Source organism: Paramisgurnus dabryanus, chromosome 18, assembly GCF_030506205.2.
Source record: "Paramisgurnus dabryanus chromosome 18, PD_genome_1.1, whole genome shotgun sequence".
Classification (NCBI taxonomy): Eukaryota; Metazoa; Chordata; class Actinopteri; order Cypriniformes; family Cobitidae; genus Paramisgurnus; species Paramisgurnus dabryanus.
In genome coordinates this window covers 17,361,640-17,825,413 of record NC_133354.1, presented here as the reverse complement: position 1 = coordinate 17,825,413, position 463,774 = coordinate 17,361,640, and the positions used below count along the sequence as shown (strand labels likewise).

The following is a 463,774-nucleotide window of genomic DNA, read 5'->3' as shown; positions in this document are numbered from 1 at the left end:
ATTTATTTTGGACCTTTGTTGAGAATAAATTGAGGTGTACTTATTTAACTACAGTACTTCTGTGAGTGAAAACCCACAACATTTAATGAGGTCATTGTGGCAAACAACCCATGCTGTAATGCACCAATGGACTGCACTTAGTAGTATAGCATCTATCTGATCTACCTCGATAGGCTGTAAGTGTCTATCCACCCAGGAATCATCCACATATTAGTGTAAATGATCGCTTTCTTTAACATCTGTCTGATTTCCCAAGGTTCCTTTAGTATGCACAGAACAAATTTTTGCATCTTTGTTTCAGTCAGTTCCAAAAGTGACAATATGTTTTCATAGTACCGCACATCAAGCTTGCAAAACTTTTGTTTCCCATATGACCCTTTTAATGAAACAGAGTCTATGCTTGAATAGTGACAAGTTTTTGCATTCTCCAGAATGTTTGACAGATGGCTCCTGACTTGGACTCATCCCCCTGCAGGCCGACGAACAGCACAGTTTTACAAAACAGTCATTAGAGGAAAAGAAAGGAAAAGGAAGACGGCAGAGGAAATGCTCTAGAGTAAAGATGTTAAATTACAAGAACAACATTAAAAAAAAATAGCTCACAGGGGAGAACAGGAAGAAAGAGATGCTATTTTTAAAAAGCCTGGTAATTTGGTGAGCTAATAACGCCTACGCCAATTTTTTACATTGTAGTAAGAGTTGTGAAATCAATATAACATGCTCTCATTTATTATTGCTTAGGACCTACATGAAAAAACAAAACATTTTGACAGGCATCTATTCAACAAATATGCTGTAGCAGAGTTTCCTCTGAAAGGTGGACCAGGAATAAGACTAATGCGGTGGTTGTATTGATGCCAATTTGTAAAAGAAAACAAAAGACAGTCTGCCATTAAGAAAGTTAATGATGTCGTTATTCTCTTCTATTACTGTTTTGTAACTTGCAACGTTTTCCTGCAAGATAACAAACCGGCTGCAGGACATTAACATATCCCATAATTCCTCTATTGTGCAGTATTCTAGGACATATCATGAAAATCTGACTTTTTCCATGTTTAAGTGCTATAATTGGGTCCCCAGTGCTACTATCAACATAGAAAATGTGAAAAAGAACATCCCAGTTACTTAGTTATGGTAAACTATTCTCTATAAACATGTGAAAAAAGTAGGTCATTGAAATTTGGCTCCTCTTGTGATGTCAGAAGGGGATAATACCGCCCCTTAATCTGCACCATCCAACCACAGCACTGCCATTTAGTGCAGAGATCAGCTCATTTGCATTTTAAAGGACACACCCAAAAACAGCACATATTTGCTCAAACCTACAAATGGTATTTTAACATGCTATAATAAATTATCTATATGATATTTTGAACTAAAACTTCACATATGTACTCTGGGGACACTAAAGATTTATTTTGCATCTTAAAAAAGTCTTGTGAAATGTCCCCTTTAAGTTTATTTATAATATGCATCAAAAGATCCCATACCCTGTGCTATATTTTCACTGCAAAACATCTAAATCTATTCCTTCTCAAAACTAAAAGTCTTTTGATGTCAAAAGTAGAGAAAATCAACAAATAAGAGTAGGAAGTAAAATTATTTCCTATAACAGAGCCTGGATTTTATGCATCGAGGATGTTTTTTAAAGACAGAGTGAATTTTTATGGGAAACCATAAATAGAAGCAAAAGCAAACGTCAGTGTTTAATAATGCATTCGCTCTGGAGCATATTACTCTCATAACCGTGTCACTCCTCTGTGCCAAAGATCCTCAGTCCTCCTTTAGACTTCTTAAGCATGTTTTGAAATATTTCCTTTCACAGCATCATGGATTCTCTGTCAAATAGATCTTCATTCGTAACAATAGGCCTACAATCTGATATTTCCTTGTACATTTGAATCTAAAGATTCATCTCAGTATTTCAGATATTTCAGTATTTGAAGAGTTTCGTTGCAAAACGAGATAAATCCATTTTTTAACATTTTTGTCAAAACATGTTTATTATTAAGTTGTCATGTTATTATTTTGTTTTATGGTGCTACTTAGCTGTATTTTTAAGTTATGAAGGTTTAAATCAAAACAAACCAACTGCAGTTGAACTGATATTAATTGGAATGCACAACCAAAAAACGTGATTTCTGAAAAATGAAAAAAATTGAGTTATCTCGTTTTGCAACGAAACTCTTCATTTATAGTCAACAACAAAGTGCTTTAAACTCTACATAAAAAATGTGTCACTTGGGTGGTACCCTTTAAAAAAAGTACACCTTTATACCTTAACGGGGACATTTCAGAAGACGTTTTTAAGATGGAAAAAAAATTGTGTCCCCAGAGTACGTATGTAAAGTTTTAGCTCAAAATACCATATAGATAATTTATTATAACATGTTAAAATGGACATTTTGTAGGTGTGAGCAAAAATTTGCAATTTTTAGGTGTGTCCTTTAAAATGCAAATGAGCTGATCTCTGCACTAAATGGCAGTGCCGCGGTTGGATAGTGCAGATTAAGGGGCGGTATTATCCCCTTCTGACATCACGAGGGGAGCCAAATGTCAATGACCTGTTTTTACACATGATTGCAGAGAATGGTTTACTAAAACTAAGTTACTGGGTTTATCTTTTTCACATTTTCTAGGTTGATACAAGCAGGGACCCAATTATAGCACTTACTGGTAAATGGAAAAAGTCAGATTTTCATGATATGTCCTCTTTAAGGGTGATGCATTTCAAGCCTTGCCTGGGTCAGGAGGTCTTTCTGTGTGAATTTTATATGTTCTCCTTGTGTCAGCGTGGGTTTACTCCGGTTTCCTCCCACATGCTAAAGACATGCACGTTAGGTGAATTGCAGATGCCAGACTGGGCTTCTCCAACTTGTGTATAAATTAACTTTTGTATTGACACAAAGTTATCCAGAGATGGTGTTAAGAAATAAATAAACAAAGAAACCTAAAGGGTGCGTATCAGTACGTCAGAGATACATATTGGTACCTCTTAAAAGTTACCATCCCAGTGACGGCTTTTGTACCTTTTTCAGACTTTAACGTTACAGTGTACCTGTTGAGCTGACCCTCTTTAAAAACCTATCTTCAAGTTATCTTTTAAAGCATAATGATTGATCAGAAGAAGGAAGCTCATTGTTGCCAGAAGCAGTCTCAGCAGTCCACAGCTTCATTTCTACATCACTTGGGAGATAAGAAAAGACACAGCTGCAGTAACAAACATTACAGTGGCAATTTAGTGTCATCAATCACCACAGCCCTGGTGTGAGACGCTACTGGGGATGGGGTCAACTCGCATCGTGATTCAGATCTCAGCCACAATTGCTATCGGAAATGAATTCCACTCTGACCAATTATAGCCATCATCCTGCATATCTCACATCCAGATGATGTCCGTTGGACTTTTGATCTTTGGCCTTTAACCCGGCGGCATTGCTGGCAGTGTTGTTGCCACCTATGCCACAGGTATGCTCGGTGAGAAACACCAGAAAGCATACGGCAGACATTCCTTTTGATTTACATGAAAAAGCATTCAAATTAAGCATTAGCTCTTGGAGTCAGATTCCTTGACATGAATGATTTCCCTAATTTTGCCACATACTGTATGAAATAGAAATGCTCTTTATTCTAATAATAATAAACATAACACATTTCTATTCACGTTTTGTAATTGCACGTACAAATCTCTCATTCTGGTAGGTCATCTAAATGCTAAAGTAGAGAGGCTTGAAATATAAAGATAAAATAAAACCAATGAAGGAGAAGAAGGGACGGGGGGTGTTTCATGAAGCGCTATCTTAGGCAATTAGTCATCACATAGTGTCACCTTGGGGTGAGGATGATTCACTCAACACTGTAGTCTTGGTTAACGCTCCTCTTGCGATCTAATATTAGGATACAGTGAGAAGCAGAGCCTGCTTATCACAGTAACTCTTCCATCTCATGTGAAACATTTGGAGTGCATTAGCATCAGATGCTTGCAATTGTCTGTCCATCAGACCCCACACCGAATGATTTCAGAGCTCTTTATGGTTGTCGGTCTTAAAGGAGAAAACTTTAAGCTCAAGGGATATAAAACCTGAATGGCACATTGCACTGGAAGATTTCCCATAAGCCCCCTCCTCCCAACTGCTCTTTCTGTCTGGGGGTAAATATAGAGACGGTTTTGCAGAGCGAAGAGAACTGAATGCTCAATTTAAACGTTATTCAGCCATGGAAGCCAATGAGCCAATGGTGAGTGGTTATGCAACATTATTTTTTTGGTTGGGTGGGAGGAGGCCATAGTGTATTCTATTGTGTGGTGCTTATACACATTAAAGCTGGATCCTGGACCACAAATGCTGACATAAAGCATCGTTAAAGATCCAAATGGCCTGAAATTGCAATATCTACCAGCTTTCGGTTTTGCCTTGATTGGTTTTGTTGTGACTTTGGAGTGAAGAGAAGATGGTGTACGAGGGCCCGCAGGACCCGGAGCTCATAATCCAGAGTTGGCGTGGTACACAGGGACCACTGAACCAATTACACGGTGCATTAAAAAGAAAGATAGTCGTATATTTGGCTGGGATTTTATAGAAGGTCTGCAACAGAAGCAGGAGAACAGAAGAAATGTAAAAACTGATTAATGGAGTATTGAGAACCGAAACACCGTGAACTCTGTGTATGTGTGTAGATTACAGGAAGTTAATGCTATTGAATGCGGTGTTGGATGGAAAATATTACCATTTATAAATCTTATCATGCAAAGTACATTATCTTGCAGTAGTGTTGCTTTTAAAACAATTAGCTCCTTAGTTTAGGTTCATATTTACTTATCAATGGAGAATGCATTTTTGTACACCTCAATTTAGTATCTCATTTGCAAATGTAGAAAATACAGATAAAGACAATAGATATGATAAGCATTACATAATGGCTTCTTCATTTAACAAAACTGAATGAAATAAAGCAATCACAGCCTGCCCTCTAGTGTTACTCTAGAGTCTTTTTGGATAAATCTTCAGTTTTTATTGTAATGCAGTGGATCTCATCCTTTTTTACTTCAAGCACCTTATTTCCATGTCCCCCAAAATGTTTAAAGCTTGGCATAACTAAATAGATTTAATTTTTAGTTGTCTTAAATGCTTGTTTTACGATTGAAACTTAGAAAATCACTTTAAGATTAAGAAATCACTGTTGAGAAACCAAATATAAGAAATCTGTTAATTGTTTGGCAGCTGAGGAATTCACTGTACATGGTGTATTGGGTTAACAATAATATAAAAGTTAAGTATTAAAAATCTTATAAGAATGTCTACAGATATGCACGGCAATAACATGAAAAAAGAAAGGATGATGATTCATTTGAATAATCAAGCAGTTAGAGTTCAAAAATAACTTAATGTTGGATAGCAGAATAAGGAGACGGTTAGTCATCTTTGCACATTTGTAAAGCACAATGGTTTTTTCACACTGCGCATTACGAGTGTCTCTTTAAAGGGATAGTTCACCCTAAAATGAAAATTCTGCCATCATTTACTCACTCTTCTGCTGTTATAAACCTGTATACATTTCTTTGTTCTGCTGAACACGAATAAAGATATTTTAAAAAATGTTTGTGAGCCCTATTCACTTCCATAGTAGGAAAAAATGATACTATGGAAGTGAATAAAGCTCACAAACTGTTTGATAAGGAACATTCCTCAAAATATCTTTCTTTGTGTTCATTAGAACAAAGAAATTTATACAGGTTTATAACAACACGAGAATGAACTCGAACTACAGAACCGCGCCCCGACAGTTGGAAACTTCTTAAGTGCGTTTTTTGCCGATAGAGGGCTGCAAAGCGAATGTGAAAGTGCCGTTCACCCTGTTTCAGGATGAACGACTGAAACTTTTTTGAAACGTTATTTTAAGGTAAATAAAATACCCTTTAGGTTTGCTTTAAATGTGCAGTGTGTAAATTTTAGTGGCATCTAGTGGTGAGGTTGCGAATTGCAACCAACGGCTCAATGCACTGCTCACCTCTCGCTTTTGAAACACATATAAAAGCTACAGTAGCCGCCACCGGAAAAACTTGTAATTTTTCTTTTTTACTTAGTAAAGCTACGGTAGCCGCCAACAGACAAACATGTCATTTTACTTTTTTACTTAGTAAAAAAAAGTTTGTCCATTCAGGCCTTTTATAGAAACATGGCGACAACAAATGGCGACTTCCATGTAAGGGGCCCCTCGGTGTATATAGATAAAAACGTCTCATTTTAAGGTAATAAACACATAATGGTTCATTATGAAAGGTCTTTATACACCCCTGATAATATAGTTTTGTATATTATTTTGCATTTCGGTCAAGAAATCCTTCTAAAAATTACACACTACACCTTTAAAACTCAGTTGTGCTGTCAATTATTTTCTCTCTCTGTCTATTTGAACTAAATTAAAGTGTCGTAGTTGGATAGTGCAGATTAAGGGGCGGTATTATTTGAAATTCGCCTTGCTACCTCCCTCACAAAACCACATTTTTCACATATTTGCACATGGTGGCTTACCCAAACAAAGTTAGTAGTGGTGTACTAATTCAAAGTGAACAATTCATTCCCTACATTCGCTCACTGCTTTTTACCCACAATGCACTCTGATTTTGAGTGTACATTCAGTACACTAGCTAATTCACTATTTTCCATCAATTTATGTTTATTGACAGTGTCATTGTATGCATGCAAGGGGAGACTGCAAGCATTGATTCAAGGATCTGGAGCTAACATTGTATACATTGATTTAACACAGTAACGTTATTATGTTTATTTGTTACATTTAAAATAAATAAGTAAATTATCTTATAGCTACATATTTTAAATGTAACAAATAAACATAATAGTAAATAAAATTAAGGAAATTTAAAGAAAATGTACTTTACTGTTTCACAGTACAATCCAGATGTTATTTTATTTACATCAGTGTGAGACATCACTCACTCACTTCCGTTCATTCCTTTCCCATGTGGACTATTTAGCCATTGTTATTGTAGTATAGGGAATAATGAATGAATGAATGACACAGCTTATGTGCAGAGCTCCTTACCTGAATTATTAGTCTTTACCTATTGATGATTGGCTCCTTTTACTGGAGGGCGGGACTTACTGAGCGTTGCACTTTTCCCGTTCAAAGTAACGGAACTGCGGCATCTGTATTATCAATAATCTTTGGCTTAACCCCAGTTTATCTTTGTTTTAAACCTCGCTTTAGATCTCGGGCAGAGGAACGTACAGAACATTTAAAAAAAATCGTCAGATGGTGATGCCTGAAAACACCTGATATAAACAGGAAAGAAAGATGTACACGCGGAGACACGAGACAAGCAGTTATTTGGTCGAGCGCTGACACCGCAAATATGCAAAAATATTTAAATCGGGGTTTAGTGAAGTAGGCCTATAATTTGAAACGGCAGATTATGAATAACCATGGTTATCCCTCAACCCCTGGTAAAAGTAGCCTACAAGTGTCAGGTTTACAACCTAGGATTGTGTTTAACCGGACAAATCACCCGGTGTAAAAAGCCCTTGTGTGTAGTGGCAGTACAGAGAGAAGAAGAGCAGAGCAGGCAGAAGATATTTGATTTGACTGGAATAGTCCAAATACAATAAAGAGGGGTGGACTGGAAGAGGGAGGATACAAAGTATCAAAATAAAGTATTTTCTGAAAACGTGACAGGTGTGCCCAATTTGATTAGGCGAAAAATTATTATTTATTATCGACTGACAAACGGTGAGTATTGGTATTTTGTATTGGTTTTATTTTGTATGAATGTTTAATGGGAGCTATTGGCGTGGTGGCATTTCAGCACGGACACTTGGAGGCGCCCACAAGCTGTCCTGTGTCAACTGATGGAGCGATTCGGAGAAGATGGACTTTGAAAAAGCCACACAATTAGTCTGATGATTTTTTTCTAAGATCCTTGTATGTGTGATCCTAATCCACATTTGCGGACTTGCAATCTGAAGGTCTGTTTGATTTTTAAAAAGGGGCCGGCACTTCTTGCAACATGCAATGGATGGGCACATGGCGGAGCATTAATATCCAGCTGTGTCTTTTACATTGATGCTCTGATTCATTAAACCATTAAGTTCATCTCAGCTTTTTTATTAGGGACAATGGCAGCGGTAACGAGTCCAGAAACGACACCTCAGCCCCGGGTCTATTTTCAAACACCTCCCAATGCCGAAGAAGAAGTGCCACAGAAGCAAGGTCGCGTGACTGTCAAATATGACAGAAAGGAGTTAAGAAGGAGGCTAAATTTGGAAGAGTGGATTGTTAGCCAGTTAATGAATCTGTACGACTGCGAGGTAGGATTTGTATTGTCATTGCTTTGATCGTGTCAATCCTTTGTTGCCATGAATGACAGCTCCGGCTTTCCTCCGCGCGTGCACCGGTATTGATCTTTTGTCGTTTCTGTATTGTCCCATATTTTGTAAATCAATCTTTGTGCAGAAGTAAATGACAATTTTTTTATTTCCTTTCTTACATTTTTTAAATCGATGTTGAATTATGGTTGTGCATTTTTTTTCTACATGGGCGTGGCATGATAGAAGTACAGACAAAGCCGTAAAACAAAGCTGAGCAGGTGGCCTAAGTAAAACTACAATAAACTCATCATGTAACCATTATATCATCGCAAAGTGTGCTTTCTTTATATGATAATATCACACAGATCTTAACAACGATGCCTGGATCATGCACAGGTGCATGAAAAAAGACACAAATCCCAAATCCAATAAATATCTGCAGATGGATAAAACACAAATATTCCTTAGTAAAATTGTACTATATTTATATTTCTGTTGCACGTATATAAGAAACAATGCATGGCTTTTGTCTTCTGCAGCCCTCTGGGATCAGGAATCACCCCTCTAGCTTTTGTGATGATGTCATCTGTTCAGACATGTAAATTATACTTCACTTTCAGCTTGACTTAACCTCCAGTGCTAATTTAGCTGACCCACATTTTACATAGTGTAAAACTAGCTCTTTAAATGAGATTTTTCTAAATGCAGATTTCAGCCCAGCAGCAGGCCTCATCCTGAGCTAAAATCTGGGAATCCAGTGTGCTTTGTCTTACTACAGTAGTCTGAATCTGTTGGATGTAAAGCTCACTGATCTGTGTTGAATTCCTGTCTTGGAAGTCCTAGCGTACAAAACGGTGACATTCTAATAACGCTTTGTAAGAAAATAATAAAACCATTCATAGTCTTATTTGTGAAATGTCATGCAAATCCCACAGGTTTATAGAATATTAATGTGGTCGGACAGGAGCCTATTATACTGCTAGACACTGCAACGTTTGCCCACGAATTAAATCGACGTTTAAAATGCACGTCTTGGCTCGCAATCACCCTTTGCTAAAAATGTTGTCTGCCTTAGTGAATAACAATGTGCAGTAACAAACAATATTAATCTATTTATTTATATGTTTTTTGTTTGTTTGAGCCTTTACTTAAGCCAACATGGACAAAGAACAGCTTCCATCTCCTGCAGATATTTAATGTTTTAACATCAAATCACAAAACAATTTCTTATTGAACTCAAACTTTTTTTAAATACAGGCAAGCAAAGATAATTTACATCTGGTCAACTCATTACTACAAAATAAATGCCAACATGATGGTAAGAATGCCAACATAAAATATTACTAGCAGAGCTACAGGAATCAGTGGAGGAAACCGGTTGCCTAGGGCAACAATTATACAGTTTAGCGGTTATTACAAAAAGACCCGACTGTAGAATGATGCGATTAACCAATCACAATGCATATTCCAGTCTCATTAATAAAACACTGCACCAGTCTGCAAATGTTAAACCTCGTTCACTGGGCGTTCGAGTATCTGATAGCATTCTACCCACCCTGAGGTGTCTTGTCTTATAGTGCTTAAATTATCAGTAGTACATCTGATCAAGCTTTGACCAGTTGTAGTGTGCAAAGCCACTCAACAATATGGGTCAATATGCTTTCTAAGTGACCGCAGTAGCACAAAAAACTTGTGACAATTCCTCCCACGGCAGCTTTATTTTTCTTCATCTCTCCCATAAAGTCACAGTTGGAGTCTAATAGTGTTGCAGAGAAACGGCAAATGCAAACAGCATGTGAATGCGTCTCTGACAAAAACAAGTGTACAAAAAAAACTAGCTACAATAAGCCGTAAGACACAGAAACCTTAGATCTTAGTAAGGTAGAGACTTAAACTGGGTGATTCTCACGAAATCAAGACTTAGAAGGTGTCCAGCATCAGATTCTTTTTAAAAAAGCCTTTGAAACCAATTTTTTTAAGGTCTGAACTTACTATAACCATTATTTTTAGAGAATTTAAAAAATATTTTCTATAGAATTATTTACATTTTTTAGATTATCATTATCAAAAATTATCATTACCGCAACATGATATTACATTAAATATATGCATTTACAAACTCGGTAATGAGAACTAAAAAGTTGTCTAGGTACTACGACAAACTAAATTTCAACTTTTATCTGGAGAGAAAAAATAAGAAATGCTTACCTAGTAGCCATCTTGAATGTCACAGTCAATTATGTCCCTTCCAACCATTTTTTTTTTTTTTAAGTTAGTTCCTTAAACAATGATTGAAATTTGTTGCGGAGGATGAGAAAATTGTTCTTGGACACATTTATATTCCTTATATTGTTTCTACATTTACCAATGATCACTAAACACCACATGTTTCTTTACTGTAAATGTTTATAGTATAACATGCACTGAAGCTTTTTATTTTTTTAGATTTTTTAATGATAAGTTTTCCATGTCAAAGAACCCAAATCCAGTCATGGACACGTTGCGGTAATGAAAATTTCCCCCTTAAATGTGAAAAAAACAACAAAATTGGTTTGTATGATGTCATTTGAAATCATGTGCAAAATAGTACATGAAGAGATGTTTGTAACTGTATGCTTCTTATTTTGATACTCTTACTTTGCATTTACTTTTTTATCAAAATGTTTCATGACACCTCATAAGTCTAATTTCACAAGAATCTGTAAATATACATCCACGTCTGTCTCCCATTAATCTAAAAACGTATCAGACAGCTTGAATAGTAATAAAGATTGCAGTCCCTTTGCAAGCTGCCAGGAAGTGAATTAAGATTGTTATTCAAAACCACACACATAGACATTGAGGATCAGCCCATATCATATTGTGTTAACAGGATGGCAGACAAAAGCAGATGTTTCTTTATTTTAAGGATTCACAAAGAGTTGTAAGCTCATATTTGGGGTCAACCCCAGTAAATATAAAGAGATGCTTGTCATTTTTTGTTTTAAACAAAAAAAAAGGCTAATTTATGATCTTACTGTTGTTCTGCAATGTGTGAATTATTTTTACAGGAGCTCTTGTTATTTCTCTTTCTCATCAGCGGTTATGTGTTTTGCAGGAAGATGAAGTTCCTGAGCTGGAAATAGATGTGGATGAGCTGTTGGATTTGCCCAACGATGTCGAGAGAGCCATTCGCGTAAAGGTCTAATAAGATCTCTAATACATTTGCTTGATCCTGTCGGCTTTAAAATCTCCCCTAAGAATATTCACCCACAAGGCTTTCTCAGTTCCTGCATTGCTTTCCAGTATCCCTCTGCCATTTTACATGCAGGTGGTTTTATATTTATCCTTAGCTATTTTTAAATGTGGGATTTCAGCAGGAGATTTGTTATTGTGAACAGAAGAGGCTTGACACATTTCTCCAGGATATTTCAGAGTTTTACATCAGCCGCCTTGCTTTGATCGGTACATATGGTTGGAGTAAACAGCACATTAGTGTAAATTAATTCCTTTTTCGTTTTTGTTGCACAGATGCTGCTGGTCGACTGTTACAAGCCTAATGATGTAAGTCCCTTTTTAAATATTGAAAGGAGTGGGAATTAGCATCATTACATCTCAACATCCCAATGCATTTATTTAATGATGCTCAAAAAGATCATTTTTATCAGCATTACAATAATTATTGAATTATCGACCACTCGCAGGACTTTGTGGCAGCATTGCTGGAAAAGGTTCGAGGCATGCAGAAGCTCAACACTCCCCAGAAGAAAGGTGAGCTGACGCCATGAGGCCACACCAGCTCCCCTCCCACCACCACAAAACGAACCTGTCACTCCAGAGGAGAGATGCAGGCATGCAGACCCAACCACTATACCACAGTGTCTGTCTGTCAAATGGAGCTTATTGATAGGAGTCCAGCCAAGCCAATCTCAGCTGCAGGTTAACCACCCCAACTGTTTTACTTTGTCTTAGTACTGTCTCAGCATATATTACATGTAGAGAGTGTGATAATGTCCCGTTAGCTTAAACCTCCTGTGGTGATTTAGGGAAAGAAATGGTTGATGTTATGGTTTCACTGATACACTTCTTTCAGAGCCACTTGACTTGGCTTGATGTGTCTGTAGTCAAGTAGAAGCAACTAGAGCAAAACTGATTTTTCTTTATATTTTCGTCTCTCACTCTACTCTTCTGATATCTTTCAATAAGGGCAGCATTCAAATTTTGAAGGCAAGAAAGCGTTAGTTTTAGATGTGGGGGGATCTTGGATTTTAGGATGTGTTGATGTGAATTGGGAGGGAGGGAGCGTGAGAACTGTGAACGTGTTTTTTAAGCCATTTTTAATCTACCATTTTTAGGAAAAAAAAAATGACAGGTCTGTGTTAGTACTACTACTCATTTTAGGAATTATCTGCCTAAGGAAGCTATCAAAAATAAAGCTAGTTTGAAATTGTGTCTGGATAAAGAGTAGCAATACCAATAGAGTGAATTTGCCAATTTGTTACAAGAAATTTTTACGAATCTCTACAGAGAAAGGACAGCGATCTCTGTTAAAGGATTTTAAAACAATGCTGAATTAGTTCAAAGCCCAAGTATCTTTTGTAAAATAAAACGTTTATTCAATTTTAAGTGAACAAGATTGAGAAATGCATCTCTTCCTGATCAGTGCTTGTTGGAATGGCAAAAACTGTACCTTGTGCACTCTCACAATCAAATCTGTGTAGTAAGGCTCTCAAATAAAAAAAAAATGGTGCTACATACATGTCTAAAACTGTGTTGCTTTTTCTTTGATGTGAAAAAAAATATTCGAATGGAATTAAAAGTGTGATTTTTCTTATATATGTGATACCTGGCAAGTAACTAAAAAAACTCTTAAACACTTGACATTGCTATGCAGGTATAGTGGACACAGTGTACAGCTCTAGTCAGTGGTTCAGTGCTCGCAGGCCTACAAATCTCACTATAAGTCAGATCTTCTCTCAATGCTTAACAGCTCTACTTCAAAGATGAGTGTGGCTCCACCTAGTGGATAAAACACATTACATCTCCATTACATGCAAAATATTACAAATACAAGAACGTGATTGGTGATATACTGCATTTTAAAATTGTGATTGTGCATCACATCTTACCTGGAATTTTAGGTGGTGCACCTCTGTCCCCATAGCCTGTAGTCATATAATAACAATATGGTCAAACAATTAACTTTTTAAACTGATTTTAACACTAATGGTATAGTTTACATTGCAGTCAGCTGTATTATAAGGTAATATTTTATACTCACCAAGCTCAGAGGGAATCACCAGTTTTCTTTTCTCACCCTCACACATTCTGGCAAAAAAAACAAAAAAAAAAATCACATGCTAAATATGATAGTTTTTTTTATATTTGTGTAATCAGATGGCTAAGAAATTACAGATAAGGAATTGAGATTAGAGGTTGAATTTGAACCTTAACCTATTGTAGCCGATTTTTTTAACCATTAGACTACAGCTCCGACACACTTATAGACACATTTCCGACCCTACAAGTAGTAGGCATGTGGTCATAAAGTAATGGCTCTTATGTGTATGACTTGGTTCATCCTAAAACTTGACTAAGTGCAAGAAATCATCTAGTAATAATACTACTCACCCCAATAAACCCTGATCCCAGCCCTTGATAACCTGCCCAGTGCCAAGTGTGAAAGTGAAGGGTTGATTCCTTGGGATGCTGCTGTCGAATTCTGTCCCATCTTCCAGTTTCCCCTGCAGATCAAAACACAGTTAGTCACGAGAATACTTAATTTCACATTGGTTATTTTTTGGATGGGACCACTGAACACTTACAGTGTAGTGCATGTTCAACACGTCTCCCTTTCGGGATTTAATCGGACAGTTGTCCACTCTTTTCTTGATTCCTATCTGTAATTTTTTCTTGTCACCCCCATGTACGACTGCCATGAGGACAGACATTAGTGTGACAGCTAATACCAAACACAGCCTCATGTCTGTGAAGAGAAACACCACAGGTAAATTAGTCCGAACTAGTAATTTCATCCTTAACACAAAATTACTTAAAATATGACAAAAAAGTTATTTTTATAGATACTAGATTTTTCAGAAGATTGACATCCACTGCAACATAAAGTGGGAGACGAAACATTTGCATTTGCGCATGCGCAGTGTCTCCACATTAAAGTACACGTTATCATTACATTTAAATATGAATGTAAGCCGTTTAAATAGCAGCAGGGCTCTGAATCCAGCTAAAAGTAATACTTTAACAAATTTATTGAAATCAATTTTACCTCGCAAAGCATTATTCCAATAGACAAAGCTTTTATATCGTGTTGGATTTATCTAAAGGAAGTTCATCGCATGACGGGTAACAAAACGCCTTTTCCTAGTTTATACATTTCGTTATTGTTTCCAGCATCACATACAGCCGCTATATAGAGAATCGCCCTGGTATATTTCTTTGTTAGTTGCAGTTACTTTTTAAAGCTCAAAGATGTATGACAGAAATATTTCCCCATGCTTCCTTTGATATCCTGTTATGCTACAATCATCATGCATTTCAAAAAATAAAAATAAAATAACGAACAAGGTGAGGCGGAGAACACAAAACTAAATTTCATAAAAATCAAACGCTTTATAACAGATAATGCATATCAACAAAATGATTATTTACCTGCAGCAAAATTAAACACACCGTCCTCCGAAATCTCAGAATGAGACTTCTTTAGGAAGTGACGTCAGGAGTCATACATGACTTCCTACTTGCTTTGCAAATTGTAATCAATTATTTTTAATATATAAAAACAACGCATTTAAAATGGATGTTTGACATGACATTAAATGCAGACGGTCCAACAAAAAAGTTGCTTTGTTGATTTACAAGACCGGTAAGGGAGACTTTTATTTTGCGTACAGCTACAATTGCTCAGAATGTACACGTGGGGGCGCTATTTGCTCATACAATTCTTGTAATTTGTTGCTATTTCAATGTTTAATCTGAATAACAAACACGTCGAAACATAATTTAGAATGTTATTTTCTTATTTTATTAATTATATATGTAAAAAAATATTTGAAAACTACGTTATTCTGTATATATTGTACGTTCTAATTGTATACACACACCCTCCACTTGTTCAATTTAATGAGGGCTTATTAAAACTACAGGTGGCAGAAATCTTTTCCTGGACCATGGCACATTTTCAACCTCAATCCTGGAAAAAACACACCATAATCACCATATTCTTCCTTGTGAAAAGGTTTCTCATTTAAATCCTGTGTGTCATGTACCATGTGACTGTACTGTATGTGACTGCAATAAGGTTGTAATTACTGTGGTGGGTGACTAAAGGTGAGTAGACAGTCTTCTTAGCTCTGTCATTTGACTCTCCCGTGGCTTGTTTCAATGTGATGGACTGAATGCAAATGAGTCAGCTGCTCTTTCCAAAATGATCCCTTTTCAACACAAGAGTCTCCTGGTACCCCGATAAATCACAAAAACTGAATCAGCCTACGGGCGGGTGTGTGTTATGTATGACCTTAAATGAATAAATTATTACAGTCTTCAGCAGATGTGCAGTAATCACGCAGTGCCTACCAAATGTTGCCATCACAGATTGTTGGTTAAAATTAATTGAAGGCGATATGTTCCTCTGACAGTGTGTTCATCTCTCGTTCGATAAAGAATGTTTCACTTCACATACAACATATAGTTAGTTCAATGAATACTGGGTGCATATCTGTTACAAGCAAGCAGGTTTAACCTTCATGACAGCAATAATTATGTTCGCAAGTCAGAGATCAGACAGTTTGTGTCTAACACATCTCTGGCCCCATACTTGCTAAACAGTGATACATAGGCTTACTGTAGGCCTATATTGTTAATAGATCACCACTGACTAGCCAGGTGGTCTAAGACCAGCAAACCATTAATAATTATTTAATGACAAGTTGTTCAGAAGAATGCTACCTAGATTCTCCCATACCAGTTAACCGGCCAAACCTTGACCTTCTGAATTTAATGTCATGCAGTGCTTCATGGGAATGGGCAACCACAACTGAGCTCTTTTTGTACAATTTTCAATGTCATGGTAACAGCAGCATCTGTGATTGATGGCTCTTACTTAGGATTCATCTACTAAACTTAAAAAAAAATTAAAGTGAAATGAAAAATGACACTGACTTGTGGCGTCTACTTATTTAACATTCTTTGAGCTCCTGGTAGGTTTTTTCCAAAGGGTTGCTGTGAAAGTCATTCAACAGAGAAAATGAATGCAATTTTATTTTAGTCCGGCAACACTGTTGTTCTGCTCTACTGCAATGTAATGTTTTTGTGCCGCTGCTTTCTTGTGTTCTTATCGTGCATCCATTTAAGAGCTTTTGGGCTTCTGTTTTATAAGAAACTCCAAAACATTTTCACAGTGATGTATTGCTTTAAGTCACACTTTTACAAACGCATACAATGTGAAAGCACCGCCGGTAGATGATCCTTTTAAGTTCTTTGGCAAATGAATAACTACAGGAATCATAAGTGTCGTACATTTTAATGAAAGCAACCATTGTACAACCTGTCTTGTGTCTCTCTTTCTCTCTCTCTTTCGTTGCAGGTACAATAAAAAAAGGTGCTTCACAATGCCAAATAAGAAGCAATTTTGGCTGAAAGATGTGATGTATAAATTGAAACAATACTAATAAAAATGAATACTTACTAAGGCACTGTAAGTCACACATTGATAAGAGTGTCTGCCAAATCCATAAAATGATATTGTGTTATGAAACATCAGCAGCTTTTGGGTGGCACAAAGTCCCCTGCTGAAAAAACACCATAGACCAGCATACCAGCACCAAAACACAACATATGCTGGTCTTGCTGGTATGCTGGTTTTCCAGGCAGCAGGGTCAGCAGCTTGACACGTGGCTGCGTCCGAAATCTCTAGGCATTCGAAGGCATAAAGGCACGTCCAAATTAATGTTTGGTTTACAGGTACTTCCTGTATTCTGAGATATCTTTATCATCTTGTACCACAATTCTGACCACAAATGGGTGTGCGCGGGGAATGTGAGTAAGCCTGGTCGATAAAATAAAATGGCAGCCGAGAAAGCGGAAACAAGAAAGAAAACATATTGTGTGTAAATAAAGTAAAATTTTCACTTTTTACACCTTTTAATTGCATTTTTAGCAAGAAATTAGTATTGGAGTTTTCAAATTTGGGATTAATTATCACAAAGGCGCTCTCTGTTTATATTTCAAACAAAATTCCACTATGCTGCCTATGAAAGCTGTCCTAATGCATTTCCCAGAGTTGCCTTCATGGTGCCAAAGTCATTGCCTCATGCGTTAGCGAGGTAACAAGTCAGCTGCCTTACTTTTCGGACACAGTTGTACCACCGTCGGCACACCTTCTGCAATCCGACCAATGTATAAATGTTGTCGATCTGCCAGCATTTCCTGGGTGGCATGCCACCAGCGGCTTCCCGATGCTGGAACACCATTGGTACAGCAGTGGCAAGCCGTTAGGTTTCCACTTAAAGCGTAACTAAACCCTAAACCAACTTTTTTTAGTTAATGATCTGTAAGAATGGGGCTTCATTAGTGCTGTTACTAAGTTTTTTGACATTTGGATATAAAGTGTTTCAATACTACAATATATGATGTAAAAAAAAAAAACGTCTGAGTGCTGCCCTCTTCAGGTTGAACGGTGGCTACTGCAGTTGAATTTTTCTATTGGATGTTGGGTCCAAAAAATGACTCATGACGTAAGCAGGTTCAAGATCACCACGCCCTTGTTACGATCTCACCACACACTTAGTTCGTCTCCTCTATCTCCACGGATCTGCCCACTTTTCTTGCATTTTTCAAATATTGCCAGTGGGTGGAGTCAGGCTCTGACCAGGGGTATAATTACGTTTTAAAGAGCAACTATGGTTCGATTCACGATTTTACATTTCCTTTGGTGTGTATGTGTGTGTTAGTACCAAGCGTGCCGCACAAGCCCTGAAAAGTGAAGCCAAAACGTCTCGATCACCCCCCAGCGACTGGTCCCAGTATAGTTAATAAACCCCGCCAACCCATGTTATTATGGGACTTGAGACCAACTAAACAATTTAATTACACTTCAATTATCTTTTTTCCGAAGCTGGTTTCTGTCATTTACTGTAGTTTTTATCACGCTGATGTAAATTCAAGTGTTTGTTTTTAAAATAAGTTTGTTTTTAGTTAGTTATTTAATACTATAAAATGGTAGTGTCACGTCATGATTGACAGCTGTGATATGCGTATTCTGCGAGAGCGAGGCCGGGGCCTTGCTTTCACTGCTTTACTTCCTGCTCACTACTGCGCAGGACTCGTCCTGAAATCGCTACTGCGCAGACTTAAGACCCAAGATGATCCGTATCGGGATACTGGCGGCTTCACTTTCACCAATGGAAGAGAGCGAATGGGCGTCGTCCATCTTTTTTTTACAGTCTATGGTTAGTACATGTTAATGATATGCAAAAGGTACAAATCCCAAAGTAAACGATGACGGGAGTTTCCAGCGTAAATCTCTTTTCTTGGACTACAACAAACATTGTAGCAACAGTTTACTTCCTGGGCCTGTTGATGTGGACACGACAGTCATTTACATAATTCCTCTCGATTTGACTCACAACCTGTAAATTAACTCCTGTCAGCATTGCATTGTGAGCAAATCTTTCAAACATGGTAACGAGCGTCACATTTCCGGCTGACGTCAGTGGCATTTAGGCCAATCGCAACATACAGATTAGCTGGCCAATCAGGGACACTGTTTGTATTATACCAAATACACAAAATAACGTTGTTTTTAGCTATGAAGTATATATGCACTATTATGTATATATGTATTATTAAAAACATATACAGTTGGCACTTTAACACTGCTTATGTTCAAACCAAATCTATGCCCTTGGATTCACAACAGATTAATAGTCTCCTAGGTTCCAGTAAGAAAGGTGAATAAAAGCAATATACTGTAAGAGAAGGTCATTTGTGATTGTAAGGATGAGTAATTGATGACCCTATTTCCTGTTTCTTTGTCCTGGAGCCGTACAGGTCATTGATTGGACACGGGTGTCTCAGCCACTGCAAAATGGTTCATATTCCTTTTTCGGTGAAACACTACAGCCCAAAGCAGACAGTGACTAATCAAGTAAGAATGTACCTAATGATAACACTGTAAAATCACATTGGCCGAGAGAGATTGAATTTATTCTGCCGGTGCGGGAGGCACATTGGCTTCAGTGCCCTTCATGATAATAAATGTGCTGATGAGGTCCTCCTCAAGATCTCTGGAAATAATGTGGCCCAGGAAGACACTTATCTGCTTCGGTGGCTCAGATGTTTCACAATGCATTGCTATATTACACACCACAGCGAGCAATGCTACCACAAACCAGAAGCTTTACAGATGTGACAAAAATAATCTACAGTATGAAACCGAACACACCGAGCAATCTAACACATCTTTTTACAGAACGACCGTCTGCCGATAACTCCCACTTGTCTCCTGTACGTCCCGTGTGTGGTGGCATTAACGCACAAGGTGTGACCTTTTCCAATCAGAGTTTCATTATACGCTCATCGCACTAAGAGCTCCACATTCAGACTGCGGTATAAACAAGGATCACAAATTGGACTGTACACTCGCTAGGAAAATTAGGCAAATGGCTTCATATTCAAGCCTCACAAATGAAGCCAAATGGGTATTTGCACTCTATTCAGACGAGGCGGCTTGTCCCAACCCCCCGCAGTAACTCTACAGGGTAGCGACGTGCCCAAAGATTCACCTAATGAGGAAGGTTTCTGACACTAGATGACCTTGCGGTAATGGTGTCTCTCTATAACTAGTAAAAATGATTATAAATGAGGTAAGTAAAAATGTCATTGTATTTTGATAAGGAATTCATTTTCTTGCTGCTAAATGGGGAAGCGCCTGGATAAAAATTGTGCATAATGTGTCACATCATGAACAGGATGAATGATGATCAATGTTAATCTATAGAGTAGTATTACATTCGTAATATATCTAATATAGTCTTACGATAGATAGAAATACAGATAAAAGCATCCGCTAAATGCTAAAATGTGAATTTAATGTGAATGTAATTAAGACATGAATCACAACATGATTTCAATGGAATTGCTTTGGGATCCAATAGGGACTGGATATTTCATGACTCTAGAAATCTCCAACTCTCACTGAAAATAAATAACGTTTTCATTTTGTTGCTGTCGTTATACGAATAATCCTACAGCCGAGCCCCGGCATCACACAGCTTTTTCAAGTCTCAGCTGGAGAAGAGCTGCTTGCCTACCAGCATGCAGACGGATGAGTGGACACTGCCGCCAGTGCCCCCCCCCCCAAGGATGCAAACGGATTCTCACTCCAACACGCACGCACTCTTCCATAATCACTTCCCCTCAGCTCTGACCCACACAAACCAGTGACTCAGATAAGGAGACTGTGTGAAGGACAGACAGACAGCGAGAAATTACAGAGTAGCTGCAAGCCACAGTTAGATCTTCAAACTTTTAGCCTATATAAACTTTTACATTTACATTCATGCGTTCGGCAGATGCTTTTAACCAAAGCAACTTAGGGTGCATTCAAGCTATATATTTTATCAGCATGTGCTGCCAATCAAACCCATGACCTTTGCGTTGCTAAAGCAATGCTCGATCAATTGAGCTGCAGGAACATTTGATTCTTGACAGGTGAGCGACTCGTGCTGATTTGCCAAAAACTGCATGTCATAAGAAGATGACCAAAATAATGGTCCCAGCATTTTCAAAGGATCAATTAGCTAGAGAATTTTCATAGCAGCACAAAAAGTTCTGCGTTGGGTCTCAGTAAACTTGCATACGGATGTGTGTACACCATAGACTTACTATCTTTCTTTAGTTACCTTTCTCTTTATCTCTTTCTCTATTTACCGTTCTCTTTATCTCTAATCTTTTTATCTCTACAAAAAAACTAACAAACCCTTGGCTATGTATATTGTGTTGGACTTGATGAGACTATTTCCAGTGCACTTATGTATTGCTTTTCTTGTGTTGCTATAATTGCTATTGTTTACCTCACTTGTAAGTCGCTTTGTACAAAAGCGTCTGCTAAATGACAAAATGTAAATAGACTGTAAAAAAATGGACGTAGTGTCCGTGACGTCACCCATAGGTTTCTGAAGATTGTTTGAAGCTTAAAGCAACACTATGTAGTTTCCATGTAAAAATGACTTACAGCTCCCCCATGTGGTTGAAAAGCGCAACAGTGCCTGGTATCAGACACTCTTCTGCAGGCAGGGGGAGGGGCGGGGCTGTGTTTCCTACCCTCCACCGCCACTTTCAGAGTGTGCTTGTAGCAGCTAGGAGGCTGCTCAGGTTGCAGCAACAGTACAATTTGTCCAGTTAAAAGTTGTTCTATCACTGAAATAATTTTAGAGACATTATTTAAAGGAAAAAAAACTACATAGTGTTGCTTTAAAGTAGGGATAGGCGAATTGATCCTAAAGTATCGATATTTTCGATTATGCCTTTGTATTAAAAGGATCGATTCTCAAGTACAAGTATCGATTATATTTGTTTGTTTATTTTTAAACAAGTGATTTTAGAATTTTTAGGAATAGTTGGACACCGTTTTGTATAGGCCTATAAATACACTTAAATTGTAACATCAGTGGGAACAATATCTTCTGCTGTATCAGTATTATGCAGGGTTCACACCAGACGCTGTAGAGGCGGCAAGCGCGAGTGATTTACATGTTAAGTCAATGCAAAGAAGCGATTACTGTGGGTTCACACCAGATGCGTGTGAGTTCAACGATTTGTAGATAACATACAAAGTCAATGCAAAGACGCGATCAGACACGTCCTCGCGTGGGGCGATGCGAATGACACGATATGGGTGGCGCGTATGCCGCAAAAACACACGCTATTCGCCTCAAACGCGCCTTCGCCCAAGTTGAAAATATTCAATTCGAGCTAAAAATTCGCATCACACGAATTTAAATCCCGCGAGTTTATCAGTCAAAGGAAAAACAGGCTCAAGAGGAAAATGTTAATGTCAACATTCACTTTCAAAAACGTATAAAGGGAAGAAATGTGGTAATAGTGTTCAGTGCAAAAAGGTGTCATGTCTATTTTATGTGTCATTATTAAGAATGATGATATCAAAAGACCCCATAAAATCATTTTAATTAACCTTAATTCATACATAAAAATATTTTATAAAAGCATCGGAATTGGCGATACTTGTCTTAAAAGTACTTTGTATCGGATCGACAAGAAAATAACTGGTATTAACCATCCCTAGCTTAAAGTAGGCGGTTCCAAGCTGTCACCATCTTGCCCGGGCATCACTCCCGGATGTATCGAAAAATAGTTAAGGAGGCAGGATGTGGGTGAAGCTGAGGTGGCTGTTGCTGAAACCGCGCCCGCCTAGCTCAACTCTAGTGACAGCAGTGGCTGTTCAGCCATCACTCAAGTGGCCACGCCCTTAATTATGCAGAACTTTAAGGGAATTTTTAAAGAGTTACAAAAAAATTCACCCACTCACAGTTGGCATGAAGGGCAAAATTAGCTATACAGACCAAAAAACAGTCATATTTGTACAAGGCTGTAAACATATTTTTTTCTACTATAAAGTTGGGCAATCTATGGGAATTTACTCCCTTTTTTAGCCAGCCTCTAGCGACCAGTCAATGCAAATTGCAGTTTAAATCACTTCCATATTGGCTTCATCAGAGAGATTGGAAGGTTGCCCCCCGGTGTACACTCTCAGAAAGAAGGTACATGAAGGTATAAAAGTTGTCACTGGGGAGGTACCTTTATAAAAAGTACAATTTTGTAACTCAAAGGTAAATCCTGGTACCTCATACGTACATATCTGTCCCTAATTGGTACTTATAGGAACTTTTTAAAAGGTGAGAGTGTACATACTACTACAAATGTCTTAAAGCAACACTATAAAGTTTTTTTTTACCTTTAAATAATGTCTCTAAAATTATTTCAGTGATATCATAGAACAACTTTTAACTGGACAAATTGTACTGTTGCGGCAACCTGAGCAACCTCCTAGCTGCTACAAGCACACTCTGAAAGTGGCGGTGGAGGGTAGAGCACCCAGCCCCGCCCCTCCCTCTGCCTGCAGAAGAGTGTCTGATACCAGCCACTGTTGCGCTTTCAACCACATGGGGGAGCTGTAAGTCATTTTTACATGGAAACTACATAGTGTTGCTTTAATGCACTGTAAGTTGCTTTGGATGAAAGCATTTGCCAAATGCATAAAAGCAATATTTTTTTTTTTTGCTGACACTATTATTCTCAGAGTGTACAAGATTAATAGTTGCCATTCAATGGATGAATTGATTTAAAGGTGCACTCAGTGTTACCCCTTAAGAAATGAATGATGGAGCACCTTGCTATAAGGCAAAACTGATAATAACACTGTTAGTGGCTCTGGGAACATAACATAGAAATTTTAGGTCCATGGCCAGGAAACTCTCCAGACCTAAATCATATCCGCTTATTAAGTCATGATGTAAGGAATACTGTTTTCAGGTCCAAGCCTCATTTTAATACAGGATATTATTTAAACAGCCGTTTATGAGCACTATTTATTCATATTACACATTTACGCCAACATTTTATAAACTTACAGTGTACACAGCAGTCTCCAGGCTCAGAAACACAGACAGCAATATTTTAATAATTCATAAAAAAGTCCGTATCTGGTCATTTTGGATTTTTTGTTTGTTATATATATATAAAAATAGGATCTGGTGTTTTTGGTAGTTTTGATATGAGAGTGTGTAAGCAAGATTTTTTTGTTATTTCCCTATGGCATTTGAGATTGGTTGGACCCTGGAAACGCTTCATGACGTCAGACTTAACAAGTGGATTGAGAACTTGTGGTCAATCCTCAAGAGGCGGGTGGATAAACAAAAACCCACAAATTCTGAGAAACCCCAAGCCTTGATTATGCAAGAATGAGATGCCATTAGCATGCCAGGGTGAATCGAAATTCCTTAATAATTGTCAATAAAAGCCTATGAAAAGCTTTTAATTATACTTCAGTATACTGTAACATCTGACAAAAAGATCTAAAAACACTGACTTTGTGAAAATTTATATTTGCATCATTATCAAACTTTTGGCCTTGGCTGTATAGCCACAAGGGTTCCCTTGATAACCCTTTTAAAAAGTTCAAACAGCTGAAAGAAACAAACTAATGAGATGGCCTTCAAAGGTATAATGACATATGACAGGAGAAGAAGTGTTAAGGAATGAGAGAGTACAAAAGAAATGAATGCAGGAGAGCCATGAAAATAGGATTGGGGGATTGACAGGAATGTGTGAGGAACATTTAAACATATGATTCAGTTCGAATGACTAACTGGCAAATCATAAAAGCTGAAGTCACCGATCTGGAATAGAAAGTTAATTTAATAAGGATGATATTCATATGCCGCGTTCAGATATAACACCTACAGTTGGGTCACTTCTGTACATCATCATAATAAACACAGTTCTAATATTAGCATATTTAATTTGACATTTCTGAGTCATTCGTCCAGTGAAACACCCCCGCCCCCAGCATGTTTGTCAGACAAGCATCAGAGGCAACAGTGACCGACACAAAAGTCCCTGCAGAGCTTCACCCACAGATACACATGCACATCTATCAATCCATCAGTTGTGTGAATAAACTCACCCCACACTTCCTGCCAGAACAGAATGAGCATATGGATGCACAGGGGAGCTTCATCCATCACTCCTACAATATCCCACAATCATATACTCGCGTTTCGCCACAAGCACAACAATATGGTCACATCATTTAGTGGTATTGTTGCCAGGCTGACTATTGCAAATCATATGGCTGCCATACGTTAATGCATTTAATTGTGGAATGATACATTTTACATTATTATATAACAATTAGTTTCATTCCTATGATTTGAATAAAGGGCAGGAGAATAACAGCACTTGGAATCATCACAGTTTGTATCATTTGACAGGTTTTTAGATGTGCAATCCCCGACTCACAACTCTGAACTGGGAGTATGCGACGCGTTCCAGGCAGCCTCTAACCCGTGTTTTTACAACCTTCTACCTGTGAAAGTGCACTGGAATGGCAGTCAAACCTGTGACTTCCCTCCCGTGAACTCGTACTAGATCGATGTACTCCCAGTTCATAGCCGTGAGTCGTGGTTTTGAAGTCGTGATATAAGGGTTACAGGTTGCCTGGAATGCAGCATTAGCAGAGCCGTTTGAGCCAAAGCTGGCGACTGACGTATTCCTGTGGGCGGAGTTTAGTCTATTGCTGCCTTCACGTGCTATGGGAAAGATGATATTTTCCATTTGTGAACTGGTATTTTCCATTGCTTTTGTAGTCATTCAACCATTCACGACGTTGCTGCTGCTCTCCGCCATTTTGAAAAGGTCAAAGGTAATCTCATCTCGGCAACTCGGGCATCAAAATATTTTACGAGTTGCCCAGTGGAAAATACCACATGAGGGGTGTTCATGTGCATTTTCCAAGTGGGATTTTGGTATTTACCATAATTACGATAGCACGTGAAGGCAGCATAAAACTCTTTTATTGACGTCATTCAACCGGGAAGTAGAGGACTGTAGTCCAAACCGGTCATTTGCTGTAGGCTTTGAAAGAGGACTTCAGTTAAAGGAAATATACAGTATCGCCTGGCAGTAAACTTTGAGCTTTATCATTTTGCGGGTATTATTTATGCTCTAACAGCAACATTACACACTAACTAAAGTTTAAAAAATGGGACCAGCAAGAACGTAACCTTTAATAAAAATATTTTGCACTTTAAGCATAATCATCTTTAAGCATTTGTTATTTTTCCGGCGGGGCTAAGATCGGCTGGCACCCAGGCTACTGAAGTAGTACATTTTAAGTAAATTTGAAGATGTATGTCATATCTGTGCATTGTATAAAAGAAAAACTAATTATTTACAGAAATTGTTTAATTAATTAAATTAGAAACACTGCAAATAAACTTAGTATTTTTACTTAGTATTTTTCTCTTGTTTTCAGTAAATATCTAAAAATATTGTTAAATCAAAATGCATTTTCTTGTTAAGCAAAATAAGTCTAGTATTTCACCAAAAATATAAAATTTAAGTCAATTTTAAGCAAAAGAATTCAAGCAAAAAAACAAAACAACTGTCAATAGGGTACGAAAATAATCTTGAAATAAGTTTACACTTGGCAATTGTTTTTGCTTGTTTAAGCACAAATTCACTTACATTTTATATTTTTTGTCTTAAAGCTATATATTTATTTTCATAATGTGGTTTTGGTCATCAAGAAAATGAATTTTGATTTAAGAATTTTTAGATTTCTAATGAAAACAAGAAAAAAAAAAAATAGAAAAACATTCAAAAAAGGTTTGTCCCTGTTTTTAAAATTGAAGTGAATTTTAAGCAATAGATAACATCAAATGAGATTTGAATGATATTTACAAGTCATTCCAACTTAAATTTTTTATCTTGACTAGTGATGAGTAGCTGTAACTTATAAAATTAAGTTGAGTTAGCTTAACTTATTACAGCTTTGCAGCAAATCATCACTACTTAAGATAAAAAAATAAAAGTTGTAAATAAAAAGCTGATCTAGACAAATAACCCCATGATTTACTCATTCTCAAGCAATCGGAGATACACGTCCATCATCTTTCAGATGAGTACATTTGGAGTAAATTTCCTTGCTTTTCCAAGCTTAAAACAGGGATCAGGGAACAACTTCTGACTTTAAACCCCAAAGAAGTGTATCCATCCTTCACAGAAGTAATCCACGTGGCTTTAAGGGGTTAATAAAAGTATTTTGTGGGTAATCCCCGTTTTCTACCATTATAAAGCTTGGAAGTGCAAGGACACTTACTAAAATAACTCCAAATGTGTTTGTCTGAAAAAAATGATGGACCTATGTATCTCAGATTGCTTGAGAGTGAGTAAATCATGGGGCAATTTTGATATTTGGCTGAAGTATCCAGCAAAAAAAGACGAACTTCTTGTGTCTTGAATTGCAATAAAAAAAGCCTTTTTGCCTTTCCCAGCAAGCAATTTTGGCTAAAACATGGCAAAATTCGGGCTGTCGATGAAAGTCTACCATATCCCAAAAATAAACGATTCGTATATGTTTAGATCCTATAAAAGAAATAAAAACAAAACCTGTTAACTTTGCTTACATGATGGAATATAGTTCTCCAAATTATTTAGTCAAAAATGCCATGTAACCAAATTCAAGGTTATTTAGGGTAGAAGTGGGTTACTCATAGCAGGACTATATTGGGTCTCGGTTTTGTGATATTGCATAATTGTTAAAGCTAGTATCTCCCAACCAACCTCATACTTTAGGTACATTATTAGCGGCAGTTAGGAGATCTGCAGGCAGGCGATCGATAAGCTTGCATCTATTCAAGGCATGTGATGTCATCCGCATATGAAAGCACAATCACAGGTATCGATCAGCTCTTTTTTTGAATATCTGATGGACCCCAATCTGGTCTCAGAGCACACGTTGACTCATATTTATGTTGGGTTATTTTTATTGCATACGTTCAGGATTCCTACTGTATCTACACTGACACTAAAGCTCTTATCGAATTATCCTGAGATCCATGTGCATCTCCATGTGATTCATTATTGATTTACAGTTGCACATCCCTAATGCTAAACATCACAAATAACAGAGACGAGGACAGTCTATTATTCTCCTTTTATTCATTTATTTTGTTCTCCAACACTTATCTATGATAAACGAACATGAGAGTACAGTTAATTAGTATTTGCATATGTTGTAATATTCATTATCAAAACAGATGGAAAGAGATGAATTCACAGAAGAAAAAAAACACATTCAATGCACATATAATAAATGTAGGCTACTATTAAAGGCATCACATCCAAAATCTCACACAAATCAGTTCCAGTTCCCCAAAAAACATTTCAAGTTAAAAGATCTATTAACACAGAAATATATTTTACCCTGTAAGTTACCATTGTGTCTAAAGAACAAACCAGCTACGTTCAATGCTATATTAGGATTGCCAATGACCCAACTTTGATCAAATAATGCATTGTTGTATTTTATAAGCCCGGCTTTATCCACTTGTCATCTCAAAAACTCTTATAGACGAGCCGAGAGGGTTAACAGGACGAGCAAACAGCCTGAAAACATCAAGGACTTCTCCAAAGCCTTTCCAACACCCCCGCCTGTGCCCTAAACAGATACTGGAACCAAATAAAGTCAAAAAGACAACATGGTGCTTCCCCCTCCCAACAATTTTGTGCCTGTTGTGATACACAAGTTAATAGAGATGTATTTGCCGTCAGGTGGTACAAATGTTCATATTAAACACAGTGAAAATCTGATGATGATTATGATGAGAACAGTTTACTACATTCACTCACAGATGTTCAGGGCTCTATGATGATCCAAAATCATAAGCGGTACAGTATCTCTCAAAAAACCATTTGCCCATTTTAATGGCATCACATTTGTGGGTGTGCATTGAAACACCATACTGCTCTACTCTCCATAAATCACGTGAACACATCCAAGTTACAAGCTATTGGTCCTTGTCGAAGAAGTGGTCTACTTAGGGTCGAGATTGTTTCGGCTATTTCTGATGCTGCCCGGTGGACCTCTTCAGCGGGAACAGCCAAGCATCTCGTAGATTCCAGGACGAGTGCTTTCAATTAAACGGGCCATTAAATCAAACCTCTCATTATCAGTTACAAATTATATCAATTGTGTTCAACATGGGAAATTAGACAATGCTGGAGAATACAGCTATTTGTGCCAATATAGCGGCCACGAGGCATCTGTTGCTTAGGGGAATGTAACGGGACAGCGAAATAAAATCGCATTAAGGGAGGGATTGAAACCGAAGCATGAGATGAGTCCTGGGAAATGAAGGTCCCCCTAAAGTCTGCATTTCAACCGAGTGTTCCCTGCAGTCCCCAAAGAGTCTATAAGTGCTCTTAAATATAAAGCCATCGATCATCATTGCCCTCAATGGAACTCAACACACTCGTGTCTGAGCATTTATCTGTCTGACCAATTAAATGAGCAAGGCCATTGGTTAAAGAAGAGCGGGTATTTATAACACTGCTATTTGTCAATTAACTGGTCGATAATTTACGCTACTCTATAATAAGACTTAAGGATGAATATTCATCTGCAACTGTGCTCAAAAAGACAATTTGTGCTCTAGTTAGGGGTATGGACTGTGTATAGGATAAATTTTGGATGATTGGGATTTTTGTTAGCTCTAAAGAACCATTTTATAGTGCATTCATGTAAACGATTGCATACTGTGTGTAAGACACACAGAAACGCGGCCTATATTAAGACTAATTCGGTTATTTATTTATTGCTTCATTCTTAGCATAAATCTTTTAGTGATCACTACTCTCATTAACAATTAACAAACATTAGCAGCTGTTACTAAAAAAAGCAAAACGCTAGTTCGCATCCTTCTCACAGACAATAAAAGTGATGAAGGATTTCGAATAAGCGCATACTGTTGACAGATTCTTTAAAAATAAACGTGTTAGGTAATGTGTCTGCCGTATGTATAGTAACTGTGTTGATTTTAGTGTGCGAGTTTGTGTTTAGCGTTGCAGGGGTTGGCAGTGATGATGTGTCATGTTCCCTGCTACAGGTCTTGATATCTATTCAGTGATCTCCAGAATCAGATCATCTCCTTCCAGGGTGCTGTCGGCGGTCACGTACACCTTGGCCACGGTGCCAGACAGCGGCGAGTTAACCACCGTCTCCATCTTCATGGCGCTGAGGACGCACAGCGGCTGCCCTTTCTCCACCTTCTGACCCTGCTTCACTTTCACCTCCACCACCTTGCCAGGCATAGGAGCTCCTATCTGTCCGCGGACGTCCTTTAGGGCTTTAGGATGGAAATGCATCTCCTAGAATTTCAAGATGAACTGAGATTAGCGCACAGCAAAACCTCAAAAATAAAAAAATTCTCTTTTTTGTTATTTAAAGTGTGTTGCACAGCCATGGTTTCCATTAAATCGGTGCTGAAAATGTAATATATGTGACCCTGTTTGTGAAATCTTATAATACAATTTTGAGATTAGGAGCATCAAAGTTTGATTTCAATTATTGTTTTTACTTTAATTTCAATATTTTACATATCTGACATTGATTTCAATATTTGCCTTCCTCAGGCAATATTAAAGGGGACATATCATGAAAATCTGACTTTTCCATGTTTAAGTGCTATAATTGGGTCCCAAGGCTTCTATAAACCTAGAAAATGTGAAAAAGGACAATGGTTTGGTAAACCATTCTCTGCAAGCATGCAAAAAATAGCTCATTGACATTTGGCTCCCCTTGTGATGTCAGAAGGGGATAATACCGCCCCTTAATCTGCACTATCCAACCACGGCACTGCCATTTAGTGCCGAGAACAACTCATTTGCATTTGAGACATCACACCCAAAACTCACACCTACAAAGTGGCAATTTTAACATGCGATAATAAATTATTGATTTGGTATTGCGAGCTAAAACTTCACATACGTGCACATACTGGGGACATCAAAGATTAATTTGACATCTTAAAACGTCTTGTGAAATATATTTCACAATGTTCTTTACATCATTTAGGATGATTTTATGTAGAAAACAGTTGTATTTACATATCACTGAACACAAGCCATCACTGGCCTACAGTTAACATTTTGTAATCAAGCTGTTATGTATCTGTCGGGTAGTACAGGTTCCTCAGGGACCTTTCAACACATTTGTTATGTTTTTCAATACAACAAGACACAGAAACAGTACAGTATGCATGGGTCCCGAGGCTCTTTGTTAAAGCTAAGCTTTTTAAATCTGACGTGGCAGTGTTTTAGTGTTATGTTTACATGTACCAACAATTAAAAAATAATGCACCTGTGTCAGCATCTCCTTATTCATTCTGTGCTGTCAGCTCTGGTTAAGCGTGGTCTGATAAATGCATCGAGCTGAGTCTGGTCTGAATGCGGACTCGCGGTTATTAAACGTGTTTATTTTTATCGTCTTTTTAAATAATTAATTATACTGAATGAATTCAGTTGACGGCACTAATGAACAGCAATCACACCAAAACCTAATTATGGAACAAATGGAATCCCAACTGTAAGGCATAAATGCTTTTTTGAATTTTTCGGGACATCCCATCTCAGGAAACATGCACCCTCAACCTTATAAGATACCGGTTTCAATCTTTTAATAAAAGCAGATGACACACAAATTCCCTCATACCTTCATGGCCACGGTGTCCTTGACAAGTACGGATCTGAGCTGACCGTTGAGCTCGAAGAAAACCTCTCTCTGACCGGCTTTATTAAGATCTCCCAGAGCCAAAGCTTTGATGTGGAGAGTCTTGCCTCGTTCCAGTTCCACCTGGGAGAGAAAAGTTTCCAGGTGGGAAAACAAAACTGATGGTTAAGATGTGAGAATGACATTTACAATAAATGGAAGACAGGATGATGTAAGGCAAACTAACAGCAAGTATTCTTCTTCTGTTAACCATTTTATTTATTGAAAAAGCTTCATTCCCACCTCAAACTCTTCAGCAATCTTGGGTCCGTCCAGGAAAATTCTGGTGTCGAGACAGTCCACAGGGCCAAAGGTTTTAGTAAAATCTTTGTACTCCTGAAACACTTTCGGGTACATGGCTGCTGACATCACATCCTCTGGGGTGATTTTATGCCCGTGGGCTTCTCGCAGTTGCTTCTCCAAAGCTTGGAAATCCATTGCGGGGAGAGAAGCTCCAGGACGGCCCTCCACACGGGGCAGAGACTTTAAAACCTAAGATACAAATAAGTAATGAGAAACCAAAAAAATATACATTATAAATGATCAGTGTAATTTTAGTTTTTTTTTTTTTTGTTAAACTATGAGCGGATGATGTAGAGTATCTGCAATCCCCACGAGCCCAAGACCGAATATGAGAATATTTATAACTGATCATTAGCGGAATTAAAATAAATCATTTCTCGCTTTATTTAGATTAATTTTACAGGCTGAAGAATTGATAAATTCGATAATCAGCCGCGAGTATCAACCATGAATTAACCATGTCACCAAATGTAAATATTCATACACAGTTAAACAATCTTTGTTGTTTAAGCTATTTCAAATGCAGAAGACATAAATGAAATACTTCTTACTCAAGCAAATGCTTGCATAATGATGAGCAATATTAATGTTACAAGAAAACACAGGAAAATAGGCCAGGGCCGGTATTGCTCGAATGTTTGTTATCTGGAATGTATGCGAAGCAGATGGCCTATAATTCACAAGCATTGTAAATGAGCTGCATACTTGCATGCACAGAAAAGCACAGGCATTGTTTCTCAGAGATGTGAGACACATTTGTCAAGGAAACAAGTTATGTTGCATAGGAATGGCTCCTGGGTAATTGGGGCGTTCAGGACAATGGGATTTTTTCCCTGCGTGCATCTCTGACAAACACAACTCGGTGATACTACACTCAAGAGACTGCAGGAAGGTGGGAAAGCCTGTGGGACAGTGGGAAACCCTTTCACAAAAAATCAATACCAAGACTGAAATTAACCAGTAAAATCTCTCCATTGAGGGATATGATGATTATTTATATTGCACACTACAGAAAGTTGCAACTTATTGTAAATACAAAAAATACTGTAAATACAAAATAATGCTGTAAAAATACAATTAAAAACCCTTTACCTGGCACAGCCCTTTTTGAGAGGGGGGTGAAAAGGTGATGTAGCCCTTCAAATTCATACTGTTTAAATCTGGTGGCATTTTTTGGTTTAGAAGCCTTATTTTGGGCTTGTTTTAAAGAAGACAAGTTAAAGTTTTTTAATGTTAGAAAAAATAGTTGTAGAAGTTAAAATTATTAAATTAAAACAATGCTATAGTATTATTTTATACATAAAATTAAAACAAAAAGAGGTTTGTGTTGGTTTGCTGCATACTCTTGTCACAAATTAATAAAATACAGTCACTGCATTATTATGATAAAAGGTTTTGAAATATAATAGCTATATTATTAGACCTTTCCAACAATATATAGTTTGTCGTGATAGATTCATATATACATAAAAAAGTAAACTCTGGTGTCTCGCTCACGGGACAGTGGCAGTTAATGGATACTCTTACCCTATGCTTTATTTGTAACCCTGAAATATTAAAAATGAAATTCTGACTCGAGAGTACGGCTACACTGTGCATTTTTTTGTAAATACATATATGGGTCTTTCCTATTTTTGGGGGGGCAGTTTCCCGGACAGGGCTTATCCAAGTCCTAAATTAAAATGGATGTTTGAACTGCCTTAATTTAAAAACACCTTGTACTGACACATCTTAACATATATTAGTGTCATTGTTTTGTCTCAAGATGCACACCAGTAATGTTTTGATAAGGTTTGTTTGTAAAACTACTTAAAACTCCTTACATAACCCTTAAGCAATCCGAGATACATGCACTTCATCTGTCCGATAAACACAACTGGAGTTATTTTAATAAATGTCCTCTCTTTAAGCTTTATAATGGTAAAAAATGTTGATCAGGGAACAACCGGTAAGGACGCCATCTTGAACTCAGGCGATTCATGAGGTTTAGCGTAGTGAACGCTTGTTGCCATGGGTACGTTGCGCAGTGAATCATGTGACTCCAAGATGTCGTCGTTACCAGAAGCTAGTTATTATAGCTTTTTTTTAAAGTTTACAATAATGGATACAATATCACATCGATTACCAGCAAAAGACCGTTATTAACCCCCTTGGAGTCGTGTGGATTACTTCTGTTAAGGATAGATGCACTTTTTTGGGCTTTAAAGTCAGAAGTTGTTCCCCGATCCCTGTTATCTACCATTATAATCTTGGAAAAAAAGGACATTTACTGAAATAACTCCAAATGTGTTTGTCTAAAAAAGGATGGACAATATATCTCAGATTGCTTAAGGGTGAGTTAATCATGGGGTAATTTTGATATTTGGCTGAAGTATCGTTTTAAGACAGGTCCTGTATTGTCCGTATACTTCTCCATCTCTGTATCTACCTTGTGGTTGAGTAGAAAAGTTAAGTGACAATATGGTCGACTAACTTTGAATAATGGACATTTTCTTTAAAAAGAAAGATCTAGTGCAAGTGAACTAGACCTTAACCTTGGATCAGCAAGATCAAACACTTGAATAGTTTTAACCTGGTAGCTTGGATGAGAAATGCTGTAATACTGTATAAAGAATAGGGAGTCGTACCTTTGACCTAAAGGGCTCAGGGAAGCCTCCGTGTGGGATGCCGATGTGCCCTTGCAGGAACTCCACCACGGAGAGGGGGAAAGACAGCTCATCCGCCCTCTCTTCCACCTCCGCCCGACTCAGAGAGTTCTGCACCATGAACTGTGCCAGATCGCCCACAATTTTAGAGGAGGGAGTTACCTAAAGGTAAAGCATGAGAAAAGAAGAGATAAGGGTGAATGGAAAGACATGCTTGCTTAGACCTCCATCAATACATCTCAGCAAACCGCCAGGCTTAAACGCCCTCAGGCTGCCCCACCGATATGAACTTGAAATGAGGTGACGAAGAGAAACATGGCTTAGAAAGAAGATAACGTTCACAATCGCCCTCATCATAAGGACAAAAGACGGGCGAATCTTAGAAAAGGAGAACACAGAGAATCTAATGAAATCCAGAGGTAACGTCTCGCTTGTTAAGTAGAGCGCCGCTCTGGCCCCAATATTGACAATATTAACATCACGGGGACTCCAAGGAGGAACGAGAAAAGAAAGGCAGCTATCTCCCATCATTTAATTAAGCCCAGGGAAATGAAAAGCAGCAAGGCGAGACCAAACGCTAACAGATGCCTTTGATTGGGAAAAATCAGACTGTGCTTCTGAGAAAGACAACAGATAAGCTTTGTCTAAAGCTCTCCCGAGTTGATCCGTCTCTGGGCCATGAGAGACAGGGACAGGATTATTTCTCGTCCTCCTCCTGCTGTGCCCTTTTTTCCCCAAGTTATTTTTATTTATCTGGAGATTGAGACGGTTGTAATGGAATGAGAGGAAAGAGGAGGAGAAAGGAGAAATGAGAGCAATTACATCTGTGATTCAGAGAGCAGCTCTCGGGTCCATGATATTCATGATCTTGCGAGCATGAGCTGATTTTTGAGAATAAGGGTGAGACCCTTATGAGCGCATTGGGTAATAATTAAGCTCTATTTAACTGGGAGAATGCTGCATATGAACGATTTATACTGCGCTTTATGGCTACCATGGGACGCAATTATGGCATAGGAACAGTAAATGTTAAATGTTCATATTGCTGATCAAATGAAAACCAGCACTTATGCAAAATCCACTGTAAAATAACATTTGCAATATCCTGCTTAAATTGAACAATTTAATGCATGCCGTCATTAGCAAAGGAAAGGCAAACCAAATGTTAAATTCAACTTTTCACTCAACTGAACATCTGCGCTGCACATCACATTAGTAATAATACCAAATACACAAACATTTCCCAAAGCAATTATCGTTCTAAAACAATCTTAAACTTTATGAATACAACTTGGTTCATAAAAATTATATCTACACCATTTAATTATATTTTTCATTTTTGTCTGATTATACGCACATCACATAAACAGAGAAATGATGTAAGATACTAAAGCGTTATTGGATTTTATGTTAATTACATCTTATGATATTATTCTCAGATGACTTGCATGTTTTTAAAGACCGTAAATCCGTCTCTTTAGAGATGCCTTTCATCATTTCAAAACTTGGAGTGTTTTCAAACAAATACATGCCGGAATTCAGTTTCAACAGAACTGTTTTCCAATGAATATTAGGAGAATTAGGAAACTATTCCACTGTGAAATTAAAAAGAAAAAAACTACAGCAAAATCAAACGTCTATCTTGAGTACCCACCTACCCACCCCCTGATTTTTAATTTAAGATCAAAACTGTGCAACAAGTTTGATTAGTGCTACCGATTTACATGCAGCTGTTAAAAAAACAGATTGAATCATGTTTTCCAGTACATGACGATTTTTTTTCTTTCTTAGAAAACTGGAACTGCCCGGTTTGGCAAAACATTTACATCAGAAGAAAAGAAGTTCAGCACGGCAGCAGTTGTTAAACCAGAGAAATGCAATCAGTTTGACAGCAAGTCATTAGAAAAACTCAAAGCACCAGATGTAAGAAGAACAGCTATAGTTACAGCTGAATATTTTGTATTGTACAACGGTTAGTTCCAGTCCTAGAATATGATTGGATGAGAGTGCTGCTACAACAGAAATACTTCACTAGAATACTTTACTGTTTTGTACTTTACAGTAGCTGCTGAATTGATACTCTAAGAAAATTACAGTAAAATTTACTACTGTAATAGTAATAATAGTATAGTGATAATTTAATACTAAGAAGCTTTCTGTTTTTTACTTTACAGTAATTGCTGAATTGATACTCTGGCAAATTACAGTAAAAAACTACAAACATTAATAATAGTATAGCGATAATTTAATACTACGATGCTTTATTGTTTTCTACTTTACAGTAATTGCTGATTTGATACTCTGGCAAAATTACTGTAAAAATGTACTTATAGTAATGATAGTATAGTGATAATTTACTGTAATACTAGGATACTTTACTGTTTTGTACTTTACAGTAGCTGCTGAATCGATACTCTAGGAAAATTACAGTAAAAATTAACTAACAGTAATAATAGTATAGTGATAATTTAATACTAGGATACTTTACTGTTTTGTACTTTATAGTAGCTGCTGAATTGATACTCTAGGAAAATTACAGTAAAATTTACCTAGAGTATCGATTCAACAACTACTGTAAAGTACAAAACAGTAAAGTATCTTAGTATTGAAGGTATTGCGGAGGATTTTCTTTTTCCGGGTGGATCATCAAGACTATTGGTCCTCCTAGTTGTCAATCAGGAGTGTTGCGCAATTGCATTTTTTTAAAAAGTGGAGAAGGCGGTTATTTTCTAAAATTCGAGAAAATCCTCCACTACACCTTTAAATTATTACTAAACTATTATTACTATAAGTACATTTTACTGTCATTTTTCTAGAGTATCAATTCAGCAGCTACTGTAAAGTACAAAACAGTAAAGTATCTTGGTATTAAATTATCACTAAACTATTACTACTATAAGTACATTTTACTGTCATTTTCCTATAGTAATAATAGTATAGTGATAATTTAATACAAAGATATTTTACTGTTTTTACTTTACAGTAACTACTAAATCACTACTCTAGGAAAATTATAGTAAAAATTTACTAATAGTAATAATAGTATAGTGATAATTTAATACTAAGATACTTTACTGTTTTATACTTTACAGTAGCTGCTGAATTGATACTCTAGGCAAATTACAGTAAAATTTACTAATTGTAATAATAGTATAGTGATAATTTAATACAAGGGTACTTTACTGTTTTTACTTTACAGTAACTACTAAATCGCTACTCTAGGAAAATTATAGTAAAAATTTACTAATAGTAATAATAGTATAGTGATAATTTAATACAAGGGTACTTTACTGTTTTTACTTTACAGTAACTACTAAATCGCTACTCTAGGAAAATTATAGTAAAAATTTACTAATAGTAATAATAGTATAGTGATAATTTAATACTAAGATACTTTACTGTTTTATACTTTACAGTAGCTGCTGAATTGATACTCTAGGCAAATTACAGTAAAATGTACTAATTGTAATAATAGTATAGCGATAATTTAATACAAGGATACTGAATCGATACTCAAAGTACATTTTGATGTAATTTTCCTAGAGTATCGATTCAGCAGCTACTGTAAAGTACAAAACAGTAAAAATAGTATTAAATTTAGTTACAGTTACAGTAATATCTTTTTAGTTACAAACAACTGAACACTTACTTTTAACTAGCAATGGTAGATTCTGATTCCTTGGTGTAGAAAAGTAGTTCCATACATGAAAGGGTTGTTGGGACACATTTTGTTTTTAATGTAGCGTACAAACAATATCACACTCACTATGTGCTGTTATGAAATCATATCATTGCAAGTATTATGCTGATTTTATGCAGTTTCATGCAGTGTTCTTGTGCCATTGCTTTATTACGATGAAAATTGGTGTGCGTGTTTTTTTGCACATTACGACATGATACAAAATATCTTCTCAATGTGCTTTAAATCAGATTAATGTCAGCAAGACGGGAAATGAGCACAGTGTCATATTTAAAGGAGTGAGTCAGAAGGCACAAGCAGCATTTGACAACATCACGACTCAATCCTCAAGCGTGTGAGACAGAGCATGTGAGAAAAAGACGTTTAGCTAATAAGCTCAAAGGTTCGGCATCTTTGGCTTAACATCAATTCTTGACTGAATACAGCAAGACACATCATTTCAAACGCACTTACTTTGATGAGGTCTCCGAGCAGCTTGTTGGCTTCTGTGTAGGCTTTCTTTACCTCCTTAAACTTGTTCCCCAGCCCCATACTGTGTGCTTGAAAATGGAGGTTGGTGTACTGGCCACCTGGGATCTCATTCTCATAGACATCAGCATTCCCAGACTTCATGGTCGCTGTGCAGTCAAATGGAGCATAAAGGCCCCGGGTCACCTCCCAATACTCACTGTAGTCAAAAACTTTCTCGAGAGAGATGCCTGAAAAACAGGTGAAGGTAAGAGAGGATGTTAGAAAAATAAGACAGACAGACAGACAGACAGACAGACAGACAAATTTGAGTAAGTGAATGGAATTATGGATGAATGGAGAAATATACAGACATACAAATCAATGGGTGGATGGACAGACGGACAGACAAAAAGACAGAGAGACAAACAGGCAGACCAACAGACAGACAGATAAAAAGATGAAAATAAGTGAGAGAGACTTAGATGGACAGACAGAAGGGCAGATGTAAGGGCCGATTCACACCGGATGTGTGGCGTGTCTGACGCATGGCAGCTGCGTGGCGTTTTCTATCTCCTTGCTTACCAGAAGCGTTTTTAACGCGACGCTGCTGCTGCTAGCCTATGCTGTATACATGTATGTTTCCTATTGACCTGAAAGTGTCAGGTTTAAACTACAAAAACGTCACGTGATTTGGATTGCTTTGTTCGACGTAAATGGAGACGTATGGAAATGAACTACCTGCAACAGGCTACTTTATGTTAAACATACATATACTGATTTCATTACACATAAGCCTGTTGACAGATTCAATAGTTGGAAAAAGATCACTTAAAATTGTTTAAAAAAAAATTTATTTACATGTCTGCATTTACGTCAAACAACGTCGTGTCAAATTGACATAAACCACTTTTTGTGTTCTATTTTGTCTGGAAACGCTTCCAAGACGCTTGCGTGTGGCGTGAAAAATAGGCGTTGGTCCTATTCCTAGCATGCATGCGTTTTTGGCGTGTGCGAGGTCAAACCTGCTAACATGGGAGAGAGCGAGAGAGAGAGCGCGAGCGAGACCGAGAGAAAGAGAGAGGGCGAGCGAGCGAGCGACAGCGAGATAGAGAGAAAGCGAGGGAGTACAAAGAGATTGAGAGAGATAGATAAATGTGAGTGAGCGAATGACAGAAAGTGAAAGAGAATTATGGTTAAATGGAAAGATGGTCATACAGACAGATCAATGAATGGATGGATGGATGGATAAATAGACAGACGGATAGACACAGACAGACAGACAGATAAAGAGATGTAAATAAGTGAGAGAGACTTAGATGGGCAGACAGGACAGATTTAAGTGATAGAGCGAGAGAAAAAGAGAGGAGGGGGGAGAGAGAGAGAGAAAACAAGGGAGTACAAAGAAAGAGAGTACAAAGAGATTTAGACAGACATATAAATGTGAGGGAATGACAGAAAGTGAAAGAGAATTATGGATGAATGTAAAGATGGACATACAGACAGACAGATCAATCGATGGATAGATGCATAGACAGATCGACAGACAGATAAAGAGATGTAAATAAGTGAGAGAGACATAAAATACAGTGAGTGAGTGAGTGAGTGAGTGAGTGAGTGAGTGAGTGAGTGAGTGAGTGAGTGAGTGAGTGAGTGAGTGAGTGAGTGAGTGAGTGAGTGAGTGAGTGAGAGAAAAAGAAGGAGAATTATGGAAGAATGGAAAAATGGATAGAGAGATGGATGGCTACGTAGATGGACATACAGACAGACAGAGAGAGGGGAGTAAGTAAATAAGTGATTAAAAGAGAGAGAGAGAGCAAAAGAGGGAGAGAGAGAGAGGGGTAGAGAGGCATCATTAGTTTACAAAGAAGAGTAAAATGCAAACCAACTATGACTATGACATTAATATTTAATCAAAAATAATGACACTCTCAGTCTCTTTAGCGCTGACTAATAACTTTGCTGGCTAATCAGGCATTCATCCAGAGCTTTTAATCAGTCCCCAAAAGCTGAGCACGCAGGGGTCTGTGCAGTAGTTTGGAGTTGATGCTGGAGCAGAGACTGTTTCCTGCCACTCACGGCTTCATCATTTACCAGCAGCAGTCATTCAATTAATCAATCAATGAGGCGCGCCACTCGCAACAGAGTTTACATGCTCATTTGACTCCCTCATCCCCACTAATTGCCCATCGCTGCGATAACAATAGCTTTTTGGTGCAGAAGATAACATGCCCATAAACACACTTTAAGATGTGTGCTTATACGCCCATTATACCAACCACGGGAATCACAGCAACGCACTCATAAAACACACCCGCGACCATTTTTCTTCCCCTGCACACTGCCACCCTGACTACAGGCTATTAGGCGCTATTGATGTTACGGTGAAAAAGCAGAGTGTCCGGCTCCCCTCGTGCAGACCGATCTATCAGCACACGTCACTCAGACCACGCATTGATCTACAGACACATGCCCTTTATGATGATGAACTGGCTATAGGAGAGGAAAAGTTTGAGACTATGGAAGGCAAATGAACCCGAGCAGGAGATCGAGAGTTTGATGGAGTGAAGGAGAGAACGGTGGATTAGAAATTGACAAGCGAAATGACAAGAGAATGATCTCTGTCCATCTATACAGTAAATCCATCCTATATAAACTGAGTCTTTATATGAGCAAAATTTGTAAGAGAAAGAGTACAAACCAAATGCTTAAGGTGCATCAATGCAGCGTTGTTACAGTATTTACAGTAGGCAGTAAATATTGAGCATGTGTCAGCTGTCTCTTCCTTTTCATATCAACACCCAGCACCTTGTTTACAAACACCATAAACAGGTGATTAAAACTGTATGCTGCATATGGCGGCGATAACAATACAATGCAATAACATTTCCACAGGACTCCTGACAGCCACCAAACAATTCAATTACCCAGTTAGCATCTACTGGAGCAGAAACCACACAAAAACTCTGGGATTTTGGGAATAAGGATGAATCTTGACCGGATGTATAAAGTGAAAAAACAAGGTGATAACACATCATATGTGTGCTGCGTTATGATTCACATTACCAAAGTCACACACCCACTGTATGTTTATGTATATGCAAGAGCTCCGGCTCACGATTCTGCATTTCATTAGTTTGTTGTTTGCTGGTTTATAAGCCTGGGGCATTAAATTATAATTGTTATATTACACAGCCTGTATGTTATCAATAATGGTGCGTCTGAGAGGGAGAGGAGACCGGAGGCAACTGTAAAAAAAATGTATACTCACAGATGGCTACAAATCTACCTGTCATCTTGTGGCACAACAAATATGTATGTTTTAATAGTTGAAGTGCAGAAAATAGTAAAAGTACAAGGAATATATTTACTCAATAAGGACTTATACATTTAAAGGACTTAATCATACACTTGATCACTGATGTTTCAGTAAAAGCGTATGCTAAATGAATAAATGAAAATCTTTTGTAAAAAAATTGCAAAAAATACCATATATTGTGTTTTTTCATTGTTGATAAAATGCTAAATTGTGAAAAATGCTTTAAAAATATTGACTGATCATCATGCTATAAGAAAAAAGGGACATTATTTTTTTATAAACAATTTCTCCGCTTCTACAGTCCTAATATAATCAGAGGTGATTGTAAATCAGTTGAAGGGCACAGGCGAATTATGACTGTCTTGGGTAAGATGTTTTCTATTTAAAAAATGTGTTTGTTATTTTAACTGTTTATTGACTGATCTCTCCCATAATATTGCAAATAAAATGCATAAAATCTTTATGCCTTTGGTTTATTATACAGTAATACAGAAGATCTTCCTGCAATTAGTCACGCTTTCAATAACGCATAAAATCTTTATTGCCTTCGGTCACTCCTACAGCAACGCATGAGCTCTTCGTGCCATCAGTCACTCCTATGGTAATGCATATGATCTTCATGCCATCTGTCAGTACTAAAGTAACGCATAAGATCTATATTGCATTCAGTCACTCCTACAGTAATGGCATGAGCTCTTCGTGCCATCGGTCACTCCTATGGTAACGGCATGAGCTATTCGTGCCACCGGTCACTCCTATAGTAATGCATATGATCTTCATCCCATCTGTCAGTACTAAAGTAACGCATAAGATCTATTGCATTCGGTCACTCCTACAGTAATGGCATGAGCTCTTCGTGCCATCGGTCACTCCTATGGTAACGGCATGAGCTCTTTGTGCCATCTGTCACTCCTACGGTAACACATAAGCTCTTCATGCCATCGGTCACTCCTATGATAACGGACTGAGCTCTTCGTGCCATCCTCTCTTCTACGTAACGCATGAGCACTTCATAACATCACTCCTACGGTAATGCATGAGCTATTAGTGCCACCCATCTCTCCTACAGTAACGGCATGAGCTCTTCGTGCCATTGGTCACTATTACAGTAACGGCATGAGCTCTTTGTGCCAACCGTCTCTCCTACAGTAATGCATAAGCTCTCCATGCCATCAGTCACTCCTACGGTAATGGACTGAGCTCTTTGTGCCATCCGTCTCTCCTATGGTAATGCATGACCTCTTCGTGCCATCGGTCACTCCTACGGTAACGGCATGAGCTCTTCGTGCCATCAGTCATTCCTATGGTAACGCATGACCTCTTCGTGCCATCGGTCACTCCTACGGTAACGGCATGAGCTCTTCGTGCCATCAGTCATTCCTATGGTAACGCATGAGCTCTTCATGCCATCGGTCACTCCTACGGTAACGGCATGAGCTCTCTGTGCCATCCGTCACTCCTACGGTAACGGCATGAGCTCTTCGTGCCATACGTCTCTCCTATGGTAACGGCATGAGCTCTTCGTGCCATCGGTCACTCCTACGGTAACGGAGGAGCGATTCGTGCCATCCGTCTCTCCTACAGTAACAGCATGAGCTCTTCATGACATCGGTCACTCCTACGGTAACGGCATGAGCTCTTCGTGCCATCGGTCACTCCTACGGTAAAGCACAAGCTCTTCGTACCATCAGTCTCTACTACAGTAACGCATGAGCTCTTTGTGCCTTCCGTCACTCCTTTGGTAATGCATGAGCTCTTCGTGTCATCGGTCACTCCTACGGTAACTGCATGAGCTCTTCGTGCCATCTGTCACTCCAACAGTAACGGTATAAGCTCTTCGTTACATCTGTCACTCCTATGTTAACGCATAAGCTCTTCGTGCCATCGGTCACTCCTACAGTAACGCATGAGATCTTCGTGCCATCGGTCACTCCTATGGTAACGCATGAGCTCTTTGTGCCATCTGTCTCTCCTACAGTAACGCATGAGATCTTCGTGCCATCGGTCACTCCTATAGTAACGCATGAGCTGTTTGTGCCATTAGTCACTTTAACGGTAACACGTGAGACCTTTGTGCCATCGCTCACTCAAAATAATGCAAAAGATCTTCATGCCATGGCTTACTATAGCAGTGACCCATGGGCAGATGGTTCTTTAAACAGTGACCACAGTCTTTGGCCACAAAATCAGATATACCTCTGTGAGTTGGCCCAACAGGGCACAAGACCCATCAGGCAAGGTTAAGCACGAGCAGCCACAGTAATGTCACAATTAAGGAAAGGTCAAGAGGTCAGCCACCAACATCCAAATGATGAGTGTCCGCTCTGACCCCTTTCTAAGCTTTTTTTTATCACCCTGCAATAATTTTCTCTCCCTTCTCCTCTTCACAACCCAGACTGTCCATTACCTCTCCAGCCCAGCACTGTTTGCTTTTATTCTCCTCCAGCTGACTCTCCGTGACCTCATTTACTTCTGGATTATGGGGGGGAATACGACGAGAACTAAAGAGTGAAAGCATTTGCATGAAATGGGGTGCAGCAGTTAATAAAAACGGTTACTAGTTGTGCTTGAATATTAAATACCATGAAGAGCATTTGGGCAGTGAGCGCTTCATAACAGCCCAGGGGCTGGGAGTAATTGTTCACATCTGCAAAGACATGAAAATAGCTTTCCATGGCAGAAGAGCTGTTCTGGGTCATGTGCTGAAGAGAACACAATGTACATTAACATGAATTATGGGCTGTATCATGGAACGTAAAGCAAACTGCAAAACCGGGAACTGTTACATGTACAGAAAACAACGGAAGACAAAACAACCAATTAATCACTCTTTACACTGTGTCCTACCCGGCGACAAGCAATTTGTCCATCTGCACCGAACGCAGGACAATCACAGCTCATTTTGTACCCATGTTGAGCACTAATAGTTACTGGTTAAGACCAACATGCTACATCTCACTACAAGTGTGTCTAGATAAAAAAAGTCCAAAAAAAACAAAACAAATGTTTCAAGGTCATGCTGTCTGTCCCATGCGGCTTTTTAAGTGTTTTATGTAAATGCTGGCTAAGAAATGTCCAATTAGGATCAGGTAAGCCCTTATTATGCAGTGCTCCCTTAAGACATTATAATCGACTAGACAAAATTTAAAATGTCAGGGTTTTGCTCATGCCTATTTAGAATATATCATATGATGGGAATTTAAATCTCATTAAAAACTTCTACATGCCCAGTCTGAACACAGCCCTTACCAGTATTGAGTTCAGTGCCTTTGGTACACGCCACAATTGCACCCATGCTTGGTTGGGACGTCATCCCGGCCATGGAGTCCACCGCCACGTCCACAATGTCAGCCCCGGCCTTCGCGCACGCCAGCATGGCGGCCACGCCGGCCCCTGCGGTGTCGTGCGTGTGCACGTGTATGGGCACATCAGGGAAGCGGTCTCTCAACGCACCCACCAGCAAACTGCTGGAGTCGGGCTTCAGCAGACCCGCCATATCCTGCAGAGCAGAATGAGGAACAGAAGGCAAGAGAAATGAGAAATAAACATCACCAGCGGTGTTTGATGCGTAGGTGGTGGCAGAGAACAGGAAAGATGAAAGAGCAAGCGAGAGTTGAGGTTAACGAAACAGACAAACAGCTCAGAAATAAACAAATGACTGCACCTTGATACAAAGAATGTGAGTTCCAGCTTTAACCAGCTCATCTGCCAGTTTGAGATAGTAGTCCAAGGAGTATTTCTGTCTGGTGGGGTCAGAGACATCACCCGTGTACGAGATGGCTGCCTCCACCACTCCTCCTGCCGCTCCGGCTGCTTCCATCCCCAAGAGCATGTTGGGAAGGTAGTTCAGAGAGTCGAAAACGCGGAAGATGTCCATGCCGTTTTCTTTGGCCACCTCGCAGAATCTGACAAAGGCGGAGAGGAAGTTTAAGTAAATGGTGATGAGTAAAACAGTGCGGGGGCTTTTACTTTAAAACAGTAAACATTCTTGTTATCTTTGCTCTTCTAAATAAGCCAAAGTATGGTCATTAAAATGTCACTGTTTTGTTTTTCTCCCTGCAGTTTATGCAAGACTTTTGACTTATAGTAATAGACATTTTCAATAAAAACTAGTGTGCAGCCACTTTGGGAAAATCTGCCTCTGCAAAGCCATTAAATGAGTAAAATGCTCCCCAGCTTCACATTCTTCTATAAAATAAAAGCCATCTGAATGGCGACTGGGGCCAGGGGATGCAAGCAAGAGTCCGAGATGATACCCAGCCAAACGACAATGATTCTCACAGGGTCATGAATAAAGAACCAGTTTTAATATAGGTTAAATTTAAAAAAAAATATTAAAGCCATATGACATGACATTTGTGACCCTGTCTGTAAAATACAGGTTAAAGTCTCAATCTAAATATCAAATTAGGAGCATACATTTTTTTGATTTCTTTTATTGTTTTCAATCTATTGGCGCTTTTCCATTGCATACCCCACGGTTTAGGTCGGGTCAGCTCATCTCACTTTGGTTTGGTTAGCTTTTCCATCGAGTTTAGTATCACTTCAAAATGGGAGGTATTATACGCGTGTCATTATATTTGCGCTGCCTACTGCGGTGACATCATACAAGTGAGAGCGTCGTTGGACATTCCCATACATACATCTATTTCTCAGTCTGCCACTAAATTAAAATTGACCACCACAAATAGATGTTTGCACATCGCGTTTATCACTACCTCTGTCTCACATGACAGCTTCTGTACAAACACCCGTGGTGTCAGTCGACGCGCTCCGCTGAGCCTCATTTAAGTTGCATTTACACATATATTCGGACGTGCGCGTCGCGAATGTGCCGCCACAAACTGAAAATCTGAAAAAAACTAGTACGTGTTCCTGATTCACAACCTGTGGATGTTTTTCCATGGCTAAAAGGGAGTTTGGGAACTTACAGCAAAGCACAAATGACAACAGGTTTACTCGAGACAGCGAAGGTAAAGCTAATCTTTTACATTATAGTGATGAAGCTGGTAGTGACGATTCTCTCAGACCAATCAGTGATCTACAGTGTTTTCGCATCACGTTTTGGTATCAGCTTGGGTCGCTTGGAACCCCAAATGAGGGGGAACTAAAGAAAGTATCGGGTACTACGTAATGCACCCAGTGGGAATGCCCCCCAAAGTAAGCTGACCTGACCCAAACCGTGGGGTACTATGCTATGGAAAAGCACCATTTGGCATGACCTTACTCAGTCAATATCAACAATATTAAGGTTATATTCTCACAGAATGTTCTTTACATTATGCAAGATGATTTTATGTAGAAAACAGGGTCATAGGCAGGGTCACATTTAGTTTTATAAAGGGTCTGGTAACAATATTTCATGCATTCTGACTTATTAACCCAGTTAAAGAGTAAAGGTAAAGTGTCAAATAAGCAGTTGAGCGTGTGTCAGAGTATTTCTTGGCTAAACTCACACCTCTTTCCTACAAGTTTCTGAAAGTTTTTTCGAACATGGTTAATTGTTACATATCATAGACCCATATTCCTCAGCACTTCCTCCTGAAAAGTACGCCCACACGTCAATCAGAGTGAGAGCGAGAACGCTCATCATTAGCAGTTTTTCTTTGAGTAGAAGTCACAAGCATCACTGCACGCAACAACTCTGCTATATATCAAGAATCAACAAAGGCACGACAAAAGCAGTGTGTTTTTGGAAGCAAGAAGAAAACCTTATTCAGCTTTCCTAGTAATACCATCTTTGGAGATTGCTTTACAAACAAATGGCAGATTTGCAAATCATTTACAACTGAGTGGTGGAGCGGGCCCAAAAATAAAAGATTATAAAGTGTTTTGTTTGCAATCAGCGCATAAGTTTATATAATGTAAACAATACGAACATATAGCTGTGCTGTACTCGTAACTCTTTATCACACCCCACTGTCCTACGGGTGTGACGGATCACCACACTCAAGGTTCGGATACCACATTACGGTTTTTGAGGCACGGATCATTTTTCGGCAAAAAAGGGGTTTAAAAAATCTTATAACAAATAAAGAAATTACAAACATTTAGAAGAACAAAGTTGCACATTAATAAGGTCTAAAATTAGCATTAGTTACAGAAATCGAATCAAATGAATAATAACACTGTCTTTATTGTATAAATTAAATATAATTATTGTTTTTTAAAGCTACAGAAGTGATTTTCTCTTTGTCTGGGGTTGTTTGATTAACGTTAATGACACAGATTAATTGAGGTTACGATCTCTAAAACCAAAACACACACTGGTTTCTGACTCTAATCTATACAGACACATAAGACATGAACAAATCTTTTTATTAGAAAAAGAATACTGTGGAGATAATTTTGTTTGTATGTGCCTGTCAAGAACAAAAAGATTTAATTTTTGCTAGCTTTTTGAAACTCGTCTCTCCACGTGTGCACTTTTGAGTGCCCTTAAACGCTCATGCGCACACAGACGGAGGGGGAATTTCAAAAAGCGCAGCATAAACAGTCGCTCCACATAAAAACGTTATGTTGTTATTCAGTGCTCTATTCGCCAAATGTATTTTAATGTACTACCGTGTGAGACAGTAGCGCAACTCTATAAAGTTTACACATCAATTGTATAGAAGCGCTTGAATGTTAACATTTGCAAGCTTTTGAAACATGTCAAAATGATAAAATTTCCCTATTTAAATGTGCGTATTAATCTGTGAATCTGTAATGCCAGTGATCCATACGTACACTGTACGCTAGAGGTCTTCACAGGTCCACTTAGATCCGAAAACCCGAGTTCGGGTCTAAAAGTTCCACATGTACCTCATACACAGGTCCGGTACAATAATAGCGGCATCGGGTCTCGGGTAATTTAAAATAAATGTGTTTTTGCCGAACGGACGCGAAGACCCAAACTCTCTCGCGTGTGTGCATCAATTTCCTTTTCAAACCTCTCATCTGTTTGCTAAGAGCGCTTGTGACATTGTGTGGCTGGCGGTAGGTTAATCTTCGTTGAGACAGACATGTCAGTCAATTTTAAATGTACATTTTAGCGGTTACCTTGGTGTCGTTGTCAGATAAAGTAAAACAAATGGGGCAGCTCGCCAAATTGGTTGCGAGGCCACCAGAGTTTCTTTCTGGCTGACTGCTGACTTCACACACGTCAGTGCTGTAACCTTTTACATTCGGTCTAGTCGGGTAAAAAAAAAAATTGCCACTCTTTGGGTCGGACTCGGGTCTAATTTTCTCGGGTTTGTCTCGGGTGCGGTCTTTCTTTTTTTATATTTATGCACATCAGGTTCGTGTATAAAGTGATTCGGGTCGGGTACATTTCTTTGACCCAAGAAGACCTCTATTGTACGCTTCTAAGTGTTTGGCCTTTTTCATGAAAAAAACGGAAGGGCTGTTCTGTCTTTTGTAAATCTGACAACATACATTTTTTTGGAGATTTATAGGATGCCATACTACTCAATAGGTACCTAAGATTAACATGAGATTGGCAGAAACTGTGTGTTATGTGATCTTTAAAGGTTCTTGTACGTTTGCATTCGTCTGCAGACGCAGCTGTAACTCTGTACTAAACAAAATTTTCTACGTGACATCTACAGTACATCAGTGTGCTGTAATTACTGACAGTTTATTCATTGACAACACGCAGTTAAAGTGCTTCTTCAAGAACACCAAAAAAGCGTTAGTGGAGTGATGCAAATTTCCTGCGATTCAAATCCTTAAAGAAACACTTGACAACTTCATTATGACTGTGTGAACAGCACATTATTTACTTGTAGACGGCATTGTCAGGGTAGTTGGTGTATCCAACGGCGTTGGCACCTCTCAGAAGCATCTGAAAAGGCACGTTTGGCATCAAGGCCCTCAACTCCTGCAGCCTCTTCCAGGGACATTCGCACAGAAAACGCATTGCCACATCAAACGTAGCACCTGATGGAGAGAAAGAGAGAGACAGAAAGAGAGACGGGGACATAAGGAACAGAATATGCAGCATAAGTAAAATAGATTAAATAGATATATAAAGCTCTTATTGATACATTTCCATACTTTAATATTACTCAACATACAATACATTCAAGCATGACATTTACTGTAAATCCACTGCACTGGTGTCATTCCGCTATTTTATTAATGCAGGATTATACGTGAATATTCCTGCTGTGGAAGGCTGGGCCAAGGCTATGACCCTGGCATTATGGGTATTTGATCATTCACTCGGAATGAAGAAAAATGTGAGTCATTGATAGTCTGGGTAAGCTAATAGGATTCAAGAGAGAGATTTATGCCAAGGAGTAGGGTAAGGATAGAAAGCGAGAAAAAACGTGACAAGAAAAGCATCACACCTCCCCAGTTTTCCACACTGAATAGGTTGCTGAAGTTGTGAGACACAAACGGCGCGATTCGCTTGAGGTCGTGAGTGCGTACGCGAGTGGCCAAGAGGGACTGGTGGGCGTCTCTGAACGTGGTGTCCATAAGCAGCAGACCCCGGTGGGCACGCACCGCCTTCGCAAATCCATCTGGACCCTCTCTCAGCAACACATCCCTGAAACCCACTGGTGGCTCACCTGCAGAGCACACACAGACAGAGCCAATTAATAATACAGACATTATCATAAACACCACAGTGAAAGGGAATATAAATAAAGACAATCCACCATTTTTTTTTCCTCAGCACAAGCATGCACATTAAAACACACCACGGCACACGATTTAATAGACACATTATCCAGAAAGGATTGAGTAGTTTTTAGCAGAGTTAAGCAATTGATTTTTCTGCTTCTGGCACACATGCTTACCAAACAATCAGCAGAAGAGAACAAAAAAAAACGCACCATCATAACATTTTCTACTTCGATTTTAACATTCCTAGGGGTAACTGTGAATGGTTGAAGGGCACGTATGAGTTATGACCGCCTCGGGTATAAAATAAAAACACTCCATCTCATGCCTTCTGCAGCGCATCAATGAAATATCACAGTGAGCGACTGCAAAGGCAGCTCATACCGAGTAAGTGTAAGAGTGTGATAGACTGACAGTGTGTGAAAATATGAGATAAGGTAAGTGTGCGTGCAGCTTACCAAGAGGTACTGGTGGGATGACTGGATCGATGGGAGAAGGTTTAGCCTTGACGGGAATCGGAGTAGTCGGGCCGTTCACCATAACATGACCTGAATGACGAGCACATGCAATCAACACATAAGTTGTCAAGGCTGCTTCAGATTCACCTCAGACGATTTAATACGAGAGTGGAGGAGTCAGACATGTTAGTCTTTGCGACCCACATAACTTGAAAGGTTGAGCTTGTCTTAACTGGATCTGTATAATTCATAAGGAAGTTTAAGAAAAGGGGACACATTGCACAGATGGTATATGACAAATTCATTTTAGGTTATATAACTCTATAGCAACAGTTACAGTATGTTGGCAAACAGACTTCTTAGTGTTTTATAGTTTAGTTTATACTGAATGGCCATTTGTCTTGGTGAGGTTAAAGGAGGGGTGCATGATTTTTGAAAAAACACTTTGGATTCGCGCAGAGTACCAAAACACAACTGTAGCCAATCAGCAGTAAAGAGGCGTGTCCACTAACATCGTTGCCTGGGTTGCGTATGTGTGGGGCGGGTCTATCAAAAGAAGGTCCAGATTATATTGGGGTAGGGCGTGTTTGTTTAGGTGATTTCAAATGTCAACATTGGCTTTCAGAGATCATGCACATCGCCTTTAAAAGCAGCAGCATGTGAGACTGATGCTTCACGCCTTTGATACAGAATAAAAGTTTGTACTTTTTAAAATATTCTTGTGTTTTTAAGGGCTGTGGAAGTTAAATATTTCAAATAAATGTATACGTTGTATTGGTCTACACCTACTATAAAGTAAAAACATTAGACCATAGTTGTTCTTTCTAAAGTAAAATTATAACTTACTGAACGCACTACCGCCAGTAGTAACATTTGGCAGGGATTTAAAGCTCTAAATTCACTCTGTATAAGCCATAAAAGCTATAATGAGTTTAAACATCTCATTATGGGAACACTTTTCATCAGCTTTTCTCTAATTTGATGACTAATATGTTTAATTCGGCCAACTGCCTTCCTGTGATTCACTGGAATTATTCGATTCATTGAACAATACATTGAGTAATTCATTCATTAAAGCGTTACCCAGGTAGTGCAGCAGTTTTTGGGCTCGGTTCTGGGCTGGTTTGAGGTTGAACAAGTCTGGATTCTCATCGATGAATTGAGTGTCTACTGTCCCGTTCAGAAATTGACTGTTACTCAGCACATTCTGGAGAAAGGGGATGTTGGTCTAGAAAGAGAAAAAAAAAAGAAGAACAAGCACAAATTAACCATGTAACTAGCCAAAAAAAGCTTGAAATGGGCGGGTGTTCAAAGAGAAAGAGAAACCTTGCGTCTGCGCTCAGACACTGCACTAGGTGCTAATGGTCCTACACTGGGTATACAGTAGATGGGGCCATTCGGTACAGACTTCAAAGATCAATACCATTATCTAAACACTCGATACCTCTTTCCATCACTATCAAACCCAGCATGTGAGTGTGCGTGCGAATCGAGTCATCGAGGAAACTGTTCTCACTGTTACACAGCACAAAGAAATATCTCCAGATTCTAAGTTGACATGTAATGCATTTGAAATCCTCTGCTGCACCTGCACCCCTCTAAGATAAACCTATCATCAGCTAAAGAAGAAAATTTAAGAATCCAGAAGCACAACTTGTGAGCTGGAGCAGATGCTAGAGACTAACAGAATCAGCAACGTGTTAATTGAAGTGCATAGTTTTAGCGCTTAGCTTTAGCACAACTATCACCTAAAAACATACCCGTCACACACTGATTCCCCGTGGAGGGTTTAACAGTGGTTTTAAAAGCAGGATAACACAAAGAAAAGGGGGAGATAGAAGAATGTAGAAGCAAGCAAAATAGAGACAGAGACTATCTTCTCAAAGAGCAGAGGTTTGGAAAGACTTTTGTAATGTGCAAGCAGTCTGACCTAGATTCTTCTGATGCAACATTGGTCTTTATTCCAAAACTCTCCATCTCTATCGCTACAGTATCTCTCTATCGCTACAGTATCTCTCTCTCTATCGCTACAGTATCGCTCTCTTTATCATATCTCTCTCTATCTCTACGGTATCTCTCTCTCTCTCTCTCTCTCTCTCTCTCTATCTATCTCTCTCTCTCTCTTTATCTATGCGGTATCTCTATTGCTATCTCTATGCATATCTCTGCTGTATCTCTATGTCTATTTCTACGATGCCGATCTCTACGTTGTAGCTATCGCCATTGCCATCTCTACGGTATCTCTATCGCTACCTCTGCGGTATCTCTAGCGCCATCTCTGCGGTATCTCTATTGCTATCTCTGGGGTATCTCTACCTCTGCGATAACTCTGTCGCTACCCGCTATCTCTATGGCTACCTCTGCAGTATCTCTATCGCTATCTCTGCGGTATCTCTAGCGCCATCTCTGCGGTATCTCTATTGCTATCTCTGCGGTATCTCTACCTCTGCGATAACTCTGTCGCTACCTCTGCGGTATCTCTATCGCTATCTCTATGGCTACCTCTGCAGTATATCTATGGCTATCTTTGCGGTGTCGATCTCTACGTTGTTGCTATCGCTATTGCTATCTCTGCGGTATCTCTATTGCTACGGTATCTCTGCCGCTATCTCTGCGATGTCGCGATTGCCATCGCTATCTCTACATTATCGCCATCACTGCGGTATCTATTACTGCAGTTCTCTGCCGCTGCCTCTGCGGTATCTCTATGCGGTGTCTCTATTGCCATCGCTATCTCTGAGGTAGCGCTATCTCTGAGGTAGCGCTATCTCTGAGGTAGCGCTATCTCTGAGGTAGCGCTATCTCTGAGGTAGCGCTATCTCTGAGGTAGCGCTATCTCTGAGGTAGCGCTATCTCTGAGGTAGCGCTATCTCTGAGGTAGCGCTATCTCTGAGGTAGCGCTATCTCTGAGGTAGCGCTATCTCTGAGGTAGCGCTATCTCTGAGGTAGCGCTATCTCTGAGGTAGCGCTATCTCTGAGGTAGCGCTATCTCTGAGGTAGCGCTATCTCTGAGGTAGCGCTATCTCTGAGGTAGCGCTATCTCTGAGGTAGCGCTATCTCTGAGGTAGCGCTATCTCTGAGGTAGCGCTATCTCTGAGGTAGCGCTATCTCTGAGGTAGCGCTATCTCTGAGGTAGCGCTATCTCTGAGGTAGCGCTATCTCTGAGGTAGCGCTATCTCTGAGGTAGCGCTATCTCTGAGGTAGCGCTATCTCTGAGGTAGCGCTATCTCTGAGGTAGCGCTATCTCTGAGGTAGCGCTATCTCTGAGGTAGCGCTATCTCTGAGGTAGCGCTATCTCTGAGGTAGCGCTATCTCTGAGGTAGCGCTATCTCTGAGGTAGCGCTATCTCTGAGGTAGCGCTATCTCTGAGGTAGCGCTATCTCTGAGGTAGCGCTATCTCTGAGGTAGCGCTATCTCTGAGGTAGCGGTATCTCTATCGCTGCGGTATCTCTATCGCTGCGGTATCTCTATCGCTGCGGTATCTCTATCGCTGCGGTATCTCTATCGCTGCGGTATCTCTATCGCTGCGGTATCTCTATCGCTGCGGTATCTCTATCGCTGCGGTATCTCTATCGCTGCGGTATCTCTATCGCTGCGGTATCTCTATCGCTGCGGTATCTCTATCGCTATCTTTGAGGTATCTCTAATGCTACGGTATCTCTGCTGTATCTCTATCGCTATCTCCATGGCTATCACTGCGGTATATCTATGGCCATCTCTGCGGTGTCGATCTCTGCATTGTCACTATCGCCATTGCCATCTCTGCGATATCTCTAACGCTATCTCTACGGTATCTTTATCACCATCTCTGTGGTGACTCTATCACTATCTTTATCACTATTGTATCACTCTCTCTCTCGCGCGCACTTTCTCTCCGCGGTAACGCTATCTTTGTGGTATCTCTATCGCTATCTCTACAGTGTCGCTATCACCATCTATATCGCTACAGTATCTCTATCTACATCTACATCTACATATATTATATAGCTAGATAATAAAATAAAATATAATATATATGCACATTTTCATTAATTCACAACAGTTTCATTAAGTACACCTGAGATGATTTATTTAAACAATACAGATGATCTTGTTCATTTGTTGGCTGTTTTTCCTTTGCGATTCAGGCCAACTCATAATTAATCTCACTAGACTCATATGTAATTAAAGGCTTTAGGCACAAGCCTTTACAGTGCATCGCAATGTGCATCAAATGCACATTTTGTAAAAAAAAAAATAAGCCACTGGATGTGGCAGACAGCAAGTTTATTGGCTTTTGGCTGTGCCTTTCAATAACATGATTTCATAGCCACATCCTGCCCGCACGTTCAATACCGGACACCCACAGAATGCCAAAGAGCTCAGCATGTGAGTATGCACAAAACACAACAATGAAGAGTTTTCTCCTAGCTGGCAGAGGTAATATCTTTTAACAGCTCTGTTTGGACAGTGTCGCTCAGCTGTGCACCAACGGATGTGGCCTGAAAATATTCAGTGCCCACAGGCTTTTCACAATGGCTGGACTAAAGTTGAGGGCTAATGTGAGAAAACAAAGACTGAGGCCATTTCCACACTACAAACATGTACCAGCAATATATACACAGTAAGAGTGCATGGTTAATTTAGTTAAAATAAAAGTGACATGACTATAGTTTAAAAGAATAAGCAGCAACAAGCAATGAATTTAAAGTAGCTAACTGCATCAATAAAGTGTAAAATGCCACATAAGCATCTCCTCAAGGACACCAAGTAAATAATTAAAATTTTAAATGAAAAGCGTGGCAATAAACAATTCATTAAAATCAGTCATATCTTCCAGTGCTTAGAAGGGAAAGTAATAATGGGGGAAACATTTGTTTAGTACATCGGTTGTACAGAGATACATGCAGAAAACAATATTACAAAACCGCAAAGAAATACCAATATAAATGGTTACTTTTTCGAAGTTAACCCAGAAGTTACAACAGTCCCATGAAAGCCGTTTGTTTATGTTGTTACTGCAAAAAACACCTATAATTTTAGTTAATCACTCCCAACACTGAAAATAAAACACTGGATCCGTAAAGCAAGAAAGATGAAAGCCCAGATGGTGATATCACTACATGTGTCTGACCAGTTTCACTACTAGATCATCAGTTTTGTGCTTTGGCATCACTACAGTGAATTCTAAGTGTAGCTGTCCATGGTGCTGAAATATCTGAAGCTTGTTCTGAATAATTGCATTTACTACACAAGTAGTTTTTTTTACACGAGAAATCGTACACGCTATAAATTATTTACATTTTTATTGAAAATGCTATTTATACATTCAAATGTTTTTTGAGCATAACTCATTATTTGTTATCCGTTTAAAACTGCATAAAGACCATGATTCAGGCTCACTTGCGAAATCTCGGTACCATGTTCCAAGTGTGTGGAGCCTGGGCTAAACCGGGCTGCTGGAGAGCTTTCGTGCCGTCCGCTTAGCTGCGCTTGCATGTAGTCAGGCCTCTATATATAGCCCTTCATAGCGACTGTGACTCACACTTACCTAAAATCACTAAGCTCGGAAAACAACAAGATTATGAGTATGGGAGACAGAACATAAAATACGGGGAAAAATTGCAACTTGGATCACATTTTTCTCAATGTCCTTTGGCACTTTTTCTTTCTGGTGCAACTTTGCTGGCTGTATTAGCTTTATACTTTTCTGCAGGTAAAGACCTTGGTGTCACGCTTGACAGCAATTTGTCTTTTAAAAACGATACTTCTAGTGTTTCCAGAACAGCACTTTTTGACCGCAGAGATTTTGCTCGGTTATAAATCTTGCTCTGTTTTGATGCAGAAAAGCTAGTTCGTGTGTTCATGACCTCGAGACTGCATTATTGTAATGCCTTACAGGCAACACGGTCTGCATTTTCCATAAACACGAGCTTCAAGTAGTATCAGATTCTTAAACAGAACTATTTAAATATCAGAATTATTTAATTACAATCTTACTTAAAACATTACTTTCTATTATCTGGGTAAACATATGACCAAGATCTGCTTATATCATGTAACTAGAAAACACTATGCCAGAGGTTTGGCTTCCCAAGTGGAGTCTGGTTGCACCAATAGTTTCTTTTCCTCCTCTACCTAAATCTGTTATGATGTTTTCCTCTACACTATCGCCTCTGGCTAGTTGGTTAAGACCAATAAAGAACTACTTTGGTTAAACCGCCAGGAAATGACATGTATTATAAATAGTGCTATATAAATAAAATTGACTTGACACACATAAGGTGATTACACTGAAGAGTAAGCTTTCCTGATAAATACATTATATTATAATGAGTGTGATCAGCAGCATATAAAAGATAAAAATTATGTCATCAATAATGCATCACTTCAGCAGTTTAGTACAGATTGCATTAATACCACATTTTTAGGAATTATGGTAAACTAGACCAGGGGTTTTCAAACTTTTTGTGTGTGTGGACCACTTTTTGTAATCAAGAATTTTCGCGGACCACCTTATAATACTCATAATAAAAAATGTCCTGAATTTATCTGCACCTCTAAACTATAACTGGTCATCACATCAGTACAACAGATTCTTAAAACATATTCTTAAAAAAATATATACATTTATTATTTTAGATTTAATTTTGCCTTTACACGGACCACCTGCAGTACCCTCACGGACCCTCCGCAGACCACAGTTTGGGAATGGCCGAACTAGACCACCTTCTTAAGCAGTTTTTGAAAAGCCACCATCCAAACTAACTGATCACTGACGTCCTCACAGAGACCTCTAATGTGTTTAAATTGGCACAATGATTTGGCATTACCAACATGCAAAAATAAAGTCTTGTGGACTTTGTAGCTCTTTGTAGATTTGCTAAACGCCAAACTAGTCAGGAGGCATACGAGTGCCAGTGCAGCCCTGCTGTTAAAGACCAACGGTAGGGGGACAAAGCTTTGGGCAATTTCTTCGTATATCCAAACCCGCACCCCAGTCAGTCAATTCACTTCTCGCATTTTTTTGTTTCCCTTTGCATTTTGTCTCTCCCTTCATACAGAGAGCCAAGACTGCTTCAGGCTCTAACACTCTCCCCTCCCTTTCTCTCTCTCTCTCTCTCCCTCCCTCTCTCTCTTTCTCACACATTCTCTCTTCCCTCCCTCCTGCTCACTCTGCCCTTGCTGAAGCAGACACATTGCAGTCGCTCACGCTTGCACTCACAGACATCGACTTGCTTCCCGTATCAAAAGCAACAAATCAGATTCGTGCAGCACGAGAATACGGAGCAGGAAACGAAAAGCGGCAACAACAAGGCATTGATCGACCGGGCAACGGCCGACGCTTGAGCACGGTTATGTGAAGGTTCGTTACGGCTGTGGTTGATGGTTTCTTACTTTAAGGGCAGGGCTTCCTGGGACCGTTCGAAAGAGTAAAACAAACAAAAAGACGCTACCCAAAAGCACGCTTTCAGGAACCTAGGAGGAGAATGAAGATTGCAGATCTAAGATGGACATTTAAAAACAAGATAAAGGTTGGTACTGTAGGTGTCTGTCTTTCACCCCTAAAGGTTTTCAAGAAAGACTGCAGGCTTATTAGGAAATAACTTGAGTTTAAAAAGACGAAAACAGGACGGATTAATCAGAGAGAAAACAACAGGGACTGATCAAGCTGGAGGAGGGAATCATGCAGTGAAGATGAGTGTATTAGAGAAACACCTATCTATCTAGACAAGATCATGTACATACGCGCAGTGTTCGACTCTAAACCCACAGGGTCTGCTTGAAAGCAGGTCTAATTGGATTATTTGCTTTAATGCGCCAGTTTACAGGAAGAATCAATTAATTTAGGATCCTCAATAGCATAATACGCAGACATCAGCAAACAGACAGGAATGATATACAATAAGGTCTGCACTGAACCGTTTAAATTACAGAATAAAAGTTGTGGGATCTAAAGGTTGTGAGCCAAAGGGAAAATGATACACAGAGAAATTAAGTCTGAATATTTGCAGTAATGGAATTAATTATCAGCATTTAATGTGGATAAATATTACTTAAAGGGTGTTTTTGTTTCTTTTAGCAGTCCTCTCTGAGATGAGACAGATCGGATGGCACTTCATACTTAAAGCACCTTTGCAGATTAAAGATTTGAATTAAACATGCCTTCAATGGATTCTGAACATGATATTACTTTGAGGTGAAACGGGCTTTTGCTACTCACTATGAAGAAAACTGTCATATGAATGTAAAAAAAAAACTGGATATTATAAAGACATGATATGTAATGCCAATCAAGAAATAGCAAATGTTGAAAACTGAGGATAAAGAAGAAGATGGGTGCGCATGACTCACAATGGATAATTAAACAGCAAGACAGTAATAATGTGACTGTCAGTAATTCATCCATTTGACATCTGATTAACCACACAGTATTATGATTTCTGCTCATTTACTGAAAAGAATAAAACTAACCGTCTGCACAACCGTCTGAAGAGCTTCCACAGTGATTCACCTTGGAAGTAATGAGGAAACTAACAGGGCTGTTCACCTATACAGGAACGGGAAGGATTGGAAACCATTTTAAATCTTGATGATACAGACACGACAGGTATGAAAATGGCAATGTGTTTATTCTTATTTCTGCTCGTCTCTTAACTCAAACGTAACCCAATGGAAGCCTCTGAGACCCCTCGATTGTTTCTGGGGTATTTACAGTGTGTAATTCCAGATCCTGCGAAATAGACCCAAACTCCCCTGGGTGTCCACTTTTACATGTGTGTCCAAATTTGAACATATATAGCTTTGAGCCACTGCACATGGATATTTATAGGATATATTTCTACTCCCCACGCTGCCCCATCTCATCTCTTCATTACGCTCTTGCACAAACGCTCTCTTACTCAAGAATGTGCTTTGAGAGTGACACACTGGAGCCATTACGTAAGGCTGCAATAAGCGGGCCAAAATCACGTAAAGCAACAATTAAAGCATGGAACATTGCAGAATAACGTACAGTTGATGGAGATTGATGGGGTAATTAAACCCAGTCAAGCACTTGCAAGGATTTTGTGCGTTGGATACCACAAAGCTTCAAAAGCAATCAAACTTCATTTACACATTCATTGCTGGGCTGTCTGCTGATCTCTACTGTCCTTGCACCGGTTGGTTGGTTAGTTTCGGTCCGTGTGTGCGACAGAATAGACACACGCAGTTAGGTGTCAGGTTAATGGAGCAATCAGACCCCTTTAGAAAACAGGGAGCTGCAGGGAGAAGAACAAACAGGGGGACATAAGACTTGGGTAAATAGATACACTTTGTCTGCTAACATAGCCACAACAACAGCCACATAATCTCACATCTGTGATGAGAAGACAGCCAAGGCATTCATCACTTAGAATGTGACTGATCATCTTGGGGCTTGTCCCTGGCAGCCATATAGAGTCACAACCCAATGGAAAAGTTAAACATTTTTACTACACTTGCTGGGTACATGATAAATGCTTAAAAATGTAAAGAACCGTCTAAAAGTTCCAGGTAGACAATTAATCTGAAGCACTGGACATCAATAGCTTTGTATAGGATGAGCTCCTCGGTGAATTGATACATTGTGAGATTAAGCAAGCATACACTGGATGAATGAGTAGGCATAACACCAAGTCTCCATGGTAATTAACTGCATATGTGCTGAGAGTTGGTCTATGATTTAGGAAAATCCATAGGAGAGGCATTGGTGTATTTCAAGCTGCTAATGTTCTTTTTCTTACACAGGTCTGTGGACAACCTGGATTACCATGCCACGCAGAGTACCAGGACGTCCAGCTAGAGGAACCGATCTGTTGCAAGAACAGGACAACCCAAAATGGATCCAATCAAGGAGATATCCTGCATCGTTTATCTCGGTCAACACAATGGGAGTTCACTCCTGTCCAATGCCACAATCAACAATCCTCTGGCTGGGCCTCATAGGCAGTGTACTGTTGAGAAGTGGAACAGGTGTGTTGGCAGGTGAGACATGGGGCATGGTGTCTATCTGCCCAATTCACTGCGTATGTCGGAATCTATCAGAGTCTCTGAGCACACTTTGTGTAAATAAAGGTCTTCTATTTGTGCCACCAAACATCGATCGCCGCACTGTGGAGCTTCGTCTTGCAGACAATTACATCCTGGAAGTGGGAGGAACCGATTTTGCCAATATGACAGGACTGGTTGACTTGACACTGTCACGTAACACCATTCATGCTCTAAAACCGTTGGCCTTTGCAGATTTGGAAAGCTTGCGTTCACTTCACCTGGACACCAACCGTCTCACCGTGGTGGGATCTCAGGATCTAACAGGTCTTATTAACCTTCAGCATCTCATCATCAACAATAACCAGCTCACTAATGTTTCTGCAGATGCTTTTGATGATTTCTTACAAACCCTGGAGGATCTGGACCTTTCCTACAACAACTTGCGCAGGGTTCCTTGGGAAGCTATTCAAAATATGGCTAGCCTGCACACCTTAAATCTGGATCATAACCTAATAGACCAGATTGCTGAAGGTTCTTTTGGTGAGCTCTACAAACTCTCCCGACTGGATATGACCTCGAACAGACTACAGACTCTTCCTCCTGATCCACTGTTTTCAAGATCCCAGATTGGGGTTGTCAGCCCAACACCATACAATTCCATTATCAGCCTTAACTTTGGGGGTAATCCCCTGCACTGCAACTGTGAGCTGTTGTGGTTGCGAAGACTGATCCGTGAGGATGACATGGAGACGTGTGCCACTCCAGCTCATTTGGCAGGTCGCTACTTCTGGTCCATCCCAGAAGAAGAGTTTACTTGTGAGCCTCCTCTAATCACCCGTAACACCAATAAGTTGTGGGTGCTGGAGGGCCAAAGGGCCACGCTTAAATGCAGAGCTATTGGTGACCCTGAGCCAGTTATTCATTGGGTATCACCAGATGACCGTATAGTGGCCAACTCAAGTCGCATTCACTCATACTACAATGGCACACTGGATTTTTTAGTGACACGTGCCAGAGATGATGGCACCTATACATGTATTGCCATCAATGCAGCTGGAGAATCCACAGCTCTGGTGGATTTGAAGATCATCCCTCTGCCTCATCGAGGGAATGGCACAATATCCCTAATCAACCACAGAGACCCTGGATCATCTGACATTAGCAGTGGGCGAGGAGGGGTTGAAGGAGGAGGGACTGGTGTGGTGACTGTAAGGAATGTCACTGGGGTCAAGACAGAAACTGGAGAGATGGGAGGTGAAAACGGCAATGGGGGATCAGAGAACTTTGTGGGAGTTCTTGGAGTGACGTCCAACGTAGCCCAGATCCGCTGGAAAATGGGTAAATCTTCGACACCTTTCTTGGTGTGGATGTATCAGATGCAGTACAATAGCACAGCTGATGAAGCACTTGTTTACAGGTAAGGATATTTTATTTCTTGATCCCAAAGTCGTTCTATTGCATAGTGGCATTTTGAAAAAAAAGCAAGCAATGTGTTAGTTTTCATCATTCAGGTGGAGTGAATGCATGTAAACATCACTGCTGCTTTTGTTCATGGATTATAGGCCTTAGATATTGATGAAAGGATAAAAGCCAAAAGAAACAGCCACACTCCCAAAGTGGATGGAAGATACAAGTTGAGCCAGAAGAGAAACAGGCAGCTATTTATAGCCAAGGGGTGGGGGGGAACAGAGCAGTGGAGTGAGAGGAAGACTTGCTGACTCTGGGGAAAATGGGATGGTCCCTTTAAAAGAGCAAAACCTAGACATTTGAGGATAGTGTCACATCGCATCATGAAGAGTGAAATGGATCTAAATGGAGAAAGATAAGGACACAAGGGCAGGGCTGTTGGAGTTGCATATGCTAGCTCCTGAGAATTGTGTAATAAATTAGTTACAGAGCAATTCCTAAATATTGTGACCATGTATGTGAGATCCAGGCAAAAGTCTCATAATCCATTTATGAGATTAGGAGCATCAAAGTTTCAATCTTTGACATGACCTTACTGACTCAATATTAAAGATATCAAGGTTATATTTTCACAAAATAGTCTTTACATGAATGATTTATGTAGAAAACAGTAAAATCACACCTTCCGTTTCAGACCGGGTCATAATTGGGAACCCTTTCCCAAGTCTCATAACACTTTGCATGAGGCTTGGCCAAGCTACATTTAATCATTTAACCAGAGAACGGGCTGGATGCAGAACTCAGTCATCATCTATGCACTCAAAAACTCAAAAGGCATCTCATGAAAAATCTACCATATGTGCCAAACATAGGAATCCACTCTAGGACAAAAAATACTTGGAGGCATTAAAAAAAACTTGACAAATAAATAACGCTTCTTTGGACTGTGATCAATAACTCATAGTGAAGTTGAGGGGGCATGTTTGTGTGACATCAAGCCAAATATATATACAGACAATGAATAGTGGGTTGAAAGGATTGTGGTTTGAAAGGATGGGGGTATGAGGGCAGCAGAGAAACCAGCAGTTGCTGAGTGATGACAGGCAGAGAAGAGGATGAGTGGGAGGCCAGGCATTTTCATAATGGACCTGTTACTACAGTTATTTTCATCAATATGCAAGTATAAACACAGCAAGACAATCAGGTTCAGAAGATAGCACTTATTAATGCACAATGAATGCCCACTTTCTACTGCATAGCTAAACTGGTCTCAAGAGATACTGTAGGTGACTTTTTCCTGATATTCTGAAATTTTTGAAATTTAATAAAGTTAAGAAAGTTTTAAGAAAGTTAAGTCCTATTGACAGTGGAACGCAATAAAGTAATAAACACAGTGCGTGTGTGGGGGGGTATGTGGTTTACGGGGACATAAGTGTGTATAATGACATGTTTACTAAGCTATAACCATGGTTTACGTAAACTGAAAAGCTAAAAAACATACTATAAAAAGGTAGTTTTTCATAGATTAAACACTGCCAACAGGTTTTTGTAACATTGGGGTTAGGGACTGGGGTAGGTAACCCCAGATTTCCACCGACTGCGGAACGGCTGCAGATCCGCTCAGCAAAAAGTCATAATTTAACGTCATAAGGGGCGAGACAGAACTAGATATTGCGCGATCATCACACGAATTTCGAGACCTCATGGGTCCTCGTCACTTCAGCACACAGCCGCTCTGCAACAAATACGGAACTGGTGGGTATTGGTGGACGGCGGAGTGCGGAGCTGTAACGCAGCGAAGCTGATCTGCAGCCGCTTCGTAGTCGGTGGAAATCCGGGGTAAGGGGAATAGAATATGGAATATGGGCGTCTATGGAAACGTCCCCGTAAACCACATATGCCAACATGTGCGTGTGTGTTTGTGCACATATATACATATCCAAATCCATTGCCAAATAACTGCAAAATCTGCTATATATCTGCTATATATCCATCCAGGTATTTATCATTTCATTGGACGGGACTACCCTAAAATTGACACACTTGCGACTAAAAACATAGGTTAATGCAAAGTATGTGCCTTATATTTGTAAATAAAAAAAGCTTATACCACGTGTGTTGGTACTAGTATGCTGTAACTGATGGGCAGTTGGGTGCTGTGTCTGTGTGCTTTGTAATAAATGCTTGTTATACAGGAGCTGCATGCTGAATGGTCGGATACATTTAAAACATTTTTGAAAATGCCTATGATAACAGATTCATGTAAACAGAGTCCGCCTTGTTTTTAACAAAGCAGCGGAAACTCAAGAACAACGTTCTCATAGCCAATACACATTTTTTAGGAAAAATTCATGTAAGTGCTTTAAAACAAATACAAGCTGCCCATTTCTGCTTTAAACCCTCAAAATGAATGGTCTTGTTATGTGCTATTGTGTAACATGTTTTTGCTTTTTGAAAGCTAAGAGACACGTCAAAACTTTTCAAATGGTATTCGACATAATGTTACTTGTACTACAGTAGATATTATACCACAACTTACACAAACGATTCATACCACAACTGGGAAAAATCTTGCATTTAAAAATGCTAATAATATTCACCAAAAGTACATTTATGACCCCACACTGCTGATACCCAAAAAATTACATTAGATTTTGCTTCATTTATATTCAAAAACAAAACCCATAAAAATAACAGAATGTCATTTATGGCTTCCTTAACAGCAGATCATTAGGACAAGTTTCCTGTGTAGCTTGTAATTCAAATTTTTCCACAAGATATAGAAATTTAATATGCAGATAAGTATGCAAATATCTCATTGATATGCAGTGATTCACAAAGCCTTTGAGTCCTTACACTGCAGTACTTATTTAATAGTGTTACAGTTCTTTGTACTGAGGCTGATACTCAAAGGGAAGATAGTGTGTAGCAAGTAAATACATAAATAAAAATGACAAATCTCACAAAAGACTGTGGAACCTAAAAGCATGAAAGAGCATTTTGAAAGCAGGACAAAAGAGAAGAGAAAGTGTTCAAGGTCCTTCCAGCAGTAGCTGTCAATTACCTCTCAATGGAATGAATTAAGAGTCTTGAAGCATGTGTAACCATCCAAGGCATTTTCATTACAGGCATTTATGCCAAAGCAAATCCAAAGGACACGGCCAATGAAGTGCAATTTAAAAGGACCGTATAGACCCAGTTTTCACCAGAGATGGCAGATTAGAAATTGTAAGGCTATTGAGGGCAGGGGTCCTTCAGGCTATAAGTATGTGGTCAACAAAGCAGGTTTAATGGGTATTTTACTGTGCATTTGGGTGCAAAAATAATGCAATAAAATATAATGTACAGGACTGACTGTGCACACTCACCTTTACAGTATGTAATATGGTATTTTTCTACAAATGAAGCAATTCAACCAAGTACCAGCAGTCAGCACAAAAGCAAAACGGAGGCAACTGTGTATTACATGAAATGAGCCCTAAGTATACTTTAGACGGATTGACACATTGTTGAATAACCACAGTCATTTTTTATTGTAACACGGTTTGTATTACACATGTAGCAAGATAATCTGGCACAAACATTTAATGTACTGTACAGTAATCCAAGATATGGATGGGTTCCTCCAATTAAGTCCTCAAGAAAATTGTATTTTCTCAATTTGTTATCAAGTTTTCTGTGACCTTTAGCTTGCTCACTGGAAATTAATATGAAGTGCCTCATTTAAATCATCTGTATACCTTTCTCTTAATCTCCTCATGTCTCAAATCCTCCTCTTTGCAGAGTATTGATTCATTCCACAACATAACTGTGCTTCAGGTTTACCTTATTTACTTGATATATTTATACACTCTTTGTATTTCTAATTAGCTTTCTCTTTCTCCCTTTGTTGTCAGAATTCTGCCTCCAACCAGTAACAGTTTCCTGCTGAAAAATCTGGTGTCCGGAGCAGACTACAGCCTGTGCGTCTTGGCCATATTTGATGATGGCATCTCCTCCTTGGCTACAACGAAGGTGTTGGGTTGCATCCAGTTCAGCACTAAAGAGGATTACCCAGAATGCCGTTCTCTGCATGCTCACTTCCTGGGCGGCACGCTGACAGTGATGGTGGGCGGCGTGGTGGTGGTAACCCTTCTGGTGTTTACCGTGGCCATGATGGTGCGCCATCGCGTTTGCGGCGAGTGTCGAGATGATGCCAATCGAGCGGGCAAGTTTTTGCCAGCCAAAGGGGTGGATGTTTATGCCCAGACAAACGGGAACAATAGCATGATGATGGTGGCACTACCAAATGGAGTCTTGGTCCAAAGATCAAAATCAACACAGGAGAAAACCAAACACACCAAGTCTGGCTCTATCCCGAAACCGAAACAGAGCCCAGAGCCACACCATAGCAGGGGCACGGACACATCCGGTAAGGGTGAAGGGGCAAAATGTTTTACTCCTCTCACACCAGAGAACGAAAGACTTACGCTGTATTATTCCCCAAGTAATACACTTCCCCTACCTACACACAAGGCTGTAAAGCGAACTGGTAGGATCAAGTTGCGAAAGTCTCTGGAGAAAGACGGAGACATGGACAGAGTTTTGGGGAGCAGTCAAGTCTTGGCCTCTCTTGCACTGACACAAGGTGGAGAGGAAAACGGAGAGGGAGAGTCAGACTTGAGGAGGGCACTGAAAACCAAACGAAGCTGCTCTTTCGATGTGGGCGAAATCACCACCACAACCTGCTACGGATACGCCAAGCGGCTGAGCGTCATCTGGACCCGTCGTAGCCAGTCGCTACACGGCATGCTCGTCCACTGCGCCTCCACCACCAGCACATCCAGCACGGGGAGCGAGCAGTACGGCCACGCCCTGACACGGGACTATCTACATGCCTTTGCTTCCAACAACTCCTCGAACTCCAACTCAAACTCAACATCTAACTCGAACAGTAGCATGGCTGTCAATCCAAGGGACCTAGAGGAAAGTGTGGTGTAGAAAGTGTGAAGTAGTCACATGCCACATATAAACAACCAAAAGGGACAAATGCAGTAACTCACGGGGAACAAAAGAGAACACCAACTATGAAAATGAGATTAAGACAAATTATCAGAGGAGAGCGGAGCTCCTGACACAAAAGATTGGCTGGTGTGTGATGACCGCCTTTGTTTCATCCAAAACGCGGCTTAAAATCAAATTATGTAAAGAGAAAGTATGACAAGTAGGATTTGATAAAAAAAAAGAAATATGACAGGTCCATTTTTTATGATGGGCCCAAGGCATTGGGGATTACAACCTGAAGCATCTGTTTCAACAAGATTAATTACCAATTAATAAATTGTTGAAAAAAATCTCCTGCAACTTTATACTGAAGCAACACCATTTGAATGTTAATATGAAGCTGAAACAAGGGTAATAAATATCACAAAAACAAATTCAATAACCAATGAGGGAGACCATTATCTGTTAAAATATGCTGCTGTGAAGCACATCACGACTGGACCACCTAACAAGGGGAAATTATATAAATACCCTGAAAAGTGTCTTTTCTTATGTTGGTTGTGGTTTTCAACCATTATTGAAAAACTGGGGGAGTGACAGAGGGATCATTTGTTCAAACTGTAATTCAATGGTGGTCTATGAATAGTCATAATTGTTCTTGTCTGATCAACCTTTTTGCGAAATCCTAAAATGAATAAAAAGCCGTTCTGTAAAACTGATCTTTTGTATTGTGGAATGAGGTTGTAATGAAGCTCTAATTGAGATCAAATCTGATCTGATGGGTTAAGTGCTTATGAGAGGCCACACGGCACACACAATACTTTGAACTCCGACAACAAAAGCTCTCAAAACTGCATATAGCACCTAAAAACCTGATTAAAATGTCTGATAAGATAATACGCTTGGCCTCTAATGTGCTAATATGACTCCATTAGAGCAAATATTCCAGCTCCGCCCGCTCTGGTTAAGATTTAATTACAGATAAGGAACAATAAAAACAATGACGCTAATTCTCAGCGATCGAGGGTTTAACTGCAGGTCATTTCTAGTAATATTTATGTTGCGTGTATGAGATGCACATACTGTAACATTTGCATTCATGCATCTGGCAGATGCTTTTACCAACAGTGCGTTACAAGCAGCTATACATTATTCAGTATGTGTGTTCAAACCCACAAACTTTTGTGCTGCTAACGCAGTGCTTTACCAATAGGCTTTATGCCTAGCTGCACTACTTCCTGAACTTCAGCCAGCTCCTAGTTTCCTGTCTGCCATTATTGGACAAACTGATTAATCCAGGTGTGTCTGACCTCAGTAGTCACAACAACAATAATCAGACACACACCTGAATTAATCAGTTTGTCCAATAATGGCAGACAAGAAACAAGGAGCTGGCTGAAGTTCAGGAAGTAGTGCAGCTGGGCATAAAGCCTATTGAGCTGCAGGAACAGTTACTGTATGAGAGAGACCAAGCCCACTGCAGACCAGTTTATATAACAGCTGACAGAAGAAAGGAAGATGGAGATGAAAGGAAAGAGACAGGATAAAGGTGTGATGTGTGGACTAGAAAAGAGCACAGTGGGGCAGTTGGGAAAGGTTTACTGCCTGCAACAACATTCAACCTGGTGTGTCATGCTGAGCATGCGGTTTCAATAAATGAACATTTGACTAAATCCTACATGCTCCCTGGAGCTCAGTTTATAGCTTTGTGTAAATTGCTCCCAATACACGGAATTAGGAGTATCTGCCTTGTATAAAAATCGAACACATTTTTAATTAGATAGGCCTAATTTAAATTTTGCATTATTGAAAACAACACAATTCGCAATCGAATCTGCAATTGTTTAATGATATCTACTAGTGTTAACTGTATGTTCACACGGGGCGTAAATGCTAATGCTTCCTATTCACTTCTGAATTATTGATCCATCTGCGCCGCGTCACTGTCTTTGCTCGCGGCAGAAGTTGAACATTTCTCAACTTTTTAAGTGGTAGAATGTGCATCAGCTTATCAGATCGCCTTATGCAAATAACCTAGGCAGAGCCAGCCAATTATGTTTATGGAAGACTGGACAGGGCTCAACGCAAATAATTTTTTATACTGACCCGGTCGGGCCAGTGGTTCAGGTTTTCACTTGTCAAATACAATTGTACACGTATACAACAGACACGTTCCAAAGAAAAAAGGCTCCTAACTTTTCTGCTTACCTGTGCAAAATATTGCATTGTTTCTTTCGTTGTGTTTTACCCTAGTTAATGTCTGCTTCCAAGATGTTAAATAATATACATTGATGAAAATATATTTTAGTGACTGAGGGTAAAGCACTGGCCCAATAATCGGGCAAGTGACAATACTTTTTACTGACCCAACGTCTCTCACGCTTGCCCTGGGCCACCGGGCAGTCCTTTATGTTGAACCCTGCTGGAGCACGTGTTGATTGGCTGTTGGCCACGCTTCAGACAAGCCTTCCATCAAGCGTTAACACTTCCGTCCCGTGTGAATGTACAGTAAGAGTTCTGTAGATGTGTCAATCCCAGGATGCATTGCAGTAAGCTCAGTGAAAATGTTTGTGTCCAATTACACAAGCAAATACTTTCATCTACAGTACAACACAACTTTCACTTCAGCAGTGCACCTACTGTTAGATGCATTAAAATGCAGTCTATGTTGATAGTTTCCTGGGATTTACAACAGAGCTGTTCAGTATTTTACTGTAGGCTCTCTCTTATTCATTATCCAACCTCTCAAAAAACTGAATAAAAACCATCTGGAAAAAGGTGATAATCATAAGGTCCACAAAATGCCTCAAAATCTACCAAATTAAAGCACTGCATCTGAATACTGTAGCTTCTGGTGAAGCACCATTAGAGTTGTGTGGTAAACATTTACCCCCTTTTATTTGCTTAAGCAACATTTAAAAAATATGCACTACACTGTATAAAGCACATTAAGTGGTGGGTATTTTTTACTTGAGTGCACTTCTCGTAAAAAAATACTTTGTTACACTGTGTACCTTTCCTATCATTACTTGATTTGAATGCTTTATTGAATCCTTAGTTTATTCCAAGGTTGCAGTCTCTTAACTGGGGCATTCGTAAATCACTCTTTTGAGTCAATTCTTTATCAACTATAGGCAAAACAGTTTGAAGTGGTTTTCATTCAAACTGATTCTAGTTTGAATGATTTGTTCAGTTCGCTGCACACACAAACATTGTGCATGTTATTGATTGTTAGCAGTGATGAAGACCTGTCAAAAGTGCTTGATCTGTTCATCGCTGACACAGTTACACACTCTTGCAGAAACATACAAATGATTGCATTGTGAAAAACAGATAGAGGAAAATCCATTGATGGGCATTTGATTTACTGCCTGTTCAGATGTTCAGTATCAGCCTTGAGCATAATACACATGTAAAGAGTTTGATTGTTTCTTATCCGTGTCAGGCATCTGAAAACAGTAAGTGAGCCAAGCAGATGTTCTCAGACTGCGGTATCTGAGGCTAGAAGTTAAAATCACAGAAATGCTTGTCTATTCTGTGTTTGTCTAATCATTATGATGTGTTAAAGTGTACAATGGCAAAAAAAGTATGTGAACCTTTAGGAATTTCAAAGTTTTCTGAATAAATTTGTCATAAAATGTGATCTGATCTTCATCTAAGTCAAGGGTATTGACATGTATGATGTGTCTAAAACAATTACACAAAACAATTTTTGATCTTTCATGTCTTTACTGAGAACAACAAAAAATCTCATAGTGCTTGTGTAAAAAGTATGTGAACCCTTGAGTTAATGACCTCAAAAAAGCTCATTGGAGTCAGGTTTCAGCACACCTGGAGTGTCATTAAGATACTGTAATATGAGGTGAGGACTTCAGCTACTGTGACTGATAAAAAACCCTCAAACTTTTGGAGTTTGCTGTGCACAAGAAGAACACGCTTATGTGAGCCATGCCTAGCCAAAAAGAGCTTTCAGAAGAGCTATGACCAAGAATTGTTGCTTTACATTAAGCTGGAAAGGGTTACAAAGTTATTTCAAAGACTTTAGAAATTCACCTGTCTACAGCCAAACAATCCACAATTGGAGACAAATCCACCACAGACTGGCTTAAGAAAAACAAAATGCATTTGGAGTGGCCTAGCCAAAGCCCAGCCCTTAACCTGTGGAATGACCTCAAGAGAGCCGTTCACACCAGACATCCTAATGTGTCTGAGTTGAAGCAGTTTTCTAGAGGGAAATGGGCAAAAAATTCTTTTGAACAATGTGCAGGTCTGATTCAGAACTACTGAAAGTGCTTGTTTGGAGGAATTGCTGCCAAAGGAGGTTCAACAAGCTATTAAATCCAACGGTTCACTTACATTCCTCCAGCAATGTGAATGTTTAATGGGTGTTTTCAAAAAAGACACAAGAAACTAGACTTATTTGTGGGTTGTCAGCTTGTACACAATGTGTTTGTTTATTGTCGTGACCTAGATGAGGATCAAATCACATTTTATGGCAAATCACAGCAGAAAATCAGTTTATTCTTAGAGGTTGACATACTTTTTCTTGCCACTGTTTGTTGCAAAAATGTGTGATGACAATATTATAATTAATTAATTAAATAAAATGCTAATAAATGGTAATCCTATTGGAAAATATATATAGATTTTATTTAAATATATTGTATCTTAAATAAATTGTTCTTTTTTTAAACAGTTTTAAACGCAGTAAGGTACGAGAGGCGGTGCTGTTTCACAGTATAAGTCACAGCTGAAGGGTGTTGATACTGTAGGCATAAGACAAAGCAGAGGCTGTTTCTCAATATTTGTTCTTCAGCGATCTTGCGTCTTTGTGTTCTCGCTCTACGTCATCATTAACCGTCGAAGTTCAATTCCAATTCTCAAGAACGCAAGTACAGAGGACGCATGAAAATACCCGGATGTGTTCTTGATATCGAGGATGAATCGAGTGCAGACTTGCGCGCTGAAATCACTTTACGCACCAGAAGTCATTGCGCCAAAACAATGAAGAGTTTCCTTTCCCACAGCAAGCGCGTGAGAGTGAGACGCTGGTTAGAGTAAATGTTTGTTTGTTAACATTTTAAGTATTAAATATATACATGCAAATTTTATATTATTATTTTCTGACAAGGTATCTGAAATATTTACGTATTTGCCATTACAAAATAACACGATAAAAAAATTAAATAATGTATATAATAATGCAGATAATGGTATGTTTGTCACTTTAACAATGTTGCGATGTTGAATCTGGGGAAATCAGGTGATGAACAGGAAGATCACACACACATCTCAATTCTCACAAGTGCGTTCAGTCTACAGCAACCCCTTCAACTTGTTCACAATACAGCACAGCCTCTTGTACCTTATTGCTTTTATGAAATGGTTACCACACAATACAAATATTAAAGCAAAAAAACTTTAATACAAAAAATATGTATCAGTGCAACTTTCATGAAGTAAAATCTGCTGGAAAATAGTTTATGTTGTTAAGGGTACTGCGCAGTGATACTTAGAATCGTAAATAAAACACAGCTATTGACCAGTTAGACTCAAGGACTAGAACTAACCATTTTATAAATGTTTATATATTTAAGTAAGATTAAACTAGCCTATGTTTTCATATTTAAACTGGATAGCTGGCCAATCGGTGCATGCCGCGCTTTCTCTTTGTAGAAATCGATGGGGCATAGAGGAACAACAACGATAATGTACGATATGTGGAAAATAATGGGGTTTAAACCATAAACCCCACGAACAGATTGTATTACACACAATAAAGTTCATTTTAGCAATGTAATAGGGGCTCTTTAAGACTTTATGTCTATCTGAGTAACTACTTGTACTTTTGGTTTTTGGTTAATCTATCTGCCTCTGAACAACGTGTACTACCGCCTTAATATTACAGACTCACAGAGTGTGATGTGTAAAATTTTAGGCATGCTTTATATTTCTGAAGCACCCCCCAGAGTGCATAAATGTCTTTACACAGCCCATGAAGAGTGTGCAACACAAGAGTTCAGAAAACAGTGTGGGCAGCGCATGGAGACGAAACGACTGCCTCTGACTGCCACAGGCAACACTCTGCCCCCCTTTACCCAATTAAAACCTACTGACTGGCACGTCGCTGGTTAGCACATCATGCATGCAGAAGGTGCAGTAACAGTGATGCAGACAGAGATGGCCTGTTCTCTCTCTCACTGGCAGTGATGACTTCACTGCAGCTGCACCCGAGCTCTTCCCCCCACCCCTCTCTCTCTCCTGAGAGTCTTGTCAAAACAACAACCCAGAAGCACACAAAATGCAGTCGAAGCAACTTTAGTCCTTTGAGCTTTAAACTCAAGCCTATTGAACCCTGGGCTTTCACCACAAAACACATCTGCAGTGTACAATGAGTGAGTGCTTTTCATGAAGGGGATCTAACTCCGATTTCATACCGCAAGCATTAGCAGCGCTTACGCGTAGCGTGAGGAGAGCGTTTGCCGCGCGTGGCAATTGTGCTTTCACACCGACTGTGTTGCAACGCATAACTGTGCAGTTTAATAACAGTATCAAAATTTCAAGTTCACATTACTTAAGTTTACATACAATTATGAGCAAAACCTCTTCAAGACGCTTTTTGAAGGTCAGTGTAATTTATATAACTGATTTGTTTAATCCACATTGTTTTCATGCTGTTCTGGTCCATGTAATGACAGATATAGACACAATACACAATTATAGACATAAAAAGCCCTTAACACATTATTAAATCTGTTTCTCTGAAGTTTACGATAAAAGGAGGATTTCACTCAGTGATTGACAGCAAGATACAATCGATCGCGGTTCCCTTCAACAGTTTAAGCATAAGATGTTTTCTGAAGATTATTAAGCAAGATGATTGATTTAATGTTGGGCAGAGAGTCTTCTGGCAACAGTGTATTTAAATATTTCATTGTCTTCTTTTAAACACACTTGACACATTTAAGCTATAAACAATGCACTGTCACTTTAATTGAGCGTGAGCAGCGCAACAGAAATAGAGCCGACAGCGAAACAATCGCAGCACTGCTGCTTCAGCGCGCGCTGCTTTCGCGTGCGGTGTGCATGCTCTAACTTGTTACCTTGGGGGCTAAAAAAAAACATGTGGCGCTTTCGTGCTGCTCATGCTTGAGGTGTGAAACCGGCGTAACACATGCAAGTTTGTTAAATTGTTTAAAAAGTCAGCAGATGTTTGGCTGATGTCACAAAGCCCTTATATTATTTAGCCCCTCCCCTCCATATAAAGACCACACCCAGATAGCTGCATTGGCCCATTCTGGTCAGAAACATCTTAATCCATTTTGATGACTTTGAATTGAAGTCCTGCCTTAAATCATTTTTCATTAAATTGAATATCCTATTTGACTCCTAAAAAGTCAATATAAATGTAAAGTATAATGGTCTGCTAATGCCTACTCAGACAGGATTAGCCTCCAAGACATATATTTAGTAATTAGTTTACTGTATATATATAGACTACATACTAGTATTATCTCACAGTGCTCCGGAATGCTTAAATCTCATGGACAGTGACGTCATTCCCAGATTTTTAACTCCCAGATAACAACCGCCTAAAATAACGGCCTCATCCAGGTATTGCGCTCATAGTGACAGGTGCAGTTTAATCCTTTCAAATATATTTCATATAAACATGCATAATTAATAACATATGAGATGACATTTACAAATGATTAAACCAAATGCATGTTTTTAAACTCGTCCTTCTAAGGAAGTTTGCATTTCTTATAAATGAGCTAATAACATCAAATCAATGTTTTGTGTCAATATATTAACTCAAGTAGCTGTGTACTTAGCAGGATAATGCACATCCAGCCGGTTGTTAATGCAAATCTCTTCAGGGCGATATAAGAACTTCTGTTTCCTGTCGGGGTCCTGATCACCCTGTTGGGATTTCTTCTGCAATAACAAGTGGCTGCCTGTACGCATCATTACTTAATGGAATATTAAAGAACTTGAAATGTTCACACCAAGTGAAGCCAAAACGTCTCAAACCCCTCCAGTGACTGGTCCTAGTATAGGTCATAAACCCCACTTCCCCATGGTATTCAATGGGACGTTGGTGTGACATCATGATTGACAGCATTCTGTGAGAGCGGGGCCTTGTTTTGCAGCTTTCTTTCCTGCTCACTACTGCGCAGGACTTATCCCTAAATCGCTACTGCGCAGACTCAAGACCCAAGATGTCAGCACCGTATCAGGACACTGGCGGCTTCACTTTTCACCAATGAGAGAGAGCGAGCGGGCATTGTCCATCTTTTTTTTACAGTCTATGGTTCACACACAGGCTGGAAATAGTCCAGAACATACACTTAAATGATTCACTTGGGATTCAAATTATGAAGAATTTAGTCAATATTACTTTACTTGACCTCTTTATACAATCCTAATCCCCTTTAAATGGAGCTTAAATAATAAGACGAAAAAGGACCATGGGAAGTTATGGGAAATGTTATGCATGACACAGGATTCATCTGGATCATTAAGGTAAATGTTGGTTCCCACATAACCACACCACTCACATCAATGCATCCTACTTTTCTTCTTCATCTCCTGCTGTCTGGCCTCATCTGAATCCTAACACCAAGGACAGAGAGAACACAGCTAAGTGTACATTTTGACTTCCTCACCTCCCTCTACGCCTGTAGGTCATGATGTTCTCGTTTTGCCTTTAATTTAAGCAGGGCGGGGAGATGTGATGGGCAAGGGAGGTCAGCGCTTTTAGAAATGCACCACCTCCGTGACTTTTTAACCATCCCTTCTGATATCCCCCCTGCCAGCAATGAATTACCCAGAAGCCTCTGCCTGTTTAGCTTCATGTCTTCTCCCTCTCGTTTGACTCTTATCAAGATGTACACCCTTCCCCATTGAGACAGGGCGAGTGCGGGAGTCTGACAGGAGCTTTTCTGTTTGTAGGTTGAAACTGTCAGCCCCTTCCGCACCTCCCGGTACCCGCAGGGTGCATTCACTCTCACTATTAGTAGCTTTCTCTTCATCAGTATCAGTGGCTAGATTTCTTATTTTCTAACAGACCTCGGCTGCCAGCGCCGGTAGCCAGGACTTTGAAAAGACATTAAGTAATACCACTTAGGTTGCGAGGTGCCGTGCTCCATTCATGCGGCCCTTTTGTTCCTATAGCTTTGATTCTGTTCTCCTGTGAGCCCCTTCTTTTTTTTATGTTGAGTGGGAGAAAACTAACGGCATAAAGATTTTTTAGTATAACAACGTCAAGTTCACAAAGCATCTCCAACTGGGCAGCTTTGTTTTCTAGCTAATACGCTGATGTAGCTTTCCTGTTATTGGCAAAAACATGCGTTTTAGACTCTTTAGATGTTGAGAATAAAGGGAATCCTCATTTGTTAAGTTATTGATCATTTTTGTGAGTGTGCTAGTACAAAAATCATTTTCTTAATTAGCATTAGTATTATACGACTGTCTATTGGGGTTTTAAGTATAAACTTAACTACAACAGCAAAAAAATGACAAAAGAGAGCTACAAAGATGACATTTTTGTAGGCAAAACCCCAAAATGAGTTAGCATTTTAACACTTCAGGGTCTCTTATTGTGAAGTAAATGGGTTTCTTAAAAGGACATTCCACTTTTTTTGGAAATAAGCTCATTTTCCGGCTCTCCTAGAGTTAAACATTTGATTTTTACCGTTTTGGAATTCAGCTGATCTCCGGGTCTGGCGCTAGCACTTTTAGCATAGCTTAGCATAATCCATTGAATCTGTTAATAATCCATGTTAACGACATACAAAATCTACATACACTGTCAGAAATAAAGGTACAAAACTGTACCTTTTCTGTCACTGGGGCTGTACCCTAAGTTTCCGTTTGGTATCTTTACAGGAATACAAAACAGAATGCAATTTAGGGTAGATTACCGTACCTTAAGGACCCTACATTGTTAGAAAAAAGTCAAAATATGTACCTTAACTGGGGCAGCACCCTTTAAAAAGGCAATTGTATGGACCATTAGGTACAGATATGTACTGGTAAAAATTTAGTATCAATATGTACTTTTGAGATACTGATATGAATTTTTGAGGTACTAATAAGCTATCTTTGGTCCCAGAATGTACTTCTGAGGTAATTAAATGAAATCCTTTTGTGCAAAGCTGTACTTTTTGAAAGGGTACAGCCCCAGTGACAGAAAAGGTACAGTTTCGTACCTTTATTTCTGAGAGTGTACCCCAAAGTAAACGATGATGCAAGTTATCGTCTTCAACGTAACTCTCTTTTCTTAGACTACAACAAACACACAGATTGTAGGCAACAATTTACTTCCTGGTACTGGTGATGTAGACAAGACCGAAATTATCATAATTCCTCCCGCTGGGACTCAGAGCCAAGTTAACTCCTGTTAGCATTGCATTGTGCCCGAATCTTTCAAACATTGTAAGGAGTGTCACATTTCCAATTCAGGCCAATTACAACGTACAAATTAGCTGGCCAATCAGGGACACAGAGATTTTCAAATCCATGAGTTTGTACAAAATCCATGCGTTTCAGGAAATCTGGAGCTATTAAAATATACGGATGTGGAAAAGAATGTGTTTTTTAACCATAAACCACGCAAACACATTGTAGTATACCAAATACAAAAAATAACACTGTTTTTTAGCAATGAAATAGGGGGACTTTAAACCGTTTAAATAATGATAAAAAAAGTTTATGTGACGCAACAAGTTAAAATAACCTTTAAAATGCATAAAAGTTGTTGTTGATCATTTGTGATCAGAGAGCTTAAAGCGATAACCCAAAAGCTTTTGGAAATAACTTTCAGGTTGGCCTACAAAAATATGTCATCCCTGCTCTCTACAAAGTAAAAGATGTTTGCTATTTTTCTGCTTCAAGTACATTTTTAAACAAAATGTAATATCTTATGCAATATTGCCTCAAGTAAATTTATTTTGTATTAAAGATTAAAACAAGATAAAAATAGAGATTAAGAAAATTATATTTTACCCTAATGCCTCAATAATTTACCAATAATAACCAACAATCCTGAGAAATACCAGAACCTTCAAGTCCCCAAGGACTTAATTGAGGATTATGAGCAAAGGCACCATGATTTCAGCAACGGAGCCCTCGCGGGAGCACTGTAACATCTAGCTGGAGGCAAACAGCGGTTTCTAACAAGAACAGCTTTTTGCCGTTGGAAGAGCTTGTTTAGCGATAATGATGAGAGAAACCAAAGGAGGAAATACTAAAGACATGATCTGGAAAATAACAGAACTACACTAACACTGCACTTGGGCTAAACAATTCCACTAGTGCCCATAAATGCAACACAGAGGGACCTCCAAAGTATCTCCTTTAAATAGACTCCTTACCAACATGGCAAGCAGATGAGGATCAGCTTCACTCATCTCTGACCTGCAGGAATCATATAATGCAGTCAAACCATGAGTGTCAATTAAGCATTAATTAAAAAATATGTAATAAAATATGAATGAAATTAATCTGGGTGTTGAAAGATACCACATAAGTGAAGATACCGGACGTTGACGGGCAACGCTGGTAATAACAAAGGGCACTAATAATGCCAAGTTGTTACACAGAGCTGTGAACGTGAACATGCAATGGAGAGTTGGTGCTTCAGCTGTTTAATTTAACCATTGTATGACTGGTACTAGAAAAGTACACCTCTATCATGATAGAGGTTGAAAAGATCATGATGACTGTGAAAGGACAAACACACTTCAGACTCGAGACCGCGGCCCTCCAGGGAAAACAGGATGGCGTATTTGAGTGTGCGTCCTGATTCAATTTCACATATTTACTTAGAGGGAGACCGCTCTTCCCCTGTTTTTCTTACTTTATACTTCCCTCCCTCTCTCTAGGGCCCTTAATCTCTGTCAGCGTCCATCATTCTTCCCACGCCTCCAGCATGCAGATACACACTCCATTCTCGCATTCTGCTGGTATTCAGCGTGGCCTCTAGGCTCCCAACACAGGCTCAACTTCTTGACAGTGATGAAGATATCTTGATATCATATAAAAGCAGTCCTTGCAGAGAAGAGACACTACAGATAAAAATGTCAATTAAGCATTAAGCAGAACGAAAGCATCGGAAAACAGCAAATATTCGACGAACATGACTTATTTCAGATCCACATGGAGCGCGGTCTGCTCAGCGTGAGCTTTTGAAAGCCAGCAGGACGGTGCTGAAAAGCATAATGAAACATTCAGGAGTTTATTTAATCACACAGAACTGTTATCACCAGGGGCGTAGCTTCGCCTCCAATTGTTTTTCTTTTCTTGACTTCCTTTACTTCAAGGCAACTGACGTCCTGCTGTTTCTAATTGAGGTTTCTTGCAAAGAAATGGCCTGTTTCTTCAAACATCTGTCTAGAACACCATGCACACCTACTGAAGCCTCCATAATGGCCAACAGCGTGGTTTGCCAAATGCTACCCAGGCTGGTACAAAAGGAGCTGTCAGAGCATGACTGCCTGTGTGCATGCCTTGAATCCAATAGCACCCGACTGCGGTCAAACGAAAAAACCTCACTTAAGTGTAGACGTATATTATTTAATCTGCACAGTAAAAGGCTTTAGCCTCTTTGGCCATGGTAAAACGATTTAAAGTCATTGGGATACATTTATATACCTTCGATAAATCGTGACTAAAGCACAGCTTGATCAAGCTGAAAGATTTCCAGAAGGGGTGAAGCACCCGGCGACTCTGGGCCAGATCTGCACCGGATCCAAACCAGAGCTGCTGACTTTGGTGTGAATCCGGTACAGAGTCGTCTGCTGTCTTGGAAGAATCATACGGCGTCCCTGAAATCGCAGTTTATAAGTGATTTTAAAGCACAGACTGAAGTTTCGAGGATTAAAAAAAATCTAATTTCCTTGCACACCCTTTGCCTAAACAGTAAGAGGACGCCTCAATCCTCTGCTTCATTCGTAAACTCTTTAACCTTCCTCTCACCTCAGCAGTAAATCCTTGAGGAAAAAATCATCCTGCATATTTTGTTTGCAATTGTCCCCAGCAGCTCACATGGCAAACAATAGCATACTGTACAACAACAGTAAGCACAATAGAAGGCAAAAAGCACTTACTAACAAGTGTACTAACAAGGTACTTTAAGTTTCCATGTAAACGCAGTTAAAGTCTGATTCTTCCTGTTTTTACCTCAGTGTTTTAAATTCTGTCGGTAATCAATTGATGTTCGTTGAGCAAAACACAATGATTTTGATGCCTTAGGCACAGACCACTAACTGGCAACTATCTGAAAGATGTTTTCAACAAAAAAATTACATTATATGTGTAATAACATTGATAAATGATGACACTGGTTGTGTTGTTTTGCCGCTGCATCAAAAAGACTGTTGCTATGGTTACTCCCTCAAGCGAATAAGACTTCTGTTCATGAGCATCTATTTAGCACACACTAACAACCTGTAATCTAACTTATGTAGTTAATAAATCACAAACAGGTTATATATGGCTGTTTTGTAAAACAAATAATTTTAATAAACCCTAAAGAGCCCCTATTTTCCTTATTACGCTGAACACCTCGTGTTTTGGACACCTACCACGCCACGCGTTTTTGCAGCAGCAGTGTCGGCACACCATCCGTTCCACTTGCACAATCCGTTCTGTGCATGCGCGTAATTACAGAAAAACGTCACAGTTTCTTTACACTTTTGGTATGAAACACTTGACGGCCAGGAGACACAACTGGCGGCATATCTTTGTAGGCGACAAGGTGTTTTTCATACATTTCATTTAATTTAAATGTACCTTCCGTTACAGTATGTATTACGATGTGTTAACGTGGTCACCAATCCAAAATACGTAAGGAGTTATTACATGAACATACATGATTTTGGTTACATGTGGAGTCTTTGTCACAGCAAACATTCAGTTGTCTCTATACTTCCCATTGGGATTCATTGCTGTATAACATTAGGCTTACTTAACTTGCTGTGTTCTGATCTGAGGTCAGTAGTTTTGTCAAAAACGGCTTGTGTCGTTTTTTATCAAAAGCTGCTAATATGAGTTTACTTTAAATTGAATAATTTTCTATTAGTATGGTCTATACAGGCTAATATATCTAGATAATATATCTAAACGAGGAAAATATTCCCTTCAAATGGTGTTTACGGAATACAAAAAGGAATCATTTGCCTAGACTATCCTACATGAAGACTTACTTACATGAAGAAAGAACTACAAACAAGTCTACAAAGGTGCGCAAGCGTGGAACAGATTGTGCCATGTCATAAATCATTGCAAAACAGAATTATCACTACAAATGCATGAAGAGATTGTGCAGCATCCTAAGCATAGGCGGACAGATTGTGCAGGCATCCGGGCTCGTGTACCCACAAGCACTCGGAGTGAAAAAAAACCTGACGTCATTCGCATTTTTCCATTGACCAATCGAATGAGGAGAGAGGCGGTCCTTTCGTTGTGGTGACAGTTTACGGCTGCTGGGAACAACTGGAGACTACACTGACTCACTGTCTCCTGGGTGTTTGTTCTTCTCTCACCCTTGATCAGGGTCAGAGCAAGCGTCCTCTTTCTAAAGTTTCTGCTAATAGTAACAGCAAAAGAGCACTTACACTTCAATATTTGATTGACAAGACAACCGCCTCAGAGGTTGCCTAGCAACATAAAAAGCTGTTTAAAACAAGTTTGATATAATCAGCCCCCAAGTGTGTGTAAGTACATGCTAACAATCAGATGAGTTACAAATCCCAAAGTCTACGATCTTCAAAGTCGATGTTAATGACTCCAACTAAACTACAATGAAGGCAAGGATTGTAGGTACTGTAACGATTTACTTCCATAAGTTGACGCAGACTTGATGCACGTTATTATAATTGACTCGTAGCCTGTATGTAGCCTTTGTTTTAATTTTTAAAGAATTTACTAGTGACTATTTAAACTATGATTCAAACGAGTTTTGAGCAGTGTAGACTAGCGCTTGTTGTTAGTCGTTTCTTCAAAAACAAATGCAGACATGGTTTTATGGTTTAGTATCCTTACCAATCTGTTATGTTCTCCTCAAGGTGCGCTAGCAAAGTTAATTCAATCAGTTTGGTCATCTACATTTTCTGGATCAGATTCAGGCTTGTATTTTTGAACCAACCCACGTTAACACATTGAATTACACCAAATACACAAAATAATGTTTTACTATTTATTCAGTTGTTTCAAAGATATAACCAATTACCTTATTGCTTTTATAAAGTGGTTACCAAACAATACTATTTTAAACGAGCTGTCCGCAGTGTTTCTACTTAAACTAATCCCTTTTCAATTGCCTTTGTGTAAAGGGGTTGTAATCTCACATTAAAATGATCCACTTTGCGGGTTTTGCCATTACCTCTGAAATTTTTATGTGAAAGTACCGGGCCGGATTTGGCGCAAAATCCAGTGACGTCACTTGCATGCGCGCTCCCGAGGCTCTCGCCTCGTCTACTGACTTTGCGCTCAACAGCGACGACACTGTCTGATAACAGACTGAAACGACCTGCTCCCAGCACAACACAGACTCCACATATTGTGAAGAAAAAAAGTTATCTGCTGAAGCTCGTAAGGCCAAATGTGAATCGGTTCATCTTCGGACAAAAACACGGATTAACATTGGCAGGGCATTTGAATTATGAAGAAACCTCCGCTTTGTTTTGGGTATAAAAACGAATCCGGAGTTGGCTTTCATCCTTTTGGACAGGTAAGCTAACATTACTACAAAGCATGTCAAATATATTTCGACTATGTGCTTTAGTTTTTTAGATGTTGTTTCGGTTTGCTAGCCTTCGCTTTAGCGTGTTTGCCCAGCCGTCGTCGATCGATGATGTAAAACTGCGGACGAGTTTGTTTGCGTGCGTCCGCTTTTTAAAAGTCTTTAAACTCGTACAGTCTGACATTGATGGAAACTGAGATTATACAGTGTGACATGGACTTAACTACGATATTGATCGCACAGTGTGGCAAGCAACAACCCTAAAGGACCATTTAAAATAGCACAGTGTATACCGGGCTTTCCTGTTATACTGAAATTGTTAATCGTTTTCGTTATCTTACCGTAAATTTACCTACGTAACACCACATTACATAGGCTAAATGCAGTCAACTAAACGTTGCAGTGGGAGTTAGGGCTGCAACTAACGATTATTTTAATAATCGATTAATCTGTCGATTATTTGTTCGATTAATCGATGAATCGGATAAAAAACAAAAAACAAGAAAAGCATTAATTTCCAACCCCTTATTCAAAACAGAACTAAAACCTTTAGAAAGTGCACAAACTTGTTGCTCATTGAACACACCTGAGCTGTTACAATAATAATAAAATAAAATAAAAATGGACTAACACAAAAAATACACATGTATGCTTTACATCTGCCAAATATATAGACTTTTTATGATGCATTTCCCATCAAGGAGCCTCTTTGAGGGATCAAAAAGATAGTATACGAGTACACTCTCAGAAATAAAAGTACAAAAGTTGTCACTGGACAGTACCCTTTCAAAAAGGTACACCTTTGTACCCAAAAAGTGCATATTAGTACTTCAAAAGTACATATTGGCAGTTCAAAGATACATATTTGTACCTAAATGGTACATATTAGGACCTTTTATAAAGGGTACTGCCCCAGTGACAGCTTTGTACCTTATATTTGACTTTATGTGTTTTCTCTGATCGGATAGCTATCTCATTTGTTAAAACTGTTCCATTGCATTTGGCCACATAAATGCGTCTTGTAAAAACGGAAAATGCGTCTTCTACTCCCGCGCAAAATGCAAATACACCATTCATTACTTCGCCTTAAAAAATGTAAGACGATGTTTATGCAACAAAAGGCGGCACTTACTGTATGATGTACTGAATGTTGGGCCGGGCACGCGCGTCTCCTTGCTCAGCATGAGCTGGAGCGCGCAGTACAGAACAGCAGGAGAGTGACGCGCGATGATTTAACATACAGGTCTATGACGGGGAAATACAACTCTCTCTCAACATTTTATTTCTTTGTTTAATATCATTAGAGTTTGTCATTGGAGTTTTTTTGCGTTCTAGAAACTTTTTTTACTCGCTGTCGTCGCTCCATAAAGCATAAGCGTGTCGTCTTTGTTTGATTACCTCTTTGCCGGCTATAACTTCCAGGTGATGCGCTTACGTTTGGGAGGAGTAAAACACTGACATGTGGTTTTCCTCTACCTTTGCTGTTTTTTTTATATTTTCCCCGCCGCCCTGTAATTTCTCCGCCCTGTCTATGAGGCGCCGAACTCTGCAAGCAACAGTGCGCGAGAGAGATCGACGCTCCGTCCCAAACCGCATACTTCCATACTATATAGGAGGCGAAAAGCACTACTTCTCGTACTCTTTGCCTACTATATAGTAAGGAATTAGGCGGTTTGGAACGCAGTGCGAGTGTGTTCACTCCGCTTCGCGCTTAACTGAAGTTTTTCCTTTTTTTTTTTTTATTAAACGTCTCTGCGTCACGCGACACAACGAATCGATAATGAAATTCGTTGCCAACACTTTTAGTAATCGATTTTTATCGATTTAATCGATTCGTTGTTGCAGCCCTAGTGGGAGTTTACCTGAGTTTCCAGCATGTTGTGTGATGCTTTCTCCGGTGTGTTACATCTCAGTCTGGCCGTCGCTCATGAGTTCGAGCATGCGCTTGTAAACTTATTGGTTGCAATCTGAAACATCACCGCTAGAGGCCGCTGTAAACTACATACAGTGCCTTTAAACACAAAGTGCCTTACAAACTTATTATTTATCGTAAAATCTTATGTTAAAGGGGACATATCATAAAAAAAAGATTATTCCATGTTTAAGTGCTATAAATGGGTCCCCAGTGCTTCTATCAATCTAGAAAATGTGAAAAAGATCAACCCAGTACCTTAGTTTTGGTATACCATTCTTTGCAAGAACATGAAAAATAGGTCATTGAAATTTGGCTCCCCCTGTGATGTCAGAAAGGGATAATACCGCCCCTTAATCTGCACTATCCAACCACTGCACTGCCATTTAGTGCAGAGATCAGCTCATTTGCATTTTAAAGGACACACCCAAAAATGGCAGCACATTTTTGATCAAACCTACAAAATGGCAATATTAACATGATACAATAAATTATCTATATGGTATTTTGAGATAGAACTTTACGTACATACTCCGGGGACACCCAAGACTTATTTGACATCTTTTAAAAGTCTTGTGAAATGTCCCCTTTAATGCAACCACGTGTGGCACCGTCCCTTACAATAATTAGTGCAACAAGTCAGTTTTGATAAAAGCAACAGCTAAGAGAAAAATTTTCAATTAATCCCTTCTAAACTCCAATACATACAAACATAGACCTTTAAAAATGCGCCAACAGCAAAAGTCAGACAGACGCGGACTTCCTTGTCTAACCTCAGTGAATGGATGGCATAACCATGCTCCATTATTTGAACAGTTAATTAAATCTTGTGGTGTTGGTTCTAGATAAATTGGCTATATGAGGATGCCTAATAAAAACAATGGAGCTCTCCTTCCCCAAAGGAAGGAGAGGGGCGGCCTCCCCCTTCCAAGAGTCCGTGTGAGGGTGAAAGAGAGAGATAAAAAAGGCAGAGGAGTAAATGTATAAGATCACTTCACTGCAGTGAGGACAAAAGATGGAATTAATCAAATATGGAAGGAAGGAGCCTGTAAATTAAGACAGCGGGAGAGGTTTGAACTTCACACGTATCCTGGAGCGTCTTCATCGGTCTTCATTAAAAACAGGCAGGGCGCAACACTGAGCAAACCTCTGGCCGTGACGCCCAGCAGCTTTAGAAGCGATTCTCAGAATGCAGCAGGCTATTGCCATGGACCGTTCCTGTAGTCACACTTGGGAATTAAACCTACAGGGTGAATGAAGACCTGACATGATCACATAGTGAGGCCATACCAGGAAAGCGGACGGGGAGGTGGAAAGAGAAATATAGGGGTGGAATGGAGGCAATTTTCTCAAAATCACAAACTTTAACTGTGGGGAAGCTTAGATGCTAGAAACCCAAGTGAATGGACATCAGATTCGATTAAGAACAAAATGTAGCTATACAAGTGATGTATAGTGTCGTATAGTATTTGTGATGATTTTTATGTGAGGTCGAGATTAAATGAGGAAAGAAAAATGTTGCATGGAGGAAAACAGTGTGGTTGAAAGAGATGCAGTGCATTAAAAGCTTCCCTGATGACCAAACTTCAAAGCTCAGCTGTGCTCGGATACATCTGTTCAATCTCACACCACTGTCTAATCACACAACACACACACAAGCTCGGTTACAAAGCCTAGTGAGATGCCTCAATGAACTGATTGCATAGCCAGGTGCTCTGCATAGCAGAGTCTCAAAGTACTATATAGGATGCCCATGTATATAGAGAGACTGACTACCAACTTGGTCTGTATAGCTAATTTTGCCCTTCATTACAACTGTGAGGGTGTGAATTTTTTTGTAACTCATCCATTTAAATTATATTAAGCCTCAGGGCTCCAGACTGCTACCAAATGGTCGCATTTTCCCACCAAAATTTGAGAGTGTGACACTGAATTTTACATCTAGTCGCACATGTGCGACCAGTAAATTTGACCTTTTTTTGTGATGTGACACTGAATTTAAAACAGCACATTGTACTTTCTGCATCTATCATCAAAGTATTTATTAGTAATACAGTGTATTACTTAGTAGAAAGGTGAATATTTGGTTAGCATGTTGATTTACGCTGTGTAGGGGTGTCACGATTCTCCAAATCCTCGATTCGATTACATTTTCGATTCTAAGGTCACGATTCGATCGGATTCTCGATTTTTACATATATTTTTTTGAAGACAAAAATGAAATGCCATTATTTATTATTATTATTATTATTATTATTATTATTATTATTATTATAGTTTAACATTAACATGCACATTGCACAACTTGCATGGGGGTTTGTGGGCTTCACTTAACGCGAGAGCTTGTAGAGAGAGGATTCCTTCTTGCACGCACATGGACTTAATGCACATGGACTTAATGCGCGTGTCTTGGACTCATAGCATCTTAAATAAATCCAGCATCATTAGCAGCTGCGCTTCTCTCTGTCTCACGTGCACGTGCACACGCTCGCGCTCTCGCATCTGTCCGAAGTCTAAACATAAACTAAAGTAGTAATCCTTATGTATTTGTTCAGTTTTATGCGTTTCATGCGAGCTGAGGCAAACTATCCCTTTTGTTTCAAATATAATCCGCTGCATCTTTGCGCCTCTCTCACTCTCGCGCACGTGCAGAGAGCTGCGCTCTGTCCAAAGGCAGATCACTAGGTAGTAATCCTGTTTATGATATGCATTTCAAGGAGTTGTAGCATCCCTCGTGTTTAAAATATGATCGCGTTCCGCTGGACAGATGTTTTTAAAGGCATCTCTGAAAGTCTTTTTCCCTCTCTTGGCAAGCCGACCGGACGTGACATGGGGGCGTGGCAGCATCGACGATCCTATTTTTTAATTCGAAGTTCGAAGCTGTGACTTAATTTCGACCGATTTCGATTTAAAATCGAAATCGTGACACCCTTAACGCTGTGTGCCCCTAAATTTTCTCGTTGAGCCCCTAAAATTTTCAGTTGGGGGCCACTGTGCTCCTAGTGAAAAAAGTTAGTCTGGAGCCCTGGGCCTTAAAGTTCTGTATTATTAAGGGCGTGGCTACTTGAGTGACGGTTGAACAGCCACTGCTGTCACTGAAGTCGAGCTACTGTAGGGGGGCGTGGTTTGAGCAACCTGCCACCTCAGCTTCACCCATGTCCCGCCTCTTTACCCATTTTCGGATATCCGTGAGTTATGCGTGGTGACGCGCGGCCAAGATGGCGACGGCAGGCACCGCCTACTTTAAGCCTCAAAAAAGATCTTCAGAAACCTATGGGTGATGTCACGTACACTACGTCCATCTTCTTTTACAGTCTATGATGTGAACACATGCATAGATTCTACAAAATAACTTGCAATGTACTGTAAACAACCCAAATCTGACAAATCCCAGGACATATTATCTGTGTATTTTCCTGGAGTCGCTGCGTGAAAAGGGCTTAGGTTTGAAAACAATTTAGTTTACCCTCTATTTATCCTGTTTTATATGCTATACAGCTTTAACCCTCCCTTTACAGCTGTCAAGCCCAAACATACATTCTCTTAATAGTCTGTTCAACAAACTTGTAAAGATACTTACAGGAAAGCTCCTTCCCTAATGGTTTAGGTAAACACATTTATTTTATTCACACTGATTAAATGCAAACATTCCCTGACAACTTCTCCCATTGGCACCCCCCCCCTTCCTTACTTAAACCGGCACATTGGAGAGTGGTGAGGTCTGCACCCTTTATCCAAGCGCACCATTAGTGACATTACTCAAACTCTGATCACATTATGCAGATAAAAACACTGCATTATATGTGTGTGTGGTACGGTCTACGGGCTGATGTGACTCATAAAGAGCGTTCATAATTCTGTGTGGGAGAAATAAAGAAATAGCACCAGCGGTCTCAAGATGAGATCAGAGTCTCAGATGGCAGCCTGCACGACAGTGACAAGACCTAGTCTTTGATTACACCTGGTATGAAAATGCATTTTGGTCAATCAGATCACAAGCAGACGATGCTAAATACATAAACAGGGTGTTACACGTTTTAAGCTTCTCCACTTTCGTCCACAGACCATTGCCTCGAAGTAATAAGAACAAAAGCAATCGAAAGTGGACAAAAGATACGGATTAAAACACCAGGTGTAAACGAACATGTGTCTCTCTCAAGCCCTCGTGATCTGTTTGACCAAAACGCTTCTTAAAGCCAGGTGTACATTTGTTTCGTCCTCAGATGTGTTTCAAAGAAAATAGCACATTTACCAGAGGACAAGCAAATCTATAGGTTTAGTTCAAAAAAGGCCACGCTTCCTGTCTTGATCACCTGCTTTCGCAGAAAAACTTATCGTTTTCAGCATTTGGCCCATTTACATGAATAACATCTTTGATGGGTATCACTTAAAAACACATGTAAAGTGATTTACAAAGTTCTCTGGAGATTACATTTGTGCTGTTTCGGAAGGTTTATGCGAGCACCGGTGTTGAGAACAGCCTTACCTTGACCCCACGGACCCGAAACTCCGCTAACGCTCTGCTCATTTTGGCAGAGGCAGCTGGCAGGTCGTTTCCGCTGGCGATCACTTTAACCAGGAGGGAATCGTAATGAGGGGAAATGAGTGCACCCTGGAAGGCAGAGGCGCTGTCCAACCTGATTCCCATGCCCTCTCCACTTCGGAAGACCTGCCCAAAAGAAAAGATGATGATGTTCAGAATACAGATTAGACTGAGCATGGTTGATGCTTTACAATGACTTGGAATCTAACGGCAAAAACATTTCTCTAAAAATAAAGTTAACCTAAATATTAAAATTCTTCAAGGAACACGCCGACTTTTTGGGACTTCAGCTTATTATTAGATAAGACCATACATACTTTTTCATCTCCATGCATGCCGTAACTCTGTCTGACGCACCCACCGCTAGCCTAGCTTAGCACAAAGACTGAAAGTAAATGGCTCCGGCTTGCATACTGCTCCAAATAAGTGACAAAATAACGCCAACATTTTCCTATTTATATATTGTGATTTGTATAGTCACAGCATGTTCAAATCAAGGTCATATGAGACACAGCCATCAATGACGTAGCCCAAGTAGCAGTGCTTCGCCTTCTGAGAATAGTTTCATTTGACCTTGTTACTGTACATGCTGTGACTATACAAATCACAACATATAAATAAGAAAATGTTGGCGTTATTTTGTCACATATTGGGAGCAGTATGCTAGCTGGAGCCATTTTCTTCCAGTATTTGTGCTAAGCCAGGCTAGCGGTGGGTGCGTCAGACAGAGTTATGGCATGCACACAGATGATGAGAAAGGTATATATGGACTTATCTAACTCTGGGGGATACGGTAAATAAGCTAAAGTCCCAAAAAGTCAGTGTGTTCCTTTAACCCATTGGTTCTCAAGTAAACTTAAACTTTTGAGCTTATTTCAAAAAGTTGAAATGTAAACAAGCAGATCTGAGCAATACATTCAATGTATTTCGATAACTTCAAATTTCGTGGTTCTTAGAACCAGCTGTCATATGCGAGCTTTGTCACGAGACATGCAAGAACCAATGAGATTTGAATGTGTTGCCATGTGTAAATGTATTGCTTAGATCTGTTCGTTTACTTTTCAGTTTTGCTGATAAAGCTCAAAATATTGATTTCTCTCACAAACGTATTGTTTCACTTCCGACAACAAATATTAACCCACTGGAGTCATTTGGATTACTTTAAAGATGGATGTTTGTGCTTTTTGGGGCTTTACCATGTTGACACCCCATATAAGAAGATAGCATGATAGCATTTTTAGTATAAAAATGATTGGTTTGTTTTTAACTGAAGAAATTAAGTCATACACATCTGTGATGGCATGAAGGTGACTAAAGGAAACATTCTTCCTCAAATGAAAAATGTCTCATACTTTAAAGAACATAAAAATTTGGTTTGTTAAGACTTTGAAGGACATGCTTTACTTTGAATGTGATCGTCATCAAAAGATGTTTGATGAAAAGAAGATTTGTTGACTTAAATGATACACCTCATTTAAAAAGCAAACACCTTTAAAAACAAATCCAAATATTTACAAAACAGACACAAAATTGTTGAGAATATTTAGAGATGTCGATTGATACAAATTTCACACAAGCATACTACTTTATGTTTACAGGTAAATTTTATGCATTTTATCCAAAGCGACTTACAATGGATTTCGGGATATATATATATATATATATATATTTATATATATTTTTTATCAGTATGTGTGTTCCCTAGGTTTGTACACATGGCATTCGGCGCTGCTAAAGCAATGCTATCACTGAGCTATATATATATACACATGGGCAAACAGTCAAATTTCCTGTTGAATTCTTTCACATACAGTATCATCTCAGTACCCTAACCTCTGAATTAACTGGTGTCAATGAGGTGTTAAAGGTGCCCTTGAGCGATTTGGAAAAACAGCCCTTTAACAGTGAGACTTCAATATACAAAAGGTTCAAAATACAAAAATCTCAGAAAGCTGCCCTTCAAACTCTTGCAAAACCAAAGCAACAATCGACACAAGCACCTCAGAGGCGTATGCAGGCAAACAGAACAAACCGACATAAAAACACTGACACGCACACAAAAACACTGACACGCACACAAAAACACTGACACGCACACAAAAACACTCGCGTTCCAGCCAACTGGCAGCAGCCATTTACTGTTGCAATTGTGCTCAATCTCAGCCTTTGGCATCCACATAACAATCATCAGCCCAGTAATGCTGATGTGCACATACAGACGCAGGCAGCGAGAGAGCTTTTGTACGAGTGAGGTGTTATTGGGGGGGTATAATGATTGCAAGAAACAAACAGAAATGGATAAAAGCAGACGCCCTTAGCCTCATTACTGTTGCGCTTCGGGTAATTCCTACGATTGCTTGACAGTGATCGTGCTGTCACTTACGAAACAGGACGTGCTAATGAACGGCAAAATCACCAGAGATTTTACAAGTATCGCCATGGCAGTCCAACAGAGTAATTTCATTTCACTCAAATTGAGTGAAAATTTGATTTGATGCCGTTAATGGCCTGAGCCACCCGGAGAGACGAGCGTCAGAGAGAAAAGACGCAATTTCTCCGTCATTTTACCCAAATGTTTGTGCGTGTGTGTTTAGAGAACGAATGCAAATCATGTCATTTATTATTGAGATTTGTCTTGAAGTATCATTAATTTTAATTACAGATTCAAAAAAGCAAAGACAAAGCAAACGTCATACATTGATCATCCAATGAAGCCAGTTATAATTACAGTTTTGACAGCTGACGGTGTTGACACGGAAACCATACTGTGCACATCACATGCAGTATGAAGCAACTTTCTTGCTGGTTTTCTAGCCTATAATAGCATCTTAATAAAAATTTTAACACCAAATAATTGGTGTGAGAAAATTTTAGTTGACACATATCAAAGATGTGACAGAAAATATTAAAAAATTAAAAAATAAAGAGCTTGTGAGAACCTTAAACTCATAAAAACTCAAGTAAAGTCATATTTATTTGTATAGCATGTTTTACAATGATATTATAGCGCAAAGACGAGCAGCCCATTTTAAAGATCTAAGTGCATTGTCTGAAGAGCATGGCGCAGGTGCACCTTGGGGTTTCCGAATGCACTTTTTCTATAGTTTAACCACAGATTAAAGGTTGGCACACCACGCGCGTTAGGGGTGCAACGGGTCACAAAACTCACGGTTCGGATCACATTACGGATTTTGAGGCACGGATCGGATCATTTTTCGGATCAGCAAAAAAAAAGTATGGGAAAATTCTAATAACAAATCAAGAAATTACAAACATTTATAAAAAGAACAAGGTTGCACATTAAGTAAGGTCTAAAATCATTAGTTACAGAAATCAAATGAATAATAACACTGCATTTATTGTATTAATTAAATGTAATTATTATTTTTTTAAAGCTTCAGAAGTGATTTTCTCTTTGTCTTGGGTTGTTTGATTAACATTAATGACACAGACTTAAGGAGGTCAATTGAGCTTACTGTCTCTTTAAGACCAAATGTGCACAGACTGCATCTCTCTGTTTGTGCACTACCGAGTCCCCTTAAACGAGCGCACAGACACAGACAAAGGGTGAATTACAGACGGCGCAGCATTACAGTCGTCCCACATAAAAACGTTACGTTGTTTTTCATTGCTCTATTAGCCAAATGTATTTTAATACACTACAGTATGAGAGAGAGTAGCGCAACTCTCTGAAATGTAAACATCAAGAGTTCTGATCTTTGAAGGATGATTACGTCTTACTCGAGCTGGACCGGACGCATTCAACCGCACGCGTGCGTTTGTGCGTAAAGTAAACTGATCACTTTAGCGCCGTTTTGCAGTTAAACTGTTTAAAATCACTTGAATGTTAACATTTGCAAACCTTTATAACACTTACATATTATAAACTTTCCCTATTTAAATTTGCGTATTAATCCGCGAATCACATGCGAGCCGAACCGTGGGTCGTGATCCGTACGGATCACGGATCAACTGCGATCCGTTGCACCACTAACGCGCGTGGTCCAAAAGGGTTGTACAGAAGAGCGCAAGTGCATTTGCCATTTAAACCACGTGGCGCTGGACATGGAAATGATAACTGTGCCAGCTGAAACTAGTATGAAACACGTGCGTCGGGCCTGGTGTCGCATTGTGCCGAGTGTGAAATATGGCCCAAAGTCTTAAAGCAACACTAAAGAGTTTTTGCTCTTTGCTTCCCCTACAGGTTGGAAGCGGAATTGTCCATTACCACTGTCGTAAATAATTTAGCCTACTGCAGCTGGCTCTGATTGGATTGTAGGTCTGCCATAAAGCAAGTTTTTGTAGTTTTCACTCAAACTACAGGACCGCGACCCGACGGTTGGGAACTTCTTTAGTGCAGTTTTGGCCAATAGAGGGCTGCAAAGCGAATGTGAAAGTGCCGTTCACCCTGTTTCGAGTGGATGAATGACTGAAACTTTTTTTGGAAACGTTATTTTAAAGGTAAAAAAACTGTTTGGTGTTGCTTTAAGTGCCGAACAGTTCTATGAACCTTGAACAATGGTTACAATTATATTTCCACTTGAGTCTAGTTTGGCACGATTACAAATGGTTCTCAGCCTGGAATTCTCAGCACGGAACGGGAGCTGCACGCCGTTTTGAGGCAAATCTGAAGTGGTTGAGGAATGTTTAAAACAAAAATAACAGATCGTTGCTATAACATCCCACTGCTGTTACAAAAAAGATGATGGTTGACTGTATTATCCAATAATTAAACGTTTAATTATATAATAATTAAAATGTTTTTTTAAACTGATCATGTTGCCCATCATAAAAAAGTGAAACATTTCTGAAAAGTTTTCAAATCAAACCTTTTTTGATAATCAATAATGTTTAATCTTTTATAACGCCTGATTATTTTCAAAGTGTTGCCATCTTAAAAATGAATGCCAGGAAAAAACTGCATGATGTCTCAGAAATCACTGCATCATCTTTATACGCTGAGCTCCATACTGATCCGTCCAGCAAGGCTTAGACACGCAAAAGCAAAATGAGACAGGACAGCCTTAACAGCAATCCAAAGCTTTTCATCATGGGATGGATGCTTCAGGACAGGATTTCTGAAGAAGCACTACTGATCTGAGTCACAGCAAGACCTCTGGAGGAAGTGAGTCTCACAAAGACATCAGAAGAGGAACCGGAGACGGCCAGCACTCTGCGTGGGTCAGTTTTATTCTCACTCTCTTTTCTCCTCATCTTTCTCAATTTTTGTGTGTGTCAGTTGTAATTAATGAACTGGGCTGAAATTGCCCGCTCACCCTCCTAATCCAAGGGCTTTGAGTCTGCAAATCAGAGCTTAAATACAATTACAGGCCCCTACCTGCTACTGTACAGTATGCTTAGTGCAGAGTGTTTCATTAGAGTGGTTTTGGGGAAACTGCAAGGCATAAAAAGGACAATAAAGATATTGAGAGATAGAGGGAGAGAGAGAGATTTAGGTAGAGGTAAAGGAGCATATTTTAGAGGTGGCAGGATCGAGGTGGTAATAGATGGGAAGATATCCCACAGTTTCTCAGCTCCTAGCAACTCTGCATGCTCTAACAGGCGGAAAACTATCACAGCAACCCAGGAGAGAAATGAGTGAGAAACGTTCACCGATTGTTTTATCTGGGTGGGAAATGTAACCTGTCAACCTAATCGCAGCCATTCCTCTTAAAAATTGGCCTGATTTTGTTCAAAAGATCTGTGATAAGTGGTTTGGCATGGCAAAATTTAAAGTCCTGGAGAATCATTCTGGCTGACAGAATGAAATGCCATTATAACACAGCATTTGACCTAGTACAGTGTGTGTCATATATATGCATGCATTTTTATATAAAACGCTTGAAAGTTTATTCTTACAGCATTTAAGAATTGTACGCAAGGTTCATATATTACTTTCAAAAAAGTTCCCAGACTCGCTATGGTCAGTTCATTATTGCCGGCTAGTATAAGAGCTGAAGTTAAAACTGACTTTGAATGGCAGATGTGACAAGCCTACAGGACGCAACCTGGAGAAAGGTCAAGGGTCGGCTGGTGAGACAGAAATCTATAGAGTAAACACAGAAAGTCCCAGACGTGCTTCGGTTTGCTGTGTGCAGTGACATTTTCTTTATTGAAGTAATGCTGTAGGCTCCCGCATATCATTGTACAGGTGTATGTGTGTATCTCGCCAACCTGAGATTAAACCAATCAGGAGGTGTGAGGCATCACACTCTGGAGCATCGCAGGACATGCGCCTACATGCATATAAATAAACACAGCAAAATTTGTGCAGTGAGCCGTGCGACTCTGCAACTCGAAATGGCCACCTGCCAATCTGGTCTTTTCCTGCCCACCTCTTCTTTCCCTCATGTTTGTACACATCTCACCATCCCTCCACTCTTAAGTAGGTCACCTCACCTCCCCGTTTCCCCAGCAGCTTCAGATCTGTTTACCCTGAATCTATGTAAGCATCTCCATTTCTGCTGTACTTAACCTGCCCATGCCTGCCCCAGGGTCTGCCAAGCATCCAAATGCAAGGAAAACACTGTGCATGGGCATGGTGAAAAAACGTGAATCGGAACTGACTCGCACAATGGCCGCTGCACCCCTGCACATCTTATCATTAAGTTGGCATTTGCTTTTTTTTAAATTCGACACCATTAATAAAATACAACTAAAATGATTGTTTTTGAACTGATTTATGAGTTTATATAAGAGTTTCACCCATTATGCACCTGCTGCCACTATCATGCAAAACACCTATGTGGCATCCTCACAGCGGTTTAAAGCAATTATATTCAGATTAAATATGCCTATTTTATACTGCATGGAAATAGTTAATTTGTAGTGTATGTGTCTTGTGTGTTGTCTTTTAAAAGGCAAACAGAGCCTGCATTCCTGTATTTACAGAGTGATGACACATCACAGAAAACAATGCATCCCACTATCTAATGTTTATTAATATTAGTAAATTGAACACACAAGGGATTAAACGGATTATGTGAGCTGACTGACATGCTGTAGGGGCATTTGCCCATCAAGCTGCTTTCCTGTGATGTGACAGAAAGTTAATAATTGCAGAATAGCCTCCCCTTATTTATGTCTTGGTAAAATATTTCCAGAGTGTTTATCATTTTTAATCTCTATCTCTAATAACCAGCTGTGGATGTTTACACATTGTAAATGACAAAAATTTTGAAAAATTATTTCTCTGGAGAAAAGAAAAAATGAACAAAAAGATACTTAAAGAAACAGTATGTAAGAAATGTATATCAATTAATCATAAAATGTACCTGATGTGTCACTAGACATTAAGAAATCATTTTCATTTCAAATACTTATATCGCTGACAACAGTGCCTACTGCACAGTGGTCCGGAGTTGCAGCCCTCAACTGATGTTTATGTTGTCATTTTGTGTATTGGCCACCAGCTGTGTGATTGCAGTACCAGTTTTAGCCACAAGTTTTGTGATTGCAATACAAGTTTTGGCCACAATCCTACATACTGTTCCTTTAAGAGATGTCTTAATAATCCAAAACAACATCATACTCTATGGATAATATTTTTAGGCATGGGTGACGTTTTTTTGTAGGCCCACCCGGAAGTTAGCGGGATACTGGTTTCCGCGCAAAAAAGCCCATTCATTTTTGCATAGACTTTTGGATTATGGCAAAAAAAATAAGATCTGTGATTAACAAATGTTAAAGACAAGTTAATCTTCACAGAAGAATACAAATGTTATGAATATTGAAATGTAAATTAAAACGTGTAAGTTTCAAAAGCTTTTTTGTTATAATCCAAGTCTATGGGAAAAATTAATGGGCTTTTTCGCGCAGAAACCAGTATCCTGCTAACTTCCGGTTTGATCTACAAAACTGTCATTCCTGCCACACTCTATAGACCGTTTCATCGGACGCATGTGCGGTGACACAATTACGCATCTAGTTAGGACTTCACTTCCAGTTTCTGTTTGTTTAATGGTCTGACTAGTTGTTAAACTGAACTCTTAAACAAATACCTTGTCGAAACTAACAAATGTTTTGGTGTCCTAGGTAATCTACGTGTTGTTTATTTTGCTTGTTATATAAATAAACTACTTTAAAAGAACTTTGCTGCTATTTGTTCTTAGTGGAGTTTACCGCCCGTTTATGTTGTTACTGCTGAAACCGTCTATATAAACATGCATGACTTCACCACTTGTGGGCAGGTCCTGGAGGTTGCGTTAGACTTTCCATTTTCTGTCATTTTGACGGTCATGGTTGTCATAATCAATTGCCATCATTTCATATTTGAATGATCATAATAAATAGCTTTTGTTTTGGTTCACATTTTCATTTTTAATCATCAACTTACAAGCAAATATGTGTTTTTATTTGTGAAGAGAACAGATGGGACCGTGCGTCACTTTACCTGTTCTACAAGCCCATGAATCGGATAAATAAATGTTTGGTGGTAAAAAAACATGCAAATAATAAATTACAAAACACTTCTGCAGTTAACCCTGGAGAACCCAAGAAAATTTTGTGTAGCAGCAATTAACATTGGCTAAATTTGCCCCTGTGGGTTCTCCAGGGTTAAAATCTGATTTTAACTAAACTCAAAATTACTTTCTTTATGGCACTGTATTGTATCTTAAACCATCCTGATCCATATTGTCTAAGTGCTCGACTTTTTGTAATAAACGCATCAAGGCAGATTTATGCAGCAGACTCATATTGTCATTAGATTTTGTGTCTATACCTCAGACAGAAGACGACTTCTTGCTGGAGTTTTAATTTTGTTTTGGAGATTGATCTTGCACTACTCCATCACATTGGAGTGTATTAAACTTTAGCAGCGCTGCACAGATCTATCAGCGTATGACATCAAAGTATCGCAAGAGAGCTGAGATCAGTGCTTACTAATCGCTCTCTCACAAAACTTCACGTAGATCAATCTGTGCAGCGCAGTGCTGCATTAAGTCAAATACGCAGTGGCCACCAGCTGCACAGAGCTGTGAACTACATTTACAAATTGTTGGTGTAATCGGTCAAAATGACAGATGGCTTTTTTATTTTTCAGTCATGCCCAAAAATAATCACTCAAAGACAGAAACATTTTCTGATAACGTGACCTCTAGCGGGGCCACACCTTAAATGTTTACTAAAAGAAAAATATGCAGTATTGTGTTCCTCCAGTCACTTTTACAACACTGTAAACTCATTTTGATGGTCTGTTGCAACCAGTGTTCTGTTCGATCACGCTAGCCGGTGTTCCTCAACTGGGGCAAAGCGCATCAGTACTTTGACAAGTCCAAAAGGAGCGTGTGCAAGCTTCATTGTGCTGAAAAATACATCACACAATCGTGTCAGCCTCATCTGTAAGCGCTCCCGGGCTCTCTGGTGAAAGGAAGCACAGAGCATTGAAAGGGTCTTGACCTCCAGGCCTCTGAGGTATGACTAAAGAGCGTTTGCTCACAGCAGTTTCACACAGTGCAGAAGTCTGCCCTGCTTCAATCACGAGGGCTCCATTTTCCTACTAAGCAAAAGGATTAGCCGGATTTGATGTCTTAAAGGACTGAGAAGTATTAAAATTTGACTGTGATTGCTCTTATTATGTGTCAGGTTCTGTCAGACAGAAAGAGCAGAGGAAAGAAAACATGCAGAAGGAAGCACGATAAGAGACTTATGAATATAAGGATATGCCACACAAAGTCTTGCACAAACACATTTCGAATGAAGCCAAATAAATTGTTTCATGATTGTTTATTGAAATTGAAAATGAATCATCTTTATTTGTGCAAACCGAGACCCCATCATCTTCACACATACTCATACTCAAGATATACTACTACTGTGGTGTTCAACAGTGAAATATAAATCTAAATTTACGAAAAATAATTTTGTTTTGATACTTTTAATGCACTGCAGTATATTGCATAATATTTAAGGTGGCACTGAATGAATTTTTTATGTTCATGCATCACTAAATCTTCACCTCACTATACTGACTGAATCTGCCTTAATAGAAATGTCTGTGGCAAATTTAAGACCTCATTGAACTACATTTAAGACTTTTTTATGCCACTTAAGATGTTTTAGACTTTAAAACGATTTTGAATAAAGTTTAGTTAAATCGAGCTCTATAAAACACTTAACAGTGGTTAATAAGGACAAGCTTTGTGCTATTTGTTTAGAGCTGTAAATAGGCTTTCCCATGTATTTACTTCAACTGTCATGCATAAACACACGCTCACACACACAAATGTCTGGCATCCCCATCCACAATAAAAAAAATGCCCCTGACTCTCCAAAGCTTACACAGACAGAACAAATCACAGTGACACAGCCACAACCCAAACCAGCTGTGACTGCCGGCGAGCAATTATGGCATCAAGGGAAGACACCGTCCCTTTCTCCTCCATTATCCCTCCGTCACATCGCAAAGCAGGGATCGACAGGAACGCTAGCAGCTTCTTTTTAGAGTCATCGTAAGTTACCCATGTTACTCTAAGAATAATGTATTAAAGGAACACGTCCAGATTTTAGGAATTTAGCTTATTCACCATATTCCCCAGAGTTAGATAAACCCATACATACCTTTCTCATCTCCATGCGTGCTGTAACTCTGCCTGACGCAGCCCTCGCCAGCTTAGCTTAGCACAAAGTCTGGAATTGAATGGCTCCAGCTAGCAAACTGCTCCCAATAAGTGACAAAATAACGCGAACATTTTACATGGTGTGACTATACAAATCACAACACATAAATAGGAAAATGTTCGCGTTATTTTGTCACTTATTGGGAGCCGTTTGCTAGCTGGAGCCATTCACTTTCAGACTTTGTGCTAAGCTAAGCTAGCGGGGCTGCCTCAGACTCGGACAAAAGTTAAGTTCCGCTCGGATGCATAATCGCATCACCGCACGTGCGTCCAATGAAACGTTTATATTTGTGCCACATTGTGCAGCATTTTCACATTAACAGCAGTCAGACAAGTAGTCATGACTAGCCATGACTTCCCTAAAATGACAAGAGTAATAGTGTTGCTTGCTTCACTTAATTAAGAACAAGGAAAATACAAACAAAACAAGGGCAGATAAGATAGGGAGGAGGGAGAGAAGAAAATGGAAATAGAGAAAAAATGGATGGGAGAGAGAGAGAAAGAGAGAGGGGTGTAAACAAAAATTGTAAACCAATAAATTAAGAGGATTGAATAAATTGAGGAATTGTGAATACTGAAAGATATGCAGACTTACAGAAAAACACAGATGTTACAATCAGCATGGGAGAAAAACAACAGAATGAATCCGAGTAAGGGGTAAAAAGAAAGGGCTCAGCCTTAATACAAAGAGAAAACCAGACAGAAAGAAAAAAAAGTGCAAAATCAAATTGAAAATTAGAAAAGCACAGACACCACAGACACAAGAAGAGGTGAGAAAAATGAGTAATAGAAAGAAAGGATAAAGACAAAAACAATGGTGGGGGGGATGGTGGGTATACGAAAAAATATGATGGAGGAGAAAGTAAAATCCGAGAAACCTAGGAATGTGGCAGAAAGATAGTTTTCATTACCTCCATAAATTGACTCTGATTTCATAACAAATTTTATCAGGAATAAAATGTCAATCACAGTTAAAGTCCAGCACTGTTTATCAGGCCTCATGCCAGAACAGGAGAAGAGATTTAGTGGAAGATTTCCAAACAATTCCCTAACTGGAAAATTTTCAATTTCATTTCACGGGCCAGACTGAAATATACTGTTTCACAGAGGTGATGGCACGCTGGAACCACCAAAATAGAGGTCTCCACAAAACGCATTACCCGAGGATACAAAATATCCGGTGTGTGACAGACTGCCTGGCCAAGGTAATCTACAGCGATGCTCTAGAATATACAGGATAAGAGATGAAGACATACACTGAATTTTAAAAGCTTTCGTAAATACGGCAGACCGGATTCGCTTATGCTTGGCTGTACGTAAATACTTTAACATTACTTACTGTAGAAGATGCTCAACAACAACCTAAACTAATAAGAGAGACTGAATTTAGGATCAATAGAGAGCGCAAGAGTCTAAAAGCAGGGAAGAACAAGGTTATTTATGGAGTAACAATTAGACATTTAATTTATTACGCTTTACAAGAGCAGCAGGCTTCAACTGGATCCATCCAATGAGATCATTTAAATTCACTCCTCATTAGGTTCTTGTGTGATCAAAGTCTTTCAAATTAGTCTCCCGAAATTACTGGAAAATAAGTGGAAAAGTATGCTCACCTTTGTGAGAAAAAACTCTCTCAAAAATACTGCTTTTACAGGAAAGCACACAAATCAGTTTTTGAAACAATATCCTCTGATATTGGAGATATTAAAGGGGCCATGTAACAAGACTGTTTTAAGATGTCAAATAAATCTTTGGTGTCCCCAGAGTACACATGTGAAGTCTTAGCTCAAAATACCATATAGATAATTTATTATAACATGTTAAAGTGTAACTAAACCCCTGGTCAGAGCCTGACTCCACCCACTGGCAATATTTGAAAAATGCAAGAAAAGTGGGCAGATCCCAAGGAGATAGAGGGGACGAACTAAGTGTGTGGTGAGATCGTAACAAGGGTGTGGTGATCTTGAACCTGCTTACGTCACAAGTCATTTTTTGGACCCAACATCCAATAGGAAAATTCAACTGCAGTAGCCACCGTTCAACCTGAAGAGGGCAGCACTCAGACATTTTTACACCATATATTGTAGTATTGAAACACTTTATATCCAAATGTCAAAAAACTTACTAAAATCAACAAACAGCACTAATAAAGCCCCATTCTTATAGATCATTAACTAAAAAAAAGTTGGTTTAGGGAGTAGTTACGCTTTAAAATTGGCACTTGTGCAAAAATGTTTTGGGTGTGTCCTTTAAAATGCAAATGAGCTGATGAAATTCAAACACTGATCGCAATGATGGTGGTTTGTTGCAATTGAAACTCAATTGTGTTGTGAATTATTTTCTCTCGCTCTCTTTCTTTCTGCACAAAATGGCTGTGCCGTGGTTGGATAGTGCAGATTAAGGAGGCGGTATTACTATAATAAGATCTCCTTATGACATCATAAGAAGAGCCAAATTTCAATAACCTATTTTTTCACATGTTTGCAGAGAATGGTTTACCAAAACTAAGTTATTGCGTTGAGCTCTGTCACATTTTCTAGGTTGATAGAAGCACTTGGGACCCAATTATAGCACTTTTTTAGATTTCAGATTTTCATGCCATTGCCCCTTTAATACAAAAAATTACATAAACACATGATGTAGGAACACATCACCACCAGCCAAGCTGGACAACCTCCATCGGCTGGCCCAAAAACTCTATCACACAGGTTACTGGCGAGTGAGTTACTGGTTACTGTTGAGTCCTGAGACATTTATACCTCATGATAAAGATTACTCAGCTGATCACAAATCTTTCCAGAAGAAGTAGTTTTCATCCAGCAGCCACGGGCAATATACGACAAAACCTACAGCTGCGGGAATAAATCTAAAAGCCATTTCACAAGCCATCGATAAGCCAATTTTTATTTTTATTCAGGAGAAGTCAGCAGTTTCTTATTGGTATGGGCTTCGCATAAAAGAGAGAAAGTACCGAGGGGCGACTGTTTGAGGAAACTCAAGGGTGCAGATGGTGTGTTAGAGGTCAAACTAGTATAATTAACAAGTCTCACAGGCAACCATACCCAAAGAACCGCTGCAGGCTAACCGGCACAGGAGTCTGCAATTGCTGTCCTTTCTATTAGACATATCTGTGTGTGTGTGTAGCATATGAGCACGTGGCAAAGTGCTGCGTATCTGCCTGGAGAGTTGTATTTCGTTTTGTGTGGGATTTAGTTGTGTTACACTGGGCCGCACAGACCTGCAGGGGTTTTGCTGCCCTATGAATCATTCACTTCTGACGAGAACAAAAGGGGATAAACTCTCAAAGACATAGCGGCGCTTTACTTACAGCAAATCACTCGCGGCTTTGGTCTCAGCGGACATGAGTTTACTTCTGAATGCGTGTCCCATGGTCACACAGGGTTGTCTAAAACCTGTTCAGGAACTCAGGTTGAGCTTAATTAGATGAATTAATAAATGCTTTTGGGAGGATTCTGCGAAACTACTTAAGAACAGTTCAGTTGAATCGATTTGTCTCATAGGGACTGGGTTGCATGGTTAACACTGGGCAGAAAGTCGTTCTTATCGAACACAGAGATCATTAGCTAGGGAAGAAATTTGCAAATCTTTCACCGCCTGGATAAATGACTACAACAACAGTTTTGGTTGTTATCAAAGCCTCAAATATTTCAGGGCCAAATCTTATGAATAGAAGATGGCCTAATTTAAAAAAATTACATTACAAAAATACATAAAAAATAGAGCTAAAAAAAATGAGTTATTTCAGCCCATGTTTGGGTACTGCATGCTGGATTGTTTCAAACTATGGTTGGAATAAATATGGACATTTTCTGGGTTATTTGATCCAATGCAGTGTCAACGATGACAAAATGATTTCGTTGACCCACCTATTTTTATGACTAGCTAAAAATGTCTCTCAGGTGACGAAAACATGACCAGACGCTTTCGAGTTTTCGTTGACGATACGAGACGGAACATAAATGATTATAAGTCTGACATTCACAATGCATGTCATTTCTGCCTATTTTGCGTAAAATCTGTCTGTTTTTAGCTTCCTATCCTTGTTTTGGGTCAACACGGTCTCACTCACGCCCACCACCCGCCTGCCGCCATGCCGCACACGTGCACCAGATTTCAAACAACAACACACCTGCGGCTGTGGCGAGTTCGAAGGACCGTGGCGGAAAAACGGAATGCATATTGGGAGACGACGGTAAATGTGGCCACAAACTAGGTGGGAAGAATACCACCAACCTCAAGCGGCACCTGAAGGCTCATCACGCTGGTAACTGACAAGTCACGCTGTTAACATATCATTAAATTTTACTCGACATTCGGCTTGTGAAACATTTCATGGTAAGCTTAAGGTTTTAAATGTATCTACTTGTCAAACCTAAGCCCATTTCCAATACGTTTTGTGGTGTATTTAAATAAAAAGGCAAGGCACACATTTCTCAACTTTATAAGCGGATCTCAGCGTAACACACAAACTTAACATTAGGGAATATCAGGCTCAACTTTTTTGTTATGACATGCGCAGAAAGCACACCGACTAAAACAATGGCAAGCCCTCAGGGACAACCTTAATGCACATTTTAATAGTATTAAATACACAACACTCTTTAACACAAATTAATTTCTTAAAGAACTTTTTTTTACTAAAATTGACTTAAACTTGACTAAAACCTTTTTGTAACTTGACTAAAACCTTTTTGTGTGTTTTCGTTGACTAATAAACTTGATAGTTTTAGTCAAGTTTTAGTGACTAAAATGTGACTAAAACTAAAAAGAATTTTCATCCAAAAGACTAAAGGCCGCGGTATAGCTTTCCAAGTATTTCACAGCGCGCATACGCGGACGTCCCTAGTATACTTTCGGCTTTAGACTAAAACTGAAAGGGCGGCCAAAAACAACACTGACCCAATGAATGCGTTGGTCTCTATTTAACCCACATTTTGTATAGTTTGTTATTGCCACAAGCAGTTCTCTTTAGCTACTGTTCATTCTTTTGTGCTTGTTAAGAGACTCATACCAGAAAATGTTTCACTGTATTTGCATCACTGAAATTAACTCTCTGTAACTCTTTGAACAAAAGGTCAGATTTTCTTTTTTCTATTAAAGCACACAAGATGATCCTTAGAGTATTTTCAGATCATGCTGGGATAATAAGGTTCATCAGGTTTTGTGCAAACTTGAAAAAATGTATTTATTTATACTTAATGCCATTCCAGCATTTATGGTTATATTCATGGTAATGAATAATCTATGTTAATGAATTAATCTATACACAAGTTAATCCACACAAGTTGATCTATAAACGCGTTCGGGGGAGGATAACTTGACATCTCCTATTAACCTAACTTGCATGTTTTTTGGACTGTGGGAGGAAACCAGAGTACACCGACACAGGGAAAACATGCAAACGCAGCACAGAAAGACTTCCTGAACCAGCCAAACTAATCATTGAGCATCATAATCACTGTAAAAATTTTCTGTAACTATGCAGCTGGTAACTTACTGTATCACTCTAAAAAAACAAACGGTGCTATATAGCACCAAAACTGTTGCTTTGGATCGTAACCATAGAAGAACCATTTTTAGTGCTATATAGCACCGGTGAAGCACCAGTGTAGCACCTGTGTAGAACCATATAGGGGCCATATAGCACCACTATAGCACCAAATATGTTTCTAAACAGCACTATATGGTTCTACACAGGTGCTTCACTGGTGCTTCACCGGTGCTTCACTGGTGCTTCACCGGTGCTATATGGCACTTAAAACGGTTCTTCTATGGTTACGATCCAAAGCAACAGTTTTGGTGCTATATAGCACTGTTTGTTTTTTTAGAGTGTAGAAGATAAAGACTGAAAATGTTTCATGTTAATTTAACCTTGAACAAACTGTAGCCAGTAAATGACATAAATGTAAAATCTACAGTAAAACAGCTTGAATGTAACTCTACACTGATCTATGTATAGACTGCCAAGAAACACCGAAAGTAAATGCAGGGTTTCCCGCAGCACATTTCAGTTAAGGCGGCCCACCTAAGCTTGGAAACCCTACCACCTTAATTAAGTCGTCAAAAAAAAAAAAAAAAAATAAATAAATAAATAAATAAATAAATAAATAAATAAATATCGCTGCACAAAAGGCCGTAAAGTGCATCTCGGAGAATACTGCCCCTTTGATTGCCACCCCCCGGCACCAACCACCCGCCCAACCCTACCACCTTAACTAACAAATTTTCTGCGGGAAACCCAGAAATAGATCGTCCATGCCAACATCCACTGACCACAGGTGGGTTGCTCCGGGAGAGCTCCGGCGTGGTCACATGGAAAAGTGACGTCAATGCATACCCTCTATATTTACAAAAGATGTCTTATCTTAAAATGGAAAGTAAACTGGTTTTCCTTTGCGGAAGGTCTGCATATATGTTAAAAATAGGCAAATAAAATCAACTTTAGAAAAAGTAGAAAAAATGCAACAACAAAAAAGGTAATTTTACAGTGATGTCAGTTTTCTATACTTTAAATACAAGGTATCCTTCAATCATTGGGAGACCCCCTGAGGCAGCAAAAGCAGCTCCACATCATTACACCTCCTCAGATCTTCAGTTCAGATGAGAATCGGGTGTTGGTATTGAGTGTTGTAGAACATTAAACACTGTGCCAGCAGTCGCTCTGAACATTCAAGCGGTCTTTTGCAGGATGCCTGTGGTCTTCAGAAATCCCTTTGAAATCATTTCCTGAGCTTTAAACATTCCTCTAGGGTCCTCTATAATCACTGATGATCAGCCTTTCACATAAGAAAAATGAAAGGTCTGATAGGAAAAATATCAGACATCCACGATGCTCTTCCAGAAACATGGAAACCAACTAGAACAGAAATTAAAACACACACTAAAAAAAAACACTAATCGACTTTTCAGTTTTTAAACACCAAGTTCAAACCTAGACCAGACCAAACAGATGCAGAATGCGGCAGACTGCATATTTTCTGAACATTAGATATTGAACAAGGAGCATGTCTTCAAACGTGCCTTCACTCCACTCCACAAACTGTTGTTCCTGGGGGAATTCTGCCACCTCTTCAATAATGTTTGTAAATGGCCTGCGACACTGCAGTTGTTTCCAGAATACCGATGCAGCTGCAACACTAACACCTAGTCCCCAGGCGTCCATGTTCACGTGTCTGAAAAATGACAGCCTGCCGATGTGACTCGTGATGAAGCGCCATCGATTCGAATCATGCGGCAGTGCAGGAGATCTTGCATTTCTGAAAAAAGCAGCACGTAATGGACTCCTATTCAGCTGTGGTAAGTGAACACAAATGTTTGGTATCTTCTCGCATTCGTACTTTGGCTCGAGGACAGCGAGAAAATGCATTGTCATCAGTTATAATCTACAAAAGAAGCATGTCACAATAGGAGACAAGTCGCCATCTGGAGGGATAAACAATATTTTCCAACCCCCCACTTTAATAAAGGCACGAGATAGCTCTTTTACAGGTTGGTGTATGTGTGCGTGTTATCTGCAGGCAGAACGAAAGATGAAAGGCTTGTGGTCATGATGATCTGCTCCAGAGATGCCCGTGGAGCCACAGATGGACATACTGTATGCTTTGCACCGATCTAAACTGGCATCAACGATTCCCAGATTTTTCAACGTTTTCTTTAATTGGAACCCTCTCAACGGTGTCCAGATGACTCTCGCTGACCTTTCACAAGTCGTGTTTTACTCCTGGCAAGCGGCCTCTCTCAACATGAGCAAAACAATATACTGTAATATTAACCTGAGGTCATTTTAAGGCCATTAAGAGAGGGAATAAAAAGCCAAGTTTTGGTTTACATAAACAGAGAGCATATGTAATCTGCACTTTCCACAAATACTGTAGGTACAGTCTGGTGTACCATTACGTTTATTTAAAGCAACAGAAGGAAAATGTTTCCATTATAAAAGCTAGGACACACAGATACAGAACATTTCTGTGTCAATACCGATATTTGATTACTTGGAATGACATCTGCATATACCGATAGATAAAGATAGTTTGCTTTTGACTTCTTGTTTCAAATTATTATGTGTGAATCTGTAAAACTTTTCATTGTTATGACTGTATAAACTGCAGTTCTGTTGTCATTGTCACTCAATTCAAAATAATCACACAACATAAGTTTTTTTTCTGTCGAACCCGATTATAGACCGATATACCGATGCATTAATTATGCAGGGTTCACACCAGACGCGGTAGTCGCAGCAAGCGCGAAGTGATTTACATGTTAAAGGATAATTCCGGTATTGACTTCTCTTGGAAGACTCATTGCTCGCTGATACAACACTCCGCCGCCGGGAAACAGAAAAGGGTCTGTTTACATGTGGTTGTAGTTTTTTCGCTCAATTTTTCCCATATTTGATGGCTCCGTGACCAGCTTTAGGTTTGAATTTGAGCTCGATTGTGACTGTCTATACGCCAGACACCGAGCGTACTTGTATGGCAAAGTGGTTGTCGCCATCAAGTGGTCGGGAGTGTACTAACGCTTCAGACTCAAATATAGAGCAGAAGTATATACGCGGTTGTGAGGTATCTGAAAAAATAGTTCCACTATAGCAAATAACAAGGATTGAAATCATACATTGCGCCAATATATTTGTTTTTAATCATCAACGAACACCACGAACCACTCGGTGAGTAGTACAGTTTTGAAAATGAATGTTAAGTGTTGTTTTAATGACATGTTTGTCCATGGTCATTGACTTCCATTCTGAAGCAGTCAAGAGATGCTTCTAAACAAGTCAAAAAGTCAAGACAGGACCCATTGTCAAAATTTCAGTGTCCATCACTGTAGTTCATCCAAAACAAACCAGAAATGAGACTCAAAGTGTTAAATACCGGAATTATCCTTTAAGTCAATACAAAGACGTGATTAGGCATCCTGCGGTACGGTACACGAGGTAAGCATTCCGCGCAAATTGAGCGTTGCCGCAGGAAACATGAGAGTTGAAAAATCAGAATTTTGGCAGATTTTCGCGCCGCGTTAACCAATCAGGACCTTGCTGTAGTAGTGATGTGATAACAGGAAACAAGCAGAGTGGCGGAGTCTCAGCGGAGTCGCAGAAGCCCCTCCCATGATGCGAATTAAATTAATATTAATATTCTGCGTGAATATTTTGAATGACTAGAATTTCACGCGCGGCTTTCACGCGCAAATGAAGCAAGTGAACTCAAATGTTCAAGCGTTCAACTACACGCGAATAGTGCGTTTTTGCCACCTCTACCGCGGCTGGTGGGAATGCACAATTATAAAAGGCAAGTTAAAGGGATAGTTGACCCAAAAATGAAAATTCAATCATCGTTTACGTACCCTCATGTTGTTACAAATCTGCAAGATAGTTTATAAAGTTTAAAATATCAATATTTTTCTTACAAAATCACATAAATTACCTGTAGAAAAGCCTTTCTTAACTAACTGGAGCCATGTGGATTACTTCTGTGAAGGATGAATGCACCTTTTTGGGCTTCACAGTCAGAATTTGTTCCCTGATCCCTGTTATCGACCATTATAAACTTAAAAAAGCAAGGACATTTACTAAAATAATGCCAAATGTGTTTGTCTGAAAGATGATGGACACATGTATCTCGGATTTCTTGAGGGTGCAAAACCTGGTGTAATTTTGATATTTGGCTTTTTATTATTTAGTTATTAGACAATAAACCGCCAGCCAAATTTAATAATAGTGACAGCCCTAATTTTGCCTTGTATAACAAAACTAATCTAAATCATATAATACAATCCGCAAAAATCCGAAATAACATCAACAACAACAAGCCATCATGTATCATTCAACCCTGCCACCCACGTTAAAATCAACTGTATTTCTTTACATTTATGGACAGTACCTCTATCATTAACGACATTTACCTTTTTAAACCGTAATAAGGTTGCATAAATAGTCAAACGATTAAATTAAGCACCTCCTTTTCCTAACCATTTGTTACTATTGAAAACAAGAAAACCAAGTCTATGCTGGAAAATTGAGACTTAAATAAATAACCAGCCAGCATTTAAAGTCCAGCTAAAAGACATGTAGGAGCAAAGAGCCGAAAGGGACGCGTATCGACAATGTCCTCCGCCCATCTAAATTCTATTAATCAGACGAGAAAGCAAACGGCAAAGCGCTGCTGTTCTTCATCTCCTGAATTATGGACTCCCATTTCCACCACAGCACTATTTACCATCAGCACATTCAACAGCATAATTATGTTTATTATGATGATGATGCAAATCACTCGATCCTCCTCATCAGCATTATGTTCTCTCAGCGCCCCAACAAGAGCGACGTGATAATAATGAACCAACACTTGCTTACACACACCCGCAACATGAGGGCCGATCAAGTATCGGTACCTTCCAAAGCGGCTTGTAATTCTTTCAAAGCCACGTTTCAATGGAGTCCACAACCCTTACGGTTTACATCTTAAACTATGTATACATCACATCTGAGGTATTAAAAGGAAGATAAGACAATAATCGACCGCATGTAGAGCCGCATGCATTATGTTAAATTCTTCTGTTCTCGCTATCATTTGATTACGGCGCCCTTCAAACAACAGTCATATTTTTTCTATCCCATAGAAACGAAAGCACAGAAGAGCTCTCAGTGCCTTTTCCCTGCACGCTCTTATCCCAGCACTTCACTTCACCCATTAAGCACTCATTTTCCTCGCAAAACAAGAGCTCGGCCGACCGTGCGTCACCCGCCCTCCTCTGCCTCTGAAGCCTGACATCAGACGTGTCAAAGACGGAGAAGAAACTTCCAAGCAGGTGAAAGAACCGAGAGAATAGTCTTCTCTTCACCTGCGGCTTTATTTTCACATCAGTCGCGACTGAACACAAACATAGGAGAGCAAGTGTTGACATACTGAAACAGGAGACGCAAAATCTAACATTTAGATTACAGCAATTACACTTGACAACACGTGACCTTCAACTCGAAGCGGTTCACGTCCTCGGACTGGGTATTATGCGTTTCTGTAGCAACAGTAATGACATAAAATGAATCCATGTGAAAGAATTTTGTTGGCAGCTATAAAATATATAATTACAACATTAAATTGCATTTTAATGCTTCGGTTAAATATTTCAGAACACAGAAAGTGCGTCAAGTAACTATAGCAAAAGGTGCGTGCACGCCATATCATTGCTGTAATTGCTATTCAGGATACAGAATTAACTTTTTGAATTCAGAAAAATTACCAGTTTCTCTATTTCCTCCAAGTTTAATATTACATAGTAACTGTTGAAAGAGGAAAAATTATTTAAACTAGATTATGTTTGAAATCAGGATTGATTTTTATTTATTTCACACCAGGAGTTTGGTAACAATGTTATCCTGTGTTTAACTACAGGCCTAATATCTGTCTTAGTCAATCGTAATTTCATTTCATCACTTCATGTCTTTCCTGAGAATCAAACCCATGAAATTGGCATGGCTAGCTCGGTGTTCATGTAGTTAAGCTGGATAGTTGAGAAATTTTCCTGCCAAAACCAGTTTGATATTGCATTTGGCAAGTGTCATTTTGGACCATGGTTCAGCCACTTTCACAACCATCTGTCTACACTCAGGGCTTATTTAATGGTCAACAGTATATCCATCTTGATGTTGTAGCTCTTTTCTTCTGGATCAAGATCTCAACCTGCTCTTTTACTACCTTTATCTATATTTCCTCAGTTACAGGACTTCAAATCACTTGTTTCTGCTCTTGTAGGCTTTGGCACATAGAAATACCCAACCGAGCAGACAGAGAAATCTATCGGCAATAACAAAGTTTTCCCAAGTTCTTTCCCTCTTCCTCCACAACACACACTCTCATGCATTTATCTCACCATCTGCGTGTCTCCCCATCACTCTTAAAGCGATACTCCAGTCAAAAATCAAAATGACCCCATGATTTACTCACCCTCAAGCAATCCGAGATACACAAGTCCTTCAGCTTTCAGATGAAAATATTTTAAGTTATTTTAGTAAATGATAAAAAACAGGGATCAGGGAGCAACTTTTGACTTTGAAGCCCATAAAGTGCATCCATCCTTCACAGAAGTAATCCAAGCAGCTCCAAAGAGATAATTAAAAGGTCTTTTGCGGGCAATCAATGTAATTTTGTAATAAAAATATCCATATTTTACACTTAATAAGCTATAATAACTAACTTTCAATAACAACGCAATCCTGGACTCACGCAATTCCCAAGAGTCACTGCACAACTTACCCATGGCAACGAGCGCACACTACGCTAAAACTCTTTCGTGAATTGCGTGAGTTCAAGATGGCGTCATTACCGGAAACGAGTTATTACAGTTTATAAAGTTTGAAATATGGATATTTTACTTACAAAATTGCATCAATTACACTTAGAAGACCTTTATTAACCCCTTGGAGCCAAAGATGGATACACTTTTTTGGGCTTCAAAGTCACAACTTGTTCCCTGATCCCTGTTTTCTACCGTTAAAAGCTTGAAAGAGCAAGGACATTTACTAAAAAATATCAAAATGTGCTCTTCTGAATGATGATGGACATATGTACCTCCATTGCTTGAGGGCGAGAAAATCATAGGGTAATTTTGATATTTGGCTGAAGTATCGCTTTAAGTGAAAACATTATTGCCAGATCACAGGATGTCCGCATTAATCTTTGAAGCTGGGCGCAAAACGGTTGTGTAAAGGTAATGGAATAATATCCTTATCAGAGAGATCCAGCTGTCTCTTTTGATACAGCCAAGACCCTGTGGCTAGATGTAAGAACAAAGATTTGGCCCAGGCAGTGCGCTAGGATGGATCTGGACGATAATGCTCCAGTATCAGTGTGTCTAGCCAATGATTTGGCAGAGTGAGGGTATAAGTTGATGATTATATCATGTAGTTTTGTCTGCCCCAAAGGGGTCCACTCATCTCCCTATACACACACACACATACATAACACATCTGTAGGCTCACCTACCGAGACCCTTAGAGACCCCAGTTAACCTTCTGCCTCAAAACAAGACAACCACACACAAACACAATGCGACTACAGCCTGTGAGGTGTTTGGACAGATGCAAGGCTTGAAAAATCACTGGGCGCTGAGAGCTGATATCAATATTTGTTCAATTATTCATACACAAACAAATCATATTTTTCCAGCCTCAGAGGAACGGATTCCTTGCTTCAACAGAATCTCAGACAAATTCACACTTTCTTGATATTAACACAGATAGATATACAATAAAAAACAAAGGCAAATGTTTCTGATGTGCATTTGAAGCTTATCATCACAGCAGTAAGGGTGATATGATGAAACCAGAGAATTTGGGGACAGATAACAGATATGACTATTTCTCTCTTTAGGGCATGTCTGGCCATGCTTTAGTCTTGTATGTGTTTCTGTGCTTTGCAAACTTAAACATTTGGTTATGTGTGACGTACAGCAATGGACAAACGTTATGTCCGATTTAAACAATTGACATCTTCAGTCTGTATTCAAATATTTTATTAAAGATGCATTGAAAATTCTGTATGCATGTTGCATTGATGTGTATAGAGCATAAACTGAAGTTCAGCTATGAGAAGAATTTAAAGAAGCTTGGCAAAAATTATACACGTGCAAAGTTTATAATGACAGCCCTGGGGTCTCATTTATAAAGCGTTCGTATGCACAAAACGGGGCTGGAAACATGCGTAAGCCAGTTCCCACGCATAGGTTGTGATCTATAAAAAAACAAAAATTTAATGGGAGAATGAGCTTGCAAGGTGGGCTCTGAGGATGATTCATGTACGCACACTTGCAGGTGATTCCATCTGTAATTTATAAAGGGAACATTGCTTTGTTTTATAAGTATTAATAACATTTTTGGCTTTTGTACATACATAGACATTTAGTAAGGATCCTATGCACAGTTTTATAAATGAGGCCCCAGGACATGTCCAGAACAGATATCTAATATTTATATTTAAATATTCTTATAAAATAAAATATATAAATATATAAACATAAACAAACATAAACATAAACGTACATTTATATTTATATATTTATTATTATTTTATAAGATAAAAATTTAGTCAATGTATGGTTTATTAACTTTGAGCTTTTTGCCTTTATGCTTTTTTGTATATTCAAATAAAACCCCAATTCCATTTGCCTTTTTGCCTAATTATTTTGTTCATTACATGCCTTAAAAGTTTAATGTTTTGTACATTTTGTACCACGCACCTCATATTTTGATGGTTTAATTCAAACTGAGAGGGAATTAAAAGCAAATAATGTATACATTTCCCCCACTACTATATGTGACTGTATGGCTAACATAAAAAAAGGTTTTGCATCAGATGCACCACTAAGAATGTCTTGACCAATAATGTTTGACAGTAATCACTTACAGTATGACCAATAAATACCAGTATATTTTTTTGTGAAAAAAGCTTAAAATGTAATGAAAAGCATCCATATTTATCTGCCGCATATAAATAGGTAGTTAGAAATAAAATATCTAATTTGTGCAGTGGGCCCAGTGAAAATGTTGGCAGGACAAATCTAAATAAAACGAAATGCATAAAAATCCATATTATCGAGTCGGCACTGAAAAGCTTCCTGAATGGAGGATGGGAGGGGCCAAGCGGGAGTTTGTACATTGGATGTTAATCTACCTCCAGTCTCCCCGTGTCAGGCTGGAAGCCACGTGCTGGGTCCTCAGTGGTCACACGGCACTGGATTGCATATCCATTGATCCGTATCTTGTCCTGTTTCAGGCCCAGCTCTGGCAGACTGCGACCTTCACATACTCGCAGCTGAGCGTGTACCAGATCCACACTGGACGAGAGGGAGAGAAAGAGATAGACATCAGTTACATACCATTTGCTAAACATCAAAAACACACCCTGTCACAGCCCACACATCTGAAGATCATAACCAAAACTGGCAAAGGAACACTGACACCTGTCGCTGTGGACAAGTACATGTTATCAGCCAATCTGTTATGATTTCATATCACTGAAGGGGGTCTGGCCCTTTACTCACAAACAGATTCGCACACAAACACGCACACGAATGACATTCAGGCAGGTGCGGCAACATTCACACCAATTTTGTGAGAGCCAAACGCACAAGATGTCTGCCTGGTCCAATAACTTCTATTAGAAAGGCTTGACAACCAACAATCCGCTCCACCGTCCTGTAATCACTTGACAAGATGGGAGATGGGACGGCGGGGGATAGTGAATCATTCGGCGGCTAGCAAGCGTAAATGGCTATGCTATAGAAGAGCTTCCAGAATGCAAGATTCACGGCCAAAAGCAATTGGCCGATCCACTCTGGCCTCAATAGCTTCACAATTAAATCACTCAGCTCAATTGAATGAACCTTCTTTTTCCAGGGGTGATTGGCTACATTTGGCTGAATCTGCCATTCTTATTGGATAAGTGTTTCCCACAGCGTAAAACAGGATTTATTAGGAACCATATAAATCACACTGATATATTTACTCTCCCTGGATTCATTGAACCCATTCTCGTGTCTTCCAAGCCGTCTCATCCTCATATATCAGTACATCTGGTCAATTTTCTTAGGAGGTGAACCAGTTATAATGGGAAAGAGAGGACGTATTGGTGCATGGAATCCCATTATCGTTATGAACCCGCTGCCTTTGTTTGGAATCAATGATGGCAAGGAAGGGAAGTGCTGCGAGGTATTTATTTTGTATTACTAATGGTTGTTTCATCAGAGATGGTGAGAATTTGACAGAATAAAGGCTTTCAACAGCTTCAAGGCTAAAACTTTCCAACTTCAAGATTCATCCTGTTTCTGATGAATGAATAGGCAAATTACAAGCGTTAGGGTGTAAGAAGGATATTGAGACTAAATTTGTGAATGCACCCCTGTGGGTCCGGAAACCGATTTTTATCCAATAAGAGAAGAGGAAGCGGTACAGTATTTGCTTTCATGCTGCGCATCAATAATTTAAACTACAAAAGTGTCTGTCTTTTTATCTTGGGCAAGGAGGCATCGCAAAATTTAGGTTATCTCACAGGCAGACATATAAAAATGTGCAACCACACATGCACTTCATACGTCTGATTTTATTATGGCAATATATTTATATGCACATACACTAACATCGCCTTCAATGGCAATAGCAATATGTTTGCACAAACCAAAACATTATCTGGCCAGGCCTCATTAATTTTGTAACACTGGTACAAACAGGCTCTGAATATTGCACAAATATGTCTTCATGACATCGCTGTATAATGATAAAATCTCATACAAGCAGTGGCCATAAAACTGCAAGCAGAAATAATTACATCCCAATGAAACATAAACATCAGTTTAATGGATTATCCCTATTATTTGTCTAGCGTGACAACAGAGATCCCTGTGCTGTTGTTAAAACGCCATTTATCCCCTGCCCTTATCAATTTGGTGTTCTAACAGACTAATGGTTTAGGGTCAAGGTCTGTTAAAAGATAATGTAGGTTACAGAGTTGAAACCAAATGTATTTGTCCCTCAATTCTGCTATTTTACAGAGAAAACAAGGCAGATCATTAATATTTAATACCATTAAAAAGATTAATATAAATTCATTCATTTTCTAAAACTACAATAATAGATTAAGTAATATAATTTATATAAAAAAGTAATATTATTTGATGTGAAGTAATAATACAGTAAGTAATTTAATTTTGATAAAATAATATAAAACTTTCACAGCTTTTTTAATAGATTTTCTTTTTACAAAATGGTTTAAGAACATTTAGATCATGCTGCGGGCAGACCACCAGCGACTTGAACGGCAACGCAATCTTAACGACTTCTGATGACATGAGCGACAGTGAACGTTGACAACAGTGAACGTTGACAACAGTGGGCATGTCCAGCGACTTTCAGGAGCAAATAACAATGGGAGTGAGGCTGTGGAGTTCACGTCACCCATCACCTGTCAATTACTAACAGGACAGTTAAGGAACGGTCATGTTAGACTTTTAGTAAAGGTATGCCTGGGGGCGCTTAAATAAAAAAAAGGGCAGTAAGCGATTCATCGATCTTTGCTGTTCACTATAGAAAGGTCATGCCGTGATGTACCGTTTTGATACTTGATACTTCGCAGGTCAAAGTTCACCAGACTCAGACCGGAAACACAAGCTCGTGCGAAGATATTTTGCATTATGCTGTGTACCGAAGTTCAACGCATTCCCATCCGTATGAATAGAAGTCAAAGGAACGAAAAGTGTAGTGTAACGACTCTTTACTTATTTGTTCATATTTGTTACTAGGACAACCAGAATTATAAATGCATCCTAACAACATCATCGAAAGAGACTAGAGCCCGACCGATAAATTATTTTTGAATGCCGATACCGATACAAATGATTGATTGTTTTAAAATCCGATATTCCGATATATCGCCAGATATTTTTATTCATCTATTTATTTTCAGAAATGCGCAACAAAACATTAACAGATTTCCCTAACATAAGTTTTTTGAAGTTATTTATGAGTTTTAACTAAAATGATCTGATATTTACTAGGTAATTCCACTTCACTCTCGGCTTATTTAACAGCAGCAAAACTGGACATGATAGTCACAAATTGTTATTCAAGCAATGTATGTCGAGTCGTGACCAACTCACTTAACCGTTGTTCTCTCTGCCCGACTCTGACTGGATCAGCAGGTTGCAGGATGTGTGACGCGTTATACAAGAGTGTTGCCAACAGGGTGGTTGTATAGTGCCCGCTGATGGTCAAACTATACAACAGCAACACTCATGACATGGTTGAAGGCGGTTTCGTCCTTTTTTTATTTATTTATTTATCAGCCATTATAAATGCTGATACCGATAGTTTGGAAAATGCCTAATATCGGCCGATAAAATTGGCTTGCCGATATATCGGTCTGGCTGTAAAAGAGACACACAGTGACGAAGATGCATAAGGCAAGCTAGGGCTGCACGATTATGACAAGAATCGTAATTGTCGTTTTTCACCTTAATATTGTAATTGTGATGATCATTGTCAATTGATAGATTTTACATTAAGGTTTTTAAAATGTTTTACAGCTTTCTGTAAAGCAGCTGCATGGTAAATTCTAAACATCCAAAACTAAATAAAACAAATTAAAATTACGAATAATGATGAGAGTTATGTTGTTAGTAAAAAGCCAAAATGTATGGCTAAAAGACATGTCAACTTATCAATTTTAAAATCTCTGATTTTCCACTGTATATGTGTGAAACGCACAAAAATGGGCACAAATGGACAGCTGCTAGGCTTTTGGTGATTATGTAATTGTTTCAAATGTTGTTTTTTTTATTAATTGTGCAGCCCTAAGGGCATGCTGTCCTATGGATTGATATATGATCAATGTGATATCATCTATTCAGCTATGCTTTCAATGCTGTTAGAGGTATGCTATGAAGTAATAGAGACATAAATTCACAGTTGATATAAAATCACAGAGCTATTTCCAGGGGTGCAATATTAACTTGAACACTCTTTTGCTCTTCTCACTTAATAATTTCCGAATTGAATTAATCTTCATTTGCTTCTAAATATAGACCATTTTGCAAGATGTAAATAACACTGGTTCAGAAACACTTCCTGTTTTCTTTATTTTACATATATCTTAAAGATGTTTGTTTAACTTTTTGATTCAGTTCTATATGTTCTGTTTGTTGTATTTAGTCCAAGGTTTATGTAATGTTAAAAACTGAAACTGGAAGTGCTTCTGTGTTGTTTACATCTTGCAAAATGGTCTATAAGCTTCACTTATATTCTGTCCACATCTGACAATGTGAGAATGATATCTAGTTGAATAGTGGCTGCACCACACTCAATGTCTCGACATTTTCAAAGAATTCAGAACATGATGTTCAAGGTTGGCCAAATAACCATGATTATGTTACTTGGTTTAAGAATGAGATATGGCCTTTCAAAAATGTAGAGAGACGTGTCGAATAAAATATAAACCCTGGTACCCTGATACACAAGACAAGGTCTTGAATCAACACATCTGTTGGTGGTGGAACGAACTTTTATTAACATCTGGTTTTTAGCATTAAATCTTAGGCTGATCAACCCATAATTTCTTTCTGATTTCATGGAAAGGTTAAGGTTAAAGGGATAGTTCGGCCAAAAACGATATTAAACCCATGATTTACTCACCCCCAAGCTGTCCGAGTTGCATATGTCCATCGTTTTTCAGACAAACACATTTTCGGATATTTTAGAAAATATTTTAGATCTTTCAGTTGATTAAATGTAATGTTACGGGGTCCAGCAATAGTCCACGACCTTCAAGTCCAAAAAAGTGCGTCCATCCTTCACAAATTAAATCCAAACGGCTCCAGGATGATAAACAAAGGTCTTCTGTGGGTAATCCGTGCGGTGTTGTTGTAGAAATATCCATATTTAAAATGTTATTAACGTTATAAACTACCTTCCGGTAGCGCCGCCATCTTAGAGTGATGCGCATTCAGGATGAGAGCTTACGCAGCGTACAGAGTTTCTCTGCTGCTGCTCTGTGCCCCCGCCCTCCGAATTTGTCATACGTCACTAAGAAAAGTGCGTACACTACGCTAATACTCTCTCCTGAGTCTAAGATGGCGGCGCTACCGGAAGGTAGTTTATAACGTTAATAACATTTTAAATATGGATATTTCTACAACAACACCGCACGGATTACCCACAGAAGACCTTTGTTTATCATCCTGGAGCCGTTTGGATTTAATTTGTGAAGGATGGACGCACTTTTTTTGGACTTGAAGGTCGTGGACTATTGCTGGACCCCATAACATTACATTTAATCAACTGAAAGATCTAAAATATTTTCTAAAATATCTGAAAATGTGTTTGTCTGAAAAACGATGGACATATGCAACTCGGACAGCTTGGGGGTGAGTAAATCATGGGTTTAATATCGTTTTTGGCCGAACTATCCCTTTAAGACTGTTATTATTTGATAGTTGCATTGTTTCAGGACCAACAAAGGAGTCATGTCATTCAGTAATTAGGATAAAATCATGCCTGTCAACACATTTATAAGCCTATCCTAGAAAATCCCACATAAAGATTGTAACAGAAATGTTGCAATAAAATTCATAGACACATAATCTATCCTTTAAATCTCCAGAGTTTTAGCAGCCTATAGTCAGAGAGATATGAGAAATAGTGAGCGACCCACACAAACAGACAACAAAAACAAGAGAAAGGAGGACAGTGTAACTAGCCGACTGCGCAGCGCAGCACTCTCTTGGCGATGGGAACGGCACTGTGGGGTTGGGGGGGGGTAGAGAAGCAATGTTAATATATTCAATCAGATTCTCGATTGCGTTTTAATTGTCAAAGCCAGGCATATGCAGAAATGACGTGGGTGTGTAGAGATCCAAGTCAGCCACACAACACAAGACTGAGTCTTTGAGTGACACTGCATGTTCTTGTATGTTCTCAATCTGTTAAATACCTTCTGATGCCTCTGAATAAGAAATGGAAATGTAAAGAAATCTCACACAATGGCAATTGAAGGCTATCATTAAAAAATCTTTTTAGTGTGGCAATGTAACTTTTGTTCTTACTGAGAAAATTGTATTTCTTTTGATCAGACACACACACAGGTGAATATTATGTATTATGCTATTTCAATGCAATCTCATGGCAATTCAAGAGAATTTTATGAGGTGGCCAAATCGTATGACTAAATTTGTACGTTTGGTGCAATTTTTCCCCCCGTGACCTTAAGGTGGTTTTCATGATTGTCTTTTCATCCATTTAAGATTCACTTTGTACTGATTGGTCAATAGCTGTGCTTTATTCACAATAAAACACTGTTATAGGCGCTTCCCCCAACAATTCTATATCACTGCGCCCTAAGCAACACCCTTAGCAACCACACACATCAGTTTGAGAACGGTTTGATGTTTTTATTTGAGCTTTCATGCATATTACACATTGGAACGTTGTTGTTCACAGTCAGGGACTATTTTTTCTAGCGGAAGGAATGATTTTATTGATTTAACTTTATGAAAGTTGCACTAATTTTTTTTACTTTAATATTGTGTGGTAACCGTTTTATAAAAGCAATAAGGTACTCGAGGCAAGTGCTGTATTGTGAATAAGTAATGGCTGAAGGGCGTTGTTAGGCACAACGTGAAGCGGAGCCTCTTGTACCTTATAGCTTACATACGTGGAGGGGCCATCTGATAATGGTTTAAGATTCAGGGATAAGAAGAAAAAAAAAATGTGTAACATTTCTAACATTATTTTATGTTTCAGAGACATTATAATAATAAGACTATAATAATAAGACTTTGAAATATAAAGTAAGTGCTCAGGAGGCCTGGTGATTTAAGTCATCTATAAATGCAAAGTATTACATTAGTTACAATGTACAGATTACGCTCTACTCAATTGGAATTAATATTACCTGGTGACCTCTAGTCATTTGTTATAATTGCGGAGGTTGTCTGTGACCTTAATTTCATGCGAATCAGCTATTTCTGTTCATTTTTAAATTAAACCCATCCAGATTTCACTAAACTAAGGTTCTGTGATTATTTAAGTACTGTGCGTATCAGAATCTCTGTAATTTGGCCAGGATTTGGCAGGTTCAAATATAATTTTTCAAGCTCTTCACCTCTGCTGTTTTCTGCTCAGCCTGCTTTGCATCCCTCCGCTTTCCTTGTGCAGCTTGAGGGATAACAAACCAGCACGCCTTTTTTGCTCATTATATTTTGTGTGACATCATTTCTAAAATAATATAAACAGCAGTCTTTTCTTTAAAAATGAAGTGAATATTTTTTTTAAATGTAGGATATATAAATTAGTCAAACGAATGAATAAATAAATATGCGGTAAATTTAAACACTTCAAAAAAACATTTAAAACATCATTTTTCTTAAAAAAACACTATCAAAACACAAGTGTATGTTTTTTTAATTAGAAAAAATAATAATAATAATAATAATAAATAAAATAAATAAATAAATAAATAAAAGCGCAAATTGAAACACTTGAAAGAAAAATATCAGTGGCAATACACATACTGATAGCTTTACAGAGGTCAAAACAACATTATGTCATATATATATATATATATATATATATATATATACACACACACGTGTGTGTGTGTGTGTGTGTGTGTGTGTGTGTGTGTTATATTAAAACAAATCAATAAATATCCTACAGCAAATTGAAACACTTGAAGTACTAATTAATGTCTTTGTGTCAGTTTATTGTTTAAAATGGTCCGCAAATGTGCGTTTTATATATGTAACGCGTGACCTCCCTACGTCACTACGCATTTACGTTAGGTCGCGCTGGACCGGACCTACACTAGGGGTGTGCCGGTTTCAGAATTGGTGATGACGGTTATGACGTGAGTCAAATGTGACGGTTCGTCACATAACCGTCGGTGGGGGGCGTTTTGCTCGTTTAAATGCTCGTGGGTTGAGGGGAAAGTGTCATTTGACCATAAAATCATGAATGTGATGCCAAGTGTGTTTTAAACAGTAATAACTTTGAACAATTTAACAGAAAGCAATTAAATATATTTAAAAAAAAAACACTGTTGCCAGAAGACTGCGCTGTCACTCTCTGCCCAGCATAAATTAATCCTCTATTTATCATCTATCTTAATAATCTTCAGAGAAACAGATTTGTGCATTGGGCTTTTTATGTCTGTAATTGTGTCTATATCTGTCATTACACGGACCAGAACAGAACGAAAACAATGTGGATTAAAAGCGTATTGAAGAGGTTTTGCTCATAAATGCAGGTAAAAGAAAGTAATATGAACTTGAGATTGTTATTAAACGCAGCCGGTGTAAAAGCACAATGGCCACGCGCAGCAAACGCTCTCCGCCAACGCGCTGCGCAGTGCTCACCCGGCGTTTGAATAAACTAGACACTGATTAGCTACTTGCTCTACGTTTCTTTAAAATTAACAGCAAGACAACTAGCAGTGAATGTGCGTTCAAGAGAGTTAGTAGATTAACATGGGAGGATTACTGAATTCATGGGAGAATATCAGAATTCAAAAAGAGGCTGAAAACTTTTCTTTTGAATTGTGCTTTTACTTGACATCGAAGGGTTTATTTTGATTTTATTTTTTATGTTTTTATTATTGTATTATGTAACTAGCCATGGCAATCCTGCCTGTTAATTTGTGTTGCCGCGTGTTTTAAGTTCTATGCCTTACTAGTATGTTTTTACTGTATGCCTGACTATGTACAGCACTTTGGTAGGTTTCAACCTTTTTTAAAGCGCTTAACAAATAAAATGAACTTGAACTTGAATGAAGGATTTGAACTTGAAAAGCGGAGTGTATTGCCGCCTTTCCGTGGTTAAAACAACATTCGTCGTTCTCATGGTCATTCATGTTTATTTGATGCTATAAATTAACTAGAAGGAAGAGATGATTTGAAAGGTGAGACTTTGTTTAATATGTTAAATCTCAAAAGTAACCGAAAAGTAACCTGGTCTGTCCTGTATGTCAGCGCGTTGTCAGTGTCTGCTCCGCTCTGTATTTTTCACTGCGTGAGTACGTGAGGGGGTGTGTAACACAGACTGTTAACGGTTGTTTTTATTTTATGATAAAAAAATGTTTTAAAAAATATTTTAATAACACGGTTTTGGCGGTTATAGAGTTCTAATGACGGTGTTCAACTAAAACCGTCGGTCTCACGGTTATATAATGACCGTCACACCCCTAACCTACACGAAAAGTTGTGGTTTAAAAGTACATATTTTTTATTTTTCTTGTCAAAAATGACAATCGTATTGCTAGATAAGACCCTTATGCCTCGTTTGGGATCGTTTATAGACCTTTGAAACTCCGTTGAAAAAAACTGTTAAGTGTTGGGCTCTATTAAAGTCCATTAAAATGAGAAAAATCCTGCAATGTTTTCCTCAAAAAACATAATTTCTTCTGGACTGAACAAAGAAAGACATCAACATTTTGGATGACATGGTGGTGAGTAAATTATCTGAATTTTTCTTTTAATGGAATATTCCTAACAGTGCATAAATAAAATAAATATAAAGCAGAAAACGAAAATAAAAATGGTCGACCGTTTCCAAATTTAGAATCACGTTTCCTTCAGCATTACAGATATGCGATAGACATCCCAATAACCATTAATTTACCTCTGAGTAAAAACCCTTACCACCCTTGTCCCTTACCATCATATCTCTGGTCATAAGTGTGTGCAGGTGTTGAGTCCAAGCAGCAATGTTTAAACAGCATCATTAAACACAGTTGTTTACTGTGTGCCCGATCTGATCTGCAGACGGTTACGTGCTGCTAGGGAAACCCTTACAAACACACCTGGAGAGCGCTGCATTCATGTATCAGGTCTCCAGCTTTAAAGAGGGCTATGAAGGGTTCAGATCCAAATTTAAGATGGACAGAGGTCTCAGACATCAATATAAGTACAAATCAACAAACAATTGAAATCATGTTGACAGTAAACATTGCTCTATTATCTGACGCGACGCCACACAACCAACACCCAACTCACAAAGGAATCAAATTCCCAGATGAACACAAGAAAACGGAATGGGATTGTGTGGGTGGCCCATGTTCAACGTTCAATTCAAATCAACTTAACACTGTAGGTTTCTGTCCTCCTACGTCATTACGTCATTTATATTTGACCTTTCAATCACCAAATCTCCTCTCAGGCTCGACACTTTTGGCACCTCGCACAACCCATAATGATCTGTACCATTAGTTGCCTGTCCATTAAAAAACTAATCAATACGCTCGCAGAAAACACACAACAATATACTAATGGCCAGGTCAGTTCCCCTGTTAGGCGCAAAAGGTTTATTCGCCTCATTCATCTTTCTTTCTCTTGCTCTCTCCGGCACCTCCATCATTTTGTCTTTCCGATCCACTTAATGCCCTTGTCCAATCACTTCCTCGCAAAAACGGACCAATACAAATGAGCGGCTGCAATTTAGCAATAACCCAAAGTAATTAGAAAGCCATTACCAGGGTCACCCAGAGAGCGCGTCCAAACACGCCGGCACAAAAACATTCTCTCACACGAACAGCGAACAAACATGAATACAGAACGAGTGTTAAAAGTCACAGCGTAACGCCACAGCTGTGAGGGCTGGAAGTGGGCTGAATGACTGAAGCACTCAATCAACTCTATGCCGTCCATTTCTTACTACTTTGTGTAGAGGAATTGAACGCATGAGCTGTGACGTCAAAGGTGGAAATTGGGAAAAACGTACAATACGTGAGCTTGTTGAACATTTAATTTCAAAGGGTGAACAGGACGTGGGGATTTGCTTTCATGTGACAAAACAACAAGGTCAAGCATTTATGCCCAAGCATGGCCAGCAGCCCAATTTATTGTGAAGATCTGCACTGGGGTTTAGCCTTGGACTTTTGTGTGGATCAACAAGATCAAAGACCAAAAATGGTCTTTAGATGTCACCAGGTCAGTTCCCTTTCAAAAAGTACACCTTTGCACCAGAAGAGTTCATTTTAGTCCCTCAGAGGTACCAATAAGTGAATTTTTTATACACATTTGTACCAAAATAGTACATATTAAGAGGGTATTGCCGCAGTGACAGCTGGCTTGCCCATTTTTCTGACCGTGTACTAAGAAGTTTAGTTATGCTGGATGAGAAACGACACCTCTGTAAACTGTTGGCACAATGTTGGCAGCATTCAGGAACTCATACATTCATACAATTCATACATCACTGTATGCCACAACATAAGGATTTTTCCCTAAGTGGAATTAAGGAGCCAAGTTAGGGCTGTGAAAAATAGCTACACAATTCCTCTGGCACTAAACTTTATAGTTGCCACTATGCATTCAGGCAGGTAACATTTATCTGGCACTAAAACGCATACACTAAACTTGTGGCACTATTAGTCAAAAGTTTAGGTCACTTGTCATTTTTAATCTAATTAAAACTACAAAACGGCCAGAATTATGTTGTGTCCAAAAACATCCAAAATCAATCAAAACTTTGTTTTATTTCAGCATCTGCAAAGTAGTCACCCATAGAGTTGGGTGATATGCCCCATTTTGAGATTGTCTTATCGTCAGCCTTTGAGATCGCTGATACACGATAGTATCGGGGGGGCAGGCAGTAGTTCACTCATTTATTTATTTGTTCATTTTTGACTCATTTATGACAAGTCACTTGATAAGTGGACAAAAAAGAAACAAGGGCACTACTGTCATGACGGCAACCTTCTTAAAAAGAATGCTATTAATTGGAGTGCTTTATTAAATTCCTGCGTGCCAGGGAGCGGGAACATCACACTCGTTGGTTTTAACACTCTGCCCGCTAACAATCTCTCTAGTGCAAGGAAATGTCAGAGCCGCGCATATTACAAGCTCATGTGTGAGGAAGAGTCCGAATCCGTAATACAAGTTCAGGTGCTAGAAGTCGATGCCGGGCGCATTCAGGTCCGAGCAAGAGTCCAAGATGCTCGCGTTAAAGGGCCACTCCACTTTTTTTGAAAATATGCTCATTTTCCAGCTCCCCAAGAGTTAAACATTTGATTTTTACCATTTTGGGATCCATTCAGCTGATCTCCAGGTCTGGCGGTACCACTTTTAGCATAGCTTAGCATAATCCATTGAATCTGATTAGACCATTAGCATTGCGCTAAAAAATAACCAAAGCTTCGATATTTTTCCCATTTAAAACTGTTTTTTTATATGGACATAGCAATAACACTGGAAGAACCAGATGCATTGTTAAGTGTTATAGCACATGTGCTAATTTTCAAAACCTGTCCAAAGAAGGCTTTTAAAACCAATAAAACCACATTGTTAAACAAAACAAGGCACATTATACACATGAGAACAACTTTGGCCCGATTTAAGCCATTGTTTGAGCTCTCTAATAAAATGTTAATATTGTTATACAGTTTAAACCCAGTGGGGAGAGAGTTTCACAGTGTAGCCCCATTGAAGGAGAAGCTAGACTGTCCAAAAGATGTTCTCAACTTAACTCTAACTTGACTCTTCTGTAGTTACATCGTGTACTAGGACAGACGGAAAATTTTAAGTTGCAATTTTCTAGGCAGATGTGGCTAGGAACTATACTCTCATTCTGGCATAATAATCAAGGACTTTGCAGCTGTAAAATGGCTAGAATGAGAGTATAGTTCCTAGCAATACCTGCCTAGAAAAATCGCAACTTTGAATTTTCCGTCAGTCTTAGTACACGATTTAACTACAGAAGAGTCAAGTTTTAAATATAGAAAAATATCGAAACTCTTTGGTTATTTTTAGCGCAATGCTAATGGTCTAATCAGATTCAATGGATTATGCTAAGCTATGCTAAAAGTGGTACCGCCAGACCCGGAGATCAGCTGAATGGATTCCAAAGCGGTAAAAATCATAACATTTTTCAAAAAAAATGTCCCTTTTAAGTCTAGGTGCGTGCGAGAAGGAATCCATGCATGTTACAAGCTCTCTCGCGCAAAGTGAAGCCCACAATCCCTTTTGTGCAAGGAAAAGCATGCAATGTGCATGTTAATGTGAAACTATGATAATAATAACCATCGCCAACTATCGTCATAGCGATCTTTATGTCTGACAATCGTCGATACACAATACTATAGTCTATCGGCACAACCCTAGATGCCCATTAACAATGTCAAAACGTTTTCTAATTATTTTATAAAACGTAAACCTACACGTAAAAAATACTCTGGGGTTTAGACAATTTTTAAACGGTGTTAAATGAGTTCCTACCCATGTACAGTGCGCTCCATTAGTATTGGGACTATAAAGGCAAAATTGCTCTGTGCAATAATGTCATTACACTTTTCCATCAATGGTTTCTATGGTGCTTACAAACTCAGTTCATGAAGCTCACAGCGTACGAGTTTTGTGCTGACGCTGCTTTCACAGGCAGTCAGATCTCAGTAATGAATGGTGCAACTGAGGACAAGCTATGTTTGCGTGCAACACGCTTCAGCACTCAGCAGTTCCGGTATATAACTTTGTCGTTGAGTTATTGCTTCTAGATGTTTCCACTTCACAGCTAAAGAACTTACAGTCGACTGGGGAACATCTAGCAACCTTTCGCATTTGATCGGCGTATGAGAATATAGTATTTCCCTTCACAAATTATATTGTTTTATGGTAACCGTACACGGTGTAGCTTATCCACAACTTTATTTCTTTCTTTAACAACAGAATGAAGGCGAGTTTCATTTCAACACAATTCAAGGTGGAACACGCAGTTCTTGGGTGTACTCACTTGAAAAACACTTGAAACCTAATGCCAAACCTGCATGTCCGGCAACTACTTATTATTGCAGCCTAAAAGCAGATTCGATGTTGTGCGCCTTTACTCACAGAAAATAAATAAAGCCAGTCAATCAGATTCAAGTTTGCCATTTGAAAAGGTTCTTGCCATCAGACTGAGAAAGCATAAACATGACCAAAATGGATTGGTACTACTAACCACCATCATTTCACCTCCCTACAACGACAGAGTCACCATGGTCAGCTGTCTTATTACCGCCATAGTTTTTATGACCTGAAGGGATGAACAAAAGATTGGAGGAGATATCGAATTATGAAAACATGATGGGTAATTATGGGCAGCTGGCATATTTTATTACCTTGCCAGTGGCATGGAGCGACAGAGTAGCGGAGGGTAATTGATCTTAATTATTCTGCCCAAGTGAAGGTCATATGTGCAGAGATTGAGTCTAAAGGAAAAATAAAGCCCGGCTGCATGCAAATACACAGAGGAACATGAAGGTCTCTGGGCATCAGGATCAACAATACATACAGCAGTGATTACAGACGTTGTAATCGGCAAAAGAGTCAAAAGCAACAACAACGTATTTACTGAGCCGCACAAACAAAAATCCATTATTGTGTTTTCAATGCTCGAGTCTTGCTTTCACACCAATTTTCATCATGGCCTATTCACACCAAAACACAAAAAAGCACTTTGGTCATTCGCAACCCTGCTCACCATACCGTTTGCACTTGACTTAAGCAGAACACACAAAAGTCATATGATAACAACCATTTTTGAAGGTTTATTTCAGCGATTTAGTGTCGGTGTTAGGTAAGAATATGAGCTTTAATAGCATTATCAGGCTTGAGGTGTAATGCTAGTAATGATAGTACTGTGCTGTAATAATACAGCTAGGCAGAGTATAAATATATATTACACACATTCCTATTTTGTCAGCTATTGTTTTTCATGTCACATAACATGCTGCATGTTTGTTAACATTATGGCTCAGATTTCTTTAACAGTATCAACACACAGCATTTTCTGAAATAATTGTTCAAGTAACATAACCTAAAGACTCTCACTGCATTTCGTGGTATTGCCAATTATTTATGTGTGTTCATGTACATGATTTCTCTTTTTTTGTGTGTGTCACTCGGCACTGGGGGGGGGGGGTCACGGTTCTCCAAACCCTCCGTTCGATTACATTTTCATTTCTCAGGTCACAATACGATTCTTGATTTTTACTTTTTTTTAAGAACAGGTTGCTATACCATTTTTAGACTAGACTTTTATGAAATATAACATCTGACCTTGAACCCAGAGATGCCCTGCCATGTTAGTCGTGCTGCCAGTGGAAAAATATGGTACACGCACATACCTGATAAAACGAAACTTCCTGTCAGTACTTTGCACCTAAAAAAATTTATTACCGTCAGACGAGATTGTGAGACTATACCCCAATAAGTCAATTAAATGCTGTTTTCATAACTCTTAAGCAACTGAAATAAGTTGTTGTGAAACCTAAACAGATCTCAGTTCAGAAAAACGACTGGTCCTGGCACAGACACCTGCAGCTCTGCAGCTCGCGTGGTGTCTCCTGCATCTGCCATGTTATCTTTTAACTGGCTATAGCTAGCGAAGTTAGAGGAGGTTGACTTGCAGCCCTCAACACGTGTGTTTTTCAGCTTGGCAAGCAGACTGGACGTGACATGGGGGCGTGGCAGCATCGACGATTACATTAATTCGAAGTCCGAGGACTTAATATCGATCGATTTCGATTTAAAATGGAAATTGTGACACCCTTACTCGGCACAAATTTCTAACTAATGTTTTACGTGTCCCAGATTACAACTTTCTGTGCGTAAGGTACGAGAGGGCATGACTGATGATAGTGTCGTGATTCAGTCATGACAACGCCATTCTCAGCCTGCGCTCCAACTGGGTCAACTTTATTTTTTTTAATAGTCAATAGGTTTTATATTCAAACTGAAAACATGATGTGATTAACACTCAAGTCATTCAAGTCATCGTGTCTCAAGTCAAGTCAAGTCCCGAGTCTTTAACTTCCAAGTCCAAGTCAAGTCTCAAGTATTTTATTTTTTGTCAAGTCAAGTCACAGTCACAAAAATAGCGACTCAAGTTGATTCGAGTCCAAGTCACCAAGTCACAAGTCCCCATGTCTGCTGTTACATTACAAACATCCTTATACAAACTCCAAAAAAACATTACCCAAACCATGCCCCAGCGCGATTGTCCCCCCTCCCTACCCCCTCAGATGAACTCACTCACACTGTACTTTTATTGATCCGAGCCCGGGCGCGTTTTCGTCATTAAGATGCGATTGTTTTGAACATAGCAGGAAGTAAAGCGCTGTCTTAACACTGGAACCCATCGTAATCTTAAGTATGTGTTTTTTATTCAGAGTCATTTGGTGCACGATTACAGACAGCCCTCTCACATGTCATCATATTGCTTAGTTGATCTATCACGTGTACAGCTCGGACATTCACGTTACCCTGCTGCACGCATCAAAAGGTTTTTGACGTCTTCACTTTTTGAATCGCGCTCAGGCGTGAATGCGCTCACACCATAGCCTTCCGCGCCTGAGCCCAAGTAAACCGCGCTCCAGTACACCTCTGCAACCCGGCTGGGGCGCAATTAACCAATCCTAGCCTGGGCGAGGTACAGAGCGATCACACTAGTCAAACGTACCAGGGTTTGTGGGTCAAACGTGCCAGAGCGCGGTTTGGTTTGGATATTGTGAGTACAACCTTACAAAATGTATGAGCGGCCAAAGCCAGAGATCACAATTTCATTGTAGTCGCACCACTCATGTCTTGCCTTCTGATCCACACTGCAGCAGAATTTGCGCTTACACTGTGCATTCCGCGCCCAAGCACACCTCTGCATACGGACCAGAGCCCAATTAACCAAAATCACACCCGGGCATGGTACAAAGTGCTCACACTAGTCAAACTAAACAGGGTTTGAAGGTCAAACGCACTCGTGTGCAGTTCCGGTAGTGCGAGTATGCCCATGGTGGATGCAAAAATTGTCCAAACACTGATAACTGGTTGATAAAATGACATTTGTTTAATTCTAAGCAATATGTGGCTCCTTGGAAGATATTAAAAAGTTTTGCTTAATTTGGATATTTTGTAATTTTATAATTTTTTACTTTACATTTGAATATGATCTGTACTTAAATTCCTATTCTCAAAGCTGCTGTCATCCCATCACACATTTTAGAAAACAACAATTTCCAAATGTTTAATGCCATTAATAATCAAGTTTTTAGATTAGGGTGTGAAGACCTGATACTGGACAACCCTAATGGCCAGCATGTTAGCAGAACAGGTGGGGAGTCAAGTGTCTCAGTATGATGAACAGAAGGTGGCTGCTGGTGAAGGTCTTGGCAAACAAGCCCTACTGTTGGCTGAAGGGCTGAAAATCAAGTTCATTACAGTCATATGCGCTTCCAAAGGCTCACGCTCACAGCTGGGTTGCCATGCAATGCCAATTGCGATCTGACAGCTTCAATTTCATGCGACGAGATAGACATTTATAATGAATGGAGCGCTGGTATGTTGGCGCAGTCACGCTCTACGGAGTTACTAGGTCGGAAGCGGTAGCTAAGGCAGCAAAAATGACTCAGAAAGGTCAAAATCATGTGTATTCACTCAAGTGTTCATGTGTACATACTTTTATTAATCCGTTGAGCTTTTCGTAATCAAATGTTTTGCTTTTCTGCTTCTGCATTTGAAGTCAAACATTTTCTTTGATTTTACCTCTAGGTTCAAAAGAGTAAAAGAAACACTTAATCCTGTTCTCCAAAATGAGGAAGGATTTGTTTGAGATACAAGCCTGCTGAGAATCGTACGGGTTTTAAAGGGCCTAAGATGATGATGATGTCTCCCATCTATTATCATGTTTTTACACACTGACATTTTAACAGCCTGAGTACAATACACATTTTGAGTGTTAATTAGTGTAATGGGGCTTTCTGAACATTACCCCTTAGTTCCACTAGATGAATTGCATTCGATCTCATAAAAACGCTCTGATAAAATGTCAACGAATTACTCATTATTTAACAAAAATATCCTAAATGTCAGCCAGTCAGTTGTAGGATATTATGTATCTGATAAACACTCAGCTCTGTGAAAAAAAAATTACTTTTGAGTGTCTGAGATTTCAAGGACTTTATAACGGTTTTTAATTTGCAGTAATTTGCAGTAATTGCAGCAATTTGCTGTAAATTTGCAGTTATTTCTGGAAACTACAAAGCTATTAATATACCTCCACCACATCTACAAAGTAAATCCCAATAAAAAATATATCAAAGTTAAAGCATAATGAATCACAATGACACATTATATTACTGACAGCTTTTAATTTTTAACCCACCCATTACAGCAATTTAAAAGAGGTAGTTCAAGAAAAAAAAAGAAAAGAAAATTCTGTCATTATTTATTCATTAACCATTTTTGTGCCTTTAACAAATCCTCATGTGGGTCAAGGAGATAATGGTAAATGATAGCTAATGGTAAATGATAGCTACAGCACATGTGCAGTCTTAAGCACGCCTTCTGTTTCTATGGCAATTGACAAATGGCTCTTGTATTGTAAAATTATGAATAAGGGCTGTCACAATGATTAAATAATCATCTCATCCCGATTGTTTGACCTCATCGCGATGATTTTTAGATCACCACAATGATTGCATATCTCTCCAAAAAACACAAGGGGGAGCTGCAGTGCCTGTATTCACAAAACAATATCTGATGGCGCTCCTTAACTGACATTGCAGATACATTGCAAAGCAATCCAATACAGTGGAAAAGTGCAAAACTTTGATAAGTAGTATGAACTGCCAGGTAAAACATACATTTACAAAACAGCAATTCCAAATTTAGGGAAGTGAAGGACGCTATTCTTAAGGATCTGTAAGGAATTTCTTTTTTGCAGCCACTACAGCCTTATCTGGTATAGTCAGTTTATTTTGATTGCATTTTTATTTTCAGTTATTTTTCAGACACTTATTGTGTTTATTTCTTATGAAGAATTTCAGTTTTTTAAAGAAATATTCGTTAAAGCAACACTATGTAGTTTTTTTACCTTTAAATAATGTCTCTAAAATTATTTCAGTGATAGAACAACTTTTAACTGGACAAATTGTACTGTTGCTGCAACCTGAGCAGCCTCCTAGCTGCTACAAGCACACTCTGAAAGTGGCGGTGGAGGGTAGGAAACACAGCCCCGCTCCTCCCCCTGCCTGCAGAAGAGTGTCTGATACCAGGCACTGTTGCGCTTTTCAACCACATGGGGGAGCTGTAAGTCATTTTTACATGGAAACTACATGGTGTTGCTTTAAATAATTACTTTTAAATATGTATTATGTGCATTAATATTTACTGCCAGGTAAACAGTGCAAAATATTTTATTTGAATAATTACAACAACGTGTGAAAATTTCTTCCTGAACAAACAAACAACAAAAAAAAGTGTAGAGAATTAAATGTCAAAGCAATAAAACAGGCAATTAAAAAACGTTTCATAAACGTGACAGACCTATTATGAATTAACCGTCTTTTATCGGTTATATCTAAAATGTTTGCTCAGGGAGCACAAATATGGTAGCAAATAAGCAATGCTAATGTCAAGCACATTGCACTGAGCAACCATCATTATATAAATTTCAAATGGGCAACTAGTCCTTATTGGGTAAGCTGACTCAAGATATACATTGCAGCTTTGCCTTTTTTAAAGTCACCCATCACAGTGACAGCACATAGATTTCTGAATCTAGATTAATGAGTGGAAGAGACAAATATGATATCCTATTCTATTACCAAAATACGATTACAGTATCGTAACGTACCGCATTTTATCGTATCATGGCCCTTGTATTGTGACACGTATTGTATCACCAATACACAGCCCTAGTGCATGATCAATAAATCAAAGATGTAGTAGTCCAACAGACATTTCTTTTAAAATTGTGTTTTGACAAAAGCCATTTAGACACAACAATAATGATTGCAGAATGTTTCAGGGTCAGTTTTTGACAAAAGACTGACCCTCAAACATCCTGCCACCATTATTGTTTTTGTGAGGGTCTTTGTTCATAAATGAAAAAGACAGAAAGAGGGATTGAGAGAACGTGAGGAAATAAGAAAAACTCACTCTGTGATCTCCTCTGTAACTGTGTGCTCCACTTGGAGACGAGAGTTGACCTCGATGAAGTAGTGTTTACCGTGTTTGTCCACCAGGAACTCCACTGTGCCTGCATTTTCATAACCAACCTAAAGAAAAAAGATGGATTGAGTTATGAGCACCACATACCGTTCAGAGCTTCACAGGTACTTATAAATAGCCCAATTAATAGAAAATTTCAGATAAATCAGAAAAACAATTTGTGAACTTAAACAACGTGTGACACGCTAGTAGGGGTGCATTATCATATATCATATCATTTATAATAATAAACCGACAGCTCAACCAAAAAAACATAACATCCTGTACCAATCACTCATGTTTCTAAAGCAATACTGTCTAAAGCAACAGTGACACAGCAGCAGATGTTGGATTTGAATTGTGATTGGCTGATTAGTGAACATTTATCATGAGCTCATCTTAAAATCGTGACATTTCTTTGAAAAATGTATTAAGGTGTTTAAAATACGTATGATTATTATACAAACAAAATTCAACCCAGCATTGGGTCAAAAAGGGACAAGCCCAGCAGCTGGGTTAAAATTAACCCAGGAAATTTTTATATTTAACCCAACAATGGGTTAAAACAACCCAGTACTTATAACCAGCAAGCAGGGCTCGTCCCTTTTTTGACCCAATGTAAGTGTATAAAGTTTGTTTTATAGGAGATTACTAGGCCATGTCTTGACACGAATACATGAACACGTGTCCGTCCATGTCCATCAACACGTACAACCCAACAGGGGGCTCCCAAAATCTCATCCCCAAATTTCACAGAAGTGTGATCCAATTAGTCCTCTCTTAGTCTGCCAAATTTCCCAAAATAAGACATTTTGAAACGCACACGCACACACAAATGTATACAGCATCTTAAGCGTCCTTAAAAACAGGCTGTCAACACACACTGAGATCAAACAAACAAACCCTACAAAGTCCTGGATGACATTCATACACACCCTCAGAAATCACACAAGACCTGAGAGACCACGCGTAGATGTAAAGACAGCGTGCCCAGACATCCATCATACGCTCTCTTTCACACACTGAAATACAGCGAGCAGATTAAAACTATTAGACCAGCACCAACAAAGAGATGAAAGTAAGACGGAGCTCAGAGCGTCCACATGAAGCAAGGTACAGACAGGCAATTAAACTAAAGACAGAGAGAGAGAGATAGAGAGAGAGAAAGAGAGACAGATGGCATTCCACTGAGAAAACTAAAGTTGGTGAGTGAGAAGAAGGGGGAGAAATTAGTAATCATGAGTTTCACAGCTTGATACAATTTCTAATTACTTCACAGCACTCATACTATACACACGATCTCCTCATGGACTCCAGCAAAAGACAGAAGATATCACAGACTGAGGTTTCCTGGGTCCATTTTCATCAATACATGACAATTACAGATGTTCGCTATTACTAATTTTACTAAATTGTTGTTTAACCGCAAGTTTTGTAACTGACTCGACTAGTCTAAAAGTAAGACCTCCAGAACCCAGGAAAAACTTTAAGTGTATATATGAAGCAGGGCTGGCGCCAAGATGGCAACACTATACCTTGTTGTGACTGATTTCCTGCTCCTTATTTATTTATTACAGCTACCTATATTTTTGCCTGTATTATGCCTACACATTCGACTTTCACTAGGAAATATTAGGCGTTTTACAAAGGTTTCCTTTCAGCCTGCGATGTTTCAAACATTCATTCCTTAAATGCAAATCACACGAGCTAACAATGAGGCTGTTTACACTTGGCATTAACATGTGTTTCCGTCGATCGGATCACAAGTGGACGACGTTAATGCCAAGTGTAAACGGTGTTCAAAAAGTTTTGAGCTCGTCCACTTTCAACCACATCCAGAAGTAGCCGAAACCACTTTCGATCGGATCGCTTTGGATTTACGGAACGCACATGTGGTTGAATGCGCTCGAACAGCCACACGCGACCACCTTCTCTCCGCCCATTTATCTAATCTGAGGTATTAAACACAAGTTTTACGTCTTTTTTTGACTTCTGGCGTGAACATACGGTGAACAGCGCTATTTTTAGCTTTTCATTGATAAAACTAAAGTGGCTGATCTCCGTAGTTTCGTTTTGAAAGCATGTGAAAGTTGCGCTATCCCATTTCATCAATTGCGCCGAAAATTCGGAGAAAGCTCTAACATATACACGTAAAAACAATGTGCAGCATGTTCACTTGCTAACCAAGCAGTGGACTCCGACATAATATTAGTTTGCGTCCATATAAACTCATAATAACTCCCGCTCGGGTTTGAATGACAGCAGAGAGACTCGCCCACCGTCTCAGACCACCCCCTCACAGTATTCAGGACAGAAGCGGTCGAAAGTGGACAAAAGAGACGGATTTAAATACCAGGTGTAAACGTAATATGTCTCTCTCGTCCACTTGTGATCCGATCGATGAAAATACATCTTAAAACCAAGTGTAAACAGCCCCAATGTCGCTGTCATATCATCATCATGGGCAAAGAAGACACAAAAGCAAACTGCCAAGATAAATCTGACTTTGGAACATCAGGACTGCCGTCCGTTCTCGAAAACGAAGTGACTAGAATATGTTAAAGTTGAAGCACTAAATTAACTGGAAAAAAATCTAAATTAAAAACTTAAACATAGAATATAAATAATATCAAATAAATGTAAGTATTATTGTAAATGAAAAAACTATGACTAAAACAACTCAACTGCTAAAAAAAATACATTGAATAAACAGAAGCACAGTATGTAGAAGTTTACAACTATTTTATGGTAAGTTTAATGTTTGTGGCACTGCTTTCTTATAATGGGAGGTATTATATTGTGTGGAAAAATATCATTCGGATTATTATAATGCTACGCAGCGGTCTCACATAAAAAGGAGAGAAAAAGGAAAAATAAAACTGTTGCTTTGTGAACCATAATGAGCAATACTATTAAAGAACAATTAAACAATTTTTACGTACATTTTATGTGTCTTCGCTCAGCATATTTATCTCCTGTCTGCATTGATGGCCTTGGTTTGTCACTCTCTGCGCTGTCTATGGTCCTGGATGGCTTTTCAATCTCTATGCTGCCCATCTGAATCCTCACCTGCACTTATCTTTGAATTGTTCCCGCTTCTGACTGGACTCCCCAAATTGCGAATTATCCTCGTCTCTCGTTAGCCCGTTGTTCAGCTTTATTAATAATGTCTGATTCATCTACACAGGTTGCTTTGAGGTGATAGTGACAGTGATATTACTTGCTCGCATGAGTTCACAGACTGAAACGTCAAGAAAACGCCACCTAGGTTGCTGAATTGTACTGCACCTTCATGTAGGCATTATTTGCACGTCGAATCCATTCACCTGAGATTAAGTATTGTTGAGGTCATTGGATGAATTCAGTTATACACGTTATTAACGCAAATGTTATTTCAAAGTATAAGACTGAATTTAGCTGGGGGGCCCTGCCCCCCTCTGCCCTCCTGTGGCGCCGGGCCTGATATGAAGAGTTCAGATGCAAAACCCGCTAAGTGTGCATGGTTTCTTGTTAATGAGCATTTTTAAATCAGACTCTTAAAGGGATAGTTCACCCAAAAATAAAAAATTATGTCATTAATGACCCACTCTCATGTCGTTTCAAACTCGTAAGACCTCAGTTCATCTTTGGAAACACAGTTTAAGATGTTTTATATTTCGTCTGAGAACTTGTTGACCCTTCATTGAAAATCTATGCACGGTTTACTGTCCATGTCCAGAAAGGTAATAAAAACATCATTAAAGTAGTCCATGTGACATCAGTGGGTCATTTAGAATGTGTTGAAGCATCGAAAATACATTTTGGTCCAAAAATACATTTTGGTCCAAAAATGAAAAAAATTGTAAATATTCAGCATTGTCTTCTCTTTCACATCTGTTGTGAAGTGCATGCGCAAGACTAAAGTCGCATGACAGCAGTGACGCGGACGACGTACCACATGGCTGACGTGTTATCTGGTGCGCCCCTGAGGGAGGTCTAAGGGAGGCACACTCTGTAAGTTTGGAATAATAAACTTTGCAAACATGTCTGAGGATAACATGTCATCGGCGTCACTGCAGTCATGTGCAACAACTTAAGGTGTGGTAACACAGGACTTTGAACATGCTAATATTTTTCAGACGTTACTGCAAAAACGGGTGGTGAGCATTTCGTCAATCTAAGTTAGCTTCAACAATCTTTGCTTTTTAGTAAAGAGAAAGGTCACGCCGTGATGCTGTCCACTGACCTGTGAATTCGTATCATGTGGAGAAATCGGACCAAAGTTTACCAGACTTAAACTTTGATATGCAGTAAGTGCAAAATATCTTGGCACGAGCTTGCATATTCGGTCTGATGCAGTTGCATGCGTTTAAATGGAAGTCTTTGGACCACCCCTTTACACATTCAGTCGGTTCCTCACCCAAAGTCCTTGTACAGTTTCAGACTTTAAATATATCACGCATCTAATTTTCATCTAATTTTGTGTTAATTTCAATGAAAAGTTAAGGCTTTTAAACAAAAGGTGCTACAGAAGGTTCTTCACATGCATGCCATAGAATAACCATTTTTGGTTAGCAAAAAAACTCAAAAGTTCTTAAGAATAATTACTTTTTACCTTTATATATTCTGTAAAACTTTTTTCCACTACAAATAACCTTATGTGCAACACAAAAGTTTTTCGGATGCTAAAGGTACTTTATAGAACAATACTTCCTCTATGTAGCACCTTCATTTTTAAGAGTGAACTGTTCCATTACACGTTTACATTAGACTTCACTCAAATCCTAACCAGGTTTAAATCCTCGCTGGAAAGACAGTAAGCGATTGTAAGAAACCAGATATTCTGACAAGCCGAGAACAGATGCTTGCATTACGCAATCATTGAAGTTAAACATTGTTATGCACACATCCTCATCTTACGCTGATGATTAGCAGTGAAGACAATTTATGATCACAATCAACATCAGCAGACGCTTTGGTTTCTATACACACAAACAGGGGCTTATAACAGTAAATGTTGACTGTGGGTCTGATACCACATCAAGGCTACGATCCCCAACCTGTGCTTCAGGCACTCAGGGTAGAGCAGCTGTCTCCATGGCAACAGCAGGCATAAAACAAAAAAGAAAAAGATGCTAAAACAGGGGAGATGTTTTTGTCATGTTAATGTCTCATTCATCCTTCCTGATGTCAGACCGATCAAATGAAAGAACTTCAAACAGTAGCCACATCAATTTGACCAGTGCCCCAAAAAGAACGGGTCAAAAAAAATGCAACATAATTGGCACACAGAATTTATTTCTTCAAAGATTTGTTGTTGCCCATTTAATAGGCTGCCAACAAAGAAAAGACAGATTATAAGGCTTCACGTCACAGGGTCAGCTTTGACGAATAAATTGAAAAAATAAACTAAAATAAAATTGACTATTGTAAGGAAATCTGTTCTGGCAAACGTCATTACCCTGAGCCGCGAGCATTGAGAGACAGAGAAAAAAAGAAATTCTGTGCAGAAAAATACAACAGGAGCGTGAAATGGCGATTGGCTTTGAAGGTCAGGGAGAACAAAAACACATCTGTCTGTTTTTATTAACAAGGACATGGTGGAGACATCTCATAACTCACCAGCACGAAGTTCATATTCTTAATGGCAAGCTCTGGAAACAAAACTGAACGTCTGCTAAAGGTCAGTTCAAGTCAAATCAAATAGTGTTTGTCCCAACATGAAGAATGAGAAAATAATGCAAAGCTTTTAAATTCCACTGACATACAGTCCTAATGAACAGGAAAAACACCATCTTTATTTAACAGAGTTTGTGTGAAACTTCTACTCTGTATCTTGACTTCTGCAGTGGCAAGAGATTTTTCTCTGACTTTTTTTAAGTAACCATGATCAATCGCTATGATGTATGTTCTGGCACGAACTTGGATGCAAAAGCCCCTAAACAACACCTCTGTCAAAATTAGATAATGTTATATCATGGCTCTTTAAAATGCTTTATTCTGATTGGCCTGTCATGACAATCCAAGGTTCATTCTTTTCAGATAACTATCACTCAAAACTAATAACACATGGAAACCCAGATAATGCAAATAATTTTGGCAGGTACAGTTTAATATTACACAAAAATAAATATTAATGTCTTTTAATAACCTCCAGCATTATATTTACAAATGATTCAACAAAACAGTGTGTTTGTGACATTTGAATGTCTGGTCTTATATTAAAACTGAAAGTAAACATGTTTTTCCCCTCACAGAAGATCTTTATCGTGATATAATATTTTAAATATTTGATTTGATCATTTATTTAATGCTCCTTACCATACTTATGAGGTAAATAGCTGCGTAATAAGCATGAAAATGTACATGCAGCAGGTTGTTAATGTGAAATACAACCTGATTCCACTGTCAGGGCTTATTTCTGCAATAACAACCTGCTGCCTGTACATTATTCCTTACGTAAAATGCACACCTAAGTTTTAAAATGTCTTAAAAATAGCCACCAGAGCAATGTTTATGGTAAATGTGGTACAAGTGGAATAATTGACTCCAGTCCTTTAAATTATTTGAAAATAACACCGCTTAGCATCGCGCCACATTACCAGCTTGGGTGTGCATTATACAGAGCAGATATTCTACTACTATATTGTTTGACACCTGCATTACTTGCAAGTGGCCCCTATGCTAATAGGATTTTGTTTCTCTTTGCGTGTCTTATCACACCACTGATCAATGGGCCTTTCTTCAACGTGATGCCCAGCCAATGTCTGCCCAATATATATGCACATTAAATTATATTATATATTATATTATATATTATATTATATTATAATGTAATATATACAAATTTTTTTCCAATGACATTTTATAATATAGTATCTAATGTGAAACATATCCTCTATAGAATCAGCCATGTCTCTTTCTCTCTCTCTCAAGGGCTTTATCCATCAAAAATGACTTTTAACCCCCCTAATAAAACTAGGTTTTTTCTCCTAAGAGTTTTTTCCAACCCCTAGGGAGTCAGCTGACATTGGCTTAACTTAGAACTCTCTTCCATAGGTTACATTATTACTACACTTGCTAGTACGGTTTAATCTTAGCCGCCATACTCTGCAACATTTGGTGTCCACTGATTTTTTTAACATAAATGTAAAGCGGCTTTTAACAATTAAGCAATTATGAAAAGCGCTATATAAATAAAATTTACCTGACTTATTTTTGAATAAATCCTCGGCCCGTCGTCAATTATTCCTTACATTTTGACCTAATGCTTTCGGCATGTATTAAACACTCAAATGCGTTTGCTCCAAATCTACTTAACTTTTTCCCTGCCATTGACGAGAAAACGCTTCGCTGCCAATGACATGTTTTTCTGCCAATCCGTATTTCCACTATTATCCACCAGGTGGTGCTCTTACCCAACTTATAAAACCCGAAAGTATTCCCTAAGAGCAAACAGTAACAACTCATTGTATGTTTTGATCATTGCTCTGAATCTGATCTCTATCAAAACTCCTTCACAAAAATTTAATTATCTCAGCCTTTTGCTGAAAATTTTGTATTTTTGAAGAAACCTACCCATATTTGAGAACTGGTAAAAAGAGAACAAATGAAGCATGGCAATAACGGTTTGTTGGTAGAATCCATTAAACACAATGCAGATTTTTTTAGCAAAGTCCTCAAAAGAAGAATTGAATGATGGACGGTGCCCGTACATTACGGTGCAAGAGTTTTTTTTACCCAGTTGAAGGAGGTTTGCCAAATATATTAGGATATTGACGCATTTTTAACCTTATCCCTTAGTTCAAAAAGGACATTGAAGAGTGATCAGAGACTTTTTAGAAGTGGAGAATGTGTTAAATACCAATGAAAGGACTACGTGTGTACTCACACTATGCAAACCAAACTGCGCTCAGGCGCGTTTGACCCCCAAAGCCGGGGTCGTTTGACTAGTGTGATTGTCTGTACTGCACCAGGGTTAAACGAGCCCGGGCCCACTTGCAGAGATGGGCTGAGGCACAGTTCACTTGGGCGCGAAAAGTTAGTGTGAGCGCAATCGCACCAGATCACGATTCAAAAGGAGAGACGTCAATTGCGTGACCACTCACTTCATTTGCCTCCGTAAAAACCTTCTGATGGGTGGAGCAGGGTTACATGAATGACAAAGCTGCACACGTGACAGATTAACTAAACAATATGAACGCATGTGAAAGGTCTGTGTGTCATCATGCACCAAATGACCCCCCCCAAAAAAAACACAGACTGAACGTTACGGTGGGTTCCAGTGTTAAGAGAGCACTTTATGTCCGGCTTTTTTAAAAACAATCGCATCCTAATGATGAAAGCGCGCCCGGGCTCGGATCGATAAAAGTACAGTGTGAGCGAGTGCTTCTGGGGGGACAATCGTGCTGGGGCATGGTTTGGTTTGGATAATATGAGTGCACCCTTAAGTGACATTTGTGAAAATAAGGCATTCGAATCACTGACTAATAACCTTTTCATTCCCATTAAAGTGAAATTACTGAACCTAAACGTAAAAGCCTGGTAACAAAATGCTAATTTACAAGAAAACATGTCAGATGCACTTGAAGGGTTTTGTATCTAAACACATCTTTTGTTCCAAAGCAGAAAAAATATCTAAGTTTGAAACAGCATTAGGATGAGTAACTTACTTTAAGGGTGAACTAATACTTTACAAGAGAGTGAGGGAGATTTTTTTGATATTAGATGGAGTCAAACGTGGAATAACAGGAGGATAGATTCTGCTGCACTTATAAGATTGAGGGGTCATAAAAACCTGTACTCAGGAATTGCAACAGGAAATGAGATTGAAAGAAGCTTCAAGTGTCGGAGAGAACATGTCAAAGGCTCAAATGAGGTTTTAATGCTTGCACTGAGATATCTGCAAGCCTGGCCATCTTCTCCATCTTTCTCTGGTTCATATGAAAAACAGATGGAGGAGAAATTTGAGCATGCTCTTCCTTTATTTCTCTCCTCCACAAAGTTCTCTCATTTCTTACTCACTCTCCCATTTACTAACACACAAAGTGTCACATTTTTCATACTCATGCTCAGTTTACAACAAAATTGTTTTTGCAGGAGGTGGAGTCCACTATCCAAATGGTTTAAAGCCCTGAAACTACATTTAAATATATATATACAAAAATTATGATAATATAATGTGTAAAATCAATATTAGTGACTCACTGTTTATAAAAGTAATGATTTTTCTAGTTTTCATTAAAGATTCAGTAAAATGATAAAACTCAGACTGATTTAAACAGATTACAATCCAAAAATGAAAATACTGTCTTACCCCTAAGTTATAACAGCCCTGCATTCATTTCTTTATTCCGCTGAGCACAAAGGAAGATGTTATGAGCACAATTGTCTTCCGTAGTTGGAAAAGCAAATACTATGGAAGTAAATTTGGTGTTCCTGTTTTCTGCTTGATTACGAATATTTTCCTTTGCATACAGCAGAACAAAGAAATGATGGCAGGATTTTTATTTTTGGATGTACTATCCTTTTAAGAGTTACTTTTGAGAAATTAATTTAATGAACAAGCTCATGAGATTTATGATTTGGTTTATACTTTGTTTTGAATGTTAGTTTTTCTGTACAACACACACACACACACACACACACACACACACACAGTTTGGCATTTTTATAAAACCTAGTCTAACATCTTATTAGATTAGATTGAGACTGCAAGCTCATACCTGAGATAAAGTACATTTACTTTGCTTTACTGCTGAATGGCAGACCAAATGGTAATGCACTCATTCATACAGACCAGAATGCTATTCAAATAACAGTAGAGAATTTAAAAGATGTCAGGTGACCAGCACTGTATTTTGTGTGACGTGTGCATGTGAAAAAATGATAACAGACTGGAATAATTTTTTAATGTGCAAGTTGTTCTAAACTAATGTCAGCTTCTCAGAAAATCATTATGAATGCTAGAAACTCTAGATCTAAAATTGGCTCTTTAAAAACGTCTCCAACATTTCTTGTAATAGTCCCCCGAGCGCATGTGCAAGAACTTTCATGAATAGTCAGTAGCTATATAAATAATGTGCGATAAATGTCATGTTTGTGATTCATTGGACTGACACAAACTCTGCAAGGCAGCCATGTAATGCCAAGCAAAGTGTGAGTGTGGATGTGCTTGCACATGCACACACAAAACACAACTCAACGGACATAAAAAAACATTAATGTCCACATTAATTTTACAACTAGTTAAAATTTGTTTAATAAAAAAAACAGTATCAAAATTCTACCAAAATTTAGAAGGAAATAAGTAACGCACTTACTAATATTCCCTTTTTTATGGTGGCACACAGTGTTGTTATATAATATTATATTGTCTCTTCCTTAAACAGCATCAGCTACTAAACTACTCTAAATTACTAATCTAATTCCCCTTCACAATCCCCAAATGACACAACTATGTGTGATAAACATCACTGCGAAATTTGATTCGTAATGTAATAGATGAAGAATAATTACAACACTGCATTCGATCATTTCAAATTTTGCCAGGTATAGTGTATTGCCCTCTTGCGTTGTGTTATCACCATAATTCATCATATTTGAGTTGTGGGAATAGTTTGCTGATGATGATTGATGCATATTGACACAGCTTTCTATTCTAGTCTCATATTTAGAATCAATTGTGCGTGACATGTATTTGGGCTTAGATTTAGTATGGCGGAAACAATCCTCTTAGACTGGAATTTACATAATTATTCGATCTGTGATATAGTCCGAAAACTAACTTCTGTATAGTAGATGTTCATTGCATCGTCACTGAATTCATTGCATCCACTCAAGTCACTGTATGATTTAGATTATTAAATAGTAGAAACATTCTGACATGGACTGGAAAGCAGGGTTGCCAAGTCCGCAGTTTTCCCATGAAAATGGGCTATTTTTAAACTGTTGCTGCGGGTTGTCTTTTTTTGCTGTGGGTTGAAGGTGGAAGGATTTTGTTCATCGGTTGTCCATCTTAAGGCATTATGATTTTATTTATAATAATAGCCTGTGTTTATGATTACTACTATACAGTGATAATTCAAGAAAAAATTGGCAATGCATAACAGTGACTGTAAATAATGTATGGGGCTTACATATTTTCAGTGTTTGTGTTTGGGCTTTAGGGCTACATTGATGGGCCATTGGCTGGTTTTGAAATGCCACACTGCACTATCAAAAAAGTACCAGGTACAAAGCTGTTCCTGGGGCGGTACCTTTTCAAAAAAGTACCAAAAAAAGGTACATATTGGTAACAAAATATTAGGACCGCTTTAAAAGGTACTGTCCCAGTGACAAAACAGTACAATTTTTGTACCTTTTATCTGAGAGGGAGCTGGGGACCTGATATTTTAATCAGATATTGTTAATAGTAATTTTTTATTATTATTATTAACCTTTAAGTTTATGTCATTGTGCTGTTAACCTCTTGCTTCAAACAGGCCAAAAATGAGCTCATTAAACACCGAACACAATTACAAGTAAAGGTCATGCATTTCAAGAAAAAAGTATGTCTGACATGTTTTCTTGTAAATGAGCATTTTTTCCTCAGTTTCTTAAGTTTAGGTTCAGTAGTTTCACTTTAATTGCAATGAAAAGGTTATTAGTAAATGAAATGCCTTAAGTATTTTTTATGGATCTTTAGTAATTTTATTGGTTTTTGACAGTCTCTCATGCCTCTAAGTGCATGCAAACTTTTTTTGCGAAAAAAATCCACTTCTAAAATGTTGCATGATGCATTTTTCAACCTGTTGCCATGGGAACGTCATGAGAACGTTATTAAAAGCTGCAAACAGTTGCATAAAATTGCTTAAAATGTCCAGAATATTTCATCGCATTTTTTAGGAAAATTTGCCGCAAGATCAAGGATTTTTGCCTGCAACTATCACCAAAAAAATCAGCGTTTTTCTGGAAGGACTGTCAAGTGAAACAAGTTTAAATGTGGTCCACGGTCGTTTTGCACATGGTCATTGTTCATCCAATCATCTGCTGTGCACTTAGAGGACTTTAATAAAAAATTGATGTGGCGTTTAACGGATTCCACCAATAAGCGGTATTTCGGAATGGGATTAAGCAGATTTAAAGCAAATGTTATCGTTATCTTATTTTTGACGGAGGTGGCATTTAGTGGCTTTTGCATCTGAGCTTATCAATTATTGTTCCCCCTTTAACAACAGGATTTTAAAACATCCATTTGGGTCTGTCAAATTCAATAAGAATTGGATTATAAAACTATATGCCGGATACACCTGAAACCTCAGACAACATGAACTTATCCAACATGACGTAACAAATTTCCAGTGGCAAGCAATTTGAAATTTGTTCAAGCTGACTGCAGAACTGCTGTAACAATCAGAACACATTTCATGTTTAATCTACAGTTATGAGAAAAGGGATTTGGGACAAAGAAAATGGTGGAGTTGGCAGAGAAACCAGGAAACATTGCTGCATTTGTCACAGCTGTATAGGACAATTCGAAAGAATTTAATTGCTTGTGACTTTATAGTGTTTCGCCCAGTTAGGACAAGGGGTAAATCCCACTAAACAGTCTGGATCCGGCCATTTCAGATAGTTGCATGTAATTTTATTGTTTAATATGAATCAAACGTTCAGATTGTGGCCGCTCTGTTCCATCAGATATATATATGCATGTTTGTACGGGCTATGTCAAGAAATCATGCTTTTGATTGAGTTTCATGGTTGTTTGAATGTCATGCACACTGAGGATCCACCTGCACTTGTGTGATCTATCTAACAGCCACACACTACCAATGCAAACAGTGTTCATTATTTGTGTTACAATGTGAACAACATGCCGGGCTTTGGTTGGTGTGCAGCTTTAGATCGACCCACACCTTTGTAGCCTGGAGCTAAAAATATCTGCCGAAAAAACACATTTTTCACATCTGCGGATAAAATCACAACAAACAGCAACACCCATGCATTTTTCTTCGGACTAGCATATGCTCAAAAAGAAATGCATGTAAATTTAATGTAATTTTCCATCAGTGCATCAGTAAAAGTAATGGATTGCTATATTGTTCTTTGAAAACAGATGTTGATGTGTTTCAGTAACAGCTTGTATGTTGCAGCACATGTTTTGGTTATAGCATATGTCAATGTCATGAACTGGGTGAATGGAAAAGTTTGATTATGGCTGTTATCAAGCTCCGATTTGTAAAATGGCACAACAGCGCTACCTGCTGTATAATGCGGTGTATTGCATCCTGACATACAAGCCTTCCTTCCTTTTAACATGGCTGCATTGGCTTTTTTTCAAACTGTATGTAAATCTGTCAGATGTGCTCATTTGTACCTGTCGGGCGAGGTTAACGGAGTCAGCGGTCAGTCGGTCTCTGAGGTGCGGGTCGAGTTGCGAGGCCGGGGCGATCTCCACCACCTTCTGGTGCCTCCTCTGGATGGAGCAGTCCCTCTCGTACAAGTGAATGACATTGCCGTATTTATCTCCTACACACAATGGACCAATCAACTCTTTGAGCGTTACACAGAAGTCTTAAAACCATCTGGTGCTGTAAACAACCCCATCTGGTAGCGCTTCTCCGAAATATAATAAACAATCACATAACTGATCAATAAACACTAAGCAAATGAGTAGGCAATGGAGCACTGTACCGTTCTGTTTGTTGTTGAGAACAGTGTGTTTTATGCAAATATCAAAACATGCTTTAATTAACTCTCAGACAATGTATTTATTCCCAACAAAAATGTAATTTGCTGCTAGAGATTTTTGGAGAGTGCTTTTGGGTCCCATTCAATAATTACTGTGAACAAGTGTTGCTGGCACAGAAAAGGTCATGCAAATTTGACAACACACAAATCACAAAAGCTGTGTACACAAATATGTTTTAATCATCACTCCAATGTTGATGAATTCAGATTACTATTTAAAAAAAATTGTGTGAATGCCTAATAAACTCATCTGTACAAGCATTTGGCACTGCAAAATGTCCTCTAAGAATATGAAAGATTTTAAGTAGGGCTGTGAAAAGATTTATCGTGACTTATTTTCTATGCTATTAAAGTTATTTTTGCATAATATATATGTATGCACGGTGTATAATTATTTTGGTAACACTTTACAATAAGGTTCATTAGTTAACATTAGTTAATGTATTAACTAACATGAACAAACCATGAGCAATACATTTGTTACAGTATTTATTAATCTTTGTTAATGTTAGTTAATAAAAATAAAGCTTTTAATTGTTTGTTCATGTTAGTTTAAATAACATTAACAAGATTTTAATAAAGCATTAGTAATTGTTGAAATTAACATTAACAAAGATTAATAAATGCTGTATGAGTGCAGTTCATTATTAGTTCATGTTAACTAATGAACCTTATTGTAAAGTCTTACCATTAATTTTGTATATATAAAAGACACACACATGCATATGTATTTAAGAAACATTTCAAATGTATATACTAGGGATGCACCGAATCCAGGATTCGGATTCAGCCGAATACTGGGCTTTTTGACGGGGTTCGGCCGAATCCTAGATTTTTTTTCCACCAAACCGAACCCTAGGCTTGCACTACGCTGGTCGACGTCACGCGGTCGTTGATTACACACATCGGGTGCTGACGTGGAGATAAGCTTTTTCTTTCGGTGAGCCTTAGGGGCGGTTCACATTTCGCGGACGCAAGCGTGTCGCACCGCATCGCTTTCATTATGCGTAGGCTTATGGTAATTGTCAAAATAGTTTTTCCCACTTGTCATCCTGGCATAATGTTGCCTATCCTTTTTTATTTACAGTTAAAATTAAATAAAATGAAAAATACACTGCTGTGGATGTTGTTTACTTCATTAATGTGTTTTACAGTGTTAATGGAATAAGGATGCGAATAGTATTCGGTTTCGAAAAAAATCTGGATTCCGTGCATCCCTAGTATATACATATTTATTTTGATTTTAATATAAATTATATATAAATAAAACATACATAAACAACATTTTCTTAAATGTATGTGTGTATTTATATATAGATGATAATTGCACACAATACACACACAAATGAAAACACAAACTTTTATTTTGTACGATAAATCACGATAACTCTTTTGACAGCCTTAATTTTAAGTAAATATTTCTATAATTTAATAGCATATTTGCTAACTTTTAACTTCAAAAACATGTTTGGACCTGTTGGACCTTCATCTAGTCATTTTATTGGTACATAAAATATATCTGTCCAATTTTACATGTGTTCTCAGTATTCTTATATCCTAGTGTTGTGAAAATTATTTATTTTTTACGCTTTATGATTTCATTTTTAATTCATTGTTATTTATCGAACCCCTGCATTGTGCATGCATTGAAAAAAGTCAGGCATGTATCAATTCATCCAAGTTGAGGTAAGAGCATAGTAAAATATTCTGGTGAACGATGGTGTTTTCCTTTAAATACTGGGCTTCTTTACCAAATATTGACTTAAAACAAACCAATGACCAAAAAGTAGACAAAGTCACTTACCCAGGATCTGGACCTCGATATGTCTGGGTTTCTCTATGAACTTCTCCATAAACAGAGCTCCATTGCCAAAGGCTGCAAGTGCCTCAGAGTACGCCCGCTGATAGTTCTCCTCCAGTTCCTGATCAGACATTTACATTTATGCATTTGCCAGATTAGGGATGTTACAATTAATCGTGTGTCCCATTACAAATGCCTGTCTGAACTGATTCTGAATCGCAAGGCTGCGATGTGGCTTTTGTATGTGGCGGCATTTCATCGTAATTCCTTCATTGAGAAAACGCGCATTTGCACGATTAATCGTTACAGCCCTATGCCAGATGCTTGCTTACAGTGAATTCAAGGTATATATTTAGTATCTGTGTTTCCTGGGATTTAACCCATATCTCATTTCATACAGTAGGAGTAGCTGAACAGCATAAAGTCCAAATATCTTAAGCATTCAGGGTCAGAAGCAAGGGCCTCAACACTACACTGATTCTAACACATGCCAGTTTTGGGTTATTATAAAGTCCAAGACTCAAAATTGGCTCCTTGTTACGAATTGAACAAAAGAAAAACCTATTGTTTTTTTGTATCATCTTACCTCATACTCCCTGACTACACGCATTCCCCGGCCTCCACCGCCGTATGCTGCCTTGAAGATAATTGGGAAGCCATAGGTTTTAGAGAACTCCTGAGCTTCCTGCAAAGTCGAGATGGGAGCGTTTGTTCCAGGTACCACCGGCACACCTGCAGAGAGAACACAGAGGAAGAGAGGACACCAAATTAAAGAAATAGTTCACACACATTTAAAGTCTCCCTGTAGTCAAGAATTTGACCCAAAAATGAAAATTATGTCATCATTTTCTTAAATTCATATAGATTTAGAACAACATAAGATATTTTGATAAATGGTAAACACACAGCTGACTGTAACCATTGACTTACATAGTAGGAAAACAAATATTATGGAAGTATTGTGAAAAATTATGGTAAGCTTACAGTTGACGGTACCCATTGAATTCCATCATATTTGTTTTTCCTACTATTGAAGTCAATGTTTACAATCAGCTGTGTGGTTACCATCATTTATCAAAATATCTCCTTTTGTGTTCATCAGAAAAAAGAAATTCATACAGGTTCAGAACAACATGAGAATGAGAAAATGACGAATGAGTTTTCATTTTTGGGTGAACTATCCCTCTAAAACTCATCTTTGAGCATCACAGTAGCTAAATGCAAGTATTTTACCCGTCACAAAGTAGTTCCTTCATGCTTTAAAACAGCTTGAATGTAACTATACACCCTTGGTCAAGGCGATTTTAACCCACGGGTATGAGACGGTCTCCAATTTTATGGAGGAAACACTCAGCAATAGTGTTGAATGATGAATTTGCACATGGCTTGTCTTAAAACTGGTATTAAAAACGCCACATAGACATATAAACAACAATAAAATACAGATTTCCCCATACTGGGACTTTAATATAGTTCACCTTTCATCCTATCCCAGTTGTTTATGACTTCAGTTGAACACAAACAAAAAATTTTATAATACAATGCCATCATGTTATCTTCTTATTGAGGACCCACCATGGCAAAGCTCCAGAAGCACAAACATCCATCAATAACTGCCTAATATTTGTCGTTTGAAGTCAAACAAAAGCACTAAAAATGTATTATATTTTAAGCTTATTTAGTGATCGATATGTAATGTATCCATAGAAACATACATATCAGGATGCAGGGCCTGAAATTAACTTTTTTGACCACCAGCCACTGTGGCAGGTGGATTTAGAAATCCACCTGCCACAGAGACTTTTTACCAGCCAGTTTTTTTTTTCCCGAATAGTGAATTATAACACTGTCTTTATTGTATGAATTAAATATAAAAAAAATTCAGAGCTACAAAAGTGAATTTCTCTTTGTCTTAGGTTGTTTGATTAACATTAATGACACAGACTTAAGTAGGTTAATTGAGGTTACTGTCTCTTTAAGACCAGCACAGACTGGTTTTTGACTCTCTATACATACACTTAAGACATAAAGAAATGTTTTATTAGAAAATGAATACTGTTGAGATCATTTTGTTTATGTGCCCTGTCAAGAGCAGAAAGATTTTATGTTTGCATGCTTTTAGGAACGCGTCTCTCCGATGTGCCCTATTGAGTCCCCTTAAACCTGGCACGCACACAGAGACAGAGGGGGCACAAACTGCGCACATAAACGCCGCACATACGTTGTTTTTCATTACTATATTCGCAAAATGTATGTTAATGTACTACAGTATAAGGCATAGTAGCGCAACTCTCTCTAAAGTTTACACATCAAGAGTTCTGATCCGTCACAGCAGCACTATACATCTGTGCAACTGCGATTGTACAGTAGCCTATGTCAGCATTGCATTCTCTTCCCATCTCACCACCAGTTTAATACTTACTCGCACATCCAAACGTAGTCAGAGAAGTGCCTCATCTTCTTTCCAATCGCATGAACGTTGCGAAACAGCAGCCGCATCCTCTCAATGAATCACTCAATTTGCATCGGTGATATGCGCAGGTTGATAAGAAATGAGCGGGTGCCGGTTACGAGTCATCCAAAAATATTTTACTGATATTCAGGCCGCGGTCAAGTTTAAAAACTATTTTGAACAATTGCGGGCGGGGCGGGTTAGTTGAAAATGTCGGTCTGGAGTGGGTTGTTTATACAATGACCCGCGCATCTCTGATTCGCATTGGCTACCCGCCAATGTGGCTGGTAGATTGACAGTGTTACCCGCCAATTGCAAAATCCACCCGCATTTGGCGCGTGGTCGGGTGTTAATTTCATGCCCTGTCAGGATGGTAAATTTCCATTTGCTGGCTTGTCAATTCTCATTGGTTCTCGCAAGTCTCATGGCAAGTTGTCACATGCGTGTTTTGCTGTATGAAGTTATGCCACTATTTTTGAATTCACCACAGTGATCTGTATGTTTCCATGTAAGAAAATAAAGGAAATCATACATATTTGGGATGGCATTAGGGCGAGTAAATTTTCAAGAAATCTTAATTTTTATGTGAACTGTTCCTTTAAATAAATCTGATGATGTAGCAGGAGACAGATTATGGGTCAATTCCAAACAACACTTTGTTCCCTTGAAGGACAGTGACTGGGGGAAGGGGATGCCACGTTGCTTTTCATTGCTTCCTTTGCCAATTGTCTTCAAAGCGGATACATTATGAGACACAATATACAGATAAAATTGTCACAGGTGTACAGAACAAACATTTTATCTGAACACCAGGCATTGTGTCTGTGCATGCACATTCACAACGCTGGAAATTATTTTAAAGGTCACTTATTTCAAGGACACTAATGCAAGGCTGAGCAGGACTGAGAACAGCAATTTGATACTTCACCTGCACTTATGGCAATGGCACGGGCCTCGACTTTGTCTCCCATCTTGCGCACCACCTCTGGGCTGGGGCCAACAAAACGTACCCCAGCATCAGCACATGCCTGGGCAAAATCTGCTCTTTCTGAAAGGAAGCCGTAGCCTGGGTGAATGGCATCCACGTCATTCTCCTGCCAGACATAGATTGCGAAACATTAGATGTCAGCACAACAATTATTCTGTCACAAAATAATCCCTATTCAAACCATTCAAAATGATCTTGGGTAAACCTGTCTGTGAAAACCTAGCTGATGAACATCAAGTAAAAACATTGTCAATATTAAATATATCAAGGTTATATTTTTACACAAAGTAAAGACATGTCAAAGATTCAAATCAATGTGAGATCATATTTTGATTTCAGATTGCATATTTTAGTTTTTACAGTACTGTGCAAAAGTCTTAGGCCACCATGCCAGAATTAGATTTGTTGTTTTTGCAAGGTTATAGTGATCATATATAATCGTTTCTCAGTCTATTTAATAGAATACATACAGAAAATGCGTATATAGTATTAAAATCTGTATAAAAATGTTAACTGATGTGTCAAGTTTTAAGGGTAAACTTCCCTTCCACTTGAGCAATAACTGCAGGATCTCTTAAACCTAAATAAAATTTAATCTTTATTTCTAATTTTAAATAAATTAGTCTTTACTTTATTTTGTTCAAAATATTTTTTTGACATATTTCCTGTATTTCTGTTTGTATCTTAAAACAGATTGAAAAATAAATATGGATGACATTAAAACTTCTAAAACAACAAGTCTGGTGGAGGTTGCCTAAGACTTTTGCACAGTAGGCTACTGTATACCGCACAAAAAAACATGTGCACTTAGCAGACAATTTTATCCAAAGCAGTTCACAGTCCATTTAAGGTTAAGGAACATATTTTAATCTGTGTTTACACTTCCCCGGCAATCCTACCCATGGTGTTCCCAACAGCAACCTGTTTAACTAGCTACAAAATTCTTGCCTTTTCCAGTTGCAATTAAATTTCTTTCAGCTAGCAGCTAAATTACAGCAGTGACTTCCCTCAAAGCAGACATACACTGAAATGCTTTGTTGTTGGCTTGATTCTGACCCACACTAAAGGTTAACAGATGTTTTTCTCTTGAACGAGTCTCGACATAAGTAATGTTTCACAAGCACTTCACACAACTTGTTGAGCTGGTGTTGAGTATTAAAAGCATGTAAAGAAACTGACTTATGTACTAACTACATACCTACTGATTGAATTACATGTAATGTGAGGTATTGAATCTGAGGAAGATATGTAGATTTTAAAAGTTAAGCATTGTGAATATTTACAGATAAACTACCATACGTATTTGCATATGTCAAAGTGCATACTTTTGTGTAATTACAGCACTTCACAGGATTGTTTGCACGCTATTTGTATTATATAGGTCATGGGATCCTAATCTGCTGCAGGGTTTTCACCACACAAAGACTTGAAATAAATGCCTAAGGTGTTGAGACCACATGATCCCACTGAACCCTTTTAAACTTATGCACTGCATAAAACAAAATAACCGGCTATCCATCAAAATCCGCCTAGAAACCTGTTTTCATGCACATCAATGAACGCGTTTTGATCTAGTATTTCAAATTGACGGCGGGAAATCTGTCACAAGCTATACAGTTGCGTCTCTTCTCATATCACCAAACCTGTAAACGCAACAAGGTTTTTAATTTCATAGTTTCGCGGTCAACTGCATTAGTCTTTTATGTGACTTTTACTTTACATTTACTCCTATTCTGACATTTATTTCAAATTGAGAAATAGAGCACATGATAGTGACTGCAAGAAAGCCGGTAAAATAATTTATGTAACACAAAATCAGGCTAATGGTCAGAAATCTACCTGTGACAAATGGATTTTGCTTAAGCTGTTTATGACCTTTCTCTGATAAAACAAACTTTGTGTATTTACATGACCTTACACAATACCAGCTTTTTAAGCATAATATGAGCAAGCAAGTAAATGCACTTACTGAAATTATTATTCAGGTTAAGCTGCACTAAGAGGTTGTCATTTAGCACATAAGTACAACCTCTATTTCCGTTTTATCCCTGTAGTTTATTTAGTGTCAGTGAAGCATGCACAGTAACATCCTCCTCACTATTAACACATTCATCACTGAACCCATTCAGGTGTCGAGGTAGAGAGTCCTAACCTTGGCCACTTTGATGATGTCTGGTATATGCAGGTAGGCAGCTACAGGTTGCAATCCCTTGCCGATTAGGTAAGCCTCATCTGCCTTTTGTCTGTGCATCTGACCCGTGTCCTGCTCGGAGTAGACGGCAACCGTGCGGATCCCCAGCTCTGTGCATGCCCGGAAAACACGGATGGCAATCTCTCCTGTAAAGAGAATTATACATGTTACTATATAATTTAACCATAATTTATTTCATGTGTTAAAGAGCCCATATTATGCATTTATGTGGACATAAATGTGTGTTGGCAGTTTGTACACAACCACCATACCATGAAAAAACACACCCACTTCTCCTTTTTTAATTCCTATTAAAGCAGAGCAGTCTCATTAGACATGCTGTTTTGATGTGACATCACAAAAACAGAGCCACTGACTGACTGACTGGTTAATGTCATCCAAAAGCTTTTCTAAATGTGTTTGTTAGCACTAATGTGGCTAAAGATACTATTGGCCCAGATTGTATTTACAGGAATCTGATTTATTTTTAACTGAAAGCAGTAGCTCATTTATATTTAAAGGGACACTCCACCTTTTTTTGAAAATATGCTAATTTTCAGCTCCCCAAGAGTTTAACATTTTATTTTTACCATTTTGGAATCCATTCAGCTGATTTTCGGGTCTGCCGGTACCACGTTTAGCATAATCCATTGAATCTGATTAGACCATTAGCATCAAACTCAAAAATAAGCAAAGAGTTTCGATAATTTTCCTATTTAAAACTTGACTCTTCTGTAGTTACATCGTGTACTTAGCCTGGCTCCGCCCTCCTACGTGCTTCCGCTTAATTTTCATTTAGCTTCAGTACAACGTCTGGGACTGCTGTTTAGAGTTTCGTTTTCTCCTGCAAAAATCTGCAGGTCCAATCAGCGAACATAGGGGTGTGGCTAAGAACGATGACGTTGAGGTCGTGCGTCAGTTTGAGTTGTAGTTCAGCAATGGCAGCTGAGAAAGACGTGAGAAAAACTATTCGGTCCGTTGTTGCAAAACTGCCGAATATACAGAAGTTAAAGCCGGAGCAAGAACCAGGTTTGCTAAGTTTTGTTGGTCTGATTATTCGGACTTGATGTTTCCGTCTGGTTTCGGCGCATGATACATGTCACGACCACACGTTAGCGATCGCCTATGGCAGATCGTGAGTGACTCTGGGCATATCCAATAGTTTTAAACTTCAACAGAGGACCCTCCTTAACGGAAGTAACGCTTTGCAATGGAGCGTGGCCAGACTCTCTGTACAAATGAAATGAATGTACGAGAGTCTGGTACTAATAAAAAATTAAAAGTTGCCATTTTCTAGGTTGATATGGCTAGAAACCATAGATATGTATATAAAGGCTAGATGGCTCAAGGCGGAGTCAGCTGTGTCGTCACTTGGTGGCCATCTTAGGTCAGTGCTGCCATAGTGCTGCTCCCTGCTGCTGTGGACGGAAGGTGAGTGACATACGCCAACTAAAATGCTCGTAACTTGCTGAATTCTTGACGGATTTACAAACGGTTTGGTTTTTTACAAACGTTATTAACGTGGCTATAATTCTGGATGCTTTAACATGTTTCATGAATTTTTTATTTATTTTTAGTATACGTATTCAGTGTCATAGGTACATCTTTGACGTGTATAACAAACCAATCCGTTTGAAAATCGGTAAAAAATTAAGCAAGTTATGGTCATTTAAAAGTACCTGCATCATTAAAACTCAATGCTACGAGTGAGCGAGCGCCCTGTCCTAAGATGGCCGCCAAAATGCGGACGTTCCACTCAATTGGCCATCAGCGCGGACGAGCCATCTAGCCTTTATATACATATCTATGGCTAGAAACTACTCTCATTCTGACGTAATATAATCAATGAATTTGCTGCGGTACCATGGCTGCAGGAGGCGCAATGATATTACACACTGCTCGAAAATAGTCCCCTGCTATTGAAAGTTGCCAAGGGGACTATTTTCAGGCGCTGCCTAATATCAAAGTGGTACCCCCAAACCCGGAGATCGGCTGAATGGATTCCAAAACGTAACTGTAGGGGAGCTGGAAAATTAGCATATTTTCAAAAAATTGAGGTTTATTTTAACTGGGTTTTCACAGGCAGAGTCACAAATATATTCCACACCATGTTCAAATTTTTTTTCCGTACACAGCCAATGACTCACCTCTGTTGGCTACCATGACCTTTTTGATGGGTTTGTACTCCAGTGTCTGAGGTGCGGTGTGGGCGGATCGGGTCATATACCACGCCCTCCTGATGGCCAACAGGCCCAGGGCAGAGCGCTTTCCTCCAATATGTAGCAGCATCTACAGAGTAAAAGAGCAAAGATAGTGAAAGGCTGTAGTGGTGATATCTATTGAGTGCATTTCTAAAGTAGAGAGACGTAATTACACCTGGCAATCTGTCAGAAACAAACTGAGCTACTGTTTCTGTAGTGATAAAGGGTCGTTCACACTGACAGTACAAAATGTTGAGTCTCTGTGCTCTGTACTCAATAGCTTTCTTATATCAGGTAGCAAAATGTTGTCGGTACACCTTTATGTGACCCTTTCGGTGAAATCCAGGACAAAGTCTCATAATCTAGTTATAAAATTAGGATAAAAAGTGGATGAATGGATAAGATTGGTCAAACATTAATATGCAAACATTCTTATATAGCAGAGACAAAAAAGACTGGCCACTAATGCGCTTGGGATTTTTAACACGGATTTACGGGCATTAAAAATGCTCCATGTCAAGAACATGACCAGTAACATAAACAGGGTCAACAACAAGAAAGTGATCAGATTGCATCGCCTTTGGAAACAAATGCACCTGAAACAACAGCAGGACTCAGTGGGAGAACAGTGAAGGATCACATAGACAAGTCCCATTATCCCTGTGTTGCTAGCATTATGCTGTACTGCTTAAGGTTGAGCTATATTAAAAACAAAAAAGCTTTCTGCACTGGACTCTATAGTGTCTGGTTCATATTTGTTCATTTCCTAAAGAAACCATCAGTTTAAAACATAGGGGATATTGCAAAAGTCACGCTCAAAGGTCTATGCAAAGCATACATACCCTCACATACAAGGCCAAAGGAAAAATGTGATGCAATCATATCAAAACTACACTTTATTGAAGAAATGACATCCAAAACTCCCCTTAAAAAAAACAAATGCTAATTTCTGATTGGAGCACACTGAAAGTGTCACATTTCTCAACAGCTCTTTGGTTACTGAAAGGTTTTCCTGTTTTTTACTTTGTGCTCTCCTGAATAAGGAATGTTCCACTGCCAAAATAAAAACAATACAGTCACTGTGTCCCAACTGAGAGAGAGAGAGAAAGTGAGACGGTCACATGACCCCAGTCAAGGAGACAAAATCTGTTAACAATAAAAGTACATTTGTGTGATGTTGTAGGACTGTATAGAGAATCCCAGACAATGTAATGGATGGGATTATCCATGTTTACTCAGGCATGTTCAATAGAGAGGTGAATGAGTGCGATTATAACGATCATTTCATTGAGCCACTGTCGGTATTGAGATTTACTGTAAATGATGACAAAATCTATTATCTAGGTCTATAAAAAAAGACAAATTCATGGACCTTGGGTGGCATCATGAGGACACAGGCCCATTTACAGTATCTGCATTTACATTAGGAAAGAAAAATGTTTTTGTCTATGATCTTATTATACACATAAAACTCGCAAATATCGCCCCGATATATCGTGTTCTCTCTAATTGTTCTTTAATCTTTGTAAGTCGCTTTGGATAAAAACATCTGCTAAATGCCTAAATGTTAAATCTTTCTTGCTCATTACAGTGAAAAAACAAAGCTGGGAAAATCTGTCTGCTTACCGGTACATATATTCAGCCGGTACAATAATTAAACATTTAACCCCCTAATGAAAACCTTGTTTTTAGATCATTCTAATCCCATATATCTCACAGACTATGCTTTCAAAACATTTCACATTTTCACAACTATTTAACAATAAACAAATGGACACACCAAATCAAGCAAAGTTTAATGTCAATATAAAATATGATTATAAGGAAATGCCTTGCCATTTTTAGAAACTCCACCACGACTCTGATGATGACTAAGATCCCATAGATCAAGAGTCATCAGGTTTCTATGCATGTTCATAAGTGTCATATTATCTGACACCTGCTGCTTTTTATAAAGCAAAAACTCTCAGTCGAGGGTGAATGTCTGCTATGTTAATGTACAAAGTATACATTCACAACATTTTACAACTTTTTTATTGCGGCTACAACCATGTGCTGTAATTACAATAGAAAATGTCATGTACTCTCCCAACATGAGGTACAGAAAAAACTCTCTCGCACAACAACTATATAATCTTACAGGAAACTTTTTTTTATTAAAATGAGAGCATGTCACACTGCAGCACAATAAAACTGCTTAAAATTGTATTTGTCAACTACTTAAAAAAATACTTTATGTAACCTGGTATCTATACACTGTCAAAGGTAAAAAAAAAAAAAGAAGCTGTAACTGTTACCCTTAGTTTAAGGTCCTAATATGTACCATTTGGGTAAAGACATGTACCTTTAAAAAAACAAAATGTATCTTTTGAGGTACTAATATGTAAACTTTAGTTATTTTTGAAAGAGTACTGGCCCAGTGTCAGCTTTTCAAACTTTATTTCTGATAGTGTACTACATTATTTTACAAAATTTCTTTCATCATTTAATACACAAAAAAACAGCTTCAACTCTTATATGCATGCTGTTTATGTATCACACAAAATTATAACATGGACTAAACTTGCCATCTGCCTACTAAGGTGTTAGCACTTAACAGATAACAAAGCGTCAAAGATTCAAAAAGGATAACAGAGCCATTTTAACAGGCATGTTTGAACACTGCTGAATAGGAACTGACAGGTCTGACTTAACAGGAATTTCCTTTATACCTGAGGAAGCATTTAAAATAAAAGTACAAGTACTACTAAAAACTAAAGCCAAACTTGGATGCATTGAAGTGCTTTGAGTGCCACGTCAATCCAATGTGCAATCACAAAGCCCTAAGAAAATGTGAAATATGTGACCCTATCCTAAAATTGTGTATGTTTGACACACCCCTGGATTAAATAGCAGAAAACTTACCGAACGTGACCTTACACCTAGTGAGCTGCGTATCTACACATGGTTATAAGCCACATTAAAAAGGAGTTCCTATCCAGTTTTGAGACACTTGGTCAGACATAGTTAAAGAGACAGAGCATGCATGTATTCGCCACCTGTCAACTTGAACATGAACTTGCAATGAATTAAAAGGTTTTTATTGACAAATGCTGCGTTTTGATCGGATGTACATCCATTAAAGGTTTTACGAGTGTTGTGTAGAATAGTTTATACTAACTGTTAGGTCATTCAAATGAGCTAAATTATGTATTCGCCACCTGTCAACTTGAACATGAACTTGCAATGAATGAAAACGTTTTTATTGACAAATGTTGCGTTTTGATCGGATGCGCACCCATTAAAGGTTTTACGAGTGTTTGCTTGCGTGGCCCTGAATAGTTTATACTAACTGTTAGGTCATTCAAATGAGCTAAATTAACCAGCTTGGCAGTGATTCATCCATTTGGCACATGGGTTAGTAAGCACGAGTGAGCGTGCAGCGTTCTTTGGACGCATGCTGCATAAGTTAAAAAACATCGACTTCATTAATATTTACATTAGTGCTTCGTTAAGAAGCCATGACTGGCCGTTTAATGATAAAATACACTTATAAATATGATCAAGACTTCGTGCAGCTCTTATGCAGTTTTTGTTAGGAATGCAACTTAATCCCTTACCAGATATGATACATATAATGTATACAACATGATACACGGCTTGCGACAAGAGCATTGCCGTTGTTTCAACATCTGATTCACAGTCAAATGCAAAAATACAGTCTTACCTTCTTCTTGCCTCACGATAGTTAGTTGTGGTCTGGTGTCCAATCCTATGCCTCGAATAAACGCCAGGCGTTAAATGTGTAACTTTCTGTGAATGGTAAACCTACGCCACAAGCGTAGATACGCAATAATTAGATGTGTCAGGCCGAATTCACGTATTTAACGTTACATTAAATTGACAGTTCGTTATGGCGTTGGTGCGTCCAGGTCGCTGGATGACGTTGAAGTTTGAGCTTCCAGCGTGTAGACGCAAATAAACTGCGGTTATTTAAAATCTTACTCCCCCCTGGTACAAATTGTTTGCACCTTCTTCACTATTTGGTCGGTTTAATTTTTCTTGAATCAGTAATCCACCCATCTGTGTATACTATTAAACTATTGGTGTATGCTCTGAAACTGACACCCACCCTACGCCATCTGTCAACGATGGGATTGGTTATCGTTGAAATTGGTTGAACGCTATTCGTTCTTTCTACTGTCAATCAGCAAAAGTTCCCCACCGGCGCGGCTATTGGACAAATCCAAAAACCACACAGTACTTGGGTGTTGTAGTTTCGTTGCAAAGTTGATTTGTAGGCGGGACAATTCTTATCGCTTTCCATATGTTAACACCTCTATCAATCTTGTGCTTACACATCCTAGAGTGTCAAATATGTGTGCTAAATTACTTTTTTATTTGAATATGTGCAAGGTTCCACTTTTAAGTTTTTTTTAACATGTTGTGTTGGTTGGCAGTCTTTTGTGAAATATGATGGTTCTTATTTTGACTAAACGTATGCAAAATCTAAATAAATGACAACAAACACAATATAACATTCAGTAAATGCACTTTGCTGTACTTCTTAACTATATTTTTAATAAACCCATGCAGGTTTACAGTAATATAAGCAATGGCATTGTAAACAAAAAACAGGAGGTAATTTAGAAACAGAGGTCCAAGATGTTTATTTAGCAAGATAACCAAAAGTTCTGCAATGGAATGCATAACCTTTCATTTTTTTCCTATATTATCTTATGAGCAGAGGAAGAGAGAAACAAAAAGAACCAAACAGTAAACTCAGATCTCAGGAAAAACAAAATACAAAGTAAAAAACCCACAACAGTAGAATAAATTAAACCTCGGGCAGAAGATGCAATACTACCATCATTTCTGGACTCTACATTAAGCGCTGTTTGTTTAACAATGATCTTTTACATGTACTAAAAAAAAACTTGAATGTCATTCAAAGCGCCTGTATTTGTAGGTTTTACGGCAGCCGTTACTTCACCATCAGATAAATTCTAACTGGATGACAGGCATTACAACTAACCAACCACGATTGCCAGTACATGGACCACAAAGAATGTGTCGTTGTTTCTATGAGAAATGAGTGTAAAATAAAAACAGGTGCTTTGATGTATACAAATATATAAATCAAACTGCCTGCAGGAAGAATCAGCACACAGTTTAAATTTGATTATCTTATACAGAAATGATCCACTGATGTGGTGGGACGCCAAGTGCAGCATCAAAATGTAAGACCATACAACTAATATACATCTTTAGTAAAACTCCACACTGAAGAGAGCTCAAACCTCTAGACCTCTTCACACAAGTTTTGAAGAAATGGGTGACATTTGCTTTGGGGTTGAAAATTTGCGAATGCCAAGCTGGAGGGAAGACCGAAGGCTTTCGCCCATGTTTTCTATAGAATTGTGAAAAACGTGGCAAAACAATGACAAATAATTGGTCCCCAATTAACCATTTCAATATTATTCTATTCAGGTTTGTCTATTCTTACATATTAGTAATGCGGTCCTTAAAGAACAAGCCCTATACCAAAACGTAAACTGTACTGCTTGGCTCCACTAAAATCCCCCTACAAGCACTCGCTCAGACATACAGATCTACATTTACAACACAATCACACTACGACATGGAAGTTTGAGCCATTTTGTTATATAAAGCCCCTGATTATCCATGAATGGTTATTCACCATACAGTTCTAAGACCACTGAGCAGAGGTTGCATGAGAAACATGCAGTTAAAGGAGAACGAGCAAGTAAGAAAAAAAGAGGCAAGCTGGGACAAAAAAATAACACGGAAACATGCCAAACATAAATAAAGCATGCATTGCTCTTGTCCATATAAGTATGTCACATAATTTTTAAAATATTGATACTTGTGTTACACTGCTGTTATTGTCACCATCATATATGCAAGATTAAACTATGTTGTGCATGTAAATATTTCTTTCAAATAAAAAAAAATGTAGGGAAAGATTATGTCAATTATGTTTAAAATAAAAACAAGCAGAGGAAAGGAGAGCCACACTTAATGAGGGGGTATAAGATTGGTTGTGAATGCTTGTTGAAAGTTGACAGTGAGGATGCTGCCCACTGTTTGGTCTGTTGTGCTCCTTTTGGTTTCCAGTTTTACTTTGCCGTCATCATCTGGACAAACTCTGAAAAGTAAAGCAAACTACTGAGGTACTCTGCATTCCTTTACATGCCACTTTATGTAAGTTAAGCGTAATAATCCTGTCACATTTTTACTTTAAAAACAATCGTTTCAATCCTCTTGCATAAACCTCGGGTTGTTCTAAACCTCCTGAACCATAATCTTAGTACACAGATGTATACATCAAGGCATCAATTTTCATGAAATTAAAATGTAAAAATACCTTCATAATTGACCTGGCCATCACCATCAATATCAGCCTCACGAATCATCTCATCCACTTCCTCATCTGTGAGCTTCTCTCCCAGATTTGTCATGACATGACGCAACTCTGCTGCGCTGATATAACCATTGCCATCCTGTAAAGCATTAGTCACAGAATAAGGAACACAGCCTTTCCACATTTTTATTTGCGGTTTTATCGTCTTGCCATATACGGGGTGATTTGAAAGTTAAGAAACTTTTTCTACCTTGTCAAAAACTCTGAACGCTTCCCTGATCTCCTCTTCGCTATCCGTGTCCTTCATTTTCCTGGCCATCATAGTAAGGAACTCTGGGAAATCAATTGTTCCATTGCCTGATTGGGAAATAATGATAAAATATTTAATTAATTAGAGATTCAACAACAGACCCATGCACTTCAGCGTGTTGAATGTTTAACACATCCTTACCGTCCGCATCAACTTCATTAATCATGTCCTGTAATTCTGCCTCTGTAGGATTCTGGCCCAAAGACCGCATGACTGTTCCCAACTCTTTGGTCGTGATTGTGCCATCACCGTCTTTATCGAACAGTGAGAAGGCTTCCTTGAATTCTTAAAAAAAAAACACAAAGAACAGATTATTAATTACACTCATTAAAATGCTAGTTTAACATGAGGTAAAGGGTCAAATAACATACCCGCAATCTGCTCTTCTGTTAGTTGATCGGCCTGCAAGTTGGTCATAAAAAGAAAACCTGTGCTTTACAAGTTTGATGATGTCATTCTTGACAACAACGCCCTATTTGCGGGCTCTTTTTCAATAAGGAAATTACACATGGCAGTCACAGTAATAAGTTTTACTTTGTCACAGACTTCTTCAGACATGGTCCATATTTGTTTAGAGGCTGTTTTGTACAATGTAGATTACAGTAAGTCAAAATCATAGGCCATTTGAAGTGGGGCATGTTTGTGATGAATACGAACACAGGTTGTAATTACGTCACTTAATGATAACGTTAAATAATGAGAAAAACGACATGCACTATTTTTGCACTGTATTGTGGGGTTATATAATATAAATGAGGACGATATGCACACACTATGTAATGATGTTTTTTACGCCGCCAACTACTGACGCCAACATGAGGCAAGCTAGCAACAGGGAATCAGTCAGGGATGTGCTAGTATACCGCATTTCACTCCATGAAAACTCATTCCCGTTCGAATCGCAGGAACCAGTGCAAATTGTCACACGACGAGAGAAACGTTGTTATCCATTTAAGAAATATGAAAGCATACCATAAACCGTTTAAATAACGTTATCAAGAGAACTCGCGCGCTCTTTCACTAACGTTAAACTGACGGTTAGCTCGCGGAGAGCTAAGCTAACACTAGCCCATTCACATGTATCAGTTCACCACGGACGCTAAGACACTTTAATGAACATTTCATCTGCTAACATAAGACACAACAAATGTATACTTACCATTATATTTGATAGCGAAATTGGCTACTTTTACGCAAATAACAAAAACGGCTTGATTTCCTCTCGTACGATTATCAAGCACCTTTTCTGTCTGCTGCTGACTGTGCGCCGAAATTTCAGTATCAATGCGCCTCAGTACTTCGGTGCAAAGTGGGACGACGCACTCCTTGACAACAAAGCCGTTTCTATGGTCTTCCTACGCCAAGTTGCTTAAACGAATAAACTCGAACCCCCGCAGTTAAACCAGCCCTTTCTCGTTTCTAAAAAAAAAATATATATTGTAAAATGTTGCCTTGCGATTGTATTCTTTATTCTGCTTAAACAATTTTAAAAGCCACTGCCTACAATCGTGGTTTTTATGTTTGAATGGACGTCCGGAGAGTTTATATATAGAAGTCTGATGGCATTCGTCAGCTGACCTGGAAGATGTCTTCTGATTGGTTTACAGCCACCTGCAATGCGTCAGGGAGTCCTCGAACAGCGCAGTTCTTAAAGAGACAGATGCTGGGAGCTAGAAGGTGCTAGTGATGCACACGGCATCACGCTGTCAAAATTAGTACAGATACACAATTTGAGAGATATTAATATGTTGAATTTAAGAACATTCTTGTGGAATAAATGCACAAGTGAACAGTCATTAGTTCAAAAACACCCTGACCATGGTGTATTGCCTAAAACTAGTGTTTTTTTACTTTTAGGAAGTTCCTGTAGCTTAACTGACAGAGCATTGCATTAGAATAAATTAAATTACATCAGGGGAGAAATTTATTTTTTTAGAAATATGTGTAAATTTGTTTGGATTATATATTTCTATATATATCTACTCCATTTGGCTTATAACTACAATATTTCCTTTAATTTTATCAGTTGAAGAGCTTTGATTTCAAGGTGTATGCATGCAGTTACATTAGGTCTGTTTATGGATCTTATAAATACTTTAGCATTTTCACCCATCACTCTTCAGCTTTAAACCTATTTTTCAGTAGCTCTTCACGAATCAGCAATGGGTTAAAATAGCCAGGTGAGACTGAGCTCCCCATATGCATAATGAATTGTTCTAAATAAAGAACCCATCAGTTGAGTCACACGATATCTTGCTATTCTGGAGACAATGAAAGCTGCTCAATTTTATCGTGGCACATTTTAATAATTTAACCATGTCTCCGTTACATCTCATTATGTTGGCAGCAATTATGAAAATACAAGAGGAAACCCCTCTTAAGTGAATAAAAAGACAAACAACAATGATGCTCCATTTAGTTTATTGTCCACAGCTTTCATTTTCATGCACGTTTCCTCAGGACACAAAAGAAACACATAACATGGTTTCGGAGCAAATGTTCTGCGCAAACGAATTTTTTAAAACGAATGAAAAACACTTCCTATGGAATGTATCTCAAACACAAATGTAGTAGTCACGTAGTGCATGTAAAAGTACAACCTTAAGCTGTGAACCAGTGTTTTAGCATTACTAAAATGACAAATATTGATTTTGTAAAAATGCATTTAAAATAAGTGCATTTTTAAAACTGTTCTTTAAAATTTGTGAGGAAACTTCAGCATAACACCCTGTTCTGCCTCCAACGTTAATTCTGCCAGGTTAAGAATATCACCAGCAGCTGGTGTTGGTTTAGTATTTAACACAACTGTAGCTTGCTCTGGAAGCTCAGTGTGCTTCAGCTGAAGAGTGACTGGTTCCTGTTTCCAGTTAAGTGCAATAAGGTAACGTTCATTCTGATCCCACATACGCATGTAAGCCAGTGTATAGGTTGAGTTGAACAAAGGCACGTATTCTCCATGTAGCAAGGAACGCTCCTTCATTCTTTTTTGACTCACGTCCTTGAAGAACATATGCAAGGAACTCAATTCCTTCATCTTGGTCTGTAAACCACAACATGACAGTGAAAAGAAGTCTCAAACAAGCTCCGACATTAAAATGTGCAATTAAACACAGTCAGTGTACACAATGCTTCTTACCTGAGTCTCATTTGCATCTTTTAGCCATAGCATTGATGGATATATGTTGGACTGTAAAGAAAGACACAATTTTTAGAATTCAATTATACCTGGACCATACACCTAAATAATAATAATAATTTTAAAAACACTCACCCCTTCATCTTCCAGTCCAATTTCATCTCCATAATTGAACACTGGTGTACCAGGTAGTGTGAGCAGCAATAGTTGGTACAGCTTGACGTGGGCCAGCCCCATCAGTGAAGCAAGGTGTCCACTGACACGGTCACCAATGTTCCAAGCCAGCGAGGTCTGATTGTAAGTGGAATTTAACTGCTCAACAGTCTCTGCAATTTCAAGAGCAGATTTCGACCGTAAAGCACCAGAGAGCAGCAGATCCACACCAGTGCTGTTCAACAACTCAGCTATGTTATTAGGGAAGGACTTGTCCGTCACACCAATTAAGACCCTGATAGAAAAAAGCACATATTAAATAAAACTTTAAATGAAAATAAAACATACACAGTTACGGTTTTTAATAACATGCACAATTTGGCCTCAAGAGCATCAGTACACACATTAATTAAATTTAATGAAAGAGTAAAATTAGAAGACTGTCAAGTGCTCACTTTTTAGTTTCTTTCTCAGTCTGATTGTGGATAATGACACCGATATCATTCCAAGTGGACGGAGCTTCAGTGGAAACCTCCTCAACACCATAAAACAGAAATCCATCCACACCAGTTTTCAACCAGTAGATCAGTGCAGACTACAAGAAAATAAGAATTAAAAATGACACAAATTAGGTAAAAATTACAACTTAAAATTATGTCAAGAAAGTTTGACCAGTTGAACTCATACCTTGACTTGTACTGCCACATCTGGGATACTGTCCTTGGTGAACCAGGGCTTTTGTGCTTTATAGTTAGGAGTCAGGTCCAAAACCACAGAGATGCCTAAGAGAGTAAACATAACACAGAGATAGATTCATTAAAATAAACCACAATACATATACTGTAGCATAGCAGTTAAAAGAACTACTACAGTAAAGTTCATCCATAACCTGTCACTGAAAATAAACTTGTTATAAAATTGCACTTGTGCCAGTGGGGTAACAAAAATCTGTATAGTGTAGGGACTGCCTTCATTTTATACACATCATAATGCATTCCATCTTGACTCATATAGTGAATACCAAAATGCAAAGTATAGCTAACCTCTTCTGTGTGCTTCATGAATGACCTTTTCAAAATGATCCAGAGTACCAGCCTCTGGGGAAATCTCATCCAGTTTCAGCTCTCCAGGAGTATCAGCAGCAGACACATGGATGGGGCCTATGACCAGACCCTTCACCTTTAACTGATCCAGCTCACCAACCTTTCCAGCCAGACCTGAAGGAAACCAGTCAGAGTGAGAGAAATACTTTGTCATGTCTTACATAAAGAGTTAACAAACTAAATAAATTTGGAAGTTTAAGATAAATTCAGACACACCATAACATTATTCAGTTAAAAAATACACACCCCTGTAAAATCAGTAGTTATTCTCGTTAAATATTGCCAACCAATGAGCATTTAAACATGTTCTGATCCCAAAAAATAAATAAATAGGCAAACTAGTTTAGACCTGCATACAACCCCCAAATTGACCCATCCCAAAAATAAATGAACAGGCCCACCCACCTTCCTACAAGACAAGTTTGGGGTTGCTTTAATGTTAGGCACAAAGCTCTCCTCCCTACCTTCAAGTTCTGATTTTGTGAAAGCTTTAACATCTCCAATCTGGTACAAAGGCCCTTTGTTCCACCAGTTCATTTCAGGAATGGGCTTGCATCGAGGAGCTTGAACAATGATGGCGATGGCACCGGCCAGCATGCCAATCCAACCAAGCCAAAACAGGATAAGAAGTGCCCAACGCATTTTTATCCACCTATGAAATTAATATAGGATGTACCGGTAATGTTATTTGAAGCATTTCAGTAACAAATCTATTAATGTGTTAAAGCACAAACGCCAAGATCTTAAGATGTTTAACAAATGGCGCTTTTCCAATTCATACCCTGGTGTTCCAGCTACTTTTATCAGTTCTTCTTTAGATAGACCAGTGAATTTAGTCTCTTCTTCTGGGATCTTTAATTTGACGATCCCATTCTTCTCTGGTACAGGCGAGATAGCATCGTTATTTCCGGTTTCTGACACGGTCATGGGCTGCTTCTCCTGGTCCACCTCATTCAGCTCAACATCTTTCATGTCCACCTCAGTATCGTTGCTCATTTTAGCGACGTATGGAAATCCTGGAAATCAAACGAGAAAGCGCAGAAATACGTTCACTACTGTTGCCACGACACGAGGTGTACATCACCAAAAGCACATGCGCAGAACACGCATAGAACACGCGTAACTCTAATTCATATTGCATCATCTGTAACATGAATGGTGTTCAGTACGCGCCGTGACAGTTGTACCGATACCTCGAATGACACACAAACACCTATTACGCCAAATATTTCATCCATTAAATTTTTTTCCTGAGAGAAACAAATCAGCAAATGCAGATTAAACCTGAAATAACTTAAGTTACCCGTAAACACTTTAACAAAATGCCGGGTGATGCGATGGCAGGTCATATGGACCACCATCACCGCATCTTATCAACAACTTAAATATGGATGTAGGAAAAATGTAACATTAAAAAATAAAATACAAAAATGTTTTTGTTTTTTATAACATTTTAATTGTCAAAAGCCTTTAAAGAGGTCGTACTGTAGATTGGTAACACGACTGTAAACCGGATTAGTCCAGTTTAACAGCGCTCATGATAGCGGTCATATTTCTTGTCGAATTAAAACATGTTTTAAAAAAACAAATCTAAATCTTCTAACGTAACGTTAATTCAAGCAGATATTTAAAAGAAGAAACGCGTAAAGATCAGAAAGTCTACCTCCTGACCTCAAAAAAATATCAAGGACATGACTTTTTAAACACTAACGTTATGTATAATTATTAAAAAGAAAATAAGGCCAAACTTACCAACAACACTGTGAAAATGATTAAATCGTCGTATTTAAAATTTTATAAATAAACCCGTTGTTACTCACGTCGGTATCACAGTTCTTCTGAGAAGATGCGCTTTTTATACGATAAAGATCGTCTGCCTTGCATACGTAATTACATCCGCCCACATTTAAGGAGGTACAGCACAGCACACCCAGATAAAAATATGCGATAACAGTATGCCCTGTTTTTGCTATAGGAAAATGTAGACATTTTAACCCAAAGAGTATGCAAGTACTAGGACATACGAACTCGTTGTTATGAATCACAAACATCAAAATAAAATGTCAGTGTTTCATCATTCATGCTAAGTTTGCTCTCTAATTTAATTTACTAAGTTACGAATTTATGCTTTAAGTTGCAAAATGCTTTGCCCACTTAAAATGTCTAAAAACGTACAAAATCTATAATTATGCAAATAATCATCACATTTGCATTATGATTTACTAGTCTTTGGATCACCGTGGAACTTTTCAGGAGAGGTCCGAAACAGTACCTGTTTGAAATTTGAAAGTTTCGTAAAAGCTATTGAGCAAACCTCAAAAAAGCCAGGCAGACAATCCAGTTTTGTGGAGTTTGACAGGATCCACCTTAAAACTAATAATGTTGCCTGAGCTGTCCTCCTCCCTGTTGTTTTTCTGCCTGTACAAGACCTCCATAAACATGTTTGGGGGCTTGAGGGTATTAAGTTCCTCTCCTGGAAAGAGCTTTATAAACAGCATAACACAATTACTAAGGTTCCTCAGTAAACTGTAAATAAAAAAGAATGTAGCTACATTTAAGTTGCTACTCTGTAACTAATATATATGTCTTCAGAATCTTCAGTTGAATTGAACACATAACCATGCCGTATGTATTAAGTATCAATTATTTATTATAAGCAACTGAAAATATATTATGAGACTTCTGAATTTTAAACTGTTCTAATTATTAAGTTTATGCAAATATACTAGATCTATGACAAAAAATTGATTAACCTGTTTACCCTAAATATGTGTTAAACTTGACAATGGCTCATTGTCCTTTTCATTTGTCTACTGTCTTATATGCTATTACACCACAAAGCTTCTGCTAATATGGTGATACAAATAAAAATCAATGCAAATTTAAAATTGAGTTTATATTTTGACCACAGTCTTGTTTACCAGTGCATTACAAACACATGTTCACTTCAATCTTACGTTTTAATAATTAGAAACACAGAGGATCAATGTATAATTGCCTGAATAAACTCCAAAATAATATAGTGTGTGTATCCCACAAACTTACAAAACATATATCACCATAACTGTTAAGTCACAGCACTTTGAAAAGAGCTCCTCCCTGCAGTCTCAAATATCATGTAAACACATCAGAGCACGTTGTGTCCCCTAATGCTCAATCAAAGAACACAAGATTCTGACTGGAGTGCAAGCAAGGACAAAAAGTATAGCTTCTTTAGATTTTGTGAACTACGACTGATTATTATGAAGAATGCATCATCTCAGCTTTCCTAATGAAATCAAAGACATGAAAGAAGATTTAAACTTGAGAACAAAGCATAATTTGTGCCTTCTTTGATCATTTGATCAATAATCCTGGAGTGAAAAGCCAATCAACAAGTCTTTGAGCCATCAGATTAGTGTAAATGGACGAATCAATTTACATTCAACAATCAAGTCATCAAAACCTAATGTAAGTGACTGATCTTGTGATATGATTAGAACTCTATCAACATTTTCGTCTGACATGCCCTTATTCCTTTTCAGGCTATTTCTAACCCAGATCCCTGAATTGGAACAGAGGAGGGTGTGCAATAGCTTGGTGATCTTATAGTCCTGAAAAATAGTATTGTCACAAGAAACATTTATAATACTGTCTTGTTGGACCACAATAGTAAGAAAGATTTGACTAAAGGCTTTTTAAAATATTTTTTAGGAAAATATTAGAAAAGGCAACAATTAAAAAGCCACAGTTAAGAAGCAAACATGTAAACCGGTGTCTCTGGAATCCCAATAAAGCTGTATTTCTACCCCTCCCCCAAACCAAAACTTGCAAAAAATAAAACATTTGCTGTGAGCTCATAATACAAGAAGACTTAACACGAGATTTTCACACAGTTTTATTCATTGACATGCCATAATACACTGAATAATGTAGATGAATGCCATTCTGGATTGTTGGCGAATAGCCACTATATGTTCAAACAAGACTGTACCATTAGGAAGAGGTGGCAGAGTAATGATTTGGGCTGGAATATTGGGAAGTAAGATGGTAGTGTCCCTTTAGGATTCCTAAGGGTGTCAAAAGGGCATCTAGAGGATATCCAGAGTTCCTAAAAAGATGTTTTTCACAATGGGATATAAAGAGAATCATGTCTTCTGAAATAAATACTTTCATGGAGGATAATACACCATCCGCTGCAAAAGCATCACTGACTATTTTAATTCATATGGACATAAAATAGGAAAGAAAAGGTATTACCACCGTCATCCTCTGATCTTAGTCATATAAGAGCCTGTGGAGCATCATTATATAAAAGATCTGTGAGGTGGACAGCACTATAATTCGAAACATCAACTTATGGATGCAACACTAGCGTCTTCAAGGGACAAAAAATAAAGACAAAACCTATTGTATACTTGCAAGTTTAATGAATGGAAGAGTTAAAGTCATGTCAAAGATATGCTCATATATTATTATGTACTTGTATAAATGATTTATTTTACATTGTGTTAGTTTTTTGGAAGATGTTTGTTTTGTGTGCATGCAGCACATTTTACAGATATCTGTTTTTGGATCATTATAATCCATTATATCATTATAAATTTGGTTAAAGTGCATTCTGCATAATATTTTGGAACAGCATATTTTGCATATTTTTAAAGTATCTTTTGACATTTGTATTTTATTTAAATATAATAACATCCACACTCTCATATCAGTGTTGAGGGTAAAGTAAAATTTGTAAACTTACTGACTGTATTGGAAAAATAAACAAAAATGACATGTGCGTAGTAATTTGGAACTTGTTGTATTATTCTATTAGAAAATATATCCTTCCATGTACTCAATCGTTCATTATAGTTAGCTATTATATTATTCAAATAAGGAAATAAATGTACTCCATTGTAAACTATAATTATGCTTTTCTTGTTCTTTGCTTTTCAATGTTTCTATTTCATGTAAAGCTGATTTGGAACAATGAACAATTGAAAAGAGCTATATAAATAAAATTGAATTGTTTTAGGTGGATACTTGTATGTTTTCTGTAAATGTTATTGGATGAAAACCCACGCAGGTAAACTATTTTTAGTCATTTTGATTTTCCTTTCATTTTACACGTATTAATAATTACTGTAAAAATCTTTCTAATGTAATACATTTTTATTATTTTTAAAGGATGGCAAATGGTTTCTGTACTAAAGCAGACTAAAATGAAAAGTTTTTTTTTCCTCAATAATCTTTTTAAAAGTCTTATAATTGATATAATATAATATAAGTCTTATATAATTATATAAATTATTATAATCTCATCTTCTTAGGGCGTACCCTGTCTGCGGCCCAAGATGGTCAAAAAAGGTTTGGAGAAATGATTGGATTATTGGAATAATTTTTGCAATTGATATTCAAGCATAATCTATAACCGTAAACACTGATCTTTTTCTCTCTTTATGCAAACTTCTGTCAAACATTACGCAATAAACATGTTTATCTCTGTATAACGTAAGTATAAGATTCAGGAGGAGCCGCTAGAGGTCAATGTAACTCTGAGCGGCAGAGTCTTCAGACCGGAAGTGTCGCTGTTCTTTCTAAAGGCGGGATCAGGAAGCAGCAGCGCTGTGTGGGTTAGTGATGGTCAACCCGGATCTTTTTAAGGATTCGGGTTATTCTGAGTCACTCACTAATATGATCCGGGTTGTGCGAGTCACTCGAGTCACTTGAGTCACTTCCAATTCCAATCGCTAAATCATACTAATGCCAACCAAGCAACTCAGATCACGCATGCAGCTACGAGTCTACGACTCCTCTGCTCGCAAAAAACGGCTGGGGAACTCGTAAAAAACATGCATGTCCGTGGTAACATTATCAATAACATACTTGTAAAAGTTTGGTGTGTTTAGTTTCATTTCATAATGACAAATATATCAACACCACGTTTAGAAGATGTCAGGCTTTGTTGACTTGGATGTGAGAGGAACGTGTCCTGTTTCAGATTGACTTAAAAGATCCACGATAGGTTTCGGTTAATGCAGCCACACAGTCACTCATCCACGCAAGAACATGATCTTGTGATTGAGTCCCAGACAGAGACGCCCGCTCCTGCACGGGTCCTGTGAGTGAACCACTCGCGTCACTCTGAGTGACTCAGTCAACAAGAGGAGCTGTGTATGTCCGTCGGTGGCGGATCTTTCCAGCAGCACTGCTGCAGCAGTCCTCGGTTTTAAAATGTTTAAACATTTGCAGCTTCTACCCAAAACATTGTGCCAGTCAAATATTGCAACAGATTAGCCTACATGAGTCAGTGGGTTAATAACACGAGCAAGGCTCATTTTTCCTAGTCCAGGATTCAAGCTCTATGAGTTGAGTCACTCTCTGTGTGAATCCCCGAGCCGCCGACCAACTCATTGTCGCGCGCACGCATCCCTTTGTACTCGGACTCGGAGCTGCAGGAAATTACGTTCCGGAATAGCAGCTTTTTGCTCACTCGGTACCCCCAGTTGACATTTGGAGATGTAAATTAACTTGTTGTTGCAAGTTATAGAACCTATGGCAGCTTATGTAGAGTTATTTGTTATAATTCTGTTGTAAACATTTGAAGAGCTTTGTGTTTTATACAATTTCTCATTCTTAATGCAAAATCTTATAGGACTCAACTGACTCGGGTTAATGGTCACTAGGACTCATGGTTCTCGAGTCATTTTAGGGATCGGGTTAAATGATCCGAGTTTCGAGTGACTCGCTCATCACTAGTGTGGGTTATTTTTGGGCGCCTTGAGTCTGTGAACAGCTCGGCGTCTGTGGATGAAAACGAAATCTTAGTGATGGCGAAGTGAAGCTTTCTTGAAGCAGTGAAGCTTTCAACCCAATTGTATCGAAAAAAGGTTCATTACTCGAAGCTTTACAAATCAGAGCTCGATGAGGACCTCTGCTGGTGAAAGCGCTGTATCACTGAATGTTCCACAACCAAACAACGTATTAATTGCAAGCATTCATTGATTGACAAATTAAGGGAAATTAATAAATAAATGAATCAATATTTAAATACATGGCCAAGGCATGTTTCTTTGAATTTGCATGGTAACCCCAAACATACATTTAATAAAGATAACTTTTTGTGTATGGTGAATGTGTACATTTTTAATGTGTTTAGGAAAAATTCACACTCATGAATGTTTAAGGTACATAAATGCAGACACCCTTTTACACAATAATAAAACTGCCTTACAGACTAATTTGCTGTAGGCTAGATGGGCACAGCTTATGGATGCTTTGTGCTTAATTATGTTTTATTAACAATCAGCAGTCAGCAATCAGGTGTTCACCTGTTCAGCATGACTATATAGCCACACCGTCTTATTTGTAGGTGTGAGCTCGTGAAATGGACGTTGTAAGTGTGAGCTTGTGAAATTGACATTGTAAGTGGTATTAAATTAGTGATGCTTAAGTGTAAATTACAAATGAAAATGAGAGTGATATTGCTTAAAGAACTGCATACATAGTGGGATAGAAATGCATGTTGGTAGAAGCTTGGGGGAATTCATTGTAGTGATTTATGCATAACTTATGTGGATTGATTTTTATTAAGGAACAGGATTTTCTCCACAGTGCTGGGGCTGAGCCTATTTCTTTTCTTGCTGACCACTTCGCCAGCTTTAGAAAATACCCGTTCACAGGGCACAGAAGAGGCAGGAGAACACAAAAAGCTCAGGGCCAGCGTGTATAAATGGGGGTAAATGTGCTTGTGCTGTTGCCAAAACTGAAGTGGATTTTCAGAGCGGGGTATGTTGGGTTCACTCAGGTAGCGCTGAACCTCAATGGTGGCATTGGCAGTTGCACTCTTCACCTTTCTTGTTTCCATTACCCGTAGGTCAAGAAGATCCCACAGTCCTGTCCCTGAAAAGTTGAAAAATTCAAAAGATTAGCTATGTACAGTAAAATACAATGGGGCTATTATAGGCTTCGAGTCCTACCTGAAGTGTCTGCAGCTGCTGTGGAGGTTTCCCCTTGCTCTGGTATGGGGTCAGATGCTGTTTCCCTTATCTTCGTTGCACACTCAGCTGTAAGCCTTTTGATGGCATTCTGAGCATTGGATGAATTGCAAAACCCAATGGTTTTGAATCGTGGATCCAGGAGAGTGGCAAGAGTCATTTGGCTTGCAGTTTCATAATGAGCCAACCTCTCATTCATAAGTGTGTTGAGGTTGTTGCAGAGCTGTGCTGCCTTCTCATCAGTCACCACTTGCTGCTTTGTAGCTATTGCATGCCTCAACATGCGAATGAGGGGAATGACCTTGGAGCCAGACACAGTTTTTTCTGCAGAAAGTTCTACAGTTGCATCCTTTAGTGGAGACAGTACACCAAGGCACTCCCACATTGTGTGGTACTCAGCTGAGGATAGAGGAGCCAAATCTGTCCTAAGGGACACCAGTGCAGCACCAACTGGTTCACGCTGTTCATAGAGCCTGGAGAGCATGTCAAATGTGCTGTTCCAGCGTGTGTCTACCTCTTGCTGTAATTTATGAACAGGTTTGCCCATCTGTTGCTGGAAATTGGCAAGTCGCTCCTTTGCAACAGTGCTGGATCTAAAATAAGCAACAATCTTCCTTGCCTTGCTCCTGATGTCTTGAAGCCCTGGGAAGTCAATCGCTTTTTTAACCACAAGGTTTAAAGCATGAGCTATGCAAATGCTATGCCTTAGCTGTAAATTGTTGGCACATGCTATCATATTTGCAGCTGCATCAGTGACAAGACATCTAATTTTAGATTGAATCCCCCATTCCTCAATGAGAGATGTCTTCACTGCAGCAATGTTTGCTGCTGTATGTGAAGCAGGAAATTTTCCTACTCCCAGCAACACCATTGCAAGCTGATCTTTATCATCAATGAAATGGCAAGTAACAGCTAAATAAGAATCCATGTGAATTGATGTCCACATATCCGAAGTTAAGGTAACAGCTGTAGCCCTAAGCACTTCTTGTTTAGCCTTCTCTTTTTCCTCTGTAAACCTTTTTTCCACCATTGTCTTCAGTGTTTGCCTTGATGGGAGCATGTATGAAGGATCCAAGAGGCTGACAAAATTTCTGAAGCCAACATCCTCCACAATGGTAAAAGGCTGTGAGTCTTGCACAATCATGTTCACAAGAGCCTCATCAATCCTGTCTTTTTTGTTTCCTACAACAGGGAGAGAGCGAGAGAGCTTGTTTTTTTTTTTTTTTTTTTTTTTTATTAAATACTATTTTTACTTTTATGCACAATGTACTTTGTTTAAATGTAACTTTTTGTACTATTTGTATGCAGCCCAGCTGCAAATGCTTTGGTAATACAAATGTACACTCTAATAATTAAAAAATAAAACAATTGAATAAAATGAAAAGTAGACTTTTACCTTGGCTGTTGGTTACATCTTGGACAGAGGATCTGGCACTGTCATGCTTTGCACGAAAATGCCTCAACATGGATGATGTATTATTATTATAGGCCAGCTGCTGGGAGCAAATCAAACACTGGACCTAAAAACAGATTATGATAGAACTTGTCTTAAAAGTAAAAAGTGCAAACCATTTAAATAAAGATCATGATATTAAGTGGTGCACAAAAGGCTTTTCTTGCATGTCCTATATTTTTCATCTTATAACTATTATCCAATAAATATATATACATGACAAAATTTACGACACGAAATGTTACATTGAATCGTATAATTGGCCAATGATGAGTGAGAGTTTAGTTATAAATATAAGCTTCGCAACAAAATCATATATCCACCTTATTGGGCCAAATCAAATTAAAGTGTTCCCACATTTCAGACCGTGATCTTTTTGTAACAGGCTCCATTAACAACTCGCAACAATAAGCTCTCCAAAACTCGCTATACAGTAATCGAATCCGTCTAACGCAATACTCCAATACAACCCACGAGGGCGCGCCACGCGTCGAACCATTTTAAACATTTGAATCAGATAACGAAGCAGTCACGTGGGTGTGTGTGAAACGAAGCTTCGGACGTCATTGGTCACGTGATTTTGCCAGAACGAATCAAGCTTCGATACAAAGCTTCAATGAAAATCGGTTCGTTTTTTTGACACACGCTTCGGAGCTTCGGTGCCACTGGTAACATCACTAGGAAATCTTTCAATGATTAAGTCAGGGTATGTTATAATATGCAGTTTAATCCTCAATTTGTGTATTATTATGTAAATCACTCATGCTTTTTTTTTACTGAGGTTTTATTTAAATTAATGGATGATAATGTCCTGTGCCAGCGGCCGGTTTTTCACGCTCAGCGAGTAACTTAATTTGTCGAGTTATTCATTTCATTTAAAGATTTATGAGTCACTATTTTACACTTTTGGTACTGCGTTTTTTGTGCATAAACATTTATATAAGCATTGTGGTACCAAGAAGTGTTTTAAGATCATTGTTTTTTTATAATGGTTGTTTCTTTCTATTTAAAGCCACTGAAGAAAGACAATTTATCACATTCACAAGACCACCTTAAAACAAATCAACAATGTCTTCGACATCGCAAAAACACAAGGACTTCGTGGCAGAGCCCATGGGTGAGAAGACTGTGATGGCATTAGCAGGAATTGGTGAAGTTCTTGGAAAAAGATTGGAAGAAAAGGGCTTTGATAAGGTAGATAAACACATAAGTTATGTTCTTATGAGATGAATTAATGAAGTCACAAAAGTGAAACTGTTCATGATGAACATTTTCTTTCACTTTCATTTTCTTTCCATAGGCGTATGTTGTTCTAGGACAGTTCCTGGTGCTGAGGAAAGATGAGGAGTTGTTTCGGGAATGGTTGAAGGATACGTGTGGTGCAAATACCAAACAGCAAGGCGACTGTTATGGCTGCTTGCGAGAGTGGTGTGACTCTTTCTTGTAGTCGGTTGTTATTTGTCTTGCATTTTCATTTTCTCTTTATTCCCCTGGTATGTTGATTGCCTTTACCTCACTTGACCAGTTTGACTTTTGTTGTATGCACCAATTTTAACATTTAGCCCAGAACTGTACATTATCACTAGACGTTATATAGATAGGGACACTTGTAACATCACTAATGTTCACATTGGTTGTTTAGTTACAAGGGATTGGTTTTGTTTTTGAAACGAAATATGATTTTAATCCAAATATGTGCATTGACCAAACAACATCCAGTTATCATAATGTATTTCAGTTCAAAGGCTGTCGGTCTGCATATTCAGGTAGTGTAAGCACATTGATAAACACCTTCATTTTAACCCTGACACTTCAAAGATACACGCTACACCGGTCTTTACTTGCTTGTTAATGTGTTTAAAGGTTTTAATTGAATTTGGCCAAATTTTGTCACAATGCTAATATGGTTTTAAAGGTTATCCTCTGCTAGTCACCATTGATATGTATTTCCCCAAGGAAAGCATGGATAATGGTGTTATATTCCTATTTGATTGTATGATCTCAAACCCCCAAATTGTCTTTCGGTAAATGCCTTAATAAAGCTATGTTTTAACTGTGATTGTGTACCTGAACATGAGTCTATAATTTATTCTTCATGGCACCACTTTTTAACTGACATTGATTGATGTTTAAGGTGCTTCAAAGATGTTCTGTAAGACACACTGATAAATATGTTACAGCTCTACAATGGCTTTTGAACTCTTGGAATAAAGTATCAAAAATGTAATGAAGAAGTTGTGGTATTTGTGTTTAAAATAAATACTAAAGTTTACAGTTTTATATTTAATGTTGAAATTGATCCACTGGTTCGGTTAAAATAATGCATGTGGTAATTTTTTTTATCTGTCAATAAGTGATACACAAGTGGTGTTTACATTTTTTATTAATTCCATCATTAAATGCGGTCTGTAGTATTCAATCCATCGCTTAGGACCAAAAATGCATTTTGACAGATTTTTTGTTTTTCCTCCAGTTTTTCATTGATACTAACAAACCCAACTCATAGAGACTATTGAAGTTATTAAAATGAAATTGGTTTTAAATGACATATGTTTAATTTAATAGACCCCTTAAGGGTAGTTATGGTATTTGTGTATAGGCATTAGTATTCTAACTCGCTCACAATGATCTAATCTTTAAAAGCTTTACCAGTTATCCAGAAATATCTACCAGCATACCAGACATCTCAAACAAGACATAAAAAAAATCAAAATATACATACAGAGTTTGTAAATCTCCAAAGTATGGGAAGAACTCCATAACATAACTAAATGTTTTTTTTTTTTATTTGAAATATCCAGACCCACACCTATTTCCTTTTGATTAATTATAAAACAATGTGCTTGCATATGGTTGTGTCTGATCAGTTTACATCAATCTTATTTTTTTACTAAATATTTTCATCCACATCCCCATAATGCAGGGGTGTTCAACCCTTTTACTGAATGGCATTGTCCTACAGTGTTTAGCTCCAACTCTTACCAAACACACTTGCCAGTAATTTTCTAGCAGGTTCATGTGCTTTGGAAGTAAATACTGTAGGATGATGGCTCTCCTGGAGCAGGATTAGACACCCATGTCTTAAAAAGGAACAGGAGAATATCCACTCAAACATGATTTTATAAATGTTTGTCCTTAGCACTCTTAATAAATGAAATTTAACTCTTTATGTAATCTTAACTTTTGGGTGTGTTGTGTTGTTTTGATGTGCATACATAAATCATTGTCATCTAAATTAGGCTAATCCTGCTCTTCCTCTTTCCAGCTCAGAGAAGAGCACAAAATAGCTTTTTCTCCCTGAAGGGGTTTTCTGAGGTGGGCACAGGGGTGATGAGAGGGTCTTCACATGCATGGGCATCACAGTAGGCCATCAAGTCTGCTGCTGCCTTAGAAACCTGAGAATGCAGGATAGAGGATCAGTGCTCAGTCTAAAAGCGTTTAGCTATAGGATAGCTATTGATTTTGAAGAAGCTGAACATCATTATATAGCTGACTTAAGGCTGCTTTCTGCCTGCTCAAAATTCATTATATGGATATAGTGTCACATAAAGGTCTTTTAGTTCAGAACAGCTTTAATCTTTGTTTCTTGTCATAAGAGAATATATAATTCATACTAAAACATTTCAATATTCTTACACTTACATTTAAACCATGCAGCATTATTTATGTAATAGTCATCGTTTTGTAAATGCATTATGCCACCATCACCTCTAATTAGCATTATAATGTGTCTGTGTGACTGCAGCTGAATGCCACTTTTTTGCAATGTAAAAATGGCCTACATTTGAAGCAAGTCTAAAATTGTCATATGAGAATTTTTTGCATTGACTAGCATTGCAGTAGCACACATAATCCTTAACATTGCATTATATCAGCAAAATAAATATGCTTACAATATCCTGTTGTTAAGACTCTTGCCTCAAATAGCATTTGCAAAATGCAAATTTAAGCTCAATGCTTAAAGACTCTAAAGCTGTTGAATGCTTCAAATTGTACTTGTAGGACATGTGCTACCGGGGGATTGAAGAATTAGGTCATAACTATTAACCTGGTTACGGATCTTTGATCACATCACATCAACATAATTTAGTCTGCTGGCTACAAGATAATATGAGATTTATTTGGCAGATTAGTGTTGATCTGATTCTTGCATGTTGTATTTTTGGAGCACAACTCTCACCTTGATTCGGCAAAAACTTGCTTCAATCTTCAGCTGTTCAACCAGCTTCCTAGCCTGCCCGACACTCATGGTGCTGTTCACAGGGGTGTCTCCTTTCATCCTGCCACAGATGTACAAACAATAATGCATAAACTCATCCAATCTCAAGCGTCACATACCATTAAAAAAACTCATCTAACCACAAGAGGCATCTGTTCCTTTTGCTTACTGTAAGAAGTATTAGCAGAACGATAAAACATACCAAGATGAGGCCAATATCTCTACTCTTACTGAATGATGATCACACGTTTAATAAACTGTTTGAGGGGATAAATTATGTAACAGACAGTCCTCTTTGCATTCTCAATCTCCTCCTGTGGTCCATAACTCTCATACCCTCTGCTTTACTTCCTCTCTTTCCGGTCTTGGTGTCATTTACTACTGCTTTGCTGAAAGCTGCTGTTGTCCTAGAAAACCAAAACCTCACCTTGGATTGCATGATCTGATAGCAACACATTTCATCGTCTATTGGGCTCACTGTGATTTCATTCAATTTCAATTGATTATTGGATATCAGTGTGGAAATAGTTGTATAGCTATTTAGTATAATCTAAAATAATATCCCTAGCTATGTCCTATTTGTTTTGTAGTCTTATTTAAACATTGTAATGGGGTATGCCGGCCCTATTTTGCCCTGTGGAATGTGCTCGCAGGCAATCACCACGTGCAATACACCATATTATTTTATGCTATACCACACAGAAATATACAATATATTAAACATGAACATTTTAGGCACATATAGCCCAGCAGGCAAGAAAAACTAGGCCAGATACATAAATAAAAATCTAATCTCTTCAAACAAATGATATGTTATTATTTGGAAAATGAGCTATATCCTTAAATATAAATAAACAATACATGAAAATGAAACAATATTATAATCAGTAGAAATATATTTAAAAAATGCAAAGCAGAAAATGGAAGTAAATGGAGGGCAAGCAGAAAAAGACCACAGGGGTGTATGCATCTATTTCTGTTATACTTGGCCTTTTCATTCACCCTCTAGCTTCCATTTTCTCCTTTTATTCTCTGTCTTACCCTTGTTGTATTCCTCTTGTGGTGATATCTCTCCCCCTTCTCTTCTTCTTTCCTTATTCCTTCTCTCTCAATCCGTGTTGTTGCTTTCAGTGCAGCCGGACCGCACCCTCATAGACAGTGTGGATGCTACCCAATTCTGTACAGTCCAATGCACTGCAATTCTCTTACAATGCACACCAATCTCTTGGTACATACATGAAACTCCCCTTTGCAGTGAGTGGAATGTGCCAACCGGAGGGAGGGGATCTACTGGAATCGATTAGTTCTGTAGGGTGGCTTATACCAATTCTGCAGCATCGCGGGGGGTATGGGGGAGGTAAGTGTATTTGTTGAAAAAACATTTATTAAAAGCTTAATATCATAGTATAGAGTATTGTAAGCGTTTATGACAAGGCGTTTGGTAATAACATATATTTATTTTGGTTTATGATTGTGCTCTTGCTCAGCTTTCCCTCGTACTTCTCTGTTACCATGGGAACTGCTGCAGTCTCAGCCTCTTTGCCTCATACTGTGGCACCATTTTGACAAAGTGGTCTCTTCCAGCTTGGTTAAGATGTTATATTCCCTTCACATCTTTTCATCACCCCACCCTCCCACTGCTGCATCTCTTCTCATGTTACATTCACATCGTTGCAAACCTGCCCCCTAGTTTTCTACTGAGAAATCGGAATTAAATGTTGTATGTAATATTTGGCGGGGAATTGCTAAATTAAACGGAGATTTTACACATTATGAAAGGGTAGAGTCTGATGTTTTAATGTAATATTTCTTGTTTGGTTTTTTATAAATATTTTGTACAAAAATCTAAAATTTTAATAGTAGGCCTTTCTGTATGTGTTAGATTTATTACTCTGTAAGAATATTGAAACATTATTTTTTTGCTGCCAGATATGTAATATATTGTCATTTTTTTAAATGTGTTGTTATGTAAAAATAAAAAATATAGATAGATTCTTAATGATGTTTTTCAACATTTAATATAATTTTACTTTATCATATAACCCTTAAATAAATAATTAAACAACAATTGTTAAATTGGATATATTTATCCTATTTTAATATGATTCTTTATTTTAAAACAATTATGCTTCTTAGTACCGTAATAATAACACAGAATAGAAATATAATACTGCATAGGCAGCGTTTATTCTAAAACGCATATGAATGAACGGTTTGTACCTCCTCTCTTTCCGTACGTATGTTTGTAAAACACCAGTAGGAGCGCTATTGAGGAAACGCTTTTCTCTGATCAATAGATGCCAGTGACAACCGTTCATGTGTGTTTCGGTTTCAATATGATTTGAAGATCTTGTTCTCTAAACAGAAATGCATAAATTATGCGTCACTAAACCCATAACAAAAAGGAACGGATGGTGTTGGTACATTGGAGTTGTATTAATCAGTTTTTTGAAGCATAAACATTTATTTGTCAATGGCGTATATGGTGATTGAGGAAGGTGAGTTAACAATTCATCCTCCTATAACAATTTTTAATTGATAAAAACCTCAGGATAAGACAAATGCGACACAAAAGACACTTATTTTTGTGTAGAGTGTGTCTACTACAGGACGTGCTAAAATGACATCGCACGTTTTTGGGGAAACGCTACTTTTCATTTCATTTTATTTATTGCACTGTATAATTGATTTGCTTATGACGTGTGTATGATGCAAATGTGTGACTCTTTTAGTATTATTACTTTATTAGTATGTGTGACTTTTTCTAATGTTTATAGTGTGTGTATTATTAACTTTATTATTATAATTGCTCTGTATATTATAATTACTCTGTAATTATAATATAATTAACATGCTATAGTGTTTTGTGTAAATAATGTTTAATTTTGTCCTGTTTTTCTCATTCATACAGGGCACTGTATGGTTTCACTAACATTAACGGATGAACTGTGGAACTACAAGTTCAGCCTGTTGGAAAATCATTTTTTCAGTCACAGTGTTACGTCTGAAGAAAGCTACATCCAAAGTTTTTTAATTTTACCTTCATATTAGCCATCATGGCCTTATGCAGACTAGATTAGGTGTTGTTTGAGGTGTTTTGAATGAGTGAAGAGGGGCAGCAGAGCCCTGCAGTGGAAGGGCTGAGGGGCAAACACGGTGCAAATATTAAAGGATCACCATCTGGACGTGACGGGGAACTTCTGCCAACTATGGGTGCAGCAATTGGACCGTTGCTGCTTTGGCTACAGGACGTGGCAGCGGTGACTCTCCTAAGGGCTCGCAGGACTCTCCTAAGAGCTGCCATCCTGTTATGTGTGCTGGTACTTCTCCTCTGGATCTCCATCTTCCTGTATGGAAGCTTCTACTATTCCTACATGCCAAACGTCAGTTTTGCCGCACCGGTACACTTTTACTACAGGTACAGGCGTATTATTGATGAGCGGGAGCATTCCTGTCTTGTTTTGATAATGGTGTGTTTGTGCATGACTGAGTTTCTAATTAGTTTGGTCCAGTGAGCAAATACAGATGGAGTCATTACTAGATTATTTATGGCATATGAAGCTGATAAATGAAAGCATGAAACTACTTCTTGTTGCTTTGGGGTTGATTCTTCTCTCCTCTCTTTCAGAACCGACTGTGATCCATCAGATTCAAACCTCTGTTCTTTTCCCACGGCTAACATATCGCTGTTAAAGAACGGCAGAGACCAGGTACACATTCATATGTTTAAAGTGGTATACAATGAGCTCAAAATGCACATGGGGAAATAAGCCATAAATAAATGTAACTTTCTTTTTTAAGTGTGCTTGAAGAAATAGTTCACCCAATAATGAAAATAAGCTCATATTTTACTTACCCTCAAGCCGTCCTAGGTGTATATGACTTTCTTTCAGCCAAACACAGCCATGGTAAAATTCAATAATATCCAGTCTCTTCTCAGCTTTGTAATGGCCCTGGATAGTGCCCCATTTATACATTTTTAAAGGGCACATTCCTCTATTAAAAATCTAATCCATATGCTTATTAAATGTTTTCCCAAGCGAAGCAATAGGTTTTCGTAAGGAATTTTTTTTTTAAACTATGATCACTGGCTTATGGCAACTGCTGTACATGCATTCACAAAGTTGAAAAATCAGTAAACAGACCATACTTCGGGCTTAAAGGTGTGTAGACTGTAAAACTGTATTAACCTAGGCATACATGAATAATAAGAGTTATTTACATAGTAGAGTGATTCTCACGAAATCCAGATATGGAAGGTGTCCAGCATCAGAATTTTTTTAAAAGCCCTTGACGCCAATTTTTTTTGCACAAGTAAGATTAAGGTCTGAACTTACTATAACCATTATTTTTAGAGGATTTAAAAAATATTTCCTATAGAATTATTAAAAATTTTAAATTATCATTATCAAAAATTATCATTACCGCAACATGATATTACATTAAATATATGCATTTACAAACTCATGTTTCGGTTATGAGAACTAAAAATTTGTCTAAGTACTATGACAAACAAAATGTAAACATTTATCTGGAGAGAAAAAATAAGAACTGCTTACCTTGTAGCCATCTTGAGTGTCACAGTCAATTATGTCCCTTTTTTAAAAAATGTTAGTTCCTTGAGGGCTTAAACAATGATTGAAAATTGTTGCGGGGGATGAGAAAATTGTTCTTGGACACATTTATATTCCTTTTTTATTGTCTCTACATTTACCAATGATCCCCAAATACCACATGTTTCTTTACTGTAAATGTTTAAAATATAACATGCAATGAAGCTTTTTATTTTTTAGATTTTTTAATTATAAATATTTCCATGTCAAAGAACCCTAATCTAGTCATTAACATGTTGCAGTAAAAAAAATGTTACCCATAAATGTAGAAAAAACAACAAAATTGGTTTGTATGATGTCATTTGAAATCATGTGCAAAATAGTACATGAAGAGATTTTTGTAACTGTATGCTTCTTATTTAGATGGTCTTTCTTTGCATTTACTTTTTTATCAAAATGTTTCATGACACCTCATAAGTCTAATTTCACGAGAATCACCCAGTAATGACACAAAACGAGCCTAAAACACTATTGTTTCCTAATTTTTATGTAAATCTTGTGCATGCAATAGAAAACAGGCCAATCTCAGCATAACACCAACTGTGACGTTACAGTCGGGAATGGGATGTACACCCCAACATTAAATTACACATTAAATTAATTTCAAAGTTGTTACAATGCTAAAAACAAAGTTGTGAATGCTGAGTTAGCACTATATGCTAGTTAATGCTATATGCTAGCGTTTAGGCAGAAGTTCTACTATTGACGTTACAGTTAAGTTTTGCAGTTCCATACTGAAAATACACAAACTTACCACTCAGTAACGTCCATTTCCAATATCTGAATAATTGATTATTTCGATATCTTTGTCTGATACATGCTCAAACAAAAGGTCTGTTTACACACACACACAGCTACTGAAGGAACTGCTCTGTGAAACAGCCAATCAGAGCAGAGCTCAACATTATTATTCATGACCATTTTAAATAAGTTAATAATAGAAAATTTCATTCTAATGGCAAATTTCACATATTATTTGGCACCTTTAAAGGCGGGGTGCATGATCTCTGAAAGCCAGTGTTGACATTTGAAATCACCTAAACAAACATGCGCCTACCCCAATAGACTCTGGACCTTCTTTTGATAGACCCGCACCACACATACGCAACCCAGGCAACAATGTCGGTTAGTAGACACGCCCCTTACTGCTGACTGGCTACAAGCGTGTTTTGGTACTTGGATTTTCAAAAATCATGCACCCCGCCTTTAAGGATGGTTTGAGGGTGAGTAAAATATGAGCTGATATTCATTTTGGAGTGAACTATCCCTTTAAATACAATTCCAAAAGTGTACAAATAGTTACTGTAATACTGATAACACACCATATGGGGTTCCTACAAATCCTACACATGCTCATTCTGGTGTTGCTACACATTCCTACTGAATGTGCTAATTATGCTAGGAATGAACACTTTGACTTTCTCATGTGTATTATGTAACAAACCCAAAATTACGCATTTTGAAGTTTTTGAAGAGGAAGAAAATCTAATTAGACTCTCTGACACTATAATTTATTATTCAAGAGCTCAGATGCTAAATCCTGCATGCGACATGTTTTCTTGTAAATCAGCATTTTATATCAGACTCTTAATGGATTCTGCCAACAAACTTGTACTTCCGAGAGGCTGGGATCAAGCAGATTTGAAGCAAAACAAGTATTTGATGAACATACTTATGAATATAAGTCTCAAAATCAAATTCTGAGATTTGCAGCATCAAAGTTTGATTTTAATTTCATTTATGTCACATTGATTTCAATCTTTTACCTACTCAATATTAAAGATATCAATGTTATATTTTCACATAATGTTCTTTATATTATGTAGGATGATTTTATGTAGAAAACAGTCAAAAAGGACTTTAGCTGGGTTTTCAAAGAGGGTCACATATAATACATGCCGAGAGCATTCGGTTTATATCAGCGTTTAGTGGCTTTTTCTCCTCAATTGTTGGCTGAGTAAAAATTGATTTTCTATTGTTTTGCTTCTCTCTTTGTTATAGGTGATGATGTCTAATCAAGCTTATAGGATCTCTCTAGAGCTAGAAATGCCCGAATCACCTGTTAATGAACAACTTGGAATGTTCATGGTCAAAATGACCTGTTATGCCAGAGATTGGACAGTCATCACCTCTGTGGTCCGCTCAGTGAGTGTTGTTTATCTATATAAACTATTTATATTGTTGATTTGTTTTAGTAAGAAAAAAATGTACACATGCGTTAAATTTTATCTGCATTAGATTTGAAGTGACAAATATGGAGCACCTTAAAGGTGTGGTCTTGGACACACCTAACAGGGCTCTGGTACACGGGAATGTGTTGTCCTCCTTCAGTTCATTATAAACAATGGTGTTTTCATACAGGCTATTTTTATATTTAAGATCATACATACAGCCTTTTAAATCTTAACTGCACTTAATAATGTTCATTAACCTCATTAGCACTTATTTATTTATTCTTCCACACCAGACGATGCTGCACTACCGTTCGAATCTGCTGCAGACCATGAGCACGCTGTTCTTCTCCCCTCTTTTGCTCACAGGCATGTCAGAGCAAAAACAGCTCATTGAGGTGGAGCTCTATCCAGACTTCAAATCGAACACAGTGAGTTATCTGTGGAATATAAATACAAAAAGAATGACCACATGATATTGCGTCATTATGAGTTAAAAGCCCTAAAATTTGGCGTTTTAAGTCACAAAGTGAACATTTAATCTTGTCGGTTATGCAAATACTACATTTACGTTTATGCATTTGGCAGACGTTTTATCCAAATACCCTTTTATTATACAAAAATGGAAATGTTATAGGGTCAGGCTTGTAACCTTGAGCAAGGCACTAGCAAGGGTGCTGTAGGGATAGCTGGCCACTGCTCCGTGTGTGTGTGTGTGTGTTTACGAGTTGCAGTGCTTGTTTTCACTACTCACTGGGATGGGTTAAATGTAGAAGTCACATTTTGAGTTTGCGTTGCATGCTTGGCAAAAATGTCACACTTTCACTAAAATGTGCAGGCGATATACCACATAACACATGCATAATACAGATATGTCTCAACAGTACCAGCCTGCCATTGGTGCAATGATTGAGATTCAGTCCCGCAGGGTCCAGATTTACTCTGCCCAGCTCAGAATCCATGCCTACTTCACTGGCATAAGGTAGGCATTTTACCGGTGTCTGGTTTTATTTGTTTATTTAAGTGCAGCTTTTATGGCATGTATTAAAATGTTTATTGTGCGTTAGAATTGTGTAAAGTTAATATGATATATAAGCAAATATTGATACGGGAGAATAATTGTACTTTATTACACGGCTTGATTAAATGCTTGATTCTGATTGGCCAGTCACAACATTTGCAGATTTGTTACTCTCAGATAACAACCGCACAAAAATAATAACAGATGTTAACCCGGATGCTACAAATCATTTTGATAGGTACAGGTTTGATATTACACAAAAAGGAAATAAAAACATGCATTTTATTAACATATATGATATTATATTTACAAATGATTGAACCAAATAGTGTGTTTGTAACATTTGAACATCTCGTCTTATCTTAAAACTGTAAATAAATGGGTTTTCCTCACAAAAGGTCTGCTTTTGTTCAAAATGAGCTACTATTTCAAATCAATATTTAATATACCTTACTCATGAGGTAAATAGCCATGTTATAAGTGGGATAATGTACAGGCAGCCCGTTGTAATCGTAAAATAAGCCCCTTTAGTGTGATACAAGACCCTCTGCCTATGCATTATCCCTTACTTAATTTAGGTTAATCTGCATATTGTCATTGATTTGAATCCATGGACAGTCCTAAAGTTTATTAACATTCAAAATAGACATTTTTTATAATCATCCTTTAACTTTCTCTTCTATCTCAACAGATACCTCCTGCATAATTTTCCTGTGGCATCAGCAATTGTTGGAGTGGCCAACAACTTCACTATCCTCTGTGTAATTGTGCTCTTTGGGTACCTGCAGTTTATTTGGGGAGGACTTTATCCCCCAGAGCAGGTCAGAGTGAGGGTAAGTTCATCCATCTCTCAATCTGTCTAATCCTTGTCACATGTTCATAATCCTAAGTGTAGTATTCTTGACGTTTGCAATCTTTTTCTTTTTTTAGTTGCTAGGTAATATTTTACCATTCAAATGATGAAGTTTGAAGTTATTGAGTCATGGTGATAAGAAGGCTACTTATTTGTCATTTTTGCATGTAGGTAATGATGGGAGACTCTACACGTCTTCAGCAGAGAAGAGAAGAGGCGCGTAAACGCTTGCACTCTTCCTCCAGCACGCCCAGTAAGAACATTGTTCAGCTATACACACATATCATCGCATAAACCAGACACATTAGTCAAACACTGTCCTTTGTATGTCCTCCAGACATGACGTATGAGAGAGACCGCAGTCTCACGGCTGACCCACCACAGCAAGCCGAACAAGCTGGAAGCATTCGGAAGAAAGGTTTAAAACAATTACATTCATGCATTTGGAAGATTTATCCACAGCAATTTAAAGTGTACTCACATCATGCATACATGTGTGTTTGTATAGGTGAGCTGAACACTCCTACTGTGATTGGTACAGATGATTTGAATCACTTGCAGAATGATGAAGCTGGTAAAAATATCCCTTGTATTCTTGATTAAGAATAGACAGAAATATAACAATGCAATTTTCAGTGGTTAATATTGCAAATTTTTTCCTTCTGAACTTTTCAGCAGATGAGAGTCCTATTTTCCTCAATGCTCCTCATATTTTAGAGACCAGTATAAGTGAGGAAGACCCAGATGAAGCGCAAAGGGCAGCAGGAGTGCCAAATGAGACTCAAGAAGAAGAGACAGCCGAGACACAATCCTCAGACACCTGCCTTAAGCAAAGGCATGGGCCCTGGATGAGATTGTGAGAAACTAAGTTCTGAAGCGACCACATACGCACATGCATTCTGTTACAATAGAGGCGCCTCATACCACTTATAGCTAACACATTCACTGCCTGAAGTGACTGCAATATATTGAGACATTCCTGTTGCAACGCAGCATGTATTACCATAAGAACCGGTGCACAAAGTTACATTTGGAAACCAGTTTACCTCATGAAGCTGATGTAAAGCTCAAAAGTAGAATTTCCTGCTTTGCTGCTGTTGTGTACTTCTGTACTTCAAAGTTATCTAGACTAGAGTACAGCTGAATTCATTTGTTTCACTTTTGTCTCAGTTTACTTAAACACAGGACTTTTTATACAGAATTCAATGCTTTATGGTGTCTATGGTTGTGCCATAATATCAGTTCTGCGTGAAGCAGGTGTGTAAATGTGTTTTGTGTTGCTCTTCATTCCTTAATGCTATGATGCATTGTCAAGAATTATTAACAAATGGTTCAACACCGAAATTTTGTCTTTCAGGGAATTCTGTTACATTTGATCATAAACATGTGTAAGGCATAAAAGTGGTGTCATTTGGAAAAAAAATAAGTAAAATAAGTAAAATAGCTGGAAAATGGATAAATAGTATCATTAAATTAAAATATTTATGCAATTAAATTATATGTTATGGAATGTACATATTTGTCCCATCACCAAAGTTCACTGTTATGCATGCTCTCAATCTCTATATTATATTATATTTTAGTTATATTTTGCAGGGTTTTTCTTGTTAAACTAATAAATTATACGTGAAAACATTGCTTTGCCATGATCTTGTGTATGGCATGTACTTAATGCCGCAGTGTAACACGAGGCGGCGATATTTACGTAATAACGGACACGCTCCATTTACACTTGGAAGAAGAACTTTGCGCATGCGCATTAACGCGCAGTCTGTTATGACAAAACCTTGGAAACACAAAGCAAGCGTTGGTGTGCAAGTCGCGTAGTCTTATCAAAATCTTTATCTTAATTTGTCTCACATTCGTTTTATTTGAAAGGAAGAAAACAACGACTGAAAATCCAGTATTTTAAACTCAAAGCAGCCTACTCAGGCTTCTGAGAAGATGGCGACAGCAGACGACTCTCGCTATTATAATGGTGAGTTTGGGTTGTTAGCAATAGCGCTCAGTTTGATTTAAAATCTATGACATTTAAAACACAATGTTGTTTGTTTCTAACTATTCACAATTTTATTGTATATCAAAGGTATTATCACTCCATTCTATATGTAGTCGTGTGACGTTGCTGTGTAGTTCAGTTAAATCTAACGTTAGCCGTCCAGCTAGCTTGTTTTTTTGTTGATTTGAAGTTGAATTGTTGTTTGTGTGTCTCGTAAGTTTAGATAAACTGTAGGTAAACTTGACTTTTAACTTCTTATGAACTCGTTTCGTGTTTTATTAAAAGGTTTGGTAGAGTTTAAAAAGAGTACATTTAAATTAAGTAGCAGCTGGATAAACGGGCCACATGGCGCGACAATACGTGTTGAGGTCGTGCTGAACAGTTCTGGGAGCGTCCAACCTAACTTCATAGCTTCAAAATATTAAAAACAATAAATATGATCCCAAGATCAATGAGTGGAGTTTTATGGAAAGTTATTTCGATTAAGTTAGTTTACAGTTTAAACTTATTGTTTGTAAAACCCTGCTTTAGGGTCCAGCAGGAACAGGTTCCTGCAACCTTCAAAATCTAATACAGAGTGTGAAATCCTTCAAGTCTATTCAATCTACACATTTCACATAGTAGTTAATATCCGAAACAGCGCTGTATTAAACATATTTCATCTCACTTCTGTTTTTAAGAGCACGATGACCGTGTTGGAGGAACAAAGCATCGAAACCGCAAAGGCAGGGGTCCTTTCAGAGCTCCAATGTACAGTGATCAGATGTCCAGACCGAAACATCGTGGTGGTCATGGTGGGGGCGGAGGACCTAATCCGCGGTCGAGATTGCATGATGATGATGGAGATGTAACCATGTCGGAAGGTTCACAGGACAGCACCTCTCAGCGCAGATTGTAAGCACTTCTATGCGGGATAGTATACATAGTTTGTTGTGAACATCTGACACATTGGGTAATTGTTGCATAATTCATATTTCTTCCAGTAATCCCTACGGCCGGTCGAATCGTCATGATCGCAATCGTAAAGGAGGACGGGGAGGTGGAAATGGAGATAATGGGGGTCACAGAAGTCATGGATCCAGAGGCGGTGGTCTTGGTGGTTTTGGTGGTGGTGATGGAAACCGCAAGAACTGGTTCAAAATGACTGTTAGTGCATTCGACTATAATTAGAAATTCGATGTTCTTGTACTTCAAATGATAATGTGTTTATGACTGAATTAGCTTATTATGTTGTACTAGCTAACTAAATCTCATGCTTTTGGATTGTAGATTCCTTATGGGAAAAAATATGACAAAGATTGGCTTCTGACTTCACTTCAGAATGTCTGTTCCATGCCATTCCATGCAGTTCAAGTAAGTGATGATGATGTTTAGTGAAAATGTGTTCAAAATATATACATTTTTTCTTGGCATAGGCCTCATTATAATACGTCTAATCAAGTACACACTTGGACTTTCCCAACCTTTATTTTTGTCACTTTAGTATCACACTGACGGCAACAAAGCTCAGTTTTACGTTGAAGATTCCACAACTGCAAATGCGTTGGTTAAGGTGTCACGGAAAATAACAGACAAAGATGGATATAAGGTAAAATATAAGTCTTACACAACACCTGCCTCATCAAAAACATTCAAACGTGGTTGAAGTGGTTATTTTAACATTTATATGTATTCAAATGTATTTAATTTAATCTCAATCTCTTGGATGGGCAGGTGACTGTTATTATGAACGGCTGCCCACCTCCAACTTTGATCCACAGTGATCTGAAGCCCGAGGACCTGGAACATTTGAAGGTGAGGAACAAGTTCTCACAGCCGGATTTGAGAGGACGCCTGGAGCGGATCAGGATTTTATGAGCACTTGTTTAACCTGTTGAATGCATGTTTCCTAGTTAACTCTCAGATGTTGTCTCAGATGTAAAAAGCACTGTGCCTTTTTAAATTAGAGAAATGTAAAAAAAAACTTTTTTCCTGTTTCATTAGCAATGCATGGCCAAGCGTTTCGATGGGTCTCAGCAGGCGCTTGATCTGAACAACATAAGAATTGATCCAGGTAAAAAAAATTTGTTTTCATTAACACTTTCCCTGACAGCGCTTTTAAAAGTTGCCAGCCAGCGCCAGCATTTTTAATGATTTTCACAAAAGTTCAATGCCTTCCAAAAAATGTAATAATATATCAAATGAAAGAACAGACCCTCTGCTTTCAAAAAAGAAAAGGAAAAAAAATGTTTCATCCTTTCTTCATTTATTTTCTTTTTATCACCTCTCAAATATGGGTAGATTTCTTCAAAAATAAAAAATTTTGAGGGGAAAAAAACAATCTTAGCACTTAAGCAGTGCTCTGGCCCTCCAGGGAAAGATTTGAATAGCCCTTCCCTAAGGGTTTTATAAGTTGGGTAAGAGCGCCAAAGAGCGTAAAAACTCGTCATTGGCATGGAAGTGTTTTCTCTTAATTGACGAGTTGAATTATTAAACACGTCAATGGTGGGGAAAGAGTTAAAAAAACACTTTTGGTCTGGTTGATTTTGGTCAGTGTTGTTCATGTAAATGTCCATTTATTGTGATTTGCAGATCTGGTTTCTCAGAATATTGAGGTCACATTGAACAGGAGGAACTCCATGCTGGGGGCGATCAAAATTATAGAAGAAAACATTCCTGAGGTACAAAATTTACGGAGATTGTATCTTGTACATGTACATCATTAAATACATCCTCCCAAATTTCACCAAATACATGAATCATTGTTATTAAAAGTCATTACTACTCATGTACTTATATTATTATTCTGTCCACAGCTGGTTTGCCTGAACTTGAGTAACAACAGGTTATTCAGGCTAGATGACTTGGCTGAAATTGTGAACAAAGTACCGAACTTAAAGATACTTAATCTCTCACACAATGAGGTATATTTGGCTCATTGCAAGACTTATCTTTTTTAGGCTAGTGACAAATGGTCAAAAAGTGCTTTAGTTTTTGAGATACCCCTACCGGAGGTAGAACTAAACCCAATAATGTTTTTCCTCATCTCTAAGGTCTCCCATATATGAAATGGATTCTTGGCTCAAAATATTTTACTGCTAAGATTGTTAAATTAATAGATATTGTTATACACCCCAAAACAAAAAAAAGAGTAAAATATAGCCTGTCCGTATGGGAGTTAAGGCAAATAAACTAGTGCAGATCAATCCCACAAGCTCTGAGAGCTTTGAAATTTGGCATGTTTGTAGTCAAGAAGTTGCTTTACCTACCAGAACAGACTGGATGTGAATATCTTGATGTATGGAAAAAACAGAGACATATAAACACATACCTAAAATAAGCGGACATATACAAATTTAATATCTATGCAGAATGTTTTCATTAACTTTGTGGTTGCTTTGCCATGGATTATCATAGAAACATATATGATGGCTTGTTGGAAAGGTGGGGTTGTGCTGAATCCTGCAATACCAAATATCTAAATATAGCATGACCAATCAGAGTGTTCTGTCATTCAATGTATGAGGTGTCTAAAATGAAAGAAAATGGAACACTGACATAATTTAGTCCAAAGCCCATTATCATTGGTGAGAATAATGTTGAGAAATGCAAATATAAGATATATTTAATAATGAAACATTTCATATGGCACCTTGTACTATATGGATACAAAGATTGAAATCAAAAGATTACACCTTACCATAACACAAAAAGGAGACCAGGAGTCAGGATGCAGTTTGACCTTAATGAGGCTTTTAATAAAACTATAAAACTTAACTTCACAATACAAATACAAATTAAATTACTATCTTAAATCAAACAAATGGCAATCTAACAAAACAAATACTCAGAGGGGGGATAATCACTCTCTTCTCAGGCTGTTTATTTTCTAGCACCAACCATTTGAAACATGAACTCCTTTTGGTAGCCATTCTGAGGTCAGCCCCCATGATGTTATAACTGCAACACACCACTCTCACTCATCCACATTGTCTTCAGTGACAAAGTGGGTCATATTTGGACAGTCTGGGAAAGGGCAAGAGCAAAACTCTGTGCAGGTCAAGCCCACTGAAAGACATTGGCATTTGGTGGCATCGTTGCAGTTTCCATCTTTACAGTAAAGGTGGGTGATGTCTCTAACTTCTTTAGGTGCTGGTGCCTTCTGGAACATCACAGGTTCAATACACCCATCTTCTCTGAGCCTCCACCCTCTACCAATTGGGTTCCAGAGAAGAGGTTTGGCCAGGTGGCTGTGACGCCACACTGCTGTTTGGTACAAGGCTCTCAGCACATGTTGCTGGAAGGCATCTTCTGTTGGAGGTAGATTTGCTGCTGACAAATCTGTAGTAGATGCTAGTGTGTACCTCAGCTCATCCAGGTTGGTGCAAGGATGCCCATCCACCTTTTTTCTTTGGCCATACAGGAGGAGGACATACCTTCTTGCCACAGGTAAAGCCTCTTCCAGGCTACCAGAGAGTCCAAATTTGGTCATTTCCTGTAACTCACAAAGATGGGCCTTCAGTCTTGTGAGGGCAGTGGCCTTCCCAATTCTGTACAAACTGCTTGTGGTGTCACAACCCGTGAGAGCGTGGCATGCAGGTAAACACTCACAAAGCACTGCTCCAAGCTTCTGAGCGATCAAACATATAGGGATGAGTCTTTCCTTAAGGCCATGTCCAGAGTGCATAAAAACTGCTGAGGATCCAAACATCCCTTTGCTAGAATAGTACAGAAGCAAAACAAGTACATCTGTATCATCACATTTGACAATTAGACGAGAATGTGACTGTGCAAGGTGTATTGCATGTAACACAAGCCTCGTGTCAGCCTCCTCCTGGTCACTGTAAAGATCTTTCAAGCAGTCAATGCCTGACTTGCTAATCCTTTTAACCTCCTGACCATTTTCAAAGCCACCTGCCAAGATGACAGTGTTCCCTGAAGAAATTTTCGTTGGCCCAGTACTGGCGATGTAGGTGCTGACAAAGCTACATAAAGCAGCCTTGTTTCCGCTGATCCTGAGGTATTTTCTGTAGTTTGGAACATTTGTTTGTCCTGTGATGATATGTGTTCGTCTGCTGGTGTGAATGGTGCCTCTTCTTTGTCTTTCAAGATCTTTGACTGAGTGTTGGTGATCATATCTATCAAACACTATAACGACACAGCTGTTAACTTCCTTTCCCATTAAAGTTGCGATCTTTTTCCAGACACACTCACCCAGGTCATTGAACGTTTGAAAGGCTGATTCATTGAGACTCTGTAGAAGAGCCATTCCATCAATGATATATGCTGATGGTTCTTTAACATTTGGCAGCTGCTGTGTCTCTTCAACAACAGCCTCAAGTTTCTTGGCCAGGTCAGCTTTTGTTGTCTTCCTCATGCTTCCATCATCATAAAACAAAGAGGGCGGGACAGCTGCGAGTTCGTGAGACATCACAGTCTCCAAGGACACCTCTCTTTGCTTTGAGACAGCCAGTAATCTTCGAAAGAGCACATCTGAGTCCATGTGAACCTTTCTAGAAATGCTGACTCCAACTGATGTTTTCATGTCCTTGAAGGTTGCACACTGGTTTCTTTTCTCTGGCTCCCAGAAGCTCTTTGTTCTTTTTGATTTTGCCAGACGTTGTTCAATAAAGATGGCATTCTGCTTCGCACCATCTTGGAGGAAGCTTGAGAGGTCTTTTGCAACTTTCTCAGATGCAACCTGACCACTTGCTATGTTGATTAGTTCCTCAGGAATGCTATCAAGATCAAAGGGATTCTGCCTCTGCTCTACAGCTTCCATTATCTTCTGTATGTCTCTTTCGTCTCGGTCCATTCTGGATGCTCCATGCTCCTTGTGTGCTTTCGGGCTCTGATCATCAGTGTCACAAAGCTCTTTCATGGCATCCACATATGCAGTGGTCACATGTCTTGTCATCAACCATCTTGTGAGAGCTCCTTTTCGTAATGTGAAGCCAACAACTCCACCCTGACTCTTGCCTTCTCGATTAATGGTTTGCTCCAGTGCCTGATCTGTAGGCACACAGTTGAAGCTTCGATGCTCAGACCGGCGAACAACAAACCCACCTTGCTGCATGAATGTGTATGCTTCTGGTTGTTCATGTTCAAGTGCTCTCATTTCTGCAACATAGATTGGCATGTACTTGCCATAATTGGTCCTGCCAGCAGCCCTGAACCAAGGCATCACTTCACACATGCAATTTAGGTGAAGTTGAAAGTCAGCTTCACGCTCCGAACGAAGAATCCTTAGCAATAGATCAGCCCCACTGAGGAACATTAACCAGTATCCAAAGGTTGCTGATTGCTTAACTCCCTCATTTATGAACATCTGGATTCTCTTCTGGATCTCAGGAAGTTCAGTCTCCACTTCACTGATGAGCTGTTGAGCAGTGGCCTTGTCATTACCATGAAATGCATGCTGTACATCGCGTAGGATTTGTTCTTGTGCTTCAGTCGTCGCATATCGGCCTTGTTTTTCAAGCCATGATTGCATGGCTTGCCAGAAGAGCCTGAACAGAGCCTCAGATGTTAGCTTTATGCTTCTTACTCCTCTTGCCAGCTGTTTTCCTTGAAGCAACTGTCGAGCTGTTCCCTCTGCATACACGTCTGACTCAGTTAGTATGTCAAACAGTCCACCATCGCCATAGAGCTTTCCGATGCTTGCTAGGTAAGCCATTGTGATATGCATACCTCCCAATTTCATTGTTATCTTTCCTTGTAAGGGCAATGGTTTGCTCCACAATATCTGTTGTGCTTTACTATAAATGGCAAGGTCTGCTGTCACAAGAATATGGTGCTGTCCCAGTTCTGCAGCAAGCTGTACAAGTCGTATCATAGCTGTGTAGATGGTGGACAATTCTGAGGGTGATTCTCTTATGAAGGGCAGGTAGAGAACACTGGCTACTGAACAAGCAGTGTCTGATGTGAAGGCATTAAATGCAGACCAAGCAGGGACATGCTGTTGATTCTCAAATAAATTTCTGGACAGCTTCCATACCAGATCTCTGTCTTCAGCTGCTTTAGAGATTGTTGTATTTGTGTGCAGTAACTCAGGTTGGGCAAGTTCAGGTGGTTCGGGTCGCTTTGTAGATTTGATGTATCTGTAATCACAATTGAAATGAGAGGATAAGCTTATGATCATATGCATTGAATATCAAATCACTTTAAAAAATCAAAACATACTTTCATCTTGAACATTAATTTGTATTTATCTTCAGCTGTTCATGTGACTAAGCAAATACCATAACATGAAAGAAAAAATAATGGACCAAATGTACCTGTAAAGTTTATCTTCATTCATATCAAACGTGTTTAAGGTGGTGAGGGACCTCTGTGGAACCCGTGCTAGGCATTTATCTGCTGTGGAGACTTGGCCTCTTCGGAACACAACAGACGCCATAGCATGAGTTGTACGCTTCCCATCCAGGGTGTCTTCATTTTGGTCAAAGTTGTCGATGGCTGCATCAACAATTCCATGTTCAGCAACTCCAGTGAGGCCAGTTGGGATGTAGACACCACTCTCTGTCCTTGATATTTGGTCTGCTGCCACAGATGTGAGGAAGTGCCTAACCTCTGTATAGGAAACACAGTGCCCCATTGCACTGAGCTCATTGATGAGTGTCTTACTACCAAACTCATGATGTATCAAAATGGCAAGTCCCAGTGTGATTGGCGTATGGATGTGACAGCTCTGTCCAATGAGATCATGACAGATTGCGATAATACAGAGATTGTCCTTTGAAGCTGGGTCATCATCACATGTTTGGTAATCTCTGTGGGCATCTGAATCAACACACCAGTTGACAAAGTCATACAGGATGTTGGGTACATACTTGCTGCATTGGAGACGTGATAGACGGTCACTGCTGACATATGATTGACTGTCATGCTCTATCTGCTCCATGCTTTTCCTCAATATGTCTGCAGCCCGGTGTAATATTTGGATTTCGGAAAGACTCTGACTTGTCTGTGGAAATGTTGTCTCACTGTCTACTGTTATTTCTGTGAGTTTAGCAGCTTCCCTCAGTGCATAACCTATGGTCATACTTTCTGAGCAGATCAGATCTGACTGTCCTGGACGTGGAACAAATACAAGCCTGTCTTTGTAATGCTGTATCAGCTTTTCCTTTAGTTTCCAGGATCTATATTTCTTGTGTTGAACTATGGACACACCTTCTTTCTCAGCAATGGTCTTTAGTATGTTGTCATAGCTATCAGTCAAAGAGGTGAGTGTCTTCACTTTCATATATTTGGACAATACTGTTTTATCAATGTCTTCAGTGAGCTTAATAAAGGCTTTGTCATAGACACTGGTCTGCTTTTCTGTTTCTTTTCTTCGTCTGGCAGCTGCTATATTTCGTTCCGAGATGTAGTGTGCAAGGCACATTTTGTGGTATTTGGCATCATATGCAAAAAGATCTGGGCATGAAAGAATTCGAAGATGTACATCTTCATCAAGCCTTTCAGAAGCTGCCCGAAGGACCTTGTCTCTGGTACTTGTGCCTGTACCAGTCGAAATGGGTGTCAGAGGTTCTGGTCTAGAGCTGGCCTTCCCACAAATGAAACAATCTCTCCGTATTTCAAATGATGTTGTATCAGCCCTACTCAGCCTTCTTGGTGCAGATGTGCTCTCACTCTCAACATTTGCAACTTGCTGCTGCTCACTGATTTTTGTCTTACTGCAGTAGTTCGCTCTACATGATACATGATATGAAACTTTGATTTTGGAGGAAAGTATGTCATCTGTATATGGAGCCAGAGTTTTATGGACATCATCATCTCTCTGCTGAGCAAGGTTAAGTATGCGTTGGAGGCCTTCTACTGTGGGGTTTTGGACATAGGGATCTTTTTTCTTGCCCTTTTCAAATTGTTTCCCACAAATTATACAAAGCTTTGGATCCAATGTCTGTAAGACATTCTCCATAATTCAAGAGACTAGTGAAAAGGAAAAATTATATACATTTCAGAATTTTCATTGAAATGCAGATCAAGTTGAATTACACATGCAACATTAAGTAATTTATACTAAGTAATTTATACAACTAGCTACTTAGCTTCTTGTATTAGGCTAGGTCAGCCTTTTCATATGACATAATATTTGTAATTATTTACCTGTCTGGTTAGGAAGATATCAATAAAGTAGCTAGCTACAGCTAGATCCAACCATTAGCATAACACTAATATCTTATTCTTATCTAATCAATGATCACACCAATGGGGTGAAGTAAGCAGTGAGTGCTCTACTGCCCTCTGCTGGCCTGGACAGACAAAAGCTAACAATATAAATAAAAGTGGATATACATATTTTAAGAAAGGTGTTGCATTTCAATGTTAACATGATTCAATTTGATCTGTGTTTCATAGGAATCATATAGTATATTGTGCCTTATAAAATGTATCGTTATTAAATGTATCATGAATCTTAAATATTTTGTGTGTTCATTTTAGACACGTCATACATTAAGTGACAGAACACTCTGATTGGTCATGCTTTATTTACAAATTTGGTATTGCCAGATTCAGCACAACCCCACCTTTCCAACAAGCCATCATATATGTTTCTATGATAATCCATGGCAAAGCAACCACAAAGTTAATGAAAACATTCTGCATAGATATTAAATTTGTATATGTCCGCTTATTTTAGGTATGTGTTTATATGTCTCTGTTTTTTCCATACATCAAGATATTCACATCCAGTCTGTTCTGGTAGGTAAAGCAACTTCTTGACTACAAACATGCCAAATTTCAAAGCTCTCAGAGCTTGTGGGATTGATCTGCACTAGTTTATTTGCCTTAACTCCCATACGGACAGGCTATATTTTACTCTTTTTTTTGTTTTGGGGTGTATAACAATATCTATTAATTTAACAATCTTAGCAGTAAAATATTTTGAGCCAAGAATCCATTTCATATATGGGAGACCTTAGAGATGAGGAAAAACATAATTGGGTTTAGTTCTACCTCCGGTAGGGGTATCTTAAAAATTCTGGGGCATTGTCACTAGCCTATTTCTAGAATCTTTTTTTTTCACATCAAACATTCATTATTATCTTTTTTATACGTCTTTTAGCTGAAGACAGAGCGAGAACTTGATAAACTTAAGGGGCTGAAGTTGGTGGATCTTTCGTTGGAGGGGAATCCCATGTGCAACCACTTCAAGGACCAGGTGGACTATGTCAGGTCAGTCTTGTGCAGTGTTTTATTCGTCTCTTACGCCAATTTGTCATCAGGCCTGAAAAATACTTGACGTAAACACAGATGAGATTGGTTGATAGCACTGCATGTTGCTTTCTAACAAAAACAAACCTCTGTACTCGTGGGTGGAGTGTTACCTTCATGTAAGTGTAACTTTTGCTTAATCATGACAGTAGGAAACTGTTTTTAAAAGACAACAGTTTTTTTCAAATAAACGCTATGCTGCCACTAAGACTGCATAGTTGATAATTTTCTAAACCCCCGCAATGCATAAGAAGCAGCTTTATATGAAGCCAAAAGCGTACATGTTTACATACAGTATCTTTTGGGATAAAGACACAATAGAAAATGTGTCTCTGACTGTGCACACACATGAAAACAAATGCATGAAGATGCCCCTTGTGTTTTTCGGTTCGTCCCAATACACCCACCTCGGGGAATCGACACATACAGTAAACAAGACGTCTGAGGTTAATGGCCTTGGATATTTATAATAAGCAGAGCTAAGTGCATTTTTCAATCTGCTTTTAGTTTTTTTCCATCTTTAACTGGTGTGGAAAATACATCTGAAGAATAAGCTAGTCATTCTTGGTCCATTAGACACATACACATGTATTGTGTGTCGTAATTTAAAGTCATTAGATAATATTTACACTGCATTTTTCTTAATTCTAGAAGAACAGTAAATACCTAGCAGGGAAAACATTGATATGACACTATAGAAGGATAAAAACACTTTTTAAAATGTAATAACTCCTTACTTCTGATATGACATTTGTCCTGTAAATGAGACCGTGCAGGCGAGGAAAAAATGTAACAAATATCATCTCTAAACATTTCACCGCATCTTATCCTGCATAGATGTAAGTGCTATGATGTTACCCTTTAGCATTAGTTTGACACATTAAAGTTAAACGCACTTTTGTGTCTTCAAGGCCTGTCTATTTATTTAAAAGTCCAACCACGTCTGTCAAGTGAACTTTGCTTTTTTTTACTGTTGCCAGCCTTTTCGTTTCTATCTTCTTAAATCTCTGCACTGTTGTCCCTGTAGTTTTTGTACAGAATTCGCTTTATCAGGATGTTTTAGAAGGAAAACATTTTTTAGCATAGCTGAACCTTCTTTAGCTCTTATTTACTTAGTTTACATTAGTTCATAACATTAAATAAGCAGCTTCAACACACAAGACCTCCCTGAATGCCCATGGATAAGTTGACAGAAAAGAACATAACCTTGGAAATGATGCACTCTTTTAAGTATATTTGTACTCCACCTTTCAAACACGCTGGCGCCCTCCTCCCTCCACCCCAGTGCAAAAGTCTGAGACCCGGAGCTCTGCTGCTGATGGCCAGTGAGAGGCTGGTTAGTCAACGACGGGTAAGATCCCACCTTTGAACTTTGGGACAACCTAAGGCAGGCACAGCCGCCAAACTGGCCACAGCAAACCATCTTGGAGATGAAGATGACAGCCAATGGAAGAAGAAGAAGATGGTTCGATTGTAAGGTGATGCCATGGGTGGAGAATGAGAGGGAAGGTTTTTAAGAGACCTTGAGCCAAGCGTTGCTCAAACATTTACTGTGCGCGCTTTGATGCGTTGTGCAAAATGTGATTGAAAATTCAGAGAGAAGAGGGTATTAAATCCTCACTCTCTTTTTGTTTTCTAAACAAGATGGAGGTGGTCAAAGTCTGGCCGTACCTCATCTTAGAGTGCTTGGGAGGAAAAACATCAGCTCAACAATTCAGCAAAAATATGAATCGTACTGGAGGAGGACCACTGGTAACATAAAAGTGATGTAGTTTAAAAATATAATTAGATAGAATCTAAAAATAGATTGTGTAAAAACAAAATCGAACAAGGTGTCTGGGTTCAATAATAAAGCTAATGCTTGTGTGAATAATTGCCCTGCTATTCTTAAATTTAATAGTAGGGACTAAATCAAGTAGGGAATGTAACCCAGACACCTTAATTCTTTTCATTCTTATATTCTGTACAAAGGCTCAGGGTTCAACGTTTGTGCTCACGTTTCATATTCATTGACTTTTTGATCTGGCCTCCCTGTCATCTTGGTCTGCTTTCTCGCTGCACATCATCTCTTTCACACTCTTTATCACTCCATGATAAACTTAAAGCCTGGAAGTATTTAACCTCTTCCAGTGGACCATAGTGATCATTATTTGGTAGTTTTATGGAGGTCAGCATTGATGCCATATCGTAAGAGTTTTCTTTATATTTTTATATATATGCATGGCATATTCAAAGCTGCTCGTAGCCTCGTGCTTTTCTCTTGTAATGTCATCTTGGTCCTGCATCGTGTTTTGTTAAACTTTCAAACATCAGCCCACTAACAACTCTGTATCTACAATTGTGAAGTCGTTTTTAAAAACACACTGAATACGAGTACATGGGTATGAGCAAATCACAGGACACTAGGAACTGGTTTATTTGGGATCTCTAGTAATTGGTGTTTACAGAAAGGTCATCACAATCCCCTAACCTCACATCACACTCCCTAAATGCCTGAAAATACTGATTTGATTGTTGGTGTAAGTGCATACCAACCTCTACCCCTCACAACACCCCAGCTCCCCCTATCCTTTGCCAGCCTGCTCGTTCAGTGTTTCGGCCTGTAGGGGGAACCAGCGGTGAGTATTGAGGATCGGTGAGTACTATGTGTCTGGGACTAAGTGGGAGTTGGAACGGGACTTGAAAGGGAAAGTTCATCCAGAAATGCAATTTTGTAATTTATTTACACTCCCTTATGTTATTCCAAACCTGTATGGCTTAATTTGGCCAAATTTGGAGACAAAACATTACTCTTCTGGACAATACACTTTTATAATACAATACAAATGTTATAAAACTTTAGGAAACCAGATTATCAAGCTTTTAAGTAAAAATCAACAGGCCTATTTTGTAAAACTGCTTATGTCCCAGGTGATTCGACCTTGATCAATAATCTGTAAGTAGACATTTTTTATAGGCTGTTATTTTTATCCTATTTTGTCCTTACTTAAACGGCCCAGCTCATGTTCATGTGTGTGGGACCATTTCAATGAAGTCCAAATATATCCCTCATATGTGCACTTTGTACTAACGTTGTGTCTCTTGTGTTCTGTCTTTGTGATTGTTGGACAGTGCCATTCGGGAACGATTCCCCAAGCTGCTCAAACTGGTAGGAAATGCAGTGCATTTATTTGTTGGTGTAACTGAAGTTATTTGAGCACATATGTGTGGTAATCATTTATATGGATAATTGATTTTTGGCAAATTTGTACATATTAATGTTTTCTTGTCGTCTTAATAATATAGGATGGACATGATCTTCCACCTCCCATTGGCTTTGACTTAGAAGTTGCTCCTGCGACTCTACCGCCCTGCAAGGTTCATAAATTCAATAAATTCTACTGTGTTTTGCATTTTGAGACCATTCTTTTATTGTGAACTCATTCATTTTTTCTGGTTTCCTGTTTTAACAGCCCAGTTACTTCAGCTCAGATGAAATCAAGAGCATCATCCTTTGCTTCCTGCAACAGTATGTGTTTTTCGGTTGTTTAGGCGTTATATATCAGTAAGACATGTTTGGTTCTCATATCATCTGTCCTCATTTTCTAGGTATTACAGCATATACGACTCAGGCGACAGACAGCCCCTACTGGATGCCTACCACGACGGGGCAACTTTTTCGCTCAGCATTCCCTTCTCATTGCAGAACCCTGCAAAGTACAGTAGACTTTATATCTTCTCTTTCTTCAAAACTACTTGTTGACTCTGGACTCTTACTGTCTCCCATCTGGGTGTGGGGATGCAGAGGTTGTAATTTTTAATAATAATTTTGGCCGTTTCCTGTCTTTGTGTGTGCAGAAGCAGTTTAGGAGAGTATCAGAAAGATAGCCGTAACATCAAGCGCCTGAAAGACCCCTGTAAGTTCATTGAAAGAATGATCTTGCATTTCTTGAACAATTTCTATTCAATTCAAAATAAAGATATACTTTAACATTTTGTCTTTCAGCCATGCGATTTCGTTTGCTGAAGCACACTCGGTTAAATGTGGTTGCTTTCCTGAATGAATTGCCCAAAACCCAGCATGACATTGCTTCATTTAATGTGGATGTCAACACTTACACAGTGAGTAGAAGTTAAAGTAAAGCTTACAGCTGTAGTTGGACATGTAGTGTGTCTGTTCTGATTCCAGTGCTTTTATTTTGCAGGCTACACTACTTGCATTTACAGTGACTGGAGTTTTCAAAGAAGGTAAGTTATTCATAGTGTTTCAGAAACGCTAAGCTTAACTAGTCAAATGAATCCTAATTTTCTTTTCTGTTTTTCTGAAGTGGAAGGCAAATCTCGAGACTCCTACCGATCTTTCTCTCGAGTGTTCATTGCTGTGCCTGCTGGAAATACAGGGTAAGAGATTTGTTTCGTACCATAATTTGTGTGCAAAATATTTTTACTCTAAAGATGCTTGTTGTCATCAAAGCTTTTTTGTAACATATTTTCAACCCATCAGTTTGTGCATCGTGAATGACGAGCTGTTTGTTCGAAACGCCACAACTGAGGAAATTCGTCGTGCGTTTGTTGCTCCGGCTCCCACGCCATCCAGCAGCCCTGTGCCTACACTGTCTGCCCCCCAACAGGAAATGCTTGCTGCCTTTTCACTAAAGTCTGGCATGAATCTGGAATGGTCTCAGAAGTAAGAAGCTAAACTTTGCAATATAATGAAGATGTAGTAGATGTTTGTTTGTGATAGAATTGAGTCAGTCTGTTGATTCACATAACATCTGTTAGCTTAGATGTTTGCATTGTTTATGTATATAGAACTTGCAGGACTTACATCAGAGATTTTTGTTGTTTCAGATGCTTACAGGACAACGATTGGGATTTTGAGAGAGCTGGTCAGATTTTCACTGGTCTTAAGGTACTCTAGCATTTCATTGTTCAGTTATTATTATCATTAAGGCACTGCATTACGTCTCATGTATTAATGGGGCAAATGTCTCTTTATTTACAGGCTCAAGGGAAGATCCCAGATGTTGCTTTTGTAAAATGAGTGAATGATTGTTGGAGTTTTAACTGTGTTGTCATGTCCCCAGATGTGACTAGTAAAAGTACTTGTTCAATACATTTTTTGTTGTTCTTTTAATTTACTTACTGTATGATCTTATGTATTGGTTGGAATAATAAATTAGACTGTGACTGAATGTGGTTGCGAGAAAAGAAAGCTTTTGTTCTGTGATGTTTTTCCTATAAGAAAACCCAAACTGCATTTGTATGCTTTAAGTCTCTTGTGATATTATATACAGTATTCTATATAATCAAGAATGGATTCCCACAAATCAAACTGGATGCAGCCAGAAAGAAAACTTTATTGCAGCTGGGACAACCACAAAGGGTTATGTCATGTAACAGTAAAGATTTGTGCGTTAAAGGGGACAGAGAATGAAAACCCATTTTTACCTTGTCTTTGTTGAATAATGGTAGTCTACCCGCATTCATGAACATACAAAAAGTGCTAAACATGCTAAACATCTCAGTCTCATAGGAATTCCTCTGTTAGAAATGTCAGCCAGAAAACGGCCCAATCTGAAAAACTGATGCTTGTGACATCACAGGCATCTCACTGCCCCTCCACTTTAAAATAATTGGCTACATTTTTTGAGTGGCAGCAAAGTCAGCCAATCAGTAATGAGATTGCAAGTTAAGCCAGTAGGGGGAGCCAAATAGGTGCAAAACCACTTGTTTAAAATCCCCCATCCTAATAGAGTTATCTGAGAGAGGTTTTTAGGAAGCTTCTAAGGCATTACAGACCCAAACAAAACATTTTTTGTCTACATGTCACATCACAGAAGAAAGATAAATACCCCGTTCAATCATTCTATGTCACCTTTAAACAGATAAACATTGGCATATTTCACTCCTCAAAATATGAATGGTTTAACTATTGCTCCAAGTAAACAAGTCAGTTCAAATAGGTTTCGCCACAGTACACACTGTAGTGTTTGTTCTTTGTTGATGTTTACTAGAATACTGCATTTGAAATAAGAAATTGGCAATTAGGTCTATAAGAAGAGAGGTGGTGAGTAACTAATATTTAACTTAAATCTCAGACAAAAAATTTGGGGCCAAGCTGCAGGTCAGGCCTGTCCCATCGGGCTCCACACTGAGCTTTTTCACCACTCCATCTTCAACCAGCATGGCATACCTTCACACAGAAATATAGCAGATTTATTGTACCTACTGACAATTGAGTTTCTACCTTCACAGAACATTATAGATGAAGGCTAAGTTACACATTCATAACTTGACTCATATGTTAATCTGTCTGTGAAATACAGGCTGATGTCTTTTGGAGTAGCAACGTTTAACTTCACACATGACTACTTGGTCAATGATAACAGGTGATTTTTCACAGAATATTTTTTACCTATAGGATGATTTTATATAGAAAACCGTAAGTTACTGGGAAAATCTGGATATTCTTGGATGTAGTCAGACTATGAAAATGTAATCAGCTTCTGGGTAGTGACATCTAGTAGGTTTGGGCTTCATTTATATGTATTTGGTTTTTGTGAAATCAAAATGATTGACTGATGAGCTCAGTTTTTTAAATTCAAGAAGAGATTAATCTCACCTTTGAGACCTCAAATTTCCGAGCACCTTGATAAGCTGCTCATTGTTTAGAATGAGACCCACAGCCTAAGAAAAATTCACACAATCCCAAATTAATCCAAAAACATTTCCTCTTATTCAAATTGAAATAAAATAATAGTTAAAATGGTACTATATTGAGTGCTGCAGGGATGAAGTATTTTGTAGGCTTGCAAAAAGCCCATTCATTTTCCCCATAGACTTTTCGCAAAAAGTGTTTTTTATATTTATTTATATTAGTTTTGTCCAACAAGTTAATCTTCACAGATGAATACAAATTTTATGAATTTTGATGTGTAAATGCATTTACTAAAAAAGTAAAGAAGCAAAACTTTGACTTCAAAATTCATAAAAGTTGCATCCATCTGTGAAGACTTAACGTGTTGGACAAAACTTGTCATAAACTTTTGTTGATCTTATTTTTTGCGATAATTAAAAAGTCTATGGAATAAATGTATGGGCTTTTTTGGGAGGGAACCAGTATCCTGCTAACTTCCGGGAATATGTCATCTGTGCAGCACTCTATTCTCATTTAACTTCAGTATTATTTGGAGATAGCAGAACCAGATATTTTAATCATTTGTGACCCAGTCTGGGAAAATGTTTTGTTAATTTCTACATAAAATCAACATATTTAATGTAAAGAACATTCTGTGAAAAAATAACCTTGATATCTTTAATATTGACTGAGTAAGGTCATGCCAATGATTGAAATCATGTGAAATTTATGAGTTCAAACTTTTGATGCTCCTAATCTCATAATTAAAAATTAAATCTATAATGAGACTTGAGCCTTGATTTCACAGACAGGGTCACATATGATATGATATGATATATTCTGGGAGCAGCACATGGGTGTGTTGTCTTATAGGTCTATAATCTTACCTGTGTGAAAGCGCCATTGGGGTCAGCCAGCATCCGCACCTACATGAAATGATTTACAATGACTAAATTAACTATGACTAAATAAAATAACATCAGTCTGTCTCTTAATTCTCTCTCAATTAGCAAAATCCTAAAAGTGATTTAAATGAGATTGTTACATTTTTTTTTTTAGTTTAAACCACAGATGGCAGAGAGTTTTCTTACCTTACCGTCTGTTCCATTTTGATTTCCCCAGGCAGACATAACAAAGACATCATTAACAGACACACAGGCAACTTCTTGCACACCTTTGGCCCTCAATTCTCCAGCCATCTTTATAAAGCCTGGGAGATGAGTCTGACAAAACACATGTAACAGAGGAAAACAAATGAAAACAATGTAATGGTCCTTTATTCACACATTTAAGTTTTAAAGTTTTAAACAGCAAACCTTGTTTTGTGAACTAGATCAACCAGGAACTCGGACGGGATTAGTTTTACAGGGGGACCTCTGAGAAAATCGTGCTTCTCAGAGGTCCTCTGTGTTTTTAATCCCGTCCGAATCGGCCATGTCTGTGTTTTTCTCTGACGACCTCAGTAAAAATTCCAGAGCAATTTACCTACTGTTTTTCGCCGAACTCAGAGGTCCTCTGAGAAATTTAATCCCGTCCGGATGCAAATGTCTGTGTTTGCCCGCAATATCTTTTGAAAACGCGGTTCATTTCGTGTTTTGGCCAACTTGATCTGCCGTAAGGTCTTACTAATGCGCGTATATTGTATTTCCTGAGTCCCATTCATTCAGATATGAATGTTTTTTCGCATTCGGCAAAATAAAGTAATTAAATCAAGACGAGCTGAATATCATACACTGTTAAGACTAAACACTGATATATCATTAACATTATAAGAAACTCCGTTCAAAGTTGTTCAACTCCGGAATGGTAATGTTAATTAATAAAGATATAAAATTGTATTAATCATTATTTCTTCATTATTTTGTGTTTGTTATAAGCAGACAGTTATATAAAACACGTAGGCTAATGTTACTTTAGTAGGATTTGTATATGTTATTTTGATTTGTTAAAATTAAATTAATAAATTACATGTTCTGTCATGATTTTACATTTAAAGCAAAATATTAAACATTACAAACACGCGTATCCAGAGCACGTGCTACTGCAACGCCCAAATGCATGAAACAGACACTCCCATCTCTGGAATAGCCTGCATCATTTTAATCCCGTCCGAATCGGTACATAAAATCACAGACGTCCTGGGGGACACGCTGAAACTCAAACGTCGTTTGGAAAACTAATCCCGTCCGAATAGTGAATGTCAATATTTTGAAAAAACCTGAAATTGTTTTATAAATATGGATTATGTTTGGGATACATCTATTGTGTTTCTGTCTAAAGCTGCACAGTCCCAATTCGCCCACAAGTGATTTTAGTTTGAAAAATGGGATACAACCACACATTCATTTAAACATGTATTTTACAGACAGCAGATCCAGAGTTAGTACCTTGGAACATCCAGGAGTAAATGCACCTGGGACGCCAAATAGTACACCTGTTTTCCCCCTGAAGAGTTGAGCCATTGAGATGCTATTCCCTGGGTCTCCCTCTTGCACTTCTATATCAGGAAGTTTTTGACCAACCTTAAGAGGGTTAAAAAGAACACTTTAAACATTTATTTTTTAATCCATTCATTATGAAAAGGCATTTTCATAGAAACAAACAACAGTCAAAAGCACAAGAGCTCCGATAACAGAAACTGGCTCAAGTCTATGTCCAATTTCAGAGTCAGATCATGCTTTTCTATCGCATTATAAAGCTGATAGTTCCGGTCCTTAATTCTGATTGGTCGAGCCGCGTTCAACGCGTCTCTGTGTTGCTTGGCAACCACTTTATTGAATTGTTTCTGAAGACCTACAGGCAGCCGTGGCCAAAAGTGTTGATAATGACACAAATACTTTTTTATTATAGTATATGTATATTTTTTTCACATAAGTGTTTTGTCAGATGTTACTATGGTATATTGAAGTATAATTACAAGCATTTCATAAATGTCATAGGCTTTTATTGACAATTACATTAAAGAGTCTTGACCCTTCAAAAACTCTGCAATTCGCCCTGGCATGCAGATCTTGCTGATGGCAGCCCATTTTTGCATAATAAATGCTTGAAGTTTGTCAGAATTTTGGGGTTTTGTTTGTCTACCTGTCAGGTTAATGGAGTAATTTGGTTTACAGTTAATTTAAAACAACTTAGGGGCGTTGTTTGAAACCAACGGGTATATTCGCCAAATGTTGCGCAACCGACGCGAAAAGTTTCCCACAAGCTGGAAATAATAAAACAGCCATTTTTATTATAATATGACGGTTCTTATAATATTCTTTCGCGTATCATCGTGCGCCAGGCCTACAAGGAAATAGGTTACTTCCAACAAACGCCAGTTTGGGCGTGTTAAACAAAAACTTTGGGTGTGTTTGACTTTCTTGCGAGGCTGCGCAGGCCGATCGGTGTATGACATTAAATACCGCGAGAACAGACGATTTTGTATGCTTTTCAACCACTGTCGCGGTACTTTGATGTCATGTGACGCTCGTTGTGCTCAGCGATGCAAGAAGTAGAACACGCTTAAAGTCCCATAACATATTCAAATAAAAATCAGGAAAACAAAATCACAACGGAAATAACTTTCATCATACTGATTAGATTGTATAAAAATCAACTCTTGAATAATACGTGGCTACGAAACGCGCAATGGAATGCGTATGGTTGCCATACTGTATCCAATGTTTTCATTTCAGAGATGCGCAGTCCCAAAGTCAAGACGACACTATTTTCTCTTTTAAACTATGGTGTATTGTCTAAGACAACTTGTCTTACCTGTATCGGCATGCTGGTGATGCGTTTAGCCTGCTGCATGAAGATTCGTGTGGAGGAATGTGTGGCACGGGCGGCTGTCTTTAACAGGGCAGTGGAAATCATTGGTTTATATGAAGAGATCAGCGCCTACGGGAACACAGTCACACGCTTCGGTACCCGCCCAGTCTACAGAAAAAGAGCACCTGCTTACCCCCTGATTAATACCTTAATAATGATAAAACTACTGTTATTAGCAGAGTATTAAATGTTCATTAAATAACTAATATGCAGGTTAAACAGACATGAGCTGACAGTCCTTTTTAAAACGATGTGGTTTTCATTAATATGCTACTGCTGTGAAATTCATACATTCATATATGGGCCATATGAGAGATGCTTATGATGCATATCATACTGTCCTTGTTAATGTCAACGACACCGTTTTCCTTATGATAAACGTCTGAATATGGATTCCTGTAAATTATGGTGCAACCAAAAAAATTCTGCTTCTTCGTGTTTTTTTCCTGTTTTCATTTGACTTTGGGCAGTCCTTGGTTCCTGCACCTGCAGTTGGCACAGCCCCATATTATTTGTTGTTGCCTGCTAGCCTGCAAAATGTTCCAAATGCATTTTAGTTTCATATACATACAATATATTTCAGTTTTCTGAAATAATAAACTATATTACACTCTTATAAATTGTGCTTAATAGCCTACTAAAAGTTCATATTCATGGGGGACCATTTTAGCGCTACAGAACACCTATAGCACCTCTGTAGAACCATAAGTGGTGCTAAAGCATGACTACTCTCAGAAATAAAGGTACAAATGTTGTCACTGGAACAGGCCCTTTCAAAAAGGTACATATTAGCACTTCAAAGGTACATGTTGGCAGTTCAAAGATACATATTTGTACCTTAATGGTACATATTAGGACCTTTTTAAAGGGTACTGCCCCAGTGACAGCTTTGTAACTTTATTTTTGACAGTATAGCACAATATAGTTCTATAAAGGTGCTACATTGGTGACGTTTCCCTTATGAATACGAGTCGGTCAACCACTTTTAGTGCTATTTAGCACCATTTTTAGAGTGTATGATATTAAATTGCTTGTAATTGTATAAATTATTTTGTAAATTAAAAGATTAATATAATACTATAATGCATGGATAAGTGTCCTGTACTCCACTTATTCAGGTGTCTGACTATACAGTCATCCCATGTTTGGATGGGATAGTTTTCAGGATTTATATCTTTGTTTAATGTGTACTTGTTTTATACCAGACACATGCAATTTGTGTTTGTGTAAATTTTGGTACACAATAAGATATGTCTGTGAATTATTGTGTGTTGCATTTATTCATTGCTATACCCATTCCACATTTCAATTAACAATTCAATTCAATTCAATATTATTTATATAGCGCTTTTCACAATTGTTTAATTGTTTCAAAGCAGCTTTACATTAATAGATGCAGGAGAAAACACAGAAAAATCGTAAACATAAGCAGCGGAATACAGCGGGTGCTAAATTAAGCCAATGCCAGCTGACCCCCCAGGGGTTGAAAAAACCCCTAGGAGAAAAACCCTGGGGGAAAGGTCCTAGGAGGGAAAAAAACCTTGGGAGAGAGCCAGACATAAGAGCCAGAATAATGCAGGGCATTTAATCACATTTTATTGTATGCCTTTTATAAAATACATCAGGAGGGAAATTATATTTACTTAATTTCTACTTTAAAATATTCTAAACGTATCCTGAATCAAAGACGGTAGGCTACAGACAGCTAAAAAAATAACACATCAATCCAAATACTAAGATGTGATTTTTTAAAAATGTTCTTATATAACCAAGAACTTGTGACCAAACAACAAAACATTTCTCGTATGGTATGTTCTCTACAAGTACTGTACCTCATGATCAAGACAATATTGGCATTGAAATTCACTAAATACAAATGTCCCTTATATAGGACAAGACAAGTTAAAATGAAGTTGCTGAAATGGTTTAGATTTCTCAGGGCACCAGAACGGCTGACATCAACAATATTTAAGTTAACATTAACACTTCAATATTGCACTCTTAACTTAACTGTTTGATCATGTTTCAGTTTACTGTCGCCTAACACTATTAAAAGTCATTTGTAAAAATAAGTCAAAAGATGGTGAACCAAGCTCACAATAAAGATTTGGCCTTGTAACGAGGTTAACAAAATAACTTTATGTATGTGGTAGCACATTGTACAATGTGCAAATTTTGGATCGTAAATGGCCACACGGTGACGCTGTTTCTCCGTTTACACCTGGCATATCCAAGCACAAAATATTTCTGTGCATATATGGTTAAAGAGAGCATCATATAACCAAATATAAATATATGTAGATAGCACGATGCTTGTAAGTGATGTTTCTCATCGTATTTGTATAACTTTTAAGTTCATTGTTTCATTGTGCAATAACGGATCTGGGAAATTTTCAGAATGTATTGTTTTTATTGATCTTTTGCGCTGTTGATAACGCACTTCATTTCGTTACATATCATGATACAAAAACCGCCAATTTTATGGACTTAGTCATCCAAATGTTTTATAAAAATAGAAATAATTTGATTTTGGCATATAATTGAAATAAATTAGGATAGGTAAATAATGAAAAATATTGCAATAAATCATTTTTATGTAACAAGCCCTTTAAAACACTCTATTTTGATTGGTCGATTGCGCCATCCAGCGGTCTATTATCGGATGACCGTATATTGACCTTTCCGTATATCAGCTTGACACAGCTGGCAATCACTGCATACAACATGAACACAATGAAATGAACCAGAAACTATTTGTGAATGGTGATTATACTTTTCCAAATCCCTTACACACGAATAAACAAGATTTAGATGTTTAATGAAAGAACAAACAGGATAATGATAAAACGACATAGAAATTCAATGACAAGTAATGAGGTGTGTTAATTTATTAGAAAACACATTGACACTGACAATATTCTTTAAAATACTCGGGTGGTGTTATAGTGTTTGCTTCATCTTCACAGTGATTCAATATAAACAAAGTGTGGAAATATTTACTACCACAGAACCACTGAGATTTACAAAAAGAAAGAAAATGCACAGACATTTACAATCATTTGACTTAAACACACACAAACACCAGAACAATAATATTAATAAACATCCGCAAATCGAGTAAAAAATAGATTTTAATCTTTTAAATACAACAGTTTTGAATACAAATATCCATTTGTTCATAACCGTAGGTTTTATTATTACTATTTACTGTCACTAGTGGTACTGCTGAGGTTTGATTTACAGTATATCAACATACAGAAAAATGTGAAAACAGACATTTTGGTAAATTCTGGTATTGCTCATTTACATAAATATACACAGACACACAAACATCTAGCTGTGGATTTAATTTAGCTTTCAATCATGTTATGTACTATGTTTGACAGACAAAATGGCTTTGTTTAATTTAATTTAATGCTTACTGCTATTAAAACACTACTGTAATATTGTTATATTAGCATCATATTATTATTATTATTACAAACATTAACATATTTTACAGCCATCTTTGAATGGACCCACTCATTCTTGGTTATGTACACATTTCAAGACACCTCAATAACCACGTAGGAGAGACATACACTTGTGTGTACAAAAGAGAAAAACAAAAAAATCCAAATAGATTTTTTTTTCATAAAAGAATAAACTTTTTATAAAGTGTACAGATTAATTGAAAAAGAAACCATTTTTTATTGACGTATGCACAAGTTCCCTTATCAGACAAAATGGTGGCATACAAGAATGAGAAACAAAGCAAAAGTTTTGCACTGATATCATATTAGTGTCTGCAATCTCCCAATACTAAATTTGAATAAAATTTCACAAAAAGAGACAAGTACATACAACTTTCACTGGCTTTCAGGTTTCCTGCAAAATGTGTTTTTTAATTACAAAAAATAAAATAAATCAAACGGACAATTCAATAAAAAACAGACATTTCATAACATTCTCCCAAATGGATTGCTTTATTTCAAACCTGAGGCCAAGCTTCATGGTGTATATATGGAAAACCAAAATTAAAGTCAGCCAAAATCCAGGACAGCAGAAACCGATTAGCTGACTGCTAAAGAATATATATATATATATATAGAGAGAGAGAGAGAATATTAGATATACAGATTTATTGTGAAAATGTTGTAGGTACATCCCCAGAAGATTCGTTCGGTCCAGGATGTGGTTGGATTTGACGTATAGCATGAACATACAATCATTGCTGCTAAAACTGTACAGTGAAAATCACCCTGACGACATGACATCACCTCAGAGGTCTGAATGTAGAACAGTGGTTCAATTTTAGTTCTTGGTAAGTGGCCAAAATGGCAACTGGCTTTTCTTCCTCCTGTTTTTAAATGCATCTAATAAATAAAAGGTAGCGGAGTTGTAGCACTCAACCGAGTATGATTGCATATAATACCAGACGATCGCCTGCAAACAAACACACAGCAGTAAAACAAACACATATCCCAAAAAAATTATAGTTTCAAACTGACCCCACGTTCCGGGGCGTTCCGATTTGCATTCAACGTTGCTCTGCGCCTCATAGGCGCTCAGTTTGAACATCATACACACAATGAGAATCTCCTGGTTCAAATGAACTGACACAGACCGTCCGCTGCGTCCAAGTGGAATACAGCAAGGAATATTTTCTCTCCTCCGGTTTAATGAAAAACTTCCAATGTTTCAGAATGCAGAAGCGATAAATGCGTTTGAGCTGAATGATTCCAACAGCGTTGGCTCAATGGGTCACCAACAGATGAATTGAGGTTATCTTGGGAACAGAATGCGACACAAGGTCCCACAGAGTCTTTTTTTTCAACCGAAACTTAAAAAAAATAAACTCACAGCAAAATTGAAGTAGTACAGTAGTCAGCTGGCCTACGGGAGCTTAACACCCCTCTTTAACCCTGATTTAGATGCACCTTCAATTCAGTTCAGCTCAGCATGTGCACTTTGCATTTGTAGTACCTACATTGTCTCTCATTCACACAAACCACATCTAAAAATGATGACTGTTTAAACTGGTAAATATACAAAGGACGGTGATGTACACCAGGTGTATTTTTTACTGTCCACACCACAACTAAATTGCGATTTTAAGCAGGACTATATGTAGCCGTTTTTAAAAAAGCTGATCAAACTAAATATATGAAATTTTCGTATTGCTTTTCATAATATAACATGTATTATATTTGCTCGTAGTAAATGTACCAGTGTATACCAGTAAACTAAACTCAAAGTTTGTGTATTAAATCCTGTTGGTCTTCTCTTATCTTTAACTGTTTTGCATATTAAAACATCTTGCACTTGTAGAGGATCATATAGATATTAACTCACTGTAGTAAACCAGTGCGAGTTTATGACGATAAAGAAAGCTTACTGTTGATTATAACTGTAGTGATAGAGCCGTTTTGTTTCTTGAATGGCCAACGTTCGTAAAAAAACATATTTTACGAAGAGTTCATATTGCTGCAGTCTCAGTAGACGCCCTTGGCACGTAAATTTCTCTGAGTTTACAGTAATGGTTCGCTTCTATAAACACTTATCTTGAGGAAACAGGATGGCCATGAGGTGAGAAATCGAATTGCAGTCGGTGAAATTCACTGACTAACACTGTTATAAATATTAATTTTGTGAAATCAAATGAAAGTGGACAATTTGACGTGAACTACCGTTTTCAAAGAGTACCTCAGGTTATCAGCGGACAGCTGCGATTACACAAAGCATCTTCTTCATATTCAACTCTTCTGTCAAAACGCGTTCTTTCGGCTTTCTTAGCCCTTACCCTTCATTTCACAGGAAAAAGCACTATCACAAATAAAAGACTTTGGGCAAGCATCTGCCCGTTTTCCTCATCCTTTCTTTCTCAATAAGTCATCCAAGTGTCGCCCTATGGTGAATCCATCATGGCCTCTAGCATCTCCAAAAAGAGTTTGTGCATTGGCACGCCGCCGCGAGTCTTGATGCTGTAGAAGGTGCTGAGGGCCCGACCGGCGGTCTGCCTGAGGAGAGGCAGTGTGAGGAGGAGACGTCCGGCACGCTGAGGGTCATCAGGACGCCGTTGGACCTCCATTTCCAGTAGAGCCTGGTGCAGCAGGTCCCTTAACTTTTGCACGGCCTCCATGTCCTCAATATACACTGAATCTATAAAGAAAGAGGTTAGGATGGCTTATTATTTTGTCTTGCTTTGTGTCAGATCAATACATATAATATTAACCATGCCTAAAGATCCTGGTCCCTAGATAAGACTTTTGGTGGGGGCAAATGTTTAGCATGTACACAGAGACATGCGAGGCATAAGGAAGAGATCTTATGTGTGTGCATCACAAAAGCAAGATTCAAAATATGCCGACTCCCAAATATTTGCATAACAAATACAGATTCTGTGGGTTAGGCAGAAGGTTGAGTTTATTGCTTACAGTAATCAAAAATGGCACGGGTCTTTCCGAGCGGGGGACATATCCGTATAACCGGACAGTGACAACACGATGCAAAACAGAAAAAGGTCTGGTCTTAATTACGAAGTTAAATATGGTTCACATAAGCTGGGTTTTGCATGAGACTCGGGATGAATGAGTCATTGATAGGAAAATGTTGTTGAGCGTGATGTGAAACACACACCTGAGTTGGTGAGCGCTATGGCCTTGAGCATGACGAACTCCTCACGGTCCAGCTGCAGGACCCTGAAACGCCGCGCGAGCTGGCTGATGGCAGCGTTGAGCTCGGTAAGACCGGCCACGCGAGACATTTCCTCATCCAGCACAAAGTCTTCGGCGAACACGACCTCGTCTTCGCAGCCGAGAGAACGGTAGGCCACCCCTAACACCAAGACTTCCAGCCACACCGACTGCAGCACGGACATCTGGTCCGCCAGCGACAGGGAGAGGAAACCTGGATGGAGAAGAAAAAGGGTTACGGTGTGTCCATTGGTGCAAGGATGATTTGCATGGATGATTTCAATACATGGATCAAATAGTCTATGTGGTTACAGCTGGAGAGACCAAACTATTCCCAAAAGCGTGTGCTCCAAAACTGGAAATCTTGAAAATAGCCCAAGACTGACAAAGGCAGCCGAAATCACATATTTTTGGACACATTTCGAGTCGAAAATCTTCTCCAGTTTCACTTCAATCGTATTGTTTTGTTCAGGCACCTGCAGTCGGCACACAGGTGTGATTGATCAGCACTTTTCTGCACTTTCAGGCTGTACAGAAATATGAGAACCCTAAATATCAACGACTTACAAACTCTAACTGTTTTCCAGCTGGCCTTTTCACAGACTCATGAAATGTTATCAGCGCATTAGCATTTGATTTGCCCTCCATCCAGTAAAGTGAAGGAAAATGGGCTAGTAAGTAAAAAACCAGGAAAAGTGTACAAAGCTATGTCATAGTGGGATCTCATTGGTCTTTGCTTCTGTAATTAGTATTATTAGACGACTATAGTTTTAACACATTCTTTTGGTCCTTGGTTGGTAAAGCATACCACTGACAATAGGAAGACTGATAAAAGATAAACGCAAAATGTCAGGTAAAACCATTAATGTAAAATGTGCCATTGAAAGTAACCAAGGGGACTGTTTTCGGGCAGTGCGTAATATCACTACGCCTGTTGCAGCCATGTAACAGCAGCAAAGTCCTTGATTATTACGCCAGAATGAGAGTATAGTTCCTAGCCATATCTGCCCAGAAAATCGCAGCTTTTAATTTTCTGTCGGTCTTAGTACACAGTGTAACTACAGAAGAGTCAAATTTTAAATAGGAAAAATATCTAATGCAAATGGTCTAATCAGATTTAATGGATTATGCTAAACTATGCTAAAAGTGATAGCTTCAGACCCGGAAATCACCTGAATGCCTTCGAAAATGGTAAGATTCAAATGTTTAGGGGAGCAGGAAAAGAGCATATTTTCAAAAAAAGTGCAGTATCCCTTTAATGCAGTAACCCTAACCCTAATTCTTTGCCAACCTCCTTGTTTTTCCTCTTCCTACTGTCACTTACCAGGAATGTGCTTGGCCCATCCGATGATGACGACTAGTTCCCGGTCGGCCAGGTCACAGAGAGTGGTGAGCGTGCGTTGGGCCGTGTCAGGCTGTAGGGGATCTGGCATAGCAAACAGCTTTTCTGGCTCTGCCACCAGCAGATGAGACACGATGATGCTGGATGAGCCTGAAAACACAACATTGACATCATTCTGTTGACTAGTAGATTTATAATATCTATTGTAGCTTGTTTACTCTTTTTGTTTAGATTTGGAACTATGTGTGATACACATAGCCCTTGTTTGCCAAATTGCTTGTGGTGTTCCTCATTTGACAGTCGCTTTGGATAAAAGCATCTGTTACAGGATGTACAGGAGGTAAATGGAAATATATAACCGTCATGTTCCTACAGCTCAACTGCTACTGCGCTAGAAATACGAAGGTCATGGGTTCGATCCTCAGGAACATGCATGCTGAAAAAAAATTATTTACTGAATAATTGGTGATTCTCGCGAAATTAGATTTATGAGGTGTCAGGAAATATTTTGATAAAAAAAAAGGAAATGCAAAGTAAGAGTATCAAAATAAGAAGCATACAGTTACAAACATCTCTTCATGTACTATTTTGCACATGATTTCAAATGACATCATACAAAGCAATTTTTTTTTCACATTTAAAGGGAAAATTTTCATTACTGGAATGTGTCGGACGGGATTAGTTTTCCAAACGACGTTTGAGTTTCAGCGTGTCCCCCAGGACGTCTGTGATTTTATGTACCGATTCGGACGGGATTAAAATGATGCAGGCTATTCCAGAGATGGGAGTGTCTGTTTCATGCATTTGGGCGTTGCAGTAGCACGTGCTCTGGATACGCGTGTTTGTAATGTTTAATATTTTGCTTTAAATGTAAAATCATGACAGAACATGTAATTTATTAATTTAATTTTAACAAATCAAAATAACATATACAAATCCTACTAAAGTAACATTAGCCTACGTGTTTTATATAACTGTCTGCTTATAACAAACACAAAATAATGAAGAAATAATGATTAATACAATTTTATATCTTTATTAATTAACATTACCATTCCGGAGTTGAACAACTTTGAACGGAGTTTCTTATAATGTTAATGATATATCAGTGTTTAGTCTTAACAGTGTATGATATTCAGCTCGTCTTGATTTAATTACTTTATTTTGCCGAATGCGAAAAAACATTCATATCTGAATGAATGGGACTCAGGAAATACAATATACGCGCATTAGTAAGACCTTACGGCAGATCAAGTTGGCCAAAACACGAAATGAACCGCGTTTTCAAAAGATATTGCGGGCAAACACAGACATTTGCATCCGGACGGGATTAAATTTCTCAGAGGACCTCTGAGTTCGGCGAAAAACAGTAGGTAAATTGCTCTGGAATTTTTACTGAGGTCGTCAGAGAAAAACACAGACATGGCCGATTCGGACGGGATTAAAAACACAGAGGACCTCTGAGAAGCACGATTTTCTCAGAGGTCCCCCTGTAAAACTAATCCCGTCCGAATAGCTGGATTTTGGTTGTTTGACATGGAAAGTTTTATAATAAAAAAATCTAAAAAATAAAAAGCTTCAGTGCATGTTATACTATAAACATTTACATTAAAGAAACATGTGGTATTTGGTGATCATTGGTAAATGTACAGACAATAATAGGGAATATAAATGTGTCCAAGACCAATTTTCTCATCCACTGCAACAATTTTCAATCATTGTTTAAGCCCTCAAGGAACTAACATTTAAAAAAAAATGTTGGAAGGGACATAATTGATTGTAACACTCAAGATGGCTACCAGGTAAGCAGTTCTTATTTTTTTCTCTCCAGATAAAAGTTAACATTTTGTTTGTCATAGTACCTAGACAACTTTTTAGTTCTCATTACCGAAACATGAGTTTGTAAATGCATATATTTAATGTAATATCATGTTGTGGTAATGATAATTTTTTATAATGATAATCTAAAAAATGTAAATAATTATAGGAAATATTTTAAAATCCTCTAAAAATAATGGTTATAGTAAAGTTCAGACCTTAATCTTATACGTGCAAAAAAATTGGCTTCAATCACTTTTTTAAAAAAACCTGATGCCATACACCTTTTAAGTCTGGATTTCGTGAGAATCACCCATACGCAAGTCAGCGTACAGTGCACGTGACACAAATTTCGGCATCAGAATAGTATATGCACACTGTACGCGCACTAGCATTTTTTGTACTTTGCACGTGTGTACACAAAATGTAGTATGTAGCCCAGGTCCAAAGCTATACTCTGGGCTTAAGTTGCTTTGAATAAGTGTTTGTCAAATGCAAAATCCTATACTTGCACATTATATTTTATTACCTTTTTCTCCCTCTTTTCTTAGAGGTATCGGTGCACTCTGGTACGTGGCATTCTCCACCTCCGGGCGTCTCTTGTACTTCTGTCTCCCTCCTCTGACCCTGTCCAGACGCACTCCTATGCCAAATATGCAGACCAAAAGACATTAAAAAAGCAGACCATTGTTGTCACCTACATAGATCACAACCCTACATTGTTTGAGGTACACATGTATCACAAGGCAGAAAGAGAACTGGTCACCTCACCTTCTTTCAGCATGCCTACTTTGAGGCACTTGGTGAATCGACATGCCTGACAGGCCTTTCTGCGGCGCTTGGTGATCTCACATTCATTTGAGGCCGGACAACTGTATTCGATATTTCCTAGAGTGGATGGATGTGAGGTTAGATGAACTTACTGTCTTGGCTTACATAGAAGGTATCGAGTGAATCTCAGGTGAATCTATTACACATGCTCACCCTGTATGGTTCGTTTGAAGAAAGCTTTACAGGCTTCACAAGAAGCTACCCCGTAGTGATAGCCAGAAGCCACATCTCCACACACCAGACATAGCCTTTTGGGAAGCGTGCTTAGAGCATACTTGCAGCGTCCACCGCCGTTACCAGTAGAGCCCTCCTCAGCACCTTCCGCACCCTCCTCCTTAAAGTGGCAACGCAGGGCGGGCGTATAAAGGGGTGGGGAGTAGCGCCCGGTGCCTTCTCCTCTGGAACCTCCTCCACCACTGTGTGAAGAGTCTGAGGAGGCTCCTCCTGGACTGGTTCTTCCACCACCACCTCCTCCCTCGGGACTGCTAGGTTCGGCCTTTATGTACAGATCAGAACGTCGCTCTCTGGAAGACATGATATCTGCAGAAAGTGGAGGAGAGTGTGAGACAATGGGAAGCGTGAGACTTTCGTCTTATCATCTGTAAGTGATGCAAAGGATAAGTAGTTTCTGGTACTCGCAGATTGTTTATGAACACTGTATTTTAGCAATTTTTCAATTACAACTGAAACTTTAGAAATGAATGGAAAAATTGTAAATAATTTACCCAAATTGTGTCACATACAAATATTAGCTTACTTGACATCTGATTCTTTTTCATCCGTGTACCACAATTCCAATGTAATTTTCATGAAAAGTTTCCAAAAATTTTGCAATCCTATTTGTAATGCAATGATTTTTACGAACTCCACTGTTAATAGCATCAAATATGGCGCTATAGCTGCATTGATGCTCAAAGTCATGGGGTTTGAATTGTATGGAATCTGCATACTGATAAAAAATATAAAGTGAATACAGTTATATCAAAGAGGACATATAATAAAAAATCAGATTTTTCCATGTTTAAGTGCAATAATTGGGTCCTAGTGCTTGTATCAACCAAGAAAATGTGAAACAGATCAACCCAGTAACTTAGTTTTGGTAAACCATTACCAAAATAGGACATAAAAACTTGGCTCCCCTTGTGATGTCAGAAGGGGATCTTAATACAATAGTACCGCCCCTTAATCTGCACTATCCACTGTCCATGGCATTGCCATTTAGCACAGACATCAGCTCATTTGCACTTAAAAAGACACACCCCAAAATGGCACATTTTTGCACACACCTACGAAGTGGCCATTTTAACATGCTATAATAAATTATCTATATGGTATTTTGAGCTAGAACTTTATAGGTACTCTGGGGACACCGAAGACTAATTTGACGTCTTAAAACTCATGTAAAGGCCCCTTTACATAAGGCTGTGCCAAAGGCATAAATTAATATTAGTCAGCCTTAATGGTTAAGTAAACTGAAAAATAAACTTTTGTCATTTTAATGCATTACAGTGTATTTGATGTTTTATTGTGTTATTTTTAAGGCACTAGTATACACAAACACACGTTACTGAGTAGTGATGTTGTGTGTTATAATAATCAGATTACTCTGTTCTGTAATTGTGTAGAGGACCATTTCATATTTTTCAGTAATCCTGTTACAGTTACTGCTCTCTTATTATTTACGTGACGTGTATGATGTTGTTTTCTTCAAAATGATTATGCTCATATTTATTTGATTTACATGCAGGTGCATGCTGAGTGAGCAGACAGCAAACAGGCAGCAGATGCAGATATAAGCAAACGCGTTGCTCACTCTCTCCATTACGTCTAAATGGCTAAATAACATACACGGCGGGAGGGTAACAAAAAAAACCAAATAGCATTATATTACAATAATTTGTCATTAAATACTATGCTTTTTGAATGTATAAACCTTGTAAACAATTTACAATTTTGCAGTGCAAAACTACCAAACCCCATTTTGCATATTTATTAAAATGCATTAAGATATATTCAATGTGTTCACCTAGTGACAGCGTGTACATAATTCTATGCAGGTCTATCCATAATGCCAGTACCATGGGTTACGCCTTCACAAGATTAGGGTCATTAATCTAGGAGAGAGAGAACCAATCCTCGAGAGAGATAGAGAGCACCAGTCCCTCTATGGCACCCGCACTAACTAACCTATGATGCCACTTCTTAAATATGCTGATCGTGCCATTTTAGGCATTTAGCAAACAGTCCACCACATTAGCACATACAAAAATTACACGGCTGCCAAGTAGGCAACACAACCAGACAGTATAGCAGTTCGGCATGACTTCTTGGTTAGCAAACGTTGGACAGTCGTACAGTACATTGCATAAAAATTATATAAATTAGCTACTGCACATATTCTTTCTCACATTATCATTATACATTCTCTGGTCCAAGGTTTATGGAAAAACTACATTCCCACCTTTATTTGTCCTCAACAAACCTGACACACAAAAATCACCTTTCCCCCAAATGTACGTGATGTGTTGCAACTTTGGCTAGTATGCAGAATCTACATGTGTCCCAATGCTTCCAAGTCCACTGTTCTTTCTGCCAAACATGCTCAGTTTAAGCATTTACATAACACTTGAACTTTAACCTATACCCCCAATACCAACAAAGATGCTTCCTTACACGATACATGACACACACAAAAAAGTAAATCTAACTTATATGGGAGTCACACATAATAACATATTATAGCCTATAGCTTTAACCTCTCCCATTGAAGAGTATACTGATCATGTGGCTAAGAAGGAGGACACGCGCTGCCTGGTTCAGAGGGGCTAAATTATTCATAGTTAAGGTCAAACTGCGATCTCTAACTGCAAAGCAAAGAAACCGGAGGAAATACCTGAGAGGAAAAACTACAAAGGCTAGGCGCAAAATCGGACACATCAACACACACGTGCGTCTATCCTACAGCGGGGTACACGCGAGCATTACTGACGTGCTACTTCCGGTTCGGCTCTTTACACAAAACTGAATGATTTTGACCGATAACTCATTTAAAATTTTAATGTGAGAACTAGAAACACTCGGTGTGATGTTTTTCACCTTTATTGACATGTCAAAACATCACTCTATAGGACTGTAAAGCCCATAAAGCCTTAATTTAGCCATACGTGTTGCACGTATATGGAATAGCGTAGTTGTTCATTCATTTTTAATATATATGTATTCTGTATATACTTTTGACCACTTAAACGCAAAATATGTTTAAAGTGCAAATGTGTGCTAGTTAAGTTAAAATAAGCTTAGCTTTCGCTATCTTACCTTTACTCAGTTTAAAACGTTTCGCACCTCCTCCAAACACGTACACAAAATACTGATTCATTAACGCTTGTAAAAACAAACAAATCTGTCTGTGCTTCCGTAAACATGACTGAAAATGTCCAGAGTTTTGTTTAGTAGTATCTGCGCATCTTTGAACTTCACTTTCTCCCCCTAAAGATCATGTTGTGAGTCATTGGTTGCCGCGAGGAGGAGGACTCGTGGGCAGCCACATATAAATAGTCGGTTTTATAATAAAAAATATATTATTATAAAGATCACACAATAATCGAGAATATTGTTTACTACTAACTTAAGATCCTGAACAGTTTATTTTTTATGGATTATAAGGTTAACTTTAATTTTAATAACACTGCTTACAAATAAATATTTTAAAGAAATATCTTTAAACAAATGAAATACAAGTCACTGTGTGATATTTAGGAAATATGAAGTCAGCAGAGTGAGAATAAATGAAAGGAAAAAAAATTGTTTACCTTTTAGCACAAAAGCGATGGTCTTTAGCCTTACACGTACTGAAAATCCTCTCTCTCTCTTTTGGTGTCAAAAGACTACAGGTCAGTTCAAACTGGGCATCAGGAACCCTGCCAAGAAAAAAGAACATTAGTGCGAGTCTGTGAGATCAACAAATGAATAATGTAAATAAGCATACAAGTGCACATTATAGAGTTATATAATTCAAAGCAAGGGTTAATAAAATATACTGGCAAATGTGGCAGAAAGTACAACAGTAGAGGCATTTTTCTGTCAAGTGGTTATGATAAATAAAAGAGAAACAACCATTAGCCTAAAGCACATTTCTCAAAACAGAATCCCAATTACTTTCCTATAAAAGCAGTGCTGAACTAAAAATGTACTTCACCGGATGTCGGATTTAACACAACATTAAACAACACTGGTAGTACATATGGCCTCAGCAAAGCTTTCAATGCTTTATCTCTGTCTTGTTACTTTACAGACACTTGAAAATCTCCCCTGGTCAATGTCATACAACTCCTTTGTATAAAATATTTTTTGCACAAAGGTTCTATAATAATTAGCATTCACACTGTTTTCCCATCTCTAACTGCAACATCAGGTACAAAATTCTGACAAAGGGTCATTCTTTGTCTTTCTTAAAGGACTTCATTCACCAGCCTTGCTTGCTGTCATTCACCTGACTCATTCGGACACTCAGATAGTCTCATATGATTTCTGCACACAACATTCACCCTCCCCCTTCTGTTCTCTGACACATTCCAAAGGTCAAAGTCACTGAAGGGGTTTGAAGGACAGGCACAGTTACTCCAAAAGGTCTGTGGGTGACAGCAATATACATAAAGAACAAAGTGGTATACTGATAATTCAAAGTTCAAAGTAATGAAAAATAATAGATATATAGGTAATAGATAGAAGATAAGGTGATAAAAGTAACAAAAATAATAAACAAGGATTGGTATATAACCTGGGCGAATTTTACGCTTATAACAATAAACCATAACAGGCATAGCTGAGATTTTTATACCTTTATACTAAAGGTCATGCACTGGGACAAATATATCAAAGGTTACATCATAAACTATCTAGCTGAGCTAGAAAAGTTGAAATTTGCGCACACACCTTCAATGGATATTTCTGATACTTGACAAATTTAGAGACAACTGACTTGGGGTCTGGCAACCCTAACATATATTTTTATGTTCATTTTTCATTGTCCAAACTTTAATGATACAGTTCTTTACATTAGTTAAAGATTGTTGCTTTTCATTTTCATGCCAATTGTAATTACTGACTTTTTTATGAGGTCTATTGTTTATTGCACTAGTTAACAGATCTGTTCAGATTCATATCATAAGGATCCCACAGTTAACGTCAGTATAATTGACAATCAGTGTTAAAACAGTATTGGAAAAGGATAGTAAGCTGATCGTCTGATTTCCTAATCTGTAACTTGGTAAATCTGATTCTCAGCAGAGAAATCTGAGATAAGTACTGTGTGTTAGCCTTTGAACTTCGGTTACAATACGCATGCCTGCAACTGTAGAGCAAAGACTGCCAGAGCAGACCTCAAAAGGTGACCTTGTTCAGCGAGCCCTGACCATCGAAAGGTTAATTGCTAAACTGGATTACAACTTCTTAAGAGTAGAGATTCCCAATCATGTCCCAGCACCTCAAAGAGTTTTTATTTGGCTACGCTTACTGCAGAATTTTTATACATAACTATTTAAATAGGAAAATGCCTGACACACACTCCATAATACTAGTTTGGAGAATCAAACCTTTGCACAATACTTCACTCATGTCCTCTTGTGAACTTTCATTTGTTGCTGAATTGTGAAGCGAAACACTTAACAATAATTTTGTTGTAGGTTATAAATGTTTAGTAATCAATCTTGGAGTTTTGTGGGAATTTAAAAAACCCAGCTTTCCAAACTCTTTCCAAATAAGTCTGTCAAACTTTTTCCCAATAGTCTTTTTATTGCTAAGATCAAGAGCATATAGAAACATTCAGTACAATAACAAAACAACAACAACAACAACAACAACAAGACAAAAAGTAGCAAAAAAAAAAAACCCAACAACAACAAAAAACGTTTAAAAAGGTATTGCTATCGTGTACCCATTACGTTACGTCAGTAACGACGTAAAATACCTCAAGCACATGAATGCCAATCAGATCGGTCGCGTGTAAGGCACTTTGATTCCGAGACTGAAGGGCTTTGCAAATGCGACATGACTGGAGAGTCCGAGGTAAAATCTCACTCGCAGACACTATGTATGGGCTAGGGGACGACTCGATCAAGGTCAGCTTGCTGCAAAGTGTTACTGCGGACTTTTACTACAACGAAAGCGCATCAGATATGCCGTTTACTAATTTACATTCAATGAACACAGTCGGAAGATTGAAGTGAAACGACATCAAATCAAACCAAGACATGGTCTGGTGCTGTTAGCAGTCGTCCAAGCAAACTATCGGGACACACTGACCTATTTACAGTTTAAAGTTTGTACTGTTTAGCGTAACGTGGGGATGTTGGTAGCGACAGCAGACATTTGCTAGAGATGACTGCACGACATCATCAAATAATGATTATCAGACAGACTCGTAATGCAAGCGATCATGAGTAACATGCAAAACGTGCTCAAACCATCATTGTAAGTGTGTGAGGGATACACTCGGATAAGCTAGGACAAAAAGGATGCTTCTCTTTGCCGGTTGGATGCATACTTACCAATATTTCAGAAAGCATTGCTGTTGCCTCGAAGCCGAGAAAATAGTCTTCAGCTTAGCAGCCAGTCAATCCTATATGTATCAGTATATGATCACATCTATTGTAGCGTTGTGTTTGTCACACACGTCAGTCTGCTGTGTCTACCTTACAATTTTATGCTACTTTAGCAAATCTGCAGCTCGGATAAGTGAAATAATGAGAATGTGTGTAATAAAATCAACGCGACATTTCGTTATCTTGAACGAATAACGGCGCAGACGCAAGTGCTAGAATATGAGCAAAAAACGTTTAGTTTAATCCATACGATTCATTCGCTCTTCCCCGGACTAGTTCCCCATATTGCTGTTTCGGTTGTCACTAGCAGCCTAAAGCCCGTCTTCCGCTAATACAGCTGAGATCCCGGTTACGTATATCCTTGTTCTTTTTCTCCTCCCTCTCTCCTTTTGCGTCTGCTGTTTCTCCGTTACGTCCGCTCGCGCTTCCAATCACGCTTCTTCGCGCAGCGTCATCAACAGCCAGTGCTTAAAACAATAAAGAAAAATTGACCTACTGTATGTGACTCACGAGTTTACACATTTTAATCAAATTTCTTATAGTCAGGGTTATTTTTAACACTGCATGATGAAAGGAGAAAATAATTCAATCACCCTCACAAAATAATGATCATAATTCGTGACTAAGTTAAATAAATTGGCCTTCAGGGGTTTTTAAAGCTGTAGCAGATAATAAACTCCAAATCCCAGCTGCGCAATTCTTGTCGAATGTCCATTTATATTAGTTTTACGCAGTGTTTTGTTATTTATAAAAGAAATCGTGACAGGTTGTTCATAGTGTAATTTTATGTACTTATTTATTAAACAAAAATGAAATACAATTTATAAAAAAATATTTTAGTTTATTTATTCTAGTGTATCGTATATCGTACTTATTTAAGTATTTATTTTGGTGTCTCTTACATATTATTTTTGTATGTGTATCGTCCAAATTCCCTACATTAAAAAACAAACGAATAAAGAATACATAGCAATGCGGCCGAACTCATTTGTCTCACACAAAGCTCACACGACAGAACTGTAAATCACACATCGCTTTAGATGGCATGGAAAATGTCAGTCCGCTTGGTCTTGTGACACTGACCCAACTCGCTGCTCCAGGCCTCCCATAGTCAGCTGGTTCGTGGGACAGTTTTGGGCTCCGGGCCAGAAGCGCAGAGTTCACAGACTGCAGAGGAGTTAAAGAAGGAGGAATAGACTACAATTCTCGTAACCTGATACGAGAGAGAGAGAGAGAGAGAGAGAGAGAGAGAGAGAGAGAGAGAGAGAGAGAGAGAGAGAGAGAGAGAGAGAGAGAGAGAGAGAGAGAGAGAGAGAGAGAGAGAGAGAGAGAGAGAGAGAGGCGCGCGAGCGTCTTTAAGCCGCGCAGTGTAACGGAAAAGAGTCTCGTGCTAAGGAAATGATTACAGTGGTCTATTTTAAGAAGGCACCCTAGACAGCCTGGGCATAGAAAGTGTTTGTAAAATGTTAATGCGCGTTAATTGAGACTAATAACAATATATATATGTGAACGTCTGATGGACTCTATATTTGTAAAATGTCATGAAATATGATTTATAAGGGGGAAAGGAAACAGGAAGCGCTAGTGTACTCGTTGTCATTGAAACTGCACATGCGACCTTGATTCAAGGTCATTCTACGACGCAGCCTACGCCGCATTTCAGCTGAGCTGCATGTTACCGCATTGTGTCTTTACAGCACATTTAACTGATATGCCCTCATCATTTTTAACAGTCCTGTCGCAGTTTGGTTGATGCTTTACAACGCCTTGTCTTATTTAGATCTTGTCAGATGGGGGCTTTTGTGTAAATGTGGTTTATGACTTTACCACAAAAGGTCACACCTCGGTGCTCTGGTATGCCTAGAGAGGTCATGACCCCGGAGACAGGTGTGGAGAAGTACGACAAAATAGCCTCTGAGACAACAGCTGGGAGGTAAAGGCTATGCAGTAAGAGGGAATCATTCTTATGTTAAACAACCTAAAATGGCACCGTCCTTCTGCATTTAAAGTCAATTATTACAAGACCATGTGGTATTAGCCTATTGTCATTGTTAGTAGGCATGAAAACGAGTTAGGGAAAGTCTTAATTGTTTTATAAGTCTTAATGATTCAGCCTTATCCAAACATTCTGTTTTTGACGACAAGCCTTTCTTGACTGGTATGCAACACAAAACGTGTGTCTTGCTTGTTTGGTATAACTTAGATGAATCAATTTAAAAATGCAAAAGCATATATGGTGTATTAACAACATATTGGATGGAGCCAGACGTGCTATTTTAAGTCGCACTCGAGCGCCATCTAGCGGTTATGTAATTACTTAGCAGGTAAGTGGATTGTGTCAGCCTGCCGACTGGTGACGTCTGTGTACAGAGTGTCCTCGAGCACAAGGTCATATGTTTCCGCACACGAAAGTTGAGACATCCGAGCATGTGTCCCAGTTAAAGCTCATGTAGTGTTGGAACAATGCACAACAGCGTACAATAATGCCATTAATAAAATAAAATATCAATATATATATTTTTGGATTTACCCATTTTTGTTCCATTATTGCTATTATAATAAACACTGTTTTACAGCCATATTATGTCATATGAGAATATTTTAAAGTTTTTTCTTATGCTATTCCAGCATCTATGGCTACACTCATGGCAAGAACTGGTTAATTCATATGGGAGGGGCAATTTGGTATCTCCAATTTACCTAATTTGCATGTTTTCGACATGTGGAAACCAGAGTACCCAGAGTAAACCCACGCTGACACAGGGAGAACAAGCAAACTCCACACAGAAAGGCCACCTGACCTATAGCCAGTGCTTGAACCGGGGCCCTTCTTACTGTGAGGCAAGTGCTACCCACTGAGCCACTGTGCTGCCCAAAGACCTTCTCTACAAACAAAAACAAATTAAAAACATACATTCAATTCACAAACCATGCATATACAGTAAAATATCAAATATTCTAGATAAGATTTGCAGAAAACCATTAAATAAACATTATATTAATACATTTAGTACATGTTTTTATCCTGAGTGACCAAGAACTGGAAAAGCATTTAAAATATTGTTTAACAAGCCAACTGTGACACATTCTTTTTTCTACTGTACAAGTAAAAAGCTATATGTTTCAAAGTTTACAACTTTCCTTTTGAGAGCGAAATCAGCCCACCGTTAAACAGGTAGTTCACCCAAAAATAAAAATTCTGTCACTATTTTTTCACCCTCATATTGTTCTAAACCTGTATTAATTTCTTTATACTGTTGAACACAAATATTTTGATAAATGATGGAAACTACACAGTTGACGGTACCCATTAACCTTTCATAGGATAAACAATTACTATGGAAGTCAATGGGAATTGTCAACTGTGTGCTCACAATCATTTATCCAAATATCTTCTTTGTGTTTAACAGAATTAAGAAACTCACAGGTTTATTTAGCACAACTTGAGGTGATGATGACTAAACTCCCTTAAAAGCATCATTGGGGGTTCTTCTGTTTGCTTTGTAGTATTATTTCAGCACTTTATAGGGTTAAAGGTAAGCTTTTAGCGAAGGATTATTGTACCTCACCCAGTGAGTCAGATTACACATGTTTTCTTTACAGTTGCTTAACATGTTTCAGCTGCTGCAAGTGTTCAACTTCTAGAGCAGTCTCATGTCAAACTGATCTGTCTTGTAATACAGGTAGATATGCAATAAAAGTTTGGTACAAGTGGTAAGTTTTGAGGTAACACGGCATGTTTCAACCAGAGTTTACAGATCCAGAGACCTGGACTCATAGCCTACTCATTACCCATCAATCTACATTATTTTGTAGTATCTAGTAGTATCTAGTGTTACATGTGAACAATTTGTACAAAATGTATTTGTAATTTTAATGGCCCCTCAGGTTAAACAAAAATTTGAGGTAAAAAAAAGGGCAAAACACTAAACTTTTAGGAACTGTTTCCCGGACAGGGTCTAGTCCTGATATAAACCTTACAAAAAAACTTACAGAAAACTACTGGTGTGCATCTTAAGATGAAACAATGGCACAAATATATGTTAAGATACGTCAGTACAAAGTGTTTTTAAATTACGGCAACTCAAACATGCATTTTAGTCTGGGACTATAAGCTCTGTCCGGGAAACCACTCAGGGTACTGATAATAAATTATTTATTATTATGTATTATTTGTATAATTAGCAAATAAATTAGCAAAATGGCAAACAAAGCATAAAAGGTAATCTGGATTTTATTTGAATATACAAATAATGCATAGAAAAACAAAAAGCTCACAGGTAATAAAGCATATGTATTGACTAATTTTATCTGTTATTAAAATTTGTTGATCCTCTTTTGTGGTAATATTTTGTAGTTATTGTCCTGGGCTATGTCTTTATAAATTATGCACATGTGTTGTGTGTCATTTTCATTTTTTCTAAAAGGTGAACTTCAGTTTATACTCCAAACACAAATGCAACACCCATAATAAAATTTTGAATAAATAGAGAATAAGTCAATTGGACATTGTTCACTACTGCACTGTAAAAAAAGCTGGTTTAACTTAAAAAATAAGTAACCTGGTTGCCTTGATTCAACTCTAGGTTAATTCAAGTTAAGTTAATTCAACTTGAAAATATTTTTTAAGTTGAATGAACTCACAATTTTAAGGCAACCAGGTAACTTACTTTTTTAAGTTGATCCAACAAATCGTTTTTTATAGTGGTTTAAATAAACCAGATATCAATATTCAATATGAATTAATAGGAGTAGTTGTAACGGGCCAGCATTCGTCAAACTTTTATGACCCCCTCCCCCACCCGGTGACAGTTGCTATCTGACAGGTCGTTTTTATGACCCTTTGACAGGGGGGCGGGACCATCAATCAAAATCTGTACAAGTTGTCAACTTTAGACAGAAAGTATTTAATGGTTTTATTGCCGGTCATTTAGAGTGATTGTTTTTCCTGAGTGTGTTTTATGTCAAGCGTATGGTGTCATGTTTAATGACGGCTCGTGTTTGTGACATTTGCTATCTATCACCCTCCCTTTTCGACCCGTGCGCTTCTCACCACTGCGTGTCACACAGTGATGTGTGTGTTGTTGAATCTAAAGTTTTGCAACATCAAAAGTTTATTTAAAGGCAATCACTAATTATATATATATATATATATATATATATATATATATATATGTATGTATTAGATGTAGCTGGTTAAACTTAAAGGCCGATATTTTCTATCGAACTAGTCTATTTTCTGTTCAGACACAAAGTTTTCTGATGCTGATATTATGTCAGTGTGTGTTTGTGTGGGGGTCGTGTGCTGTAATCTTTGAAAGTTTATGACCGAACCTTTATTGGGGAGCGACAAGAGATCTCCCGGACTCAGTTTGGATGGAGCAGAGCTGTTATACTCAAGTCTATTGGTATGTATGTGTTTCGCTGTGTTCGTTCCAGTATTTTGTCTGATTTATTTAAAAACTAAAAATTCGATCTCTGGTATTGCAGCGAAATTGTCTAAACTGGTATTAACTATTCCTGGTAAATCGCGGACAAGAGTGGCCTGAACAAAAAAGTCAGCCCGAGACTAGAACCTCCCGCAGCGTAACAAGGAAATCTTGGAGCAAAGAGACGCCGAGTGGCTCGTGTTGTGCGGTGTGTATTTATTTAATCCTGTTACAATAGATTTAAACAAACTGGTTTGTTTTAATATTTTCTAATAACATGTGTTATCTGTTTTAAAGGTTTGGATATCTGCTGCAAAGCGAACGTTGTGTGTACTATTGCAAAATAGCGGATCTCCCCGGTACGTTTATGATGCATAAGAAAAAGTTTGCTTTATTTAGATATTTGTCCTAATAACTTGTTTTTATCTGTTTACAGGTTAGGATACAGACCACAACGCTTTGGACGTATCTTTAAAAAAGAGAAAAATCAGAGACTTTTTGGATTTGTCTGGGGACATTTTAAACATTTTGTGTCAAATTGGATTTAAAACATTTCGGATACTGGATACCTAGTTTGATTTGTCCACAGATCTTGTTTAAGACGTTTTCACCTCATTTTAGGGTTTATTTTTAATTAAAGGCTTCTTAAAACATGTATGAAAATGTGTATATTATACAATGAGTCTTATATTGTCTGCTCTGACAAAAATAAATTATTATTTTAGATCTTAGGTCAAATGACTGCGTGTGTTTTATGTCAAGCGTATGCTGTTATGTTTAATGATCGCTCGTGTGTGACAGCTCGTGTTTTGGCATTCGATGTCAGCTCTCACCCTACCTCCCTACTGTCTCACAAGCCATGCATTCATTCACAGGGGTGCGTGTTGTAAAGCGAGTAAAGATTTCTAAAACCCAACATGGGTAAAATAATTCCCCATTACGGGGGTCAAAAAAGTAAATGTTTATTTTAGATTTAGACAAATCATGAACAATGTTATAATTAAAACTTTTGTTTGTAACATCACAAGTTATTTAATTAAATATTCCGTATACGTGTATAGTTTAAGCAATGACCTGAGCCATATCCTTCGGCGCCGTCAATACTACAATATTTAGACGATAGTCTAAACTAAATAAAATTTTTAAACGGTTTCAGGAACTCCGTGAATCTTTTCATAACCTGCTCTATAGTTTCACGCGTATTAAAGAGCCGGCGGTGCCTGACAAAGCGTCGGGTGATTGTTCATATCTGTCATTTAAAATAAAGTTAATAAATGTAATTCTGTCCACTATGGCAAAATAGGAGTTTATTTTAGATTTAGGGGAATCTTTAACCAAGGCTCTGTTAAGACATATGTATACGTGCACCGATGGTGACAGAGAAACTTATAGCTGACGTTAATAAACTTTTTAAATGTTTTTAAGACGTCTACAACTCATTTTAGGGGTTTATTTTTAATTAAACGCTTCTTAAAACATGTGTGAATATGTGTATATTATACAAAGAGTATTATATTGTCTGCTCTGACAAAAATAAATTATTATTTTAGATTTTAGGACAAATGACTGTGTCTATCTTATAAATACAACTTGATATATACGTTTGTTTTGTCAAGAGACTTTTTTAAAGTCACGCAAGAATAAAATCTTTTAGTTGTAATTGGTTAACATTAAATGTACTATTATCTATTTAACTATAAGCTATATTTTTCTGATCAGATATTTTTCTGTTTCTGATGATGGTCTTATAACAGTGTGTGTGGGATGATGATGGCTGTTCACAGCAGGTGGCGGGTTGTAAACTAGGATCTTTTTAAAACTGTAGTGGTAAAAATGTAATAACACACTGACAAAAATAAAGCATTTGGTTGTAACAAATTATTTAATGAAATATTCAGTATGTGTATAGCGATGAACGATGTCAAAACCCCAGTAGGTCGACATTTCTTTAGACTAAATCCTATTTATTTTAAACTATATAAAAGCTGATTCGCTTCACGAGATCTGTGAATCATTTCAAGCAGGGGGTTCTGTTCAAGCCATTAAAGATCGGGGGCTCCGGCGTTTACAATAGAACATACACGGATGCGGGGACATGGGCCATTAAGAAACTTTTAAACGATTAAAAACATATTCATATCATCTTCTGGGTTTTGTTTTAAATTAATGACATCTTAAAACCAACTGGGAATATGTGTTTATTACACAATAAAATTTAATTCTGTCCGCTCCGGTATAATAGGGGGTTTATTTTAGATTTGGGACTTTCTTTAACCAAGTCTCTGATTAAAACACGTGAATGCGTGTACCAACGTTGCCAGAGAACGTGCGCTGAGGTGCTCTTATGGCGTTAAGAACCTTTTTATTGTTTAAGACATTTTGACCCCATTTCCTGGTTTTGTGTCCGCTGTGGATCCCAACCTCTATGTGTTTATTATACAACAAATGCAATTCTGTCAGCATTTCTAGTTTAGAACGCCTCTGATTTAAACATGCGGGTTTTAAAATGAAACGGCCATGTGACTTTTATGACAAAAGCTATTCGATCTTAATTTTTTTGTTTTAACATCCAAAAGTTTTTATACACATTCCATAATTAAACATCTAGGTGTGTATGAGTAAGTTTATATCTAATGTCACACGAGCAGCACCAAATCGCGCTTGTGTCTCTGTGTGTGCATCCAGGCTGTTTATGTGGGGGCGTGTTTATGAGCCCGTGTCTTTGCAAGGTGTGTGTGCGTGTGTGTGTGCGTGTGCGTGTGTGTGTGTGTGTGTGTGTGTGTGTGTGTGTGTGTGTGTGTGTGTGTGTGTGTGTGTGTGTGTGTGTGTGTGTGTGTGTGTGTGTGTGTGTGTGTGTGTGTGTGTGTGTGTTTGCATGGTGGTCTATGATGTCTCTGTTTGTTACTAAAGTTTTGATATTAAGTCTGTGTCCTCATTGACAATAAGTAAGGGTTTTTAGATGTAGGCTTCATTACACAGATACTGATTAAATCATGTTATCCATTATTTGCGATTTAAAGAAACTTAAAAGGTTTAAGACATTTTATCTCACATTGTGGTGTTGTTTTTTAATTAATGTAACCTTAAACCCCTCTGTTATCCATTTAGGGAACAATAAAATGTTAGCAAATATTATTTATCAAAGTTGACGATGTTATAAGCCAGGATGTCACTAACGTGACAACAAACATTTATTTAAAGACAAAACATTTTAACAAAATTGCCATGGCTTACAGAGACACACTAGACTTAATAATAAAAATAAAAATATACTATTCGAACATCCTAACCTGATATTAGGTTAGATTAGGTTTAAGGTCAATCAGAGTCTTTAGCTTTACAACTTACAGCACAAAACCCCCCCCACCAATGACAGGATTTTTATGAAGTGGATCAGACCCTTGGTATGCCTGTGGGGTTAGGTTCAACTAAGGTCAACATCTATCAGTGCATAATAAGCAAACATGAAATTATATTTTACCTATGGTTTGTTAATGATGTTGCTAGGTTCGCGTATTTTTGCTGAAACAAATTTTTCTTTTCAAACTTAGTTAGGATACACATGTTTGTCGCCTCAAACACCTGATCAAAGTTTTTTCTTAGCTAGCGACAACTAATGTCTGAGATTTTGTAAATTCAACAGATGTTTCTTACTTGTGTATTTTCTTAAACAAACTTTTCTTTACAATCTTAGACAGTCTTCATACGTTTGTCTTTCGATAAGTTGTTCATAGTTTTTCTTCGATAGTGTCAACTCATGTCTGAGATTTGTAAATTTCATCAGATGTTCTTACATGTGTATTTTCTAAAACAAATTTATGCTTTTCAAACTTAGGTAGTCATCATACTTTTGTCTTTCGATAAGTTGTTCATAGTTTTTTATGTGGTAGTGTCAACTTATGTCTGAGATTTTGTAAATTCATCAGATGTTTCTTACGTGTATATTTTCTCAAACAAACATTTTTTGTTTTCCAAACATAGTTAGGATACACACTTTTGTCGCCTCAAACACTTGATCAAAGTTTTTCTTCGTTAGCGACAACTAATGTCTGAGATTTTGTAAATTCATCAGATGTTTCTTACTTGTGTATTTTCTTAAACAAACTATTCTTTTCAATCTTAGACAGTCTTCATAAGCTTGTCTTTCGATAAGTTGTTCATAGTTTTTCTTCGCTAGTGTCAACTCATGTCTGAGATTTGTAAATTTCATCAGATGTTCTTACATGTGTATTTTCTAAAACAAATTTATGCTTTTCAAACTTAGGTAGTCATCATACTTTTGTCTTTCGATAAGTTGTTCATAGTTTTTTATGTGGTAGTGTCAACTTATGACTGAGATTTTGTAAATTCATCAGATGTTTCTTACGTGTATATTTTCTCAAACAAACATTTTTTGTTTTTCAAACATAGTTAGGATACACACTTTTGTCGCCTCAAACACTTGATCAAAGTTTTTCTTCGTTAGCGTCAACTAATGTCTGAGATTTTGTAAATTCATCAGATGTTTCTTACTTGTGTATTTTCTTAAACAAACTTTTCTTTACAATCTTAGACAGTCTTCATACGTTTGTCTTTCGATAAGTTGTTCATAGTTTTTCTTCGATAGTGTCAACTCATGTCTGAGATTTGTAAATTTCATCATATGTTCTTACATGTGTATTTTCTGAAACAAATTTATGCTTTTCAAACTTAGGTAGTCATCATACCTTTGTCTCTACATACATTTGTTCAAAGTTTCTTGTAGCTAGTGTCAACTGATGTCTGAGATATTGTAAATTCAACAGATGGTCTTACGTGTGTATTTCTTAAACAAACATGTTGCTGTTCAAACTTAGGCAGAGGTCATACGTTTGTCTTTTCATAAGTTGTTAATAGTTTTTATTTGTTAGTGTCAACTAATGACAGAGATTTTGTAAACTCATCAGATTCAAACAAAACTCATTCATTTCTGTAGTTTATGTAACACCTTGTCAAACTCTTAAAGGTAGTACTAACTGTTTAAAACAACAATGCAAAGTATTTTAGATTTACTTGATAAATCTTTTACATCAAAACAAACTAGGATAGCAATATGTCTGAAACTGTAACAGGTGATACCACCAATAGCGTGTTGTACATAACAAAGTCTGCAAAATAATAAAGATTGATTAGGTTTTTATTTAGTAAACCTTTTAACATAAAGTGTAGAGTCTTTTGTATGTAACAACAAAGATGCGATGAAACAACGCAAAACAAGAGAGGATGCGTTTGTTAAAACACATATAAATTAAGATGCATACATCTACAAATGGGGCAATGTTTGAAATAGTTTGCCCGTATAGCATCTAAATTCGGGACCAATAGATTAAAGACATTGCCCCATTTGTAGATGTATGCATCTTAATTTATATGTGTTTTAACAAACGCATCCTCTCTTGTTTTGCGTTGTTTCATCGCATCTTTGTTGTTACATACAAAAGACTCTACACTTTATGTTAAAAGGTTTACTAAATAAAAACCTAATCAATCTTTATTATTTTGCAGACTTTGTTATGTACAACACGCTATTGGTGGTATCACCTGTTACAGTTTCAGACATATTGCTATCCTAGTTTGTTTTGATGTAAAAGATTTATCAAGTAAATCTAAAATACTTTGCATTGTTGTTTTAAACAGTTAGTACTACCTTTAAGAGTTTGACAAGGTGTTACATAAACTACAGAAATGAATGAGTTTTGTTTGAATCTGATGAGTTTACAAAATCTCTGTCATTAGTTGACACTAACAAATAAAAACTATTAACAACTTATGAAAAGACAAACGTATGACCTCTGCCTAAGTTTGAACAGCAACATGTTTGTTTAAGAAATACACACGTAAGACCATCTGTTGAATTTACAATATCTCAGACATCAGTTGACACTAGCTACAAGAAACTTTGAACAAATGTATGTAGAGACAAAGGTATGATGACTACCTAAGTTTGAAAAGCATAAATTTGTTTCAGAAAATACACATGTAAGAACATATGATGAAATTTACAAATCTCAGACATGAGTTGACACTATCGAAGAAAAACTATGAACAACTTATCGAAAGACAAACGTATGAAGACTGTCTAAGATTGTAAAGAAAAGTTTGTTTAAGAAAATACACAAGTAAGAAACATCTGATGAATTTACAAAATCTCAGACATTAGTTGACGCTAACGAAGAAAAACTTTGATCAAGTGTTTGAGGCGACAAAAGTGTGTATCCTAACTATGTTTGAAAAACAAAAAATGTTTGTTTGAGAAAATATACACGTAAGAAACATCTGATGAATTTACAAAATCTCAGTCATAAGTTGACACTACCACATAAAAAACTATGAACAACTTATCGAAAGACAAAAGTATGATGACTACCTAAGTTTGAAAAGCATAAATTTGTTTTAGAAAATACACATGTAAGAACATCTGATGAAATTTACAAATCTCAGACATGAGTTGACACTAGCGAAGAAAAACTATGAACAACTTATCGAAAGACAAGCTTATGAAGACTGTCTAAGATTGAAAAGAATAGTTTGTTTAAGAAAATACACAAGTAAGAAACATCTGATGAATTTACAAAATCTCAGACATTAGTTGTCGCTAACGAAGAAAAACTTTGATCAAGTGTTTGAGGCGACAAAAGTGTGTATCCTAACTATGTTTGGAAAACAAAAAATGTTTGTTTGAGAAAATATACACGTAAGAAACATCTGATGAATTTACAAAATCTCAGACATAAGTTGACACTACCACATAAAAAACTATGAACAACTTATCGAAAGACAAAAGTATGATGACTACCTAAGTTTGAAAAGCATAAATTTGTTTTAGAAAATACACATGTAAGAACATCTGATGAAATTTACAAATCTCAGACATGAGTTGACACTATCGAAGAAAAACTATGAACAACTTATCGAAAGACAAACGTATGAAGACTGTCTAAGATTGTAAAGAAAAGTTTGTTTAAGAAAATACACAAGTAAGAAACATCTGTTGAATTTACAAAATCTCAGACATTAGTTGTCGCTAGCTAAGAAAAAACTTTGATCAGGTGTTTGAGGCGACAAACATGTGTATCCTAACTAAGTTTGAAAAGAAAAATTTGTTTCAGCAAAAATACGCGAACCTAGCAACATCATTAACAAACCATAGGTAAAATATAATTTCATGTTTGCTTATTATGCACTGATAGATGTTGACCTTAGTTGAACCTAACCCCACAGGCATACCAAGGGTCTGATCCACTTCATAAAAATCCTGTCATTGGTGGGGGGGGTTTTGTGCTGTAAGTTGTAAAGCTAAAGACTCTGATTGACCTTAAACCTAATCTAACCTAATATCAGGTTAGGATGTTCGAATAGTATATTTTTATTTTTATTATTAAGTCTAGTGTGTCTCTGTAAGCCATGGCAATTTTGTTAAAATGTTTTGTCTTTAAATAAATGTTTGTTGTCACGTTAGTGACATCCTGGCTTATAACATCGTCAACTTTGATAAATAATATTTGCTAACATTTTATTGTTCCCTAAATGGATAACAGAGGGGTTTAAGGTTACATTAATTAAAAAACAACACCACAATGTGAGATAAAATGTCTTAAACCTTTTAAGTTTCTTTAAATCGCAAATAATGGATAACATGATTTAATCAGTATCTGTGTAATGAAGCCTACATCTAAAAACCCTTACTTATTGTCAATGAGGACACAGACTTAATATCAAAACTTTAGTAACAAACAGAGACATCATAGACCACCATGCAAACACACACACACACACACACACACACACACACACACACACACACACACACACACACACACACACACACACACACACACACACACACACACACACACACACACACACGCACACGCACACGCACACACACACGCACACACACCTTGCAAAGACACGGGCTCATAAACACGCCCCCACATAAACAGCCTGGATGCACACACAGAGACACAAGCGCGATTTGGTGCTGCTCGTGTGACATTAGATATAAACTTACTCATACACACCTAGATGTTTAATTATGGAATGTGTATAAAAACTTTTGGATGTTAAAACAAAAAAATTAAGATCGAATAGCTTTTGTCATAAAAGTCACATGGCCGTTTCATTTTAAAACCCGCATGTTTAAATCAGAGGCGTTCTAAACTAGAAATGCTGACAGAATTGCATTTGTTGTATAATAAACACATAGAGGTTGGGATCCACAGCGGACACAAAACCAGGAAATGGGGTCAAAATGTCTTAAACAATAAAAAGGTTCTTAACGCCATAAGAGCACCTCAGCGCACGTTCTCTGGCAACGTTGGTACACGCATTCACGTGTTTTAATCAGAGACTTGGTTAAAGAAAGTCCCAAATCTAAAATAAACCCCCTATTATACCGGAGCGGACAGAATTAAATTTTATTGTGTAATAAACACATATTCCCAGTTGGTTTTAAGATGTCATTAATTTAAAACAAAACCCAGAAGATGATATGAATATGTTTTTAATCGTTTAAAAGTTTCTTAATGGCCCATGTCCCCGCATCCGTGTATGTTCTATTGTAAACGCCGGAGCCCCCGATCTTTAATGGCTTGAACAGAACCCCCTGCTTGAAATGATTCACAGATCTCGTGAAGCGAATCAGCTTTTATATAGTTTAAAATAAATAGGATTTAGTCTAAAGAAATGTCGACCTACTGGGGTTTTGACATCGTTCATCGCTATACACATACTGAATATTTCATTAAATAATTTGTTACAACCAAATGCTTTATTTTTGTCAGTGTGCTATTACATTTTTACCACTACAGTTTTAAAAAGATCCTAGTTTACAACCCGCCACCTGCTGTGAACAGCCATCATCATCCCACACACACTGTTATAAGACCATCATCAGAAACAGAAAAATATCTGATCAGAAAAATATAGCTTATAGTTAAATAGATAATAGTACATTTAATGTTAACCAATTACAACTAAAAGATTTTATTCTTGCGTGACTTTAAAAAAGTCTCTTGACAAAACAAACGTATATATCAAGTTGTATTTATAAGATAGACACAGTCATTTGTCCTAAAATCTAAAATAATAATTTATTTTTGTCAGAGCAGACAATATAATACTCTTTGTATAATATACACATATTCACACATGTTTTAAGAAGCGTTTAATTAAAAATAAACCCCTAAAATGAGTTGTAGACGTCTTAAAAACATTTAAAAAGTTTATTAACGTCAGCTATAAGTTTCTCTGTCACCATCGGTGCACGTATACATATGTCTTAACAGAGCCTTGGTTAAAGATTCCCCTAAATCTAAAATAAACTCCTATTTTGCCATAGTGGACAGAATTACATTTATTAACTTTATTTTAAATGACAGATATGAACAATCACCCGACGCTTTGTCAGGCACCGCCGGCTCTTTAATACGCGTGAAACTATAGAGCAGGTTATGAAAAGATTCACGGAGTTCCTGAAACCGTTTAAAAATTTTATTTAGTTTAGACTATCGTCTAAATATTGTAGTATTGACGGCGCCGAAGGATATGGCTCAGGTCATTGCTTAAACTATACACGTATACGGAATATTTAATTAAATAACTTGTGATGTTACAAACAAAAGTTTTAATTATAACATTGTTCATGATTTGTCTAAATCTAAAATAAACATTTACTTTTTTGACCCCCGTAATGGGGAATTATTTTACCCATGTTGGGTTTTAGAAATCTTTACTCGCTTTACAACACGCACCCCTGTGAATGAATGCATGGCTTGTGAGACAGTAGGGAGGTAGGGTGAGAGCTGACATCGAATGCCAAAACACGAGCTGTCACACACGAGCGATCATTAAACATAACAGCATACGCTTGACATAAAACACACGCAGTCATTTGACCTAAGATCTAAAATAATAATTTATTTTTGTCAGAGCAGACAATATAAGACTCATTGTATAATATACACATTTTCATACATGTTTTAAGAAGCCTTTAATTAAAAATAAACCCTAAAATGAGGTGAAAACGTCTTAAACAAGATCTGTGGACAAATCAAACTAGGTATCCAGTATCCGAAATGTTTTAAATCCAATTTGACACAAAATGTTTAAAATGTCCCCAGACAAATCCAAAAAGTCTCTGATTTTTCTCTTTTTTAAAGATACGTCCAAAGCGTTGTGGTCTGTATCCTAACCTGTAAACAGATAAAAACAAGTTATTAGGACAAATATCTAAATAAAGCAAACTTTTTCTTATGCATCATAAACGTACCGGGGAGATCCGCTATTTTGCAATAGTACACACAACGTTCGCTTTGCAGCAGATATCCAAACCTTTAAAACAGATAACACATGTTATTAGAAAATATTAAAACAAACCAGTTTGTTTAAATCTATTGTAACAGGATTAAATAAATACACACCGCACAACACGAGCCACTCGGCGTCTCTTTGCTCCAAGATTTCCTTGTTACGCTGCGGGAGGTTCTAGTCTCGGGCTGACTTTTTTGTTCAGGCCACTCTTGTCCGCGATTTACCAGGAATAGTTAATACCAGTTTAGACAATTTCGCTGCAATACCAGAGATCGAATTTTTAGTTTTTAAATAAATCAGACAAAATACTGGAACGAACACAGCGAAACACATACATACCAATAGACTTGAGTATAACAGCTCTGCTCCATCCAAACTGAGTCCGGGAGATCTCTTGTCGCTCCCCAATAAAGGTTCGGTCATAAACTTTCAAAGATTACAGCACACGACCCCCACACAAACACACACTGACATAATATCAGCATCAGAAAACTTTGTGTCTGAACAGAAAATAGACTAGTTCGATAGAAAATATCGGCCTTTAAGTTTAACCAGCTACATCTAATACATACATATATATATATATATATATATATATATATATATATATATAATTAGTGATTGCCTTTAAATAAACTTTTGATGTTGCAAAACTTTAGATTCAACAACACACACATCACTGTGTGACACGCAGTGGTGAGAAGCGCACGGGTCGAAAAGGGAGGGTGATAGATAGCAAATGTCACAAACACGAGCCGTCATTAAACATGACACCATACGCTTGACATAAAACACACTCAGGAAAAACAATCACTCTAAATGACCGGCAATAAAACCATTAAATACTTTCTGTCTAAAGTTGACAACTTGTACAGATTTTGATTGATGGTCCCGCCCCCCTGTCAAAGGGTCATAAAAACGACCTGTCAGATAGCAACTGTCACCGGGTGGGGGAGGGGGTCATAAAAGTTTGACGAATGCTGGCCCGTTACAACTACTAATAGGTATGTCACCTGGTTGTTTCTCATTACGGTATATGTGTAATGACTTGTAAGAGACGGAAGCAAACGCAGGTGAGCAATATAACAATGTTTATTGAATGTAAACAAAGAGAGAGTATTCAGTGTTAATGCGGAAGTAATCCAGTCCGGTGTTGTTGCAGGCAATGGTGACGATGACTACGGTGGACGTTGGTGCTTTGAGTGCGGCGTGGGTGGAGTGGTGAGCTGTGGTGAAATCCAGGCAGACACGGAACATCCACACGAAGACGACGACGACAACAAACATCCAACGGTAACACGTAATCCAAAGAGCACGAAACAACCAAGCAACACGGAGACTGAGCAAACAATAGAATCTGGCAGGGAACAGAAAGTCAGGTGAGTATATATGGAGATGATGTAATGATGAACAGCTGGAGCGAGACAATCAACACACAGGTGAAAGGGATAGCTCTAACGAGCACATGGCAGGGGTAAGTGAACAACACACACACATACAAACATGACACGGAGGAAAACACTGGATTTTCCTACCGTGACAGTACCCCCCCCCCTAGGAACGCCCCTCGGCGTTCCCAGCCTGCTTTACCTGTTGATTGAATTCATCAATAAGGCGGTGATCCAGTATGTCCCGAGCAGGAACCCACCTTCTCTCCTCCGGACCGTAACCTTCCCAATCCACCAAGTACTGAAATCCGCGTCCCCTCCGTCTGGAGTCCAGAATACGGTTAACCGAATATGTGGTCTCCCCATTAACGATACGAGGCGGAGGGGGAACCGGGACAGGCGGATTAAGACGGGAAAAAATCACCGGTTTAATTTTGGAAACGTGAAAGACGGGGTGAATCCTTCTGTACGCAGGAGGAAGGCTAAGACGCACTGTTACCGGATTAATGATTTTGGTAACAGAAAACGGGCCAATAAATTTGGGAGCAAGTTTATTCGAGACGGAACGCATCGGAATATTCTGGGTTGAAAGCCACACTCTTTGACCGACGACGTATCGGGGAGGCTTCGACCGGTGGCGATCGGCCTTGGCCTTGGTGCGTGACCTTGCCTGGAGCAGAGCTCTGCGAGCTCTGGTCCAGGTGCGGTGGCACCTCTGGACTAGTGCGTTTGCGGAGGGAACCGACACCTCGGATTCAGTACTGACAAAATTAGGTGGTTGGTACCCTAAACTACACTTAAATGGAGACATGCCCGTAGATGACACCGGCAGAGAATTGTGTGCGTACTCCACAATTGAGAGTTGCTGACACCAGGACGAAGGATTCTTGGAAACCAGACATCGCAACACCCTTTCGACGTCCTGATTGGCTCGCTCGGTTTGACCGTTGCTCTGGGGATGAAACCCGGATGAAAGACTAACAGTTGCCCCTAGCAATTTGCAGAATTCTCGCCAAAATTTGGACACAAACTGGGGACCCCTGTCAGAGACCACGTCTGTCGGGAGGCCATGTATTCGGAAGACGTGGTCAATGACAGCTACCGCTGTTTCCTTGGCTGATGGTAATTTGGGCAAGGGAACGAAATGGGTCGCCTTCGAGAACCGGTCCACTACGGTCAAAATAACCGTATTCCCCTTAGAGGGTGGGAGGGCGGTGATAAAATCTAGCGAGATGTGGGACCAGGGTCTCGAAGGGACAGACAGCGGTAAAAGTAACCCATCAGGAGGACGATTGGAAGTCTTACCAACGGCACAAACCGAACAAGCCAAGACGAAGTCGTGGACGTCACGAGCCATACCAGGCCACCAAAATCGTTGCTTGACTAGAAACCTAGTTCTACTAACCCCTGGGTGACAAGCGACACTGGAACCATGACCCCACTGGAGGACGTCTGACCGTAACCCTTCTGGCACAAATAAACGGTTCGGTGGGCAGCGAGCCGGGGGCGTTACCCCTTCTAAGGCTGTCAAAACCTTCGATTCGACCTCCCATCTGAGCGCGGAGATAATGATTCTCTCCGGTAAAATGGGCTCGGGAGTAGCAGTACGATCGGAACGCTCAAAAAGACGGGATAAAGCATCGGGTTTGATGTTTTTGGAACCCGGCCGGTAAGAAAGTGTAAAATCGAAACGACCGAAAAACAATGCCCACCGAGCCTGCCTGGAATTAAGTCTTTTGGCAGTTCTAATGTATTCGAGATTCTTATGGTCCGTCCATACAATGAAAGGTACACCCGACCCTTCAAGCCAGTGACGCCATTCTTCCAATGCTAGCTTGACCGCCAACAACTCTCGATTGCCAATGTCATAGTTAACTTCCGCAGGAGATAAACGATGGGAATAATACGCGCAAGGATGAACCTTTCCATCTGAGGATGCGCGCTGGGACAACACTGCTCCTACCCCCACCTCTGACGCGTCGACCTCCACTATGAATTGACGTGAACGATCAGGGGTAACGAGAATGGGAGCTGAAACGAAGCAGCTTTTCAGTTTGGCAAACGCAGCCTCAGCTGCGTCTGACCACCTGAACGTCAACCCAGGGGAGGTCAAGGCGGTCAGAGGTGCGGCTAGTTGGCTGAAATTGCGAATAAAACGCCGGTAAAAATTGGCGAACCCCAGAAATCTCTGCAGGGCCTTGCGAGACTCTGGGGATGGCCAATCTACCACAGCCTTAACTTTCTCAGGGTCCATGCGAACACCCTCAGTTGAAATGATGTGTCCTAAAAAAGAAACCGACTGTGCATGAAAAACGCATTTCTCCGCCTTGACAAAAAGCCCATTCTCTAGCAACCGCAGAAGCACTCGTCGTACGTGTTGCAAATGTTCCTGGAGAGACGAAGAAAAAATCAATATGTCATCCAGGTAAACATATATGAACTGATCTACCATGTCTCGCAACACGTCATTAACGAGTGCTTGGAAGACTGCTGGCGAGTTCGTTAGCCCGAAAGGCATCACGCAGTACTCGAAATGGCCACGAGGGGTGTTAAATGCAGTCTTCCATTCATCCCCCTTCCTGATGCGAACCAAATGATATGCATTACGTAAGTCCAATTTAGTGAAGACGGACGCTCCCTGCAACCTCTCGAAGGCTGAAGACATCAACGGCAAAGGATAGGTATTCTTTACCGTGATGTTGTTCAACCCTCGGTAGTCAATACAAGGCCGCAAGGATCCGTCCTTCTTCCCCACAAAAAAGAACCCCGCCCCCGCTGGAGATGAGGATGGGCGAATGAACCCCGTTGCCAGAGAATCAGAAATATATTTCTCCATGGCCTCCATCTCCGGAACGGACAGAGAGTATAACTTGCCCTTAGGCGGAAACGTACCTGGCAATAAGTCTATCGCACAGTCATAGGGACGGTGAGGAGGAAGAGAATCAGCCCGCGACTTACTGAACACCTCCTTCAGGTCGTGGTACTCCGCGGGCACGGTAGACAAATCCACTGCTTTCCCCTGAAACACAGACTCCGAAACAGAAACACAAGCAGAGACAAGACAGGACTTATGACATTCCTCGCTCCAGCTGGTGACAGAACCCAGTTTCCAGTCAATTCTTGGGTTATGGGAATGAAGCCAAGGATGTCCAAGAACTATGGGGGAGAGAGCAGTGTCAGTAATAAAAAATGAAATAGTCTCTGTGTGGTTGCCGGAAGTGATGAGTGTGATGGGTGCTGTGGTGTACTTGATAGCGGGTAACTGATGTCCATTGAGGGCGAAGGGCGCAATCTGGTGGGTGAGTGAAGTGAAGGGTAACTTGAGCTTACGTGCTAGTGAGCTGTCGATGAAGTTGCCCTCCGCCCCCGAATCCAGCAGTGCGTGCCCTGAGTGCGACATAGTGGACCACCGTAGTCTCACCGGAAGGAGAGTAGATGTAGTAGAGGTCTTCTGTGCGGAGATCCTGCCCGATAGTAGCCTCTGTTTTACTATCGGGCTTGGTCTTTTACCGGGCACCTCTGGCATTGGTGACCCGACTCGCCACAGTACATGCACAGACCCAAGGATCTCCGCCGCTTCCTCTCCTCCCGGGGTAACCGAGCTCGACCCACCTGCATGGGTTCCGGATCTGAGAGACCACCGGCGGAAACCTCGAGGGGTTGATCCATAAACTCTGCCGGACGTAGGGACGGACCTAGAGTCTTCCTTCTGGCAGCGATGGAGAGGCGTGCGTCAACCCGGATCGCCAAGTCCACCAGCCCGTTGAGCGACTTCGGTAATTCCACCGTGATGATCTCTCGATGGATCCGATCCGCCAACCCATGCAGGAAATGATCCCACTGCGCTTCCTCGTTCCACCTGCACTCCGCCGCCAGGGTACGGAACTCGATGGCATAGTCTGAGACCGACCGCTCCCCCTGCTGGAGATCCGTGAGGAGACGGGCGGCCTCCCTCCCGGCGACGGAGCGGTCGAAAACCCTCTTCATCTCCTCTGCAAGCGAGGCGAACGAGGAACAACAGCTGTCCTTGTTTTCCCATACCGCCGTCCCCCAGAGGGCAGCCTTGCCGGAGAGAAGCGAGAGCGTAAACGCCACCTTTGTCTCCTCGAGGAAGAATGTCCGGGGCTGTTGAGCGAAATGAAGAGAACAGTGAGAGAGAAAAGTACGGCAAAAGTTGGGCTCACCGGCATATTTCTCCGGGATAGGAAGTCTTGGTTCTTGGATGAAACTACCCCCTGGAGGTGAAGATGGTGCGGGCGGCATGGGTGGCGCAGTGGGAGGCGTGATGTCCGGAGATCGCTGAGAGAGCTCGGAAACCTTCGCCACCATTACCTGGACGGCCTTCCGCATATCTTCGATGGCTTGATCCTGAAGATCCATACGAGCCAGCGATCGTTGGAGAAAATCTTCCAACGCGGAGATTGGTTGACCACCTGCTGCTTCCATGTTGGCCAGATTCTTCTGTAATGACTTGTAAGAGACGGAAGCAAACGCAGGTGAGCAATATAACAATGTTTATTGAATGTAAACAAAGAGAGAGTATTCAGTGTTAATGCGGAAGTAATCCAGTCCGGTGTTGTTGCAGGCAATGGTGACGATGACTACGGTGGACGTTGGTGCTTTGAGTGCGGCGTGGGTGGAGTGGTGAGCTGTGGTGAAATCCAGGCAGACACGGAACATCCACACGAAGACGACGACGACAACAAACATCCAACGGTAACACGTAATCCAAAGAGCACGAAACAACCAAGCAACACGGAGACTGAGCAAACAATAGAATCTGGCAGGGAACAGAAAGTCAGGTGAGTATATATGGAGATGATGTAATGATGAACAGCTGGAGCGAGACAATCAACACACAGGTGAAAGGGATAGCTCTAACGAGCACATGGCAGGGGTAAGTGAACAACACACACACATACAAACATGACACGGAGGAAAACACTGGATTTTCCTACCGTGACAATATGATGAATCTCAAGATTACAGAGGGCTGAGCCTGCAGTTTTTCCTAATTCTTTAAATAAATAAACAAATGTAATCGTACTTAATGGGCAAACTGACATAGTCACAGCTAGAGGCTTTTAAAATCTTAACATCATCTGTGTTGATTTTAACTTTAAAGCTAATAGCAGACACTCCCAGATGCCTAATATATAAGAATGGCTTCCACTCACAGTTTTACAGTCAGTGAGGAGTACATTTAGAGACACACAACGAGAAAATGAAGCGTTTATTTTTATTGTCCATCCTGAATGTGCTGCTAAATATCTCTCAAGCACGTTCTCCTATGGTAAGACTAATAGCTATGCACTGTCCTTGCATCTGTCATTCATTGACTGCTTTGGTTTAATTGACTGTGTATCTGTTTTTCCCACAGGTGTTGCCCACTGATCAAAGTGAGTTTCTGTACATTTCTCTTTTGTGTGTTCCTGGGGTCTTTAAATGGGAAGTTGTTTGATGTCAAAATAAGTTGTGTGATGTCAAAATAATTGAGAGAAATTAATATATATATATATATATATTTAAAGAGATAGTTCACTCAAATATGATATTCTATCATCATTTACTCACCCTCATATTGTTTTAAACCAGATATTTTGACAAATGATAGTAAGCACTCAGTTGATGGCACCCATTGACTTCCATTGTATTTGTTTTTCCTATATGAAAATCAGTGGTTACTGTCAACTGTGTGGTAACCATCATTTATCAAAATATCTTCAACAGAAACTCAAACAGGTTAAGAACAACATGAGGTTGAATTTTCACATTTATCCTTTGAAACAAACCCATTGTTGGGTAAATACTACCAAAGCTTCAGGTAAGAAGCCAATTTTTTGTCATTGAACCATCATTAAATTAAAATGTAAAGTAAAAAAATTACTTTGATGGTTTGTACACAATGCAAGGTAAGCATTGTTATATATTATATGTAAATTAAGTTCTGTAGAGCACTTGTGATAAATTGTTTAGTATTTGTGTTATAGTCCAAACCTGAAAAGCAACACTCAGGGAATAGGGAACCTTGATCCATCTTTTTATCCACCTAGAGGCAATTGTCCAAAAAAAACCTCTGATTTAAAGGTGCAGTGTGTTTTTTTAGCAACATATAGCGGTGAAATTGCAACCAACAGCTCACTCCATACCCCCCCTTCAATTTCGAAACACATACAGCACAACCCGCACTGTATGTAGATAAAACCAGCTCATTCTAACGTGATAAAAACAATCCAGTTCATTTTGTCAGGTCTTTATACACCACTGATAATATAGTTATCTATATTATATTGCATTTCTGTCAAGAAATCCCAAAAATGCACATGTAAATACCTAAAATTCATGATAACAAAGGTATGGTTTAAAATGTTTATCCTCTTTTTAGCTGTCGAGTCTGAGCTGTATGATGAAAGGGATATTTCCTCAAGAATTCTGGAGGCAAACAAAGGTAAAATTGATTTAATCTTTATTATCTCTGTTGTTTTGTGTATAAAATGAGTGAAATGATTGCCTCACTGTTTTTGTTTTAATGATTCAGATATCAGTGAAATGCTCCTGGAAGGAGATGTGGCTTTACCCAGAACAAGGAATGCCATGAAATGCCTTAATAACTATTGCAAATGGCCAAAATTATCATCTGGACAGGTTGAAGTGCCTTACACCATTGCTGACGTTTTCTGTGAGTGACAAGAAATTCACATGTGCCACTGTATATGTATATTATGTATATATACTGTATTTTATATTTCATTATTGTATGCATGGATCTAAATTTTGTCCTATAGATGATAATGAGAAGGCAGTTATTGTTAGTGCAATGAAGAGCATCGCTGATAAAAGCTGTGTTCGTTTTGTGCCGCGAACAAATCAGATCGACTACCTCAGTATTGAGAATCTAGTAGGGTAAGTCTGACCAAATCTAATTGTTTAAATTAATCCCTTTTTCCCCTTATAATATATTATTATATAATAATTATTTTTGATTAATATAAATAGAAATCTAAAAGTTTCATCGTACCATACCTATCATTAAAATCAATATTTATGTTTGAAGGTGCTGGTCTGATGTAGGACGATCTGGAGGTAAACAGCAGGTGTCACTGTCAGTGTCAGGTTGTGTTTATCATGGGTTAGTTGAACATGAGCTGCTCCATGCTCTGGGATTCCACCACGAGCACACCAGGAGCGACAGGGACCAGTACGTCCGGATCAACTGGGAAAACATTCCCAAAGGTTCTGTTTGAACGTGGCTCAATATTTTCAATGAACAGCGTTTTTATTTCCGTGTAATGAAAATCTTGTTTCGTCTTGCGCAGAATCTGCATACAACTTTCAAAAGAAGGACACGAATAATCTGAATACCCCTTATGACTACACCTCCATCATGCATTATGGAAGGTAACCCCTGTATTAATTCTGAAACGATGTGTCATTATAAATGACATTCGTGTAGAAATTCACTGTCACTTTCTATCTGTAGGACGTCCTTTGCCATACAGTATGGGAAGGAAACCATCACTCCTATTCCTGACTCGACAGTGAAGATAGGACAGAGGCAGGAAATGTCTAATATTGACATTCAGAGAATTAACAAGTTCTATGAATGTGGTAAATAATGCATGTGTGCACACCATACAGTACAAAAGGTAGTCTCTTGCATTTTCAATAGTAAGTTGGATAGTAATCTTACAGAAGTGCTGACATGCTAATGGATTAACTGTAAAATCATGTATTTTTATACTCGCAACTGTATAAAGTGGATTGAATTCCAGTAAAATACGGACTGTGACCGAAATCAAGGAGTTACTACACCATCACGTAACCAAAGTATCTTTATTCCTTCCTTTGTCTGTAACCTGATCACATAAACGTAACCGACTGCAGTGGTGCATCTGAATAAATCTTGTTAAGTTTGACTCATGGAAGACTCAGTTAATACCAATGTGATGGGGTTTGTTTTATGTTAGTTCATAGCAGATTGTACACTTCAACCAAAATGAAAATGTTGTTGTTGTTTACTCACAATGCTTTTTTTAAAGACATCGTCACTCATTGTTTTTCATGCAAAGCAAAAGGTTGTGGGTTTTTTATCTCAGGGAACACACATAGTGATACTGAAGTCGCTTTTGATAAAATGATCTGCCATATGCGTAAATTTAAGAATAGAGACCAAATGTATTATTATGTGTCTATTTTGTCTTCATCTGTGTTTAACAGAAAGTCATGCCAAATAGTGACAGAATTTCCATTTTTGGGTAAACTCTAAACACACAGACATCCCGCTCACATGTCCAACAATTCATATTGTATGTAAAACAGCTGTTAGAGATGCATCAATTAACTGTAATAAAAATTAATTAGTTTTAAACAGTAAGCAAAGTTTCATATTTGGTTCATAACATTTAACCTGCATCTTCCTAATATAAAGTGTCATTCCTTTATTATTATGAATTGAGAAAAAGAGCAAAAGGCACACAGAATAAAACAGCCATGGTATCCATACACAGCATATTTAGTACAGTCAATAATCAGTTGTGTAGAAAGCATTTCTGACTATCCAGTAGATGGCACTAAGGGTCTGATCATGGAGTTTCCGCGTATAGAGTTATGACTAATGGTGATCAGATAGGTATCGGATAGCCCAATGAAAATTCTCGCTCATGCTGAGGTGTCCAAGATGAGGACCTGATACTCCCCACCCTCTTTTTTTAGGCACATGGACAGATTCAATATTTCATCCCAGTAAAATCTGAGAAAATCGAGCGCCAATAAAGTCTCAGTTTTAACGACTATAGCTTTGGCTGGAGCGGAGAGGGGTCTTTATTCTGAACATCTCCATTTGGCCTCATATTCTCCTGTTCATTCGGACTGGTTTTAGTGGACTTTGATTTCTGCAGATCTCTTCTCAAGTGTCTCCTTTGTCGTCTCCGTTTGGGCTTATCATTTGAAGTTGGGTTGGAATCAGGTTTATCCAGAAGCGGGTCAGGGTGAACCTTCCCGCTAACTGCGTCTGATGACTCATCAATGAAAGCAAGATTTTCCCCGAAGTAATCCAGAGGCTGAGAGAACGTTGCATCTTTAGGGAGCTTCTCCTCTTTTTCTACATCTTTGGTGGTTTCTCCTTCTGGGACCCGTTCTGTTTTTGTCACCACCTCTGAATCTGATTCGGAGCTGCTGTAGGAGCCATCCGAAGAAGAAGAGTACGAACTGGATCCCGATTCGTTATCTTCTCTACCATCCTTTCCGGCTTCGCCCGACCCACCCTGACTGCCGCTGTGTTTGTGGTGCCTGTGACGGTGCTTTCGCCTGGTGCGCTTGAACGGATCATCGAATTTACCCGCCATGCGGAAATCCACGGACATATTCTGAATGTTCTGAGTCCAGTCTGAGGCATGGGCTCTCAACTCCTCCATCTGAGAGCAGAAAGTAGGGCAGGAGAAATGGAAAGGCTTGAGAGTTATGGAGAGATTTGTATGTCACAAGGTACAGAATGATAGAAATTTGAAACAGATTTCAGGTTAGGTTAATAAGAGGTATGGAAATGAGTTACGGATGTTAAGGTTAGAAGGAAGAAACGTAATCGTGAAGATAGAAGGGATGGAATTAAGAGAAAAGTTAATAATCCGATTGGACCCATAGTGCTCGTCCCGGGAGTTTGCTGTTATATGACATTTGGTTACAAAAAATCATGCCGTAATCCATAGGCTTACCTCTGCTCTGGTTTTTTTGGTAAGAACCAAAATCCAGTTTCCAATCATGGAAAGAATTGACACAAAATAGGCCAAACCAAACAGAATCCAGAACCACACCAAAGGCTTGTACCAATGATCCGTACCCGGCTCACCAGCTGACAGACAGGGAATGCACAAAACACGCAGAAACATTTGCCGGGGAAATCGGAAATCCCAAAGAAAACATAATGCTAAATAATGCAGAATGATCAGCAATAATCATAATTCACTCAACACATGAAACACCCATCACATCTGCAGCCATCTTTGTTTAAATATTAGGTTTCAGAAGAAAGTGGGCTTCAGTAAAAGCAAACCACTTCAGGTAATCAATTTGGTTGTCTGAAAGTGCTATTTATTAAATAATGGATGCAATAAATCAAGCGAGGAGTGAAAATTGTATCCAGTCGTGGTACCTGCAACGTAGTCTCCGAAGCCCACGGTTGTAAGCGTGATCACCACAAAGTAAGCGGATTCTAGAAGGCTCCAGTTTTCCACTTTTTGAAAGACTAAAGTTGGCACAAATATGAAGAGAACGCAGCCCAGCAGGATGGAGAGCAGAGCGGTTATGACACGGACGATGGTTGGGCTCACCTTCCACTTCTGAAGATAAAGAAAATTAAAGACAAATATCTTGAGAAACAAAAATGAATCAGTGACAAATGGACTTTGATGTTTGTTATGTTGACTACAAATGTATTATGTGAGATCCAGCTAAAGTCACAAAAACCTATAAGATAGTTTGCAATCTTTGACATGGTCTTCCTCAGTCAATATTAAAAATATCAAGGTTATATTTGTACAGAATGTTCTTTACATTATGTAAGATGTAAATCTAGACAGGGTTACAAATAAAAACTCCAAGGTCTTCCAGGTTGCTAATGTGATATGGCCAATTCTGTATGGTTATGTTTGTCATTTATTTACCCATAAAAGAGCTTCAATTTTAGCAATGGCATTCCTCAGTGAAGTCCCCAGATGATCTCCAGCAGCAGCCAACAGAAAGCCAAACAGGGGAATTCCCACCAGCGTGTACCAGATACAGAAAAACTGACCCCACGATGTCTTTGGAGAGATGTTTCCATAACCTGGACCACAGACAAACACTTGCTGTGATCTGAGGGCAGATATTTATAGACACCTCAAAGTGTCAATGATCCATAGAATGCAGAAGTCGGGCCAGGCTCTGGGTTTATCATGCAGGTATGTTGAGCCAGAGATGTGGTAGTACCATACCAATGGTGGTGACAATCGTGCCACAGAAGAAGAACGCGCTGCCCAGGTCCCAGCTGGTGCTGAATGTGCCGTTGCTGCTGGGGTCAATGCCAACACTGATAGCCGCTGCCACCGTCTGTATACATACAAAGAGAGTGGAGACAAGGGATCAGAAATGAAGTGCCGTCTTAAAATAGTATGAATGTTGGAGATGTTCCATTGTCGTAACTTAACCTGACATTTATGATTTTAGCAGACATGTTTATACAAAGCAACTTACAGGTTGTTTTGTAACTTACAGGTTAGTTTAGGGTATATACTCAAAAAAATGGTGGGTGTTTTCAATGGATGCTTGGGCAAAATATGGACAAACCCAATTTCATTAGTTTAAATTAACGCTCTAAAAATGGATGGGTTATTTTTTACCCATAATGGGTAAATATTGGAAAGAACACGTGCTGGGTTAAAAAATGACCCCGTGCTGGGTTAAAAATGACCCAATGTTGGTTTGTTGTTATGCAACCATGGGGTATAATAACCCAACAGTTGGGTTAAAATAACCCAGCATTGGGTCAATTTTTAACCCAGCATGTGTTTTGTACAATATTTACCCATTATGGGTCAAAATTTTTTAGAGTGAACTTACAAAATGTACATATTTTTTCCAATGGGTTGAAACAACCCAGCATTTTTTGTTAAAGTAGCCCAGCATAGGTTTAGTTTAACTCAACAGTTGTGTTTGTCCATATTTTTTCCAACAATGAAATGACCAACCCAGCATTTTTTGTTGAAGCAGGCCAGCAAAGGTTAAGTTTATCTCAACAGTTGGATTTGCCCATATTTTACCCCAAAATGGGTTGAACCCCCCTGTACATTTTGAGTTGAAACAGCCCAGCATTTTGGGTTAAACCAGCCCTATATAGGTTTAGATTAACTCAACAGTTGGGTTTGGCCATATTTTACCCAAATGGGTTGAGAAAAAAACACATTTTGGGTTGAAATAGCCCAGCATAGGTTTAGTTTAACTTAAAAGTTGGGTTTGGCCATATTTTACCCAAATAGGTTAAGAAAAAAAAACACATTTTGGGTTGAAACAGCCCAGCGTAGGTTTAGTTTAACCCAACAGTTGGGTTTGTATATATTTTACCCAACAATGAGATGAAACAACTCAGCCTTTTGAGTTGAAACGGCCCAGCATTGGTTTAAATTAACCCAACAATTGGGTTTGTCCATATTGTACCCAACAATGGGTTCAAACAACTCAGCCTTTTGGGTTGAAACAGCCCAGCATAGGTTTAGTTTAACCCAACAGTAAGGTTTATCCATATTTTACCTAACAATGTGTTGAAACAGCCCAGCACTTTATGTTAAAATAGCCCAGCATAGGTTTGGTTAAACACAATAGTTGGGTTTGTCCATATTTTACCCAACAATCGGATGAAACAACCCAGCATTTGTTTCGTTTAAACGAACAATTGAGCTTGTCCATATTGTACTCAACAATGTGTTGAAACAATAATGGACAACAGTTGGGTTTGTCCATATTGTACCCAACAATGGGATGAAACAACCGAGCATTTTGAGTTGAAACAGCCCAGCATAGGTCAAGTTTAACCCAACAGTTAGGTTTGTATATATTTTACCCAACAATGGGATGAAACAACTCAGCGTTTTGGGTTGAAACAGCCCAGCAAAGGTTTAGTTAAACTCAACAGTTGGGTTTGACCATATTTACCCAATAGTGGGTTAAAACAGTCCAGCATTTTTTTTTAAAGTGTACATTTGATTGATTTAATAATACTTGTATGACCTTAGGGTTGTTAGCACCATGCTCTTCTGTTAAAAAAAACAGGACCGTTATAGCTTTGTCTAATAATAATATGAGGTACACACATACAGAGATCCTCGAGGGCATGTTTTAAAGCCAATGTTTGTAAGACAATTCATCTAGTTTATGTTTGCTCAATAGCCCATTGTGTCATGTATCGCTTACATCTAACAGCCCCGCTAAATGCTCAGGGCTTACGCAGGTGTTGTTGCCCAGAAACTCCTGACGGGCGATTTGCAGCAGCACATGGTAGCTTTCTTCATACGGTGCCTCGAGGGCATTGAACACCAGCGCACCCATCACCAGGTACAGGAGAACACCAGTGAGGACAATGAAGAGGGTGGAGCACTGCATGATTTTAGTCCTGCACTCCCGTTTCCTTTGATCTTCAGAACTGCTGTTCGTCTTCTTCGGGACAGGACTGGAAATCCAACCACATGTGTAAGGAGCCTTGCAACCACTTGATGTTAAAAGCTTAACTATGACCACATAATAACTTTACCAATAACCACACTGTTGGTGTGCTAGTTCGGAAACTATATAAAGAAAAACCACAAACCAATCTGTTTCCTTCTCCTTCTTCCGGCTTTTCCAGCTTCGCCTGTGGGAGTTGCTAAGGATGGAGTCTCTGGATCCGTAACCTTGTATAAACCCCTCGTCCTCGCAGTCTGAATGAGGAGACACTAAGGGGAAAGTTTTAGATGCTTAATATGAAAGTGCACATCATAATACACATTAAATGAAATCAGTCTAATAAACCGCACATGCATTGTGGAGGCCTATTTCAAGGTCCTTCTGCTAATGAAATGACTTTGATGGCATCCTGTCAAGACATAAAGCCAAAGAGCCCTGGTGTTCAGCACAAAGCTGCTCTGAATGTTTGCCCAAGCTTCAAACAGATGTATTTTTGGCTTACGATGGGTCGACAGGTATTAAAATGTTGTTTCATGAGTACCAGGTGGCTCCTGTCATGTCACAGAGGTCTCGCATTCACAGCATCACATTGCGAAACAAAACTGTATGTGGGTGAAACACAACTCATCTGTCTTCAGTTACCAAATGGGCCACGTGCGCTGAATATCATACCATTAACCAGCTGTTAGGCAAACAAAACTTAATAAACAGGACATAGAGGTGAATTTGGCTTCTGTCTAAAGGATTCTTTACAAGATTTCTGTTAATACAGAAGAACTCAACAATATGCCAAATCAGATTACAAACAGCAAAGGTAAAAAGCACTTTAGTGTACAGGGCACATCAGACCATATGAATAAATGGTTATGTGATGGAAAATAATCTTTAATATAGTATAACGGGCGACTATATTATATGCAGTACATGTGGGGGACAGGTCCCTACCTAAATAAAGACCGATCATAATTTACTCACCCTTCTTCACTCTAAAAAGTACCGGGTTATTTTGAAACAGTGTTTGGTCAGTATTGGACTGAACACACTGATGGGTTATTGCTACTGTTAATGTTGTTTTTAAATCAAATGTCTTTCTTTTGTGTGTGAAACACAAAAGATGTTCAACAGAAAGTTATTGACTGACAGGTTCAGCATTCACTTTAGTTGTATGACAATACGGTAATAAAAGGTAAACAAAATGGTGAGTCAGGCAATATTCCTGTGTTCCTCTAACAAACAAACAAACCAAGAAGCAAGCAAGCAATAAAATAAAATAAAAAATAAAAATAAAAAAATAATTAAAAAAATAATAAAATAAAATTAAATATATGTGTATTTCTGTTTGGATTGTGCAACCTATTTAACAATGACAGCTATAACAGTAACAGCTGCTATATTTATATTGTGTACCATTTGTTTTGCAATCTTACACTGGTAACATTATTTATGTTTTTTATGAGTGTACAGCTAAGATGCCAGTAGGTCTGAATGTCTATGGCAGTTATTGGATTCAGCATCTGATTCAAAGCGCAGGAGGATCTGCTGACTGCTTAGTTGCAAGCTCGCTATAAAAAGTGCTTTGATGAACAGGCACATATACAGACATTCAGAGCCAATAGCTTTACCAGTTAATCAAGCCAACGTCAATGAAGAAATCTGTCTAAATATCAAAAACATATCAAATGCCATGCTGTCTTAAGTTCATAAAAATGTTGTTTGAATGTCTGATTTCAAGCTCTTTTATAACTGATCAACATACAGGTGTCAAAAGCATTCATCATTTTCACACACATAAACTTCTAACACATTGCATGTGCACACAACACTAAACTTAATAGTTTAATTTCCATGCAAAATATCAAGAGAGAATCATTATTAACCATGCAAGCAAGCAAATCACTTTCTCCAAAACTTCACAAGTGTATCAAGATAATACATTTGATAATGCATGATCCACCAGCTTTATAGAATCACAAAATAAAACAGATTCTTACACACAAGCTTTCAAGCCCATCTCCCACCTCATTGCCCACGGCTCGGCATGTCCGAGACAGCTGCAGTCACAAACTGCAGAAATCCTTCCAGTCTCTCACTATACACAGAGTGAATGTGTGTGTGTGTGTGTTGTGAAGTCTGTTGCTGAATGCCCAAGAATGAAAAGGTACTCAATCAAACAGATTCTCAAATGAGAGATGAGGGTGTTTGTGTGTATGTGTGTGTGTGTAAGGGAGGGTGGGATCTGTCGAGAAGGGCAGGGCTGCTTCAGCGACGGATGGATAAAGAGAAAGAGGAAACAGAAAAGAAAGAAAGAAATTGAAAGGAGAGAGGGAAAGGGTGGGGTCGATGCAGATATCCTGAGCTTGAAGCGGCTATTTGGGTTTTTACGTTTTTGATGTGCTACATCAGTTCGCTTTTTTGTGCTAACCCCAGGTCTATCTTAGCCCAGTTTTATGAGCTGGTTTTATTACACCCACTCCCCTTTACAGCCACAGTGGAAATGCAGTGTTGTATAGTGGACACAAATGTTAAAATCGCACAGTGAGAATAAGTAAATAAACAAATAAATACATTTTTAAAAATTCTTGTTTAAGAATTAGATAGGTAGCCAGAAGGTAAGATTCCTGCAATAAAATATAAAATGGATGAAATTGTGGGATAGCCTATATGTGTAGCTGAATGTTTTTGTGCCGTTTTATAGCATTTTGTGTATATACTCACCTAAAGGATTATTAGGAACACCATACTAATACTGTGTTTGACCCCCTTTCGCCTTCAGAACTGCCTCAATTCTACATGGCATTGATTCAATAAGGTGCTGAAAGCATTCTTTAGAAATGTTGGCCCATATTGATAGGATAGCATCTTGCAGTTGATGGAAATTTGTGGGATGCACATCCAGGGCACGAAGCTCCCGTTCCACCACATCCCAAAGATGCTCTATTGGGTTGAGATCTGGTGACTGTGTGGGCCATATTAGTACAGTGAACTCATTGTCATGTTCAAGAAACCAATTTGAAATGATTCGAGCTTTGTGACATGGTGCATAATCCTGCTGAAATTATCCATCAGAGGATGGGTACATGGTGGTCATAAAGGGATGGACATGGTCAGAAACAATGCTCAGGTAGGCCGTGGCATTTAAACGATGCACAATTGGCACTGAGGGGTCTAAAGTGTGCCAAGAAAACATCCCCCACACCATTACACCACCACCACCAGCCTGCACAGTGTTCACAAGACATGATGGATCCATGTTCTCATTCTGTTTATGCCAAATTCTGACTCTACCATCTGAATGTCTCAACAGAAATTGAGACTCATCAGGCCAGGTAACATTTTTCCAGTCTTCAACTGTCCAATTTTGGTGAGCTTGTGCAAATTGTAGCATCTTTTTCTTATTTGTAGTGGAGATGAGTGGTACCCGGTGGGGTCTTCTGCTGTTGTAGCCCATCCACCTCAAGTTTGTGCATGTTGTGGCTTCACAAATGCTTTGCTGCATACCTCGGTTGTAACGATTGGTTATTTCAGTCAAAGTTGCTCTTCTATCAGCTTGAATCAGTCGGCCCATTCTCCTCTGACCTCTAGGATCAACAAGGCATTTTCGCCCACAGGACTGCCGCATATTGGATGTTTTTCCCTTTTCACACAATTCTTTGTAAACTCTAGAAATGGTTGTATGTGAAAATCTCAGTAACTGAGCAGAAAATTGCTTAAATCACCTTTCTTTCCCATTCTGACCTTCAGTTTGGAGTTCAGGAGATTGCCTTGACCAAGACCATGCCCCTAAATGCACTGAAGAAACTGCCATGTGATTGGTTGATTAGATAATTGCATTAATGAGAAATTGAACAGGTGTTCCTAATAATCCTTTAGGTCAGTGTATATCACCTCTGTGTGTGCTAAGAAAAGAGGTTTGCATGGGCCGGCCTGAAGATGGCAGGTTTTTCTTTCTTTAATATTCCCTTTTCTTCCTTCCTTAGCCAGCCAACCAGTCCACTTAACTAGGAAAATGTATGCAGGACCATTCAGTTGTGTTCCTGCCAAGTTTAAGCTTTTACATACCTCCATACACTCTAAATGCGTTGGGTCAAAAAGGGACGAGTCCAATATGTTGGGGGTTACCTGATTGTTTCAACCCAAAAAGCTAGGTTGTTTTAACTCATTGTTGGGTCAGAATTTCTGGGATAATTTAGCCCAAAGACTAGGTTCGTCCCCTTTTGACCCAATGCTGGGTTGAATATAACTCACAATTTTTAAGTGTACCTGTCGGTTTCCTGAAGATGTTGAGTAGCGGGTGCAGATTTATTTAATTTAGGGTTGGAGTGAAACTTGGCAGGTCTTCACCCTCCAGGAAAACCCATTAATTCAATCAATGCACTCATCACCTTAACCACCTTTCAAACATGAATGGTCATTTTAGTCAAAATTTTACCTTCACTCATTTTTTTACTGGAAGAAGATTAAGTTTCTACTGGCAAGTCAATAACAATATGCACTCCTGACATTACATTACTCAGTACATTTCATTAACGCACTTTAAATCTCTCTCTCTTAGTCTCTCTCACAGCCTCTCCTCTCATTTTCTTTCTTTCTCTACTACTCTATTTCTCTACTTGTGTCAGTATCAGAGTGACATGCGATGCATGCAATAATTCACATCTCTGGTGTACGCGGACTGAAAAACAATGCTCTAAACACAGCAGATCTGTTGGGGATATGGTTAGATTTTTCTGGATGTGTAATGTAGAGTGCAAATTGTATTATTATTTATATGGTGTAACACTAATATACCACAGCATCGTATACACAAGCGCATTACATAACCAGACAGGGAATCCATCAGCAACACTGTATTATTTATGACAGTGTATCACAGGGTCACTAAAGTGGCTTCTGCAATAAGAAAGCAACGCCATTGTTTGTGCTTTGGGTGGTCTCTGTGTGGCTCACACCCAGGATACCCCACACTTTACACCAAAAAGCTTACAGGGTTATGTCAGGAGCCAGAAACCATGTTAACAAGTATGCCCCAAGTGGGCACTTGAATGCGATAATGGTCATAGGTGTAACATAAGTGCTCATTCAAAGCACATTTAGGCACCAACGTAATGAAATTATCATACCGATGATCTCATGCTCTCTTAATGTTGTGGGTAAAAGATTCATTCAGTCAAGTGCATTTACATTTACTACTATGGAGTGATCTTTAAAAATTACCTGTTAATCATTTAGGGTATAGCTACACTTATACCAAGACCATCATGGGTGATTACATTTGACCATTACCCGTAATCCTACAGTATATACTGTAAATGTCCTTATATATTTGTCAAGAAAAAATTGACATATTGACAATATAACATAACTTTTTAAATAAATTTACAATGGCTAACGGTGACGCATCGGTTTGATGTTTTGTCAGCACATGGTGTATGCAATTAACTGATGTAGTTTTTTTACTGTTAACACTGGGATAGATGCCATCACCACTGAAGATGAAATACGTTTGGCTTTTATTCATTTTAACAAGGCTTGGATTCTAATACACAAAAACACATGCAGCTAAGACCCTAAATGGTTATTGCCACAGTAATGTTGCTGACCACTGCACACATTTTTGTCAGTCACATGCAAAGATACCCTAATAAAAATAATATAATTTTTTTTTTTATTGTGGACGTAAGCAATATAATTTGTACTCTGAAGCATATAGACATCAAACGACCAGTTGGCTACATCCAGACATTTTATTCATTTGCACTCTCTAAATAGACTCTCAAGCTTGCTTTGATCCCTATGTCATTTGCGAGAAAGGTTTTGGATCGCCTCCTCAGATTTTTGGCTGGGCACCACAAGGCAAGGAAGACTTTTATTACTCAAAAGGCGAGCCGAGGTAAACGAGAGCAAATGCATAAGAAAGATTTATGCTGACAGCATACTAGGGGTAAATATAAAAAGTGATCAACAAGTAGGGGAAAGGTGTTTGTTTGCTTCATTTGAAGAATTGAGATGTGACAGGAATTAAACGGATTTGAAGCAAGTTAGAAATACATAAATATGAATAGATGATAATTTTTCTTGAATATTTGTTTTTAATTAGTTTAAATTATGTAGTTATTATTATTTTTAATAATTCCTCCATTCTATTGTTTTACTTTCCTTTTTTAATAATTACATTTAATTGTTTAGCAAAACAACACACATACAAATATTACTTAAAGTAAAACAACACCGTTTTTCAATATTTTTCAGTCTTTAAATAGGGAAAACATGGAAGTGTTTGGTGGCTTCTAAATTCATCCCTGTTTGGATCCTAAGGAATGAATGAGGCTTGGTTAAATGCTAACACATTCATGACGCGCTGTACAAAGATTAAGTGCACCCACTGAAAAAGATAGGGATGTAGGGGTGCGCGGGGAAAAAACTAACGCGGGGTTAGTTGTAACACGGACTGTTTACATTGTGGCACAAGGCTGAGCATTTAGTTTTTCCGGTATTTTTTTCACGCTGCCAAAACACAATCTCCCGTAAATTATTGGAAATTTAATGTTTTTCCAGAGAGTTATTGATGAACAAGTGTTTTGGTGGCATGCAAGTAAATTTTTTCATCATTTTTGTTAGTTTCTAAGTTGGATAAGATACCAAAACCAATGCTATGTCATATTTATCAGTTTCTTGCTGACTAAAATATAGCATCGTTTTGAAATGTCTGCAGGTCTTGTAGCAACTTTTTTGATAGACTTGAAAATATTTTGAACATGCGGGGTTAATTGTAACGCTGTGTTACAACTAACCCCTCAGCACTTAACAACATTAGCATAATTCTTGTAAATGTATCTGTCTTATCAAAAATCTTGTCAAATGTATTTTTGTTCATATCTTTAATATTGATTGAATAAGGTCATGTCAAAGATTGAAATCATAATGAAATGAATGGCTAAAATCAGACTTTGATTCTCATTATCTCAGAATTAGATTTTGATTATTACAGACTGGGTCACAAATAAAAAAATGTTTTGTAATAATTGTGCTGCTTTTTCTCACATATTTAGACATTTGTATCCATTTATAATTGAACTATTGTTAGAAAAGGGCTGGATGAATGAATACAGTGTGGATACCCGTCTATTATAGACAGATATATAAACAATATCCACATCAAGTATATAGAGAAAATAGTATTGAAATATTTGCCTGCAAACTTAATTTTTAGCAAGTGTTACAACTAACCCCCTGCCTGTTACAATTAACCCCAACTATGGGGTAAGTTGTAACGTTTGCACTTCTGTCACGATTGGTTTAATTGTCCAAGAATTGTAAGTAATAGAAACAAACTTCAAATGTTTATTTGTAGCAGATGTGTGTGTTGCTTGTGTAAAAATATAATTAATCAAACTCAATAATTTTTTTAAATGATTGAGCCAAATTCCATAAAAACTTTAGGTTGTGGCCCGCTCTCCCCTATTAATTTGTCTAAGCTGAGGATATAAAAAAACTGTGGTGTTTTCCTTTAAAATCACTGATATTTTTTGCTTATTACAATACAAATATTGCTTTTGTTATAGTAAAAATTCATAAAACACATAGAGGAAAAACAAAAAAACCTTCCTTCATTAAAAATTTAAAGGAGACATTTCTTGATGAACCCAAGCAGACCAAACATATTTTATATCCAAAGCCATTAAAGAAATTAAGCACTCATTTTACTTTTTGTACAGAGCTGAATGTATTTTGTAAAGCAGCATTTTAGTCACAATGTGTTAACAACCCTAACAACAATTATATGGTAATATTTTACAATAAGGTTGTAATGGTTAACAATCCGTTAATGCATTAACTAACATAAACTAACAATACTTATATAATAATTCCAGCATTTACTTATACAATTATAAAATCAAGTGTGGTAACTGTTAACATTAATAAATGCACGATGAACACAAAATAATATTGACATTACATAACATTAACAACATGCTGAAAACTATATTGTTCATTGTTGGTTCATGTTAATGCTTAATGTTAACTATTGTTTACTAATACAACCTTATTGTAAAGTGTTACGAATAATATAAATACAAAAGAAACAACAGAATCATAATGTCACATTGCACAAAATGCTCCTTGGTCATGATCCAAATATAATCATCTCTGAACACTGCTGCTGCAAACATTCATTGAACTAAAAGGAAATGGTTAATGTCATGCAGATGAATATGCTTTTTACTATCATAATATTAAGAGATATTTCTCCAAATAACTACTACTGTAGATCTCATTCCATCCCATGATTCATTATCAAAAAGAGTTACTTCACACTCCGGCCCCCAGTGACTTTGGAAAAGTTTTTAAAAATAATACTTACTTTTTTCTGTGGGTTGACGTTACCAACTACAGTAGTTTTCTTCTCCGTTATTAATGTATATTAATATATTTTCACATTGAACTAAAAAACTCTTGCAGAAGAGTACTAGCAAGCGTAACTGTAGAAAGTGATGTGATAATGACAGGGTTTCAGGACGGGATACGAAAGGGATCTCTGGTCTAAAACTTCAAAATTGATTAAACTCTAATGGCCAGGTATTTCAGCAGGAACTGCATTTGCAGAGCTGGGAATGGATGTGAAAAGGAAGAGGTGGGTGTATGTCAAGTCATCGGTTTACAAAGATTTTCAATAAAAAATTCATTTGCCTTGATCTTTTTTTGTGCATAGTCAACAAAACCTCAGAATAAACAAAAATGCAAGAATCCTTAAATCTTTTTATTACATGAATAAAAATAAATAATAATTCAATAATAATAATAATAGCCATTGTAAAAAATAAATAATGAAGAAAGACTCTCATCCATTACATGCATCCCAATTATGCATTCCTGGACATAGCATGGACAGATATGACAGGAAGTTTTAAATTTGCTGACTTGGCTTTCCTCACTTGTGTATGTTAAGTAAACCAAGAGACACATGAAGAGTGGCAGCTCTCCGCTGAACACCAGTACTTAAGATCTCTTATATTACACAATAATCTAATCCTAGCAACTTCCCCGGGCTTTTAACAAGAGTGGGGAGTCAGGAGGGCAAAGAACAGAAGTGAGAGGTTCAGTGGTATTAGGATCTTAATACGCGGAGGAGATGAAATCGATTTTAACTTTGATCTCCAGCTTACTCTGTTTGAAAGTGAAGTTCTAACAAATGCTGGTAAATGCAGTATTATCATACAGTAAAACTTCAGTTTCCTCCGAAAGAGGAAAATGTGATTAATGTTTAAGTCATGTATGAAAAAAGCTATTGTATTTCTGCATGTTGCTAATCCTATTTACATACTTTGCGAAACTGCCAAAATACAAAAATCGTTTAAACAATATCATAGCAGAGGCCTTGTTTTTCACAAGCAGTGTTTATGAAGACATATGAAGAAATAATCCAAATGATAGCAAACTGATTTTATTTGAAGAAAGATACAGTATGTGTGGAGGGTCGATTAATGCACTAAGTGTACATTAACAGTGTCCATTAAATTGTTATTGACCAGTAATGAACCACTGATTTTGGTTTCATTATACTGTATTCATAAGGGAGACAGAACTGTAACACTTAGCTGTTACTGGGCCACAATTGGGCTCACGTGGTTTATGTAACTATTAAGCCAATAATATGTTATTCTAAAACTAAATTAATCTTGACAAACTATATATTGTTGGAAAGCTCTAAGAATTTAGTTTTTATATTTTATCACCATTTTGAGAAAGGGTGAGATAGTGTAGAAAATGTCTTGGGGTCCTCAGGTCCCATTTGTTATTACATATTTATAACACTAATATCCTATTATAAATCTTCAAAACTCTCGAGAACCTATATTTAATTGGATAGCTCTAATATTACAAAACCTTATGCAGTAATATTAATTTGTGACAGTAATTTATTAATCTGTGACAATAGTATGCAGCAAACCAATGACACCTAGTGGCCTTTTTTGGTAAAACCACTAAAAGTGTAAGTTAACCTCATTTTTTGTGATTTTAGAATTTGCATCAATACTAGTTAAAGGGACACTCCACCCACTTTTTTTTTAATATTCTCATTTCCAGCTCCTCTAATATTTGATTTTTACCATTTTGGAATCCATTCAGCCGATTTCCGGGTCTACTTTTAGCATAGCTTAGCACAATCCATTGAATCTGATTAGACCATTAAGCATCGCGCTCTTTGGTTATTTTTGAGCGCTATGCTAATGGTCTAATCAGATTCAATGGATTGGCCTAAGCTATGCTAAAAGTGGTAGCGCCAGACCAAATGTAAAAAATAAAATGTTTAACTGTAGGGGAGCTGGAAAAGTAGTATTGTAGTACGGCTGGTAAATAATCAACTTTAAGTTTATTTATGAAGAGACACTATAAAACAATTAAACCTCAGGTGGTGTTGCTAACCCAAATTTGACTCTTAGGTGAAACTGTTTACAGACATGCAACTCTCTGTTCTCCTAATCTCTTCATCACAAAGGCTTTGGCACTGTTAGCCTTAAGGCTCACATCACTAAGTATCTGCTGAAATATATGATGTAATGTATACATATTATGTGGTTCTAAGTTGGTATTTAATATTAATGTTTAGTATTATCTTAAAGGTCATGGTGCGATGAGTAAAAAGGTCTCATTTCTATAAATCTAAGATATGATGGATTAAGGTTTAAGAACTTTGGATAGAAGATGCATTTCTTGTAGAGGTGGGGTTTTGCCTTGATATTTCTGGCTAGTTTGACCAGTTGCCAAGATACTCCTGGCTAGTTTGACCAGGTGCTCTTTAGTATCACTTGGCACAGGTCAAACTGGATTTTGACCAGGTGTTCTTTAGTATCACTTGGTACAGGTCAAACCAGATTTTGGTAGTTTTCTCAAGCTGTGTATAAAAGGTGGCCTGGCAAAACATTCTGGGAGGCATCCTGTAACCAGGAGCTCCCACACTTTGTGTGTAGCCTAACACTTTGTGTGTATTCAAACCTTATGGAGCCATTCTGTACCCAGAAGCTCCCACACTTTGTGTGTGTACTAAAACATCATGGAAGAAATCTTTAACAAGAATCTTCTTACACCATTTTAGGTGTATTATATTCATGATAGAAGTACTCTGTAGCCAGAGTGTCTATTATCAGGTATGACTTTGTAACTTTTGCAACTGTTGATCATTTTAATTGAAATTGAATCATATTCTGTATTATGTGATATTCTTTAAGCTGGAACCTGCCTGGTATAATAAATTGTTATTCATTTTAATTCTTCATAAATTGTATTGATTTATTTTAATTCTTTCAGAAATTATTATGACTAGTAGATTAGAAGGAGTCTGGTATTACCGCAAGATTATTCTGTCAGGATATGATCACACTGGTGTTTTGATGTTCGAATGGAGCATGGGGCACATTCATTAAAACTCTAAGATTTATGTCTATCACCTGCCTTAGCAAGTTGCATGAGCGCTAAACTAAATTAATTATTTTTATGATCGGAGCAAGCATGGAGCGGCCCGACATAAAAATATTAGTTTTCCCGGCAACCTCTGACTAAGATCAGACTGACAATCTTGTGTCCGTGAGATATACACAACGGCCGGCGTATACTCTGTGCGATACCGGGTCCCTAATGAACGAATAACTAAGACTATGGGAATTTATAAATAATCAAACATATAAATTATGATCAACAGATAATTGGAATAATACACTAAATTCTTACTATATTAAATTGGAGTCAGATTATAATTTAACCACAGAGGTCAAAGAAACAAATTAAATAAATGGAATTATTCTTCTAGAAGCGCTAAAGGAAAACGAGAACACGAGACCCCTTCTCCCCACGCCATTGGACTCCGTCGTTGGACCAGTGGGTGACGTCTTACAGTATATTTTCAAAAAAAGTGGAGTGTCCCTTTAAGGCTTTTTGGGGCATGAGACATTTTGATTTTTTATGTATTGCATTGTTTTATTAAATATTTTGCAATTTTATTTATTCAATATTAACAACAACAGACTTTAGTGAAAAACTTTATTAATAAAAAGAGACCAAGATAAGTCTTTCAAACCAAACAATGCCAGTTCACTATAAAAACAAATAGTGCTAAATTGCACTAAAAGTGGTTCACTGGCCAACCCAGTCTCACACCCATGGCGTCAATATTTGACGACACTTGACCATGCGTCAATATGTTGACGCGGAGGGTATACCTTTCGCGTCACTTTTTGACGAACTGGGGACTTCAATACTATCAGGTACGCGAAATTCTCTTTCCTATTTTCTTACCATTTTCTACCATTTTCGCGTCGGTTACGCGTACCATTTCGATTCATATGTTCCTTTGATCAGCGGTGTTTTCCTAACCCAAGTGGTGCTCAAGTATGGTTTCTTAGTAAAGTGTTCATAGGGTCTTAGACAGGACAGGGTGATAGAAAAAGGACACGTACAGATGGCTGGCTTCTGCTCCACACAAATCATCTTATTAAATTACACTTGAAGAGATGTTGGATCTTCAGGACCTGCTTGCCAAATCACTCCCTCACTTCTAATTCTAAGGTAGGTCAGCAATACTTTTTTGTATAGTACTTAAAGGGACACTCCACACTTCTTTAAAAAAATATGCTAATTTTCCAGCTCCCCTAGAGTTTAACATTACATTTTTGCAGTTTTGGAATCCATTCAGCTGATCTCCAGGTCTGGCGGTACCACTTTTAGCATACTGTAGATTAGCATAATCCATTGAATCTGATTAGACCATAGCATCGCACAAAAAATAACCAAAGAGTTTCGATATATGAGTCAGTAATATTACACACTGCCTGAAAATAGTCCCCTTGGTTACTGTCAATAGCAGAGGACTATTTTTTAGGTTCTGCGTAATATCACTACGCCTCCTGCAGCCATGTTACGGCAGCAAAGTCCTTGATTATTACTCCAGAATGAGAGTAGTTCCTAGCCATATCTGCCTAGAAAATCACAACTTTTAATTTTCCGTCAGTCTTAGTACACGATGTAACTTCAGAAGAGTTAAGTTTTAAATAGGAAAAATATCAAAACTCTTTGGTTATTTTTTAGCACAATGCTAATGGTCTAATCAGATTCAATGGATGATGCTAAGCTATGCTAAAAGTGGTACCGCCAGACCCCGAAGATCAGCTAAATTGATTCCAAAACTGTAAAAATCAAATGTTTATCTCTGAAAAATTAGAATTAGCAGATTTTCAAAAAAGTGGAGTTTCCTTTTAACCGACATTATTCTACAAGTATGTCAGTAATTTCTCTAATTCCAGAATTAATGTGTTGTCTTTTGTTTGATAGTAAAGGTTTGACTAGTCATCTTTTAAAAATGTTTGTTATAAGAACAAAATAAATAGGACATGTTTATCAAACTAAGGAATTCAGCTTCAGAATTTTCTTTTCAAAAATAACCATTTTATTTTGACTTGCATTAAGAAATTACATTGGACTTATCCCTAACCCAAGTATATCCAGTTAAAAGCAAATTATTGTATTCTTAACAAAAGATCCTTTTTATATTAAGAGTTTGACAACAGGATTCTCAAAGAACCAAAGCAGACCTTTAAGGAATCATGTATGTCACTGTACACGCATGTGAATAATGTTTCAGATAAAACACTCACTGAAATCAATAACATAAAAGTATTTTACAATAATTATACAGGGATAAGCATTAAGCATTTATTTCTAGGTACATGACCGCTACAAAAGATCAGGTCTTTAGGCAACGCCACATTTTCAGTTCTGACCAGGTTTGATAAACCAAACCAATAGAACCAAATATTGATCCTCTGCCAGCTTTACCAACTTCCAGCAGTATTTAAGTGACGCAACAGTGTTAAAACACCCTAACCTTTAAACTACACTTATTAAAACCTTAGAGAAGACTCACTATCAAAATACAGAAGCATTGCTGGCTTTTAAGACTATTTGGCAGTTTATCACTCACCATCTTAATACAAAATTTATTTTAATTCCTTATATAAACCCCTGCATGATTTTATTTTTATTTAAATATCAGGAACTAAATGGAAATGCTTTTTTTAATGTAAGATGTTTCAGTTTAAAGATAACAGATGTGTACAGAAAGTAATGCTAATCACAAAGCTATAACATAATATAAAATAACAAATTTCACAAATTTTGGTGGACAAAATAAAATTCATAAAAAAAGAGAGCTCAACCGCCAGTACACACATGCTAAAAGGACTATAGCATGATGCACAACAAATGTAAGAATAATGATCAGAGACAAGAGAAAACAGAGATGGCGAGTAATGCTTGAATACTGACAATCCCACAATTGCTCTCCTTACAAGAGGATCATGGCACACCTGTGCCGTCAGGCCATGAAAACCACAAACACAATGAAAAAGATAATGAGGATGAGGAAAATCTTGATGAGGAGCCAGCGATTGTTGGAGACGGACTGAAAATATTTCAGTATCTCTCCATGAGCAAGGTCCACGTTCAGCTGAGTGTCCTCGACATTAGCATCAATTCTGTCAGGGATGAAAAGGGAAAGTTTATTTTGTGAAAAAAGTTACATTTAAAGGCCACATATTATCATCCCATCCACCCTCCCGTTTTTCCCAATATTCTCCCGTATTTTACCCTTCTATCCCTCTATCATTCGGTTTAAATAATTTCCTGTATTTTTAGTCTTTCTGTAAAAAATTCCCACTGGCCGTATTTGATGTTTGCTACGTTCACCTCTGGTAAAGCAGGCGGCAATTTATCTGTAACGTATCACTCAAATGACACACGTAAATAAAACAAGAAGAAGAAAAGCTTCCCGAGGATGGGTGAAAGATGATGACAAGCCACGTGCATCTGTTTAAATCGGTATCGGCCCAAAAAAATCCTATCGGTGCATCCCTAATATTATGCCCATTTATACAAGTCTCAGGTGTGCCTAGAATGTGTCTGTAAAGTTTTAGCTCAAATGCCACTAATTTGGTGGGGGCAAAAATGCTGTTTTCATGTTTTACTTTTTACCTTTAAATGCAGATGAACTACAGCTCCTCAACTCCTTTACCAACAGACAGTGAGTGCTTTTGGTTAAAAAATAAAGTCTGTTCACACACTGCCAACACATTTACTGTATGTCCAAACACCTTGTAATGGTAAATTTTGCATAACATGTGTCTTTTAAAACTATTCAAAATAAAAAAGGGAAAATAATTTTGCTTCATAAAATTGAAGATGTAGCTTTAGTTAAAATGTTAGCTAGGACAGCATTGCAACTAAATAAACTGAGAAAACATATTTCTCTTACTTATCATTTAAATGGGACATTTTGTAAGACTTTTTAAACATGTAAAATAAATCTTTGGTGTCCTCAAAGTACATACTGTATGTCAAATTCTAGCTTAAAATACCATATGGATAATTTATTATAGCATGTTAAAATTGCCACTTTGTACGTGTGAGCAAAAACGTTTTGGGTGTGTCCTTTTAAATGCAAATAAGCTGATCTCTGCACTAAATGGCAGTGCCGTGAATGGATAGTGCAGATTAAGGGTCAGTATTATTACAATAAGATCCCCTTTTGACATCGCAAGTGGAGCAAATTTCAATGCTTGCAGAAAATGGTTTACCATACCAAGTTACTGGGTTGATCTTTTTCACATTTTCTAGGTTGATAGAAGCATTGGGGATTTAATTATAGCACTTAAACATGGAAAAACTCAGATTTTCTTTATATGTCCCCTTTAAGTTATACCAGTATTGTACTCTGCCAGTTATTACAGTCATGACTAAATAGCCAATTACAACATCTGAAAGCTGTTATGATCCTAACAGGATGACTGGACCATAAATGGAAGTAAATGGGAAAAAGAAAGTTGCTTATTGATTTGAAACTGTAGAACAGAAGAAAATAAAGACTTGTACACTGAAGGAAATGGTTTTTAGAGACAGGAATTATCTTACCTCTGTACCGTCTCTTCCTGCTCTTTAACCATATGAGCCAGTTGCTGAAATATAGACCCAAGCTCCACAATAGTGGACTCTATATTCTGCATAGTGTCCGCTCGGTTCTGTATGTATTCGTCCTAAAAGGTCACATGACACAAACTCAGGGCTTTGTTTAAATAAACATTTAAAGTAATCATTTGACCATTACAAACAATCAATACCCGTTTATTGATTAACTGCATCTCCTGACTGCCGTGTAGGTCCATATCTATAGATATATCACTCTTTTTGGAATCGTCCTGCATGAGCACTGAATTGTCTGATAAATGGAAGTGATGATGAGTAAATTTGAAAGTGTACATTCATGTGAAACTCATCATTGCTTTACCACAATGTTCTTACTAAAGTTGTTGGCATGGAAAGAGGAGGCAGACGCAGAAGCTTGTGAAAAATGTTCTTGTCTGGTTCTCTGTTGCTTTAGGTTCTAAAAAATCCAACAACAATAAAAATTGGCCAAAATCTTACAAAATAACTTCAAATGGCAAGATGCATACCAAAGCATTTAATAAAAAATGAATGAATAACATTTACCTCTGTTCTGACTTCCAGCACTGACTTGAAGTCACTTGACATAGATGCCAGTTTGGACTTTTTGAACAGAAATAATAGGGTTAATTTAAGTAAAAAATCAACTTTTAATCACTAATGGCAGAGGTTAATACCTGCAATGAAACGACGATGGTGTTGGAATGTGTTTGAAGATGTCTACCATTCTGTCCACTTCGAGATCGAACAATATCTTGCAACCCAGCTATCTGCTTATTCAGACTGTTGATGTCCTGAATGAGCACAGAGAGATTATAGTATGAAATGAAAAGTCAGGATTACACCATATTCCTGGGAAAGATCGTGAAACGTCCATCCTGACCTGTTTCACAATGTAAGTGAGTTCATCTATTTCAGTCGCTTTGTCATCAAAAAGTGACTTCCTTTTGGCAACTGCATTAGAAAGAGAGACATTAATACACATATCAAAAACAGCAGAGACTGAAACGTTTGTCGGATGCCTAGAGAAAAAGACTCTTACGCATCGTGAGCTTTTCCAGCTTGGCAAAAGTGTTGCTGAGGTCTCTTCCAATTCGCCTGTTAAAAAGATGCAATCAATATCTGTCATAAAGCCAAGTCGGTGAAATAAGCAGGCCATTAAAACTTAAGTTAGCCTGAATAAATTATAGGTTAAATGCATGTCTCTGTGCTGATACTATATATAAAATATTATTTCTACTTACTTAGCCACGAGAGTGAATTCACTCCGTTGTCTGACTGCATTGTTGATAGGTCGGGCGAGCTGGGCTCCATTCTAGTAAAGAATGACAAACAAGAAAACAATTTTTACCATTTTTGCCTTTTGATCTCGAACAATCACTATTCAAAAAAGACTATGTTGTTGATCTTAATGTTCACTCGCAGTGCACACATATATTATATATACATTGTCTACATAATCATCACACAGCATTATATCAGTGTGCAATAATCCAGTAAGTCTTTAAAGGAATAGTTTACCCAAAAATGTAATTGTAATTGTAAATGTAATCACAAACCTGTAAAAATTTCAATGTTCTGATGAACACAAAGAAGGATATTTTAAGGAATGTTCGTAATCAAACCATTCGCGAGCCCCAATCACTTCCATAGTATTCTTTTTTCCTACTATGGAAGTGAATGGGGTTACAAAATATCTTCCTTTGGGTTCATCAGAACAATAACATTTATACAGGTTTGTAAAAACATGAGAGTGAGTAAATGATGACAGAATATTCATTTTTGAATGAACTATCCCTTTAACAGCATGCATGAAAGGTTTTCACACCTGTCTCCCCTGCAGGGACTTGCAGACGGATTGAAACTCGCTGGTACGGTCTCGGCAGGACATGCTGATGGTGTCTACAATAGGGGCAGCGATGGGTGCTGGCACAGCCAGGGGGGTTTCCAGCTGTTGGACCAGCTGGGACTGGGTCTGAGCCGGCCCAGTGTAGACCCCGTCCTGGCTGCTTTTAGGACCGTGGCGGCGACGGGTGTTCATCGATGCACCAACTCATCACCTTATGACGAGACCATACACACAATCCAAACTGAAATTATAAAAGAAGATTAACAGCCAAACTTATTTGGAGTATTACTTGAAATTATAATTCTGTAAAAGTACAAATGTGACATTTAGATTGTAATTTGGCATCTTTCTTTGAGATACAACTAGAATGACAAGCATGCACTTTTCTGTAATAATTATGACAGTAAGAAGTGGAGCTAGATTTTGTGGAAGCTACTACTAGTAATGTCTAAATCTCACCAGATTTTAAGTCTAAACAGCTGTTTTCACAACTAATGTTTCTCCTGTTGTGACTCTTCTGCTTAATACAACTGATGTAAAACACAAGCATGAAAACAAATATATGACAACCATAATCATTAAATGCGTGTCTCGTTTTTTTAATACTCTAACTTACCTGATATTTAGCTCATGTTAGCTGCTAGGCTAACTGTGTAACTGACAGTGATTATTTTAAGACGTGTCACTGGTCAAACACTGATAAAAACGACGCAGGCATCTGAAATAGTGAGCAGTGTTGATGTGTCTGTCAGTGTCAGTACTGTAATGTTAGTATTTATTTCTCACCGGTTAAATGACTGCGTCTGTTTCTCTTTTGGTTGAACTGTACACTGTGCAGGCTGTGAACATCCGGGTCTTAATTTAAATATTGACACGTCATTGCCACGTTTCCTTTAGAGTTGGGTTAGTCTCAATTTTTTCCGACAGAAGGTGGCGTTGTAATCCCTGAATATTCTATTCTTATTATATCCGTTGAAAACGCAATTAATTTTGTTAATTATTAACTAAACGTGTTTTTATCTCTTCTCGAACTAGGGTTGCCAACTTTATCACTCTGAAATACGGGACAAACGATGGACTGCCGCAGCAGTGCGGATATGTTTTTGTTTATACAGTGTATTTAAGCAATTTTTCAAAATGATAGCTTATCTCATAATTAAATATTAATTTATAACTCTTATGCAACATAGTGTAGTTTTATTAATTGTTTGTTAATTTACAGCAGGTACTTTTAACACATTCATTTACGCATAGCCGAATTGGATTTGAGGCGATTTAGGCAGGTCTGGATCAGTGATATCAGATTTTTTACATGCACAAACAGCTAAATATCCCACTATTTAAAAAAGAAACATTATTTGATCCTCTTAAACGTATATTGATTGTGCTTGAGGGGGTGATCATTCTCAAGTATCGGGATCACCACTGCTACTGTTGTTTGTGTGGCGCGGCAAAAACTGACAGGCGGATGACATCAAAGTACCGCGAGAGCATATGGATAGCAGTCTCTGTATGATTTCTCGAATTGCTCTCGCGGGATTTTGATGTTATCTGCCTCTCGGTTATATGGGCGCCACGTGAAATTGAACAAGCCTTTTGTATCAGTCACTGATGTTAGATCAGCGTCGCTGTCAATAAACGGGACAAATATACTCAAAATACGGGACGTCCCCAATGTTGTAGTGTAAATGATGGAGATTTACTCAGGCCGCTGTGAGGCAATTTATTTTTCCTTAACCGCTGTGGCGGGAATCAGAGCGCGCGGATGCAGCATTCGCAGTGTTGCCAGATTATTATAAAAATAATTATTATAATGTATAAACACTTTATAAATTTGGCTGGGTGGTTAATAACACATGTTTCTGTGGTGTGACAAACTCAAAACACATATTTAATATCACTTAAACAGACTTTAAAAGGAAAAATATAGAAATATTGCTAAAACATGCCATACATGCCATTTTTGCCAACAGTATAGGCATTGCCAGTAATTGAATTAAGATGTGATGACAGTGGGAGGGACTTATACACAAATTCACAGTCTTGGATAAAAATCCCAAAACTCTCTAACCACTGGGCTACTGCCCCAGCTGAAGGACAATGGGAGGTTTCAGGTAATGACGTGTTTGTTTATTACACTTTGTACCTTGCGTAATTATTATAAATATTTGAATGTTTTAATTGAAACATTTAATGGAAAAGTAGAAAAGTTGATGAACAATGAACTTTTTTCCATAGAAATCTATTGCCAGCATATTAATTCAGAGGTATGACAGTGGGAGGAGAAGGGACATATACATATTTTTTTCTTTCAGGTTTGTTTATTATACTTTGAATCTTGTGTAATTATTATAAATATTTGTATATGTTTTAATTGAAACATTTAATGTAAACAAAAATACTAAACAATTAACTTTTTTGCCCTGCAGATTTATTACCAGCATTGTAATTCAGAGGTAAAAAGTGACATGCTTGTCAAGTATGCAACGCATACTCAAAATGTAACCTCTGAATTTAACCCATCACAGTGAGTAGTGAACAGACACACACAGACACACACACACACAGACACACACATTTCAGGTAAAGACTTGTTTTTCTATTATACTTTGTAGCTTGCATTATTGTTATAAATATTTATATTTTTTTGGAGGTGGAGGAACTTTTATACACAATTTTTTTTCCTTAAGGTATTAACTTGTTTGTCTTTTTTACTTTGTACCTTGCGTAATTATTATAAATATTTGTATATGTTTTAATATAAATATTTATAGTAAAATAAAAAAAGCTAAACAATAAGCTTTTTTGCCTTACAGATTTAAGGGACATGCTTTTCAAGTATGCAACCATACTTAAACTGAGACCTCTGCATTTAACCCATTGATACTGATACATTTGATACATTTAAAGGAAAAATCGAAAAGTTTCTGAACAATAAACTTTTTTCCATACGGATTTATTGCAGATTTATCGCAAGAACTTGGCTGTTGTGAGGGAAAACATGTACTTGCGCTGTGTTATTAAAGCAAAAGAAACGTATTGGCCTGTGATTAGACAACTTGATTGTAATCTGTTCTCTACACAAATAAATAAACACAGTTTAAATAGTATACTCGTCTTGTAAGTTCATGATTAGAAATAAACATGTGAACGATAACAATTATTATCATTAAAACATGAAATGATGGATAATAATTGACTATGATGGAATTTTTACAACTTCAAAAAAAATGACGGAGATTGAAAAAGTCTAACGCAACCTCTGGTGTGTGTGTGTGTGTGTGAATGATTACTTTTATTAGTTCATTACTGATAATAAACCAATCTGTGAGAGAGGTGACTGTAATTTTAAATATGAAAACCTAAAATGAATATAGCTAATACAGTGGATTGTTGTGTGTTCAGTGATGTTTATCTGATGTAATGTGTTCATAATAAATGCCTTGCATTGTGACTGAATCTTTTAAACATGGTAAGGAGCGTCATATTTCCGGCTGACATCAGAGGCATTCAGGCCAATTACAACGTACAGGTTAGCTGGCCAATCAGGGACATAGTGCTTTTCAAATCGATGAGTTTTGTACATGAAGTGCGTTTCTGGAAGATAGGGAAACCTGGAGCTACAAAAATATACGGCATGTAGAAAATAATGTTTTTTTTTTTTTAAACCATAAACCACACAAAACACATTGTATTATACCAAATACAAATAGCGTAGGCCTAAATCTGCCTTGCTCCAGTTCTGCAGCCTCTCCGTATAGGGCTGGACGAATGGCAACCATATCTCGAACACAATGTTTACATATCATTTATTGTTTGTAGTAGTAATGATGACACCGTTGTAGGGAGCTGATAAAACCTCAAGGACGGATACACGCACAAACAAAAGAACGCGTAAGGGGCCAGTCACACCAAACGCGTTTATGGCAGTTGCAGGCGCCTTATTTTAATGATATTCTATGGTCAGTGAGCGTTTGCGCGCTGTTTATGTGCGTTGAGCGCCTTATGCCGCATTCGCGTCTTTCCATTGTCCAATCGAATGAGGGGAGAGGCGGGCCTTACGTTGTGGTGAGGGAAGTTTACAGTTGCTTTGAAGAACCGGACTACACTCGCTCACTCTCTCCTGCGTATTTGTGCACCTCTCACCCTCAAACAAGGTCAGAGCAAGCGTCCTCTTTTTAAAGTTTCTGCTAATATGACAGTTAACAGCAAAAGAGCGCTCACGCTTCAATATTTGATTGACTAGACAGCTGACACGGTGGTTGCTTAGCAATATAAAAAGCCGCACCTTGCGTTTGCAAGCGTTTAAAGAGCTTTTGGTGTGACTGGCCCCTAGGGCAGTATGTCATTCAGAAACACATTAAAATCAATTTAAATGACGATACAGTTAATTTAAGAACACGCGTCAACAGAAATAAAAGCTACAGTTCTATAAAAACATTTGCATGCGTACACACTCACAAGAGCGTCCATCCCAAATGATAGACAGCAGAGAATCAATCACAACAGATTAAAACTCGCTTAATACAATTATAACACTACAGCTTTTGCCTCGTGAGATAATCGTTACATACGACCATTTAATTTTTATTAAAAAATTGGGGGTGACACCAATTAATATTCAAGCAAGCATATACTGCGTTAAAAATACATGACATTAAAAACATTCGCCAAAAGTAATCATGGTGCAAATATTTGCACTTTATTGAACAGCAGCAAATATATTTGACCACTAGGTGGAATGCAATGTAATATTGGCCTGTACAGCTGCCCATCATAGATTCAAGAACTGCGTCTGAGTACAATATTGCTGACAATTTAACAATGCCTTTCATCAATATCACAAAACTTTGCATCAAAGTCCCTTTTGATATTTTAAACTACTGTAAATCAGTCTGAAAGTATTCATAAACAGACATATGACTTAAGACCTTTCGCATACTCCTCACGCTTGATTAGATAAAAAAGTTAACAGCACAATACGTTACACCTTAAAAATCTTTTTTGGTTTTATCCACCAAATAGCAATGAATATAGTAATCTTTTTACATGCTCAGAATGTGACAGGTGCAAATTTAATAAGCTACCATAAAAAATATAACCTGAAACTCCACAATTTATTAGTATATTCTGAGCGATTCTGGGGAGCGCTTTGGAACAACTCGTTATGAGTCAAGGAAAAACAATTGCAAAGAATTGGGTCAGACTGGTCCAAACCTGACCTCTAGACACATTGCTGGTGTACACTATGGAACATTCCGTGAATTTGAAACCTGCGCTTAGCCTTAATCTCAGCACAGATGCATATAAGATGATTCTGGTCCCCCCAACGATCATGAAGTCTGACGTCTAGGCAGACCATCAAATGAAGTTTAGCTTCTCGTGTTCCTTTCATTAGAACAGCTTTATCATGCTTTCTCTTGATTTGCCAACTCCCACCCACTTTACTGAAAAGGGAAAACATTTAGGATTAAACTATATATATATAAATTAATAAGCATTCTAGTGGTTTATATTGTAGTAGTAGGTTATACAAATGTTTTATATAGATCAGGTGTGTTCTTACCTGGCACCTGTAGGAAATTCTCTATAAACTGGATGTATGCCTGTGCCTGAGGGGGCAGCTCTTCAAAACTGCGCACACCCTCTGTGCTACAACACCAGCCAGGCAGTGTTTCATAAGTCACCTGAACCTTAGTCAGGACATCCATGTTTGCTGAAAAATAAAATAACATTTTTTAATAACAATAGTTATTATTGCTTTGTATTTTAAGGCATGATTAGTACTGCAGTACAACATTGTGTTATGATCAGTGTAAATAGAAATATGAAAATGTGTGTATATTTTTACAAATCAGGTAACTAACCTGGAAAACTGGGAAGAGGCTTTCCATCAACTGTGTAGGCTATGCCAATCTTTATTTCTGGCAATGTATCAAGAATGTCCAACTTGGTCAAAGCAATCCTAAGGGAGAAAAAAGGAAAAGTATTAAACTACAAACAGCTGTAAATGAAATCCCAAGAGGCAAATCAATCAACATTTTTCTTTTGAAATTAGGCTACGTTTACACGACAATGTTGTTGGAAAAAAAACATAAAAAATTTAGTATACACGAGACAACATGATCAAAAAGATCCACATTTACACAAACCAACGAAAATAATTAAAAGCACTGGATTATGCATGCCATGCCAGTAGATGGCAATGTTACTTTGTATAGAGCGTTATGTGCATACGCACATACATTCTTCTACAAAGCAATACACATACAAACAATCAAGAGGATGAATGCATCAAACAGTTATATTTGAACGAAAGATGAGATTTATTACTATAAGTGACCCTGGACTATAAAGTGTCAAAATTGGTTTTGTAGAAAACAATGTTATGTAATGTTATGTAATGCCCCTTAGATTTTCCAGATGAGGCTTTTGCTGTTATTTCACATGCATACACTTTTATTCTGAATCATCCTGTGAAATCTTACAAGACTGACTAAATTATTAGCAAATCTGGCCTATAATGAATTCAAACACTACAGATAAGATTCATCCAATTTAGCCACTGTTGCATTTTAATCTTTCCCACTTATATGCAACACATCCATGAATGTATACAGCTCATCCAACTGCAACTGAAACCTAAAAACCTAAACCTACTTACGCCGTAAACCCATTAACCATGTGGGCATAGCGAACTAAAACCAGGTCCAACCACCCACAGCGACGCCGCCTGCCTGTTGTGACACCAAATTCTCTTCCTTTGCTTTGTAGCAAATCACCAGTATCCTAAAAATAATATGAAAAAATAAGAAAGAATATTGACAATGTCAAATATAAACGTAAGGGAATGAGAAAAATCACATTAACCTCACAAACTCACATTATCCTGCTCAGTAGGGAATGCTCCAACTCCCACCCTGGTGGTGTAGGCCTTTACCACTCCATACACACGGCCTACATGAGACGGGGGGACGCCAAGTCCCGTACAGACACCTCCAACAGTGCAGTTTGAAGATGTCACAAAGGGGTATGTCCCTGAAAAGGATATAAATTATTATAAGTAAGTATTGACGGCATGGTTAAATGCTATCAAGTACATGCTAGTTTTTAAAATACTATCAAACACAAGCTTTTTTATACCAAAATCAATATCCAGTAAGGCAGCATTGGCTCCTTCCACCAGAATCTTCTTGCTTGGTCCAGTGAGGGCTTGGTGCATGAAATAAACTCCATCGGTCACTAAAGGCCGTAAGCGTTCAGCATAACCCTGTGAGTTAAATAAGTTAAATATTATACAACATGTTTATAAACATCACAAACAGATGCCACTACTGTTACTGTAAATGTAGTCACCTTCAGTTGCTCAAGCTCAGCATCAACATCAATATTAAGATTAGGATAAGTGGTCTGAAAATGACCAGCCAGCACCCGAAACCTGTGAACAGGCATTAACAGTTGTCATACAGGAACAAACACACATCAATCGAAATAATCATAAAAGTCACAGCAAAAAAAACAACAACTGCACTTACTTTTCCTCAAACACTGTGAAGTCGGAGACAAGGTCACATACTCTAAGACCATTACGTGCTGCTTTGGAGGAATATGCAGGTCCAATGCCTTTTTTGGTTGTGCCCAGGCTGTAAAACAGAGAATGTTGAAATTAATTTTAATCTTGAGGCAAATTTTATGGGAATAATTGTCCAAATGCAAGAGAAAAAAGGGCTCACTTTTTTCCTGCCTGCTGCTGTCTAAGCTGCTCCTGTATCCCATCAGCTGCCTGATGAAAGTTGAACACTACAAGAAACAGGAGGAATACATTTAAAGAACAGATTTTAACTTCTTGATATTTTCTCTCATAGACAAAGGCTATTTATAGTCAATGTCATCTGTCAGATGGAGCCAAAACAGAAACTTACCAATATGTGCCCTGTCTGATATCTTCAGCCGCTCCTCCCAACCTTGAAGTCCTGTATTAGACAAAAAACATTAAGGCACAAGAAATGTATAACTATCTCCAACATAGAGAAAAATATAAGCCACATCATACAATATAGTCGTGAACAAAGTTTATTTTAGTTCTAATGCACAATTTACCGTTGCCTTTCTGCGCGTTTTTCTCTGCTTCATCAAAAAGTCCCGGCAGGTGAATCACAACACCATTTCCTGCAAAACAAAGCAAGCAGAGACCTCAGCAAACACAAAAGCAGGTCAACATTACTAAAGATCATATGCAAATCTTTTAACCATTTGTTTGCCATTTATTTAAAAAATAACTTTAAGTGTGTGAAATAAGCAATCTTTTTCCAAAATTGGCAGTACAAATAACTACCCACAATTTTTAAATGGACATTCTGCTTAACATGACATTTTGTACTTCAGGAAAAAATTAATAATAAAACAATCATACCGGGCTGTAACTACATGACAGTATGTAAATAAGGACAAAGTGTATATTTATACCACAATAAAAACTCTGCTAGATAAACGTGTTGGCAACAATAAATCACGTGATTCCTGAAAGCAAACATACCAATAAAAGAAGTGGCCTTTTTGTTGAGGACGCCACTAGGCAGCAGGTGGAAGTCATACTCAACTGAATCCACCACTACTGTATGTCCCGCGTTATTTCCTCCCTGATAATAACAAACAAGCGTTATAAAACATGAGGCAATGTTTCGCGAGAAGATCAAACAAGTGACACCGCCAGCCTCATCCGGTGTCTTAACACCGTCGTACCGCCAACAGTGCGAATAATTGAAACAACTTTTGCGTCACGTGATCCTTTCTAGCTTCCCTCTTCCTTAACTGATGGGTTTCCATCAGACTCACCAATATGCGATGCTTTACACACGTTACGAAATCAAGCCTCACACAACACATTACACTTTAAAATTCAACAAAACAAAACAAAACGAAGATGAATTAAGACGATGACCGTTCACCTGGCATCTGCACACAATGTCGGCGTCCATAGCCAAGAGGTCGACCACTTTCCCCTTGCCTTCATCTCCCCATTGAGCTCCCAGCACTACAGTCACTTTATTTTGAGGCTCTCGCGGCATCCGCAGAGACTCGACCCTTTCGCTTTCTTTGGAGCGCTTCAGCGCGGGTTCACCGTTTAACGAGGCCGTTTCCTGGCCATTAGACATTGTGTTATCCGCAGCCATGCCGAAAGTGTGTGTAGAGAACAGTGTGAAGGCAGCTACGCTACTCCAACATGGCCGCACACGGTATTCGCTTTCAAAATAAAAGTCCTGCGGGATTGTATATATAAAAAGAGGGTTAGATGGAGACCCAAACCTGTTTAAAAATGAAACATGTGTTTAGGACTTATTATGGAAATGAAGACGGATGCGGTAGATAGGCTATTTTAATGCAACTCAATTTAATTGATTTTCTTCAGAGCTGTTACATTGGCGGTTTTAGTACCCTAACATAGCTAACTTCACAGTTTTATTTTGGCGGGTACATTCTGAACGCACATGGAAAAATATTGTAACTATATATACTTTAGTATTTACTATAGTAAACTATATATTATGGTGTATATATACCCAGGGGTTAAATTGGGATTTGTTATGTGGGGGGGCTCTGCAGGGAGGGGTACTTCAAGGGGTAACATGTTTAATACTGATGATAGCAAAGCCACTGATGTGTTTCAATGACATTCTGGACCTCTGATAGGATTTGATAAGTTTAAAGCTGTGCCAGAGGTTGACCCCAAATATTTTAAAAAGAGCTTCTGAATTTTAAATGATGCAAATCTATGAGTTTGACACCCTATATCCATTTGTTGCACATGTCATTATGCACAATTGATCAAACTTTAAAGGAAGTTAAAAGAATCAACCTCCTTTAATAATTCTAGGCATAAGATAGGCTACCCAAAAAGACTAAATTAACAAGAAAAGGTACAACACACAGTACTGTATCATCAACATGTCTTATAAATTAGCCATAGAGATTCCCTATGCTGGTCAGCAGCTAAAACAATCACTATAGTTAGGTTTGATTTGTGTAATCAAAATACATTATTTTATTAAACTATACAATAGTTATATTCAGTGTTATCCTTAACATAATGTAATTAGATGAGTGACATACATACTTTAATCCTTTACACGTTTCTAGTCTTCTATTAAGTTTTCTCGACGTGGGCACCATTATTACCTCTCTCTCTCTCTGTCTCTCTCTCTCTCTCTCTCTCTCTCTCTCTCTCTCTGTCTCTCTCTCTCGCCAAATGACCCTGCGTGAGAGCGCGTTCTTGAAGTTCTGAGTTTTTTCGCTTGAGTTGCATAACTTGCGCGAAGACGCATTTAAAGGGAAAAGCGCGTGTTTTCGCGGCAATTGCGGCGCCCAATTCGCGTCATTTTCATCGCCCCGTGCGAGGACGCGCCTGGTTGCGTCTCTGCATTAACTTTGTATGTAATCTGCTCGCGCAAATCGTTGAACTTGCGTTGGTAATGAAACTTGAACTTGAATGAAAACCCATTATTCCCTTCGCGTCAGTGCACACGCACCAGCGCAACGAGTACACTGGCAAGAGCAGAGCGAGACCTTCAGCCTATGTGCCGGGGCTTAGCCCCGGACGGCCCCGGCCCAATTTAAACCCTGTATATACCATGTTGGAGTATGCTACAGTATTACCATAGCTTATCAATAAAATTTACTATGGTTGTACTACAGATTACTAATATGCATTAACACATAATATACATGTAATACATATATACGTGTATTAATTACTATATTATACTACATTTTTCTACAGTGTACTAAAGTATACTATTGTTTATTTGGGAGTTAATTATCCTTTTCCACAAATTAGCATGTTAGGTGTTGCCTTGATCAGTTTGCTCTCCTGGCTGTTGATAAAATAAGATGCATGCTTGTGGCTGTTTGCCTTTCTGAGCTGCAGATGGTGCTCTTGAGTTCTGCTAATGCAAGGATGTATATGTAGGCTAGTGTTGTATAATATCATAATGAACTGTTCAGAGGTGGTTATAGACTCAGTGTGTAAGGGAATGTGGGGTTTGTGGCTAAACACAAACATAACAAATCGGATTTTCCATGACTTGTTCTGATGATCTTGGTTGGTTCTTTCTGTGGTCTCTCCACACAGCCCGTTTTCATCATTTTATTGAACAGCTTGGGTTTGGACAATATACAGTTTGAGAACCTAATTTGTACAGCATGAAGTGTACATGCATCGTGATCGTGTTACATTTTAAGTCGCCTGAAGAACTGCTGCATCAGCAGGTGTGTCTCTATGATTGGAAATAGTGGGTAGAGCAATTGACCTGAGTTTGATTATCAACAGGAGGTCTTTTTCTGAAAAATTCTGACCCAATAAAAGAGACATGCTGCTAAACATCACTGGGCAGGAGATCACTTACTTTTTAATGAATGAAAGACAGTAAATGAAGCATGACTATTTACATGCCAAATAAAATATCCAACACATCCATCACATTCAGCTTAATGAATGCTTGTTATTTATTTTATTTTTTCTTTGGTGAGAGTGTTTTGCGGTACTTTTTATTCTTACATCCTCATTCATTGACATAGTTTGTTGTTCTTACTTTGATTCGGTTATCAGCTGTCTTCTTGTTGAATTAAACCAAATTTTAGCTAATAAAATTGATGCCATGCTTATTTAGTCTCTCAGATTACTCTCCGCCTTGAACTTAAAATCAAGGATTTATATTGATAATATTGGATTTTGTTTATTTGAACAGTAACCATTCTGCTCCAAAGGAGTGGGCCGAAGCAAAGGAGCTTATAAGCGCCCTCCCCCAAAATGAAAAAGAATTCTCATTTTACAATAGTGCAAAAAAACATGATATATAATACAAAAGCAAAATTATTTATATTAATATTGAATAAACACTAAACATAAACCATCAGTTTTTTATAAGTATAGTTTCATACCCTGTATCTCTTTTATGGTATTGAGGATTAGTGCAATAGAGAACATTTTCATAACTAAACAATTACATAAATGGCGTAGTGATCTCCAATTAGTGCTTCTTAATACTATGGAGAATCTCTTTAAGGTCCTTTAACAACCTGAGATGATTTCACACTAAAAATGCTGGGTTATAACCCATGCAGCAGTGGGTCAAAGGGACAAACCCAACCTGTTGGGTTTTTATTTAACTTATGATGGGTTGTTTCAACAGAAATACTTGGATTTAACCCAATGTTGGGTCAAATACAAACATTTTCAGGTTGAAAGTAACCCAGCAGTGTAGCAACTTGAATTCTGGTCCTTGATCTCTTGTTTCATTGTGATCTCCAGTGGTTTGACATCCTCTAAATTAATTTGTTGTATGTAATAGTGTGTACTTTTTTTAAACAGTGCAAAGGTAGAGAAAAGATATTTCCTGTTTTTTTTCTGACATTTGAAACGGTTCAGGTCATGGCACAAAGAAGTCTTCTAGACGGCCATTCCTGCCAAATACATATTTCTATGGAATGTTGGGCTTTAAGGTATTTCATTTCATCAGACCATATGGTTGGCATCAAGCATTTGGCTAGCAGCTGTCAGTCTTCCAAGAATAATCGCCAATCGATACAACAGACCATTCAATGCTTAACAAAACCATTTTGATGCCACAAAAAGCAAACACTGAATTTGAAAGGATCTTAAACTCTGAATACGTGTCAGCAGAGTGGCTTCGAGAATGAAAAACCTGAACTCTTTGCTCCTCCGTGTGTTTGCAATGTTCCGACTGGTTCTGCTTTGCTGAGGTTGACGGAGACTCCAGGAAAGTTTAATTCCAGCGATCTCCTGAGGGCTGCTGGAAATCCAAATGCAGTTATCTGGGAGCTGTAACACGAGAGGTGCAGCAGGACACACAAGGCCGTCTGAAGTTTATCAATGATCTCCAAACAGACCTGTTGCCCTCTGGTTCATCTATGTTGACCTTCACGCAGAAGATCTAGTCAGCAGTTTAAGGTCAAAAGTCTGCATTTGATCAGTTAATCTATTTCTGTGTTCCTTGGGATTTAAAACCATAACCTTGGCGTCATACACTAAGCACAATTCCCCCCGAGATGAGGAACACCAGGTTTTATCCTAGATTTGAGGTTTTAGAGATTGAAATCAGGCTCTGAGACACAATGGCTCTCTAGTGTTTCACCAGAAAGGCTTTACCAGACACCCAGATCTTCTGAATTTAGGCAGTCAGAAATTTTCCATGATGAACCTTCACCCTCAGGAGCACTGGCTGACTGTTAGCGGTGTTGGGGCTCATTGCATTTTTAAAGGGATAGTTCACCCAAAAATGAAAATTCTGTCATAATTTACTCACTCTCTGGTTACAAACCTGAATAAACCTCTTTGTTCTGATGAAACAAAGGAAGATATTTTGAGGAATGTTTGTATCCAAACCGAACAAAAGCCCCATTGACTTTAATATTTTAGTTAATATTTTATGTCAATGGGGCTTCTGGTAAGTTGGTTGACAGTAAATGATGACAGAATTTTCATTTTTTGGTGAACTCTCCCTTTAAGGGCAGCCATTGGTAATACTCTCAAGCATTCCCATGATATTTTGGCTGCCGGAACTTCTGCCCATTGTTAATGTGTTCACCACTCTCCTGTTGTATACGCTTATGTGTTTCATTGGCCTCATGTGAATATGGTTTGCCATTGGTAGTGTGAATGATAAAACCATCAGTGCTTGTGATTAACCATGCTGTTTGTACAGTATATCAACCAAGCAAAACTATTTATTAAAGTACAACTACATGCACTAGAAGAGCATATGCAGAAACTTTCCATTGTGAAAACGTATTGTTTTCATTTTATAAAAAAATAGGATCATATGCAGTCAGCGCATGGATGAAGCCAGTGCTTCTAGCCAGACACAGACTGAAAATAATGGAAATACTGAGAGTATAACTTTACAGTCTCCATCAGTTTATATATCATGACTCTCTTTTCACAATCTCAGAAAGTTTCTCCTTTGTTAGTTCCCTTTGCAGCTAATTAGCCTGTGAAATCTGGAATATTTTTAATTTGTTTTCCACTTCCTGCACATGATTTTCCCCAAAGCAGGTGCCATTTGGACTTTGGCTGACTGTTGTATATTACCAAAGTGATTAGTAAGGAAAGATACACATGGAATCTCCATTAGATGATGAAGCCATTAAATGGTTTTGGACAGACCTTTGAGTCCCAGAGCAGTCCACGTTTGCAGTCGGTATGCTATACACTCTTAAAGGTACAAAAGTTGTCACTGGGACAGTACCTGTGAAAAGGTCATAATATGTACCATTTTGGTAAAGTTCTGTACATTCGAAAATTTTGGTTCCAAAACGTAATAAAAAAGTTACTGCCAAAATCAGTATTGTATCTGGTCAGTATTATCAAGTAAATTCTTTATTTTACGCAAAATCCGATATCCGCCATGTTATTCAGTCATCTTTTTGTCTCTTTTTTCCCAAACCGTCACAAACGCCAGCCTTCATTCTTTGCAGAATGCAATAAATCCACTTAACCAACCACAGCACACCATTCCATGCATTGCAAACAATGATGGCGGCACTTTAGATACAGAATTCTAGTTTTCCTCATCTACTTTGTACTTTGTGATCAACAAACAAACAAAAACAAAATAATACTTTTGATGGCATTGATAAACCTGTGGTGGTTTTCTGTGGCGGGGAAGAAATGTAAGCCAACAAAATCAAATCATTTACGCGAGAGGCGCGAAGGAAAAATGCCAGCTGTTGCTTGTTCTCCCGACAGCATCAAGTTTCTGTCATGCTAACATACTGACCCCAGGGGATCTTATGAAAAACTTTCCATTATTTTATGCAAAGTCAACGAAAATCGATCAGGACCATAACATTTGACAGCTAATCGCTGTCAAAAAAGTTCAGCGACGTCCCAAGGATGAGAGCAGCAATGACAGTGTTCTTAATATGAGAAATTAAGTGTTTTTATTAATGCCATTAATGTTTATTTTTTAAATCAGTGTATACCACTAGTCAACTAAATGAATATAACATGGCAAAGATGAATGCACATTTATATATTGATTCAATAGATTTATAGCATTTTGAAAAAAAAATCCATGTATTTATTGCATTTTGCAGAAATTATCAGTTTTTATAATAAATATTTAAAAATCAAATTATGGATTCGAATTTTTAACGTTGTTATAACCTAAAGATGCTATGTGAAAGTTTGTAACTGAAAATAGTGGTTTTCATCTTGTCACTTTCTTGGTATAGAAAACAAGTTTTTACTGAAATTTTTCAAAATGGATTTATTGCGTTTTGGACCCAAACTTTTCATTTGCACTCTTAAATTGGCTGCATTATATTTGATAGAACATATGCTGGGTTAAAAATGACCCAATGTTGGGTTGATGTTATGCAACCATGAGGTAAAATAACCCAGCACTTTGGTTAAAACAACCCAACATTGGGTCAATTTTAACCCAGCTGTGTTTTCTGTCCTATATTTACCTATTATGGGTCAAAAATAACCCAGCTATTTATATAGAGTGTAAGGTACCATTATGCACCTTTGAGGTACAATGTACCGCCCCAGTGACAACTTTTGTACCTTCTTGAACAAATTTTTCTGAAGGTGTATAATGTAAAGCATATACTGTTTGGTATTGCAATAACAATATGGTTCCAGACTTCTTATTCACCACCCTGTGTACTTACAAATGGACTGATGGACTCAAGGGAATTCAATGTGATTTAAAAGGGGAATATTTTTCTCTTCAAAGATAGAATAGGGACTTTTTCAGTGTAATGACAGGATACCCACAATTTTCTGTGAGCGGATGTTGATAGTTAAAAGTATTGAGTGCAACAAATTCACTCCGATTTCTTTGGCTTTCATCTTCTCTGCCTCAACATTTAAAGTGCCTGAATGATCTTGCTGTACATGCAAAAATTAATCACAAGCTGTCTTGAAGCTTCCAATCATTCCTGCTTTTTCCTATCTTGTTACACTGAATTCCATGAAACCCACAACATTCCATTCATGGTTCACAAATCATTCTTTAAACAGACCATACATTTGAAGATCTCTTTACTTCAACCCAATCATTCAGTTTCATGTTATGACATACGGATAACTGGAACTTGTTAAATCGTTTCTAAGATGTGGCTTCATCCTCAACCACCCGTTCCTCAATGCTAAATGGGTTGAATTAAAAAACAACCACGAAAAGGTCTCTGCACTGTATCGTGCCCCTTGCCATTGTATACTATTGTTCTCTTTCAGGGAGTAATTCAAAACGAAACTGAAAAAAAATCTCTTGACAGGAAGCGCTAGCTCAGCGAGATGAAAAGTCTCGCCAGCGATCGAGTGGCCTTTTCCATAGGTGAAAAATCCTTGGGAATACGTTCTGCTGAATGAGTTTGCCACGTGGTCTCGACTAATAGTTTCAACATGTCTAATGAATGATGAGCCGCTGTTGCCTCCTGCATAGAGGATGGTAGGGGAAGCCATGTGTCTGAGCGCCTTGACACTCTGCGTCAATAAACAAGCATGGAACCCATTAAAACTGTAAATACTGAGTTAGAGTTCAACTCGACACCTTGTTTTTTTTCCGTACAGCTCAATGTCATTGCATGACAGGTACAGATTCAAGGTAACGTCTGCAACAAATTTTTACTTAAGCTGGCATGGCAAGGTAAATATTTAGTTTCTTGTTTTGATCTTCCCCATTTACAGTAGTCTACATCATAACGTCCATACTGTTCCTATTAACCCTCACAAGTCTACTGGTGGAGTTTACTGTGTGTAGACAGATATATGTTATTGCATAATTGGAATGAAGTGGAAAATATCATGGAACGGGTTATAAAATGTTACTAAACGCATTTTATGGCTCAAAATCAAATATTTTGAAGTGGTGGATGATTTCCAGAAGGAGTCTACTTGGTGCCAACATTAGCAGAAGTGACTTCTGTTAGCAATGTAACCAGACACTGAGCTTGCCAAGCTGTCTTCTTCCGACAGGACCAAAGATCATAGACTACCCACCGGACACCAAGGCATCCAGAGTTTTCTTTGTAGATGCTTTAAACCTCGGCCTTCACAAACTATTTTTGGGTTGTCTAGACTGAAGTGATCTTCAGACTTTAAATCTGCTGGTGAGGCGTCACTGTTTTGAAGGCTTCACAACAAAGCCCTCGACCACAGCGACTGGCTCTATGAATGTGTGAAGCTTTCTCAATCCAAGTAAGCACATCCACAGAGAGAATGAGCAGATGCTATATAGATTAGACGCAACGGTGCCAGCATATGCGATACACATCAACAGTAAGAGAAGAGCTTGGGTACTAAAGAAAGTTGAAGTCATTGTTGACCTTCTTACCTGAAGATCTAAGATCTAAGATGGTTTTTTAGATCAAAGCCATTAGAGTCCAAAACTATAATTAAAAAAACAGAAAGACATGGAGGAGTCCAATGCTAAGCGACTGTATGCATCTAAGGAATAAAGATGGATGAAAGAAGAAACCAGATGTTGAGAGTTCAATGTGCTCACGACTAGCCTGCGCTCATACCAGTAATCTTGTAAAAACAGAAGATTTATGGGTTTATTCCCCACTGTAGGTCACATATGTGGCTTTTATTGATATTTGTATCTTAGGAGCAATAATGATATATTTCAAATTAATTAAGGAAATCACAAGGGTTACAAACTCTGAGTTGGCGGGATGAGCAGATCATGACAGAATGAAATATACTTGCAGCCTGTATTCTCAATTCAAAAGGAATTATATAAGCTTCCAGTTTTCCTGACCTATTTTTCGGTTTATTCATGTAAACACATTTACAGTACATGAATTTCAAACACTCCAAATAATCAATTTGATCACAAAAAGAGCACCAAATTATAGACACATTTATAGAATGTGTCTATAAAATCCAGGCTAAAGTCTCATAATCTAATAATGAGATTTGGAGCAACAAAGTTTAATTTCGATCCCTGATTTCACTTTAATTTCAATCTTTAAAGGTCACGTTTCTCCTGATCCCATTTTTCAAACTTTAGTTAGTGTGTAATGTTGCTGTTAAAGCATAAATAATACCTGTAAAATGATAAAGTTCACTGCCAGGTGATATATTTTCGAACGGCCTGTTTGGACTACAGCCCTCTACTTCCCGGTTGAATGAGTGTTTGACTGAACTAAACAAGGGTTTGACTGAACTCCACCCACAGGAATACTCGAGTCACCAGCTCCGGATCAGGCCCTGTCCCAAATGTCACACTCCGGACTTGTGGTCCTCCTCAAAGTCCACACTTTGATGACATCATGTAGTGCAGACTTTAGAGACCCTTGATGCGAGTCCACGTGGGTGCACGCGGCATATTTTTTCCGCCAAAGTTTAAATTTTTCAACTCGCGCGTTTGCCGCAGCAATGCTCAATTCGCGCGAACTAGACGCGAGAATGAGGCGGAATCGCGTCTGCGGCGCTAAACGCCTCATTCGCTCCGTGGAGACTGGTCTTGCAAGGCGACCTTGGAAGAACGAACACACAAGGTCGCGAGAACACAGAACGCACTTGTGAGAATTGAGATGTGTGCGATCTTCCTTCTGGTCACGTGACCTCCCCAGATTTCAACGCGCAAGTCTGCACACGATGCATCCTCGATATCAAAAACTCATCTGGGTATTTTCACGCGTCCTCTGTACTTGCGTTCTTGAGAATTGGAATTGAACTTCGACCGGTAATTATGACGTAGAGCGAGGACACAAGGACGCAAGATCGCTGCAGAACGCATATTGAGAAACAGTAGGTAGGTTTCTGCAAAAACACCACATTTTGAGCAAAAAGCAGAGATAATTAAATTTTTGTGATGGACTTTTCATAGAGATCCCATTCAGGGCAATCTTTAAAACAGACACGGACATGCAGCCGCTTGCCATAGGGCAATACTTCCGGGTTTAAAAAGTTGCGGAAGGGCGCCACCTGGTGGATAATAGCGGTATATAAGAGACGGAAAATCTCGTCATTGGCGGGGAAGTGTTTCTCTTAATTGACGAGATATCTCGTCAATGGCGGTGAAAGAATTAACTTCACATTGACTTAACATTTAAATCACTTGCGCTTGACGCCTCTACTGCGGCTGGTGTAAATGCAGCATAAGCGAGCACGTGCAATTTAAGGCCAGGAGACCGAAAGTCCACGTGAAGTGCACCATTTGGGACAGGGCCAAAAACGGCTCTGCTAAGCTAAGCTGCTATTGAATCACAACACACTAAACAAACTACACAATCAGAACTCGTTATGTATTTCTGAAGGAGGGACTTCAAAGGACAAGGAAGACATCAGCCTGTTTTGAGGACAGTGAAAACAGCGGTATACAGATAAGTAAATTGTGTGAACATTAAATTGAGCACTGTAAACACAAAAACACAGAAACGGGACCTTTAATATGACCTTAAGTTACTCAGTCAATATTTAATATATCAAGGTTTATTTTCACAGATTGTTCTTTACATTATTTAGGATGATTTTACATAATGAACAGTTAGGCACAATAAAATACTTTAGTTGGGTTTTTACAGACGGGTCACATACATGTGGAGACATCGTGATTTGTTAAATATTATGAAGTATGTGGAGAAAAGAACAGTCAGCTGACACACTAAATCAAACCAAGTGCAGATATCTCTACAGGGCATTCTGATCTAATGTTTGGTGTCGAGAAAAGGGGAGGCAGGATGTCAAAACAACCCCCATTCCGGAATGAGCAACCACAGTTTCCCAGCATTCCTCATCTGTGTATTCCTGCAGGGTCCATCACTTTAATTATGTCCATACATTAGGTCGAATACACTGCTGGGACACACATCCCTAGTTAGTCATGCAGAATTAACAAATGGCATGCAGAGGTGTGTCGTAAACTACAAGATGTAGGATGTGGTTTAATTGTCAGACTAAACAACAAATAGTGTATACACAAACGGCATACTGTTATAGTCTTTACATATGTTTGGTGTATGTTTAGGCTTAAATTGATGAGATGCCATATAAGATCAAGAAAGAAAACACAAACAGAGTAAAAACAGCTTCTACTGAACTATCCACATGATAAAATCTTCAGTCTGCAGACATAGGCCAGGAACTGACCCTGTTCAATACACAAAATCACTATTTATTTGTGTTTAAAACATAGCTGGCGGAAAGGGCCAATCTGATTTTGGTGTTTCCTTTGTTTGCTGAACAAACAGCTCTGCCCGTCTGCCTACTCAGCTAAAAACTGTACGTGTTTAATTTATAAAACGCAGTTGAATAGTAGTGATTACTTGTTATCACTTTCTTAAAACAATTGAAAGTCAGATATTTTTAGAAGGATCTCTTGACAGAAATGCAAAATAATATACAAAACTATTATCAGGGGTGTATAAAGACCTTTTTATATTGAAATGTTATGTTTTTATTACCTTAGAATGAGACGTTTTTATCTACATACACCAAGGGTCCCCTAACGTGGAAGTCCCATTTTATGCCGCCATGTTTCTACAGATGCCCTTAACGAACAAACTTTTTTTACTAAGTTGTCTCCAACGATAACATGTTTTTCCGGTGGCTCCTACCGTAGCTTCTCTATGCGTTTCAAAAGCGAGGGGTGAGCAGTGGACCGAGCTGTTTGTTGCAATTCGCCACCTCACCACTAGATGCTGCTAAAATTTACACACTGCACCTTTAAAGGGCACATATGGCCCAATTTACATTTTTACATTTCCTTTGGTGTGTACAGGTCTTGACACACCGGGACGTTTTTCGTGCGCGTTTATCGTCGGCGTTTAACGTGACGTTTTTCTGCTTTCACACCCAAACGATTTTTACTGGCGCTGAGCCGAGTGAGGTGCAAATTCACCCCCTGTGCATTAGATGGCGCTTAATACAAAACAGATTCATGCCGGTACACAAGGGGGCGCAGCGAAACTTTATGCTTCTTTTCTGATACTCACTTGTCACACAGAAGAAGAAAGCCAGACGCTAGTCAATAGAAAGAAGTCATATGTTTGCTTTTAACAAAACATGGATATTACTAGTGTGGCAGCTCGATTTCTAACAGCAGCAACTGTACAAAGACTACTTCAACTCACCATCAGGACTCACCATCAGCTACTTGACAGTATGATCATGTGAACCATGATCTTTTCAGATAAAACCAAACTGTGCATTATTGTTGTAGTCATTATAATTACCATTTTGAAAACGTATATATATATATATATATATATATATATACTTTGTACAAACAATATCTCCGTGAACTTAAATACATTTTTTAAATCAAATCTATTTGATTCGATTCTTTTATCATCGGCTAATATATCAGCACTCTCCACATAAAATTAACTATTTTGATATAACACGTTATATCAAAATTAAAGCTCTTTTACAAAATAAAAGGAAATAGGTGATCCGATGTGTGTATTTTTAACTAATCTTTTACAAGCACTTTCTCTGTTAACAATTTTCTCACATTTCCTGCCAAATGTATTGTATTTTGTGATTTGGCTAAAGAAGTAGGTATGTAGTTATTACAATAAGAGGTCAACAATACTGATGTGTAAATGTATGCATAGTGTCAAAATGGCACATTATTTACAATACGTTTTTTTAATCAAACATGTATTTTTGTGAATGAACTGTAGTTTGCAACAACAATCAGAGACATGACAGTAAAATCAAATAAAACAGGAGTCAGAAATGTTGGTCCAGAAAAGTCACAATGGGCTCTATTTTAACGATCTGAAACGCAAGTGCGAAGCGCAACGCGCAAGTGAGTTTGTGGGCGGATCTTGGGCGCTGTTGCTATTTTCCCGGCGTGAGAAATAACTCTTGCGCCGGGCGCAAATCAATAAGGGGTTGGTCTGAAGTAGGTTCATTATTCATAGGTGTGGTTTGGGCGTAACGTCAAATAAACCAATCAGAACGCTAGCGAACATTCCCTTTAAACGCAAGTGCGCAAGTTCCATGGCGGGTTGCTATTATTATGACGGATTTACCAGGCGCACGCCAGGAGCGGTTCACAGCCGAGGAGACCGACGTCCTTGTACGGGGGAATCCCACGCTTGCCAGCATAAATCGGGCACGCCGTGTAACGGGAGGTGGATCTGCCTCAGGACTTGACGCCAGCAGAGGACATCGCTGCGTCCACCCTCACCGCTGAAAGGGTTTGGGGGCTTTGAAATCGGACCCAAGAAACGCAAGCAAGGTCCAACCCCAAAGTACTCTTACAAATCAAGTTCATATACATTAAGGTTTCTTATGAAAACATTTTAACTATTATTTACATAAAATAAACGTATACAGCCACACAACAAAGTTATGAAAATATTTTAATCGTTATTTGCATGGGAATAAATAAAAACTATCACCACAATGCTCACCACTATGATTCCCCTTATCTCGTGTATTAATATTTTTAAGTGTAACAATTTATGATTTGCAAAAATAACTGTTGCATCTGTGTAGATTAGATAAGCAAAGTGTATGCGCGTTGTGCACGCTATACATTATGGTCAAGCATGCGCCCTTAAAATAGCATAATGAACCACGCGCAACGCGCCACTGACTTTAGACTAGTTTTTTTTGGTTAGTAGCGCAATTGTTTTTTGAAACTGCAAAATAGCATAAGAGATGGTTTGCGCCGCAACACGCCTCCTTTTTGCGCTGAACCGCCCAGGGAGCGCAAGTTCATTCCCTAGTTTGCTGACGTGCATCTGTGGAGGGAAAAACCCCGCTGTGCGCCGGCGCAAAATACGAATGATACATGCGTCACTGACAAAGTCAATTGCGCTGGGTGCAAGATAGGGCCCAATGACTTTAGCATGGGCGTAGATTTAGGGTGGGACGCTAGGGACATGTCCCTAGCAATATTCAGGGAAGACTGAATTGTCCCTAGCAATAATTTCGACCAAACAATTAATCTGTATGTATATATAACCACTAATGTCCTTCTTATTCTTGTGTTTTCTATTTTTTACTCATTATAATTTTTTCAGGAATCATTTAAATGAGATTAGAAATCTTTTGCAATCCCGTTCTGTTAAAATGACGCTCTATGTGGTACACAAACGGTTAACAGCTTTCGTTCTCTGCAATGCCCGCCTCCGTAACTCACATCGCTAATATGATTGGCTTTGCATTTCTTTAGTCCCGCCTCTCTAATCACATTGCTAATATGATTGGATTAGCATTTCTTGAGTCCCGCCTCTCTAAATCACATCACTTTATGGTTTGTCTTTACTCGCTATGTGTGATAGGATGGTTTCACTTTGTACAACGCGCCAAAGTTCACTCAAGACGCGCGTGATTATTCGGGCTACAGGTAAGTGAGGAAGAAAGTATTATTATACCCACTGTAACTGTTTCATGCACAAAATACGGAACAAGTTGTGTCACATAATGATTCAAGGACAGTGTTTTCACCAATACACGACAATCCCATGTTAACCTGAGAAGTTGCAAACTTTTGTCAACCTTTTATAAATGGGGTAGCAAGGTTATTTAGGGGGTCCCTAATCCATGAAAGAAAATAACCCCAACATGGTAAAAACATGAATTCATGTCATGATTGCTGAATACTTTACATTACTGCACTGTGGTCATTACTTGCACAGATGTAGACATAATGTAAGGTTGCATTTTAAACTTAAAATAATTTTTTTCACACTGATTAACTGTCTGTTAATGAAAAGAAGATTTAATGTGAACTACAGAAACGTTAATAAACGTTGTTCAGGAAACAGCATGATATACATACCAACTTCAACACTGGGATTTTTTGGCAAAATTAAATTAAGAATTAAATATTAATTGCATATTCTTCATTGTAATAAAGTAAATATGGTTATATCTTACAATGGGATTTTCTTTTTTTTTTACAAAGACTTAAACACTGTTTATTAGGCTCTAGGACATAACGAATTGTTTATTATAAATTTGGGATGGCCGGGGGTGGCGAGTCAGATGTTACTGAGTAAAGTGCATACTGAGTTGTCTGTTGTTTGTGTCAAGTAAACGGTGATAAACAGTTTTTGCAATGCAACCATTTTATTTATGTCCCCACCAATGCCAGAATCAAACCTACGCCCTTGGACTTTAGTGCAACTGAACGGTAGTGCAAATCAACATTTAGAAATTAGACATTTTCAAATGTATTTCTAAAATGTGTAAACACTTAAAATACATAAGTAAAATGGTATATAATAAACATTAATTTGTGTGAACAAGAACTGGCAGAGCTGTAGAGCAAAAAAGTCACAATGATAGAAGTCTAAGTGAACGGTAGTGCAAATAAACATATGTATGAAATGTACATGTTCAACTGTATTTCTTGAATGTATAAACATTAAAAAAAATACCTAAATAAAATGGTATATAATAAACATCTATAGGTGTGACAAAAAACTGGCAGAGCGCTCCTTCTGTGCTCCTCTTTCTTCTGTGCACTGCTTTCAGTTTTTTCCCTTTAGCATCTTTTAATAAGGGTACTTCTCCAGAGGTTTGTCTCGGACTGTTTTCTTTTGTTTAGATTGGACCTTGTCACGGCTGGTGCTGGATGATCCTGAAGACGTGCTTGCTGGGGCCTCCTCACTTTTGCTCACATCATTTTTAGCAGAAATATTGCTGTGAACACTGTAAAGATAAATGTAGTTTTCATCAGAATCAATCTTTCACACTGAGGGCCACGCCACGATATCCATGAGGTCAATATTTGATTACAAATGTAATTTAGATTCATGGTATTTCATCTGACTAAACAAATTAGGTTACCTATACACAGGACACAAATGAACCTCATAAAACCCGACCTTTGGTTTGGCTTGCATTTTAGATATCTTCCAGCTATTTTGGGGTTAGGAAGAAGCAATGAATATAATAACCAAATATTTTTCTTTGAACATGAAGCAGTGTAATTGTCCACGTTTGTGTACAACAGGTTCCAGTTACACACAAAGTATTATGGTGCAAACAACAAAACGTGATATCACACGGTGTATATGGAACATGCCATGGTATGAAGTTAATCACTGTTCAATGTCAGTGCATTACATATCGTAATGTAATGCACCAATAATCTTTTTTTATTACTTGCACAGTTATAATGTAGATTTGCACTACTGGTCCGTTCAATACACTACTGGACTGTCTATTTCATACTCCCTGTTCATTTGCACTGCTGGACTACTTGAATTGCATCGTTTGCACCCCTGTACTATGTAGTGAATATTAGAATAACTATTCACTGCACAATAACTTATGCCATTGCACTCTTAACTGACTAGTTACAATCCAAATTCATTCATGCACTACTTACATATTAATTTCACTACTGTTCTGTATAGTTTAATTTATTATGTACATATCCATTTGTAAATTTATGTATATTATGTTCATAGTACCACCCATAGTAAGTTTTTACATCGTATTACATAATCCTGCACCTACGCAAATACTGATATCCTGCACTTTTTATAATGCTTTTGCACTTCTGGTTAGACCTAAACTGCATTTCGTTGGCTTGTACTTGTGTAATGACAATAAAGTTGAATCTAATCTTATCATATAGCCCACACATCTATGTATTGTAATGTTCATATATCACGTTACCTTCGAAATTCAGTCGATGTTGTGAGGAACTCCGACACCTTCATAAACCTCCACAGCCTCGATGCTTCTTTGTGTGTTTACCTGTTCCACGTGCTCCACAAGACCATTTTGTGCTTGGGCGCCACCAAGTCGTGTTTTACTGGAACTTCAGCAGCGCCAGGCACGTGAACAAAAGCGCCAATCTCATTGGTCGGCCAACTTTTAACGCGTCGCGTCAAACCAAAAAAAACGCGTCCCAGGCGTTTTTCTGAAAATGACGCATTTGCGCCTCGCGTTTTACGCGTGGGTGTGCGCACTCACATTGGCGCTCGTTCTTACGTCACGAGACGTTAAACGTCGACGATAAACGCGCACGAAAAACGTCCCGGTGTGTAAAGACCTTAAGTGTGTGTTAGTACATGTTAACGATATGCAAAAGGTACAAATCCCAAAGAAAACGATGACGCGAGTTATCGTCTCCAACGTAAATCTCTTTTCTGGGACTACAACAAACACACAGATTGTAGGCAACAGTTTACTTCCTGGGATTGGTGAGGTAGACAAGACCGACATTATCATAATTCCTCCCACTTTGGACTCGCAGCCTGTAAGTTAACTCCTGTCAGCATTGCATTGTGAGCTAATCTTTCAAACATGGTAAAAAGAGTCACATTTCCAGCTGACGTCAGAGGTATTCAGGCCAATGACAATGTACAGATTAGCTGGCTAATATGGGACACAGCGCTTTTCAAAACGATGAGTTTTGTACTTAATCAGTGCGTCTTAGGAAGAGAGTGAACCATAAACCATGTGAACACATTGTATTATACCAAATACACAAAATAACGTTATTTTTTAGCAATGAAATAGGTGCCCTTTAAATGTTTTCTGAGTATGTCACAGAAAAAATTGTTATTAACCAGACAACCACATTTGAATGATGGAAAAATGGCATGTACATAAAATAAGTTATCAAAATCTTGAAAAATATGCTGCATTCTCTGCTCTCAAGCGGTGGGGGCGTGTCCTCTGTCGGCGCTGAAACCACGCCCCCTTGCGGGACCACGCTACTTTCAGCTATCCCTACAATCTGAATGAATCCTCGCGTTTGTTTTCTGAACTCAGAAATTGTTAAAACTGTTTAACGATTTAACTCTGCAATTCAGTACAGATTTTACTTTACTTTGTGGTGTGTTTCAGCAATACATTTCTAACATTTAAAATGTGTTTTTGAAACCATTTTCAAGATTGGCTTTACAGGGACTTGAGTAACTTACAGAATGATGGCTATTTTTTACTATCCAAGAGCACAAGCAACATCCCGATGAAATAAAGATTGACCGAGGGAACCTTTTCAAGCTGTACAGATTTGATTGATGAAATAAAGTGAATTTGGCAATGGGATAGCTCTGTTTAACTGAGAGCCAGTGGTGGAAAAAATTGTTCAGCTGAAACACCGGGATGGCTCTACAGTATGCTCGGGACATGATGGGACCTTTCCAAACTATAAAACACCAGAGCAGTTAGACGCCTTATCTCACACCAAGAAAGATGCAAATCTAAACATATAATGTGGAAAATAGTAGGCAGATGGGACATCTGGAGAACTGAGTAGAAACAACATGGATCATTCATATTCGGGTCCCTTGAGGGTTACGTCAACAAAACACAAATATATCTTTGATTTTTAGATTTATAATCTTTCTATACAGTACATGCTGTAATTTTTACTTTGTTCAAGTTGAGCATGAGAGGAAAGTCTACATCAGGACAAACTGGTTTGAATTGGATGAGCACAATAAGAAATCTGGGATGGATTTCAGAAAGGTGCCTTCTGGTTAAATAAAACAATCAAGAGTCATTAAATTTCTTAGAGGAGTAATTGAAACAGATTAAATCTGTATGTAAGAGAAGGTCAGAAGCAAAACAGTAAAGAAAAGCAGCCATTGCTTAAGTTGTCTGACTGTTGAGTTGTTGGCTTGCTGACTCTTGGCACCACAGCAGTACCTGATATTCATGTGTCTCTAAAGGTTTTTCCTTCCACCATCTATAAATCTTATGGAGTATTTCATTGCAATAGTCGCCTTACTCACAAGGAGCTAAATACATTAAAGCATGATTTTCTGTAGAGCTAAATTATCTTAAAAGGGATTATTTAAATAATAATTACAATAACTTGCTTAGTGCAGATCAATGTCTCCACTTAAATGTCTCCATACTGACCACCAGATATGTTTGAATCTCATAAGAATGTGTTGGAGAACATTAGATTGTGGTCTTACATAAACACTTCTCTTGTATCCTGAAGGGCAAGCCTTGACCCCTTGTGGTTTATTCGCCCCACCACGCAATTCAGAAGATGACTTTGACCACTGTGAGGACACTTCTACATATTTTCACGTAGTAAAACATCATGTTTAAACTTACAGTGGTTCACAATATTAACTTGAGCTCATCTGATATTTCTGACTTTATTATGTTTTACATTATTTGCACTGAAATGCCATTTCTATATTTTTGTACACTGAACACGACGCAATACCAAAATCTACTCCAATATTTTAGTTTTACTATGGTCTGTTTTCTGCCACATTTTAATAATACTACACAGAATGCATTAAGACGATCAAAAGCATCACCTTCATTTATCATTCAAGGAAAACTGTCTGTGCAGATCTCTGATGTTATGTTATAAAGAATGGAAAAAATCTGATCAGGATGAGCGAGATAAACAATTTTCAGGTTGAATGGATGAACTTGATGATGATTGTTGTTGTGATTGCAGGGGTAAATGGGGGGAGATTTGGGGTTGGGGGAGGACCTGTTGGCAGGGTCACAGACTATTTCCTTAAAAAGACTTATGAAAACCATACGGCACAAGGGAAAACCATGGGCTAAATCTTCCCCCTCCACTCGGCGTACTCATTACCCGCCCCCTCTTCCAAAAAAAACCGTCTGTACCCTCCTTCTCCGTTTCCCTGCTGCAGACAAAAGTCATCCTATATGCAGAGAGACCAGATGTTTCAAAGAGCTTATAGGTAAATTAAAAACTTCAAGCGTGTAAAACATAAAAGAGAAGGAATGGAAACCCAAAATTTCCGTGTTGTATACCCCTGCATTTTCTTTGGTCTGCTATGTTTGTATTGGTCTGATGGAGTTGTTGGACAGAACTTGCAGGAGGAGGACAGTGTGTGCGATGCTGAGGGATGCTATTCAATTCACCTCCAGCGCAAGACTTTCCGTGAGTCCTGGAGGAGCTGCAAGGAAAAAGGGGGGAACCTGGCTACAATTAAACGACCAGAGGAGGCATCCTTGATTCACGAGCTCATATCATCAGGTGTGAGACGTGGCTCTCGGCCCAGAATCAGACTGTGGATCGGTCTCCAGCGCCAACCTCGGCAGTGCTCGGCCACCCGTCCTTTGAGGGGCTTCACCTGGATCACCGGTGACCAGGAAACGCAGTACACAAACTGGCAACGAGATGAATTATCCAATGCGTGTGCTGCTCATCGCTGCGTGGTCATTACTTACAACACTGCTGACAAAAGTGTCAGTGACCGGAACAATTTCAAATGGATGGATGGCTCTTGCGCAGTGGCCGTGGAAGGTTTCCTCTGCCGCTATGCCTACCAAGGCATGTGCCCAGTGCTTCAAAATGAGGGAGGGGGGCCTGCACTCTACACCACCCCGTTTGAGCTTTCCAGCACTGTTCTTACTCACATCCCTTTCGGATCTGTGGCCATCGTCCCCTGCCCAGACGGTGAGAAGGAAGATCAGTCGGTGCTTTGTATGCTGAGGGAGGACGGGACTGTTGGGTGGTCTAAAGATGGCCCACTCTGCACCGAAATTACAAAAGACTGGTGTGAACATGAAAACGGAGGCTGTGCGCATTACTGTGTCAACACGGAGAGCCAATACCACTGTGAGTGCTCTGAAAATTATGAATTGGGAGAGGATGGTAAGAGCTGCCAGCTTTCTGACCCCTGCCAAAATGCCAACTGTGAATTTGAGTGCGAGGCCACTCCTCAGGGCCACCGGTGCAAGTGCCCAGAGGGTTACTTACTGTCAGGTGACGGTCAAAGCTGTCTTGATATAGACGAGTGCTTGCAGAAGCCATGTCCGCAGATATGTATCAATGCGCCTGGTACGTTTGAGTGTAGGTGCATTGAGGGATATGAGCTCTCTGAGTTTGGAGAGTGTCTGGACATAGATGAATGCATGGAAGGAAAGTGCGATCAATTGTGCGAGAACTTGCCGGGTTCCTACAAGTGCAGCTGTCACGACGGATTCTCGCCGCTAGCGAAAGATCCAGATCAATGTGAAGACATTGATGAGTGCAAATTTGAAAACATTTGCGATCAGGTTTGCCGAAATTACGAAGGTGGATTCGATTGCCTTTGTGAGGAGGGGTATTTGTTGCAAGAGGACCGTTACTACTGTCGACCAGTTGAAGATGATGTTGAACACTTGACGGCTGAACCGACTGACGTAAAATTACAAGATATTGCCTTGAATCCAGAACTAGTAACAGATGGCAGTCCTGCAGAATGGTTTACTGAGCCTCCAAGGGTCGAGTGGTTTCCTACGTATTTAAACTGGTTTACAGAGATGGCACAGGAAGGAGATGTGACCACGCAGGAAGCTGATTTAATAGAGTACCCAACTTCTCAATCAACGTCATCTCATTTCGCTGATTCAAATGAAGAGGATGCAAAACTGTGGATGCACGAGGACGAGGAAATATCAGTGGCGAATGGTGATATAGAAGATGCAAGGACTTTAGAAGACAACACACCCTCATATGCCTCCACACTAGTACCACAAGATAAAGTGGATTTTGTTATGCTCACCCCAGCAACATCTCAAATACCAGAAGGTACATCGGTATCAGAGGCAGAACAGCGTCCAGACGCAAGGAAGAAGCATGACAAAAGCTGGCTGCTGGTGGCACTGCTAGTACCACTCTGCGTCTTTATTGTGGTCATGTTGGCACTAGGCATTGTTTATTGCACCAGTTGTGCAGTTGAGCCACGAAACAAAAGTGTGACGGACTGTTACCGCTGGACCACCACCCCAAAGCCTGAAAAGCCAAACACTGCTAAATCCCGAGCTTGAGTAACGCAGAGTTGACATGACTTTTTAAAAAACAGCAGTGACTCTGGACTTTGTCAAGCTGTTTTGGTGTGTTCATTCACACTGAAGTCACTCTGGTATTCTGTAGGATCCTGTGGAATACACTGTAGGGATAAATTGTCAATTTAGTCAGAATTGAGCATTCTGACATTGGTTTTTAGAGAATGCAGAGGATTAAATAAAACACATTAACAACCCTTAACAAATCCAGGAGGCACAGTAACCCTAAATGCTCAGATATTAGTGTGCATAGAAATATGCCACATGAATTTTTGTGGAAATTAGGACATTGAAACTTTGGTAAGTGTGGTAGAGGTTCGTCTCTATAGAATTTAGCATGCAGCTCTTTTTCATACATGTTTTTTATTCACAAAGTCTTTAACTGGAAATAAAATAATAATTTAAAATCAAACACCAGCTCATTTTTTTGAGTCACACAAGTTATGTTACAGCACCCCCAACAGTATGTAACTTAAACTGCTTATCGACACTATTCTACACATTAGAGATGAAAAGATCTAGATGCAACTAATAATTTAAAGTTAAAATACTTCATATTATCTGATCAAAATGTTTTTGTCTAAAGGGGACATACTTTTGGATCAAATGTATAGGAATACCTGTGTTACCTGAAATTTTTTCTTTATTGGTATTTTCAGCATTTTGGTAAAATTATGATAACAGAGAAAATAAATATTATTACAGTAAAAACAATAAGAAAATAGCAGAGACCACGGAAAACTATGAGACGTAAACAATCAACAAATCTTACAGACAAGGTGCAAAAACACTCCAGCTCTTCAGGGAAAAGAAAAAAGAAAATTACCAAAAATAAGTAAATAATACAGACTAATATAAAAGTAAACTATTATTTTGGTGTCCACTATTATAAATCGTAAATAACTCAAATAACGTGTTTACATTTTAACGTTTTTAATTTAAAGAATATTTTGTTTTTACTTTCAGCATCCAATTTCTTACTGGCATCGAGGCATTTTTTGTGTTGTACAGGCACAGTTGCGCCAGTAGTTGTCGCTGTCTGACATCTGAATTATTGTATTTTTTAACAAATGGTTTTAATAAAGGCTAAACCTGCACGACGTTATCGAAAATTTTTCATTTAATCCAAGTTTATTTATTCTTTTTACCTATTTTGTCCTTTAAAGATCCCTAGATAATGTCATAAATGCAGTAAAGTAGCTTCTTCACATTTTTAAAAGCGGGGCATTTGTTCAATCATGAGATAACATCATGTAACATTTTCTTACATTGTTGTTAATACATTTTAAAAGTCAAGAAAGAAATCTGGCACACATGATCTAAAGATATACTCACTTTGTATCAAGATATAACAGAGATAATTTAACATACACATTATTTATATAATAAAAAACAAATGTTACTGAGAAAAATATATTTTTAATTTTTTTTAAAAAAATCAAAAACTGTCGACGAGGATGGGATTCGAACCCACGCGTGCAGAGCACAATGGATTAGCAGTCCATCGCCTTAACCACTCGGCCACCTCGTCTGATACCACAAATAAGATTGATCTTATCAAGAAAAAAGTAAAGATAACAATATTTTTTTATCGCTTACTAAAAAGTTCATAACTCGAAGTTAAAGCGCTGGTTCAGCGTAAACAACTAATAAACAGCCATTATACATTTGGTGAAAGGTATCGAATCAAAATGACTGCGAGGTGGTAAACCTAAGGCTAAACTATAAACTGTTGAAGTGCCAATTACTGCTAGTGCGTTTTCGTGAAGGCCAACAAAGCTTCATTTTGTGTTTGACAGATAATGACGGTAAAAAGTGTTAAAGAAAACGCGGGAAAATTTATAGCATAAATGCAAACCTGGTACCATGTCGCCCTCTGCTGGCCTGAAGACGCTGTGCTTTCGAATTGCTTTCGCAGTACTTGATGTCCTACGCGTTTTAAAATGTTATTTATACATTTATAACGGCTGTTTGAATATAATGTACAATGTATGCAGAATGGCCTAAAAATAATAAAATATAAAGCAATACAAAGCCGTCTGAGCGTCATACGCAGATCAGTTTACGCACTGCCTGAAATCTTACGTAACACCCCTTTTATCCAATCGAATTCTTGCCTACTGGATACGTGATGTGATGTGACGCCTACACGCCTTGCCGCGAATTTCAACCAGATCAAACTGTCGTTTAGGCGCGCAAGGGCAACCTTTAAGCTCCCTTTCAGGGCTTTATACTTTTTATTTATAAAACAAGTGGTGCAGGATATACATCAATATTTAATACAACACTATGGCTACTCCTCCCAAGAGATTTTGTAGAAGTTTTGACGCTGACCTCAGCTTTGAAAAAAGGGCATTGAAGATCTCAATAGAGGGAAACATAGGTAAGTGAATAGTATTTTAACACTTTTTTTTACCTGATTCACAAACAAATAATACCTGTGCATGAATGTATTGTGTGATTTGTATTGTATCATGAGAGAATGCGTTAAAGGGTGTAACTTATTCAATTCAATTCAATTGAGCTAAGAGATGTATTGTTTTTTGTAAGTTACTGTAGTGCAGTTGGCGCCAAGTTAGCCAGCCTACCAAATGAGCTCTTTAATTTTACTACAGTTTCAAATTATTCGTCAAAAAACAATGCGCCAAATATTCAATAACATATGTTAGCTTTTATAACGTTGCTTTTGGCTAATATATATACATTTTAGTTTTGTATAGGATATAAATATAATAAAAGAATAGTTTGTGGAAGTGTCTGTTTTTTTAGCAAGCATCTTAAAGTTAAAAATGAATTAACTTACTATTAAAATATTTGAATTGTTGTAGCGGGGTAGTTGACAAGTGACTTTTGGTTACATTTATGCTTTGACAGATGCTTTTATTCGGATTATTTTATGCGAGTTATCATGCTAGAAATTACTTCACCACTTGAACTATGGGAACATCGATTAGATTGTTCTCAATATATTTTGAAACATGCTTTAATCAGATTTGTTTGTGCAAATATGTTTTAAATTTTAAATCCCTTCTGTTTAAAACAGCTGCTGGCAAGTCAACGTTTGTGCGCATGTTGGAGCGTACGTCAGAAGAGTGGGAGGTCATACCAGAACCCATAGGAAAGTGGTGCAATGTGCAAACCACAGAGAATGAGTACGAGGTATGACTAGAAAATATATATTTTCTCAAAGCACTCTCTCAAACAAGATATTAAATGCTTACCTAAACGACTTGATGTGCATCCCCTATAGGAGCTTAGCACATCACAGAAGAGCGGAGGAAACCTCCTGCAGATGTTATATGACAAGCCCAGCCGCTGGTCCTACACTTTCCAGACGTACGCCTGCCTGAGTCGTGTCCGTTCACAGCTTCAACCCCCTTCTGCCAAACTTCAGCAGGCTGAGAAACCTATCCAGTTCTATGAGCGTTCTGTCTACAGTGACCGGTACATAACAGTTTTCCTCCATACTTATAATATTTATGTCAGCATATAGAAATTAAATTGCTTAATCCATGTAATTGTTGTGGCAATACATATAAAAGATGTGTATGAATCTTCAGGTATGTGTTTGCATCCAACCTCTTTGAATCTGGAGATCTGAACGAGACTGAATATGCCATCTACCAAGACTGGCATTCATGGCTCCTCAGTCAGTTTGAGGCTCAGCTTGAGCTAGATGCCATGATCTACCTTCGTGCAGATCCAGAGGTAGTTGAGTGCTCTTTTATCTATATTAATCTAATATAGTTCATTATCAGTTACTAATAAAAGACATGTCCTGCAGAGATGTATGCAGCGTCTTCAGTTCAGAGGGCGAGAGGAGGAACAGGGGATTCCACTTGAGTATTTGGAGAAGCTGCATTATAAGCATGAATGTTGGCTGTACAACCGGACCACAAAGTTAGTAAACATGTGCTAAAACGTGTGTGTGTTTGTGCATTTTAAGTTATGTGAGGATACTAATTGGATATTTTTTATACAGGGTTGATTTTGAGTATCTTAAAGACATTCCAATATTGGTCCTGGATGTTAATGAGGACTTTAAAAATGACAGAATTAAACAAGAAGGAGTAATGGATAAGGTAAGTGTATCTTTGAAGACAAGTTGCTAAATATTTTAGATTAATTTAAAGCATATTCCCAATTTTTTGACCAATTAAAGAATTACCATAGTGTTTAACACTGTGTAAATTGTTCTGTTTTTGTTGTAGGTGAAGGAGTTTCTGAACACGCTGTAGCATCCAATCCAACTGCTTGACTTATGTATACTGGTGATTTATCACTAGTATTCTGGATCACTGCCTGTTACCACTTAAATGATTTTTTATCTGCTTTTTGTTGAGCTTATTGTACATATGTATGTGTTTTTTATTAAAACATGATTTTTAACATTTTACAACCAAGCATTATATCAATATACCTTTTGTTACAAACAGTAAATGGTCTGTATTGGACAGAAGCAAGATGATAACATCATCAGACATGAGATTCACAAAATACACTACCACATACACTTGAACAAAATCAATTTTATCAGTACTACTGCAATAAAGATTGGTCATTGAATTTAAGTGTAAGTACAACAAAGAATATACGTGACATACATACAACATAGAGCATATTTGAAAATATTTCTCAAAAAATACATTTACACCTGTAAGTTTACATACACCTTGCAGAATCTTGAAAATTTGGGAAAAGAGTAGGAATTTTGTTTTTAGAAATTAAGATTTGTTTCACATGAGAAATGTTTAGAGAAAGGTCCCAACACAGAATTTCTAGTACAGAAGTTTACACACACACACATGATTTTAATACTGCACACTGTTACTGAAAATCAATGACAGTTTTTATGTTTTGTGAGTCGTGTCTGTATGACATTACTTTTAGCTGGGGTCATGTTCATACAGGGTGACAAGCAAAATTGCAAAAGACTTTTTAAAAGGAACCAGTTAACCAACATTGATTGTCCAGGTAAACATTGTGCCATATTAAGAATCTGGTTATTTTTTAGAAAATCTGTTAATTTAGTTTATTTATATAACTTTCTGTAAACATTTCCCATGTGAAATAACTTATTCAGGCCAGGACTAAATCAAAAACAAAGCAACATTTTCAGCATTTTCTAGGTTCTGCAAGGTGTGGGATATTTTGATTGAAGTTGTAGTAATAAATCTTTTTCCTGTAATTATGAATCACTGTAAAGGTTGTGGAAATAGTCAAATGTGTGGAAACCCTGATATACAGGGAGGCTGGACAGAAAAAAATATGACTTCAATAGAGATAAAATTTTTGCAGTTTTTGATACAGTCCTCTTTATGTGGTCAGGGTTAGTTTTATTTAGGGCCATTATTGACATTAATAGGAATTAATTGTTCACATGTAAAAGGTTGCAACAATGTCTGTGTGTATAGCTCTTTCTTGGACAACTGCCTAATAATTGGAGAGTCGTGGTCCTAATTTATGTGAAAGCACTTGCCAAACCATAATCAAATTGAGAACACAACTACCATACACAGTGGTTCATAATGGTGAATGGTTTCTTATTTGTAAGTCGCTTTGTATAAAACCAGCAGCTAAATAAATACATTTAACAGTCATTAAGGTCAAACATTAGAGATGGTATTTTGCAGGAAAATATACAACAAAGTATTTTTTTTATCTCAGAATTACCAATATCACATTAAATTGAGATTAAATATTCAAAAACTTGTGGGGAAACAAACCAACTTTAAAAATAGAGTATTTGTTGAATAATTGAACATATTTTTATCTTTATTTTTTATATATTTTTTTTAAATCTAGCGCATCATTTTAACAGATCAAAAAATTGACTACAAGTCCCATAAACGAAACAGAAATCCGGGTATTGCTTCACATTGGTCGGTCGCACCCTCCTCCAAAATGTTATTGACACAGTTGTCCTGAGATGTCATATAATATTAAAGTTGCTTATCATCACGCAAACACTTTAAAGGTCCACCGAATAGTTGCTAATATATTAGAAATTATATTATAAGAGCAAAATGGACAGTTAGTGGATAAATAAATTGACATCTTATGACGCACACTACATTGTGTTACTGTAATAATATCTCACACATTCATAAAACTTCCTAAATACGATTCTCACAACAAATTAACCTCTTCTTTCTGGAAGACGACGAAAATAGGCGTATCGAGAGGGCGGGAATTTGTGACAAGCGTGGCAGCGTCCAATCGTCTTTACTAAATGATGTTTCCTGGCGTTAAATCTTAAAGCCTCCCTGTAAACCAACCTTGACGTCGCGTGCTTTAGCTCGAGTAGCATATAACGTAGCCAATTGGAGTTTAGTACTCAACGCTCTCGTCCAATAGCATTCGCATATTTTGAACAGGGGCGGGTCAATGCACAAATGGAACGAAGTAGGCTAGGTTGTTAGAAAGTTAATGGCTTGGGGGAAAGAGATTCTCTTCTCGCTTCAGGAGAGTTTGAGGATTTTTCTGAAGTAAAACGTAATTATTTTGTAACAATATAACCCCAAAGAAAGTGAAGCGACAACATTACCTTCACAAATATACGTATTATTTAGGAAAGTATGCAGGATGCAGTAGCCGGGACGGCAATGCTGACGGACGGCTTCGAGGACGAGATTGACTCGGTGACTCCGCGTTCCCCTGCGTTAGGGATGGGGGTTGGAGCTACACCAGGAGCCGGACTCGGGGGCCTCGGGATCGGTGTCGGTGGCAAGAAAGTCCGCTTGTTCGGAGATGCTGGCGGGCCCACAACAGACAGACTTGATTTCAAACTCACAGCAGCCGCTGTGCTATCGTCGGGCCCTGGATCCGGTAGCGACGAGGATGAGGTGTCTGAGGTGAGAGCGAGTCAGCCAGCAGGAAAGTGTGTGTTAGCTTACATGCTATCACACGCTAGCTAACTCCATCCACCGTTAATGGGCTTCATTCCCAACCCATCAAAACTATACGAATTAATCACTTTATCTCAACATGTCAATATATCAAGCCCAACCGCTGGCAACCTTTATGTACTACCAGTTTCACACTAAACGACGTAAACAGCAATTTCAGTAACGTTTCTTTCGACCCACGTTGCGTTTCTAAATAGCTCAAATTGTGGCGAGTTAGCTTAGCTTAGCACGGGCTCTGAGACGAAGGCTGCGATTTGGGCCTAAAGTGAACATCAGTGGGCAACGCCATCGTCTACTAGTTAGCCAAATCGTCACACTTTGCTCATCCACTGGTTTGTCAACTAGTTGGCACTTTAGTTTATGTTTGTTAAAGTACAACATGCTTTACTTCACGTTCCTAGTCTGTCAAAGTGACAGTCTGGACTCATTTGGAATGATCTAGATGGAAGAAATGTCGCTAGCTTGTTAGCTAAGTGGTTCTTGGTACGTAACTAAATATTAGCTGGAAAGGCGAAGCTTATTTGCGTGACTATGTCAGGCCTGTGCACTGTTGGTAAACTTAGGGTTTGACTTGGATATGACATCTGTACTGTATGTACATGTCATTTGTGTTTGTAAATACGTGATGTTTGTGAAATGTTTACCTTTAACCCGTGTGTCCGAACTAATACTTATGTAAATATATCTCCAGCAGATTCTCTTAATTCATCGCCACTGAAATGTAAAAAAGCTTAGCTTAGTTTAGTTTAAGTTTTAGCGTTAATAATTGCTTATGTTATGAAAATACACTATGATACCCTTGAGTTTCAGAACGAGCTGTCATGTGGGTTTGTCTTCGAACATCAAAAGGTGTTAAAGATGCACCTGTTAAGTCCCTTAGATGTTTAATGATCAATCACAAATCCTGAAGTTGACCACTGAGAAAACTTCCTGCTAAAAATTCCATTTACATTTACAAAATTACATTTTTATTGTGGGATTAAGTCTATACCTCCACTTGATCTGCCAGAGAGTCCAAAACGCTTTATGTAACATTGCAAAACATTTGTTTAAATCTCAAGATTTTAAGCTTGATAGAAACCGTTGTTGACAGATGACAAGCTTTTGGTATCTAAAAATTTCGTTTGAAAAAGGAATATATACTTTAAAATTTACCATGCGCAAACCTAATGTGCTGTTCCAGAGATCTCTTTTAAGATTAAATCAAATTCAGGTATACCTCACAAGCGCCCATACGTTTTCTTAAACGCATACACTGTTGTATTCCGAACTCCATGTGATTCCTACACCAACTGCTTGAAGTACAGGGGTGTGTCTGTTGCCTTTTTTAACTTGTAATGGGTGCCACTGTCCCCCCTTGTCTTGTTGGTATTTGTTAAGAATTCAGGGGGAGGGGTATTATTATGGGTGGAGGTATGCAGAGATCAGGACCAGGTAGGACCACATTCCCAAAAAGATTACAAACGCTGCATCAACTTCGTACTTGGTCGCCCTGCATCTTATGAGTCTATCCCATGAACTTTGAATGTACCCCATCAATATGTTTTAAAGGGATAGTTCACCCAAAAATGAAAATTCTGTCATCATTTACTCACTCTAATGTTGTTACAAACCCGTATACATTTCTTTGTTCTGATGAACATGAAGGAAGATATTTTAAGGAATGTTTGTAACCAAACTGTTCGTGGACCCCATTGACTTCCATTGTAGGAAAAAGTATTTATCAAAATATCTTCCTTTGTGTTCATCAGAAAAAAAATAATTTATACAGGTTTGTAATAACATGAGAGTGAGTTAATCATGACAACATTTTCATTTTTGGGTGAACTATCCCTTTAATTTAAGTTGAAAGTACAAGCTTTATGATTCTACAAATTCTGGTGAATCATGATACCAAATCTGCCACGAAAGATGAATCGATGCATACATTTTTTGTTTCAATTACATTTAAATACGTGAAATTCTCTTAGCTCTTTTTGTAGTTTTACCTGAATTCCTGAATTGGTCTACAGTCAGAAAAATTTGCATAGCTGGGAACAGATAGTGAGTCGTGTGTAACTTTTGCCTTGTGTCAGTTTGAACACAATCAGACTGACAATGTTCTTTAAAATCAGTATCTTAAGCGAGCTATATGTCCTACAGACAGAACAGACGTGATGTTTTGGGATCAGTGAGGGAGTTTCCAATTAAATCAATGTCAGAGTCGGACAACTGTCAAATAAAAAAACAATGTACTTGTAACGTATAGTTGCTCTTTCTCTCCTCATGTTAAAATTACATTTATTCAATCATTTAAAGTTTTATAGATACTAGGGATGTGCATTTGTCATTTATTCATTTTGATTAATCCATAGGTCTGAAGAAGGAGTACTCGATTAACTGGGGGCGGGGTAATCAAAGGGGCAAATTCGTCATGGGGAAAATGAAAATATTTTTATTAAAAACACTGAAATAAAACTTAATTTTGAAGAAACTATGACAGAACAATGAACACATACTAGATTATTAATGAATTAAATGTTTTTAACAGAAACCTCTAACAGGAAAAGCTGTGTGATGAATTGAAACTAAAGGGTTAATAAACACAAACAGAAGCGCTTTCTATATGACGCACTCTGCATAATATTAAGCCTTATATACAACATAAATGTACAACGTGCATCTATCTGCATAAAATGAAATAGTTAAACTAAGTTTTTAACTAAGTTATGTAAAAAAAAGAAAGTTTAACTCCCTTTGTGGATGTGCATCATAAACAGCGCACTAAAACAGTAACAGTCAAAGCTCAAGCTTTACAACATTAACCAGCTTTAAGTCTTTTGCTGTCATTTTAGCAATTAACTGTGTCATGTCGTCCCCTTACCTCTTTTAGTCAAGATGTTATGTTAATGCTCGTATGGCTCTCTGGTATCTCTTGACATTTGATGTTTAAATATGAGATGATAACCCATTGAACTTTTGACGGCGCTGTACATTTTGCACCTGACTGACTGAATTTCCGAAAATCATGGCGTCCTTATAAACCATAGTGCCTCAGTGATGTTGAGGTGTGACCGGTTTCACGTGATCGGCGGGCTGCCGCGCAGTGCACGGACCGGCGGGTTGTTTGGGCACGGTCGTGCGGAATTATCTGTTTGTTTTTGTCATGCATGGTTATGTTACTGATGTCATACGCCGGTCTGCGTAGCTCAACACGATGTCAAACACGCATCGCCAGACCCAGTCTTTACTACCACATGTGCTTATAACGCTAACCAGACATCCGAATGTCGCCATATCCACAATAAATAAATAAATAAACCCACATGATCATCGTTTTCGTGATCGATCATCGATGTCACGTTCGAGTACTCGAGCAATCGAGTACTCGTGCCCATCCCTAATAGATACTGCTAGTTAGTGGTCAAACTTTTTTTTATGGCCGATACCAATATAATAATAATAATAATAATTCCTTACATTTATATAGTGCTTAATAAATAAAGAATATATATATATATATATATATATAAAGAAAGATGTATGGCCAATATGAGGCTGATATAACACAAACATTATTACAGTGAATAAATTACAGAAAATAAATTGGTGAAACAAAAAACATTTGTTGTTTATAACATTTATAAATATACTCTTTTTGAAGTATTTAAAACATTAAATTTGTAAAACTATACATATATATATATATATATGACCAACACAGCTGGACATGACTGTGGCCTATTGGATAGCTTGTGTTTCCTAATTAGTTGCGTATCCCTGTCTGAAGAGGGAGTCGACTACACAGTCTCTATATGTCTACTCCCTGTCTCTGGGGACAATTAGATATTATCATATGACCAAACTTGGCGGTTTCGTTACTGCTCTTTATGTTGATGATACGGGGAAGAGTGGTGTTTCTAGTTTAGTTCTTATCTAGTTAAACACAGGTGCTTTGTGGCTGTGTAACATTCTGCCATTGCAGGTGCCTTTAAGTAGGTTTTGCAACTCTTATGTGCCTGCTTGAGATGGTTCTTTAGTTTAGAATGAGTTTTTCAGTTCTCCTGCTGATGGATGATAAAAGTGATATTGAAAAAATGTGGGGGGTAACGGTGCCCAGTTATGTTATGGTATTAAGATGCGTTTTAGTCGACCAAATCATAAATGTATAAGACAGACACATTCCAGTTCACACCTGGTGTTAATCAGTTTCTTTTGTCCACTTTTGACTAGGGATGCACCGATACCACTTTTTCCATCTCCGATCCGATTCCGATACCCGAATTCTGAGTATCGGCCGATTCCGATATCTGCCGATCCGATACTACTGTATTTTTCTTGAACAATTTAAATTACTCACAGACACACATGCACACCCACACACACACTATATAAATGTGTATAGTGCTTTCTGCTAAATCTAGCATAATATAATTATATTATATATAATTATACTTTTAAATGTAAAAACCAATAATTTAAAATGATTTACAAGTTACAAGAACATAAGTAATTATTAACCATGGCAGTGTTTAGGAGAAAATAAAATAGACACGTTTGATCAAATAAGTATGCTAAATATATTTTCCTTATTTGCGCAAAAAGTCACAGTAAAAAAGCTTTAGTGTGCAGATGGTTATTTTGGGAATTATGCACTTAACCGGACCTTTTATGCACATTTCGGGTGCAGAATTGATGCGCCTAAATCATAGTGAGTGCGTCTAAATCATACTGCGCTTCCTGGGTGCAGCATTGATGCTCTAGAAGCATCTTCACATGGGAATCCTCGCGCCGCAAAGGAAAGTTACGTTCATAACTAATAAAACCCAAAGAGATTAGATGCATCGTGTGCTCAGCACATACTGAATTGCATCCATCCAACAGTTTGCGGAGACTTTATAAAATCAGATCTTTAAAACAGCCTACAGTTATTTTGTGTGTTCGTGTGTTGAATGGCGCGTTTCATCCGTCCGCTTCACCTGTGCATTAACTCAGCACATACTGAATTGCATCCATCCAACAGCTTACTGAGACTTTATAAAATCAGATCTTTAATAAAGCCTAACGTTACAGTTATCTTGTGTGTCTGCGTGTGTTGAATGACGCGTTTTCATCCGTCTGCTTCTCACCAGTGGATTAACTCAGTTTGCAAGTAAGTTACAGCGTTTCTGTGAACATTAATATCTTAAATGTGCGTTTGTTCCTTCACATGAAGCTATTGAGTGTAAGATGACTTTGATTATAGTGCATAAAAACGTTTATGGTGCTCTTATAATACTTGGTCGTTTTAATCGCTTGTCAGTGACAACCATGGGTGACGTGCAGTATCGGAATTGGATCGGTCCTGTTAGTCCGATACCCGATCCAGCAAAAAAGGCCGGATCGGCCCCGATACCGATCCAGAATATCGGATCGGTGCATCCCTACTTTTGACTGCTTCTATCCTAAATACTTTGGGGGCTTGTCTATGAGTCGCTAAAACACGAGTGTGAGAAATTGACGGCTTTGACGCACAATAATATTATGTGAGTACCACTGCTTGTGTCATTAGTAAACATGCTGCACAGTGTTTTGTACATGTATATGTAAGGGCTTTCTCGGATATTTCAGAGCAGTTGATTAAATAAGCTTGTGCAACTTGCACTCGCAAAATGAATCCGAAATGAAAGATGTGGGGAGCGAAAATGGATGAGCTCAAGCGTTTTACACCCTGTTTACACCTGTATTTAGCGTCGTCCACTCTGTTGTGGTTGATCGGATCACAAGTTAATGCCAGGTGTAAACAAGGAAATCGGGCCTTTTTACACCTGATCACTTCATTTGTTTTCTCTGAGCGGATAGCTATGTGATTTGTTTAAATTGTTCCATTTACATTCGGCCACATAAATGCATCTTAGCAAAACTGATATCAATCCAATCTTCTAGTCCTGGACAAAATTCAAATACACTATTCATAACTCCTCCATAAAAGCGTAAGATGACGCTTATGCAACAAAAGGCATCACTTACTGTATGTCGGCATGCCGGAGAATAAGACAGTGCAATAATTTACAGGTCTATGTCAGGGTAAAGCGCTTCACAAATCATTCTCTCAAAGTTTTATTTCTTTAAGTCTTACAGAGTTTGTTTTTGGACTATTTTATTGGTTTTAAAAAGGTTTTCTTTCCACTTTTGGCGCTCGATAAAGCAACGAGCGTATCATCTTTGTTTCTTCACCTATTTCCCGGCTAACTTGCGAGTAACGTGCTTAAGGTTGGGAGGTTTAAAGCGCTGACGTAAGTGGCTTCGTCAACCAGATCTATTTACATTTGTCCAGTTTTATCTTGTGAAGTGGTTTGAGCAATCTGATTTATACCAGTCTCGAAAACATTCCGGAGGGCATTTACACTCGATCTTGTTACGATCGGATAGCTATCTCATCAGCGAAATCGCATGAAGTGACCAGGTGTAAAAAAAGCTGTTGATGTAAGGGTCTGAATAGGGTTGTGCCAATAGACGATAGTATCGTGTATTGCCGATCGTCAGGCATATCGCTAATAGCAAGCTTTCATGACGATAGTTGCCGATGGTTATTATCATCATTATAGTTTCATATTTCACTTGTGCCAGGGCTAGCATCGCAAATCATAGCTTACATCAACTTTTACCAGCAGTGATTTTAAATGGATTTCTCCAAATAGCATGACAAAATGTACCTTTCCAGTAGAAACTTCGCGTGGGAAGCCCAACCTGTCCTTTTAGCTCACGCCAGCGTGTGAAATAGTCTCCCATAAACATCTGGTCTTGTTTCTTTATTTATAGTCCTTTCTCTTCTTGTCATACAATTCGTAGACACTTTTTCTCTTGCGACCCTCAGACATTTTGAAAAAAACACAGTGAGAACGCGACCTTCAATGAATGGTTGAAACCGTAGCACAACACACATACACGTGAAAGTGTGCATTTGCAGAAAGCGAACGTAGAGGCGAGCACGTGCGACGGTTATACGTCAACATATAATCAGAATGATTGACATCTGGGATGACCAATAACAGTGGTGATCCACCCGGAAAACGAAAATCTTCCGCTATACCTTTAACATTCACATTACGTGGTTTTCCTTGCATAAGAGGGTTTGTGGGCTTCACTTTGCGCAAGAGAGCTTGTAACGCGCGCAGATTCTTTCTTGGACTTTCTTGGCGCGTCTTGGACTATTGCTCGGACCTGAATTTTAACCCTTTCTTGCACTTGCACTTGAGCTTGTAATAAGCGCGACTCTGACTTTTCCTTGCACTAGAATGTTTGTTAGGCATCCAGGGGTTTAAAACTTAGTGTGTTGTTCCCGCTCCCTGGCATGCAGGAAATTTTAGGGATTTACTGAGGTGCCCCGAATAATGGTTTCAGTTTTAAGAAAGTTGCGATCATGACAGTGTTGCCCTTGCTGCTTTTTTGTCTACCAATCAAGTGACTTATATACACAAATAAATAAATGAGTAAACTATTGCCCCACCCGATACGATCGTGTATAGGCGATCTCACAGGCTGACGATAGGACGATCTCAAAATGGGGCATATTGCTCAACACGTGTCTGGATTTAGTAATCTTGGTGTACTTCCTATGAAAACCAGGTACAATTACACTTTTACGTGGAGATGATTGTTTGCTGTATTACCAGTTTTCTCTATTACCGTTACAGCATAGTAGCTTCATAGTTATTCCACATTTACATTACATTTACATTTATGAATTTGGCAGGCCCTTACACGAAGTGACTTGCATCCAGGCTTTAAATTTTTTTTAAGCTTGTTCCCTGGGAATTGAACGCTCAACCTTTGCTAACACAATGCTCTACCAGTTGAACTACAGGAACACTGCATTTTTTTACGACTTCTAGGCCCTACAATATAATATATTTATCTGGACTAAAATTTTGTGTGGACTTTGCAAACTCTAGCACCTCTAATTGTCGCTGGCTGTTTTTAAGCCAAACTGAAAATTTAACTTTTAGTTTTATTAAATGATCAAACGGATTTAATCTGTTTTGTATATGTGGTTATGGGACCTGTCTGCTATGCATTGCCAGTGTGAAACATTCCTAGTGTAGTGGCTGCAAAAGCTATAGTAGTATAGCACAGTGGTTTTTAAACTTTTTCGGCTTGCGCCCCAAAGAAAATTTAAAACGTAAAACATTCCAAAACTTAAAATTGGAATTAAACAAAAAATTTTAAATTACACAATGTAGTGCTGTTTGTAAGTAGCCTTATTTTTCTGAGGTTTAATTACACAGAATTTAGAATAAATAATATATTATTTATAAAACTGGGGCCTCCCTGGCATCAGCTCAGGGCCCCCAGTTTGAGAACCACTTGTATAGCATATAGCTCTAGTATGGGAGCTCTGTATGTAAACTATTTATTTAGTACTCCAGTATCGCAAAAAATATTTTTTGTATAGTACAAAATAAAACCTAAATAACCTAAATAAAACAAATGTCAAAAGGCATACAATAGGTTTATAGACGGGTCTACACTATATCAGTATTTGATCTGAAACTTCAAGATAAGCACAAGATAAATATGCAACTTATGTGTGACTGGCACAGGTTATCTTATGTAATGCATAAGTTGTTTAATGGCGTAAGTGCTGTGAATAAGTTGCTGGTTTGGACTTTACACACTTTATACTATTGTTATTGTCAGTAATCTGTCTGTATGTTCTAAGTTCTGAAGTTTGACCGCTTTAATGCTGTGATGTGATGAAGACCTATTCATTTTGTGAATGATGACTTTGATTGTTTAGTAGGTCGACCTTAAACTAAGAAAGACTGGATACCTCAAGATGTAGGAATTTAAGCCATTGTTATTGAATTCACCAAGCCATCATATTGTTTTTATGTTAGTTTAGGGTTACCAACACTAAACTTGTCTGCACAATGCCGGACTGCAGTTCAGAAGTCTCATTTTCAAAGCCAGATATTTGTATGTGATTCAAGTGTAACAGGCCCGAGCTGCTGGAAGTGTAGCTCTCTTTCTCAGCGAAGAGATGAGGTAATGAGAGTCACTTGTTTAGATGTAGCCTCTAGTCTCTCGCTCGCTCCCTCCCTCCCTGAGACAGATGCTTCCCAGAGCTTGAGACCAGAGCACAATTCCAGCCACGCCACAGCCGTGCAAATTCGAATGCCCCTGTATGCTTTTAATTATTCCTACTGCAGATGGGCTCTGTCTGACCACACCCGGCCTTACTGCCTTACTCACCCTGCTTTGCTTTTGGGTCAGCTCTTTTTGTCAGTGCTGGTTGTTTTCTGACATATTTATCTAAACTGAATTTTTTTGACCCCTCCCAGTTCCTCAGTCTTGAAACTTTACTGTTTCTGCAGCACTATGTATTTGTAATCCCTTGACCTAACTATAAGAACAACCACGAGTGGTGTGGTGGTTTACAGTGTTTCTGGTAATGGTGGATAATTCGGGTCCCCTGAATTATATAAACAGTGTGGAGGCTCAAAAATTGAGAGCTGGTTCTTTTATAATGATACTGAAAGTGAATAATTTTCATCTTATTTTCTTGTATAAATCATTTTGGAATGCTGTTTCTGCAGTGTAAGAAAAACATGCATTTTCGTATGAAAATAAGCAGGTTTTATTTACTTTTGACTGTATGTGTTTATCTAAATTGAAATGGTTAGCATGTATGCTAATACATTTCTCAGCCAGCGATACTAGGGATGTCACGGTACCAAAAATCTAGTAGTCTGTACCAATACCAAAAAAGTACTCTCTACTAAAGTCAGTACCATAGTGTGTAAAAAGAAAAGAACAATTATACTAAACCATTAATTGTTTTTTTAAACATTTCAACATTATGTGTCTCTTAAGAGCTTCTGTTTAGGTGTTAATGTTGGTTGACTTTTCTCCTGACTCTCCTGGTGTACATTCTCCTCTGGCTGATACTGGCAAAAAGAAAGAGAAATAAAATCTTTCTTATACTCTCTAAAATACTGTCTGACAATGACTAATAAAGCTGCAGGTGCTAAGGTGCACTCATTGACACGGGCGCAAACACATACTCTGAATGCAAGCATTATTTTAAATTCACTCACTTGTTGCAAGACGAAAATAGTTATTAAAAATCTTTCAATAATTTTTTCATCCAGTGACAATAGGCTACATTTTGCTGACAGGATGGCTAAAAAGCGATGCATGGTTGCCCATTTGGATATAGTTTATAATGTTGCAAATGCAGCATCATTAACAAATAACTGGCTAACATTACGACCCTATGCGATACGATGTTTGCTGATACCTCATAAAATTCAGTGATGGAATTTTGATTGGATTCAGTGGTATATTAATTGGTTTATTGATATTCCGACAGCATCTAACAGCAGATACAAAGTTTTTTTTGTCTTTTCTAGAGCTGCAACAATAAAACTCGATTATGATATTCTTGTTAACGAATTTCATTATCGATTAGTTGGTCTGTGACGTCACATGCTCCCGCACCACTATCGGCCAACATGTTCGTGTTAGGTGCTGTTTTTTCATACAGCGCGAGCTCACTTTTACTTCATACAACACGAGCTGCACGTTTATTCAGGCTATCTTCTGACCAGCCGACTAGCTTGGTTAAAAGCACAGAAGCAAAAATGCAAGCGAACGCTGGTTAATAAAGGTTTAATGCCTTATTTAGCTATAATACGTGAAAATATCTAATTAAGTAAATATTTATATTTTATCCGATTAGTCAAAAAATAATCGTCCGATTAAGCGATTATGAAAACCCTATGGTCATACTGCCCATCCCTAATTTTGAAAATTTTAGTTGTTATTGGCATAGTTAACTAGCAAAATGTATATATTGCAAAACATAACATTTTGATGTTGACATGTATAATGGAATTCATTGTTAATTTTGTGGATCGTTTTCAAACTTGCTTAAAGAATGATTGTCCCAATATTACCAGTTTAAGATGTACTCCAAGTTTCATTGTTAGGAGTTTTATGGAACATTTGGAAATGTTTGCATTAGATTAAATTTTGTTAGTCCCCTAGATGTCATTCTGCACTCTGGCTTGTAAGTTTTCCCATGCTGGGGATGATGTTACACATGGGTTGCTGTCATAAGTCTCTTGCCTGTGCTAACAAGCAGCACATTTCATCCTAGTAGGTCACGGTGTGGGACGTTCTGCCCTGTGGGTTGTAAAGCGAGTATAGTCTGTTTTTTTTAACGTGGACGTGAACGCATGCGCGCACTCAAACTCACAACCTTGCAAAGTATAGCTTATTTGACTCCTACGTGTACCCAGACATTTGACGCATCTCCTTGCAGTGCATCTCCTTGGCTACATACTACATTTTTGTAGATGTACGCAGATTTTTATGAATCGGGCGGTACGCATACAGTACTCGCACACTCTTCTAATGATGAAAAGTGCATCATGTGCACTGTACGCAGACCCTTGCGTACTTTTAAAATATTTACCATACTACAGCCTTAAGGCAGGTGTTTGGAGGTCAAGGGCATAGGGAGGAAAGCAGGGGAGGGAAAACCCTCAGATCAGCTCATGTTAATGCTTAAAGTAATTCCTTGGGCTCAGAGCCTAAATACTGTGCAGCTCTGTGTCTCAACTGCATTTTAGAGGGGGATGGATGTAGTGAACTTTGTCATTAGTTCTCTAACAAGGTAATTACCGGTCCCTGTTCAAGGGTACACCATTTGCTGTTATATTCAGTAATTGAAGTCTTCTATTCTTTTATGGTAACATGAAAGCTAAGGTTCACCAAAAAATGAAAATCTACCTGCCTAGGTAACTTCCTTTCTTCAGCTGAACATATTTAGAGATATATTAAAGTGGCAATCCATAACAAATCAAAACTCTCTATTTACCATGCCCCAATTCACAATGGTAAGCTTATAATAATGATTTATAATGTGATCTATTGGGTTGGTTTTCTTAAGAAAAAGTAAAAAAAGTCATACGTCCTGAAACGTCAAACGTCAGCTGGCTGCTTCATCTCGTGCTCCTAATGGGAGTGTGTAGTTCAGGGGTTTTCAAACTTTTTTTGAGCAAGGGCTATCACAATGGATAAAACAATCTGGAGGGCTACTTTCTGATATAGTTTAATCAAAACTTTTTTGTTTTACTTGTTGTTGTTTGAAATGTTAACATGCATAAAAGAAGCCAAGCTATGTAATAATAAATATTAAAATTGAGACTATTAATATAATGTGCTTTGGCGAGCAACTCCAACTCCGAGTAGGCCTGTCACGATAACAAATTTTGCTAGGCGATAAATTGCCTCGGAATTTCTCGCGATAGGCGATAACATTGATGCTCCGGGACCATTATAATAATGCAGATACACCTTTTCAAAGATCTATAAACTTTTATTTCTAAACAATAAGTAATACTGGAACTGGAAGACATTTTAAATATCCACAAGAAATGAACAAAATAACAGGATGATTGCGTTTTAGGTGCATATGCATGTTTGTCGTGTTGCCACTTTTAAGTGCTACGTTATTACCACAAATGCGACATAACGGCTCGTTCAGGTTTAGTGGTTCACCTCGGTCATTAGGTTTAAATCCAAAGTACTCCCACACTGCAGCTGTAGCGTTTGGTTTTGAAACTTGGCTGTTTACACTTGGTATCAAGATGTGTTTTTGATCAGATCACAAGTGGACGAGAGAGACATATCACATTTACACCTGGTATTTAAATCCGTCTCTTTTGTCCACTTTCGACCGCTTCTGTGCTGAATACTGTGAGGGGACGGTCCGTGAGACGGTGGGCGAGTCTCTCCGCTGTCATTTGAACGCCAGCGGGAGTAATTATGAGTTTATATGGACGCAAACTAATATTATGTCGGAGTCCGCTGCTTGTTTAGCAAGTATTCATGCTGCACAGTATTTTGTACGTTTATATGTTAGAGCTTTCTCTGAATTTTCAGCGCAATTGATGAAATAAGATCGCGCAACTTTCACACGCTTGCAAAATGAAACTGCGGAGATCACCCGCTTTAGTTTATCAATGAAAGGCTAAAATAGCACTGTTCACCTTGTGTCAGAAAAGTCAGAAAAGACGTAAAACATTGTGATCCGATCGATAAAAACGCATGTTAATGACAAGTGTAAACAGCCTCTAGTAAATCCATCTTTTTCTCCAACTCTCGTCTTAACTAGTGTTTTCTCCTGCTACACTTCTCACGCGGCTCTCATCCTCCTCAGTACTCCTACTGTGATAGGCTACGCCAGGAGTCCCCCCTCCCCACACAGATCATGCGACTGACAAATGACTGACGAGGGTTCACTCCTTGTCACTCGTTGCACGGAGCGGTCATCCAGTCTCTTTGGTAGAGCGAGACAAGGAAAACAAACAAGCATGCAAATGTGAATTATCGCGGCCTAAAAAAATGATCGAGCTCATTTTATTTACCGTGCGATTAATCGATTTATCGTTTATCGCGACAGGCCTAACTCCGAGTGCAGCAACCTGGTATTTAAACATGTCCTCTAGATAGCGACATTTTAAGTTTCAAACGACGATCATCCGTAAAGTATCTTTTAAAACACTTGAGTTATCATTTAGTCAGAACAAACATGGCAGATATTTTACTTCACTTCAGTGTTTTCCATAGGCTTGGCGGTATATCCACCAGATGTACTGAGTTGTACTTTTGTCATAATGATGTATAATGACAGATCTGATGCGGTGATCACAAACATCAGATATATCCCCACTGAGTAGTGGGGCGAAGGACAACACATGTACAGAACATTACTTCGCAAATAACTGCAATTTTATATTTCAATCAGAGACCTGTCATTTCTCCCGCTTGCGTTTTAATGACAGCAGAGAGACTCGCCCACAGTCTCCACAGACCACCACTCAAAGCAACAAGGACAGAAGTGGTCGAAAGTGGACAAAAGAGACTGATTTAAATACCTTGTTTAAATTGTTGGCCACGCTTCAGACCAGCCTTATGTCAAACGTTAACACATTTGCCCCGTGTGAATGTACCGTCAGAGTACGGTGATATGCACCTGAGATATGATAGAAGGGGGGGGGGGGGCGGGGCAGCAACAAGGGAGAGTGAACTAGATGCGCTGTAGACATAATCGCCTGCACATTATATTAATATAATTATATGTACATTTCCAAGTCGCGCCAGTGCAAGCTTTAATAAAAAGTAAGTCGCACAGGTAGGAAAAATAGTCTCATTAAAATGAGACTATTTACTCGCAGTCTGGAGTCCTGAATGGCATTAAATAGTGGCCACTTATGAAGGGTATGAAGTTTATCCTTCATTGGAAATTGAAATGTGCAGGACTACATCTAATGTATGTCTTTTAAATAGAAACACTAAGTTTGTGTGAGAAAACGCTTCCTATTTGTGTATTTAGCGATTGATCACATTTTGCATAATTGAAGATTATTCGCCTTGATATTGTAATTGCGATATTTTTTTAAATTTTCAATTAGTAGATTTTACATTTTGAAGTTTAAAATGTTTTATAAATTTCTTTCAAGCAGCTGCTTGGTAAATTCTAAACATCCGAAACTAAATAATATAATGTAAATCACAAATAAGTAAAAGTAAACATTTTTGTAAAAAAGTAAACCCAAACATTTTGCCAAAACGCACATAAATTATCACAAATGGACAGCTGTAATTGAGGCTTTTGGTGATTATGTAATTATTTTGCATGTAATTGTTATCCTGATTAGGGTTGTTTTTTTTTTTTATTATTAATTTTGCAGCCCTAGTGGTACACCAGCTTTGTTGGTTTGTAGGACAATTATTGATTTTCACAAGTCTTGTGACTAGTCATCATATCCATCATCTTGCGTACCAATATTAATGTTGCTGTGTCAGTATGCACACAGGTAATGGTACTACAAAACCAATGTTTATTCTTCAGGGCAGTTAACCCACAAATGTCTTGCATAAATTTGTCCCTGTTTATCAGGGGTGTCCAATCCTGCTCCTGGAGGGCCGGTGTCTCTGCAGAGTTTTATTCCAACCCTAATCAAACCCATCTGATCCAGCTAATCAAGGTCTTACTAGGCAGACTAGATACTTTGCGGCAGGTGTGTTGAGGAAAGTTTTAGCTAAACTCTGCAGGACACCAGCTCTCCAGGACCGACTTTGGACACTCCTGCTGTATATGATGCTGGGTTAGGGGAATATATTTTTAGGGATGCACCGATGCCACTTTTTTGGAATATGAGTACGAGTACGAGTACTTGCATTTTAGTACTTGCCGATACCGATACCGAGTACTTAATAAAAAAAACATGATTTAAATTTACAGGTAACAGCTTTAGTCATATAATTTAACAAAAAAACAAAGGACTAGTTTTCCAGTTTGTTGTAAACTCTGCCTCTTTGGACAACACAAGAGGCATTAACCCCTTACACGCCGCTCAAACATAGACATTTCTCAGACCGTGGTATCGATTCCAGGTATCGGGGGACTTTTAACGAGTACGAGTACTTTAGAAAATGTGGTATCGAGGCCGATACCCGATACCAGTATCGGTATCGCTGCTTCCCTATATATTTTACGACACCATCCTTAAGGCTTTAATGAGTTAAAGAAAGTTTTGAAAGATCACTAAAGTTATTTTTATGTGTGACTTAGGGCTGTCACTTTTTATTCGATATTCGAATATGCATTCGAACATGACGTGAAATATCCGTATTCGAACTATAAATAAACCATCCAGTTTTTTAAATGCCATGTGTAGCGCATTTTTTACAGTAACACCTTCTAATAGGAAGGAGGCTGAGAGTAAGACCGACGACTGCAACTGTGCGCAAGAGAGGAAATCAAATTGGACCAACATGAACCTAATGTGCATGTCAAGATAGAATTATAGTTGTATATAAAATGACATATTTAACACTCCTATAAGTGTTAAACATTATAGCAGAATAAAAAACTTGCGTTAATACGTTCGCATTATGAAATCAGCATGTATGAAGATAATTTCATCATTTTTACAACGCAATGTAAACTTTATATTAAACAACAACAGCTTTTGTCTTGTAAACGGATTTGAAATGATCATGTGCTGACTTTCGCGCGTCACATAGACGACAGAGTCAAGTGCGATCTGCTTAACTCAGTGGTAAGTTTAATTTCATCTCAAGTATCAAAGGGTTTGTGCTCTCTATCATTGAAAACGGGCGAGCAAACAGCACGTGCGGGGTTAATGTACTTGTCACTGACGGCTCACAAACGCGCGGGATAGGCTATGTATTTGTGCTTGTTGTCAATGAGATTACTTCATACAAACACGCTCAAGCGCGGGATATGTGTGCTTGGCAATGACGGCCATTACATCCACAGAATTCCGTGGAGTTTTCTGCCGAAATCTGCGGGCGCAAATTTCCATTTGGGCTCCTATACTCCTGCTGCTGTTTAAGTTGTCATGTGTTTGTTTGTAACTGTTCTGAATCGTTTTTTCATATATAAGTTTTTTATTCATAAGTTGTTAACCTGCTATTTCAAACATTAAGTAAAAAGGTAATCCAAACAGCCCAGTTTATGACTGTCACTGTTAAAAATTTGTGATTGAATCTTCATTACGGTGGGTTTTTGATGCGTGGGGGGGATGTTGGTGGTGCCTAGATATTCGAATATATTCCGATACATTGCATGATATTCGAAATCCGTTCGAATTTGATTTTTCTCAAAAGTGACAGCCCTAGTGTGACTTAAGTTTCTAGCATTGCTAGTTAATAAAAAATATGCGTGCACCTTGTGCCTAATGGTCGTTGTAGGCCTATTGAGGAGTAATGGGCTCAGTAAAATGCATCACACTTTTTGATGCATGGTATTGTCATCCTTTGCAGTCTCTGTGTTCCCTGGAGCAGGTGATTCATTTTTCACAAGTTGGAACACACAGTCTGTGTTATGGATTGTGATGGAGCCAGATGTTGCTTATTACATGCAAGATAAATTTGTTATTTAAATCCACAATAATGAAATTGTGTTTATAAATGAATTTACTCGCATAAATGAATGTGAGAACTTTCATCAGCTTGGTGTAAAGCTACTTTATATATAGCTAATGTTTAGGAGAGCTAAAACGCATGAATGTGTGTAGATGTATATGGTAGAGAGCCTTCCCATCCGTTCCTGTGTTTGTTTAATAACAAGAGCAGACGGTCGCTGACACAATCTCTTTCCATGCAGGTGGAATCGTTTATACTCGACCAGGAAGATCTGGATAACCCCGTACTAAAGACGGCGTCAGAGCTGCTCTTATCCAGCGCTGCAGACGGAGCTGACCTCAGAACAGTAGACCCAGAAACACAGGCCCGGCTCGAGGCGTTACTAGAAGCAGCAGGTATGTTAATCAGAAGACACTGATGTGCTCACATTAAACTAACTGATCTGTCCTGTGCGTCTGCATGCACCTGCTTACAACTCTTGTTTGTGTTTTTGTTGTGACGTGTCTTCGTAATGCTGGTTGTGAGGTGATCTTTTTGGTTAATGTTTTTAGGTTTCGGAGCTAATGTTACACTTATCCTATAGTTATGCATAGTCACAATATAAATACTTCAAAGCAGCATAGCTTGATGCTTATGTTTTGCTTACATGTGACACATGTTGTGTATTTAAACAAGCTATATCTAGGTCTCTGGGTTAAAAGTCCATGTTTACAGTATATAAAGATCAACTTCCATGATCAGGCCACAATGTGAAAGAGTTAGCAGAAATACTTTGAATTAGGGCTTAATTTAGGTCCCTAAAACCCTCAATGCCTTTGTTTTAATCTTTACGTTGTCTGTTTATATCCCTGAAGTCTCTACAGCTCAACCCGAGCTGTTGTTACATATGATTGCTGAAATGTTAATGATCTACAGCGCAGGCAAAATGACCTAGATGGCCTAAAGGTCAATGTCACAGACAGAAAAAGGGGACTGCAGTTTGTGTACAAGAGCATTGGAGGTTTATGGTACTGTCGTACGCGAGTTTAAATGGTTTGGGTGAGGCCCGGCGTGTTAGGCCGGCTTCTCGGCATGGGCCTGCCATGCGTCATGAGCGGGTAGTTATCTCACAGATGAACCAAAAGAGAGATTAGTGCCTACAATGGATTTCCATACAGCAGCAGCCTCACTCATGACTCAGCACTGCCCTTTAGTACACTTGTGTGTGTTTGTGTACTTTACTGTGTGCGTTTCTTCATTTGTGTCTGAGCATCTCTCTGCCTTTCTCCATCTGTGCAATACTGGTGAACGTGTCTATTTTTGTGTTTGTGTTAAATTGGTGCATTCATGTCTTTGTGTTTTGCATCGTGCATGTGTTTCTTGTCTGATTCACAGATTTTGCCGTTTAAAATATACCCGTTTACACACGCTTTGACTTGTTTTCTTTCCCCTGCCCATATTGATCCACTGAAATTAAATTAATTTTTGAGAAATAACTGATTGTGAATGTTGAACCACCAAACAATTTCATGCAGGAAACAATACTGCATCAGCCTGTGTATGTATTTAGATATAGCTCAGGAGGAAACTCTATAAATTGCAGTTCTTCTTGTTAAGTTTGGTCAAACTAAACAGCGCCACCACAGTGGCGTAAGGCCACAACTGCACAACTTACAAATGATAGTACACCGAGTGCAAGTATTGTTTGTGTTTTCCTGAGAGACACATGACAGAGAAACCTGTCAAGAGCCAGAGGCAGCATGAAATTTGGTTAAGGCGCCCACATCAAAAATCTCTAGGCAGGAAAAAACTTTGAATAGTTTAGACCGTTTTTTCTTTTCGCCAAAATCCGATAATGCCGTTATTGCCGGCGCATTTGGGTGCATCACTGCCTGCACCACGTTGTGATAAAACTTGTCCATGTGGCTTGTATTACCTGCTGCCACGTCCGTTAGGCCTATCTGTTTTGCATCATTGTGAAGCAAGTACTCTTCCTGGTTGAAAATAGAAGCAGGTTGTTAAATATTGAAATCCGTGTGTTTTTGATGTGTAGGGCTGAGTCAATCTGGCAATTAATATCAAATAATGTAACTTATACTTAAATAGTAAGTGTTTACGGCAATAACGGCATTATCGGTTCATTTTTATCAAGTGTGTGCTGGCTTTATTGCTCAATACTCTATAAACACTGAAATCAACGATGTTGATCATGTCTAGAGATGCACCGGCCCAACATTTTAAGGTGTATGGGCTTAACCGGAGTACAGATTTGATAAACTGCCCTTAGCAGTTAAGTATTTACATCTCATTGTGTGAGACATCAGAGCTCTTACAGTAAAAACGCCTTGATTATGCGTTACTTTATTATTAAGTGAATCTAAACTACAGTTTGTTTTCCAAAAGTGCAAAAGTAAAATCTTATAAACCTATAATCAAATTGGGAAAAAAAGAAAATGAAATGCTTGCAACAAATTCAATTTGCATCGCCTCTGGCCAGCAACCAATCAATTTATCACTATTAGTGCCGGTACAAATCCTTAAATTAAATCGGTGCATCTCTTGTTGCCCCAATCACAAACCTTTGAAATCTGAAGTTTAAAATGCATGTTTGGACTAAAGCTAACCAACGTTTGTATCTTGTGTGTTGGGCCTGTACTAACCATGGATGGTGTGTGTTACTGGTGTGGGGCTGGACGCTGCAGGCATTGGTAAACTCTCCACTCCCGATGGCAAAGCCTTTGCAGATCCAGAGGTGTTACGCCGACTGACGTCGTCGGTGAGCTGCGCGCTGGACGAGGCCGCCGCCGCCCTCACCCGCATGAGGGCAGAAAACACGCTCAACGCCAGCCAGGCCGACAAGTAGGCATCTTTTCTCACGCACATTTAATTTCCAATTCTGTAATGCAACATTCATAATCGACCAGCAAGAATTACTTCATCTTAAGTATAAAGTCTCAGCAATTCTTACTGACCTTTGCTTTGTCTCAGTATAAATGTTTAAAGTCTAAATTGTGAATTCTTTTCATGACCTGTATTATCTGTAATTAAACAAAAGCAGCTGTACAGATCTTTTTTGCTGCTCTATAAGCCTTCAATTAGAGTAGTTAGCTTAGCTTCGCCTGCACAGTCGCAGTAATTGTAGCAGTCTGGTTATTTTTAGCCGTAGCCTGGCTGAGGCCTGCTCGGACGGCGACGTGAACGCAGTGCGGAAGCTGTTAGACGAGGGACGCAGCGTCAACGAACACACAGAGGAGGGCGAGAGCTTGCTGTGTCTGGCCTGCTCCGCTGGATACTATGAGCTCGCACAGGTACTGTGTACAAACTCAGACACTTGTACTATGCTTTGTGATATCACAGCAATAATCCATACATGAAGCTTTCTTTTCAGTAGTCAAACAAAAAGACATAACCTGTCAAATAATTATTTAATTATGCGATTAATCGCATACAAAATAAAAGTTTGTGTTTGCATAAAATGTGTGTGTACTGTGTGTAATTATTATTTATCTTTAAATACACACACATTTATATATGTATATATTTATGAAACAATTACATGTGAATATATATATATATATATATATATAAATAAATGTTCATAAAATTTTTCTTAAATTAATACATGTATGTGTGTGTATTTAATTATACATAGATAATAATTACACACAGTGCACACACACATATATAACAAATACAAACTTTTATTTAATATGCAACTTATCCCAAGTAATCATTTGACCAGCCCTAGTAACAAAGTCAAATCAATAGCCTGTTTGACGGGTTTTGTTTTACAATTTAAAATCACTTTATGGAATTTGCACAGATTAAGTTCACACAACTCATAAATCAATGTTAGATATTGTCAAACTGCGCAGCACCTGTTTATTTCTGGCTTTTTGGCCGCGTCACCACAGTTTGGGGTGAGCCAACCGCAGTCAACGCATTTACGAAGAAGCCTTGTGTAAACAGAACCGCTTGGTGCCGCATTACAACCTTGGATGTGCATTTTTGTCAAATAATAATTATTCCTTGCATATCTACCTTGAGCTCGCATCTTTGTCACTCTTTTCACTCCTGTCGAGTTTGCATCCTTGAAAATCAGTGTTGTACAAGTTGAGTCATTAAAATTTAAGCTAGTTTTCCCATTATAGAAAGACCACTTGTTTTTTAATGAAACAAAAAAGTATACAAATCAAATAGTCATGGTATACATCACAATTTTAAATAAGTCATACATTTAAAATTATTCATGTTGATATGAATTTGTTAACTGATAAATGCTTGTAGGTCTTGCTGGCCATGCACGCTAACGTGGAGGACAGAGGAATCAAGGGAGACATCACGCCACTTATGGCTGCTGCAAGCGGCGGTTACGTCGACATCGTCAAACTGCTCCTGGTGCACGGAGCTGACGTTAACGCACAGTCCTCAACAGGTACAACAGCCTACCAAGGCATGCTTGTGAACACATGGGGCATTACTGCGTCAGTGTAAACAAATGTGTATGCTTGGCTTTGCTGATACATTCCTTTTTTAAATCACATACATTTTTTCAGGGAACACAGCGCTGACTTATGCATGTGCGGGAGGTTTTCTGGATGTTGTAAAGGTGTTGCTCAAGGAGGGTGCCAACATTGAAGATCACAACGAGAACGGTCACACTCCTCTGATGGAGGCTGCCAGTGCAGGCCACGTGGAGGTCGCTCGCGTGCTCCTGGAGTATGGTGCTGGAATCAATACACACTCCAACGAGTTTAAGGAGAGCGCGCTCACGCTCGCCTGCTATAAAGGTGGGAGTTTGTGTATCACTGAGATGGTGTTTGTGTTCAAATGAAATCAGTCACTTTGTTAGTGCCAAGTTTGATAGATTATGGGTGACTGTTTTCTGTCTCTTCTTTAGGGCACTTAGACATGGTCAGGTTTCTTTTAGAAGCAGGAGCCGACCAGGAGCACAAGACAGATGAGATGCACACAGCACTCATGGAGGCCTGCATGGTACTAAAACTTCATATATAAGGATTCCTAATAGTGCTTAAAGTGCTATAAGTACTCGAGTACTGGCTTCTTTTCCTAAGCAGAAGCTTGAATTGAAATGCAATATATGCATTTACCATTCTGGATTTTTGACTCATGAGTTTTCATTTATGAAACCATGTTATAAATGCAATCCTGTCCCTACTGTGCAGACTCATACGCTTGCACATCTTTTTAGCTGTAAATCCCCTTTTTTTCTGTGTAGGATGGGCATGTAGAGGTGGCAAGGCTGCTGTTGGATAGCGGGGCACAGGTAAACATGCCCGCTGACTCATTTGAGTCCCCACTGACGCTGGCTGCCTGCGGAGGACATGTGGAGCTGGCAGCGTTGCTGATCGAGAGGGGAGCTAACCTCGAGGAGGTTAACGATGAGGGCTACACTCCACTGATGGAGGCAGCCCGTGAGGGCCACGAAGAGATGGTTGCACTGCTCCTGGCACAAGGTATGGTTGTCCCTTCGGTACTTTTATAAAGATATAAATGTGGAAGCCTACCAATTTTTTGCACACAAACCTACCAAATGACTTGGGAATAAAATGACCGTTTTCATTTTTTTTCACCACATGGCACATATAGGCCCAAGTATACTTCATTTTTATGCATACATAAGCATACCTGCACAATCAAACACACAGCCTTGCAAAGTATACTTCATTTGACTTTCACATGTACACAGACGTCTAATGTATACGCATTGTGACAAATTGCAATACCTCTCCTGGCCTACATATGCAAACAAAGTAAACGCGGCTACAAAATCTGGCGGAGCGCATCCAGTACACGCATACTATTCTGATGATGACATTTGTGACATCACGCACACTGTTAAGTATTACTAGGCCACCATTAACCTTCTCTGCAGTCATGTAATTGTACAATGCTGTTTCTAGGTGCAAATATTAACGCTCAGACAGAGGAGACGCAGGAGACGGCGCTGACTCTAGCATGTTGCGGGGGTTTTCTGGAGGTGGCTGATTTCCTCATCAAAGCTGGGGCGGACATTGAGCTGGGATGCTCTACACCGCTTATGGAGGCTGCACAGGAGGGGCATCTAGAGCTGGTCAAATACTTGTTGGCTGCAGGTAGGGACTTTTTTATAATGCATCTTTTAAATCTTAAGACCACAGAAGTTTGAAACAGAAGAACAGAATTTTGGTTTGGGCCGAATTTCTTAGATTTTGCTAGCATCATTAAGCTTATTTAGGTAATAAAGGTTTTCACACTTCTTGCTCTTTTTAGGGGCTAACGTTCATGCCACCACAGCCACGGGTGACACAGCTTTGACATATGCTTGTGAGAATGGACACACAGATGTTGCTGATGTGCTGCTACAGACAGGGGCCGACCTGGTTTGTAGATGATTGTTTTTATAATTTATCATAATTGCTTTTTATTTACATTTTTATAAAATTGAAACTTGTTTGGAGCTGACTGTTGTTTTTGTTTTTCAGGAACATGAATCAGAAGGGGGCAGGACTCCACTGATGAAAGCAGCCAGAGCAGGACACCTGTGTACTGTGCAGTTCCTCATCAGCAAAGGCAAGTTGTGACATTTGTGTATACAAAATTTATAAATCTACCTTGAAACAATACCGGATTGGGAGTTGAAAGGAATATTCACTGATGCCTGTGTTGTAGTCGAGTCCAGCTCATTCGAGTCTGAGTCCAGACCAGACCAAAAACTGTGGAGTCGGAGTCGAGTCAAGCTTCATCTTTACTTTGTCTCGGACTCTACGGTTTTGGTCTTGGTCTTCACTTAAACCTAAATAAGACAGATTTGACTACAACATTAGGCTGGTTTCCATTAAAGATTTGCACCAAACGTTAGCGAAATGATTATGTTTCCATTAACCAATGTTAAAGCAACACTAAAGAGTTATTGCTCTTTGCTCCCCCTACAGGTTAGACGCGTAATTGTTCATTAGAACTTTAAGCGACTAAATGTAACTTTGTTCTGTTTCAATAAGTCATTCCAAAAAAGGTTTGGTGAAATGTATGTTTTCCATTAGGTGCATTTTTAATTCGCTATTTCAATTTGCAAAGTTTTAAGGGTAATGGATATGCATCTGTGCGACTGATGCATCAGATTCCTTGTCATGGACACAACGGCTGCCATCTGTTTTGAATATTAGTTAATGAGTTTTATGTCTGCAGGTGCTAATGTGAATAGAGCCACAGCCAACAATGACCACACAGTTGTCTCTCTTGCCTGTGCTGGGGGACATTTGGCCGTGGTGGAGCTGTTGTTGGCCCATGGAGCAGACCCAACCCACAGACTGAAGGTAAGTGTTATTCTTCACACAGTGTTACATCACACGAATGGAAATGGCTTATTGGTTATGAAATCACATTAACTTTGTATTAATTTGAGTTTCATATCTCCTCCCCATAGGATGGCTCCACAATGCTGATTGAAGCTGCTAAAGGGGGTCACACTAATGTGGTGTCCTACCTGCTAGACTACCCAAACAACATTCTGTCAGTCCCTGCCCCAGATCTCTCCCAGCTCACACCCCCCTCTCATGACACTTCTCAGGTAAACAATATTTATTTTATAGTTCCACTTGCATCTATAATAGTTTATATATGCTATGCTTTAACCACTATTAAAGATGTATTAATTGAATTGGATATTTGTTGTATGTGTGCAGGCCCCTCGAGTCCCATTCCAAGCCCTGGCTATGGTGGTGCCACCCCAGGAGCCAGACAGAGTGCCCTCCACAATCCCCACACCCCCACCCGTGACAAGCAAAGGTTAGTTTCCCAAAGGAATCTTCATTATGTATGTCTATCTGCGATTTTCTGTTGCCTGATATGCTTCGATACTCATCTGGGTTTTTCTCTTAGGTCCGTCCAAGCAGAGACTGGGCTCCCTTCAGAGCAACTCTGTGGCCTCAGGTGGCCTAGACGCTGACCTGCTGCCCCCTTTCCACCCCTATCAGCCCCTGGAGTGCATCGTTGAAGAGACCGAGGGCAAGCTGAACGAGCTGGGCCAGCGCATCAGCGCCATCGAGAAGGCACAGCTTCAGTCGCTCGAGCTCATCCAGGGCGAGCCGCTCACCAAAGACAAGATCGAGGAGCTAAAGAAGAGTCGTGAGGAGCAGGTGCAGAAGAAGAAGAAGATCCTGAAGGAGTTGCAGAAGGTCGAGCGGCAGCTGCAGCTGAAGACGCAGCAGCAGCTCACCAAAGAATACATGGAGACCAAGGGGCTCAAGGATGAGCTGGGCCAGGCGGCAGGGGTGGAGATGCCCGGCACCCCCCTGCCCCTGCAGGCCACACAGCTGGGCACTGATCTCGATGATTGCTGCAGAGAGGAGGACCACCGGCCCATCTCCGCAAATGAGGAGGAGGCTAATGAGGATGATGATGATGATGAAGAGGAGGATGACGACGACGACGAAGAGGACACCGACTGTGCCAAGCTGCCCCAGGTGGATACTATTCTCTACAGAGAGGCAGTGCAGCCCCCTCCGCCTCCACCTCCTCAAAATCAGGCCCTACAGAGTCCCCCATTGCAGACCAGTTTCGTTCCCATCCAGCCTTTGGCCACACAGCAGTCCACAGACTTCAGTAACGCCGAGTACCCAGAAAGCAGCAGTCCAGACCTGCAGAGGGTGTTGCTGGGCCAGCAGCTGACAGGGTTGGGGCCAGGGCTTCTCACACAGGCACCCGACGGACTCATGGTGGCCACACCCGCGCAGACGCTCACAGACACGCTTGATGACATCATGGCGGGTGAGCTCATTGGGTCAACTGGCTCTTTCACGATATTAGTCATTAGAAATGGAGTAGTCATTTCAGTTCAAACCACACATTTTTTTTTGTAGCTAGTCTGCTCACAGCTTTTAGCCTATGCATCTATAAGCTATTGTGAAATATCAAAAGAAAGTCAATCCAAGAAAATGAATAATTTTAAATTTTGTTTTATATCTATATATGCAAATTTTGTGCATTTGAGAACAAAGATACATCATTGCGTCATTGTGTAACCACTAACTCTGTCTTTACAGCTGTCAACAGCAGAGTTCCTGTGGTAAACACTACAACTTCACCCTCTCCTCAGCCCTCCGTACAGACGCCCATCAACACGGTCTCCCCGTCCTCCATGCTCCCCCTCTACCCCTCAGTGGACATTGACGCACATGTAAGACCCAAACCCAACAATTGATATCATTCGCACAACTTGGCACACTTGTTTTTATGAAAGCACTATTGGTGATCTTCCTATTCATTCCCCATAGACGGAGAGTAATCATGACACGGCACTGACGCTGGCCTGTGCAGGTGGCCATGAAGAGCTTGTCTCAGTGCTCATTGCACGCGGGGCCAACATCGAACATCGGGACAAGAAGGGTAAATGGCTCATTTATGCTGAAGAGTCAGCCCAGTAACACAAAATAATAGCGATCTTAAGTGTTGTCATGCGTCTGCCCACAGGGTTCACTCCCCTGATCCTAGCTGCCACTGCCGGCCATGTCGGTGTGGTGGAGATCCTGCTGGACAAAGGAGGAGACATTGAAGCTCAGTCTGAGAGGACCAAAGACACTCCTTTGTCGCTCGCCTGCTCAGGTGGCAGACAAGAGGTAAGTAGCTCCACTTCCACCAGTTAAGCTACACATTAATATCTAACTGGTTGCCATGCTTCGTGAGATACACATAAATAGTTATTGAAACTGCTTTTGTTTTAAAGGTTAATTCCTGTCTCTATCATTGCAGGTGGTGGAGCTATTGTTGCTCCGTGGGGCTAATAAGGAGCACCGAAATGTGTCTGACTACACCCCGCTCAGCTTGGCAGCCTCAGGGGGCTACGTCAACATCATCAAGATCCTCCTGAATGCTGGTGCAGAGATCAACTCCAGGTCAGAAAATTAAGTTCATAAACTTATTTTGATTTAATTGGATGCCTTACTACTTTGAGTATTAACTGATAATTCTGGCCACTGTATCAAATCTGGTTACTTTTTTAGGACTGGCAGTAAGCTGGGCATTTCTCCACTCATGTTGGCGGCCATGAACGGCCACGTGCCTGCGGTGAAGCTGCTGTTGGACATGGGATCAGACATCAACGCTCAGATAGAGACCAATCGCAACACAGCACTGACATTGGCCTGCTTTCAGGGCCGAGCAGAGGTTGTCAGCCTGCTGCTGGACCGAAAGGCCAACGTGGAACATCGGGCCAAGGTCTGTGCACTCATGTTGCTTTTTGGGTGATCTACTTCTTGAGTATATGTATAAACAAACATGGTATCGAATTACGGTTGTTATTTATAGCTGAAACGGACAGCTCTAAAACCTGTAATTGTAGTTGACAAAAACAGGAATTTCATGTTGTCAGTTATGGTGGAAAGTAAACACAAACTGTCCAAAAAGAATTTTTGATAATGAGACCTTTCTTTTAACCAGACGGGTCTTACCCCTCTCATGGAGGCTGCGTCCGGCGGTTATGCTGAAGTGGGTCGTGTGCTTTTGGATAAAGGGGCAGATGTCAATGCCCCTCCTGTTCCCTCCTCCCGTGACACTGCCCTCACCATTGCTGCAGACAAGGGGCACTACAAGTTCTGTGAGCTTCTCATTAGCAGGTGCGTCTTGTGTTTGGCGCAATGGGAAAGTCAATGGGATTTTTCGGGTGGTTTTTCACCCTGCATCCGGGTTCTACTAGTCATTCTTTAAAAAAGGACTGGGAATTCTGACCAATTTGGCTTTTTTTAATTATTTTTATGTTTTCGATTTTCGATCCGATTAGTTAGCATAATAAATATATTTTTTATGAAATATTGATGTCGCTTTAAGACCTACATGTAATGGCAGCAGATCCAGTATACTGTTACACATACGTTTTCTTTCGAATGGTTTACATTAACGCAACAGATCTTGTTTTTTAGAATAATCAGTATTTTTAAATAATTTTGTTTAAACATGCCCATTCAACACAAGAAAATGTGAACCCAGTTTTTGTGCACTGTCTTGAGTTGCAGCTTTTCAGGCACGCGCTTTAAATGTGCACATATAAAAACTTTTTAAACAACTTGTGAGTAGTGCGTTGAGATCTGTTTTGCGTCTTTGCTTAAATATTTTAATTACAAAGGCCAATTTTAATGTCCAACACGTGCAACTGATAAACATTTGTGATAATGCAACACTGGACCGAGTTGGCAAGTGACTGTTCTGTCAACTGGTGCTTGCCCTGGGCCATTTAGCCATTTTTGTTATGGAGCCCTGCCTTTGAAGTATAGCACACACATTAAGAATCGATTCAGGGAATTTACCGAATCGATGTTGTTTTGTTAAAGTTAATTAATATTTAGTATTATTTACCCAGCCATACTTTAAAAACAGGCATCACTCTACAGAATGTGGCATCTTTATTGCTGCACTAATAATGCTGCTTTTTCTGCTGTGTTAAAATAGGGGTGCTCACATTGACGTGCGAAATAAGAAGGGGAACACCCCTTTATGGTTGGCTGCTAACGGGGGACACTTCGACGTTGTGCAGCTGTTGGTACAGGCGGGAGCAGACGTGGATGCAGCCGACAACCGCAAGATCACCCCCCTCATGGCAGCGTTTCGCAAGGTGAGCACCTTTTATCTTGGAGTTAATGGACATTTTGGACTATGACCAGAGCCACATAACTCAGAATTAGAATTAAATTAGGTTATTGTGCTTTGAGAAATTATTTAACCAATGGGACAAAAAAACGTGTCTAACCATTTTGCAGAGCTCTACGAATTTTTTCCTGATCATTGATTGAATGTTCTTGTTTTCTTTTAGGGCCATGTGAAAGTGGTGCAGTACTTGGTGAAGGAAGTCAACCAGTTTCCATCTGACATTGAGTGCATGAGATATATTGCAACCATAGCAGATAAGGTACCAAAGACCACTTTTGCAAATCAAAGACACAAAAGCTCTTGTTAGTGCTGTTATGTTACCAAAATAACATTTTCATGTCTTGAGATTAGTCTTCAAATCACACATTCCCATTCCTTTGTCTAGGAACTGCTAAAGAAGTGTCATCAGTGCATGGAAACCATTGTCAAAGCCAAAGATCAGCAGGCTGCTGAGGCCAACAAGAACGCCAGCATTCTGCTTAAAGAGCTTGATCTTGAGAAGGTTAGTTTCACAGATAAGTAGTAACTGCTAGTTTGTTAAACTAGGATGTGTGCAGAATGCTGAATCATGGTGAACTTTTCTTAAACTGTTTGATTATAGTCTCGTGAAGAAAGTAAAAAGCAGGCTCTTGCTGCGAAACGGGAGAAGAGAAAGGAGAAGCGCAAGAAAAAGAAGGAAGAGCAGAAGAGGAAGTTGGAGGAAGAGGAGGCAAAAGTGAAAGAGGTTTATCCGGAGATGGATGATCAGAAGGAGGACTCCTCTGAAGGTGAGGAACACTCCTCTGAAGGTGAGGAACACTTATAGGTTCAGGGCCTACTGAAAAACAATAATTGTGGTACTTAAGCATTTATTTGTAAAACTTATGTTAAAGGTTTGTCATATAAGGGCATCTTGCTGTAACCTTTACCGTGTTTGTTTCGCAGAGGTGGAGGTTCCAATTGAGCCCCCAAGTGCTACCACCACCACAACCATTGGTATCTCCGCCACCTCCGCAACATTCACCAACACTTTCGGCAAAAAACGAGCGAATGTGGCCACTACACCGAGCACCAATCGTAAGAACAAAAAGAACAAGACCAAGGATTCTCCTAGTGAGCCCATCATCCTACAAGACCCACAAGTGGCGCTGGCGCAGCAGAATGCCTCCAAAAATAAGATCCACGGTGAGCCCCGAGGGGGTGGGGCACCGGGAGGCACCAGCGACTCGGATAATCTAGACAGCACTGACTGCAACAGTGAAAGCAGTACTGGCAGTAAGAGTCAGGAGCTCGGCGACCCGCCCTCATCATCATCCTTTTCCTCCTTCTCCCTCTCAGCCCCTCCAGGCTCCAGCCACCTCCAGACTGCAACTGAGAAGAGACATGGGCAATCGCTGCAGAGCTCTCGTGAGGAGAAGGTCACCGTGTCCATCTCCAAACCACAGCCGAAGTAAGAGTTCATGTACTTCTGCATGCCGCCGTTGCTTATTGTGCAATTAATGTCAAAGTTACTTACTGCAGCAGAAAATTGTCACATCATCGCACCAGCAAGCATGCAGAGACTCCAAATGTTTTTTGTGCTATTCTCTCGTGTTATTAAATTAATAAATTATCAGCATACTGCATTTACATTTTGCTGATTGTTACAAAAAAGCTTTTGTGGAGAGCAGATCGATCATCTTGTACTGTTTTCATAACAGATCTCATGAGATCCACAGTGACTTGACTCCCAGTTCCCTGCCCTCATCGTTCAAGACCATTTCACTGCCAGTCACATCACCCAACAGTAAGATGAACCTCACCAGCCCTAAAAGGGGCCAGAAGAGAGAAGAGGGATGGAAAGAGGTGGTTCGGAGGTGAGGGACATAGATAGCCTTTTCTTTAATGATTCAATGGTTTGCTGTTAAATTTAAATTGGTAATTTACTGTTCAGTCTTAAGGTTTTCAACATCCCCTTAAACCTTAACATACATTTCAGTGTGTTTTTCTTACGCACTTTAATGCATCAAATCATACATCTTGTATTGTTAAGAGGTAGACTATTTTAAACTGCCTGGTTCAAGATAAAATGTGTAAGAAATCCACTAGAACTTGACGTGAGCCATATCTCTTTTGATTTAGGCCCATAAACAACCACCTTGTAATAAGCTAAAACACACCATGAGGTCCTTAGTGTAGCTATAAAGCAAAGCCCTAGCATTCTGGCACTGAGTTTTGGCATTTATCACTATTGATTGATCTTTTCTCCTGTAGATCCAAGAAACTCTCAGTCCCTGCCTCAGTGGTGTCCCGGATTATGGGTCGAGGTGGCTGCAACATTACAGCCATCCAAGACGTTACAGGGGCGCACATTGATGTGGACAAACAGAAAGACAAGAATGGAGAGAGAATGATCACAATCAGGTAATTCTGGCAGTCTTCCGAACATAAAAACTGTTACCCTTCTTGTTGTGATAAGTTGTGAACACGTGCTATCTTGTTTTGCAGAGGAGGCACAGAGTCTACACGGCATGCTGTACAGCTTATCAACGCGCTGATACAGGATCCCGCCAAAGAGCTGGAGGATCTCATCCCCCGTAATCATATCCGGCCACCTGGCACCAACACCAAAATCAGCTCCACCTACACCACCTCCACTGGGGCAACAAGCACTACAGCAGCCAGTTCAAAAGGCCTCCCGTCTGTGGTGCCCGCAGCCGGTGTATCTTTCCAATCATCCTCCAACTCTACGGCTCAGCAGGCTGGGAAATTAGGCAAAAATATGGCACAGGGTGTAAGGCCCCCTTTCGTGTCTTTGCCACCTCTTGCTTATGCTCATCCTCAGCTGGCCCTTCTAGCAGCCCAGACTATGCATCACATCCGTCACCCTCGTTTGCCCATGGCACAATTCGGCGGCACTTTCTCATCCTCTCCCAACACGTGGGGTCCATTTCCTGTGCGTCCTGTGAGCCCTGGTAGTGCTAACAGCTCCCCTAAACACAGTGGCAATTCAGCACTACGTCCCATCAGCTCTGCTGCGCTTCACGCCGAGCACTCTGCTCCACCAACGTCCAGCACCTCGGCTCCTACTGCCTCTACCACCACCTCTCCTACCAGTACTGCGCCTACCAACACCTCCACGCCTTCCTCTGTCAGAAAGCAGCTCTTCTCAACAGAGCCCAAGTTAGGGGCTGGAATGTCCGTGGCCACCACCGTCAACAGCGCCCCGCCGGCACAAGTTGCTCAATCTCCCATCAGCTGCGTTCCGACCACCCCTACAACTCCACCCCCTCCACCTACGCCCATCGCTCCACCACCACAGCATCCTACACCGCCCAAGCTTGAGCCTGCCGGCCTCAGCACCCCTGCTAAAGAAAAGCCTGTCACAGAGCTTGCACAATCCAGTGCATCTGATGGCCCTAGCTCCTCTGCACCCCTGCATTTCACCTCCTCTCCATCAGGTCCTTCAGCGCTGCCCGTACAGCCCGAGAGCCGACAGCAGCTTCCACCACACTTTCCCTCCACCACAGAACCCAGTTCCTCTTCTTCATCTCAACCAGGGTCATCTCATCCTGTCACGCGCCTCCCTCTTCCCACCTGCAGTAGCACAGTAGTCACTAACACCAGCAGCACCTTACCTCATTACGCCTCCCCCGCCGTGCCCGGTGTGTCCCCACGCATGCAGCCTCCGTCACCCTACTACACTATGCCGCCGGGTGCCCTGCAGGAGCAGCAGTTCGTGCCTCCAGGAGCCTCACAGGAGCCTCTCAAACAGCAGCAGCAACAACAACAGGCTCAGCCCCCTATGGGTGGGACTGGCATGCCGCCTCCCTCTCTATCAATGTCCTCCACCATTGGCATGATAAATGGTTCTCAAATGCACCTGCACAGCGGAAAAGCGCAACTACCCCCTAACTTTGGCCCCGCTGCTCTCTTCAATCACTTTAGCAGCATCTTCGACAACAACCAGGTGGGAAACAACCAGGTTTGGGGGGCCTGCCATCTGCCCACACGCACCCCACCTGAGCAGGCCTACAACGCGCAAACCGCTGCCTACATAGCGGGAGTGGGGCAAATGGAAAGTGTCATGCCTCCTGATGGCTCTAAAGCTCCAGGGTATCGCTGCTCCTCACATAGGATGGTCTCCAGTCCCATTGGTGAGGGCAAACTACAAACAATAAGCACTATTGATGAACACTTTTCTCTGTTTTGGTGACAGCAGTCAAATCTTTTTATAAATCTGTTCGGTTCTTTATGTACTACAGGAATGCACCCAATGGACCCGGCAGGTAATTCCATGTCCTCGTCTGCTGCGCTCACCAGCTTTACCACAAGCATGTCTGCCAGCCCTGTGTTTCTGCAAGGTCCGGCTCCAGTGGGCACACCCTCTTTCAGTCGCCAGCACTTCTCTCCCCATCCCTGGAGTGCCTCGACTTCCTGTATGACACAGATCAATACTTGTAAATACAAAACTTTCATAAATCCTTACATTGACTGAATAGAGTGTAATCAAATGTTCTTATTTTATTTATTTTTATTTTTTCCTTGTCCTACCTGTTCTGTCCTGTTGTTATGGCACATTTAGGTGAGTCTCCAGCGCCCTCTGTGTCCTCTGGGGCATCTTCACCTCTTTGCACATCCACAGTGACTCCTGCTCTGATACAGGCAAAACCAAGTAGCTCCAACCAGCAGGATCGCAAAGTGCCCCCTCCCATTGGAACCGAGCGCCTGGCCCGTATCCGACAAACCGGCTCTGTCAACCACACAATGCTACCCACCAGCTACACCCCACCAGTTGGACAGGGTGGCATTTGGTCTTTTGGAGTGGGCAGTGCCTCTGGTGAGGTTGCATAGGATAAATATTAATAGCTATATATAGTACACATTTACAAGAATAATAAAACCAGGTTTACCAAAAATTTATGTAGGCGTTTCATCTTTATTTTGTCGACATTGCATAAGCAAACAATTGAACAGATGAACATTTCTTTTGGTCACAGAGACGATGTCGGGTTGGTCTCAGCCCCTGATGGGAGGGCCAGTGATGCACCAGCAGATGCAGGAGCAGTCGGCTTTCTCTCAACACCAGGCTATGGAACGGGATGACACTGGGATTGTGGCTCCTTCTAACACTTTCCATCAACCTCTTCCCACCAACTTCATGGATTTTCCAAAGGTACACCCTGCATAGTGATGGTCAATAAGACTGGCTTAGCTTAGTAAACCTTTGTCTTCTGTTCTTGATCTTAAAACCAGCTTTAAAGAGTTGGGTAGTTCTGTTGACGGCATCTTGTTTTGGTTGTTTTTTGAACTGCAGGGTCTGCCAATGTCAATGTATGGTGGCGCAATGATCCCACCTCACCCTCAAATGGCGGAGGCTCCCGGAGGCCCCGTATACAATGGCCTTCACACTTCTGACCCTGCCTGGAATCCCATCCTAAAGGTTGTTCCCAACTCTGCTGAAAATTCAGACCCACAGCAGGTAATTGCTGTTAGCTGGCCTCTTCTCCTTGATATGAAGTATAAACAAACCGTAACTCTTTGAATCCTTGTTGTTTCAGGTATGGCCAGGAACTTGGGCCCCGCATGTGGGAAACGTGCATCTGAACCATGTCAACTAAACCGTGATGGAGACGCCTAAGGGCAGTAACGAGAAACACGTTAAAAAGAACAAGATAATTACCTAATTACTGAGACGTGGTATTAACCTAGATGTGTCCCTCAAAAAATGTTAAACCAGATACGTTAAATTTGAAAAATGGACACCCTTGATGTGCCTAACTAAAAAGAAAGAATCCAGTGTGGGATTTAACGCGTTTACCACTGTCTATGAACAAATCGATTGCCTGTTCAACAGGATACGTTCTGAGTAGTATAGCCATTTTGACATATAAGCCCCACGTAAAAGTGTTCTTGGTCGGCAGGGCTCAGTAGGACAGTGCGCTATTTATACTTGGCCAAGACCTAGATGATTGCATAAAGAATGAAATCAGACCTTTTAGAGTGGTAAATACCTGTATAATTGTTTACATACTGAAAAAAGGGTTAAAATGAGAGTAAATTTCATGTCGTATAGTGGCTCTACTTTATGTAGCCTGTATTAATGTGAAATATTTACCTTAATATTCAATAAAAAGTTGGAAATGTATCGCTGTGTGAGTGTTACTTTGATCAGTTCATCTACAAAGTGTTTATTGCCTATGGAAATTAAACATTGGTTTGGTGGATTGATTACTGATTGTTTTACCAATAGATGCACAAATGTCATGGTTAAACTATGGTAACTGTAGTGAGACCATGATTAATTTTTGTAAGGGTGGTGACAGTCCATATAGATGTAAAGAATTTACCTCAGAAACTGTATTGTGGCCACAATAAGTAAGAAGTACGCAAAAACTGTGAGATGGGAACTCCAAAGAAAAATGGCACAAAAGCAGGACTACACAAATGACACTTTTTTTTACATTTTACTATAAATGGATAATTTTTAATTGTATGATTCGCAATTTTATGGTTCCTTCGGTGTGTAAGTGTGTATTATTAGTACGTTAACGATATGCAAAAGGTACTTACCTCAAACCAAACTATGACGCAAGTTGTTTCCAACATAAATCTCTTTTCTTAGACTAGAACAAACGGATGGCTTGTAGGTAACCGTTTACTTCCTGGGCCTGTTGACGTGGACAAAACCAACATTATCATAATTCATCATGCTTTGACTCATAGCATGTAAGTTAACTGCTGTTAGCATTGCATTGTAAATCTTTCAAACATGGTAAGGAGCCTCACATTTCCGTCTGACGTCAGAGGTATTCAGACGAATCATAACATACAGATTAGCTGGCCAATCAAGGACAGGCACTTTTCTTTGAGGAAAGCAGTATGTCTGAAGCTACAAAAATGTACGGTATGTGAAGAATGTTTCTTATAAATCATAAACCACGCAAACACATTTTATTAAACAGAATACACAAAATAACTATTCTTAGCAATAAAATGGGTGCAATTTAGCACTTAATCACCCTTTTGGCAGGTAATCGTAGAGCGCTTTTGCATTCGGGGTTGAACAGTAATTTTAAACCTGACTGTTACAAATCTTACTATTTCAACATATGTTGTATGAGGGTTTCATGTTTAGCAGTAACCCTGAAATGACATGAAAGAGTTTAAAATTTGGAAAATAACTGGGCTGATGCACGTTTAAATGCATTACTGTTATGTCTCAGCTATTAAGTTTTGGATGTAATATTTGAATTGAAGTGCGTAGTGAACTCTGTTGTCATGAAACTGCTGCTGGGGCCATTCATATCATATTCGCTCCCAGCTGTCCTTATACCTGCCAGTATGGTGGCGTAAACAGAATGGGTCACGTGACGTTGGTCTTTGTTTACTTGTATGTACGGTAGTGTTCATACCTCGTGTCACGCTGAAGAGCTCATGCAAGCAGTTCATAAAGTACACAACAAAGTGAACTCTTGTCAACCCTATCAAGGGGCCTCGGTTGGGTGTATCCCTTCTTATGATTGGCCGTTGTTCATTGCAGCACGTGAAATATCTCCACCCCCCGACATGGAGCGCTCAAATTAACGCGCAGTCGCGCAGTGCTTTTAACATCTCCTGCAGGACGTTCTCAATCAAAGCTTTGATTTTTAAGTTTAAACTTCATCAGAAATCATGTCAACCAACTGCAAAGCTTCGTCCACCTGTCCCATTCCAAACCGCTCTGTTATTGAGAAAAGCTGGTCTCCGTTACCGGACATCTACAGTCAAACTCCAGGCGGAACTGTGTTTTCAACAACTCCCGGTGGTGAGTTGTGCTCTTCTCTTATATGCGTTTTAAAATGTTCAGTTTGTATAATAAAATTTGTTTGTTATAGTAAGTTTTAAAGTGCTATCGAATTCCTGCGGTGCTGCGCAAACCGGTCGGCCTGTGACATCAAAGTACCGCGAGAGCGAGTTGAAAGCTGAGCTGAATCGCGCTCGCGCGGCACTTGATTTAATTTGCAAATCGATCTGCGCAGCGCCTCATGAAGTCGAACATGCGAGTTTTGTGTGACGTGAGTTGAGTGCGCAATCATAAAGCCCACAGGCTAGAAGATGTTTACAAGTCGTATTTGCCACATAATCTAAGTTTCTTTCTTTCATTTTCTATAGTCGCTGGTTTTAAATGTTTTTGTAAATCTTAGTATCTACAAACTATAACGGGTTAATAGTTACAGCATAGTTGTTGAAGCTCACGTGGAAAAATTAGTTAAAAGTAAACACTTTTTAAATGGTTTTCCATTGTTGAATTTGACTGAGGTTACATTAAATTATAAAAGCTTATTAAAAAGCCATGTGCATTATCAAATGTTGAATTAAAAATCCCATATAGTCATATTTAAAAAAGTGTTGATAATATTAAAATAATATGCTGTACAATACATTCATGTCTCTTTACTTTAACTTTTTTATTATTTTTTTAAATCAAGGTTTGAGTCAGTCTTATCACACTGTATCTTCTAATATTTTTGTAAATTGTTTGCATATTACAATGTATGTGGTTCTTGGGGTACTACAGGACATGTAAACAAACAGTGGTGCCTTGTTTTAAGTTGTTTTTTTATATATCTTGTATGAACCCTTGTCAACTCCCTACCCAATTTCTATTGCTCCAAGATGGGTCAAACTGCACTGCACTAGGGGGCATGTTGTGTTTTTGCTCAGCATTGTTACATTTTGCAACCCAGTCCATAATGCAAAGCGCTAAACATTTTGTTTTTTAAGGCTCAGCCTCTTTAACTAATATTAACTTTAATTTTTCTCATAGGGACTCGGATTATCTATGATCGGAAGTTTCTTTTGGAATGCCGAAACTCACCAATTGCACGCACCCCACCCTGCTGCCTCCCCCACATTCCGGGGGTCACCATACACTCGGTGCAACCCACAGAGCAGGAAGATGACAACAAAGTTGTCCCTGGTAGGACAACTCACATATTTGCACATAAGTTTATCTCCCCTCTGCCCTGCGAATCATGGTTTATTGTTTTTGGGTAGCCCCATGTGATTCCTCTCACGTGACTGAGTAAAGTATGTATGATGATTGTAGCACTTGTAAACCATGTTCAATTCCAAATCAGCGGCCTTGAGCAATCTTGAAAAACTGGTTTGAGCTTTTTCTTATTGATTCATTTTCTTTTCCGTGCCACACACACTTACGAGACCCATTATTTTGATTGTGTACTTTAATGCGGTATGTGCCACAGTAAATTAAGGTGTGAATTATGCCCTCTCATGTCACTGAAAGGATTTGAATGCAGTCATTGTTTATGAGTGGATTCGCTGATAAAAAGTCCTAGAAAAGATGACATATGCAGAAAACGTGAGCTCAAGGTTACATTTCAGACTCTGAAGCTGTTTCAAGAGAAAAGCAAATATAGTCACTGTTGGCAACATTGATTTGCATATCAGGAATATCCAGTGCGTACCGTACTACTTAAGAACGTTTGTTTGTTTTTTAAGAAGAGGTCATGGTGACACCGTCGCTCTAACTCTCCTCCTCAATATTTCTTTCCTCAGTTGATGACAGCCAGTTTGAGATGGATATTTAATGTCTCAAGTCCTGTGGCAAAGTGGACTGTTTCAGCCTTTTCCACCCGTGGATTCAGGTTTTGATCTGAGAAAAAAAATCCACACCAGCTGTGGATTCCTTTGTTAAATCTCTAAACTTTTTTCTTTACCTTAAATAACAAAGCCCTCAGATCAAGTAGTTCGCTGCTGTGAGGATTGACTGTTTTGAGTTTGGTGAAAATTCAGATGAAAACATCTCAAATTGCAGCTTCTGCTGTTTTAACAATATACTGCCTCCTTTACTCTTTTTGGAGCAATTCTAAAGGGGACTATATGTAATATACATTGTGATATGTGAATGGTTATAACGTGTGACAGCAAACCATTTGAGTTGAACCTAAATATTAGAGCCCTATTAGGGGTAATGAAGTCATATGCCAGAAAATAACATTTCAGGTAATTGTTTTACTACTGTTATACTTGTATGTGCTGTTTATTTTGTGGGTATGTTGACAGTTTGGAATAAAACTTTAAAACTGTAAACCTTGGACTCGCTTCGAGTGTTTAAAATATTAGACCTCATTGTGATTGTTTTATTATTTTAGTATATATATTGAATACAAGGTATGGTACAGTATGGCTCATAGTAGCAAATCTTAATCCTGTACCCCATCCTCCCAATATGCATTGATTTTCCCCCGTTCGCAGTGTTCCCAGCTTATCAAGTATGCCTTGCCTGATGTCACCTGCTGCAAAGTACAAAACAGGAGCTACTGAGAATCAGGACGATTTAACCAAGTGAAAAATCTAACCTAGTTTTGGATAAAAGCAGAATGCTTTTGAAGTGGTATATAATTTAAGATGACTTATGAAAGATTAACTGTATAGAAGTTTTGATAAAACATTTTAATATAAGCGTTATGAGCTCATGGGATGTTTTACATGCCTTCTGCTCCAAAGCTCACCCATCAAAATGTTTTCATTTTAACTGTGATTAGTTTTCCAAACTAATGCAAAAGTCACAAGCATGCATTTGATAGGGGAGGGAGAGAATTGGCCCCTCCATAAACCCCCTAGTTCTTAGAATGTCCATTATAAGTAAACAAAATGCCAAAGCAGTGCACATTCATTCATTCTGTCCCTGACCAATGACCAGTACTGACAGTCCTGATATCAGTTGTTATTCACACATCAGTCATGGTCGCTTTGTATGGGTATAACACTTTTTCCTGGTAGTTTCTAGATCCATTATTTATTGATACTTTGGCATAACAACTTAGTGTTTGTTATGAACAGGATTCTTAAGGGTTATTGGCTTGTGTAAAATCTCATCCTCTTAAGTTTTTAGTTTCAAATTTGATATTTTTTTGACTACTTTATATACACAGGTCAGTGCTATTTGGTTGTTGCATGATGTCAGAAGGGCGACCGATACTGGGGCCTGCTGATAACTGTTTGGTACAAACGAAAAACACCTGTTCTGTTCAACATTTCACATTCCGTTCTTCTCGCCCTAAACCTTGAGACCCTCTTAACTCACAACCCATGACATAGCCAGGATCATGTCACATTATGTTTACACAGTTGCTGCCAGATACATTTTCTCTCATCTTTAGTTTTTTATTAGTCCAGGCTTTTTCAGTAAATTTTAAAATTTCCTCATGCTTATTTTGATTGATTTCTATATTATTAATGGATCAATAAATATTATTTATAATTTTCTCAAGCTCTTTTAACTCATTCCCATTGACGAGTTGATGTAAATCTCGTCAATTAATGTAAATCTCGTCAATTAAGAGAAAACATTTGCATGAAAAACCTGTCCCTGATGAGTTTTTGTTAATCTGTAACACCGCTATTATCCACTAAATGGCACTTACCCAATAAAAAAAACGGAACCAAAAATTTATTTACACATTTTAAACTATATATTTTGATAATCGTTCTGAATCTAATCTCTTAACAAAATACAACTACAAAAATGCTATTATTTCAGCTTTTTGCTATTTCTTTCTTTTTTCTTTTTTTTTAAGAAAAATACCAATATTTAAGAGTTTATAAAACAGAGGAAAAAGCTTGATACTTTGTCCCTGTTTTGTTTGTTTGTTTAAAAGCAGAGGTTCAATTTTTTTAATTTGATATATTTGTATGTTTATACAACGAAGAAAATTTTCCTGGCGGGCAACTTTTCAAAAATAAAGGCGTTAATTTTATGTTTTAGTTGACTATACAATGTCTTTGAGGATGTGTCCTCTCCAACCAGTTTTAACACTGCATATTCATGGTTCAATCAAAGAAATCTTTATTTAAGCACAAATAAATCACATTTTATTAATTCACAAACTAACAATTCCAGGTGCTGTCGATTTCCTTGCAAAATTATCACTAAAGCTGCGCCATTTATTCGATTTTTAATCTTAGGCTACTGAGATGAAAATTAAACGTTTGTATCTGTTTGTATATCCGACATTAATTTATTATTTAATATTTGTTTTAAATAACCTCTGGTGTAGAATGGTTGGTTTGGTTTATTGCGTCAGTTCCATAAAGTAGAACATTTGACTCTATAGATTATTTTTAGAGAAATACTGCCATCTGGTGGTAAAACGATATACTGTTCTTGTACATTTTAATACGTTGTACTGATAAAATAACTGTTTTTAATTTGCTTTGTAGACACTTTCTTGTCATGGGCTTTATTTAAAAGAAATTATTTATATTTTTGCAGATAAAATCCTGTGGAAAATGCTATTTAAATTTATCTTGTTAACAATGCATGTTTGAGACAATGCAACGTATTTGTAAAAAAACTCCCAAGTTTTATCAGATGAAGTATGATCATAACATTATTATCCCTTGGAAGAGATTCAGACCAACACAAATGCAATGTATTAGCAGTCCATCCGCTTAAACACTGAGCCATATCATCACATTTATGAACCCTTTTATTGGCTCACTGGGTAAAAATACATACTTGTGATTGGGAAATATATTCCTTCATTTTCAACTCTCAAACACACAAACGAGGAAAAAACAAACAAATAAAAACACTGAGATTTGCTGTCGTTCGGTTCTCTCCTCTGTTGTCAGCCATGCTTCCTCACTGCTGTCAATCCTGCTCGTATGACTGTGCATTTACAGTACAAGCATCATTCATGGTGTTGACTCGCCCTGTCTCTCCTGTTCAATAGCTGCAGAAACATTTCACATAAAGTCAGATAAGAGTTAAGAGAAATGACTCAGATTCTTAGTCATTTAATTAATCAGAAATACTATCAGTTCTGTTGAAACAGCCAAGACATCCAGTCAGTTGAATAAATCATTTTGATCTCATACCTAAAATGCATACCTTGCAGCGCAAGACATCAATCGCACATTCACTTTATAGCATGCAACAGAGTTCAGAACATATAGATTTGTAATCTGAATCTAGAAAATCAGATTTTTACACCGCACGCATGGCTCATTTACTTTATCCAATAGGTTTTCTGAAAATGCCAGCCCTGTGTGGGCTACAGGAAAATGTGATAACAGGTAAACACTTATAATACAAAAACCTACACATTTCGAATAACATAATCACATTGATACCCTTGTCTGTTGTTTTAAGAACAGATACTCACTTTCTTTGGTTGGCAGTGGGTTCTTCTCCTGGGTGTCTGTCTTCCTGAGTTTAGTTTTATCAAAAGTTGTGATTTCTGTCATGTTGGGTTTGTCAGCCATGGTGTTTGTTTGACTACAGACACAAAAAACAAGTTTGCTAGATAGTTATATGAAATTAGTTATATTAATGAACTTGGGTTAATAATATTTGACCTCAAGCTCAGACAGTCCACAAATGAAACAAAATATTATGGAATACCAATTTAGTTATCATTTGATGTGTTCAATCAAAAAAAGTTGGGAAAAATTGCCTATAGCCATATATTTCTCACAATCACTGCCTTAGTAAGACAACTGTTGGCCATCCTTTCTCTGCCTGGAGACTGGGAATGACTCAACTAGCTCTTTGTTCTGTATCATGCTTCTCAGAGACACGTGCTCTTTGCTTTTAATTTTAAACTCCCTATACACAATTTTCCTCCTCCTGAAAATAAATGAAAAGAACACAAATCTCTCTCTAAATGCAAATGCAGAATTTAAGCGTAAAAAGTCTTACCTCGATGCACCGTATGGGTAAGGATGGGGAAGTAGCCGTCTGCGTGTGTCAGCAGGGTCTGTCTTGTGTGTTGAGGTGGGGTCTATGCAGCTTTCTCCCAGGGCTATTTGAATAGCCGTAACCACCTCCTTTTCTTTGTCTTTCTTTTCCACTCACATTACATGAAATATTCATGACTTTGAAAGGGAGGGGCGGATAATAAATCTGCTGATCCTGAGAGGCAGAGAAATGAAGCAGATTTTATTCAGTTACGCGTCAGTTATGTGAAAGGTTTAGGGAGTGCCATGTATAGGAGTGGACCACATTGGGAGACATCAGAGAAATAAAATATCTAGCTTGTTTTACAAATGGCAAATGTGACGGCAATAAAAGTATCTTTATTTGAAAATGACTAGCTGACTGTATTGTCCTGGTTATTATATTGCAACTTACCAAAAAATACATAAATGAACAGTGACATGTTTAGTATTTTTTAATGTATCATTAAAATGTTTCATTATTTCAGAATAGATATGTGATAAAAAAAAATCTCATGAGATGCCATATATAACTTTTCATTTTTTATATGATATATTGTTCTTCATATTATTCAACCAGATGCCTGGTAAAGAAATCTAATCTGGCATGACTGGACAGGTGGGCAAACATGAGGTTTAATGTGTATATATAAGTGCCAACTGCTTCATACCTCAGCAACTGAGCCATCAAACACACCAGTCTGTATCGTACATCTGACACCAGACACATGGCACTTTCGGGCAGCTGAGTCTGAGCTCATCCATATGTTGAGGAAGTGACCACTGATCTATTAGTACCATACAGCTGTTCCTGCTCTCATTCTTTATGAAAAGGACTAGAGATCACAGATCTAGACGAAACATATTGTTTAATCTCTTTTAGCATCCTTGTTTGCATTATTCTGTGTCTTACAATCACAGTAAAATGACATCCCGAGTCATTGACCCTATGTACATCTCTGCTTTATATTTGTTATTCTTATATGTCACGTTCTTCCTGATCCTATTTTTTAAACTTTAGTTAGTGTGCAATGTTGCTATAATAGCATAAATAATACCTGTAAAATTATAAAGCTCAAAGTGCACTGCCATGCGATATATTTTCTTTAACAAAATTCCCATTTCAAAGCCTACAGCGAACGACCAGTTTGGACTACAGCCCTCTACTTCCTGCTTTAATGACGTCACTAGAAGAGTTTTAATCTAAACTCCGCCCACAGGAATACGTCACTCGCCAGGTAAGGTAACGGCAGGCTAAGCTGCTATCGAAACACACTAAACAAGCTACACATTAAGAACTCGTTATGTATTTCTGAAAACAGTAAAAACAGCGGTATACAAATAAGTAAATACTGCGTTTTTTACACGTGAAAAATGAACACATGTAATATTGCGCACTGTATACACAATAAAAGCTTCAAAAACACATAAAAGGACGAAACCTTTAATTGGTTATTATAAGAATATTTTAAAGTATTTCTACACATATTCACCACCAGATGGACCTAGTGTCTTAGAAACACTTATTAACAGCATCTGTACTTGTTGTAAACTATGCACTCAATAACCCACAACATTTTCCTCATGTGTGACTGTGACCCAGTTTGTGAAATGTATGTGTGTTTGTGATTTCATGTATAATGCTGTCTGTGTTATGGCCTTAGTCATTATTAAATATATCAAGGTTATATTTTCACACAATGTTCTTTACATTATAGGATGTAGGATTTTATGTAGATCACTGCAAATCACAAAAAAAGACTTTAGCTGGGGTTTTAACAGACTGGGTCACATATAAACATTGCATTAAGACAGTTAAGTGTAATTGAAGGTTAAATTATTTGCTTGTAAATAAAATGCATTTTTGAAATGCAATAGTTTGGTATTTATGATTCAAAATTCACATGCACATAATGTCTTTCAAACTTTTGCAATTGAAAGAATAAATCAGAACATTTAATGATTCATTATGGACCATTGTGGGTGCCTGTGTGTTTTTGTGTGTGTGTCTTGTAGGACTATAATTAGTTTGATGTTGTGTGCATTAATCATCTGTATTCAAATTCTCCTCATCTTTTCTCAATTACTGTTTATGGAAGAGAGACACTTATTTCAACATGCCTTTGGTCTTTAAACTGCAGAATGAAGGTGAATCATTGGGGAGAGGTGTATGAAAAGTGTGAAATAGTCACAACAAACCAGTAGGGGGAGACAATGGTGCTGTGTAAAAAGAAGGGACCATATAGCCAGGTTATTATACAGTTCTTGTCGGTTTGTGATGATTGCTTATAGATTGTTTAGATTTCCACAAATGTAAAAGCACTGGAAATCTAAAGCTTACATATATTTGAGAATATACAAATTACAATTACAATAATATACAAATTGTTATTTAATTACTACAGAATGTAACAATATATCAACTGTTCAGCTAGCTTTGTGGATGGTTCAACCAGCGTGATGATAACCCAGCTGGCATGTCCTTTTGGCCAGAGTAGAATAAAAAAAGGCTTTTGAGGCACCCAACAAAAGCCCACAGTGACAGATCTGTGCAAATCTTACATTTGCTGAGAAATGTCCATACTCCCTCTTCTCCTTTTCAAGCTCTCCTTCAAACAGATCAAATGTGCCGTGCAACAGCTTTTCAGAGTTCACTTCCCACATGTGCAAACAAATGCATCCACCCCTGGACCTCTCAGCTAACACTTCATCCATACAGTATCAACCCTGGTTATTGAAAGGGTTATTGGTAGTGCAGCTTATAAAGGAGCAATGTGATACTTGAAACAGACCACTGATACACGCCCACTGATCTTTAGGAGCAAAAAAATAACTTTATATGGTACAGGTCCATGAATCACTTTTGGACACTGAAGGCAGTGACAGTCCATAAAGGTGAAGTGTGAAATTAGGCTTTCATGTAAAGGCGGAGTGCATGATCTCTGAAATCCAATTTTGACATTTGAAATCACCTAAACAAACACGCCCCTACCCCAATAGAATCTGGACCTTCTTTTGATAGACCTGCCCCCCACATATGCTACTCAGGCAAAGATGTGGGTTAGTAGACACGCCCCTTACTGCTGATTGGTTACAAGTGTGTTTTGGTGCTCAGCCCGACTCCCTTTTCCAAAGTGTTTTTCAAAAACCATATACCCCGCCTTTAAATGGAATATGCAGCATTATATGTGGTGACGTCAGTTTAATTGAAACAACGTAACTATTGGAACTAAGTCCCTCCCCCTTATTTAAAATAACCAATTGTGTTTCATTTATGGCACAGTCCAGAATAGACGTTCTGTAACAAAACGTAACGGTGCATTCACACAGGACGTAACGGCGCATTCACACGGGGCGTCAGCGTTGACGCTTCCCATTCACTTTTAATGGGTGACGTCAAGCGTTGGCAAACTGAATTGTGGATCCGTCGGCGTCGCAGCAGTGGCACATGCTCCGGTCTTCCATAAACGTAATTGGCTGGCTCTGCCTAGGTTATTTGCATAAGGCAATCTGATTGGCCGACGCTCGCATTGCCGCTTGAAAAGTTGAGAAATGTTCAACTTCTGCCGCGAGCAACGGTAGTGACGCGGCGCCGACGGATCCACAATTCATGGGGGCTTTAAGACACTTACAAGTGCAATATGGGAGTTTTTGAAGAGTTCACTCATCATCATGGAGCAAAAAAACCATTATTATATTGTGAAAAATAAAAACCAAAATAAAATAAAGGCGTGAAACAATCACCTATAAATCATTATTTCTCTGCCACAAATATTGAATTTGTTCATAGCGACTCTAAAACTCTAAATAGGTTGTTCAGGCACATTTACTCAATACGATTTTATAATGACGGTTTCATAACTGCTGCACAAATAAGCATTTTGAGCAACGGACTAGAACAACAAATTCCTGTTTTCCCAGCATCCCCTTTAATAGCGTATTTCTACCTTGTCATTAGCGTTATGAAACTCTTTTGACCTTAAATTGCCAAAACTCCTCAAACAGAGCGTTTGAAACCGCCAACAGGTGTGAAACACAATGCGTTCTCTGCTGCTTAAACTAATCTAGGGCAACGCTGACGTGTGAGTCATTCTGCGCCAAAAGCTTCGTTTAAATCTCAAACGAGCCAATAGAACATCCATCCTTGGAAACTGTAGAGGGCTTTCATAAGAGACGGTCGTCATGGCAACTGTGTACTAATGGAAGTCATGACAAAGGGATTGTGCACGCCACCCAGGTCTGACAAAGTTACAGGCAAACGGTTGTGAATGTGTGAGGACAAAAGCAGGACGGAGACGGAGAAGTGGCTGGATTTGTGAAGGAAAGCGTTCTTGTGTGACTGTGTAAGAAAAACAGGATGGGTTTGTAACAGATCGGCCAGCTGTGTACAGGCAAAAAAGAGACCGCAGACAGCTCGCTACATTTCTGAAGGTGCGTTCTCTGACACTTGGTTATGTAAATGCACTTAGACATGAATGTGGTTTACATCACTGCTGTAGTGTAAAGCTCCATTACCAAGGTGTACTGTGCATCTGGAAAATCCCACCACGATCCCCTGCCTATAAAACTCGATCTCTTTTCCTTCCTGTCCACTGAATTAACAGAGGTGACTCTTTTCCAACTATGTGTTTTTCGCGAAATGAGGTGTCATGAAACATTTTGATAAAAAAAGCAAATGCAAAGTAAGAGTATCAAAATAAGAAGCATACAGTTACAAGCATCTCTTCATGTACTATTTTGCACATGATTTCAAATGACATCATACAAACCAATTTTGTTTTTTTCCCACATTTAATGGAAAAATTTTCATTACCGCAACGTGTCCATGACTAGATTTGGGTTCTTTGACATGGAAATATTTACAATAATAAAAAAAAATATATAAAGTTTCAGTGCATGTTATAGGGCTACTATAAACATTTACAGTAAAGAAACATGTGGTATTTGGTGATCATTGGTAAATGTAGAGACAATAATAAGGAATATAAATGTGTCCAAGAACAGTTTTCTCATCCTCCGCAACAATTTTCAATCATTGTTTAAGCCCTCAAGGAACTAACATTAAAAAAAAAAAATTTGGAAAAGGGACATAATTGACTGTGACACTCAAGATGGCTGCCAGGTAAGCAGTTCGTAATTTTTCTCTCCAGATAAAAGTTCACAGTACCTAGACAACTTTTTAGTTATCATAACCGAAACATGAGTTTGTAAATGCTAAAAAATGTAAATAATTATATTGGAAATATTTTTTAAATCCTCTAAAAATAATGGTTATAGTTAGTTCAGACCTTAATCTTATATGTGCAAAAAAATGGCTTCAAGGGCTTTTTACAAATTCTGATGCTGGACACCTTGTAAATCTGGATTTCGTGAGAAACACCCAACTGTCTAAAGTATTATAGACAAGTATTTATAATCTTAATACAGTAGTTTATAACTTATAAAGAAAATGTGATAGACGTGGTGTTTATAGTGTATTTGTGGACAGTGTTGAGGTGATGGAAAAGTCCTGCGGTTACTCAAACATACACTTACACAAAATAACATCTGTTCGGAGAAAATACCCATAGGGATTGTCTGTAGCAACGTCTGAAACACAAGGTCCCTTGAGTTTTTATTCTGTAGACCCAGCTTTACCTTTGTTCCCCATGAGAGATTTATGGATGGTTGGCAAATCTGTTTTGGGAACTCAGAGAGAGCGAGTGAAACATGAGGAGTTTGAGATATTCTGATATCCATTTCTCCCCAAGGACTTCATGTTATGTCACATTTTCCATTGAACAACAACATAAACATTATTATTAGAAAGATATTGATTGGATAGGATTTTTATTTGGTTGCAAATAAAGGTCTAACAGGGCACTCACTGTTTTACTCATTTGTAAGCACTGATGGTTTGAAATGTGGCTGGAAAAGGCCATTTATCTTGAATAAAATGAAAACAATAGCATTGAAAAGCACAAACGCTGTGACTCACAATATAGGCACCCACTTCATATAGAATCTATGGCTGTTATTATCAAATCAAAATGACTCGGTGTCACACTTTTTATGAAGAAACACAACAGCCTATCGCTCACTACCTTTCAGCTGTGTTATGCGCAATATGCATAATCACTGATTATGGCATCGGGGCCCTTTGAGAGAAGACAGGAGAAAACTGTGAGAGCTAAAACGGATTTTTAACCGCCGCTCAAATATCTATCATCCAAAGTTTCAGCATGGTGCTGTCTTGCCACCTACTGCTCCACATTTTTCATATGACTTCAACAATGAACTTTAATTTCACAAAGAAGGCATTTCTTTGGAAAAGTGACAGGAAGAAGTGTGGGTGTATGAAATATAGCCCTCATATCATGATAGGCGCTTTCACATGCAGCCTTTTCCCGTAAATTCAACAGAATTTTTCTGTTTGCAGGTCAGAAGTTCCCAGAAGTCCTTTTGTGCTCCGGAAAGTATATCTGCATGGCTCATCATGGAGGGTTTTTTATATTTTAACACTTATCTTTCTTTTTTTGTCAAGAAGAGAAGAAAGGTTATAAAATGTAAGCGTGAGAGTTCTGACAAATACATATGATGAATGTAAAACATTAAAATGTGTGAATATATTACCAAATTAAACCATCACATACCTGTACCGTAAGTAGGATGTTACTTAAAATCGTAGCAAATTTTTATCTTGCTTAATCTAATTCCAGTTTTGGCCAAATTCCCTTATAGCATTTAAGTTGATTTTCTAGTACAACCCTATTGTACAGATAAATACAAGCAGATGAATTGGTTTTTCACACTCTCCTAAATCGTATGTAGCCAATTACCAGAATCACCAGAGCCTGACCTGCAGATTATGAGCAACTGAAAGGACATTTTGTGCTATTTTTTACAGAAATCCCTCTGTCGGCTATTGTGCTATATGTTTGCTCACTCTATATGAAAAACCTTTTTCTTTTCCTTTTTAAGTAGGCTTTGATTTTACAATTTCTTTAATATATTTGTTACGTTGTAATGCACTTTTTATATTATTGCCTTTCTAAGATTATTCATTTTATTGTTTTCCTCACTGTTGTAAATTGCTTTGGATAAAAGCATCCATTGAAAGCCTATGTAAATGTTATCAATTACCTGGTTTTAGTGGCTTGGTCCTCCATGACATTCCAAAGGGCCGTTTACATTATAACGATAACTATATTAGGTCCACATCACTGGACGATAACGATCACTTTATGCTAATTCGCTAATGAACGCGGTACTTGCGCAAATCACTTGCCTTTAAAGGCATTAACTAATATTGCATATTTTTTGTAATAAAACTTTTGCAGTTGCTAACATGTCATTGAATATGTAAATATGCTGTTCTTGTTGCATTTAGACAGTGGGTAACCACCAGATGTCCTTAACAGGCTGCGTTTCGCGTAAAGGGCCGTTCACATTATAATGATAACTATAACATTAACTATATCTATATATCAGCGTCCACACTACCGGACGATAACGATAACTTTATGCTAATCTGCTTGCGAGGCACAGTACTTGCCCTCGTAAATACCTCAATGGCATACCTAACATTGCATATTTTCTTTAATAAAAACACTTGTAATTGTTCACATGTCATTAATTGTATAAATATGCTGTTCTTGTTACATTTACACAGCAGGTATAACCAGCAAGATGTCCTCAACACGCCGCTTTTGCGTAACTCTAAACAGTGAATCTAGTAGTTTGTGTAATCTAATACCTTACCTTTTGGCGTAGTCAATGTGGTAGGAAAAAGCATTACGTAGTAAATTTCACAGCAACTGCATCAGCGCTGGATACCTGAGGTAATTTTATGTCCTCAGCAATGAGCTTCTCCACTGTTATTTCAAGTGCAAGTACATTCGAAGTTCAAATAGATTTGATTAGCTGTAAATGGTTTATCGTAAAAAAAAATCGCTCAGAAAGAAATCCCAACGATATTGTTCATTATGTTGTTTTCATTGTAGTTGTGAACTCCGCTATTCTCTTTATTATAAAACAATTTTTAAAACGTTTTTTTGTTGTTATAGTTATCGTTTTAATGTGAACGTCCCTAAAGTCCCCCTGTAGTCGATAATTTTATCACTTAAAACTCATCTTTGAGCATCATACTAGCAAAAGTTTTTCCTGTGACAGCAATTTCTTCATCCTTTGAAACAGCTTGAAGGTAACTCAACACCCTTTCCTTTTAAGTATAGGCGAATCAATGAATATGCAAATTAGTCCCCCCCTCTACTCAATTGCACAGCTCACACTATAGATATGAATATGCAAATTAGTCCTCACCTCCACTGTTTCACACTACCTGGAACCAGGTATATGGCCGGTTTAGCAAAATACATGAATTGCGCGTTTGCCGTGCTAATTGTTTAGCTCTGATGTTAACAGATCAGAACACTTGTGAGCAGCATGTGTGAGCATTCCAGAAGTAGGACTGAAAGATTATTAAATGATGAAAAACTATATTGCCCATAGTTACTTTTTATTAGCTAATGCATTAACAAATAAAACCTTATTATAAAGGGTTAACAAACAAACAAACAAAACTATGTCAGCGGTATTTCTGCCCACAAAAAACAATGTTTACTACCGAATGTAATGTTTATATAAGGCAGACATTTCAAACTAAATTTAGTAAACTTCTAAATATTTTCCAAACACAAAAACAAAGTGGCCTGACAGAGGGCGCATGTGAGCACTCCTTTGAATCCTAAAAATGATAAACAAGAACCCCTATGGTCTTCTTTGTTTCAGGAAGTGTTGTAGTTCTCGAGACCGGCCTCAAGACCACTTTTTAAAAGTCTTTGTCTCGTCTTGAAATCGACCACATTTTTACTCGGTCTCGTCTCGGTCTCAGACAAAGAGGACTCGGAATTTTACTTCAAGACCGGTCAAGACCACAACTGATTTCACATCACAAATTTTTTTTTATCATTATTTTTATGCAGTTAATTCAGGTTTGGCAAATGATGTTGGCATTGTTTAAGCATTGTTTAAGTTTCTCCCAATGACAATTTTTCTAATTTTATTACTAAAAACACCTGCATTGTGTTAAGGGGATGGCAAGCCATGGAAAGACAGTTCAGAATAAATGGTTAAGTTGATTTCAGCTCTTTAGTGTTTGTTCACTTTTATTTGCTTATAGACAAAGATAAATTACCACATATCTGCAATGCCTTTGTTTATTTTATCAACTTCTCTGATTGCGCACACACACACGCACGCACGCACGCACGCACGCATGCACGCACGCATGCACACACACACACAAGAAGTGCATAATCATTTGCATATTCCACATTTTATCATAAGTGTTTTAACGCAGTCACTTGAACTGGTCTTGGTCTTGACTTGGTCTCGGCCTTTCTTGGTCTTGGTCTTGACTTGGTCTCGGCCTGACTTGGTCTCGGCCTGACTTGGTCTCGGCCTGACTTGGTCTCGGCCTGACTTGGTCTCGGCCTGACTTGGTCTTGTCTCGGTCTCGGCCTGTCTTGGTCTTGGTCAAGACTTGGTCTCGGTTTAGGTGGTCTTGACTACAACCTTAGGAAACAGGAACACAAAGGTGCAAACCCAAGCGTGTAGTTTGACGTAAATGTATGCTGTCACACTGTAAGCCTGTTTCTGATTGGCTGTGATTGATCACATTTTTTGTTGTTTGCACCAAAATACTTAATTCTGTGTAACTGGAACTTCTTGTACTTGTTTTTACACTGCTTCATGTTCAAAGAAAAATATTTTGGTTTTGTATTATATTTATTGGTCTTCCTAACCCAAAATAGCTGGAAGGAATCAGAAAAAAAGACAAAGCAAAGCTCGGGTCTTAGGAGGTTAAATACATTATTTGGCATACATGTGTTGTCTCTGAGAGAACTGTGATATTTGTTGTATAATAAACCTTTGATAGAGACCTGGTTATCGTGCCAGAGGTATCATTCAGAAATTCTGTTGTGATAAGTGACTGAGTAATTACTATATATATATATATATATATATATATATATATATATATATATATAATATACTGTATGAGGCTCACTTAATCTGCTTACTTGCATATATAGGGTCTGTATCACAGGGGTTTAATATGCATATTAAAGAAATGACTTCCATCCCCATCTATCACTCTCATTACATATAAGGGAGAGACTTTATACTCTAGGGAGCATGTTGTTACAGGCTCACACAATTTGGGGCAAATTGTTACAATTAAACTTGCCATTTAACAGCCCATTATGAGCTTTTCAGGACAGTGTAAAAACCAATTGTAAAACAAAACAATTCATTAAACAGCAATAAGGTGAAAGAGAACATTCTCTGTGTGACAACTAGCCCCAGCTCTTCTCTATATAAAGTGGATAAAGCATGTTTTTAGGTAATTGCACAGTATGTAAATGTTTAAAAAATTGCTTTTTGATTAAGCTTATGTTTACTGAGTACTTTTTTTGCCCTCCAGCTATATAGCGAGAGAGAGAAAGAGAGAAAGAGAGAAAGAGAGAAAGAGAGAAAGAGAGAAAGAGAGAGAGAGAGAGAGAGAGAGAGAGAGAGAGAGAGAGAGAGAGAGAGAGAGAGAGAGAGAGAGAGAGAGAGAGAGAGAAGAGAGAAAGAGAGAGAGAGAGAGAGAGAGAGAGAGAGAGAGAGAGAGAGAGAGAGAGAGAGAGAGAGAGAGAGAGAGAGAGAGAGAGAGAGAGAGAGAGAGAGAGAGACCACATTCACTGAATAAAGATGCTCCTTCATGCCTCCTGCAGATGGGCTCCAATGCACTTCTGAAGAAAACATATGTTTTGCCTCTGCAGAAGTCTGTAGTTTTAGGATCTGTTGTCGCAGACCAGTTATGCATTAAAAAAACTAACATTAGTTAATGTTAGGCATTACTTTTCACATATCTTTCATCTTTCATCAGCTGGTTCTTTAATTCAGATACGTTACAGGAATAGAAAAGCTGTCACCCTTAGACACATACATATGTCCATAAGCTTTTAAACTACAGATGCAGATAAAACAGTAAGCATAAGGTAATGATACCTGAATGATTTCACACGTTTACATTTTCACGCCCTTCTACACAAAGGACTTGCAATCTGTTTGCTTTTGTTTTATTATTTCTGGCCCACAATTTTGAATAAAGTTAAGCTTATGTTTTTGTCATGGTCACTTCAGAGATACATTTTCCTGTCGTGCGTGGTTAAAAACCACAGCACCTTTATTCGTCTTGCCTTTGCTTCAGCTATGGATTAATCTTCATTTGCTCCTCATTGCTAACAGCATTTTATGATAATTATTTAGCACTAACCTGCCATCATATTTGTATACCGTAACCTGGTAATGTGATTAATATAACAACCAGAAGCCCTGTCAACAAGGTAACATTTATTCAGCCCCTCCATGCATTGCATTGAATATTTTGAATTATTTGCAATTATATAGCTAATCTGGTTATGCATTGCAGTTATGCACCTTCTGCATTGCCCTTGTGTGTAACACCATATATTATTTTCCGCCAAGATGAATGTGGGCCATTTGGCACAATATTGATTCGGTGATTAAGATAATGATAATAAATGGCTGTTTGTTGCACCAAAGACTTTGTCATAGATTTACACTGCGTTTACGAGTAGAAATCATTTTGTTTGGATAATATTCGGATGAGTCATTAAAGTTGTAGGCACAAATTTCAAAGCTGAAAACATGCTGCCATTGTTCATTTTTATTGCATTTTCATGGATGGGTTAATCATAATCATTTTAATTTGCTAAGTTTACAAAGAACAGTCTAGACATTTTCATCAACATTCCTTGGAGACTGATGTTGAGCGGGTCCGCAGAAATTACATATTGTACTGTAAACGAGGAATCTGAATTACATTTTGAGCCATTATAAATAGGATGAACTGAATCGTATACTTCTGAAGTATGTTGTGGTATTGATAATTTACCCCGAAATGAATGACAAAATAAAAAGTTACTTCAAACGGGTTTGAGCATCTTACAAGCAAATCTCCTGCAACAAATCTGTACACTGACTTTCTCATTCCAGAGATGCTTTCAGCGGAGGAACTTTGATGGTATAAAAGGACTTTAGAGAAATAACTGAATCATGCTGAAAACTGCTTTTCAGAAATATTTTCAGCGGCATAGATAAGTGGAGCCATTTTGATCTCGCTTCCCGAACGGTGAGTTCCTAGTGAGAAATGAATAAGAGAGGAGGAACAATCAGAAAAATGCATTTATTTTTTCATCTGCATTCTCATAAAAAGAGATCTTGTTTATCTTTTCATTTACATTTATGCATTTAGTGTATATTTATTCAAGTTGTGATAACTTACACTGTTATATTTTGTGCAGAATTGTGTTCGTTCTCTTTTGGCAATGTTGGAGGTGAAGATTGTGCACCTTAAAGCTCACGTAACACACGCTGTTTCTGCATTTCTGATATTAATCTGGAGTACCTATGGAGTAGTATGACATCCTTTATATCTCTGAAGAGTCTTTAGTTTAATCAGATTTAAAAGATTAGCTTTACCGAATCTTTCCGATAACGTACGAAAAAATGAAGAAGGAGGAGTTATAACACGGGAGGAGCGAGTACGAGTCATGCAACACTATACAACACTTTTTTAACTTATGATTCACTACATGTTCGTGTCATTTATATAATATACACGCGCCTATTTCCAACATAAGACAGAAGTCTTACTTACCACGTGTAACTCGTCATGAAAATCCACCGCATCAAACACACACGCAAAACTCCGCTGCTAATCCGGATAATAAACTATATCCATTGTTTCCATAAGGCTGGATGTCTTCTCCTTACATCCAAAAACACACTTCTTGTTGTGCCATTGTTGACTTTTGAAATTAAACAAAGCTGAGTGGCGTGATAAGCTGTTAGCAAGCTCTAGCGTCTCCCGCTGACTGACGGCTGGGCGGGGTTTTCCGGGGGAAGTTTTCCGGCGGAAGCCCATATAAAGAAGTGATACGTATCGAAAACCCCTGAAACGTCAGTTAGAACCGTAATCGAAAAAAATTAGCCGAAACTTGTACGAACCCTGGCGAAGTGCATTCGGCACAGAAATACTCTGAAACACGCCCAACTGCATTTTTGACACTTTGCCTACGTTTAGCATGAGGAAACAACTCTATAACTGTGTTAATAAGTCAGAATGCTTGAAATACCATTAAACCCCCCCTTTAAAAAGTATGATTCCTCTTGCAATAGTTAAATAACTGAATTCTCTTAAGTGTATTTTTCTAATCAAGGATTTGTGCAATTGAGAAATGTATTACAGTATTCTCTTTCACCTATGTTTTTTTTTAATAAAATAAAAACTCTTTGTGCAGAATTTTTTTGGGGGGTCTCACCCAAGGTGTAATTCCATGTAGAACCGCCACTGGATGGTAGGCACACAGTTGACTGTACCAATTGACTTCCATAGTTTTTCCTTTCCTTGACTATTTTTCCGAGGGCACACGATGCGAAACTCGTCAAAACATGTATTTAGCCTGTCATGTGTGTGGCTCGTCATGTCAAAATTTCTGCGTACACCTATGTGCATCACGCGTCAAGTCAAAATACATGCCTGCTTTAGATGCTTCGAAGGGGTTTATGATAGACGCTTACGTTTGCCACTCACTTAATCTCATGTGTAATCAGAGTTAAATAAGTGTCTTCTAAGTATTTTGTGAAAGTGTCACATGAAAGCGTGTGCAGCAGGCATGTTCTTTGACATGACGCACTGAACACATATTTTGACATGACCAGCAACACAAATGACACTCCGAACACATATTTTGAATTTGTGCCCCTCGGTAGAGAAGTCATCGGCCACCACTGGGAAAATAAATACATTTATTTTAAAGATCGGAAGGTGACCCTTATTTACCATATATACCCTCGCATTGGGCCCCCAATTTGCTAAATCCTAAACTGTAGATAATATAATTATGCCGCAATAGTTAGTCTGTCTGGAACGAAGCTGAGTTAAACCACATCACTGTGTGACACTTCAATACATATGAACGGCCGCTACGCTAATACGATTTTGTTTTTCTCTCCCTGTCTCGTCCTCGACCCGAGGACAACGAGACAAACAGACCCAGTCCCGGTAGATGTAAAAAGTCGGCACACCTCTGATCTACTGGCCGTCCTTCAACGTTATGCCCAGCTGATACCTGACCAACGATCACCGGCAGAACCCGCTTAATCCCTGCTAAATCTCTTTATCCGTTCTCCCAAGGGTTTTTCCCTCCTAGGACTTATTTTTCCTCGGATAAAAACACGGGGTTTTTTTTTCTCCTAGGGGGTTTTTCACCCCGGGGAGGCAGCCTTTTTGGGCTTTACTTAGCTTCCTCTTCTAGACATTGCTTTAGTAATACGTGCACTTATAATATTGAGTCATAGCCGCAGCAAATTTATTTTGTATTTTGTTGTGCTATCTGTCGTTTTTCTGTGCTTTTCACTGCTTCTATTTATGTAAAGCTGCTTTGAAACAATTGACTTTTGTGAAAAGCGCTATATAAATAAAATTGAATTGAATTGAATTGAATTTTTGGGTGAACTATCACTTTAATATAATGAAATATTAATACTTTTTAAATGTTCTGCCATGTGATGGGACTTTGTTAGCGTGTTTAAATGGCCTGCTGGTGAATGGCAAATAAATGTGGACCAAAGAACTATCATCAATATATAGTTCACTTAATCAAAGACAAATAAGAGAATTTTGCATCGTTCCCAGACTCTCAAGCTTTAATATCCTGCTCTCAGTATCTCTCATTTATATTATCTCGTATATGCTCATTTTATTAACCAGCTCTGACAATTTTTTGCTCTGCTCTCTTTATACCCAGTGATAGCTGCAAAAGTGTGAAATGTCACACGGTCAGGTTTGTGTTGTGCCTAAAAGGCCGTTCGTTTCACTTTCTGTTATCTCTCTCAAGAGAAAAGTGCTCAAAATGCTGCCACGCTGCTTAAATCAGCAGAACATTTCCCAGAGCTCCCTGCGCTTTGATTGTGCAGCGCTTGCAAACACAACAAAATAGCAGCTAGGTCAGAATTTTCAATTTGACAACAGACACAAAACCTGAATAGTAAACACTGAATTCTTCCCAAACATTTTTCTCTAGCTATATACCCGCATTATCATCAAAGCTTTCAAGAAGCTTTCTTTGTTACCTGCTTTTACCTGATATTCAGCGGGTGTTGCTGGTTCTCTTTGTTCTTTCAGAAGAGGAACTCAGTTATAATGTTTCCAATGTTTATTTTTGTTAACTATAGTTCCTCATCATTTAAACCTACAAATGCCTTTGCTTATGTCTTCACATTATATTTAAAGTCCCCATGAAATCAAAACTAACAATTCTTATTTGTAATGGAATATTGCATTGTTCGTTACAAACTATTTATCAACATGGGATATTATATAAAAAATGAATTTGCCCTCATAAAACTTCAACTAAAATCTTAAAATGTACAAAACAAATAATAAACAAATGAAGGTGTATTAGCCAAATTTCATCTTAATAGTTGAGGTATAGTTGATATCAAGTTTAATTGTTCGTCAAAAATATGTTGTTTAATAAAGCAATAAGCACCGCAAAGCAGTGGGTTACCAGTGCATTTTATAACAGCTAAGGGGTGTGGTTAGGTACAACCGGGAGTGCCTAAATACCCAAAATGCACTGTTACACCACTGCTTTTGCAGGGCTTATTGCTTTTATAATACGGTTACTTCATATGCATAGCAGGATTTCATAAAATGAAACACAGCAAATAAGTTGTAATTATATTAGTACAAATATTACTCTTCCGCCAAACAAAGTAGTTCCTCAGAATCAAGTGTGGCTGCAACAAAGCGCAGTCCCTAAGCAACACAGACACAGCACAAACACAATGAAAATATGATTAAAAACTGTGGTGTTTATTTTCATTAATCAACATTCATCTGATTTATACATTAACATTTATATCGCACAACTGTTGAAGTGTGGATCAAATATGCTTGGAAGCATGCTTAAATTTCCCCGTCAGTGTTTTTAAAAAAAGTTGCCACCCAGTTTTAGTTTAATACCTTCCAGAAAAAAATTATTTAAATATATACACATAAAATATATCAAATGAAGAACAGACCCTCCGCTTTCAAAAAAAAGTTTCAACCTACCTTCATTATCACCTCTCAAATTTTAAGCTAAAAGCTGAGGTAATCCAATATTTGTGAAGGACTTTTGTCCTTCAGATCAGATTCAGACCGAAACTTACATGGAGTTTTTAGTGTTGAGTGAATGCATCAGTGTTAAAGTTGGGTAAGATCGCCACCTAATAGATGATAGCGGAAATATGGATTTAAGGTAAAACTCCTCAGGGAAACATTTTCTCTTAAATGACCTATGGGTAAAGTCACGGACACTATGTCCATTTTTTTATAGTCTATTGTTTCAGCCAATCCAAATGAAGGACCAGACCTGCCGTTTTTTTAAATTGTGATTTTGCACATGATTTTAGAGAAATCTGTCTTTTCCTATTCAATTAAATAGGACTTTAGTCTCGCATGACTGAAATAACTGCCCAGAGGTGTTGCAAACATATGGCCTATGGAGTAGGTTCTGGCCATAGGGTATCCAGCTATAGCCAAATCTCACAAGATGTTGGGTTTAGGTTTGATGAGGATGAAAAACAGCGGTTCTGGCTAGATAGTATACAGCTACAGCCTAAATCCTGTGAAATGTTGGGTTAAGGGTTATGTTTGGGGCTAGGATTAGAATTGTCACAAGGTTTTTTTTATCAGCTGACAAAGCTGTCTTATAAAAGTATGGATTTTTATAGAAATTAAGATTATAAAGTTTTTTTTTAATGATGCAAAAGCATCATAATTAGATTCTAAACATCTTGCAAGATCTAATGTTTGCATTACCGATACACTATATCTTTTTCTTAATTGTACTCAGGTCACGCATAGGGCATCAGCCCCTGTGGAGCAGCAATAATCCATGACGGTGGATGTGGTGTTCACTCCTCTCCTACTTCAGGTTGACAGTAACTACTGTACACGTCATCTCCACTAACACCTTTCCAGACTGAGGAATAGATCCCACTGAGACTTTGTGATCATGGATGGGGTTTGTGGTCCCGTCATGCACATATGCTTTGCTTATGTGCATTAAGCAGATATAATTTCTCAATGGTGCCATTGTCAATGCACTGCCTGGTTTTATTACATTTTGGACTCGTATAATAATACAGCTGGTAATAATAAGAAACATTATTAAAATCTGGCAGTTAGGACTTTGTATCTCAGATAATGCTAAATTACTTGTTCCAGACTTACCAAAGCTATTTTGAAATCCTCGGTTAGGCATACATTCAAACAAATACACTTCATTTACATTTTGCGGTTTTAATGAACCGTGACATGTCACTGTACGTACACATGTGACACTAAGGTATGGATGATCTCCAGGATGTGAACTCTCTTTAAACCCCTTATTTCAATAAGTGAAAGATGGAGTAGATTTAGCTTTAGAGTAGATTATGCAAACAGTTTTCTCCTCTTTGTCGCGTTCAAATCCTCTTTTAATTATGATGACTATAATGTGGATGGAAAGCCAAGATGGTTTCTTAAAAACAAATGAAAGATAGGATTATTTCCCTCAGGTGTCTCTGGTGCAATTTTTTCCTCCACCTCTCAGAGAGGTGCTTTTAAATGTTCTGACACCCGAGGTGTCTCCAGTGCTGAAATTATTTTACAGATGTTGCAAGGCTTAAGTCTTGCTCTCACATTCCAGGCAGGTTGTTGAAAAGATGCTCTGCTAGAGCAGCATGTGAGCCCTGAGGTAGAGCAAAAGATCACAGGATCACTGGGGTTCACACTTGCTTGGTAGAATAGAAAACAGCACCATTGGCATTTTGACAGAAGTCAGTGTAGAGAAATAAAAAAATGTAAACAGGTGGTAAAGTCAGAATGAGGATGTAATGAAATGAGGTTAATCTGGAAAGGTAAAAACGGATTAAGCAGAACTCCCATTTGGTTCGAGTAAAGAAGGGCAAGCTCACCTGTTCTGATAGTTAATTCTGAGAGGTTTGCAGTGACTTTTGGTTGTAATATCTAGTGAATCTAATGAATGTACTTTAATGTTTCTTCCGTAGTGCAAACCCATAGGAAGACAAGGGAAGTATATGCAGAGACTGGCTAGTCCTGAAAAATATATGTGCATAAATCAATGTGCATAAATATTAAGCTGATCTTATTTGTGAGTGTCCTACTTGCATGTCAATGCTTTGTCACTGTCTTCCAGCACACACTGTACCTTAGAATTGTTACTGAGGTCCCTAAAGAGCCCTGTATACACCGACAGAAATAAAGGTAGAAAACTGTACCTTTTCTGTCACTGGGGCTGTACCCCAAGTTTCTGTTTGATACCTTTACAGGAATACGAAACAGAATACAGTTTTGGGTAGATTACCGTACCTTAAGGACCTACATTGTTAAAAAAAGTCAAAATACATACCCTAGCTGTCAGTGGGGCAGCACCCTTTAAAAAGGCAATTGTACGGACCATTAGGTACAGATATGTAAACATTTATGTACCTTTGAGACACTAATATGTATTTTTGAGGTACTAATAAGCTCTCTTTGGTCCCAGAATGTACTTCTGAGGTACTAAAATGAAATCCTTAGATGCAAAGCTGTACTTTTTGAAACGGTACAGCCCCAGTGACAGGTTTGTACCTTTATTTCTGCGAGTGTATGGTAGAGGAGCTGAATGTCAAATACAAAGTTACAATTAAACAGTGTAAAAAGTGAAAATATACATTTATTTACACTAAATTTGTGCTCCAGCCGCTTTCTTGGCCACCATTTTTTTTTTCAAACTCGACCAGGCTCGACCAATCACATTCCCCATGTGCACACACACATAGAATTGTGGGACAAGATGATGAAGGTATCTCAGGAGTCAGGAAGTAAACCTAACATTGGATTCGGAAATGCCTTGACGCCTTCATGCCTCGGAATTTAGAGTTTTCGGACGCAGCCAATATTATGTGGAAACCGGAACATTTTATATTTAATTACCATGCAGCAAAATATAAAAAACAATCAAATCCCCAGTGCTTCTGTTTGCTTTTATAGTTTCACTGCTTGACAAAGATTTCATTTTTGGAGTGGATTTCCTCCACATCTGATTGATCTTTATAATTGTTAAATGAATCTGCTGTCTGTTTCCTTCCTTTTGTTTCCCTTATATTTACTTAGTACCAGTTCAGACTAATTTGAGATCCCCTGATAAAATATTTTCATTCTAACATATAACAACACATGCAAATCACTCTATTCCCAGTGTTAGGAAATGAGAATTATCCCCATTCAAGACAGAAGAGACTCTTCTTGACTCCAAAATTGCTTTTTTTCAGAACCACAGCGTGAGACATGTCATTTCTTTTAAGATTGCATATATAAGGGTTTATTGCATTTATTTTAGTCGACCTGCCCCACTAGACCTGTGCAGTTTGCTGAAATAACTGTCTTTCCACTCAAATCTATCAGCGATGGTAACTTTGATCCCTTTGGAGTTACAATACATAATGTAAGAAAAAATATGACAAGGGCTTTTTTAATGAAGTTCCTCTCTATCTAAAGGTCATGTTCTCCAAAGTAGGTGTGGAGAGCAGGATCAGTCACTGTCCTTTTAATACAGAAATGAGTGACATATCTGATTGCATACTGCACCTGTGAATGAGTGTTTCAAATTACCACCTGCACTTCTGTCACCCAGCAAAACAATGGAAAGTGAAAGCACCTTCCTCCCACTGTTTGGCTGTTAAAGCTCTGTTCTGAGCTTTAATGTATGGTTTCATAGAGAGCAAGTAAAATCTGTCACTGTTGCCCTGGCATGTCCCGAGACAGCAGATGTATTGTTGTATCTCTGTATGTTGAGCTTAAATCCTGTGATACCCCCGGTTAAACCCACGTTACCCATAATTAGCCCCACTATGTGTTGGCATGGCGACGGTCAGCTGTGATAAGCAGGGACAGATTTAATTGCAGTGGAGCTTAGTTTGGACTCGTCTTCTGTCATGTTTCTCTGAGCCAAAGGGCACGGCTTTACCTAATGAGCCAATGAGTGAAGAACACATTGAGCCTATGGGCAGAGAGCAATCTGAACATTATGACCTGTGACACAGAGGAGGAAAAGATGGCCTTAGCTTGGAAATGAAGTTAAAATTTGTATAAAGGTGATAGGAAAAGGCCAGTCTTTTAAATCTAAATGCACCATACAGTATATGGCAGGGGTAATAATGCTGCACCAGAAGTTGATAAATCTCTACCTTTGCACAGCACTAAAGTCTTTGTAAAATTTTTACTTGAAATTTTACAAATTTGTAAATGCAGCCCCAAATGTGGTTTTTAAAGTTCCCATGAAATGTATATGTACACACACACACACACACACACACACACACACACACACACACACACACACACACACACACACACACACACACACACACACACACACACACACACACACACACACACACACACATATATGTATATATATATATATATATATATATATATATATATATATATATATATATATATATATATATATATATATATATGTATATATATATATATATGAAGAGTTTGGTTCCAAAATGCGATAAAAATAAAAATAAACGCCAGTCCTCCTTCTATGCAGAATGCAATAAATCCCATTAACCGATCACAGCGCAGCATTCCATGCATTACAGTTTTTCTGAATTGCTAAAACATTAAACCCCAATCTCTGAACCAAATTCATAGTGGCCTAAACCCATTTGTCAAATCATGCACTCTTTTTGCAAAATTCTAAACACAAACTTCTCACTAAAACACACATTTCACACTGCAATGCACTTGTTTTATAAATTCTAAACACAGGCAGGCAAAAGTTGAACACAACTAAAACATCGTTATCATCGAGTAAACACAACAACTCAAAATTCTACACACTTTTATCTAATGGTATTTTTTACCAATTGTGTGGATTGGAAACAGTCTGAGAGGTAGATGAAGAGTATGAGGAAGAAAAGGACACCAGAGACGATGCAATTAGCAAAATTTGCAGTTGGATTGCTGACTTTTTACAAAATACAAGTGCTGCTTACAGTCATTTTGAAAACTTACTATTACTTGCAGTACTTACAGTAAAGTATTTACTATTCACTGAACTAAACTTATGATTACAGTAATAGAGATTTTTAACAGTATTTGTCAAGTGTGTTGTTTTGTACAATAAACGTGTATTTTTCTGTAAGCAGATCTCCTGGATGTTGTGTTTTCCATTTTTTAAGGTAGTGTCTAATGGATGCTTGAAGTGTTTTATATTATAGACTTATGTGTGTATGATTTGAAAGCTTAGTTTGATTTTGAGTACAAGTGAAATGGTTTTGAAGCAATTGTTTGATTTTGCTAGAAGAGTCAGGGGTTCTGTGAATTTTGTTTAAAATTGGGATTTGTGTTTAAGGTTTTGAGAAAATGAGTGATGGTTTCAAAAAATGTGTTTTAGCAATTCAGAAAAACTGTATAAACAATAATGTCGCCACAACAAACAAAAACAAAATAATAATTTTGATGGGATTGATAAACCTGTGATGGGAAAAAAACACAAGCCATCAAAATTGAATAATTTACGCGAGAGGCACTTGGGCGAAGGAAAAATGCCGGTTGTTGCTTGTTTTCACACGATAGCATCAAGCTTCTGTCATGCAAACACATTGACCCCAAAGAAAAAACTTTCAGTTATTTTATGCAAAGTCAGCTAAAATCAAGCAAGACCAAAACATTTTACAGCTGATCGCTGTCAAAATAGTTCAGCGATGACGTCCAAAGTATAACAGCAGCAATGATGGTGTTTCAAATAATGCCATTAATGTTTATTTTTTTAATCAGTGTATACCACTAGTCAACTAAATGAATATAATGTGGCAAAGATAAATGCACATTTATATATTGATTCCGTTTTTATAATATAAATTTCAAATATTATATTTTTTATAATATAAATCTTTGAAAATCAAATTATGGATTTGAATTTTTTATTTTATTATAACCTTAAGATTTTATGTGAAAGTTAATGGTTTTAATCTTGTCACTTTCTTGGTATAGAAAACACATTTTTACCGAAATTAGCCAAAATGGATTTATTGCGTTTTGGAACCAAACTCTTCATATCTTTGTCCTGATGAACACAAAGATATTTTGAGGAATGTTTGTAACCAAACCCCATTGACTGCCATAGTATTCTTTTATCCTACTATCAAAGTCAATTGGGCCTCTGATCAATTCAGTTTGGGTACAAACATTCCTCAAAATATCTCTCATCATGTTCATCAGAACAAAGAAATATATACAGTTTTGTAATAACATGAGAGTGAGTAAATTATGACATTTAAATTTTTTCGGTGAACTATCTCTTTAATGATGACTGATAATGTTTAGTTTGAAGAGAAAAAAGTGAAAAATTGTATTACTTAAAAAGGTTAAAGTCATGGATACAGTCCAAGGTTTATACCTGGAATCTGATGTGCTATTTACTGACCTCCGGTACATTCAGCTTATCCTCATGGGACTGTACAGCAGTTAGAGTCTCAGTGTCCCAAAGCTATTGAAATGTGTCTTTACACATTGTCCTCAATGATTCTATACAAAAATCACATAATCTGAAAAGCATTTGACACTTCTTACAGTTGTAAGCCCTCCGTTTATGACTCGACAAGCATGATTAATGCCTGCCGCCGACTAAAACGGCACAGATAAAACACCCATCAATCGTCCTTCCTGTCGGAGCTTTGAAAAGCATCTCTGAATTGCGCTTTGAATTTCAGTTAGGGGAGAGGAAATCATTCGTGCCCTCAATTAAGTCCTAAATGGGTTCTTAAGGGGCCATTTGCAAAATCTCTATGAAGTTTTTAATAGGTGCTTTGAAGAAAAGGATGTGCCTTTGCCGCCCTCAGTTACCAAAAGGTGACAGTCAGAAAGAGACTGAATGTGACTATGACTGCATTAGCTTTGATGTCTTTTGTGAAAGACCTATGATCTACTGTCACTGAACCACACAAATGTCAGCTTACGTAAATGCCTGCCAGAGAGGGTTTATTTATATCCAGATCAATACTGCGTTATAGATTACGACGACCTCAGGTGGGAGTGGGACTTGTAAAATGAATGTCTTTTAAATGTGACCCGAGTGTCTCTTGACCTTGTGTCTCTTGGAAATTCGTAGACACTGGTATTCTATTCTATTCTATTCTATTCTATTCTATTCTATTCTATTCTATTCTATTCTATTCTATTCTATTCTATTCCATTTAGGACTGGCAATGTAAACATATTATTAATATAAAGTAAACAAATAAAACATACACATTTAATCAAAATGTCAATCTGATTTATATGTACACAGACCAACATATTAAAGGGGTCATATGACGTTGCTATAAAAACATTATTTGATGTATTTGGTGTAATGCAGTGTGTTTACAAGGTTTAAGGTTTAAAAAAATTATTTTCCACATATCGTACGTTATTGCTGCTCTTCCATGCTCTGCCTTTCTGAAATGTGATTTTTACAAAGCTCATAATTCTGGTCAGCTATCAAATGTGTTGTGATTGGCCGAATACCTCAAGCATGTGACGGAAATGTTACGCCCCTTACCATATTTGAAATATCAGATCCCAAAGCACAGCATATTAAACACAACACATCAGACAAAGTATTTAATATTAATTCCAAAAAGCTTTACAAACAATTCGCATTGAAAACCTTGCAAACTGAAGTCATATGATCACTTTATATGAAGAAATCCATGAATGCAATGCATACACAGTCAGATCTCATTCAAACATAAACTGGAACATAAGAGCATGATGCAATCTACCACGAGAGCCAACAGTGCTTCACCTTCTTAGCTGGCATAATGATGCAATCGTTTACGAGACACACAAGAGCCAATGCTATTTCACAATCAAAGATGGCGTATCATCGCTTTTTCTGGCAGCAGTTTTTAACCAGTGTACACCAGATCTGATATCTACAAACGAGTGTAATCACTTTTGTGTCTTATCTTCTTATAAATTGATTGTTTGACCTAGATACACTTGAAATATTTTACCTGAATAGTGAAATGTGTAATAAAATTAAATCCTGGGGTTTAAATTGAAAATTACATCCCAGTACATGCAGTGGTGTAGTCTAGATTTTTGTAGTGAGTATACTGTGATTTTTCCCTCTCACCCTTATGCTCACTCGTCCTAGCGCGACACCTCATAAGCACCACCACACTCACAGATGCATACAGTAAAGATATTCATGTAACTTAGAGCATTCTGAAAGTGTACTCATAAACACATAAACTGAATGTGTTATCAACATGTCAGTTTATTATAAGAAAAAAAAGACTTTAGAGCCAATGGGTTTACAGCTGGGGAAACTGGACTGATTTTTAGACTGGTTTAGTGTTAATCAACATCTAACTCAGGAACAAAAGTTACTTAACTGTTAATTAAAATTAAATAAACTGTTTACAATCTTCAATCCGTGGATAACACATGCATTAAAGGAGAAAAAAATATTCACCCTTTCAATAGATATTATCTGACAACTATATATTTTTAATTAATACACATTTAAGATGACCATGAATTAACTATAATTTGCATAGTCATTGATATTAAAGCTTATTTTTTTGCATATAATATAAGCATTGTCTAAAAATGAAAATAGGCTTATACTTAATTATTATTACAAGACCATCCTGTAGCCTAAAATTTGCAAGTCTAAACTGAACATCAAGGCAGACATGAATTTCCTCACAGAAGTTTAAGATCATATACATCTTGTCAAGATGATCTTGAACGTAGATATATAAATGAACACAGAGAAGGAAAGTTTAACACTGTGAAGCACAAGCAAACATGCAGAGGAACTGAAGGCAGCTAAAAACCATCAGGATATTATCACGGGCTTAATTTATTGCATTTGGAGCCTTACCTCCAGATAAAGTAATAAACTGGACTGATTATTTAAATGTTGTACTCACATGTGCGTTGTAAGCTCTATGGATTTTATGTTGCAGCACTGCTTCACTCGTTCACTTCTCAGTGTCGCGTGAGCAGCTACACTGCAGGTTCGACTTCATTTGGCGCTAAGCAGACCTCTTGGTGATGTCAAAGTACCGCGAGAGCGATTCAAAGCAGATTTCTCCATGTGATAACTGGAGTCGCTCTCGCGGTACTTTGCTGTCACTTCCCTGTGGCGTCACAGTCACTTTCGCGTCACTATAGTAATTTGATTTCATAGAAATTAATACGCCGATCGGATCGCGCAGTTCGGCAGGAAGTATATAGCCTAATATGTATTTCAATCCGCTAAAGTGGCAAGTGTAGCATGCTAATGATCAGTGCTTCACATCTATATTATGACTAAAAGTTTAAAAATATGTCACAAAACCATGCTGTTACGCATCCTCGCGCTATTTTTAGTGGGTATACGGAAATCCTTGACCATTTCTAGTGGGTATACGGCGTATACCTGCGTATCACGTAGACTACACCACTGAGTACATGTCTTCATTGCAAAATTATACCCCTATTAACACTCACCTAAAGGATTATTAGGAACACCTGTTCAATTTCTCATTAATGCAATTATCTAATCAACCAATCACATGGCAGTTACTTCAGTGCATTTAGGGGTGTGGTCCTGGTCAAGACAATCTCCTAAACTCCAAACTGAATGTCAGAATGGGAAAGAAAGCAATTTTGACCGTGGCATGGTTGTTGGTGCCAGGCGGGCCGGTCTGAGTATTTCACAATCTACTCAGTTACTGGGATTTTCACACACAACCATTTCTAGGGTTTACAAAGAATGGTGTGAAAAGGGAAAAACATCCAGTATGCGGCAGTCCTGTGGGTGAAAATGCCTTGTTGATGCTAGAGGTCAGAGGAGAATGGGCCGACTGATTCAAGCTGATAGAAGAGCATCTTTGACTGGAATAACCACTCGTTACAACTGAGGTATGCAGCAAAGCATTTGTGAATCAACAACACGCACAACCTTGCGGCGGATGGGCTACAACAGCAGAAGATCCCACCGGGTACCACTCATCTCCACTACAAATAGGAAAAAAAGAGGCTACAATTTGCACAAGCTCACCAAAATTTGGACAGTTGAAGACTGGAAAAATGTTGCCTGGTCTGATGAGTCTCGATTTCTGTTGAGACATTCAGATGGTAGAGTCAGAATTTGGTGTAAACAGAATGAGAACATGGATCCATCATGCCTTACCACTGTGCAGGCTGCTGGTGGTGGTGTAATGGTGTGGGGGATGTTTTCTTGGCACACTTTAGGCCCCTTAGTGCCAATTTTGCATCATTTAAATACCACGGCCTACCTGAGCATTGTATCTGACCATGTCTATCCCTTTATGACCACCATCTACCAGTCCTGGCTACTTCCAGCGGGATAATGCACCATGTCACAAAGGTTCGAATTTTTAAAATTGGTTTCTTGAACATGACAATGAGTTCACTGTACTAAATTTAAGCTACTAAAATATAACCACAGTCACCAGATCTCAACCCAATAGAGCATCTTTGGAATGTGGTGGAACTGGAGCTTCGTGCCCTGGATGTGCATCCCACAAATCTCCATCATCTGCAAGATGCTATCCGATCAATATGGGCCAACATTGCTAAAGAATGCTTTCAGAACCTTGTTGAATCAATGCCACATTAAGGCAGTTCTGAAGGCGAAAGAGGGTCAAACACAGTATTAGTATGGTGTTCCTAATAATCCTTTAGGTGAATATATATAATTTATACCCTAATAATATAAGTTTTATCTGCGCTAATTTAGTAAACACATCTTTTGGTCGTATTTGGGGAAATGGACAAACGACCAAAACAATCATAGGGTTCAAGGTTGGATGAATTGCATGATCATGTCTTGTGCAAATAGCTCCTATTTAACCTCATACATCACATGGCAAATTCTGATACATCAGATTTTTTTTTTGAAAATATTACATTAAACTCATTTGGATACATTTTTAGTTCCTCTCTAGTTTATAAGCTGTCATGAATCAATTATATTCCCACAGAAAAGAGGCCTGTTATCTCCTGTCTGACACACAGAATCGTTTCATGTGAGGAACAACCGCAGCGCATAGCTCAGTTTGTCATGTTATACAACTCAAAATATATTTTTAAAACACACTATTACCACCTGCTGTCATGTCTGAGTACTCAATTCCACAGCTGAAGCTCTTTAGAAACTAACTGCATCTGTTCAATGTCTTTAAACAGTTTCGCATGTGAATGGCTTCTCGGCTCAGTTCAATTATCGGGATGCAGCTGGTAGTGTTGTGGATGGCTGTTTAAATCAATGACCGAAGAAGTGCTATCCACACTGTTCGCTCACACACTTATTTGTCACACTTTTAGAAGAAGCTCTTTCGGCACAACTTTGTAAACTTCCTAAATATCTTCATCCCCATGTTTGTAAGAGCATGTGTCATAGTGAGTCTGTGTGTGACAGTACATGTTTCACAGTGATGCTTTATCTAGCAGTGACAGAGCTGCACAACAGTATTTTAAACCTTGAGCATTTCGATTTTTCTCTGTACTTTGTGTAATACTTTTCACTCTTCATTATAACTGCATTTTGGCAGTGACAGGCACACTACAAAGGCTACTAGGAACAGACCGAAGAAAACAAAACATTGAAAAAAACATGAAAGATACACATGATAGTGTTCCTGCAGCTCAGTTGGAAGAGCTTAGCTATGCAAAGAGTGTGGGTTTAATTCCTAGTGAGCACACAACAGGATAAAATTTGGATGAAAGAGCACCAAAGAATAAATGTAGTTGTACAAGCAGAATAATAAAGAAAGATAAAATGGGAAAATTTTAATTCAAGCAGGACATTTCTGTGTTTGTGTTAATGGATTGAGTGGGCGACCAAAGGAGTTTTTAGCAAATATTTAAGTACCAAGTTTTGAGAAAATTATTATATTAGACAATGAAAGGTGATGATGTCTTTGGCATAATTACAATACATATTTTTGAGGAAACATGTTTCTTTTAACAATGAACTTCAGATGACACTTCAGCATGTAACTCATAGCAGGTCATATTTTGTTGCATAGCTATGTGAATTTTGTAGCTTCTGTTTATCTTGTTTATATAAAATAATTGTTGTATTATTTATTTGTTTGTTTATGTTTTGGTAAGTACTTCCTGACTGTAATTTTATATAAAGAAAATCTTGCAGCAACTGCAGGTTGAAGCTATATTATTTATAAATTATTTATTTATTATATTATTTAAGCTATATTATTTTTTTCTGTAAGTAGGGGAGAGTGGGAGCGAAAGTATTTTCAGAAAAACATAATTTTTAAAGATAATGTTTCAGATAGAGATATATTTTTGCTGTGGTCAGTACGTGGTCTATCAATAGCAGGTGGAATTTTGAACTAATTTAAAAAGATTTAAGTATAATTTCACTTTGAACATATAGTAAATTGTTACTTTTGACACGGTCAGCTGGGACAAAAGGAACACACAGGTGAGTCAAAAATATAACACAACAGAATAAGATAGATTTTTGTGTTACAAGTGTTTTTATTAAATATACATGACTATCACCTCGTTAATATAACTGCAAACATATGTTGTCATTTATCTTTGCAAAAATTATGAAATTACATTTTACTTAAATTTCAGTTTTATCAAATGTTTCAAAAGCAACCAACTGTACAAACTTAAATTGTTGAGAATACAAAATTTTTTCAACAGTTTGAACACTATGAAAATGACAGGATCTCCTTACATTTAAACCCGATTTACTTTTATTTTGAAAAACTATGAGAAGGCAAACTTCAGGATGTGTTAGCACTAAACTGTAAGATTGATCAGCATTGTTACACATGATACAAGAAACACAACGCGTTATAAGATAAAAAATGATCGCTTTTGGAAATTACTTATCATGGTTGAAAACACCATCTGCACGCGGAAAACGGTGAGTAAATAACGCGATATTTGTCAGCATGATCCGTAACAGGTTTGTGTAGTAAAGATGGTGTCATAATTTGGGATGCAAATGTTATCAGGGCTCTTGTTACTTTCGTCCCGCGTTACTTTTGCCCCGTTTTCCCCCTATACTGTTAAAAATCAAAAGTTGAAAACTTACTTAAAGGGGTAACATCTAAAAAATGCTAGCTTTATCAATTTAATCAATTTAAAGGCACACAAAGCAAGTCTGAGTATTATTTGTCTACTAGCTCCCCCTAGTGTCTGGGAGTAAATGCGTTCTATATCTAAGACTATACGAGACTGAAGGACACCGGGTCGGATACAGCGAACTTGCAAGTGGGGTATTCTTCCTACAGACGGTAGGGGCGGGCGAGAGAGTCTTCATTCGTCATGTAATGAGTCATTTAACCATATACCGACTTACGAAGATAATCCCTAAATGGAGAGATTTATTAACATAAAAATGCTGCCTTGTGTCCCTTTAAGTTAATCCTAATTTCATTTTTTACAGTGTAGAAACTCATTAATCAGCAATGCATTGTAGGTTGAAGCTATATTATTTATAAATAATTTATTTATTAGATTATTGCTTTATTATTGAAGCTGTATTATTTATTTGTTTGTTTATGTTTCTGTACATTGTTTATGCTTCTAACTGTCATTTTATCCACCTGTTTCTTGACGTAAATGCGGGCACCGCCATCTTTGAGCTTTCCGGTTTAGGAGTTCCGGTGAGCCACTAAAGCTAACGGTAGTCTATTGCGAAGGACACAAGTGTGCCTTTTTGACTGGCTGTTTAATTTTTATTATGAAATCCAAGAAGACCGACATATTTTGTGCAGTTTGGGTTGCATAATAGCTAATAAAAAGACAGTAAATCTCTACAAAACATTTGTTTTAACTCCATGCACAAGATCTGAATGTGTGGCGCACATACAATCATAATCTGTATTTACAAATCCATCCAGTAAAACCTTTCATAGTAACTACCAGTAAACAATAAATACAATAATTGTTTAAAAACAACTCTAAAACAGCTAAAAACAGCTCCCTCTACCGGCTGGCTATTAAAACGGAAGTCTCGAACCAGAAAGGAAAGAAAATACGTCACATCACTTACTTCCGCTTTCGAGAAACAGGTGGATACATTGAAACTCATTAATCTCATAGCAATGCATTATAGTTTGAAGCTCATGCCCGTCATAGCAACACTAACTGTAACTTATTGCAGGCCAGGGAGAGGAACAGATATTTGCCAAATTTTAGGCTTCAGGCCCCTTGTATCCTCCACACATCTGTTGTTAGTTATATCTCTGTGTATGAGTGCACTCTGGGAACATAAGGCCTATCATCGCTGAGGGCAGAATTGTATGGCTAATTTCATCTGCTTTTCTCATTAGTCAAAGTTGAACTCTGGCTTTGCTATGCATAAGGCACTTTTTGACGATGCTTTGATTTTTTCATATAAAAGTTCACTACTTTACACTACTTTTGTATTAAATAGCCACACTAAATTTTTTTTTAAAATCTTGCTGGACGAGTTTGTAATACTTTGCATTTGAATCAGGGCTGAAATACATAAGTTATCGAAATACTGTATCGCAAATGTGCATATCGCAACGGTTTGCACAGTTTTAGGTTAATGCAGTTAGCATAGAGACTTGCGAGACAAAGAGAGCAATGCAAAAAAAAAATATATAGGTTAAATAATTTTAGATTTTCAAAAAATATATAATTTAATTTGATTTTACAAACTTAAAGCATTATTATATTGCATTTTGTATATTACATTTTTAGCAAGTTCTCACATATCATATTTTCTTCAATATTGTGCAGACCTAATTTACATTCTTCATTTTAGCTGCATTCTTTATGCTGGCAGGCAAACTACAAAGAGGGAAAATATCCTTATGGGAAGCATATCTAGCTCAAGGAAACAAAACACAGAAAAAAAATGAAACAGTGTAGTGTTTTTGTAACTTAGGTGGAATAGTTATGCAAAGTTATAAACCAATTTTCAGCTCTTAAAAAACACTTTGTAATAACACAAATCAGGTAACAGGTGAAACCGATTCAATGTATGGCTGTACAGCTGTTCTGTGAATCTGTCATTGATTTTTCTTGAGATCTTTGGCCTTTTCCTAGCATAAAATATATGAAAAGAAAGATTGATGGATTGCAGTGCTCACTTAAAACTGTGATGCTTGCTATAATCAATCAAAAATCAATCCAACTCATATTACTGTAACACACTGACGGCCTTCATTAATGTATAATGCCAGGTCAATTTCAGAATTACGGTGTTAGTGTTTTTCTTCCCCAAAGGCATGTAATTTTTTTCCTTTATAAAAAGATTGTGAACCATGAGTTTTAAAAATGCATTTATCCCTATTTAATTTTGCTCACTATTTATTTGGTGTTGACATGTGTGTAGTCAGTTTAGGTTGGACGTCTATAGTGCACAGTCCTGTCTTCTAATGATGCACATTAAAAGTACTTAAAATTTCAGCTGTAAGACGCTTTGGATTCTTGTTGCTATGGTTACCACTCTTTACGAGACGTGTCTTTTAGCTTCGACAGTGACCCAGCAAATTTCTTAATTTACCCACCAGTCACACCTTAGACATTTCATCAATTCTGATGACCAGAGACAGGCACTTATGTAATTTTCAGAAGTTAGTAAATTGACTTTCAAGCCTGGTTTCAAAGCAATTTGTCCCATAAGATGCTAGACTGTAATGTTTTAGAGATGTGTAGTTTTACTTTTGGTAAATAAGCTTACAGTCATATGCAAAAGTTTGGGCCCCTCTGATGATTTCCGTTTATAAATATTTGGGTGTTCAGCAATTTGATCTTGATCTATTAAATAACTGAAGGACACAGTAATATTTCAGTAGTGAAATGAGGTTTATTGGATTAACAGAAAATGTGCATGATGCATCAAAATGAAATTAGACCTGTGCATAAATTTGGGCACCCCAACAGAAAAATCACATCAGTATTTATTGGGTTCTGGATGAATGGATTTCATTCCTCTTACAAAACATCTCCAGTTCAGTTAGGTTTGATGGTTGTCGAGCATGGACAGCCCAGTTTAATTCACCCCACAGATGTTCAATGATATTCAGGTTAGTGGACTAGAATGGCCATTCCAGAACATAACAGAATGTACTTGTTCATATTCATAAATGTCCAAGTAGATTTTGAGCAGTGTTTTGGGCTGTTGTCTTGTTGAAATATCCAGCTCCGGCCTAACTTCGACTTTGTGACAGATTCCTCAACATTATTCTCAAGAATCTGCTGATTGAGTGAAATCCATGCGACCCTCAACTTTAAGGTCGAGGTCAAGGTTTATTTATAAAGCACTTTTCAAAAACAGCAAGTGCTGTACACGAGCAAAATAAGAAAACAAATAAACAGTTACACCTCAGCAGAAAGTCATCGAGGGACAATAAAACAATAAAAAAGCAGCTTTCACATAGCATCAAATGCCAAACTATAAAAATAAGTTATAAGGCCCGATTAAAAAGCAAGAGTTTGTGCCCGTCTAATATAAAGAGGTAAACTATTCCAAAGCTTCGGTCCCGCTACCGCTAAGTCTCGGTCACCCCTGCTCTTCAACCTTACGCGTGGAACAACTAGAAGCAAATGGCCAGCTGACAGAAGTGCTCTTGTTGGGACATAAAGATTGATCATATCAGTGAGATACCTTGGTGCTAAGCAATTTAGAGATTTAAAAAACAGAGTACTAAAATCTTAAATTGTGTCTTGTAATGGACAGGAAACCAGTGGAGATATGCTAGAACGGGGGTGATGTGTTCCCACTTTCGTGTACCCGTCAACAGGCGAGCTGTTGCATTCTGGACCATTTGCAGTCTAGAGAGAGAAGCCTGACTAATACCTGTATAGATGCCATTACAGTAATCAAGGCGACTGGAAATAAAAAGATGCACAACTCTTTGAAAATCTTTAGACAGAAAAGGTTTCACCTTGGTGAGTTGTCTCAATTGGAAAAAAATAGATTTGACTACCAAATAATCTGTTTTTCATGTTCAAAATCACAATCAATAATGACATCCAAGTTTTTAACATGGGGCCTCACAAATGAATTCAGTTCACCAAGGTCAAAATCTGCTGACTCACAATTACCCCCTGGCCTGAACATCAAAACTCTGTAATAGAGGATCTAAAGAGCAGGTATCTGTCAGTTTCAAAGGCAGATAAATTTGCAAGTCATCTGAATAGCAATGAAACACCAAATTTCCTAAAAATATCTCCCAAAGGGAGCATATACAAAGAAAACAGAATAGGCCCCAAAATGGAGCCCTGAGGGACCCCACACGTAAGAGAAGCAGTAGAGGAGGCAAAGTCACCAACATGAACTGAGAATGATCTTTCAGCCAAATAAGATCTAAACCATGCCAGCGAAGTACCCTTAATGCCAATGCATTGTTCCAACTGTGCTCCTTAAAAAGAGTCTGGCAATCATACACCAGTAGAGAGTCTGCAGTTTTTAAAACATCAATAAAAACACAACAAACACCCATACAACTGGGAGCAAACAGACGGCCAGCCGCACACATAGGCACCATCTCGGTCATGAATGACCCAAGCAATCATGACCCAACTTTAACCAGATTCCCAATACTGGCACTGGCCACACAGCCCCACAGCATGACAGAAACTCCACCATTTTTCTGTGAGTAGCGTTTTTCTTGTGCCACCATGCATAACTCCACTTGTTATGACCAAATAACTTAATCTTTGTTTTATCAGTCCACAGCACCTTAATCCAAAATGAACCTGGCTTGTGCGTTTGCTTACCTCAAGCGACTCAGTTTCTGGCGTGTGTGCAGAAAAGATTACTTTCTCATCAATGTGCAAAGTGCGCTGAATTGTTGAATGATGCACAGTGAACACCATCTGCAGGAAGTTGATGTTGTAGGTTTTTGGAGGTGGTCTGTGTGCTTCTTTCGACCGTTCTCACCATCCTTTGCCTCTCCAATATTTTATGTGGCCTGCCACTTCTGACCTTAATAAGAACTGTGCATGTGGTCCTCCATTTTCTCACTATGTGGACACTGACAGCTTATATTTTGAGGCCTCCATGTTGCCACTCCTCAAAGGAGAGTCAAAGAGAACAACAACTTGCAATTGGACACCTTAAGTACCTTTTCTCATGATTGGATGCATCTGTCTATGAAGTTCAAGGCTTAATGAGCTCACTAAACCAGGGCTGCGTTCAGCCCCGACAAAACGTTGCACAACGTTTATTAAACAGAAACGGTGATGCGTTGAACGCCCTGTTGTGATGACGTAAGAGTCGCAACTACGGTAGCTGAGAGGCCATTCTTTGTGTTCTTTTTTAAATGTTTCTGAAGCCTGATGAAATCGTTATAAATGTGTGTTTGATACTGTAAAAGAGCCTCAATGTTACAGTCACTGACCTTGCAGTCCAGAATGAAAGACAACATTCCAACTTGAACCCATTGAGCGAGCTGTCTCTTTACTACCGCGTGGTTTTATACATCTTGCCGCTGATTGGGCCGACATTTCTGACACACCCACCAAACGAGAGAAAACGCTTCTAAAACCTGTTGCATTCAGTTGCACACCGTTTCCAGGAAACATGTCGTTCAACCCGGAAACCGTAGCAAAACGTTGTGCACCGTTGTGACATTGAACGTGCCCCAGTTGTGTGTTCCAATTAATCAGTGCTAAGTAGTTACAGGTATTCAAATCAACGAAATGACAAGGGTGCCCAAATTTATGCACCCGTCTAATTTCTTTTTGATACATATTGCACATTTTCTGTTAATCAAATAAACCTTAAGTGGAGGTTTGTTTCATTGTTTAATGAAGTGTTTTAAGATTTTCATACTGTAGTAGGCTACTTAATAGGCAGTTTGTGTTAATCACTTTTGTTGTGTTTGTCAGCAATGAAATGTGTGTATATTGTCAAAAATGATCCCTAGCTCTTGCTGTTGCACCTTTGCACCTAAACATTAGAGTTCATATTAGTACCTCAGAGGTCCATATTGGTACCAAAGACTATTGCTACTTCAAATGTACATTCTGGTACCAAATATATATACATCTCTACCTATGGCATGCATTAGGACCTTTTTAAAGTTCTGCCCCTGTGACAGCTTGGGACCATTTTTCTGACTGTGTGCCCCTGTGGACCCTTGTGTACCTCCATGGGTAACAGTTTACCCAAAACATTTTTATATTTGACCTGGGTAACAATGGGTTAAAATAACTCAGCATTTTGGGTTAAAACAACCCAGCATGGGTTAAATTAAAACCCAGCAGGCTGGGCTCGTCCCTTTTTGACCCAATGCCCGGGTTTAGATATAATGAAATTTTTTTGTATAATGAACTTGTCCTGTTGTCACTTTGCTAGGACATCTGTGTGTACTTGAGACGAAATTACTTGATACAACCACAATGCCCATTTGCACTTTACTGAAACTGTACATAAGTGCCTTTACAAAAATATAATAACATGTTGAATTTACAGAAGATTTTCGACTTGAATTGCAAATCCATTCCATCAATGTGATAGTGGACAGAGTGTTGTCCAGCAACAACTGAAATATCAATATTTCTAAGGAAACAAAGGCTCACAGCAACATCCAAAAAGCGCAATACAAACAGAGGATAATGTGTGAGTGTTTGCCCCTGCTGTGGCTGACAACAATAATGTCTAAGTCCTCACAATAGAAGTTAGCAGAGCTGATCTTCATGGGAGAACATCTTGGACTTTGACTTGGAGACTAAATTTCCTGTCAAAGGCTGGCCGGGGAACAACGACAAATGCACTGAGTGATGTCCTACTTCTACTGTTTGCCTATACAAAGGAAAGGGAAATGTACTGTAAAGGGAGAAAGGCTAAAATGGTTTGGAAGTTTAGGTCAATTGGGGGCAAACCACAAACTTCTCTGCTCTATAATAGAGTGTTTACACCAAAATAGAAAGTTTTTTTTGTCTGTGATACTAAATAAAAAAAGAAAGAAAAGCATCTGTTGTTTCAACGCCAGTTATAATATGAGATTTGGAATCGCTGCGCATTACACCATCATTATATCCCAAATGTCCCATTAACTGGATAACTAACCTTGAGCAATAATTAAGCTTGTCTGAATGGCCTGCTCTCCATATTACCCAGTTCCTGATTACAGTCATTAGAGAACAAGAATAAAATTGCATTCCTACTGTCAATAGTGCATACATTAACTCTCTCCTACATCATCCACCCACTCACGTGACTACAAGAGATCCAAAAGACCTGAGCAGAAAGTGAATACAAGTTGAAAGTAAATTTTGTTAGACAGGTGTACTTGTTTTTTGCAAACCCGGCTCACTCGTCATCTGCCTAAATTTCTGCATAACCTATGTTGCTCCAGGCACACATATCGCTGCATCTTTCGATGAAATGTCCACTAGATGCGTTCTAGTAGACACTCCAACCGAAAGATCCAGCGATATGTACAGGGAGAAAGGTACAGTTAGGCAGAAATGTAGGAAAAGGAAATTCCAATGAGCCGGTGTATGTTTTTCTTTATGCATAAAAAATCTATAAACACATCAATACCAAGACCGAAAAATTGTAGACCTTACACGAACCCTTCATGCAGTTTTTATACAGCTTTACTGCATTGCAGAGAACTTCCTTGGTGTAGGATACATTTAACTAAAACTGTCAGACCCTTTCCAGGATTTCAGGAAGAATGGCCTATCAATTTACCATCCAGATGTTTTTTTATTACCCATTGCTAAGGTGGATTTGTGACTGCTTAAGTTCTTTAAAACAAAGCAAGCTCTTTGTTTCTCTCCTAATGTGGCCGTGAAAGTGTTTGGTGCTTAATCTGCTTAGATCAGTGCAACTTAATTAACATTTGATGCCACATTAAATTCCTTCTCAAGGGAGATTAAGCCATAGAATGCAGAAAGTAAGTACCGCACTACTGTGTGAGATATAATGTCACATGGCTAAGAATGGAAACCAATTATAACAAGGAGATATAGATGCTTGGAACACTTTGTTTGCCTTCCCCTTCCTAGATGATTCCTTTTCTCCTTTAAAAATATCTAAAGGGCGATTTATAGTCGTGCGTAGGTCCTACGGCGTAGCAGCGACGGCGTAGGTTCCGCGTCGGTTTTCATTTATACTTGTGCGTCGCCGTCCGCGTCGACGTGCAAACACACGCGAAACCGCTGGTTGGCAGTAATCACGCGTGTAACCACAGTAGCAGCATAAGTCGTCAGAGAAGAAGAAGCTAAGCAAGTTAACCCACAAACGAAAAAGAAATAGCAACTTGTTGTGTATAATTTGAGAAGACCAGCAATGATGGAAGTAAATAAACAGCGACTTATGTTGCAGTTTGAGTTAAATCACTCCTCAACTTGGCTCATCTTTGTTTCACCGTCTCAACCGGAAATACCTATGACGCAGTTTTTTTACCTGACGGGAGGGGTTCTGGTGGACCAATCACAGAGCTTGCGGTCCGCGTAGAGCCGACGCGCTGTTAGGAATTTTGTGAGGTGCGCGTCAGGCTACGCAGAGCTACGCACAGGCTACGGATAGCCTACGCCGTAGCTACGGCGTAGCACCTACGCACGACTATAAATCGCCCTTTATGAGTCAAACCCTGAAATACTGGTGTCAACATTTATAAATTCATAATTAATTTTTTAATGGCCATAACACCACAAAGCAAAATCTCCAGTGTTAAATAAAACTGTTTGGTGTATATCTAATCCACACCAAGAGTGTTATTAACAATATTAATTAACAATGAATCAGAGCTTTTTTGTATTCTTCATAGATAACATATAAACTTCAACACTGATTGAGTTTTACTTTTTACCACTAATCTTTTTTAACATCTGAGTGTTATATCAGAGTATGGACTACGCTGTAAAAAAGTTGATTCAACTTAAAGAAGTTACATGGTTGCTTTAAATTATGAGTTAATTCAACTTAAAAAATATTAGTTGACACAACACAAGCAGCAGCGCCACTTGGACTTTGTGAACTTCGAGTAGAGTTGAAATAAAATCAACTTTATGGTAATGAGCTATGACGCAGTTCGTTGGCAACCAATCGGAATGTGGAAGTCTTTCGTTTGATAGAATTCCAGAGAATTCTGTACATTTAATTTCCGACAACTTAAGTTCCCAAGCGAAATCTAATTTTTATAAACTGCATGTTTGAATAAGACTACCACCTAACCATGAAAACAAAAGCCACAACACAAATTTTGTAGCAAACAAATAATTGTTAAGTTCTTTCCATCGATCCAATTCTTACTTTTACATTTAAAACATTTCATAAGGTTAACTTATGCACCACTTGTGTCCAGTCTGCACAAGATTAAAGGAAAACACCACAGTTTTTCAATATTTTACTATGTTCTTATCAACTTAGATGAATTAATACAGACCTATCTTTATTTCAATGAATGCACTTTATCTTTGTACAGCGTGTTATGAACGTGTTAGCATTTAGCCTAGCCCCATTCATTCCTTAGGATCCAAACAGGGATGAATTTAAAAACCACCAAACACTTCCATGTTTTCCCTATTTAAAGACTGTTACATGAGTAGTTACACAAGTATGTGTGGTTTCACAAAAAATTAGAACTATATTGTGTGGCGGAAGAGCATTTAGTTTGCAGCACTTCGACCATGGCGCACAGTAACATCATCACTCCTGACTACCTCTCTCTTTATTTTGTGACACCATACTTACTCATGTAACTACTCATGTAACAGTCTTTAAATAGGGAAAACATGGAGGTGTTTGGTGGCTTCTAAATTCACCCCTGAGGAATGAATGGGGCTAGGCTAAATGCTAACACATTCACGACGCACTGTACAAAGATTAGGTACACTCATTTAAAAAGATAGGTATGTATTAATTTGTCTAAGTTGAGGTAGTTAAATATTGAAAAACTGTGGTGTTTTCCTTTAACATGCGTATTTGGTTTGCGACCCCTTTATATAAAGTTTACAAGACCAAGCATTTGATTGCTAGAACATCCACTAATCTTTTTTTTAATGCTCTGGCTGGCGACGGTGTAAACGTGTAAGCATAATTTAACACTGGGGATTTTGCTGCATAGTACACTTTGAATTCCATATTGGCTTCACATGGCTACAGGATGTTTGTTGACAGGCTTAGATGGTAAATAATTTGTGCCACTCCACCCACCTGTCTGTTGTGGCACTCGAACACGAGGGGTAGGCTAAATGTCAAATGATTGAGATGTCAGTTTTACAAACTCCCTCCTAACCCATAAGTAAGAAAAATCACAGATCAGATTACTACAGTGGCACATTTGTGATGAGCTGATCTCCAGATAGAGGGACAACTGACGTGTGAGTTGCCATAGAAGAACCATTTTGGTTTAATGTTAATCCAACGTCAATATTACTAAATATATCAACATGAAGTTTATGAGAATATTAATATTTCTCCTAGGATTTAACCAAACCCAGATTATTTCTGTTCAATCTAAATTCATTTTAAAGCTGTATACTTTTTCTATTTCCTATATTGATTTGTTTTATAATTTACTGGATCTTTTTTAAACTTTCACTTTGAAAATGTATATTGCATAGGCTTTGCAAAGCAATTTTACAGTCAGTGTGCGGTATTACAGTATATAATTATTTAATAATGATTTTTTTATTGAATTTCTGATAAAGATAACCTAAATACTTTAGAGATGCTGTGTGCATCAGATTTTTTACTTAGCGCTTTATATATTTAAATAAGTCTTTTACTTTCATGCTTTCTGTGGTTTTATCCTAACCATTATTATGGATAGCATAAGCGAGAACAGAAGGGTTGTCAGGGTTGCCATGAAAATAGAGCTAGTGTATGAAACATCTTATTTCTGAAGTTCACATACTGAGCAGCCCACATGTAAGTGTTAATGTCCCTGTGGGTTTAAATGAGCATTAACTGTGATAGTGAGCAACGCTGGCAGAAACCAGTCTACAAATGTAATGCCAAATATGGATTTGGAGAATGGGCAGCACAGGAACATATTACTCATTCAGTCATGGCAGGAAATGTTGCTGAGCGACACTGCATCTCTTGACACAAAAAAACACAGGGAGCCCCCCTCCATCTGCGAACAGTGCTGCAACGCTCCCAGAATAAACGTGAATCAGCCATCAGAACGTTATCTCAGGGATTATCTCAGGTCTTCCTTTGTTTAAATATAGCAGTCGGATCATTGTTGGCAGGTTTGGGACTTTATCTTCTCGTCTGTTTGCCGTGATCTTTTTGGCTGTCGAGAGCATGGCTGCCCTCTTTAACTTCTCGCATCTTCTTGGACAGATTTTCTGAGGGTTGGTGATGAAGATGTGTCATGCTGTCAGCAGATGTTCTCCTTCCTGTTATGATTTCGCTATTTCTGACTTTCTTTCGTTGGCTTGACGAGAAGGACAGAAAGCTGACTCGACTCCAGGATCTGCCTTAGGAACCACAGAACTTCTTAAGCTCAAGTTCATAGTGATTTCAGGTGGCGAGTGTGCGAGAATGCCAATTGTATCAAATTAGCTTGTGCTACAAACCTTGGGTGTTCTTATACTCACCCACAACTTCAGCCAATGGTTTGTAGTTTCAGTAAACGGCCAGCCAATCATGACCCTATAATCTATCACATTCGTTTTTGTACAGTTTGCCTTGACCCCTGTGATGTTGGGGTTAGAGGTTAGGGTTTTGTTGTTGTTCTTTCCATAAGAATTGGACGTTTTTGCACGATTACTTCGTATTAGGGCTGTGATGATAAATCGCATGTCCCATTATAAAAACCTTTCTGAAATTGATTCTGAATAGCAAGGCTCCGATTCTGTGTTTCATGCACAGCTTGTGCATGTACTACGCATTTTGGTCAGTAAGAAGTCCTTATCAATCTAAAATCATTATGAGTCGGAGTCGTTTATAACATGCATTTAAAGCGGAAAGCTACACTAGTTAAAGGTGTAGCGGAGGATTTTCTCGAATTTTAGAAAAAAAAAACGCCTTCTCCAATTTTTTTTAAAATGCAATTGCGCAACACTCCTGATTGACAACTAGGAGGACCAATAGTCTTGATGATCCACCCGGAAAAAGAAAATCCTCCGCAATACCTTTAAACAAAATCATTAAAAATATTCTTTATAATCATGAAAATACCAATTGAAGAACGACAATATAAATATCGCTGCGTCCCAAACCGCCTACTTCCATACTATATAGTAGGCAAAGAGTACGAGAAGTAGTGCTTTTCGCCTACTATATAGTATGGAAGTATGTGGGTTGGGACGCAGGGAAAGTTTTTCCTGGAATTACATTTCCTGGAATAGTGTAATGGTTCTTCTTCTGTGGCACAATTGGAGTTTCTGCACGAGAGCGCCCTCTAGCTTTTGGATGTGCCGGGATTTCAATGTAATTCATTAAAATTCATTCATTGAGAAAACACGCATTTGCATGATTAATCGTTAGAACCCTACTTTGTATGAATTGATAAAATATGTAAGAATTTTCTTGAGATCAGGCTACAAAGAAAAAACAAACAATAGTTACTATAGTTAAATCATGGTTACTACAAATTATTAATCACACTTTTTACAGTAACCATAGTTTAATGCATGGGTTATTTTTAATACTGGAGTCCAGAACACACTTCTGGGTTAAAATTGACCCAATGCTTGTTTTACCCCATGGTTGCATAAAAACAACCCAACATTGGGCCAATTTTTAACCAAGCATGGGGTCATTTTAACCCAGCATGTTTTCTGTCCAATATTTACCCATTATGGGTCAAAAATAACCTAGCCATTTTTAGAGTGTGCAGTTTTTGCAGTAAAATCAGGGTTTGACCAAGAGTAATACGTCAAAAACGAGATTTTTACTATAACATAACCAAGGTTAATTTTCATAACTTATAAGAAAATTAAAGGTGCACAAGGTGAACAAAATTACTCACCAGGAGGGCTTGTAGATGTTTTCTGACATTTGAGGTTTAGTGTTTAGGGCTTAACTGGGGTCTCGGTGGTCTTATAAGCAGGTGCTGTTCTGCTTGTGTGGCACTTTTTTGCTGTGGAAATGCTTTCTCAAACCCTAACTCCATTAGATTCCTTAAATTTCACCTATAAGGCAGAAATGCTCACACATCAGCTTTAGACAGGCTGAAGTCCTGTTAGTCAACTGAACATTCATGATATATAGAAAACATAGCCCTTAAAGGAACAGTATGTGAGAAATTTATATCAATTAATCATAAAATGGCCCTGATATGTCACTAGACATTAAGAAATCATTTTCATTTCAAATACTTATATCAATGACAACATTGGTCTGGCCAGGATATTGTCATTTAAAAAGTGGAGTTGCAGCCCTCAACTGATGTTTATGTTGTCATTTTGTGTATTGGCCACCAGTTGGGTGATTGCAGTACCAGTTTTAACCACAAGTTTTGTGATTGCAATACCAGTTTTGGCCACAATCCTACATACTGTTCCTTTAAGCTATAGTGTCATTTCACTGTCTAGGTTAACCAGTCCCGTACAGTCTGGTTATAAGTCACACATTTCTGGCCAAAATATACTTGAATTTGTTTTTGTTTTTTTTATGTCAAAAATATAATGTAAGCAAAGTCAGTGATGGTTAAATGTCTAATAAAATTTAACTGACAGCCCAAATTTTGCTTTATTTTAACCTAGACGGCTGTGTTTGGAATGCTATCAGATGTCCTTCAAATGCAAAGTTGCTTGCTGAATGAGGTGGGGAACTAAAGGCTTAAGCTGTCTTTGTTTAGTTTTTAATGCATTGTAAATGATTCAGTATAGCCCTTAACTCTAGATGTAATTAATAAATGAATAAACTGAGACACATTGCCAATGGTCTTTAATGAGCCAGTGTGGCTGATTTAATTATTGACACATGGCACATTCAGCGGTCTGGAATGATGACATTTGATTTTTTTTATAGTCAAATATTTCCATTCTAACTGGGTATAATAACAAAACAAGTCATTTTACCTTAAAGTTAAATTTGCTTTGCAGCTTTTCTTTTGTTTGAGATAAAAGTTTGCATCCTATTTGCAAAAAGGATATATTAGTTTAAATGAAACAGAGCATGATAATGGCCTTCACACGTCTCTTGCTTCATTTATCTTCGAGTGTTTGGTAATGGATGCTTCCTTTGTAGTTGTACTTGCTGTTTAAACACGACTGTGATGTTGGTCACCCTAGGGAATGGAAATGGCAGAATTTGCAAGTCAGATCTGTACATTTGAATTTTGCATGTTAATGAAGCGACAAGGTGTTTTAAAGTTGGGAATTTAGGAGGACGTTCTGGACAGATTTGTGTGGATGTAAACAGCCTGAGTAAACATACAGATAAAAGGCAAAAAACGGGCTGAAGGATTAAGCTTAAAAAGTCCTTGACACCTTCATTGACTTTGCTTCTCTTATTTGTGGTGCCTCAATGATTGTAAAGAGGGTTTTTTATATCCCTAAGTGCTGTGCTTAGTTGGAATGTCCCTCTTGTTATTTCAGAGTTTGAAATATTTTGCATTTTGAATGGAAAACAACAAATTTTATGGTTCAGACTGATAAATGCAGCAAGCTCAAACATTATACTTTACATGCTTATCACGATTATTATCTGTCAAACATAATTATTTTGACTCTCTTTTTGGAGGACTTATCATGGAAAATGCATGCTGGGTAAGACAAAGCTTTGAAGTTGTAGCTTTGTACTGCACTCAATATTTCCTCACTTAAAGTGAATAATGCATTGAGTGAATAATGTATTGCTGCAAAGTACACAACCTCAGGTTTGTAACACAATGTTGGACCTACAGTATGAAATAAACAACACACATTTGGTACACGTGTCATGCAAAGATGCTGATATTGACCTCTGTAATAAAGCCATGACCCAAATAGTTGCACATAATCATTACTGCATATTAAAACAACGTGTATTTGTTTTAATGTCTTTGTTTTTTTTTTTTACACAACTTGTTAAGATCAGACATTTAGGTACCTACAGATTCACAAAACGAACTTCTGCCAACTCCCATGGGTTGAAACTGATGAAGATAAAAAGACGTTTCATAATAAGGGACAATAAACACCTCAGCTTATACAGTACACAAACTCTGTAAGAGATTTTCTTGCCCAACTCATTACACATGGTGACCGAAAACACTTCTATTACACTATATTAGTGACTGGAGAGCTATAAAAACAACTCATTAAGACATACTGGACAAAAATGGCTGATTCATCACTATCATGTCTATCCCAAAGAGACCAATCATGTTCGCCTGAACCTTTAAGTTTGTCCGACCTACTTTTTCCTAGAAAGCAAGAGCTATGTCATGGTGTAATGTTCGAGTGCTACACAAATGCACAAGAACAGAGCACATTGAGAAGTGTCACACATTTCTATACGATGTGAGTTGAAGATGAGCATAAATATACAAATTGAAAGGGTTTTTATTTTGTGACAGTAACATGATCAGCTGCCAGTACTCTCGAGAGAAATGTTGTGAGTTGGCACTCCGTTCTGGCTCTTTAATTTAACCGTCTTTAGAAATAGCTATATTTTATTGGCACAGTTTTTCCTCCAGATGGAAAGAAGCAGAAACTATACGTGCCTTAGCCCAAATTGAAACAACCAAGTTCTGAATGGTGCTATTAGTGATAATGACATAATTATTGGCTGGAGTCTGTAAAACAGATACCTTTGTGAACACACACTGTGAACAAATTATCACCCTTCCTACACATCCTTAAAAAATGTATAAGCGTCTCAGGCAGCAGGGCCAATGACTTGATAAACACAGTTTTTCTTCAACACATTTTAGAGCTGTGTGATAAAAAAGTCTAACATACAAATACCATAGAGAGTAATATTATAAGGCAAGAACATTGTGCTTATATATGTATTTGTGTGTCATCTTTTAAAATTAAAATCCATGACCCACCAAAACGCGGCACTTAAACATCTATAGGTTAAATATATTCTCTAAAAGCAGCAAATTTATGAAAATAAGACAGATATTTCATATATACTGTAGTTTAGTTGCTGTCTGGCTGTTAATTATGATGACATCACATGACAAGAGCCTGTCTACACCTGGCATGACACCAGGCTCCTCATTTATAAAGTGTCGCAAGACCATATTTATCCATATTATACTTTTGCTTGTCTGATTGCTGCAGGTTTTTGGAAATATGAGCCACTCCTGCTGCTCGAAAAGGGTTTAAACATTGACAAGCGCTCTTGTCTATGACATTAATTAGGCATCGTTTAAAGGCGGAGATCGTTCGTATGTTGTTAATCAATGCACATACGTTTGATTTATGAATCACACGTGCATTTTTGATAGATCGTAAGATCAAATGTAGGATGGTTTCTATGCAGCATTTTATAAATTATGAGGCCCCAGGTGAGCTCGACTTTATGTGGTGCCGCATGTACGTATGACATCACAGTATCAAATTCATTGTTAGACTGGTCTGTTTCCTTTGTCTGGCACCACATGAGGTTAAACAAGCCTATTTTCACATGACAACAGCCTGTCAACATGACATGATAACAGCCTGACAATACATGACCTGACAACTTCACATGACAACAGCCTGATGATACATGACCTGACAATCACATAACAACAACGTCTGAATATGACCAGCCATAAATGAAGCACTCCCTTTAAGGTCCAGATGATTTTACTTATGTTTATTAATTTATATTAATTTAAATGAACCCAGATGTAAAATAAGGCTTTCATACCAAAAATTTATTTTGTTCTTTAAATCCTTCATATTTTAATGTTGAGATGGTGACTTTATGACAGTGATGCCATCCCATAGCTAATTTCTAATAAGAAGCCTAAGGTCTGGTGACCAGAACCTTCTTTAAATTTTGCTTTCAAGACTCAAGCGTACAGGTGACCGTGCCTTCTTTGTTATTGGTCCTCGCCTATGGAAAGACCTGCCAGTTCAAATCAAAATGGCCCCTAGTCAAAAAAAACTTTTGTTTTAATTGGCCTATTAGTGTTTACTTCTGGCATTTTCCCCCCTTATTTGTATTAGTTTTGGTTGCCTTTACCATATCAATTCTATAATGTTATTTCTTATAGCCTATATTTACTTTCCTGCTTATTTTATTTCAATTTATTTTATTTTAGTTGCTCATCTTCCTTATTATTTTTCTGAGAGTTAAGTAGTATGGTATGTAATAGTGTTGTAGAAAAGACCACCTTAACCGAGACCAAGTCATGACCAAGACCAAGACAGGCCGAGACCAAGACAAGACTTTAAAGGGTCGAGACCAAGTCAAGACCAAGACCAAGACAGGCCGAGACCAAGTCAAGACCAAGACCAGTGCAAGTCACTGCATTATTTAAAACACTTATGACAAAATGTGGAATATGCATATGATTAGGCACTTCTTGTCTGTGTGTGTGTGCGTGTGTGTGTGTGTGTGTGTGTGTGTGTGTGTGTGTGTGTGTGTGTATGCCATTAGGGAAGTTGATCAAATAAACAAAGGCATTGCAGGAATTTATCTTTGTCTATAAGCAAATAAAAGTGAACAAACACAAAAAAGCTGAAATCAACTTAACCATTTATTCTGAAGTGTCTTTCCATGGCTTGCCATCCACTTAACACTTTGCAGGTGTTTTAGTAATAAAATTAGAAAAATTGTCATTGGGAGAAAATTAAACAATGGTTAAACAATGCCAACATCGTATGCCAAACCTAAATAAACTGCATAAAATTAATGATAAATAAATTTGTGATGTGCCATCAGTTGTGGTCTTGACCAGTCTTGAAATAAAATTCCGAGTCCTCTTTGTCCGAGACCGAGTAAAAATGTGGTCAATTCCAAGACGAGACCAAGACCTTTAAAAAGTGGTCGAAAGACCAGTGTCAAGAACTACAACACTTGAACCCAGTGTCACGGAGTTGTGTATAAATAGCACGAAGTGTGAAAATCGTGCAATTTCGTGCATATGATACGTTAGTCCTTCCCAATCACTTAAACTGTGCATCTTTTTTTGTTGTTTTATTTATTGGTTTCTCAATTTTTTGCTATTTTTTTACCATTTTCGCTTGGGTTTAGGGTAAGAACAACTTTTTGTTATATAAAAAATGACATCCTAACCCAAACCCCAATTCTAACCCCAATTACAAGCGACCATAGCTACGCTCCGTCTGTTTGAAAACAATTCAAACGTCAACAAAAACTAACGTCTCGCAGATTCGCTTAGAACGCCTTTAAGCAAATCTGAAATCTAACCCTAAACCCAAGCAAAAAAAAAAAAAAAAAAAAACTTTATTTTTTTAGAAACTAATAAATAACATGACAAAAAAGATGCGCCATTTATGTGAATGGGAAGGACTGGCGTATCATATGCACCCCAAATTGGAATTTGGCGTATGTATTGCACGATTTTCACACTTCGTGCTATTTATACGCATCTACATGAGACTGGGTAGGTTGAAGTTTGTTTTATGTTGCATAACCAAGTGCAGGTTCCCATGCAGTTAGCAATTTTGTTAATAGATGTTTAATTGCTGTCAAAACACAGCCCCAGCCCCTAAGCTTAAAGGAAAACACAACCGTTTTTCAATATTTTACTATGTTCTTCCATCCCTTTTATCAATATGTGCACTTAATAGTTGTACAGCGCGTCCATTAATCTAGCAGCATTCATTCCTTAGGATCCAAACAGGGGTGAATTTAGAAGCCACCAAACACTTCCATGTTTTCCCTATTTAAAGACTATTACATCATAAACTCCCCCTCTCGTTCAAAATTCCGAAGTCAGGAGTGATGGCGTTACTGCACACGAGGTTGAAGTGCTCTACCGCCATACAATATAGTTCTAATTTTTAATCCCCTTAGAAAATCGGCACGTTTTATTTTGTGCCACCATACTTACTCGTGTAACTACTTATGTAACAGTCTTTAAATAGGGAAAACATGGAAATGTTTGGTGGCTTCTAAATTCATCCCTGTTTGGATCCTAATTTGGATTCGAGTTTTCACACTTGACTTTGAAAATGAAAACCCAAACGGATGCACGATCATAATGCACGATTCAATCCAATCTTTTTTTCCCAATAGCATTTCATTTTTCGTTAGTTTCCAGTTTCTTTGGGCTTACATTTCAATCTGTGAGCACATGTTACAAGCACACGATTCCACCCAAGCGCCAACACTGGCAGAAGTGAGACTAATAGTACGACGTTTTAAAATCCTGCTTGGCCAGTTTAAGCCAAAGAAATGGAGTATGACCCAAAGCTATCAGAAGCATCAACGTTTGTTCTTTACACGCACATAATCTATTTGCCAGTTTGCTAACTCTTACTCGTGTGCAGAGAAAATCATTTAGAGAGCATCCTCTTTGGAATTGCTTTGGTCTGTAGACAATTTCACACAGGTCTGATTTTGCTCCAAAGCTATAATCTTGTTGCGATCATGCAATGCTGTCTGTTTCTCTCTGTGACTTGGCTAAGTGAGAGCGAGAGAGAGAAAACGAAAGAGAATCTGCTGACAGAAAGAAATAGAGGATCAAAGCAGGATTCCGTCCTAAATTTTCTATTGGGAAGTGTGCACACTTTTGATCATAACAACTGATGTGAAATGCTTACGTGACTTTGAGTGTTTGTGTGTGAGATGAGAATTGCGCTCTTGAAAGAATATGTGATGATGCAGTTCGCACTGATGTGAAAAGAAACTGAAATGGCTTGTGTTTAACTTTACATCATAGGAAAAGATTTTGAAGTTCAATGTGGGAAGACTAAATTCATAATGACTGTAGCATTAAATAATAATCAGTTTGACAATACAGTATTTTTAGCATCAATATGGTTTGTCTGTTTATTTATTCATAACACCATTCCAGCATCCATGACTTTGTTCTTGATGAGAACTGTTTAATCCATATACAAGCTGATCCACACACACATTGGGGGAGGAGCCATTTGGCAACTCCAATTAACCTAACTTGCATGTTTTTGGCCTGTGTGAGGAAACCAGAGTACCTGGAATAAACCAACGCTGGCTCAGGGAGAGCATGCAAACTCCACACAAAAATGGCTGACCTAGCCGGGTCTCTAATCAGGGACCTTCTTGCTGTGAGGCAACAGTGCTACCCACTGAGCCTCTCTCAGTATGATATTTAAGTCTGAGTCCTCATGTTCAATTGTGATTCGTTTTTCTAGCTTATGTTTAGGGTTCCAAGGTTAGGATACCTCAAAGTTGTATAAGCACCCGGTCAGACTCATTTTTGGGATGGACTGATTTTGGGATGGCAAAATGGTAGCTGATCAGTGGCTTATAGACCCTTTTACAGCTCACGTGATCAAATAGCCTGCGCGCCCATTTAGGCAACAGAAGTGGTGTTATTCCCTATTGGTTCTAACGTGGTAGCAACTCAGAAAGTTTATTAAAATGGTTTCCCAGCATCAAAATGTCTGGTTGTTGCGTTTGGTTGCATTAATATAATATACTAATATACGTATATATGTATCTGGCAACTTTATTTTTGGCCATTTGCTAACGTCTTCAATCCACTCCACTATAGTACACGGATTTGGTAGCTGTGTTGAAAAAGTTGATAAAGTTAACTTTTTTAATTTTTAAAATAACTTTCTCTGTCTGTGTTGCTTCACTGCTGATTCTTTCCATACTTCCATTCCTAAATGCGCTTGCATACGCTGCCACGTCATCATTGTGTACAAACAGTAAAAGGGTCTTGTGCAGCTTTGTTTGATGTGTTGATGTAAATTCTACTAAAACATGTATAGCATTTATAGAAGTTATAGCATGACATTTTAAGTGGCCCCTCCCCTTTTAAAAAAGCCAATAGCTTTTTATTTTACCTCACAACTGTGAATCTGATGAGAAACTGAAGTGCAGAACGATGTCATAAAAATCATTGATCCGTACTAGCTTTACACACATGTTTTAGGTCTTGTTAATGTTAGTTAAAGGGGATATTTCACAAGACTTTGTAAAGTTGTAAAATAAATCTTTGGTGTCTCGTATGTGAACTTTTAACTTAAAATATCATATGGATAATTTATTAGAGCATGTTAAAATTACCACTTTGTAGGTGTGAGCAAAAATGTGCTGTTTTGGGTGTCTCCTTTAAAATGCAAATGAGCTGATCTCTGCACTAAATGGAAGTGCCGTGGTTGGATAGTGCAGATTAAGGGGTGGTGTTATCCCCTTCTGACATCAAAGGGGGAGCCAGATTTCAATAACCTATTTTTTTACATGCTTGCAGAGAATGGTTTATCAAAACTAAGTTACTGGGTTGATCTTTTTCACATTTTCGAGGTAGATAGAAGCACTGGGGACCCAATTATAGCACTTAAACATAGAAAAGTCAGATTTTCATTCAGATGTCCCCTAATGTCAATACAGTTAGTCATGTCAATTCATGGTGCATTAATTAATGTTAACAGTTACAAAGCTTAATTTTATTAATGTATTATCAAAATGCTGAAATTAACATGAACAAATATTAATACATGTATTGTTAGTTCATGTTAGCTAATGCTAGCCTAGAAATCTAGACGCACCCTAGCGGCCGCAAAATATATTTGCTGCCAGGGTTTAGTCTAGGCTCTCACAATACACTTAATAGCTCCAAAAACCAAAATTTGGTCAGGCCAATCACATCGTGTGTAGCGTCTGTGGGGCGGGCTTAACATGATGACGACAGAGCTGCAACGGTTCCTACTTGAAAACAAAGAATGGCTGCTGCTGCTGGCGAACAGCTTTCTTTTGAAGCGGCTTTGGCCGCGACTCTGGAGGACTTAGACTTATGTTTTTCTTTGAGAGAAGAGCAAATAACCCTACTGAAGTCCTTTTTAAGCAAGAAAGATGTGTTTGGAGTTTTGCCGACTGGTTACGGTAACTACGTCACCTTCTTCGTTGCTCTGATTGGTCGTAGCGCTATCCTATTGCGTGCAGAGGCATTTTGAGGGACAACCTTATATCCCGCCCCTTGCATTGAGCCGTTTGTGTGAAGAGTTGCCAGACCTTACATCTTGATGTAGGTCTGGCTAACCAGGCTAAGCTAATGCAATAATTGTTAACAAATACAACCTTATTGTAAAGTGTTTTTAAATATCTTCTAAATGCAAATTTTATCTTTTGCATCACACTTTAGTTAATAAATATCCTTAGGCTAACACATTCATACCGAAAGCCAAAGACTTCAATTTGATTTCACGAAGACATTAAAAAAAGACTCTATTAAAGTTTTACTCAGTCAATATATAACCAAAGAGACATCTGTGCTTTTTAAACACCCTATAAGCCGATCTGCCACAGGAATATAAAAGCTTAAATTGTACATCTGTATAGCTGCCAACCCACAGACAAGACCAGCTGTTACCACAATGCCTGTTTTCCAGTGTTCAAGCAATTGATTGTGTGATGAGAATAGGACACTCCTGTGGAAGATGCTCAGTTTTGAAGTCTCTTTCATAAGGATGTCACACTTGCTCTTTGTTTGGCAGCCATTGTAACGTCTCACTGTCTCCTCCTGTCTTACTGTGACCGGCCCTGTCCGTGGTGCTGAATGCAGCACTGTGGAGAAGAGATAGCACTGTTCTTGGCTAAGCTGCGTGAGAGGCTGAATTGCTGTAACAATGCACCGTGACTGAAAGCCCACTCAGCTCCGGCCCACATGCCTGTGCAGCAGGGCTGTCTCTCCGCCCGGAGATCTGACTCAAATCAGATACAATCCTGCATGAGATCATTTTTGTTAGGATGACGGCTGCTTGTTGCTGTCATGGAAGACTATTGTGGGATATGGTAATATGAGGTTTAGACAGAGAAATTATTTCGTTTTGTGCTGTGGTAGAAAAATGCAGTGTTTTTAAACATCTATTTAAGCTACCTTTTTGCTGGCATTTACAGACTGAGAATGTTGAATAGATGCTTCTGTATTTAGAAAGTCAACCTTGTCAGAAGTTTTAAATGATTATCACGCTTAAATCCGGATGGCTTAAATAAAGATGACATCAGACTGAGGTTGATGTGCCAAGTAAAATACGTAAAGGATCTGTTCTTGAATTAGCATCATCTTCACATGCGTGTCCTGCTGGCTATTTTAATTGGGTATGGCAGGCATTGATCCTAAATGTTATCTGTTCAACCCAGAGATGTGAAAGGCATGGAAGAGGAGGAAAATAGACAGAAATGTGTTTACCAATTAAAGAATAATAAAACAAGACATTTATGTGTCACAAAAAATAATATATGACCAAAACCTATTTTATACTTTTTGATTAGTATAAATACTATTATAGTTAGTATTAGTGCTGCACAATTAATCGCATCGCAATCGCAATCGCAATGTCAGCCTGTGCAATTATATGACAGCAAAATGTTGCAATTATATTAAATAAATCCATGTGTGGACTTGTTAACACCAACTTTCTGATAACAGTTTGATGATTTTCCTTGCTGTTTAAAAAAAAGAAAGAAAAACGAACAAAAAAGGTAGTGCATGTGTGACATGCACCTGTGTGGTGTGCGTCGTCACTTGTGTGTGCGCAGCGCGGAAATACCAGAGCGAAGATGAATGCAGAGGAGGTTGACAGTGATCTGGTAGCTAAAAAAAAACTCTACGTCTGTTGTATGGCAGTATTTTGGATTTAGGATTACTGACACTGAGCAGTTGCTACATCACGTGGCAATACGAAAACATTTCTAGTTTTAAAAATACACATTTTAGCATTATCACTAAACTGTGTGTGGATTTTCCTTAAAACCCATCAAGTTGACTCATGATACAATTTATTATAATCGCAATCGCACATCGCAATATTAGCATGAATAACCGCAATGGGAAAAATTACCCAAATCGTGCAGCCCTAGTTAGTATTTTGATGTTAGTTTAAATAACAGAAAATGAGGTTTTATTCTGACTTTGAGAGAAGGCGCACCCTTAACCCAATTAAACCAATCTGTTCCAATAAGGAACAGCTGGCAATTGCAGACAAATATGAACCCATCTACCTCCTAAATTCATTTTCATCATCCGGTCTGACAGGAATTTTTCTCAAATCACCCGTCTGTTTTTTATGAAGCAGGGAATGATAAACAGCCTGTCATATAATGTTTAGTTTTGCGTTCCTAACTACCAAATATATTAACTACTAACTATATTCAAAGGGCAGTAGACAGACACAAGTGAACCATTCAATGCAGTTTTTACTCTGTACAGTATTAAAGGTTCAGTTAGAAATGCTGCAAAGAATGTAACTTTTTGATTCTTTTTTCGTGATATTGTCGCGAATTTCCGCGTTTTTTCGTGATCGTATCACGAATTTCTGTTTATGTGTCATCGTCACATATTGATTACTCAACTGTTTTGTCCTATTTTCTTACCATTGTTGCTTCAGTTTAGGGTTAGATTGACATAAAATGACATCCTCAAACCCAACTCTAACCTTAACGCCAGACGAAAATGGTTTAAAAATGAAAAAACAAATATAAAAAAATAAATCAGAGAAAATTGTATAAACCAATACTTAAAGTGACATCCTAATGCAAACACCAAATCTAACCCTAAACCGAAGCGACAATGGTTTGAAAATAGGAAAAAGCAGTTGAGTAACCAATACGTCACTGTAGCCTCTTTCACACAGTAATTCTGGTAAATTAGCATGATACCAAATTTACTAGTAAATACAAAAATGTGCTGTTCACACATGCAGTGCCATTCCGTCTTTTTACCAGTAAGACATCATTCACACATCATTATCAAAATACCGGTAAACTCGGAGAGAAAGCAGAAGTTACCTTTTGCGCGCGGCTGGCGAGCTCAGTGTTGTATTTGTAAGCAATGGAAGGTTATCAACTCTCCGTGTTTAGTTGTTTTCACATCTGTGGCAAACGCTGACGGTCGCGAAGTTGCTCTTGACCAAACAACATTGCGTCAGGCGACGCCAAACGGAGCCTGAGTTTGCACATTAGGCTTTACAGAGAATGTACTAAGAACGTCGAACAATTCAGCGAATAGATGGTAACCTGTTTTAAACAATTTCGATGAACAAATGTGGATGTTAACTTCAGGTGTGCTCGACTTTAAAGCAGCATGTGTGTAGAAACGTCCGTAACAGTGCGGCGGTAAACGCGTCACCTGTATTAAAACGTTATGATTGGCCCGAAGCTGTCAGCACGGTCTGATGTTGTCCGTTCTAAATGCCGGTAATCCTATATTTTTTGTTCACACATACCGCTTACCGGTAAATTACTGGTAATCTTAGGGTGTTTTCACATATACACTGTTTAGGTCGGCCCAAATGACGTGTCGCTCCGAGTACGGTTCGTTTGGGTCAGTGTGAACAAAACAGCCGCACTCGGGTGCGCACTAAACGACCGCTCCGAGACCGCTCTAAACAGGTGGTCTCGGAGCAGCTGTCGCCGAACTCTGGGGCGACCCACCTGTGGTGTGAACACTGCTGGACCTCAGGCCGAACCAAATACAGGAAGTTCTCCACATGTTTGAGCCACTGGGCTTTCGTTGTGACGTGAGCCGGGTGATATATTGTGGGTTAACAACAAACAAGGCAATCCTGGTCCGTTGCAGAGATTCGCTGTCTCCTTTACGTTTGAGCTGATGATTTTATAAATGCATAGCTGTCCTCCACACACAAATAGTGACATTACGGGCTTTTTAGCAAACGGCTCCGTGAGAAAGGCTTTAATAGAACAGCTACGCAATTTCGTGTTCAAGCAAAGAAACGTCGCAAAGACGTGCATCGTTTATCTCCACATCTTGATAGCTGCGCTCTCCCTGTCAGGCTGGTTGTCGTGGGGGTGGTCATGAGACGGTAAGAGCTGTCAGAGACCAATGACAGTGCTGACCGTTGTCACATGGTGTACGGTGCGTCATTTCAAGAAAGTAAAAAAAATATGTGAACACGGACCGCACTAACTGAAAAATGATACAATGTATTTTGGTGCGCTCCGAGGCCGCACCACGGTGCGCACCAACATATGTGAAAACACTCTTACAACCTCTCTTAGTGGCTAATCACACCAATCGCGCTTTAAACGCTTGGAAACGCAAGGCGCGACGCACTGTCTTTTTTAAAAAAGAGCAGTGCGACGCGGCTTTTTATATTGCTAAGCAACCACAGAGTCAGCTGTCTTGTCAATCAAATATTGAAGCGTGAGCGCTCTTTTGCTGTTAACTGTCATATTAGCAGAAACTTTGAAAAGAGGGAGCTTGCGCTGACCTTGTTTGAGGATGAGAGGTGCACAAACACGCAGGAGAGAGTAAGGGCCGATTCACACCGGCTGCGTGGCGTGAGCGTCTCAGCTGCGTGGCGTGTCCGTTTTTATTTAGGCTTCCATGTTAGCAGGTTTGACCGTGCACACCGCCTGCATGACTGTCATATTAGCAGAGGAATAGGACCGACGCCTATTTTTCACGCCACACGCAAGCGTCTTGGAAGCGTTTCCAGCCAAAATATGGGTCACCTATAGCAACAGCAGCGCGTCAGCGCCGAGTCAGGCAAGCTTCTGGCATGTACAGACACAGAAAACGCGACGCAGCCGCAACGCAACTGAAACGTAACAGATACGCCACGCAGCCGGTGTGAATCGGCCGTAAGCGTGGGGAGTCCGGTTCTTCAAAGCAACTGTAAATTTCCCTCACCACAACGTAAGGCCCGCCTCTCCCCTCATTCGATTGGACAATGGAAAGACGCGAATGACGTCGGGCGCTTCTCCGCTCTCAGCGTTCCTTCAAAGGCGCGTGCTGCGGCCGGCGGCAAAAACCGCAAGGCGCTCAGCGCGCATAAACAGCTCGCAAACGCTCCCTGCCCATAGAATATCATTCAAAAAAGGCGCCTGCAACTGCCATAAACGCTTTTGGTGTGATTGGTCCCTGACTGGTACATTGGCAGCACTGATTTACCGGAAAGGTTCTGTTCACACATTACCTGTTTACTGCAATTTCCCAGTAAATTACCAGTAAAGACTGTATGTGTGAAAGGGACTATTGAAACGTAAACAAAAATTTGTGACATGATCACGAAAAACATGAAAATTCGTAACGATATCAGGAAAAAAGATTCAAAAGGTTACGTGACTATATCACAACATTTTGTGAGAATGGGTAGCAGCAATATCCTGACTATGATAATTGATGAAATAATTTTTTTTATAGATTATGATAGTTTGGCAACACTTTACATTAAGGTTCTCTTTAATGATTAATAAGTCATTTACAGCTGCATTATAAATCATTGGTAGTTATAATGTCATGACAAATTTGTAACATAAAGCCTTACCAAAAATGCTTCAATTTAAAAAACACTGTTGACTATATGAAATGACAGGTCAAGTCAGTTCAATATGAGAGCTATGAAGGAGGGAAAAAAAGAGAAGCTTGGTGTCTTCTGGAGTCCAGCTGAAAGGGCCACAGCTGTGAGGCGCTTCTGTTCTGCCCTAAGTTTCTCCTGGAGGTCTCATTGCAGCCTTCACACATACACACTGCACTATAAACTCAAGGAGTTTTACAGGGAAATGATTTGAGCTTTTGCCCAGAGCACAATTCAGCAAGAGCTAATTAAAGTTCAAAGTCTGGACGAAATTCACAAAAGCTTCAAAACTTCTCTGTGGTCACCACTTTGCAAAATCTCAGTTCACAACAGACCATCTTGAAGGTTACTGAATAACTCAATTTTAAACTGCTGCCAAATTTCCATTGCTTTCAGTTCATGAAAATAGTGAAAAAGCATACAAGTCTGTTTTTTGTCTACTTACACAGGCATAAGGCATTACAATACAGGAAGTTGTGTTAGCATGGTCTCCGATACCATACCGTAACTCACATCAATGCTAGTTTATCCTGGTTAATTAGAAACTCTCAAGAATGCAGAACAATCAATGATAATAAAGCTGAGGTTAAAGAGATTAGAGAAATAATTTGTATTGATGAATCATAAGCGCATGATGATCTATAGATCTAACGATGCGATTATGCAACACATGCTCCAATTACACAGAGTAGGTGTGCTGATTCACAGGCGTGAACTATATATACTTCTAAATAGACTTTAATAGAAAACTTGCATAATTTAGTGCAAACACAACAACATGCAAGACAGTAAAAGAAACAACTGTGAAGACATTGTACCAAAAATAATTCTGAAATGTCCACTTCAATCAAAAACACACAAAAAAAATGGTCCCAACCTGTAACTGGGGCAATAGCCTTTAAAAGGTTCTTAATATGTACCAAAAAGGTACATTTGTTATTTTAGGGGCTAAAATAAACTCTTTAGGTGTAAAGTTGTACGTTTTGATAATGTACCGCTCCAGTGACAGCAAGGGACCATTTTTTTTATCATTTTTACCACCCTAGGATTTCTCATTTGAATGAAATGGTCTAATATTGCCCTATTTGGCAGGGTCATGAATAATAATGTTGACACGGCTGACTGAGTAACCATGTATCAGAGTAAATGCCTCGAGTTAAACTGTCAAAATTCAGAAGTCTCCATAATAAACTTTTATTCATTTCTCTTATTCTCTTTTTATTGTCAACCAACATCACTGAACAAAAGCAACATTTCCTGAAAAGCAACTTAAGCCAGGAGAGATCTGCATCAACAAATTTACAACAAAATATATATAGGGACAAGATAACTTACTTTGCGTTACCCATGCTTCTACCTTGTTTGAATACTTTACAGAACATACAAACTTAATATGTTTATACATAAAGCATTATTTTAAAGTTGTGTTCTCTTAAATTAAATAAAACCTGCTTAATTACAATGTTAATAAATAACATAAACCAGTGTTTGTAACATTTCTATGTTTGTATTTATCTGTGTTAAAATTCCCAATTTTCAAGAAAGATACAGGAGAATAGTTAAGCATGTCCCGTGTATGAACCTGCTCTGCAAACTAGCATTCCTTGTGCATATTCTTTGTTTAATGCATAATGCATCATAAAATGCATTTTCTGCTGTTTGATTCACTGCTGAAACTTTATGACACCGCAGATCTGTGAAAAATCTCTTGAAGACATTTCACCCTTTTTTCTGTACCACCTCCCTAATAAGCTGAATTTCAGCTTTGATGTGATTTCCCATTTACATTAAACTTTCTGGATAATCTCTCTCTCTCTCTCTCTCTCTCTCTCTCTCTCTCTCTCTCTCTCTCTCTCTCTCTCTCTCTCTCTCTCTCTCTCTCTCTCTCTCTCTCTCTCTCTCTCTCTCTCTCTCTCTCTCTCTCTCTCTCTCTCTCTCTCTCTCTCTCTCTCTCTCTCTCTCTCTCTCTCTCTCTCTCTTCTTTTCTGTTCTAGCACAATCTGCTGCAAATTTGTTGCTTCATGAATAAAATAACATTAACGAAACATTACTTTAACATGGGCTTCACCCTCAAAACACATTACTAATTGTCAGATTACTAATTATTCATTGCATTATGCATCAGATATGCAAGCTGAGCGAGGGGAGGTGGAGATATGAGGCCTTGACTGTAGGTGTGCCCGAGCCCATATCTCTCTCTCAGATAGGGCTGACAGCTTCGCTGGAGGAGGTTGGAGAAGCGAGCATAAAAACTCTCAGTAGTGCCATCGATGGGTTTCTAATTGGGCTTACTGACAGAGGCTTAAAGTGCTATATCACTCACTTGGATGAACCGTCCCATGAGCATAAAATCCTAATAAGACCGGAAGTGGCCGTGACCTTTCAACTTTTTTGTTAACAAATAAGTTTAAGCTTTAAAATGTGAATAAATCTGACAATTTAATGGAGAAGTAAACTCTCCAATTACACGTGTCACAAAATCCATTTCTTCGTAATGTTATCACATAAACTTTTGATCCCCTGATAGTGGAAACAAGCCTGCCACATTCTCTATTACGTAGAAGTGCTGAGCTTTGTGCTAATGATCCAGAACGGACTATTGATTATATAATGATGACATTTTTAAAGCTTTATTACACTGTATGTCCCACAGCAATATCATGAGTTATTCATCCCTGGAGTAATAAAGCATTTTCAAGAGTGAAGATCTATTAAGACAATATGTCACTGTTTGAAATTAATTAAAATTTGATCAGAGTTAAACTCTGGTCATTTCTTAACCCAAAGTCTATTTTTTACAGTGTGGGTTGAGAGAATAAATAAAACAATTATACCTGTAGGTAAACTCAAGTCTGTGTTAAGTGATAAGTTTGTTACACCACAAAAAAATAGTTATTAACCACCCAGTAATATTTTAATGATAACAAACTACCAAGTAAATAAAATAAGTTCAAAACAAAATCTGGGAAAAATAGGCAGAATTCTCTGCTCCCAAACGTTGGGGGCGTGTCCACTGTTGCCGCTTAGACCACGCCCACTCGCGGAAATGCTGAAAAGACTTTAGACGAAACTTGAGGTTTATTAAACATAAATTGCGCTTTAAATTATGATATTACTTTAAAAACATTATTACTTTCATAAACATTAACACCCTATTCTCATTCACATTAAAATCGTATTGTGAACTGTGCGTGTGGGCGTGAGTGTGTGCGTGTGTGGTAATTAAGAAAAGTCCAAAGCCGAAGCATTTTTCCATTTGCTAATTATTTTTAAATGTGATCCATCATTCACAAAATGAAGCCAGCTGATATCTTAACACTGAAGAAAAAGCTGACTCTCCTTTGCAGTATTAATTAAACTGTAATGATATGCAATGAGCATTGGGACCTTTCAACTCCAACCAGCAGTTCTGTAGCATCACTCTGTGAAATTTGTTGTAGGTGCCTGGTTCTTTAAAAGCACAATGGGGCTGAAAGTCGTGATGGGATTTCTTTTATTTTTCTGGTGCCAGTGTGTTTCTCTCTTTATGATCTTCACAAATCTGTTTGTCCAGCCACCAAATGAAAAGAAATAATGCGACTTTATGAAGGGCGTCTCTCGAAAAGTCTAATCTTTATTGCGTCTGTCTTCACATACTACCACATGCAGCAGTTCTTCTGTGAGTCCCACTGCCCCTGATGTGTTATGCTTGTGTTCCTGCGCTCCACAGTCTGTTTGTGGAACCATAAAGCTGAGAGTCATTACCCCCCCAGTGCAGAACCCACAAAAGAGCTGCGCAGTTGCTATGACAACTGAAATAAAAGCAATTAAGGAGGAGTTAAATAGGAAATTCAGATTCAAGTTCCCTTATACCCTCACAGTTCTATGCTTGAAGTGATATTTTATCCACGCCTGTGTCTTATCTCCCATTTAACAAGACAAATGATAAGCCTACTGGTTTAGAGGGCCTTCAGCTAATATAATAATGACTTAAAGGATTAGTCCATTTTCTTTTTAAAAAAATCCAGATAATTTACTCAGCACCATGTCATCCAAAATGTTGATGTCTTTCTTTGTTCAGTCGAGAAGAAATTATGTTTTTTGAGGAAAACATTGCAGGATTTTTCTCATTTTAATGGACTTTAATAGAGCCCAACTTTTAATACTTAACTCAACACTTAACAGTTTTTTTCAACGGAGTTTCAAAGGACTAAAAAATATGCACTTTTAAACCACAACTTTTCGTCTAGGTCAGGTCCAGCGTGACCTAACGTAAATGCTTAATGACGTAGAGAGGTCACGTGTTACAAATATGAAACGCACATTTGCGGACCCTTGTAAACAATAAACTGACGCAAAGACATTAATTAGTATCATTCCACATATAACAACGTGGAACGGTCCTCTTTTTCAACACTTGTAAACACTGGGGCGTAGTTTCGCATTCGTCATTCGTGACCTCTGATGTCATGACGTATTGCGTGGGGTCACGCTGGCGCATCACGACTGGATATACACGAGAAGTTGTGGTTTAAAAGTGCATATTTTTTATTTTTATTTTCAAAAATGACAATCGTTTTGCTAGATAAGACCCTTATGCCTCGTTTGGGATCGTTTAGAGTCCTTTGAAACTCTGTTGAAAAAAACTGTTAAGTGTTGAGTTAAGTATTAAATGTTGGGCTTTATTAAAGTCCATTAAAATGAGAAAAATCCTGGAATGTTTTCCTCAAAAAACATAATTTCTTCTCGACTGAACAAAGAAAGACATCAACATTTTGGATGACATGGTGGTGAGTAAATTATCTGGATTTTTTTTAAGAAAATTGACTAATCCTTTAAGTACACTGTGATCCATGCTCACCTGGGAAGATTAACGTGAACTTTCTGATACAGTAGCCTATGTTGTAAAAATTTCAACAGGAAATCAAAGATCTAAACACTTACACATTTCATTTAGTGCAATTGAATTCAGTAAGCACATGCTAGGAAAGCCTGGTCAATTATTCTGTTTTATCCTCCATTGGTCATGCACCAAAGGTTGAGGATGAATTTTAATCAACTCATTTGTTTAGATATGTGAACAAACTAAAATCTTAATATTTCACAACAAAAAACACATAATACAAATCACAAATTCTTAGTTCGTCTTCACAGAAAGATTAAAGAAACCACTTTATATTGAGTCAAACGCTCGCTATTTCCCCCGACTTGAATGAAAACCGAGCATGACAGTTAAGACAAATGGAAAAATGAATATGAAAGAAATGTAGTCTTTCCCCTCTCTCTTCACGCAAGTTTTGTTCTGTAATGACGGTAATGGCCTCGGTTCTTCCTGTTGAAAGACCTCTTCGCTCTAACGTCTACCTTTCAAAGACGAAAAGCTTTTAAGTTACAAAGCGACGCAAACATTACTTCCCAGTGCTGTTGAATTACCTCTGCCTCATCACCTTTAATAACTAATGGGGGAAAAACATCCTCAACTTAGGGGTTGTACATGGGTTTAAACTGATGATTCAGACATAACACACCCCTTTGAGAACGTAAGTTGACAATCACTGCAGCCGTTTTTGTGTTAGTGACTGTCAAATAACCTTTGCATTATTCACTATCTAAATATTTCATTCACTTGTACCTTTATGCCAAAATAGCTGTAGACAAATTGCTGTATTTAGTGTGCAATTTCTTTCTGAGTTTCTGAAAACAAACCTTTAGCAATATTAATACCTTATACATACACATATCATTAGACTTCTACCTTTGCACGCATTATAAATGACACTGCACTGTAGTAGTTACTGATGAAAATACATTTCTAAAGAAATTTAAAAACCCTAAAGCCATCAGATGCAAATTGTCACCCATTTGTTAAAGAGGACACTTTCCTCGAAGCTATTTGGATTCTGAAAGCCGTCAAGTTTACAATCACACCCACGGGCAAACCTCAGTTGTTTTATTTAGAGTATTAGTGTATTATTTATGGATGCTCAATAATTCATTCATTTATTGTTTTAGCAAACGTGCAGTAATTCATGTTTCCGGTCCCCACAGGGCATCGTCTTGGCGCTTGCCGGTATAACGTAATAAACCGTGAGAGTACTAGAGGAGTTTCTCCTTCTGTTTGGTATGCCATGAGGGACTGGAGCTCCATCACACTGTAATTGCTTCATGTCATGGATGTTAATATCATTACATCCTGAAGTTGGCATTTGTGCTATCTTAATTATATAGGCCATTGTCACTGTTAATGTGAGCTAATCTCAACAGACAGCACTCATCTTCAGCCAAATGTGATGGTTATATTTAATCGTATTTTTGAAACATACCTGGAGAGATGAAAATGAATAGGATGATAAAAATGTAAGTAATTTAAAACACTACTGGGCCTGTAAAATCCCCATCAAACATCAGCAGTTTTGCATTACACTCAAAATATCATAAAGTGTGTTTACATCATTAAAAATTATAGAGTGGGCATTGTTTGTATCAGGGTGAAGTATTGTACATAATGTCACAAAAATTGAACCCTTTAAACATAATGACATCCCTACCCAAACCTATCCCTAACCCCAATGTCAGTTGACAACTGTTTAATTTCGCGTACCTAATAGTATTGAAGTCCCCAGTTCGTCAAAAAGTGACGCGAAAGGTATACCCTCCGCGTCAACATATTGACGCATGGTCAAGTGTCGTCAAATATTGACGCCATGGGTGTGAGACTGTGTTGCATTAAAAGGTCCTATATACATTTTGTACCAATATCTCTGGGGTACAGTACTAATATGAACTCTTTAGTCTTTATGTGCAAAGGTGTACTTTTTCAAAGGGTACTGCACCAGAGACCGATAAGGACCATTTTTTTTCCTGACAGTGTGTTGAAGCAGTGTAAAAACCTATACAAGTGCTGATACATTCAAGTCTATTATCATAATGCATTGCATGTTATAGATGTGAATACATGCATTTGTCTTTTATAAGTAAATGTATTGCTGTCTAGTGGGCAATAAAACTATAGAAACTAAAAATGTATTTAGTGGCATCTTCTGTTTCATTCTGTCTATGTACAGGTCATAATGTATATGAAAATAATGTATCTTACAAAAGAGATGTTAGGTTAAGGTTATTATTGAATGCACTGAATAGGAGTGACATTTTGAGTAACTGTCTTGATTTATTGAGCTAAACAGGGTCAAATTTAAGTGTTTCATCAACAGTCTATAGCGACACTGGAACTGTGACATCATCCTTATCCTTATGTTTTTTTCTTAAAGTCTTTTTAAAGCTGCATGACTTCTTATAACAAACTCTTAAAAATAAAGGTGCTAAAAAGGGTTCATGTTGTTTTCTTACCTATTAATATTCTTTAAAATATTTATTTTTGCCACTGCAAAGAACCTTTTGAGGAACAGAAAGATTCGGTGGATGTTCTTTATGAAACCACAGCCTGACAAAACCTGATTTTTAAGAGTGATCTCTGTCATTGCTCTAAAAGCATCTCAGTCTTTACATAAATCACTCTTAATGTAATATATAAAAGAAAATATAATATCCTCATACATTTTTCATTTGGAGATACACGTGCTGCTACAGTATAATAATGGTACAGTCTGCGCAGGAGTTCCAGTGTATCCAGGCATTTGCTCTTCTACTCTGAGTAGCGCAACTATTTACCGGCAACGCGCGATGATGCTGTTAAGAGAGCGATCAGGATGTGTTTTTCTCTTTCTCACACAGCTGAGTCTCTTCCTTTGTAAGTAGTGCTGTCACAGACACGATTATTCAGTCGCTGTCGGTACCGCCAACACGATCGGTTGTGCGTAAAGCAGCCAGCGCGTCTCGGATGCAACGCGCGCTCCGCTGCATCTGCGTTATTGCTATGGGCTCCGTCTAAAGAGCACAGACTTTGGGATATATCATTTTGTACGTTTTTCAAATGCAAAAGGAAATATGCGGCAAAGTTTGGCCTTACTCTTTACCGGTTTGCTTGGGTTGGTTTCAGGCTCAAGTTTCCCAAGTAATATCAACATAGGTAAGCGCTTGGCACTTATTGTTGACGTCTATATATTTTCACTTCTATTTAAAGTTTACAAGTATGTGTGTTTAAGCATCTTTCATTCTGCCGTTTTCCATGGAATCATTTTTAGGAGGTTTGTTTCCAACCGACTCCCACGAATATGATGTGTTCCGATTTGCGCTCTCTCAACACAACGATGTCCCCAAACTGGTACCACAAGTGGACATGGTCGACACAGGGAGCAGCTTTGCCATGACATACGCCTGTAAGTGTGTTTTTTTAGGAAATGTACATCTGTTATTCGTGCACCAAGGCGAACCTCTGCAGTGCGCACCGACTTGTTTCAATCAAGCTTGTTGCTTTTTCCGAATTTCACTACGGCTGTGATGATTTATGTCATTTAAACAGTGTTTGCTAACCGCTGTAAACCTAAGACATATTGTGTTACAGTTGTTTTTACCTAAACGCTCGTTATGGATTATGCATCACGTCTGAATGCTAATGTATTTTAACAACCACGCATAAAATACTGTACAGCATTATTATAGTAAACTGTAGTAAATTATAGCAGTAGCTAGTATTAACTATAATAAATTAGTTCATCTGTAGTAAATTGAGGCACGCATTTTAAAACGTCTAAGAACGTCCTGTAATTTTACAGAAGCCACTGGCATATTTTCAGATTCATTTACACTGTATTCATGCATTTGACAAACACTTTTATCCAAAATGACTTGCAGTGCATTCGTAAATTTTATCATGTATGTTTGATCCTGGGGAATTGAACCCTTAACCTTTGCATTGCAATGCACATTAATAATCATTTACTATTTAGATTTTTAAATACAAAACTAAATAGACATAATACACATTCATGCAATTAATATAAAAATGCAGATTAGACAGCATATTTATTATCAAAAGATGAAATGCAAAAACTATATATATTTCTAGTATAAATGTTTTTATTCAGTGCCAAAAAATCTCCACTGCTGGCTCAGCTGGCTGTCACTCAGAAATGCCTCTCGCTCAGAAATGCCTCTCTTTGATGTCTCAGATTGACACAGACATTCTTTCCCTTGCCAGCGACACACTGTACAGCAGTCTATAATTCATCAGTGGTATGCAAAAAAGCTACTGATGAAGAACAAATATATTTAAGCTGTTTGATTTACTGGCACAGTTCATCAAGTTCATGAGTCATACTGTATGGGTTATTGTCTCTCCCAGAGACGTACATGTGACAGAAGCTCATCTACACATCAGTGGTGCACTTTCAAGTCAGCCAGAGAGCCTCAAAGCGAAGTGTGCTTTTTAGTTGGGGTTGAGCACAGAAACTGTATCTAAAGCACTGCTTGCAAGGACTCATTTAAAGCAATATTATTGGGTGACAGTTCCGGGTCTTATTAGAGGGATGCTACAGTATCAGAGCAAAGTTCACACACAATGTAAGTAACTGGACTGAGTCCGTACAGCATGCTCGCTCCATAGATGAGTGTGAAAGTAATTATATGTAGCTAATTACATCTGTGAGAGAGTTGACTCATTAGCCTGCTTGTGCATAACTGGTGTCTTCTCTATAATCTCTACATACACCTTGCAGTGTACTACAAAAACAATGTGCTAGTTTGCCACAAAGTGGGAGAAAAATCAGTGCTTGATTATAATTTGATAGTTTCTTTTCTTTTTTCTTTTCCTTTTTTTTGATGAGACCTCACTGCAGGCAAAATAATGAATGGGGTTTTCAGAAACAGAACAAAGACAAATCAGTGGTCAAATCAGCGGTCAAATCAGCTGTATCTTCAGATGTGTTTTTTGAGTGAGATGTAGCAAAGGCGCAGCTCGTCTGTATATTAATCCACTTAAAAACTCTTATTCAAATCTAAACTGTTAATTTCGTAAATGTATCTAATATTTTTCAACAAATATTTTATGAGTTTCTAGACTATTTAAAGTGGTAAACTGAGATGAATACGTTGAGGGCATGGCTCGGTTGGTTAATGTATGTAATGATCGCGCTGAGAGGGGCAGAGACTGCCAATGCCCTCCCGAGCTCAACAGCGCCCCACATTTTTCACCATGTAAATTTGTGGTAAAAAATGGAAATGCAGCGAGCCTCTTGCTTTTAGGATGATTTGGTTAAAATGCCAAAATACTATTAGACGTTAAAAGTAATAATATATGTAGCGTTGTATTGAGTAAACTACTGTATTCTTTAGCATGCATTTACTTTGGAAAGTCAGACAGACTTTACAATATATTACTGGCATTTGTCATCATCTAATTTATTGTAAAACATTAGCATGTGTAGCCATTAAAGGGGACATATTATAAAAATCAGACTTTTTTCATGTTTCAGTGCTATAATTGGGTCCCCAGTGTTTCTATCAACCTAGAAAATGTAAAAAAAAGATCAACCCACTAACTTAGTTTTGGTAAACCAATCTCTGCAAGCATGTGAAAAAATGCTAATTGAAATTTGGCTCCCCCTGTGATGTCAGAAGGGGAAAATACCGCCCCTTAATCTCCACTATCCAACCACAGCACTGTCATTTAGAGCAGAGATTAGCTCATTTGCATTTAAAAGGACATACCCAAAAACACATTTTTGCACAAAAGTGGCAAATTTAACATGCTATAATAAATTATCCTCATGAATTTTTGTGCTAAAACTTCACATACATACTCTGGGGAAACCAAAGATTTATTTAAGATCTAAAAAAGTCTTGTGAAATGTTCCCTTTAAATATACTTTATACCCATCACATAAAATACTGAAAAAACAACATATTTAAGCATAAACTTTGTCCTGATCACCACATTCATTTTATGTGTTTATATTAATTGTGATATGTAGAGTAGAGACCATATATTTTTCAGTTACAATATGTCGATAGACATCTGTTATGAATTTTTTAAATTAAATCTAGCAAATTGACGAGCAAAGAACAAAAGAGGGATAAATGCTCCAGAGGTTAAGTAACCTCTGCAATTAATATTTTTAGTATTTGTAGATGACACATGCAAGGGCTTTGTACTTTTATCTAACAAGATAAATATCGTAGACATATTCTTAAATGTTTCCTCTGTTAGAATTCTCTAAACACCAAAACCTCACGTTTAATTAGTAAAGCAGATGACATACTGTACATAACAGTAACTGCCTGCAAAAAGCAGTGCATCCCCTCTGATTTCTTAGATATGAGCCTGAGAACCAGTCACTAAAGTTGCCTTTTCTCTGTGGAGATACAGTAATCATTTAGTGCAGCTCAAACAGATTCATTTAATCTATTATTCATTGCATCATAGCCAAAGTGATTATTTTCTGAGTTTTGATGTATGCATGTGGGAGCAGCAGCACAAAGGGGGGTATAGTGAAAAATCCATTATGTGGGAGGCAATTGACAATATTTAGCTGGTGTAGGACAGGTGGTCACCTGGGAAGGGAGATGGTTTTCCAAATTGCCACAGTACTATTGAATTCAAAAAGAACCAGCTCATCCAAAAATGTTTATTCACCTTCATTCAGTCTTGTTTTACAACACAAAACACAAAAACATTGCAAGAACCTTACTGGATACTGGAAGTTGTATTTGAGTTGTTCATTTGCAATGCGTCACTGTTATGCAAAATATTCACAGTACACGGCACATCTTTCTCGGCTGTTTTTCAGCATCAACAGGCCCCTCAGATGTTTTCAAAGAGAATAAGAAGGCACAAAATATAGCACATGCAGAAATTGCTACATGATCGTAATCTTGATGCATTGACAGAGAATGCATTGAGTTTGGTTTGATGATGAAAAGAGTTGTCAGTTGCGCAGATAAATACCCGGCGACATGCGATACGCAGTCCTCCTGGTGACAGTTCAAATAACCAGCCAGTGTGTCTGTCACCAAGCAATGACTATTTGTCTTTCTGGTGAAATAATACCCTACCATAACATCATTTTAATCTTAACAAACAGGCTTTTATCCATCGTGAATATATTACAGATGATATTTTTCCTTTCATACATGTCACAAGCCGATATGACAGTCTGTTCTGGGCATTAGTCCCATTCGCCCATTGGTCCTTCTTTCAGCGCGTATCAGTGCTTTCATCCTGCTGACATGCAGTCAGGGCCAAATGTCCACAGCATGTCAATCAGGCAGACTCCAAAGAGTCGACTGAAGCTCACGTCAGAGCGAGTTCAAGAACAAACACAGTTTTGTGTGTCCTCCCTGTGGAACTCATGCGTCCTCTATAGACCTCTGAAGAGCTTTTACCCTTGTAGTTGCTTTGATTTATAGCTTTATATATATATATATATATATATATATATATAGTCTGGTGTTGTTTCACCGTGAGCTATCACAGAAACCCATCTCATTTTGATAATATATATATATATATATATATATATATATATATATATAATCAAAATAAGATGGGTTTCTGTGATAGCTCATGGTGAAACAACACCAGACTTGCATCAGCTGCATAGCCATAAGCAAGATCGTCCAGCCCTTTGACACATTCAAAATTAAGCACTGTCAGATATGAGTGTTATATATTTGGCTCTTAATAGCAGTTAGTCTGGGATGTGTTATTGTTGATCATAAATGACAGGTATCTTATTAGTTTGATTAACTGTTAGGAACAGGTCTCAGTTCAGGGGGAATATTAAAGGTGGCTGAGGAGAGACGGTCTGGTGATTTTAGGATACGTGCCTGTGGGGATACATGCTCCCTGACCTTCAGTGTATTGGAATAATACTGTGATAAAAAATGCTTCTTATCAGCTATATCATCTTGCAATAGGCTGCAAGCAGCTTATAGGACACAGAGGACAAAACCTGATTCTCTTAAGTGATGAAAAGGACCCTGTTGCCTATAATCTCAGAGATGATCTTTGTGTCTTCTTTTAAGATAATTGATGGGGTCTCAATGCGACTGGATTCAGAGACAAACCACAATTTATTTTTGTCTCCATTTACTGTATGTGGAAAATAAGTATTTGAACACCCTGCTATTTTGCAAGTTCTCCCACATAATCTAAAAAATAAATCTAGAAATCACAATGTATGATTTTTTTAACTATTTATTTGTATGATACAACTGCAAATAAGTATTTGAACACCTGTCTATCAGCTAGAATTCTGACCCTCAAAAACCTGTTAGTCTGACTTTAAAATTTCCACCTCCACTCCATTTATTATCCTAAATTAGATGCACCTGTTTGAAGTCGTTAGCTGCATAAAGACACCTGTCCACGCAATACAATCAGTAAGAATCAACCTACTAACATGGCCAAGACCAAAGAGCTGTCCAAAGACCCTAGAGACAAAATTGTACACCTCCACAAGGCTGGAAAGGGCTACAGGGAGATCGCCAAACAGCTTGGTGAAAAAAGGTCCACTGTTGGAGCAATCATTAGAAAATGGAAGAAGCTAAACATGACTGTCAATCTCCCTCGGACTGGGGCTCCTTGCAAGATCTCACCTCGTGGGCCTCAATAATCCTAAGAAAGGTTAGAAATCAGCCCAGAACTACATGGGAGGAGCTGGTCACCACCGTTTCCCAGGTTACTGTTGGTAATATACTAAGATGTCATAGTTTGAAATCATGCATGGCACGGAAGGTTCCCCTGCTTAAACCAGCACATGTCCAGGCCCGTCTTAAGTTTGCCAATGACCATTTGGATGATCCTGAGGAGTCATGGGAGAAAGTCATGTGGTCAGATGAGACCAAAATATAACTTTTTGGTCATAATTCCACTAAATGTGTTTGGAGGAAGAAGAATGATGAGTACCATCCCAAGAACTCCATCCCTACTGTGAAGGATGGGGGTGGTAGCATCATGCTTTGCGGGTGTTTTTCTGCACATGGGACAGGGCAACTGCACTGTATTAAGGAGAGGATGACTGGGGCCATGTATTGCGAGATCTTGGGGAACAACCTCCTTCCCTCAGTTAGAGCATTGGAGATGGGTCAAGGCTGGGTCTTCCAACATGACAATGACCCAAAGCACACAGCCAGAATAACGAATGAGTGGCTCTGTAAGAAGCATATCAAGGATCTGGCGTGGCCTAGCCAGTCTCCAGACCCTCAGACATTGTGATTTCTGGATTTTTTTTATATTATGTCTCTCACAGTGGACATGCAACTACGATGACAATTTCAGACCCCTCCATGATTTCTAAGTGGGAGAACTTGCAAAATAGCAGGGTGTTCAAACACTTATTTTTCTCACTGTATGCATGGTTTGGTGGTGGTCAGGCTGGTAGAACAGAAATGCTGGTAAAGCTGATCAATCAGTGTGGCTTTTCTAGTAAAGCTGTTTTATCATAAAAATCTTACTAGTTAGCCATTCAAAACACAACATGCTGGGACAGTATGTTCAATGCTGGTGATTTGGTTTCTCAAGCATTTCACAGCTCCTTCAGGACAACACATCACTTTAAACACTCTTTTTACCTCAGCTGCTTGAGGCAAGCGAAACATAGGCTGAAGATCAGACAAGATCACTCACGTCGGACCTACCTGTCACCAACATCCTTCAGCATCTAAAAGACCTCTGGCAGAATACTAGTTTTTTCCTCCCCAACCCTGCAATACTAGAAACAAATGCTCTGTACCCAAGCACAATCAAACCTAATACTTCTCCAAGCAACAAAAATGGTTCTCTTTTTTTATCTGTAGTAGGCAATAAAAAAGCAGATAAAGATGTGCACACAGAACTCCTGCGTTATCTTTTAAAAAGATTGAGATAAATGCATTCTGTATCCTTGCATTGACTTTTTATCGGCTGTTTTAAAAGATACATATCTCCCAGTGACAGTACATTTGCCAGTCCACACTAGCAGATCTGTGTGAGAAATTATGGTAATTATAATCGAAAATGAAGCTTAAACCGTGCTGGTTGTTGTCAATCAGAGATACAGATATGAGGAGCAGAGAAGGCTATCTGCTATTTGAATTATTCACAGAAAAGGTTAGTGTTGTTTTCTGTGGTTGGTTTTAAAGTTTGCTTGCCTGAAGGGAAGATTTAGAGAAGAAGTTTGCCACAACACTGGCAGGTCCCTCATTCACATCCTCAAAGCCCCAGGGAACCCTACCCTACATGTATGAATGCAAATAACACAAATATCCTCTGGAATTATATGTTAGCTGAAATTAATAAAAAGGTCTTGGCTTGAAATCTCTTTTGAGGCCATTTTTAGCCACTACGATTTATGGTAAATGTTTGGTGTTTTATTGTTTTTTGTTTTCTCATCTTAGTTTACCCAAAATGATCTCACCCTCAAGCCATCCTATAGGCATTGGTTAAATTGGGATTTACTGTACTTGCATTATATGAATCACAGAGCACTGCGGTTTCTGCAAAAGATTTTCTTTATTGTTCTTCTGAAGAAAAATGTCAGCAACATGTCGGATGGCCTGAGGGTGAATAAATAAAGAGAAATTTTTAATTTTGTGGTGAACTATCCCTTGCGTCCAGGTCAAAATGTAAGAAGGTTCAGTAGTGTTGTTCTCAGGGTACTTTATAGGAGTGAGATCTGCCAATAAACTGAGCATTAAGATGTCAACACACATTGTTTTCAGGATGTTCTGTAGATTTTCAACTTTGACGCTATAATAACGGACTCATATGGAACAGGTTCTCATCTTGAGTACTGCAGTGAAATCAATGGCCATACGCTGCTTAAGGACATGGGGTTTAGATGACTGTGAGGGGGCTGAAACAGCAATGATTGGTGGGTGGATGGTTCACTGTCACTGTAATTACTAAGAAAAATGCAGAGCATGACACACTGAGGTCTTGTTTTTTACTAGGGGAAGAGCTTTGGGGGTAATCAGGACATCATTTTTTATAATGTTTTATTGACTATCGCACTCTTGTGTCAACCCTGTTTATTGATTGATTGAAGATGTTACAAGTGTAGATGAAATGAAGCTCTCAAGTGTTTTTAATGTTTGGTTGACAAAAAGTATTATTTGTCTTGTTTCCTAACAAACACATTGAGACTTGTTTACAAGGAAAATATCTTAAATTAACATATATTTGTCAGTCCATTGGGAATTTTCCCTCTTTTTTTAAAGAGCACCAATTATCCGATTCCTGATTTCCTTTGGTGTAAGTGTTAAAGGTATACAAAGGTACAAACTCCAAAGGTAAAAAAGTACAATGATGCGAGTTTTCACTTCCAACTTAGATCACTTTTCTTGGACTACAACAAACACATGGATTGTAAGACACAGTTTACTTCCTGTTGACGTTGACATGATGGTCATTATGATACTGTAATTCTGCCCGCTTTTGAAATACAGCCTGTAAGTAGTATGTTTTCATATTTAAAGAATTAAATATGAAAATTACTACTGACTAAACCATGGTTCAAAAGCAAGTTTTGAGCAGTGTAGACTAGCCCTTGTTGTTTGTTGTTTCTACGATCACAAATGAAGTCATGGTTTTAATGTTTTAGTTACCTTACCTTACCTTATCTGTTACGTTCTGCTGGTAAAGTTGATCGAGCTTGTTTATTCAAGCCCTTCTTAGAAATGACACATTAAAATTGTGTTCAATAAATGTAAAATACCTCTGTAAGAGCAATAAGTATATTTAATTAGTATAACACAAAATAAATATGTACTATAATTTATTGATTTCTTTTTAATTGCGTTAACACAATTAGTTTGAGTTTGGGTTCTGGAAAAAGAATTTCCCAGCATGCTTTGCATGCAACTGCTTTTGGAGAGTATTTTTTTTAATTAAGTGTTATTTTATGCATTTTTAGGTAAAGAGAAAGACTTAATAGTTTTTAATGTCTGTTTATCTTATTGATTTAGAAGCGTTTGTTATATTTTTTTTAATTGTTTGGTTACAATTGTGCAGAAGAGTGGCGCTTGTGGTTAGGTTGTGGATGTGACATATTTCTCTCAATGAGCACTGACTGTGTTAATGCCTGTTTGGAGATCAGTCTCTTCTCACATGCTCATCCAAAGTATCATATGTTATTATTATTAGCATGCTAACATGTGCTTATGCTAATTAGTATGATATAAAAACGTTTTATATAAAATAACAGAATTGAGTTCTTCAGACTACACTACATTGAGTTATTCAAACTACGCTAAATCGAGTTATTCAGACTACACTAAATTGAGTTGAGGTAACTTATTGAGTATTGCCATTTACTTTAAATTAAGTTGGACTCAATATATTTTTATTGTGTAAAGCAGTTTTTTATGAGTTAGGGGTACACATTCATATTGGATGGAAATCCTGCCCACAATTTTATTGAGTTAATCCAATGAATCATTTTTTTTGAGTGCATTTGCATTTTCTGGACCAGATTCTACCGAATTGATAAGGTAGTAAAGACAATATTAACTCCTGTCAGTACTGCATTTGGAGTAATCTAAAAATAAGGAGTGTCACATTGGTATTCTGGCCAATCACAAAGTACAGCTTAGCTGGCCAATCGGTGGACACTGTGCTTTTCAGAATTATGTGCTTGTACAAAATCAATGTGTTTCAAGGGGCACGGCATAGAGGAGCAACAAAAATGTATGGTATGTGGAAAATAATGTGTTTTTTAACCACAAACTACTCAAATACATTGTATTATACCAAATACACAAAATAATGTTGTTTTAGCAATGTAATAGGGGCTCTTTTCTTTAAACATGAATCTGTACAAAGTTAAGTAAGGTTTATAAGTACGGTAAATTAACTTGCAAAAGGGTAAGAAAAATAAATAAAAATATTATTATCATACATACTCAATTTTAATTGTTTCTCAGTTTTCTTTTTGTTTAAACAATGTTTAGCTTGCCTTTTTTATTTGAAAACCAGATAAAAACTGATAAAGAATATGTATAAGCTCACCCCTCCTCAAAACGCAAAGCAAAGCTACGATAGCTGCCGCAGGGCAAACATGGCAAATTTCATGTAAGGGGTTTGGTATGCGGTATTTGTAGATAAAAACGTCTCATTTAAAGGTAATAAAAACAATACAGTTCAGTTTTTAAGGTCTTTATACACCACTGATAATATAGTTATGTATATTATATTGCATTTCTATCAAGAGATCCTGCTAAAAGTTACACAAGGCCTATTTAAAATGATAAGCTCTAAATTGACTGGTATAGGGTAATGATAATGTATTTACATCTCCATATACTGAATGTGTATATAGTTTTACTGTAACTTAATTGGTAGACTGTTGTGTTACCAGCACAAAAGTTCAAAGTATCGTTCCCAGGTAACACACTTATAAAAAATGTATAGCTTGTGATTCACTGTACCGTATGTTGCTTTGGATAAAAACGTCTGCCAAAAATATAAATATATACTGTATAAGAATAGTAGTTAACCTGATGTCCTCTTTTTTCTCTCTTGCTTTTAACAGTTTGTTCCCAGTTCTCCAAAGGAGTCTACGCTATCATTGGCCTGTATGACAGGAGGACCATGAATATGCTCATGTCGTTCTGTGGCGCTTTGCACGTGTGCTTCGTAACGCCCAGCTTCCCCATCGAAACCAACAACCAGTTTGTCATCCAGCTCAGACCTGAGCTCCAGGATGCTCTCATTGCCCTTGTCGAGCACTACAGATGGACCAAGTTTGTCTACATGTACAGCTCGGATTCAGGTCAGTTTATTATTCTCCAAACATGCTGTTTCTGAAAAGCAACTGGGAAACTTTTTTATTATTAGTTGTATTACAACTCTGACTTTGTTCAGGATGTGATGAAGATGAACTGTGGATGATTTAGTGATTTATGGGCTTTTGAAGATATTGCTGTGAAAGCTGTCTCCTGTGGAAAGATGTGTAATCCTGTTGAGGTTTTCAGCTTGGCTTGTAATATGGTTAAACTTTGACACTCCTCGTGCCTCGGATGTAATAATTTTACTTATGGCTCCCTGATACCTGCAAGATGGATCTAATATTTCATTTGAAGTCCAGTAAAAGATCTTGATTTGTGACTTGGCTAGGGATGAACATTGGCCACGTCATATTCCTTGAGACACTCGTGTGCCACTCTGTCATATTTGCCACATCCAATCATTATCAAACTGCCACGGTTGGTGAGAGTATAACATTAAATTATTATTACACAAAGACAGATCCCCACTATTAAAGCAATGCCGGACAAATTAGAGCATTGATATGGAACTTGTTCAACATTTGTCTAACACATTACTGTATTGACTAAACAAAGTTTGTTAAGGAGATCAAGTAGTAATCAAGAAACAGGCAGAGCAAAGAGTCTTTTATTGACTCGTGTACTTTGCGGATGCTTGCTGTTGCCGAACTAAGATCATGAGGTCACTTAGCGTTTCATACACACACAAACACAACGACTACCTCAAGAAACCCATGCTGCTCTCTTGTTGCCTGGATACAGCAGTACTTAGTATCTGGGATATTTTAAACCTTTTAGTATTTCCTGTGTGTGTACGTGTGTATGTGTGAGTGATAGCTTGTGTGTGTGAAATGTTCATGTCATATTATGTAGCACATTAAACCACGAGTTCACAGGTAAATAGAATACATTGCATTTTTCTTGGCCTCTTTTCTACCATGAAATCTGTTTATTTAGTATCAAATACTACGTGACAATTTTTTATTTGAATACATTTTTTTACCATGCTGAACACTCCTCCCTAGTCACTACAGTGTTTACTGCAACATTTGTCAGGTGCTTCCAGATATCATCTCAAAGCTGTTACAGATGGGGCGGACATCATCTGTGCCGCTTACAGCGGTTCCTCCCAAATCTGTCCTTGCCAACTCACGCAGATGTTTACTGACTCAAACATAATGAGATGGGCACATGTGCACTCTCCTCAAAGACCCACGTAATAGAGTTGGCATCTTTTAGTACAGGGCCAGTTTGGTTAATGGAAGGAAAATGCTTTACTGTGGAAAAAAGACGATAGTGTTGTACATCGGATGAGGCGTAAATTCAATTTGTGTTGTCGCATGGGATATTCGGAGCAGTGGGTTGTGTTTACAGGTGGTACCAAGCCAGTTCTGCTCTTCCAAGACAGTCCCTGCCTTCATCTCAGTCCTGAATCCTCCCTTATCACCAGTGCCGCAGTAGCGCTAGGATACACTAAAGGAGGGAAGGACGAAACACGGCATCAGTCTTATCTGCTCGGAGGGAGATAAAGCTGCTTTGGTCTTCGGTATGAGACAGCACAGCAGCTAAGACGGGCTGAGATGAATGCGACAGGTGCGGCACAGCATCGGCATGGCCAAGGATGTGGGGACGTTTCGAAATGCAATCTGACAGATTCATTGTCTTTTTGATGAATGCCAATGAATGCTCTGACTGGCACATTTGTTCTTTTAATTAAAAAAATAACCTTGCCATCTGTAATTACAGTTGCAAATCTCATTTTCATTTGTAACATACATCTTTGCATTTCACAAAATGACTTTTAAATGCTAATACTCAAACTAGTGAAGAGCAACATTTTGCTTGGAAAACTGTACCCAAGTACACATAAGGAGTTTTGGTTTTAGTTTAAAAAAAAGTGTCTGCATTTACTGAATAATGTTTTGTCTGCTTATATCTAGACAAAGTTGACCCTGAACTAAGAGCAAATGCCTCATTTGTAAGAATTTAATGCAAGAGCTCCAGTACTCGAAGACACAGTGTTAGCAAAAGACTATTTTTGATACATATTTTGACAGAAGAGCAAAACTAATTAAGCTTTTTCTTACACCAAGCTTCAGTGTAGGAGACACTGGGTTACAATGTACGACTAACAAGCGTTGACAGCTCCAATTATAAGCTAAATCCATGACTGAAGGTGTAATCCAGCATCCACAACAAATGCAAATTCATTTAAATACACAAATTAGGTTGTCTTTGATTTACTTTTTTGAGTTTCATAGTTTATGTCGCATTTCTGAACAATTTCCTGACCCGTATAAAAGTGCTTGCGAGTTTGCATTAAAATGTCGGACTTGCTGAACTACGCATGGCCCAATTTTAATAGCGTAGTCAGGGATTATAAGGGGGGCGGTCTATTTTGTTCCCTTGTGTTTTTCATGTTTGTGCTGCTTTGTAGGAATAATATAGGTGTCAGTATTGATCTAGCATTTGCTGTGCTGTTTCTAGCTGGGGATTTTCAGTGTCTTTGAAGTTAACTTTTGGCTGCTTGCTTATTGACCAACAAGCTTATCATAACCGAGCACAGCCCACCGCTGATTGCTGCATTAAAGCGTCGTAGCTTCGTTTAAAAAAATGCAAAGGCTTTGATCTTGTTTCTCTAGGTAAAGCCTGACAGGCAGCTTACTTAATACAGTCAGCAGGACTGAAGGAGATTGTCTTTTGAAGTTGCCAAGAGCTGCTTGACCACCCACAACACAGTGCAGTACTCTAGATCAGCATCTTTTGACTCTTTTGAATGCAGAAATATTTAGATTTAATGATGCATTGCTGCTAATGGTTTAGTGTGTTTTATTACTGGTAATGAAATAAAATATGAAATGTGTAATGTTTTAGCATTAACATATTTTGCATGAAATAGCTTTAGACCCCAACCTTTAAAGAACAGTTGGTTATTCTTGTTTTAGTTTTCCCCATATGCAAACTATCATCACATGACTAAAGCACTTGTACTAACAAGCAGGTGTACCTTGATCAGCTTGGTGGAAAGTTGACGAAAATCAATATGCGAGGTGAGAAGTATGTCTGAATATTCAAAAAAAAAGTAAGCGAAAAGTACTCGGACTACTCCTAGCAAGATTTTGAAGTGTGCATTCGATGGACACTTTACTATCCTGTGAGTCCCCTGGAGACGACGATGACGAAGAAGAAGAGGCGTTGTTATATTCAAAAATGTTGAAAGTGGTTACATGGCTCTATTAAAATGCAAACACATATGGAAAACAGTTGTTCCTTGCGGTTAAATTGTGCGTTTAACATCATTCAAGTTAATGTCTCACTTGTTGTTATGACAAATACGAACACATGATGTATGAACATGTAGTACGTCTGAATTTCCTTCATACTTTCCATATTCATACTGTTTTAATTGTTGATGAGTAGGTACTGCATCGAATTCAGTGCATACTGTCACAGTCTGTGATTTCGGATGCAGGGAGTGTGTTTATTCATACACGTTTCATTTCTGTGGCAGAAGACATCCAATAAAACTGACTGTTAATGAAATTCACAGCAGGCTGTTCAACACAGTAATTTTAACGCAGACTCTCAGCAGATTTCTGACTGTTAATATCACATTGTACCATTTCCTCTTCTAAAATTTTGCTATTTAATTCATATATTTGGTAGTGAGGCTTTGGATCAAGCAGATTATAAAAGGCAGTAGTTTCTCCATGCAACATTCTGTTTTCTTTGAAAATGTAATAAGCACTGGAGGAAATGAATCATCTGAGAGATACACTATATATCGCATCCAGAGACCAGCAAGCTTGTGGTGATGGAAGAACAATGTGGAATGTAATAATAAAGGCTACATAAAGACCTCTTATTCCTATATGGGCTTTCAAGATTCTGCTAAATGTGTTGTTTTAAATGACTTTAAGCACATCTTGTGAAAACAGATGTTGATCAGTGCTGGAACAGATCAGGGGAGACCTCATGCTGAATATAGAGACAGAGCTTCTCCTTAGGGGTGCTTAAAAATAAGTTCACTCAAAAATTAAAATTCTCTCCAGGGATTTTCAGTTTACAGAAGTGACAAACGTGTTTCTATGAAACAAATTTGAAAAATGGTAATGGCCAAGCAGCGAGCTGTGCGGACCTAAAACATCCACACTTTACAGGCACACTTTATATGAGATCATAAGCATATGGTTTCACGTGGACAGATTGCTGTGTTGTGCTTGACAAATTGCCTGTGCAGTTTAATGCATGTGAGAGATGTTTTCCCAACTCAATAACTCAATGTATTTTTTACTGTAAATCCTATAAATTGAAAGTTTTTCCATTTTGCAAAAAGTTGAACTCAAACGACTTACACAGGTGTGTTCACCTCACCATATATTGTACAAATAACACAACATTAGTATCAATGTACAGTAAAGTAAATGGTCTCCAATCACAGAATTTGCATCATATTTTTTACATTTAGGAATAACTATACGTTCTGTGCCACACATGTACTGCACTTGCAAATTTTGGGTCAAAAAGGTTGATCTACAACATACTTTACATACAATTTGTTTTCACTCTATTAAAACAAATCTACCCAATGACACTTACAACGCCAGAATGCTGTAGCCTTGTGCCGCATGATTATGGATTAGGGAAGTTTGTGCCAATCCCACAATCCACCTGGAGGGCAACTTCTGTTAATTGAATTTAAATTACTATCTCACCTTCGGTCACCAAATGTTACTTGAAATCTGTCATTATTTACTTAACCATATGTTGTCTTAAACTTGTATGCAGTACGTGTTTTAGCTCTTTGACAAAAAAGTTTTAGTATTTATGTCATGATGGTTTGAAAATCCTCTTGAAAATCACAAATTGTTGTTGTTTGGTTTAAACCAGTGGTTCTCAAACTGGGGACAGCAAAATGGTGCCCGGGCCCCAGTTTTATGACATTTAATAAAATACATTAATTTATCACACATTCTGTATAATTAAACCTCAGAAGAATAAGCACTACATTGTATAATTTAATATGTTTTGTTTAATTAAATTTGTATGTTTTAGTATGCTTTGTCATAAATTTTCTTTGGGGGGGGGTTGGTAAAGAGATGCACAATACACAAGGGGGGCCGTAAGCCAAAAAGTTTCAGAACCACTTGTTTAAACAATTCTTATCAAGTTTCTGCTTAAAACAATCACTCACTTATTAAAATTCAGACACAGATGCTTTAACATATTGTGTTGAAGCAAATGTGTATCTGTGCAAGCAGCTGCCTGTTATGAATATTCAGATATACTGTATACATGTAAGTCTTCATCTCTCTCTTTTTTTTAAAGGTCTGACAGTTCTGCAAAAGATCTTGGACACTGCTGCAGAGAAGACATGGCAAGTGACATCCATAAACTTTGACACTCTGACAGAGGCTGCATTCTTGAAAGTCATCCAAGATCTGGATAATAAGAAAGAGTACAAGATCATTCTGGACTGTGAGCTGGAGAGACTCAATTCCATCCTAAACTTGGTAAATACCTGATCAATTTGACACAAGCTCAAACTTTTTATGTATATGGAGCATGTTTTCAATTATAAAACATCACGGCACTCTCTTCGTTATTCACTTTCTGAACTGACAAGAAAACCCCCTCCAAACTGAACGATCAGAAATCAGTATCAGATACAATTAAAGCCCCTGTGTGCTTCCAGAAGCTCGCTGCTTTTCACAGGTGTCCCTGCAGCCGTGATGCACATGTAGTCATTAAACCCTGTAATTGGACTTCCTATAGTGACAGATGCCAAATCTTTCAATCCTCCCTTCCATCTCACGTAGTTCCAACTGCCCCTTCTGATCACAGATATTCTGAGCTCAGTGAGCAATTAACTCCTGAATGATGGGACCTATTCATTGCTATTTAGAGAACTGTGCTAAACATTATACTCTGATTAGAGTCGAATGAAAGAGGGCTGCCATTAGTGACAGCGAGACACGGGGTTGAACTTTACCACTGTCTTTTGTGTTGCGATTGTGTCCTCTAGATAGCAGTGCAAAAGAAGAACTTGAAGAATTACCACTACATACTAGCAAACCTGGTAAGTGAAGCAGCTAATTTCTTGCAATCATCTCTTGGTCTGCATGAATGAACTTTGAGACTACACACTCTTGCCATATAGAAGAATAATTTGTGATCATGTCTGTGTCTATTTGTCACTCAGTCGATTTAAAAAAAAAGGGTTATTTTTCACAGAATGTTCTTTGCATTATGTAGGATGATTTTTGTAAAAAATCTGTAGCCTAAATCTCTCTCTCACACACAAAACTTAAGCTGGGTTTTCACAGACAGAGTCACATTTTTTGTTGTGGGATTTTATAAAGTACCTTTAATATTAGTTACAAAAAAGGTTCTTTATGATGGTAAAGGTTGAAAGATAAATGATTTGTGAATGACTTAAAATATTCTTTTTTTATTTTTGTATATGGTAACGCTGTGAAAGCCCTTAATCTTTATTTTTAAGTGTTTAATAGCTATTTAGCATCTATTGTTGGTTAATCTTTTGCACATTGATGGTGCGCTCATAGAAAATGCTCAGAGAAATCGATGGTGACGATGTGCAATATACTGTATTGTTAGTTTTTCTTCCCTTTTCTATGCGACTGGGGAGTGAGATGCTTTTAAATGCATTTCAAAATGCAGAAAGATTGCAGATTACTCGCTCAGATGTGGTAAATTTACATTTGTACGTTCTTAAATGGGAGTGAGTGATTGAGTGGATAAGGTTTTATGAAAAATAATAATGGCTTAATAAACGTACCAAAAATTCTTAGGTTTAGTGGAATGTGGAAAATGTTGTCTGTCCATTTTTCCGGAAAATGAAAGTAAAGGGGGACTGAGGCTGTCAGTCACCAACATTAAGCCTAACATCTATTTTTGTGTTCCACGGATGAAAGTCAAACAGGTGAACTATCCCTTTAAAGTCCCACTGTGGGGAAATTTGGGATTTTATTGTTATATGTCTATGTGCCTTTTTAATTTGTTTTAAGACAAGCCATGTGCAAATTCATGTTTGCCCCATTGCTGAGTCTCATTCACGCTGTTTAAAATCGCCTTGGTCTCCAACGCCACAAACATGTAACCAATCATATCAGCACAGTTGAATGCGTGGATCAATAGTTGGAGTTATAGATATTATGTATGTATGCCATATAAATTTGGCACATAACCAATTGCAGCACTGCTGTTCAACTCTGCTCACACATGCAGGGTGAGTGCTGTAACCTGTTAACATCAGCGCTAAAAGATTAGTGCTGCAAAGGCGCAGTTCACATATGCATTGTGTGAAACCGAACTTAGTAGTTATGTATCTGAAACTGCCGAATGTAGCATCTATTCGTATCTATGGTCCGAGCTGTCTGATTAAGTAGAGGCGGGGACTAATTCGCATATTCATAGATCTGCATATACTAAATGAGGCAAGGGTATAGAGTTACATTCAAGAGAGCCTATTTTAATGATCTAAGCACATGGTCTAAAGTGCATGGCGCACAATGTAAAAGGGTGTGTCCGAATCCACTTTTGCTAATTTAAAGCTGCGGTCGGCAACTCTGGAAGTTTGAGCTGATGTAAATATTTACAATTTCATGCCCCTCCCCCACTACCACAGAGTAACCTCCCTTCGAGCTCGTCCTCGTCAGTGCGTGTGCACCAGTATTATTGTGAACGCATACTTAGCAAGAATACTTAGATTACTTACATAACACTCAGAAATACAATCAATCAATGGTTGATAAAGCACAATTACCTGTCGAGAAGAAATGTGGCAAGCTCTGCATCCAGCTACCTCCACATTTCAAATGCCGGTCCGATATTGATCCTTCTAGTTTTATTACAGGGATGGTCACTTTCTATCTTTGTTTCCTTCTTTTCATTGGTTGTTTTCCTAGCTCTGGTTGTTAACCGAGGAATCAGAAGTTTGTAAGTGAATGTTCTCTCCGCCATCACACTGCGTTCAAAACACATGTGAACTTCAGGCGGATGCATGTGATATTGTAATGCGCACAAGTGGGAGGGGGGATCTGCGACGCGTGCAGGAACTGTGATTGACAGGCAGATTTTACACAGCCCTGCACTGATTGGACCAAGTGAACCGGCCTGCGCTGATTGGACCAAATGAACCGGGAGCGGTGGATTTTTGCTAAACAAATAACATGCTCTAGGTGTAGCTAGAAGCGCGGGTTTTTTTCTTAAATACTCTCATTTATGTTGTTCTATCGGAGTATAGTGTTGGTTTTAGTAAATATGATAAATAAATATGATCAAAAAAGTTGCTGACCGCAGCTTTAATGACAGGAATTTAATGCACTGCATTGCGTCGGGTGTATGATAGGCCCCAAGGTGTTTTAAAACATGAAGAAATTACTGTAACAGGTAAAACATTTATATTTACTATTATAATGCTCAAAAATGCATTTTAACCAATAAAATTCTTGACTACAGGACGATGTTAATAAAAACATTTAAGTATTTCTAAAGAATTAAGTGTAAAGAAAATGTTATTATATTAATATTAATATTAGCTTTAATACAGCTTTAATACAGAATATTTAAAATCAACAATAAATATCAAAATAATTGTATGTATGCAGGTTAGTATGTGGATATGTTGATTTTTATTTGCAGGAAATGAAAACCAAAAGATGTTTTCAGAATTTGAATACTCACAAAACAATACTAATCTCTATTTCAACATACACTGGAATGACTGTCATCCATAGAAATGATTAAAGGCAGATTTGCAATGGTCTCCTAAGAGCTGCATTTTTTATATCATCAGAAGACAGAAAGTTCTCATGAATGCCTTATATTTTAACAGCGAATGTGTACAACAAAATATTTGTCAAAATATAATTGGGTCTCTGAAAAAAGTATTTCACTGAACTGTGATTTCACAGGAAGCATCGGAAACACATAATTGGGTTCTTTTAGGGGAAGAAAATACAATTCTCCCAAATGCAAGACTCTTGCCAAGTACATAATCCAATTCAGCAATGATGATAAAGATGTCATTCCATAACAAATTATGATAAAAACTGCATCTAATGCAGCATGTTGTCTCCTGAGGTTCATTTCAATAAAATCTGATCACCCAAGTTAGCAAACATACAAACACAGAGATACAATTAGATGTTTACCACAAGGTTAGTGTGAGGTTTACCCAGCATGCATTTCTTTATAGATCTCATTGTAGCTTTCACTTCAATTACTGAAGTGTTGAACTATGTACTTCACTTAGTAGCCATGGCAAGCACTACTTCAACTTTATACTCATAACTGAAATGGTACCATAAAGCCTTGGTTTCTCTTTGGAAGTATTTCAAGATTTAGTGTTAAGAGGATATAATGGTGTCTGAAAACTACTCTGACTATAATTACAGTATGGGTTCATCTTGTGCACTTTATCTCTATTTGAAAGGATATTGTACTGTGCCATTTCCTAAATGGTAAAATATATTCACCATAAATGTACCTTGTAGTCTAATTCCTGGATATCAATTAGTCATGCAATTTAAATGATTGCATTTGATGGTGTGCTCTAAACCAGTGGTTTTCAAACTTTTTTAGGAGCGACCCTAATTTAAAAAAATAAAAATTATGCGACCCACACTCTAACCCCCCCCCCACACACACACACACACACCCCTTAGTAGAATGAAGCAGGGCGGGGGCGAAAGCCATCAGAGTGGAGTGAGCCATGTGAAATGTGCACGCGCGCATCTGTATGTATAACAATGAGCAGACCCGACGCCAAACACAAATTCACAGACGGGCATTTCATTTTTCCAGGGGGCACAAATGAGATCAACCTCACTGCAATTCTTAATATCATTAATTATTATAATGGACTAAAAACGAGGAAGAACTGACATACGCAACACAACGGAGGAGTCGTAAAGATTGGATCTTGCCTATTGAAGCAGTCTAAAAACACGTCGCAGGGCTCTACATCAACACTTGTCTGCTTATCAGGGACAAGATGAAAACTCCAATAACAATCACCAAAACACGATGATTCTGCATCCTTTAGTCTCAATGACGACCGAAAGTGCATAATGTAATAACGCTTAGTTAAACAAATAAGCGCAGCAAACACAAAGTGAGCGAGTGTGTTAACAAAGTGGGTTAAACATACTGTGTTAAAAATGTGAAGTTTTTGATTACATGACACAGTTAAGCAGCATCACATCACGGTTGAAAATTTACAGATTTTATATGACAGTTCACTAAACAAGTCATTAATATTTAGTCACTTACATTTTGGACGCAATGTTGACTGTTTTTGTTGTTTCAGCAACGAAAATAGTTCAAAGATAACAGCAGAACAATGTCACTGCAACACTTGTGTCTTAACGGTGGCGCTATGCTTAGCAAACAACTAAACATTTCCACGCTCACTTTCGACAAACCAATCAAATGCATTTAAAATATATATTTTTTTCACATCAGACCAAACACATTTTTATTTTTATTTAGGAGTTTTTATTTCCCCTTCATGCCTTCATCATCTAAAAAATGGCTGTGACCCCGTGCGCAATTTAATCTACTGTCTATGAATTTAATATAGTAAGCTGCGCACGCACATGGGTCATGTGACACAGAGGTGGAGTATTTTTTTTATTTCGTGTATTTAAAATATATTTTTACTGTGCTTTTATTCAAGTGTGTTGTAATTATTATAGTTTTTATAATAAAATTTAATAAATTATTTTAGTAACATTTTTTTTTAATCTTTCTGGCGACCCAGTTTTTAATTTCCGCGACCCACCAGAGGGTCGCGACCCAGGGTTTGAAAACCACTGCTCTAAACAGTTTTAAATGTTAGTACTCAATGTTTGGTCTCGCAGACAGGATTGTTATTACTTTGCGGCTAGACATATCAATGAAAAAGATTTTGATGTGTTTGCCTTTAGGGATTTATGGATCTTAATCTCACAGAATTCAGAAAGGGAGGTGCCAATTTGACTGGCTTTCAGCTCATGAACTACACAGATCCTGCTGTCAGCAGAATGATACAAGACTGGCTGGAGTTTGACAGTAAAGACTTGAAAAGTCCCAAAAGGAGACTGAAGGTACAGCAAGGTTGACGTCTTCAAAAGTTATAAACCCTCCTTAAAAAAAACATTGATTTTATTCTGTTGCACCAGGATTTACTAGAAATATTGGGCACTGACAATGCCAAAGTCATGGGTTTCATTCCCAAAGGACATGCATGCTTTTTAAATGCATAGCTTACTATGAAAGTGACTTTGGTAAATGGAGTATGCTGTTCTTTGATCTTCTCAGAGGATGTAAATAGTTTGCATTGCTACTGTATGTCCTTCTTCTCCCCTGCTCTTTTCAGTACACTGGAGCTCTTACCTATGACGGGGTGACCGTCATGGCCACTGCGTTCCAGAACCTGAGAAAGCAACGCATCGATGTCTCTCGCAGGGGGAATGCGGGGGAATGTTTGGCAAATCCTCCCGCACCCTGGGGTCAGGGCATTGACATTCAGAGAGCCTTACAGCAGGTAACCTGTAGAAAAAGCTCCAGCAGCCTTAACAATTTTGTGCATAATGGGTTTGCAGAAGAATGCAAATGCATTTAGAGATTTGAAGTTAACTCTTTCCCCGCCATTGACTAGTTATCTCGTCAAAAAAGGTGTTCCTGATAAATTTTTATGTTTATCTGCGATACCGTGATTATCCACACTTTATGAAAATATGAAAAAACTGAAGCCAAAACGTTATTTGCTAATTTTAAACTCTGGGTATGTTTTGATAATCATTCTGAATCTGATCTCTAACAAAATTCTTTCACAAAAATGCAATTATTTTAGCTTTTTGCTAAAAAACTATTTTTGAAGAAAAATACCTATATTTAAGAGTTTATAAGCAGAGCAAAAATACGCAAAAAAATTTTTTTTTCCCGTTTGGTTTGTTTATTGTTTGTTTGAAAGAACAGGGTCTGTTCTTTTATTTGATATATTTGTTTATTTTTATTTTTTTGAAGAACATTTTCCTGGAAGGCATTTTCTGAAACTTTTGTGAAAATCACAAAAAATGCTGAAAGGCAACTTTTCAAAAAATGGCTGATGGGGAATGAGTAAATGATGAACAGTCTATTTATGTCATTTTTCTTTGCAGGTGAAGTTTGAAGGACTAACTGGAAACGTTCAGTTTAATGACAAAGGGCATCGGACAAACTTCACTGTCAGTGTGATGGAGTTTAGCCCAACGGGACCCAAGAAAGTAATTCAAATCTTCTCATATACACTCGCTATTTGACTGGTTACTTAAAGCTGGAATCCGTAACATTTTTGGTAAAAATAAATAAAATAAGCACATAATGATGATCCATAGAGGGTCATGTTTAGCAGGAAATGTCAGTTGTTTAAACAAATGCAAATATAATTATGTAAAGTGACTTGCAATTTTATGCTTTAAACAGAGATGGTGATATATTGGCAAAAGTAATGGATTTATTTGTAATGCAAAAACAGTTTAATATCCAGTAAGGAATATTAGTAAAAGGTATATTTTTTAAATTGACTTAAATTGACTTCTGACTTAAAAATCTTAGACCACACTTGGCTTGACATTCTCTTGACATTAATGTGACTGGTAATGATGAGGCTGCACCTGAAAGTCACTGACTGCTGAAAGTCAATGAAGTGTTATTCACAGGAAGCTTAAAGAGCCACGCATGCATTTCAAGTGATTACAGCTCCTCTTAAGCCATCAAAATGAATATTTAACATTCTAAAAATAGTGGCTGTGACAACCGTATGCACACTGCTGTGACATTGCTTCTGTCTGTCTTCAGGTGGGCTATTGGAATGAACATGAGAAATATGTGAGCACAGCAACTTACACCAACATGCTCAACGAGACGTATGGACTGCAAAACAGGACTTATATAGTCACCACCATTCTTGTAAGTTTATTAATATGTGTATCGATCAGTGTTGTGTGAACATCAGGAAGGTCTTTGAATCAATGACTTGCCATCAGTCATAGGAATCTGACATTTTGAAGCAAAAAAAACCCCTACCTTTTGAAGCTACCTCAGAGCAAATACATAAATGTCAAGATATATATTAAATATCATCAAAATGCCGAAATAGTGATAAAATAGTGATATCCCTATTGCAGCTATATTGCTCAGCCCTAGATGGTTTTGATTTTTATTTGTTTTTCTTTTGAAGCTTGACACAGAAGATATTTGGTGCATGTGCCCCTGCCCATGAAAAGAATGGTCAAAAAATGGTCCCTAGCTGTCACTGGGGCGGTTCCCTTTCAAAAGTCACCTTTGCACCTAAAGAGTTCATATTAGTACCTCAAGGAAGTATATTGGTACCAAAGAATTCATATTAGTTCCTCAAAGGTACATATTAGTACCTCAAAGAAGCATATTGGTACCAAAGAGTGTATGTTAGTGCCTCAAAGGTACACATTAGTGCCTCAAACGTACATATTAGTGTCTCAAAGGTACATATTAGTGCCTCAAATAAGCATATTGGTACCAAAGAGTTTATATTAGTACCTCAAAAGTACATAATTAGTTCCTAATAGGTACATATTAGTACCTCAAAGAAGCATTTTGGTACCAAAGAGTGTGTGTTAGTACCTCAAAGGTATACACATTGGTGCCTCAAAGGTACATATTAGTGCCTCAAAGATACATATTAGTGCCTCAAAGGTACATATAAGTGCCTCAAAGGAGCATATTGGTACCAAAGAGTTTATATTAGTACCTCAAAAGTACATAATTAGTTCCTAATAGGTACATATTAGTACCTCAAAGAAGCATTTTGGTACCAAAGAGTGTGTGTTAGTACCTCAAAGGTACACATTGGTGCCTCAAAGGTACATATTAGTGCCTCAAAGATACATATTAGTGCCTCAAAGGTACATATAAGTGCCTCAAAGGAGCATATTGGTACCAAAGAGTTTATATTAGTACCTCAAAAGTACATAATTAGTTCCTAATAGGTACATATTAGTACCTCAAAGAAGCATTTTGGTACCAAAGAGTGTGTGTTAGTACCTCAAAGGTACACATTGGTGCCTCAAAGGTACATATTAGTGCCTCAAAGATACATATTAGTGCCTCAAAGGTACATATAAGTGCCTCAAAGGAGCATATTGGTACCAAAGAGTTCATATTAGTACCTCAAAGAAGCATATTGTTACCAAAGAGTGTGTGTTAGTACCTCAAAGGTACATATTATTGCCTCAAAGGTATATATTAGTGCATCAAAGGAGCATATTGGTACCAAAGAGCTCATATTAGTACCTCAAAGGTACATATTAGAGCCTCAAAGGAGCATATTGGTACCAAAGAGTGCATATTAGTACTAGAGAGTGCATAGAACCTCAAATGTACATATTGGTACCAAAGAGTTCATATTAGTACCTCAAAGGTACATATAAGTGCCTCAAAGGAGCATATTGGTACCAAAGAGTTTATATTAGTACCTCAAAAGTACATAATTAGTTCCTAATAGGTACATATTAGTACCTCAAAGAAGCATTTTGGTACCAAAGAGTGTGTGTTAGTACCTCAAAGGTACACATTGGTGCCTCAAAGGTACATATTAGTGCCTCAAAGATACATATTAGTGCCTCAAAGGTACATATAAGTGCCTCAAAGGAGCATATTGGTACCAAAGAGTTCATATTAGTACCTCAAAGAAGCATATTGTTACCAAAGAGTGTGTGTTAGTACCTCAAAGGTACATATTATTGCCTCAAAGGTATATATTAGTGCATCAAAGGAGCATATTGGTACCAAAGAGCTCATATTAGTACCTCAAAGGTACATATTAGAGCCTCAAAGGAGCATATTGGTACCAAAGAGTGCATATTAGTACTAGAGAGTGCATAGAACCTCAAATGTACATATTGGTACCAAAGAGTTCATATTAGTACCTCAAAGGTACATATAAGTGCCTCAAAGGAGCATATTGGTACCAAAGAGTTTATATTAGTACCTCAAAAGTACATAATTAGTTCCTAATAGGTACATATCAGTACCTCAAAGAAGCATTTTGGTACCAAAGAGTGTGTGTTAGTACCTCAAAGGTACACATTGGTGCCTCAAAGGTACATATTAGTGCCTCAAAGATACATATTAGTGCCTCAAAGGTACATATAAGTGCCTCAAAGGAGCATATTGGTACCAAAGAGTTCATATTAGTACCTCAAAGAAGCATATTGTTACCAAAGAGTGTGTGTTAGTACCTCAAAGGTACATATTATTGCCTCAAAGGTATATATTAGTGCATCAAAGGAGCATATTGGTACCAAAGAGCTCATATTAGTACCTCAAAGGTACATATTAGAGCCTCAAAGGAGCATATTGGTACCAAAGAGTGCATATTAGTACTAGAGAGTGCATAGAACCTCAAATGTACATATTGGTACCAAAGAGTTCATATTAGTACCTCAAAGGTACATATTAATTCCTCAAAGAAGCTTATTGGTACCACAAAGTGCATATTGGTACCAGAGAGTGCATAGAACCTCAAATGTACATATTTGTACCAAAAACTCCATATTAGTATCTCAAAAAAACATTAGTAGCCTAATTCCAGGTACATATTGGTATCAAAAAAAGCATATTAGTACTTCAAATGAGCATATTAGTACCTCAAAGTTACATATTGGTTCCAAAGAGTATATATTAGTACCCTTAAAGGTAAATGTTAGTAACTCAAAGGAGCATATTGGTACCAAAGATTCCATAGTACCTCAAAGGTACTGGTACCAAAGAGTGCATATAAGAACCTCAAAGGTACTGTACATATTGGTACCAAAGACTCCATATTAGTACCCTCAAAGGTAAATATTGGTACCAAAGACTCAAACTTAGTACCTCAAATATGCATAGTGTCTCAAAGGAGCAAATGGGTACCAAAAACTCCATATTAGTACCGCAAATATGCATATTAGTGCGTCAAAGGAGCATATTGGTACCAAAAACTCCATATAAGTGCCTCAAAAGTACATATTGATACCTAGTTGTTTGCAAATCTGTATGTAAATGGAGCATATTAGGACCTTTTCAAAGGGTACTGCCCCAGTTAACTGTTTTGATATTTTTTCTAAAATTGTATATTTCTTTTAAGATTTCTGTTTTACTTTCTTTAATTTTTTTCTGTTCTGCTGTTCTTGTGAAGTATTAATTCATCAGTATAGTCATCAGTGTCAACAAGATGAAATGGTGTGCATGTTTTGTGCATTCTGTGTGTGTGTGTGTACATTGGACTAATGATTGATAAAACAGCTGCTAATGATCCTAAGAATCCATGACATTAAGGGTTTATCTAGGACACAGAGCTGCTCAATATGAGGTCCAGTGCATATTGCTGTGCTCGGCATACTGTAGCATTATGCAGCCACATACTTACCAGAGCATACAAACAAAGTTTGTTTTTATGATACAGCTGTAAGAACATTACTGTAACCATGCACATGATAATATTTTTGTATAAGGAATATCACTTGTTTTATAAAGGGGAAATATATATTTTGTTTAAGTAATGCAAATTCTAAAACCAAATTGTCACAACAAGATCTATCTTTCTATTTAAAAAAAAGAAACTTGTTCTCCGTTCTGTGGTGAATCACCATCCTCTCAGGAAGGTGATAGGTAGTGTGGATGTTTCTGAACCCTGCTGTCTTCACTGTTCCCCTCATTACGAGCACAGTTTGTGGTCTCACTTGAAGTTTTGAGTGGTTATTAATCTTATTTCATTGAAACTCAAAAAACCCTGAAGGATTCTGCTTTGACTGTAATACAGCGCCTGTAACACAACGGGAGCACTGTAATACAATGCCTTCTCTGCGTTCTTTGTAGTACAGTATATTTTTTATGTGAGCACACCCCATCTTTGTTTTTCAGGGATTTCTCTGCATTCTTTATGATTGAGTTGAGGCGTAATGCTTTTATAATTTATGAGCTGAAAAAACGCTGGAATGCATTTGATGTAGCTGATGCAAGGTTTTCTTTCAAGCCTCTTCATAACAACCACCCTGTATCACTCAGTTCCCAGTCTCTACCAAACAACTATTGCACCAAAAAGGGCAAAACTGGTCTCAGGTCAGTGAAAGAGAGTCTACACTAAATTACACTGTTTCTCACTCTTAGGAATCTCCATATGTGATGCTGAAGAAGAATCATGAACAGCTAATTGGGAACGACAAGTATGAAGGTTACTGTGTGGAGCTGGCAGCAGAGATCGCCAAACATGTGGGCTATTCCTACAGGCTAGAGCTCGTAGGGGATGGAAAGTACGGAGCGAGAGACTCGGAGACGAAGATGTGGAATGGAATGGTTGGAGAACTAGTGTATGGTGTAAGTAGATATGGTTATGCTTTGTGTCATGTGATAGCATCGTTATTCCTTTGAGGGAGATTCAGTTCACATCTGCAGCCTACATTCACAGCTTTTCTCCATTCCTAACAGCGACACAAACCATCCTACCTAATGTAAAGTGCATGCTGTGAATAATATGAAGAGCGCTGATACAAAACCCATAAGTGCATCTGACATGTTTTCTTGTAAATAAAAAATAATAAAAAATAACAATTTCAATACAAGTGAAAAACAACACAATTATTTAACATTAATCTTAAACTGGGGATCTTCTTCCTCCGCTTAGTTTTTCAGTTTGCAAAGTCCGTCATCTAAATAGGGATTAAACATAGCGCCAGCGCATCTGGCTTTTAAAGGGGATGAGAGCTGAGACTCTCATTGGTTTATTGCACGTTACACCCAAAATACTCCCATTACTCATTAAAAAAATAGGACCAACCCTTTTCGACCATGCGCTTGGCGCACAAACCATTTTTCCCGTCCTTAAATTAGCAAAAGTGGATTAGGACACGCCCATTTAGACGTTGCGCTGTGCGCATTAGACAATGCGCTTAGATCATAAAAATAGGGCCCTTTATTTTTTATTTTTGTGTTATTTCACACCGATAACTGTACAAAATGACCTACAGGATCTGACGGATCACTGGGATTTTTCCGGTAATGTTAAATGTGGGCTTTATAAGTTAATTAATACATTTTATTAGCTAAGATAACATGCCTTACGTTAGTTAAAACCAGAGGCGGACACTACTTAAGTACTTTTACTTTCTACATAAAAGTATTTGTATTTTATCAGTGTTTTTCTTTGAAAAACATGCATTCCAAACCATATTATCATAATTTTTACTCCACTACATTTCATAATTTCAAGTTTTTGGTTTATATTTAATATTTAAGTACATTAAACATCTAGTATTTTTTACTTTTACTTAAATTTTTATGTAATTAGGTATTAAATCAATTTTAATATGTAATATAAAGGAATTCACAGTATGATTCTATGCTTTAGAGTTTTGTGAAATTTTTTTAGTTAAGTAAATTTTTCCCAAGACAAACATTTCGATAAAGCACAGATGCTTGTAAAATGTAACTAAAATACTTAAGTTGTGTCCACCTCTGGTTAAAACAGACTGCATGAAATAAAGATCGTTAATTTTGCTGTCCAACACATTGTGATAGGCTAGTTGTTAATTTTAAATCATTTAAAAAATAGCCATACTGTTTTTAATATAAAGTGTATTATTATGTGTCTTTAAATTTAAGTCATTAGTTGTATTTGTAACTTACCTTGTTTTAGCAAGCCAGTAAATTGAGACATTCAAGGGACGTTGCTGAATTGGCCATGTGACATATGAGCGTTTGACGATTCCTTCTGCGCATGCCCTGGCTCCAAACTGATGTTTTCGCGTAACATGTCAGAGCCCATCGTCATACATTTTACGTTCAGTTCATTAGAATGGAAGGAAGTGGCGTCACATCGTCCATCTTTTTTACAGTCTATGGTTCAAGCCTCTGTACAAAAGGTTATCACCTATCAAAAATGTTCCCACTGCCAGAACATGTCAGAACAGTGTCTTACTTTTAGTTTTTTTCAGCAAAACAATCACTCTCATTGAACAAACACATTTACACTGAAATAAATGTGAGGATAGATTTTGCAGGCAGGCAATTCTTATTTAGAGCACTTTTATCCTTGGGCTACACTTTAGAATAAAGGTGCTATGGAAGATTCTTCACAACGATGCCACAGAAGAAATTTTTTTTAAAGGCTCATAAAAGAACAATTTCCTTCTTACCCTTTTAGTGTGGTTTCATATTAGGTTTGATTGCTTGGTCCGAACCAGAGTTCGATTGCTCCCGCTCCCTCTTCGCCTGCTGGTCTCTGTTCACATTATAACATTTTGTTCTGAACCACAGTACACTTGCGTCATCAAGCTACAGCCATTTACTGATGTTGCTAGGCAGCAGCTTTTAAAGCTCCAATAACACGCTGCTTCTGCATATCTGATGTTAATCTTGAGTACCTATAGGTTAGTACTACATCCTTCATATCTCCGAGGAGTCTTGAGTTTTATCAGATTTATAAAAGACAGATCTATCCTAGCGATTCTTTCCGATAACGTACGAAAAAATTCGGAAGGAGGAGTCACGGGATACGGGAGGAGCGAGTCACAAGTCATGCAACACTGTATACAAAACAACTTATGATTCAGTACATGTTCATGTTGTTTATATTATATGCACTTGCGCACTGATTGTCTTACTTACCGCATGCAACCCAGTTGGGACTTTTTAACGAAATCCAGCGGTAAACAAACACACACGCAAAACTCTGCTGCTACCCTGGATAAACAAACTATATCCATTGTTTCCATAAGGCTGGTTTTAATCACCTTACATCCAAAAACACACTTCTTCTTTCATGCCATTATAGTGATGCTTGTGACTTTTACCGTCCTTGGTTTTCTCTCCCACCAAATGACGTGTCGGTGTGGTTTTTAGGGGGAAGACATGTCAGCTAGACCCATCTTCGAAAAAACTTTTCGAAACTTACTAACCCTGGCAAAGTGCCTTCGGCACAGAAATACTCCAACTGCTTTTTTGACACTTTGCCTATGTTAAGCAGGAGGAAACCAACTCTTAAACTATGTTAATAAGTCAAAATGCATTAAATACCATTGAACCCCCCCCTTTAAGGAGAAAGCGCCAAAATGGACAGAGCTGTTCGCATCCTCATTGTTCTTTATTTGATCCTTTGGTTTTGTTATCAAAGAATAAATACAGAAACCCACTTTTATCTGTCTGCTGCAAAAGTACTAAAATTGTACAAAAGAAAGATGATTGCCGAGGCAAGCAGAAAATGAACAGAAATTATGTTTACAGCGCGTCACTCTCGCGCCAAGATATCCGCAAGCGCTTGTCATCAGTGTTAATGAGCACAAACAAGCCCACAAGCGTCATTAATAGTGGTTCACTTCCGCAATTTAATTTGATTGTGTTCATATCAGCAGCGAACCGTACGGCAGTCCACACAAACCATACCCCAGACCACCCTTTCAGGGAAGCAGTGTTTATATCATCCAAACGAACCGAACTCTGACGTGAAATGGACCCGGATGCACATCAGAAGTGCTAATGTAAACCCCCTTTTAGCCTAAAGAACCTTTAATCACGATAAAGATTCTTTTGTGAAACAGTTCTTTAGATGTTAAGGGTTCTTTATGGAACCATACAGCCTATACTGGTTCTTATATGGCATGTGAAGCACCTTTATTTTTAATAGTATGAATATGATCATCTCATCTCTACATTTAATATTTCTCCACTCTTTGAAGAAAATACAACATTATTATGGCTACAAGCATTGAAACCGTGTGTGAGATTCTCTGGAGGATACTGACTTTACTATATTATGATTCATAATACTTGGAGTTATTTATACGTTTAGCTGCTTCTACACTCTTAAAAAAGGGAACAAAAGTTTTCACAAGGATTGTACCTTCTTGTACTTAAGAAGGTCCTAATATTTACATTTTACATTTACTTTTGTACCTTCTTGTATCTTTTATTTGACAGTGTACAATTGATGGATAAATATTTTTACTTGATTTGTAATTCAAGTGTATTCTTTGTGGATCTTGTAAAGCTAAACGTTTAGATTTTTTTTGTAATACCTACATACAAAAACAATATGTTTTTTGGTTAATGCTGTAATCCTGTTGTCTTACAGAAAGCAGATGTGGCTGTTGCACCCCTCACCATTACTTTGGTCAGAGAGGAGGTCATCGACTTCTCCAAGCCCTTCATGAGTCTTGGCATATCCATCATGATCAAAAAGCCCACCAAGTCCAAACCAGGTGTCTTCTCTTTTCTGGATCCACTGGCCTATGAGATCTGGATGTGCATCGTATTTGCGTATATCGGTGTGAGTGTGGTACTATTCCTTGTGAGCCGCTTCAGTCCATATGAGTGGCATACAGATGATGAAGACGACGGCACGGAACAGCAAAACCAGAATCAAAACCAACCACCGTCACCAGAAGCCAACCAGTCACCGAATCAACACGGTCAGAATCAGAATCAGCGAGATGACAAGCAAGAAAAACAACCGGAGCACAATAATGAGTTTGGGATCTTCAACAGCCTGTGGTTTTCTCTGGGAGCCTTTATGCAGCAAGGATGCGATATATCACCAAGGTAGGTGGCAAATCGATATAATCATATTTTTTTCTCATCTTTCACTGCTGCTTGTTGAGTCATTACACTTCACACTTTCACAAAAAACGTCTGTAAAATAGAAAATGAGGTATACAATCTTAATTTCAGTGTGCATGGTATCTAAAATACATATTATGTTGGACATATGAGGCATCACACACATGACAGTAGAAGCAGGAAGATGCTGTTAAAGTGTTTTCTAAGTGTCTAGATCCAGTTTCCAGGGAATGCATTAAGATGATAAACAGATTCTTGCTGATTTAAACTAGTCTACTCTTTAAAGTAGGGTAGCAATGGAGTATTTAGAAGACTTGAGGTTCTTGAATGCATAGGATAAGCAGAAGTTTAAGTGCCATGCATACAGGTCTTAAAGGGCTTTAAATTATCCAAAATTTGAATGTTGTAGAAACTTGAAGTTGGCAAACACTGGCAGCTCAGACTCTGTAGGTGAGAAATATAAAGAGAACATGGACCAAAATATACAATGCAGTTTTACATATTCTAAATAAATAAATATGCAGTGGAGTTCAGACAGAAAATTAAAGAAAAACAATGTCTCAAGGTCTTTGATTTGCAGATCAAATCCGTATCACATCGCAGGAAGAGTCCTGTGGCTCAACATGCCCTGACCTTTCTACTCCAAGCACCTTATTTGATGCTTTAGTGCTTCTTTGAGCGAACTGACATTTGTTCACACAATTTTTTCATTACCATTAGTCATAGGGGGAAGTGTAAGCACAGGTTAGGCCAGCGTTGACACCTCTGATAGGGTCTTCTGGCCTCATTATGTGCAGATAGGACCTAAGCCTCTGGCTGTACTGGCTCCTCAGCAAGTGTTTGACATTTTGGTTGGACATGTATATCCTTGGCTTGAGGGGAACATGCTCAAATTAGGTTAGGCTGCCAGGGAGCGTTCCATGACAGATGTGATTGTCTCCACTCTCAGCGTTTCTAGCTGAGGAAAACTTTAATCACATCTTCCTTTGAGCTAAAGCAGCAGTGCTGAAGTTCTGGGCGGGCAGAAGGCCGTAACAAAACATTGCTACATTACTTTCAAAAGCAATTTTCTTGAGAGAAAATGTTGTTTCAAAGCAATTTATCTTTAATCATGTAAAGGCATTATATCATATTTCTACCATATATAAAGTTTTGTGTACACTCTCAGAGAAAGCAGTACCCTTTCAAAGAGTACACCTTTGTTCCTAAAGAGTGCATATTAGTTCCTCAAAGGTATGAGATGCATAAGATGCTTCTGTAATTGATGAATCTTTGGTCGCATTTACATGTTTTTCATGCATTTAAATATATGATATGATCTACTCTATACTGATAAATCTGGTATATACCAGCTAATAAATGTGCTCGAACTGATTTTGCCAAGTGAGAGATGTCCTCAGGGCAACATTTGTAGTCTTAATTTTAGTGGTCAGTCTGCATTTGAAAGTCAATCTGCATCTAATCTAGCTAAATCGAGTAAAATTACTCAAATTAACTCTTTCCCCGCCAGCATTTTTTAAAAAAGTTGCCAGCCAGCACCAGCATTTTTCATGATTTTCACAAAAGTTTAATGCCTTCCAGAAAATGTTCTTCTTTAAATATATAAACAAACAATATATCAGATGAAAGAACAGACCCTCTGCTTTCAAACAAAAAAAAACGTTTCATCCTACCTTCATTAGTTCTCTTGTAATCACCTCTCAAATATGGGTAGGTTTCTTCAAAAACACCCAATTTTGAGCAAAAAGCAGAGATAATTCAATTTTTGCAAAGGACTTTTGATAGAGATCAGATGCAGAGCGATCTTTAAAACATACACGGAGTTCTTTATGACGTGTACTGATCAAAGAGCCAGCGGCTTCACTTTTTAAGGTGTATGAGGCAGACCCGGTCAAGATGTGTAATGCACCATTCAAAATCAGACGCTGGCAAATGAAAACAACTAAAAAAAAAATCAAATACAGGCAACAAATTGAAATTGGTTGTCAAGTTTGCTGTGTAAGTCCAGCCATTGTGTTAGCAATGCACAAGTCATAGGTTCGATCCTACTGAGCACCTATATAAAAAAAGAATGTATAGCTTGAATGCACCGTAAGTTGCTTTGAAATGTAAATGTAAAAGTAAAGACACCATCCAAAACACAACATATGATGGTGACCAAAAGTGCTGCTCTTCACAGCATGAGACTTCATGTGTTGTTGGTAAACTGTTTTTGGATAGAAAGTTGTATTTGTAATACTTTGAATCTCTTAACACTCTTATACATAAGGGTGCTTGTGTCCCATGCTTTCAGACCTGAAAGGTTATTTGTCAAACATATTAGAGACCACCATTATATAAAAGGTTATTTGGCATGAGTGCTTTAGTAATGAGGAGTGTGTGGGGCAGAGAAATGACACCAGGCTGCTTACAGTATTTATCTCTGACAGGAAACTTGTTTGTCCTCGACAAATGTCAGAGCTGCCACTCAGAGCTCGCATTGATATTCATCATAACTCATCTGTGCCAGCATTTCAAACAGAACCCTTGCTCCATGTTAGCCGTTCAGATTCTCTGATTAGTTTCTAATTAATGGATTTCGGTAATTTCTTATAAAGGTGCCAGATACAAAACCTTTTTAATGTCCCTCAATGCTGACATCGATAGAAAAGCTACTGTAAGCACGCAGGCAATCAAAGCAATTAACTCCGTTTGAGCGCTGCAGTAATCTGAAGTCATGAGGAGATGGCACAGATCATTAGCTTGCCTCAAGCTGGTCGCAAAAAAAACACGAGAGAATTACTGAAGCATGGCGGTCTGACATGACTCTGATGATAAAGTATATAAATGAATAAATCAACCTACAGCTGCTCTCGTTTTACATGATCATCCAGGAGTGGGAAGTGAACATTGTTTACTACCTCTATCGTTTACTATCTCTCTCACGTCCACTAGCATCACACCGTCTCAGAGCACACTGGAGTGCTGCAGCAGAGAGGCTTGGTAAACACTGTGTGTGTTTATGTGAGCAGTCACTTGAGATTCTGCCCAAAAAACACCTGATGGTAGAGAAATCATCTGTAAATAAGTCAAATAATTCTTTATTTACTCATTCATGCATTTGTTGAAGTTTGAGTTATTTCTTAAAGCATTGTTTGCATGATTTATGTTGTTAGTATACTTGTTTTTGACCAGAAAACAGATAACAGGAAAGGAAAAGTGTTTGAAATTATTGTAATATTTACATTAGGGACACTCCACTTTTTAAAAAAATAGGCTCATTTTCCAGCTCCCCTAGAGTTAAACATTTGATTTTTACCATTTTTGGAATCCATTCAGCTGATCTCCGGGTCTGGCGGTACCACTTTTAGCATAGCTTAGCACAATCCATTGAACCTGATTATACCATTAGCATTGCGCTAAAAAATAACCAACAAGATTCGATATTTTCCTATTTAAAACTTGACTCTTCTGGAGTTACATTGTGTATTAAGACCAGAGATGGGACCAAGTCACACATGTGCAAGTCTCAAGTAAGTCTCAAGTCTGAACCTTCAAGTCTCAAGTAAGTCCCAAGTATTTTTTTTCTTGGGCAAGTCAAGTCAAGTCGAGTCACAGGCTATGTCAAGTCAAGTCAAGTCAAGTTCTGTAGTAGGTCAAGTCAAGTCCAAGTCAAGTCACCTTATTATTGTAATTTTACCTGCAGAATCTGATCTTAATAAAGTGACAAGATATACAGTAAGTAACTATCAGTAAATTACAATAATTTGGATTTGCAATGTAAATACTCATGTTCAGTAAAATACATCTTGGAATCAAACAAAATTGTAACTTCATAAATTATTTAACAAATAAAACAAATAACAGCTTAACATCCAACAGACCCCTCTCTGAACACCTCCCTCTCTCTCAAACACAGTTCACGTACAACATTAAACTTTGTTACATTTCTCCCCTCTCTCTCTCTCTCTCTCTCTCTCTCTCTCTCTCTCTCTCTCTCTCTCTCTCTCTCTCTCTCTCTCTCTCTCTCTCTCTCTCTCTCTCTCTCTCTCTCTCTCTCTCTCTCTCTCTCTCTCTCTCTCTCTCTCTCTCTCTCTCTCTCTCTCTCTCTCAAACATGTGCCCAGAAAAAAAGAGCGCGTCGCATCTCTTCCGTTCGCGCTTAAATTTGAAATAACGAACTTGAGCGTGCAAAAGACGCGACATGTGAACCGCCCCTAACATTGTAGAATCAAGTAATTTTTCTCTGTGTGTGTGTTCAGGTGGCAAACTTGAAAAAGAAGTATTCAAAAATAAAAATAAGTATTTAAAAAAATAAATCAAAATTATTTTGCCCACATTTGTCCCCAACACAGTATGCTACGTTACACAGGGCTACATTAGCTATTATTACATTAGCTAACTACCAACTAACCAGATATTAACAAATTGACAAGCACTTACTGGGCATAATGGCTCTTTAAATGACGACCAAAATTGGAGGTTGCCTTCTGGCTGCTTGTGATTTTAATGTTGCATGTCTTGCAAAGCACTGTTCGTCTTTTGCAATCTTGTTGAAGCCAAAAGCGATGACCCTCCGTACCCCTCCGGCTGACATGTTGATATCTGATCTAAGTGGGCGTGGTGTGCGTAAGGTACGAGAGGGCATGACGAATGATAGTGTCGTGATTCAGTCATGACAACACCATTCTCAGCCTGCGCTCCAGCTGGGTCGACTTTATTTTTTAAAATAATTTATATATTTTATATTTAAACTGAAAACATGATGTGATTAACACTCAAGTCATTCAAGTCATTGTGTCTCAAGTCAAGTCAAGTCCCGAGTCTTTAACTTCCAAGTCCGAGTCGAGTCTCAAGTATTTTATTTTTTGTCAAGTCAAGTCACAAGTCACAAAAATAGCGACTCGAGTCGACTCGAGTCCAAGTCACCAAGTCACAAGTCCCCATGTCTGATGAAGACAGACGAAAAATTTAAAGTTGAGATTTTCTAGGGAGATATGGCTAGGGACTATACTCTCATTCTGACGTAATAATCAAGGACTTTGCTGCCGTAACATGGCTGCAGGAGGGGCAATGATATTATGCAGTGCCTGAAAATAGTCCCCTGCTATTGAAAGTTACCAAGGGGAGTATTTCCAGCGCTGCATAAAATCATTGCACTTGCTGTATCCATGTAACGGCAGCAAAGTCCTTGATTATTACTCCAGAATGAGAGTATAGCTCCTAGCCATATCTGCATAGAAAATCACAACTTTTAATTTTCCGTCGGTCTTCGTACACGATGTAACTACAGAAGAGTCAAGTTTTAAATAGAAAAAATATAGAAACTCTTTGCTTATTTTTTTGCGCAATGCTAATAGTCTAAACAGTTTCAATGGATTCCAAAATGGTAAAAATCAAATGTTTAACCCTAGGGGAGCTGGAAAATGAGCATATTTTCAAAAAAAGTGGAGTGTCCTTTTAAGATAATATATAGGATAATAGAGTGCAGGGATGGCGGTTTTGGTAGGCTAACCTGGAAGTTAGCAGAATACTAGTTTGAGGTCAAAATTAATCTTTTATAGTTTTAGTAAATGCATTTACACTCTAAAATTCATAAACTCTGTAAAGATTAACTTGTTGGACAAAACATCTAAGTGTCATAAACATTTGTTAAACACAGAGCTTATTTTTTCCAAAAACCCAAAAGTCTATGGGAAAAATGAATGGCTTTTTTGCGAGGAAACCGGTGTCCAGCTAACTTCCGGGTTGGCCTACAAAAATACGTCATACCTGTGGCACTCTATATAGTTGTCAGTGTTTTCAAAAGCAGAACCTGATGTCCTCTGAATAACCTCTGCTGAACTGTTATTGAGAATCACATGGTATAAGAGGTGGATCATGGTATCATGTATGTGACGATTAGAAAAGGCTTCGGAAAAGGCTAGTCGAATTTAATAATGACTTCAACTGGCCTGGAGGCCACTGATCTGTCTGTTTACACCTGCTGAAGAATAATCAGAGCTTAATAATCAGCGCTTCAGGATCTCTGTGTGTATGAGAGAGTGAATGTAACCCTAAGGTGGTGATACATGTTGTGTGCCATTAGGAGGGTGGCATGACAGTTCAACCCTGGTGCAGTGGTGCCCCCTCTACCCCTGGGCTTTAAACTGTCACTTCTGCTTTAACCAGATTCCCTTTCTCTTGTATAAGAATACTCTCCCGTTTACAAACACTTCCATACACAGTGACACCAGTGGGTCAAACACACGTTTCATTTAGGTCACACATGTAGGTCACACTCACATAAATGTCATTTCACAATACATATGCAGGCAAAGAAGCCTCAAGGGTTGCCTCGATCAGGAATTTCCCACTGTAGAGGTGACCCTGCCATCTCCAGTGTCCAGAAATGTTCTGTAGTGTTTATTGGATGTTCAGCATGTCACAACGTTCCCAACAGCTCCCATCGGAATGACTTTAATGAAATGGACATTTAGCAGCATTGCAATATAGAATAACAGGGAAGCTTTTAAATTTGTTGAGTCTGCCGTAAAAAGTGGAGGTCCATGGAGGTTAAATGTGTTGGTCCATTGTGAGAGTCTTTTGCTTTGAGGATAGGACCAATATTCTGCTAATTTATGCTAAGCATTCATTAGTTATGTGGTTAAGTTATGTGTAATGAAATGTTTACATTATGCATTCTGAAGGATTTTCAGATCTTATAATTTGACCTCTCAAATCAGAGCGGCAAATATCCTCCAGTTAAAATATTTTTCTTTTGTAAAAATGGCATAAATTAAAAAAGTTGTCTGCAAATTGTTTCTGATTTTTGTATGTTGATCAAACTATCCACCTGTTTCCGGGGGGCGTTACTCTAAAAAAGAAAGTGGGTAAAACTTCTGGTGAGGTGGCGGAAGTAGTGTATCAATGGTATTTTGTGTGGTGTATAGCGAACAGGTTAGGTGTTTTTCGGAAATTTTTTTTTACTATTTAAAGTCGCAAATCTTGTCGCTACGGAGCTCAGGAACAACATGTGCTGTTCGTGGTTGTACATATAACCGGAATAAACTAAGTTAGTGGCTTAAATGTGAGTGTTTTGGACATAAGCCTTAAAACTAAATCGGAGTGTTCCTGCCAACGCCTGTACAGTTTCCATCACTTCCCAAAAGACAATGAATAAAAAAATATGGCTGAAGAACTTAAACTTAAAAACACCCCCAAAACACTTGTTTGTGTGCTTGTTTCACTTCGTGGAAAAGAAGCCAACACATGATCATCTACTGCGGAGGGTAAATATTAAAACCTTTTTTATTTCTTGAGCTTGTGTTCCCACATCGTTAGGAAGTTTGGATCGCTATAGCTATATTGGCTGGCAACTAATGAATGAATGAGTGTCACGTCCGGCTATGCGTCCCGCTTGTTTACTTCGAACCGGAAGACGCGCCCACTTTTGACGCAAGGCCTCATGGGACGCAGGAAACTTGTGGATATATTTGACCAAAGTCTCTATTTTACATCAGGATTTTTGCTTATAGGTGATTATATAATTGCAGGTACATTTGGTGTTCAAAGTC

General features: G+C 38.2%; 23 protein-coding genes, 2 long non-coding RNA genes and 1 other non-coding gene across 49 annotated transcripts in view; 12 read left to right on the top strand and 14 right to left on the bottom strand.

The window, feature by feature from the left end:
• The first annotated feature begins 7,823 nt into the window (after nt 1–7,823).
• On the top strand, nt 7,824–12,746 carry ppp1r14ba (protein phosphatase 1, regulatory (inhibitor) subunit 14Ba). 2 transcript variants are annotated; one of them, XM_065287073.2, is made up of 5 exons: nt 7,824–7,982; nt 8,128–8,324; nt 11,422–11,505; nt 11,835–11,867; nt 12,008–12,746. In XM_065287073.2, the coding sequence occupies exons 2-5, from the start codon at nt 8,133–8,135 to the stop codon at nt 12,089–12,091; spliced, it is 393 nt and encodes a 130-aa protein (XP_065143145.1). In that variant the 5' UTR covers nt 7,824–7,982; nt 8,128–8,132; the 3' UTR covers nt 12,092–12,746. The 2 variants fall into 2 exon arrangements, with proteins under 2 accessions (XP_065143145.1, XP_065143144.1); XM_065287072.2 differs by having other exon boundaries at nt 7,824–8,324.
• A 391-nt stretch (nt 12,747–13,137) lies between these two features.
• fkbp2 (FKBP prolyl isomerase 2) lies at nt 13,138–15,066 on the bottom strand. The gene is made up of 6 exons (XM_065287071.2): nt 14,973–15,066; nt 14,129–14,289; nt 13,935–14,047; nt 13,585–13,631; nt 13,433–13,468; nt 13,138–13,322 (listed from the first exon to the last, which is right to left on the bottom strand). The coding sequence occupies exons 2-6, from the start codon at nt 14,285–14,287 to the stop codon at nt 13,261–13,263; spliced, it is 417 nt and encodes a 138-aa protein (XP_065143143.1). The 5' UTR covers nt 14,288–14,289; nt 14,973–15,066; the 3' UTR covers nt 13,138–13,260.
• A 12,982-nt stretch (nt 15,067–28,048) lies between these two features.
• pcxa (pyruvate carboxylase a) lies at nt 28,049–162,257 on the bottom strand. The gene is made up of 21 exons (XM_065287068.2): nt 161,920–162,257; nt 158,160–158,301; nt 155,974–156,158; nt 153,762–153,927; nt 150,968–151,113; nt 150,385–150,502; nt 148,207–148,358; nt 134,820–134,938; nt 115,043–115,205; nt 89,683–89,865; nt 52,237–52,381; nt 51,154–51,243; nt 50,419–50,640; nt 49,849–50,005; nt 45,750–45,990; nt 45,335–45,584; nt 38,773–39,017; nt 34,602–34,781; nt 31,915–32,163; nt 31,615–31,755; nt 28,049–30,272 (listed from the first exon to the last, which is right to left on the bottom strand). Exons 2-21 carry the CDS (start codon nt 158,299–158,301, stop codon nt 30,021–30,023), a joined length of 3,546 nt encoding a protein of 1,181 aa, XP_065143140.1. The 5' UTR covers nt 161,920–162,257; the 3' UTR covers nt 28,049–30,020.
• lrfn4a (leucine rich repeat and fibronectin type III domain containing 4a) lies at nt 58,314–68,255 on the top strand. Of its 2 annotated transcripts, none has more exons than XM_065287070.2 (4): nt 58,314–58,667; nt 59,219–59,743; nt 60,904–62,563; nt 66,450–68,255. In XM_065287070.2, the coding sequence occupies exons 3-4, from the start codon at nt 60,927–60,929 to the stop codon at nt 67,531–67,533; spliced, it is 2,721 nt and encodes a 906-aa protein (XP_065143142.1). In that variant the 5' UTR covers nt 58,314–58,667; nt 59,219–59,743; nt 60,904–60,926; the 3' UTR covers nt 67,534–68,255. The 2 variants fall into 2 exon arrangements, with proteins under 2 accessions (XP_065143142.1, XP_065143141.1); XM_065287069.2 differs by having other exon boundaries at nt 59,216–59,743.
• A 580-nt stretch (nt 162,258–162,837) lies between the features above and the next one.
• Nucleotides 162,838–166,397, bottom strand: calm3b (calmodulin 3b (phosphorylase kinase, delta)). 2 transcript variants are annotated; one of them, XM_065287065.1, is made up of 6 exons: nt 166,047–166,397; nt 165,259–165,289; nt 165,029–165,172; nt 164,828–164,934; nt 164,581–164,716; nt 162,838–164,361 (listed from the first exon to the last, which is right to left on the bottom strand). In XM_065287065.1, the coding sequence occupies exons 1-6, from the start codon at nt 166,047–166,049 to the stop codon at nt 164,333–164,335; spliced, it is 450 nt and encodes a 149-aa protein (XP_065143137.1). In that variant the 5' UTR covers nt 166,050–166,397; the 3' UTR covers nt 162,838–164,332. The 2 variants fall into 2 exon arrangements, with proteins under 2 accessions (XP_065143137.1, XP_065143136.1); XM_065287064.1 differs by lacking the exon at nt 166,047–166,397 and having other exon boundaries at nt 165,259–165,304.
• An 894-nt stretch (nt 166,398–167,291) lies between these two features.
• On the bottom strand, nt 167,292–171,174 carry slc3a2b (solute carrier family 3 member 2b). Its single transcript, XM_065287063.2, has 9 exons — nt 171,032–171,174; nt 170,061–170,295; nt 169,744–169,931; nt 169,220–169,393; nt 168,864–168,958; nt 168,632–168,771; nt 168,159–168,471; nt 168,024–168,074; nt 167,292–167,927 (listed from the first exon to the last, which is right to left on the bottom strand). The coding sequence occupies exons 2-9, from the start codon at nt 170,273–170,275 to the stop codon at nt 167,583–167,585; spliced, it is 1,521 nt and encodes a 506-aa protein (XP_065143135.1). The 5' UTR covers nt 170,276–170,295; nt 171,032–171,174; the 3' UTR covers nt 167,292–167,582.
• A 4,832-nt stretch (nt 171,175–176,006) lies between these two features.
• On the top strand, nt 176,007–180,758 carry banf1 (barrier to autointegration nuclear assembly factor 1). Its single transcript, XM_065287066.1, has 4 exons — nt 176,007–176,075; nt 179,389–179,405; nt 179,712–179,893; nt 180,000–180,758. Exons 3-4 carry the CDS (start codon nt 179,768–179,770, stop codon nt 180,144–180,146), a joined length of 273 nt encoding a protein of 90 aa, XP_065143138.1. The 5' UTR covers nt 176,007–176,075; nt 179,389–179,405; nt 179,712–179,767; the 3' UTR covers nt 180,147–180,758.
• On the bottom strand, nt 176,820–178,712 carry LOC141281035 (E3 SUMO-protein ligase ZBED1-like). The gene is made up of 3 exons (XM_073812629.1): nt 178,643–178,712; nt 177,229–178,428; nt 176,820–177,151 (listed from the first exon to the last, which is right to left on the bottom strand). The coding sequence occupies exons 1-3, from the start codon at nt 178,710–178,712 to the stop codon at nt 176,820–176,822; spliced, it is 1,602 nt and encodes a 533-aa protein (XP_073668730.1).
• Nucleotides 180,759–181,064: 306 nt separating the features above from the next.
• Nucleotides 181,065–184,145, bottom strand: gng3 (guanine nucleotide binding protein (G protein), gamma 3). Its single transcript, XM_065287067.2, has 3 exons — nt 183,960–184,145; nt 182,880–182,979; nt 181,065–182,094 (listed from the first exon to the last, which is right to left on the bottom strand). The coding sequence occupies exons 2-3, from the start codon at nt 182,976–182,978 to the stop codon at nt 181,966–181,968; spliced, it is 228 nt and encodes a 75-aa protein (XP_065143139.1). The 5' UTR covers nt 182,979; nt 183,960–184,145; the 3' UTR covers nt 181,065–181,965.
• Nucleotides 184,146–185,191: 1,046 nt separating this feature from the next.
• Nucleotides 185,192–193,211, top strand: bscl2 (BSCL2 lipid droplet biogenesis associated, seipin). 2 transcript variants are annotated; one of them, XM_065287060.2, is made up of 11 exons: nt 185,192–185,416; nt 185,830–186,336; nt 186,547–186,628; nt 189,533–189,676; nt 189,999–190,133; nt 190,587–190,684; nt 191,415–191,556; nt 191,748–191,829; nt 191,914–191,994; nt 192,085–192,150; nt 192,255–193,211. In XM_065287060.2, exons 2-11 carry the CDS (start codon nt 186,020–186,022, stop codon nt 192,434–192,436), a joined length of 1,329 nt encoding a protein of 442 aa, XP_065143132.1. In that variant the 5' UTR covers nt 185,192–185,416; nt 185,830–186,019; the 3' UTR covers nt 192,437–193,211. The 2 variants fall into 2 exon arrangements, with proteins under 2 accessions (XP_065143132.1, XP_065143131.1); XM_065287059.2 differs by having other exon boundaries at nt 185,193–185,416; nt 192,252–193,211.
• A 109-nt stretch (nt 193,212–193,320) lies between these two features.
• On the top strand, nt 193,321–208,969 carry nxf1b (nuclear RNA export factor 1b). The gene is made up of 21 exons (XM_065287058.2): nt 193,321–193,554; nt 194,256–194,469; nt 194,559–194,721; nt 194,845–194,928; nt 195,059–195,163; nt 195,289–195,369; nt 195,559–195,628; nt 196,147–196,235; nt 196,371–196,478; nt 203,627–203,736; nt 206,887–206,923; nt 207,061–207,132; nt 207,228–207,283; nt 207,364–207,471; nt 207,613–207,671; nt 207,761–207,876; nt 207,960–208,002; nt 208,083–208,155; nt 208,259–208,441; nt 208,606–208,666; nt 208,760–208,969. Exons 1-21 carry the CDS (start codon nt 193,521–193,523, stop codon nt 208,796–208,798), a joined length of 1,905 nt encoding a protein of 634 aa, XP_065143130.1. The 5' UTR covers nt 193,321–193,520; the 3' UTR covers nt 208,799–208,969.
• A 125-nt stretch (nt 208,970–209,094) lies between these two features.
• On the bottom strand, nt 209,095–214,307 carry prdx5 (peroxiredoxin 5). The gene is made up of 6 exons (XM_065287061.2): nt 214,151–214,307; nt 212,782–212,916; nt 211,486–211,617; nt 211,282–211,320; nt 210,380–210,444; nt 209,095–209,950 (listed from the first exon to the last, which is right to left on the bottom strand). Exons 1-6 carry the CDS (start codon nt 214,250–214,252, stop codon nt 209,845–209,847), a joined length of 579 nt encoding a protein of 192 aa, XP_065143133.1. The 5' UTR covers nt 214,253–214,307; the 3' UTR covers nt 209,095–209,844.
• A 2,773-nt stretch (nt 214,308–217,080) lies between these two features.
• esrra (estrogen-related receptor alpha) lies at nt 217,081–231,867 on the bottom strand. 2 transcript variants are annotated; one of them, XM_065287052.2, is made up of 8 exons: nt 231,418–231,867; nt 228,682–228,789; nt 225,026–225,412; nt 224,813–224,929; nt 224,571–224,684; nt 222,206–222,373; nt 220,826–221,095; nt 217,081–220,348 (listed from the first exon to the last, which is right to left on the bottom strand). In XM_065287052.2, the coding sequence occupies exons 3-8, from the start codon at nt 225,405–225,407 to the stop codon at nt 220,095–220,097; spliced, it is 1,305 nt and encodes a 434-aa protein (XP_065143124.1). In that variant the 5' UTR covers nt 225,408–225,412; nt 228,682–228,789; nt 231,418–231,867; the 3' UTR covers nt 217,081–220,094. The 2 variants fall into 2 exon arrangements, with proteins under 2 accessions (XP_065143124.1, XP_065143123.1); XM_065287051.2 differs by lacking the exons at nt 228,682–228,789; nt 231,418–231,867 and adding an exon at nt 228,188–228,368.
• Nucleotides 228,808–256,533, top strand: LOC135776386 (hatching enzyme 1.2-like). Of its 4 annotated transcripts, none has more exons than XM_065287056.2 (9): nt 228,808–230,935; nt 253,998–254,016; nt 254,348–254,441; nt 255,003–255,065; nt 255,156–255,296; nt 255,403–255,520; nt 255,672–255,850; nt 255,934–256,015; nt 256,098–256,533. In XM_065287056.2, the coding sequence occupies exons 3-9, from the start codon at nt 254,372–254,374 to the stop codon at nt 256,231–256,233; spliced, it is 789 nt and encodes a 262-aa protein (XP_065143128.1). In that variant the 5' UTR covers nt 228,808–230,935; nt 253,998–254,016; nt 254,348–254,371; the 3' UTR covers nt 256,234–256,533. The 4 variants fall into 4 exon arrangements, with proteins under 4 accessions (XP_065143128.1, XP_065143129.1, XP_065143127.1 ...); XM_065287055.2 differs by lacking the exons at nt 228,808–230,935; nt 254,348–254,441 and adding an exon at nt 253,746–253,910 and having other exon boundaries at nt 256,098–256,227; nt 256,367–256,533; XM_065287057.2 differs by lacking the exon at nt 254,348–254,441 and having other exon boundaries at nt 228,810–230,935.
• On the top strand, nt 236,218–237,631 carry LOC135776387 (uncharacterized). 2 transcript variants are annotated; one of them, XR_010544106.2, is made up of 4 exons: nt 236,218–236,879; nt 236,962–237,108; nt 237,198–237,259; nt 237,337–237,631. It is a non-coding gene; the product is annotated as an uncharacterized lncRNA (long non-coding RNA). The 2 variants fall into 2 exon arrangements; XR_012335385.1 differs by having other exon boundaries at nt 236,218–237,108.
• Nucleotides 246,817–247,834, bottom strand: LOC135776879 (uncharacterized). 2 transcript variants are annotated; one of them, XR_010544216.2, is made up of 4 exons: nt 247,569–247,834; nt 247,340–247,486; nt 247,189–247,250; nt 246,817–247,111 (listed from the first exon to the last, which is right to left on the bottom strand). It is a non-coding gene; the product is annotated as an uncharacterized lncRNA (long non-coding RNA). The 2 variants fall into 2 exon arrangements; XR_012335388.1 differs by having other exon boundaries at nt 247,340–247,828.
• Nucleotides 256,432–263,982, bottom strand: kcnk4b (potassium channel, subfamily K, member 4b). Of its 2 annotated transcripts, none has more exons than XM_065287050.2 (8): nt 263,824–263,982; nt 261,951–262,074; nt 261,557–261,812; nt 259,585–259,699; nt 259,276–259,436; nt 258,765–258,951; nt 258,328–258,464; nt 256,432–258,030 (listed from the first exon to the last, which is right to left on the bottom strand). In XM_065287050.2, the coding sequence occupies exons 3-8, from the start codon at nt 261,743–261,745 to the stop codon at nt 257,407–257,409; spliced, it is 1,413 nt and encodes a 470-aa protein (XP_065143122.1). In that variant the 5' UTR covers nt 261,746–261,812; nt 261,951–262,074; nt 263,824–263,982; the 3' UTR covers nt 256,432–257,406. The 2 variants fall into 2 exon arrangements, with proteins under 2 accessions (XP_065143122.1, XP_065143121.1); XM_065287049.2 differs by having other exon boundaries at nt 263,797–263,978.
• Nucleotides 263,983–275,853: 11,871 nt separating this feature from the next.
• stx5al (syntaxin 5A, like) lies at nt 275,854–280,556 on the bottom strand. Its single transcript, XM_065287048.1, has 11 exons — nt 280,428–280,556; nt 279,621–279,882; nt 279,037–279,107; nt 278,835–278,890; nt 278,676–278,746; nt 278,470–278,586; nt 278,339–278,395; nt 278,150–278,231; nt 277,969–278,066; nt 277,763–277,884; nt 275,854–276,330 (listed from the first exon to the last, which is right to left on the bottom strand). The coding sequence occupies exons 2-11, from the start codon at nt 279,831–279,833 to the stop codon at nt 276,171–276,173; spliced, it is 1,047 nt and encodes a 348-aa protein (XP_065143120.1). The 5' UTR covers nt 279,834–279,882; nt 280,428–280,556; the 3' UTR covers nt 275,854–276,170.
• A 3,765-nt stretch (nt 280,557–284,321) lies between these two features.
• adssl (adenylosuccinate synthase, like) lies at nt 284,322–288,857 on the bottom strand. The gene is made up of 13 exons (XM_065287047.1): nt 288,590–288,857; nt 288,178–288,280; nt 287,742–287,810; nt 287,564–287,614; nt 287,375–287,441; nt 287,177–287,284; nt 286,998–287,079; nt 286,785–286,911; nt 286,525–286,679; nt 286,306–286,430; nt 285,509–285,606; nt 285,208–285,357; nt 284,322–285,088 (listed from the first exon to the last, which is right to left on the bottom strand). The coding sequence occupies exons 1-13, from the start codon at nt 288,812–288,814 to the stop codon at nt 285,036–285,038; spliced, it is 1,413 nt and encodes a 470-aa protein (XP_065143119.1). The 5' UTR covers nt 288,815–288,857; the 3' UTR covers nt 284,322–285,035.
• A 19,392-nt stretch (nt 288,858–308,249) lies between these two features.
• cd248b (CD248 molecule, endosialin b) lies at nt 308,250–311,137 on the top strand. Its single transcript, XM_065287046.1, has one exon. The coding sequence runs from the start codon at nt 308,332–308,334 to the stop codon at nt 310,363–310,365; it is 2,034 nt and encodes a 677-aa protein (XP_065143118.1). The 5' UTR covers nt 308,250–308,331; the 3' UTR covers nt 310,366–311,137.
• Nucleotides 311,138–311,832: 695 nt separating this feature from the next.
• On the bottom strand, nt 311,833–311,914 carry trnas-gcu (transfer RNA serine (anticodon GCU)). The gene has a single exon. It is a non-coding gene; the product is annotated as a tRNA-Ser (tRNA).
• A 621-nt stretch (nt 311,915–312,535) lies between these two features.
• Nucleotides 312,536–314,802, top strand: LOC135776878 (deoxycytidine kinase 2). The gene is made up of 7 exons (XM_065287794.1): nt 312,536–312,766; nt 313,427–313,542; nt 313,634–313,827; nt 313,944–314,091; nt 314,168–314,283; nt 314,366–314,465; nt 314,595–314,802. Exons 1-7 carry the CDS (start codon nt 312,673–312,675, stop codon nt 314,619–314,621), a joined length of 795 nt encoding a protein of 264 aa, XP_065143866.1. The 5' UTR covers nt 312,536–312,672; the 3' UTR covers nt 314,622–314,802.
• Nucleotides 314,803–316,800: 1,998 nt separating this feature from the next.
• On the top strand, nt 316,801–351,942 carry ankhd1 (ankyrin repeat and KH domain containing 1). Of its 9 annotated transcripts, none has more exons than XM_065287036.2 (35): nt 316,819–316,878; nt 316,956–317,237; nt 334,459–334,612; nt 336,899–337,055; nt 337,342–337,504; nt 338,484–338,631; nt 338,753–338,986; nt 339,097–339,191; nt 339,436–339,673; nt 340,121–340,312; nt 340,470–340,579; nt 340,682–340,769; nt 341,385–341,512; nt 341,623–341,766; nt 341,882–341,984; nt 342,078–342,965; nt 343,241–343,374; nt 343,472–343,583; nt 343,668–343,813; nt 343,947–344,089; nt 344,198–344,411; nt 344,634–344,809; nt 345,639–345,801; nt 346,000–346,095; nt 346,222–346,338; nt 346,438–346,624; nt 346,761–347,265; nt 347,516–347,671; nt 348,069–348,218; nt 348,303–349,951; nt 350,060–350,254; nt 350,380–350,634; nt 350,795–350,970; nt 351,112–351,276; nt 351,356–351,942. In XM_065287036.2, exons 2-35 carry the CDS (start codon nt 316,962–316,964, stop codon nt 351,413–351,415), a joined length of 7,917 nt encoding a protein of 2,638 aa, XP_065143108.1. In that variant the 5' UTR covers nt 316,819–316,878; nt 316,956–316,961; the 3' UTR covers nt 351,416–351,942. The 9 variants fall into 9 exon arrangements, with proteins under 9 accessions (XP_065143116.1, XP_065143114.1, XP_065143117.1 ...); XM_065287037.2 differs by having other exon boundaries at nt 316,831–316,871; XM_065287044.2 differs by having other exon boundaries at nt 316,801–317,237; nt 336,932–337,055; nt 337,357–337,504.
• A 1,426-nt stretch (nt 351,943–353,368) lies between these two features.
• On the top strand, nt 353,369–355,634 carry eif4ebp3 (eukaryotic translation initiation factor 4E binding protein 3). The gene is made up of 3 exons (XM_065287035.2): nt 353,369–353,601; nt 354,604–354,756; nt 355,356–355,634. Exons 1-3 carry the CDS (start codon nt 353,469–353,471, stop codon nt 355,385–355,387), a joined length of 318 nt encoding a protein of 105 aa, XP_065143107.1. The 5' UTR covers nt 353,369–353,468; the 3' UTR covers nt 355,388–355,634.
• A 2,639-nt stretch (nt 355,635–358,273) lies between these two features.
• Nucleotides 358,274–359,661, bottom strand: tmsb (thymosin, beta). The gene is made up of 3 exons (XM_065287793.2): nt 359,506–359,661; nt 358,970–359,082; nt 358,274–358,537 (listed from the first exon to the last, which is right to left on the bottom strand). The coding sequence occupies exons 2-3, from the start codon at nt 359,067–359,069 to the stop codon at nt 358,500–358,502; spliced, it is 138 nt and encodes a 45-aa protein (XP_065143865.1). The 5' UTR covers nt 359,070–359,082; nt 359,506–359,661; the 3' UTR covers nt 358,274–358,499.
• A 63,830-nt stretch (nt 359,662–423,491) lies between these two features.
• The window catches only part of gria1b (glutamate receptor, ionotropic, AMPA 1b), a 55,067-nt gene continuing 14,784 nt past the window's right edge, over nt 423,492–463,774 (top strand). For 2 of the 5 annotated variants that reach the window (XM_065287034.2, XM_065287033.2), the window contains exons 1-11: nt 423,502–424,006; nt 424,122–424,256; nt 434,388–434,627; nt 439,951–440,135; nt 440,648–440,701; nt 445,575–445,733; nt 446,006–446,173; nt 446,790–446,894; nt 447,469–447,579; nt 451,798–452,004; nt 455,756–456,222. In XM_065287034.2, coding sequence (XP_065143106.1) covers nt 423,925–424,006; nt 424,122–424,256; nt 434,388–434,627; nt 439,951–440,135; nt 440,648–440,701; nt 445,575–445,733; nt 446,006–446,173; nt 446,790–446,894; nt 447,469–447,579; nt 451,798–452,004; nt 455,756–456,222 — 1,913 coding nt within the window. In that variant the 5' untranslated portion in view covers nt 423,502–423,924. Of the gene's footprint in view, nt 424,007–424,121; nt 424,257–434,387; nt 434,628–439,950; nt 440,136–440,647; nt 440,702–445,574; nt 445,734–446,005; nt 446,174–446,789; nt 446,895–447,468; nt 447,580–451,797; nt 452,005–455,755; nt 456,223–463,774 lie in introns of all 5 variants that reach the window. The other 3 variants (XM_073812517.1, XR_010544104.1, XR_010544105.2) reach the window with 3 other exon arrangements.

Bases quoted from the DNA above. Each gene is read 5' to 3' on its own strand.
- ppp1r14ba (XM_065287073.2), top strand. From the start codon at position 8,133: ATGGCAGCGGTAACGAGTCCAGAAACGACACCTCAGCCCCGGGTCTAT. The intron at 8,325-11,421 runs GTAGGATTTGTA...TGTGTTTTGCAG, and splicing joins TGAATCTGTACGACTGCGAG to GAAGATGAAGTTCCTGAGCT. The intron at 11,506-11,834 runs GTCTAATAAGAT...TTTGTTGCACAG, and splicing joins AGAGAGCCATTCGCGTAAAG to ATGCTGCTGGTCGACTGTTA.
- fkbp2 (XM_065287071.2), bottom strand. From the start codon at position 14,287: ATGAGGCTGTGTTTGGTATTAGCTGTCACACTAATGTCTGTCCTCATG. The intron at 14,048-14,128 runs GTAAGTGTTCAG...TTTGATCTGCAG, and splicing joins TGTTGAACATGCACTACACT to GGGAAACTGGAAGATGGGAC. The intron at 13,632-13,934 runs GTGAGTAGTATT...TTTTTTTGCCAG, and splicing joins TGGGATCAGGGTTTATTGGG to AATGTGTGAGGGTGAGAAAA.
- lrfn4a (XM_065287070.2), top strand. From the start codon at position 60,927: ATGCCACGCAGAGTACCAGGACGTCCAGCTAGAGGAACCGATCTGTTG. The intron at 62,564-66,449 runs GTAAGGATATTT...CTTTGTTGTCAG, and splicing joins GATGAAGCACTTGTTTACAG to AATTCTGCCTCCAACCAGTA.
- pcxa (XM_065287068.2), bottom strand. From the start codon at position 158,301: ATGCTGCTACATATTGGAGGAAAGCGCTCTGCCCTGGGCCTGTTGGCC. The intron at 51,244-52,236 runs GTAACGCTTTAA...CTCGTCATTCAG, and splicing joins AAAACTGCTGCACTACCTGG to GTCATGTTATGGTGAACGGC. The intron at 45,991-49,848 runs GTAAATAATGTG...CGCCTTTGTCAG, and splicing joins CCTGACAATGCCGTCTACAA to ATTCTGCGAGGTGGCCAAAG.
- calm3b (XM_065287064.1), bottom strand. From the start codon at position 165,304: ATGACCAACTTGCAGGCCGATCAACTAACAGAAGAGCAGATTGCGG. The intron at 165,173-165,258 runs GTATGTTATTTG...TTTTTTTTTAAG, and splicing joins AACAGAAGAGCAGATTGCGG to AATTCAAGGAAGCCTTCTCA. The intron at 164,362-164,580 runs GTATTTTTACAT...TTTACTTTTCAG, and splicing joins TGGCCAGGTCAATTATGAAG to AGTTTGTCCAGATGATGACG.
- slc3a2b (XM_065287063.2), bottom strand. From the start codon at position 170,275: ATGAGCAACGATACTGAGGTGGACATGAAAGATGTTGAGCTGAATGAG. The intron at 168,472-168,631 runs GTGAGCACTTGA...TTTTTCTATCAG, and splicing joins ACTGAGAAAGAAACTAAAAA to GGTCTTAATTGGTGTGACGG. The intron at 167,928-168,023 runs GTAAGAAGCATT...TGTGGTTTACAG, and splicing joins AAGATGCAAATGAGACTCAG to ACCAAGATGAAGGAATTGAG.
- LOC141281035 (XM_073812629.1), bottom strand. From the start codon at position 178,712: ATGTTGAGGCATTTTCGTGCAAAGCATGACAGTGCCAGATCCTCTGTC. The intron at 178,429-178,642 runs GTAAAAGTCTAC...TCCCTGTTGTAG, and splicing joins AGATGTAACCAACAGCCAAG to GAAACAAAAAAGACAGGATT. The intron at 177,152-177,228 runs GTAGGACTCGAA...TCAACTTTTCAG, and splicing joins AGCAGCTGCAGACACTTCAG to GGACAGGACTGTGGGATCTT.
- banf1 (XM_065287066.1), top strand. From the start codon at position 179,768: ATGTCTTCGACATCGCAAAAACACAAGGACTTCGTGGCAGAGCCCATG. The intron at 179,894-179,999 runs GTAGATAAACAC...TTCTTTCCATAG, and splicing joins AAGAAAAGGGCTTTGATAAG to GCGTATGTTGTTCTAGGACA.
- gng3 (XM_065287067.2), bottom strand. From the start codon at position 182,978: ATGAAAGGAGACACCCCTGTGAACAGCACCATGAGTGTCGGGCAGGCT. The intron at 182,095-182,879 runs GTGAGAGTTGTG...CTGCATTCTCAG, and splicing joins CAAGTTTTTGCCGAATCAAG to GTTTCTAAGGCAGCAGCAGA.
- bscl2 (XM_065287059.2), top strand. From the start codon at position 186,020: ATGAGTGAAGAGGGGCAGCAGAGCCCTGCAGTGGAAGGGCTGAGGGGC. The intron at 186,337-186,546 runs GTACAGGCGTAT...CCTCTCTTTCAG, and splicing joins CCGGTACACTTTTACTACAG to AACCGACTGTGATCCATCAG. The intron at 190,685-191,414 runs GTAGGCATTTTA...CTATCTCAACAG, and splicing joins GCCTACTTCACTGGCATAAG to ATACCTCCTGCATAATTTTC.
- nxf1b (XM_065287058.2), top strand. From the start codon at position 193,521: ATGGCGACAGCAGACGACTCTCGCTATTATAATG. The intron at 196,479-203,626 runs GTATATTTGGCT...TACGTCTTTTAG, and splicing joins TTAATCTCTCACACAATGAG to CTGAAGACAGAGCGAGAACT. The intron at 206,924-207,060 runs GTAGGAAATGCA...TTAATAATATAG, and splicing joins TCCCCAAGCTGCTCAAACTG to GATGGACATGATCTTCCACC.
- prdx5 (XM_065287061.2), bottom strand. From the start codon at position 214,252: ATGATTTCCACTGCCCTGTTAAAGACAGCCGCCCGTGCCACACATTCC. The intron at 212,917-214,150 runs GTAAGACAAGTT...AACCCTCTTAAG, and splicing joins TCACCAGCATGCCGATACAG to GTTGGTCAAAAACTTCCTGA. The intron at 211,618-212,781 runs GTACTAACTCTG...GTGTTTTGTCAG, and splicing joins TTACTCCTGGATGTTCCAAG to ACTCATCTCCCAGGCTTTAT.
- esrra (XM_065287051.2), bottom strand. From the start codon at position 228,248: ATGAATCAGTATTTTGTGTACGTGTTTGGAGGAGGTGCGAAACGTTTT. The intron at 222,374-224,570 runs GTAATAAAATAT...TTGTGTTTTCAG, and splicing joins AAGAAAAGAGGGAGAAAAAG to GCTCATCCAGCATCATCGTG. The intron at 220,349-220,825 runs GTGTGTGTTTCA...CTTTCTTTATAG, and splicing joins CATAGCGCTCACCAACTCAG to ATTCAGTGTATATTGAGGAC.
- LOC135776386 (XM_065287055.2), top strand. From the start codon at position 253,842: ATGAAGCGTTTATTTTTATTGTCCATCCTGAATGTGCTGCTAAATATC. The intron at 255,297-255,402 runs GTGAGTGACAAG...TTTGTCCTATAG, and splicing joins CACCATTGCTGACGTTTTCT to ATGATAATGAGAAGGCAGTT. The intron at 255,851-255,933 runs GTTCTGTTTGAA...CGTCTTGCGCAG, and splicing joins CTGGGAAAACATTCCCAAAG to AATCTGCATACAACTTTCAA.
- kcnk4b (XM_065287050.2), bottom strand. From the start codon at position 261,745: ATGCAGTGCTCCACCCTCTTCATTGTCCTCACTGGTGTTCTCCTGTAC. The intron at 258,952-259,275 runs GTAAATAAATGA...CTTTATCTTCAG, and splicing joins AAATTGAAGCTCTTTTATGG to AAGTGGAAGGTGAGCCCAAC. The intron at 258,031-258,327 runs GTAAGCCTATGG...TTCTGCTCTCAG, and splicing joins CCAAAAAAACCAGAGCAGAG to ATGGAGGAGTTGAGAGCCCA.
- stx5al (XM_065287048.1), bottom strand. From the start codon at position 279,833: ATGAACACCCGTCGCCGCCACGGTCCTAAAAGCAGCCAGGACGGGGTC. The intron at 278,747-278,834 runs GTAAGAGTCTTT...TTTCTAATGCAG, and splicing joins GCTGGAAAAGCTCACGATGC to TTGCCAAAAGGAAGTCACTT. The intron at 277,885-277,968 runs GTATTGATTGTT...GTGACCTTTTAG, and splicing joins TGCAGTTAATCAATAAACGG to GACGAATACATACAGAACCG.
- adssl (XM_065287047.1), bottom strand. From the start codon at position 288,814: ATGGCTGCGGATAACACAATGTCTAATGGCCAGGAAACGGCCTCGTTA. The intron at 288,281-288,589 runs GTGAACGGTCAT...TGTTATTATCAG, and splicing joins ACATTGTGTGCAGATGCCAG to GGAGGAAATAACGCGGGACA. The intron at 287,811-288,177 runs GTATGTTTGCTT...TTTGTTTTGCAG, and splicing joins AAAGGCCACTTCTTTTATTG to GAAATGGTGTTGTGATTCAC.
- cd248b (XM_065287046.1), top strand. From the start codon at position 308,332: ATGGAAACCCAAAATTTCCGTGTTGTATACCCCTGCATTTTCTTTGGT.
- LOC135776878 (XM_065287794.1), top strand. From the start codon at position 312,673: ATGGCTACTCCTCCCAAGAGATTTTGTAGAAGTTTTGACGCTGACCTC. The intron at 313,828-313,943 runs GTACATAACAGT...ATGAATCTTCAG, and splicing joins CGTTCTGTCTACAGTGACCG to GTATGTGTTTGCATCCAACC. The intron at 314,466-314,594 runs GTAAGTGTATCT...TTTTTGTTGTAG, and splicing joins AAGAAGGAGTAATGGATAAG to GTGAAGGAGTTTCTGAACAC.
- ankhd1 (XM_065287036.2), top strand. From the start codon at position 316,962: ATGCAGGATGCAGTAGCCGGGACGGCAATGCTGACGGACGGCTTCGAG. The intron at 334,613-336,898 runs GTATGTTAATCA...TGGACGCTGCAG, and splicing joins GGCGTTACTAGAAGCAGCAG to GCATTGGTAAACTCTCCACT. The intron at 351,277-351,355 runs GTAATTGCTGTT...TTGTTGTTTCAG, and splicing joins AAAATTCAGACCCACAGCAG to GTATGGCCAGGAACTTGGGC.
- eif4ebp3 (XM_065287035.2), top strand. From the start codon at position 353,469: ATGTCAACCAACTGCAAAGCTTCGTCCACCTGTCCCATTCCAAACCGC. The intron at 353,602-354,603 runs GTGAGTTGTGCT...TTTTTCTCATAG, and splicing joins GTTTTCAACAACTCCCGGTG to GGACTCGGATTATCTATGAT. The intron at 354,757-355,355 runs GTAGGACAACTC...TTCTTTCCTCAG, and splicing joins TGACAACAAAGTTGTCCCTG to TTGATGACAGCCAGTTTGAG.
- tmsb (XM_065287793.2), bottom strand. From the start codon at position 359,069: ATGGCTGACAAACCCAACATGACAGAAATCACAACTTTTGATAAAACT. The intron at 358,538-358,969 runs GTGAGTATCTGT...ATGTTTCTGCAG, and splicing joins CCCACTGCCAACCAAAGAAA to CTATTGAACAGGAGAGACAG.